Below are 550313 nucleotides of genomic sequence, written 5' to 3'. Positions count from 1 at the left end.
TTGAACTTATCAACACAATTTTCCATGTGTATTATGGACAATATCATTGTTGACAAAATAATTTCAGGCCGGAATAGAATTTATTTGTCAACAATAACATTACACTTTGTACACAGTACACCCTGTCGGCAAGACTCTGTGTGTCAACTTACATCACAGAGAAGAAGAAAACGCGCCTTGGTTTCTGGTGATCGTCTGGAGATCGTCTTGAAATATTTGATACTTTAAGATCTTGAAAACCCTTTGATAAATATGGAGGGGCCGCACTATGGAAATATGTAAACATTGTTGCCCCTCCATATTTATCAAAGGATTTTAAAGGTCTTAAATGGTGCTTGTTTCCCGTCTAGAAAAGGGTAGAAACACTTTTGAGTAGAGTTATGGAACACTTTGCCTTCCAGTGTAAGATGTCTTAAAGAAATTTGCAGTTTAAAATTTAATTGAAGAAATAGTTGAATTTTTCATTATATTTTTATTACAGTTTTTATGCATATGTCTGTTTTTAGATCGTGTTTTCATTGGTAATTTTGGTATTTTTCAACACAGGACGTCGTAGTATATCATAGAAGACCATTTATGGGGAAAATGAAAGACTTATCCTGTTTAAAATAAACAAATAAATAAATAAATGAATGAAACAAAAATGATAGCAAATTGTCGAAAGTTACACCTATTGGCTTATAAACAAGGAACACATCAATTTCTCAAAGGTAGCGGCTTTACTCCCTAATAATGGTGATATGTCATAACAAGACGATGCGTGACAATATCCCCGAAGGCTGACTAGTGTTCGTGGAATTTCGCGTGCCTATTACGTAATGACCACTTTCCTTTGAAACGCAAATGTTAAAATCTCCAGATATTGAAAGTCAATGAACGAATGGTATTTATTCAGTTTTTTAATATTTTATCTATAAAAAAAATCAGAGCTATCTCTACTACCAGAGTGGTGGAGTCACATTTTTGGAACAGTAAATGCTAAATTTTAAGTATGTCGATGCGCGACCTTTCCCGCTTTCATCGGTGTAAAATTTCGGTGTGTAAATTATTTTTTATGTACGCTTGTTGATGTACGGCTGTCTGTGGTCTATAAAATGGCACTTGGTGAGAGCAACGTCATAATTGTACATAAAAAAACGGAAAAATAATTTGAGATCAGCAAATGATGACAGGAGATTGTGATCTTGGATAGACTGCACGAGAACTTAGCAATAGACCATCACAGCTGACGAAATTTTTTACTTGACGTTCTCTCCGAGTGTGGCTGTGTTCGCAAGGAGGATAAAACAATTTTATCGATTGCACTAAAGGCTGTATTTTTAGACAGATTTTTAACAAATCTCGCATGATGTGTTCACATTTCGAGTAGGTGAAAGTGAAGACACATCACTCGAACACCATGCAATATCGACGTAACTCTGTGTATAACCCGTATTATATCATACCAGTATGTTGATAACACAAATACTGCGATCTGGTTGGTCGAGACGTGAAAATAACCGTGCTATATTCGCAATATGGCACGGTTGGAACGGGCCAGAACTCTCAGCTCGAGAAAAAATTCGCCAATTTGACTTTTTTGACATTTCACTTCAGAATTTTATAAAAGCAACAAAATCACCTCAGCATGTCGATTTTGACCAGTTCACTCCATCTATATGTACTCGCTATCGCTCGTGCAATGTCGTGAACTGGTCAAAGTCTCGTGGTATACTGTCGCTGGATGTGCTTAAATATCATTTCATGACCACTGGTTTCAAACGTTTGTAATGCAACAGGCGTGGCTTGAATATTCCAGACCACGTGGATGTTTCCGTCCGTTCTTTATCAAGAGGGTAACATATCGGAAGCCCTTCATGCATGTGAGACAACTAGATGACACGAAGAGACATCCTTTCATCTCCGGCTCTGTGGAATGGCTTTTATCGTCGGACAGAGGCATTTTGAGTGTCATTTATGGCTGCGTGAGTTTATCACATGCGATGTGTCGCGAACACCACTCACTGTGTTTAATGCGCCGAAGGACAACTTCTGCGAATTTCGGCTCGAACGCACAAGTCTTAGACTATAAATTTCTGTATTTCAAGCTATAGTTTGTAAGGCAGTACATTCAAAGTATAATAGCAAGGTCACGTGCTTGGGGCATGGGCACGCGACCGGTCATGTGCATTGACCCCAATATGTTGTTAAAAATACCGGATTTACGACAATTTGATGGAATTCGGAAATTGCATTTGACAAGATAGGTCAGGCGCTGTATTTTTAATGCTGCTGCAAAGACTGCCCCAAAATTAAGAGAATGGGGAATTATTTAATATGAAAATTTTTCACCTTCATGGCAGAGAGTAATCCTCACACAATAGATTTCGAAGCATCTCCGTGTTGAACTCCCATGAACCAAGTGACATGTTAACGGAATGATTTTCGAATCGTGCCCGGGATGTCGAGCAAAACTGTACACATGTTTTGAAAAATGATCAGTTTTTAAATCAATCATCATGATTTATAGGAAAATTTCTATCAAGGTTTGCGAAAATTTGATAAAATATCAGAGATACATAGTTTATGGGAAATGTATTACATAGCACATAAACTTAAGTGATTTGCAGGGTGATATTCACAAAGTGGCGGTTGTTTCAAAACGCAGAGTAAAAGGCAAACCTGGAGCCGGTGCACTAGACCAAATAGTTCCATCTTGGAGGATCGAAATTTGAAAAAAAAAACCCCAGATCATGTTCATTCAGTTTCTATTATTCTATTTATCTTATTGTGAACCACTTACAAAACACAGTAGCGCACTAAATACATTGCGTTGCTTTGTTTTGTATAACTCCGAGGCATAGAAGCGTATAATTTGCCGCTAGCGACGTCATTCAATAATTTCTACGCGCAGAAGACAGTTAGATGCCATCAGTGATAACTCCAGTGTGCATGGATTTGATTTCCTTCTTCATGAAATATTCAGTCGCGACCCTTCTTCGGCGATACCCAACGATTAGACGCTTGAATCTAACGTCAGTTCAACAACCGGGAACTAGATAGGTTTATAATCAGGTCTGGCAAGTAATGAAACCTGCACGACTGGCAAGGAGTGAATGAGGAAGGCCAAGTTTGGAGCGTGACGTCACTATGACGAGTACTCTTTGAGACAATATCAGAACTTGGCAATGAAGCGTGTGATAGTCTTTGCCAGAAACCGAAATATGTTATTTCTTCATAGCTCACTGCATCCGGGTCGTGGCTTTTGTCATCTTAACGTTAAAAATTGATGCAACCTTCTATCGTCTAAATGATAATTCAAGTCGCTGGGGCAATAACACGTGATGTTTGCCCTGGGGTTAAGGCCTTGCTCACAATTCATACATATGTCACAGTCGATTCCTTACACGAGAGCATACAAGAAATTCCCAGCCTGGCTCAGTTTATGTTCGCTTTGAAATTGGACGAAGACTGATTTTCTCCAAAATTTATATCCTCCCGCATCCTCATCTGAAAAGATGTTCGTGTTTTAAAGTGAAAACAATGGGTCGCTGAATTCTGTAATGCAACTTAGCTGTCTCGCTCAGGTTATTGACATTCCGGGAAGAAATGAGTAAGCTTATCAACCGTATGTAGAGAGGTTAGATATGCTTTCTGATGAAACTCCCTAGTGACATTTAAGGTAGTATGTGCATCGTAAGTGAAAGACTTAAATATTTGCTCAAACTTTCCTGAATTAAACTTTCAACCATTCTCTTACCAAAGCATGAATAAAAATCGGGGTCACTATGCAAAGTTTGGAACTAGCGAAACAAAATACCCATTGCAATATTTTGCGATATTTGAAATTTAAAATGGCCGCCATTTCTGTTTTAACTCTATGGGGGAAAATTAAATTTTTGATTTTCGAAAAACTGAGACGATGAATGTTTTTCTTTCTCCAAGAGCTTTAAAATGAACCCCCACAAGTGGCAGATCAGAAAAGAATTGTAGAAATTTGAGCGTCCGACTATCTGTCCCCGAGGTGCGTTCTACCTTAATGTGCAGATTACGTCATTTCATTTACAGTAGATCAGAAATATTGTGAATATTACTTCTTGCTTTCTTGCACGATGCCATGACTGAACGGTCTCAGCTGGTGTAGAAGCCTAACTGAAATAGCCCTTGCATATACATTGTTCGTAATCCTCATCTAAAATTGCTCGCAAGGAGACGCAAGACTATAGTCTGAGCAAGAATTGACTAGAACCCCGTGTGCGCTGTTGTCATGCTCTTGTATAATTTATTGATTTCGGTACAGCATAAACGCCAAAGGAAAGTGCTTTTGGAACTCGAAACCTTTTCAGAAAAGATATCGGACTGAAAGAATCTTTTGGGGTAGAAAACTTCAATAGCTCCATTATTATCAAATGATCATCTTCAATCCATGTGTGTGAATCTATAAAATGACGGCAACAACCTGTTCTTAAAGGTATACTGTCACTTGTTCCAATTTTGCCACAGTTACCATGGAAAGAGAAAAATCTACCCAATCACAGCGCCCTTAAATGGGCATTTTGAATACCAAGGAACGCCCTTTGACCATATATGGGCATATTTAGATTACAGGTGACTATATACCAAAACATTAGTGACACGCAAGTCCTCTCCAGATCACAAGCAACGCAGTTTCCCGTGCACATGCATGTAACGCACGGATGTAGACAGACAAACAGCAAAGACGGTCGCAGAGACACTTGTGATGTCCGCTTAAGCAAAATGGTGCTCAAAATTAATTAATCTAAAGTTTCACACTTTTTCAAAGTTGTTCAAGAAAACGGTGTTTGCTAATTTTGATGACGTTTTCAGTAATGAAGGTACAGTTGCGCCTCGAAACTTCCAGATTTCAACTTTCAACAAGGAAATTTAAAATGGTTATCTTTCGAGATCAAAAGTATACGCGTCACCATGCAAATACCAGTACCTGAAAAGTGATTTTCGGTGCACTTGAAACTCAAAAGGCCGCAATATTCGTGGTTCGCTATACGGCGAAAATTAAGACAGCCAGCACGGTACTTCATTTACAACTCCAGGGGCTAGAGGCTTTAAAATAGGAGGAAATTGAGGGTCCGAATATCTGTTGCCCAGTAACATTGGAATGTCGAAGTTCATTTATGCTTAAGGTAGTACCCGCCTAGAAAGCAAAAGACTTAAACTTTTGCTCAAGCTTTCCTTCATGAAACTTTCAACCATTCTCTTACCAAAGCAGGAATAAATATCAGGGGTCATCGTGCAAAGTTTGGAACAAGAGAAACAAATTACTTAACATTCACCGATATTTGAGATTCAAAATGGCCGACATCCCTGTGTTAACTTTATGGGAAAAATAACATTTTGGAACTTCGGAAAACTCAGACGGAAAATGTTTTACTCCAAGAGCTTTAAAATGAACCCCCGCACGTGGTAGATCAGAAAAGAATTGTAAAGTTTGAGAATCCGACTATCTGTCCCCGAGGCGCATTCTACCTTAAGATTAGCCCACGACAAACAGTTGGTATTTATTGTATATACGATAGGTCAGTACATAAGTCTGGATGATAATAGTCAGTATCAGTTGGTTTTGGTCAGGGCTCACTTATCAGTAAGGGCAATCCATCAAGTACTAAATGCAGACAGCGATGGCACACATTGATTGTGTGATCTTTCGCACTGCTCTCCGAAAGAGACCAAATGATGTAGCTGATACTGAACAATGTTAAAGAATCATTTCTCAAAGCTACCGTCTAGACAATACTGAACATTTTGATTTTCACCAAATGGCATAAATACATCAAAATGGCCGACAAGAAATTTAATATTCCTCGCCGATTACATAAACAACAAAGGGTTTCAAATCATACCCTATACAAGGATCGACAATAGGGGATATTTTGTAATAAAAACTGTTGTGTCACGATGAAAATTGTCGTTATTGACATTTAATTAACGTGCAAGCTGAGCTAAGCGGTACGTCAGTTACGTAGATACGTCAAGTTTCGACACGCTGAGCGATGTACGCATGTGCTAATTCCCAAAATGTAATCATATATAGTCATGTTTATCCGGGATCCTCATGGCTATCTACTTTTTGACGTTATGATCACTGTGATCAGCAGGTATCGAAGATCATTACTAATAATATCGCGTAGTTTAATGGTAGCGTATTTCCCGTACTTTAAATGCGGCACGTATCACGTTCTACGCTCAGGTCGGTATCTGCATTAAACTGCGTATTTTGTCGTCACGTTCTTCCGCATCGAGGGACTCGCGTTCAGAAGCCGATGTTTCACTCTCATCGTTGGCAAGGTCTCGTTTTTCCATTCGCGCATGAATTCCCGCCAACTCCCATCATTTCTTTGAAACGATTGTCATGGAAACACTTCAATATGTAAGCAGAGTTATTCAATTTTGCAAACACCCCTCTTTTCTTCCTTTAGAAAAATATATAGTTTTTTAAACGACCTACATCATCGCTTGTAAACGCAAAACTTTGTTCTCCAAACCAATCCGACACTAATGCCTTCGGACCATTTGACAGGGGTTTATCACCATGGAAACAGGACATTTAATATTCAGTGCGTCATTATCGCCATAGAAAAGACCTCTTACAATTTTGAACAGCGGTTGTTGAGCTTAGCATGAATCTTTGAAATGCTAACTCTTTGCGCCGCAAGTGTCATCAATGGAGACAGAATACGGTGTACAGTAGTGCACCAAATGGTTCCAATTTAAAATTCCGTGTGGTCCAAAATTTCAACGCCGCTCTCGAAACTGTGCTTTTGAAGCTCAATCTGGCGAGACAGCGCAGTCGTCAGATCTGCTAAGCATAGCGTGTCGCCAGATCAGAGCATTGCTCCCACGGGTAAACAACTGGTACCAGGGAAAGGCTTGTAATGGCGTTTGTTTACTCTGGGAAATAAGAAAGTGTGATTTGAGGACACCCGAATGGAAGAACGATGGTACACACGTAGTTTATACCATCTGTCAACACGCTTTAACTGAGAAGTGATAATTAAAGAGAGGCGAACATAATTTTATCGCTATAACTCATTAAGGGTAACTCAGTGAATGCGTGACACAACCCTTATACTTCAATTCACCAATGCGACTTTATATTTCGAAAGACAAGAACACATTTTCCAAACAAGTGATTTGCGTACTTGCAGATGGAACTTGTGAACATGCTGTGACTATATAAAGCATATTTACGGGTCTCATCCGGGACATTAGATTGCGCGCATCATGTCATTGAAATACATGAAACAGACTTGCACTTAGTGAACAAAGGGGTTGGTGAGCTGGGATCAGACATACTTGTTCGAACACATAGTGTGACAAATTGAATGTCAATTGTAGGCAACATTTAAAAGCGTCATGCGTTTGACCTTTGACCTTCGTGACGAAAGCCCCTTTTCCCTTGAAGTGACGATTGAAACTCTTGGTTTTAAGATGTAAGTTGCTTTCAGACTTTGTTGATAGAAGGTTACGCGGCGACTAAACTTTAAGTTTATTCGGTCCAAAAATATCTAGCACGCATGGTCGCGTTTTCATCACTTCGATTTCACGTAACATTTTGATCAAGATGTCAATATGGTGGAACTTCTATAAAACCTCGTGCGTGTCATTCGCGTGTAATTAGGCTTGCGCATATGCTGCCGACAGTATGCAAAAACGACATGGACGGGTATTGTCTACGGATCCAAGGGACATCACTGTATTTTTGTTCAATTTAATCCACTGCATGTATCGATAATTTGAAACTCTACTGAAGCAAACCTTCTCTTACGAAAACAAGAATTGATTCAAAGTGATACAGCACAACTGAAAGATAGCTTGGGCACCTCTCATAGATGGTACTTTCTCGAGAAAGCAAAACTTACAAGCTGTGTTCAGTTCTAATAGCTACAAGCTGTCCAGTAAATTGGATTCATAAAACAAATTGTTGATTGATTGAAACGGCGATTAAATCTTAAATCAGCGCAAGAGCTGTTCCTTTGTTACAAATGAGATAACACTTTTCAATTAATGATCTGGCTTTCTTGCGTTAAGCTGACGTCATCGTTTTCAATGTTTGAAAAGTTAACAGAATTATGTTCACAATATAACACACAGAGTCGATTAACTATAAAATTAGTTGGAGATAGCTAGAAGACGCTATTACATATCCCCTTCAACGACCCCTGTGTTCAAGAACAAAGCACCGTGTTTCTTGTAAAATGTTCTCAGACCGAGGCAAAACTCATCGTTACAAGGCCTACCTTCTTAAATGCCACCCTAAGACTTCGCATTTGTAAGAACATGACATTTAATCTTTCTGAACAGCCTTTTAAATTTGAAAATCCTGTCCGGTACAGTCTAAGACGTTTGGTCCATAATCTGCGAGAATATCTTCCTTTTGTCGCTCAGTTCCCTGACTTAGCTCTTCTTACCGGATTTACAATTTTTTTAATCCGCGCACAAAAGACCAGAGGGAATACAGAATGAATGGCATGCACATTCAGTAACACAAACATGAAACTCTCGCTGCAGCTCCTTTTACATTTGTAGAATGACGTAAGAAACGCAGCTAATGATGTATTTCCAGCTAATAGTTGGGAGCAACAACCACTATACTTCATTATATTACCATGCCCTGTCCGTCATATTTTAATTGGTAGAGCTGAACCACGTGACTGACCACAAACACACAGTAATGGTTTCTTTACATGCCCGTGAACATGGATAATATCGTAAACACTGTAACTTTACAGCTTAATTGTAATTTGTACAAAGATCATAATCGATCACAAAATAAAATGGAACACTTGTGGGTCAAGTTTGGACACGTTTTACAAAAAATCTTCGGATTTTCAAAATTTTTGCTTAAATTTTGAATTTTGTGGGGTTCGTTGATGATATAATTGAAATAACAGCACTCCCTGACCATTAACGTTAATTTATGGGCGCGGGCTCGAGGAAAGCCAAAATTAACGGGCTCGGGAAGCCTCGCCCGTTAATTTTTGGCTTTCCTCTCGTCCTTGCCCATAAATAAACATTAATGGTCAGCGCGTCGCCCTTTATTTCTGTAGTAACTCCTGCACCAACAGGGGCGTAGGAAGCACTTCACGGTTGGGGGGCAAAGATAACCTATACTCTGGTGATGAATGAATTACGATCTAAAATTTGCATATATGAATATTAGAATATTAAATCATACATGAATAAACTTAAATAATTAAAACAGTCCAAAATCAATCTAAATAGTAAAAATGTAATGAAAGCACCACTACTTTCACATACTGCATGTCTCAATATTTGTGTTTTTATGTATTAGGCCGTGTAAAGAAAATTCTTTGTTTGCCGTCCTTGGATTTTTGAAAAACCTACAACCAGCCAGCAAAAAAAACAAACACAGAAAAAAAACACAACATAGATCAATCGCATAAACTTTAACTTTCCCATCGGTTTATGGGTCACAAGTATGAAAAATCATCTGTTACATTTACAATGCAGTGTTTCTTATGCTCTTCATTAAGCACGTTGAAAGCAATGCTTGGAAACAAAGGTTATATTTGTATAAGTACAACAAGCATACTTAGAGTTAGGTGACTGTGAGTCTGAACAAAAAATTCCATAATAAACAATGGCAATAAACACCATACCAGTACATAATGTACCACATGTACAGTGTGATAGTAATCAACTGGTTGTGTTACGCAGATCTATAGTTTGTCTCTGACGGAGGTTTATGCACTAGGTGGTCATAGGCAAGAGTAAAACTATTAATTAAAATAACAAGATCTCAATTATGAATACAAAGCATATTTGCGACAAATGTAAAAGATGCAAATTACGTATTACGATGATGTTTACGAAGTTTTGAAGAAAACAAAATATATTTGAATCAACACCTAATGAAGGAACATAAGAACTTCACCGTTTACGCAATGGCTTCAATTTTGCAACGTGTCTAAGTGACATTTGAATATTAATTATGACATGTACATTTAAGATCGAGATCTGTACTGATGTTTACGATTGGACGTATATTTCCATCTTTAATTCATATCTATCATATGATCAAAACCAAGCCTTAAACATAACGTTTAAAATCCCATTCTAAAATAATACGGGAAAGGGAATACAAAGGACAAGAGAGAAAAATACAACAGACAGGGCAGGAGGACAGACAATTGGAGAAGCGTATCTAGGGCGATGGCAGCTGTCAAGCTTGTCTACCGGGAAATAAAGTCTATGTAGTACTAACGAACTCTTAACATCTCGTGTAGTCAATTGAAGATTACCAGTACCTCTCAGCAAGCTAAGACGAGTCCATGAGTAAAAGCAGGCCAAGATGAGGTAATGAGATAATAGGAGAAAAACGAGTAGTAACAGTTGTTTTGACAACTGTACACTATGTATTTCAACATGTTGGGGTAAGCTTAGAACAAAAAGGTGTTCTTGCAAAACCTGAAAATTCCAAATATAAAACTGCAAAAAGTTATCGAGTATAACAAAGTAAGTAGTTGTCACTCAGAAAACAAATGCTAAACATCTTGGTAAAAGGTGAAACTATTATATTATCCCTTCCATAAAATTACAATTTTTACAGTAAGAAGAGTGGGTAGCTGAACAAATCATAACAGCCTCGAGTACAAATCCTCCTTTTTAAGTGTCAAATGAATTGTAGTCCTGATCACTGTTTCTGTTGAGTTGAATGCTCCATTAGCTGTAACTTTAAATGCTATTAATTCTGAATTTTGTATATCAACTATTTTTTAGCCGAATTCCAATAGCGCTGATCCCGATGTCAGGTTTGTTACTAATATAGCTGCACGCGCGACTTCCGACACCGCTGCCTGAAATTCGGACAAATTTTTGCATGCGCGGTCGTTGTTGCAGCTCAGTTGTAGTCTGAGCCATAAATTCATAGGAATTAGTGTGAGTTTTTGTATTCATTATAACACTAGCAGGTTTTGATATCATCGTTCTTGCCGAAAATGCGGACAAATAGTTATTTTTGCATATTAATGACAGAAAACTGACGCTATTGCATACTAAAATGCTAAATATTCTGGTTGTCAAGACAGCAATGCCGAATGGCCATTGCTATTTTTGAAACCTACCCGCACGCGGACGGCAAACAAAGAATTTATTTTACGGCGCCTCAACTCCAGTTGTTTGTTTAACTCCCTACATAGCACTCAGCAATAGTTGGGACAGCTAGCCGTAGTCAATGTGTATTTGTAAAAGTTGGGAGGGGGGGGGGCAAAAGTATACCTTTGCCCCCCCCCCAACTTCAGCATTGGGGGGCAGCCCCCCCCCCCCCCCCCCGGTTCCTACGCCTATGACCATGACACTATCATGCTAGTCTCTATACAGCAGTTCGATTGATTATTGATGTTGCCCCGAACGAAGGAAAAAATCCTATTTCTAATACCCAGGAAATACACGCTCTTGTGTGGGCTATCGAATTTAAATTGCAGTAACTTTCACATCAAACCGCCCTTTGATTGTCATTCAAACATTGCCGATCAGTCGAGTTGCCACCCGATCGCGTTTAATGCACCAGATCTGAAGATAACGATGCTACAGCCGTTTTCCCGTTTTGACGCTTATTAGCAACATGACTTTCGATATATATGATAAGTACTTCTCTCAAACGAGGATGGAATATTTTAATAGACTAAGATAATATTACGACCTCTTGAAATCTGATTTTGAAAAACATTTGCTGCGAAGTCAAAGTTCAAATTAATTTGCAAGAGAGAACACAAATGTCAATTTCCTTCAGCTAAATTATGAGCAAAATTACTTCATCGTTGGAACTGTTCACACGTAGGTCACGTGAGCTGTTTATCGTATAGGTTGCTTAATTTGCAGACCTAAACAAATGAGCATAAATAGCAAAGAGAATTGTACTATACTTGTCGTCATATCTGATCATTGCTTAGTCAAGCGTTCGCAACACTTTTGCAATGTGTAGTAGGTAAGGTATTATTCGGTCAAGTGACCATGACGAATATGCATCTCTGAATGTTACACACGGCAAACTATCATTCTATTGATCTACTGCGACCACTAGAGCACGCACATGTCTTCATTTCTTTGTTGCCACTGACTTGTAGGCTAGGGCTGTCGACTTAAATTTACTCATTTTACATACCGTTGATCGTTATCGACATCAATTGGTTGTTAAATATCAAATAAGTAAACTGCACACTATTCATTGGTTAATCGTTTACCAATCTGTTGATTGGCAGGTATTTACATGAGGAATATAGGACAACGACTTTGGTAGATTGGCTGATCGATTGCTAGGCTTTTTATTTGAAAGTTAACATGGTAAATGGTTATATTTACCATCGATATGTATATACATACATACATACACACACACACACACACACACACACTCATATATATATATATATATATATATATATATATATATATATATATATATATATATATATATATATATATATATATATATATATATATATATATATATATATATATATATATATACTCTCTGTGCCCAAGTTCAGAGGTTGCCATAAAGCCATTATTGTGATAACCGGGAGGGCACATTGTATACATTTGTGTGTATATATATATATATATATATATATATATATATATATATATATATATATATATATATATATATATATATATATATATATATATATATATATATATATATATATATATATATATATATATATATATATATATATATATATATATTATATATATATATATATATATATATATATATTAGCTCTGCTAATTTTGCATTGAGTACAATTAGCAGAGCAATCTAAGATGCCATTTGATCGAGTACAGATAAAACTGTACTCGAAAGTATGGTCACAAGTGAGTGAGTTACGTACTCGATCTATATAAATATATACATGATATATAATATATATATATATATATATAATATATATATATATATTATATATATGATACAGATACTTAGAAGACATAATTACCGATCACCCTATATATCATATATATATATATAATATATATATATATATATATATATATATATATATATATATATATATATATAGCGAGAGAGAGAAAGAGAGAGGGTGATCGGTAATTATGTCTTCTAAAGTATCTGTATCATATATATATATGTATGTATATATATATATATATATATATATATATATATATATTATATATATATATATATATATATATATATATATATATATATATATATATATATATATAATATATATATATATATATATATATATATATAGATGAAAGTCCGGAGCTCGATTATTAGATTTAAACATTTATTCGCTACTCAGAGTTTCGTGCATCTTGCGATGCAGTCATCAGGCAACATATATATATATATATATATATATATATATATATATATATATATATATATATATATATATATATATATATATATATATATATATATATATATATATTATATATATATATATATCGAAGTATATACAGAGGTCCTCGTGGGAAATTACAGTGCTCGATGCTAAAGCAGAGCGTTATAAATAATAACACAAATTACTTCAAGTAAAAATTAATAATATCTGTTACGTAAGTTTCATGTATCCAGCAATCTTCATTGTTTGAAGATTACAGGATACATAAAACTTAAGTAACAGACATTATTAATTTGTATTTGAATTAATTTTTGTTTATATCTATATCTATCTATCTATCTCTCTCTCTCTATATATATATGCGTGTGTGTGTGTGTGTGTGTGTGTGTTGCGCGCGCGCGCTTAAAACTTAAGTTACAGATATAGATATTATATATATAAAAAATTACACATACATATATGTATATCTATATGATATAAACATATATATGCATATTTATATAGTTATATTTAGCTGTATATAGTTACATATATAGCTACAAATCGATTCAAGACGGAAGCAGATTGCACACAGTGTACAAATCTCAGTCTGGGACTTGTCAATTTTTTTATTCTGACTCAAACTCTGCAGTAGTTCAGTGGTTTCAGAATACCAGTGTGTGATGAAAATAAATCATCGCGAAGGGAATATTAGACCAATGTGCTTTCGTTCATTTAACTAAGCGCCAGTCGTAACCAAGACATGAATGGGTTAGTTTGCCATATAACATTAATTCTGCAATTATCCACCAAGTACCGTTATACATACCACATGGAGGACGACCTATTTACGCTGATCATTTTCCTGCACACGCGATAACTAATGACCAAAAATGGACCCCTGTACTCGAGGGTATATAAATCCACATCTCCCAACAGGACCTGAAAGGCAGGATGGCCATCAGATAGTTCTATCGTGAACAGTTATTCTACCGTGAGATTTGTACGTTACCGTGACCCGGGGCGCTTTCCAACATGGTGAATATTTCGTATCGTTGTGTATTCAGTTATTTTTTTATTTCTTTTTGCGAGCTGCGCAAATCGGGTTTGGCGATACTCCAGATAGGCAGATCTCATCATGAGTAGATTGGTTTTATGTCCAACCGTTCGATCAGAGTGATAATTTCTGCTGAAGATGAAGTCAGCCCGGAAATTACTTTGTAGAATAGCATTGTATGGCTTGGCTATCTATTCCGGAAGTTCTAATCATGGTTTAGATTACAGTCGGAGAGGCAGATCAATTATTTATTAATGGCTCTTCGAATTTAAATCTCCATCGTGACTTTTGTCGTGTTTTCAAGAACGTCGGGTATTTTTTTCTTCTTTCAGTAAAACATGTCTTGTTCTATGGCCGGGGCCGTGTTAAAGTAACAAGCATTCAACTCAAAAGTAAATACAGTGCGTGCAATGCCCGATGTTATTGTGCAACTAAGGTTATTTCAGACTAGAATTCATTTGTCAGTAATAAAGTAGCATATTGTTCACGAAGCATTGTGTGTTGCAAGATACGTTACACTTTCAGTTTCACAGCAAGCAAGGGCACATATTTTACACAGTAATTGTATTATTAAGGTAGTATGCGTCTCGAAAGTGAAAGACTTAAACTTCTGCTCAAACTTTCTTCTATGAAACTTTCGATCTTTCTCTTACCAAAGCAAGAATAAAAATCAGGGGTCACCGTGCAAATTTTTCTACAAGAGAGACAAATTACCTAAGATTACCCGATATTTGAAATTCGAAATGGCCGCCATCCCTGTGTTAACTCTATGGGGAAAAATAAAATTTTCAATTTATGAAAAACTAAGACTTTTTTTTCATCAATAGCTTTAAAATGAGCCCCCACAAGTGGTAGATCAGAAGAGAATTGATAAAATTTGAAAATTCGGATTTCTGTCCCCGAGGCGCGCTCTGCTTAAAAAGGTTACCGCAAAATAACCTTTAAATTGAGCCGAATGGCTACCACTGCCAGCCCCGAACTTCAATGTAAAGTATAAAAACATACAAATCAAATTTACATGGATAAAAAATGAACTCGTCGAGGCAGAGGCAAGAGTCGAGCGATAGCCATCAACAGCGCATGTCCACGCTTTGCGCATCTTACTATGTGACAAGTCTAAAACGTGCGTAATTCTTATCGCTAGCCGTAAAACAAGGTGTTATTCTTTAATAAAAACTGATGATAGCCGACGGCGCGGTTCAAGGATTCCAGCAAAGTCGCCGGGAATGTCTTGAAACGTATGCACTAGACGCACCCCACCCCCACCCACCCCCATCCCCAACGATCTAAATATTGAGTTTAATTAACGCTCACAATATTTATAAACATGAAGCAGATTTTAATTTGAATGCACTAACTCGGACAGAAGCATAAATTAATATCCCAGTGGTAAGGGCGCCTCGCATTGAAGAAACCTTTCGCTGACTCACAAACCCTCAATAATCATGCATCATACAGTTATCGTTTTAAAATCGGTACCCAGGCTGACATAGACACAAAACATAATTCCACATGACCATACGTTGGCATACACGCTTTCAGAAAACACCTAAACATAAGCTACATGCGCATGTACACGTAGCTAATTGTATTTGTCTGTCACACGCAGCATATCCAAAATGCGCTGATTCATACAACGCTCCATCATTCTTCAAAAATTAATACACGCCCCGCGCTCGTCAATCTAAACCGCCATTTGAGAGGACAGTATGCGAGCGGACATGTCAAATAACACAACATGGTAACGTTGGCGTTGTTGAAATTGCGAAGCATGCACACGTACAATTAAATCTTTGTAATGACCTACCGTAGTAAACTGGTGAGTGGAGGTGATTGCTCGCGTTCGCAGGAGACGGGTAATGACGTTTATCGGGGAGTGACGGTCGACAGTGGTACCGCGGATGTGCTCAGTGCCAATCGCTGAAATGGAATTGCATAAGAATACGTCACAGATACATTAGCACATGTCAGACACAGTCAATTCGAGTGGAACTGAATTCCATTGACCCGGCATCGGCGATATCGAGAGTAGATACTTCCAGCGCGTGTTTTTTTTTATGTGCGGCACAGTGAAATCTGTGTTAAGATAATTAAAAAATCAGCTCAATCATGAATTAAACAGCGGAACAGCCGGTAGCGGAACGACACAAACATCGCCGAAGACCGATTCGTAGAGAGCGACATCAGTTGATGAAGACAACTCGCTGACGTATTTGAAATCACTGTCTATGGAGAGCACTGTATAGCATACGGCCAAACTACAAATTCCCTCCGTTTATTACCATAATAAATACAAAACTCGGTGCTGATGAAAAACATGAATAACTTAGATGAGGCAATTGGCAAAGCATCTCTCTCTCTCTCTCTCTCTCTCTCTCTCTCTCTCTCTCTCTCTCTCTCTCTCTCCATGCAACTCATTGGCAGAGAGATGTCATGAAGTACTGAAGAGCAGTAAGTGTGCCATAGCACCGATACTAAGCTAATCATGCGACTCAAGATCAAATCATCTTATTTCTTTGAGAGCACACTTTACTTGATTAGATGTTGGCGGTGTATCCTCCGCGTCTCGAAGCAGTCAAGGATGTCATAACCAAATTTTCTGAATAAAACATAAATCCGCGAAACCAATGCGATCAAGCGATGGCATCAGTTCGTTACCGCTAACAAGCCAGGGCTTTAAGGCTATCCATCAGTACCGGCGGGTTGTCAAGATTCGCTAAAGTGACTCACACTCGCTCGAAGTATTGTGACTTTCACACTTCGTACGGCGCCCTCTATCAATTTTTTGACAAATCATGTTTATGGTACATTTTTATGACGAGACAAACTTGTTTTCCAAGCAGACTTGCACAAAATTATGTCTGACAGTCCATCGTTTATGTAGAACCACTGTGGTTATCCCACAAGAGGTTTTTGTTGTGTAGCTAATTAATTCTAGGTTAATACTATCTTTCCGGATGGCCAATTTCCAATATGGGTTTGCATATAACGTGTATTAATACCTACTCGTGCAATGTGTGTACGTGCCTTCAATATATAAAATATAGTTACCCTAGAAAACCATAATTATCTAAAAGATGCGACACAGAGAGCAAAATGTATCCTTTATCATGGAGCGCTTCGCAAGTAATATCCAGAACACACTTGCGGAAGACTTCTAGCTGTACATGATGGTAAGGGTATACGTGCAGCTTTTCACTCACTTCGAGCTTGTCCTGAAATTAACAGTCAATAACTCCGACAGCGAAATAAATCAATTCACTTGTATGCATGACGTGTTTCTGTAAGAAACACATCAATTTGGCAAAAAAAACCACTCTGACTTGTGTGTTTCGTATGTCACACCGTATCCGTGATAGTTTAACAATTCATTTTGAAAATTCTAAGCGTGCAATTTCAGAGAGATTTGCGTAAATTATCATGCTGAGACAAGTTGGCGGTCTTTCTAAATAACCTTGTGAAAATTTTCGATTAAGAACTATTTTGAATTTACAGTTCTCACATTTTAGTATCTGAACACTATTCTTAAAGTGATTTATGTAACCGAGAGGTTCATATAATTTATTTGCCATTTTCTTCGAGGCGCCTGCGCAGTTATGATTTGCAGTTCAATGGTTGAAAACAAAGATAATATATATGGAGCTATGTTATTCGCATAGGTAAGAACTATTAATCAGGTCAGGTTACCAGTTGTGATAGGAGAAAATTGTGACTATTTATCATCCTTTTAACTCACTCCTTCCCAACGATTATTGTCGAAGTCGGCGACAATGAACTGGGTCTGTGATATGCTTAGCCGCACCACCTGCTGGTATTGTTAACTTGAAGAAAGTTTATTCAGGCACGATTCCATGGTTTATGCAGATCGACATGTTTTATGTGCGAATGAAATGCATAATACCTTGCCATACTTTGCATTGAATTATGGGATTTCATCAGAGGAAGAGAAGATCACCCCTGACCTCTACACCCTATAATTTTACAGCCCACCAAGCGACCTAATAAACGTTACCCATATTGCGCAATCCACCCGATCGAAGAAAGCTATGTGCAATTTATTGACACTGTTGTCTTTTTAATGACCCGCACTCTTGACAGTTTAAAATCATGCCGTTAATTATTATTATATTGTGACAATGACAATGTAGCACAAATGGAGCGTCAAGCGGTGATTAATTAAGCTCATTACCCATAAATGACAGCAGCGCCTTTTCAAAGACGACCTCAACGGTTCATTTTATATGTGGCAGTATTGCGATGAATACAATGTAAGATTCGAGGTACATGAGTATTCCAAATTGATACGATCCATTAGCATAAAATTTGAATACCGAAACAATGCTTATTAATATAATTTGCATAAATGAATATTCGTCCATCTCGCATCTTGTACTTATGTTGCAGGGGTATTAAGTGATGACCCTCATAAAAGAGGGGATCTGTCGCACTGGTTTATTCTTCGAACCAGCGAAGCATGTGGGTCATCAGCTAGTTTTAGAGAGCAACACTTTGCAAAGAATACTTTTCACACATCCAGAATGGCTGCCACCATGTTGCGCAAACTGTGTAAGATTTCACATACGTTGACTTTCAGTAAACATTACGCGTTTCCAACGTTTACGACACTGAAATAGTTTCCCTCCGGGCGGGCGGTTGGGTAATAATTCAATAGCGATATAAGTGCCTTGATGGCGCCATTCACGTCTGAAATATGTATATCACATCATGTCAGCGAATTCCGGATATTGCATTTAGGGGTTGGACGCATTTATCCAGGTGCGATTTATAAATGTGAAGATTTACTTTTTAGGTTAACGCTTTTTTTCCCTCGCCTGAAACTGTCACCGTTAAATTGATTTGTTGATAGCATTCAATACCTTTGATTATTCGCTGCCATTACAGCATATTGATTTACCCAATAAATGTTCTCGCCGAATTTATACTATCAGCGCCAATAGAAGATTCATTTCATATCTTATGCTCTGAGCGCCCTCTAATTCGACGCGGTAGCCTGCGAGTCGGTTTCAAGCTCACGAACAGACTCGGATACCCCTTCACTATCGGGTTTTCTTCTCTGCTGATGGTTTTGGTAAGTGACCAAATAAATTACTAAACATACTGACTGAAAAAAAGGTTTTTATTGACACAGTGCAAAAAACAAACTTTAAATCGTCAAAGAAATCTATACATATTTTGTAGTGAACCCAAGTAAACCCTGACCTTCGTCAACCTTGAAAATGAAAACAATGAGAGATTTAGAGGCTATGATGAAGGCTAGTGGACCTAGACAATATTTCGCATTAATTACAAGTGACCTAGGGAGTCGATCGTGTTAGTTTATAAAGTACATAGCTAGATCCCCTTCCTCTTTGTATCCACAAGTTTGTGTCCATCAATATTTAGTTGTGTCTATTTACCCAAACACGTTTTGCCTACAGACATCCTTTTCAAAAAAAGGTTTACATCCATTGCAGATTCAAATAATAAATTGCAAATTCTTATCTTCTTGTTTTTGAAAGTTTTATTCTTTATATCGGTCGCTCCCCTAAAATATCCAGTGCTACATCTTTGTTTCGTCTATCCTTGCTCAAAACAAGATCGGCTTGTACACCAAATGCACGGGGTTTATTATTGGACCAGATATGGGATAATATGTACATGAACGTATTCACAGACCCTGAAAATACCCCTGCCAATTTCACGACCCTACAGTGACCTTACACCCGGGTATTTTTAGTGTATGAAGTGTGCACATTTCAACATTTTGGTGCATTAAGTAAACTTTTGAATTTCTTCTCAAACATTTCTTGGCTAAAGTTTAAACCACGACCATTTTTCCACAATCAAGAATATAAAAGCACGGTTCACCGTCCATACTTTTGGGATTTTAAAAATCACTAAATTTTGCCGATATTTGAAATTCAAAATGGCTGCTGTACCTTATCATTTCGATTTTTACCCAGCAAACAGGTGAAAACTTCGTTTACTGCTCACGTTTCAAAATTAATCCACACGAGGAGCATACCAGTTTATAAAATGTGCACAAAAATTTGTCCCCCGGCGCATTTTTACGTCAATTTTTGTTTGAATATAAGAGAGGGAGCAATTCAGCACACAATTGAACGATCATTGTAAAGTTGACAGCGCAAAGTCAAGTAAACTCGTGGATTCATACCAATAAAATACCAGGATGTAAGGTCATGAAGGGGTCATGCGCGGCCAATTAGTAACTGGCAATTTCTATCTATAACACTGGTATGGCGTTCGGTGTATGGATACGCACTGTACAACTTTCTGACTTGTGACTTACGTAGACTGGGATGCAATTACCGAAAGAGCAGATTTATTAGTGACGCTTTAAAACCAAGACAAAACAAACGATTCTTCCCTCCCTGAACCTCTTCCATACAGCAGCAATCGTTCCGTTAAAGTTATAAAATGACTGTATGCACCTCTGCAGTGATCGAGAGGGTACAGTAGGTCCATATAACTCTCTTACTTGCAATGCAAGAACTATCACAAGACTAGCATAGTGAAGATGGCTGACATGCAAATTATCAATAAAATCACGGATGAAAAATGATCTGGAGATGAACTGATATCGCAGGGAGAATCTTCGGCAAAAGTAACTCTGTTTTCAATTCCATTGTAGAGAGGTGTGATAGTAGAGATGTATGCAGATATAATGTCAATTTCAGGGTCACCTGTGGACATAAAAACAGAAAAAAAATCTGAAGATCTAAATACTAATGAAGACAATTTCCCGAGCATAAAGAGATCTAGCGACACTGATTGTTTTGGTTCTTCTAATATACAATGTACACAATATAATTGGTTAGGTATTTCGTGGTACAAATAACCCGTTTCCCATCCAGACGAGACAGGCGTAAATGTTGAATATGCTCAGACTTAACGTCAATTTTAGATTTACATGGATTGCCGATATTCGGACGTAATTTCCATCCTTGGCATTTGGTTGTCTAAAACGCTTTCGAGTCATCTAGAATGTACAGAAATTTGCACCTTCACTGAAACCGGCCTGAAGACCGTAGTTTCGTATTCCAAAAGTTCTTCTACCGGACCAAGTACCTTTTCGAAATGCGTTTTTGCCAGTCGGGTTGTTATGAGATTTTGAACCAGAATGACCAAAATCACACATATGCACATAGTATCTCAGTGTTACACATCAAGCCCGCCTAACACTACATCTCCCGATTACCGACATCTCGCTGGATACTATTTCAATGTTAAATATAGTACGAGGGCACAAGGGATACACGTGGTCGGATCATCAGATTCAACGACGATAAGGGTTTTATTCATTGCCATGAATTTAGATGCAATAAATTAGGATACCATAGGTGTACACATAGACCCTTGAGCACTCTACTTCCATGATCTTCAATCACTCTTGCCAAACTCAAATGGAATTTCAGTCACATTAAGCACGATATAGCATCAAATCCCATCAAGGTAGTTTGCACCTCGAAAATGAAAGAGTCAAACTTCTGCTCAAACTTTCCTCAAGTCAACTTTCAGCCATTCTCTTTCAAAATCAAAAATACAAATCGGGGGTCCACCGTGCAAATTTTGGCACTAAGGATATAAATAACCCAATATTTACCGATGATTTGAATTTCAAAATGGCCGCCACTCTGTGTTATCTCTATGAAGAAAAACATGATTCTCGATTTTCACAAAATTAGGCCAGTAAATACTTTATTCACTCCAGAAGCTTCAAATGAGCCCCAACAAGCGGTAGGCTGAAACAATATTGTAAAAGTTTGAGAGTCCAAATATCTATCCCCTCGGCGCATTTTACCTTAATTGGTTTGCGTTTCAAGATGTCATGACTCTTGATTCGAGGACATTCTGTTTCACGGTTGCTGTCCTTCACCTACCTGTCACTTGGTTCATCTTGTTTTCGTAGATCATCTCGAAGCCACCTCCACCGGAAGCCAGATAATTATTACAAATTATCGTGTAGGTAGCATCCGTGTCAAGAGCAGTGAATTCTGGGACATCACAGTCGTGGCACAGTATTTCTGCGCTTACTACACGGTCGTAGGCAGGTCTCCTTGTATCGAATACCACGCGCAGACCTAGTTGGAAAATGTTATCGATAATGAGTGTTATCTGATCAAATATTGGAAAATTTTATAGAATACCGCCGAAACATTAACTTGGACTAGCATATGTATGCACACTGTAGGACACACGGACAAACAAATTCGCATTATGGGTTGTTGGGTGAAGTTCAGTAATTGTGAAAATTTATTACATTCAGCAAGTCATGAAATAATGTTTCTATCACTAGAATGGATATTAGAACACAGAAATGTTGAATAATAGTTATTTGTCTTCTTTGATGGTTGCTAAAGGCTACAGTACAATATGTTACGTTTTAAACTATACAATAATTATGTTGACAACGTCTAGACTTATCTCACGGTTTACGATTAAGACGAGCATACTTCTTTAATCGTAAGATTTTATTTCAGTTGTCAATGACCTACCTGCCGTTTGAAGGAAACTATTGAGTAACGTTGTACCGTCATATTTTGCCACAGAGTATTCCAAAGCCTCCAGGATATGTACTCCCTTCAAGTCCAACAAGTCCAAGGTATTTCCATATGGCAAAACATTCATGACGTCACCGACCGTTACGTTACCTGTGGAAAACAAGATGCTTGATCAGTTGTGGTGTAGTCAGTGGAACTTGAGATTTCTTTGCGTAAGAAACAACGACCGTCAGAGCCTAGCTAAACCTTAAAGTAGTTCGCGCCTAGAAATCGAAGGACTTAAACTTTTGCCAAAACTCGCCTCAAGGAATCTTTAACTATTCCTTTCGAAATCAAGAACAAAATCAGGGGTCGCTTTTAAAATTGGTACTAAAGAACAAATTACCAAATATTAACCGACCCTGAAAATGTAAAATGGCCGCCATTCATGGGTTAACTCTATGGGTAAAAATGGGATTTTCGATTTTCGCCGAAATAAGCCGGTGAAAACTTGAGTTATTACATGAGTATCAAAATGAGCTTCCCTCCCACAAGTGGTGGACCAAAATATATTGTAAAAGTTTGAGAGTGCCGCGAATATCTGTCCCCGAAGCGCTTTCTACCTGAACAAGACGAAGGTGCAAAATTGAGTTAGGTCATCAAGTACACATGTTTAACTAATCTATGCAGACTCCCTTTACCATACCTTCGAATCAAAGTTCATGACCTGACCATCAGATACTAAGTCCACTTCTTTTCCAATTGCAATGTGCGATCATTGAATAATCCCAAGGTAAGTGCAGGGAGTGGCGCGCCTTCGAGTGAAAAATCAGTCGACTTTTTAAATTCAAAAAACTGCTTATGTCTCGGATTTATGGGCCGTAACAACATATTATAAATCTTTTCCATTTCTCTGATTAACCCTTTGAGTGCGGTAATTTTTCCACCAAAATTAAGTCCAACATTTTACCAATTTTTATTAATTTTTCAGTAATTTTTTTGATAATTTTGGACCAAATGGGTTTCAAATTTCATTGGCTACAGTTTCTTATCATAATTACAGCAAAAGTCTGAAAACATTTGACTGGGGTACATTGTATAAATGCGGCAAAAATTGACTTTGGCGCTCAAAGGGTCAAAGGGGACATAGTTGCAGTCATGGGTTCATTTCTGCGATGAGAGAAAGTCAAATAATATAAATAAAATCCGCAGCGTATGTAAGCGACGTTAGATCATTATTAGCATATGTTTCTTGTGGACAAAATGCATTGTGTCATCAATTTTCCTTTTCCTCTTCTGTCAGTAAAACATAACTAAAGCTGTTTTGTCGATCATCCTTTCAGTATGTCTCACATCACTGACCGATCAAAACGACTTCTCGAATAATGCCCAGAATTTCTAGTTTAAATTTGTTTCTCCTCTTGGATCATTCATAAAAATGACGTGTTGTTACTTTATTTTCTTTTTTCCCTAGCTCACAAGATCCGACCACCGATTCAAACTGACTTACCTGGATGAATTGAGTCACCAATGCTGTCACTGTTCCACATTATCACATTGACGTCTGTGCGGCCGAGCTTCTTGTAGTGGTGGACGGCCGCGTCCGTGATCAAGTTGCCGAGGTTACACTCCTGCAGGCGACAGGTCTGCGCACTGCCGTCCAACAGCACGAGACTTTGACCGATGACCTCTGACGTCACCGAATCGAGATGGGTTTTCCAGCGCTCCAACTCAACGAGTGCATCCTCATCTGTCAAATGAGAAAGTATATTGAAATTAAAGGAAAAATCACCGTCATAATTTTAGAAATATGATAGCCAACACATCTGTCCTTTCCAAACTTATGTGAAATTTTTCTAACAACCTATCATTAGAGTGGAATTTACTAACATTTGGCATGGAGATTTTCGTTTGTTCTCTTGCATTTGTAAGTGTTAGCTAAGAATATTTTCGAACAAAGTGTCGGTGAAAGTTTGGGATGCCCATGAGATTAAATATGCAGGCATGTAAACATAACAACGAAATGTGAAGGACCTGAGGACATTCAACGGATATATCTTAGATGCATAACAAAGTTCAATGAATGTAATAAGCCACTATTGATAACAAGGGAGGTACGCTCATTAATACCTTCTTCAACGTCATTGTCAAGGATGATAGGATTGCTGTCGTCTTTCCAAGACAACACGTGACCATCATCGTCAAAAGTAACCTGAAAGTATCCCAGGTATTTTCCAAACTTATATGCCGTCACCACAGGAACTTCGACCGAAGGATCGTTGGCCGACTTGACAACAGTTGGATAAGGTCCCTCAACTGCAGACTCGTCCTCGGGGGCAGGCGGAACACCTAAAAGAGAGCAATAAGTTCGTTGAAAATGAGTTTCCCACATAGTTGGAAATTTTATATGATATATAAAGTATAGATGTAAAATATCAAAAGTCAACATTTGATACACAAATAATCAACAGTATGCCGAGGAAAGCAATATTACATGTTTCGGAATTATGATAAAATCCAATTTAATCTGAATGTTTTGTTGATAATTTCGATGAAAGATTACACATATATATGCTTTTTATATGATTATGCGGCCGGAGTTGACAAAGTTACGTAAATGATTTTTCCTTTCACTTGTGTAAAATGAGCAACTTTCGGAACACCACGGTGATGAAAGGTTGAAGTAGACTTAATTTCTGGGCCTGTATGCTTACCTGTGTACAGTAGGGAATGAGAGTGTCCACCGATAACAACATCTACGCCCTCAACCTGTTCAGCGATTTCAAGGTCTACGGAATACCCAGAATGCCCCAGTGCAATGATTTTATCGACTCCGTCAGATCGGAGTTTCTCCACTTCAGCTCGCACAGCTTCAACTTCATCGGTGAAAATTAAGTCACCTGAAAATGACAAATATGGTTATCGAAAACCATAGATCCACGCTCTCAGTTCAGGTTTTAAAATGTCCAGTAAAATTACTGACACTTCCCTTTACATTCAATGAAATCCTGACATTCTGACTTATCCACTAAAGTCAATGTTTACTTTATAATACCATGACTCTGTGAGATCTGCAACCATTCTTGATTTTTGTCGGGGTGATTAAAGTTCTGACTGTAGACACCTTTTTGTAAGACATGGGGCTATCGTGAGTCGGAAAAATTCACTTCAAAGTATGAGAGTGCCATATCAGGCTAATCAGTCATCGTTATTTTCGAACCATGTCTTCAGCAATGTCTTTCCATTGAGTCTCCGTTGTATAAAACATGTATGACATTCAAAGAGTTAGATGTCTTTGATAATATGTTTGTGATGTGTTCTACACTGTGGATAACATGTCAAGAAATCTATGAATATTTACATTGTACCCTAAATATGACAAAACTGTGTATGGGCACGGATAAACTGTCCGTAAAGCATCTGCCAATGCAAGTATGAATAATGAATAAATATCAGCAAACAATGATCAATGTGTTTCTGGTAAAGCATTCAAAATGTATGAAGTTTTCAATGTTAAATCTGAAACGTCATTTTACATCAAATTACATAAACATATATCCCAGTCGTAGGCAATTCACTAAATACCCACATGAACAAATTTAAAGTGGAACGAATCAAGGATATAACGATGGTGTGTTCATGTTATGCAAAATGTTAATCAAACATTTCTAGCTGTTTTGACTTTCTTTAACCAAATGTTGTTGAAGAACTGGTATTGTTTATGAACAAGAAATTCGCACATGCGCAGACTTGTTGACCATCGCCCTTAAAGATATTGATGTTCTTCGTCTTACCAGTTGGAGTAGTCCTTGGCGTGTCTTTGTACGTATAACCAACAATTCCAACTTGTGTACCATCTATCTGGAGGATTGTCGACGGGGTATATAAACCATCGATTTCCGGTTCCTGTGTGGCGTCGATATTTGCACTGATAACAGGGAAGGTGGCGTTGTTCAGAAATGGAACAAGTCCTGCCACACCGTTGTCAAATTCGTGATTTCCCAGTGACTGATGTATGAAAGAGGGAAATTCAATATGAATGTTTATGATTAGCAACAAATGAAAGTATTGAACTTTTCAAGTTTGCTATTCCTGTGAGGCGCAAATACAATGTGAGCTGAGAAATATACCACGGTCCGTGAATATACTCACCTGTATCAAAGTGCACTCAAAACTATTATATGAGGAATGACAGAACTTAATATGTTTTTTATTTGTGTGTTTACTTATTTTTTATGTTTGTAACGTTTTATATCTGTTCTGTTTGTAAGTTATTTCTATCATGTTGGTTTCTTTGCCCAGTGCATGCGAAGTGTTACTTGAAGAATTGTCCACCCCACTTACGGTGAGATGAGAGTTACCAGTATAGTTATTGTAAATATTATCCTAATATATTCACAAATTTTACATTCCTCAAACGAGGAATTTTTCTTCTCCTTAGAACCAAAATGGGAAGGAATATGAACGACCTCTTGAAGGCAGTTTCGCGACATTGAAAGCATGGTATTGTTGTGGTTGTCGGTTCAAGTGTGTTATTAGCTCAAGGAAACCGCTACTTCCACGTTTGAGGGTTTGATTTCCATATTTGCACAAAATAGACAAGATGGCTGACTGTGTACCACCCCTTCAGACCCATGTAGCAAAACAGCTAACAGTGAGCAGTTCATGGATGGTGTACTTTTATGCCAATCAGTTCTTTCAACAATTTATTCGTGAATGAGCACCTTTAGGTACCGTGATCAAACAAACCGAGTGACATAAGTTATCAGCATTATGAATTTCGTCGCAGAAAAAGGGTGGGACAGTTCACTTGTAATGAGTGCAACTACATAACGCATAAGAAGAGAGATTTAAGATGAATTGGCACTCGTGTATTAAGTTAGCAGACTCAACAAATATCAGTGACAATCTGCCACTTGGCTTCCCTATTTCACACTTTTCAAAAAAACAACAACATAACAGGTGAATCCAAAGTGCAACGTCGGAAACACTTGTTAGTCTTTCCAATGTCAAAGTGCTCAATATTATGGTCTGTGTACTTTGCCAAACCACGTCACCTTAGAAGGGGGACGCTGCAAAACGTATAATAATAATAATAATAATAATAACAAGGCAGTATTGCTGAAGGCAATGAGTACTTGGGCCGAAATAGAGTAATTTTGAGGACAATATATACTACTATTCAAATATGGTCTTGAATTTCCTTCCTCCTGTCATTAGGCATTTGATTAACTGGTTATTAAACGAAGCAATCGCATGACAACGGCAAAATATGTCTAGCAACTTTTGTGGAGTTTGAGGCAGGGGTTCTTTATTTATAGTGAAATTACTTAAACTCCTTAAATATTCAAATTACAGCAAATTTCTTTTGTTCTCGATGGTAGATGTCTAATATTTAGATGGGCATATTTAGATTTCTACCCTATAGTTATCCGTATATACCAAAAATCGGACATCTAGCTCTATTGGCTTGCTCAGAATTAGATATGCGAATAATTAATGAGGTACAATATGTGGTGTCATAAGGTGTCCCATCATACCAAATATGAAGGGTGTAGCACTTGTGGTTACTGAGTTGTGGACAAATATATATATATTTGAGGTCAAAGGTCATTGAGGTCACATGACATTTTGTCAAAATAATTGTATTGCTAAGTTATTCCTATATACCAAAAATCAGACCTCTAGCTCTATTGGCTCGCTCAAAATTAGATATGCGCATAATTAATAAGGTACAATATGTGGTGTCGTTAGGTGTCTTATCATACCAAATATGAAGGATGTAGCACTTGTGGTTACTGAGTTGTGGACAAATATATATATTTGAGGTCAAAGGTCATTGAGGTCACGTCACATTTTGTCATAATAATTGTATTGCTAAGTTATTCCTATATACCAAAAATCAGACCTCTAGCTCTATTGGCTCGCTCAAAATAAGATATGCGCATAATTAATGAGGTACAACATATGGTGTCATAAGGTGTCCTATCATACCAAATATGAAGGGTGTAGCACTTGTGGTTACTGAGTTGTGGACAAATATGTATATTTGAGGTCAAAGGTCATTGAGGTCACGTGACGTTTGTTCAAACAAATTATATTGTTAACTTATCCCTATATATACCAAAAATCAGACCTCTAGCTCTATTGGCTCGCTCAAAATTAGATATGCGCATAATTAATGAGGTACAATATGTGGCGTCATAAGGTGTCCATCATACCAAATATGAAAGGTTTAGCACTTGTGGTTACTGAGTTATGGACAATAATGTATATTTGAGGTCAAGGTCACCAAGGTCACATTATATTTTGTCAAAATGTCTGAGATATCTGCGTGAACCGATGGACTCACTGATGGACTCACGGACGGATATGACCCAATCTATAAGCCCCCTGGACTTTATCCGTGGGGACAAAAAACTGTGTCACTGCATCCTTTAGGCAATATGAATACGATGAGAAACTAAATTTTTATTTTTCTTGGCCTTATACATGAAAGTCTATGGAGAACTGCCTTATACATGGGAGTCTATGGAGGTGTAAACTAAAAAGTCCTCTAACACGGCCAAATTCGATCGCATTGTGAAACAAATCGACGTGCATCTGTATGGGGTTGGGTACTATTCTTGTGCAAAGTTTGAAAGAAATTGACCAGGGCATGTCTGAGATATCTGCGTGAACGGACGGACGGACGGACTGAGCAGCTGGATGCTTGACTTCCCGGAGAAGGCGAGCTGTCACGTTCAAGCTCAGGATTATTTGTCGATCAAATTTCAGTAAATTTACCTTACCTAGATGAAATTTTGTCTATATGCTGAAATTTCGCCGAAGTTTGACAAAATTGCATCGATTTTTCAGGTTCATATCCGACATTTTTGAGTTTTGAGTGCAGACAGAAATAAGTTTTGAGGCAACATGGCTGCGACCCCATGTTGACCCCTAGCCCTGCGTACGATGCTATGTGCTACACACAGTTACGAGTGGAGTGATACGTACCGGCCGCCGCGTACTATGCATATAATAAGGGGAAGATGGGAAACGGAATGGCCGTTTTACGCTCCCCTCGCCGAGTTTGGAGGCCGATTTCCCTCACAATAAGCCTCAACTATATACTAAACCAGCATCGATGGCCTCCAATACATCTAGAATTCATACCTACAAGCCTCTTTGCGTCAAAAACGACCTTCTGTCCGTTTTTGGGTGCGATTTCCGTGTTTTTTGATGTGATCGAACACTTTCATTCTACAGCTGTGGGCGGGGTCAGACCAGCCGCGCTGTGATTGGCTAATTTTTTTTCCGATCGCCCCCATGATGACCTCTCTTGTTTAGACCTCTCTTATTATATGCATAGTACGCGGCGGCCGGTACGTATCCTCCACTCGTAACTGTGGTGCTACAGCTAACACACAGCATCGTACGCAGGGCTAGCGAGAGAGTTGCCGACATCGACGGTTATTTACGAGAAGTGAATAAAAGACTGTCATTTTTGGAAGCGATCGAGTAGCTGAGGTAGGCTGGGATACGACTTGGGCCCAAGAACGCTGAATTTCGGCAGTAATTTGGCTTTTTACGTCAAGTCCCAAAATGGATTTGAAGTCACCGACCCTACGTACGCGTACGGGTCTTTGCAGGGCTGTGGTGAGCGGGGCGATTAGCTGTAGCGGAACACACAGCATCGTACGCAGAGCTAGTTGACCCCAAGTGAAAATGTGTTCGCGATCAAATCTTCCTATATTTTTTTCAGAATTTTCGACAAAATCATTGCTTCTTACATCTTTTGTAAAATATAAAATATTAAAATAAAAATGCGATGTGCCATGTCTCCAGATTTCTAAAATATCGTTCGTTGACCGTTCGACGGAATACTCATTTCGCAAACTTGTGACGCAGTTGAAATTCAATACTGACCGCCAAATAATCTTAATGAGACGAGATCATTCTAGACATCCTCCAAATTATCCAACCATTCGCGTTAGAGTTCAGCTCGCTTAGAGGATCATAACATTCTTCGGCCAAAGAATCGACCCTAATCTCTCCCATTTAGGAAATAAATACACAAGCTACCTTGACAAAACTTCGTGCACCATCCAGGACCAAACACACTACAAATCTGTCTTGACGTCATCATCTCCTTACATGGTAATCGGCATACCGTATTTTTTAGCAAAGGAGACACAGAATACGTCGGAGTATTCAGTTTCAAAACGTATTACATTGTGTGATGTTGTCAAAAAAAGGTAATGTTACTGCAGTGGTATAAATTACAAAACACAAAAGTTCAAATCAGTTTATTTACATGCAAATTTTGTGTCAAATGGTGTGTTCTCCTGGAAAAACAAACGTACGATTTCTATATGAAGGAGGCGAAATTTGCCCTCAAAACTCGAAACCACCCTTTATGGGGTGTACCTAGCTATTTTGAACGAGCTTCTCGAATCTGCAGCTCTATTTCGAAATGATGGTCTGGTTTTCTCAGCTCAAGGATAAGTGTTCTCCATCGCTGTGGGCATTACTATTCTCAACTGGGGGTACAGTTTCCAGTCGTAATGTTTTTCATTGTGTCCGGGATATAAAACCTTTCCTTTTCACAATTTTACTTCGATTAACACTAGTCCACATCTTGTCAGCGATTAAACATGTTTCAAGTTTAAATGTTAAATTCTGGTCTCGAGCCCTCTTGTTCGACCAAACTGAAATTACCCCTCCCACTTTGGCTCGTCCAGTGGGTGTAGCAAGGGTCGTGCCATCGCCTAGGAAACGGAGGGTGCATTAATTGTTGCATTTCGATGCACATTTTGATTATATTCAGAAGATTTTGTGGCAAAAACTCAGATAGAGAAGTATTAATATTCACATCTCACTTATTCAAGACTGGCTGAGAGCAGCACTTCCATTCAGTTAACATCATTACGCCATTTATTATGCCAAGAAAGATGAAGCCAAGACATTTTGCCCTCCCTGGTCTCAGCCAGAAATGGTTATACCTTACAGAGTTTTTTCCCACGGAATGAAAACAAATGTACTTGGGCTGAGGCCCAAGTACAATAATAATATTGGGTTCTTATATAGCGCACATATCCACAAGTACATGTGATCAAGGCGCTTTTTACAATTATTATTACCCCTGGTCACTGGACCTAATATGATACCACTCAACTCCCTGGGGAGCAAACAACAGCTCACATGTGCAGCCAATAAGCGCAGCAGAGCTAAACACACACATTACAACCACTGTCCTACCAGGTACCCATCACTCCTGGGTGGGGAGAAGCAATGAGGAATAAAGTGCCTTGCTCAAGGACACAACACCACAGCCATGCCGGGGCTCGAACTCGCCATCCTTTGATCGTGAGTCCACTGCTCTAGCCACTGGCCCATGATGCGCTCACCTCACTCATTTGTCAGTTTCTATCTTCGGGACATGGCATCAGAATCGGACGGTTTGTTTTCTCTTAGTCCGCTTTCTGTGGGCCAACAGGTTATTCCTGGTAATAATACTAGTTTCCCGCCTCCTAAGGTCTGTGGGATTCTGTGTTTTTCCCGATAGTAACTGGGTGAGTATTTCAAATAATCAGAATTGTAGTTTATACCTAAACTAATTTCTGCTATGGAGAAATACTCACCCAGCACACCCGCATACGGGCACCCTGTTCGTATAGGCGCTGTCTTACAGCCTATGTAGGTTTGTAATTTGCTGGTCGACATTGTTTTTTCAAAGGGACAGATATCAGGGAGTCGTTGCCCGTGGTGTAATCGTGTATTCTTGATAAATGAGTAGTAGTACCCGGCACTGTTTGACCTTGGGATGGCGAGATCGTGTCTAGATCTAATACACAGATTGTTTCGACTGCTGGAACTCACCGAACAATATAAATATTTTAGACGCTTAAACTAGAAAATTACAACAATATACAATTATCATCAAGGGAGCCAGAAGAATTTGATTGAACGTTAACTCACATTGCGTCACAGAGGTGAAAACATTTTGATTTGAAGGCGCAGCCGCAATTGCTGAAAATACAGTGGACTTGGTTCTGTACAATCTATCGCCCTATAGTACATATAGCTCTGTGTTACATCGGCACCACTTTTCATTTATTAACTAGGTCTATAAACTGGGGAGTACGCAAAGTGAGTTATTGTCCTGGCGTAGGGTATAAATCTGTATATAATAATCGACTGAACTCTTGTTTTCGTGCAAGCTTGTCCATAACAGCTTACCATGCAATCGTATTCCAAGTAGTTCATAAAATACGAACTGGTGGCGCCTTTGAACACGAAGAACCAGGTTGTACCTTGGAATTGATCGCCGGCATCCAGCAAGATCACGTTTGGATCCGTGCGTCTTATCTCCGCTACTTGAGTCACTAATCTTGCGATGCCGCCGTAGCATTCGCCTTTCGCCTGGTCGGACTCCGAGCAGCTGCCGTCATTTTTGTTGATGGGTTCGAACCTCTGATGGTAGTCGTTGGTGTGCAGTATTGTCAGCGTCAGGTCCGCGAAAGTGACGCCACACAGAATGGTTAGGTAGCAATACAGCGCAATGAAAGCATGGTTTACTGTTGTCATTTTGGCTGAAAGTGCCGTATCTGATCGGGTGGTTAATTTTTAACGTAGTTGATAGGTCCTGTTTGAAACAGACACTTGAAATGGTGTCGTTCAGTCTGTCTCTTCATGCGACACGAACACCCCTCGCCGCAAAGATTTCAAAGTGCGTTTAAAAAGTATCTGGGGTCTGAAAATTGTGTATTAGTTCTACAAACAGTCTTAAATCTGTCTTGTGAAAACTCCAGACTACTGTTACATCTCAGCTTGTTGTCTGCTGGTAGCATTGACCTTATTTCAAGTACAAACGCATCGTTTAACAGTGAACGTATCTCTCATTCTTAACGTTGGGGTAATTTAATTGTAATTATCCAAACAATTTTATCAGAAATGTGATAAAGATATCTGGTATAAGTACTCCCATGTTTGCTGGTGATAGGCTAATGATGGTACGACGCCCTACATCGTCCATGCCGTGATAAGTTCGTGATTAGTACATGCATAGACTATGGTACATGTCATGTATGACTCGAGCGACTTTTTTTCATATGACTGGATCAATATTTATTGCTGAACATTTGTGTTATGAAATGAGCTGGTGAGGTCAGTATGTATGTATGTATGTATGTATGTATGTATGTATGTATGTATGTTCGTTCGTAATGTGTGTTGTATGCGTGAACGCCACATCTATCACCCAATATATATTTTTGGTATTTGTATACATGTTATGGTGCGTTTGTTCCATCATCGAACAGAAAAAGGCTCGATTACAGGATGACGCACCCATCAGGCATTGCCAAGTGGGACAACAAGTAATGGTACCCAGGCCTGCTAAAGGGCAGAACATAGTGCCGAGTCTCACACTAACCTTTGCCGGACAGGGCCTGATACTGTGTCCGAGACATAAAAACTCTACTGTCATCGGATCGCGACCACGGCATACCAAACCCTCTGTATATCATTACGTTATATGATAAATATGTCGATATATCTTGGCGACAAAGGCCATTCTACCGATAAAGAATGGCCGTGCTAGCATTTAGAATATTTATAAAATACGATACCGCCTGGCTTTGTACTTCCTTTGTTTGCAGCAATAAAGAAGACGGTCCATAATGTACAACTTTTTTCAAATTGTGTTCAGAAAGGACTGTATTTATGTGTAAAGCCATGGAGCGTATTGGGTTAAACAAAGACAAAACACATCGTGAAAATAGATAGGATCATGGAAAAGCTACAAAAAGTGCATCTACTACTCCTTCAGAACGAATTTTAAGTTGCATCATTGAGTGTGAACTCTGTACCAAACGAGTCTGCGGACTCTCTCTCTCTCTCTCTCTCTCTCTCTCTCTCTCTCTCTCTCTCTCTCTCTCTCTCTCTCTCTCTCTCTCTCTCTCTCTCTCTCTCTCTCTCTCTCTCTCTCTCATACCGAATAGATCAACGCTTCATCAAACTTGGTGACGCTAATCGTGCGCTGTTCTGTAGCAATCCCTTCTCTGGCATCTCGATTAAAATACCGTGCACCGCTTGGCCGCTATTCTTCAATTTGATGCAGTCGCAAATCATTTGGGTAAGGTGGTGTAGAAATAACGTTTGTATATATACAATGTTCCGAGCGGGCCACAGATGCAACGTTTGTAATCTTTACGACATTGTTTCGGCAACAACAATACACTGGCAATTTAAGCACCTGCTTTCCAGCCGAAGCTATAAAAATATATCATTCGATGAGATAGCCATATTTGCTTGGCTATGTTTGCCGTTCGGTGCGAAACTTTAGCATACTATCAGTCACTTGTCACGTACTATTTTTTTCTGTTCACGCTCTGTTTTATCAGCTACTCCTGTTAGCGGGATAATGATATTAATAACCATTCGTTATTTTAATCCAATTTTGTTTTGTCTCGAGATGATGCCAAATGATATATTTTGGTAGCTGTAAGAGAAGGCCATTTTTTGCATATCGAGGAAGACAGTGTCAGAGAACGAATGAATAACAAGAGTCCAAAGTTCAGACAATAAATAAATTGGAAAATCGGTGCAGGTTTTTTATGAAGTATGTTTGAGTTGAACTCTGTACATGTGCTCTATCCAGGAGCAAGCATTGACACTGTTAATCCTCATTGGGTGGCGCCCTCAGTCGGACATTACCGATTGTTTTTTTGTTATGGATTACGTTTGTTCATACGTTGCAGTTCAGCCATGTTGTATTAAAAGTAAGCAACGTTACTTATGTGTTTCTGTGTATTTACTCGACCATCACAGGTTCTACATACTGAGATACTGATACAGCATCCTACAAATATGCAAAAATGGAGAACACCGTGAATATACCGCATCGTTAATTACACTGATATGAGCAACAATATGGTGTAAGAAGACAAGAAACAACTGACACTGAAAATATCTCTTGCACTGTGACTTGATAATCTCTGTCTTCTTTGCAACATGGCCACTTTTCAAAATTGCGGGAAATTCAAATGCAGTGAAAGCTTTCATTTTTACCTACCTATTCAGTCCCATACAGTACTATTGTTTTAACACAGTAAAAATCATATTGCTAAATAGGTATAATTACAACATTTACTAGAAATTTAAAACTGCAAGATATTTCGACGTCAGCAAATACAAAGAGTTGCAACTCATGCGCCTATCAAACGTATTCTTTGCCAAGTCAACCAATAAAAACGACTTGTTTTATTCATAACCTAAATTTGTGTGAAGTCAGCCTCATTTTCGTAGTTTGTCTCGATGCTAAAAACAAAGCGTTATAAATGGTAACACAAATCACTTCAATTACAAAGTAATAATATATATTACTTATGTTCCATGCATTCTGCAATATTTAGTTCTGTCCGAAGATTGCAGGACAGATGAAACTTCAGTAACAGATATTATTACTTTGTTCTTGAAGTAATTTTTGTTATATATATATATATATATATATATATATATATATATATATATATATATATATATATATCCTAAAACGAATAATATGAAAAGTGTGATGTCCAAAGATAGAATCTGCAACGTCATCACATCAAAACGTAAACCTAGTGTTTCTGCAGATTAAGTAGTCCCGCATTTTCTTAATTCTTTCCATGGAAATGATAAATAGGCAAAAACACTACGTTGTGTGCAGTATATGCGTTATCATTGTTGACAATGGGAATCCCAGTCCAGATGAGAATTTTATCGTCAAACTTAACTTTTCTAGTGCTTAAAACATGCCAAGTTGACAGGTTGAACGCATGACTTTGAATTGAGCAAGAAATAGTCCGTGGGCTGGGGGGGCCCACCGTGCACCCCCCCACATCCCTACTACATGGATGTTTTTTTGTTCTTTAGGACATGCTGAACAAGAAAAAAGATGTTCACATTGGATATTTTGGGATGCACTACCTATCTGGGCTGGTTTTTGATTTGCATGTACCTCAAAAAATGGCGAAAATGGGTATGGGGTAGGGGGTACTATATCCTCCCCTACATTAAGTAAACTAGCATGAAATAGCACAAACCATACATTTTTTGGAAAGCTCAGATTCTGCTCTTTATGAGAAACACCAATTTTAGCAAAATTAATTTGTGTACATAGAATAGGACGACTTTAAAATGAATTTTTTTGACATTTTGAAATTTTTTACCTGTTCAGCAGGTTCCTAAAGAACAAAAAAATACCCATGTAGTAGGGATGTGGTGGGGGGGTGCACGGTGGCCCTCCAGCCCACGGACTAAAACTGTCAAGTTTACAAGTTGAACGCATGACTCGGAATCGAACAAGAAACTGTATTCTACAAATAGAGCTAAAAAGCTCGAAAACATATCAACAGCTGAGCCAGCTCTAGGTTCCGCTGATTCTGCCGAATTACATTGGTTGACGATTACGTTATTTCCGCCTGAAAACGAAGACGCACCGTCCAAACGCGTAAGCAGAGGCTGCTGGGAGTAGAGTGAAGAGGGCGTTGAACCCATGTGACACACCCTGCGTTACCTGCGCTGCCTAGACACAATGCCCATCATATACCAATGAAGGTCATGATTACGTTATGTGAACATTGTATTGCGTATTCTGTTTTCTCAAGTAACTTACCTAATTCATATTTTTTGGCAAATACATTGTACATTTCGGGGTTTTTTTTGTTTTGCTTTCCCTGGCTTATCCGTGTACATGAGCATTCCTCTATTGCAAGTTACATCAGGGTCATGGTAAGGCAAGAACCACCTGGGAAACGGCGCATGCTCGTTACAATTATTACCTGTGGAGCATAATGTACTTGGATGTACCATTACACTGGGGAGGGGGGGGGGGTGATCAATATGAAGATGCAATGTTTTCTCTTTTAAGTTAGGCCTTTTGGGTGAGGGATTGGACAGGTCATAGAAATATCGCATTCACTTTCCAGTGATTCCACAAGCAGCATGGTTAAAAAAACTCACATACAGATTTGTCGCCCATTTTGAGACCCTTCCCCAAGAACTAACGTCTCTCACATTTTTATACCAAAACAATGACGCACCCATGACCTCCAAAGCAAAAGGTCACATTCTGATTGCGTTACGTTTGATATACTGTAAATATAAATAGAAACGCCGTTTTCTATCGTCAGCTCACTGATGATGGCGCACACCTCCGGAAGAATGACAAGCGTTTCATCTCATTGGCTGATAAATAAGGGTATTCATTATTTAGGGAAGTACGCAAAGATGTGTATAAACATGAAGCCTGGTAGGTTTACTGGCATTAAAGAGGCCTGTAACCAACAGATCATATATCAGAATTCATTTGGAATCGGTACACCCAGTCGACGTGAAAGATTGACAGAAAAAAGCTGTGGCCGCATGACCATTATTATATCGACGAGCAAAAGGAAATCAGCGTACCAGGTAAGCTCTCTCTCTCTCTCTCTCTCTCTCTCTCTCTCTCTCTCTCTCTCATAAAGTTCGGAAATCTCGGGGTGGAACATTCCTCAATACCTCTTTGCCAGAGCATATTACGGTAATTAAAATTTACCGTATATATATATTATATATATTATATATATATATATATATATATATATATATATATATATATATATATATATATATATATATATATATATATATATGTATTTCTTTTCAGTATACTTAGTCACGTCGCAATAATCTGCTGTTTATGTATCATTAAGTACTCCCTCCATTACTGGTTGGTCCATTTCCGTTTCTTAGTTAGTTGTTCCTATTTTTAAACAAATCGGCGTTTACTATGTCTATTTCCAAACGAATCTTCAAGATTATTTTAAGATTTTTCCTGATTGAACTTTGAATCTACCTGCGGCAAGAAGTGCGACTTTATTATAGAACATGTATATTGGAGGGCCGGTAGCTGTAACACTCGATGATTTTTTTTGCGGTCTCGATTTCGTATATCAACTGCAAGCTCTTGTTCCACTGTTTAGCTTGTCAACACAGCTTCTGGCCTTTAAAAGACTAGAAGTAATGATGATATTGCGACACGCCCGTGTTCAGTAGTATGTGAAGTGCTACACGCATCGATGGACGACAATATATTCGAGTTTGCAGCAATTTATTACTAGTATATAACACGTCTAAGCGATGATCACAATCTAACAACTATAAAATAACAAATATTAGAGACGGATTAATCGATGTGTGACAAAATTGCCGTTTTAATAATGGACTTGTCCCGGGGAACATTACATTGTTCTACGCTGTCACGCAGTACAGTCACACGAGCCTGCACCTTCAGTGACATACAATGAACGCGCCATAGCTAAGAATAGATATCTACACGTAAGCTTACACATCAGTCGGTCAATGTGACAGTTCAAAACAAAAACACGCCTCTTCGTCGAAATGCCACAACTAAAACGACTTCCCGGTACACAAAGCGAAAATGATTTTGCCAGACTAGGCCGATTCGCTCCCTTCACAGAGTGAGAAAACAAAACGTAAAGTACAATCAACTCGACCTCGACCGAGTGACAGTAGCGAGAAAACAAAACGAAAGTAAATCAACTTGACCTCGACCGAGTGCAAGTAGCGAGAAAACAAAACGAAAGTACAACTCTTCTGTTGGACAACGCAGAAGGGAAACGGTAGCCCATACGAAATTCATGTCGGTAGAAACACGATCAAAACTTGATATATAATGTTTCCTGACGAAGTCAAAGGACTGCAGTAAAACTACACTTTGTCCTGTGAGTATAGTCTCGGCGTTGAACAAAGTGTAGTCGGACTAAAGTTGGCCTTTGACCCGCGTCAACAAAGAATGTATTCCACGAATCGACAGCTTTTCCGCTATTGACCTGATTAACTCGAATGACATCATCATTTAACGTTATGCATGACGCCATTCAATTCTAGCGAACTAGCGAGATTGCAACCTGGGTTAGGGGCGACGTCAAAAGTTCAATGTAGGATAAAAAACTTAATTCCCTTAGTTTCCCCCCAACCCCCCCCCCACCCCCTAGAAACTTAATTGACTTATATTGAACCTGTTGCCAGGCTCTATCTAATAGATGTAAAGCGAAGCTAAGGATCAGTCAATTTAGGGGTGAAATAAAGTAATGCATCGTTAAGGCCCCACTAGCTGTAACTCTTGAAATTTGTTGACGTCAAATTATCTACCTATTCTTTCCTCTCTGAAATCTACCCTCTGAAGAGATATGAGCTTTTACTGCATTAGGAAACCATTCCTTTCAGAAACATTTGACATGTAAATTAAAATTTTATTAACGGTCATTTTGATTTCCTGGCATTTTCAAAATTTGGTAAATTAAAAAGGAATCAGAACATACAATGTCATAGTTGAAAACATTCACCCTTGTGGATTACAGTTTGGACTACGCTGTGCAGTTTATATGAAGATTTAAATGCAGATATGCATAGTATCAAGGGTTTTAGCTTTTCTGCATGGGGCTGTGATTTAATGTTTGGGCGAACATTTAATCGCAGTGTAATCTTTATCTTGTTCAAAATTGCATATATAGCCCCGGCAGTGTGTACACAGACCTAAATGACTACATTGTCACAAACTTATTTTAGTTTGAAAGTAAAATCATAAAAATAATGCTAAAAGATACAGCTAGTGGGGCTTAAGATTGGGAACACACTTTGTGTTTCATCCAATGTAAATACAACATACTAACAACAAACTTGAAGTTTATCAATGAATGAACAAGAACAACAACAATAAAGTCCAGGTTTCTCCTTCCAGAGGCATAAAAACTATCTCATCTGTCCTGGTGGTTGTAACAACTCAGTTCACACTGCTCCATTCAGGCGGACTACACATGCACCAGAAATGTAGCAAGATATAATTAAAAATAAATTCCGAGTGCAACCAGAAACAGTAGAGAAACTACCGTCTATGGTGCAACAGAAGCCAACAGCCTGCATTGTTTACACTAACTAGGTGCAGCTCTGCACCGTGTTAAAACAACCCCCTCCGCTGGATTCAACACGAAAGTGTGCATTTCTGCTCTATTTTTTCAAAATATTCATTCCCCTGGCAATTTTTACCTTAAATCGATTTGTAGGATAGAAACTTTTTTAGGTCAAAACCCCCCCACCCCCAAACTAAAAGAATTAAGTTTTTTATCCTTCATTGAACTTTTGATGTTGCCCCTTAATCGACCTGTTTGTGAATTATAGGCCTCGTAGTTGAAGTCCCCTATCTATGGGTCTGACTTTGTCACGAAATCCCGAACAATGAGACAATTTTCAGAGTACACATGTGTAGATGCTGTCAACTTGGGCGGCACATCCCCACATGAGCAATTACCGGGTTAACGGTTCGTACAAAATTAGTAGGGCTACAAATAGATATCCAAGCGGTCGGCATGGCCCTCGTTTTCTCCTGTAGAGTAATTTTTAGACATGCTTGTGTCATATGTAAGCTTTAAAAATGGCTGGAACTGAAAAAAAGCTGCACTCCTGCCCGACTCCCGGGCAAGAACCCCCACAGTTTTAAACGTACAATGATGACAAGAAAGGGTTCCTGACTGCGTGCTTTCAAACCAATTGCGTATAAGAAAGAAGAAAGTTTAGTTATCTGTAGTGCGCTCATAAAGTATAGATACATTTATAGCACTTATCCTGGCTATAAATATCGATTTAGCTTCCTTGTAATGCATTATATTATAATATGATGATATGATATGATATGATATGATATGATATGATATGATATGATATTATAGTATATTATATTATATTACATTACATTACATTATATTATATTGTATTACATTATATTATATTGTATTATATTATATTTATACATCTTTAAATCATATATGAGACAGATAGACAGACAGACAGACAGAGAATGTTTCAGTATTATGAATCACCTGCTGAGCTTTTTTTAAATATAGAAGTAGAGAAATGAAGCTTTTTTTAAATATAGAAGTAAGAAATGCATGTCTATTTAACGCCGAATTTTTCAAGCAAAATGTCCGTAGGTGAGAACTGAGACTACGTCAGATTTGTGCGTATCGTAATTTAATGGTTTAAAACTTCTTGTTCAGCTAATTGTTACCGTGCACCTCCCGTCTTCGTTGAATACTGCAGTGACAAATTCAACCAGGCTTAATTTCGTTCAGCGACAACATGGCCGACCACACCTTTGGCGGCAATTTACCCGAGGCTGAGGGCAACGGCATCGAACCTCCAGAGACATCAAACACGGCCTCTAACTCGGAATATGACAGCGATACAGATATTGACCAGGACAATTTTCTATGGGGCGGAAGTTTTGAAGATATGATGGTACAGCGAATAAGGAGACAACAGAGGTTGGATGTTTTTCGCGGTTTGTTTGAGAGGTAATGATTGCATAGACAATACCACTATCTGGCAAGCAGTTTAGGTGTACTGTCACCTGTTCCAATTTTGCCACAGTTACCATGGAAAGAGAAAATCTAACATGGGGTCACATGGGCTCAAAATCTTACATGGGCATTTTGAATACCAAGGAACGTCATTTTGACCATATATGGGCATATTTAGATTACAGGTGACCGTATACCTTTAAATCTTTTATAAGCGATGAGGTGCGAATTTGCGTCCTGTTTCTATCGCGTTCGATCCATTGGCAAAATCACATTTGCGCCATCCCGTTCGAAATATTGTACAACCTCTAATACTGTTGGTCGGTATGTTACAGGTCATATCCTTCACCATCAAGAAAGAGGCTGCGATGAGTTACTCTTGGAGTATGCTAATATGACACTGTCTAAAGTTCATTTTTGAAGCAGCAATATGTTTTATTTTTTATGACTAGTTGAGCCGGGAGAGATTTCAGACATAATGCATCCATCAAACGATTTCAATCAGGTAACCAATATAACAAGAGAAGACTTTCAACTTGAAATTCGATTTGATTAAAATGTTGATGTATTCGACTGTGCGCCGTCAGCGAAATCAGGAGAGAAAATTCCGCTTCTTTTTATATGTATTTTGTACAGGTATCATAAGCATAACACAATTGGAATGTGTCTTTTGCTTCATGGGTCATGGGTGCAATGTCAGAGATATACCAATGTGGAAAAACATTTAGGCTGCAATGATCGATGTCACTGTCGTGCAAGCCACACACGGAAGTACGCTAAAGCCGGACCACTTTTAACCGTTCCGAACGGTAAATCTTTGTATCAAATTTCAGTCCCATCCATTCAGCAGTTATTCAGTGATCAAGTATAGCACCACAGTGGTGCACATTACAGTAAAGCAGTAAGCTTGCCTTCGTTTGCCAAACGTTGGGGTTTGGCATAAAACTAAACCCCGACAGCTGTATGACGTAAGTTTAAGTTTGGTAAATACAGCCGTGTTCCAAGTAACAAGTACCATTCATGTGAGTATACGAAATCACCTATATACTGGCCAAAATCAAGGAGTTAGGACGTTAGAGGAAGTACTCATTTTAAGGTAGAACGCGCCTCGGGGACAGATATTCGGACCCTCAAACTTTTACCATTCTTTTCTGATATACCACTAGCACAGGGCACAGAAATCAGTCCCCTGGGGTGGGAGAGGGATGGGGAGGGATGATTTTTTTGTGCAACGGTTTACTTTATTTGATTTTATTTTGACTGTGATATTTCAAACAAACAAAGAGTTCAACTCCAAACCGTCTGACTGCTTTCTTTATTACTACAAGTAATTTTAATAATTTAGACTGATATTTCAAATAAATATTTCGACTCCAAACCAATGTTTTCTATTCTCTCCCAGATTGGTACAAATATCCAAATACGGAAATAACAGTAAGTTCTAATCATCACTCTCCCAATTATTTCGCAAAATAGTGCTCCTCCTGACGTCATCAAGAAGCAAGGCATTGCCTGGGAGGAAGAGATGATAACAGAAGCCGACATGCTGTACAAGAATTGTAATTTTCCCGAGGCTTTGCAATTTTACAATGAGGCGATATCTGCTCATTGTAAGAGGGTTGAGCGATTGCAACTTAAAGAAGATAAACAAGTTGGCAGAAAGATAATGACTGCAAGAATAAGGTGTTTGATTAACTGGGAAGTACGTTCAAGCCACATTTACTAAGCTATTTATTTATTTATTATTTATCTATTTATTTACACTCGAGTGAGTAATATTCTGATGGGTTCACATAATACACTGAGAATAGTATTTTGATTACAGGCAAATTATTGTGAAATTACTCAGGAAAACATTTAAACATTTAATTACTTATTATCGATCGTTTTTGGAATTGTTTAAACCAGGAGAGTAGTATTTGTAAGTGTGTTTTCATACGTATACAAAAAATTACCCAATTATTATTAAATATAAAAAATGAACAGGGATTGAAATAAGAACCTTCAGAGGCACTTGTATTTACTTCAACTTACGCAGAATTAAAATCTATAAGATACAAAGTGCTGTCAATTGAAGTGGTACGATTAAAATCATGTACTTTGTCAGACAATCATACACAGACAAATACCATAAAATGTTACACACACATTTATATACAATGTTTTACTTTTTATACAATGTTTTATTTTTTATACAATGTTTTATCTTTCCACAGCTTGCACAAATTCCAATGCGTATGATGCTCTATGGTGGCATGATGCCAGAGGGTTTCACTGAGACATCAGAAAGTTATTTGGAAGACTGTGATTGTAGTAAGTTTGTCAACCTCTCACCGTATGTATGTATGTATGTATGTATGTATGTATGTATGTATGTATGTTATGTAGGTCATTCCCCCCACACTCATCATGACCTGAGTTCAATTAGTCTAGAACATTCTCAAGGTCACTGCCCTTGATGACCTCACAACCTTGAATTCAATTAGTCATGTTTGGAATGTTCTGGAAAGTTGATTAGTTGTGTAAGGGAGATAATTTTAGAACAGTAATTAGCATGTCAATAAAAGTTCTAGATTGTTCTTATATGCCTTTATAAAAGGGACGTGCACAGCTTCCAGTCAGACTTTTGGGATCGTGTCTCTTGTGTGTTACTAAACTCCAGCAGTAGTCATTCTCAAGACTTTTCAAGACCTTCACTGTCAACGCTGGATTTATACTGTGGACTTTGTGCAGCTTCAAGCCTGCAAGCCAAAGGACTGTTCATTCATCCGACTGACTGTTACAACTCTGAGACTGGAGCTTTGCCGTCCCAGCTGAGATAAGTAGTCTGTACACTTTTAAAGCTTGTACTCTGTCCCTAACTTAGCAATTAGTTTTATTTTCGTAATAAATTTTGTTTAAACGTTAACTGCTGAGTTCACCCTTTTGTTCGTTTTCTCTGCACGTAACAATTGGGGGCTCGTCCGGGATACGAATATTTGAGCCGTTTGACAACATTTTGACAGCCTTTTCAAAACTACTGTATACTGTGAACTCAGCGAAATTTAATCATGGCGGAATTTAAACCAGACGAATTTATGGATGACCTTGATCAGGACACATTTAATTCCTCAGAAAAGACAACCTCATAACACTGGCCAATTTCCTAAAGTAGAAGTCAAAAGATCTATGCGCAAGAGGGAAATACAGTACCGTATTGCCAAACATCTAGTTGATTTAGGCCAATTTGAGGAATCCACCCTGAAAGATTATGAGCCCGAGTCTACCTCTGAACTCAGAAATTAGAATTAGAAATGCAGACAAATTTGGAGATCAAGAAACTAGAATTACAAATGAGAGAGAAAGAATTACAAATGGAAAAAGAGAGACAGGCATTAGAAAAGGAAAAAATACAAATGCAGTTAGAAATGGAAGAAAGACAGAAAGAAAAAGAATTGCGATTAGAAGAACAGCGATTGCAGGTAGAAATAAAACGTTTAGAGCTTGGACAGTCAGGAAAATTCTTCCCTTCAGACAAGTTTGACATCACTAAGCATTTCAGGTTAGTTCCCCCTTTCCAAGAAAAGGATGTTGATAAATATTTCCTCCATTTTGAGAAAATTGCTCAGAGCCTGAATTGGCCTAAGGAGTCCTGGTCTATGCTTTTGCAGAGTGCTTGGTGGGTAAAGCCAGAGAAATTTACATTCAGTTGTCAGTAGAGCAGGCTTCAGATTATGATTCTGTGAAGGAATTAATTCTCAAGGGCTATGAGTTGGTGCCTGAAGCTTACCGTCAGAAATTTAGGGATTGTGAGAAGGTGAAGGATCAAACTTATGTTGAATTTGCTCGAACAAAAGAACAACTGTTTGATCGTTGGTGCTCTTCTGAAAAGGTCAGTCAGAATTATGACAAATTACGACAGCTTGTTTTGATTGAAGAATTTAAAAGGTGCATCCGGAGTGACATCAAGACGTTTATCAATGAACAAAAGGCAGATACATTGGAGGTTGCTGCACGTTTGGCCGATGATTATTCGTTGACCCACAAATCTTCATTTCTCAGCAAACCATCCCAGTCCTTTTCATACAGAAACAATGCAGGTAAATTTAACTCCTCCTTTCATCCAAGAATTTTTCAAAGGACAGTAGAAAATCAAATGACAACAGTTCACAGAGTTCAAGTAACACTCCCACATCATCAGATCCCAAGTCTCAATCTCCTTCTGACAAACAGTTTGGTACACTTTCTTGTAATTATTGTAAGAAAGACGGCCATTTAATGTCAGAGTGTTTCAAATTGAAAAGAAAACGTGAAGGTCAAAGTGGTCAAAGTGGATCTAAGCCAACCGGCTTTATTTCTTCATCAACTCAATTAGAGTCTAATAATGTGTGCAACACATTTTCTGAGGTTAAACCCCTCTCATCCCCAATTAATGAGGTCAAGGTCAATTCTTCTCAAGATAGCATTATGGGTATTTTCGAGCCATTTATTCATAATGGTTTTATATCACTTTCTAGTGATTTCTCTTCCGCTACCCCTGTCAAAATTTTAAGAGATACCGGGGCTTCCCAGTCTTTTTGTTGGCAGATACCCTGCCGTTTTCTGAAAAGTCATTTCAGGTTCTAAAGTTCTTATTAAGGGGGTAGATTGTAATGACTACATTCCTGTTCCTCTCCATAATGTCTATTTGTCTTCGGACTTTGTTTCTGGACCTGTGACTTTAGGTATTAGGCCTTTTTTGCCTTTTGAAGGGATTCACCTTCTTCTTGGAAACGACCTTGCTGGGGACAAGGTCATTACTAATCCACTTGTGACTGATAATCCTAGTTTAGATCAAATCCAGAGCCAATAGAGGAAGACATTCCCGGCCTTTTCCCATCATGTGCCATTACTCGAGCCATGTCAAAGAAAACTTCCGAGAATCAAAATACTCTCAAAATAATGTCACAGATGTTGACTTAAATGACACCTTTCTCAGTCAGGTGTTTGACACGGATCATTCCGTTATCCCTCGTGGATTTGAAACTTCCAGTAAAACTTCTGCTGACCAAAGTCAGACATTTCTAGATCAAATCTCATTGCAGAACAACACAAAGACCCAGATATTTTGTCTTTGTTTGACAGGGTAGATGATGAAGGTAAAACTTCAGATAGCTCTGTTTCCTATTATACAAAATCTGGTATTCTCATGCGTAAATGGAGACCTCCAGATGTTTTGGTTGATGACGATTGGCCATAAAACATCAAATTGTGGTTCCAAAGCCCTATCGTGCTGAAATATTGCGCCTGGCCCATGAAACCCCCTGGGCTGGTCCTTAGGAGTCAGGAAAACTTATCACAAAATTCTCAGTCACTTTTATTGGCCTAATCTCAGGCAGGATGTAACACATTTCTGTAAAACTTGTCACACATGTCAGATGGTAGGAAAGCCGAATCAGACCATTCCAAAGGCCCCTTTACAGCCAATTCCTGCATTTCAAGAACCATTTAGTAGGATTCTAATAGACTGTGTTGGGCCCCTACCAAAAACAAGATCAGGAAATGAGTACATGTTGACAATTATGTGTACATCACTCGGTTCCCAGAAGCCATACCACTGAGAAACATAAAGACAAAGACTATAGTGAGAGCTTTAGTCAAATTTTTCACTTTATTTGGCCTCCCTAAATGTGTCCAGTCCGATCAAGGCTCCAACTTTATGTCTGGTATTTTTCAACAAGTAATGAATCAGCTAGGCATTAAACAGTATAGGTCATCCGCCTATCATCCAGAAAGTCAGGGTGCCCTTGAGCGATTTCATCAAACTTTGAAAAACATGATTAGGACCTACTGTTTTGACACAGAGAAGCAGTGGGATGAAGGAATTCATTTTTTGCTCTTTGCTGTTAGAGAGTCAATTCAGGAGTCTCTTGGTTTTAGCCCATTTGAGCTTGTATTTGGACATACAGTCCGTGGCCCACTTAAGCTCGTTAAAGAGAAATTCCTATCAGACGATGATGATTGTCTGAATATTTTGCAATATGTGTCAGATTTTCGTACGAAACTCTCTAAAGCAGTGAATTAGCCAGAAAATCTTGAGTCATCTCAGCAGTCAATGAAATCAAATATGATAAAAGCACCTCAAAACGGAAGTTTGAACCAGTCAAAAAGTTCTTGTTCTACTTCCAATTCCTGGCAAACCACTCCATGCTCGTTACTTTGGGCCATACCTAATTGATAAGAAATTGAGTGATTTAAATTACATCATAATAACACCTGACAGGCGAAAACAAAAACAGCTATGTCACATAAATATGCTTAAGCCATATTTGGATAGGGATAATCCTACTATAACTCAGCCTGTCAGTGCAGTCAGTTCAAACCATTATGAAGATAGTGATACTGAAACTGACTTGAGTGAAAATACTCTAAACTCAAAGCTGGGCTCGGTCAAGCTTCAGAACTCAGAAATCCTGGAGAAGCTGGAGTCTACAAAGTTGGCACACCTCCAGCCAGAACAACAACAACAGGTGAAAGAACTGCTCCATGAATATAAACACCTGTTTCAAGATGTTCCAACGAGGACAAACGTCATCTATCACGACGTTGATGTTGGGGACAGTAAGCCTGTAAAACAACATCCATACAGACTGAATCCGACAAAAGCAAAATATCTCCAGGAAGAAGTCAAATACCTGCTGGACAATGACTTTATTGAACCCAGTAAAAGTAACTGGAGTTCGCCGTGCATACTTGTTCCCAAATCGGATCACAGTTATCGTATGTGCACAGACTTTAGAAAGTCAACACCTTAACAAAGACAGACACTTTCCCAATCCCGAGGATTGATGACTGCATCGACCGAGTGGGAAAAGCCAAGTATGTGACGAATTTGACCTACTGAAGGGATTTTGGCAAGTCCCTCTGACGGATCGTGCTCGTGAAATATCCGCCTTTGTTACACCAGACGGATTGTTCCAGTACAAGGTGATGCCATTCGGAATGAAGAACTCTCCGGCAACGTTCCAACTGATGATCAACGACGTCATATCCGGGCTAGACGGGTGTGCAGCTTACGTTGACGACGTAGTCCTGTATAGTGACACCTGGGAGGAACACATCAAGCTCATGCGGAAGTTCTTTGAGAGACTGAGCAAAGCAATGTTGACTGTCAACCTTGCCAAATCTGAGTTTGGTTGGGCTAGGGTAACTTACCTCGGACATACTGTAGGACAGGGTGAGGTAAAACCTGTTGATGCAAAAATCAGTGCCATTTCAAGTTTTCCCATACCAAACTGCAAACGACAACTGATGCGCTTTCTCGGTATGGCTGGTTACTACAGAAAATTCTGTCCAAATTTCTCCGCAATTACTGAGCCTTTGACTAACTTACTTAAAAAGAAAGTAAAGTTTGTTTGGTCAGAACAATGCCAACAGGCATTTGATACACTTAAAGCCATACTGCAAGGTGCTCCAGTGTTGTCTGCACCAGATTTCACTTTTTCATTCAAATTAGCTGTGGATGCTAGTGATACGGCTGCTGGTGCTGTTTTATTGCAAGAGGATAGTCATGGTGTAGATCATCCTGTTTGCTATTTTTCGCGCAAATTTAACAAATCCCTGAGAAACTACTCTACAATTGAAAAAGAGTGTTTATCTTTGATATTAGCTTTTACAGCATTTTGAAGTTAATGTTACTTCTTCAAATCAGCCAATAGTGGTTTATATTGATTACAACCCTCTTGTTTTTCTGCAGAAATTTAAAGGCAAAAATCAGAGATTGCTAAGATGGAGTTTAATGTTACAGGACTTTAATCTTGACATTAGACATATCAAAGGCAGAGACAATTTAATTGCAGACTGTCTCTCTCGTATTTAGAGTTTATTTGTTGTTCACTTTCAAGAAATTTTATTGTTGTTCACTTTCAAGAAACTTTACTTTAGAGTAAAACAAAATTTGAGTACTTAAATCCTTTTCAAGATTACATTTGTAAAAGAAAGATTTTTCTTTGAAAATTTTCTTTTTTTGAAGAGGGGGTGTGTTATGTAGGTCATTCCCCCCACACTCATCATGACCTGAGTTCAATTAGTCTAGAACATTCTCAAGGTCACTGCCCTTGATGACCTCACAACCTTGAATTCAATTAGTCATGTTTGGAATGTTCTGGAAAGTTGATTAGTTGTGTAAGGGAGATAATTTTAGAACAGTAATTAGCATGTCAATAAAAGTTCTAGATTGTTCTTATATGCCTTTATAAAAGGGACGTGCACAGCTTCCAGTCAGACTTTTGGGATCGTGTCTCTTGTGTGTTACTAAACTCCAGCAGTAGTCATTCTCAAGACTTTTCAAGACCTTCACTGTCAACGCTGGATTTATACTGTGGACTTTGTGCAGCTTCAAGCCTGCAAGCCAAAGGACTGTTCATTCATCCGACTGACTGTTACAACTCTGAGACTGGAGCTTTGCCGTCCCAGCTGAGATAAGTAGTCTGTACACTTTTAAAGCTTGTACTCTGTCCCTAACTTAGCAATTAGTTTTATTTTCGTAATAAATTTTGTTTAAACGTTAACTGCTGAGTTCACCCTTTTGTTCGTTTTCTCTGCACGTAACAGTATGTATGTAGTATGTATGTATGTATGTAGTATGTATGTAGTGTGTGTGTGTGTGTGTGTGTGTGTGTGTGCGTGCGTGCGTGCGTGCGTGCGTGCGTGCGTGCGTGCGTGCGTGTGTGTGTGTATGTATGTATGTATGTATGTATGTATGTATGTATGTATCTATCTATGTATGTATGTATGTTGTATGTATGTATGTATGTATGTATGTATGTATGTATGTATGTATGTATGTATGTATGTATGTATGTATGCATTCATACATGCATGTATGTATGAATGCAATGTATGTATGCATTCATACATGCATGCATGTATGAATGCATACGTACATACATGCAAGGTGTGGTTATTAATCACTAAGAATCAATGTATATAGCTATTAGTAGCATGTGCAATATAACATTATTTAGACCTGACTTGACCACCTTAAGATATTTACCATATTGAAAAAACACTGACGCAGTTCTTGTGAAAAAAGTGTACGTGATATGCACAGTGCAAAAGGTGCGGAATGATGGGAAGACTCGTCATATATCATTCTAACAACGTTGCAATAAAAAATTGATTTGGCATTACAGCATACATGCAACTAATACCGCCAACACTTTCGATAGTGAGATCTGCTCTGCTTAGTTCTTCGGTGTAATGAAATGAGTAGAATTTGTTGCTCAGTATTTGCTTGCTCTTTTCTGTCTTCCTACACAGAATTTTATTAGCCAAATGCCGCTAATCTTCACATTGCCTCATATACTTTCGCATCTCAATAAGCAAACTGTAAGGTTAGATGCAATAATTCATCTAAAAAGGTGAATCAGACCCAAGACAGATCGGCATTTATTTGTTGCTTCAAAGCACATTAAAGAAACAGTACGACTGATGTGCTTGAGATCATCCAACATACATTTCGCACGATCTTATCAGAGATTTAAATCATACCAATCTTTCAGTGTTGGAGTGGAATTCACGTGATACTGAAGTCTTACTACTGAAAGCACAATTATTGGCAAACTTGACTGACATGAATGGAGTTTTACAGTGCATTCGTCGGTGTGAAAGTATACTTGGACAGGTAAGCGATTTCGCAACAATCGAAAAATAGCGTGTTGATGACCACGAAGCTCATATTATAGCGAAAAGTGTTGTTTTAAACTGTAGATTTAAAATAGCACAAATGTATGTCAGGGAACATATCTTATTTGACGAAATAACACACTGATATGAAATACTTTCTATTAACTCATATGTATGATTGAAGACAAAAATTAAATATATATATATATATATATATATATATATTATATATATATATATATACATATATATATATAAATGCAATATAATGTAATGTATTCGGTATATATATATATATATATATATATATATATATATATATATATATATATATATATATATATATATATATATATATATATATATATATATGCACTTATTCTAACTATTTTCGTTGTCCTATACTTGGTAACATCGAATGTTGTAATTGCGCTAATTTAACAAGGTTGAAGAAATCGAGGAAGTCAAGAATACTATCAGTACAAAACTTGAAATGCTCACTGGAACGCCAATGGACTGGGACTCGATAGAGAGGGCTTATCTAAACGAAGAGTCAAAAGCGAGTGTCGGTGAGCCCAAAACCAACAATACAGACATGTGTGACAATGAATGGTTAAAGGAACATTATGACATGGTAAGAGAGTGAGCGTTCTCAAATATTTTATCGGAATTAATCATATTTATTAAGTAGCAATTTTAAGCTTATGGACTTCTCAAGAATGAACTCATCCTTTCTTGTCGACAACTAATTGGTGCTAAAGTGAGAGTTATCGTTATTTTGTAAATAATCTATATAGTGAAATCACCGCATTTTCTTCAAGCACAAGTCACGGGAAAAGGAAGAGGCACGGAGAGCAAAGAGGACTTCGAGAAAGGCAAAGTCTGAAGATTATTGCCGAGATACTGCTCCCGTTCGTATAGGTAAGATTGAAGTACCCAGAACACCTTGTGATTTGCTGTCCTGGCAGCTAGGTGCCATCTAGCTAGGGCTGATAGAGTGACAATTTTGTTTAAAATAGCAAAAACTAACATCGTCAAGTTTACGTTCCTCTTCTTCAGTTCTTAGCCATTGATATGACGTTCAGCTATGCAGTTTAATCTTAAGGGATTCATAAGTTTTAAGCATTATATTTTAACCATAAGACAGGTAGCACTGCCCAAGAAGTACACAAAATTACTTTTTTCGTCATAGAGTCTTTGTATTTGACGTATGCTAAATACTCCGACCTGTCACTAACCTCATTCTTTCCTCTCCAGTCAAGTATCCGCAGTTGGAGATAGCTCGGGAAAGTCAAAATAAATCGGTCTGTATGAGACTAGCATCTGTTGATGTTGATGACCTCCCAACAATAATATAACAATAACAATAACAATAATATCCCAGCGATAACATCTCAGTTTATGTATTTGTTACTTACAGATATATCAGATCCAAATAGAATCTGCGATAATATGCGTGCGAGCAGTGATGACGCCAATGTAAAGGGTGAATCCATCAAAACAGAAACTAAGTTCAAGGGCAAGTATTTGTATAATACTTACAGAAGTTTACCAGATATTGTATAACAACAGTGTAATATAATTTTCGGTATTATCACTAATTAGTGTTCTGAAGTGTAAATGCGGTCGTCAGAAGGCTCTGTTGTCTTTTATACTTGCATGATTTATAAGGTATAATGAACAGACTTGTATACTAATTTGTCCATTGCTCACCTGCATACAGAGTTTTTTAATGCTGGGGAATGTGTATGACTAAGACATTGATAAGCAAAAAAGGAGGGCGAAATATATAGGTCAAAAGATTACGCGTAAATGAAAAGTATAGTAAACGAGAAGGAAGAACTAACTTCATTATTTCAGCACGTAGGTAGACAAATCTTGCTGTTTTTGATGATATCTAACGGTGTAATAATTTATCATTTAGAAATGACAGGCCCGAAAGGAAAGAGCAAAAGAAAGGAGAGGAAAGGTCGAAGAAAGACAAGGCTGCAGCTGCAAGAAGATAAATCAGAAACAAGTTCCGTCTCCACAGATACAACTGATCACAGTACCAGAATGAATTGCCAAGGTCCGAAAGAGCTCTCCAAACCCAATTCTGCCAGTAACCTACAGTATTCACCAAGTCTCTGGAATAGACCAGGGAAGTACATAAGCAAGAGAAGTACAGAGAATTCCAGTCTAGAAGGTTACGTACATTCAGCTTCCCAGTCCAGGTGTCACACTTTCCCTGACTCTAATCAGCTGCTGACCCAGACACTCTGCGGTCTTCCTAATCAAGTCATGGTAGTTTGCCTGACCTGTTGGAAGTACCGCAATTCTCAATTGCATGGCAGAAGCACAGACAACCCTGATTACTGTGCTAACCCCAACGAACCATCACGTCATCGCTGGAGCACGAAAAACAAGGCATACCTGATGAAAAGCGAACGACATGGAGTTCGAAAATGGATTCAGGTCAGACCACTTCATGACAGAGTAGCCCCTGAGCACCTGACACAGTTATGCAAGTTCGATGATTGCAGGGAAGGAAAACTCTGTCCTTATCCTCACTCGGAGGAAGAGAGACTACTGTGGAATTTTCAGTTCTCCTCCAATGGTAAGCTACAATTTTACTCACAACGTAGTCTTATTGAACTATCTGTTGAATGCATGCCAATGTAAAAGTATTGCAAGTATGGATATTTGTACGGATTACCTGTCCTGGTTTAGCAGTAAATAAACCAATTAATCAATCAATCGAACGATCGAACGATCGATCGATCAATCCATCAATCAATCTCACATATTTCCATTGACTTCACGTTTCTTCTACCAAGCCGGCAACTCCATTGGTTGTTATATGATAAACTGATGGATATTGTCATTTTTTTAGCGTCAAGCGAAAGTTATATTATTATTAGATCGTGCATCACACAACTAAGCTAATTTTCTATGTAAGTCCATTGCAAAATCCTGCCTCATATTAACCTTTGAATATTTCAGTAAAATCTGGAGAAAATCTTGAAAATATGGTAGCACAAAATCTACAACCGAAAATGACCGACAGATTTCGAGAAGGAGGTGATAGCGATTCTTCCATAGGGTCTACCTCGATGAGATGTAAAGATGAATCATCATCAACAACAGCAAACAGAAGACCCGAGAAGATTGAGAACCATCAAACACCAGACATATATTGCGAGCTCTGTCCCCAAAAAACGTTTATGAGATTAAGGGATCTCGATGCTCACTTAGCGTCAAGAGAACATCAAGAAAGACGTCGTACAGATTGTGACAGATTTTGGAAGTTCAGGTCACCACCATGGCATGCTGAAGATGCAAGTGTTTTAAAAATCTGCCCAAGGTACCGTGCAATCTGTTTAAGAGAAAAACTCAGTGAAATTGATAATTATGATACAAAAATAACGTTTTGCATCCAAAATGCAAGCATGATCAACAGTATTTCTGCTGAGAACCATGGAAGACTGACAATTTTCATCTTATGTATTGCAGAAATGTCGTGTTGCAGCGATCATATGCGTTTACATACTTAAGCAATATTTCGCCATAGTTCATCCTTTCAAATATTATCCAATTTCAGTGATTCACTTTGTTTTAATAGCATCATCACTCGAGCAATATACACTGTGTCAGTTTTTAGCGTCAGTCTACTAAGTGACCAACTTTGTGTATATATTTTGGAAATATTCTCAAAGTCTATCGGCCACGTTCAAAACATTACCTTCATAATATAAATATGTGCCATGCTGCCACACTTTCTTAAAACGTAGTTTGACGCTTCAAACATAAAATCGATGCGAAAATCACACAGTTACGAAGGATTTAATGTCATAGAATTGATGTATCGAAGTTTCAGAAGTTTTTAAACTTTACATCGACGGTGAGAATGATTGAACAAAATAGCATTTAAGACATATTCATTTGTGAAGTATACAATGGGGTTCTTTCAAGAAGTTTCGTTTAACACAGCGGACATTTAGTTGAATGCTACTTTCTCTGATTTGGGCGTTTATTTTTCTAATGTGCGTTACAGTGTTGAACGAGGTGAAGCACCACTTGAGCCTACGCCATGTGAATTTGCTCACTCTGAGGAGGAACTGTTGGAGTGGAAACAGAGAGTAGCCTACAGACAAATGAAGAAGCAAAACAAAGAAAATACCAGAATGTCTCTCCTACACAAAACAATGCGGATTTTGAGTCACTCGTGTTCAGACATTGCATCAGAGGTAAAGATCACCATATATTAAATAAATGTATGTTTAAAGCTGCACCAATTATAACCAATATGGCAGAGATCACAGAGTAGCCGTGAAATATAAGATAAAGAAAAGTGTTAAAGTCGTCTTTGTGCTACCATGACTCATGTATAAAAGTTATTTCCTTTTTGTTATTAAAGATTGTAGAAGACTCTCAAGATGCCAAAATTTGTATCAGTGGCCCACTGCATGCAAAGGTAAAGACGCTGGAGGAAACAGAAACCATTTCACACACAAGTTTAAATTTGACATCGAGTGCAGTCAGGTAGGATACATGTTTTGTAGCTTTCTACTATTGCATCAAATATTTGCCTTAAAGTTTCTACACGATATGGTTGAAATATATTTACCTCATCTTTGTCGCTTCTATGGTGAAACTATGAATAATACTTTTCATGGATACAATATACGGATAGTTTTCAATCGGATTCGAACCCACAACATACGGCATCAGTCGCCTAGCTGAGAGGCCACAGACAGAACCACTCGGCTAAATCTCCACTCCAAAAAAGAGTGGTTCAATAGCCGGCTAAGTTGTTACATTTTCTGACTGAGACCGCTCAACACGTTGTAGAGTTCGTGAAGCACTCACGCACGCATGCTCACTATCATACATCGCACATACACACTTTATCGAAGCGAAGAAACGAATTTCATCGCTTTAACTGGGCGAACGATAACCTCGGGGACAATTCTGTTACCAACCCAGGGTAGAAAATACGGATAGTTTTCAATCCTATTCGAACCAACAACATACGGCATCAGTCGCCTAGCTGAGAGGCCACAGACAGAACCACTCGGCTAAATCTCCACTCCCAAAAAAGAGTGGTTCAACAGCCGGCTAAGTTGTTACATTTTTCTGACTGAGACCGCTCAACATGTTGTAGAGTTCATGAAGCACTCACGCACGCATGCTCACTATCATACAAACTATACCTTATCAACCATCACTATCATCCCATGTACTTCGTCAAGAGGTAAGATCTTTCTTCAGGTAACACTCTGTAAACTAAAATCTAAAGTGCCATCGCTCTCATGTTGAACTGTATTCACTCTTTTGAGATACAATAGTCACTCACCTTGGGTAGCCCACATAGAGGAATAAAAACTCACCTGTTTAACAAAGCATCCTACCAATTTTGCGTTATTTTCTGCAAATCACCATTTACCATTACTGCATTTGATTGATTGATTAATTAATTAATTAGTTTTTATTACATCTTATTATTGCCATGGTACATTTTTGCTAATTAAAGTAATTGTTACCGTTGCTCTCACAAACTTCATTTATGCATATGGAATGTGTGTTGTTTCGTTGTTTTCAGGGAAAACTACAGGAAGTTGGACTTCTACTCGACCCTTGTAGAGATTACTTTTCTTTCGATCAGGGATCATCATTTGACGATCGAAGCAACTCCCAAATCTTACTCGGCGAAGACGTAAATCATGCCAATGGCAAATACAGTGTGACAGTGAAATTTGCAGCGCTTCACCCTGGCATTTACAACCAATGGGTTGTCTTTGATTTTGGCAACAAACCTTTGATTGTCAAAAGATTGGCAGTTACAGCTGAGAATGAAAATACTGATAACGATGCAGGTCAGTGTTATCGTGGAATACTGGAGGAAGTTTTCAATAAGCCATTAGTGGACAGTTTTAACACCAGTACTAATGGACTGGAGATACACCAACATCCAAATATACCAGGACTTTACGGTAATGTCTTTCTGCAAAGTCAGATGATATCTTGGTGGGACTACAGATATGACACTGTGCCTACGAATGCTTATTACAGACTCAAGCGTCAGCTGTGTCTGAAAGAACTACAAGAGGAACTTCACATCTCGAGGTAGGTTCGGAAAAACACAATGTAAATAGAATCGGAATTGAGAGCAAAGTTTCAACACACGTTTATGTGGGTTATGTCACTACAAGAATGTTAAGTTGCTCGGAGACTTGAAGACTAATGGCCACATCGTTGTTATGATATCGATTTCATTTACTTAGCAGCCTTTTAGAATCACCAGATGTCAAAACAAATTGCTCAAGGATAATAATACTCATCGGTAATGCAAACGTCCTAATATTTGCTTGCACAAAATACCATGGCTGTGTGTTCCTCTTAACAAATTTGAAATAATCTACTTTCTTCTTTTGGACACTAAATCATGTTTTCACTTTCAGATTTGAAATCAGAGGCAATATGAGGAGAGCTGATTGTCAAATGGAAAGTAAAGATCCTGACCAAGATATCAATTTGACCATACACGTAAGTAGTTCCATTCTAGTTAATCGGCTGTATAAGGAACTTGATCGTGCCTCCACAAATAAAGTTCTGGTCTCTAACACCAATGCCCCTGAGGTGAATGATGGACCCTTCTCTGCTGTGATTTCTCGAGAGAGCAGTTATAATACTGATCACATATCTGTCATGATGAAAGAGTCACATGCTCTGAAGATGGGACTTACTGATGGGTTGGAAATTAACGTTTTGTGTAAACCCCTGTATAAGCGGGAGACATTTGCATGGCTGAACTGGTCTCTGGAGGCAGCACAAGTTTCAACCATGTTCCCGAATTGCAAGGCGGAAACCAGTGATATTGACATACCCCATGAAGGTGGCATTATTTATGGCATCACCCTGGACTCGAACCAAGCGAGGTTCCTTATGGAAGTATGCAAAGACAGTTTCAGCAGATCTCCAGTTCTTCTACTTGGATCAGCTGGCACTGGTAAAACAGAACTGTTAGATTTAGCAAGTGTCATTCTTATGAAAAAGAGGATCGACTACAGAAAGAATAGGATACTTCTCAGCACGAACTCCATTGGGTAAATATAATAAAGTTTATTCTGCTATAGTTTTCCCTTATTTCTTTAAATGACCATCTTGACATCTGGACATGTAAGATTTTACTAATGTAATATCTATGTAAGATAAAGAAGTACCCTATTAAAGAGAGACCATAGAAGATGCAGAGACTTTGCTTGGAAACAGCACAGATGAAATAGGAAGAGTAAATCACTAGTCATTTATCTTGTGCATGGTAAATGAAACATTAAGTCGGTATCTGCTCGATAAAGGTTACCTCAATAGTTCTGTTATCGTCGTATTAGTAAATCAGACAGTGCAATGGCACAAAGCATCTGTGGCTTCATGCTTCTGATCACAGATAACCTTCCGTACTTTGGATTTTTGTTTCTAGTTGTTGTACCCAGCACCTCGTGAATGTTATTAAGTATCTAGAAAAAGCACAGGTCCTTATGGATCATGTGAAACCTGTCATGGTTTTGCCAAAGGAGCATGCACCAGCAGAAACAGCTGTCATACCAGGTCATCTGAAAGCACATATAGTAACATGGGATGAGTATCAGAAGACAGGAGATAATCCACAAAAGAACTACATTGTCATCACCACCGTGAGAGGTAGCCCTGCTCTGCTGCAAAACGGCATGATGGGAGGTTTTTCACACCTATTCATCGACGATGCTGGACAGATTGCAGAGTGGGAGGCAGTATCGTCGCTGGCACTTGCTTGTTCAAGGACGAGGCTAATTATTGCCGGTGACATAAATCAAGGACAGGTATGTGAAATGTAAGGTTGAAATTCTAATATGAAAGTGAAACTGAAAAATCATTCCATCTTATACACTGATTGATAACGATGACATTCTTCATAGGTCATATATTTAACACTGAGATTTTGAAAGCACTCACAGAGAAGTATATTTTTTTCTTCTTGCAAGTCTCGTATTAAATGATGTGGTGCGAGTTGTCCAGTTTCCATTGCATCCTTAAACCCATTAATGTGATAATTCGTGCTGGTTTATGATCTCGCAATAAGAGAAAATTGACATCAAATTTCACTGACATAAAGAAATTGTAACTTCTAACACTGCGACCATCTCCAATTGTAGGATTTTGGGAGTGAAGTTGCAGGAAGTTATTCATTGCTCCAAAGGTATATCAGTACTTACGTAGAAGAGCGATCTACTGGAGGGGCTACTTCTGTCTGTTTGATGAGGAATTACAGATCAGCAGCTGACATAACTAACTACATAAATCACTACTTATACAAACAAATATCAATGGAGTCAATGGATGTTGCTGGAAATAATGATGTTCACCATCCAATACGAATGGTAATACCAATGAAGAGGCCAAAAGAAGCGACTGTTACTAACTTGAGATATTGGCAGGTTAGTAGTCAGCCTGTACGGGGAACAATGAAACATCCAGACAACATCCACGGTTCTGCAACATCCATATTGCTTGAAGTAGATTATACTAACTACCAAACTTGACTTTATCCGGATATTGCGTATTCTTCTTATTTATATTCAATTTGCGTCTTGTCTCATAATCTGTCATTTTGTCTCAGGTTTTGGAAGTTGCTTACTATGTTGAACGTTTATACCGCTCTGAGTCAAGTGATGTACAAGAGTGTGACCTAAATAATCTGTGTATAGTAGTGGAGAGCCAGTGCCAGGTAGGTTTAATGGATCAGTCTTAGTACTGCACACAGCCTTTTTTCCCGTGTTGCCAATTGACATGGGTTTTTAGTTGCAAGTTCAATTTTGTAAGTTGCAAGTTCAATTTTGTAAGAATGCCTGTGTATCTCTAAATTAATTGTTTTTCATATGGTTATAAGATTGTGTGATTAATATAGAGCATTGTCAGCATATCATTCCATACACAAAAGAATCAGAATCCTTCATCATTGCTTCTCTGAAATATCAAAGTACCATATGTTTTTACTGCTAAGTTTGTTGCCACACACATATGTTGAATACAAGTTCTAATAAAGTTGCCTTTTCACTTTGCTTAAGATTGGTCCAATAGAGGCAGAACTCCGTCATCGCCATCTCCCTGGTGTGCCAGTTTATTGCATCGAAGATAGCCAAGGTAGTAATAGAAATATGCTGTTTTCTTTCTTACGTTGAAGCTAATAGATATGGTCTGTGACATTTGTCACATTTTCATACTTTCAGATTAGAATTCAACAAAATGTACTATTTCTCGCAGTAGTTACAAATTGTAGGCCTATTGTATCAAATATTTGAGTTCATTGTAGTTGTTGTCTTCTTCCTATTGACTTAATGATAGCTATGTACCAGCGGGCCTATTATTGATTCAAATGTTTAAAGAGACTGGAGCCTCAAACACTGTCGCTTTCATACTCGATACGTTTACCCGTCTGAATATTTCTTTAATTTTCAGGACTACAATTCAATTCTGTGCTGTTCGTTCTTGCAAATGAAAGTGAGGACGAAGAACAGGCGACGGTTCCTTTCAGGGGCCAACTCTTGAGTGTGATGTCACGAACAAAGTATACGTTTACCATAATGACCAGTCCAGATGTTGAATCACATTCAAAGGTGAAGAATGAGCGCTCAGAGGTTCTGCAAGAGTTCTTCAGATACTGCTTTTGCCAAAATAGTATATCATCTGTCTATCAAGTCAGACAGCCAGGCGATATTGGTCTACCAGAAGATAATGTCTCCAATGGTCAGCTGGGCAAGATCTCACTGCCAACCAATCGAGATGATTTCTGTGATCTTGCAAGCAGTCTCGAGTACAAAACAGAGGCAGATATGCATGATCTTAGCATTGACACAAATCCGACTGAATCCAGTGCCAGTCCATTAAACCTAGAGGAAATACTTTTTCCAAATTCATCAATTCCTTTTGATTGTTCAGATGGCACGGAAGATGATGGTTATGACTATGAAGAAGCAGATCCTGAGTGGTATCTTCACTTTGGTTATACTTGGTATGATGATGATGAGGATGAGGAATACAATCCTGATAAACATGCATTGCCCCCCAACTACTACCAGTATGAAAGGAGCGATGAAGAATATACTTTATTTAATGAGTATTCTAAAGAGCAGTGCAAAGAACTCCTCAAAGCACAGCCACACAAGTATAAATGCTGTCGTCTTGAAATTAGACCTCGGGAGAGGGACAGAGTAGTACCGCTGGATGAAGAATTGGATTTCCAAATAAGGATACCTAATAGATTGAAACGAGGAAGGGCTTTGAACCAGGACATGGTGTTGATAGAGCTAATGGATGAAGACGGGAATTTCAAAGAAAACGATGATAATGTCTATGTACGATATGGATGCGTAGTTGGTATTCTTGAACGATATGAGGAAATAAGATTGAAGGAATTCGCCTGTACCCTGGATGAGTACAGTGATGGGCTGATGGTTCCAATAAATGATAATTTCCCTAAAATGATCTGGTGGAGAGAAAAAAATAGGAAGAAAAGCAGTGATGATAAAGTATGCATTCCGATATACAAAGTTACCAAGAATGGTAGAAACAAATTCCTCAAGTTTGAAAGTGTCAAAAATGCAGAACGAAAGCATAAAATCTTCCTTACTAGATTTCTAAAGTGGGACAAGAACAATAGGTACCCCACATGTGTAGTGGTTGGTGTACTGCCGAAGGTTACGGATTGGGAAACCGGTCTACAGTATCTGAAGACAAAGCACAGTATCAGCAACATTATTGCAGACACAGAGCAAATAGCTGATGGTACGTGCAGCAGTGAAGATAGAATCGACTTAAGGAATGTAACCACTTTTACCATCGACCCTACAACCTCAAAGGATTTGGATGATGCCATAAGTATCAGTAAAATGGATAATGACAACTTTAAAGTGGGTGTACACATTGCAGATGTAGCCAGCAAAGTTCCAATAGGCTCACAGTTGGACAACATAGCATCCAAACGGGGGACTTCATACTACCCACTCGATGCCAGTCCAATATCAATGTTACCAGCGTCAATAAGTAAAAACATCTGCAGCTTGTTACCAAATGAAGACAGGAACACCGTGTCGTTCTTATTTGAAGTCACAAGCAGAGGCAATGTCGTTGATTTTGAGATAAAAAGAGCATTAATAAGGTCACATCATAAGTTTTCCTATGATGATGTCGAGAACATCATCTTGCGCAAAAACGTAGATGCCGCAGAATTTGAAACACACCTCCTTGAGTTGCACCAAATTGCCCAGGCAAGAAGGAGAACCAGACTTGGTAAGGCATACTTCCTGAAAGAACCTAACAACTATGTTGAAGATGAAAACAATACGCCCTTGTCCCATCAGCTGATTGAAGAATTTATGGTGATGACCAACTTAGAAGTGGCAAAGTGGCTCATAAACCACCACCCTGATAGAATTCCCTTAAGAAGGCAACTTTCACCTGCCAAAGAGAAGTTTGATGAGTGGTATGATGCTTATAGCGGTCTACTCCACTGTAGTGTAAATCTTTCATCGAAGCTACCTCAACCAGAAGGTGATGTCACTGGAAAGAGGACTTCAACAACATGTCATCTGAAGGTCCTAAAGGAGTTTGTTGCAGTATTGAAGGAGACCGCAGATTCTGCAGAGTTTGAAGATGTGAAACAGTTACTCTGTGGTGATAGCAATTACCCTGATCTGTATCTTATGGCATTGAAGTTTTATGCAATCCAAGACAGAGCAGAGTATATCTGTTCTGATACACTGAAAAATTCAGAACATTTTAGTTTAAAAGCACCAGCGTACGTTCAATGTACCTCACCCATCAGACGTTACATGGATCTCATTGTACAGAGAATTATAGTGGCAACCTTGGATCAAGAAGAATCCCCTTACAACAAACAAGAAGTCACTACATTATGTATGGCTTGCAATTATGTAGAAGACAAACGCAGGTGTTTCGATCGAGACAGTAAAGAGCTTTTCCTGGCCCTTAAACTACAACAGAACCCTGTGAAGGCATTTGCTGCTGTCGATGGTGCGAACGAGAATTCTCTAGACCTACAGGTTATGAAGATGAGTAACATCGCTCCAAGGGAGAAGAGGTTGCCCCTTGGACTTTTCAAAGTTTCGGAGAAGCCTGTTGTGGTCAATGAGAAACTGAAGCTTAGATGGAATGAAAAATTGTATGACTGCAAACATGATACAGGTGATTTCATAACCGTGGCTGCAAAGAAAAAGACAATCACTTTGAGATCCGATCACGACTTCATTACAGAAGAGACAAAGCATTTCCATATTTGTTTGAAAAATGTCTTGACAAATAACGAAAGTCAAACTAAGTTGTATGTAAAAAGATTATTTAAGGCAAGTAGCAAAAGTAGCAATGCTCCACACATGGTAGAAATAAGCTCAGAACGACGAGACAAAAAGGGTAACAGGCTTGATCCCTGTGAGTTCTCTCGACATTTCCAGAAGGGTGATGTCCTTCGAGTGCAAGTGGGAGTACACTATTCCAAGGGATGTGCTCGTCCTACCATTGAACTTATAAGTCTATCAGCTGGCTTCGATATTTGCACTGACCATCGCAAGGATCCGGTTCGATGCTTTTCCACTATTGCAATGAGCAAAATACCGAATTTGGAGGCACGAAAGCAAATGACAATCAACGAATACATTAACAGATGGCTTCCAATCCTCTCCATGTCAGCAGCTGATAATTCAGTCAGGCAATACGAGAACTACATTATTTCAAATGTTGATATTCAGTGGATGAAGTTATCGGGCAGTGAAATAGAGGGGAATTTTCTCTTCCAACTGCCTTTTGTGAGAGTCGTAATATCAAATTTATTACCTATAACAATCAGAAAAGTAATGACTATGTATGTGTGCGTTACCAGCCCAACAAGGGGGACAAATATAAAGAGTTGGCAAACTTCAGAAGAGGTGTTACAGTTGATCAGAATTATTGTTGGGTGGGCCACTGTGTTGTAACTGGAGCCGTGAATGCAGATGATCTCATAACTGTAACGATGAAATTACAACAGACCAATCACGACCTTCTACAACAGTTTCTTAGTCAAGAAAGTACTCCAAGGTGGAGATGCACCATAGAAGTTCTTCAAAAGTCTAGTCCTGACAGGTATGTAGATAACACAGGTTGCTAAAATCTTCTTCGAACAATAAAAGAGTAGAAAAGCATCAAACGTTTACGCAATAAAATCGTGATAATGGGTGATTTAAACCGCTAAGTAAGGTATGTAATCGAACATCGCCTCTCACTTTTGAGCAAATATGCTGAATAAATTTTTATTTAAATGATCCTTGTCATTCAAGCTCTTAAATTTACTACTATATGTATTTTACCGGTACTGTTCCTTTTCCTTTTTTTGTCTCAGGAGAACTGAAGAAACTATTTATAAATTGGAAGATGCAAGAGTCTCACATATGGTGAAGGACATATGCCTTGGCCAACCTCCTACTTCTGCAGGTGGGATGCTATACATTGCTTTCACACTATTGTCATTTACATTTGATCAAACAAAAAATTCTCACTGAATTTGTTCAGCTTCATTAGCAAATTGCCTTTCACTTTCCATTCCGACCATTCACAAACTGACGTGTTCTGTCTGTGCTTCAGTGTTGAGGACTTGCAACTTAGAAAAGGTTATTAAGGAAACTGCAGACAATAGAAGAAGTGGACTGCCACGCCTAAACGATGACCAGATTGCTGCTATCAAGAAGTCCCTGGAGAACCAGTTTACAGTTATTCAAGGGCCTCCAGGTAATTAATGTGTTTAACTTTACGTTTCAGTTGGAAGAACTCATAAATTAAATGGTTTTTCATTGAATTTTGGGATTATGTCTCAGACTTGGTGTTATGAATCAAGAATGATGCAATAATAGATATAAAACTATTGTTATACATCTTACCACTTTCAGGAACTGGAAAATCATACACAGCTTCATATCTTGCTTATGGATTCTCAATCGTCAATAGCCTGGAGGGAAGTCATGTGGGGGACAAGATGAGACGTCATAATCGTGCTAAGGTTTTATACTGTGCACCATCAAACAAAGCTGTCGATGTTGCAGCAGGTATGTAAAGTTAAAGTGAGATGTTCTTTACAGAGCAGCCTAAATTTGGTTTGACGACAATGCTTTGAAGTCGCCATCTGAACAAAATACTATGATAAGTAACTGTATCACAGTTCGATGATAAGGATGTATTCATCAATTCTTCCTTGTATTTTTGCATTAACTGTGTTATGGTATTTGAAATAGATTTCATTCTTGGGCAAGACAGGTAATATATGAGTGCATTTTCTCTAGCATCTGAGTATGTTGAAATATGTTTTTGCAGTGGAGTGAATTGTCCCCTGTCGTACATTTTATGCCTACAGACTACTTAAAGCACTTTGAGTTGAAAGTCATACGCATGTACAGTAAGAACATAGAAGGCCACGACTTTAAAATTCATGGATGGACAAACAGTAAACATCGAAAACAAGGATATCAGGCAGAATGTAGCCCAGCCAATCGGTCCATCGCCTTACATCACGTGATAAGAAGCAGCACATCCAAATACGGTAAAAGAATCAGAGAATTTGACAAAACCTTCAGCAGAAGTGAAGACAAGGTGTCAAAGAAGGACTATGATGAGTACAGATCGTTGATTCAGAAAGCAGAAATGGAAGCACTGGGATGCTGCGATATTATTCTTTGCACATGCTCTGAAGCGGCGAGTAAGAGACTGAGGGACGTTAACATAGGGCAGTGCATCATTGATGAAGCTGGCATGAGCACTGAACCAGAAACCCTGGTTCCTCTGGTCAGAACAAATCCAGCCCAGATTATATTGATTGGTGACCATCGCCAACTGCAGCCCATCGTATCACACAATTTATCAAAGCAGCTGGGATTGGCAATCTCTCTCTTGGAACGTTACTGTGATGTTGGTTTCTTTTTTCGTCTCAAGACACAGTACAGAATGGTAAGGCTTGCATCTATTGTATGATATGGCATAAGGATTACAAACATTTTACACATACGAATCTCCCATCGTCCTACCCCACTAATGGTACATTAGGAGTGTTGTCAGCTCAGCTTCTCTTCAGTGTGTCATATTAGGCAATTAAGTTTTGATTGATAAAAGTGTACTATAGCATGGTTTAATCTATAATTTCTTCATGAGAGGATTTACATTTACGCAGTTTTCTATGAGAAGTACGGATGATTTCGGACAGGAAATGTCCCGTTTTTGACAGGAACATGTTATAATGTTTTGCAAGTGCTCGTTAGGATAACACTTCATTTCTTTTGTTGTATTATTCTTCCTCAGCACCGGGAAATCTGTGCCTTCCCAAACCAACAGTTTTACAACAATGATCTCAGAACAGCAGATATAGTAGAAAAAAGAATGGGCGTGAGACACCAAATTGATGAAATTTGGCCCGGTGGTCGTGATTTTCCGATGGTGCTCTGTGATGTAGTTGGCAAAGAAGTGACATCATCAGTGACTACTGAAGAAGGGAACGAGCAGTCAAAGAAGAACCTGGAAGAGGTCAAAGAAATTGTAAGTGCAAAATTTGAGCTATCTTGTACAAGTGACAGTATATCCCGACCTGGCATATGGTGGATTCAAGTAAACGAGCCATATGAACTATCTCTGTGACAAGAAACAGTATAAAATCAAATTGGCATCACATAAAGTTTGTTTATCCACAGATACTCCCGGTGTTGAGTGTATTAATACCAGACACTCAAAACTTCATGTACCTGTGGGTTTGTCTACAGTTTATAATTGTATTGAAACAGCCGTGAAAATTTAAATTCATCCTTTATTTTTAGGTGAGGATTACAAAAATGTTGACAGGACGTTACGGTGTATATCAGTCACGATTGCAAATATTGTCCCAGTACAACTCACAGTGCTTTGAAATCAAGCAAGAACTAAGGAAAGCTGGTTGCCAGGATGTTGGTGTCAGCTCTGTCATAGGATTTCAGGGTAAGGGTTGTTTTTCATGAATAACTGTTTCCATAAAACCATCAACACATATGATGTGCAACTCCTAGGTCAATCGCTCGAAAAGAAGCACATCTAAAAATATATTAAACCAACATCGGTGCAGACTCGTAGACCTACTCTTCTTAGGCAAAAAAAAAAAAAATTGTGCTGTTCCGATAACATGGTTTTCAAAAATAGGGCAGGTAGGGATAGGTAGGGATTTTTTTTTCCCAAAATATTTTTATATAATGCATTTTTCAGGGGTTCAGGGCGTCAAACACTGGCCACAACATTTCCAGAAAAACGTATCACACATATAAAAGGAATAGAAACAGAAAGACATCCTCGTTCAAGCAAAAAATCAAACGCGAGGTAATGAACGCGTGATTTTACGGGTTTTTTCTTTCTTTCTTCTACTTTCCTGTTTGCGTAGCTCTAAAAAGTTTAGGGTTGGCAGGTAAAAACAGGGTAGGTCGGGTTGTTCGGCCTTATATAAATCAGAAAGTTCTGCGTTTATTCACAGGGAGTGAAAAAGACTACATTCTGCTGTCAACAGTTAGATCTTTACCATGGCAAGAGATTGAAGACAATCCAACTAAAGGTTGGTTGAAAGCAAACCTTGGATTTGTGACTGATGAACATCAGACAAATGTAGCATTGACACGTGCACGCAGAGGACTAATCATTGTTGGTAAGTAATGGTCTTTGCCGCATATCATTTATTGGAGTAACTTTATGGAAGGATATCATGAGTATCTTTTAACCAAAAGTTTGCACCGCTATCAAAATCTGCGATTCATTCAGATCGACTGAATACGAGTCATTTCATATTGGATATACGAGTAGAAAAGAAACCTTATTTTACAAACTGAATATAAGCACTGAAAAATAAGCCAAAGGTTACACCTGATGGAGTCGCAACTTCGTAGCTTTTCCTTGAACAGAATTTATTGTACGTTTCTGACTTTGAATTCCAGGAAACAAGAACTTGCTGAAGACTGACACTACCTGGGGTGCATTGATCAAACACTACGAAGAGCGTAACTGCATAGTCAAGGCTCGAGACTTTCCATCCGTTCATCAAAAGAAGAACCTAAGACCAAACGAATAAAGTTATGCCATTGATAATCATGTTACATTCCCTCTCAAATGTGAAACTATTGACAAGCTATTTTCACTGCGACGTGAAAAGCAGTATTTTACCGAGAGACTTTGCAAGACAGAAAATCGTAATCTTCACCAGATATGAATTACAGGCTTTTGCAGGGATTTGCATTCATCATCGTTTAAACAATATGTCATTAATTTTGTTTATGAACCGTGAATCAACGAGCACATTTATAGGTCTCCAAAGTCGCGTTTTTTGCAGAGATTTTAGGTTTAAGGTATTAGTATTATACGCCTCGGCAGTCAAAGATTTAAACTTTTGCTCAAACTTTACTTAATAACACTTCAACCTTTTCTCCCAAAATCAAGGAAAAAACAGCAGTCACCCTGCAAAGTTTGGAACTGGAGAAACAGACTACCTTACATTTACCGATATTTGAAATTCAAAATGGCAACCATCCATGTGTCAGCACTATGGGGTAATACAAAATTTAAGATTTTCAAAAAATAAGAGGGTGACAATTTTTCTTACTCCAAGAGCTTTAAAACGAGCCCCAAAAAGAGGTAGATTGGAAAAAAATTGTAAAAATCTGAGATTCTGAATATCTTTCCCATAGGCGCATTCTACCTTAAACTGTGAAGTATGTAGAACATGCTTCTTCTTTTATCACAGTGAACTGACAGTACATATATATGTCAGTGATATTTACAGATCAATTATGAGCACAGTTTAAAGGGACCAAGTCCCACTTTTTTGAAAGTCTTGCCACTTCATTTTGTATCATTTGAAAGGACAATATTTGGCAAATTGAACATACTGAAGGAGTACGTGTTCATAAAAACACTTGTTGAACTCTAGGTATAACAGGGACTACAAATTTTTGATATCTAACACTTACATACGAACTGATCAGATGAGCCTTCCATCTGACAAACTTCAAACCTTCATTTACAGGATTGTGAGATTATATTTAGTAATCATGATATCATTAGCCACATTATTTGAGTTCAAGGATTGATTATGAAAGGTGTGTAATTTTTTCTCGACATAAAAATGTCCGAAAATAGCAAGCAGGCTTCTTTACCGACAAATTTACGAGTACGTCTAAGTACATTCCAATAAGGTTCATTTACAAGTACTGACACTCACATTCCTATAAATTTCAAAACAATGCACAGTACCATTCCATCCAATTGAATACTTGTAACCAATGCACATCAAATTTACAAACAATGTACTATTATGGTACAAATTATCTCTGAGTCCATAATTGGTTGTTGCTACCAAAATCCTATGAGATTCCATGATATCTGTATTTTTGTATATTATATCAACCAAATAGCACCAAATTACTTTGAGCTTAGTCCATTGAAGGGCTAGGTTGATTAAAGATTGTATTCAATATATTAAAAAATAGGCTCTAGTTTTAAATCAAATATATGAAGTCATTTACGTATTGCTTTATATAGATAAGATGTTTTTCTTGAAGGAACTCTCTTCATAATATAACGGTGCAAGACACTCCAAAATCATCATTCCAGCAGCCTTAAACTACATCTACAGTTAAAGACATCTACACTTCAGTCCATTTCCTTTGCAATGAGAGATTGTGGCTTTCTCCTATTTGATAGTTTGAAAATTTTCCAAAATCAAACCATGAAAACTGATTTCTGTACTTTTTAAAGCAAAATAATACTTTTAAATAGGTTTCATTGATTAATGCACATTGTACTTAGACCATGACATCACAACCACATGTACATTTGGTTCTGATTTTACCATATAAACTCTATAATGCATTTAACAATATTTCTGCGTGAGCTTTCCAAAAGTCCCTACATTTTTATGGCACGGTACCTTTGATACAAAATGTACTTCACATCTTGTTTTTGTGTGGTTAGCAGAGCTATCTGTATTCTAAAACATAAATTCTGCAATGAGAACAAAAATTAACAGAACTGTAGCTTTTGAGTCCAACTTCTTATTACACTCTCTCAGTAATAACAATGAGTCTTCATTGTACTCTAAAAGGTTTTCTTGTAGGGTTTTGTTATTTGTCAATGAGGTGTGCAAGACAATCTTTGAGCGAATCTTATACTGTATCCCGCACATAATTTATCAGATTTTCATTTTGTTGTCATTAAAGTTGCTATTTGAACATCCAATATTGTACTTTCACCAACATTTCAAAAAATCTTTGGTACAGTCAGTAGAGTCAACAATTCCCTTTATCTAGATTTTGAAAGAAAAAAAATTGCTGCTGTGTTATAATTTGTAAGTATGAATATATGCAATGTTTTAAAAATATATGTTATAGTAGGAAATTAAGATGTATGTTGTTCTTGAATAGTACTTGACATTCATGTCTATTTTTTAAATTTACTATACTTCTGTATTGTCCTTTTAAGATTTGTGTGCATATATCTATACTATTTTATGATAATTTTAATATATTTAACACTTCAATATGGCTCTAATGTTGTTTGGAAAAGCTTTTTAGAATAAAAGATATGACAATCATGAAACCACTTGAAAGTCTTTTGAAATCATGTATGACACTTTTCAATGATATCTGTCTTCTAAGCTCCCATCCTACTGTTGGAAACATCATTGTGGTATCAAACACTCCTCGTTGACAAAATCTACCAAAGGGTTTTTATAATATTTATTTTGTCCATCATCCCACTGAGCAAAGTTCAGTTTGCATATCAGTATGCATATCCACACATCCAAACAGATTCACCTCTGCAGACTGGATTTAGAATACTTCTGTATTGTCCTTTTAAGATTTGTGCTAATTCATGAAAAAATTATAAATCAGTTCATCACCTTTGTTCTGCAGTGAAGTCATAGATTTGACATACATTTATTAAATACAACGGTGATCTTTCAGTATATCAATGTGACAAATATCATGGTATGAGACATTTCTTTTTATTTACATCTTACAATCCTAAAAGATTTATCACAAATACAGAGTATTTATTGAAGAAAGTCAGAAGTTATATTGGATCAGTCTGTTGCTTTTCTGTTGTGTACTCCTATTTACAGTGACTGGTAATTTTGCAATGCTTGATTTCGACAGCAGTGCCAGACAGGCTGTTGCTTTGTTTCAACTGTCACTCAAAGCTAAGTCACGCAGCCACAGGGTTTGTATTTCAGTTGTTGCAATATCACCATGTAGTCCTAGGAACTGAAATCTGCATGTTGCCTACACATGTTTCTTACTCATGAAAATATTCTAAATCAGTTCATCAGCTGTAATTAACATTTAAATGTGGCATAACACAGAAAAGCATTCTAAGAACACGTGCAATCTATGTAATGGTAGGTACCATGTGTTCAGCAAAAGCTACAAATCTGATGTATTCTTTCACCTCAAGCAGCATTTACTGATTTAGTATACTGGAACTGGGTGGAGCCATAACTTGTATCAAAGCTAATGATGATAACTGTCATGTAGAATTCCATGGACCAGAGATCTACAGATTCTCTTACATTCCTTTCATGATCAGGTAGACAAAATTCCATAGTCAACCCTGTGCCCCTAATTTTGATTGATGGATATCTGACTGGGAAAAATGTCTCTATATGCGATTAAAAAAAGTAGTTGTCAAGAAAAATTACACTTTGCTGTTTATGGTAGTTTTATCATGTACAAATCATACATCTCAAGAGTCCATCAGTTTCTCTAGGTTCTAAGACAGCAAACCACTGGCCATATACCAATCAAACACTTCTCTTATCCCCATCACTGACCCCAGCTCAAAGTGGTGGTTGGAAAATGTCACGTGTTGAATGTCCAGGGGCCAAACAGACCATTACCCTGACTATTGTACATATTGCTGCTTTTCAGCTTGTCCATGATACAGTGTTCTCCACAGCTTGAAAAATCAAAAGGGATGCAATTTAACATTACAAGGCATAATTTACATATTCCTTTGTTGTGAAAATAATAGTTTGTTTGGTTATTACCATATGAATAGATTGGTCAAAAAACAGGGGTGGCCCATCCCTCAAAATACACTAGAGGAGAACCCTGCCATATTTTCTACATCAGAGTAAAGCCATACTCTACGGGTAGCAAAATTCGCTGTATTTACATGCAGCTGCCCTAATAAACAATACTGTACAGGATGCACATACTGTGCTTTCAGTAGAGCACTAACTGGTATGCATAACTGCTCTCCAAAGCTGTCACGTTCTCTCATCATCTCTAATTTGAATCAGTTGTTTCAATCGCTGAGCACATCTGTCTCTGGCTTTGTCAAGATCATGCTGAAAGATACAAAGTCATGAAAAATATGTGCATTAGAGAGTTTGCTTTCTGTAATTCCATCATGAGCAGTAACTTAAAACATCGGTCAATTCATCAATATTGGTCTATAAATCACATCTACATCAGGGATAATACATATTGTCTAGGATATTAAGTCATTTGGTTGGAGGGACAACAGCTGGAACTTTTGGTAAAAGCATCCGTATGTTTTTGTTTTGGATAAGATATATCACACCGTTTGATAGCATCAGCCAGGCGCGCTGCACGCTGCATGGTAGCTGTCTTGTGTAAAGGGTCACCGCACAAAGCACGTTGCAGTGCTGAGTAGTCGGTGTCAGCTGAGCAAGCTTTCTGCATGCTGGCTACGAGGCTATCAACACCTGTGAAGAAGAGGAGTATCTTAAAAATATCTTTATCCAAACCCGTCTACTACGAACAGTGAAATGTCACTTTATTGAGATTACATAGTTGCGCGAGCTTATGGGCTCAGCCCTAGTGTGATAGTATTTTGATGATTTTTCTTAACCCTTTGAACCCGGCTCGGACAGAAATGTCCGATGACGTCATAGAGTACCAGGGGGTCAGGGTGCAAAGGGTTAAACAAACACAATATTTTCTTCTTTTATGTTTAAGGGCAGGTGACCATTTGCCTAATGTAAGGAGAGCAAATGGTCCCTTGTTTGGGCTATAATGTTTTTATTACATGCCTTTCTTATATAGTTTTCCATCCAAATTACTGAATTTATTTCCAAATGACAATCATATGCTTTATTTCAATGATAAACAAATACCCGTTGAAAAATAGAACAGCTCTCATTGTTATATGTTGAACTGATCTATCTAAATCACTGTTGCGCAGTTTGGTGATTTTTTTATGCATAATTTTCTAAAAAACCATACTTCCTATGTAAAACATGTAATGTGATCACTTGAAGGTGTCGATTTGAAAATAGTTCCTGGTCACTTTCATTGAAATGATGACTTTGTGCTCTGCCACCATCATCAACATTTTACCATTGAATCCTGTGAGGCATGCGACGTTTGATATATGGGGTGTGTAATAAACAATGGTACATAATACTGGGCCAGTTTGCTGAAGGACAGCTTGAAGAGTGGATGGTGGCAAATATTTAGAATTGTGCTGTTGATAGATTTTCATGCCTTGCTTTGGACCCTGTTACTATCAAACAATGGTATTACCCTATTCTTATTGGACCTATACAAAGAAAAATAGGGGAGAAGGGTTTTATGTTGAAATCACACTGACGGATTAGTCTTTACTTCCACTGGATATGTTGTCTCACCTGAAGTATATGCAGTCCTTTTGTTGACACCAGGGACAATTCTGATAGTCCATCGTTGGTCAGGTCCAAGTACTGCATTGCTAACACTGGATGGGCAAAAGTCCTTTCCCAGACCATCTTGTATTCACCATCGTCCTCCATCATTGGTGAAGCACCTTCACAGTCTGTTTGTCCTTCGTTAGCATTTGTTGCTATGGATTCCTCATCATGTTTGATTGACTTGATAAACTTGTATACGAGCAATTTCTGCGGTTTAAGGCAGATCCTTTCTTTAGAACACACTTTTCAACATAGATTTGCACTTTTTAACATTATTAGTTTAGGGTAATATGCGCCTCTAAAGTGAACGACTCAAAAAAAAATTTGCTCAAATTTTTCTAAAGGAAACTTGAAATTAAATTACCGATAAAAAGTTTCAAAATCATTTTTGGGAAAACTCTGTTGATATCCTACCACAACATGTAAAATAATGCGTGTGTTTAGAGTGTGGATAAAAGCATAACAAATTTCATTTCTTTACATTATGTCAATTAAATTTACAAAAGCTTACCTGACCATAGGCACCTAAAAGGATTTCTTGGCTGCCGTCCCAGTCTACATCTGCTAAACATGTGCAAATTATACCGTGAAACTTTTCACTGTCTTCTAAGATGTACTTCTGATGTAAACCATTTTGTATACAATTTCTGGTAAGAGAAATACAAGCATAGAGTGAAACTTCCTTGCAACTTTTGCAAGATTCCTTCCAAGGATTCATTCCTGTCATCAAGGACCTGACATCATTCTTGTTCATTGGTAGGTTGGGTAAATCTCATTGCAAAGTAGCACAGATCAAGATTGTAGGTTTGGCACTTAATATGACACTGTGCACATGTCACTGGCATCTGTCTGCAAGTATTCAAATAAATTGTCTCCTCTTGCATTTGTATTTGGTTCTGCAGCTTGTGGTTGGTCGGATCTCATCCTTTGATAGAGACATGGGTTGAATTTTTACTACTTCAATCACAACTGCAGTGATAATGACGTAACACTTTTGCCCATGCTGTAAGTGTGATTTCCAAAAATCATTCAAAAAATTTTCGGGCAAATATTTATTTTTGCCATTAAATTATGGATCTGAGACGTCATAAGAAATCAGTCCTATTGGAAATGACAGTGTTGATGTAAAGCTTGGTGACGGAATAGTTGGTCATGTGACTGTGTTGCAAAGCAGTCTACCATTGTGAAATCCTTGGCAAAACTTTATCTGATATGAGATCACCAAGCACATGATAAAATCTCAGATGGTGATAGTTGTAGGTCGATAGCTGACTTATCCCAACGTACCTTGAACAGATGATAATCAAAAGGAGATCTTTCAATTTTAGAAGCAAATTACCTACCATTTATAAATATTTTAGAGTTTAACATGATCATCTTTGCATGTGTTGACTCTTTTGTAAAAAAATATTAAGTGATTTTGACTAAAATAGAGTTCTGGAAACTTGAGTTTGCCTCAAGATTTCAAATGGAGCAACATGAACAATGTGTGTGGTGGAAAATAACTGTAAGTTTTTGAAAGTCAAAGAATGATTAAAGAATGATTCCTGAGACACTGAAAAGACATCTGAAAAACATGCAGTAATAGATATACCTACCTGTAAACAATGGTAGGCTCCGCAGCATGTGATACTAAAAGATGATAATCTGTTTCTTTGGCGTCTGCCCGATCACTGCCTGGTAAATTTGATGGTAGACCCTCTATACAAGGCATATCTATGGTATCTTCTGTAAAGAAGACTCGGATAGATGTTACAGCACCATCATGCTGTCCACTGATGAACCTTAGCACTTCTGATCAAGATAAAAAGCACCGAGAAGAAAAAATATAAAGTTTACTATATATGAATTTGGAAAAGAAAACATGTATGGCACATTTTTGGGATGGCCGGGATGAAGATTGAAGAGCCCATTGCTAACGCTAAACCTAATGACATAACAGTTCCATTTTTATGGTTATATGCAAAAATACATATAATTCAAAATTTTTACTTACAGGAATGGGGAGGGACTACATGTAACCCTGCGCAGTCTCCTGCCTCTACGTACACAGTCCCTTATTCAGGCATTAATATTTATGTTACATGCCTCTCTCACATAATTTTCATACAGAATTTTGTTTGATTTGCAGATGACAATGAGACTAATAAAATCCATATGTTAGACAATTTTTGTCAAAGAATGGTGCATGAATATATTTGAATAAAAATTGTATGGTTCAAAAATAATTCCGGGTCAGTTTCAGTCAGTGGCCTGCTAGGATGTCAACAAATTACCATTGAATCCAGTGGGGCATGTGACATTCCATATATGAGGCACAATTACAATTTACATGCCACAATAGATAATTTTTTCAGCTCTGCTAGACTATACTATATCTTGTGTGAATGTTGGTGTTTAGCAAAGCATTTTCTCACCATATAGGGTCAAATTGCGCAGAATCATTGGTGTGATGTGAGGACTGAATACTGAAAAGTTACTGAGCTGATTTACACCATACAGATTCCATACTGTAATACAAAACCTGACCAGTTTCATGTATTCTACAGCAGAGTGATAAATTGGATATCATAGTCAGGCAAAAATTTAGGAAGGGCAGAATGTAGTCCATTAGACAATTTCAAAGCAAAAGACAGCTACCATGCTGTCAGCGTATGCATTATGAAAAGGTACTATTTGAAATTGCTAACCAAACAGAATAGAACTGAAACCAATATCTACTTTACACGCAAGAATCTTCCTGAGGTACAAAAAACTTCCACAAGTCTTCAAGTACACATTATATAGCCATACAGTTCATACATACCCACTGTTTTTGGATTGACAACACATACTTTAAAGTAGCCATTTTCACAACCCATTGCTGTCAGCCTTTCTTCACCATGGACATTTTTGATGTCCATCCACAGAACACTGGTAGACGAATAGAAAAGACAGAAGTTGAATGATACGTTAACCCTTTAAGTGCTATAATTGTTCCCATCAAAACTTTAGTGCAACATTTTTTTCCAATTTTTATGATTATTTCTGTAATGTTTTGATAATTTTGGACCAAATGGACATCACATTTCATAGGCTAAACTTTGTTATCAAAATTTTGACAAAAATCTGAAAAATATCGACTGGAGTATATTTTCTAAAGGAGAAAAAAATTGACTTTGGCGCTCAAAGGGTTAAAGTTTGGATTCAATGAGACTGTGCTTACATTTGATTGGAACAGGGACACACATTGTTGTATCATCTCAGCAAAGTGTTCAAGTACACAAATCTGATAATAACGGACTTCTATCTATGTTGTTGTAATCTATATACTGTATCTCTGATCATGTACTTTAAAACAAAATTTTAGCAACACTCTCACAGACACACTTAGAACTCACTTCATCCCACATTGTGGTAGGAAATACCATGTATTTTGCCACTTACTTGCTTTGAAGATCTTTAAATTCAGGAAAGAAATCTTCACAAGGTATTTCTTCAAATTTAGACATCACGTAAAATTTATCCTAATGTGGAGAGTAAATAAAAAATTAAAGATATCAAAAATAGCTCCAGTGACATTGTGTTCCTATTTGATCAAAACTGACATGTACCAGTATATGCATGTAAGTGACTTATGCACTGTCTTGTAGATGTCTCCTGCAAAAGGAGAAAATTGGCCTTTGAAATTAAATTATATGTAAATTTCATTATCCCAAGAATAGATCTGAAAGAGGTCATGCTTAGGAACACAAACGAGATCTGTAATAGCTTTGGACAAATGGTTTCAAAGAAATTATGTCTTGATAAAATTCAAAAAAAAAATTATATCTTCAAATTTCCTAAGCATTTAAAAAAAATATATTTGAGGTCATCCCTATCTTTATTCGATATTTTTAGAACTAGTGCATTCATTTCAAAAACCTCCAATCAACAATATGTGATATGTTGTCATACCAATGGACAAACATACATACATACATACATACATACATACATACATACATACATACATACATACATACATACATACATACATACATACATCCACCCTCAGTTATCCAATAACCTCTTAAACATAGCAAATTGGTGCCTGTAAAATGGCAAAGAAGAATGTTAATACAAACAGGTAATTTCTTACATGCTTTACAATTTTGTTTTGACGAAAATGGAACTCAAAATGTTTTTTACAGTTGGTCAAATGTTTTGCTCAATATCAAAACTCAAACACTGCCAGTACAGTTTTACCTCTTTGTAGACATGAACTTGACTATCTCCTCCACTGAGCAAGAAAACTGTTTCCCAGGAACCATCACAAAAAACTCTGTGTAAATAAAGATATTTTTGCATGAAAAATGCAGTATAGACACTTCTGTATTCTCTATGCAAAATTTAGGAGAACTATACTGGGCTCACATTTGTAATACTTCAAAACTGCTTTGTAGAACACAAAGTTCGTCTTCCACTTAAGGTGGTATGCACCTCGAAAGTGAAAGACTTAAACTTTTGCCCTAACTTTCCCTAATGAATCTTTCAATCATTCTTTTTTAAAATCAAGAATAAAAATAGGGGGTCACCGTGCAAATTTTGGTACTAGAGAAACAAATTACCCAAGATATACCCATATTAGAAATTCAAAATGGCCGCCACCCCTGTGTTAACTCTATGGAGAAAAACAAAAATTTTCAAATTTCGAAAAACTATGCCGGTGAAAAGTTTTCTTTCACCAAGAGCTTTAAAATGAACCCCCGCATGTGGTATATCAGAAGAGAATTGTAAAAGTTTGAGAGTCTGAATGTCTGTCCCCGAGGTGCGTTCTACCTTAAATGCTATCTACATAGTTCAGATTTACCGTAAGTGTACTTATGCCAATGATCAAGGCATGGAATAATAACATTACACTGATACAAATGTATACAAGTTTTCACTCATGCCAAGTTATCTGTAATCTACCATACACTAAATGCCATACAACTTTGTGTTAATGAATTGAGAATGCATTTTCAATTATCAAAACAAAGTACCACGATGACTTAGCAGAGAAAGACTCACTTGTCAGTGGCAAAAAAGATCATTTTTCTTGAAATTTGTTTTGGAATGTATACCATCTCACAGTAAGAATATTATGCGATGCTCCATAGCATAAAGTGCTTGAAATTCATTTTACCAAGGACATTGGTTTGGTTGTTTTTGTACTTACTCTGTATGGTATAAGTGATATGGAATGAAATCCAGCTCCAAGTTAAAACAACCCTCTGTAAATACGAGAAAGTGACACAGTACAGTATTAAAATACAACTCTAAACACCAACATTTTTACTGAAGCACTACTGATTCAAAGGAAAGATGAACAAATAATAGGTCAGCTCTTGGCCAATCTTGTGTCATTCTAAAGGCTATATATTGGAAAACGTTATACAATAAAATTACAATGGACATTAATATAGACATTTTACTAATCCATCTATAATATCAATGTACATGTAATGGTTCTATCAATGCAATGCAATATGAATTTCTGCGTACTTACGTGCAATGCTGTCAAGATTGTACTCAGACCCTGCTTCCCAAGGTGAATAGATATTCAGAAATTGTGTCGGATTATTACCAGCATCCTAGAAATGAGAACAATTTACGTTGTTAAAACTTGTCACCTGTAAATTGCGTATCATAAAAAATATTGCTTGAAAATGATACAAAGGTAAAAAACGTTGAGGTCAAATTCACATAAAGTATCATGTACCGTATAATCTCAAAAGACTGTATGAAGAGCTCTCTCATGTTGCTATTTACAGCTACTGCTAGTTCATTTGAAACAGGGCTGTTTGCTGTTGTAATATAGCTGCACACATGACATCAGACACTGATGCTAGAAATGTGGTCAAATTTTGTCAGTTGACGGCAATTAATTATGTCTTTTTAGCATCGTAACATTGGCAGTCCCCCTAGTTGGTGTATTTTTGTCGTTCTTTCGTGTGTAATATCTGACAATGCAAGCTAAATTTGTGTACAAATGTTTATTTTTGCATACTAATGAGAGAAAAGTGATGTCATTTGACAACAGCCCTATCTCTGATACAAAAATGTGATCATCAATTTCCTTATGCATTCTGTCTGTAATTGGACCTAAAGTATGTATGTCTGCTGACCAATATTCAGGCAAGACCCTCAGAACAACTTGATTTCAATTCTCATTTGTGGTACACAAAACTGATAAAAATGAAGTTCAAAGGCTGAGAAGCTGACCATTTAAATCGCTGAATCTAAAGCAGGGCGAAGCCCCTGAACCAACCTTGATGAATGTGATGCCAACCACAAGTCCGGTACCAGACCCTGATCTACTGAACGCATCTATTGAGATTATCTCGGCATCACCTGAATAATATAATAGAAAAGTTTATTTATTCACTACTGTCTGACAAAAACATTCTGTGACAAGAACCTTTCTGACGGTAAGAATGTTAAGAATAAAAACAATATTGATCTTTTTGATCGTTTCACGAAGGCCATCTCATAAGTAATTGGTGACAATGGTGTGCATCAAATACGATATGTCGCGTAGTAATCTAAAACATACAACTTTCTCCCTGACTGAGAAAGATAGTGAGATGGGAAGCTGTTTTCAATATTTCACTTTTATACTGAATTCCAAGATAAATTATCAGGAATTTGAAAAACAACCTATGATTTTAATGTCCACATACTCCCTCCATCACAACGATTCTTACCTGTAGTTGATGAATCGATGAATATCTATTCAGACTTAAATTATATGAACCATGACATAAATTATACTAGACAGAGGATAGGTGAATAATGCGCCAGTCAATGTAAACCCCCACCCCCCCCACCTCGGGGTTTAGTGGGGGATTTGGAAATTAGTCCTGTGAAATCTGCCAAATGCCCCACCCCCTGGGGCAAGACAACCTGGAAAATCCCCACCTAAACCAAGTAAATCCCCCACATACGGGGGTGGGGAATTTGTAAATTCCTACACACAACCACTCTTTGGAATTTTCATGTCGTAAACAACCTGCATCAATATAAAAAGTTCATGTTCAACTTTAGAACAATTTTAATCATTTAAAACAGGGTTTTGTGACATTTATGCTGTTCACAAATGTCTATCACAATCAACACAAATAGATCCAGGATAATGACATACTTTTCGCATTTGTTTTTCAGCCACTTATACTGTGACTTTAAGTGTTGAGGTGTCACTGTCACGTCACCTATTTTGGAGCAAAAATTTACAATATTTTTCAGTCTAGTTTGCTTGTATGTTGTCAGGCATAAACATATTTCAGGCTAGAACAATTAGATCAAAACACCAGATGTATCATACAAGACCTGTCGCCTCAATAAACTAATTAAAGCTGATAATTAAACAAGATACATGATGTCCAATCTCACAAGTGCAGCTTTTTTGTCTTCTCGCTCTCATGCTACAAGCACAATGACACATTCTACATCAGTCATGCACTGATTTAAAACAAGCAGAGGAATGAAAATTCACAATGGTCCGTGTTTATTCATCACAAAACACACCACAAAGATACTGTGTAAAACTCAACAGAACAGATGATCAGAATGATCACACTGATGAAACAGAACTGTTTCCCTAGCTATATGGGTCATCATGAATAAATTTGATAATACATTTAGCGGACATAAAAAGGAATCCCGTCGTGACCGAACATGTTTTCCAAATACACAAGCAATTTAAAGGGCCATTTTTCATGAATTTTGTTTGATGTGAGATACTACTTATATTGTTTGACATGTCGAAAGATACTGAATGAATGGGTGACCCTGCTATATTCGACCCCGGTTTTAGACACGATACATGCAAACCATCACGAAATGATGAATTATGGTCATGGCCATTAATTCGTTTTCGCGATGGTTTTACTTAATTTGTATAAAACTGGGGTCGAATATATGTATGGTCACTCATTCATTCAGTATCTTTCAACATGTCAAACAAAATAAGTTGTATATCGCATCAAACAAAATTCATGAAAAATGGCTGACTTTGTCCTTTAAGCTTTATCAAAAATAGAGTTGACCCGGAGGTCTTTTTAGTGCTGGACCATGCCGATGAGGCATCGTGAACATCCGAAATGTCACGCTCACGTGGGAAAATGTGGGAAATTTTGCGTATGGTATGTTCAGTTTTCCAAAAAATAAGAATACACGGCGGATGAAAATCATTTATTTAGTTATCGATATTTAAGCCATCAATCACAAATATACTTTCATGCACACCTCTGAATATTGCTGCATCGCATTCATCAATGGCCAGTTGAAAAGCTGCTTACCGGCCTACATGGCCTTGACATCCACCTTTCGCCATGCTACTGCTCTGAACAACAACATACCATTACCAGGGCCTGAAAATTTCTGTTTTTTCCCACTGGTCCCAGGACCAGTGACCTGTTTTTTTTTCACTGGTCCAAAGGTAAAATCCACTGTCCTCAAAAATTTGCATAACAATACAAGAATGATTCATTTCTCATACTCATGTTATATATGCATTTCTATCAGATTTGCTTGGGATTTACATACAGCATAAACTGCCAATCTTTTTAATATAGACACACTGCATAAACATTTACTTGGTAATTTTCTCAAGTTCTTGCACCACATACTTAACATGTTTTTTTACTATTGCTATAAAGTTCACTTCATTTTTATAATTGCCCAGCGGTTGATTCTTTCCCATTTAAATTGTAAAAAATAGGTTTAAAACACAAATATCTGAGAGGGACTTCTTTTTCCTTTGATAGCAATATTAAATTGCCATAACGCTGTTTTGACAAGCTAGGCGGTTCTTGTTAAGGTCAACTACAATCGAGTTAGGGGGTCTTGACTATATAAGGAATTCAGCATGGTGACCTTCTAAATTCAGAAGCTTGCTTGCCATGGACGATCGGAAAGTTGTAATGAGACTCCTTCCAGAGAATTTGACTGCAAAACACTACTTTGATAGACAGAGATATAATATTTTCACACAATTTTGGGGTTGCTGATATTTTTAGCTGAGGCTATGGTCTGGTTTTTACCACATTAAATTTTACATGTAAAATGAGTACGTGGCCCGTCATTTGATTTTTGCAGTGCAGTGGCTAGTGGACGCTCATCGCCTGGCTCATATCATGAATCGCAAACTGTAATAGAGTAACTGATTTTCCTTTAGAGTTTATGTTGTGATGAAAGAAATAGACTAAATTTTAAATGTTTGATTGACTTAAAGACGCGATAATTATTGTAATTTTGTAGCTTAAAGACGTAGTCTCTCAATGGAATGGGCCTCTTGGTTTTAGTTTAACTGGCTTTAGTGCGTCTCTGCTACCTCCTTGGTTTCAGTAAACTTCGGTATATTGGGGGGACGTAGTTTCTAATTTTTCGTCAAAAGACACTAGAACACAATCTGGGAAAGCACCGGACATTCCCTTGCAAAATAAATTGGCTCCTTTTTTGTATTGGTCTGCGGACTTTTTAGGGGTAATTAGTACTGGTTCGGGATAAAAAATCACTGGTCCGGGACTTCGGGTAATTTTCAGGCCCTGCATACGTGCGCATGCGTAGTTATTTACGAACATCTGGGCCTGTCCGTCAAAGGAATAGGGGGATCAAAACGAGGCAATTGCCCCACCCCTCGGGCACAGTTTCATGGCACACACGGTCTAATCCCCCACATTTTCCCGTATCGCCCGAGGTGGGGGGGGGGGGGGTTTACATTGACTGGCGCATAACATTGAAGACAGAGACTGGCAAATAAACAAACAAAATAATAAATGAAACAAAGAATGGCATGAAACAATCAGTGGTATAGCAGCCAAACTAATTATCATTTATAACATTCTTGTTTTTGTTTACCTGGGATGTATGTAAAGTGGACTTCCTTCACTGACGGTCTGAACACGCCTCGTTCGTTCTGATACTCAACACACACAATCTTGCCTCTGAGCGATGCTACAAGAATCTTGTTGCTGCCGTCGGGAAAAGTTATGCTAGTTAGCCCATAGACGTTACTCTGAGACGGCAGGTTGTAGAAGTGTGCCTCGGACAGATCAATTTCGCTCTCTTCGCTCGACATTCTTGGTAATTGGCGTCGCGTCGCAGAGTGTGCGACGTCCTAGCACAAGCATCAACCAGGTACAGGTCACGAAAGGTCAAAATTGTCAATTTAACTGCAGATTTTGATTGTTTTGTGTTTTCGGATTCCAATCGAAATGAGAAATAAAGTCATGTAATCTGCTAAAGACCACCTGATATTCATTCCGATGCAACACATTCCTATTGTATTCCGATTTTTTTCTTAAAACGCACAGATTTTGTAAAATGAAGGTCTGTTTGGTCGTTTAACAAAGTGCAATATCTTGATTACACTTCCAATCCGATTCCGCCTACGTGTCAAAACACAATCATGGCGGAAGCCGAAACACATGGCGACGAAATCGTCACTGAAAGTACGAGCATTTCTAATGGAATCGCAGAGGAAGGCGGATTTAAAAAGGTTCATAGGAAAAGTGACAGGAAACGAAAACGCGGAGAAGATGTTGAAATGACCGACGCGCCGGTCAAGAGGCCGAGTTTCCCACCATTGTCAGGCGAAAAGCTTCTCGTAAGTAACTAAACTACACATGTCCCGTGGAAGATGTGATTTTGACTACATATTTTGACTATGTGTGTAGCCTGTTGATTTTTCTATTGGACCAGGCTTATATTGTTATGCTGTGCATTAGTTACGACGTCCACAGAATTGGTTTACTCTTTGAAAGGGTAACCCTTCGCTATAGACCTTCACCTACAGTCTGTTAAAAAGACTTTCTGCCATACATTACATGTGATTGTTGTTGCAACATTCTCAGTAACTCATGTATGACGCCCTCAACGTGCAGTACACTTGAAACAGCTAACTGTACACAGGACCATGAAGTCACTGCTGTTTGAATTTACTTTAGATCAGTTGGAAAACATCAGCAGAGAATCAAATCCTTTTAATTTTTGTATGTGTTTGTATTTTCTGCATTCGTAATTTCTTTTATTCTTAATTAAGAGGGCAATATTGCCCCATGAATAAATATTGTACAATGGACATTCTGATTTATATTTACATAGTAGGTTATATGGTTTTGTAACACTTGGTTTATAGATACTGTAGTTACCCTTTTCAGGCATGTATATTTGGAAGGGCAAACCTGCTATAACACACAATACCAAGGAGGTGTATATGAATTGGCTCAATACCGTTTTTGTTACTGACTTGCAGATGGGGCAGTGATCAGATACTGTGTGGCAGGATTAGGGCTAAAATGATAAGGGGTACTAAACAAAGTCTTGCGAAGTAGGAATTCAGTGCAATTTTCAACATCACTATTTTTGACCTTTTTAAAATTTCATCAGGATGGTTCCAGTGAAATGCGGAAGGTCCCTGTTCCTGCCAACAGATACACACCATTAAAAGAAAACTGGATGAAAATATTTACACCAGTGGTTGAACATTTACAACTTCAGATTCGCTTTAACCTCAGGACAAGGAATGTTGAAATAAAGGTCAGTACTATACAAGCATGGTAAATTTGCAGTAATGAACAGACAATTAAATATTTGTGTGGTTTCTTAAATAAATTTAGTAATATTTTGGGTTTGCTGTTTTTCAAAAGTTAACTAAAAGTGTCCAGAGCCATTTCCAAATGCTATACATAAAAATGCTATTAAAAGCCTTAAGCATGTATAGATTGTGATTTGAATAATTTGAAGAAATATGTGGAACAAATCATGTATAATAATAATAGTAATGTTTCTTTGCAGACTTCAAAAGAAACAAGAGACATAAGTGCATTACAAAAGGCAGCTGATTTTGTCAAGGCTTTTTGTTTAGGATTTGAAGTTGAGGTAAGTGCTTGAGACTGACTGTGACCATTTCAGGTTGACACTACGTCATTAGCAATGCAGTAAAGGGTGTGAAATAATTGACAAAAGATGTCAAGACCAGTCAAGTTTTAAAAAACTTATAAAAAACAAGTAGAGCTGAAGGGCAGAATGACATACTCCTTTGTAACACAGTTTGATGGAATGAGTTACCTGTGGATGTAGTCTTGTAAGACTGTATTCAGTAAAGTACACTCACTCACGTCCATTATCAAAGTCATATTCCATGTACAATTTCACAGGTAGTGAAGTTGTGCGGTGAGGTGATTATCAGTTTGCTGCTGTTGTTTTTTTGTAAGCCAAGTGAATTTCACCCAGTCATACCTCTTTCCACATTGCAGGATGCTCTAGCTCTGGTTAGGTTAGACGAGCTATTCCTTGAGTCCTTTGATATAACAGATGGTGAGTATACAAGCATGTTTGCTTCAGTTTCATAGTTTCCAATCTTCTTATCAATCGCTTACTTGTATACAAGGAAATCTTGTGAAACGGTGACATTGATGGTTGCAATAAAGTTGCTTGTAAATATTATGAGTAGATGTGTTCTCAGACTTTAACACAGTCAACTTTTTTTGCCTCAAGAAAAGTTATGAAGCGATGTCTACAGATATGTTTCCTTTGTTCTAATAAACTTCTCAACATAATTTTTTTGGTGGATACAAAGATTCTGTCGATGTTGATTAGTAACTATCTTGTGGCACACTTATATAATTCAGTGAAATGCAACACACATTTCTCAGTTAAACTGCAGAGTAACAAAATCCATTGCAAGGAGGTAGCCTGTGAAAATCACAATTTTGATGTTCACACATTTTTGTTGTCAGTACCTCAGCAGGTATACCTTTTTGGTTCAATGAACTTTGCTTTGTCAATCATTCCTATGCTGAGACATACAATTCAATTGCTGCCTTTTCAGTACTGGTGCACTGCATCGTGGTTAAATTTGGTGACCAGGTCTATACTATATGAATGACAGTTTTACATTTACACAGCTGCTGCACGTGTCTGCCCTTCCAATGCTTTGTTCACATAGTTTCAAATGAGGTAGAAATACCATACCTCAAGTGGTGGATTCATTGTTTTTGTGTGCATTAAAAGCAAGCCCTGCCTATAGTACAGAGTTTGACAACATTAATGTAAGGAAGATTTTCTGTGATATTGCTAGTAGTGTTTAGTACTTCTAGTAATTGGATGCTTTTTTGTAAAGCGTTTAATAAACTGTCTGTTCATGATGAGATTTGCGAATGCAGAATCATTGCTACACTTAGTGAATGATTCATGAAATATATCTTGTCTGTTCTTGCCTTGCAGTGAAACCATTAAAGGGTGACCATCTGTCCAGGGCTATCGGTAGAATTGCTGGCAAAGGTGGCAAGACCAAGTTCACAATTGAAAATGGAACAAAGACCAGAATAGTTTTGGCTGACACGAAGATTCACATTCTAGGTTCATATCAAAACATCCGAATTGCACGAACTGCTCTCTGTAATCTCATACTTGGAAGTCCCCCTTCAAAAGTGTACGGCAGCATGAGATCAGTGGCAGCAAGGTCTTCAGAGAGATTTTAATATATTTTACACCTTACGAATACTTTCAATGACTTTATCTATCTGTATTAGGTTAACAAGGAGTTTGCTCAGTTATTTCTTGCTCTTCTTTACACTAATTCATGTGTACATGAAACCCTGAAAGCAAAGTTAATGGTGGGTCAAAAAGTTTCAAAAAATATTTCCAAATCTGAACTTTTGTACCCATTCTTGAATAACTGTTCACTGTATTTAACATGTATACATAATGCATAACTGTATTTTTGTGGTCTGTTTCATACCAAGGGAATCCAATCACATGACAAGTACTTTGTATATTTCACAAACATGAACTGTCAGCTATTTCATAGTCCCAATGAACAGATCAGCAATCACGTTTTGTTCCACAATATGTTACTGTATCACAGCTACAGATGCATTGATACTCTCTTTTTGCCGTTCAAGTATGCTTTTACTTGATTTTAATGTTGAATTAAAGAAATATAGACCCTTGTACCATAATATGGTCTTCATTTATGCCAGGCTTTTAATGTATGGATGACTGTATGGTCCAATCATCAGTCGTTTCAGTTGTTGGATTATAATGATTTCTACAACAAACTTGGTGAACTTAATATACAGAAGTACGATCTTCCGACAGAGTGCACAATACTACCAAATATGCTATTTCACCACATAGACACAATCCCTGCACTTTCTGCTGCCATATATGCAATACATTGCTTAACAATATTTGTTATTTAAGCAATAAACCACACCAGTATATCACAAGATTTTGACCAGTTCACAACATATATATGAACAGGGGATTGCGTATATGGAGTGAAATGGTTAAAATAAAGTAGTATAACCATCCCTGGGGAGGTTTATTGCTATGATATCATAACACTATGTGGACATTTTTCGAAAAACAAAATTTTCTCTAGATAAGAGTTCGCACGTGTTACAACATGCTATATCATGATTATAACACAGTTATTTTAACATCTCGACCAATCAGATCATTTTATTTGCACCATCAATATACTGGTATGATATAATACAGGATATGTCATGCCACAGGGTGTTCCTGACAAATATGCACCATTTCAGCAGTGGTAAAGTTCTCATTATTTCTGGTTCATTTATAAGTGATGTATCTCTCATTATCTGGGCCCATAGAACTTTTTGCACACAAACATCTACCAAGTTTGAAAGATATTCTATAATTACTTTCAAATGTCATTTGCTCAGTTGTTTCTGTGGAAGTTTTTGATGGTGTTGCAGACCAAATAAAAATCCTGACTTTGCTTGCTTCTCCACCCAAACATTTTGTCATTTGCCCAGCACATTATACTTGATGAGAATCAAACAAAAGGCACAGTGAGCATGTTTGTCAATTATCAGGATTATGCCTAGAAAATACTTTTAAAATAGTGGGTAAAAATGTTTTCTGTGTAGTGGGAATGACATGCAATGACTGTCATACGCACATGTTTAAGTGTATACATTAAGTGAATTGATTAAAACCCACAAGTCTGGGAGAATAGCGAGTTCTTCCCCCAGGAATTTCTGATAGCATGGCAGTTAATTTGCATATTAATAGAATTATTTTGCTATGACTTTGATTTTCTATTGTTTTACCAAAATTGAAGAGTATTAGCCACAATGCTTTAATTGCTCTGGGGAAGAACACTGAATATTTCAATATTATTCATCTGTTGCAGGTGTGTCTGTGTTCTATACTGATAAGAAAAATAAATTTGATTATTCAATTCTCATTGAAAACCAGCAATGTGAATATACAACAAACATGGTAATAATACTTTCCTTGCAGCAGGAGACAGGTTGCCCTCAGGATGTCAGGCAAAAGTATATTACCATGTTTGTTGTATATTCAAATTGCCGGTTTTCAATAAGAATTGAACAATCAAATGTATTTTCTTATCAGTATAGAACACAGATACACCTGCAACAGTTGAATATACAACAAACATGGCAATTTACTGTCCTCGCAGCAGGTGACAGGTTGCCCTCAAGATGTCAGGCAAAGTGGTCACCTGCCTCCCGCAAATAAATTCCCTTGCTTGGTCGGTAATTATCTGATGAACAGTGTACAATTTGATCAGATCATAGTTCTGCAAATACTAGGCTAGAATCCTATTCCGTCCGCTTGCCTCCGTACCTCCGTCCCCGGAAGTGGGGACGGAGGTACGGAGACAAGCAGACGGAATAGGATTGTAGGCTAGCAAATACTGGCAAGCTGTGATTTTATTTTACATCAACTTATATGTTGTGGGATTACGTTATTCTGGGTATACTCTCATGACTACTTTCGCTCATAGATGGGATGACCTTTAGGAATGAGGAGTGCAATCAAGTGTATGGCCATTGAAACAGTTAGACCTAGTATATATTACCTTGAATGGAAATGATTATTGGACCAGTTTAATGTCATATTACTATGTCACTCTACTTGTGCCATGGAAGTATTGTTTTATTCATAATACATCTGTTTATTACTGAAAAGTCAAAGCCATTGTTAATCACATCAGAAATAATGCCGTATCAGTGCATGTTGTTACATGCATGTGTCAGCCAGCAGTGACAATTGTTGGTGGTAAAAATCTGTTGAAGCAATTTTAGAAGTAATATATGTCTCTAATTTGCCCCTCTTTACATCAAGTATTCTGGATATTTATCCCTTAAAAAGAGTAATTTCATTAACTTTGTCACCATCTTTGTTTTCAACTGAGGCACTTCAAGATGCGGCTCCCTCCTTGTCTTTCAAAGAAGAATCACTGTGAAGCCTGCTATGTTGAGAGCCACTTTCAGTGTTATCTGAAGTCCCTGGTGGTAGATGACTCGATTGCGTGATCTCAGGGTGTGTCTCCAGTGAACTTCCCTCCTCTGTTTTTGCTACCTCTCCTGTTTCTACAGCACTTTCTCCTTCTCTGGCTTCCAATGGTGGTTCACTTTGGCTGTCAACAGAGACGTTGCTGTCCACTGTGCCCTCTGGTCCATCTGTTTCTGTCAAGGAGAGTTCAGATGTAATTGGTGACAGGAGGGCAGATCCATGATGGAATACTTGATGGCTGGGCCTGCGTATGTTGTCATCAGATGGAATCGGAGATGGCGGTCTTTCCCTCAGATGTCTGTGAGACGAGTAGATCTGTCTCAGAACGTTCTCCTCTTCATCACTATCAGAAGTGACAGTATCAAGCTTTTCAAGCTGTGAAACATCTGGATGACTGTGTGATTTAGTATGGGACAATGTTGTATCGGTATCCTTTCTGTCATGAATTCCTCTAGTTTCTGTGGTTTCGATGACACTGGTACTTTTTTCAGATTTGGCATCATGGCTGTCCTCTACTTTGGTGTCACTGGTAGGGATGTCTCCTATTTTGCTTCCACTGACAGCATTTGCAGTATCTTTTTGACTGGTGCCAGAGGAAACTGAAAGTTTTCCAGCACTGCTGCCAGTTTCTGTGACTTGACTCCCTGTCTTTGCTATTTGCTTATGGTCACTACTGGCCTCAGTCACTTTTTGAGCACTTCTGGTAGTTTTCGCACCACTGCTACTGGACTTTGCAACTTTCAAACCACTTTGACTCGTCTTTTTAACTTTCAAACCAGTACTACTGGACTTAGCAGGTTTTGCACTGGTGCTGCTAGTCTTGGCAACTTTCATACCAGTACTGCTGGTTCTAGCAACTTTTTTGTCACTGCTACTTGACCTGGCGTGTTTCATACTGGTGCCACTAGTTTTGGCAACCTTGGAACCACTGCTACTGGTCTTGGTAACTTTCACACCAGTGCTACTGGTTTTGACAAATTTCTTGTCGCTGGTGCTGGACTTTGCATCTTTCACGCTGATGCCACTTGTCTCACCGACTTTCACTCCAGTACTTGCTGTTTTAGTGACTTTCACATCACTGCTGCTGAATTTGGCACCTTTCACAGAGGTTCTGCTGGTATCAGCAACTTTCACACCAGTACTACTAGTTCTGGCGACTTTCTTGGTTCTACTGGTGGACTTGTCATCCTTTAGGCTGGTGCCACTGGTCTCAGTAACTTTAATGCCACTACTTCTACTTTTGATTAATTTCTGGCCACTGCTGGTCGACTTACCATGTTTTAAACTGGTGCTACTAGTCTCAGCAGGACTAGTAATGCTGGTTTTGGTGATTGTCTCGTCTCTGCAGGCGATCTCAACAAGAGCACTTCTGGTCGCGGTGTCTTTGAGATTACTGCTGCTGGTTTTGGTAACTTCCACATCAGTGGTGCTGGTCCTGGCCGTTTCTCTGTCATTTCCAGTGGATATAACAGTTTTCACATCACTGCCACTGGTTGAGGTCACTTTCCCACCACTTTCACTTGGTGCAGCCACTTTCTCACCACTAGTACTGGCTTCAAGCACTTCTCCACCAAGCTCACTGGGAGCAGCCATCTTTCCATCACTGTCACTTGGTCCAGCCACCTTTTCACCACTTCCATTTTTTGTACAGGTGGTGACACCACCACTGTCAGACTTTTCTTGCCCAGTCTGATAGATGTATCGTTTTGGCAGATAACAAACTCCTTCCGTTTCTGCAACGTTAAGTATGGTTTCCGAGGAGTCATGACGCGGTAGGACACCTGCATGAGGCTCTGCATCTTCATCCAATTCCATGATTTTATCACTGGCCAGGGACGACACACCACTGGAAATACAAGAACTCACAATTTTCTGTTGGAGGCATCGGGCTGACCCTCTGCTGTGTGTCAGATCTGGTCTGAAGATATTACGGAATGAATTCCTTGCTGCGGGCACTCCAGTGCCACTCTGGTCCTTCGCTGCTTCCCCTTCCTTCACAGAAATTGCCCCAAGATTTTCTCCGACTATGTCTTCTTTCAAGTGAACAACATTATGGTGAACTAAAGGAGTGATCACTAAGTTACCCTCTTTGTCCCGCAGTGGCTCAATTATTTCATCTTCATTGATAATTATAGCAGACCCTTCCATTTCTCTCTCTGAAAGTAGTGTCGCTACACTTCCACTTCCTAAGCCCTCGTCGAAGTCAATGGGTCCTTCCATCTGATCAATACTCTGATGCCCAATGACGTCATTCTCGACGAGCCCAACAATTTCGTCCTCGCTTTCTTCCTCTTCATCACTTGACAAGACACTGACACTTGGCATGCCAACACCACCATGTAAGCTTCCCGAGCCGTGACCATGCAATACGTTGATGACGGACGGCAAATCTGATATTACTGCATGTCCACTGCTTGATGGAGCTGTTTCATCAACATTTAGCATAGCCTCTTTATTATCGCTTTGTATGATTGTTGCGTCATCGTTTGGCTGGGTGACTCCATCACCAATTGCCTCCAAGCCTGAAAGAGATGGACCATGGTCCTCTGCTTTACCATCAACAGATTCAATCGCATCTTTTGAAGATACATCTTCATCTTGAAGAGATTTTCAGAAGTTGTGGCCAACTGCATCTTCCTCACTATTTCAATCGATGTTTCAAGGACAGATCTGACAATTTCCTTTGCACAGCAGCGAATCATCTCGAGGGAAGGACTTTCATAGGGTTTGCCAATCTGAAAGAAATATTCAATGAAAAATGGACGGTTTATTCCTGCTGAGTAAGCAAAATAAGTCTCGGTACATTCATCCCCTTTTTTTAAAGAGAAGAATCAAAATTTATAACAACTGGAGGAACTGTGGAAACAAATAATCCTGACAGTATAAACTGGACTGCTTGGTAATTATTTAAACTGTGCTCCAGCGATACGCTCCATACCCAAATAATACTTTGTCACTAATTTCGATCTCGAGCGAAATAAATATTGTCATAGAACGAAATTTTATGAGCCTGATGTTCCTAACCTTTTCATCTAGTTCATCCATCTCTTCTGATGAAACACGTTTTGGAGAGCCATGCATGTCTTCTATCTCACTCAGAACTCTGCAAATACAAATTTACCGTTGGTAAATTGGCGGTATTTTGACTCGTTTTCCACTCCTATCATTTAGGAATGCACAAAGACTTGTAACAAGTAAATTTATCGTAATTCATCTCCTTTACCTACAAACTATCTGAACTGCTCTTTTTTTCTCCTTTTATGTATCTACGATATGCATAATGATAGGCACCCACACTCTCTGTTCACTAAGTGTCAATTTTCGCCAGATTGTGAAATCTCCATACTCATGTCGGTGGTGTTTGTCAAATTTGGTTCCCTGCAACAAATTTGTAAATTGTGAATGAGCAGCTGTGGACACATACTTGTAATACTTCAAGTCTTACCATGCATACGATTCGATTAATTGATGTGACTTCAGCAAAAGTAAAACTTACTGCCTCAATACGTCCGATGTCTCCTCATCAACTTTGAATATTGCGCCATGGAAGTCGACGAGTCCAATTTTGCTGAGAACCTCTTCAAGTTCCGCACCTTCTAACTTAGTGCTTGTCTTTCTACCTTCAATGCTGGCTTCTTCTCCGGTCTCGTCTTTACCGTCACCCTGGCTTGTACCTTTCTCCCCTTCTGGACGTGGTAAGGTGGATGCCATTGGTCTTGTTATTCCTGTCTTCACCTCAGGACCGATTTTGATTTCCTTTGAAGGAGATGTTTTTGAGATGGGAGGAAGCGAAGATCCCTGAAGAAATTTCAATAGTTTATCCGTTATTAATTCACACATCTTCAGTGTTTAATCTAGCATTGCAGGGCTAGGGGACATTTGGGTCCCGTCCAGAAATATTATGTGGCCATGACATATATTTTTGGAGGTTTATCTCTGAAACGCACCAGGAAAAACAGAGTTGCCCAGTCAGTCTACACTTGTTTTACCGTTTTGTTTTTCCACGTACTTTCCCGTCTCGAGTTCAGATACTCAGCCATTGTGTGAACACATGACTTTTTCTCCAAATTTCCATAGAAGTCTAATTTGTATCCAATTCAACTTAAACCCGGTAATTCCGAAATTTGTAGGAGTGGCAAAAAACCACTAAGAATCAGCATTTATTTGCACGAATTTGCATTTTGTTTACGGAATTGACATCGTGGAGATAGGACGGAGATGGCAACACTGCATGCGATGCCTCCGCGTATCACAACAACTGATTAGTATAGCGTGCACTCTTCGCAATTTTAGCACTTGTCTATGTCATTTAAATGATTTACGAAAAACATAATTCAACTATCCATATTCCTTTTCTGTCGCTTCACTTTAATAATTCCCTTATAGCTATAGTCATTGAGCTGTATTGTTTACAAGTTTTAGAAGCAGACACAGGAATAAATTGCTTCCATAATAGCCCAAGCACAAGCTTGCAAGATGTTTACATTAAAAACATTACAAGGATATTTGAAACAACAAAACAGAGCAATGTGAAGTTAATTATGTTTTCTTTCAAGTCACCCAATCTATAAACACTCTAATCAATCTGTATAAACTTGTTTTCACAGCAGATAATGAAAAGGATATTTTCGTTCCGTAATTATCCAGTCTGCATCTTGGATTACTCGAAGATTACAAAGTAGCAAAAACAGTTTTGCACTTGATGTTTTGTGATTATATCTTTCCTTTTATCATCTTATTTTACAATATTTGCTGTGATACGAATCATTTGCAGGACCTCGCCAACCTGTAGATTAATAAGTCGATGCGGTGCCGACCCGGCCCTTTAGTATAAACAATGCATTTTGGTGAAATTTGGCTCAGAGGTACGAGTAATCTACAGCCTAGATATCATTTATGCTCTCAAAGTTACAATCATTTCAATCAACGGCATTGCCAGGAAAATAAACTTTCCGCTATTACTGATGTTGATCGTTAAGTACGCCATGCATGTACATATGCTGCCATATGCCTCTACATTTACAAATGTTTATAGCTTTCCTAATGCCATCCCTGTACCTCCCTTCGTGCACACGGTGTTTGTCATTTAACGCGATGGCTGGGCAATTCTTTCTATAGGGAGGGTAAACTCACTTGGAGTTACAGTTCGTGCAATGTCACAGTCGACCCATTTCATCAACGCTACGATAATTAGTTGGTACAGGGTAACACTATTTATTTAGCTCACAACGCTTTGTCTTAATCCATCAATCACTTAATCGTTAGAAACAGCATCATACCATCGATTTGTGATATCAAATTTACGGATTATTTTTTTCCTATGTGGCTTAAAAACAATCTCAAAAACGATATTTGGGCATGAGGTAAAGTCGCCATACCTTTTATACCTTCACGCTAGCGCTTTTTCTAGGCGCCATTCCGGTGGCCTTGACAATTTTTCGCTTCCTTTTGAAGACATTGCGCGTTAATGACTCAAGGCCGGGTTCTAGATTCAACGCTGCATGATGATCTTGTCTCGCAGAAAAAATACACTTCTAGCATGCCTATATTTCAATTTTTCAAAGGAGACGCATGTACGTCACAAAATAGGAACGATCCGTTTCACTTTCAAGTAATTAGTTTTGCATTGAATTTTGGTGGTTAGATATTGTATAAATTAATTATTCATTAATCGAAAAGATTAACAATTTGACATGTGATTGAGGATAAACTGGAAGGTTTCCTCCTCATTAAATGTTGGAAATGACTTGGAAGACCTTCGTCGCTTCATGGTCTGCAATGTGTTTGCCAATGCCAGGAACACTGCTAAACCATTTGAGGAAGTAAGCTTAGAAATTCATTTACAGGTCCCTCTATGAATGTATCGGCCAATAATAACTTGGTTCCTAAATGACATGCACCTGCCTAGCACCCAAACAAAAAGCCCCATTCTGATATTGACAGACGATCGAGTTGTTCCATCCATGTGACTACACATTGTTTTCTCGATAAGTGTTGTATTCAGACACCTGTAAAAGACTTTTAACTTACCTTTGGAAATGTTGTAGGTTCTGGAATCGTGATCGCTCGGAGGGTCTCGCTTATATCCCAGTTGCTTTTACGGATGCTACTACTCAGAGGGAGGGGTTTCCTGGGGGCTCCCTTGCCTGCGGAAATAACCCCACGAGCTCCTAAAATGGAATAGTCGCATATTATTCATATTGCTTAAAACAACAAGTCCCTTTATAGATGAAAGAATAAGTTGTGCACAGCTTTCGGTGAACGAAAAATATTTTACCAGAAATGAAGTTTTATTTTCAGTTGCTGCTGTTGGTTGTGCAAGATGACTTTTCGGTAATGGACGTATGAGAGCATGACTATATGACATGGCAATTGCTGTACGACATTGCACCACTTATCAATGACACCATGGAAAACAAGTTTTTGTTTCTTGTTTTTGAAACCGTGGCAACTGAACGAAATTTACAGTCTGTTCAAGTGCTATTCGATTCGAATATCAAGATAGCTATATATAACTATTATAATAATACAAGTGTATTGAAAAACATTGCTCTTTCTTTTCACTTTGAAAATGCCAGCAACTCCGTCTCATACTGTTACTATCTCTTCCAGGTGGAATCTAGATCCAGAGATATTTTCAAAGAGTTCTCACTTCGTTGGCGCTGTCTTTCTTGTTCCCAGCGTTTCCGAGCAGCCTCTACTTTTAAGGAAAGGTTCTGTTGCAATTGTCGTTCCTTTTCTTCAGCTCTCTTTCTCTTGGCTTCTTTTGTCTTTTGAAAAGTTTCTACAAGAAATTATATTGCATGAGTGAAAAACTGCAAGTTTACAGACGTGCATATATGGCCACAGAATTGTTTAAACATCAATGCATTCGGAGCTACGCGAACCTAATTCAGACAACATACAAATTTTCAACGAACATTGATTAAGACACTTAAAATGAACTAGAAATAACAGGATGGTTAGGCAACTCCTATTTCCAACTTTTTGGTCAAGCTGTATCCCCTATGTCATAGAGTTGAATGTACCTGCAAAAGGGAGTGCAAATGAAAGGCTGTGGCAATGACGTCATTTTCGCAGGAATGTCGCGCATAAAGGCCACAAGCGATATCGTGTGTGTTGACATTGAACAATGTTACATGAAGATTTAAATTATACGATGTAGATTATGACAGACATGTTTTAACTTTCATCAATCACCATCGTACCTTGGATAACAGTGTTAACATTGGTCGTATGGGTCGCATACGACCTTTGAGCGCAGTTCTGACGACTATATCCCTTTAAAGCCTCTATGACTTTAGCATTCAAAGTTTGGCAGCTTTTTCACGTGGCTACTTTGTTGCATTTGTAGACTTAAGTTTCTGATTTAAATATCCGGTACCCACTTTTCAATATTTCAGCGCCTATGTTACTATCTTAAGAAGCAAATTTATGTTTGAACATAAATACATTTGTCTTTCATAACAATGCGCCCCGCCTCATACACGCGTACACTTTTACGTTGAAGAGCCAAGAAACGGATGAGCATGTCAGGTTATAGAGTCCAGAGTTTAAAGCATTGAAAAATTACCTTCTCGTGCCTGTCTCATCATTCTAATTGAATGATCTCTCCTTCGGATGCCTTTAAAGCGTTGCATTTCTTCTGCTTTGCGAATTTCAAATTCCATCCTCCTCTGTTGTTCCAGGGATTTTTGACGTCTTTGCCAGCGAGCTTCCAACTGCAAGGAACAGCGATATTCAGTAGGTATGACAGGAATAAGCGCTGTCATCGACTAACCAGGCAAGTATTTGTGTACTCATCCAACCCTGTCCCGGTCACAGTTTTGCACAACCTCGATACTTTCAGCGAATGTGACTGAACCAGTACGCAGAGTAAACGGTAAAAATATGATTTGGCCCAGTAATTTTGAGCATTGAATTCTTTTCCAGGTTAGTCCAGGATGTTGCGATTCAAACCCGATATAATAATTACTAGATTGTGAAAGTAAACAAACTTTGAGCAATGACAGAACTCCTTTTGGTGTTAAAACCTCACAAAATATGAAAAAACTGACATACACAAGGGAATATTCACATCATTTTGCAAAAGAATATCTGAACACTGCGAATATGATTTCACACGGTGTCGCATTTCTAATGTTGCTATGCGAAAAAAATGACCGAAATATTTCAAAAAATTCCCAAAAGATACAAGAAGATAGTGCTGCACTTTTGCCAGTCACGTGTCACCTAGGGTTCCGACCACAGCCTGAGGCTGTTAACATAGGTGCAAAACACATTGTCCAAAATTCGCTAGTTAATAGCCAATATCAATGTTGACACTGTATGGAAAATTTAAGCAGCGTTTTGAGAGAAAAAACAAAAACAAAAACAGGATTTGGCTGTTTAGAGAATGACCTGGTTCTACAACTGGATCAGTTCTTCCCCATTCTCGTGTATACGGGTTCAGCATCACCATTTTAAACAATGGAATGTACCATTCGTTGTCAAAGGGGTGAAATTTTCATATGTCTCACCTGTTTCTTTTTCTCTTCCCTTTTTTGCAGTTTCTGGCTCTGCAACATTTGCGCTCGCTTTGCATCTTCCTGTGCCCTCTTCTTTAGGAGTTGTTGTTTTTGTTTCGTTTCCTGAAAGAGAAATCAACACTCCAAGTTATTCATCACAATCATCTCATACTTATAGCAAAATATCGATACAATAAATATGAAGTATAGTACACCTGCATTTGCTGTTTATTTGCAACAATTTACTACAAACGCAACAGTACCACCTAGAATGTGACATTGCTATGGAGAAAGATAAAGCTCCCGAAACACTGTTATTAATGGATTAAAATACTACCAACGTTAACGAGCACTCAAACCTCTCATCATTATTACAGATAAAACCTACTTAAATACAAAAAGAGATGTTAAATAAAGTGGGGTTGACTGATGTCGGAAATCAAAATGGAAATCAAAAGAATACCTTTGAAGATTTGGCAATATTATTTTTAATGGACGAACTAAGTAGGATTTCAATTAAACCAACGCCTATCCCACACTACATCACATTCAAATGACTATTTCTTGTAGGTGCGTCTCTCAAGCATGTCCAGCAAAAACAACTATTACGCAGACTGCAAAACAGAAATAAATAGAAGTAAACTACATGTAATTGTATCCATTCAAATCTGACCTGAGAAACGAGATGATAGTTTGTTTTCACCAAAAGCGTACCTGTAACTCGTGCTGATGTTGTTGTCCTTTTCGACGTTCTCGTTCACGTTCACGTCTCGCCTCGGCAAGATTGCATTTCTTCATTCTTTCTTCATTGTATTTGCCGCGTCGAAGTGTTTCTGCTTCCTCCATTTTCTCCAACCTGTTTGCAGTTTGTAGAAAGAGGCAGTAAATCCCTATAAGCAATTGATGATAGTCATCACGGGAAGCTTTTTGGGGCTTCTTGATGGGCGTGGTGTACTCTTGATCTCTCGCGTTCGACCCCCTCTTACTACTAGTGATTTCAAACTGATCATTGTAAAATAATGCACCTCAGACACAGCGTGACATAATCAAGTTACTATTTGAGCAAAGGATACCACGATTATCTGTCGTCATCTCGAGTCCAACTTCGATCGCAAAGGGTGTTAATGTTCATTCGGGCATGGAATTTTCCTCGAGACTATACAAGGCCGACCTAATTAACGAGGGCGGGCTGAAGACGATCTCAGGAGCCATGAACATAGCGGTGCATATGATCATGATAGGTTGCACTGGTGAGGGATGGTGTTATGTATATGTAAACCAATTCCATTAATCCTTTCACCACCACAATTTAGTAAAAACCCCTTAGTCTCAATTGCATATTTGGACCTATATACAGGTAAATGGGGGGGAAAGGGTTAAATTCAACACTTTTTAGCATAGCCCTAAATATCAAACTATAGAAACACCATTCATTTAGTAAATTTCAGGTGCAGAATGTTTCTCGGCATTTTACTTAACATTTAAAGGGTAAGAATGTAGCCATATGCAGTCACCTGGATTTCGCGGCATTGATTTTGTTAAGTTCTTTCAAGCGTGCCTCTCTGGCAACCTTTTGACGGATATGATTGATGTCTTTTCCATCTGTCTTCCTCATCTCAATCATCTGCTCCTGTTTTGTCTTCTTCTCTATCATCTCTTCTTCGTGCTGTTCCACAGAGGAGAAAACAGCGTCAAAGTGAGGAAGGGCATGAGGTGAAAACTTCAGATGATACAGCTGTTTTCTAATACAACGTACCATCGTTGTGTTCATGGTAAGCGAAATGTGACTGAAATGCAGTCAACCTTGCGGAAAGAGCGACTGATGATGACATGAAACATGTTGAGACTTACTGGCGATGCCCCCATCGCAATAACTACACTGAATCATATAACCCTTTGACAGTCACGGTTTGTCTCGAGCTCATATCGTTGTCAATGGTGAGTATCTGGAAATTTGGGCGAACCGACGGTACTTTACCGACTCCAGACAATGCAAGCCGTGCACCTTGATTCTTTCATATGTCTTCACGTAGATAACTGTATTTTTAAATTGTTTTTCCATACACGGACAAATCTCATTCATTTCACACTGACAGTAATATCCCATACAGCATAAAGCAATTCTTTTCATCAGGCATCACACTCTCAAACCAACTTTCAGGTGAACTTTGTTGGAGTTTCGTTGTATAGCCTCGTCTGGTTATGCCATCCCTTACAGTTCAGTGTGCACTTACAAACCTTTCTGCCAATGTCTAAATCGGCACATTAATCCAAGAAACACGTGACTAAATGACTTCTATTTTACCTGTATGCGCTGTTCCTGACAGAACTTTTCCAGTTCAATTTCCTTTATCCATGCTCTGTAAGCATTAATTTCCGGCAGGGAGCATTTTACCTGACAAAATACCGTAATGATACGTATTGAAGGTACAAGGCTTAGACAATAAGAGCATATATTACCAATATTGTATCCTCAGTGGTGCGTTTTGCTAGGTTTTTAATACACACTTTACGATAAGAAAGTTTGACTATACTTAACATCACGCCGACTACGACATAATAAGGAAATGTTAAGAACTGTAAAGAGCGAAATCAATAACAACAATATAGGTGGCGTAATTACTGACAGAAATATTATCGCCCAATCTTTCGTGAACTTTTTTACGTCAACATTGATGGGGCCTGATGAATACTTAGTTTATACTCTTACAATTCCCTGCATTAAATCCTGGAAAAAAAGTTTTAAAAAGAAGAAAAAATTGGGTTACTTTGATAAACCCAGGAATTTTTATATTGGCAACGGAAAAGATGAAACCAGACGTGAGTTACTCCAAAACTGAAAATAAGATATTTTACCATTGCTGACTTTGTGATAAATCCTTTCCGTATAAGCATGTCACGTATTGCTGGTTTGTTGAAGAAATTCTTCAAGTGGGGATCATGCAAGGCCTTGTAGTGGCTGATGACACCATGGGCACTACCGTCAAATTCAAGTCCCTCCGGAGCACGATATAACTGTTGATTGAAATATATAAAATATAAGACATGATAGTGACACATGCAGCATTGTGACAGTATACTGACATACGCATGCGCAATTGGTGGAGCGCTCGCTTTTTCACTTTAAAAGTATTGACAAAAACGTTTAGCATTACCTTTCTTTTTAAAATGTTTCCAAATTTTCAGCGATGTTCTACTGCACGACGGTTTGTAGACTACACAGATTTCGAAAGAATACGAAATGGATATTAGCAATGATTGTTCTCATTCAAATGAACGAGAACACACCTGGTGGAAACATATGTATGAATTAAACCATATCGATCTGCTATTAAAGGATAATTAGCAAATTAAAGTTGAGTCCGAGGTCATCAAACGCTCCACTGACTGAATTAAAGAGACAAACTCAGAATTAGATCGAAAACTACATGAATGCGATCATTTGATATTGACATAACAGGGAGGCTGGAACTGAACAAACGACGAACACATAATCTGACTTCGGCCAAGATAGTACGATCCTCACTTCGGTAACATAAATTTTGTTCACAAAACTTATACAATGCCATATTAAACTGAGCCCTGATCTTTTCGGACATCTGCGCGACATCAGAAACGCACTCACTCACTCAGTCACTCACTCAGTCACTCTCTCTCTCTCTCTCTCTCTCTCTCTCTCTCTCTCCCCTCCCTCCCTCCCCTCCCTCCCTCCCTTCCTCCCTCCCTCCCACCCACCCCGTGAAACGAAACGAGACAGCTACAGTGACAAATATTTGAGTCACATAACGTAAAGCAAAGACAGCCCGTAAAGCCTGTACAGAGAACAAATTAAAGATCAAACATGGCTATTTGTGACTAAAATGCTGATCGCTGCCAGTGCTTCCTTACAAGTATATTAATGATGCCATGGCTGTGAGGGCGCTCGTTAATTGTGGTAATTTCCCCTCCACTGTCTGTGATAATACACTGTTCTTCCCATCATGCATTGACACTTGACCAGAAATATCAAACACCGATCTCTAACAGTATTCACAATATATTCCAACAAGATTTTCTTCGGATTCGATCCTGTTTTAAGTCGATTTTGAGCCACTTTAATAGTTGTACCTTTGCTAGTGTCGTTTACGATTGAGAAAGAAGACAGACAAAATTCAATATTGCGAAGTTGTGATGAAAATAAATATACGGTATGAACATACACAAATTAATTGCTTACCGGTTCACCGAGCTGTGTCGTAACGAACTCCACGTTATTTTGGGGTGCGGAAGCCATGGGTACTTTGCAATCTAAGGGATACTCTATGTAAGGTACGGTCATCAACGCACCTCCGATGCTGTACCTTCGTATACCGTCCTTGTCTGTCCGCGCTGCGCGGTAGCTCTGCGCTCTCAGGTCGAAGATGGTGCGCCTGGTCGGTAGACTAAGCCTAGCCAGTCGGAACTCTCTGTGGGAGAACTTGGTAGAGCAGACGGAAATTTCTCCAGATGACGTGACAGATGGAGAAAACACTGAATTTGAACTTGTCATTTGATCGATTGCTGAATCTTCTGTAATTACTGGGAAGGATCGAATTGATCTTTCGTTAAAACTTCGGGTAAACAGAATTTCACCAAAGCTACCAAACGTTTGGTCAGAAGAAAATCGAGGAAATCCTTCGACGTCGCCGTCTTTCGGCGCCGTTTCTTCATCCTCTTCTTCCAGATCACTGAGTTCGCTGACATGAAACGCCGTTTCTGTGATGTCATCTTCCAAGCTTGTAAGCGCTTTGTGTTCGCTAGTGTCTGTGTCCGCGAGTCCTACATAAAAATCGTCTTCAAGAGCACTGGAACGAGGTTCGTCATACGAAGTCTCGGTTGTCTGATCCCTAGCTTTGTCCACATGATGCTCTCCTTCACCTTTCTGTTCAGGGAGGGTCTCCAGCTCTTTTGTTGCTGACTCGCTTGTAACCATGGCGATCTCAGATTTCTCTTCGGTGGCTTCGCTGTCACCAATAAGAGCATCGCCCTCGTTATAATGCTTGTCGTCAACTTCGGGCTCTACCTCAGATTCAATTGTTTGTTCAGTTTTTACGATATCGTCAGAAACCATGGCCGGTTCTTCGTAAATTTGTGGAATCAAGTTTTCATCAGATGGCGCGATTTTCTCCTCATCTTCTAGTGTTACCATCTTCATGTCGGATTCTATTTTAATTTTTGACCCGCCGTCTTCAGAAAGCATCTCCAGTTCAAGTCCCTTTGATTCATCGATGCTCTCTTGGCTTCCACCTTGAGGCGGCTGACTGTCCTGTCTTTGGTCTAATTTCGTTGTGCTGTCAACATTGATTTCATCTTTGCTAGCTACAGCATCAGTTTTAGAAGTTTCCTCCACGTTATTTTTTGTGTGTCCGAGCCGATGCGTGTGTCACTTTTGTTGAAGTGTCTGAGGTCAGTGGACCAACACTGCCGACTTCTATCGATGGGCTTTCGTATTCGGCGCCGTCCCCAGTCTCGAATGTGACGGCGTCACGAACAGAGCCTTTGGTTTCAACTTCTGTGGCTTCCTGGGATTCGCGTTTGCTAACAGCACTGTCACTCTCCTCGTGATCTACGTCTTTATCTGGAGGAGTAGTTTCTCCGCTATCTTCTTTCGACTCGTCGGTTTCTTCTCCAACTTTGTCAGAGCTTCCGATATTCGGCTTATCACCAGATTCAGCAGATTCGCCAGCAGACTCACTTTTCTCTTCATTGTCTACTTTACCTCCCTCGCCATCATCGGTGTGTCTGTCGACGTCTAAAATTTCAACTTCGCCAGTCGCGGACTCACTGCTTTCCAGTTTCACCCCCGTAGAAATGTCCTCCTTCGATTTTTTGTCAACCTCGGTGGTAGATTCACGCTTTTCGACGTCGTGGCTTTGATCCACGTCAGTTTTATCAACTTCCGTGTCTTCAGTGTTGGATTCTCCCTCTGACTCTCCACGCTCACCATCACCATCTTTTTCCACTTTGCTTGAACTCTCATCTTTTGCTGGTATTTGACCGTGCTCTCCGTTCGCACCGGCTTCTATTTTTTCCTCCGATGGTGTGTCGTGTTCACTTTTATCGTCGGCTGAAACGGTAGAGTCGGCTTTGTCGGAGCTACCGTGTTTACTAATGCGTTCGTTTTCGACGTCTTCCAAAACTTCACTTGGAATTTTTTCTGTTGACCGATCATCAGATTCTCCAGGCTTGATTGCATCTATGGATATATTTTTATCTGCCGAGTCAATTTTTTCTGTCGATCGGTCTTCATTTAGGCCTACTGTAGATTCTTTCTTAATTTCGGATTTACTTTCCTTTCCATCTGACAAGGTGTCGTCATCGTTTTTTGCATCTTCGTCTTCACGGGGAGGTTCCTGGACGGTTTGGCCGTTTGGTTTGGCCTCAGAAGATTCAATTTTTTCCTCAGATTTCGTACCCGTTTCATCATTGTCACTGGTCGGTTTGTTGGACTCAGTTTCGTCGTCACTACGGGTTTTTAGCTTACCGTCTTCCTCAGCATCACTTCGAAACTCGCCCGAGCTTTTGCGGCTTGATTGCTCAGGTACTCCGGCATTTTCGGCCGATTCGATTTTTTCGACCGATACTCTTTTAACTGAATGTATTTCAGTCAAATCGCCGGCACTGTCTCCTTTGATGCCTTCGGCTGCTCCGTCGACGATCGATTTTTCAACACCGTGGTCTCCACCCTCATCAGACGCAGTCTCAGAAGGTAAGTTATCGCCACTGACCTTTCTTTTATCGGTGATTTGAAGATGTTCGGCTTCCGTTCCATCGTTCTTGTCCTGTATTTTATGAAGAGATTCGCGGAGCATTCGCTCTCTAGACTCTCCGCTTTCTGTCCTTACTTTACTCTGAGATGTGTCGGAACTAGTGACGGCTATTTGATCCAGGCGTCCGTCTGATTTACTGGTCTTTCCCGATGAACGGCTTTGGTCGGTTTCGGAAAGCACACGGGCGCTTTCGTTCGATTTTCTTCTGCCGTTCCCTCTCTTACTCCCGTTTTCTCGACCTGACTTTACGGACGCGCCCGAGCTTGAGGACCGAGAGCTTTTCCGAGACCCAGTCGATATGCTCTTGCCAGAAAGACTACCGTTCGATGACATACTATCGCTATTTATATCTTTAGCACTGAAAACTACTTCGACGATGTCTGTGGCGGAACATTTTGCGACAATCACTGGGCTACGCTTCTACGAATTCAAAGCGAGAACACGAATCAAAGGTTGGACTCACAAATACAGATTCGGTTATTTGTCGACTTTCCGTCTATAATCTTGGCATCGTCGAAGATTTTACCTTACACTCCGCAAAAACTATCATCTTCGCGCGTTGACATTGTGAAGATGTACATATACGTATGCACGCAAATGTAGACAGCCCGGCCTTCGGTCTATACGGACTGAACAGGCGCGCATTGATTGCGTCATAATGCGACGCGCGTCACATATAGAATCATTACGTCACCAAGATGTTCACATCCCGGCGGTGTTTGAACGTGATTTCAAAACGCAGCGCTGTTATCCGATAGCTGCCCCAAACTTTATATATCGCGACGTTGCAACTGGTTTTATCTTTCACTAATCATTTGTCCTCCTGGGACAAAAAATACAAATTGAAAACATCAGAATTTTTTTCTTTTCAGATAAAATTTCTTTATATTTGGGAGTGAGATCTTGGTGCAAGGAACTAGTCTAGTTAGTCTGTTGCTGAATCCTTTGCCGAAGGAAGATGTACAGGGGATCTAGTTTTTCTCGCGACTTTTCATTTCCCACACACTAAAGGAGGTGTAAACAAAATAAACTAACTTAGCAAAAAGAGGACGGCATACGTCAAAATTGATTCAGTAACCTTTTATTGGCTATATACGCTCATCTTCTATGACCCAAGTTATGTTTGCGTAACCTTCTCTCCCTTTCAGCATAATGTGCCTTTAATCATTAACACAGGTGTGCGCAGCGTTGCTTGGATAGTCGATCGAAGGCCCGGTAGTAGTGTAAAGAATATTCTTTACACAAGTACCGTGGTTCGGCATTCGGCCTATATCTTATATTATAACTTTTGCCCGTAGTCTGCCAGCTGCCTGTTTGACTTCCATTGCTGGAAATCGTATATATATATATATATATATATATATATATATATATATATATATATATATATATATATATATATATATATATATATATATATATATATTTATATAAGAAATATGAATAAATATGAAAATACTTTTACAACTTTTACTTTTACGACTGAACACTTTACTTTTTCTTTTAGTTTTTAATTTGTAAACTGGTAGAATTTCATAACCATGCCTCACGGGGATGCAACTCGAGTTTTAGGAGAAAATAGTACTAAAAGAAAAGTGAAGTGTTCAGTTCAGTTCAGAAAAGAATGAGATTCCTACCAAATTGCTTTAACTTGTCAGGATCGTTCTAAATTCAACTCAGCCTGAAATTTTGCAAAAAAATATATTTAGATCGGATTTGTTCTGGTGTTTAGCTTTGTTTACAATATTTATTTACTTTCGCTTCAATTGTAAATACATGATACATTTTCTGTAAAATGTGCTCTGTTTTTTAAATAGCCAAAAGACAAGATTTCTGCATGCTATAAAGCATGCATACCCTGGCCCTAGATAAGTGCGCTTTCAAGCGACCTTCAATATTAACTTGCACTGTTTGATTATAGGTCTATCCTTGCCAGTTTAGAAGCAACGTCTCAACACTGAAGCTAATACAGAATTATGCGAACTTGGTACTTCCGTTTTGGCTTCAATATACAGCGAACCATGGACGCGTGGGGTACTGACGAGTGGCGCTTTGGCGCTGGTGGTGAAACCGCGGAAATGTCGGGCTGGCTCCACGTCCGAGCTTGCCTGTATCCTTAATTAAGCACATTATATTGCTGTGCATTTACGTCGTTTTAATTTCATCTAAGTTTACATTTACATATAAAGGGTCAGTAATGCTAACTTTTGACGATTTTTTTCAGTGTTCTTGATTTAATGTCAACCATAATTTCTTGTTCTACTACCATAAGCATGTTGATATACTCAGTATTCAGCTTGTCAACTCAGCCTGTACATGTGTAAACTGATTTGTCATTGTCTACAAGTGAATTATGGTCTGGACTAGATTTCAAATGTAAACAATAACTGCATTTTATTACACATATTTACGTGTAGACGCTATGTTGACGTGCTAGGCCTAAATAGTGGGTGTTCAAGTTAAACATTCTTTTTGGAGTAGAGTAAGAAGTTGTATTTGACATTTAAAATAAAAATAATACAAAAATTATTAAAACTTAGCATTACTGGCCCTTCAACAATTTGTTTATGACATCACAATTTTTCTTATTTTTAATATTTGCATTTCGATTTTCAAGTTAGTGCAAAAGATCGATGGCTAACCTTCCCCATATCTTCGTAAGTGGCGCTCTTTGAAATGAATCATGCAAATTTGGCGCAGTAGCCAATAGCAAGGTAGCTTATAAATGCTGTTGGGCCACAGTCGCCATCTTGAATTCTTGCAAACAGTGTCCGACAACGTTTGTTATTGTGTCGACCTACTGTGTTCAGATGTCTTTTTGGGTCTAAAAAACGCAAGAAACGTTAGCCATTGGTGTTTTAAGGTCATGAGCGAGACGAAAACGATGGATTCATCGATGCATGCTGATCCGTCAAGGTAAGAGTGGCGCTTGCGAGACTCGAGACTGATGCCCCGGTCTGTACATGTGTGTGCTCATAGTAAAAAAGTAAAAAATTGGCCGACTAGCGGGAAATACAGTACTCGTTAAAATAAAGAGCAAAGTTAAAACAAATACAGTAAAATACTAACCGACCAGCGGGAGATAAAACACTTGCAAAGCAGAGACTAAAAAGCGCAGACGTTTCGGGTGCAACCCTTCGTCAGTTGCACCCGAAACGTCTGCGCTTTTTATTCTCTGCTTTGCAAGTGTTTTATCTCCCGCTGGTCGGTTAGTATTTTACTGTATTTGTTTTAACTTTGCTCTTTATTTTAACGAGTACTGTATTTCCCGCTAGTCGGCCAATTTTTTACTGTATTCCTTCACACTTGCTGCAGTTTTATCCCTCTTTTGAGGTCATTTGTATTTTTGTGTGTGCTCATACGTTACCATAGAACGGCATGAAGCTGTTGCCATCGAGATGCACGCCAGACTGGTATAATTTCATGTTAACGCGCTTTCAGTTTCCTTCACTGTAATTAAAATGTGGAGATGAAACTAAAAAGTTCTGGTAACCTGCTTTGTAGAACTAGTAGTAATACTATTATGATCGTGACCCACGGCTGTCCGCAGCAAGCACACTGCATGGGGTCATGGACGATGTTTGCTGCGGATCCGTAGCCCTACCACTCCCTTTGCTGGTTGTGTTGGGGGAGTGCCACTCCCCCAACACAACCAGCTAAGGGAGTGGTAGGGCTACGGATCCGCAGCAAGGACGATGTACCCTTCACGATAATACAGTAGACCAGAAGGGAGGTATTCTCCTGAACTTCCTGAAGGAAGGAATCTCATGATCATGGGATAAAATGACACCCCCGACCCGCGATCAAGAGACAGTCTCCCTATGGGGATTTTATTATAGCACTGCGCAACTTACATCAGTCTCTCCACTGTTTTCAGAATTTCAGAAAAGTTTCCCTTTATGTTAATTTTCAAACTTGAGTTGAGAGTGTAAAATAATGAAGATTACAATTGTTCTGCCAACTTCTGGGGAAAAATCACCACTGTTTTCTAATTCTTTGCATTTTCAAGGTTCTTAAATATTGGTGATATTTTCTGTAGAAAACAGATAAAACAACTTTTCGCATACATGAAGTCTGTATTTCACCTGCATGGGATCAACTCAGTTTAATACTTTTTACTACAAAACCCTGTAGAGGAATTTAATCATGAACATTTTCAAACCGTTACATGTGTAAGCCAAAGTTGCCAGATCTAGGAAATTTCTTCACGAAAGAGAAAATCTTAATCGTGACACCTGTATTAAAATACATGTTACGTATTTGGTGGAAGGTATCCCCATCGGGAGAATGTTCCCACTTGGTCTAGATACTAGAAGGTGTGCCATACAGTTCTAGGTTGAATATTTCAATATTTGCACCAGTACTCTGTGATAAGTGCGGTGATTTTCAAAACCTATGACAGTCTAGGAACTTCAGGGTCTTTTGCTGTCTCCTATAGTATAGTAGTAATAGTATCTATGCTTTAATCTGTTTTCCAATCTGTTTTACAGAGAAGGAGCTGCCAAGTGGTTGGATGCACACTATGACCCAGTTGCCTCCCTGTATACTTTCACAACATGTATGGGTAAGTGTGTTTGGTTTTCCTTTACTCTTCCCTTCTTGGGTTGCAGCATGGACAAGATAAGCACACAATCTCAAAATTTTCAAAACACAGTCTGGTAGAGTTGTTGTCTGTGACTGTAGATGGATGTACCACGGAAGTACATGTATTCTCTGGTACATCCATGGATGTGTGACAAAGCATATACTCCATAGGCTGGATGATATAGGCAGTCTGCTTTCTCTAGTGCCGTGGATTAATATTTCACATTTCAAATCTACATGTCCTTGGTCAAGTAAAATTTCACTTCTCAGACAATTGGATTTGCACAACTTCGCAGTGTTTCTTGCCCTGTAAGCCAGTTTGGCACGTCACTGTCTGAAGAACGTTATCTGGGATGCAATGAAATTTTACATATTTATACATATATTCAGATAAGGTAGACTAACTGAAATTTCAAAGAAATTCTAAATTGACCAAAATGTATAGGGCTGTTCGCAAATGACATCATTGTTCTCTCATTATTATACAGAAATGAATATATGTGTGCATTTTTAGATTACACTTTTGGAAATTATGCACGCAGGAATGACAAAAAAATACACCCTTGTAGGCTACTGCTAGTGTTAGATTAAATACAAACAGACGTATTAACTGCTCAGACTACAAGCTACAACAACAGCTACACATGCAACGCTGACAAATCATGTCCACATTTAAAGGTAAGCAGAGCCTGACTTCACATATGTGTAGCTACATTTAGAAGCAAACCTCTGACTACAAACAGCGCTGTTCTATAATCTTGAAAATTTGAAAGGGCACACGGATGTTTTTGACCCCAAGGATGTTTTTGATTCTGTCCAAGTTAGATGAGAGTTCACTCAAACTTTTTATCCCCTCAACGTGTGGTGCATTCTTATTCTGAGCTGAGAGGTTTACATTGATGTGAGGCAACAAAAGTACAAGTTACAAAAAGTGCAAGTTACAACTGAAGCCGCAAGTTAAAACATTTTCAAAGAGAATCCGTGAAATAGCCTGCGTATCTTTTTTTACAGCTCTGTCAGATCTCAATGGAGATGGGGAAAACAAACTTATCATAGCTGACTTGGGAACTGGTTCATATGATATGAAACTGAAAGTCTACAAAGGAACGGTGTTGGTTTCTGAAAATGCAATCATCGATCTGCCGACTGGAGTGTCAACATTCTTTATGGACACCAATGAACCTAGAACACCAGGTGAGTTAGAAAAAATCATGGATTATGTAAATAAACATTTGTATGATGAACAAGCAAAAGAAGTTCTATTGAACAGACACATGCAGATTAGCACATGATATAAATGTAAAACAAAATATTGCATTACTATTTCAAAATTTCAGGCAGGCAGACTGAAAGGATATAAACTGGAAATGTAGTCAGGGATTGAGTTGTGAAGGATGATTTTCACGTCTGCTTTGAATCCTTTAGTCACCAAATTGTAACAGCATCATTTTTGATCACTGCACAAACGCTAGTCTATCAATCTACAGAGCAAGAAAATTGTAGATATTGACAACATTAGCTAAATACAGTGTATAGTGAATTGCAGAAAGTGTAACATGTACTTATTATACACATGTACCACCAGCTATCAGAGGCTTGTCCTCTCTGTGTTGAGTATGTAACCTGTGTGGATAAACTGTAAGATGAGAAAAAATAATTGAATGAATGCTGATATTTGATTATTTGCATGTTACCTTTATGTATTATGAACATCACTCTGTCTTGTCCTTTCAGCCATTGCGGTGGCGTCAGGGCCATACATTTACGTCTACAAAAATCTGAGACCATATTTCAAGTTTACACTGCCACCGTTGGATATCAATCCTGTTGAACAGGATCTGTGGAATCAGGTGAAAGATGTAAGTCTGTATGTTTACAGTAGAAGTGTAAATCTAAATCTTTGTTGCGGGGGAGTGGAAATTTTCTGTTAAAGGGAGGGGGTTGCCCTGACTTTCTTACTGATAAGCATTGCCCTGAAATTGGCAATGAATGTTGGGCAAATGTGAAGCAAATTCAGCATTCGATGCATGTTCACAGTTCACCAGTTTTGCAGCTTTCCAATCACTTCAAGACTGTGCCAAATAAACTCTGGTTTTGTCCCTTTGTTTATGCAAAGCTACTTTGACTGCAGTTACCAGTTTAGGTACAGCCACTATTTCAGAATTTCGGATAATCACAACGAGCTTAAGTTTAGTCAGATTTTACTCATTAATTACACAGTGCAAGTATTGTGAAAGCTGACATTATTAATACTTTGCTAACCAGGACACCTCTTCATGTAGCGTTTCATCAACTTGGCCAATGATTAGCACCACCGCATACAATCTAAACTATAACTTTTTCCCTATTCACATGATCTGAATTGTTTCTAGGATAAAATAGACGTCAGAGTTCTCCGTGAAATGCTGGACAGTTTGAGAAGAGAAAGCAATGAAGGTAGTTTAACAGTGCGGTCATTAAGGTAGGTATGTAAGTCTGTGTGTGTTGAATAAGGTTGATTGAAGGTAGATGAGCTGATGACGTGCTAGTTTGCTCTACAATTAGGGAGTCTTATTATGCGCCCGAAGGGTTTGAAGATCAAGTGCTTTGAGGTCTTGAGCCCCTACAAGTGGTAGACCTGGAAAGAATTGTAGAATTTGAGAGTCCATACATCTGTCCCCAAGGCACATTCTACCTTAAATAGGCAAACCATGAAGAAGAATGAACAATACAAGATAGAAGGCAATGATGATCATATCCAATCTCCATGAAATCAGACGTTGACATGACTTTTCTTTTCCACCTATCAGGTTTTTAATGCTGGATTCTGAGCAGATGGAAGCCTTTGCCAGTGTACACAAACATACACCACTCAAAAAACAGGTGATTAATTACATCCTTATATCAAAGCTCAAAGTTTACTGTGATGTCTCCCATTTGCATTAATAGAATATTACTCATACTCATTGCAGTGGAGCTATGCATCAGTATTTGTTGTCTTTTAAACACAGATTTCCTTAGCAAATTTAGACTGGAAATTCCAATTGACCAGGCATGATAAAATTTGGGACATTATTGGTGTATATTTTGTGTCATTGGTGAGATATATCACTATTAACCGTATCGGAATAAATACCATACTTAAATTCTTACCTAATTTTATATGACTTAATAGACATTCTGTGACATATTATTTTCCACAGACTGTCATCACATGCATGGACACTTTGAAGAAGAGTATGGCAGATGAAGATGCTATAAGCTGTCTTGTAATTGGTACAGAGAGTAAAGATATCTATGTACTGGACCCTGAAGCTTTCACTGTCCTGGCCAAGGTTTGCATGTCTTACGTTTTTCATATTTTCTGTAGGATATTGAAAGAATATTGGCATGCAGGCTGTGTAGTTTTGTTTTCATTTATGACAATTTATTTTTAAAAATTCAAAAAGCCAATTATGGAAATTCAATGTCTTGCATCAGGAAAAAAATGGGTATATGTTTGCATCAGTGAGTTCAAAGTACTCAACATGTAGGTAACCTGGCAGTAGTGGCTATATGTGTATTATTACACATCAACCATATCTCCTACTTCAGTCAATAATAGATGGCAACAAAAAATTGCATCACTGACCTCATTAAAAATGAAAATTCAATCATTATTGATTATCATGACCACAACCATCACACTGCCACCACCATCATCATCATTATCATCACAATCATCATCACTGCTACCACCACCATCATCATTACCACTATCATCATCATCATCACCATGATGATGATGATGATGATGATGATCATCATCATCATCATCGTAACAATCATCATCAAATTACAAACATCATCATATTCAGCACCACCACCATTACCATGATCATCGTCATGACAATGTTGTCATCATCATGACCCCTTACCCTTTATCATGAATCACTTTTCTATGAGGCGATACTATGCTAATCTTGTTTTCTTTAAACTCTATCACTGTCAAGTTAGCTTGTAACAGGAACTGACATACATGTATTTGATATTTATGTTCTGTAGATGAGTCTTTCAAGTGTCCCAGTGTTTCTCAGTGTAACTGGTCTGTATGATGTGGAATTCCGTATCGTAGTTTCCTGCCGCAATGGTAACATTTACACTCTGAAAAGGTACGTCAGAAAAGTCTTCTTTGATAGTTTAACCCTTTCACCACCCCGGCATGATAGAGCCCTTTAGTCCTGACTGTATAGTTAGTAACATGTGTATAGATATAGAGGCCTTCATGTTTGAACCAAACCATCACGTGTAATGTTTATGCTACAGTGTTTGAATCAATTTGTAAAACGTGTGCCACATAGGACATTTAGTGATCATTATTTGTGATCTGGAAGCTAGTGCAAGGACAATGTGTTCAAAATCTTTTTCTTGAATCATAAATTCTTGCAGAGGTTCAAAAACAGCCAAACCATGCGTTGAGTTGGGATCCCAACCAGTTGGATTACAAAGAGTTGGTAAGAATATCATTGTTGGTTGTATGGACAAGACTCTTCAGTGCTACACCACAAAAGTAAGTACAGTAATTACCTACTTCTGTTTCAAGAAAAAATCTACCACTTGAATCTCCACTCATGCATATGTATATTGAACCCTATTTCTCCATGCAGTAGTCCAACTTACCATAGAACACTATGGCTTTGGACCAAACCATGGTGCTGAATGGGTGAAATATTCTTAGTTCAAAAGAAATCACAGACTTAGTAATCTACATTCATTCTGTACATTATCGCAGGGCAAGAAACTATGGACCGTGTACCTACCTGCTGACATATCATCCATGGGACTTATGGATCATAAACAGCGTGGATTCAAAGCTGTCCTGGTTGGGCTGAATAACAGTGAAGTTCACTTGTACAGGGATAAATATCTGGTCAATGTTATCAAAACACAGGTAGGACTGCATAGACAGTTTCAAATGCCGCATATTTTTCACAGGAGTATAAGAAAAAATCGAAAGTTTCATTCAGGTTCTGTTATGTTGGCCATACAGTACGTTGAAGGGAGTTTAGATCTTTCAGGGCACCATACCAGCAGTAGTACTCACATTACATTGCAGTCAGTGCCGTCATTATGGACCACTGTGCTTTGTCTATGGTAGGTATGACATCATCAGTTTGTGGCGATACCACTTATTGAATCGGTTTGGGCCAAACTATTGTGGTGAAAGGGGTGAAGGGTTAGAACATCTAGTGAACCTGTTATTCTACATAATTTGTATTGATAAATCAATCTTGTACAGGATGCTGTCACTGGCATGCAGTTTGGACGTTTTGGCCGTGAGGATGGCGCACTGGTGATGACCACAAAAGGAGGGTCTCTGATTGTGAAAATACTACGCCGTGCGGCTGTCTTTGAAGAGAAAGATATGTCCGCTGGCCCACCAGCAGCACAGAACCAGAAGTTGAACGTACCCAAGAAAACCAAGCTGTTTGTGGATCAAACGATGAGAGAACGAGAAAACGGAACAGGTAAAGCATATGTGTGCCATCATCACCAGCGTTTTTTTTTTCATGCATAATTATAATGTGTAGACATTTTCAGTAAAAATGTCCTTACTCATTTTTGCAACTTAATGTAATTAAGCACTGCATTCAAAGAAAATCAAGAAGGGGCATTTGTATTATCTGGAGAAACAGTAAAAATTTTATAACTTTTTAATTTAAATCAATTGATTTGAAGTTATGTCATTGAATGAATTATCAAACTGACAGGAACAAGAGTCCCATACAGCACTTTTTCACCATACTTCCCCAGATCATTTGTGCCTAACAATGACAGTTTAAAGTTGAAGATAAACTTTTGCTCCAGGAAAATTCTCAAAATATTTACTGTAAAAGTCGACCACGAAGTTTGGTCACCCACTATGGCAGCAACTCAAAAATTCAGAAAAATAGTGCCCTCTATACATGTAGGTGCCCTGTGTGCATGAACATCGTCTACAATAGATGTAAAATATTCATGTAGTAGTTAAAGTTTCAACCATTCAGTTTACAAGTTGTTTTGCTTTCATCCACACATACTTTAATGACAATTATTCCTGTTTCACTTAATTCTCTACAGCCATGCATCGCATGTTTCAGCATGATTTGTACCGCCTACGGCTGAACACAGCCCGTGCATTCGTCAAAGCCTTGGATAACAGTTTAAACCCCATCTCAGTCAATCCATCCGAGCCATTGAAACTTTCTGCTCAGGTAAGTTCTAAATGTGAGCAAAGCTAATATAAGTTTTTGCTCAATCTTTGCTGTGGGGGAAATTAACATCATCATGATATATATCTGTTAGTTAGGGATTTTCTTGTGGGGCAAGACAACTCGTTTGCAGAGACCCTAATCGGTGTGTTAAATGGTATGAAATTTTTGCAAAATTGAATACTTAGGAACCCCTGAGTGTGTCTGACTTGAAACAATCTAGCAGACACTCTTGGCATGATGGCTGAGGTGATAGACCCACTGTCCATTGACACTATTTCAGTTGTGTTCAATGACAAGATACATATTTCTGTAAAAGTTACATACTGTATGGTATCAAAGCCTGTTGACGTACAAAAATCAACTGACTCTCAATGCAGTTTCATGTTTCCATCACTTCTTCCAAAAAATCTTTACTGTTGTCTTAGTTGCTAATTCTATAATTTTTAAAGAAAAAAAATTGGAAAGAATTACAAAATAATACTTTTTGTACATTTTTTTGCAGATACAAGGTATTGGTCCAACATTTAAACTGACAGTGAGTCTACAAAACTCATCCTCAAATACTCCGTCCTTGGGGCTTATCATCAGTTTTCAATACGATGACAAGCTGTATGCTCTACAGAAGAACCTTATACATGTAAGTACGATATGTACAACTTTATCATCAAATGTTTGAGTCAGAATGTTTCTGTTTCAAATGTTTTTGCATCTATAACTATCACTTAGTGTCATGTTTAGCTTGATCAACTTTTTAAATCTTGTTTAAATGGACAAGTTCATTTAATAGATGAATTCTTGACCTCTGAAAAAAAATAATTTTCAAGGCTGTACATATGATTAGTCTATATTTTGCATGTGTGACACAATTATTGGTACTGAAAGCACGATTTTAAATGTCTCTGCTGAACAAGTCTTAAATTTGAGCTTGTCAAATTCTATTTTTTTTATCAATACTTAGCAGTAAGTTTTTTAATTGGTATCTGCTTAATTTGGTTTCATCAGCAGGCAAACTTTACACAAATATCTGGCATTTAATACAAAGCCAAGAAATTTTGTCTATCATAATATGTTTGTAACAAAAGTTAATCGTTTCCTGTCCATTTATAGGTACCAATGCTTGTACCAGGATTTAATTATAATTTTGAAACGTTAGTGGAATGCTTGAATGACAAGGGTATCTCTGACACCATCAAGGTAAGATTTATATGCCGTCAGATTTGCTAAATATGGTGTATTTGTGTGATTGAAGAAAAAGTTGTGACTTGATTGTTTTGGATCATTGTGTACTTTCTTGCATATGAGGCCTTCTGAAGTATAAAGTATGTTTTATTTGAAACACTGATTCTGTTAATTCAGTTTCTATCAATCTATCAGTCTGATTTTTGAAAGCATTTCACTGGTATGAATAGCCAAAAACTTATAACTTTGCTCACATTTCCAAATGCAGTAACAAAGGAGCAATTACTAAGTATACCACACGATTGTAAAGATATGAGCCGTCTCCTATGGAGAATCATATTTCAAAAGGACTGGTATTGTGCGCTTTTGTCACCTTTCACACCTGTCATGCTCTGGTGTTTTAGCTCATTTAATGTCATTCCTGTTAAATGTGACCCTTCCCTGAGAGATAGGCTCTTTCTGAGTATACTTGTTAAAAAATTACTGTAGTGGTATCCTATTACAGATTTTCTGTCTGGTCTTTCCATACAGGTGTTTGTGTTACGTCAAGGCAAGACCGTACCATTGATAACAGCCGTGATCAACATGCCTGTCAGTGAATCTGTCATTGTTGTGTAGTACAGATTATTCCAGTAGTCTGTCCCTCCACATTGCCTCTCATCCCCACCCCAGAGTAGAACGATCCAACCAGGATGCCAATGGGATTATTCTAAGTGAAGATGACTCCCTCATGGTCAATAGTATGTCTTTGAAGGATTCATACATTCATGTGAGGAACATGAACTTACACCTTGAAAAGTGTCCCTGAAGTGTCACCCCCCTCCCCTACAGTGTGGTACGTCCTTATGATATCCAATGGTATTGCCCCTGTTCTCTGCAAGGATCTTTGCAGGTGGCAATATTAAGCAAAACTAGACAATAGCCATGTTGTCTATTCTATAGTGAGTCTTTAAAGAAATCAAGAATGCTGTTGAAAGCTTATATTACACAAGATAAAGCATTTTTTTGATGTGCAATTTTTCATTGTCGTCCAGCCAGTGGCAGAGTTTTGGAGTATGACATGACCGAGTGTGGTATGAAAGGTTTAGAGTTGTTACTATTTTTGTAGAATCCCAAATATCTTCAGTCAGAGTGTAGGTTTTTGAACAAAGACATTTCTTTTGTCAGTCTTTTGTCAAGAGGCATGTACTTCAGTCACCCTTATTGAGACGGACAAAATAACACTCAAAACAAACAAAATTTTAATTAAATATCTTTACAATATTATGAAGATCTCCCAGCTATAGGGGTCTTAAGTTGCTTTCACAAAGTCCCAACTTTTACACATTCATGCATGTCTCAACTATCCACTGTATGAGAGCAACTCTGGCCTGAATCTCTGCCCAGTGCCAACTCTCAAAGCTTTGAAGTTTAAATGTAATACATCTATTATTTTTCACAAATTCATCACTCTAAATTACATGTAATTTGAAGAAACACATTGTTTTTTGCAATATCAGTGATCATGTACAGTGGTAAAAAAGAGCTGTATGAACAACCAGTCTTTGCTAAAATAAATTATTCCATTTTGTTTGTTTGTGTAATATTTTTTCCTAAACACTTTGCATTTTATCAGTGTATGTACTTAAGTTTTAGAAAATTTAATCAGGATCATTATCCAATCTCTTTCAACTGATGACTTGTGTAAATAGTTGTAACTGTTGTATTTTTTTGTAAATAAAGAGTATTTACAAATTGTGAGACTACTGTGTTTTATTTGAAAATGCACTGCCATCATACAGTCACAACGCTTGCTGTACTCTTTAAGGTAGCACGCGCCTCGAAAGTGAAAGACTTAAACTTTTGCTAAAACTTTCCCTTAAGGATCTTTCAACCATTCTCTTTCAAATCAAGAATAAAAATCAGGGGTCACTGTGCAAATTTTGGTACTAGAGAAATAACCAAAGATTTTAAATTTTAAATTTCAAAATGGCTGCCACCCTTGTGTTAAGTCCATGGAGAAAAAATAAAATTTTCGATTTTTGAAAAACTAAGTCAGTGTTAAGTTTTCTTACACCAAGAGCCTTGAAATGAATCACCACAAGTGGGATATCAGAAAAGAATTGTGAAAGTTTGAGAGTCTGAATATCTGTCCCGAGGTGCATTCTACCATACAGTAGAACCCTCTTAAGGGACAGATAATTGGATAGATATTCAAGTCTCACACCTATGAAGTGCATACTACCATAATTCATACTCATTCCAATAGGGCAATGATTGGCCAATTAAATCTTTCATTTATAGAATTATACAAGTGAAATGTTACGAAACTTATTTAGCTTCCTTCATTTCAAGGGTGGTGAGAAAATTATATGCAACTTTATCACCAGTTGTAATTCCTTTGTAAACTTTGTCAAACACTTGCTCTACGTTGACAGTTTTAATAAAATGCCAACTCAGCATGTTTTTTATTCATCTGCTCCACCTGACATCAATAAGTACTCCAGCCTTGCAACATGTATGAGGAATGTTAGGGATATCGAAATTAATACCACATACATGGAAGGCTTTAAATCTATAATCTAACCAAAGAACATTTTTCTTTGCCTATCAGCAACCCTTAAGAGACAAAGTTATAAATTATTAAAGCTTTTCCAAAGATAAACGTTTATGCTCAGCAAGTTGCATTTCAATTTCCCCGGAAAACATGTTCAGACTTTGAAGGTCGTAGAAGGACACTGTAGCGAGACAGGGACGATCCGTGCGAGGGCGCCTCCTTTCGCTTCTCTCTCACAAGACAAAAGAAACATGATTATTCTTCATAGAGGGCGCTCTGGCGGGTCATTCGAACGAATAAAATTACATGGCTGCCCACAGCTGATTTAGTGTCGTTCTTATCTGTCGTGGATTCATCCATGAAATGTCTTACAAACAGTCACATAGAGGGACAAAGAAAACCCGTCCTTGTCCCAATCCTCTGTTTTTACAATGGCTTACAGAATGGTACGACACAGCGGCAGATAACAGTTCCAAGATGCAGTATGTTTACGCTAAGGTAACCCTAAAGTTTTACTCGTTTCATTATTCAATTGTACAATTGAATTGACCTAATCAACATCGATATATTCATTTCGCCGAAAATTTATTCCATCATGAGAACATTACAGCGAAGGCTCTTTTAGCTTGCCATAGAAACCAGAGAATGTGGTTCGTTACAATAGTGACCTTCGTTTGCGAACTCTTCCAAACGCGAGTGCTAAGATTGTCAACCGGAAGCGGACGGTGCTTTTGTTCATGGAGGCACTGCAGAATCGTCCAGATACAGGTGCTCAAATCAACCAGTGATCGCGAAGCCCCTGTAAACGTACATAAATAGTACGTTTACAGGGGCTCGCGATCACTGGTTGATTTGAGCACCTGTGGTCTAGATACCTCTAATCATAGTCCCTCTATAGAGGGATATATATATAGTGGATGGAGGGATTGTGCTCTAATGCTGCGCTCTCTAGGGAAGTGGTGATGTGAAAGGCTGAGTCTGCACGGGCTAACAAGGCGTGAATAGTCTAAGAAATATTATATTAATAATCATGATTATGAAAATGAATATTGTATGTAAAATAGAGTGAGTATAGCCTCCTTTCTGCCTACAGTGTGTGGAAATACACACAACCTGTATAGATCATACTATATTGGACACCTTGCTATGTCAAGTGTGATCCGTACTCATTCAATGAGTTTTCAAGAATTAGCACAGAAAGGGAGCTCAAACCAAACGAAATTCCCCCAAAATACGATTGTATTAATGGTATTAATATTTCATAATTATGATTGTTAAAGGGATACAGTCGTCGGAACTGCAGCGCACGCTCGAAGGTTACATGTACATGGGAACCATATGACCAATGTAAACACTGTGCCCATTCCAAGGTACAATGGTGATTGATGAAAGTTAATATGCCGTTCATACACAGGCCATTAAAACGCCTCTGAAAGAGTTCTGGGCCAATGCTGGCACAGAAAGTTAAGTGTGGACGCTGTGAAGTGGTTCTGAAGCGTTTCAGATTTGAGACGGTTTAGTCGGCCCGACCTGAGCCGTTGTAGGGATTAACTCTATCTGCAAATCGCTGTGTGGACGGACCGAGCCGCTTCAGAGGCGTTTTAAACGCCCTCACGCAACAGGTATTTGTAACATAAACAAACAACAACCAACATACAATATTCGCGTTGGTCATGGCTGCTGAACTCAGCTCTACATCTCGTGGAAATAACTGGTCAGACGACGAAATAAGTTTGCTGATCTCAGTCTGGGCAGACGAAAGCATTCAAAGAATGCTAAAGAGAACGTGTCGCGATAGCCTCGTGTACAAAAAAATGCAGAAAAGGCTTTACAGAGAGGTTTAAACCTTACAGCAGATCAGTGCCACTGCAAGCTCAAGGCACTGAAGCTAAAATACAAAGAAGTTGTGGACAGCAACAGACCATGAAGGCGCGACTTTGCACAATTTTTAAATATCGGATACATGTATTTACAATCTAGTATCGCAGTTTGACATATTGACGATTTCGGGACTAATATCGATACTAGACGATACTTGAATGAACTGCGGTTGTCCCATGGGAAGCTGCGCCTATGAAATTGCCGATATTTACCGGCGATTTGGGGACTCTAATATCGAATACGAATACTTTATTGCTCACAACACACTCAAGGAGTGCGGTAAGGCAAAAATTACATAACTCAGCAAACACTGGATGAAGCTGCTGCTGGGGGAGGAACTAAAATGCAAGAAATAAATTTTGCAAGAGGTAGTTTATCTTTGTGAGCAAAGATATACATGAACTTTTCTCTGTCATTCAAATCAAGAAAGCCTGGATTATACAAACTTGTGGATGAAAATAGACTATCTCGATACGTACTGTATTTTGTACATTCTATAACAAAGTGAAATTCATCCTCAACTAAAGACTTACAAAACTTGCAGAATCTTTCATCTGCAGGAACTTTTGGAATTGACTTTCTACCCAGTTCCATTTGTAGGTTGTGATCCGAAATTCTTAGTTTTGTCAGCCACCTCCTATAGGTAAAAGATCTTATATCAAGCAAGTAACTTTCAAATTCAAATTTGTCTTAAAAAGTCTGTAAGTTCGGAGCTTATTCCTCTGTATTCCACACTTCCTTGTATCATTATGAATGTTTCTCAGCCATGTTTGTTCATAAGTTTCACATAAACTATCATATACATTATTAACTGTGGAATTAATATTGCAAACACAAGACCATATATCGCTCCCACTGTGAGAGTTCAATATGCTTTGTATATAATTATACCAATCTGAATTCAACCTGGATGTATAAGCAGATCTCAATAAGATGTCATCTGATAAAACCAAACGATGCCAGTATTTGAGCATGTGCTTTATCACCATAAAGTGAATTGGATATCTACCCAGCTCTCCAACAACACCATCAGACGGTGCATGTTTAGAGACTCCTAAGGATAATCTATAAAAGATATACTAACATCATTGAGAAAGTTACATTTGTCATTAATTTCATGTCCCCATATTTCACAGCCATATGTCATAATAGGAACAATTAAACTATCAAAGAGTGATAATGCAACTTTTACAGAAAGTGAACCATTTTGAAGGCCCTTACGAAGGCTGAAAAGAGCTTTCATTGCCTTCAATTTAAGATTGTGAAAATTACCTTTGAATTTACCATTTGGGGTAATGACAAAACCAAGGTAACAGTACTCTTTCACTAAGTCAAGAGTCACTCCATTGTAAGTGAGTGTAACTCCTTTTACAAGATGATTACTATTGTTGAACACAATCACTTTCGTATTCTTTATGTTAATAGATAATTTCCATTCACGACAAAAACTATGAAGTTTATCTAAGCAGCTTTGTAAGCCTGTTTCAGATCCTGAAATCAATAAAAGATCATCAGCATACATTAGACAATTGAAAAGGAGTTTACCAAGTTTGATAGGACAGTCCTCACTGGAACCAAATGTACTGGGAAGATCATTTATAAAAATATTGAACAAAGTTGGACTTAAATTACACCCTTGCTTAACTCCTAAATTGGAGTCAAATTCTTCAGTAAAGCAATTGTTACTTTTCACACAATACTTAATGTTGTTGTACATGGACTTAATTAAGCTATAAAAATTCCTATTAATGCCATATTTCTGTAATTTCCAAAGTAAACCTGTACGCCAAACCCTGTCAAATGCTTTCTGAAAATCTACAAAACAACAATAAAGGTACCTACGACTGGGACTATAGCTTGACTGAGAAAATTTTGCATAGACATGCTGATCGATAGCAGAACGCAAAACAAGAAGATTATCTGCAGTTCTCCTCTTTGCTCTGAAACCAGACTGAAATGGCGAAAGAATACCATTGCTATTAAGAAAGTTTATAAGCCTATTATGTTCAACACAGAGGTAAACAGTTTTGCAAGGCAACTATTTATAGAGATCCTCTGTATTTGACGGATCACATGTATCACCTGATTTGAACACGGGAACCAAATATGCTTTTTTCCAAGCATTTGGAAACGTTCCTGATCTGAGGATGACATTGAATAATGAACACAATGGACGGGTCAGTCACAATCAGGGTGCGCTAGAGTGTGTCACTTAGGTCAAAATTTCAAGTTCATGATAACTGTCCAGTTAAATAATATGTTGAAAGGTTATGGTATGGGGCATATCTTCCTAAAATTTGGTGAAGCAAACGTCATTAGTATTACCATAGTGCACATTGTTTTATATGGTCGACGCAGTGTCACGGACGCCACAGAAAAGTTGTACATGAAACACAAATGTCATAATAAAATTTTAAACAATGATTTGTTAATGCTTTCTTATGTTATTACAATATAAAAGATGCATATTGGCATTAAAATAAGCTATACTTGGTATGATTTACTTATTTTTCCATGAATGAACACAACCTCAAGTTTAGTGAGAAATACAACAATATTGATCATATTTTTTAATAGGACTTTCAACTTCTCTATGTCCTTCCGCTGGTATGCTGTACTTAAAATTTTATTGTCATATTTTAACCATGCTATAGCAACAATATTAATACCATTCAGTGTAATTAAAATGAACCTCTTTCTAAAATATTTTCTGTTTAGTATGACATGTAATTTTGTCACGGACGCTACCAAAATCAAACTTGAAAGTTAGGTCAATTTGAAATATAAAAAGCAATTAACAATCTGGTTTTTTCTTTCTCTTTTCTCCAAAACCTTTCTCTATCAAACATTTAAATTGTGAAAATTGTGTCAAAACATTGACAATTTCTTTAAATTGAACAAGAAAGCTATAGCAACTACTGCAAAAATCAGTTGGAGTAAAAAATCACGAGCTTCCTTCTGGGATCAACCCTCGAGTCGTTTTCTGACGACACTCCTCATGGTCTATAAAACGAGCATCTAAAACAAATCCTTCATACAAAATCATAGCTCGTTATGTAACTTTGACCAACATGTGAAGGAGTAAGCAGTCCATCGATATCCGGCACGACAACCGAAAAGTCCGGCGAGTTAATTCAAACACACTTTGCCCACATCGCTCAAACAGTTAAAAGGTTTCACGATAGCGGTTTTAACAACGGGGAAACTGAATTTTTTTTGAATTTGTCTCCATTTTGTGCCACAACTTATCGTATAAAACCAAGATGCAATCTGTCATCGAATTGGTACTACAATCAACCAAACTGAAAAGATTGCTGAGCAGTACAGAAAACATCATCTGGCAAAGAAAATCAAAAACTGAGAGAGCTTCCATATAAGTAATCAAAGTTGGCAGCATGAATTAATAAACAAACCAATACTCTCCTCAGACCAAACCGATTTCAAAGGCCATTTACAGCAAATTATGTTACGAAACCATGAAACCTGGGAATGGCTAAACACAGAGAAATAAGATTTATTTCTCGAAATAGCCTTTCACAACATGCTTTTCAAACACCGGAAAGCAGGCACCAATATTGACCCGAAATCTATTACAAAGTCCATGAAAAGACACAAAACCAAAAGTTCGGTTAATTGGTTTAAATGCCTAAAACAAGTAATCGTTGTCAGATTAGTACAACATTTACTGTTAACATAACGAGCACTAGCACAGCTCAAAATATGCCCTTAAACAAAAATCCTTATAAGTGTTCAGAAACACTGGTCGATGCTGGGTCATGTTGATTATAATATGACACCACACACCGGATCGCTCACTGTAGAGTCAGTCAATAGTGGCTAACTCTCTCAATAACGAATCTGGCTTCTCCTCCTCGAGGACGAAGATGACTTCATCACACAACCAAGCGGAGGGGATACAAAACAAGAGAGCGACTGATGAAGGAACCCCATTTTTGGTTCCGAAACACCGTTAAGACGAATCACTCAATCAACAAACCGGTTTACCGGGGACCCAGATCACATGACTAGGGTCAAAGCACTATCGATTCACCGGTGTCTCGCCATGTATTCCACACAAAATAAATGCAATGATCCTTTTATTCACCATAGCGTAATACTAAACAATCTTGGTAGAGCCGATGTGTGGAGTTGCCCTCATTTTCCTTTATATAAAATGTGGTGGTTATTTCACATTTAGATGGCTTATAATCTGAAAGACAATGTTTGCATTTATTGTAGCATCTGTGACATAATGAATTGAAATGGAATACACAATAATAAATGCATATACAGTACAGAATTCATTGTTCTTTTCACTAGAATTCTAATAACATTATTCAATATAATTACTGCATTCTTAAAAAACACCAATCTAAGTGTTACAGTTGAGGCTCAACATAACTTTTTGAGTGTTTTGTTACTTTTTAAAAAATCAATTTTGTGCAAATTTACAATTTTATGCCTTGACATTTTGTAACCCAACTCCATGTATGTACACACAATACACACTAGTATTTATATGTTTCAGAGGATTAACTCCTTTAAAATGTTTTAAATAGTTATTAATTATGACTATGTAGTAAACACCGTCACGGACGCTACACCGTCACGGATGCTACATTTCCATATTTTAGGAATATTAATAGTGAACGCAAGGGACAGTAATTATACAGTTTGTTTATTTAAGGTAGGCACCTATTGACATTTAGGCCTGTGACATCAGATCTTTTACAACTCCTGTTGTCCTTAAGATATGAGTGTGTCACGGACGCTACAAGAAATTCCGACCACAACGATCTCAATTTTCATTTATTCACAAAACAATACAATATGCAATTTTATTTAAATTTTTGTGTATAAAATGTTTGCCATGGATGTTGAGGTTGGAATTAAATTCACTATTACAGTGTTCTCCCCAGAGCTATTATAGAGTGGTGGCCGCCACTCTATAATTTTTGGTAAACAATAGAAACTCATTACCATAACAATTATATTTATTGTTATGCAAATTAGCCGCCACTCTATCAGAAAATCCTGGGGAGATCACTGCTATTACAATATTTTATCCATCTTTCTACATATAAACTAAAGGTATATGTACTTATGGTCATAAAACACAAAAAACATAACGATGGTACAGTTTTGGTAAAAATACCACAGTTTCTGTTCCGATGCACATAGTCACATGAAATAACTTGTGAAAGAAAGGTTAGGTATTCTGCAATAACATATGTAAGCTAAAAATTCCACACTTTCAACACTGTGTTCCAAAAACATTTTGAAATTAAGTACATTTTGAAGTGAAACAGCATAACGCTACTTTTTACAGTTTTTAAAGGCATTTTTGTGGATGTACAACCAAACCTGCACAATATATGCAATATTTCTTTATGTGACCAAGTTAGTTACAACTATTACTACTTATTAGAAACAAATAAGCTATATAATATCAGTCTGAATAGCAGATATATGTCCATAACAAACGAAAATAATCTAGCGCACCCTGATTGTGACTGACCCGTGGAGTAAGTATGGAAGAACCACAATATTGATACTATGACAGAACCCCATGGACGATACTAGATTCATTCAAATCGCGCGTAAATATCCGATTTATATATCGGAGATTTCACCATCTTACAGTTCTGGCCAAACCCGACTTACAAGGACTGACTCTAGCTTCGATACTAGCGATACTAGATTCTGTCAAATCACGCGTAAATATCCGATATATATCGGAGATTTCACCACCTTACAGTTCTGGCCAAACCCGACTTACAAGGACTGACTCTAGCTTCGATACTAGCGATACTAGATTCATTCAAATCGCGCGTAAATATCCGATATATATCGGAGATTTCACCACCTTACAGTTCTGGTCAAACCCGACTTCCAAGGACTGACTCTAGCTTCGATACTAGCGATACTAGATTCTGTCAAATCGCGCGTAAATATCCGATATATATCGGAGATTTCACCACCTTACAGTTCTGGACAAACCCGACTTCCAAGGACTGACTCTAGCTTCGATACTAGACGATACTAGATTCATTCAAATCGCGCATAAATATCCGATATAGGCCTACGGTATATCGGAGATTTCACCACTATACAGTTCTTGTCAAACCCGACTACCAAGGACTGACTCTAGCTGCGATACTGGACGATACTGGATTCATTCTAATCGCGCATATATATCCGATATATCGGAGATTTCACCACCTTGCAGTTCTGGTCAAACCCGACTTCCAAGGACTGACTCCAGCTACGATACTAGACGATACTAGATTCTGTCAAATCGCGTGTAAATATCCGATATAGGCCTATATCAGAGATTTCACCACCTTAAAAGTTCTGGTCAAACCCGACTTCCGAGGACTGACTCTTGCTTTTATACTAGACGATACTAGATTCTGTAAAATCGCGCTAAATATCCTATATTTATCGGAGATTTCAGCCCTTTTAGATCTAGCTAAGCCAATCTAACTTCGATATTGTATAGTCTAGTAGCCGTAAATATCGGATATCATATAAAAGTGCAATGTCGCGGTGTCCCCCAACAGACGGAGCGGCAGAGGCAGAATATCGATGCCTTTCTTCGAATAACTGTCTCAGATCCTCGGTAATCGGCCATCTGTCAATCCCAGTAGAAACGCCAACAGAATACCTGTTAGCTATGCTAAACATTATTCTGAAAAACAATACATTCGAATTTAACAACGAATTCTACAAACAAACATGTTGGTGCACAATGGGATCGCCATCGTCACCCGAGATTGCCAATCGACATCACGTTTCATGGATTAGAACTGGAAATCATATGTGAACACACAACAAAAATATCACTATGGTGTAGATTCAGAGACGATATTTCCTAATCTTCATTGGAACGGAGCACGAACAGTACAGCGGAACAGTAATTAAAAAAATCAGTAATTAAAAAAATGCATCCTACTGTACTTTCAAATTTTCATATGAAAGTTATTCACGCGAAATAACATATCTTGACCTAGTCATTTACAAAGGTCAACGATACAACAACGAAAACATACTAGACACTAGAACGCACACAAAACCAGCAGATACATTCCAGTTCTTACACAGAAAATCATGTCATCCAAAATCAACCTTCAAGGGCCTGATCAAAGGCGAAATATTAAGGTACATGAGGACATGTAACAACGAAGAGGACTTTAACAACAAAGTCAAAACATTTAATGAAAAATTGCTACAACGAGGATATTCACAACAAGAAATATCGAAAGAAGAAAGAAATCCAACATTGGCGACACGCTCATAAATGTACAAGTACACAATCTTACAGAAAAGACAAAATGAAACACAATCAACTGACTCGAATATAAATATCCTAGCCTCCTTACTGGACGAACAAAACACTGACAATGATTAAGCCACAAACAGTGAAACAAAAATCCAAGGGGAGAAAATATCAAAAAAACGACTGAGGAAGAAACCACACTGGTTTCGAAACGTAGCGTCAAAGGATCACACTGTCATTCGACAGCCAGATTACGGCTACGTCTCACCATGGCTTATATCTACACCAATAGCCAATCGCACAAAATAAAACATGAACACAGAGAACGAAAAAATAGTGTAGGTGAAACGTGGAGCCGTTTTCCCTTTATTACAGTTCTGAACGTATCAAACACAAGGGCTAAATCGGTTAACAATTGCATTTGGTCTGCATTCAGATCATTAAAGCGACGATGACTCGGTTTGGACCGCATATGCAGCAGGTAAAAAAACAGAAGACAAGCAGTACGACGTCGTTCATTTCAGCCATCGATAGGCTTGTTACAATGCCGTATGCTTGGTTATACACACCTTTTGAACTTGAGAGGGCGCATTAAGACATCTTAAACACCAAAATAGTGTTGCAGAAGCGTTTCAATTTTTACCTGTCTGAACATAGCATAAAACATTTTTGTCATAATCTACATCGTATAATTTATATGTTGCAGCTATGATGATGAGGTACATCTAGATATCATGCACGAAATACATTGTAAACAAGAAACTCGCACGGGCGCAGTTCCGACAACCGTTTCCCTTTAATATAATATGATACTTCTCAAACTTTTCAGGCCTAGTTAGCCTGTCAAACTGCAGTTCTGTTATTGTACAAGTCACACCGGGATTCACACACATGAAAGTAATGATCTTGCAGAAGCCATGTTTGGCATCTGCAATCTGGGGAATCAGTTGAAATCGAATTGAATTTACAAGTCTTAATACAACATTTTATTATCATCCCTTTGTAATCTCTGTTTGCAGGCAATTGACTCTTTGAAGAAGTATCCACTGCCCCTACGCAGTGGCAAAGAAGCCAAGATACTGCAGGGATTTGGTGACAAAATCTGTAAAATGTTGGATAAAAAGATGTTAGAACATGGTAATGTATATCCAATGATGTAGAATAGGATACCCAATCAAATCAAACAGCAAATACAAAGTGTTCCTCTAGCTTATATGAGTGATCTAAATTTCATGGATTGAAAGTTCTTGATTTTGTCATGATCGTGACCGATATTTGCATCTGAAACTCATTTTAAGGAGGATACACTCATATTTTCACAGGGAGTGGTCCTATTTTTCAGCTACCAGTATATATAACAGGAATTTCCTGTCTCAAATTCTGTCATGGGAACTAGCATGATTGTATTATCAGAAGTTTGTCAGACTCAAAAATGTTTCATTCAATTTCAACAAGTATATTGAGCCAAAGCAGAATCAAATATTTTACAGGGACAACACAAGTAAAAGAGGAAGGTTATGGTGTTAGTATACTTTTTGAGAGCTTGAGCTCAGAGGGAGTCACTTAATGTTTTAACCTTATGTGAAACTTGGATTTTCTGGTGTTATAGTGAGCTCAGACATATGCTTAAGGTAGCATATTTTGGCCTATGTTGAGATTAATCAATTCAATGTTTCTCTAATAAACACTTTAGATTGATGAAAGTTGAAAATCAAACGCCATTCTGTAAAGTAGGTAATGGTAGGGACTTGTCAAACGCTAGCTTACAGTGACCTGTACCAAATTTAAATGCTGTCATTCCATGTATTGAATTGTGAAAATGATGTAATGTGTATGTTCCTTAGCACATTCAATCCTTTGGATTGAGACATTCCTCTTTAAGTCTTTTGATTATTATTGAAAGCTGTTTGAGTGACAGACATCCAGTTTCCGCAGTTTTTATTGGATATCATTAAATAACATATTATTGTATTTCTTCTAATCACAAGGGATCACACCAAGTTCACCAGTTTCTGTTATCAACCATGGACCCCAAGAACCTATCAGAGATGAAATCTCACGTCAGCAGACAGCTGAAGAAAATCAATCCAAGGTATCAACTGTATAGATGGTATCTTTCCTTTGTCATCCCAGAGGGATCTTGGCATCCTTGTATTCAGAGGCATAAAATTATAATACAATTGTTGACTGCAGATACATATACCGGTACTTTGCATTGAATCATAATGTACAACTAGTATTGGTCCACTAAAACAAGGTTACAGGGAGATTGAAATTGTAGCTTGGCAACACCCTTTTTCCAAAACCATGAACTCCCTATTTTGTTTGAACAAGACTCTCTTATTATAATTTATTTGTGGTTGGAACGACCCATCCCCTCCCAAGAAGAGTGTTTCCCAGCATCATGGCATCAAGATTAATCTCACAAGTCAGTCACAGTCAAACTGTTTATATGGTGACAACAACAAAAGAATTATTGCATTTGGTTTTCTCAACAGCAACCCATTACCAAAGACCTTTATGTTCAATAGTTAATGTCATGTTTAGGTTTGTATGTAAAGGAAAGTGTAAATTTTTTCCGTTTCCAAAGATTACACCAGGTTTCTCCACAAGGGGGTTTGAAGGATAGGCCACCCCTACCCTGAGCAATCAATTCATATGTAAATAACCATACAAAAGGACACATTTGCATCATAAAAGAATATGGAAAGTAGCATTGCTATGTAGATTGGTTACCACCTTGTTTTTCAAGCTGTGGAGAATACACTGTCACTGTACACTGGGTACCTTCACTTTGTTCTGAATATCACTGATCTTAAAGAGGAATAATCAAAGAAACCACACGGTCCCTGCAATGTGCCAGTACTGCTTGACTATGAAAATGGTGCAATGTGATTATCCACAAACGTTACACTCATTTATCCAACCTACACTTCTTGCTTTACTAGCTAGATATCCACAAATCATGACAATCTTTTAAATTTCATTTTGACAGAAAAAAAGAGTAACTGCCAAGAAAACTGGTGGAGGAAGTGGCAAGACCAAGGAATACATCCCTGCCTACAGGTCTGGTGCATATGCACTCATATTGACATTGTACAGCAATCTACAGGTAAGAGCCACAGAACCCTTTCACCCCTATGCCCTGTACGTGGATCACGCCATCCAAATGAAAACAATAGGAATATACCAAAGTCTGCTTCTGAATGGGTTGTGTTATGTTGCAGAGATGAAAAATAGCAGAAGAGGTGAATTTATCAGGAAATTTGTGCAGTAACCTTCAAAAGAATGAAAACGACAGCGATACCTCTTTAGTCATCATCATTTGAAAAAACATAGCTGTAATGTGTCTACACTGAAGATATTAGAGAGAACGCGAACAACTTCAATGGATTTAAAAACTTACTGTAAAAACAAACTTTGAAAGACTTCAAAATTGTTATTACATGTACACAGGGTACATTTTGTATTTAACAGATCAGTGCAGTACATTCCAGTTTCAATTGTTGCACTGTCATGCATGATATGTAGATGCATTATGTCAACATAGTTGCAACATTGAAATTTTACAATGTACATTATGACAAACATGTTTTAATGTACCTTGGATATAATGTTTACATTGCTTGTATGGGTCCCATCTGATCTTTGGGTGCAATTTCAGTGACCCTCCCTCTGTGTAATTAGTTTATTTGACTTTGTGAGTCATTGCACATATTCCTGAAACATAACATGACATTTTGTCTCCTTTATATTCTAAAATATTGTTTGACAGAGAGCCAGTAGCCGAGGTTACATGACCAAAGCTGAGTTAATGAGAGAAGCACAGTCTCTGTGTGATAAGTCACTGTCTCAGGTAAGATAAGATTTCATTGTTTGGAAAGTATAAAAACTTTCATGCATTTACCTTGATGTTTTTAAGCACAGGAAATTGTCAAATTTCTTTTACCGACTTGATGTGGTTGGAGCAAAATTTGTCGTGAGTACTGTAACTCAGAAAAAAAAAATAGTTGCACATCAAAAGTGTGAGTAAGGACAAAAGCCCCTGCGATAATTTCACTATTCTGTAAATATATTGTGTGAATCATCAGTTTAATGTTCCTTCTAGTTAAATCAGAAATGAAATTAAAAAAGAAACACATAGTTCAAATTTTCAATTTGCCAATTTTACATATTGTGTTGTCTATATTGCTGTTGCTAGCCGGATCCTGGCTGCCGATACACAGCGTGGTCATCCATGGGAACTCTGGTGAAAAAAGGTTACGTCATGAAAGACAGCAACCCTGCTAAGTAAGTGACAAAACATTCTATTGGTAGTCTTTGTGATGAAATTTCAGTGAAAGTGTAAATAATTATCTACAGGTTCAGTGTACATAATTTTGTTATGGAAGGGTCCATCTCCAGAACTGCATTCTCCTTAACTCATCTTCCCAGTTTTGTGATTTTTGATATCAATACAGCCATATGATTACACACAAAGCATATCATTATAAATCTTTTGAAAAGTTCGTAGCAGGTTCCCAAATTCATACTACATTGACTGCATATGAAAATGAAGCCATTCCAGTACATGAAATCTGTCAATGAAGCATCCGTGACGCCTGCTTCTTGTCAACACAGATACAGCCTGACAGACTCTGGATGCGAATTGGCCAATAAACTACAGGCAGTTGCGTCCTCACCAGAGAGGCAGACAGCGCCCTCATTCACCATCACTGGTCCAGTGAGTGTGTCCGTGATTAGCAGCAGTGCAAGTCATACAGAAAGGTACTTACCTGTCAATGAATGGTTTCATCCACTGTTGTTGTAAGGACAAGTCAGTCCATTTCAGTTTTCGATTTTGAATTTTTCAAAATTTTTCACTGCAATATTTTTATCATGTTACCAGTTACTAATAATTTCAGGTTATCATGGACACAAATGTCTTCTGACAGGTAATCATTTATACCTACGGTCAAAATGAGAAAGGCGCTTGATTCTCTCGATTATCATGTTTATTTTGAGAAGAAATGTAAAAGAATTGATAGTACATCAGGCAAGGCAACTAGTCAATGCCATAACGGTCATATTCCAATATATGCACGCTGTAGTTCTCTACTGTAAACTTATGGTGGTCATTTTCTGCTTGTCATTATGGCATCATTCAAACTATCCTTCTCTATTCTAATGTCAGTATCTTGCCGCATAAGTTTTGTAAGAGAACAAGGATAAAAAACTAATATTTTATGTCTAATATATGTGGTGGTACCCAGAACCTGTCCATCATCAAGGTTACTTGTCATTGATGAAGATGATGATGATGATGATGATGCCGGCGTTAGATACAAGAGACAAGGTATCCATGGAGCAAATGATAGCAGTGATGATGATTGTCAGATGATAGTTGATGGAACAGAAAATGAAACAGTGACCAGACATGGTAAGTTCTGTTGTTTGCCCTCTATCTTACTGGTATTCAGTGACTATTCATTCCATGTTGTGGACTCCCCAACCTCATCATTTAACATGGATGTCAAATGCAAATACCCCTGTCTATGATTGAAGTTTGTGGAATTCCTCATTGAAACAAAATACCAAATAAGACTTCACATCAAATGTCTTTTTGCATTTTCAGAATTCCAAAACATTTTGGTATTTGATGTGTTTAATACACCAAACCTGCAATGTGGATTGAGAAGTGACCAAGGCACACATATTAATTCTTAAGATTAAGACAAGGCTTCTTATACAGCGTTTGACAGTGTATTCTACATCTATCCAAATCCACTGCAAATGGTTTTATATAGAAACATTAACATTGTTATTTATATTGATTGATACAAGATTTATCAACCACTTTTGATAGACCATGTGAATAAAATTGCATTTTACAGATGTTACCGTCACTGTACTCTTTATAATACACAAAAATAGAAAATGATATTTTTACTACACCTGTATAACAGGAATCGGTTCAAAGTTTTGTCAGAGTAGTACATCATTAGTTTTCACTTCAGGGTCAATCAAAACACAGCTTTACCAAAAAGCAGACAGTGCTACTGGAGTTCTGCAAGTAAACATGGCCTCTTTTACCATATATGGGCACAATATGAAAATTTTGAATTGCAGTAATATTAATTTCTCGGTGTAAACATATTTAGACAAACAGAATAAGTTTCACTTTGTTTCTGAAATCTGTAAAGTAACAATTTACATGTCTGTCAAGTGACAGACACATTTCAGAATTTGATGATCTTTGCCTTTCAGTCAGGGTGTGTTTTGACCGTTTTGTCCCTTTCTCACATATTTTTACCTTATTATTTGATTGTTGATGGAAATTTCATCGTGTGTTTTAGGTTCATTGCATCAAAGCACAGACTTACCCAGGCTAGGGTTTGAGCATCCCAGTGGAAGTTCCCAGAGCAGTGTTGGATTGGACGGTCACAACGGAAATTCCCAATTTAGTTTGACATCGGAAGTGTCATCTCAGAGTACATTGGTTAGTCTTACGTCAGAGGGTGACAGTAGTTTACCAAGTAGCTGTAGTGTGAGCACACCATTAAGTGATATCAGACCGGAGTTTATTCTTCAGCCGGGAAACTTTGATGTTGTATTGTGCGTGGACAACTGTGAAACTGCTGGGTGAGTTGAATATAGTGCACTGTACATGGACATATGTATTCCTTACGTTGCAGTGAGTGTGATTTCCTCAGACAGAGTAACATGTAAGTTTACATACGTGTATTATTTACGCATAGTTGATGTTGTAGTATCACTGATGTTTGTAATTCTGGTGTTGTGAGAGATCTTGCATTTTATTTGCTGGAAGTGTACATCAACAGTGTTGCTAATGGGCAATGTATTTTGGCCAGAATTTGAACAAGACAGCCGACAGATTTGTAACACGTTATAGTCTTGTAGCTTTTGGGAGTTAGGCCAAGGAAAAAAAATTGTGCTGTTCTGATAACCCGACCTACCCTATTTTTTGCCTGTCAACCCTAAACTTTTTAGAGCTATGAAAACACGGAAGTATAAAAAAAAAGAAAAAACCCTGTAAAATCACATGTTCGTTACTTGGCATTTGATTTTTGCTTGAACGAGGATGTATTTTATATTTTTATTCCTTTTATATGTATGATACATTTTTCTGGAAATGTTGTGGCCAGTGTTTGATTGCCCTGAACCCCTGAAAATTGCATATTTAAAATCAAAAATACACTAGTAACATGATAATGTGCACTATTAATGTGTGGCTGGATTTCCTGACAGGGGTTCTGGAAGCCGCAAGCAAAACCTACTTCCTGAACTCAGAAAGAATGGCATTAACTTTGATGTAAGGAAGCTGCAAGTTGGAGACTTTCTGTGGATTGCAAAGGAAAGAATTAAACCTAAACCTGGTAGGTGCACAGCAAATAATTGCACTGTAACAACTAGAAGATATTTTGCTCTCCAGAAAGAGGAAAGTCATTAATTTCCTACATGTAGCTTTGATGCTTAAATGAAAGTGTAATGATTTTTCCCATCTTGAAAAAACAATGGAAAAAAATTATCAAAAATCTTTCCTTTTAAGTATATGTATATAAACCTGTTAACCCCTGAATTCCCTGTAAGCAGGTCCACAGTACCGGTTGATAAAGATGGGTTTTGGCCAAACCATTTTGCTCCAAGAGTCAAAGCTTGATGAAACCTTTCTCCATAACGTATCAAGTACCTACAGTACTCAGTAATTCTGCTGATATGTTTGACGGCCAGAACTGAATCTCACCTCTTTTTGTTTTGCCGTGCAATAAGTAAGCCATTAGATTCAAACTTTGGTTTGTGATATATTACATGCTCCATCCCAAACAAGTGGAGAATTGACATGATAATAACAAAGTGTTGTCTGCTTTGTGACTGTTCCATTTTCCAGGCAGTCTTCAAGTCCCTGTGGCAAGGGAAATAGTTCTGGATTACATTGTGGAGAGAAAAAGAATGGATGATTTAGCAAGCAGTATAATGGATGGTAGATTTAAAGAACAAAAGGTGAGATTGTTGTGGAAGTGAAAAGTTTATCTGGTCGCAAATGTAGAAAAATAAATTTTGAGCCTAATTTTGATGTGATACCAGTAGAAATAGTGTTGTTTGAAATGTCATAAATCCTCTGTGTAAATTGTGAAATAAGATTAAGAAAATATGAGGGTTTTCTTAATCTCTTCTCAAACAGGGAAAAAATTCATTGTAAACTCTGACTATGACAAAAAACAGTCAGACATTGATAGATCTTGGTTGTATATGTAACTAAAAAGGTTGCAATTCTGTGATCTCTTGCCCTGTACTTTAGTATTAATCTATGATATTGTAACAGTGAGAGATATTACAGGATGACATTTTCATACTGTCTTTCCCAACTAGTTCCGACTAAAGAACTGTGGTTTGAGAAAACCTATTTACTTGGTGGAAGACCTGGGCTGCAGCCAGCATTTCAGTATTCCTGAAACCACCCTCCAACAAGCAATCGTCAACACACAGGTTTGTTTTACCTACTTATTCAGTGCTCAATAACATCTTCATTGCTTTATGTTGGTGTTGCCCTGGTGCCTTTTTCCAATGTCATGGTGTATGTTACTGGTACAGTAATAAAGTAGTATGCATCTTGACACTCAAGTTCCGAATTATTGCTGAAATTTTCCTTAAGGAAACTTCAAACCATAGTCTTTTATAAAAAGAATACAATCAAGGGTTACCCTGTAAATTTTGGTGTTGAAGAAAGAGATTACGGTAATTTAAAAGAAAGGTTCAGAGCCAAAACCAACATGTATTTTCATCAACTTAGTATGATATGTTACAGTGGGTTAAGTCAATAAAAATCATGCGTACAGTGTCTATGTTTTCAGAGGCCTCAAAATGTTCAAGTCTTTGTGAAAATGCAACCTATGGGACACGTCATGCATCACTTCTTTAACCAACTTGACCTGATGGTAACATATGAACTTGACAGGATAAAGGTGAAAGCAATAATAGTCAGAAAGAGCAGAGATGTACTTAACTTGTAAAATACTGCACTGAAAAGTTCCCAAACCCCAGCGAAAAATTGTCAAACTTTTATTTCTTACTTAACTTTCAGGCTACAGATCTTTTTTATCATGAAGATACATAAGTCTTTAAATTAAGTACTTATTAATTTGAAGTTCATTGGTAATGTCAGTTCATAAGCCATACCTTTCTGTCACTCAATGTTTTTTGGTGTTCATTTCAAATAAAAATCCTGTTAGGTTTGTTTTGTCACACAAGTATGGATATTTGTATGCCACTGAATCTGTAAAAAAGTGATGTCGCACTGGATTTTCCCATGTCTCACACTTTCCCAGGTGACAGATGGTTTCTACATCAAGCACACACATTCACAGAAGGAATCTGTCGGCTACCTGACAATCATGACAAGATATTTACAGAGCGTTTATGCAGTAAGTGGAACATTCCATTGAGTTCATGTGACATGTGTAAATATATAGCCAATTATACGGTACAAAATGTTACTGAACGTCAAAACAGAAATCTTCCCAAGCGTGAACCAACAGTTGTGGTCAGTGACAAATCAGTACTGGTCAATGATACACCATGCCGGTCAATATCAACCACTGATGACCAGCCCTGGGAGAACTCTGAGATTCCTGACAGTCAGTATGAACAAAACATAGTTTTAAAACAATTATGCCAAATTTTGGTAGTCTGTTTATAATCCAATTATGTAGGACAGTATTGAGAATTGGGGCCGCGCATGTTTATCTCTATTGTAAAATGCTGTAGTGTGTTACTGCAAGTGGTTTTGGCCCAGCATTTTTCGGTCTCAACACTAAACCATGTTAGCTGCAGAAGTCACTGATCACTGAAAGCCATCAATAGTGAATATGAAATGTTCCAGTACCTAACACATTTTTACTGCTTTTTCCCATTGATATCCCAATCTTGACCACTTTTTCCAAATACCAACCCCGGTATTTAGCCTTACAATCTCACATTTAACCCTTTCACCACCATGGTTTGTCCCAGATCCATTGTTTTCTATGGTAAAATTGGACCTGTACACAGGGAACTTGGGTGAAAGGGTTAATCTGAGTGCTTTCTTTTCACTGTCATTTCCTAGAACAAAACATTGGTAGCATATACCAAAGATCACCTGAATAGCCTTCAGAGCAGACCTGTTGCCAGTGACCATCAACATATGCTAATGACATTTGGAGAGTTCAACGAACTTACTGTCAAGAACAAGGTCAGTACCCTCTTGTGGGAAAACAACATCTGTGTTTTGCAGAAAGTTACCTGGAATATGGCAAATCTTCAAAATAAATTTCAAATATTTCGCCTGATTATTGTGAAGTTATCTGAATTAGTGAAATTTTTAAAGTCAGCAAAGTGGCGTCTGATGATATTAGCCACTTTCAAGACCTTGATTGGCTCATTTAGATTTTAAAAGGGAAAGTTAAACCAATCAGTGTCAACCTTGTAAATATGATCACTGCTCATCAGATATTTACCAGACATAAAGCAATCAAGACTTGACAAGAGGTTTTATCAAGTTTTTTTGTTTTTTTTATACATAACTCACAAAGCTATACACAGACAGGACATGTGCCTTTCAAAGAAGTAAATATTTTGTTCATTCATAAAGGCTGCTCATCTGTTTGACAATTGATCAGTTTATACTATATAGCAAATAGTAAGGGTTGAATACTGGACAAGTCCTTGGGTTGCAGCACCACTAGTCATAAAGTTATACTGGTCCCCACTGACCATCAAATAATGAGTGGATTTACTCTTGTGTCTTTTCACAGGCAATGACCGTCACTGAGATGTTCGCTAAACAGCTGATGCAAATCAGTGGACTGTCTGCTGAGAAAGCCAAAGTGATATTGGAAAAATATCGCACACCAAAACAGTAAGGAAAATATGCCAATAACAATAATTAGTTCATCATGTTCTTCTGAGACAGTTGTCAATTTGAATACCTATACTTTTTCACTTAAACACTTGTCTTAATTTTGCACGCTGTGAAGGGACCCTGGCTTAATACTCAATTGTTCATTATCTGACTGAAAAAAACAGTGTTTGAGGTGTCAGATCACCAAAATGTTTATGGTTAAAATGTGAAATTATATTTTCCATTATGCCAAGTCATAAAAATGATTGCATACACTACAAGTGTATTTCATGTATGGTAATATCTGTTTCTTTGCGGTGTCAAATTTGTTGTATAAATTGTATTCTGCTTTTTTTTTAATCAGACTGATGGAGGCATACCAGAACTGTCAGGGTGTTGGGAGACAAAGAAAAACTACTATCCCTTCTCAAGTATGGCAAATCACAGAGGTTAGTTGTATAGGCAGTCTGTTGGAAACCTTGTACAAATTTCCATTGAGTGTCATTATTATACTGGTATGCTTGACAAATTAATGTTGTGTCTAGCAATTCCTAGAATATTGTTGGACATCAGAGTGTTCAAGAGAAAACATGTCTGAGTGATTCTTTTGAAGTAATATACAACCTTTTCTTTTCTTGGAAAGTTATGCAATTATTGATAAATGTGACTGCCTCTGTTCCTTGCAGAAATCTTGGTCCCACTTTGAGTAAGTCGGTTTATCAACTTTACAACACTGAGGGCGCTCTGCAATAAAATCCGTTTGGAAAGTTTCACCCAGAACAAGAACCCAAAAGAAGCCAAGAACTGCCAAACAACAATACTTCAGATGTACACAGAAGAGGCTTTCACAATTCTACCTCATTTCATGCTGCTTTGTAAATAGAATCTTTGTTTATCAAATAAAACAATATTACACACGTTTCACTGTTCGCCTTTTCTATGTTGCTACATTTGCCTTGCGTCACACATGGGGATGTTCAAATGACATTTGGTTTGAGTCTACCCAATTTTAAAACAATGTTTCAGATTTTTACTACCTTCATCAAAACATCTACAGACAAAATATGGCCCACTTCTACACATCAGCCAGGGTAGGCCAACCAGAAGTGGAAAGGAAACCCAGCTGGTCAGCATACACCCATACAAGCTCCTCTATGCGATTCTCCCTGTTCAGCATACCATAGTATCTCAACTTGGTCTCTGGACTCTCATCAATGAATGTCACAGACGGGAAGAGACTGGGATATTTTGCAAAAAACTTTATTCTGAACACAGGGGAGTACATAACCTATGCTGTACCACTATAACCTGAGTAGTAAGGCGTTTCCCTAAATTCTTGTTTACAATGAGGCCTCTTACATGAATTACAGTTTATAATTGGAACTGAGCATGTTGTACAATGGTGTGTTGATTGTCCATGAGTACTGGATCAATAGTATTAAAATTGAACTCCATAAAGTTAGTTGCTCCTTCAACCCTGTCTCCACCAGTTCCCTCTGCTGGTGTCATACTTTGCCATAGAAAACTTGCTTCAAATTTTTGCACTTTAACCCTTTGAGTGCGGTAATATTTTCCCCACCAAAATTTTAGTGCAACATTTTATCAATTTATATGAATTTTCTTGTAATTTTTTGATAATTTTGGAATGAATTTTTCTGTAATTTTTTGATAATTTTGGACCAAATGGACATCATTGGATACAGTCTGAAAAAAATTGACTGGGGTAGAATTTATAAATGCGACAAAAATTGACTTTGGCGCTCAAAGGGTTAAGATATGTATGTACTCTTTCCAAACCTTGAAGAAATCCTTTGTTTTTACAGTATCTACAATTATTTTACATCATACATGTTGATATTGCACACGTTGCAACCTAAAAATGGTTCTCACTGCATGCACAGGCAGTAATAATTCATGCAAATACAAGGATATGTCCATCAACTCTGGCTAGCAATGATATGCATGTAATGTAAATGTAAACTGTCACAACCTAAAAGCTGATGAAACACTAAATTGAAATAATGGTGCCAATAGTACAAAATTATATATATTTACCATTTACTATCATTGAAACAACATTGCAGCCATAATAAGCAGGGTTTATCTTCTGCATATAAAAGAAAATCTTGCATTTCTTTCTGGTAAGAAAAACACAACCCAACCTAACGATTGAAAAAAATTGGATTGTCAATTCTAGCACAATTTAACTAACAGCGCATGCTATCAGAAAATTTACTGCACTTTTGGAATCTGTTTATGCACCAGTCTCTAGTATTTATGCATTGAAAAAAAAAGTGTTCCCAAATACAGCCCCAGGATGTCATTCAGGCTTGTCTTGCCGTCTACAGGTTGCCATTGAGTTTACTGACGCGTGTGCACACAGGTGGTCCCCGCACAAACTGCATGACCTTGTCGCCAGGTCTATCCTCCACAACGTTGACGCCCACTTCACATATGGATGGCTGTGGGAAAAGCAAACCAAGAACGATATCATTGTTGACTGAAAAGGAAAAGTTTTTTCCCATCCTCGTGTATGTAATCTTTTTTGGGAAAAAAAATTTGCTGCCATACACATTTCCTCCAGCCCCCACCCCCAAATCAAATGGTCCTCCCCTTAGGCAGTGATTTATTACTTAGCATGGAAATATGATGTTCTGTGAATATATTTCACTTCACTGATAACAGTGATGGTTTGAAAGTGGATTGATCATGCTACTACAGAACTTGTTTTGTGTTGTGTTCATGTGGATCGACAGCATGTATGGTGCGGACGATCCAGTTACTGTGAGAACAAAGAAAGAAGCTGTGACCATAGAAAACCAAAGAAGACAAAGGTGTAGAGTTCAATATTATTTGTTAATATTCTTTATATTGCTGAGAAGCAAAGTTGTGTATTTTGTGAAATAAAAGTTCGTGTGACGTGTTGTGGTACATGTGGAAAATGTATGACTGAAACAGTTGGATGAGTGATTTGTAAACGGTGTAATTGCATTGTTGACTGTGACCTTGTGAATGTCAATAAAGGGGTCAAAGGACCATTTTTCAACGAAACATTGAACTTCATTTCTACAGGCTGTTGCACCAAAAATTTTCTTTTAGGTGGATGCATCGCAAAAGTGATGTTCTCCAATGTTCGTAGACATAAACTGAAAGTGAAAATGTAGCAGTAGAACAAGTAGTTGCTGGCATTTGTGTGGCAGTATGTCATTGAATTTGATTGGCTAAAATACTAAGAAAGTCCATACAGCAAAATTAGTCGAACTGGGCCCTTCTTTTTTTACATTACCGAAAATAAATTGACAGACTAGGAAAGTCTCGCTCAGGTATGATTCAGCTAAGTCGGAAATGCATTTGAACGGCTCTACTGTACAGTGTTTGTGGGACTGTGGTTTGGAGTACGCAAATAGTTGACATCTTGATTATGCTGTTTGTGCCGACAAATCTTAGCTAATATGAATATTTTAGAAGAAATTCAACGCTAACCAGTTATCGACTGATCATTTGAGACTTAGACCATTAGAACGGGAAAAAAACTCACGAATTTGACATTTGTGCTGATAAAACGAAAGCACATAAACACATTCGTCCTTTGAATTGAAAATGGTCATGTGTTCAATAGCGCTACCATGTACCCATTCACCATGTTTGCCAGTGTGAACTGAAAACAGAACTGGTGGAAGAAAATCGTTCCCAATTCACAGAACTGGCTAAGGAAAATCATGCCCAATTTCCAATAAAGGCAAAATGGATTTTCATCTTGACAAAGTGGAAAACAAAAATAAATACCAGATTCTTTTTAGTTTGTCGACTCTCGGTTCTCTCTCTACAGCGTGTTGAAACTGTGTACACTTCCGCATTCATTGCATACCTCTTGTTCTGATGATTCTTTTGAGCAAAGTTTTTTAATGAACAGATGAAAGTTCATAAAATTTAATTTTGAGATGACTTTTTATCTCTTTCTTATCTTGTCATTCTTTTGTTTTGTATTTCTTTTTATGCTAATGTTATATATATATTTGTGTACATGGCTAGATAAATAAATAAATAAGAAATTGGTGCATGGAGAATAAAATGGTTATAAATACAAACAAATCAAAGACCATGCTGTTCCCACAATAAGAGATTGTCATGTTTACCAAGAAATGTACTTCACTGTAAACTTGGTCAGAATATTTTAGATTCTTTGCATGAAGAAAGATTTCTGGGAAGTGCTGTCGATCAACATTGGAACTGGAAGTCAAATACTGATTCACTTTATAAAAAGATCAATGCATGTATAGCTTTACTCAGACATATAATATGGTATTTACCATTAAGCACTAGACGAACATATTACAATGCATATATACTTCCCCATTTGGACTATTGTTGTAGTGCATGAGGAACTAGTGCAAATAGAGACAAGTTATTCAAATTACAGAAACCCGCTGTGTGTTATGATGGGCACTAAGTATAATTATCCGACCGATTGACTTTTTAGATCATTGCACACTATGCCTTCACCTGATAGAATATTATACAAAATATGAGTTGAGATTTTAAATCCTTGAAAGGTATAGCCCCATTGTATATGACGGAAATGTTCCAATATGTTACCGGTAATCATCATCAGAGCTAGCTCCCAATTTAAGCCTGATATCCCTAGAGCCAAATGAATGTTTTAAAAAATACATGGTCAGTACAGTGAGCTATGTTGTTCCTGTTAAATGTGGTAGTTGTTACATGTAGTTGTTTGTTTTTTCACTTTTTTAAACTTTTTCGTGGTTTTCGTATTTTAAATTTGTTGTAATTTTGAAGGCCCTGGGGAGACAAACTCTCTCTAGATTTTATCAGGCTACCGTCATTAAATAATCTCAAATAAAAAAAATATGTCTAAACATTCATGCTCTGTTCTTTCATATGAATTTTTGAGCTCAAAAAACCAAATGGATGCGTTGTTGTATTATTTTTGTTGGAGACCAAAGATGAAGAATCGAACCTATTCTGTGGGTTGCCAAGTCATTTTATCAAGGTTCATATTGGCATATGAAAGCAAACATCCAAGGAAATAGTAGAAATGTTACTGTAATTTCTGAACCATCTGCCAGTCTTCCGTAATCTTTTACTAAAAGTAAAACACTGGAAAATCTTACAGCTGACTGGATGAGTTAAGAACCAGTAATGTTGAATGAAATTTGCTTTCCAACATGGCAATACAATACAATTATATTAAAATATGTTAAAATATTCATTTCATGCTTCTGTCCGAGTTCATGTTCAAACATCCAATTCTCTAATCCAGTGCTGTAAAAGTTTAACTTTTTGACAACATCTTCAATACTCTCATGCTAGCCTTACACATTCTGAAATATTTTCCCACTAGTAGAAATCCACATCTTTAAAATATGTTGAGTGTTGACCCTTTGAGCGCCAAAGTCAATTTTTGTCACCATTAGAAAATATACTCAAGTCAATTTTTTTCAAATTTTTGTCAAAATTTTGATAACAAACTGTAGCCAATGAAATGTGATATCCATTTGGTCCAAAATTATCAAAAAAATTACAGAAAAATTCATAAAAATTGGTAAAAATGTTACATTAAAATTTTGGTGAGAACAATTGCAGCACTCAAAGGGTTAAGTATTGTATTTCATAGAGGTTGCTGCATACAGAGAGAATGGACAATCCAAATGGCCTTGAGCAGTGTGATAGTTGCGTTTGCAAAACAAACAAACAACACTCCCCTTTCACTGTAAAGTGGCAAACTGTTATTTTTGTTTGTCAGGAACTTTTTATGAAAGCCGAGTCACCAGATCTGACTTGAAGTGTTTTCCTCTCAGAAATACCACAAGGAGGAATTGAGTAAACATTTCTTGATTCATATGACTTAAACCAAATGCTGTCACTGCTCTGGTTCCAAAATGGAAACCTACACCAAATCTTTTCTTGCTGTAACAGTAAAAATGCTCTTGTTCACTGTAGGGTCAATGCACTTTCAAAATATCTGATTTGAAAGATTTCAATTCAATATACCTACCTCTGCATTTTTGCTCGTATCGATAGGGCAGCTTTCTAGTTTCTCCAAGTTTTGCCTGTTGTTGCGACAGGTTGTGGGTGTTATCTCAATCGTCAGGAAGTAATTGTAACCGTGTACAAGCTGTCAAGAAATGTATACGTATTATAATTCAACTGTCTAATTTCAAGGTAAAATAGAGGCAGGGCCATTGTTTTTTGTGTTTATTTATCAAATTCACAGGGCCCCAGACTTTGTTTTCAGTGGAATTTTACATCTGTTGACATGATAAGGTTTTTGTTTAAGGTAGAACGCACCTCGGGGACAGACATTCGGACTCTCAAACTTTGACAATTCTCTTCTGATATACCATATGTGGGGGTTCATTTTAAAGCTCTTGGTAAAAGAAAACTTTTCAGCAGCTTAGTTTTTCGAAATTCGAAAATTTTTATTTTCTCCATAGAGTTAACACAGGGATGGCGGTAAATCTTGGGTAATTTGTTTCTTTAGTACCAAAATTTGCACGGTAACCCCCTATTTTTATTCTTGATTTTGAAAGAGAATGATTGAAAGATTCCTTGAGGAAAGTTAGAACAAAAGTTTAAGTCTTTCACTTTCGAGGTGCATATTACCTTAAATCAAGCATATTCCCTGTAAATACGTCCGAGCATTGACTCATAATAATGATCGGTTTGGGTACGATTGTGGTTAAAGGGCAGCCATGTCTTCAAACGTCTGATTCAATTTTCTAAATTATAAAATGTTCAATCCTTTTCTCATTGTTCAGTACAATTGTAAGAGACATATCCATGTAAGCAAAGCATGATAACTTACCCACATGTAGAGCATATACATGTATATCAAATCAAAACATCTGTATTCATTTAGTTTGTTTTGAATAATATTGACTTCTACTAGTAGATAACCCAGAGTACTTCACATGTATCACCGTCATTTTTAATAAAAATGTATATAAAAGTTGACTCCAAACAAGAGTGAGATATGTGACTGTCCCATATATCTCAGTGTCAAGGCCAAGAAAAAATAAAAAGTTTATTTCTCATCCTCGCCCACATCAATTCAGATCCGCCATGTCAACTTTTTTTTCGGCTCATGAGGAAATACAATAAAAATGCAAAAACATGCGATGATGGTGCAAAACACAGTACTGTATAAATCAGAACTGTAAACAAAATAACTGACACTAACATTCCATTCAGAGCTGAACACATATGTCACTGTTATATTAAGCTGGCAAAACTGTGCATTGCTGCACTGAAAGTCAAACCGCAGAACTGTTGCCACAGAATTATACTAAAGCAACACTACTGTGCATTTATCTCTGCGTGCATTCCTACATTGTTTCATATTTTTTGCACGTTCTTGTAAAATGGGAGAAAAAAAGCCCGCATCACCTTATCATTTTTGAAATATGTCTATTATAGGATGAGAAACAAACTTTTTATTGTTCTTGGCCTCACTGTAAGTGTCAGTCTCTGTGTAAAGAGTGCTCATTGGACAAGTATACACGATGTAGCGCAAGTGAGGCCACCACCCCTTTATCTGGCATGACAACACTCAAAATTAACGAAATGGCAAATTGATTTCAACCAAAGGCCTTGCGTGACTGAGCCAAAAACAATTATAATAAATGTGGAAGCAAGTTAGTAAATACAGAAATATTTGTACAGTCAAATTTTGCGTGATAAATAAATGCGAAGTCGAAAGCTTGACGGGGGCGGGCTGGTCTTTGACTTAGGCTAAATCTGTCGATATGGCAGCACCTCATGTAGGGTGCCTAGGGATAAAGCAAGTGCGTATATCATGTCGTCAACGTTACATGTCGCCTTTAGAAAGGCAGTCTCATGCTTACAGGGGCCTTCGCCATGTATCGAACCACAAGCGAGTGAGATGTGACTTGCCTGCCTTTGTGCCTTGATGATATCGGTAAGTTTGTTGAGATAGAGCGAATTTGACATCTTATTGAGCTCCGTAACGGCAAACTCGGCCGCCTCAATGACGCCCTTGTCGTTCACATCTACATCTCCCGGTGCCCCGAGAAGATTTGCGGCGCTGGAGCTGAGAAAGAGAAAAAATACGAGACAAAGGCCGATACAATAACTAAGACGATACATGTTTGGCCGTCACGTAGCTGTTGATGGTGATGCTGTCAGGCTGCGGTTGTTATTGTGACCAGTAGCGAAGTGTCCAGCTCGTGATATGTGGAGTTATGGTATTATTCAAAACGGCCGTGGATTCAGACATCAACACACCGGAATGAAGCTAACAAAATATTCTTCGCTGGGGAAAAAGTCTAGGAGGGGTTCGCTTCTGATATAAAGGCCAGATTTTTCAAACGTTTCCATGAACATACTGTAAGTCTTCTCTCTTCCGGAGAACGAATGCATTTTAGAACGGAATGGGATAGTCTGAGGAATCAAACTTCCGAATGCGAATCGTTCTTAAATGCTAAATGCTAGATGACCTCGCATGACCTGGAATAAAGCTTCGTCACATTAATTTTTACGTCATCAGCGACGACCAAAACTCGCGCATCTCGTTCTTTCACGGTAAAGCCTCAACTCACTGAACAAAGTAAACGGAAAGATGGGAGAGGACGATGTTTATTCATCTTTGTTGTTCAGAAATTGTGGCGTTCCATGTTTGTTGCAGACAATCGCTATTACGATATGGTGGAATCTTTAATATGTGGTGTTGCAACGTCAACATTATTTTGTTTCTAATAGGCCTATTTAATAACCATGCCATTTAATAATAGCATGGTTACTTCAAACTGTGGTATAGTTTCTTTTATTCAATCTACTCAGCTTGAATGTCATCCCAGTCTGTACAAGTCTAAACTGCATTGTTATTGTTTATACTTGAATTCTAGTCCAGACTAGAATTCAAGTGTAAACAAATAACAAAGCATTTGACACTGCATATACACGTACGTTGAGTTGACACGCATAGTATGAAGTGTCAAAAATATAATAGTGATAGAGAAGTTTTCTTTTCTGCAATGAAGTTGTATAATCCTATATTTGATAGTTTAAATGAAAGAGATAAGTTTTTGTACATTTTAACTTCAGATGATACGCTGTCTCTCATGAAATATATTACAAACACTATGTTTCCCCCAGCAGCTGCAGGTAAAGACATAGACAACAATGTTTTATGCAATGTTTAGTTCTGTTCTTGCTATACTGCAATTTCCGAAGTGTGTTGTTATGCAATAAAGTGTTAAAGTGTTAATTTAAAGTATTACGTTTCTCAACATGCTTTAGGGAGTAGAACACGAACTTGCAATTTACATACAGAAAGATGTCAAAAGTTACATTGGTGGCGGGGTTAAAATCGCAAAAGTCAAAACCAGCCCGTAAAAGGCAGGAATCCCGTCTGAAAACACCACAGCTATGGACCCACAGCTATCTCAAACTGTGCGTAATATCATTGCATAGGCCTACTCTGGTTCTACTTGTTTTTGGTGTCAATAAGATATTTTGATTTTGATATTTGTGTATGCGCGTTGGTGAATAATTTAACCCCAGACATTTCAACAGCAGAAACACTTTACAGTATTTTCATGGCCCAATTCTCAAACTTCTTTGGATGAACTGTCTTTGGAGCTATTTTTCCACACCTTTTTGAAGTTCGGTTGCATGCGCATAACTAGCAAAATTTCAATTTGATGAATGTGGCTAAATTACGAAGAAGAGGAAGAAAGGAATATTTTTTTTCGCATTTTCTCGAGTTTCGTTCCCGTTTTTCTTTATGGATTCGATCTCTTTAGCTGCAGGTCCATAGCTGTGGAGTTTTCGGACGGGCTTTCTGCCTTTTACGGGCTGGTTTTGACTTTACGTTTTTAACCCCGCCACCACAAACGTAATGTCAAAACCAGCCCGTAAAAAGAAGAAATCCCGTCCGAAAACACCACAGCTATGGACCCACAGCTATGATCTCTTTTGATATAATTTTGAATAGATAAAATGTCACTATAGTTGTATCTCCAATTTGGCTCACAGGCGTTCTGTTGACTGGGTAGTTTGTAAAAGTGTTAGTTTATGCTACGTTCCGACGTTCTGTTCTGTAGAACGTCGGAACGTAGCATAAACTACACTTTTACAATCTACCCAGTCAACATAACGCCAGTGATTTGGCTGGTGTGCGAGGAAAATAGCCTTTCTCTATAAGGGTGACCCTTTTATTTAATTTGTTTCTCATCCTCAAGAGGAATACTTGGGCAGGGCGGGCGGTCGAAATAAAAAAAAAAGACAAGTACAATTAAACCAACTGTATTTGTTTCAGTTCAATGTTCTGTCCATTCAGTCAATGCAATTTCTTGTCTTTCAGTTCAGTGTTCTGTGGTCTCTGTCCTCTCAGTCTGAGTCGCTGTTGCTAAGATGATCGCCTCAGAGGCGGCGCTATGGAAGACCGGTCACGACATGCGACATGCGAGTTTTTAAAACTGCGATCCGCGGTTAGGGTTAGGGTTAGGGGTAAGGGTTAGGGTTAGGGTAGGGGTTAGGGTTAGGTTAGGGCTTAGGTTTTCTCTCGTAAAAAGCCTTACTTCGCTCTCAACCCTGGAGGTTAGGCCAAGGGAAAGAAAAATTGTAACGGCTTAACTTAGGGTTAGTTAACGTTAGGGGTTAGGGGTTAGGGTTAGGGTTAGGTCGCAGATCACAGTTAAAGACGCAGGTCGTATGTAGCAGGTCGTGACCGGACTTCCATACATGTCGGAGTCCTAACGTGGCCGTTATTTCTCCCAGGGTGTATCCATTGTAGAAGTATGCAGAAATAAGCTCGTCTCTACCTGACATGTATGCAAACGCCATGTTAGTTTTGCAACTCGCATGTCGCAGTTTAAGAACTCGCATGTCGCAGTTTTAGAACTCCCAGGTCGCAGTTTAAAAAAAAAAAAACTCGCATGTCGCATGTCGTGACCGGTCTTCCATACGGCGCAAATAAAAAATGTTTTTTTATTTTCATGTCGGAGCTGAAATTTACGGTCGGTCGGGAGATGAGAAACACAAAAATAAAAAATGTCGCCCTAATGTGAAATATGCACTTATAAATATTCAATTATGGTCTTCCCATGAAACATCAAGGGAAGTGAGTTGAAAGAGAAGAGCGAAACTGTCACTTGATGAGCACGATGCTGAAGTTGGACTCAGTTTCGGATTCGGTTTCGGATTCGGTTTCGGATTCGGTTTCGGATTCGAATAACTGAGCGTAGTTTTATATTTCCAGCTTATGTTATTATTTTTTCGAAGGACGTGACAAATACTGATATGCAAGGAACTATTTTAACTAGATCACCTTACTGCATATGTAGCATGTATTTCATGACATAAATGTTTCGCGCATAATAATGATTTATACACTTTAAAAAACAAAACACTTTAGGCAGTAGAGCAAGAAACTATAGTGCATAAAAACACTAGACAAAACTGCTGAAAAATTAATCAAAAGTTACAACTTTTGAGTAATTATGGGCATTATGCAGTTTGGACTATTCAAGCTAACAGTACTTTCCACAATACAAAGAAATGCATTCAATGCAATCTTTGTTATACAACATATTAACTGATAATTAAGTCCAGGTTTGGTATGGTACATTCCAAGTAAAATCTATGCAGAACAACATCAACCAAAACAGCAAAGTAATACAGCCCATTAGCATTATACCATGTGACACACATTGTGACATATAAACAAATTAAAGTATAAATGTTTTTGAAAATGTCGTTGTCCTTGCTCGACACTTCCTTTCAATTTCGAATTAAAGTGCTCCAAAGTTTTCTGTAATTTCTATTTTTTTTAACCATTTTAATTGTGAACATATGCACACAATTTATGCTTTAAAATATATACTACATATGCCGGTAGGTAATCCAGTAAAAACTTGTTCTTGACGACAATTATTTATCTTTTCATACGAAAGTACTGAAAACTATTTTATTTTCACTGGAATTTATTTAAATTAGCTGTTTTACTGTCTTATTTTCACTTTGTCTAGTCTGATTGGATTTTATTGTAGCAGAAAAACAGGTGCGGCGAAAGTGATGAAAATAAATTCCAAGTGAAAATAAAGTTTTCCACATTATAACTAAATCGGCTGAAAATATAAAATTACTTTCAGTCACTCGAATCCGAAACCGAATCCGAAACTGAATCCGAAACCGAATCCGAAACCGAGTCTAACTTCAGCATCGGTCACTGCTTGATGAGCTTGAAAATTAGGTCACAACCGTTGGTGGCGCTAGACGCCGAGAGGAGTAGTAAATCATTTACTGTGCAACGCCAAGCCATGTTAAAATTGTTACCGTAAATCGGAGCAACGCTATCCACACTGTTAGATGGCCATTCTGATAGCTTTCAGAACACCAGAAACTTTTTGGACAGTAATTTAATGTATACGCATATTTCCTTTCCCAATATTAGCCATGAAAACGCTGCAGAATGCTTCATACTATCTGTCATTCTTTAAAACCTTCGGTCGCAGCTGTTCCAGATGGTCAACCGCAGGAGCACAGGTTAGGTCACGTCATGTCATCATATATGTTAGAACTTTTTCAATATTAATTCTATTATAATCTGTCTCTTTTTGAATGCGATAGTCATGTCTAGCCGCAATCGACTGTCATTTTTCAATTTTCAATGTGGATTACATAAATATTTTTTCTATCGGCCAATAAGTTGGTTTCCGGAGTACCTGGGAACCAACCAGATCGAGCGTTTGCTGTAAAGCGAGAATGAATGTTAGCTGCCAGGAGTGATCCTACGAGCTAGATATTGGTCCGCCACTCAAGGGCACTCTCACTGGAAGAATACACACATACCACGATCGGGTTGGCCTGTTTTTCCGCGATGTACATTTTTGAACCATCGTTTTGGGGGAATTACAGTTGAATATCAGTATTTTGCAAGAAACGTAGACTTTGTACCCTCACCTTGCCATTGACAACACTTTGTAGGGGTTGAAATTGTACACTTTGTGCCGTGTAGTCGAAACTTTTCTGGGTACACATGTACCGAATTTAAGCTGACCCGGACTTAGGGGCGAACCATTTGATTTAGGGGTACAGGAATTCGAAATTGCAGACATGTTAAAGTTCAACATTTGCTCTAGAATTGATTTCATTGCAAAATTAAGCAAGTACTCAGCTGAACAACATGAATACATCAAATATGTAATGCATACCTCAGTTATTCACAGCGGTGTTTTTCAACTTCTCAAAAAGGTAGCAGCTCACACAGCAGTGCACAGACCAGTAATCGCCATTCAGATTTTTGGCATATGTCTTAGTCTTTACAAAATTAAATACATGAAAAAGCGATTTTTTTTCATCACCAGTATTTTTGAATTTTTAACTTCAGGTTGTAACTTGTAAATATACATTTTCAAGCATATTTAACCCTTTTCCACCATGGTTTAATCCAAAACCATTGTTTTCTATGGTAAAGTTGGCCCCAACAAAGGGAAATTGGGTGGAAAGAACTAAAGCAGTAATTAAATATCCAGGAACTAAACAGTACCATTATTGTAAATGTTTGAATGGTTTTGCAAAAGAAAATGTGTTTTGCTTCAACTTGACAAAAATGTTTCAAAATAAAAATTGAGGAAAAATTTCCATCGGCAGTGTGAAAAAATGCTTTTGGACCAATTTTCTCCACAACTCTTCACCACTCCTAATGTAAAGTGGGACACCCCTCCCATATAAAATGGTTCGCCCCTTAGTTGGTAAAAACTTCCTCATGAACTCGGACAAATCCTCAGCCACTAGTTTCAGAAAGGACCTCAAAACTTACATATTTACTGAAACGTTTGCTTCATAACTGTTCAGCGCGTCTGTACTGTGGATACGAAGGTCACGGATTCTTTCTAAATTAATTGATTGAGAGTGGCAACCTTGGTTCTAAATATAACTCACAAATCTTACACAAACTTTTTTCCGCCATTTTCAGCAGCAAAGTCCTGGCATCAGGGTCCTTGCTCTGTTGCCCACATGGAAAGACAAGTTAAACTTGCAGCTTGAGAAATTATCCGTCCCAGATGAGGTGAAGCTCATTGAGGCCAACAGTCCCACCGGTGAGCAAGGCACCATGGGTAACAGGGGATTCTGTTTCACAGCGTTCATGAAACACTGCGAAGATATGATTGAGAAGCACAGCATTGATTTTATTCTGTCAGGCAGAGACGACACATCAGTCGTCAAGGCTGCTCTACGTGACAAATTTCCACACATCCCCGGTCCGACTTTGGAGTCCACGTTACTGTGTTACGATAAATACCTTACCAGGAAATACACAGACACAGATCCAAGTCCAGTGAAATATACTCACCTAGATCCTGAAAACTTCACTTCAGAGAATCTCAAAGAGGCTCTTGAGTACGTCGGTTGTCCTGCAATCATCAAGCCATGCGTCGGAACAGCATCATTCGGTGTTGCCAAGGTAACCTGTCTCCAAGGTATGGTAAAACAAATGAACATCTACAAGAAGTTCCCAGCGTCTGGGCTTGGTGAGTTTCTGAGAGGCAGGATAAGCCATGACAAATACTCCGAGGCTTTCAAGAACGGTATCATCCTGGAAGAGCATGTTGATGCAAGTGCTACTGTTGCCATTGATGGGTTCATTGCGAATAACCAGATTATCCAGTGGCCGGCGCACGACCTACTTTACTGGAAAAGCAAACCTTCATGTAACAAAGCCTTCCTTCTTCCGAGTAATTTGGACAAAGATGTACTGGAAAACGTCCAGAGGAGATACCGAGATATTGCCACAAGGATGATGGGATATGGTTATAACAATGATTTCCTATCCATCGAGTTTTTGATACAAAAAAATGGAGACTGCAAGCTTATGGAAGTCAACCCTCGAATGTTTTCTCCCCTGATTAACCTTTACAACAAGTGCTACACAAATGGCAACCCTGTCCAGGCATTGTTAGACTTTGCACAGAACAAACCGATCCGTAGACCCATTCAGGTCCAGTACGGTCTGAATTCGTTGATCGTGTCATTTAACAAGAAGCCAACCAGACTGAGTGACCTCCTGGAGCTGAACGATCCGAGCACAAAAGATCTTTTCACTCCGTTTTTCTCGCCGGATGAGGAAGTGCCATTACCATACGGCGATTCAGGTAGTCCTCTAGCAGTGGCAGATTTTGCAGCACCAAGACGTGAAGGTAACCAGAAGCTTACTAGTAGATAAGACAAAGTCTGAAATTAAGCTGCCTACATTTTTAAAACAAGTTTATTTAAGGTGACAATGATGTGATCTTGATCATCCCCATTTTACCAAAAGTCAAAAATCTCTATCGTGAAACCCCCCACTCTCTTGAATATGGTAGGGAGTCTTGACAAAAAATGGTATCTTTCAATCTCGGTGTAGATCTCGGTAGGTATCAAAACAGCCCAAATCTTCCTATGATGCAAGTATCAGTACTGCATGGTGTTTTAGATCAGCTTCTTGAGTCACTATTCATCTTCTGCAAATTATGACAGCATATATTTATATATACAGCGTGTATTTACTTTCAGAAACACCAGGAGAACAAGACTTGTCTCTATGTCACAGCAACCATGTTTATTTGAAAATATTACACCAGCATAATTAAGGCAATAGTCAGGGTTTAGTTGATATTCTTTGTACAACAGATTTGAAGTGAATTCATTGAATATACAAAAAGTGATGTGTGTGACATTTTTATACTGTAACCTACTCACTGCAATCAATTCCCAGTGCCCACATGAGGCAACTACATGTAGTTCCTATGGCTTTAACCCTTTAAGTGCCAAAGACAATTTTTGTAGCCTGTATAAGAATAACACTGATCATTTTTTTCAAATGCGATTTTTTTTCAGATGTTCCCAACAATTTTGATTAAAAACTGTACCAAATGAAAAATTATGTCCATTTGGTCCAAAATTGTCAAAAATTACACCAAAATCTGGTAAAACGGGTAAAATGTTGCACTAAATTTTTGTGGGAAAAATTACAGCACTGACAGGGTTAATGACAATGTATGTTATTGCAATGTCTCTGCTATTGTCATATTGGCAATTTTCAGATTCAGATTACCCCTAAGAATCACTCTTGGCCACTGCTAATTTTCATATGAAGGTTTGTAAGAGAATCATTCTTGTGTTTTTCATTCACCTATTTTGCAGATCTCCTACCAGCTTACCACACTCTGTGTAAAAAAGTCTTGAAAAAGCCAGAATGGAGTCCTGAGGATTAGATGAAGAAACGACCACACAAATACAACAATTTCATGTCAGAAACGGACCTCAACACCAGAAATACTGTTACTGAAATATAATTTTTATTCATATTACACACTAAAGAACATACCATATCCACTTCATAAATATTAATTTGATATCATAAAGATTAACCAATACCTATACAGTATTTTTTGCTTATCGATAGTCATGGGTTAATATTGGGACTTATTTTATCATTTACGATGTCCATTAACACCATTGTTTTGGTTTTTGAGAAGGGACTCTAGTACCAGGGGTAAGATGGCAGAAAATGCAGAAATTATAAAGGCTGTCTGTGATACTTCCCTCTTTACAAAAACAGCCTATTTTACGTTTTGCCATGCTCTAGTATCCAAAGTGAACATATCATTCAGACATTTTTCTAAATCAATAATATTTTGAGGGGGAAGGGCAGCCGAACAAAAAATGCAGGGCTATTTATATTCATTGATCTAATTTTGTGAACATTTAAAAATTCATATATGCCATGTATTTAATGTGATATTACAGAAAACATAGGGCCAAAGTCCCTGAAGCTACTATAGACATGGATACAAAATTAAGTATTTCCTGACTGTATGAAATTATCTCACTAAGGTCATCCTACGGACTTGTAAACCACATATTAAAGCTGTCTGACAAGCAGTTTTGAAAAAACAAGCGACTCAACAGTTGACAGAGCTCTGCTGTGTTATGTAGAGAATAACCTTTTGTGACACATGTATTGATGAAGAAGGTGGATATCTTTAATAGCTCATTTCAGGATGGCCTGACCAAAAATGGAAAAAAATAGCGCCAATGGCACTTGATCACAACTGGCACATTGTGAAACTACTCTATCTCTGGGTACACCTGTACATGAAATACTGAATGGGTAGGTGCTGCGAGTTTGGAGTTTGTCAGTAAATGCACACAGAAAACAAAGTCCCGAAGTAGCGAATTCCAGCCATTTTCAAACCACACTGTTTGTCAGTGGGGTAAGCAATATTCGCAAAAATCACATTTCCAGGCTAATAGACTATGTTTTACGAAATCACACGTCATTATTACAAAATAAAAAGATCTTTGTCTTTAAATCAATGCGCCAGTAAACAGGTCCAGCAGCTAGTTATGTCATCAAGTCTGTAATGTTAAGGGTCATAACAAATGTGAGAAATCTAAAACATTAAATATGTGTTTTTTATCAATTTTATTACCAAAAGTGCATGAAAATCTCTGATACTTTGAATCAGCTATCCTGCATATTTGTAACATTCATCAAAACCTCATTTCTGTTCCACAACTCATTAAATAGTCCACAATGCAGGATTGGTGTACATTCCAAAACTACATATATGAAAGACCCCTAAAATCAATTAGTTAAAGGGGGTTAGAAATTTCCCAAAACTATCTAACCGCTGCTCTGTTTGGCTCCATTTTTCGGAATCGGAACCTTGGAATTAGTCTGAATATCTCTACCAAATATCAATGCAGTCTGTTCAGCAGTAATGACCTATGGTCATTATGTTAAAAAATACCGCCAATGGCGCTTGGACATAATGACCGCCTAGTATTATCAGCATTTATCAACAACCACACTCACTGTGAATTAGACAGACCACGAAGTCAATGAGCAACATATAGCTGACAGACTATTTTTCACATTGCGATTTTAAGCTCATTTTCATGAGAAAAGAGACATGTATATGTATATGGAGAAAAGCAGAAGACATATTTGTAAATTGTTTGTTAAGTGACAATCATATATGCATCTCTTGAAATTTTGTGGTTATAAGGTATAACAGTAGTGTAAGAATAATGAGGTATGAATAAGTTAGTAAAGCTAAGTTGACAGTAATTAAGATTACAAAATTATACACTAAGCTGGGGAAATCTGATTGAAATAAATGTTGAAAAGTAGCAAAGTCATGGTCATCTTTTGTCTAATACCTTGTGTAAGTTCATGAACTTTACATAAATCTTGCTATAGATTTGTTGCTAATGGGCAATAACTGTGTTTCAGATCATTTGAGAGCAATCTATCCATGACAAGTTTAAATTGTAATATACTTCTATTTAAAGGAGAGAAACTTCTCAAATAATTTTTTTCCCTGTAATTTGCTGTGAGAACACATGGACAGATACTCAGGACTCTATGCTGGTGCTACCTTGATAACTAACCTACAACTTGTAACGTCATTGTCTAACCTGTTCACCCCAATTTCCTGTAGACAGGTCCACACTCTCCATTGATAACAATGGGTTTGGGCCATACCATTGTAGTGAAAGACTGTAACATGTGAGGTTGTGGATACTTAATCTCTGGAATGTCAAAGTCTGCATATTGACTCAAGGATGTTTACTTAACAAATGCCTAGGGTCATCTCAAAAGTGAGAATCTAAACTATGAAATATGGTTTTTGTACCAAAGACCCCAAGTGGTAAAGATTGGTGACCGTTTTTCCTCTTGTATTGTTCTGAACAGGGGCGCTCCTCAGGGTTGTGTCTTAAGTCCCTTATTGTATTCACTTTACACATACGATTGTACAAATATGTTTGAGGGAAATGTAATGGTAAAATTTGCAGATGATACTTCAGCAGTTGGATTGATCAATAATAATGATGAGTCAAATTACAGAAAAGAAATCGTTAACGTAGTGGAATGGTGTGATACAAACGATCTTGAACTCAATGTCAGTAAAACAAAAGAAATCATTATCGACTTTAGGAAAGTCAGTCAGCCAACTATTCCCATCGTGATTCAAGGCAGTGAGGTTGAAATTGTGTCTGTTTTTAAATATCTTGGAATCCAACTCTCTAATGCTTTGTCTTGGCAGACAAATACAGAGTCTTTAATTAAGAAAGCTCAGCAACGCCTGTATTTTTTGAGACGCCTGAAGAAATTTGGCATGAGTCGTGTCATTTTGATTAACTTTTACCGCACTACAATTGAGAGTATTTTAACATATGCTATAACAGTCTGGTTTGGAAATATCACTATTGCAGAGTTTCATTCACTAGTAAAGTCGTTAGCACTGCGAGAAGATCATTGGTTCAGATTTACCTTCATTGCCATCAATTTATCGATCCAGGACCATTCGGAAAACCACATCTATCATTAATGATGAAAATCATCCAGCCCATAAATATTTTGAACTTTTACCTTCTGAGCGTCGCTATCGATGCATCAGAACAAAATCTGAACGCTTTCGCAAGAGTTTTTATCCATCAGCAGTTCGAATTTTAAATCAAATGTAATATATTAGTTTCACATTTCGTATTTTTAGTCTTTGTATTTTAACGTGTGTTTATTTTTAGTATTTTTATTCCAGTTTATGATATTTTTAATTCTTTCACTGATGCGCACGTGAAAAATCAATTTCCATTGTATTTTAATGCATATGGCAATAAATAAATTATTATTATTATTATTATTGGTTTTTTTAATGCTTTTGATGCCCAAAAGACCATAGAAATCTCTTATACTTCGAATCAGCCATCCTGCATATTTCTAACATTCATCAAAACCTCATTTCTGTTCAACAACTCATAAAACAGTCCACAATGCAGGATTGGTGTACATTCCAAAACTACATATATGAAAGACCCCTAAAATCAATTAGATAAAAAGGGGGGTTAGAAATTTCCCAAAACTATCTAACCGGCGCTCCGTTTGGCTCCATTTTCGGAATTGGAACCTTGGAACCAGTCTATGTATCGGTATCAAATATCAACGCAGTCCGTTCAGCAGTTTTTGACTTTTTGTCGTTTACGGAAATGGACGACATCAAACACCGGTTGAAACCACCTCTATATCACAACTCCCAGTTGTGATAAAAATTCCTTAAAAATACAGATTGCATATTTCATCACAATTTTAACAAATCTAAGTTGGGTTATCCCTAGGGACCTGTATACCACATAACAAAGCTGTCTGGCCACCGGTTATGAAGAAGAAGATTTTATACCAAAAACACCTTTTTTGGCGCTAATTTGCATATTTTCAACAATATCAAAAAATTAAAAAAAATAGTTTCTCAAAATCATATTTTAGCCACACAACAAATATCAAATCAGTAAGTACTGCGTTCTCAAGATATTTGAGTGGACGGACGCCTCACAAACGGACATACATACAAACATACATACAGACTGACGGTGGACGCCGGAAGGATACCCATCCCAATAGCTTCTATAGACTATATTAGTCTATAGTAGCTAATGAATGAGAGTTAATTACATTCTAATTAAAGTAAACAAGACTTGCTTAAATCAAGATTTACGTCTTAAAAAAACAGCATATCTGTCAGGTTATAAAGAATCTTGAGCTGGTTATCTTTTAATATCAGTATTTTCATCCTATTAACCAAGCACATTTTAACTTTCAAATTAACATTGTAAAGTAAGTATGTTCTGTTGAATAAGTTGAGACTGTACGTACTCAGAGAAAGCACACTGAAGAGACAAATGTTTGAAACTTAAGAAGTTCAAGGTCATCAAAAGCATTATAAGGAATCATGTAACAATTTCATTGCACTGTTTACACATGTTGCATAATTGCTATAAATAGCACATGAGGAATCTTCACAGCCCAGCTTTACCATAAAACCCTGTCACTTTGACCACTCTTTTAATTGACCACTCTATTTTTTTCCTCAAAAAGTAATTTTATTTTATCCTTACCAAGTCAACCATAAATGGAAATTAGAACTTTCTCTATCTCTATTTATTTGACCACCCTATCATGACAAACTATTATGAGCAATTTCTTTTAGATAACATACAGGGCACAATAAATGACGGTTCGGAATATATCAAAGTTGAGATTCAGGAAAGTTGCCTTTACATGTTTTAATCCTCCAAGATGTTTAAGCATTTCACTATGAACTGTCAAAAAAAGTTGAACTTTCTGATAATTCCACACTAAAATTATTTTGGCTAAATCAATTATTTAAAATCATATTAATTATTTTTTTCTGGGTGAATTGATAGGGTTTATACAGTACAAGAATTACCTACAACGTAAGTCAACTTTGACCAAAAATGACAAAAAAATTCCTTAAAAATACACATTTGCATATTTCATCACAATTTTAACAAATCTAAGTTGGGTTATCCCTAGGGACCTGTATACCAAATAACAAAGCTGTCTGACCAGCGGTTATGAAGAAGAAGATTTTTTACCAAAAACACCTTTTTTGGCATTAATTTGCCTATTTTCAACAATATCAAAAAAAAAAAAAATAGTTTCTCAAAATCATATTTTTCATTGACACAACAAATATCAAATCAGTAAGTACTGCGGTTCTCAAGATATTTGAGTGGACGGACGCCTCACAAACGGACATACATACATACATACATACAGACTGACGACGGACGCCGGACGGATACCCATCCCAATAGCTTCTATAGACTATAGTCTATAGTAGCTAAAAAACTGGCTTGTTGCATTAAAAATCTGTAGTCGATGAGAAAGCAATTTAATTTACGCGCCGAAAGAAGCAAAATATTGGTTGCAAAATGTACTTAAGAAAAATGCTTGATCTTTTATCATAGACATGATAAAAATTTTGCACCTTTTGTACTGCATGTGTGAGATTTAGATACAAGTCATCAGATATAGAACACACCGTCCAGCAAACAATGGTTGCATGTAGTGGAATCCAAAGGTTTTGAGAAGTCTTTCAATGTCCACAAGGATGTATCCAGGTGCTATAAGTGTATATGTCAAATATAAGCTCACATATTGATGATATTATCACTGATGGGAGTTCACAAAGTTATCCAGCTTTTGTGACCCAGTACAGCACATCCCAATTCAATGTTCCTATGACACGCCACTTCATCACAATCTTCAGTCGGCCGCCATTTTATGAAGATTAGTCAGTTATTTTACTAGAACAAAAACAGAAATATCAATTTCATGAAATTATGATCCATCTATATACTTTACCTATGCAATGTGGTTCAGAAATTTCTTGATATTTTGATTCAATGCAGGAAAAATTTTTAATATTAGAATAAAAGGTGCAAGCATCAATAGATATGTTGTAGAGTTTTATGGGCTTTCTCTTCCTTAATGATAAGTCATATGTGTTTTTGCGTGTGTGACAATTGAAGCCCACCCCACCCCAGTGATGGCCCTTCTTGTCTATTATTGTGTTGCTGCATTCCTAACACATGCTAAATATACCGGTATATGACATGGCTCTACATGAAGCCTGAGTTTTCTGTTTAGTTGAGCGGTCACCAGCTTATTTAGCAAACATACTACCAGAGAACATTTATGGGTATTTGGTAGTTACAAGGTCTTTCCGACTTCCAAAAATGTAGTCAGAGAAAGTGGCCAAAACGGTAGCAACCATGAAATGCATAGTAAAAGTGAGGTATGACATAACCAACTTTTTGATTTCCGATAATGAAGCACTGCCTGGTATACCGGTAGGTATCCTCAAATTTGCTGGCAAGATTGCAGATTACACCAACAATCTTTAGGAACATGGAACTGATGTAAACACATAATGATCATGGACTATGGAATATTTATTCACATGCTGGGTGAGGACTGATACTGGCCGAGGGGATTGCATTTACATTTCTGGGAAAAAGTGGAAATTACGTCAGTTTTCTCTGTCTGTTCTACATGGTAGAGAATTTAAACTTGAAAACATGTACAGTCAGTCTTGTGCTAAGTAGCTTTCTGGAATAGGATATGTGCCCTATCAAACAAAGTGAATTCACAAAAATAACAACAAAACTTCGCTTGATGAAAAGCCCCGTTTAGCTGAAGAAAACAATATTATTGACCAGCAAAGAATGGCTAACCAATGTTAGCATTTCTCACCTGTCTTCCACTTGTTTGTTGTATGGGAAGTAAACTTTGAAACTGAAGTCGCTCCGTGAAAATGACCCCTGCAAACATAACAACATCAACTTTAAGGTCAATCTCAGACAAATATGATTGAAAAGGAATACAGATATATGAGCAGAATTGACCTAATTAACAAATACCTGGAGTTTCTGCTCATTGACATATCTAAATACTGGTGGAGTTTATCTCAAACAAAATAAATTTGATGCACTGTACTTCTTACAGCTTTTACAAAAGCAGTACGAAGATGAACAGCGTAAAGATCTTCAAAATGAAAAATCCATACACATACTATGTCACGTAGGGTTCTTGCTGACCTATGACACATTCTCATATTGTTGAAACCAACAACATTCTTGGTTGCGCATGGCTTTACACGTACAAGACCTTATGTTGGTGCAGTTTTCAGCAGAACATAGTCTTGTAACACTGCATATGCGGCATCATCTGTGGATGAAGACTATACAAACTGCACAAAAACTTCACTTGCATGCCAACCTTAAAATGTTTCATATGGCTGGCACCTACTTCGTATTGCTTGATTCTATGATATAGTAAGCTGCAATGAAAAACCTTAATTCAATCCTGAGTACATTACAGACAAAGAAGGGTGGTGAACCACAAGGAATGATTCTTACCGTATTTGTACAGATGCAGTTGACACTGTCTATTGTAAATGGGTCATACTTGTCAGCAAACACTATCAAGTCTGGCAGTGGGTAGACACGCATTGCACTGTCATAGGCCCAGTATATCGGTGATACGTGGAGTGGTAACGGACAGAGATGCGCTTGAGACACAACTGTTTTCACAAACTGTAGGGGGGAAAATTTAATAAGGTTTTACACATGTGACAGCATAAGTGAGAAAAGAAGGTAGTTAGTCCCAGTTTACAGTTTACTTGATGTACTTCTCTCTGTCTGTGCCCTTGTCCAACATGACACCCAACCCCAATTTGCAACGATCATTTTGTATGAGTTATTGAATATCAGTTGAGCCAAACATTCATGTTCCCGATTTTTATGCCATTCCATGATACTGGTACAGCCTTTCAGAGGAAATAGTGGTGTGACATCTAATATAGACTGGTCAAGTTGATGAACATTTATTTACCAAAATTTCTGAACAAAGATTATTATTGACACTAAAGCTTAATCATGATTACCAAGTTAATATTTCCATACACAAATCAATACTCACATTTGCAGGTATTTCTGAACGGGATGTAGGAAACTTGACACAATTCCGACACATTTTATTGACGATGTCTTCCCTGAACACCACAATCTCTTGAGTACAGTATTGGATTCTACACGGGTTTGTTGTAAACACAGATAAGGGAATCTGCTTCTGGAATTCTTCCGTGATACAGTTTGGTATTGGAGGCCTTCAGTGAAAAGAATGGAAAAACGTGACATTAAACACTGAATAACAAAGAATAGTAACAATTTGTAAAGAAGGTAAAAAGTAATAAGATGTTTTCCATGCCATCATTAATACAGACAACTGTTCTGTAAGACATTTTGAGCTGTGATATTGATACAAAAATGTCAGTTTTCTACCAAAATCTTGATTTGAAAATTATAAAACATATAAAAATATTACAAATAATTTATAAATACAAATACAAAGATCACGTTTTATTATCTGTTGTTGCTTGAAAACAAATGTGAACAAAATGGTCAGACACTTAAAAGACAACTTTGGCAGAGGGCAATTCAGCCCTGATGAAATTACAAATCTGGTGATAATTGTGTGCATTGATGTATTTGTGTCAGCCCTGGTTCCAGGTGATTTTCTGACAATGACAGTAAGAATACACTTTTTGCTCAAAATCGTTCAAATGACGGACTAGGATGTATACACTTGAACCAAGGTACTTATTTGCCTGTTGATGTAAGGGTTTTGATTATGGCACTGGGTCCTGGCACTGCATCCTACACCATCTGGAATTATCAACAACTTAATATCCGCATCCCACAGGTACAGTACCCAGATCAGTGTATATAATAACTAACCTGGGAAAAATACAGCCTGGGCCAGGATCTTGCAAACCCGGAACAAAGATGAAATAACTCTTTTCAACGATGGTTGGAAACTCCAAGATCAAGTCTGCTAACTCATGCAAAGACTCTGAAAGACAGAAAAGATATTTCAAGTTACAAAAAATGATGCGAATCCTTTTGTCATTTTATCTCCATGGTGTCATGGAAAATACACATATTCAGGGCATTTATCCCATATCTTGCCAAGTTCATGTATCACAATCAGGTCAAGCTAGTTACAAGCAGTGTCCAATGTGTTGCATTTTAACAAAAAAAAAAAATAATTGAAAGCCCCTGAATATCTAGATCCTGTTTATGACACATTACGATTCTCATTCTAATATGATTCTCAGTGACCAAAGGTGAAACTATGTGTAGATTTGGTTCAATACTATTTTACTGACTCAGCAAATGGTGACCTGATACCATCCAACAGGATTAGGGTTACGAATGTCAAACATAAAGTCTTAATGACGAACCATCATGAGCTGGAGTTAATACCAATATGATTTGAGTGATATGTCCAGAAATACTACATCAAATTCGATGAAACATGGTATAGATGTTGATCTCACAGTGCTGTAATACAATTTAGTGACACTTAGCAGTGTCATTTCATTTTATTGCTAATTTGCATACATAATAAATTTTTGTTTTTAGGGTGAATGCCCAGATGTACAATTTGTAACCAAAATAAGAACATGTGCATTATACAGATAACAACTATCCTACAAAACTTGCAAGCAACATCGTATCTTTAACCCTTTGAGCACCAAAGTCAATTTTCGTTGCCTTTATTAAATATACTCCAGTAAATTTTTTTACAGATTCTTGCCAAAATTTTGATAAAAAGCCTTCGCCAATGAAATATGTCCATTTGGTCCAAAATTATAATAAAAGATTAGAGAAAAGTTCATAAAAAATTGTGAAATGTTGCACTAAAATTTTGGTGGTAAAAAATTACAGCACTTAAAGGGCTGAACGGTATATTATATTTCTTCATTCTTTCACAGCAAGGGGTTACAGTCCGAAAATGCAAGGGTGGCTTTTGTGAATGTATGCCAAATTTTCCATACTCTTGCAGATAAAATTCTATTTCTCCTTCTTCATCCAATGTGGAATACATATTTCTCCTTCATCATCCAATGTGGAATACATATGAATTTAAATGAAATTACTTGAATTTTTAATTAGCTAAGAGATGTCACGGGCTGAAAACAGACACTGAATAAAATTTAGCATGTAGAAAAAACAGAGGATCAGAAACAAGATTCCTGGTTTTGATACAATACAAACAAAAAAGAGCCAAAATATGTTTACTAGTAAATGAATTTGTTCTTTCTCTTTTCTTGAATTGATTAATAATGACGAGTGCAAACATCTATTTGTTCACCTTCTAGTCTCTTCACATGATGACTACCATGAGGTGTTGACGTAAAATTTCCGCAGAAGACAAACGCCACTGGTGGCACATCCATGAAACCCGTGAACAGCGTGTGAAGTTTATTCCTGATGGACAGCTGGTTTAACCAAACGTCCGACAGGAACACAAACATGGCATCTTCGTTGTTTTCCTCCACTGTCTTGAGTTGAATGGATGCTTTCAGAGAAGTCGCTGATTCTCCTCCAAAGAAATTCATATTTCCAAAATACGCCCTGAAACATGAATGCAATTGTAAGTTTTACTGGAACGCCATAGGTTGCTGCAAGTCTGTAGGCATACAAATATCAAAACAGAGTAAATTGAAGGAATTAACTTCAGCAGACTGTTGTACTGGTGGGAGGCTGTTGCATAGGTTGTGGGATGAACACAATGGCCCACAGACATGTGAACCTTGCAGGGTGTGGGTTGCTGTCTAGGCATGACAGTAACTGGTGCCGGGAAAAGCCAAGCAGTGCGGGCTAGTCTACATAGAACTGTCATTTTATGGTAATATGAATAAATACATCTGTTGGCGCATATTAAATATCTTTTCTAAATTTCAGCCCATTGTGACTTGTTGTGAAACCACTGATAGTGTGAGTTGAGTATTAAGCAGTCTGGAACAAGATTACATTTTTGCTATGGCAAGACTGGTAGGCAAGTGGATACAGAAAAACCCTGCAAGTTCGATTCAGAATCCCAAAAATTCATTGCTTTTTCTGATCATTGGTTTGGCATCACTGAAGAGTATTGCCTGAAACAAAGGGTGATTAGGCTGAAAGATCTGTTGTGTGAGAGAGCCCTACACATGCATTGCAAAGGGCGCCCTCAAGCAATAGCTTTTCAAGTCTGGGCAGAAAGGGTGAGAGTATTGAAAATACACAGGGTCCAGTGCAAGAAAATTATCTGATTAAGGTATCTCAGTAGTGTACCAAAAGGTCAAATGCTGACAACCTAGATTGAATCCATCAGCCAGAAAGTTTAAATATGTTTCCTCCAGGTACCAGATACTAATTGCATTTACGCTATGAAGAGTAGTTACAATATGTTCTTACATAATATGTACCCACATCATGGCGTTTCCTGTATGCTAAAGAAATGTAAGATGTGAGCACATTTTATCACATATTTTCTGAAGAAAATCCTTATACAGACATACACATATGACCACAATACACACAAATGCTAACGTACTCTCTCTCTCTCTCTCTCTCTCTCTCTCTCTCTCTCTCTCTCTCTCTCTCTCTCTCATTGGCACACAATACCTTGTTGTATCAGCTGGTTCTGGTGGCGGAAAACCAAACGCATTGACGTGGAAGACTTGATCATCGTACCAACCCTCAGCCAGCACGAAACAATTCTCGGTGAACAAGCCAGTGTGGAAGTTAGCCTGTGATAAATTCAGCTCCACAGCACCAGTCGGATCTTCCAAGTAGTATTTGCCTTCCTTCAGTTGAGTCAACATTCCCAGCACGATGATATCACCGAGTTTGGTTGTACTGCCCAGTAAATACTCAACTGGCTTCAACTGAGATTAAGAAAAATTGGCAAACAACATCAAATATCTTGCAAATAACTATCTTGAACTTAATTTTTTGCAATACATCACGGTCCCTCCACAATGGAGGGACCGTGAATACATGCAGTAAAAGGTAATCTTTAAAATTCAGTTACTCTGGTAACATTCCAAAAGGATACTTAAGTCTATATGTATATAGAAATTATAGTTTTAAACTTTGCCCATACCTTTATGTACCATGAATAAACTGTTGTTTTCTTCCACCATTTGATCACAAACTGAATACTATTTGATTATGAAACAAAACAAGATTATTTCCCGCCTAATTTAGAGTAAAAGTATTCATTGATAATGAAAGCTACATCTGTACAGATTCTAATCATAGATTGGATGGACATTGTGCAATCAATGAAATTCTCAATTACGATTGGGTAAAAAATGGAAACACACACCTTGAACTTTTTGCTCTGTGCCTCTGAGGCACCCGGTACAACAGGCGTGAAGAGATTGTGCCGTGATGTCCTCTGATACAGAATGGAGTACCTCTCCTTGAAGAGCAAAGCTTTGCTGTCAGCATTGCCATGGAGACAAGGTGGTGATGTGTCACTGAACAGGAAAAAAACAACAAATGGATGACCTCTTCAAATATGAAGTTTGGAACAGCCATTACTGTTATATTTGACATGGAAAAGGCATCTGTGGCAGTGTTGTAACTTCAGTCAGAGCTTTATTCCTACTTAGAGTGTTGTATTTGACCTTACAAATGACCTCTGGTCATGTGATGTCTTGTGATCAGAGTCAAAGGTCATCAATCAAATGACCAAGTGACACGGAAAGGTGTAAATTATACCCAACACTTTTGGGTTTGTTATCAACTCTTTACACAAGCAATGTGACTGCTTATCTCCTCTAATCTACAAAAGTTATCTTATCATCTGCAAAATATTAATATGATAATTATATCAAAATTGCAAGATCACTAATGGGGCAAAACTTGAAATACTCTGAAACGATACCTTTACATACTGTAAATTTATGCATTAATTAATTAATTCTGGCAAAAATGTTACATAGAAATAGTAGCTGCTCAGTTTCCGTTATCCTTTTAAGTCCATGTGATCAGAGTCAAAGGTCATCTATCAAATGACCCAGTGACACAGAAAGGTACAAATTCCTTTTATTGTCTCACATATGAAAATGGTGACATAGTATTCAAGTAGTCTGCTTCTTATGTACATTGTCTATTACCTTCAAAAATATGGCATTTTATCAGGTACCTGAAAACGAAAGCCCTTCATTTCATGGCAGTCACATTTTACACTGAATTCAATCATTATTTAGATCAATATTTCACTGAAACACAAATGTTACTTACACGATGAACTTCTTTCTCTGTTGGCTGTATGTATATCTTGGAACATCAAAGGCACTGATTACATTCAATATCTGACTACTGTTTTCGTCGCTGTCTGCGTTACATTCTTGAACTGCAGATTCCAGGATTTGCTGATCTATCATAGACGACGTCACTGAAAAGAAAAATATCCCATTCATTACAGAGATTAAACAAACAAAAGTAAAAATCATATGTGATTTATTTCAATGATGAAAAATTCTACATCTAGTAGCAGTTCCTCTGAGATGGGAAGGCACCCAAAGGAGGGACTTTTGACAAAAAGGTATATCCTATAAATCTTTTCAATATTATCAGTGTTTGTTATATAAAAGCTATTGCAATTTTGAAAATTGGGAAGAAAATGGAATGTTCATTTTTATGTTGGCAGGATGATCAAGTCTTTATTTTTGTCTCACATTTCATGTGGAGATTGGTTACACTTTCCTCAGAAAACTTTGCATACTCACAGTCTTGGTTTTGTACACTTTCTATGATCCTATCCAACCAGTCTTCTCTTTCAACTTCGTTGACCGGTGTCAAAGCTTCCACTAAAAATTTACTGGCATCACTGCAATGTCATGGAACAACAAACATCAGATATAAAAAGCAAACGAATGACTGGGTCAAGCTGGGGAAGTGTTTCTGATTGAGAATTCATGATTCAATGGAAAGTGGACAATATCAATACAAGTGTACTACCACAGTCCCTCCATGGAGGGATTGAGTGTAACAATAACATACAAGTATTGCATGTAACTGCTTTGAAACAAGAGTTTTATATGTAAAATTCCAAAGTTGAAGCAGTGAATGTGTGACAGTTCTAGCAGTTGATTCCTGACCTTAGTTTGGTGTGATCCACAGCCCTACCACTTTCTCGGTTCTGTTAGAACGTATAAACCAGCTGTGGCTGTCTTATGAATTTCTGTCTCCTGTTTCTGTGACTTTACGATGCTGACTTTTGACTTCGACGACTTTCGCCCCGGTGAAAAGTAGTAAAATTTTAAGCCAAAATCAGCACGTAAAAGACAGGAGACCCGTCAGAAATGTGAGGTCATGAAACCGAAAGGCTGCGAAAGTAAATTGTAGATCGTGTAGGGCTTCAGATGTACCATACCGCTATATACTGTACCACCATTTGTGAATATGTTCTCTGCAACATCAGGACACTTCTGGGGACGATATCTTCCAAGTTCTACTACTAGGGAATCTGAAAGACGCCATCCACCTAGTTTTGATCGCCGAAACAAAACATTGCAATCTGAAATCCTCTTACCTCTTCAGTGAAAGCCCATGCATTCGAAAGCTTGAAGTGATCGTCGATTTTAACTTGGCAGCCATGTTTATAAGTTGTTTTTATTTCCCGCCAGATGTGTTGAACAATAACCCTTGACCGTAAATAAAACACGTGATCAGTCACCTGACCATAGAAGATACTGGAAACCAGCAGGGACGAGAACATGAGGCGTGAGTGCAGCGTTATTATATTTTGCTGACACATAGCCCAAGCAGCGAGATCTAAAATCGAATAACAACGGAGCAAGCATTCCCACAGCTTACCTACAGAGCGTCACAATCGTTTTCGTAAACTTATGTAACACAATTTCAGGAGGGAAACCGGTGTTGTTGTCCCCGGAGAATCGATAACATGGCGACCGCAACGAAGGTAAGTCCATGCCCTGGGAACTTCGATACCAAGTTGTAGGTGCACGTGATGGTAGACTGGGTCACTTTGCATGAGCGTTGGTCACTTGTTGCCCATGATCACGATGATAGGATGAGCTCTCTACTACCTCCATGGGATTAGGTATTATCCATGCGTAGATTTGCGCTGACTTATTTTGGTGGACCTGATTTCGCAATCAAAACGAAATCCGCCACCCGTCGGTGTCAGTGTTCAAGTACTGCGTATACTTTTGCGTCCGATGTCAACCACGGTCACTCGTGGAGTGACCGTGCCAGGAAACAAACCAGTTTCTGACCAAGCAATGCCACTATGATCAACCATTCACACATTTATTCAAAAATCAAAGCCAAGTTCGTTTTCATTTCCAATGAAAATGAAAGTGAAAACGGAAATGAGCCATATTAATTTATGAACGAAAATTGCAAAGGAAACGAAAGTCTACGAAAGCAACATTCATTTTCGCGACGTAACTGAAAGCTAGAATGACAATGAAAATGAATTGATGTACAATTTTGAAATCAGAGGGAGAAAAGCACTATGAAATCAAATTCAAAACTAAAAATAAGTTTGTAATTTAGACAAACAGTTAAGTTTTATAAAAAGCAAGTTTTTTTAAAAATCAAATCAGAGGGTAAAAATCGCAGTGACATGGAATATTCATTTTGATATGTAAATTGCAAGTCTTATTATTGTTATAGCCTTCTGGCAATCGACAAAGAATGACAATTGTGCCATAAAAATCAGAAAGTTCTCTAAATGTTGTTGGACAGTTTTACATATTATATGTACTGGTTTACGGCTGATGCAGAGAAATTTCCTGAAATTCCTTACTGACTCAAATAGTTCAGAAATATTGGGAGTTTGGAAGGTACACAAAGAGCTGTGCCAGATATCATGGGCCGGTTTCTATTTTGCAAGTCATGGTGAGAATGAAAACTATCTTGATGAGAGTAATATTACCACATGGGTCAGACTGTGAACACTGCATACTGCACGTAGTTGTATTTTTACTTGCACTTTACACGATTTGGGTCAATTGTGAATGTGAACAACTTAATTTCTTACAAATATCTAACAATTGTTCTCACTTGTGTCTGAATCGAAATCATAACTGAAGATTGACAATTAGCGATCACTGTTCAATATACTTATATGATGAAACACTTTTCAGAGTTATCAAAATAGCCGCACAGTAGTTTTTGTTTTGACTCGAAAACAGAAATAAACAGAAATATATTACTGGTATATATAGTATGACTCCATTACAATGTTGTGAATGTATTTACATACATGTAGATGTACACAAGATACCCTATACAAACTCAAACAATGAAAATGACAAAAATAGAACAGACATGAATGAACTGATCATTGCAGTATCACACAAAAGCACTTGTTGTATCACTGTGTATCATGTTAAAAGGGAATATCCATATCAAAAACCACATGACTAATGAAAGTGTCACTGTATGGGACTACCGTCATTCCCAAAATTTAGAAAGATACAATATTGCCGCCTTTGCTGTAGCACTACTGTGATCCATTACAAAACCAATGCAAGAAACCTCAATATACCAGCATAAGCTAAAATTACCCTGCCTTCCCCCCCCCCTTTCATTTATTGTAATGATTTTTGGTAGTCACTACACTTTGACCTTCTTACTCCATTTTGCTGAAATGTCTTCAGACATGTGCACGTCAGCAGAGATTTCACTGTTTTCATATACCTGTAGAAAATAGTAGTATCTGATGGTCTCTGACCTTTGATCCATTAATTTGATAATTTATCAATCTGTGCAGCACTGTGTACTTCATGATCAAGTCACTTATAATATTATGTTGTTTTCACCCTGTGTAACCTTCATGAAATGAACTATTCACTGTAAACTTGTTTGTATCCAAATACTAGATTTACACTGTGATTAAAATAATTTTGGACTGTTTTGTTTAAGTGCAGGGAGCTATGTAATCTCTTATACAAAATTTATGAACACCAACAAGGCGTGAAATTTGATGGGTCTTAAGTTGTACAACCAGAATTAACTGTACTCACAGAGTTAAAGATTCGGGTCCAATAAATAGGGCAAACAGTACCAAAACCAGTCTAATATACACTGAACTTGGGTTTTTTGCTGAGTCATGCAGGCAGTTTCTTTGCCTTTCACTGTGATATTAAGATGTGATATTGCAATGATAGAATTACTGTGATATTGCTATGATTATCAGCCTGGTTAGAAATTAAAATCTGTTGATATAAAATCAATACTATGACAAAGTGCAGCTTCAAGCAATCTCATGGCAAAAAATTATGCTGACTATACCACGAAAAATTAAAATGCTCAATAACAAAACATTCCCTAAATCTTTACGTTGCATATACTACAAAGAGAACTAAGCGACATTATCTCTTCTTCTTTGTCAGTTGCAGCAAAGAAAATATCTCAGTGATTGGTCAACAGTTCTGGAATTTGTAATTTTGATTTTCACACTATTAAGTTCATGTGCAGGCTTATTTCAAAATGTAAATCACATCTTCAATTAATGATATACGGTTCATATACCGGTATTGGTAGATTGGACGCCACGTGAAACATGAATAATTATGCAGTTTTTCTATGGACAAAAATGCACACGTGATATACTTACCGAGTCCATAAGCTGTTGTAGTGATAGGGTATACAGGTAAAATATTTTTCAAAGCAAGGTAAACAACTGCACATCACAATAAAAAATCATCGAAAGCTTTCAAAAGCTCTATATCTATAATTAGGTCTCAGTTTCAATAATGAAGAACTCGTATTGTAATGTTGTTTCGAAATCTCAAATTAACCAGATATTTTTGTTTTTTCCACAGATGGAACTGGCGGTGGAAATGACATGTCAGCGATGTGTTCAGGACATCCAGAAAAAATTAGACGGTATCCAAGGTAACGTGAATGCTACATGTACAATGTAGATGACTTTATAGTACTTTGTACCAATGCTGTTTCGGTAGATTTCTTTATCATATATATTAGAAGTTAACTTATTCTTATTTACTTTGTTATGTACTCACAACTCAATAGTGTGTATGATCACACACATGTGCCATCCCCAAACCTCAACAGACTGTTATATTATCAACACAGGCATGAGAAATGTATCAAAATGTCATTTAACAATGCAACAAAGGTCAAAGTTCAGTGTCTTGTTACGAAAACTAGGTCAGGTCACTTTCAATAAAGACACATGTCCTTTGAATTCTGACAATGCCTGTTTCTGCTGTAATTTAGGAATATTACTTTTTTCAGGTAATCACATCATGTAGTCAGATAGCAACTTTTAAGAGTCAAAACCCATCTACCTCAAATCTACCGTAAAGGTATAAAGTTCTTTAATTGTTTGACGTCGAACTTTTCAGCATCACCCTATTTCAAAATGAAGATTTTTGAACATAAAGGTTTCATTCATCATTTGGTATAATTTATATCAGCTTTGTCAAGCAAATATGAATTAGGAAATAAGTAGACATGATATTTTCTGCGTTTACATGCTATGGAGGATAACAAATTTTTGAAGTATCTTATCAAGCTAAGTAAGTGACTATAAGTAATATCATTTAAAATACATTTTCTGTCACAGAGATCAAAACTTTGGATATCAACTTGGGAAATGAACAGGTTGTCATAGAAACCACCCTGCCTTCATCACAAGTCATCGACATACTTGAAAGCACAGGAAGGAGAGCGACATTACAAGGTCATGGGTCAGCCATCTCAGGTAAAGTACTGAGGTCAGAGGTCATGGTGAAGAGTGAGAGTGTGTTAAAATTTACTTCAGATAAACTCCATTGACAATAGAAGTTTTGCTGCCATCGTCTATGCATGTTCACCTTTACCTCCCTTTTTCGTTCCCGGGGAAAAAACTAGATTGAAAGATCCATTGTTCGAGGGCGCTCTTTATGCTTCCCCCGCAAAGAAAGCGCCCTCAAACAATGGATTACTTTCAGTCTAGGAAAAAAATGTGCTCCCAGAGGATACCTTGTAGTGTCAAGGTGGATAATACCTAAACTTTCACTATCTCTGTGCTCTGATCAGAGTGTGATTGCGTTTCCCTCACTGTCAGAATATATTACAATATTTACCATTGTCAATGAAGTCTTACTGTTTTTATCAAAAAATTCATTTTAACCAAGTAGAGACAGTCTGATTAATTAGAGCTTATATGTACATTAACAAAAACTAAACAGTATCTTTACATTTAGTTACTTGGTACTGTTTCCTGATATGAATAATAATACCATAATATTGAAATTTTGTCAGACCACTTTGGTTTTTTGTAAGCATACAATTATAAAATATACTTGAGAAATCTTTTTTAAAATTCAAATCGCCATGTAATGTAAGATCTGGACCAAATCTCTCATAAGAATCTGAATGATTAATTTTTTACTCAACTACTGTACAGGTCAGTCTCATCTAGGGGCTGCTGTATCCATGTTAGAAGTTGGACCAGTGAAAGGTGTGGTTCGGTATCTGCAGTCAGACCGCAATACTTGTATCATAGAGGGCACTCTTGATGGACTGAAACCAGGCAAATATGGCATTGCGATTCATGAACTGGGAGATTTATCAGATGGGTGTAACAGGTAAAATAGTTCTCTGATGTTGAAACTTGGATGACAAGGCTGTTAGAATCTTGGAAGTTTTATAGGAATGTTATAGTTTGTTGGAGGTCAGGATACAAAATAAAAACACACAAAAGTCTTCAACTTCATCATTCTAGGGGCAAGGTTTTATTGCACTGACATTGGGTAGGCAAGTTGTAATAGTGGTACCTGAACAGAAAAACATGTCATGCACAAATCATTAGTATTCATACTTGCAGGATCTTGCCAGCTGTTAAAAGACAATTATTCAGTAAAGAAAACTGAACCTTATTGCTTCGTGATGGCTGGCTTGCAGTGAAGCCTGGACCGACCATGGTCATGGGAAATACACGTCTAAGGTCATACAGGCTGAACAAAATGCCTATTTAGTATGATGGAAAGCTAAGACATTACAGTACCAAACAAAGTTTTTGATTAACATGGATAAATGAGTCTTTGAGATCAATTGGAACCACTATATCTTGTAAAGTTACTCAACAGACTAATCAGAAACAGGGAAAGATAAAAGAGAAACTTTTTAGATTGGAAATATCTGAATATTTATGTTCTAATTATGTACTAATTTACATCAAAATATCTTAGAAAATTACCTTGGTACTAAAAATCTGTCCTTTCCACCCAGTGACTATTTCTAGATAACTAACTGATATACCAATCTGCCAGAATTTGATGGTGCCAGGAGTATGATGATGTCAAAATATGTAAGTTATTTCTACACAATACACCATGTGCAGCATGGTTCTATTTGTTCAGATGACACTTGTCATTTCTTTATTTCTCCTCCGTCTTCAGTTGTGGAGACCGTTTCAATCCCTACAACCAACCACACGGTGGACCAGCAGACGAACGAAGGGTGAGTTACAAAATTGATCATGTCTGTATGAGGAAAATTTGGTGAGAAGATTGCAATATTCATGCAAAATTTCCTTTCATCACTTATAGGTATACTGTCATCTGTTCAAATTTTGCCACAGTTACCATGGAAAGAGAAAATCTAACAATCGCAGATTTCAAGCGGAAGGCCGCTTTTTAAAAACAGCGCCCTCATATGGCCATTTTGAATACCAGGGAATGCCCCTTTGACCATATATTGGCATAATTAGATGACAGGTGACTGTATACCTTTATGCACTAATAGTACCGGTAATACAGAAACCAGTACAGTTTTTTTAAGCATGGGCGTGCATCTTTTTTGGAATCGATGTATCAGCACATGCATTGGATCTCATTTTCAACATTACTCATTGCTTTCCTCCCCTTTCTTCCAAGGAGTTAAAGGGCCTATGACATGCCCATAACAACCAAACGTAAAATCACTCTTTGGGTCTTGAAGTTAGCTCACGTCACTGTCTTGCATTGCGTATCGCCCCCCTTGTCCACATAAAACGCAAGTAAAAGTTACGGGTGGGCGTGTACCCCTTGCCCAACTTCTTCGACTTTTTTCTGCTTTTCGAAGTTGAGCCGACGACTTATCTTAATACGGGCAAACAGTCTTTCACACCTTCGCAATCTCATGTCCGTAAGGGTGTGTGGCTAGGGCTTCCCTTACTCAGAACGTACACCCAGCGCGTAACGCACCAGAGAACATTGTAAGCTTAGTGTTTAGTTTGCTATAATGACATGGTCTTTTCAGGAGCTCGAGATCACCAACGGTAACATGTCGCGTACGGTCAATCGCCTCGCCGATCGAGTATAAAATAAAATGACTTGTCAGGCTATGTGATTAGGTATACTATGCTTTCGTGCCAATTATGGCAAATAAACATTACAAGAAGGGTGACAGTTGATGTCACATTCTCATGTATCGGGAAACAATTGTGCGGCAGGAAGCTTCCCATCTCTCTCTCTACACAATCGTGAACGGTGAAGATGGCGATTCAAAATGGCGACCCGACAATGTGGCTACAAGCTTTCTTTGTTTTACTTCATCAGAACATGTACAAAATAGGCCTAGCACATAACTTTTGTAGGATTCGTTTGCTCTTGAAATGCACGGGAACATGGGTCGATTGCATCATTTGTCTCGTGCTCCAAGGAAATGAAAGTTCTGTCAAAGGTCTACGTCCAACACAGCTACACTCAGAGTGATAGTTTTCGGCAGAGTGATAGTTTTTGGAAAGGTTAGTGAATTTCGCCCAAAGCCGTTTCATAAATGACGAGCACTACGAATTCTTATTACCATACCTTTTGAATTTTGTTTTGTTTATCCTCAAACTGTTAACACAACGGACGTGGTATTTAGGGCGTCAAGTTACAAAATTGTTGACCCGTGTTGAGTGCGTAGTAATCGGACTGCTATCGCAGTATTCGGAGGTTGAATTTGGAAAGTGATTAGGGGATAAATGTTGATAATTTGAAACTTGAAAACCGCAATTTTCATTTTCGATGTTTAAAAAACTGAATGTAAATATTTCGTGATAATTAGTTACGTTTAATAGACGACATAACCATATTTCGACGTGTTTGGCGCTTACCTACCGGACATATGGGCTGTCTCTGTGTGTTGCTTTCGGCACCTTTTATCGTGTGGTCTGCCTAACTTCGCCAAATTTGTATAGCCCGAAATAGCTTCTACTAAACAAACTATCCAAAACGGGACGGCAGTATCACTTCACTTAATATGAGGTCACTCAACTTGTAAAACACTATCATTACGGAGCGAAGTGAGTCGGACGAACAGCATGTGATTGAATGTCCGAAAACTGAGGTCATCTGAAAACTGTCACACATACTCATGGAGGTAGGAAGAGATTACTGTACTGCAGCTACAACATGCAATGCATTGAATCGAAACACTCAGGCGCGGGATTGATCCACTTTTTATAAAATAAATTCAACCGTGAAAAGTTCAAACTGAGACTGATACTGTTTATTCCATACAACGAAATGAAACGTAGTCTCATCGTACTTTCAAATCTGTCCCGAGCTACTCGCGCTTTGTTCTTCAGAGTCAGAATCTGACTCTGATTTGGAACCACTCGTCCCGGATGCCTGGAGTTGCCTATGCGCCTTCAAGCTAATTCCCCTCGAAATCACTTTCTGAATTCTGGTCAACACTGTCCTCGCTGGAAGCAACTTGATAAGTCCCTGCAGCTGGACCGCCGGTGTGGCTTCCTTGCCAGTGTTTACTGGGCGTCTGTGAGCACTGTTTATATAGCTGACATTGTTTGTAGTCTAATTTATGCAAGGACCGCTAAGTACACTTTCGTGACAATAGCGTGGTCAAAATGACGTCAATTGTACATGTTGGTCAATATGCAAATACCGCTGCCTGGCTCGGGTGCGAAGAGGCCCCCTGATCACCAGGCATGAAAAAGGAGTCAAATTTCGCCCTTCGCGCACATCTTTCTGAACTGACACTATATGCAATCCATAGACAGGTCCCCTGGCTAGGTTTTTGAAGGGAAAAAATAAAAACTTTGGAAATCATGTCATAGGCCCTTTAAAGTTCACTTGAAAATCTACCCTGGTTGAAACATACAAATCTTGTAAATGATGAACATATGGTTCAAACTTTCTTCCACAAGTTTCATTTGGTTTGAAACATTTTCAGTTCAGTGCTCATATTAGTGTACACAAGGATGCTTATTTTTGCAATATCAAAATTAGTGACAATAATAATGTAGTCAGCTCTGTTCAGAATTAATATCCATAATTATTTTAGCCTCTTGAACTTAGAAGACATTTGAAACAAAATTCATTTTGGCCAAAAGAGGATAAATTTGCCTTCATTTATGTTTCATTTTTTTTAATAATTTCACGTTTTTATATTTGCCATTTTCAGCATGTAGGTGATATGGGAAACATAGAGGCGGATGAGACGGGCCGTGCTAAATTCCGATTGGAGGACAGGCTGATCAAAGTGTGGGATATCATTGGTCGGTCAGTTGTCGTCCACGCAAACGCTGATGACCTTGGCCGAGGAAACAATCCACAGTCTAAAATTGATGGCAACTCTGGCTCGGGGTAGGTGAACTTTAACCTTTGAAGATGAATTTGACCCTGTGTATTTTTAGCAAACATCAGAAGAATGACAGAGATACAAGAAATTTCTCTTAATTTTAATATATTTTTCCAATTTCATGGTTTTCTTTTGTTTATGACAATAACATGTTTCCTCTGGCCTTTTGAATTCAAATAATTTTCATAAACTGTTTTTCCATGATCATTTTGTGTACAAAAATAGACTTAGTTTCTTTTTTCAGTAACTAGGCTTAGTCTTACCGATGGAAGCTTTGATTTTATGATTAGAGGGTAAAGTTTGGTGATTTATTTTCACTTTAATTGTTTTTCATGTCAACTGCAAGTTCTTGTTCTACCCCAAAGCATGTTGAAACACCAACTATAAACTTGTCAACTTGGCATCCACATGAGTAAAATGCACCACCATTGTTTACATTTGAATAGGTCTTAACCAGAATGCACTTTCCAACAATACAATGCATTTTACATGCGTACAGACAGAGTTTACAAGCTGAATACTGTATATAATCTCAACACGCTTTGAAGTGTAGAACATAAGACTGCAGTTGACATTAAAAAACAAAATAGTGAAAAAATTATTAGAAGTTAAAGTTACAAGCTCTTAAACATTTATTTTATGGAGATTACAGTGCCTCATACTTCCATTTTTTGCAGAGTTTGTTCACCTCTCAAAAAACTCACTTTCATTGACATTTACAGTTAATCAAACCATAGAACTAGGCTATATGATCAAACCTTGCTATGAATTTATATGAGACAATCACAAATCATTGGTTTAAGGAAACGACGTGAATATAAAACATATAAAACCCAATTCATCCAATAAAAGTTATTGGTTCACTTTAAATAGCGCCTTTCACATTTTCATACTGTCTGCAACAGCAAAGAATCTCAGTCATTAAAAGCCCCAATATCTGCGAATGTGTAATAAACCGGTCTCAAAATATCCCCCATTTTCCAAGAGTTTTCTTTGAATAAGATCCATGTAAGACCGAAAAAGTGTGTAAGTATCATAAGTGTTGAAAGTGGCACATAAATTCAAACATTTTAACATCATAATAGACTTCCTGCCATTTTCAAAAACTAATCATGTGACAGAGAAAACAAAATGTGAGCCATTGTGTGTTGGGTATTCAAATAAATGGCATAATGTTTGTTTCTTTTATGATCATGATGTGTATGTTTTGTACTTTTCCATGCATGGGGGCGCCATTTATGAGTGCGGCACCCATTTTAACCTGTTAAAACGCATAGGCATGGTCCAATCAGCAAGCAATAATACTTCTACATATGTCCTTCATGTAGCACATTTAAACAAACCTACTTTGGTTTGAAAATAAAATCTTGAAAATAATGCATACAATTCACAGCTATTGGGGCTTTAAATGAAGCAGCCAACAAGTCTAGACTCAAATCCCATAGGGGGCGCCATACCAGCCAGAAGTAGTAACTCCCCTGACATTGCACTTCATTATTTTCAGAAAAAAACCAAATTTACACAGAAAATGAAATCTTGTAGCAGATATATCAACAATCAGCTAACCATGTATTTCTCATAGTATGAAAGGGCGCCCTCATGCTGTACAGGTCATACATTACCAAATGGACTATATCTGAACCTACACTGTTCCAGAAGTTATTTCTTGACATTTCTCCTGTGCATGTACCTTGATCTAGATTCAACAAAAACCAGGAAAAATTCATTAGCTGTAGAGCAAGGAAAGGAGTAATTTACGATCATCAACAATAGTTATATTTATGATCTAAGTCACAAAAATCGAGCAAAATGAATAAAAACTGTTGAAATTATGAGTTTCCAGCCAGTGTACAGAAGTGATAAATGTAGATGTACCATTATCATGCAAACATTATCTGAATAACAATTTCAATTTTATTTTGCAATCTGTCTTCAATGTTTTCATTTATAGCTTCGACAAGCTATCTATTTGCCAAGATTGCTGTTTTTCATTAAATTTTATTTTCTCCGCAAACAGGAATTATTACACCTTCTGTGATCTCCTCACCTCCCTTCTCTGCTTGCCTGTCAATGACAACATGCTGTATATTTGCAAAATCTTTGGATCTACCTCTTCAGAAAGTTGTAATAGCAGAAAATCTTGGAAAACAATATCATGATTCCACATTCAGCTATACATCCTTAGAAACCCTTTCCAATCCTTAGAATTTACTACCAACACAGCAAATTAGTTCAAACCATCAAAGAATACACTGGGAAGTAAAACTCAGCATTATTTATTGTTCATTAAAGAGAGTACTTTTGCAGCGTTCTTGAATATCATTAAAATGTCACCTACCATGACAGCTGTGGTTAATTCTGTCTCAAAAGTAGCCAGTAAAAAATCTATGTTCATACATTCATGAAAGCACTCCTCTGGGTTCTCTATCCTGAATGTCAAATTCACTGATAGAAACCATTTTAAAGTTTATAACCAAGCCTGAAAGGTCTTGGACTCCCAATAAAAGACATCGATAGTGTTTGAGATTAAACACTGCCTTCATCTTGACCGTGCCATTTACTGTAATATTTTACTATATCTATAAAAACTATTTTCCCAGATTAAATTCATACATTAGAACGGTAGGTGCTCCTGTAACATTTGAACAGAAAACAGAAAATGGTAACATTTCTTGATGTCTTCATAGGAAGATTTGGCAATTAAAGCCCCACTAGCTGCAACTCTTGAAATTTGTTGACCTCAAAATATCTTCCTATTCTCTCCTGGTTTTCTCTGAATTCTACCCCCTGAATAGATACGGGCTTTTAATGCATTCCTTTGTGAAACATTTGACAGGTAAATTCAAATTTTATCGGTCATTTTGATTTCCCGCCATTTTTAAAAATCTCATAATATCACAAAGAAAATAGAACATATAATGCCACAGTTGAAAACATTCACCCCTATGCATTACATTTGACTACTCTGTGCAGTTTATGTGAAAATTTCAATGCAGCATGCACATCAGTATCCATGTTTCTGCTTTCCGCATGGGACTGTTATTTAATGATTTTGCAAACATTTAACCGCATTGTAATCTTTATCTTGTTCAAAATTGTATATACAGTCCCAGCAGGTAGTTAATAATAAGTGTATACACACACCTAAATTAGTACATTCTCCCAGACTTATTTTAGCTAAAAATCATAAAAATAATAAAAGATACAGCTAGTGGGGCTTTAAGTCTACATTTGTAGTTTCTCGTTGATCGAGTTGATATAAGGTAAAGAACACGCATGAATTACTGCTAGTAAAAGTGGCCTGCAGGTCTATTGCAACCAGATACCAAGCAACTACTAGTATTTGATTATACTGTCCCATCAGTTCATGTGAAAATTTTGATGTCAGCCATAAACCTTCATTTGAAGTTTGTCAGCGAAATAAGGTCAGAGTACAATTAGTGAAATATTCCTTTGCAGTGAGTTCCTTTCTATATTTGAAGAGGATCTAAACCCTAAAACACAGTCAGACAGCGAGATGCATACCTGTGGTAAAATAACCTTTGACCTGGCAAACAGGAAATCAGAAGATTCTGACAAGAGAGAGAAGTAACATGCATGCCATAGGGGTCAAAGGTCATGGCCTTCTTGATAAAGAAACAGATAAGAAAGATGAATTGAAATTAGTTTATTGACCTGATCAATTTTCATAATCCCGTGGATCTGTCTGGCTCACATTTCTCCCGGGGAAAAAATTCCAGAAATGTCAACAATGTAGAGGAAGAGTCGGGATCTCATCCGTCATCTTTTGCGTAGCAGACTGCTTTTATTGAGTTGGCTGTAAAGTTGATCCGCTAATAAAACAAGGCAAATGCTTACATGTACATGTATCAAGGATGTTAGTTGTACACTGATTGTGACATGTTAAGTTATCAGCCATTGAATCTGATGTCTGGCAAAAATATGCAAAGCTGCAAACAGACCACTAGTATCCCACAATGCATTTGTCATATGCATGTGGATTTGCACACACACTAAAAGAAACCCATTCTTTAAATATCCAAATAACTTTCAAATACTGATTTATTATCCCCTTTCTCTCTCTTTTTATGGCTTTCAGAATTGCCTGTGGAATCATTGCAAGGTCGTCCGGTCTCTTTCAAAACCCGAAGAAATTCTGCAGCTGTGACGGTGTCACCATTTGGGAGGAAAGAGACAGACCTTTGGCAGGTCCCGGACGATCACAGCCTCATGCTTCGCTGTGAAAAGTTGAACTCAGCGGGCATATAAAAGACAAGTATAGAGTTTTATATATTGGCAATAAACACTGACAGCTGAAGAAGATTTTTAGGGAGTGGAAAATCAAAAGGTTTCTGTAAATAGCTTTCAAATGATCTGTTATATTCAGTAATTTTCAACTAGCAAAATCCCTGAATGAAATTCCAGCCAGAAATTTCAACTGTTTGTTACGTTTACAGTAATTTTGCATATTGCACAGACAAAGGGATTTGGGTGTGGTCAGACAAGGCAAATCATTATTGGTGTTCTGCTCATTTTGAAGAAATAATGTTAACATTTATGTGTCGAACTGTATATTGTTGAAATTGCATGTAACAAAAAAATGCAGAAATCTGCTATTTAATTTAATACTCTCTGAGGCTTTTCAAACATTACATGTACATTTCCTGGACCTGATTTGGGCAAAATTTCATTGCTGCCTGCCAATTCACCAAAGATGTATATTAGCACTTTGATAGAGTAGCAATTTTACGGCAGACCGTCTGCTGGTAATTTTATAGTCTGAACTAGCACTGAACTCTATCATATCAATATTTTTTAGAATATTTGTCATTTTGTCTTCTTTCACAGAAAGTAAAACTTATAAAAGAATGATGTTCATTCAAAATATTTGTGCGCACAATCCCTGTCTCTGATCTAATCATATGCTGTGATAGTTACAAAGTTTTGAAAACTTTAATTAAACTCTGTTTATCGTTACATTATACAAAGAGTATACCTGAGAGCTGCTTTTGCTGGGTTTTTTTTTCAGATGCCTTCAAAAACTGTGAGTTATTTCTATCTTATGATGTTATTCCAATTTGTGAATTAAAAACAAACCATTCATTAAACCTTGAATTCAATTTGCGTCGTTGATAGTTGTGTTCTTTGCCGACTGATCAGCTGTAAGAGCTTAGCTTGTTGTCCACATTTCTATTTTAAGCAGAAGGTGATAGTTTTCCTGCCTGGAAATACATATGTCGGTAATTTTCACCAAAAGGTCACTTCGAGAGAAAAAAAAACAAAACGGTAGAAGGGTTAATCAGTTATGTGGACAAGAACATCTGGTGAGTTAAATACTTTACCGATGTATATGAAGCTCAGTATTGTGTCCAGAAAACCTTGGTTAAAAGGTGAAAGGTCAGGCTGCCTGCTCAGAAGGCAGAACTCCATAATGTTTAAAGTATGTGTACAAATATGTAGTAAGATAATCCCCAGGCTCATAAAGTTATCATGGAATGAGAATGAACCTGTTACAGTAACGGTGTTTAGCAAGTGCTGAAGTCATCTGTTGTGTTGTCTGAGTGAGGCTTATTCAGCGATGCTCCATATTTGATATCCATGGATTCCTATTTCAAAGTTCTACTGAGTAAACATGATCTCAAAATGTGATCTACAAATGAAAAGTGTTGGTAGTGCTAAGGCACTATGGACGCAGAATCTAAACTGTATCTGTGTCTTCTATGTAATACGGTTTTCCAAGAGTCTAACTAGACCAATGGGGCAAAACATTTTGCATTTTGTGAAATATTAATAACAATGTGGAACTACAAAGTTAACATAATGTTTGTAATAAATAAATAATTGATTGTAACAAGATTTTTGCTACAGGAACATCCGGGTTTTTATCAAAACCCTTCATGTTTTTAAAACCTGTGCGGACTTCATCCAAAAATCTAGTAACATATTTATATAACGATCGCAATTTCAAAGGAGAACAAAAGACAGAAACACCCCATAATCTTCTTAACACCATAGTGAATCTCGATCCCGGGCCTTTCGACCCCGGGGTTTGAGGCTATAATGATGTTTGGAACAGTATGGTATGTGGCCGCCGCATGTACTCAGATCTTCGCTAATTTAATCAGCTTTTTGGAACAATCCTTATGACACTAGGCATTGTGTTTGGACCACAGTACTAGGCACTAGGAGTGACGGGATAAAAAGAAAAAAATAACACTCTCTGGATATGCAATTCATATTGGACCATTTATCATATCTCTCGTTTTTTAGTCCTCTTCTTGAACTATCTAACCTGAGTTAACGGTTCTATTTGATTAGTTTTTTTCTCGGAGATGATAATTGCATGAGTTCAAAACATACCAGATATATCCAAAAGCAAACAGAAGAGGCCATAACCTGCACAATAGTGGTGTGCATGTCAATAGATGTAGTACATCGCAACTTCTAAAAGTGCAAATTTGCCCGCATCTATAGGTCACATTTTTTGATATGTTGGAAAGAGTAACCAGTTTGACATCGGAACCCATCAGTCATGTGAATGGTAGCGGAGAGCGTGTTGTAAATTATGCGCGGAATTATTATATGATTAGGAGCTTTCATGTTTCGTTGGAATTCATCAGACTCCAGGGAATGTATGGCATGCCTGTATGTAAATGTTCAACCTCAGCTAAAGGTTACTTGGGTCTCGTCGTCCAAAACAGAACATCAGTCTGAATCAAGATATGGTTCAACCGTGTATAATGCAAGTCGCACGAACTGCGCGTGTGCGACTTTCTTGTTTATAAACAATGCATTTCATGCATGATATCTATATGCAAGCATGTTTCAACTTTCATCAATCGCCAAAGTACCCTAGATACAGTATTTACATCGGTCGTAGGGGTCCCTGGCAACCTTTGAGCAGAGTTCCGACGACCACCTCCCTTTAACACCCGCTTGATTAAAACTTTAAATAGAGGGAGTGATTTTAGAAACGTAAGAAGTAACCTTTGATCTGGCGAGAGGATGCGGTACGTTCAACTTTGTCACGTGATTGAGATTGCTGAAAACATTCATTTTAAGAATGGTCGATCACTTCTTTGTATTCACAAGTAAAAAAGTTGACGTATTGCCGAGTTAGCATATCACAATTGTACTGGCGTTACCATGTTAATATCTTTTCAGCAGTTTGGTTCCTTTGCATGAAACGCTGTAAATGCATGGGACGAAATATTAAATACATGGTTTATAATTATGCCACAAACCATAGACAGTAGATCTCGCTTCCTCTTTTTATGCTCAAATTCGGCTGTTAAATACGTTTGAGCGTCGTCCGAGGATGGATTCAAACATAAGTCCGCTACCTGTGTCAAAGCAGCGCAAATCTTTGAAAACAGCTGTCTCCCAACTTGTGCAGGTGACACTCATAAACTGAATCATCTGTCATATGGTGTTCACCAACTGGTCATACTTAAAATGTTGTCTTTATTAGCAAATGATTTTTCACATCTGATGTCCACGAATATTTCGTATCTTTCAGACGGTATTCATAAACAAGTAAAATTCTCCGATGAAGTACTCATCAGCCAATCATCACCCTCGTTGCATTCAGTCACATCCCTTGAACGACGCGCGCCGCTGTGTCATATAGTTAACATGGGTACATGCGGTGTGGAAAGAAAATAAACAGTAGATCATTTATCATATTTTGGTAAAGGAAACTGTAGTTTTTTTCAGAGAAGTTGTTTTTGCATTATCTCCGTAGCGTTCGAAGTTTCTTTTAGTGTGCCCATTCACGTACATGCGCCAAATGCATTGTGGGATATTATTGGTCTGATAGTGATTTGCATATTTGCCAGACAGCAAATTCAAATACAGCAGCGTGTTTCCCGTCATCTGACGCAGATTCTCCCAGCGATAGCAAACCAGTTCTTGCATCCATCAATAAACACGAAACACTCCGAACAGTGAGATCGTAACTCTACAAAATTATGGTTTCTTTATTGGGATCTACAAACGTCACAACATGCCAGCTGGTTATCTATTTTTTTTTCTCTCTCTGACATAAATCTCTGTTAATATCAAAATTCAATAGACGATTATCACCCCAGCAAAAGTCTTGCTGCGATCGCCATGGCAACAACCTTGCTGGGTACCATGGCATCAACCTGATAACTACTGTAACTAGCCTAATACACGCGGTTACCAAGGAAACAATGTCGCCATTCAATAATCTTCCCCTTACTAAGCTGGAGAAACAAATATTCTCCCTATGACAAAAATTCCAGCATTTTTTGTGGTAATGATGATGAAAAATATTCTGATATGGTATTGCTATTTTCGTATCACCTTGCTAAAAACATCATCTTAAGATTTCCACAAGTTTCACTATCAGCGATTTTAAACAAGAATTGCAATCAGTTGAGAAATTCTCCTTTAACCTGGGATTGCATGCAAGAAAAGAAGAATTTCAATATTTTTAAGAGGTGAGGATACACGCGTTATCTATTGGTCCTTCAACATTTATGGTAAACACTTCTAAACGAGCATGTCTTGATCTGCTTCGAGAACGTGGCTAGGTTGCGTGCCATTTGAATTGTTTGATGCACGAGACAGCTTGTGAACAGAATACATATCTCAACTGACACTCAGTTTATTATTAATATCCCAGTGTTTGACTCCACACACATTGCAGCCAACTTTTTTTGTCTGATATCATGCGCCTATTACATCCCTGCATCAGCCGTCTGCTATGTTATCATATACCGACGTTAGCTGTGGAAACGCAGCTATCTGTTGGCGGGGTAGCGGGGATCGCTATGCGGGTCAAAGGTCAACCCCGCCACGGATAGCTGCGGGCCAAATGCCATCGAAAGTGGGTCTATTACGACGACACAACATGTATCGGAACTTTGAACGGCAAAATCAACCAAAGTGAGCGTAATTCAATAAAATGACGTAATTCGACTGATTTTCCAAGGAGTACTCAAGATTTTCACTCCTGCAGGGAACTTTGACTTCTATCGATATGCTAATAAGGATCTGACGCTCGTTCGAACGTGAATAGCGTGACGGCCGGTCAGATCCCTATTAGCATATCGATAGAAGTCAAAGTTCCCTGCAGGAGTGAAAATCTTGAGTACGCCTTGGAAAATCAGTCGAATTACGTAAACGAACCAGAAATTTTGTTCACAAAAGGAGTTAGGGAATGAGCAATAGTCAGAGTTCAGGCAGGTATAGGTCATTTTATTGAATTACGCTCACTTTGGTTGATTTTGCCGTTCAAAGTTCCGATACATGTTGTGTCGTCGTAATAGACCCACTTTCGATGGCACTTGGCCCGCAGCTATCCGTGGCGGGGTTGACCTTTGACCCGCATAGCGATCCCCGCTACCCCGCAACAGATAGCTGCTTTCCACAGCTAATACCGACGTGTCCTCTGCTTGACCTCTTCCGAAGGGCAGGTCGTCAACATTCCACGCCTGTGAGCGCTTTGCATTCCTGTTGTAAGAGTGTCTTTTCCCCCGAGGATCAAACACTGATCCACTTCGCAAATAACTATTCGTTGCTGTTACGTGTGGTTGTTAACTTGAGTACCGATGTAAAATCCTAGCCTGTTAAAGAAACTGTGCGCCTTGATCCTGCCCAGATCGTGGTCGACACACAACGTTAACAATGAGTAATGCGCTATTCTGGTTTCGACTTGTCTGTAGTCGGCTGCTTCGTGAGAGATTCTCGGCGTTCGTAGATCGGTGTGCCGCCGATATTTCCGATGAATGGGATTGTAATTCCACCGTCGTACGACTTAATTACCCCGGCTTTGTTGGTCGTCACCACCTTTCGACGAATCAGCCACAACAGGAACACCAATATCATAACAATCTCCAGGAACAACATCCTACAGAGAGACAGAATAAATAGGGGTGATAAGACAGCCTCTTAATATACTTCTTTCCTCGTCTGAGAGCAGGATAATTGTGACATTTCCCTTGTACTTTTGTGATAACGAAAAAATCTATAAGGGTTGGAAAATTACACGGGAGGGGCGTTAAAGGGGGAAAATAATGAATAGTGTGAAAATTGTTTAAAATAAACACTTTCAGGGCTGTTTTTGTAAGAATTTCCACGACCGAGGAGAGGAAAGCGTGAATTTAAAGATTCATGCAAACCCTGCTGCTCCGAAAATAATATGCATCAAATTTGTAAGGGTTAAAGAAACTTGTATAGGATAAAGCCCGGGTACGAGGGCTCTTCTGGTATATAAAGTCCAACCCTACGATAAAATGTTGAGGCCTGTACGAGGGCTCTTCTGGTATATAAAGTCCAACCCAAAGATAAAATGTCGAGGCCGCAGGCCGAGACATTTTATCGTAGGGTTGGACTTTATATACCAGAAGAGCCCTCGTACTCGGGCTTTATCCGACTTAAAAACTATCGCCCCTAACTGATATATTTTCGTTTTCAATGTGTTTACGTCAACCGTCCCCTTTGTCAATGTAACATGTTTAGGATATGAATTAAAATTTTTATTTGTGAAATAGCCTTCCAATGTAATGGAACATCCTATAAATGCCCTAGGGCACATTAGTTTATGTTTGTACCACCGCAGATTTTGTGTTGCAGCTGGTTTCCGCTGTGTTACCAAATTTGAATATTAGGGAAAAAACGTACCAGATGTCTACAGAATATGACATGTTCACTTTTGATTGGACAGTACTTTACTACGGCGCTGTCATTCGTTTCTGGAATTTGGTGACCAAGGCTTTACGAGTAAATAAAACACCCTGAATTGAGCACTCTGATTGGTCAATCAACAGTAGATAGTTTTTAAGCATAATTATAATCTTCCCCTTTCCAAGGCGTACATGTTATCTCTACAGTTGTTGTAATACCGTTTTGAATATATATCGGCTATAAATAGGTTGACAAGCTGGACATTCAAGATGGATTTTCATCGTTTTTGATGGTTTTTCATTTTGGTCGGAGTTGCTATTTGTGTCCACTTCTGCCGCTTTTGTTGAAGGAATAAGGAATGTCTATATGCAACTTATCCCGGCGCCATGGTGATGTTCTTTTGAGGTTCATCGCATGAAACCTTTTGACGCTCCATACTATTTAATGATGTGATTTCGCATGCACTTCCGCGTATCGGAAAGAACAATTTCGGCGGCTGAGGGTTTATTACCATGGCATTTGATTTTCCAGGGCTGTCTAGACGCATTTTGTACATTCTTCAATTGTCTGTAAATCAATTAAACTGCAAACTACAGTTCCTAAAAGGCACTGACTTTAATTCATTTGTCGACAAGAACACTTCACATCAGTGACATGGACGTCTAAATAATTTGTAACCTAAATATTGGATATTTCAACACTTGCTTGGAACTAGGCCAAGAAATATTGGATATTTCAACACTTGCTTGGAACTAGGCCAAGAAATACACTACGCTTACTTCAGTGTGTATATGGAACACGTCAAACCAGTGTAAATGCCAAAGTTACGATTTCTTAAACATTAAACTTACTTGAATCAACTGTTAATGACCTTTAACCAGATGGTCCGAATAATGATGTCGCAGGCCAACCCCTATAACAAATCAGAAATATGATTAGCTTTCCCCTGTCTTAATAATTACATCATGGACAGTGATGTTATCCAGAATCATACGCTTGTGACGGTAAAAGATACAAACCTGCCATATCATAGTAAGTGACAGAGCTGTCACTGCAAAAATTCACATGGCAAGACGATTAACAGCTCATGTTTTAACTTTTTGGTAATTTATGGTCTATCATACGCTATATTTAGTTCCCGTTTGATTTGATCAATTACGATTCACTCAAAATACGCAAAATGAATCATCGCAAAGCAGTTTGTGCTAATGGTGACACGCCCAAGAGATTCTGCCCCTGCCTCGGTTCTCAGACGATTATAGCTAGCAGGCTAAGTCAACTGTGACGACGGCTAACTCCGACATCGCAACTCGGACCTTTACGAAATGGGATAACTTGTGAACGTTGTCGTGGAACCACTTCACGTCAGGATGGAAATTTGAACACGTTTCCGATCCTCAAACTCCTTCCCTGAATACCTCCACGTCAACCAGTCACGTGAATTACACCGTAGCACGTTCCTAGCTTCGAGTACATCACTCTGCCCGTCGGCAGTCATTTTATTTACGATTTCCGATAATTGCATCATAACTAAGATTATTGTCACTGTAGTCATTTATCAGCTGGAAATCATTGATTACAGAGAATTTTATAGATTGTTGCTTGGTCGATGTGAGAATATCAATACACAGCATACATATACGCATGCACATACAGGAATATTTATATTTTGCGCACGATAGTTGACTTAAAATCTGCACATCTCACGCGTTTCTCGACTGACAGGAGTATGCGCATATGCAATTCTGCGACCATTGACCCTAACGAAATGACAGTACAAGGCCTTAATCAACAAAACTTTTTAAACAAACTGTCACTCCACAACCTGTGATGAAGATGGGTATGAACCTTCTGAACCTTTGGAATGCCTCTCCCTAGCCTATGATACCGCCGGTTCGGTCCGTATATTTTCAATTGTCACATGATGAAAATTGTTTGCTTCATTTGAGAGACCTCTGACGGCCATACCTAGAAGCAGAGCCAAGATTACGACATCGGATTACTTGCAAAACATGTTTACGTCGTGCGTTGGACGGAAACTCTCCATTCTGTGAATTTTAGAACGGCCGTTAACCTACTGTTTTCCCATTTGGCAATTACTATTGGACAATATTCTGACTGAACCTTAGACTTCTGGCTCGCTGAGAATTTGCCTACTAGGTCATTTCAAGCTACACCCTAAATCACACAGTGTCGTAATTTCAGGTAGAAACTGGAAGAAGAGATACATAGCAAAATTAATATTTTGGCTTTTACCGAACCTAACTTACTGAGATTCATAGGGACTCAGACTGACAGATCAAAACATTCCGAAGCGTGCTGTCCCTGTACAACCTTTATCACTTTTGACAAGCACCTGCTCGTTGTAAATTCAGTTTTGTTTACGGCTTTTGGGCACAGAGTTTTTCACAGGCCTTCGAAGTCACTAGGCAGTGTAGTGCTCTAAGTCTGAATTTTGACGCACATTCCTTTACTTTCCGGTTCGTGAGAAAGTTTCTTGCTTAACCTCCAAATCATCTCACATGTTCAACATGTTACTGTCTGTGTCTGAATTAGCAAAATATATGTTGCAGCCTGCATGGGTGTAATTGCAACATATATTGGAATATATCAATAACTATATGTCTAACTTTAGCTGTCCAAGGCGATAAGGGACTGGTCAGTTTCTTCGGCCTGGGGGGGGGGGGGGGGCGGCGGTGGATTATTTTCTGCCGACGTCAAAAAGTGGCTGACCCCCCCTATTCCAAATTTTGAAAACAGGGTGACCCCCCCCTATTCCAAATTTCGAAAACAGGGTGACCCCTCGGGGCGCGACATAAGTAAAACAAAAGGTGGACATAAATTATATATATATATATATATATATATATATATAATATATATATATATATATATATATATATATATACGTATATACGTATATATATTATATTTTACATTTTACATATATTTATATTTTAAATAGTCATTCTATGTTTAATGAAATTGTTGACATGTCAGTTGTAAGATAGGAATTTCAAAGTGTCAATCTTAAAGTTTGAATACAGTACATTTTGAATGAGCTGTATTTTGAATGAGCTGTGAATGTATTTCACACTTTCTATGCTTAACCAGATGTCCTGAACTGTTGTACAGAAATGGATGTCAATCATTAATATCAAAGAGGAAAAAGCAGTGAATCAAAAACTTTGATGGGTGTTAAGACTTGCCAACCATCCAATTAAATCTCCTGAGGAGCCATAGAGAGCTTTTTTAGCCAAATCTGATGTGTACAGTGTCCGAGAGGACCTTTTCTTGTAACATTGAAACCATAAAAGCACAGCTAATAATGACAAAAACTGCCTTTTTTAACTGTTATTTTGTTCATAATAAAGCATCTTTCTACAGAAAACCTGTGACACAAAGGAAAATAATTGCATCAATGAGAACGAAAGATATCTTGTCATTTTTCTATCTCTAAAATAAGTCACTGTATCAAATATATATTGTGAAATATTTGTGCATGTTGCTTTCTCATACTGAATTCTCATAGAGAGAACAGAAAAGTATTAGGAATTTGTCATCCTTTTCATATGAAATGCAGATTTCATAATGGTACACTTTCACTTGGCAAACATCAAGATATCTCTGATTTATTAAAGTATGGCGCCGAAAAATATGAAACATCCTGATATCTCTGATAAGTATGCCTTGTATATTAAAGTCATGCACCTGAAGGGCATGCTGAAAAATGTCTGATATATTAACGTAATGAGCTTGAAGAGCACGCTGAAAAATATTGAACATACAGATATCTCTGATGTATGTATGCTTGATATGTTAAAGTTGGGCGTGCTGAAAAATATGACTGATTATTAAAGATACGCGCCCCAAGGGCGCGCCGAAAAATACAACTGAATGATGAAATTTGTGGCTGACACTAGCATTTTAGGCAATGATGAGCCTGTGTCAAGTTGATTAATGCCCCAATAGCTGCAAATTTTAAGCATTATTTTCATGATTTTATTTTCAAACCAACGTTGGTTCGTGTAAATGTGGTAACTGAAGGACATGTACAGAAGTATCACTGCTCGCTGATTTGGACCATGCCTACGCGTTTTAACACGTTAAATAATAAACGGGTGCCGCACTCATAAAATGGTGCCCCAATGCACGGAAAAGTACAAAAAATGCAGTATTTCGTGATCATAAAAGAAACAAACATGATGCCATTTATTTGAATGCACAACACACGATGGCCAACATTTTGTTGTTGTAATCTTAATTTTCTCTGTGACATTATGAGTTTTTGAAAATGGCGGGAAATCTAAAATGGTGTTAAAATGTTTGAATTTAGATGCCACTTTCGACACTTACGACAGTGTTATACGCTTTTTCAGTCTTCAATGGATCTTATCCAAAGAAACTCTTGGAATACTTTGAAATCGGTTTATTATACATTCGCAGCTATTGGGCTCAAATATCAATGAAATTGTTTGGGGTATTTATCACACTCATCGATATAATACGGATATTGTACCCAGGCTTACAGAGTAATGTTGATATTTATGAAACGTGCAGTTTCAATATACCTATAGAACACTGTATTAGAAACCGGTGAAAGATAGAGACGGAATTCACTCTTTATAAACATTCGGACAGTTACTCACTTGGTTCTTTGCTTGAATTAAAATTATTTGGTATGAATCACATATTTTAAATAAATACATACGTAGAGATTAAGCGTTTTGATTTCACCGGGTTAATATTGACAAATGATGATACATTAGTGTTGACATCGAAGGTTACTCGATAGTGACATCACAATCTCTCTCTAAAAGTAATTAAATTATCCATTAAAAACATTAAACAAAAGCGTGAATTACATATTCTGCCAAATTGCGCTCGTTGTTTTGATTTTTCGATAATACTGAAATCAATCCCTTGTCGTGTTGGACACATTCCATTCGCAATATCAATGCGATTATTGTGACCCCAATTTGACCCTGCCTCGTGCTATTTTCAGTCTTGACTGTGTATGCTGCCAAGATTTCCTGCATCGGATACCGCCCGCTGCGCCAGCGTATCGCTGCCGATGGCGTAATGTGTTTTTCTATCCGTTTGTACAATTGTACCTCCTACGTTCATCAATTATGCCCTGGCCGTTCCTTCTCTCCGTGAACCGATTCCTACAGAATCAATCAAAACATTGGCCCGTGCTGTATAGTTCGGCACGTTTTCAATCAATGCGAACTGCACAAGTGTATTCTGTCGCTTAATGGTTGAACAAAAGTGGAATTTTTGGTATAATCGTGTGTGAGGGCGAAGAGCCATTTATTTCCAAGTAAGCCTGGACGCAATAACACAGTAACGCATGGGATTTCTACATACATATTTCCATAAAATCTGAAAAGATCGCCATTTACGTGACCATCAGAACCTTTCATCTCTGTTCTTGTCTCTTAAAATAGCAAACGTTTACGCGCACTTCCTGGAACGTGGATGCACGCCAGGTTTAATAGCAGATCTGACCTATTGCACTCGACATTGTCGCGCCTGAATTCAGACACGGAGCATGAGTGAAACGAATTTACATTCCAGAAGTCAGTGCTGAAATGCAGTAGACTATAAGTAACTGGGTTGTAAAACACACTTGTAACAGTAACGGTGCAGACATTGAGCGAACATAACATCCGAAGGCGTTATTTTTCGTCTGTGTCGCATATTCAAAGGTTGGTGCCGTTTTTACAAGAATATCACGGCTGTATAAACGTAATTTATATCTACAATAATGATGTCGTTGAACTTACCCACAGCCAATCAGAACTTGGGATTTGATCAAAGTCAAACCGCGAATGTGAACAATTCCAACGCATAAATTGGGGAAGTTTGCCAGAGAACATTCCAACAATATTTCAAGTCATTAGTCAGACAATAATACATTACCTGGTACTACCAGTCGGTGTAAATTAACCCATACCTGTCTATCAATGATCAATGTTTTGATACAAATTTATATGGCTCTCGACCTGACGACGTGCAGAATGCGAAGATCATATTGCTGAGTCAGACACGGGGTGACTCTCATCTTTGCTCGTACCTAATATTGTCCAAGGTCGACGTAAACTGCAGAAAACTACTCAAGGACGGTTGTATAAAAAGTCTGAGGAGATTGAATGACTAAATAAAACAAAAGATTTATAAGATCATAGGTCGTAATGAGTAACGCTCTTCCAAATATAGTAACAAAATGTAATCATATATGATTGTTGATATGTGGTCAGTTTTATCGAATATAAAAAGCTTCCCCCTTTCGTTTCTAGGCTGTCGCTCTAAACCGTATCAAAACGAACTGTTTGCTGAGATTGTAAACTTTGTCCCTTGTCCACTTGGGTTTACTGTTCCTCTGGGGTCATTTGGGAAAATGTTCGCCTTTTGTTTTGTTGTTAAAGATGTGGGTCAGTAGCGTGCAAGTTTAATAGCGCTGTACGATGTATGTTTCATGTTGGGATGGCAAATGTGTGAAGATACCAACTAATAATGACTCCTTCATGCCTTGACATCAGTCTACTGGTTCGTGAAACTCGATGATTCCTTGTCCCAAAAGGGTACCGGGTCAGAACTTATATAGGGTTAGGGCCATTTGTTGCATTGAGAATAAGGGGGGCTTCTCTTAATGAGGCAACGCACCGTGAACCCATTATTCGCTGGTTTTTTGTTAAATTGGCAATTATTTAGCTCCTTCCATAACAGTAAGTGTAAAAGGTCACTGTTTTAGTCCATGTTGTATTTATACTGAAACCCTAGATCTAATCTGAAAATCCCAATCGTTCAAAGTACACGATCCACTGAGTATCAGCTAAAAGGTTACGACTAAATGTTCCTTCATCACGCCTTGGCTTCTCCCACTCGAGAAAATCACTACAATCCAATATCTTGCCCGTGGAACTGATTACAGTAAGTAATTGCAACGTGAATACAGGTGCGACAATCGATTTTCAATACGTTAGAAGACTGCGTTTATTAAAGGAAAGCGAAACAACATTTAAAGGTAAGGGTATTTAAGTCAGCAAAGGTCAGTTTGGGGTCAATTATCAGAAAAATATTTTCTTTTCTTCTCGAATACAAAACACAGTGTAGATCATAACCAAAAAAAATGTCCATTAAAAAAAAAAGAGTTGTGAGAGTCTTTCATAATTTAGACAAGGTTTACTTGCGAAGCACTACTGAACGCTGGAATTTGGAAGTTCTCGGAGTGATGTCAGCTTGTTTTCATGGCAGATTATGCGGTCAATTAACCTGACACGACCCTAATGGATTAAAAACGGGAGCTCATTCGATTCTCTGAACTGATTTGTGTTCCAGCGCACTCTACCGTACCGCACCAAACATAACGTGACGGAACTGCAAATCACATAAAAACACGTTATTTTTCATCTCTCACTGCCTCTATTTAAGAACGTAGAGTCAAATAATCAACTATAACATCGAAGCCGACCGATACAGTGTCTTTCGTCCCCCCCCCCCCCCCCCCGGTCGGCATGTCCTATCTTACAAATATATGGTTATGATAGCCGCACGTATCAAGTATGCTATGGCCCGTGCCTCATTCCTCGTCCGTTCATCTGGTTGGTCTACGTTATCTGCTGGATACTTCACCGAACTATGACCCCACTCACTCGTGCACGGCAACACAGCAGCGGTAGGGGAAGTACGACTTGTATACAAACACTGCTGCTCCTAATTCATCATTTAATTAAATGGGTTTTTTTTTAGTTTCACAATCGTGGTTAATGGCGCTGCGCCGGATAATTTTCTCATGATTTTTTCCTAACACAGTGCTATGGCAAGCCAAGTGTTGCAAAATTCAAAAAACACATTTTTGTGTTCTAAGTTTTCATGTTTGTGTTCAAAAAATTTATGTTTATGTTCATAAAAACCATGTTTATGTTCTTAAAATGTATGTTTATATTCTTAAATTGTATGTTTATGTTCATAAAAATCATGTTTATGTTCTTAAACTGTATATTCATGTTCATAAAAACCATGTTCATGTTCTTAAAATGTATGTTTATATTCTTAAATTGTACATTTATGTTCATAAAAACCATGTTTATGTTCTTAAATTGTATGTTTATGTTCATTAAAACCATGCTGTTATTCAAACTTTCATGCTTATGTTCATGAAGGTCATTTGTTTGTTCATTGAACAAATTTTATGTTCATTAAAACACTGCTTATGTCCATATCTCCCTGTTAACACTGAGGGCGCTCTGGAGTTAGCAGCACGAGACAGCTATGGCGGCGGACATCAGCAAGTTACACCGCATACAGCGAGAAAAGTGGGCTTTAAGAGTGTTTAAAAGCAAAGCTTAGCACATCGTGGATCTAGACAAGTAGAGCGTGCTCGAAAACGGAGATCGATCACAAGTTTGTACTAAATACGGCTGTTCTTGGCGGAGAAACTGCACGCTCTCATTCGGAGGCGCAACCAGCGGTTTAACGTTGTAGGCCTAAATGTCTACGCACTTTCAAAGTCCAAAGTCAAAGACTCAGGGCTGTGGGGGCACTCTGATCCGATGTAGAGATGGGTCTGTCACAAGTGAGGGGAGGACCACACAACAAAATACCCTAATACGATAAAGGGAGAACCATTTGATTCTGGGGGGGGGGCATGGAGGATTTTGAGAAAATAAATTTGTCACCAGGTGAGATAGAAGAAAAAAAATGATCCTGTCATGGCCTGAGAAAAAAAATTGTCATAACAAACAGAAGTGAAAAAAAATTGTCACAATGCATCAGAAATTCGCAAAATTTGGGAACCTTATTCTCATGTATTCTTTGCCGGCGCGCCGCCATAGGCGGCGCAAATGTTTTTACCACAAGCAATTCTTATGTTTTTTCCCCAGCACTTATGATATAAGCATGCACTACATAGGTCTACTTTACACCTCAGTACACTCAATGTTTTCCTTCTCTTTTCTGACCCAAGAAATCACATTGGAGGATTTCTGTTGCAATATCTCAATGGCATAGGCACTATCTAAAGGGGACTATTTGACTTCTGTAAATTGTTAAAATTTAAGGTATAGACACACGTTTAATGCATTTTTACAGAGATTTTGGTTTTATTTCAAAATTGGAGTCCGTACCATATGACCTTTACATGTGGGAAAATGTCGAGACAATATTGTATTAAGAAATGCTTAAGAAACTAATAAAAACTGATTTTTTTCGAACTACGCGTACTGTTATATTCGGTTGTCTTAACTGTGTACGGATTAGTTAGGATAGCGACGCAAGGTCAACAGATTATGTTAATTTTTCTTGTCCGACGCGCATGCGCATACTTTCCAGTGTCCTGTGTGCGTGACAATAATAATGGCTGCCGTAGTGAGACGCGCGAAACGTAAACGTGGTCGAAAGAAGAAAGTGAGTAAGGTCATGGACCAGACTACCAGATCAAAGCTTAGATTGTCAGACTTAGGTTCGTATTATAACAACGTGGCAGACGAGATGTCGGACACGAGTCTTTCATCCGACGAGGAGGACGTCATCAGTGCGGACACACGTAATCACGGCCAAGGTAAAGACTCTGTCGCTTCGCAGCGTAAAATCAACCTTGTTGAAGAGAAAGCAGACAGTGATGAAATGTTAAGAATTTTTGACGTAAGAACGTTGAACTCCATCATTCAATCCGCGTCACTTTGTAACGTCTGCAAAGTCGGACGCCTTTCTCTACAGGAATTGTCAACTTATGGCTGGGGCAGTCATTTTACCATGATCTGCTCAAATACCGAGTGCAACTCCCCTCAAGTGGTTTTTCCGTCTTCAGCGAAAAACGGCCGACATTTTCAAATCAACAGAAAGATGGTACTTGGTCTACGAGCGATCGGAAGAGGGAGACGGGCAGCCATGAAATTTAATTCGTATCTCGGTCTCCCACCACCCGTATCACCAACGCCGTTCAAAGAACATGAGCAGACACTAGCGAGTTACAGCGAAAAGTTGACCGAGCAACACATGCAACAGGCTGTGGCGGAAGTCCGACAGGTGGTGCTGGGGGTATCAGACAAAGATGTTGACGATGGAGGGAATGACAATGGACAGGAAATTGTCGATGTTGCAGTTTCTGTTGACGGGTCATGGGCGTCAAGGGGCTTTTCTTCCCTTTATGGCTTTGTCAGTGTGATTTCAATTGACACCGGTAAGTTTTTAATAAAATATCAACGAAAGTTTTTAGGGGCCTTGATATGCCCATGGATTTTTTTACATCCATGATATGCCCCAGTCAGTATTGGGGCGTTAGATGCATATGTATAAAGCAAACCAACTACAGTTGCCAGTGCGGTACACCTTTCGTGAAAGCTTTTTATGCATAATAAAAATGGTGCGACTGATATCAGTGTTGAGAGAAGCATTACATAAGTGAATGACATCGATTGAGAAAGTCAGACGACATTAAATTTTAAGTGTTAACTTTTCATATTTTTGTGGTCCTGGGAATATATTAACTTTCAAAGGTTTTTTTGAAGGGCTTGAAAACATGTTTGCTATTGATATGTATACTTATGTATGCCCGTTTGAAATATTGTGGGACAGACATTTTATTGACTGCTGTAAAGGAAAGAGTTTGTAAAAAAGGAAAGCCACACTTGCTTGATAGTCCTATCCAAGTGAATAATATTATTTCACAAAGATACTGCTTTCCAAATCTTTCTTTTGTCCTGTAATCACTCATGAGCAGTGAATTTATTTGGATGACTGATATGGCTACTACAAGTAAAATTGATAACTTCAGGCATGGAGGTAGTGCTTCAGGTAAGAAGTGATAACTCAGTGTCTGTCTTTTCCATAAAAGTCTGTACAATATAATTTTATGACATCCAAATTCTGCAATTTTTCTCCAGGAAAGGTGTTGGATCGACACATCAGTTGCTCGTACTGCCGAGAATGCCAAGCAATGGAGAACCAACCCAGGGACTTTAACTACATGAAATGGTTCATTGAACATGAGCCAGAATGTAAAATGAATCATCAGGGTTCAGCAAAAAGCATGGAGGCAGCGGGTGCATCAATATTGTTTGAGAGATCTAAAGAAAAGCACAAGTTGAGGTATGATAAATGATATAGGCTAATGTGCCAGCCCTATATTACATCATTCTACTGATGTGCAGAGTGCTCGGAAGGTTATATCTGATTGGTCGATTATCACTATTCATAGCAATTTAGGGATTGTATTTTATTATTCAACTATATTGGTCACATTCAGCCAACCTGTTTGATAACTACACACAGCTTCCGAGATGCTGCACATCAGCAGAATGATGTAATGTTGGGCTGGACTGGAATCACATTGATTTTCAGACATTCTGTTGATTGTCTCCGACAAATGAAACCAGACTAACTCTTATATTATCACAGCATTTTATCCATATGTAACAAAATGATATCTGACAAGTTTATTTTGCATAAAAATAAAGTAGTTGCAGTCCATGCAGTCTTGTACTCCTTCAGTCAAAATGTCATTGACTTTTTTGCTCCAATGTTCATTTCAGCTATTGTCTTAAGATTGTTTGCATTTAGACACAGAAAAACAATTATCTGACAAGGCATATGTTCTTTATATTATTTTACAAAACAGGTACAGTCAATTTATAGGAGATGGAGACAGCGCAGCGTACCAGTCTGTTAAAGATGTGTATGCCAGTGACAATATTATTGTCCAAAAGGAAGACTGTGTTGGTCACATTCAGAAGAGAATGGGCACCCACCTGAGAAAACTGGTTGATAAATATAAAGGTAAGTATTTGCCAACTACTAAAAGGTCAATACTGTAGTTATACTCTTTAGGACGGGGACCTAAACTCATGTTTTCAAACAAGAGTTTTGCTGTTTGCCCACCTTGCAAGACGAAAAAGCCCTGGTAATTTTAACATTTCAACTGTAAAATACTGGCAATGCCAGACGGCATACTGGCCAACTGCATCATGAAGGGGAAGAGAAATCTTCATACAGATAGCAAGTTTTTTACCCCTTGGAAAAACTAATGGGTGAAAATTAGCATGGGCCCTTACAAGATATAACCTCAGTTACAATTATTTGTGTGCAAATAGGGGTGGTCCCTTCGTATAGATTTTGACTGTCACCCAGGATGAGTGTTTTTATGTCTTGGAGAATCTTTCTGCGATTTTGTATACCATGTTTTGAACATGCCTTCTTAATATTGTGGTTCCAATTAAAATATTAAAGTTACCATATTTTTATAATATCACATTATAGTTTGCAGAGAAAAAAAAAATTTCTGACATTTTGTATTTGTCTTTCTTCATTAGGTGGTAAGCTAGAGGATGGCAAAGGTTTGACAGGCCGGAATAGACTCACAAACCAAATGATCAACGCATTTCAAGTGTTCTATGGTATTGCCTTGAGAAATAATAAAGGTAAGAGCAATTTAGAATGTATCACTTTTAAGGGTTTTTTATTAGTAAAACTATTCATAGTTGTAGAAGTGTAGTATCATATTGCTATGAGGGCAGTTTCTTTGATGTCTTCAGCAATCTTATGATACCTAGAAAATGGAAGTTTAGGCCAGCTTTACCTTTACTTTGGGTTGTGTACAATGAAAAAAAATAAGTGCCATCTCCTCGGAAGATAAAGACTAAGGGATGGGTGACTTTCATAAATTAGCAGGGGGCTCTAGAAACATTTGCTTGCTTGACTTTACCATGGCTTTTTAACACCCACTGTACATGAATGAATATTGTATGAAGACCATATTGACAGCAGAATCTTTGATAGACCTATATTCATAATGGAGAATGGAGTTTGGATTTGAGAGTTTTTCAGTAAAATGTGATAAGTAGAAATGAACCAGTGCATTTTTTGTTTTTCAAACATAATCACAAATGACTTCTTCTGTTTTTTCAGGCAATGTGGAAGAAATGAGCAGGCAGACGAGGGCCATTTTACTGCACTACGCAAGTACTCATGATGAGCCCCGCCATGAGTATTGTCCAAAGGGAGCTGGTAGTTGGTGCAAGTGGCAAAAGGATAAAGTGTCTGGCAAACAGACATACAGACCTCTCCTACATCCACTTGCACCAGCCGTTGTCAAGGCTGTAGAACCAGTTATTGACAAGTTATCAAATGAGAATCTTCTCCGTGGAGCACAGCTGGGTTACACGCAAAACCAAAATGAAAGTTTACACAATGTAATGTGGAGCTTTGTGCCGAAAGACAAGACCCATGGTCTAGATGAAGTCACTCTCGGAATAAACATGGCAGTGGCTTTCTTCAATGGTGGTATGTCAAAATACAGCGCTGACCTGTGCCGGAGCAGCACTTTGGGTATTAACTCTTCCATGACAGCAGCATGGCTACAGATAGACAATATCAGAGTTCGGGATGCATTGTATAAAGCCTCAACTCCAGTGAAGCGGAGGAGAAAGAAGAACAAACGACAGCGTTTGCAGAAACTGGACAAGTTTCAGTATTCCGAAGGATGCACATACCAGCCAGGTGCCTTTGACAGTGCTGTTGTGCAAAAGGCCTCGGGAAGGAGGTGTACTAAATGTCTGCAACTGATGAAGGGACATAAACGATCTCAGTGTAGCTGAACAATATTGAATATACATCAGTGGACAGTTACTGAGTCAGTGAAGTGAAGGGACAGAGACTTTATGTCGCGAGTCTTGTCAACTGGAAAACCATCAGTATATTTTTGTCTATTTGACTGGGTGCTACTTTTCTCCCTTGTTTCATTCAAAGTATTCTTTATGCCTGTAACTCAGTTATAAAAGTTTTTCAAGTTTCTACCTCCTTCTTTAACGGAATTTTTATTGAAATTTTTCAAATTTGTTATTGACATGAAGTGAAGTGATTGACAGGTACTTCATCTATTTTCACCAAGACATGGGGGATATATCCAACTTGGTGGAATAATTTCTTATACCAGCAGAATAAATCACATTGTATCTGTAGTACTGTCACTTTACACCTTTTCAGGAGTGGCTTCTCCTCTCCGTGGAGCACAGCTAAGTTAGATGCAAAACCAAAATGAAAGTTGACATTTATTTATTTATTTATTACAAACTATGACAAAAACATCTCAATAAAAATGTTTTTTCATTACCTAAAGAACAAAGTATAATAAATAATTCAAGTGGCTGGGTTCAAACACTGGTCACCAATTCCTTGTTTATAAGTTCGGTGTTACTGCTTCTACAAATTGCTTCATCGTTACTTGGAAAGCTTCCTGAAATGTACAGCAGAACATAAAGAGAAAATAACGCAAATGTTTACAAGTAAAAATGCCACTACATGCACTTTTTTCTTTCAGTTTTATTGAAAGCAGTGTACATGTATGTACTTTTGCCATTGTCTCAATAAAGTATGAGCAGTTTTTGATCAATGTGATGAAAATAAAGTGTTTGAAAGTGCTTTTTACCATTCCACTTGTACATACATGCATAGGTTTATGCCTTTCACAAGTACTAACACTATAGATATATTTGAAGATCTTGGTTCATACAACAAAAAAGACAGCTTGGCAAGACTTGTTACTTTGTATGTCGCCCTGTGGTTGCAAAATAAGTCTAAACTGGGCAAAAACATTGAATTCTGGGACTTCATAAATTCACTGTGCTTAAAGTCTTGGAGCTGTGAATGTTAAGTCATAGAGCCAAAATTCAGACATTGTTCATTTCTGTTAATATACACAGTTTGGTGAAGACAATTTTCATATCCACTGTATTGTAGAAAATAAAAAACTATACCAAAAGATATAAAAAAACAGGCTAGCCTGAACTTTGAAGGCATTACCAGTTCTGACACCAATTCTTACCTTCCATATTTCACCTTTAATATTCCTTGGTAATAAGCATCTCAAATATTTCAGAATCACAGGAGGGAATGCATAGTGATCCCCTGGTTGTCCAATTTCTTTAGCCTAAAGAAAGCAAATGGTATTTTCAGTATACACCTGTAAAATTTCAAATGAATTTGAAACATTAAGTTTGGTAAAATAGGCTACGTGGCTGTAGTCATAGAGCTCCGTGGTACAGTGGACCTATAGTTGCAGCTTCTCACTTGTTTGGAATCATAGTCTGGTCTGCCCCCCCCCCCCCCCCCCCCCCACCCCCAGAACCTTTTTATTTGGGCAGAAGTGCTTGTGCTCACCGAAACTTACATGTTATACAATAATATTTTAGGAATAAATTGCATACTTACATAGAGAGAATACGCCCAATTACAATATAAAATCCATCGAATTCTCTTCTGGTTTATTCCTCTTTTTTTCCTTTCTTGCACCATTTGTTCCACATCTTTGCAGAATGCTTCACCTTGGTCTGAACTAAGGATAAAAGAGACAAAAGCGTCATTCTGTGACATGTTGGGAGACTTTGTGAGGAAATAATTGACTCGAACTACAACAAAATCCCCCGCGAATATATGCCATTATTTTCTCTTGGGTTGCCAATTAGTGTGAGTGGCTAAACAAGCGTCTACGGTACATTGAATTCTAGTTGAACTATAAATTGAGAAAGTTTAGAAGAAAGAACGTGACATTTAGTGCGTAGTGGAACTTCCGCAAACGCGTCTACACAATATGCATGAATCACGTGTGTGGAGGGACACTGTGGTTTGAACAAAGGGAAAGTTTTGCTATAAATAACTCGTTGCTATGCGACAGGGGGTACGGGGAGATTGTGTCGTCGATGTTCTCCCTAATCAACGTGCAATTATTCACCCCGCCAGTTTTGTTTGTTGACTGCCAAAATATTTGTCGACGGTCTCTCGTTATTCACCGGTGTTATGTTCACGTCACATTAGCCGTCCCTCGTCGCTACTCCGACATTTGTCTGATTAACTCCCTGTAACGCTGACCAAATTATTATAGAACATACTACCCACTCCACATTAAAGAATCACCAAACTTGGATACTTTCATTTAAGAAAACTGAAATCGGTACAGTCCACGGGAACAGCTCAGTGCGCACTATACTGGACAAGGTCTGTGTTTGAGTCGACAAATGTACTAGCACAGGTTTCAACTCAATATCCAGGCGAACCGCGAAATCGTCAGCAGCTCAGCTTGTGTTCGCACTGTGCTAGTGACGCGTATAACGTGATCAGGGAAACTTGCGGAATAAACCTTGCCGCCATTAAAACCACGATTACTCTACAAGGATAACCTTGTTCACACACAACTGAGATGCAAGCACGAACGAGAACAAGAAATTCAAAAAAGCTGAATATACCATGACAAACGTGAAAGAAACACAGAATAGAACACGATAAACCACGCTCACACGGGACGACACACTGCACTGCCTTGTGTATGCGTATTCAGCGTGGAAAGGTCAGGACAAGGTTATTCGCCTGGCATCGTATACATAACGTTTGGTCGAGAACGGAGCTAAGTCGTTGACGGGGAGTTCAGCTAACCGACAGACAAAAAGGTTTACACATAGCAATCTCAAAAGCCAATGCGCTTTTGAAATGACACCATACACCGTATTGTACCTACTGCATGGGTGAAATTACGAATACTGTTACTTAGTTCTAACACATAATGCAGGAAAATGACGTAACTGTCTCATCAAGATGCCTAACAAAGGAACGTATGCCTACGTCCATTTCTAACTGAACAAGTTGCTTGTTGTAACAAGCCCAGAATTTGCGAGCAAGAAAAATGTACACTTACCCACATTCATGAAAATGCTCGATGACAGAGCTTTTGATGGAGTCCAGTGTTATCTGCTTCATGCTGTGTCGAGAAAGCTGGTTGATTATCAGATTCTCTCCCCCGAGGTAAGTTCTACAACGTGAAAGTCAGCGATAGAGTCTGTCTACCACAGTACGCTCATTCCGATGCGAAGGCCGGCGATAAGTGAACAAATTTGTGAAAGAAACCGGTGGACGTGTCAAGCGATGAGTATGCATAAATTTCATCTTCGAGGGGAAGTTCAACAGGCGCACGGGCCGAATGACAAACTTGAATGGTCACCGCCATGGCTTCCGTGACGCCGCGATGTCGAAATGGCGTCCACCGAGACTCGCTAACGTAAAATATCTCAATTCACCTCCGACGGGTGTAAAATATACTTCTAAACTGAGAGAGAAACGGATTGATAGAGCTTGACAACCGTTTACAGTTACGGTAACAAGCTTATTAGACTCTTATTGAGGTAAAACAGATTAGCCGTGGTAGTGTTTGCTATGTAAATAAACCGCCCTCATTACTCGTACGTCTCAACAGTTTGTGTCAGTTTCTCCCGATTTTCTCGCCATTTATGATCTTCGGAAGGGTATTTGATGTAAAATACAAAACATCTAGTCTCCTGCTTGATGCAAGTTCGTGAACATGAAATAGAATCGCCAGGAAAGTCATATCAACGATCGATTTTTGTACGTATAGGGGAGTTTACACAATTCTTTGATTATCTCTCTTCCGATTTTGGCCTGACAAGCATAACTTCAAAAGAAATTAGGTTGGAGTAGGGTGCACAGATCGGTCTGATTTTTTACCAGGTCACAGTAGCAATACATATCTGTAAAACGGTGTCTCAGATTTTCGGTAAAATTGACAGAACAAGAGAAATTCTTGCTGAAGTGAACGAAACCCGGTAATTATTCAAAACCCAGAGTTGTTACTTTCACACCTTATTGTGCTGAAACAAAAGGGAATAGAAAAAATCTGGGACACCGTTTTTTCCCCAGACTACTCTATTGTTGATTTCTGTTCAAAGATCTCAAGTCGCCATAGTCCTGTAGTACCTAATTTTTTTTAGGTAAAAAAACTCAAAAACGCATATTTTTGAGATTAATGGTCACAAACACTGTGATTTCGGAAATAAACATATTTTTCATAATGTTGAGATATAGGGCTAACAGAAAATATATAATGTGTGGGGTCTAAAAGTGAAATTTATTGAGAAAAAGTGAGTTTAAAATAAGTATTATCTAACGTGTGTCTCCCCCTTAAAACACAAGACAGGAGTCAATAAACTAGTGTTAAAACCAATATATTAATTCTCTCAATATAAATATGTTATAAAGATGAACAAGTTAACAATGAAAAAGTGAGGAACAACAATATAATGAAATAGAATGTGAGAGCCTTGTTTCTCTGACCACAAAAGATAACATCTTCCCTGAGAACTTACATCGATGCTTTGTCATGTTGATTATAATATGACACCACACACCGGATCACATACCGGGTCTAAGCACTATCGATTCACCGGTGTCTCGCCATGTATTCGGAGGAATGTGAGGGGGTTAGAGGTCACTAAAAAAATTGAAAACTTCAGGGGGGCATTACTCAAAATGTGGCGGGGTAACTCAATTTCTTTGTGCGAAATAAATTGAAACACATCTGAGATTGCACATTTGCACATATCCATTTCTCAAAATTTTCACTGCGAGAGGGGGAGGTCTGTTTTGTTCGGTCCTCTTCTCACAGTTTTACTGGGTAAAAGACAAAATTTAAATTGAAAATATTAAGAAACCTCTCGGATTGCACTTCACTGCATCGTGGCGCACATCAATTTCTCAAAATTTTCACAGGATCGAGACAAAACTGAACTGTTGTGAATTCATCCTTTATTATCACAGAAACATGTTTTAATGTACCTCAGTTCAATGACCATTTTGACAGATAAACATACCATATTCCGGCTTTTTATTAGAAGCTGGCAGCTGGAGAAATGACGCAAGAAGCTAGGTCACAGCTTTTCCGTTCCTGTATATTCATTTGTCTTCAGTCTCTGGCAAACAGAAATGTTTTTCACAAATGATGACCCCCCTTTGTCAGACGAAAAAAATTGATGACCCCCCCCCTCCCCCGCTAAAAATAACCAAAACCCATATGTCAAATTTACCCGCACGGTTGGATTTTAACTCCGGTACGCGGCACACTTGATTCGTGTAGCAGAGATGCCAGTGCACAAACTTCTCAGCCACATCCATGCAAAAGTCTGTTAATTAGGACGACTGTAAGGCAATTTTTAACTTCATTTCCATAGACAACTTATGTCCATGGACATTGTATAAAGTAAACTTTATTGGAGTGGTTCGCCAAAGGCAGCCCTTCGGTTAAGACGGTCATGGGCCATTACGTAAAGTCAACTTTATTCTCATGGCAAAGGTGGCCCGCTGGTAAAAAGAGGGTCGATCATGGCCATTGCACGAAGTAAACTTTACTGAACATGCAGGGCCGCTGAAGGCGTCCGGTCGTTAAGATGGTCATGGGTATTACAATAAAGTCAATTTATTGTAGTGGGCCGCCGCAGGCGGCCCGCCGGTATAGAGGGTCGATCATGGCCATTGCATGAAGTAAACCTAATTAGAGTGGGCCGCCAAAGGCGTCTGCCTGTTAAGAGGATCATGGGTAATACATAAAGTGTAGGATTTTGCCAGTCCCCCCCCCCCGGTCGTAAAAACTGAACGGTCCCTTAGGTCTGTTTTGTTCGGTCCTCTTCTCACTAGTAACGGACCATTCTCTACATCAGATTTTAATCAGAGTGCCTCCCACAGCCACAACAACCCTAAGTCTTTGACTTTGGACTGCCAAAATGCCATAGGCAAACCGGTGGTTTTGCCCCGAGTCGGAGAGCGTGCAGCACAGTCACCTTTGGTCGGAATATTCCACTCGGCGTCTATGCCCTCATAGACATGTGTACAGTTGCCTGAGAAGGAGATCTACACACATCTATGGGGGCATAGACGCTAAGCGGAATAGACCGACCATAGGTGACTGTAGGTGTGCGTGCAGTTTCTCCGCCGATATTTAGTAACCACACAGCCCTGAGCCTTTGACTTTGGACTTTGAAAGTGCGTAGACATTTACAACGTTAAACCGCTGGTTGCGCCTCCGAATGAGAGCGTGCAGTTTCTCCGCCGAGAACAGGCGATATTTAGTACAAACTTGTAATCGATCTCCGTTTTCGAGCACGCTCTACTTGTCTAGATCCACGATGTGCTAAGCTTTGCTTTAAACACTCTTAAAGCCCACTTTTCTCGCTGTATGCGGTGTAACTTGCTGATGTCCGCCGCCATAGCTGTCTCGTGCTGCTAACTCCAGAGCGCCTCAGTGTTAACAGGGAGATATGGACATAAGCAGTGTTTTAATGAACATAAAATTTGTTCAATGAACAAACAAATGACCTTCATGAACATAAGCATGAAAGTTTGAATAACAGCATGGTTTTAATGAACATAAACATACAATTTAAGAATATAAACATACAATTTAAGAACATAAACATGGTTTTTATGAAAATGAACATACAATTTAAGAACATAAACATGGTTTTTATGAACATAAATGTACAATTTAAGAATATAAACATACATTCTAAGAACATGAATATGGTTTTTATGAACATGAACATACAATTTAAGAACATAAACATGGTTTTTATGAACATAAATGTACAATTTAAGAATATAAACATACATTTTAAGAACATGAACATGGTTTTTATGAACATAAACATACAATTTAAGAATATAAACATACATTTTAAGAACATGAACATGGTTTTTATGAACATGAACATACAATTTAAGAACATAAACATGGTTTTTATGAACATGAACATACAATTTAAGAACATAAACATGGTTTTTATGAACATAAATGTACAATTTAAGAATATAAACATACATTTTAAGAACATGAACATGGTTTTTATGAACATGAACATACAATTTAAGAACATAAACATGGTTTTTATGAACATAAATGTACAATTTAAGAATATAAACATACATTTTAAGAACATGAACATGGTTTTATGAACATGAACATACAATTTATGAACATAACATGGTTTTTATGAACTTAAACGTACAATTTAAGAATATAAACATATATTTTAAGAACATGAACATGGTTTTTATGAACATGAATATACATTTTAAGAACATAAACATGAAAACTTAGAACACACAAATGTGTTTTTTGAATTTTGCAACACTTGGCTTGCCATACAGTGCCTATTATAGATAATGTTCTTTACACTGGTTATTTCATTTGCCGTGATGCTGGTAAATATATCCGGCGAGAATGAGTATCGATAGAAATGATCAGAACCATGATACTTGTAAATATAGAGTGCCACTACTGTCAACGAGGTATCCATAAATTTCATATGTATACAGATCGTAGTCGTGGGTCGGAAAGCTTCGTGTATTTGCAAGCAGATGTACTTTTCGCTGTTGATAGCACAGACACTATTGCCGATAAGGGACATTCCATTCATATTTGTCAGATAAACGTAAATTTCTTTTCTCTAGACGTGTGCCATTTTCTAGGAGGAAAAATTCGGCACTGAGGCGATCAAAGCAGAGAAATCACGAAAAAAACGCTGGCAGGGAAGTTAACTACCTGCATAAAATTATTTGGTGCCATCCCGGCCGGCGCGTCATCAAAAGGGGAACCTGTTCTGTGATACTAGAGGAACTCTCAAAATTGGGAAGTGGGACTTACGAATTAGTGGAAATTGGCACGTTCTCTCACCATCACGTCCACTTTAAAATACGCCGACTAGTGTAGGTTTGACTTACCTGCCTTTTCTGGTCTTCACCCAATTAAAACAACTTGAAGATGCCAATACCTGGCAAACTCCACTGTGATAACCCACAGCAGAATAATCCGCAGTCTCGCTCTGGGTTACGCGGTAGGTTTTTTGGAAGTTTATCAGTGTTGCTCACAGGACGGAGGAGAAAGCCAATTGATGAGACTCGATCTCAGTCCCGAAGTCGCTGGATCAACGCCGTAAGTGTAGCCAGAGATCCCGCGTTAATTCAACTGTGATCTCATCAAAACACCTCTGTAAAAAAAAAAACACCAAACTTTTTTCTCCGTGCTTTGAAACCCTGTGCGGGGAAAACAGACGCTCGCTGGGCAGAACTGGACTGATCATCGATGTCAAACATGTGACTGTAATGTGACGAGATTACGGACGGACACACTACGTCACGTCAGAGAGTGTTATACAGTCCCCTCGCCGATTGTAATTGGGTGTTCACTCGGCACCCGTAACACGTCATTTTTGCTACAACATCCAATGGGGAACGAACATTTGAAGTATCGTTGCCATGGCGACCCCTCCTAGTGTTGCCAAGGTAACAGGGCTGGGGTTCAGTTCAGTGTTAAGTGATGCGATTACTTCCATCCACTTGATCTAAGATTGCAAATTCAAGAGTGACTATGTTTTTGCGGCACCACCAGTGATCTCTCGAACAACACGACGTACTTGTTACTGAGCTATTTATAGAAAGAACGGTGACTCAGACATCAATATTTTCTCCGAGGCCACTGGGACAAATTCAGACCCGGTGAGCGGGAAAATAGAAACATGCGCACGTACATGTGTGCGTTGACTATTTACATCCCACAGAAACACCATTCCAGAGGAGTTTTGGACCGTTTTTGTCTGAGACGCAAAAGTCAAAGTACTGGGTGATTGTGGTTAGATGTAATACGCAACAACAGCAAGCCAACGCATTTCAAAAACGCAAACGCGCATTTCGAGTTTGGACTTACATGTTACATGCGAAGCGTTTTCTGTCTCAATAACAGTGAAAACATTTTCACGGCCTTGGAGTCAGAACTTATTTGGTATGCCTGTGTGGAATGTACTACGTGTTGGACGTTTTTCGCTTCAGTTCGATTGTATGCGGCAGTTTAAGTCTGACAGAATGTTGCGACCAGGGGGTCTTGTAGAGACAAATGCGAACTTATTTGATTTGACTCGTGTGATTTTTATAAACACTGCAGACACAGTTTACGCGATATGCCTCAGATAACTATCACAAATTGTCTAAGGATTTAATACGTTATACATACATTGTCATCCACACGAAAAATTTCCGAGTTCAAAATGATATGATCATCCTCACTTTGTTAAAAAAACGCCAGGTTTATAGTATTATACATGCACCTATGATAAACCGTGGTATAACCAATACACGAAGAAAAATTCATACGTTATATGTGACACTGCGAACTACAGAAGCCGACAAACACCATACTTCTACGGAAATTGGGGGCCTTTTTTCTGGCAAAAATGGACGAGTGACACCCTGTGGCATAATCATCGTCACTTTGTTGGAAAAAATTGAGGTTCCTGTATGTAATACACGCACTTCTGATAAACCGTGGTCTAATCAACAGACCTACACAAGTAAGTTAATGCATGGGTGTTTGTACCCATCAAGCCCAAAAGTAAGAAAATGATCAGTTATCTTTAAAAACCACGCGATTTGATTGATATTTGGCCTAATTATTGGAATTATTAAATTCATTAAAATTAATGTCTGCCTAAATCTTGACGAGTTGAGTCACGTGACCAAATCTGATATTTTCCCGCCAAATTTATGTCTTTATTAATTTTAATATTCCAACCGTAACCCGTTAAATTTTCTTGATTTTCTCTGCACTTTTGGAAACAACATCTATCATATTCTTCCAAAAATACATGGCACTCATGAAACTCTATCTATACTTCTTTCTGATATTCAAAATATTCATGTAAAATGTCAAAAATATTGTATTTGTTGTTTTTTGTGAAGAAATGTTATTCAAAATTCAATAATTTTGCATCTGCCACTAGTTCTAACACAAGTTCCTATCCCATTTTACATTAATTGGTCATAATATTTTAAATATTTGATGTTTAACGGTTGGAATATTCAGTTATTTGCAATATACAATTTTGGCGGGAAAATAATAGATTATGGTCACGTGATCTGACGTAGGTAATATATTATGATAAATTTCAACTTAATCAAATGCAAAACATATTTTTGGCAATTTTCACAATTTTCTGACCACGTCTGATTAAAAAGTATGTTCAAACTGATTTTACATGTATGTAAGCCTATGCCCATGCATTAACATACCTGAGTACACGAAGAAAAAATCATACATTGTATGCAACATAGCGAACTATAGAAGCCGAAAAACACCATACTTCCATGGAAATTTGAAAATTGTTATTCTGGCTAAAAAATGGACGATTCTCCAAAATCAGCGAATCACAAATTGACAAAAGACGTACGTTCAAATTAGGCGGCACCCTCGTTTTCAGTTTGGTGTACCCTCGTGAAATTCACGACCGCCATCAGACATCTGACCAGCAAATGTAACAATTCAATGCATTAAATTGACATCCTTACAATCTATGCTAGACATCATAGCTGTAACCTTTGATAACATTTCAATAAGAATTTTTTGTTCTAAAACAGTGACATTTTCTTATTATCCGCCCTGCAATATGTTTTATTGTGCACAGTTTTAACTTTGCCGACAGAACGCATTAAGGTGTAGTACGCACCTCGGGACAGATATTCGGACTCTGGATTATTTGTACTGCATCTCTGGTCTACCGCTTGTTGGGGCTCATTTTAAAGCTCTTTGAGTAAGAAAAAAAATCATCATCTTACTTTTATCGAAAATTTTATCTTTCCCCCACAGAGTTAAGACAGTGATGGCAGCCATTTTGAATTTCAAACATGTATTTGTTTCTCCTGTATCAAACTTTGCATCGCGATTCCTGATTTTTATTCTTGAGTTTGAATATGAAAGGTTGAAAGTTTCTTTGAGGAATGTTTTTGAGCAAGAGCCTAAGTCTTTGAAATCACTTTAAAGGCATATACTACCTTAAATATATTATGTAATGTTATCATAAAGTGAATTCTAGTCCGGACAATGATCTAGTATTCGGCAATAACATGATTGTGACAAAACACACGTACGGTCGACAAGTTGAATACTTAAGCATTTCTACACAAATTGGGAGAGGACCAGGAAACCGTATTTCACAAACAGATCTAAAATGAAAAAAGTAAAGGAAAATAAGTGGAAAGTTACAACTGAATGACCTTTGACCGCGATTCTCTGGACTGATTTATATGACTAATGATAAGAGCGTGTAACCATTATACTCATTACGTTAGTCTAGCCCTGGAATCTATGAAACTATCAGACGGCGGTGGCGCAATTCAGAATACCTCTTCAAAAGTAACTTATCAAATATTGCGACATCGAAATACTTATGCATGCATGGTTGCTGACGCACACTTTTGAAGATACAAACAGCCCAGTCCCAACAGGTTCATTTGACTGGTTCAGGCGGGCTACCCCTGCTCCTTCGATGGCTGAAAAAATCTCGAAATGATACATGTTTCTCTGTCAATTTAAACTGCCACCACCGACAAGAACATGATTACCTCTGAAAGCCTTTTTTTTAACTTTTAACCCTTTACCGTTTTAAAGCGCCGGTAAAAACCTCTTGCACATACACGGACAACATCCGTGTGTACAGAATTCAGAGGCATGGCAAAGAGCGAGAGGAAAATCGGAGAGGTCGATCTTTTTCATCAGTCACATTAGGGTCACTATGTCTTGAGTAAATATAGCAGAAAAAGCAGATGATAATTTTGGCTAATTATTCTCCAAATGAACTCGAAAGATGCGTATACTTACAATAAATGTCTGCCTAGTTTGTTTGTGGATAGATATTAGGGAACAACTGAGTATATGACTCTATCATAACAACACCACAACATTTTTAGGACGACGTATACACAATACAAGAAAAAACGTTCGGTTCAGATATTGTGGACTCCTTAGTTTACTTGTAAGCCTCCACAGCGCATGCGCCATAAGACGTGTCTTCACTTAGATTTTAATGATGGGGCTCACATGGCACTCTCGTTCTATGTGACAACCACGTGATCAAAATTGTTGTGATGAAATCAATTCTATAATTAATTGGGAAATTAAAAATTATTTTAAAACAAATCTAGAATTAGAGTCATTTCTAACAAGTAACTCAAATGAAACCACTTTTTCGCTTTGCATTTCTGAAATTCAGGATTTCTGGCCATGCCCTGATGGGAAGAAAGAAATGTGAAGGGAGAAAATGTCCTCTGACTTGATATTGTTGAAAGTGAATTTCACTTTCTGTTTGTTTGCCATTTTAAATTAAAACCTGCATACAAAAATCATACAACAATCCCACTCACAGTCTAAATGTATTGAACGCATTATCATAGTAGAAAGCCAGATAACATTCGAAACTGAGCTCTGTACTTGTTTTATGCATTTCAAAAGAGGGCGTCCTTTCTTGATGAGTTGGAATGTACACAATTCTGCATACTGTTTGTAGTCATATATGTTATTCTCTCATTTCAAAGTTTTCATTCTCTCGCTTCTGAAAGTGAAACCCTGACTTCATTAGCTTTCTTCATGGTTTGCTAACAATTTGCAAAGGGGACGATTGCTTGTAGTGTTCTGAAGTAAGACACTATAAAGCACATTTATATCAGTTCGCTCTCCACTTCAATGAATTTCACTGACTTAAAATCGTTCGTTCAGAGTGGAAATTTAAACGAAGGAAATTGAGCACGGCCATTAAGGTACCTGCTGAAAATTGCCGCCTGGCCAATCATGGAGATTAAAGAGGTAGCGTTGGTACTGGTGCATGACAAGCGTGGCAGTTTAATAACATTTACATGTAATATAGGCCTCGCAGATGTGTGTGGAACAATTCTGCTGTTTTCACTTGTAGATAGGTAATTTTATAATTTTCTGTCAAAGTGCCTCATTCAATTTGAAGCGCCTACTAGCTTACTGAGTTGGGGAGAATTGGCTTTGACAAGTTTAGGAGGAGGGGACGGGGTAGAAATTTTATCGAAAGCAAATGTCTGCACATCAGATGCAAAAGGGGAGAAGTGTGCGCTGCCTCCTCTGCTTCTCGGTGTTTCCCCGACATGCATGTAGAAAACTGCTGTCACCAACTTTGATAATAGCAAGAATATGACTCAAAATCTTGTATGTACACTGTTTAGAAGGGCCTTACAGCCACTCAGACAAGTTGACAGCCACAAGTATTACTGCTACTTCCGAAAAGATGGCACCTGAAGTAGATGTACTTCCTCAAGGGGATATTGATAAGTCAAATATCAGTACAATATATTGAAAATTTTTGTTTAGGACTCGGAATCGGCACGCGCTAGAATATATACAGTAGAAAACGGATGTCTCCCCAGCCCTCTACTGTCTATGGCTGTATATGGTTAAACCAGAGTTAAAATCCTTTGGCCCGATTCGTTATTTTCTTAATAAGGTTTGTCACAGCTGGGTTACTATGTTGCGGACAAGTTAGATAGTGTTGAATAACCGCAAGACAGTTAGAGCACGGAATGGCAGATTCAGAGAGGAGTTATCTGAGTATGCGCCTCGAAAGTGAAAAACTTAAAATCTTTGCTCAAACTTTCCTCAAGGAATAGTTCAACCGTTCTCTTTCAAAATCAAAAATACAAACGGGGGGGGGGGGGGGAGGGGGGGGGGTCGCCGTTCAAATTTTGGTACTTGAGAAACAAATACCAAAGATTTATCGATAGGCTCCCTATTTGAAATTCAAAATGGTCGCCATCCCTGTGTTAACTCTATGGAGAAAAATAAAAAAAATCGATTTTCGAAAAAATAAGACGGTAAAAAGTTTTCTTACACTAAGAGCTTTAAAATTCACCCCCACGAGTGAAAGATGGGAAAAGAATTGTAAAAGTTTGAGAGTCCGGATAGCTGTCCCCGGCCGAGACGCATTCTGCCTTAATTCGACAATGTTCTAAAGGGGGCTATCCTTTTGCCAACAGCATCCGTTGGGAAGGAGGGTCAGTGAGTTTAAATGTAGATACTCAAAATCATTCCCAGAAAAGAGTAAAAATCCATTATGAATTGATCTGATCATGAACTTCAACAAATGGAATGTATTCCCAGGATATCCATCGAATCGTCAATTGTAGCAAACTGTATTGACTTCATCATATTGTTATTTGTGTCGTCATGCACGAGGTGACCCTTATGAACTTTAGGCTTACAATGACGCTTCCGGGTTGTCACATTAAATTTGTGTTTTGTCAACACGGCGCACCTACCCCACGATAATCGGTTTTCAATGTCATCACTTGGTGGTCCTTCGTAGCCATCCACATTTTCGGCAGCAACTATTCCAGAGACGTGAGAGCGCTCACTCTATAGGATGGCAGGGTTTTGGAGTTATTGGTCCCTGGTAAAGTATTTTGCTCCTCTTGCCTTGACTATCGTCATACAAGATGTTGGTGAACAGGTAAAAATGCACGCTTTCTCCGTATGTGTGCTCAGAGCGAGGACTCTGTTCTCTCCCCCCCCCCCATCCAAGCAATTTCTGATTCAACTATTTATATTTTAAAGTAATGACCTTTGTGAATATCAAGGTATAGTCACGGCGGCGTCCCATAGTTGTCGACAGAGAGGCTCTGTTTATTCGGTGAAAGTATATAATACCAATATGGCTGCCAAAAGACAATGCAGACATCAACCCACCTTCTCGTCGGAGACTAGTGCCACAGGATACGTCAGTAAATGTATTACCTATGTATTTACTCTGCTAGTTTACCATAACGGTGATAACAACTGATAAATCAAGGGACTGCCTCTTACACCAGTTGGAAGAACTGTCATAAACGAACAGCAGAATAGATTATATAGTTTTTGTAGACAAATTCTGTTCCTCAGAAAACGTCACATTGCGTTCGCAGATTTTCTAGTCGACGTTTCACGTTCACTTGAAATAGCAATGCCGCACCGCATTTACCCGTTTAGCCCCCGTCCATAGCAAAATTATCTCAAGTTAATCACACACGTGTGCATGTTCGCTGCACATTTTAATGCAAATGCAAGTGTAAGCGCTCACAGTAGCTAGTATATGTGGTATAGGGTTACTGTATGTCTATGGCCAGCCAATCGCGAACTGAAAGTGTGGGTTCTCTATGTTTTGAGCGGATATTTCCGAAGGAACACTGAAAGAATCCGGTTTACAGAGTCCTGGGGTCCTGTTGCAATTTCACCCTGTCGTGACCGACCTTCGTGTTACAGCTTACCATTTATCAGGTCAATCACAGCCCATAAATCGCAAGGAAACATGAGTTATGAAAATTCTAATAGTTTTTATAGAACGCAAAAAAAAAAAGGATTTTGGCTCTTGCCGAGAGCTCGCGCGTGTGCCAGCCGTGGTATATCGCCAATATACCACGGTTCTTTTCGCGTCTCGACCAATCAGATCGCTGCATTTGCGCGTTCAATATACTGGTATGATATAATTTCAAATAACGATGTGCCATATCATTGGTTCAGGACTAGTGCAAATTCAAATACATATGTACTGTTTTCATCTCACGCAGACGTTTGACGAAGTGGATGTTGATAAAAGGTAAACTTTTGACCCCTTAGCTTTATTATAGAACGACTTTCGACCCATAAACAATTGCTATGCAAATCGCTGTCCAACACACATAAACAAGTGTTGTAATGCGCATATACATGTTATAGTGAACCCGGGGCGATTGCCTTTCGAGTGACAGTACAATTGGAATGAGCGATATAAACTTTTGACCCATGATTTATAAAATGTAGATTATAGTCATCAGCATTGGGACAGAAAATGGAGATGTTTGACACCCAAAGCAGGTTTAACGAGAAATGGTACTTTTCGGCTAAATCTGGCTGTTCCAACTCCAAAGCACAAACTACATATTCGTAGAGATGCAGTAGATCTTCGTATTACGCGATTACTTTTCCGTTCTCTGTCCTTTCCTTTCTATCAATAACAAGGATACAGAAAGTGAAAGAAAAGGAGCCAATCCCAACATTACGATTGTTTAGACACATTGCATCAACATATTACAGTTGCGCTAAAGTGACTGATTATAAAATGTCAACCCTCAACGAGTACAGAATGACAGAACGTTTTTGGTGTTCGCCTTTATTCAGCTAGTGGATCCTATTCTCGCGAGCCAGAGCAATAATTTCCGCTCCGCTGACCTACGCAAAATCAACCTCTTAACGGGTAGCGCTAAGCTGTTGCCGTAAAGAGGCGCGTGCTTACGACGATGGTGGATCCAAGGGGGGTTAGAGTGAAGCTACAGTGAAACTTCAAATTTTCAAGTTCTAAGTCACTGCGAAAATAGACCCGCACAGTTTCTGCAGTTTGGCATGCATAATTTTGAATATCTATGAATCGGGTAGACATACTTGAAAATTACACGACTTTCGGCGTACATGATCGATAGCTTCAAATAATACTTTGGTTTGTGATGGCCTATGGCAAAGTCACAACGTCGTTAATGTCTAACTACACATTTGCATACGAAAGCAGAACTGTGGTTAACATGATACAGTTTTTCTGGTGTCAGACAATTGAGAGTTTAGAAGGTTGAGCTCTAATCCCAGACAGTAAAAGTTTATTCCAGGAATTGAGAACACCTATGTGATTGTCCAAATACCACTGACTACTGAAAACAGCATCCCCGTTTTTGCTTTCGTGTTACACTCATAGTTAGATGTTCCCTATTCCTCATCTTGGTCTGTATACTACCACGGTGACCATGTGGATTTTTTTCTTTTTCGAACATCAAGTTCGGCTTAGCAATATGCCGACCCATGCCAATTTGGTTTTACCACAGGGGCTCTTACTTCTTGTTTATTTGTGCCTGTGTTTGTTTGTTTGTGTTTGTGTTTGTTTATTTGTTATTTTTCATAAAATAACAGCGAAAAGCTGTTTTGTTAATATTTGTCAATAAAGAGCAGTTTATTTATTTGTTTGTTTGTTTGTTTTTTGTTTGTTTGTTAGTTGATATGTATTTCGATGGTTAGGGTGAGGGTTAGGCTTAAGTTAGGGTTAGGGATGGACCATTTGATATCCGGGGGGGGCTTGGAAGATTTGGGGGGAAAAAAGATGCCAGGTGGAGTTGCTCGAAAAAAAAATCTGGCTTTAAGTGGCTGATGGAAAAACAATTATGGACCATTGCGACTTGGAAAAAAAAATCTTGGCAATTGTTCGATGCACATTGCAGCATCAATAAAAATCAAGCAGTAGCTCTGGAGTTTTATAAAGCATAAACCATTTCAAGCTTGAGGAACAATAACTGAATATGAACAATTGTACAGTATACATGACCTTCTGATTAGAGGAAGTATGCTGAAATTGAAATTGCTCACCCGTGTTTCCAGAAATGTGTAAATCTGAATGTATGGATTTTGTCAAAATACCACAAGAAGAGAGACAGCCTGCCATGAACTGGGTCAAGTGGACTCAGTCAGTCAAGTGGACTGTTCAACTTGCTAATATCACTCAAATCAGGACACTTGTCAGACAATGACATATTTTTTTCAAGCACAAGTAAATGCCTGCCATAAATGTACATGATTTTACAAATAATCTTCATTGAAATCAGTGAACTGGAATAAAAGTTATGGAACACTGTCTCAGATTTCTTTTCCTTGAGCTTTTTTATATGAAAAAAATCTGAAAAAATACTCCCCAAGTGCCACCAAATAACACTATTTTAATCTCTGTTTTTCAAAAGCTCCAATGGCAGGAGGGGGACACCCCCTCCTGACCTCCCCCCGCGACCGCTGACACGTCGCTTGTGGTGCTTCGCACCACGTCTTCGCCCTCTTTCAACAAAAGCCTGGGGAGAACACTGCTGCCATAAATGTACATGATTTTACAAAGATATGTAGGATGCCATCATCTCTTCTGATGACACCAGTGATGTTCTCAGAAAAGTTTTCACTGTAAGTTGTTAATGCTTAATGTAGAACTCAGTAATCAGGTTATTTGATTTGTATTTTCAGTGTGTTACCCATGGTATATATAAGATCTATAAACTGATATTTTTGTAAAGTGAATCAAAAATGTACATGTATTTACATATCTTTATTTAGTTTCTTGAATATAGTCTCTGTGCGATAGAACAGCATCTTGTTACTGGGTGTGAAAAACCAAGCAAACAAACATTGCACTGAACTTTGGTAAAAAAAAATATATCTCGAAGAAGGAAAGTGAAAAAAAAAGTTGCCAGCATATGCCCTGTAAAAAAAAATAATTCATGGTGAAGAAGGTGGGAAAAAAAATAATGGCTCTCCACCAATCTTCCAAGCCCCTCCCCAGGATATCAAATGGTCCACCCTTAGGGTAAGGGTTAGGGTTAGGGTTAAGTTAGGGTTAGGGTTAGGGTTAGGGTTAAGTTAGGGTTAGAGTTCGGGTTAGACTTATTCACTTCCTAAATATATAGAGGGAGTGAATAAGTCTAATCCTAACCCTAACCCTACCTTAAGCCTAAGCCTAACCCTAACCCTAACTTAAGCCTAACCCTAACCCTAACCCTAACTTAAGCCTAACCCTAACCCTAACCATCGGAAATACATATCAACAAACAAACAAACAAATAAATAAACTGCTCTTTATTGACAAATATTAACAAAACAGCTTTTCGCTGTTATTTTATTAAAAATAACAAATAAACAAACACGAACACATACACACAAACAAACACAGACACAAATAAACAAGAAGTAAGAGCCCCCTGTGGTTTTACTGTAGACTGAAGTTTCATTGTGAGGTCTAGCATGTAGTGAACTCACCAAGTTCAGCTTCAAAATGAACGTTCAGACCATATACCCCGTTTTATATACCTGTTACCCATCATTTAAGGTAGTATGCGTATCGAAATTAAAATACTTAAACTTTAGCTCAGACTTTCCTCAACCATTCTCTTTCAAAATCAAGAAAAAAATTGGGGTCACCGTGTAAATTTTGGTACTAGAGAAACAAATTACCCAAGATTTACCGATATTTGAAATTCAAAATGACCGCCGTCCCTGTGATCACGATTGGAACTAATTTGGGATAATTGGATGGTGAAGTAATGCCGATTTAGTCTACAAATGTAATCTCATCTGCTTTTCTTGTTTTTATGAGTAATTTGTATTATTGCAACATTCAACTATCTGGCACCTAACACTTTTGAGAAATTTAAAAAATATGAAAATCCAATTATCCCAAATTAGTAAGTAGAAAAGTAAAATTTTCGATTTTCGAAAAACTAAGATGGTGAAATGTTTTCTTACACCACCATCCCTGGTGGGTGGAGGGACGGTGTTTACACCAAGAGTTTTAAAATGAACCCCCACAAATGATAGATCAGAAAAGAATTGGAAAGGTTTGAAAATCGCATTCTTCGTTGAAGTGCCAATAGTTGGAACTTTTGATGATTCCATGCCAAGGGATTCCATGTCTTACACAGGCATTGACCCGAAGTCTAACGTCGGCTGAAAATTCCACAATGCTTCTCGCCAGTTTCGGAATCGGCTACAACCTGCTGAAATTTGCCATTTGGCCAATCATGGAGATCAAACAGGTCGCTTTGGTACTGGTGCTATACAAACGTGACGGTTTAATAACATTTGCATGCCTCGCAGGTGTATGTGGAACACTTCTGCTGTTTTCATTTCTTATAGGTAGGTAATCTGTACACTTTTCAAAACCTAAAACAATTTTAGGGTTTCCTCGCCCACTGAGTAGCAGAAAGCATGAAATGCCGTTGAGGATGGGAGGCCAGAAATTTAACGAGAAACAAAGCTGACCTCTGCACATCTGATGCAAGCGGGAGGACAGTCTAGTATACTCTTGCTTAAAGACTGCACTAAGCATCTTCGGTGTAAATCTGTACATAGGTGAACACACACATAATTTCAAATTCAGAAGGTTCTGTGTTTCAGATAAAGTTAACATAGCTTTGATAAAATATACAGACATATACTAATTCTGAAACAATGCTTATGAAGTAACTTACCTCATAAGCATTGTTTCAGAACTAGTATCTCAGGTAACTCCTCCATAGGTGTCCACAAGTTTAAATAATTCGGATGCTTTACACCAATAAATCTTACATACTTGGAGCATGCCCTCAATGAAAAACAGTAGAAAACAGACTGTGCTTTATATGGCTGAAGCACTGCAAATTTAACATTAGTCGATCACTTTTCTCCTCAAGGCTTCACGAAACTCGGGTACTATGTCGTGGACAAGTTACACAGTGTTGAGGCAGACGTTGGAATAACCGCAAGGCAGTTCATTCTCTCTGTTTGTTTGTATCCTTTTCTGGACGGGATTGTAAGTAACGTTGAGTGTCTTCATGCTGATGATAAGCTTCGACAGTAGTTTGTGTGCGTCGAAGAGATAGATAGATAGATAGATAGATAGATAGATAGATAGATAGATAGATAGATAGATAGATAGATAGATAGATAGATAGACAGACAGACAGACAGACAGACAGATAGATAGATAGGTAGGTAGGTAGGTAGGTAGGTAGATAGATAGATAGATAGATAGATAGATAGATAGATAGATAGATAGATAGACAGACAGACAGACAGACAGACAGATAGGTAGGTAGGTAGGTAGGTAGGTAGGTAGGTAGGTAGGTAGATAGATAGATAGATAGATAGATAGATAGATAGATAGATAGATAGATAGATAGATAGACAGATAGATAGATAGATAGATAGATAGATAGACAGACAGACAGACAGACAGACAGACAGACAGACAGACAGATAGACAGACAGACAGACATGTAGGTAGGTAGGTAGGTAGGTAGGTAGGGAGGTAGGTAGATAGATAGATAGATAGATAGATAGATAGATAGATAGATAGATAGATAGATAGATAGATAGATAGACAGACAGACATAGATAGATAGGTAGGTAGGTAGGTAGGTAGGTAGGTAGATAGATAGATAGATAGATAGATAGATAGATAGATAGATAGATAGATAGACAGACAGACAGACAGACAGACAGACAGACAGATAGACAGACAGACAGACATGTAGGTAGGTAGGTAGGGAGGTAGGGAGGGAGGTAGGTAGGTAGATAGATAAATAGATAGATAGATAGATAGATAGATAGATAGATAGATAGATAGATAGATAGATAGATAGATAGATAGATAGATAGATAGATAGATAGATAGATAGATAGATAGATAGGTAGATAGGTAGATAGGTAGGTAGGTAGAGATAGATAGATAGATAGATAGATAGATAGACAGACAGACAGACAGACAGACAGACAGACAGATAGACAGACAGACAGATAGGTAGGTAGGTAGGGAGGTAGGTAGGTAGATAGATAGATAGATAGATAGATAGATAGATAGATAGATAGATAGATAGATAGATAGATAGATAGATAGATAGACACAGCATGCCAGTGTTACCTCTGCCATTCATTAAAATGAACACGTTTATGTATTGGACCTACGGGATGTAATGTATGTACTGTGGGAAAGCTTTTACGATTCTCATAGGATTGTTGTGAAAAGATTTCAAATTCCCTAAACAACACATTGAAAGTTTGAATTCATCATAATATTTACACGTGTAAAGTATGGTCCTCTTTCGGACTAAGGGGCGGGTTTGTAAAACATTACCCCTCCCCCATTCGACCTGTAAGCAGTTATCACAGCGAGCGTTAAATGCACCTGATTTTATGATTGGTCATGTGAGTTGTGGTTTTACTATTGCAGGCATGGCTTCTTGCCGGTGTGTTGTTACGACACAGGTGTAGTGTCACCGTCGGAAGTGCATCAATTGCCGATATTTTTACACAGGTAGACATATTCCGTTTTATAACACACCACATGCTCATTCCGTGTTGCCATTCACCAGAATACGTCACGTGACGAGAAAATAGATACGTCTAGTCCCCACTAAATCGACAAAAGTGATGTCAGACGGTAATTTTTGCAAAACAGTTTTTGCCCAAATTTGAAAAAATATCATAATGAAAAATGACGTTCAATCCAGACAGACATGCATTTAAATCACTGTCCCCTCGTGCGCCTTGCAGAACTTTTGGAGCATGCGACGCGTTTATCGTCGTTAAGAATATTTTCCTGGTTGATATCAGGGATGTGTGTCTTTGAAAGAGGGTGAATTTACTGAATTTATTTATATGCATTTCCAGATTGGCGTTGTCGCGGGTCTATTGCAGACAAGCCTAGGTGTGGAAGGGGCAATACTTATACCGGTTATCGCATTGTACTCGGGATGTTTGGTTAGACTTGGTATACTAGTGGGCGGTGTTTGCAAGTTCGTCACCTGGGAATATAGAAATTCGACCCCTCCTGACGAAACGGTTAGTTTTCAATTCTTTACATCGCTATAGAGGTTTGTCTTCAAATTTATCGTTTTCTGTATGTGTGTATCGTGTAGCCTGTCAATTAGTGTTATCTGTCATTAAAAGGCAGTTCTATTCGGTTGTTGGATTACAACTTGAATCCAACTTGAATTTTTCTTGCCTGACTTTTTGTCCAAAATTTTGATTTCATTCTCATTGTAGACTTCTTTCAACTTTTCATGCGTTTTGTTTTAGTGTCACGTTGAATTCATTTCCATTTTAGAGGGATAGATTGTCTGCTGGTAAGGTGTTTGGATTGTGGTGGCCACTGGCTTTGGTGCAGTGTATTCAGGGAATCACTCGACCTGTCATCAATGTCTTCGTGGCCAGGGATTTGGAAGACACGCCCGAGGAGGCTGTCACGGTGAGTGACTATAATTCAACGGGTAGTAAAGTTGCTGACATTTTAAACACAGGGCGTAAGATTTTACGGTCAGCACCGTCAGCAGGGAAAGTCCAGTATCGCATAAACAACTGTGGTAACACTGAGTAAATATCATATACAGCGTCGAGTAGATTTACGTTATTGGATGCGGGGATCGCGACAGATTTATCCATAAAAGGATGGAGGAATTATCATACATCCAAAACAGGCTCAATTTTTGTAAATATAAGCTTTAGGATCATAGAATGCATGTTTTACAGGAACGCCAACTATCAAATTAATTCAATGTATGCATTTCTGCACGTTCATACATACCTATACGTTACTGGATACATAGATAGATACATACATACATACATACATACATACATACATACATACATACATACATATGTACGTACGTATGGTCGTTCGTATCATGCATTCATGCGTGCATTTGAACACAAACACATTGGCTGTAATATCTTATGTAATGTCTCATCTAAAGTTCCCAACTTGTGAGTAATTTTTCTTACCATGTGAATATTTCAGAGTTTGATGGTTTTTTAGGTTTTTTTCCGCGAATCCACAACGATGTTTATGACCTGCAAGAATTCTTTGTTTTTTCAAGGAATTGGCCGTGTTGACTTTGGCCTATCCTGTCGGACGGGTACCGTGGGGATGGCTTAACGAGCTGAAAACGGTGGTTCCAGCGTTTCTTCAGGTATTATCGTTGAGACAAATATTTCAACAAACAGAGGTTATTCATCTGTGTTAATATAGTCATTTGGTACAAAAATTGGTCAAAAAAGTTCGTCAATGTCACGGTAATGGATCATTCATTGTCCGTGTTGAGAATTTTCTGTAGTAATTGATATGGCAATCACGACAGTTTCAAAGTGACGGCTTGTTTGTTTTCAGGGAGGTATGATTCAGTGTCCGTGATAGAGTTCTTTATGTATTTTAAGTCCGCGCTGTGCAAACCTGTACCTTTTGAGAAATACTTCGATTGTCTTCTACAGCTTTAAATTATCTTTTTGTTGGGTTTCAAGCTCAGAGTGAAACATTGCATGTATACCCCATTTTCGATTTAGACTTTCTGGAGTTTGTTTAAATATAAGTGTGATTAAGCTGATATACATAATTTTGCATGGTTGTTTCATAATTTTAATTGTTCATCTCAAATTCTAAAACTAGGAGCCAGCAGCAGATTCTAGTGATCAAACAAACCAAGTGACGTCACGGGAGATACGAATCTTTCATATATGGTGCCTATTACTCTCAATGACCGTAAGTATCATAATCCTTTGTATTGAAAACGTCTTAAATGTTTTCGGTTCAGAGCTCTAGGCTTTACTTTCTTTCGTCTTTTCTTCGCCATAGTTTACTGCTAAAGGTTGTGGTTGCATCCCTCAACACGTGATTGTTATCATTTAGATGTAATCAAAGGTGCAAACAGAGTACAATTCTCGTTATTCTTCTAATTTCTGTAAGACGTACAAAACACTTATTTTTGCATAGTAATGAAATAACCGTGATGTCAATTGGAATCTGCAATGGTCATCATAGTTCGTCATTACAATATAAGCAAAACTTTACCGGAATTTCTATGATGCAAATGTTCAATTGCAACGAGTAAAAACGACTCCTGAAAAGACAGTTGTACAGAATGAGGTAGCGGTGAGAAACCAATAATACGTAATATGTTACAAACATTGAATACTGATTTTGTTTCTTGTTACTTTACAGTTCATGTTTGTGGTGTTTTGGATTCCAGGGATTATCACGTCATTTCTGGTTACAGTGCTAGACGCAGATCCTTGGCTAGCAGAATTGTGTGTAGTACCGCTGAAGATTTTTACATTCTGTGCAATTCCTGGTATAGAAGCACTAGTATTATTGACAAAACGTTATAAATACAGGTGGCAGAATGGTTTTACATCATAAGAAAATCACCATATGCACTTCAGCCTATTCGAAAAGGCACATTTTGTCCAATGTACAACATTTTGATATCTGCGAGGTGCATGCATACATTCTTAATATAAGCTAGATCCCATGTCCCCTGGTGGAGGTTCCGAAAACAATTCATGAATGAACTTGTAACAGAAAACTGAAATAACCTTAACTCTCTATAATTAGGCAGCGCAGCGACCGATTGCGACAAATTTACATATCTCAGGAGCTTTAGTTTGAATAATTACGGCATAATTGCACTCGTATTTACAAAGACAAAACCCAAAGATACTCAACTTGCAGAAAACTCCTCGTTATAATCACATCCTTCTATTGCTTGAGGCACCCAGGGATTTCCGTTTAAGGATGTCGTCGCTTTTGGCTGAATCGCGCCAAAGCATAACTCGAGGTTGAACTTTACTCTGTTTTCGAAACATGCTGACCCAATGTATATGTACGTACATGTTTAGGGAGCTCTAGCATGCTTTGTTTGCCGCAAGTGTGTTTAGTTAATATGACTTAGCAGCAAAATAGACACCTGGCAAAAAACACTTTTAGGCTCGGCAAACTGCTCATGGTACTCAAGATTGACGATTTGCGACTTAGTCTCACTTTGCTGAATCAGTCAGATTAAAGCATATATAACGGTTTTAAACTGTCGACCATTAACATTTTTCTCTAATAAAATGTAAAAATGGAGAAATTTCACCGAAGTTTTAATTTTTGAAGCAGGTCGAAATGTTCCAGACTATTATTATTATTATTATTATTATATCTTTATTTCGGACTTGAGCGTCCATATAATAGTCAAATAAGGCAATAGCATGAAAATTCAGTTACAAAAATAAATTATGGTTGAAAAGATAGAAAAATTGATTATATCTACATACATAATCTAATGGGTTTCTTTTTAAACAAACATTTAAACATAGAGTAACTTATTCCAGTGTTTTACCATCTCTGAGTTGAAATACAATGATTTACATACATTTCGTACAATTGCATTGCTACTTTTCAAAAGTCTTTGTCTCAGGCTGTTTATCTGATTTCTCAGAAGAGCATCAAAGTTGCTTATTCTGTTAGATACAAACATTAGACTCGCGCTGCTCCGTTTCTCATAACCCAATAACAGTCGTGCAGCATTATTGTAAGCAACTTTCAATTTTCTCAAGACATTTGCATAATAGCTATTCCATATTGGTCCCCCATACAACTGATAACAATACGCTTTAAATAGAATGCATTTAACATGAAAAGTACACATGTGGAATTTTCTCATTAGCATATTCGCTACTACGTAAAAATATCTCGTTTGCCGCTCAATGTCATCATCATCTCTGAAATGGTCAGTTAACACGAACCCTAGATGTTTTTTCTTAACAACAAAGGTTAATTTAACCCCGTTCAGATACACACATGGAATGCGCGAATCTTACTGTGATTCGCAAACACGCACATACAGTTAATGAACACCGCCAGATTTTCAGTTTGGTGACCCCAGGAATTTACAAATTAACATATGTTATCATTCCATTTTTAGTAACGATACTGGCGTATGTGACGTCATGGCTGTTACTTTACAAACAAACCAAGTTTTTGGCTCCGAGTGCCGTGGTTCGAATCGTTACGGTAATCTTAGCACTGGTTGTCCTACCTCTCTGCGGGTGAGTGTCAATACCATGACTTTTCTAGCTCTATAATATGCTGCAACATACTCTTGGTACTATGTAGTAATGTAACTATTTAAGGATTTAAATGCAAAAATGGGTTAGTCTATGTTGAGTTTGATTTTTGAGCTCATACGTACAGGCGCTGCCCACAAAACTGTTGGTGCAAAAAGGCCTATTTCTTGACAGGTAGTCTGGCCAAATTATTTTGCCGTACTTAGAAAACTTGAAAAGGACCCGATGGGTAGGTAAGCAACCGATAACAAACGTTTTCTAGTCCTAACATTAACATCAACATTAACATCGGATATCGCATACTTACCGCTTGTGTTGATAAATTGAACATTAGGCATTATTTTGGAGTAGAACAAAAAAATTGAATTTTACAAACAGACTAAAGATACTGAAAACTTGTAGCTGGTTAAGCTTTAATGCGTTCTATGATGTGTGATGCGGTTTACGTACTTGTGTGCAACAAATTGCGGCAGTAACGTAAAAAATCAAACCTTTTCTAGTTACGCAATATTGGATTTACGAAATTTGTTTGTTACACTTCTAGAGTCTACGGTGCCTCACAGGGCGTAGGGGCGTTGCTGGCAGCATTTTGTGGCGAAGCTGCCACCGCCGCGATAGGTTATGTATATGTGAAGCGTAAAAGAGTAAGTACAGTTTTTACAGTACTATTGTATCATTACATTGATGGCGCAAATACTGCAATCTGATTGGTCGAGACGCGAAAATAACCGTTCTATCTTTACAATACACCACGGTTGGAATAGGCACCAGTTCTCAGTTTGAGAAAATTCAAATTTTGACTTTCACGCCGGAATTTCAATTTAATATTATAAAATAATAGCAATAAGCCACCTCAGCAGCGGGTATACCACTCGATTTTGACTAGTTCACTCTATATATGCCCTCTGCTATCGCTCGTGCAGATTTGTCGTGAACTGGTCAAAATCTCTAGGTATACCGTCGTTTCCCTCGTGGATAATATGACTTTAGCGATGGATCTGTAAATTAGAAGGGTTTGACCAAGTGGAAACAATTCTGCAAATAATGCATAATGAAATGTTTTTGGCAACTTTGATATTTTAAAACGTGTCTCCGTTCACACCGACAAATAAAAATATTAATTGAACCATAAAACTGGTAAACAGACTGAAAAAATCTAAGATAGATGATTGCCAAACTTTGGGAAACAAATGGGAATGTATGTCAGAATCATGGCTCGCAAATAATTACAAATCACCTGAAGTACAAAGTAATTATATCTGTATGTATCTGTATAATAGATATAATTACTTTATAACTTGAAGTAATATGTGTAACATGCAAATATATATATATATATATATATATATATATATATATATATATATATATATATATATATATCTGTATATATGTATATACATACACACACGTCAGGATACTGTAACGTTTAATGCATTATAATTGTTGTATGTATGTCTGTGTCCGTGTATAAGAGTGTGTCTGTGTATGCACGACCGGTGTCCTTTTTTCACGGGAGATATTCTGAGTTACGGCCTTACCGCTTCAAGCATCACAAACTTATCCTATAAAAAGTCGTGTGTGAGATGTTAACTTGGTTGTATTGCGTTTCTTCCACTCACAAGGAAAGGAGACGTGCAGTAGATGAAAGGACTCCACTGATGACCACTGACACGAGAAGGTAGTTGAAGTGACTTTATGCGTGCAAATGCATATATAAATTCTTAGAATTCTGCCGTAAGGTAGAATGCGCCCCGGAGACAGATATTCGGACTCTCAAACCTTTTCAATTCTTCTCTAATCAACCACTAATTGGGGTCATTTTAAAATTCCAAATGAGCCCCCACAAGTGGCAGATCAGAACAGAATTGTGAAAGTTAGAGGGTCCGAATATCTGTGCCAGAGGCGCGTTCTACCTTAAGCGTAAAAACGATGTTAGTTTGTTCAAAGTAAGGCTTACTGTACCATGTCACCATTCATCTATGCAAAGGGAAAGCAAGCTGGCTGTACTTATTTTGTTATTGTCAGCCAATATAGAAGACAAATATGTGTGTGATCAATCACGAGGATTGCAAGTTTTCCAAGTATAGGGGAAAAGGCAATGTTAACTTTTCCTATTGAAAGACAAACATACCTTTAGCATGTGAGTGTTGACCCATGCTACAAGGACATTATTAGTAATATTTAATCCGGCTATACATTTTGACTGTATGAATTATTAATGCATTTAAAAGACTCAAGCATAACTGACTTCTTTTGCCTTTTTGTACATTAGTGGTAACTGATTGCAGTCATTGATCATGTCACAATTAGACAATTTTGCGTTTTTGTTTGATTCAGGTGCTTTTTGTTGTTAATTACAGGAACGACTGAGACTTTCCTTTCTCCGTTTACTGATCTACAGTGCATTTACAAGAGACAGACCACGCAAAGACCATCTGTATCTGTGGTGTTTATTCCTCATTTAATATATGAATAGTGAATAATAATATTCATTTATACATATTGTATCAATAAGTATTATTTATGCAAATTATTATAGCGATCACTCTCAATGATCGTTGATGTATAACCACGTGTATGTACCTGCCATAGCGCAATATACCATATACTTCTGAATCACTGATATTTCATGTCCAACAATCAATGTAAGCAGTTAATCATCCTTTTAATGAAGAGAAAACATTTAGGTGAACTCTTTTAACCATTATCATAGAGAAACAGCTCAGACTTTAACGCCATATGAAATTGTGTACATTACCAGTGCATTCTCTACATTTCTTTGGGTGATTGTGATGGATGATTCGACCGTTAACTTGATATCGATCAAAGGGATGACTGTTGATGTTTGTTTCGAAGACCCCGAGGAAGATAATAATAATACAAACCTTATTGCGCCATTTCTCCCGATTTGTGCTGGTAAATGGGAAATCCTTCATTGTGACCAAATAAGTAAAATATAATTGTGTGTATTGCATAACAATAATGAAAGAATTTTGTGTAAATTCCCTTGAATTCATCAAAGGTCACCATCCGTGATTTGAATGTACATGATTAGAATCGTTTTCCGCATGTCATTTTTTTCATGAAAAAATATGCAAACGATGTGTTTTTAAATTACATGGACTTTCGTACATCTGAGCATTAGAAAACTGAAGTTCCATTCAAGGGCGCACCATGCATTAAACGCCGACATCTCTTAGCTGTAGTTGTCAAATGAGTGCTGACACTTTAATCTTCATTCTGTAACATGTTTGTCTTGTGGTTATCCTTGTCTCCATCAACGTTCTCCATGATGGGAATCATTTCTTCTTCTGCGCGTTTCTTTTTCTGGCGATGGAAGAAAAACCGTGTAATAAAATTGATTTCTAACGAATATCTCAATTTCTTGTTTATATGCTTGAGGCTATATAAAATTTAAGATAAATTTCTCAATATTTCGTTGCTGAAAAAGGATAATCCTCGCACAACATATATAAAGATAAACTTTGAGAAAAATTATATATATATATATATATATATATATATATATATATATACATATATACATATATAATATTATGCACATATAACAAGACCGACAAAACAGAGAAAAGTATACATACACAATAGTACACAAACAAAAAATGACACATGTATGCACACACACAAGGTCACATGTCCGAAGAAACACCGCTCGGCCAGCGTTGATTGAAGAAATGGGGTCATGTTTTTTCTGTATCGGCCTGTACTCATCCTTTAGCGAATAAAGCAACCTTTTGAATAATTCATTATACTGTTTCATCCACTGGTTTCACTACATGATGACCTTTCTTTTACAGACATGACAGTAAAAAAGTTGTTGTTGGTGAAAAGGTAATTTTCCCTTACAGAACATCTCGTTGAGTACTGCCTAGGTTATCATAGCGAAAAAATACTATACTTACTCTTTTATGTTCAACGTACAGGTAGCCGATCACGGCGGTGACAACTTCACCACAGAAGGATGCTAACAACGCCCCTATGCCTTGTGAAGCACCGTGTACCCTGGAAATGTACGGAGACAATTAGAATGTGTTTTGTTCAACATATTTAGCCGGTTGATTTTGCTATTAATTTCTGGCATCACTGTTATGCTTTAAAACTTGCAAAATCTGGTCCTCCCATCGGGTCTTCAAGTTGCCAGCTTAGCGAGTGAGTAAAATTTCCCCACCTGCTAATGAGGACAAATTGATTACCAGCCAAGTTCAAAGCCCCGCTGATATGTTGAAAATATCATTGCCTCTACAAACGGCTTTTTACATGAATACACGTTTCGTTTATTACCTATACTTCTTGCTTGCCTTAGCTAGCATAGTCAAACTAAACGGTAACCCCCGACTGTAGACAAACCAGCTGCTACGAAAAATCACTAGAAAATTACCGAGTAAGCACAGAAGTATAATATCTACAATGCAGACTGCGGGTTCACACTATCACACTCACCCACAAAATGGCAGTACTATCAATGCCAAAATCAAAACAGCCACTCGGAGCACGGCACTTGGAGCCAAAAACTTTGTTTGTTTGTAGAGTAACAGCCATGACGTCACATACGCTCGTATCGTCACTGAAAAGGGAAATTACAAAATGCCGAGGTAAAAATGTTTGTTTTCGCAAGAGAAGACTGAAAAATCTGATGGTATTACATGTATATCAATATCAGTTGGAAGAAAGTGATATGTAAAATACGGCTAAATTTCTGCGGCTTCAAGACTTTTCCAACGGACGCAGAAAGAATGTTAACTTCTTTTTTTGCAAATGGAAATATTTGTTTTCCAGTCAGATACGTAAAGACAATTTTGCGAAAAAGTTCGCACCTACAGCTGCTTCGAGATGGCTCCATTCAGTCCATTCATACTCTAGGCTGTCGCCATTCTTTGTTTGCCGTCCGCGTGCTGGTAGGTTTTCAGTGAAAATTAAGAAAACAAACTCATGTTAACTCTATTACAAATAAAAATATTATTTTTCCAAAGGAAACCAAATAAAAATTGAGCTTACGCTATTACACTTGTGTTTTTTGTCTGTGTTTGTTTTTTTCCATGGCTGACTAGTAGGTTTTTCAAAAATCAAAGGACGGCAAACAAAGAATCTTCTTTGAATGGCCTTAGTCACAATTTCAATCTAAAAATTTACATTTGTCTTTAATTCTCTTTTATTAAGCCAATGATGTAGAGCGAAAGCGTTCGTGGATTTTCACCAGTTACGGGCAGAAGAACTGACTGACATTTGGTTGCACGGGTCTTGTAATATAGTCACTATATAGCAATTTGGACAATGGCGTCTATTGGAAAAGTCTCGAAGCCACAGAAATTCTGCCGTAATATACAGCACTTTCTTCTATTTGTAACCACGACGGCCGCAAGCCGAATAACAAGTAAACAAAGTAAACGAACAAACAAGTAAACAAACGAATAAACAGATAGACAAAGGAAAGAAAAGCAATAAAGAGACGAATAAAAACACTAACTTACAAAGTGAATCGTGTACAGTAGAGCAATTGTAAGATTATCCACTAACGAACGTAATGATCTTACTGTAGAAGCGTCCTCTATCATGTGCATTGTTGGAAAATCGTTAATATTTTGTCCACTGTCAAAAAAGGCATCCAAGCACAGAATACCCTCTCCTCTGTCTGTCTGTCTCTGTCTGTCTGTCTGTCTCTCTCTCTCTCTCTCTCTCTCTCTCTCTCTCTCTCTCTCTCTCTCTCTCCAGCACGATGGTTGCCATGGAACGGCTCTCCTCTCTCTATGTGTATGCCAGAAAAACAAGACCATTGTAGAGCAAAGTCATTACGTTTGTTGATTTGGAGCCTCACAATCAGCCTTGCCTGTTTGTTGGATTGTATGTATGTCTTTTTTTATATGTTTGAGTTCTTTCGGATTGTTTTACTTATTTTTTTTTCTGTTTTCTTGTCCTGTTGATTGTTCATCCGTTGGTTTACTTGGTTTTTATCAAGAAATTACATGTATGAGAAAAAAGATAGTTGTGACTACCTGGAATTGCACAGAATGTGAATATCCTCATTGGTACAATACATAATTCTGCAAGCCATGGTTGTATGTTGAGTACTGTGGTCAGAAATGATGTCAAAACCGCAGGAATCCAAAGTACCACAAAACTCAACTGTAAATTAACAAGAAACAAAATTACATTTCACTTTTTCACCTGGGTATGTCGTGTACGTTATCATTTCGTTCCAAGGAGGTAATGTTCCTCAGCTTTAAATTTTACTTGAGAACACGGCTAAATGCAGAATCTCGGTAGACATCGGTTATTCCACATATTTTTGACGCGAAAGCTTTGGGTGACTTTGGGGCTGATTTGAAATTACGCAGTGTTCTGTCGAGGAGGTGAAAAACGTCGAGAGGACAAATGGCCCAAGCAGGCTGGAGATACGCGGCTCTTAGGCAAAAGGTGAAGTTAATACAGAGTCAACCATATGGTACGGCATTTTCTTAGATTGGTAAAACAAATTTTTGCAAACATGAGCATTACCAAACGTGCACTGCATTCGTTTACGCTATTGCACATTCACCTTACGAATCGGAGGGAAAATTTACCCCTACTATTCACATTTGAACTTTTGCAAGACGTCCAGAATTATCGAACAAAAAATCACGGAAATGGTACTTCACTTGGAATCATTATGCGACAATTGTAAAACCACGTGTCAAGTGGTGCAACAACGCCCTACAGCAGTGAAGAAAGGCACAGAACATAAAAATTGAAGGGACATAAGCTGTAACTTGTGGCAAGTTTTTCAGTATTCTGCTTCTGTATATCAACTAACGTGTCTGACCCTAATCCGTTTGTCATGCTGAAATTTCGAGTATTCTTTTTGTCAACACAGCTTGTGATCATTGTTTATTGTTTACAAATGAATTCTAGTCCGGACTTGAATACAATTTTCAACAATAATAATGGAGATTATACTCATATAGGTTGTGTTGATATGCTAAATACTTGGCATTAAATTACAGTTTATGGATTCACTGCAGAAAGTGTAGGGAAACCACAAAACAAAAGTTCTGAAAAAATAGCTAAAAGATACTAGCTTATGGAGCTTTAAGGAAACGACCAGTCCATGTGTTATGGCATAGATGGTAATAGAGGCTACTATTTTCTATAGCCTTGACAGAAAGATTGTTTTTTTGGAAAGAGTGGTATGGTACTTACCGTCATTGCAAATGCTAGGCAACATACAGTGAAGATGCGTATGTGCCTCGCTGTTACTTGGCTTGCTTGATTTCTCGAATCTTCTGGCTCCTATTTTTGGAATATGCGATGGAAGCACAAATTACAGAAGAGCCACAAAAAAGCTACACAGATTTGATTCGTCATATCTTAAAACAAACTCCTGGAGGACGTCTTTGGAAATGGATAGGACGTCAATGATAGTTCAACCGTAACATGAAGGATAAAAGGCAACCAGGTTGGAATAATGCATTCATGGCATCAGAATTCACTTTTCAAAACTTTGACGTTGAAGACCTCGAATACTTTGAATTCTTTGTGTGTCAATATACTGAAGGAAGAAGAAAAGAAATATATACTTGTTATGTGGAACCCAAATAATGAAAATATTATCAAACGCTGCACAAAAATAATTTTGTCTATTGATATTCCAGTGAATAGATCCCCTGATGTCTCTAGCAGTATTTTTTCTGTCTTCAGGTACGGATGTAAGCAGGCGAACATACTGAGATACCATAAATGTTTCGTTCAAAATGGCGAGCTTTTATCGCTACAGGAACTGTTCGTAGTGTGTTACTCACCGACAGTTCCAAATGCTTAAACAAACCTTAAGAAACGCTGGAACCACCGTCTTCAGCTCGTTAAGCCATCCCCATGATACCCGTCCGACCGGATAGACCAAAGTCAATACCGCCAATTCCTGAAATTGGCAACAAAACATATTCGTATGTCATCATCATCGTTGTGGATAAGGAATAAAAAAAAGAAATTTGACCATTAGATATACAGATAGTGCTAAGACATAATCGATAGAGTTCGGGGATGAAATATCTTATTCTTTAAACAATGGTTTCCCGCAGCTCCCACCCCGAGCACAAAAGTCATAAAAATTCGAAAGGCCATATAGCAAAATATGAACTTACATTTCGCACTACCGAACCCATCAATCAACCATCAAAATTCGAAAAATAACACAACTGAAAATATGCAACAGAGACGGTGCATATGCTCGAGATTCGTTCGGTGATTTGGAGTGGCCATTTTGTTCTCTGAAGGTCAAGTGTTGCGTTAAAAAGTAGGGCATACTCAGACATGAGGAGGTCAGTTTTTAGTTTATATTGTACTTCGTGCCTAGAAATTGAAAGATTTAAACTCTTGTTCAATCTTTGCTCAAGCAAACTTTCACCCTTTCTCTTTCAAAATCAAGACTAAAAATTTTGGCCCTAGAGAAACATATAATATTCAATGTTTTCCGATATTTGAAATTTAAAAAGGACCGCCATCCCTGAGTTATCTCTATGAGGGGAGTAAAATTCCCGATTTTAGCAAAACTAAGCGGGTGAAAACTTAAACTCTTCTATAAGCTTCAAAATGAGCTCCCACAAGTGGTAAACCAAAGGAATATTGTAAAAATTTGAGAGTACTAATGTCTGTCCCCGTTGCGAATTCTATGCTTGAAGTTCTAGAGACAAGTTTAGTGACCATTTACGCCAGGCAGCAATGGAACTGACTGTATACTCAGATTGCTTTCGTCAATGCATCGGAATCTTCCAAGCCGTTTTACGGCCCATGTAACTGTCGGGACGGGTTGAAATATTTTTTTACAAAAACAGAGAACACCAGTTATTTCCTCGCCAAAGCATATTTTACCACTACTGTCCGACTAAATGTTAAATTAACATCCTTCAAATTGTCAAAATTTGTGTTAAGTACTTATTATTGACTTTATTCACACTGAAAGTTAACCTCAACCCCTCCATGACATAGCATAGGCCGATTGCGGAATGATATCAGTAAAGTGATGCGGTTGCCATCACCCTAACACCCCCCTCCCCCCATCATCATCATCTTGCAACCAACAGCACATGACTTCAATGTAGGACTAAGAGGAGAACCATGGTCGACACCTAGCGATCGGGCCGCTAATTTCGGAATCGTATCCAAACGAAAACAGTCATCATCAAAATAAACATGTGACAGCTAGGTCGGTCGGCATACGGGGACACAGGGTGGATCAAGCATGCGAGGGAACTTGCGCCGTACTACCTCTGCCCGCAAAACCCCTATAAGGACATTTCCGTATTAGGCCAAAAGAAAAAACTGTGCTGTTCTGATAACCCGACCTACCCTATTTTTTGCCTGCCGACCCTAAACTTTTTAGAGCTACGTAAATATGGAAGTAAAAAAAAGAAATAAAAAACTGGTAAAATCACGTGTTCCTTACCTGGCATTTGATTTTTGCTTGAACGAGAACGCCTTTTTATGTTTTTATTCCTTTTATATGCATGATACGTTATTCTGGAGATGTTGTGGCCAGTGTTTGATGGCCCTGAAACCCTGAAAAGCGCATATTTAAAATTAAAATATTTTGGGGAAAAAACCTTGCCGACCTACACCTACCCTATTTTTGAAAATCATGTTATCGGAACAGCACAATATATTTTTTTGGCCTTACCATGCACTTTCTCCAACGGGCCTGTTTCTGCTCGATGGTACTCGTTATTCAGATTTGGAATAATTCAATGTAACAGTGTTACAGAGATATTTTATCTCAGACAAAGGTTAAGGTAGAACGCACCTCAGGGACAGACATTTGGACTCTCAAACTTTTACAATTCTCTTCTGATATACCACATGTGGGGGTTCATTTTAAAGCTCTTGATGAAAAAAAACTTTTCACCGGCTTAGTTTTTCGAAATTCAAAATTTTTATTTTTCTCCATAGAGTTAACACAGGGATGGCGGCCATTTTGAATTTCTAATATCGGTAAATCTTGGGTAATTTGTTTCTCTAGTACCAAAATTTGCACGGTGACCCCCTGTTTTTATTCTTGATTTTGATACAGAATGATTGAAAGATCCCTTGTGGAAAGTTAGAGCAAAAGTTTAAGTCTTTCACTTTCTAGGTGCATACTACCTTAATGAACCTAGCGGTCATCGACACCAGTAAAATGGTTAATTAAAACAACAAGATCTTAATTATAAGTTGATTTCCTTAAAACCCATATTTGAGACAAACGCACAATAACGCTAATTACGTTTACGAGGATGTTTACGGAAGTCTGGATGAAAACAAGAATATATTTGAATTATATTCAGAATTATGAAGGTAGTCAATTACGTTTGCATATGAATGGAAACCTGTCAATTTAAGATCAAGACCTGCATTGATGTTTATGATTGGATGTATCATTTTATCTTTAATTCATGTATATCGTATGATCAAAGCCACGCCTTAAAGATAACGTTTAAAATCCCATCCTTAAATATACAACGAGCAGAGAGTTGCTCGAGGAGATTGGAATATAGAGAGAGGAACACAGCGGACCCAAGACATTTAGACTATGGGAGAAGCGTATCTTGGGCGATGGCAACTGTCAAGCTTGTCTACAGAGAAATAAAGTCTATGTAGTACCAACGAACTCTGAACGTCTCGTGTAGTCAATACACTGAAGATCCCCAGGTACATCTCAGCAGCCAAGGCGAGTTCAACATATAAACTCCCCATGAAAGAACGAATAGAAAAAGAAGAAAAAACGCTTAGTAACAACAGTTACCATGTTTGCGTGATACTTGGTTTTACTCAAGGAGCTGATGGAACATCCTTTACTGTATGTCATAAAAGTATCATTAACTTGGATATCCCATTAAATTATGGTCGCTTTTCTCACCTTGACGGCCATCTCGTCTCCTGAGCTTCTAGCAACGATGAGATTGGTGATCGGTCGACTGATTCCCTGAGCGGACCGTACCAAAGCCAGCGGCAACCACAACCCTAACACCTTACGAGCCGACAACCTATCTCTCTAAAAAGAAATGTTTAAACGACGCGTGACGAAAGAACTAACCGCAAAAAAATAAGATTTACACGAAACATGGCATGAGAACCATATACAAGTACTATTATCACACATTTTGATATCTTAACGAAAGAATCAGTCTTGAAAATTTTAACTTTTAATTTGTAATTGAACATTCTGCCGCGGGTCACATCGCCTTTTGAAGGCAGATATCATTGAATGAGTTGTCACGTAAGCCACACATCACGTGACAAACACGTGAACGAAATGACAGGTTTGCGAGCAAACATAGATCACCACATATTGAATCGAAAACTTACAATTTCATCAAAGCGAGTCGAATTCTCATCTTCCCAGGACACGAATTTGCAAAAACCACCCACTAGTATACAAATTCTCATGAGACATCCCGCGTACAGTGCGATGATCGGTATGAGTATGGGCTTTTCAAAACTTAGGCTTGTCTGCAGTAAGCCTGCAACAACACCAATCTGGAAGAGAAACAGACTGTAGTCATGTCCCTACATCTCAAATCATAAATTTCCCTTCGTCGACATTGAACTTGGGAAAAAGGGCTGTTTGTGGTGGTGAAAACGAAGCACACCCCAAAATCACTGCGAGTCTCACAAGGGACTGTTAAAAAAGGGCTGTTTGTGGTGGTGAAAGCGAAGCACACCCCAAAATCACTGCGAGTCTCGCAAGGGACTGTTAAAAAAGGGCTGTTTGTGGTGGGGAAAGCGAAGCACACTTCAAAATCACTGCGAGTCTCACAAGGGACTGTTAAAAAGGGCTGTTTGTGGTGGTGAAAACGAAGCACACCCCAAAATCACTGCGAGTCTCACAAGGGACTGTTAAAAAAGGGCTGTTTGTGGTGGTGAAAGCGAAGCACACCCCAAAATCACTGCGAGTCTCGCAAGGGACTGTTAAAAAAGGGCTGTTTGTGGTGGGGAAAGCGAAGCACACTCCAAAATCACTGCGAGTCTCACAAGGGACTGTTACAGGAACCTCTAGCCTGTATTTGTCAGTATTTAGATTAGATTAGGTTTTATTTGCATTCCAAGGCCACCGGCCCATATACAAAGGGGATAAATTAAGTATTAAAATACAAATAAATGTAAGCTAGAAAGATGTGATAAGTACAGGAATAACATGTCAGTATATACTTTGTAATTGCATACAAAGAGTTAATTTAAAACAGGTTTGACTTGATAACATGTCAGCAAATTTCAGCAATTCCACTAGCTCTTTCTCTAAGTTTAAGAGCTCTGTAAACAAAATTACACAGACTGAGCAGAACATCTGATTCATTTGATTTCATAGCATTAATAAATTTCTGAAAGTTTGGTTCCAAAAATAGGTCTGTAGGTAAGTATTTCAATCTCAGGTTGTTGTATAGAGGACATATTACAATAAAATGATATTCGTCTTCGACTGGGACTGTTAAAAAAGGGCTGTTTGTGGTGGTGAAAGCGAAGCACACTCCAAAATCACCGCGAGTCTCACAAGGGACTGTTACAGGAACCTCTAGCCTGTATTTGTCAGTATTTAAACAGGAATGAATACACTTTTGTTAAAGGTATACTGTCACCTGTTCCAATTTTGCCACAGTTACCATGGAAAAAGAAAATCTAACCAATAACATATTTTAAGAGGGTGGCCGCTTTTTAAAAACAGCGCCCTCACATGGGCATTTTGAATACCAAGGAACGCCCCTTTGACCATATATGGGCATATTTAGATTACAGGTGACTGTATACCTTTAATACCTAAAAGCTTCCCTGACTTGAAAGTGTCCACATTTTGATGTTGCTATATTCAGATCTATCACCTTGTAATTCATATACCTCATTAGTTGTGTAAACACCTGATTCTAGGCTAATGAACAGGGCCACAGGTTGGGGAGGTTTTTTGACATTTTGATCTTTGATTTGGAGAGTGCGCTAATATCGCAAGTTAAAATTATGTCAGGGGTGAAAAGTTTGATAAAAGTGAGTGCCTTGTGGATGTGAGTAATGTGGATGATATAAACATGAACAACTTCATACTTAGATATGAATGAAAGAGGTATTGGATTATGTGGAAATAAAGTTCCTTTTAAAAATCGAGGAACAGTTTTGAAGTCAAGTACGCTTTTGAAGTTTTCATACGTTTTACCGTCTGCAAAATTTTCTAATGATAGCATTGAATTTCTGCTTTTGATATATATTAAAAAGGGGTTTCAATCTTATTCATATGTAAATTTAATTCAATTCTTTGGGTGGCATGGACAACTTGTATATGGGGTAGGGTAACCGTGATTTCAAAGAGGGGTAGGGTAACCGTGATTTCAAAGAAATTTCTAAGAATTTAAGAATGTATATTGCATTCGTTGATTATGTTCAAGATCAAATATAAGGCGTATTGCTAACAATTAGCGTCGGATTAATAGAATCTCATACCCCCAAGGACCTGGGATCAGATTTCTCACACGAGTTGGGGATATTTTGTGTCACACGAGCCGCAGGCGAGTGTGAGACAAAATATCCCCAACGAGTGTGAGAAATCTGATCCCAGGTCCTTGGTGTGTGAGATTCTTTTTCTCACATGACCACAAAATGCGTTAAATTCACATTGGACATGTACAACATTATCCAAAATCGTGACAAGTCTGTCGTCTGCCACTGTACTTTGACCTGCTTACTTTGTAGTTCTGGTCTGTGTGTTACTCGTCGTGCCATTGGATAACATTTTGCGCGTGGAACAAAACAGACTGTTTATAATCCAATCAGAGCTCGTGTAATATTTACTGCAGAGTGTGGGACGGTTTCTGAGAGTGTGGGATCGATTTTTCCCACACTGTCGATCCCACACTCCCAGCGGCCAGGAATGTGAGAATAGAAAAATCCCGTTAGACAGAAAATCGTCAAATGTAACTTAAAATGTAAGACGGGTAGAGACGGCATGTAAAGATTAAGCTGAAATACTAGCATATTGATGGCGGAAATGTGTTTACCTGGATAAAAATATCGGCAACTGACGCAATTCCCACCGTAACACTACACTTGTGTCGTAACAACACACCGGCAAGAAGCCATGCCTACAGAAGCAAAAAATACAATACCGCTTATCTCACCGGAGTACATGTTAATAATGCCAATCTACCGGCGGCAAGACTGCCAGAATTGCAAAACTTGAAAACGAGGCTTGATGACTCACAGAGGCGGCTCGGAGCGCCGAAGCTTGTCATTCATTGTTTACAACTCTGTTATTCTGCTGATTAGTTTATCAAATCGAGCCTGATTTTCATGCAGCTTGCATCGATCGAATCGTACTTAATAAACTTATTATTATTATATTATTATTACATCAGCTTTCAATATGTGGAGCAGCGGCGTTGAGAAACCTGCGTGAGCATCCCTAAATCGTCGGATCTCGGCAATCTGTGACTATCAGTCACTGATGCATCGCAATACAACCACAGTTACGTGTTGTTCGATACACAGCGGCCCGCCGTGCTGTGTATCGAACCACACGTAACTGTGCATACAACTGATGTAAGTGAGCGTTCAGTTTTTACGGCCTGGGGGGGCCGGCAAAATCTTGTCGCCGGTGTTCAAAAAAATATAGACCCCCCTAAATTTTTTGTGAAAAAAAGATGACCCCCCCTTTGTCAGACGAAAAAAATTGATGACCCCCCCCCTGAAAAATAACCAAAACCCATATGTCAAATTTACCCGCATGGTTTGGATTTGAACTCCGGTACGCAGCACACTTTATTCGATGCCAGTGCACAAACTTCTCAGCCACATCCATTGAAACGTCTGTTAATTAGGACGACTGTAAGGCAATTTTAAACTTCATTTCCATAGACAACTCATGTCCATGGACATTGTATAAAGTAACTTTATTGGAGTGGTTTGCCAAAGGCAGCCCTCCGGTTAAGAGGGTCATGGGCCATTACGTAAAGTCAACTTTATTCTAGTGGGCCACCAAAGGTGGCACGCCGGTAAAGAGGGTCGATCATGGCTATTGCATAAAGTAGACTTTACTTGACAGGGCCGCTGAAGGCGCGCGGCCATTACCATTATTCAGTGCGTGATCACAGGGGTCCCTCAAAAATGTTTCTAATACAAGCCGCGGCTTCAATTGGGAATTTTATGATAAGATTGCCGTGGGGTATTACATAAAGTCAATTTATTGTAGTTGGCCGCCACAGGTGGCCCGCCGGTAAAGAGGGTCAATCATGGCCATTGCATGAAGTAAACCTAATTGGAGTGGGCCGCCAAAGGCGTCTGCCCGTTAAGAGGGTCATGTGTAATACATAATGTATATTTATTGTAGTGGGCCGCCAAAGGCGGCCCGCCGGTAAAGAGGGTCAATCATGGCCATTGCATGAAGTAAACCTAATTGAAGTGGGCCGCCAAAGGCGTCTGCCCGTTAAGAGGGTCATGGGTAATACATAATGTATATTTATTGTAGTGGGCCGCCGAAGGCGGCCCGCCGGTAAAGAGGGTCGATCATGGCCATGGCATAAAGTGAACTTTATTGTTGGTATTATGTTTTTGAAAATGTGGTGACCCCCCTTTCCTACCAGTGAAAAAGCGATGACCCCCCCTTTGCGGATTCCAAAATTATGATGACCCCCCCCTGGATTTTGCCGGCCCCCCCGGCCGTAAAAACTGAACGGTACCTAAGTGATTAATATAGCCGCCTGCCTTACCGTTCGCTGGGAAATAAAACACGAAACATCCGGATACAAACGATTGATAACCCTTCACTTTCTTAATGCACGACCTAGTCTTGTGGAATTATGAGGAATTTAGAGCTGTTTTGAGTTTGGTTACCTTGTTGTCAACTTTCTTCGGTCATTATAAAGTACGCCATCGACTCTATATTGAAAATAATGAGTGAGCTGTGGGATCACCATCCCCCCTTCACTTTTTTACTTGACCAAAATAATGAGAGAGCTAAAGGATCACCTCCCTGTTTTTTTCTTTGCAGTTCGCGAAATGCTCACGGAAAAATCGGGATACCAAGACCCCCTAACTTTTTTATTTTGTCCACCCACTCCACAAATTTTGTGTGGTAGCGACCCCTATCTTGATGTTTCCCACCAAACATGTACTCCACATATTCAACAAGCATGGCTTGTTTATTTTCTCAGTATCCTTTTATATCTCTTCTTTTTTCTGACATTCATAAAGATACTGAAGATTTGCATTATGATACACTCGTATTTTTCCCAAAGTGAATGGTGATAACCTCAGTTTTTTCTCTCCCCCTGTATTTTTTTCCGGATCTTCCCAATTTTATTTGCCCAATCCCTTTTCCCGAATCACCACAAATATTTAAAATTATTTTGAAACTCTATTCTCTCACCATGCACGTTTTTCTGGATCCTCACAAATATCTAACCAACCCATTTTTTTATTTACACCAGCGATAACCCCCTCCCTCGTTTTTTAAATGACACAAACGATTTTCTTTAATTTTGGATCTACCAGTACAATAGTACCCCACTTTTTTTTACCCCAGCGATTTTTCTCTGGATGTTACCCCCCTTTCTTCTTTTCAATACCCCAGATTTTGTTCTGGAGGCACTCCCCCTTTTTTATTAACCCCCTGCGATCTCCCACAGTACCATCTCCCTTTTTATTTACCCCTAGCAATTTTTTTCATCTTTGATGACCCCCACTTCGTTTTTTTTAAACCCCAGCGATTTTTTTTCTGGATCCTCAAATATTTAAAATAATTTTGAAACAATCGGCGCGAATTACTAGTATATTAGGAATAATGAAGGTAGTCAACACTTAATGAGGGAACATGAACATTTCACGTGATGGGTTTGCAACGTGTCACAGTGACTTTTAAATATTTATTATGACATGTATATTTAAGATTAAGAGCTGTATTAATGTTTATGATTGATTGAATGTATTGTTCTTATCTTTGATTCATATATATGGTATGATCAAAGCCACGCCTTCAAGATAACTTTAAAAACAATATGAGGGAGGAATACAACTACGCAACAAGGCAAGGGGAATACAAAGGACAGGGCAGAACGACCAACGAGTGACCGAAGACATTTAGACAGTGGGAGAACCGTATCTTGGGCATATGGCACTTGTCAAGCTTTTCTATCGAGCAATAAAGTCAGATGTAGAATCAACGTACTGTAGCTGTGAACGTCTCGTGCGGCCAATACTTTGAAGATTCCGAGTACCTCTCAGGAGGCTAAGACGAGTTTAAGAGTAAAATCAAACACACACACAAAAAAACGAATAGTAATATCATCAACAACAAAAATCAATAGAAACAAATTAATAGCAGTAGATGTTATCTGTTTGGTAAGATTATTTGCACATCGCCCTTGTTTCTTTCAGTTTCCCAACAACTCTTATATAAAAGTAAGCAAATTCTCGGATAACGTGAAATACGGACAATTCAAAGACAGTCTAGTTCACTCTGGTGAACGAACGCACTGACCAGGGGTAGGCATGACAATAGGGGTGGGGGATGTAAACCACGCCGTGGCCCACTGAAAACCAATGGTGAAAGGGTAAAATCCCGTAATTGACAACTGGGTCACAGCGAACCCTGAGAAACCCCATAGTTGACTATAGTGTCATGTGTTCTCACGAGGGTGGTTTTCAATATGGTAACACCTGTTTTCGACATGAATTTCACGCTTGGTAAGAGTTTTATCACCGGAAAACTACTTTTAAATTGAACTCATATGCCTGAAATAAGCCCCTTCCATACATTCAATGTTTTTAAACTACCTATGTCACATTTCTTCACGGCAAATCAGACTGTCGCAAAGAAACTTGACATGAATATTCTCGAATCATTTTCGCATGGATGGGGCATATTTGAGACAAAGAATTGAAAGTTTACAGTAGTTCAGTGGTGATTAAACACGTACCGAGCGTGAATTTCCTCCAGGAAGCAGACATCGCCATCTTGAAAAAAAAACGCCCTAGTGTGGCCACCTGCTGACACTATTTTAGTGGCCAACTATCTCTATGGGATCCAGTTATCAATTACAGGATTTTCCCCGTCCACGGCTGGTTTTCAGTGGTCCACGGCGTGTTTTCCATTCCCCACCCGTATTTCATTGCTACCCATGGTGACGTATTGATGTATCGTTCAAAGCGATGACTGACAGCAAGAAAAACTATTAGTTTATAAAACTTTTGACAACAAATACCATATATCAGATCTTCAAAATATGGAGAAACAAGTAAATATATTTAGGGATTGTCGTAAAAATTGGTGAAAACAACCATATCAACCAAAATTCTGCTTTTACTTCTTTCATTATCGATAACATACAAAAACTAACAAAATGTCTAGGTGATGTTTAAATGAAATTGCCGTCCTCTTTAAGTGTATAATAAATTTTAGGCCCATTCTTCCTTTAAGACAGAACGCACCTCGGGGACAGAAATTCGGGCCTTCAAATTTATCAATTTTATTCTAACCTACACTTGTGGGGGCTCATTTTGAAGCTCTTGGCAAAAGAAAAGCTTCACCGTCTTAGATTTTCAAAAATCGAAAATTTTATTTTTCCCATAGAGTTAACACAGGGATGGCGGCCATTTTGAATTTCAAATATCGAGAAATCGCAAGTTATATGTCTCTCTAGTACCAAAGTTTGCACGGTGACCCCTGATTTTTATTCTTGCTTTGGTAAGAGAATGGTTGAAAGTTTCACTGAGGAAAGTTTGAGCAAAAGTTTAAGTCTTTCACTTCGAGGTGCATATTACTTTAAGACAAATTTCACAGCCCCATGGTAGTTTTTTTACAGCCCAAATCTTCAAAGTGTCAGTATGTAAGGGACTGGTAAGTTTCTTCAGCCTGGGGGGGGGGGGCGGTGGATTCATGGGGGGGGTCACTCTGTTTTTGACTTTGGTGATAGGGTGGTCACCATGTTTTTGGGCGCATAACTTTAATAATCAGACATAGTTTTCAGCACGCCCAACTTTAACATATCAGGCATACATATATCAGAGATATCTGTATGTTCAATATTTTTCAGCATGCTCTTTGAGCGCATTACTTTAATATATCAGACATTTTTCAGCACGCCCTTCCTGTGTATGACTTTAATATACAAGACATATATATCAGAGATATCAGGATGTTTCATATTTTTCTCCGCGCCCTTCGGGCGCCATACTTTAATAAATCAGAGATATATGCCAGAGATATCTTGATGTTTGCTAAGTGAAAGTGTACCATTATGAAATCTGCATTTCATATGAAAAGCATGACAAATTCCTGATACTTTTCTGTTCTCTTCATGAGAATTCAGTATGAGAAAGCAACATGCACTAATATTTCACAATGTATATTTGATACAGTGACTTACTTTAGAGATAGAAAAATGACAAGATATCTTTTGTTCTCATTGATGCAACTTTTTTCCTTTGTGTCTCAGGTTTTCTGTAGAATGATGCTTTTTTATGACCAAAATAACAGTTAAAAAGACAGTTTTTGTCATTATTAGCTGTGCTTTTATGGTTTCAATGTTACAAGAAAAGGTCATCTCAGACACTGCACACATCAGATTTGGCTAAAATGCCTCTCTATGGCTCCTCAGGTAATTTAATTGGATGGCTGGCAAGACTTAACACCCATCAAAATTTTTGATTTACTGCTTTTTCCTCTTTGATATTAATGATTGACATCCATTTCTGTTCAGGACATCTGGTTAAGCATAGAATGTGTGAAATACATTCACAGCTCATTCAAAATGTACTGTATTCAAACTATAAGATTGACACTTTGAAATTTCTATGTTACAACTGACATGTCAACAATTTCATTAAAACACAGAATGACTGTTAAAATATAAATGTATGTAAAATATAAAATATATATATAAAATATATAAAATATATATATATATATATATATATATATATATATATATATATATATATATATATATATATATATATATATATATATATATATATATAATTTATGTCCACCTTTTGTTTTACAGTTGTCGTGTGCGGGGGGGGGGTCACCCTGTTTTCGAAATTTGGGATGGGGGGGTCACCCTGTTTTCAAAATTTGGAATAGGGGGGGTCAGCCACTTTTTGACGTCGGCAAAAAATAATCCACCGCCCTCCCCCCCCAGGCCGAAGAAACTGACCAGTCCCTAACCGCCGAGCTGTCGACACTTGCATTGCATTATTATTCATCGCACAAAGACAACCAACCGATCATGAAGGCAGTTCATATACTTACCGTTCCGTCGAGGAGCGGATACAAACAAATATAAAGAATGAACTGTTTTGTTGTTATTCCAACGTCTGCCTCAACATTGTGTAACTTGTCCACGACATAGTAGCCGAGTTTCGTGAAACCTTAAGGAAAATAATGATCAAACGATAGTACCTCTCCTTCCTTCAGCAATATACAGCATGCAGCAGCCGTTGTCACCCTCTCAACCTCCAGTCTTTCGAAACAATGTACACGAAAAGATTTGGCAAATGAGACGTCAATCTCGAACTTGTCATGGTTATTGTTGTTGTTGTTACATAATCAAGATCATGCTCGCTTATTTTCAGCATTGATTAGCGTTCAGGAATTTTGATTATCCTCACTCATCAAGGGCATTTCTGAAGCAGGTAACTTAACTTATGTGCTCCTTTCGAACCGAATTCTTTCTGTCATCATATGTAGAACAGAGAGAGAGAGAGAGAGAGAGAGAGAGAGAGAGAGAGAGAGAGAGAGATATATTGTATTTTGATGTCCTTGTCAACAGTGGACAAAATATTTCCAACAATATACAACAAAGAACCGAATACGATTTAAATAGGGGATAGCTCAAGTGCATATTTGCACTGGATGTGTTGAGGTCGCCTTTGGTTTTTGGCCTCCCTTCCTCAACATCTGGAGGAAATTACGTGTTCTCCCTCAACACCATATTCGGCGAGCTGGCAGATCCTCAAACGGATTTAGGTGTATAAAGTGTTAAAATTACTTACCTATAAGAAGTGAAAAGAGCAGAATTGATGCATATACACCCGCTAGGCATCCGAATGTCACTAAGCCGTCACGTCTACTCTGCACTAGCACCAACGCAGCCTGTTTGATCTCCATTATTGGCCAAAGGGCAGCAGTTAACAGATTGTAGCCAATCCCGAAACCAGCGAGAACAACCGTAGAATTTTCAGCCGACGTTAGGCCACGGGCCAAGGCCTGCGTAAGAATAGATAAAGAATCACAAAGAACGCCACAAGAAAGTCTCTCGGGTCTTAAGAAATACATATCCCTAATTTGTAAGAAAAACATACCAAAGGGGTTCCGGTCTTGGCAGAGAGACGCACCACCCGGGCGCACGGGTGGCGGGGTTAAAATCGTAAAAGTCAAAACCAGCCCGTAAAAGGCATGAATCCCGTCTGAAAACACCACAGCTATGGACCCACAGCTACACTAATGCCAGAACACAGGCTGCCAGTTAATGACCTCTTTCAAGTAAGGGGAGAACCATTTGATTTTTTTTGGGGGGGGGGGGGTATGGAGGAAATGGGTATGGGAGCACATTTTTTTTTCCTGTCACAGTGACAGCAATTTTTTTTTCTACTGTCAGAGCTGCATCAATTTTTTTTTTCAAATGGAGTAGCAATGCAATTTTTTTTCTTTGTCATCAAGTTTGTGATGCGTTGTATATAAGGGAGCCGTCATTATTTACGCCTAAAACTCAGAAATTTCAGTGACACCCCCCGTCAACCATGATGAATTTGAGTAACTCCCCTCTCTAACTCTGAAATTTTGACTGATCCCCCCCCCACTTAGAAAAGTTAAATACAAATACATGTATTTGTAAAATTTACAAAATACAGCAATTTAACAGTAAAGACCTTTCAAATCCTGATGTACTCTGCTAGACTATCATCAGTTATCTCATGATGGTTCAAAAAAGGTGAACCCATCAAAATGAAATTGCAAGTCACAATAAATAAAGATATAGAAGCTCACGCAGTATCTAACCATATAGTATATTGTTTAATTTGGATGGGTATTATGACAAGGTTTTCACTAGGATATCTGACCGGGCAGAATTTTAAAGTATAGGGAGAGAACACGTGAGAAGCTTAGGGGGAAAGCGTCACAGGGGCTTTCCCCTATCTTGCATGCAAAGTTTAAGATATTGATGTGTGCAATGGTGCAGTCTGGTGCGATCTGAGAGGTGTTTTTTAATTTTTTTACTAAGTGAAACTGTTAGAACACCCCAAGGGGGAGAGCACGAGAGGGGGTTTCCCCCTCTCGTATTGGAAATTTTGGGAAATTGATGTGTTTAATGGTGCAATCTGAGAGGAGTTTCAGGTTATTTTGCATTTGGTAAAACTGTTTGAAAATGACATTGAACACTGCAATATTTTTTTACATTTTATGCATGATCAGTGTTTGTGTCACAATATTCAACAACCAAACAATGACAATACAATTTGTGAAAAACAGTTCTGTTTGCCAGAGACTTAAGATAAATAAATATACAGGAACGGAAAATTTGTGACCTTCTTGTGTCATTTCTCCAGCTGCCAGCTTCTAATGAAAAGCATGAATATGGTATGTTTAACTGTCAAAATGGTCATTGAACTGAGGTAAATGAAAACATGTTTCTGTGATAATAAAGGATGAATTCACAACAGTTCAGTTTTGTCCTAGATCCTGTGAAAATTTTGAGAAATTGATGTGCGCCACGGTGCAGTGTAGTGCAATCCGATAGGTATTTTAAATTTGTCTTTTACCAGTAACACTGTTAGAAGAGCCAAGGGGGGGGGAGAGCACGAGAGGGGGTGCCCCCCTCTCGCATTGAAAATTTTGAGAAATGGATGTGTGCAATGGTGCAATCTGAGATGTGTTTCAATTTATTTCGCCAAAATAAATTGAGTAACCCGTCCCCCTTCTTCCTCTCCACATTTTGAGTAACGCCCCCTGAAGTTTTCAATAATTTCATTACATTTGTTGTTCCTCAATTTTTCATTGTCAACTTGTACATCTTCCTAATATATTTATATTGAGAGAATACTATATTGATTTTAACACTAGTTTATTGACTCCTGTCTTGTGTTTTAAAATTTTCACAATTTACAGAAGTCAAAAAGTCCCCTTTAGATAGTGCCTATGCCATTGAGATATTGCAACAGAAATCCTGAAATATGATTTCTTGGGTCAGGAAAGGGAAGGAAAACATTGAGTGCACTGAGGTGTAAGTAGACCTATGTAGTGCATGCTTATATCATAAGTGCTGGGGAAAAAACATAAGAATTGCTTGTGGTAAAAACATTTGCGCCGCCTATGGCGGCGCGCCGGCAAAGAATACATGAGAATAGGGTTTCCAAATTTTGCTAATTTCTGGTGCATTGTGACAATTTTTTTTTTCACTTCTGTCTGTTATGACAATTTTTTTTTTCTCAGGCCATGGCATGATCAATTTTTTTTTCTTCTATCTCACCTGGCGACAATTTTTTTTTTCTCAAAATCCTCCATACCCCCCCCCCAGAAATCAAATGGTGTTCCCCTAAACAGAAAAGCAATATGGCTGGTGTCTTTCCTAAGACCAGAGAGACTGTCGTGTTTTTCTAACCAATGATTATATGATTCGGCAACTTTAATGTCTGGCTTATCAACACATACTGTGTGCCTTTAGAAGAAAACGTGTGTGATGAACATACAATTGTTCACAGCCCAGCTACAGGGGTAGAGTTGACTTTTCAGATCCTCAGATTCAGATCATCAGATCTCAGACCTCAGATCCTATAACTTCAGACGCAGATTCGGAATTAAAATTTCGCAACTTTCAAAGTTTGATGAAATATACTGATAAATAAAATATAATTTAGATTTGAAAAGGCTTTAGAAATTGTTTTATTTCTATCTTAAATCTTGAACTTAAAAACTTCGATCTCAGAATCAGAACGTCATCAGTGGAAGACAGGATGCGCACTGATTCCACTTGTTATGTCATCTCGTGAAAGTTCCCTCTATAGTCAATACATAGAGATAATTACACTAGCGATCGGACGATCAAGACCGCGAAGATCATGTAAATACTGGCTTTCGACAGTGCGTATTTTACCACGGTAATCGTTCGTAATATTGATGGCGAGGGAATATAACTAATCCATGTTGGAGGCCAGTGACTCCAGGCTAAATCAGAATTCAGGAGTCGGAAACCGGAGTCGGAAGAAGCAAGTTATCTAATCTGTAATTGTAGACCCGTGTTCGTTGAAAGTTGTTAATCGAAAACGTTTATGTAAACTTTTTTTGTGTTTTCATACCTGCCTTGTGCACATATTTAAATTATTATTAGCTCACGTGTGTAAACACGTGGGCTAATGTCATAGCGATGTCTGTCTGTCTGTCCGTGTGTGTGTGTGTCAGTGTGTGTGTGTCTGTCTGTCTGTCTGTTTACACGATAACTCAAAAACTCCTGAACAGATTCAAGTCAGATTTAGTACACAGGTACCATATGCTACTTGCAAGAACTGATTAGATTTTGGGGAGTGTGGCTTGCATATCAATGAAGTTATGCAATATCATTTTTTTCCATACAATGGTTTCCCTTTGGAGACGGTAATGACAGTGTAGACATATATCAAGAAATACTGCACAAAATTTCATGAAACTTTTCACAGATGACAATCTCAGAACATTATGATGATACTGTGAGTGTCATGTCAATTATCTGCTCATTTGCATATTTAATGAACTTTTGTTATTAGTGACATAACTCTGAAATTCCTGCACCAAACTTGATGATACGTGCAACAAATATTGATCTGATATATCTAATTGTACTTAGAAGCATTGGGCAGTGTCAAGTTAATAAATAGCTAATTTGCATATTTTATGAAGATTTATTAGTAGTCATATAACTCCCATATAACTGCACCAAATGTGATGATTTCTCTTGCAGATACTGATCCGACTGATATCTAACTATGGTGTAAAGCACTTAGAGTTGTCAAGTTAATTAAGCGTTCATTTGCATATTTAATGAACGTTTTAATTAGGTATATAGCTCTGAAATTACGGCGCCCAAGTCAGTTAAAGCAGATACTGATATTGAACTGATAAATAACTAATTGTACTGACAAGCATCTGGCAGTGTCAAGTTAACAAATAGCTCATTTGCATATTTTATGAAGTTTTGTAATTAGTCATATAACTCCCAAAATAATTGCACCAAATGTGATGAAATCTGCTGCAGATACTGATCTGACAGATATCTAATTGTGGTGTAAAGCATTTAGTTGTGTGAAGTTAATTAAGGGTTCATTTGCATATTTAATGAACTTTTTAATTAGTGATATTACTCCAAAATTACAGCATTACATTTGATGAAACTTGCTACAGATATTGATCTGATAAATATTTAATTGTACTGAGAAGCATTGGGCGTGTCAAGTTAATAATTAGCTCATTTACATATTAAATATAAAGTTTTGTAATTAGTGATTTAACTCTGAGAGTACTGTGCGAAAGTTGATGAAACCTGCTACATATAATGATATAACAGAAGTAGTAGGGTTTTCTTGTTATCTGTGATAAATAATTGTCTACCTTTATCTGAAAATAGCTACACAGAGGAGTTGGAAATCCCCTCCCTGAAGCCGCCGAAGGCCTTCGGAATGCCTATCCCGTAGCCATAGCAAACCTTCTGAAAGGGCAGTGATGCATATAAGCCTATTGTGCCCTTCGGAACGAAGCATACGCAGTACATTGTGCAAGTCTGGGTGACCTATATATGACTTGGTGGGGGAATTCCCTATCCATTCCGGCAGGGGGTATTGCAACTTTCACACAAAAAAGTATTGCAATAGTGTTCCAAAGGGAGACCATTGGTCCTTATTTTCCATGCTACCAGAGCCACATTCTAGCTCTTCTGGCTACATGGAAGAATGGTACACCCCATTCTGAATGCTACGGAGGCCCTACGGAGTCATTCCTCTAGCTACATATAAGTATACATAATTTTATTTATTATCCCTATGGAGTCTGTCTGCAATGTCTTGTGCAATACCCTTCAGAACCGTTCCGATAGGGCTTCAGAACTGTTGTGATAGGCTGTCGCTTAGCAGCCTGTGATGTCATGACATAGGTCTAATATTCTGTAGCTTTCCCTTCTGAACGCTACAGAGTTTTTCTGAACTCAGGAGTCAACTTTCAGCTCACAAGATAGATAAAATTTTAGAAATTTCCTCTGAACTTAATATGTCCGGGAAGATCATTAGTTTAAATAGTATGAGACGTTTTAGATGAATTGTGTACTTATATCCAAAGTGTAAGTGGTTGTATCTTTTTTAAAAATTAAATGTTGTTAATTTCTATACTACTACGAGCAACAATATCTAAATCCTTTTTGTCTTTATCTATGGTTATGATAATATCGCAAGGTGTTCGTGAATCTGTTTTTATAGCGATACTTCTGACTAGGTCGTCAAACTTGTCTCCTGTACCTATTTTTATGCATCTAATAAAAACTGTGCCATGTTGAAGTATTTTCATATTGTCTGTCATCTGTTGATTGGCCATCCGTAACGTTCATTCAGCTGTCTCATCTCCCACACTCTTTAGACCCAGTTTCTTCGAAGTTGTGTCCCAAAATAATCTTACTGGGACCCCGCTAGCTGTATATGAACAATAATTCTCCCCCTCGTTTATCCACCTTCGCAGTGTATTATCTGACGACATTATTGTATTAAGAGGACTAATTTTAAGGTGAATCAGTATACCGAGTAGTATGATGTATGGATTATTAGGCTTAAGCCAACGGCGAAAATCTAGCAACTTATATTTGTTATCATTGCTGTCGAAATAAATCACATTTGGAGTCCCCGTCGGTTCATCAACCCCACCTGCAATTACACTATCCTATATATCCAAGATGTTACGCAGTACATTATAAGGCCTAAATTTCTGACTAGGCCCATCCCATGTCAGAGCAAAGGGAGTGAGATCATTTTTAATCTTCGTAGCATCTACACTTTCATCTACATCTTTCAGTTCAGAAAACTCTACAGCGTGTTCATGTTTCTGTACAATGGCAGTGGCTAAAACAAAATGTTTTTCTCTACCTTTATATATTGAAGGACATAATCTTTATTATGGTTACCTGCTATCTTAGTATTATTGTTAACTTTAACATCACTAAGATCTTCGAGCTCAAGATTTAGTCCATGATTTACACCTAGACCATAGTTACTAGTGCCTGACATGATCCTCACGGTATGGGAGTATATACAGTGAAAAAACAATAATACCTTGTAATATACAAAACTCAAGGATGATCATTTGGATTGAAAGCAAACAAGCGAACCCGTTACTGTTAATTTCAACCCCAGCATTGACACAACACAGTTTACTAAAATAAGACCGCTAGAATGCACACTTTACAATTCATGGCATAACATAACATCATCGAATAGTATAATAAAATATCAAGAAGACAACCAACCAAAGAAAATCAATACGTCCAGGTAACTACAATATTGATACCCTTAAAAAAGCGATTGCGACGCAGCAGAAAATCAATTTCGAAAAAAGTCTGCCAACAAGTCGCATTTATCTATTAAACTCCGGCTAAAAATGTTAAAGTTTATTTTAATGCCACAGGTAGCTTCGCCGACCTCGTTTGGTTTTCAGATAGGTCAGAGGACAACCCCGTGACAAAAAGTACCATGAGTCCAAAACGAGCGGATTTCATAACAGTCACTAAATATATAGTTTCAGATGCTTTTGATGTGACTGGAAATTACGTTACAAGCGGCTCCCCAAGTCCCCCTTCGGAGCGGTACACACAGGCGAAAATCTGTTTACAAATACTTCCTGTCCGAGATACAAAAGAAATAAGCAAAAAGGTTATCTATGACTTAAAAAGTGGCGACTCCTATTACCATGCCATTGAGAAAGGGCTCAGGATACATGAGTTCAATGCGTATTTGGAAAGGAAAAACATGTGTTTGCAATATGTTATCTATTCTTAGTAAAAAATAAAAAATACATTTAAACCTGAATCCGAAATACAGTATTAACACAGTCTGGAATGTGAGAACGAAGGTAAAATACGGTAGTAGATAATGAATATGAAAATTCTCCTCAATTAAATCTCTTGGACAGCAAATACGTTTATTCTGTCGTTTTCATGTATATTTTACAGTACGTCGCATCCTTCATGAAATGGAGGTTGCACTCCCTGACGATACTGGAGGGATCTTCAAAGCCGGCGACAATCCATACAATCTCGTCCAATATGAACTTCTCTGTACCGAATTTGGAAATATAAGCCCCACGAAGTCCGACTTTTGATATCGTGGCGGCCAAAACTCAGGTCTGGGTTATGGTTATGAATATTACACTAATCGTGGCCCCGTCCGTCAGCCTGCTGCTGTATACAATGGACACGACTTTTTCCTCTCAGCCGACGGAGGCGTTTATTACACACATACAATTTTTGGAAAGACAAAACATGTACTGCCCGACAAAGACAGACCACACTATTATTTCTTCCTAAATGACGGATCGGAGGAAGTGTTGCAGCCAGGACGCGCCCTTGCGACAATGTCCCCAAAATGAAACCCGTAGTCCCGCATTCTTACGTACTGCGGGTCACCTCGGGCGCACTCTTAAGTCCCATTGTTTTGGGTGTAGTCTGCAAGTGATATCTATTATTGACAATGACCTTTGTTTTGCATATTATTTTGAGGTTACACTTACGTACTTTTGGAGCTGGCTATGATTAAAAGTATTTACAACACTGCACTTGGTATCATAATTTGCTTGACTGTAGTTAGTCTGAGCTGTGATTGGCAGCAGATACGGTATACTGCTAAAATTGCCTGAAATTCAAGCATAGCGACGTGGTCTGGATAGCTTGGATTTTGTTCAGTGAAATTAATTTATTACAAAAAAATACAAAATTTGATTGACAACTGACTCATGTTGTCCCCAAAATCTGCAAAATGTCCCCAAAAATAAACGATAGTGGGACATAGTGTCCACTGGTTTAAAATTCCTGGCTGCAACACTGTCGGAGGGGCAATACAATAGTTTCGTCCCTCTGAAGGGAGACATGGAATTAACAAGGCCGGTCTCGCCTGCCTCAATGAAAGTCTTGAAGCCTACGTATATTGCATACTTGGCGCGCAAGCGAATATTAGTGGTACCATAGTGGGCGATATTGGCAGTGCAGAGCAAGTAAGAAAAGAATTCGGCATTCTTCTCAAAGATGAAATTTGTAATACCGACAAAGTAATCAGTTATAGGCGATATCAAGACACAATAATGAATACGGGTGTAAAACTTGATATGGCCGTTTCTTCCAATTTACTTGTCTTGCCGTCTAAAATGGTCATTCTTTCAGGCCCGACAATCACAGGTTACAATAATGAATTGCAATACGCAACAGAAACTATGGTCTTCGGGGTAAATGGAGATATAAACATAGAAATCTGAGAAAGTGGTAAACATGTAATGGATGGGGACGAGGATGGAAATTCACCGACAAATTTACCGTGATTCCTGCAAAAATACCAACGTCCTCATCCGAAACGCCATAGTAAACTATTACAAAGATCTCATCGAAAAGAATGCTCATGACCAGAAGTCTCTCTTCAAAATTGTATCATCAATTTCATCGTCACCAAATAATAATTTGCTTCCGTCCCATACATCTGCATTGGAATTAAGTAACCATTTCAGTGACTTTTTCACTACAAAGATCACAGACATCCTCTCAAGCCGTGATGCTCGAAGCTCATCTGATGACTTTGGTGATATGGAAGTCATTTCTCCAGTATCCATTGATCATTTTCAACCAATATCAGAGGAGAAAATCTCTGTGCTCATCAAGGATTCGCCGAATAAAACATGCAGTTTGGATCCATTTCCAACATCATTTGTCAAGCTGTGTCTTGATAAGCTACTCCTGATTATCACATGGATTGTTAATCTGTCATTGGAATCTGGCTTTTTACCCCATTCTTTGAAGTCTGCAGTCGTCAGGAAGCTCATAAAGAAACCCTGGATCCAGAAATTCTCAAAAACTTCCGTCCAATATCCAATTTACCTTTTCTGTCGAAGGTAATTGAAAAGGTCATTGCTGCTCAGCTGAAAGACTTCTTGAACCAAAACAATCTACTCGATCCACTTCAATCTGCCTACAGACAATATCATAGTGCAGAAACAGCACTCCTTGTTCATAACGACATTCTCACTGCTCTTGACTCTGGACAAATTTTTTTACTGGTGCTATCAAAGGGTCCTCAGGCTCCGATGATGATGATGTTGTTGTTTTTATTATTGTTGTTGTTGTTGTTGTTGATAGTATTTGCAGAAAAGAACAAAGTATGCGCTGCAAAATTCAATACAGCCTAACTATACATGTGCGTTGCAGCCTAACTATACTATGCGTTGCAAATTCAATACAGCCTAACTATACATGTGCGTTGTTGCCTAACTATACATGTGCGTTGCAAATTCAATACAGCCTAACATTACCCAAGGGTTGTCACTTCATTGCCACACACTTTTTTCAATCGCCAAAAATGCACCTAGCAAGCATCGAAATCGGTAAAATTCGACGTAGGGTCAAAGCACATTAGTCCTTCTCAATCATACTCAGACATTTTTACCTCTTGCCGATGAAAAGTCGACAAATCAGCAGGTTTTTCAATGCATCTCGTCGTCTCTTGATTCCAGATTTAAAAGGCCCCGCGAAAGATCTAGTCACGTGGGCGCATTTCAAATCGAACCAATAGCAGAGCTGGATGGGCCCAGCGTGAAAATCCGCAGTAACGTAAGTTTCTCACGTCTTTGGAAAGAACGTTCTCTTGCTATGGGTGAACTGGAACTGTTAAAGTTACCAGAATTTCATACGCAGACGCACGCAGACAGTGTCACCCATAGTCTTCAAAAGACATAAGAAACTTACGTTACTGCCGGATTTTCACGCTGGGCCCATCCAGCTCTGCTATTGGTTCGATTTGAAATGCGCCCACGTGACTAGATCTTTCGCGGGGCCTTTTAAATCTGGAATCAAGAGACGACGAGATGCATTGAAAAACCTGCCGATTTGTCGACTTTTCATCGGCAAGAGGTAAAAATGTCTGAGTATGATTGAGAAGGACTAATGTGCTTTGACCCTACGTCGAATTTTACCGATTTCGATGCTTGCTAGGTGCATTTTTGGCGATTGAAAAAAGTGTGTGGCAATGAAGTGACAACCCTTGGGTAATGTTAGGCTGTATTGAATTTGCAACGCACATGTACCGGTATAGTTAGGCAACAACGCACATGTATAGTTAGGCTGTATTGAATTTGCAACGCATAGTATAGTTAGGCTGCAACGCACATGTATAGTTAGGCTGTATTGAATTTCGCAGCGCATACTTTGTTCTTTTCTGCAAATACTATCAACAACAACAACAACAACAATAATAAAAACAACAACATCATCATCATCGGAGCCTGAGGACCCTTTGGTTATATCGGATCTATCTGCAGCTTTTGATACCATTGATCACAACATACTTTTACAGCGTTTATCAAATCTTGGAATCAAATCTACTCCTCTTCAATGGCTTCGTTCATATCTCACAGACAGATCCCAGTCAGTTACATTAAATGGACAAAGATCACTGCCTCAAATGCTGCGATACGGAGTTCCTCAGGGTCTGTTCTTGGACCTCTCTTGTTTCTAATCTACATATCACCACTCGGACAGCTCATCCACCGCCATAAACTCCAGTTCCATCAATTCACTGATGACAATCAGCTGTACCTGTCTTTCAAGAAATCAAATACCACGTCTGCCGTATCTTCTGTTGAAGAAACTGTTAATGATATTATGAGCTGGATGACACAAAACAAGCTGAAGTTAAACAACTCTAAAACGGATGTCATTTTAATTCGCTCTAAATTTGACCATTCACCAGCGCCTTTCTCTGACATCAACATCTGTTCCAGTGTTATTGAAACCACTTCATTTGCGAGGAACATCGGTGTAATATTTGATGACAACCATACATTCCAACAACATATTGGTGCCACTTGCAGTGCTATTCACTTCCTCCTTCGCAAAATTGGTCGTATCAGAAAGTACTTGTCAAGAGATTCCTGTGCCACCCTCGTCCACGCCGTTATATCTTCAAAGCTTGACTACTGCAATGCTCTATTATATGGCTTGCCCGATACACAATTACAGCGGTTACAACGTGCCCAAAACACAGCAGCTAGAATTGTTACTAAGACCAGGAAATCCGACCACATACTTATGCAACTTCACTGGCTTCCAGTACATCATCGCATTGTATACAAACTTTTGCTGATTACTTACAAAGCCCTAAATGGACAAGCTCCACAATATCTCAGGAATTTAATAACACCTTGTGCCTCATCACGTGTTCTTCGTTCATCTGATAAATGCCTTCTGCACACACCTACATGGAATCTGACTACCTATGGTCGCCGCTCCTTCTCTGAAGCAGCTCCTGTTCTTTGGAACTCTTTGCCCCTGGACATAAAAACCTCTCCTAATGTCAACATTTTCAAAAGACGCTTAAAAACTTACATCTTCCAGAGAGCATTTTCATTGTAACTCTAAGCGCCACTGAACATTGTTTAACTTTGGATATTAGGCGCTATACAAATTTTCTAGATAGATAGATAGATAGATAGATAGATAGATAGATGCTGTGAAGTGGCAGGACGAGCCACCTGACGCCGACACAAGTCAACTCCGTAGCGTTCACCTATCGGAATGCGTTCTGAAGGGAACGGCAGCAGTTGCCAGCGCAGATCCCATTCACGAATTTGGCAACATTGGTTTGTTATCTTTAGCCATATTCATTGCATTTATGTACAGTATATAGATCTGTTCCAAAGGAAATGTACGTGGCCCCACCATTCAACGTGATTGTAACTGGACCGACAAATTCTGGCAAAATGGAGTATCGATGGATCTCCTCACCGGACCTTACCAAGGAAAATTTGAATATGTAGTATTCAGCTAACTTATAATCTACATAAACTGGTACTACATGGTAGTAGTCGTGGCTTGCGGCGTGTCTTCGTATCATCGATAGACGCCCAGTGGCAGGGTGGATCTTGTGGAGATGCCCACCTTGTTCAAAAAAGAGAATAACAACATTTGATACATGCTGACAGTAATCGATGTGCTCAGTAAATATGCATGGGCCAGGCCGGTACGGTCAAAAAAGGCCAATGACACTCTGGAGGTGTTGAAGCACATAATTAAGAAAAGTGAGAGACAACCTGACAAACTGCAGACAGATGAGAGGCAGGAATTTACTAACCAGAAAATGCAGAAATGGCTAGAAAAGACTCTTCTATTCACTGGTTTCACACGTTTAGTGATAAAAAAGCCAGTGTTGTGGAACGATTTAATCGCAAATTTAAGACCGTGATGTGGAAATACTTCACATACAGACAGACACGTGAATCGCTCTCTTTTCTACCACAACTTCTCAAGAACTACAACAACACTGTACACACAAGTATCAAAATGAAACCCGTCGATGTAACAGAGGACAACAATTGGCAGGCAATTTATACTCTTTACGGTCCTGAGTTGGCGGCCGCGGGCGCTACCCCTGAGTTAAAGCTAGGAGAACGGGTCAGAATTACAAAATACAAGACCACTTTCAGGAAAGGATTTACCAAATTGGACAGAGGAGATCTTCATACTTACAGTATATCTTTTAATGAACAACTTGCAGATTATATTTTTACTTTATATAAACAAAGAAATAGCAAGTTATATTTATTATTAGCTACTATTATTATACTGTGATACTTTATCTTTATTGAAGAAAATTTTAATTTATTTTTGTATCACACTTTTATTACCACAAATGTGATGTAAATCCTATATTTACAAGCAAGCAATAAAAAATATTATTATATTACTTACAAAAGTGGTGTACGCAGCTTGACTGGGAACGCCGCTTGTTTACAAGATAATAGACCTGAATGGAGAGGAAATACTCGGCACTTTCTATTCCCATGAGCTATACAGAGTGCCCCTTCGGAATGTGGCGCCGACGAGCTGTGCAGAGTAGAATGAATTCTGAAGACGAAAAAAATCAGAGGAAAGAAATACTACCTGATAAAATGGAAAGGTTATCCAGAAAGTTTCAATAGGGTGGAGCCAGAGGAAAATGTTATTAGAACTACGTAGCGTTTCGAAGGGGGACTTGTGCACCTTCTTGGTACTTACACAGTACTTACGCTAGTTCTTACGAAGTACTTATGAAAGTAATTACGAAAGTTATTCCATAAGTACCACAGAGCAGGTTCTAATTTAAAGAAAGTAGGAGGTGCATTACTATCCCATCCACCCAGCCAGGTATTTATCATGTATTGTTGTAAGTAGTGTTCACTTATTGCATCCTTGCGTGCTGTACGTGGATGAGGTGGTACCCTTTGGGACGCATCGGATCCTCCGGAGCGTTCCCCTGCTGCCTTTGGAACGGGAACGGAAGGGGCACATATTAAGTTTGCAAGATCTTCAAAACAAGTTCTCATGTTGCCTTTAACCGTTCTTTCAAGTCCCCCTTGTTCAGCTTTCCTGAGAAGTTCTGGTCGAAGTACAATGTAGTTAACTGCCATTAGCCATAGACAAGTAACTCCTATCAGAAGCCCTATCGGAACGGTTCCAGCATGGGAGTCTTGACCCTCCTTTGGCATCAGGCCAAGTGCCTGTAAGTCAAACAGAGCATTATAAGCACTTATAGTTTCACAGGCATTAAGAAGTTTGTGTAGGTTCTAGAGTGACACCCTAGGTTATTCCAATTGTTCTTGGCCCGGTGGATAATAAGCTTTTTCAAGTTCTTCCTTCCCAAAACCATCTATTAAAGATCCCTGGCTGCCCCTGCTCCATGCAATTCTGAAGTCAAAAGCATGCGGAAACTCTACGGGACCAACTGTCTCTGTATCAATTGTTAGATTAAGTATATCCTTGAGAACTGGAGACGTAAGGGGAGGATTAATTATCAAACATGGAAGTCTGTAGTCATCACAAATTTCCAAGAAAGTGGGTAGAAACCGCTTATGAATCTCTTCTAGTTCTTTTAAGGCGGACTCGGTTATTTCATATTGTCTTGCTCGAGTCAGAATATTCCCTCTGCAATAATCCCAAGTTACGTCTTTGAATATGATAATGAAACTGGGTAAATCATCAAATGCCAACGAAACGAAATCTTTTTTTCTTGCGGCCGCCTGGCAATCCCTCGGATTCGAGAAAAAGTAAGATGTTGAATTATACTTGAGTCACAAATAACCATCAGGTTTGTGGGAGCCGTTCCCGTTCCGAAGGCCCTAGTGGAGCCGAACGCGATGGCCTGCTTCGCTGACAGGCGGCTTGCTACAGTGACACTTTTTCTTGCCTCATATTGTAAACTAAGAGTATGTTCTATAAAATGGTTCTGAAAATCGGCACTATCCACTCTTCCATCATAAAAGTCGGCAATGGTACGAGAAAAAGTGGCATAAATTCTGGCACATGCAAGAGTGCCCCTTCTGTTTCCTTTCCGAAGGCGATAGGGGAACCGTTCCGATAGGGCCCTTTGGAACAGTTCGGGTGACCAGGAGTCGAGTCGCCGCCTGCGACCAAATTTACTGCATCATAACTCTTACCACTTCCAGTTTGACCATTTATGAATATGAATGACATTTGTAATATCTATATCATAGAATTTTTTTTAATTTTTTGTAAGATGTACTAGGATATGACAATGAGTATCCTTCATATTTCAGATGTGATAGCAATACTTGAAAGTGGCGACAACATTAGATTTACTACACTAGTACAGAAATTTGCAAGAAATTTGCGAGAAATGGACACTCTCTCGCTGTATTGCGAGAAGTAAGCGAGAAAACATACTTTCTTGCAATCAAGCTGCGAGAACTGTGCTTTCTCGCATGCATCTGCGAGAAATTGAATTCTCACAATCAATCAGCGAGAACTATGTTTTCTCGCTCTGCATTTGCGAGAAATTGTGAAATTTTTGTGAAATGCTTACACAGAAGAATACAATTTCTCGCAGATGCAAAGCGAGAAAACAAATTTCTCGCTGACTGATTGCGAGAATTCAGTTTCTGGCAGATGCTGAGCGAGAAAACACAGTTCTGGCCAGTTGTTTGCGAGAAAATTAAATTCTCGCTAAGTTATTGCGAGAAAGTTATGTATTCTCGCTTACTTCTGGCAAAAAGCGAGAAAGTGTCCATTTCTCGTAAATTTCTCGCAAATTTCTGTACTAGTGCTACTAAAGGTGGTAAATATGAATATCCTGTTATATTTGTCGATAATCTACAATTAATTTTTCCAGAACTTAAATATGGTTCCAATAATCCCATCATATGTGACGTAATGTGTGTATCTTGGAATGAAACTCTTCAAACGTTTACCGATCTTGTAGTATCCCGGAGATTAGGTAAAAGATACAATGCAAGCACCGCTCACTCCAAAAATGATTTAACATTTTACTATCCCTCTAAAGTGTATTAGAAGTGAGGCAAAGAAACAAAATATTTTCAATTGTGGTTTAAAAGACTTAACAGTGGCATTTTCGCTACATGAATTGATATAGTTCAACCAACTGGCCGTTGGTCAAAAACAGTAACCTGATTGCCGATTGAATTATTAGCATTTAAACCACGCTTATTTATAAGTAGGAGTATGATTATTGTTACTTTCACCATAGAGATGCTTATTGTTGAGCCTCCACGTGAAGAGGAAGAAGTTGACTTAGGCAGTATATATAATATATATGGAGAATTAAATGATGTAATGAATATTGAGGTGGAATTTGAGGAAAAATTTATCATAGAATAGAAAAATATTTTCATTTAAAAAAAAAATTTAGGATAGTATATATAAATATTATGATGGATGAAAATACTGTTGTTAGGCGTCGCTTTCAAACAGCATTCAACGATGCAGTTTTAGAAAAAGATTAGTTAATCAAGTCGGGGAAATCGCGGAGATCGACATCGAAGGCATGGTCAAAGAAAGCCATTCGGAACGAAAAATGTACCGTGTTTATACAGAAATGCAAGTCAAATTAAAAAATCCAAAAGATCAAAGTGTGCAAACTTGTACATACTATACTAACTATGAAGGTATATACACAAAAGAGGTAGGATCGGATATAAAACAACAATTAATAGAGCGCTACGTCTATATGCTTGATAAAACTGAAGATGTTGAGGGTTCCAGTCTCGTTCTCGAGGAGATACTTAATTTTAAAGTAATTCTAGTAGAAGTTTTGCTGGGGCCGGCAGCTCAGGCTACAGCCCCCCTTCGGAACGGATTCAACTGCCCCAATGGTTAAAAAATAAGCATTGTGTGAGCGATGTATTTCTACCTCATGGTAGCAAGAACTGCTTCAAGTATGCAGTCCTGGCAAGTATAAAGTTAGGTGACACCGAGTTTGGCGAAAAGAAATGTGGTCAGACTAGAAAGAACTTGAAGACGTATGATAAATTTGTGGCCGATTACTGCTGGGATGGAATACCATTTCCTACATCCGCTGATCTGACTGTATTCGAGCACTTCGAGTAGCAAAATCCAGGGGTGAAGTTACAAGTATTTCAGATTCACGAAAATGATCCCGACCCATCCGGCATAACTGTCTTGTACAGTGGAGTCCCTATTGGAATGGAAGGAGCACAGATAGCCAATATCTTACTCATAGTCAGTGCCACTGGCGGAGACCCTTCGGCTCTGCTAGGGGAATGTGGTAGCGAAGGCCACTTCGTACCCATTACTGCATTAAATCGTCTTTATAATTCTCAAAATAATCGTAAGAATGTGCACAGACGGAATTGTATTTGTATGCGTTGTGGGCGAGGTTTTGCGGCAACAGAAGAATTGGAAATACATCAGATGTACTGTGGGACAGACATGGCTCAGCCAGTTTTTCCTAAGGAAGTGTGTTAATTCCAAGGGCATCGGAAAAAAGTAGTCTGCCCCTATGTCATCTATGTAGATACTTAGGCAATTATTGAGAAGGACACAGGCAAGCACATTCCAATTTGTATTTCGTATGTTATGATTGAGCGATGGTCTGGCCATAAGCCGAAAATTTACCATAAAAGAACATTCACGGGCCTCTCCTGTGTTACAGAATTTCTAAAGGATATGAAGAAAAGGGCTGAGATCTATTCGAAATCATACTATTGGAAAGTCATACCAATGAAAGGAGCATCAGACTTGTATTGTGAAGGATGAGCTTTGCACTACTTATTGTGAAGGGTGCCGCCCATCCAGAACCATTCCTATCTACTTTCACAGCCTCAAGGGGTACGATTGTTCTTTTATTTTGAATAAGTTACATGAAATAGATCCTTCGGAACGTGTTGACACTGGAGGGGGTCCAGAGCCCAAAATCATAGCTAAGATGGGCAATGGCGGAATTATGTGTCTTATGAAAACATTTATCTTTAGTGCCTCAATTGTTGTAGCTGGAGAGTGGCTGAATAAGAAGAGGGAGACAGTGAAACGTTTCTTTTCGATAAAGTTTATGGACAGTGCCAAGTTGATGTCTGGATCGCTCGCAAAGTTGGCAAAGACTGTGCCAGAGGATGGATGGGCAGCGGTGCCACTTTCGCATCCATAGATTCAGCGGGCGAAAGATTTCTTCCCATACGAATATTTAGACTCGGTTGACAGACTGGAAGATGAGGAGCTCCCACCGAGACACCAATTTCATAGCAAACTGTCGGACGAGGGATTTCGGAGTCCGAATATGAACATGCATTGCGAGTATAGGACGAAATGGGATGTCAGACGGTAAAAGATTATATGGAATTCTATTGGGAGACGGATGTTCTCCTTCTTGCAAATATATTCGATAGTTTCCGTGACACATGTTTAGAAGCATATAAGCTGGATCCAGCCCACTATATGTCAGCGCCCGGCCTGACATGGGATGCTATGTTACTTTACACAGGTAATTAGTTTAAGCTCATTCAGGATGCTGAGCAGATGACTTTCATACAGACGGGAATTCAAGGTGGTATCAGTCAGTGTAATATTCATTACTTACAGACAAATCATCCAGCTTATGCGGGTGGGAATTTCGATCCAGAGAAGTGTTGTCTGAAATAAAATATCTTGATGCTAACAATCTCTATGGATGGGCATTGAGTCACCGATGACAGTGGGGGATTTCATTGGATGACGAGGGAAGAGTGGTTCCGTCAAACGGCTGGCTGCGCTGGCGCCAGATTCCCACCCTGTTTTCTAGAAGTAGACCTAGAATATCCAGCCGAATTACATGAAGGGCATTCCGACCTACCTCTCGCTCCACATCACTATGAATTTCCGCGCCAGGGCAGTCGACTGATTACAAGTCTAATGGACAGAGAGCGGTATGTCTTACATTACAAGTTACTTGAGTTATACCTTCATATGGGAATGCGGCTGAAAAAGATTCATCGGGCGCTTGCCTTTGAAAAGGCACTGTGTCTCACGGAATATATTGACTGTAACACTAAAATGAGGGCAAAGGGGAAAACTGACTTCGAAAAGAATTTCTATAAGCTGATGAATAATGCAATGTTCGGCAAGACAATAGAACATGTTCGAAAGTACAGAGACTTTAAATTTGTGGCGGGTCATGGTAGTACCAATAGTGGTTGTAAAAAAATTCAGAAGTATTTATAATCCAAAGATGAAACATAACAGTCATAACTAGTGAAGAGGATGGCGATTCCTGCGACAGTGCCCTACTGGAACTGAAAATAGATAAATATGAATACAAAAAGCCAGTTTTCATTGGTGCGGCAGTACTCGAACTTTCTAAGCTGCTTATGTATGACACGCATTACAATTACTTTCGGGAGCGGTTCCCTGGAATACGATTAGCCTACATAGATACTGACAGTTTTATTTATAGTGTGCCTCTCCCCTCCCCAGATGTAACTTCCAATGAAATAGTCCGAGAAGATGTAGAACAGAATGGTGAGGAGTCGATATATGATACTAGTGGGATGAGCTCTGCGATAGCCCCCGATTTTCCAAAGATTAATAAAAAAGTGATAGGTAAATTAACAGATGAATGGAGAACCTATTCTTGATTTTGTTGGCATTCCTTCGAAAGTGTATGCTTTTCGTACACAAACTTCAGAGACGAAAAAAACTTAGGGGATAAAAGATGTCTGTGTTCGTAAACATCTGAACTTGGAAGACTATAAGGATCTGTTTGAAACTGGTGCGTTCCGAAGGAAGGAGACTGAGCGTGCACAATTTGTACAGTTTGTACGGAAAGCCGGAGAAATTCGGAGTGAAAAGCATAGTAAAATCATGATGGCGCCAAATGATATCAAACGTGTGCAGTTATACAATCCAGACACGCACGAATGGCTGACAGAAACATGCCGATAGGACGGAGTTAACTTTCATAATCATTTAGGCCATACAGCCTCATGTATCGCTCGAGTGGAGGACTAAACCCTTCCTGCTTCTGTATTTCTAGTGCCTGATGAAATATGGCGCTAATAAGGTCTGACTCGTTTTCTGTTGTTGCGGCCCTTTCTTGTATTTGTGTAAGCAATTGTTTATATTGAACATAATAATGTTTATATTTTTCCCGTCTCTTTGCTACACCTGTTTTTCTTTGTATTACATCAATAACAACACCTGGTATAGGAGTTAAGGCTAACAGTACTGGTACAGTTGGAATGGCTGCTATGACAGCAGAAGTTACAAGAATTCCCTTAGTCACATACAGAGCCATATCAATTCGCCCCATCAATTTATAACTGCGGCGATATGCAGCGCTAGTTCTTTAGATATAGTGAGCCAATTGTTCAACACTTTCAACAACTGAGATGTGCATTTTTTACCGTATATGTAAGGGATGATGAAAAATAATTGTAGTAATATAGAGAGACAATATGGCAGAAGGAGAAAAAGAGGAAAATATCGATCTCCAGAATTTAGGTGATACAAATTTGGATGATGATGATGCTACTGCTGAAACATCCTTTATCGACGATGATGCCTTTGCAAACCCCGACCCTTTTCTGGATAGTCCGCAGGTGGATCGTTTGACTAAACAGAGAGTAGAACTTGTAAAGCAAATGGTTGAACAATTCTTAAACGAGAATAATATTGCTGATGAAGCAGCACAAACCGAATTGATTAATAATGCTGAGATTAGGGAGGGTGGAAAGCTGTATTATAAAAACCTCAGGCTGTCAAAAAATGTAGGACGTGGATTTGTAACTAAAGTATACAGTCGGGGGGAGGACAGCTATCGCTCTAGAGCAGAGCCTGACTATGTGAGTTCTACATCGCGTTTAGAAGAGGTGTTAAACAATAAAATAACGGTAGAGGATCTGACACCCAACGACATGGGACAAATCAGAGATGAACTGCCATGGCTCTCTTACGGCAAGATGCTAGCGATAATGCACATAAAATACAAGCTTTTGAAAATAAAATTGATGAATGGAACAATCTAAACCCCGAATATAGAGCTATTAATGATGAATTAAAGATTGCGAATATGCGTATTAGTGAGCTTAACAATGAAAGAGTTAAAATAAGGCTATAGAAAAGAGAAGTTGAAAAACAGTTAAAGGAAATTCCTGAAACGAACACCAGAGGAAAAGAAAAAGCTGAAAAACTACTAGCTGAACACTGGGTGAAAACTCTATAACACAGGACAATACAGGCACGTATTTTAGCCTGTATTTAGGGTAAATACATGTAAATAAAGGGCAATACAGAGTAATACAAGAAACACAAATACAAGCCCTGTATTTTTGCCTGTATTTACCTGTATATGCACTCTTACAAATACATTGTAAATACAGGTAAATAAAGGTTATTACAGATTACAAATACAATCTCTATCAATCATGTATTTGCCACGAATGTGTATGGTTTAAATTCATCTATATTCATTCCTGTATTTGGGATGTATTTCAATGGATTGAATTTACCATGTATTATGCCTAGATTTGCCATGAATTTATTAGTCCAAAAGAAACCTGAGTGAACCATTTGGCTAAATGGCTTGACGCATTGTAGAATTGAACATTCACAAGGCATGTGTAGACTTATCCTGCCGAAGCCTTGAGACAGAAACGGACATGTATGACAAAAAAGTGATAACTGATTGTGTTACGTAGATATTTTATCTCAGACAATGAACCTAGCAGTCATCGACACCAGTAAAATGGTTGATTAAAACAACATATGTCAACATATGTCTGAGAAGACGAGTTTTCAAGAGATTTAAGAGTTTTACGTGAATTTCTTACAGTCACGATGAATAAAAGTGACTTTTACGTACGAAGTAATGGGAAAACTTCATATCGTAGAGATGGTTTTATTTAAGTTATAGTGACAATGTATGGGAGGATCGGTGTTACGAAACTGAGATATTTTTGGATTTGAGCATTATTTATTCACGAAGTGAATGCGTATTACGATGTTGCGATTCAAGTTGCCCATTCTTTTTGCATAACTAAGCCCACAGAATTCTTTTGTGATGCTATTCTATTCTTTGCTTCTTTAGAAGTTCAAAAAAGGGGACAGAAACAGATAAATGAGAATTTATGACTATTGTGCCCCTAAAGGGAGCCACACGAGGTAAAAAAAGAACGGGAATATTTAAGTCGTCAATCTCTGAAACTGATGTGAGAAATAGGCGATTATCCCACTCTGCCTCATATAATAACGAATATGCGCAATTACGTTGTAAGGAAATAGTTAAGTTGAATATTTGGCCATCTTTATGCCGTTTAAAACTCGATGTAAAGAAGGAATTTAATATGTAATTTTTCGCTTTTTTAAATACTTTACAACTTATTGTAAATGTATACGACTTCTAACTTTCTTTACACTTTAAGATGTAACTAGTTTATGAATAAAACTGCGGGACGAATTGCTTGAAAGACGGAGAGTGTTACGGAGATATTTTATCTCAGACAAATGTTTATGAACCTAGCGGTCTTGGTAAAATGTACAATTTTTATTCACTTTTCTCAGGCTTGATGTAGCCATCAAGGTACGGGTAGACCTCCATGGTGTAACTAAACTGCAATACAGAAGCCGTAAATTGGCTTCACTCGTTATCAATGTTTGGGGGTACCTCCGGATGCATGCCAGCCGTCATTTTTCACAATGGACACTCATAGCTTGCATTGTTCACGACCGGATGCATACCAGCCGTCATTTTTCACAATGGAGACTCGTAGCTTGCATTGTTCATCACGTTATTTTTTTGAGCATGTCCGTCTTGGAATTGAATGCGTATTACGACGTTGCGATTCAAGTTGCCCATTCTGTTTGCATTACTAAGCTCACGGAATTCTTTTGTGATTTTGGCTTCTTTAGAAGTTCAACAAAAAGGGGCAGAAACAGATAAATGAGAATTTATGATTATTATGCCCCTAAAAAGAGCCGCAAGAGGTGAAAAGGGACTGAAATATTTAGGCCTAAGCCGTCAATCTCTAAACCTGATATGAGAAATCGGCGATTATCCCACTCTGCCTCATATAATAACGAATATGCGCAATTAAGTTGTAAGAAAATAGTTAAGTTGAATATAAGAATAGATGCTATTGCCATAATGAGAAGACAATGTGATGATGACAAAGTAAGGGAAATGGAAAAAAGTGCACTTAATAGCCATCTTTATGCCGTTTAAAGCTCGATGTAAAGAAGGAATTTAATATGTAATTTTTCGCTTTTTTAAATACTTTACAACTTAACTTTACAACTTATTGTAAATGTATTCGACTTCTAACTTTCTTTACACTTTAAGATGTAACTAGTTTATGAATAAAACTGCGGGACGAATTGCTTGAAAGACGGAGAGTGTTACGGAGATATTTTATCTCAGACAAATGTTAATGAACCTAGCGGTTTTGGTAAAATGTACGATTTTTATTCACTTTTCTTAGGCTTGATGTAGCCATCAAGGTACGGGCAGACCTCCATGGTGTAGCTAAACTGCAATACAGAAGCCGTAAATTGGCTTCACTCGTTATCACTGTTTGGGGGTACGTCCGCATGCCAGCCGTCATTTTTTCACGATGGAGACTCATAGCTTGCATTAATATTGTTCATCACATTATATTTTTGAGCCTGTCCGTCTTGGAATTTGGGGCATAGATCGGCAGAATGAAGTATATTTAAACATGGAAAGAGTAGCAGAAAATCTGTTCAGTGATTGGAGATCTGATCATGGGCGTAAAAATGAGGGTTGACTTCAGAATGGATGTAAAAAAAAGAGATGGTTGTGGTCGAAATGACTGTGACTTGGTCACCTTGTCCCAAACCAATGTACGAAGCCACAGTCCCTCCGCCCACGGACGGTCACCAAGCCTTGCTTCTGTGATCATCATTGGCTGTCATAGTTTCACCGGTTTATACTCTCATAGTTTTTACATTTTTACAGAGCCGTTGTCGGTATTATGAAAGAGAAATGTAACGCCACAAGAACCATGACACAATCTATTCACCCTGTCAAATTATTTCACCATGTTTCCACATGTACTGAAAGAATTTTGTCATTAAAAAAACGAAGAAAATATATATGTTTGGCAGGACAGGGATTCACGGGCAGCCAAGGGAATTTGTTCAACCAGGCACGATACACTGAGTGTACGTCACGGTCCCGTGTGTATGGAGGTAAAAAAGCGAACACGCTGACCAGAAATGTTTTAAGGCTATATTGGAGAGAAAATACACATTTCCCAACACAGATTTGTATTATGTTGCTGTAATGTGTTTATACTGTGTCAACCTCAGACCATATTTTGATGTGCCTCTGGACATGCAGTCTGCTCTGTGTGTAGAGTCCCTCCATCACGGATCTGTGCTCTGTGGGAAAACCACCTTGCCACCTAATTTACCACTCTTCCTATTATAATCAATGTATTGTTTTTATTCAACAGGTATCTGTTAATAGATAACGCTCGCTAATTGACTAATCTGTTGACACTAGTAGGTGTTTGACAAGCCCGCAGCCTCCGTGTATTTCAAAAGCTGGTCAAACAAGAACATAATGTTGAAGTTAAAATACTTTTTATCAAAGCATGTGTCAAATATTTAATCACAGTCGGCCGTCCCAAGACGTGAGACTTCTAGGATTTCATCAAACAGGGAACGAAAATATATCGATTTATTGACTGACATAACGAGAATATATGTTTTATTTTTCTAAAAAGTAAACTTTGCCTTAAAGTTTCCTTGACATCTCCGTTTCCATGTGTGAATACTCTGTCCTCAGTCAGTATGAATGTTTTAGCCTCCGCCGTATCTCAGGCCAACACTTGGTTGTTTTGCCAAAGATCTCATCAACTTTCCGGTTTATTGCATCTGACACATCTGTGTACTTTCACAAGGAAACCGCTACAATAATTTAGGATACTATATCGGTCAAATTAACACGGGATATTGAAGATGAAAATACTTTTATCGATTGACCCAAAAAGCAAGAACGAGTCAGTGAATCTGTAATTAGACGGACGGGACAGGTATGTCTGTTTGTAAAAATTGACCACGAGCCTTTTCCTCGTAGATAAGGTCGAGCTTGTCACTTAATTAATCTGCTGAATCACAAATATATGGTGCACTCTGTAATAATTTTTGTCTTACGCGAGTGACAGAAATTACATTTTGTCGTAATTGAACATAACTAATAATAACTTCTAAGCAAATTCAGGCAAATATTTGAGCACTTAAGGGGTCGTAAACAGTAAAGTGCCACCTTGATGACTATGATGTACCTGTGTTAAAGTTGTACTTGTAGCCGGCCACTTCGACAAGCAACACGTTTTATTCTCAGTTTAACCCCAGTTTAACCAGGGCGAAGCTACACAACCCATTTTCGAAACTTGGACGAAAGAGAGCAATCTTTTCAACAACAGCGACATGTCGACAAGTACCTAAATCGCCGTTTTCATAGTTGCACAACATCAGCCGAACAGCTGTTTAATCCAGGTATGTATCGTTATCCTCTCAAGTCCCATTGTTTTGATACTTTTTCTTATATAGAAAAGTCTTTATCAAATACAAGTATCTAACATTTTATGTTTTAATTCATCAATGTTCCTGACTGTTGCAAATCATGGAGCTACTTTTGGTAACTCTATGTGCAAATGAACACCAAATTCCTAGCTTCCTGTTCCCAAGCCCTTTATGCTAATGTGACCTTTTCATGTCATGCCGTACATCAGACCCAGGGAAGAGTGTAAATCCCTTGCAGGCAAATATACACGCATAGACCCTAAAAAGACAAAGTAACATGAATGGTTTACGTTCTGCCGTTTGTTAAACCCCGACTTGAAAAGGTCAGGGGATTGTGAAACTGAAGTCTTGAGAAGACTATGCGTTTCTGTTGTTTGTTTTCCTCTCAAATTGCAGTCATTGTATAAATATGTTGCGATGATTTTTGATTAATATGACCAGACTCTTAATTCTTATATCTCAAATTTATGTACTATGTATTATGGTTCCATGATGGGAAGAGCCCCATTCAATTTTGGGGGTATTTTTGGTAGCATTCTGAGAGGCATATGCATCTCCATGCACTCGGTTGCCATTCAGCGATAGCCACTACTATAATTTATTATATTGTTATGCAAATTGGCAACTTTGCTATCAAAAATTCATGGGGAGAACGCTTTTTACACCTGACCAAACCTTTCCAAGCTTCTAAAAATTTGGGTTTCTTTTATGTAACACCAAAGTTAATCTGATGCTTTAGCGCTGATACTTTCACACAATTCCTTTAGCCAATGTTAATGCAGTATTGTTTTATAGCAAATAATAACATCGTTTTCAGCAATGTTAAGAAGCTGAAAATGGAGAATCAAGAAATAGAAATATCACACAATTTTCATAGACAATTACAAAGACAAATTTAAATAACACTGTTTTTCAGTAATGCAATGACCCTTATCTCTTATTTATTCATTTACTGCCTCTGTGATTAGTTAGCCTTTTTACTTATCTGTTTTCAATTTATTTTGTCTCGCAGGCCATGAAGACGATTCATCTTGTGCTTCTGAATGATGACAACATGACTCTTTTGACGGGTTTACTCCTGAACTGATTTAAGATGAAGAAGAGGAAGGTAGATTTGTCATCTTGTGGTCTCCTGCTTGAAGAGCAAACCCGTTGAATGAACTATTATGTACACTAGATGTCTGTCTAACAGAAAAAGTCTATTTTAAAATTCTAAGAGGAAGGCAGTCATTCTACTCATTGCACCTGAATACAGTGAGGAAATACGCAGCAGATCTCATCTCATCAATGCATTATGATTGCCAAGTTTTCACCACCACAGTTGACTCAAAGTTTTCAAATAGCTGATTATCTCTTAGCCGTCCACCTGTCCCTCCACAGTTGACTTCCCTTAAAACCACTTGTCAATTAACTTGTTGTCAACCTTGGTATACAGGGAATGTTCTCTCAGACCTCTTGTCAATTTGCCTTGAGATTTATTAGGCAGGTTCCTGAAGCAAAACAACCGAGTAAGATTTTAATCAAATTATGGTGAAGTTTGCATGTAGTTGAATTTTGGTGAAAGTTTTGCCCTTTTAATGGAAAAAAAATATCTTCTGAGAAACTGCCTCTCGACTGATTGCTTTCAAATTTTGCACGCAGGTTGCCACGTGTGATCTGAGTAAGTTGTCTTCTGATATATGTTTATCCCCACAGATGTGTTGTATGCATGCCAATATCGCGAAGGGGATCTCTCAGCGGCAACATTTGTTGTTTTCTTTCCAAACAAAAAGAACATATGCTATACTAGATTAGAAAAAAATCCAAAAGGGCAGTGCAGTAATTCCAAAATCTGTGCAACATACAACTGTTTTAGTATTGTTTACAGTTTCAGTGGCTCTTTTCATTCCACTGTGTTTTTATTTTTAAAGCTCTGATTAAATTCTAGTTTGGAAATTAATTTTTTAATTTTTCTTGGTAAAAATTTGTTGTGTAAAATATCTGTTGAATATGTGTGATAAGTGACACTACTTCTGGCTATTTAGTGATTAGTAGAGACAATATCATGTCATTATGTTGGTAAAAGGTCTATAGAAATATAGACAACTTTTAACCCAGATGAGTTCGTCTTGCCCTAACATCATTTGAATATCAAATCATAACGGCGATCCCCCAGTTTAAAATCGGATGCTATGTTTTTATTTGTAGCAGTAACTCAGTTACTGTCCTAATCTGGTGAAAAGAAATCATGTGCCTAGTAGATTGGTATACGCCTCTCAGTGGGCTTTCATTGATTTAGTGGCTAAAATATTCCGTGAAAATCCAGTATTGTTCACTGCCAGCATTCTAACTTTTCTAACTTTCTAACTAATTTATGTAAATCCTGAAAAATACGCAGGAAGCACTGCCAGCACAGTGGCTAGAAATACTAGTAAATACAGGCAAATGTAGTCCTTTACTTACAGTAAATATAGGCAAATACAGATGTATTTACCATGTATAAATAGTGCATATACAGGTAAATACAGGCTGAATTTCCCTGTATTTACCATAAATACATGGCTGTATTTACCTGTATCTGTCTGAATTTGCAGCAAATACAGCCAAAATACAGTATCAATACATTCTGTATTTTAACCTTTCATGCTGTGGAACTCCAAACAAGAGAAGCTAAAATTGTTGATCGAATTGAATATGAACATGATAAGATCAGTGAGGCACTTGAAAGTCTGGCGCCGACTAGGTCTCTTCGTGATGTAATTTCCGATCCAGAATTGTCACACAGGCTGAAGCTGACAGAGTTATTTAAATGAAATGGTATTACAATCGCTGCATTACTTACTGCCCTTGGAATGACAATATCAACACCTGCCCTGGCTGTGACTAAAGGGGGAAGGGGGTCAGCTGGAACTGGCGGCTCAGGCCCACCAAAAATATACACAAAAGCGAAGGAAATTGTAAAGCAATTTGGTGAATGGTTAAAGACCCTGGCCATAAAAAGTGCTGCTGCAATACCAGGTTTAATTGGCGCCCTTGTCAGTTTTCTATTAAAGACAGCAGGATCGGTGGTTTGATTCGTTGGACAACAGCTATGGATATTTTTAACTGGTTTAACATTAGTAATAATAAAATAAATAAATAAATAAATAAATAAATAAATAAAATAATAAAATAAATAAATAAAATAAATAAATAAATAAATAAATAAATAAATAAATAAATAAAATTATATATAGTTCCTACGGAGTCGGCATGTTTGGCGAAAAGAATATTGCAAAGTTTCTTTCTAAAAATCAAACCTCTTTGGTTTCTCTGTCAAATTGGAGTGGTGTAAACTCCGGCGGGTAAATCGACATATCCTTCGAGCAAATCCAGGTGTGAGACTCAAAGATGATAATGTATATCATTACATATTAGCTTTCGTGAAGGAATGCCAAAAGACTAACTTTTTTAAACATCTAGAATTCATAGCTGTATTTCAGTATGCTGAGGATGACCAGGAGTGTCATCGTTTACAAGAATATTGGGTCCTTCAACTTATTCGTGACACAGGTAATCGATTTATATTTCAGTCAGATGGAAATATTTATGTGAAGATGTGATTTATTTTCTTTTTTTCTTCTGAATTACTATATACAATACACGAAGACAAAATGCCGTACGATAGATCATTGTTACCGACTTTCAGCAGCCGAATACCGCAGGGAACGAAGGCAGAAAGGACCCGTCATGTAGTTACTCATAATCCAAGTCAGGCACATCCAGGCGAGACACTTTACATACGGTGTCCGAAGTTAGAAAGCGGGGTAGTTTTAGTTCCGGATACTTTCGATCTGATTTTTGATCTCGAAGTAACGGCTATCGATTTTCAGGTAGTTCAAAATCTTACGAAAAGTATAATCAAGCACATGGTCCTCAAATTTGAAGGGCAGGTACTTCTCGATTTGGATAACTATAACTTAATTGAATGTTATCGTGATCTCTTCAAACATAAAAAGGAGAGAACAGACATGATACTTTACGGAATTCAGAACGAGAATCTGAGAAAAATGAGAACAAAACCGAGCGGTGGAGGTCACATTGTTGGTGACCATTGGTTACTTTTTGGTGCATATGGTGTAAAATATGTTATGCGACTGACTCATCCTCTCATAACAGGCCGTGGAGTTACATATGTTGCGGTGATAGGTAGCCATATAAAATGGGAAAATACACTTGCACCTATCTCCCAAATAATTCAAGCGTCCGATACTGCAACTACTTAATATTGTAGATTGAATAACATTCAGATGGAGTATGAAACGATTAAGGGTGACACCCTCACGAGAGATACAGCCGGATATTATAACAATGGCAAAAGTTTTCTCTATGAATATGTGCAACATTTTCGAAAAATCCCATTCAATGAATCGGACACGATTGTCAATGAAAATGTTATGTGCCACGTCGTAGCATGAGAGGTCAGAACTGAATAGCGAACTTTTCTTTAATCCGAACATTGAATCTGTGTCGACGTCTGTAACTGTAACAGTCGAGGGCATTGCAAATAAAATTTACGCCCAGAAGATGTTACCAAGACATTTTTGGAGAGAAGCACGATGGTATTTTGCTGAAGATAAAGATTCGTGTGAAATTGATATAGGTGAATTGGATTATTTGAAGAATAAATTCTACCTATTTATGGATATGCGTAGCTTTAAAGATATTGAATTTCATTGAAATGGACCAAGAGTAATGAACACAAAAGATGGTGTGCAACTTGAAATTAGGAAAAAACACATCAGTGAAGGGCTCCGATGACAGCGATCATGATAATAAAATATTTGCTCAGGTTTATGTTCTCAGCAATGCAATGGTCTCTGTTGAGAATAGTAGATTAAATTCTATACTATTTTAGTCTCCGTAGGGACTCCCGAGTTCAGAAAAACTCCGTAGGAAAATTTACGAGAGCTGCAGAATATCAGACCTATGTCGTGACATCACAGGCTGCTAAGCCCTATCGGCTCCAGAAGTCATATCATGAAACTTCACCAGGTCATGGTGTATACAAATATGGAGCTATAGCGTCTCTATATATGTCACAACGGCCTCGGGCGGTGGATTACTTTTTGTGGAAATCAAAGACGATGTCCCCGGCGAGTTAAAGGTAATAAAAATCTTAAAACTTGTATGTGAAATACATCCTGCAATACTTTGCAAATTCGCCATCTAAGGAATTTATGTTGTTGGGAGGTATACAGATATAAGATTATTGTTGTAAGGCTAATATCTGCACACGATGACACATCAAAAGCACCAAATCCACTGCCCTCAAACTGAATATTTGTTTATTGCTCTGAAATGTGCTCTTGGTAGATGGAAGACACAAAAAGCGGTGAAGGATTTCATGATATATTTTTTTAACTTTAAGGCATTGTGTTTCACTTTACAGCAATTGTGTGAATGTATTAACCATAGTTGTCCACTATATTTATCCAGTTTTTTCCCTAAATCGCAATGTACATTATCATTGCACGCATGCTTATCGCAAGGACTATCGTGAATGTATGAAAAGTCCCCAATATTTGCCCAATTTATATTCCTAGTCTTTCATGTTAATCAATATACATGGGCTGCTGATAGGTAGGACTATTATGTACCACATGTATTTCAAAAGCTGGTCAAGGTAGTACCACTGTGTGGAATGCCTTACCTACAGAAATCAAACAAAGCGCTTGTTATGCACTTTAAAATGTAACTTGAAAGACGAAACGGAATATTACTTGATTTTGGCAAAAAGTAATCCACCACTCAGGGGTCGTTAGGAAGCGTTCAGTTATTATGACCGGGGGTGGGCCGGCAAAATCCTGGGGGTTCACCTTAAATTTGAAAACTGCAAAGGTGGGTCATGTATTTTTCAAACAGCTCAGAGGGGGTACTTAATTTTCATAAGTATCCGTCCCGTCAAAAAGCAGTTTCAGTGTTCAGAAATATTCTGGGAGATAAAAATGATTCGCTGCATGATTTCATTCTCTGAAGTCATTTAACTGTAAATCTGAACAAAAGTATAATTATCTCTCACATGAACATCTTCACTTGGCAATTCTGACACTTGTCTTACTGTAAATTGAGCTCACTGAGGGTAATGAACAATTCCTATTACTTACATATTAGATATAGCAAGTTTCGTTAGGGAAATTATTTAACAGTTACCTGTAGACTACTAGTACCGTGAAAAGTGAAATTATACTTTTTAGGTGCAATTCCAATATCAATATTGTTGCCAACGTCTGAACTTTCAAATACCATATTTGAATCTAGTACATTTGTATCAATTGTCAAACACCTATAAAAGTACAAATTAATTTAGTTTAACGATGAACATTTTCAGTGAAATTCCAAAATCAGATTTCTTGTACACATAATATGCGCCTTCAACCATCATATTCTAATCAAGTAAACTTATTTTAATTATTCAACGTCTGTATGTGCACAAGTATAGCAAGTTTTTCATTTGGAAAAAAATCACAATTTTATCATAGACTCCCATGTATAGTGGATGAACATTTTTGGTGAAATTCTAAAGTCAATTTTTTGTCCACATATCAGTTGTAACAACCCTATTCCAATTAGGCCTAAGTACATTTATGTCAATTGTCAAATATCTATAAATGCATGGATATAGTTTTATATTGAAAAGTTTTACATAGTTTTCTCATAGACTACAATGTAGAGTGAATCGACATTATCAACAGCTGATTATCACTTAAATCCAAATATCAAAAATTTTGTACACACGCGTTTGCGCAAAAATATTGCAATCCACCTGTAATTTCTGTCCAATTCCTTTGAGGGGTAATTTCAAAGTTATAGTCAGAATTTGAACATTAATACCTTGTGAGTTTGTAAGGAGCGTCATTTGAAAAAATCTGGATTTTTTTTTATTCTATCGCCCGCCCTTCAGAGGTGTTTGTGTGTGTAGCTTTACGCAAGCAATGTTGGGGGTGGGGTGTCATGAAAGTTTTGTCATCTTAAACGGGGGTAATCAATTGTTTGGTGCAATGGGAAGGGGGGTCACTTATTTTGACTGGTGCGCAGGAAGACTTTGCCGGCCCATCCCCGGCCATAATAACTGAACACTTCCTTATGACCTAAATAGCAAAATAAGCATCGTGTCAATGACTTGACCTTCGTGGTTGCCCCGTCAAGGTACGAACTTTTTCAACGATGTTTGGTGACGTGTCTCTTCTTTGTAACATGGGGATAGAGGTGCGACGCTTCTATCTCCATGTTCGTAAACACCTTGAACTGGTGTAGTCCCCTGAAACCATACCAATCGGACGAAAACTTTGGCTATAGAAAAAAGTTTGAGAGCGGCCGCAATGGTACTTGTCAGATATAGTTTCATGGTAAGCACAACCATGCTGCTGCAACAACAATAATGATCCGATGTACCTCTTGTCATAGCGATGTCTGTCTGTCTGTCCGTATATGTGTGTGCCTGTCTGTCTGTCTTTCTGTTTACACGATAACTCAAAAACGCCTTGACAGATTCAAGTCAAATTTGGTACACAGGTACCATATGCTACTTGCAAGAACTGATTAGATTTTGGTTAGTGTTGCTTGCATATTAATGAAGTTATGCAATATCATTTTTCCCCGTACGATGGTTTCCCTATGGAGACGGTAATGACAGTATAGACATATATCAAGAAATATTGCACAAAATTTCATGAAACTTTTCACAGAAGACAATCTCAGAACATAATGATGATACTGTGAGAGTCATGTCAATTATCTGCTCATTTGCACATTTAATGAATATTTGTTATTAGTGACACAACTCTGAAATTCCTGCACCACACTTGATTATACGTGCAACAAATATTGATCTGATATATATCTAATTATACTTAGAAGCAATGGGTAGCGTCAAAAAAATAATCGCAATCATACCAATCCATAATCCGATAACACTAGGTCAGAATTTGTAAGACTATAGTTGTAAACATAGACACAAAACAGCACAGAACAGACAGTAAATAGATGGTACACAAACAAAGTCAAATTCATGCAAGAAAGATATATGGACCTCTGGCCAAAAAACCAAGAAGTGATGTCAGGTGTTTCGAAAATAGTAAGCGCATCCTGCCCCACATGTGGCACCTGCCATATATCAATCTGTATATCAGATAGGTAGTGGTCACTAACTAAGACCCAATGTCACCGATGCCATCAGCAATCATTTGTCGAAGAGAGATATTGTATTTATCTACCAGCTTGCGATACTTGCCAAAACGCGTTTGAATTTAGAGACAAGTCTTGCTCTGGTGTAACCTTGATTTAACAGTTTGTAAGAGAGATGGCCTTGTCGCTCTACAAAATCACCATATGAACTGCATGCTCTTGCATATCGAATAAGATGGGAAATGCATACCCCATAAGCTGGTGAGAGTGGAATATTACTGATGAGGTGTGGAAAATTTACTATACTAAAGTTGAAATCATCTCTCTTGTCATATAGCGTAGTAGAAAAGTGACCATTAGAGTCAAATTCAAAATATGAAGCAGAAGAGGCCGTTTCTGTAGTTTCTTTTATCTACGATTCTGGAGGATAAATCATAGCGAGATAGTCACTGAATTCAGAGTTATTCATTGAAATGACATAGTCTATGTATCTAAATGTTAGGTTGAAAGTTCTAGATACAGAGACCTTTTTCTGATTGATTAGGTTCTGGATTAATTCTGCCTCGTATGAGAACAGAAATAAGTCGGAGAGCTAGGGAGCACAGTTAGTGCCCCTAGGAATTCACACTGTTGGAAAATGTGTCCTCCAAATTCAACAAATATGTTGTCAATGAGGAAATCAAGCATACTGATAATGTCTTTCTCGGTATAAAACACTTTAGCGTTAGTAATAATTTTAACAAAATATGTAGAATTATACCCTAATACTACATATTTGTAACGACGTGAGCCGTTTTTGTAGAAAAATGCTTGGTTGATGATGTTTTTCAAGCGTTCTTTCAATTTATCATGTGGTATTAGATAGCTCATTTGCATATTCTATGAAGTTTTATAATTAGTCATATAACTCTGATGTAACTGCACCAAATTTGATGATTCTGCTGCAGATGCAAGGATTCATTTGCATATTTAATGAACTTTGTAATTAGGTATATAACTTTGAAATTACGGCACCCAAGTCAGTGAAATATGGTACAGATATTGATCTGATAAATATCTAATTGTACTGACAAGCATTTGGCAGTGTCAAATTAACATATAGCTCATTTGCATATTTTATGAAGTTTTGTAATTAGTCATAAACTCCAAAATAACTGCACAAAATTTGATGAAATGTGCTGCAGATACTAATCCGACAGATATATAATTGTGGTGTAAAGCATTTAGTTGTATGGAGTTAATCAAGGGTTCATTTGCATATTTAACGAACTTTGCAATTAGTGATATTACTCCAAAATTACAGCATTACATTTGATGAAACTTGCTACAGATTTTGATCTGATAAATATTTAATTGTACTGAGAAGCATTGGGTGTGTCAAGTTAACAATTAGCTCATTTACATATATAATTAAAGTTTCGTAATTAGTGATTTAACTCCGAGAGTACTTTGCGAAAGTTGATGAAACCTGCTACATATAATAGTGGCGCAGCATAAGTAAAAACTTTCATAACAATTGTGCATTTTGTGATAAAGGCATGAAATTTGGTATGAATGTAGATTATCATAATAAAAATCAATTTGGATACCGAGCCACCACTGGTTGAGCCTCGTTCTGGTGTGGCGGCCATTTTTAAATATGGTGACCATCAGGCACTATAAAATCCCCTACTTGCTGCTTTACGGATGATTCTGTGGGGAATAGTGGATGTATTTGCATCATAAATGCCCATTAAGATTACTATTTACATATTTTTATTGTTTTAAAATCAATTTAGATACCAAGCTCTTAAGCATAGAGCCTCGTTCTGGTGTGGCGGCCATTTTTAAACATAGCGATCATCAATTACTGTAAAATTCCATAGGTGCTGTTCTACGGATGATTCTGTGGTGAATAGTGGATGTATTGCCATAATAAATGCATATTAAGATTACCATTTGCAGTGTTTATTGTTTGATTATTTCATTTTCTAAGAAAAGCGAGTTCTCTTAATAAAATGGCAGACAATATGGCTGCCATAAGGCCAAAGTGGAAGATTCAAAATTGCCAAATTTAATGCTTTTTTTTACGATGAGCAGCTGTTAGCTGTCCTGTGTAAGTAGACTATCAGAAGGTACTGTTCAGAGTTTTTTATTTTATTTTTATTTGTAATCGTTGATGCACATGTTTCGACCATTTTTAGAGTTGTAGCTGGTATGTGTGCATCACACGTACGACACACTCACCAGATTTTGCAAACTATTGACCTAGATAGGGCCATAGCGGTGGTGGGGAGGGTATGAAGAGTTTGAATGTGAGAACAGCGTGTCCCATGTTCTGCCAATGGATTGGGGGTTCTTGAGTAGAAACTTTGAATATTTGCAATATTTTGACATTCTAATTATCGTTTCTAAACTTTATAATAGGCCATTGACGAGTTTTGCAGGGCGTTCTTGCTCATAAGGCCTAACATGAAAAATTTTGCGGGCCCGGGAATTTAACCAAATCACTCACTCTTAAAAGCGTGTTCATCTACATTCATACCTAGGTCTACATACGAAAAACATAATAATATTTACTGAATAACAAATTTTTAAGTTTGAACGCTGAAAGCGATAACATTTTGGGTGAAAATCTCTTATATGTCCCCATAATTGTCCATGTTTGAGATTCATCATGTAAACTACGGTACAATTAGTACATTAGTGGCGCCATTTAGAATTTGACCACGTGGAGAACACGATCATATTGTATATTATTTTTGACTATATATATAACGTTTTATACATTGCTTTTCATAATTCATTTAACATACTGATCTTGTGTAATTTGATATAAATTTCATGATTTACAAATTAGTTTAAGAGTTATTTCAACGTCACGTCAATGGTCTATTGCACGAATATAGATTCATGCCCATCATGACAGCCCTGCGCCCAAACAGAACTTGACGGGGTGGAAACCGTCGATCTGGCCTGAAACGACGTTTTTGGTCGTCTTCGCAAACGATCGGCTGTTCCAATTATACGGTTTCCAACCGACTAGAATTTATGAACAGCGCCACTGTCGTATGTAAAAAATGTGAAAGAGGCTCCCCACCTTACTTTTCCAAAATGTTTTCGTGTTGAGTTTGTCTTTGATTCGTTTCGGATATGTGTTCCTACATTCTTATCCGATATTTTGTGTTAACAAAATGTTTGTTTCGCTTCGGATATATGTAGGGAAGTTTGGATTTGTGTGTACGGTAATATTTTATTTATGTGGGGGAAAGCTTATGGCGAGCCGCAGCCGGACCTATGGTGTTTAAAAGTTGATAGAGTGGCCCTTTGATGCTTGCGTTTCGAAACCCGTGTGGTTTCTCATCAGTCGCAGTGTAGATTCTTTCCTTGGTTTGCTATTTGTTCTGTGTCGTCACTACATAGTTTTTGTATATAAAACTAAGTTTTACGTAATTGCCTTTCGCATTCGCGTACGCAATCTTTTGTGTTGACAATGACGATGCCCCGACCCTTGTCTGGGTTTTATGGTAATGCGTCTATTGTTTGCAAGCTTGTTTATCGCGATTCTTTGGGTACGCGACATGTTTTGTTTCCTTGAATTAAAGGATATCAATGGAAGTGCAAGTTAAGCAGTGACATTAATTTTCATTAAAGTTTGGAGTATGGGGTAAGTTTTGGTCACGGTCACATTTTATAAAAACAGTGGAAGATATTGCATATTACAATTTGTCATCTGAAAGAAGAATAAAATTACTTTCCAATGTTACCCTATAAATCATGTTATGTTAAAATATAAGCTAAGCAGATGACTTACAAGGAGACACGCTTAACAAAACAGATGCGATTCGCAATACTTTGACTTTAAGGTACCCTTTAAACATGACCGTAACAGCCATTGCATCCCAATAGTTTTATTGTTACAAGTCTATTTCATATTTTGACATATTCTTGTAGCAAATAAAACATATTTTATGCAAAGCATTGCCCTTTGTAATATGTCTAGGTACAAATTGGTAGAATTTGAGATAAGTAGTGTTCACTGGATATCAACACGTGAACACATTCAGTTCATATCTGGTTAAAAAAATGTCGGTATTTTCAAGTATAAATACTTCGTTCAACAAAACGATGACAAAATGAAATCCTATACCTCATACTGAGTACAAGTGTGGAAAGGGTGTGTATGGTTTACCTGTTCAGCGCCGTCTCGTATGAATATAGTCATGGCAAGTGGTGCAAGGTATTTTACCAATGACCAGTAACTCCAAAGCCCAGCCATCCTTTGGAATAAAAGCATTAAAATATCTACGAAAATTAGATAGTGTCAAAAATATGAATGGCAACGTAGAACCACCTAACTTCGAATCGTTCAACTTGTTATGACGAGGGTAAGCATGTGATGTTGATCCGGGACTTAAATGGAAGTATATAATGGTGTTGGCGCACATTCGAAGTTCATTAAAGGTCAGAGTTTAATGTATGTATTAAAAGCAGTGACCCCTACTTGCCTGCTGGTGCTCTCGCTCTTTGGTCCGACGCTTTGAAGCTAGAATGGAGGACACAGTCAAGGTTTACACGTTTTAAATGACATATCTTATTCAAAGGACTCTAGAAAATAGGTTTATGACAAAGTTTCAAAATCTATTGCGTTGGTATGTCTCTCAAACTTTTTCAATTCTTTTCCTATCTACCAATTGTGGGGTCCTTTTGAAGCTCTTGGTGTAAGAAAACTTTTCACTGGCTTAGTTTTTCGAAAATCAAATATTTTATTTTTCTCCATAGAGTTAACACAGGGAAAGCGGCCATTTTGAATTTCAAATATCGGTAAATTTTGAGTAATTTGTTTCTCTTGTAAACACGATTGGAACTAATTTGGGATAATTGGATTTTCATATTTTTGAAATTTCACAAAATTGTTAGGCGCCATATAGCTGACTGTTGCAATATTACAAATTATTCATAAAAATAAGTGTAGGATGTAAAAGAAAAAGCAGATGAGCCTACATTTGCACATTAAACAGACATTATTTCACCATTGAATTACCCTAAATAAGTTCCAAAAGTGCAAATTTTGGTAACGTACCAAACTTTGCACGGTAACCCCCGCTTTTATTCTTGATTTTGAAAGAGAATGGTTTAACATATTCCTTGAGGAAAATTTGAGCAAATGTTTAAGTCTTTCGAGGCGCATGCTACCTTAAGACCTCAAACATGCCCTAATGCTAAAAGTGCAGTACGATAGAGGGTTAAACTCAAGTCTGACAATACTCATCCTACAATGCGACACTTTTGAAATCATACTAATTCCTGCTATTGAATACTTGAAGTTGGATATCAAAATAGAAGATTAGGGATGGAGACAGAATTAACAGTTTGGAGGGGTAGTGTTTATATAAATATACGCCAAGTCTATAAAGGACATTTTTAATTTTGGAGACATATGGACACTTTTAAGTCATAATAATCGCTGCCTTTAAGGCGATACCGAAGGATTCAAATTGCTAAGCAACAGTTGCCAAGGGTAATTTCCAAAATCAATCAAAATGCCGCGGTTTTCATGGTTTTCTTTGCATAATAAAGATTTACAGAACCATACAATTCCAAAAGACGCAGGTTTGTCGGACGATTGGTCAGTGACGTCACACATATACAAATTTTCACGGCTCTATTTTAAAACGTTTCAGCTCCTACAAATTTGCACCAAATTTTCCAAAATTTCAGAATATAACGCACGAGATACCTGTTTAGAGCTCCTAATATGGATTAGGTTATCTGTTCAAGTACAAACGATTTTTGAACAGGAAAATATCTACTGTGTCATTTTGTGAAATTTTGAACGGTTTTACGGCGATATCTCATAAACGGTCCGGAATTTTTAGAAACGCATACTTATCTATATTCTCAACTATGACTTCAATAATCCTACCACGAATCAGCTAAATTTGCTTACAGTTGAGAGAGTTGAGAGCTTTTTTAGCATTTTAAAATATCAGGAAAACAACGGAACGGTAAGATTTTGCACGTCCAAAAGTGCGTGTTTGGAACGTTGCCAGCGATAGCAACCAACGCGCGCTTTGAATCCTTCGGTATCGCTTTAAAGGGACAAAGTCGGCCATTTTTCATGAATTTTGTTTGATACGCGACACTATTTCTATTGATGGACAAGTTGAAAGATACTGAATGAATAGGTGACCATGCATATATTCCGTCCCGGTTTTAGACACGATAAATAAAACTATCGCGAGAAAGAATAAATGGTCATGACCATTAACTCAGATGTTCACCGCTATTAGTCTATGCACAGACAAATAGTATAGACAGACTGGAAATGCTGCATGCCTTTTGTTCCATGGTCGTCTCGGTAGACTATTGGCTTTTCATATTAAAATGAGCTTCAAAGATGTTAAACTTTTTGGAGGCTTTGTTGGTGGTTGATAATTACACGAGATTATGCGTAAAATACGACCAGATGGCATCGTACTGCCAGTCGCGTAGAAACCACAGTTACTTTGTGAGCTCTCAGGCCAGAAACACTGCTTCACGCCAATCAAAACATAACACGCCAGCAGTTTCATAAACATGTCCTTCTTTGACGCAAGTGTAAAAGATGGTATGACTGACCGTAAACCATTGAGTAAAACCAGACAGTATCGATAAAAGACTTTCAAATTTGGTTCAAACACACTCATTATATATTCATAAAAATATGAGAGGAATTTTTAAAACGGTAAAACTCACTTTCCTAAAGCTCAAAACACTCACGTTTTCGCCAGCACGTCAATTCCGCTCAGCACCACACGACAACAACAACACAAACTTTGCCGAACATACTTTCGCTTAACAATTGGCGAAAGTCCGAAAATTACCGAAGGATGCATGGTCGGCACTCTTCGGAAAAGAGAGGCGAGAGCAACCTAAGGCGAGGCGAACATGGATGGGTTACGTAACCGCTTCACGCCTTAAACAATACCCGTTGCGAATCTGTCCATGTTTGTCTGTGGTCTATGTGAGCATCCGCGTGTGAAAAAACACTCACAGTGACACGTCCTGCTTTTATGGCTCCAGATCAAGGACGCAGTGTTCGGGATTCACCTAAGCTTACTATCGATGCCGTTTGCTGTTACATTTTGATGGTCAGCTTTTGCATGCAGACCTTGTTCTTTGTTGCAAAAGAGTACATTTTTCGAAAGGGCATTTGAAATGCCTAGAAGCAGCAACAATCACGGAGTCGTTGCCGACGACAGTATTTATTCACAGTCTCTCTCGCCCACCGTGAACTATTGGCTAAATAGCGGATTGTTTTTGTCTCGTTTGTACCTCCATGTAGACTTACTTGCCCATGGATTGTTGGCATAAAAATATCAAAAGGGAGTAAAGTGAAGGAAGAAACTTCAGCAGACTGTCACGTTTAGTATTGAGGTGATCGCCAGATTGAAGCAATATACTTTGGCAACTGACGCGTACATTGTGGGTACTGCATCTTGTGTATGCCCGGTCCTCTGGTCATGACTGCGAGAATACGCCGTACGATACTGTTTCAGTATGGCGAGACATACTTCTACTTTTTTCTTATCACGTCTAAAAGAAACAAGCGTGAGACTAAAAACTTCATTCCCTAGAAATTTGATTCACTCCCGGGTATAGGTTTCAACCCAGACTTCGTCCATACAAAAATGTTCTGCAGTAGTTACTAAGCTCAGAGTATGCATGGCAGTGCTGTGTGTTACCGGCTATAGGCCTCCAGGAGCTAGTTTGGTGCATGTCTCTATACAATCTCATGGAACAAACTACTTGTCCTATGTGAAGAGATTGGACCATTCACTTGGGAAAAGTGGGGGATAAAGTCGGTGCGGCGGGGTTTAAAGAATCAGTCTTTTGTGTCAAAGGAGATCGAAGAAATAACATTTTCGATTTTTATTTTCGATTTTAAAAAACCTAAGACGGTTAAAATTTTCTTACTCAAGGGCTTCAAAATGAACCCTCATAAGGGATTGATCAGAAAAGAATTGAAAAAGTTGAGCATCCAATGTCTGTCCCCGAGGCGCATTCTACCTGAAACCATAGACAGTAAAGATGCGAGATTTCGCTTCTACTGCCTACGGTAAAACTTAAAATCCCCGTACTCTTAATTTTGTGATCTTCAGATTGAAACCTCAGTTGGTACAACAATAGCAATGGAATATATTGAGGCAATAATATGCCCCTCAGGCCCATAATGGATGAAAGGTGACTTTCCACAACATAATGTACGAGGCCAAGCCGAGTACATTAAGAAGTGCAAAATTTGCTTGACCCCATCATAGACAAGGAGAGGTACATTGTTGCTATCATTTTATAGTTTTGCCAATGCCAGGTAATTCGTAGATGTAAACATGTAGGGCCACAACACTGGATAATCGGATACATTATCAGAAATATTTCAAGGCAATGACGTCAGAAAATTCACTGGCTTGACAAAGCTGTAATGTAATTGCCAACATATGATTATTTCAATAAGTAATAATATCAATCAACGGTTTCTTAAAGGTTTAGCTTGTTGCTTTTTATTTGTATTTATAAAAAACAGGAATAAAATGCAAATCAAAATTCTTAAAAAGCATTTTTCTCAAATGTATTTGATTGACGTTGCGATTTCCACAACGTGAGACACGAATTCTTAAAACCCCATGTAGAGGGGGGACCGTTTTTATTCCTCAATTTTCAAGTTGAATATAGATCGACGTATTCATCGTAGTAAATGGTATGATTTGGAAGAACACATGAGCACAGGCTTGTTTGTAGTCCTCTATCATATTAATTAATTTGATAAGTTTTAAAGTTGCATTAATCATCATCGATGACATAGTCTCCTCTGGATCAACTGTTTATGAGAAATGTAGATCTCTTTTGGACCGTACAGTCGATGTCTATGATCGGTTAATCACTGACAACGTGCAATTGATGATGATTTGGGATCTGAGAGTCAAGTCATAAGCGCCGTTGTTTAATAGCTAAGACAGTGCATTGTTCGAATTAATACAAAAGCAAACAATATGTATTCAAATACCAATGACTTGGTTGCAGTATTTTTATTATTTTGATATGAAGGCGTTTGAAAAAAAAACACACAAGAAGCACAGTCTGACCAGTGAATGCCGATTTATTGAAATGGATCAGCTCAGATACGAAAAACAGTACTACAAATGTCTAAATGGCTGCTCAGAAGTCTTATCGGGACTTGCCAACACACAAAGTGACATCTTCATATGTGTATTATATAAACTGTCATTATACCATCTTCAAATGAGATATGTTCCGGCATGTCTGTATATTGGCTCCTGACTTGGAAAATGATCACACATCAGCTATATTGGATCGTATCATGACAATCGTTTACGATCAAATGAAAATCATTGAACAATAATTTTGTGCTAAACTGTTAGACATTTCCCAGTAATGACTCTTGGCATGAAAATCATCATAACAAAATGGCTGTTCGTCAGCCATATTGGATCGTATTGTGACACAACGTGACATCTCTGACAAATTCGTAACAGAATGATCACCAAGTAGCCATATTGGAACGAGCCGCGACAAAAGATTGCTTTCATTGCTTTGTAGCAAGTTTCACAATCGTCAGACATGTCCCAGTAATGCCTACGGATAATATCGTAACAAAATGGCAACCTGGTAGCTATATTGAATGATATCGCAATTGACATCTATATTGTACAATATTGTTCCTGCATGTTTGAGTACTGGCACGTGACGTGAAAAATAACAAAATGGCCGTCTGGCGATATTTGATCGTAAAGTAAAACAAATTTACGTTTATTAATGTTGTATCCTTATGCCGTGTTTGAAATAATTTGGTTCACACTTGTCTTTTGAATAGCTCGGAAGGGTGGACATAGACAAAGGTCCCCCCCCACCGACTACTAAAATTGATGAAACACATTTTGCTATATCTAAGCAGTGGGCTAATTCATCAAGCAAGCCACTGAATTATCAGTAAAAGTCATGAAGAGAAACGTACAGTTAATTAAACTGGAAATAGGCATAATTTCAGCGGGTGCTTTAGTCTGATTTGAAGGCTTTTAAATGAAAGTCGTTTTACCTAATGATGGGCATTTAAAGAGGAAACGCTTGCTCATTTTGACAGGGTAAGGTTAGATATAATCTCCGGACGGGTATGGCCCCCACATTGTCCATTCACAGTGATACGGTAGTAAACAGCAACACAAAATCTGACAGTGGACAGTTTATTATTAGTGAATCATCGTTTATGCAAGGATACAGTATAAACAAAAGTTATGTAAATACGCACAGCCTGGTTTAAGCATGGGTGAGTGGACAATGCCATACCCATGGGAAAATGGTCCCTTCCATATTACATTATGCAAGCTCCAAGCTTGGCGCTTTTTCCCATGATTCGAATTACATGGGCAACTTCCTGTACTATTTCTATCGGTTTTTGTAAAAAATCTTGCGAGTAATAAATGGCGAAAATAGCTTTTCCGGGGTAAGTGACCACAAAACTAGCACATATGTAAAAATCATCCTTGGTGAACTTCCCCTTTAATTTCTCATATATATGTCACTTTCTTGTTTTTATGCTTGAGGCTCTTTAAAATTTGAGATGAATTTCTCAAGATTTTGTTGATGAAAAAGGACAATCCTCGTACAACATATATATCAAGATAAACATGAGAAGAAAAAAAATATATGGGTTTATGTGCTCGAGAGCAGGTGACAATTTTCCCCAACACCAGAATGGCAAATTGTCTCCTGCTGCGAGGGCACGTAAACCCATCATTTAGACAATAATATTTTTATTACATGCCTCTTCACAGTTATTGCTATAAGACATTTAGTTACGTGGAGGGTGTTTTCAAATAATTTTACCATTATCGACCAGTATCAAGCAGATTTTAAGGAAAGTCAAAATAGCAGTGCGCGAATGGATATTTTACATCTAGCGTTAAGCGTCTACTTTGAGGTCGAAAACGTCGAAGGGCTTCGGTGGAACATGGTAACCATGGAAACCGGTCAGTACATCGTTAAACGGCCAGCTAACCCACCGGATGTTCGTATTCAAATCAATTGCACTGATTTGCACTCACATAGAGGCATGTGGTATATATATATATATATATATATATATATATATATATATATATATATATATATATATATATATATATATATATAGTTGTCACTCTACAGGCTGTTTCATGCGCTAAGCAATCATCAGGAGTGAGGATTTGGCGGGAATGGGACTGTTTATATTGTGTTGCAGGTGAGTATGCATATTCAAATAAGCGGTTGCGGCCAATGGCAAGTCAGTTATTAATGAGGAGGAATTTGCTGCGGTGTCTGCATTTTGAGAGGAATTCTGCTCGTTTGTTAAGGGTTGATTTGCTGTCTGAATAAATTATATGGAGCTTTTCTGTTATGCAAAGGTTGCAGCGTTTGGTTTTATTTGAATAGGGGGAGCTCTGTCGATAATTGACCATTTGATATCGTAGTTTCTGTTGTTGTCTTTGAGTTTCCATAAGAATTTTGAGAGTTCTGTGCTATTTCTGTGCTTTGGTGTTTTGAATGTGTACTTGTGATATGTGTATCTTTGTTTAAAGGTTGAGTCCGTGAGTCCAATGTAGTGTTTCTGATTGATGTTTGAGGTGACAGTGGCTTTGTATATTACTGAAGAGGTGAGGCAGTTTCCTGAAAGTGGACAATCGTCTTTTTTTCGGCAGTTGCACAACTTCGATCTTGTTCCCTGTCTTTATGCAGTATTTGGTTGTTGTGGGCTTTGATTATACTTCCCATGTTTGTGGAGTTCCTAGATTCTCAGTATTACCGCCCTGCAGAAATGCATTGAGTACTATACTTTGCCTGTATTGCCAGCAAACCATTTTTGTATATTATATATATATATATATATATATATATATATATATATATATATATATATATATATATATATATATATATATATATATATATATATATATATACACACAATGTATACAATGTGCCCTCCCGGTTATCACCATAATGGCTTTATGGCAACCTCTGAACTTGGGCACAGAGAGTACGGTTACACATTGTTGAGGATTGATATATATATACGCAGGGCTACTTGAAACCGTACTTGATAAAGCGAAGTGGGCAATATCACCTAAAGAACGTCCGGATTAACACTGTAACAGTGAATAGTACGTTCCAGAGAGTCAAGTTAACTGAGCCAATTTGAGACAGTGTGAGTATAGGGAAGAGTGATACCGCCGTGGTAGAATATGTGGCATGAGCGGTTCAGTCAATTATTTCAGTCTCTTTAACACACACACACACACACACACACACACACACACACACACACACACACACACACACACATATATATATATATATATATATATATATATATATATATATATATATATATATATATATATATATATATAGATAGATAGATAGAGATATATATATAGAGATAGATAGATAGATATAGATAGATAGATAGATAGAATATAAATATGAATAGATGTTTATCTGTTTGTGTGTTTATTTATTCATGATATTGTTTGTTTATGTTTGTCTGTATGTTTGTTTGTTCTTTATGTATTTGTATGCCTCTTTGTATGTTTGTATATTTTTTGTTTATTTATTTTTTTTGTTTATTTGTTTGTTTGTTTGTTTGTTCTTCCTGGCTCCCCTGTGAATAAACCACCTCGTTGTTGGTAATTCCTCGTCTATCCTCAAAGATCACCCAAATCATTAAAAATGAATAGTTTTTAAGACATCTGCCGCGTGTTTTAGAGAACGTCCATCGCGATGCATCGTTTTCCGTGTTCGACAAGACGAGCGTCGCGACGTAACTATAAACATGCACTATGATGCGACCGCGATCCCCCAGGACCGGCACAAGCCTTACGAGTATTTTATGGCGAGAGTGTCCGGCCAACACAACGCCAGACACTCACTGTACTAGCAGGGCTAGACCGGCACATACACGACATGTCGATCCCCGTTGCAGAAAGCTTTATTTCCACACAGTCCTATGGAGCTACGATATTTGTGCAGTAGCCTATACATAGCTCTGGGTGGCAGAGCTGTGAGTTACCGGCGTTACACGGCCAGGCTATATGCCGTATAACGCCGGTAACTCACAGCCCTGCCACCAAGAGGTACAGACAGTATTCAGAGAACTAGCGGCTGCTTGTTCAGTGTCAAGTCGGGCGCGTTCGCGTTCTACATGTACTACTGAAAACGTTGCCTCGAATCTAAACGGAGTGTTTTAGCCTGAGTCTTTTTGCCTTTGCCACACTCCGTTTTGAGTCTAAAAACACGGTTACGTGTGGTTCGATACGTAGCGACCGCTGCGTGGTATGCAATTTTACTATACATACCCACACGGCGGCCGCTATGTATCGAATCACACACGTAACCGTGGGCTATATAGCGGCTAGCCATCGTTTTGTTGGGGTAGGACTCCATGGTTTGGGCACAGACTGTCTATGGTTTGGGAGAGGCGGCCCTACACTGTACAGCGAGGGGATCGCTGGTCGCCGGCGTGTACTGAACTAGCGACGGGACTGCCGGCCGCTGGCTTACCACCTCAAGTGTACATTGAGGCACGCTGTGAGCGAGGGGACCGCTGGCAGCCGACGAACCACCACGAATGTTTTGCCCACTTGTAACTATTTAATATAGAATGGGACGTGTCGGTAACTTGGACGTCCATGAGATGATATTGAAGACTGAGAGACTGAGAAGCTGAGAGTTATCGCTGAAATACCCAAAATATCTTGTCCAACATCCGACTGTGATGATCCAAAACCCTCTGGCATGGCACTAAACTCTCACATCATGACGTTGAGAACATGTTAGGCTTTTTCTGTGGGGTGTTCCACTCTGTTTCATTTTCCCGAACGGGCCTCTTTTTTCTACTTTTTTTTTTTTTTTGGAACCTCTTTTTTTTTTTTTTTTTTTCTGTAACCTCGTTTTGGATTTTTTTTCAAACTGACCTCGTTTTGGTTTCTTTTCAGCCTCAACGCCAGCGCGATCTCGGTCGACTTTTCAGTTGTGACTCTCTTTCTTTTTTATGTCAGACCTAATGGTTGTGCGCTTTGTTTTTTGTAGTAGTGAAAGTACTATTTTTGTTTTTGTTTTTAAGCATTTCAATATTTTTTGTGTGTGTGCTTGATTTTTTTTTGCTTTTTTCCCTTATAATCAGCATTCATTGCACCTTTATATCAAATACACGTGTATGTACGTCAATAAGTATGGGAGTGTGGTATTTCCAAATTTTTGCGAACAGTTTATCTTCTCATTAAGGTTTAAAGAGTATTTTACAATTAAGTATTACATAACATTCTCCCCTTTTTTGCAATAATACTTTTCTCGTTTATTTTCTTCCGTAAGATTCCATCGAATTTTTATTTCATTCGAGAAAGACGGTTGCACGTCATCTTTATCTGTACAGACACATTCAAATATTAAGTGACACATATTTTCAAAGGAATGTTATTTTTATGAAAAAGTACATTAATAAAATGCAATGATATGGACGAAAGGACTTTTTTCTTTATTATTCATACACGTTTAAGACTTTATTTAGAAAGAAAATTTGACAGTTTATTTTTACTCTATGACGGTAAATATTTTTGAAACATTTGGCGCGCCGTAGTACCACCGCAGATTTTGTGTTGCAGCTGGTTTCCGCTGTGTTACCAAATTTGAATATTAAAACGTACCAGATGTCTACAGAATATGACATGTTCACTTTTGATGGGACAGTACTTTACTACGGCGCTGTCATTCGTTTCTGGAATTTGGAGACCAAGGCTTTACGAGTAAATAAAACACCCTTAATTGAGCACTCTGATTGGTCAACAACAGTAGATAGTTTTTAAATATATATATATATATATATATATATATATATATATATATATATATATATATATATATTTTTTTTTTTTTTTTTTTTTTTTTTTTTTTTTTTTTTATTACATGCCTCGTATATCGAACGTCGCGCGCTCCATAGGATTCGATGGTAACTCGTTGATGGCATCGCGGGCCGCATAGTCATCACTGGACTGAAATTGAACCGGAACTATTTTCAACTTGTAAACTTTTTGATGTAGAAATGTTGAAATTTCATGTTTTGCATAGGAAATCCAGTTTTTTTGAAAATTTTACAGAAAAAAAATGATAAACAGCATAACAGTAGTTTAAATATATCAGTGCGCCATTCCATGGTAAAAATCGTTCCATTTTTAACGGTTTATCGTTTAAGATGGAAGTTAAAGCATTTGATTATCATTTACCAATAAACCTAAATATTTTGAGAGAAAAATGTGTGTAAGAGAGGCATGTAATAAAAACATTATAGCCCAAACAAGGGACTATGTACCCTCGAGGCAGGAGACCATTTGCCCTCCTTGCGTCGGGCAAATGGTCACCTACCCTCGGGCACATAGTCCCATGTTTGGGCAATCTCCTTAAACAGATTGTAGCGCCGTGGAAAATTATAACCTAGCTGTGGAGTCTCAGCAGTAGGGGGGCGTGGTCAGCGACTCGCAGACCCTCTAGCTTGGTTCGAATTATCCACGCCGCGCTGCTACCCCACTGCGCTTCAATCTCTGTGTGGAGATTGAGATGTTTGGGCTATAATATGTATTATTCATGCAATTATATATATATATATATATATATATATATATATATATATATATATATATATATATATATATATATATATATATATTACCTTATGCACACATTACACGTCAAAAATGAGAAACGTATACGCTCATAAAAGTACACACATAAAATGCACACAAACTTTCTAAAGTAAACTGTCCGAAGTAACACAGCTCAGCTAGCCACGATTTAAGGCATGAGGTCATGATTTGTTCCTAATGGTTCATCCAGAATAATGCAACAGCTAATGTTTCATCTACTGGTACCAATGCGTGATAACCTTTCTGTTGCAGACATACCAGTTGACATGGCAAACTCTCAGTGTAAACAAGCACAACATGTGCACAACCGAGATCGGGCGTTTTGAAAACAGGAGAATTTGGACGAATAAAAACTGTAATACTTCATTTGGCCGTAAATACTTCTTCCTTTGCGATATTTTTGAGTCAAGTTCCATTTTCTTTCAGTGTGATCAGGAGGAATTCTTGCATGTATGGATAATGCTGATAGTGTAAACGTCGTGTAGTTTATTAATGAAGCTTGATTTACATAAATATTCCATATTTATGCAGGTGACAGAATGAAAAAAAGATCCGCTAAAGTCACGTTTTTCCCTTCATTGATAAGTTCTCGGTATTTGTATAAGATTTAAGCAATAAAGCACACCCAGCGACCGTACAAGAAGAGGTTTTGACCAGTTCACTTCACATATTCACTCGCTATCACTCGCGCATATATGTCGTGAACTGGTCAAAATCACATGGTATACCGTCGCTGGGTGTGCTTTTTTGCTATTATATCATAACAGTATATTGAAATTTAGGCGAGGAAGGTCAAAACGGATTTTTGCTCAAGCTGAGACCTCGCGCGTGTGCCAGCTGTGGTATATCGCCAATTACCCGCGTCTCGACCAATCAGATCGCTGCATTTGCGCCATCAATATACTGGTATGATATAATTAAGCAATTTAATTTTTGAAAGAAAGTGGTACCAAATAAAACAGTAACTGCTGTTGAAATATCGCCAAGTAAACTTGACACAATGGATTGTTGAGGTGCAAAATATCAAAATACATTAAAAACTATGAGCATGCGGTGTGTTATAAAATACCCATAACCTTGTCTTTTTTCAGGCTATAGCGCCGGTTCATTACCCCTCGTGGCCGTGTTACCAGAAACACATCGCTATACCCCTCGGCCTACGGCCTCGGGGAATAGCGATGTGTTTCTGGTAACACACGGCCCCTCGGGGCAATAAAGGGGCGCCACAGTCCTCAAGACCAGGTAATAGGTTTTTACTGTAGACTGCGGGTTCACACTATCACACTCACCCACAAAATGGTAGGACTATCAAAGCCAAGACCAAAACACCCACTCTGAGCAAGGCACTTGGAGCCAAAAACTTTGTTTGTAGAATAACAGCCATGACGTCACATACGCCCGCATCGTCACTGAAAAAGGGAAATTACAAAATACCGAGGTAAAATTTTGTTTTCCTAAGAGAAGACTGAAAAATTTGATGGTATTTTATCAGTATCAGTTGGAATAAAGTGCTATATGTGTGATAGGGCAAAATTTCAGCGGCTTCAAGACTTTTTCCAATGGACGCCATTGTCCATTTTTATTTTGATAGAAAGAATGTTAACTTCGGTGATCCTTTTCTACAGAGTAATATAAATTACACACACCTAGAACTCCACGAAATATAACACTCTTGGCCCCAAGCCGCATGCACATTATCTCAATTCGTTGGACAAATTATAAATACACGAGGCAAGGTTGACGGAAAAGCACGTGCTATTATTTCTTAGCCAAATGCGATCACTGGACCAGATCTGCGACGTATTTTTTGCAAATGGCAATTTTTGTTTTTTCTGTCAGATACGTAAAGACATTTTTGTCGAAAACTTGACATCTACAGCTGCCAGATACAGTTCCATTCATACTTTTGCCAGTAGTCACAATTTCCATCTAAAATTTACATTACATCTTTAATTATCTTTTAGACAGTGTATTCTTGCTGCTTTTATTTTAGCCAACGATGTAGGAACGAGAGCCTACATGGATTTCCACCAGTTACTGACAGAAGAACTGGCTGATATTAAAATGGTTGCATGGATCTTGCAATAGTCACTTATAGAAATTTGGACAATTGCGTGTATCGGACAAGTCTTGAAGCCGCAGAATTGCCGTAATTTATAGCACTTTCTTCTTCTCGGAACCACAAGGTCCTTAGGCCGAACAACAAGTAAACAAAGTAAGCAAACAAACAAACAAGTAAACAAACAAACAGACAGAAAGACAAAGACAAAGAAAAGTAATACAGAGGAGACGATCAAAAATAGTATTTATAGTATCTATCAAAACACTAACATGGCTAGCAGAATTGTATGTAGTACCGCTGAAGATTTTTACATTCTGTGCAATTCCTGGTATAGAAGCACTAGTTTTATTGACAAAAAATTATAGATACAGGTGGAAGAATGGTTTTACATCATAAGAAAATCACTATATGCTCTTCAGCTTTTCGAAAAGGCATATTTTGTCCAATGTACAACATTTTGATATCTGCGAGGTGCACGCACACATTCTTAATATAAGCTAGATCCCATGTCCCCCTGGTGGAGGTTCTTTGACGTTAGCTTCCGCATTATGGGCTCATCTGGAAAAGAAACAAACAGAAAACGAAAACAAATTCATATGAATAAACTTGTAACAGAAAATTGAAATAACCTTAACTCTCTATAATTAGGCAGCGCAGCGACCGATTGCGACAAAATTATATATCTAAGGAGCTTTAGTTTGAATAATTACGGCACAATTGCACGCCTATTTAAAACGACAAAACGCAAAGACATTCAACTTGCAGGAAACCCCTTGTTATAATCACATCCTTGTAGACCAAGGCAACTGCTTGAGGCACTCAGGGATTTCCGTTTCAGGATATGTCGTCGCTTTTTTGCTAAATCGCTCCGAAGCATAACTCTAGGTTGAACTTTACTCTATGTTTTTCAAACATGCGGATCCAATGCGACAGTACGCAGATGTCTTGGGAGCTCTAGCATGCTTTGTTTGTCGCAAGTGTGTTTAGTTAATATGACTTTGCAGCAAAATAGACACGTGGCAAAAATACCCTTTTAGGCCTTGCAAACTGCTTAAGGTACTCAAGATTGACGATTTAGGACTTGGTCTTATTTTGCTGAATCAGAAAGGTAAAAGCATATAGAATGGTTTTACATACAACCCTCACATATATTTTAAACTGCCGACCATTAACATTTTTCTCTAATAAAATGTAAAAATAGAGAAATTTCATTGAAGTTTAAGTTTTTGAATTAGGTCGAAACGTTCCACACTATTGATAAACACCGCCAGATTTTCAGTCTGGTGACCTCAGGAATTTACAAATTAACACCCGTTATCATTACATTTGTAGTAACGATACTGGCATATGTGACGTCATGGCTGTTACTTTACAAACAAACCAAGTTTTTGGCTCCAAGTGCCGTGGATCGAATCGTTACGGTAATCTTAGCACTGGTAGCCTTACCTCTCTGCGGGTGAGTGTCAATACCATGTCTTTTCTAGCTCTAACATACTGTATTAATGTAATGTTTTAAGGATTTAAATGCAGAAATGGGTTAGTCTATGTTAAGTTTGATTTTTGAGCTCACACGTACAGGCGCTCTCCACAAAACTGTTGGCGCAAAAAGCATATTTCTCGACAGGTGGTCTGACAAAATTATGTTGCCGTAATTAGAAAACTTGAAAAGGACCCGATGGGTGGGTAAACAACAGATACCAGAGGTTTTCTAGTCCTAACATTAACATCAACATAAACATCGGATATCGCATACTTACCGCTTGTGTTGATAAGTTGAACATGAGGCATTATTTGGAATAGAACAAGAAAAAAACTGATTTTAAAAACAGACTAAAGATACTGAAAAGTTGTAACTGGTTTAGCATGGTGTATGTTGCGGCTATCGTACTTGCAAGCAACAGGTTACGCCAGTAACGTAAAAAACTTTTTTAAGTTACGAAATAATGGGTTTACGAAATGTGTTTTTTACACTTCTAGAGTCTACGGTGCCTCACAGGGCGTAGGGGCGTTGCTGGCAGCATTTGGCGAAGCTGCCACCGCCGCGATAGGCTATGTGTATGTGAAACGTAAAAGAGTAAGTACAGTTTTTACAGTACTATTGTATCATTACATTGATGCGGCAAATACTGCAATCTGATTGGTCGAGACGCGAAAATAACCGTTCTATATTTACAATATAGCACGGTTTGAATAGGCACCAGTTCTCAGTTTGAGAAAATTCAAATTTTGACTTTCACGCCAGAATTTCAATTTAATGTTATAAAATGATAGCAATAAGCCATCTCAGCAGCGGGTATACCACTCGATTTTGACTACTTGTAGTTCACTCTATATATGCCCTCGCTATCGCTCGTGCAGATTTGTCGAGAACTGGTCAAAATTTCTCTGTATACCGTCTTTCCCTTCGTGGAACATATCACTTTAGGGATGGATCTGTAGATTAGAAGGGTTTGAACAAGTGGGAAAAATTCTGCAAATAATGCACAATGAATTGTTTTTGGCAACTTTTTGACAACTGTTTTAAAACATGTCTCCGTTCAACCGACAAATAAAAACATTAATTAAACCATAAAACTGGTTGAAAAAATCTTAGAGAGCTCAGAGCTGATTGCCAAACTTTGGGAAGCAAATGGGAATGTATGTCAGAATCATGGCTCGCAAATAATAATACCACAAATCACCTCATGTACAAAGTAGTTATATCTGTATATATCTGTATATCATATACAATTACTTCATACTTTAAGTAATATGTGTTTTATATATATATATATATATATATATATATATATATATATATATATATATATATATATATATATATATATATATATATATATATATATATATATATATATATATATATATATATGTATATACACGCGCCAGGATACTGTAACGTTTAATGCATTATAATTGTTGTATGTATGTCTGTGTCCGTGTATAGGGTGTGTCTATGCTCGAGGGTCTACGCATTGTGTTTGCACGACCGGTGTCCTTTTTTCACGGGAGATATTCTGAGTTTCGGCCTTACTCTTCAAGCATCACAAACTTATCCTATAAAAAGACGTGCGTGAGTTGTTAACTTGATTGTATTGCGTTTCTTCCACTCACAAGGAAAAGAGACGTGCAGTAGATGAAAGGACTCCACTGATGACCACCGACACGAGAAGGTATAGTTGAAGTGACTTTATGCGTGCAAATGCATATATCAATTCTTATAATCGTGCCGTAAGTTTTCAAGTGTTATAAGGTAGAATGCGCCCCGAAGACAGATATTCGGACTCTCAAACGTTTTCAATTCTTTTCTAATCGACCACTAACTGGGGCTCATTTTGAAAGTTCCAAATGAGCCCCCACAAGTGGCAGATCAGAACAGAATTGTGAAAGTTAGAGGGTCCGAATATCTGTGCCAGAGGCGCGTTCTACCTTAAGCGTAAAAACGATGTTAGTTTGTTCAAAGTAAGGCTTACTGTACCATGTCACCATTCATCTATGCAAAGGGAAAGCAAGCTGGCTGTATTTCTTTTGTTATTGTCAGCCAATATAGAAGACAAATATGTGTGTGATCAATCAGAGGATTTTAAGTTTTCCAAGTATTGAAAGACAAACATACTTTTAGCATGTGAGTGTTGACCTATGCTACAATGACATTATCAGTAATAAGCTTATTTAATCCGGCTATAAATTTTGACTGTATGAATTATGAATGCATTTAAAAGACTCAAGCATAACTGACTTTTTTTGCCTGCAACTAAGTTGCAGTCATTGATCATGTCACAATTTGACAATTTTGCGTTTTTGTTTGATTCAGGTTGCTTTTTGTTGTTAATTACAGGGACGACTGAGCCTTTCATTCTCCGTTTACTGATCTACAGTGCATTTACAAGAGACAGACCACGCAAAGACCATCTGTATCTGTGGTGTTTATACCTCATTTAATATATGAATAGTGAATAATAACATTCATTTATACATATTGTATCAATAAGTATTATTTATGCAAATTATTATAGCGATCACTCTCAATGATCGTTGATGTATAACCACGTTTAGGCACAGAGTAATATCATAGACAGTCTGATATTACTCTGTGGTTTAGGTGAACTCTTATAACCATTGTCGTAGGGAAATAGCTCAGACTTAAACGCAATGTGAAATTCTGTATATTACCAGTGCATTCTCTACATTTCTTTCGGTGATTGTGGTGGATGATTCGACCGTTAACTTGATATCGATCAAAGAGATAACTATTGATTGTTGTTTAGAGGACCCCTTGGAAGGTTACAAACCTTAGTGCGCCATTTCTCCCGATTTGCGCTTGTAAATGGGAAATCCTTCATTGTGACCAAAGTAAATAAAATATAATTGTGTGTATTGCATAACAATAATGAAAGAAGTTTGTGTAAATTCCCTTGAATTCACCATCCCTGATTTGAACACACATGATTAGAATACTTTTCAGCATATCATTTTTTGCATGAAAAAAAAATACGCAAACGATGCGTTTCAAGAACATTCGTTGCACCATCTTCTAAATTACATGGACTTTCGTACATCTGAGCATTTGAAAACTGAAGTTCCCTTTAAGGGAGCATCATCAATTAAACGTCGACATCTCTTAGGTGTAGTTGTCAAATGAATGCTGACACTTTACTCTTCATTCTGTAACATTTTTGTCTTGTGGATATCTTTGTCTACAACGTTCTCCATGGGAATCATTTCTTCTTCTGCGCCATTCTTTTTCTGGTGATGGAAGAAATACCGCGCAATAAAATTGATTTCTAACGAATATGTCAATTTTTTCTATTTTATGCTTGAGGCTATATAAAATTTAAGATCAATTTCTAAATATTTCGTTGCTGAAAAAGGACAATCCTCGCACAACATATATCATAAGATAAACTTGAGAAAAATTATATATACATATATATATATATATAATATATATATATATATATATATATATATACATATATATATATATATATATATATATATATATATATATATATATATATATATATATATTTAAGCTGATCTGCTTTTCTTTTTAAGTTATACATTTGTTTTTATGTGTAATTTATAATATTGTAACATTCAACTATAGGGCATATATATATATATATATATATATATATATATATATATATATATAATATTATGCACATATAACACGACAAAACAGAAAAAAGTATACATACACAAAAGTACACGCACACAAAATGACACACGTATGCACACACACAAGGTCACATGTCCGAAGAAACACCGCTCGGCCAGCCTTGATTGAAGAAATGGGGTCATGTTTTTTCTGTATCGGCCTGTACTTATCCTTTAACGAATAAAGCAACCTCTGGGATAATTCATTGTACTGTTTCATCCACTGGTTTATGATGACCTTTCTTTTACAGACATGACAGTAAAGAAGTTGTTGTTGGTGAAAAGGTAATTTTCCCTTGCAGAACATCTCGTTGAGTACTGCCTAGGTTATCATAGCGAAAAAATACTATACTTACTCTTTTATGTTCAACGTACAGGTAGCCGATCACGGCGGTGACAACTTCACCACAGAAAGATGCTAACAACGCCCCTATGCCTTGTGAGGCACCGTGTACCCTGGAAATGTACGGAGACAATTAGGGAACGCGGATGTGTTTTGTTCAACATATTTAGCCGCTTGATTTTGCTATTAATTTCTGGCATCACTGTTATGCTTTACCACTTGCAAAATTTGGTCCTCCCATCGGGACCGTTTCAAGTTCCCTGCCTGCTAATGAGGACAAATTGATGACCAGTCAAGTTCAAAGCCCCGCTGATATAATGAAAATATCATCGCCTTTATAAAGGGCTTTTTACATGAATAAACGTTTTGTTTATTACCTATACTTCTTGTTTGCCTTAGCTAGAAAAGTCAAACTAAACCGTAACCCCCGACTGCAGACAAACCAACTGCTGCGAAAAATCATCAAAAATTTACCGAATAAGCACAGAAGTATAATATTTACAATGTAGACTGCGGGTTCACACTATCACACTCACCCACAAAATGGCAGTACTTTCAATGCCAAGATCAAAACGGCCACTCTGAGCATGGCACTTGGAGCCAAAAACTTTGTTTGTTTGTAGAGTAACAGCCATGACGTCACATATGCTCGTATCGTCACTGAAAAGGGAAATAACAAAATGCCGGGGTAAAAATGTTTGTTTTCCTAAGAGAAGACTGAAAAATCGGATGGTATTATATCAATATCAGTTGGAAGAAAGTGCTATATATATGTTACGGCAAAATTTCTGCGGCTTCAAGACTTTTCCAACGGACGCCATTGTAGAGAGAATGTTAACTTCCGATCCTTTTACTACAGAGTAATATAAAATACACACACCTAGAACTTCATCAAATATATTACCCTTAGCCCCCAAGACGCATGCACATTATCTCAATTTGTGGACAAATTGTAAATACACGAGGCAAGGTCAGCGGAAAAGTACGAAAAGCACGTGCTATTATCTCTGTTAGATTTAGCCAAATACGATCACTGGGCCAGATCTCCAGGATTCAATTATGACCAGCGATTATGTTTTTTTAGCAAATGGCAATTTTTGTTTTCCTGTCAGATACGTAAAGACACTTTTGCGAAAAAGTTCGCATCTACAGCTGCTTCGAGATAGCTCCATTCATTCGCTAGGCTGTCGCCATTCTTTGTTTGCCGTCCGCGTGCTGGTAGGTTTTCAGTGAAAATAAAGAAAACAAACACATGTTAACACTATTAATAAAAATAGTATTTTTCCAAAGGAAACCAAATAAAAATCGAGCTTATGCTAATACACTTGTGTTTTTTTGTCTGTGTTTGTTTTTTTTCCATGGCTGACAAGTAGGTTTTTCAAAAATCCAAGGATGGCAAACAAAGAATTTTCATCGGAAAAGTCTCGAAGCCGCAGAAATTATGCCGTAATATACAGCACTTTCTTCTATTTGTAACCACGACGGCCGCAAGCCGAATAACAAGTAAACAAAGTAAAAGAACAAACAAGTAAACAAACAAATAAACAGATAGACAAAGGAAAGAAAAGCAATAAAAAGACGAATAAAAACACTAACTAACAAAGTGAATCGTGTACAATAGAGCAATTGTAAGATTATTCACTAACGAACGTAATGATCTTACTGTAGAAGCGTCCTCTGTCATGTACATTGTTGGAAAAGAGTTAATATTTTGTCCACTGTCAAAAAAGGCACCCAAGCACAGAATACCCTCTCCTCTGTCTGTTTCTGTCTGTCTGTTTCTGTCTCTCTGTCTCTGTCTGTCTGTCTCTGTCTCTTTCTGTCTCTCTTCTCTCTGTATGTCTGTCTGTCTGTCTGTCTGTCTGTCTCTCTCTCTCTCTCTCTCTCTCTCTCTCTCTCTCTCTCTCTCTCTCTCTCTCTCTGTCTGTCTCTCTCTCTCTCTCTCTCTCTCTCTCTCTCTCTCTCTCTCTCTCTCTCTCTCTCCAGCAAGATGGTTGCCATGGAACGGCTCTCCTCTCTCTATGTGTATGCCAGAAAAACAAGACCACTGTAGAGCAAAGTCATTACGTTTGTTGAGATGGAGCCTCACAGTCAGCCTTGCCTGTTTGTTGGATTGTGTGTATATCTTTTTTATATTTTTGAGTTCTTTTGGGTTGTTTTACTTATATTTTGTATTTCTGATTTCTTTCCCTGTTGATCCGTTGGTTTGTTTACTTGGTTTTTATGAAGAAATTACATGTTTGAGAAAAAGATAGTTGTGACTACCTGGAATTGCACAGAATGTGAATATCCTCATTGGTACAATACATAATTCTGCAAGCCATGGTTGTATGTTGAGTACTGTGATCAGAAATGATGTCAAAACCGTGGGAATCCAAAGTACCACAAAACTCAACTGTAAATCAAATAAAATTACAATTCATTCCTTCACCGGGGTATTTCGTGTACGTTATTATTTCGTGCTCTGAGGATATTCTAAATTTTACTTGACAACACAGTTAATGTAGAATCCTGGTAGAGATCGGTTATTCCACACGGGATCATGACTTTGGGGCTGATTTGAAATTATAATTACGCAGTGTTCTGTCGTTGAGGTGAAAAATATCGAGAGGACAAATGGCCCAAGCATGCTGGAGATACGCGGCTCCCAGGCAAAAGGTGAATTTAATACAGAGTCGACCATATGGTATGACATTTTCTTATATTGGAAAGACAAATTTTTGCAAACACACATGAGCATTACCAAATGTCCTTTGCTTTCATTTACGCTATTGCACCATCTCCATGAACTTATACCTGACGATGCAGAGGGGAAATTTACCCTTACTATTCACATTCGAACTTTTGCAAGACTTCAAGAATTATGGAACAAAAATCACGGAAATGGTACTTCACTGGGAATCATTATATGGCAATTATAAAAACCACATGTCAAGTGGTGTAACAACCTCCTACAGCAGTGAAGAAAGGCACAGAACATAAAAATTGAAGGGACATAAGCTGTAACTTGTGGCAAGTTTCAACTACCGTCTCTGACCCTAATCCGTTTGTCATTCTGAAATTTCGAGTATTATTTTTGTCAACACAGCTTGTATGTATGTAGTGATCATTGTTTATTGTTTACAAATGAATTCTAGTCTGGACTTGAATACAATTTTCAACAATAACAATGTAGATTATACTCATATACGTTATGTTGATATGCTAAATGCTTGGAATTAAATTACAGTTTACGGATTCAATGCAGAAAGTGTAGGGAAACCACAGAACAAAAGTTCTGAAAAAATAGCCAAAAGATACAGCTTATGGAGCTTTAAGGAAACGACCAATACATGTGTTACGGCATAAATGGTAACAGCGGCCTGCAGCCTTGACAGAAAGATTGGTTTTTTGGAAGGAGTGGTATGGTACTTACCGTCATTGCAAATGCTAGGCAGCATACAGTGAAGATGCGTATGTTCCTCGCTGTTACTTGGCTTGCTTGATTTCTCGAATCTTCTGGCTCCTATTTTTGGAATATGCGATGGAAGCACAAATTAAAGATAAGCCACAAAAAAGCTACACATATCTGATTCGTCATATCTTAAGGTAGAACGCACCTCGGGGACAGATATTCGGACTCTCAAACTTTTACAATTCTCTTCTGATATACCAAATGTTGGGGTTCGTTTTAAAGCTCTTGGTGAAAGAAAACTTTTCACCGGCTTAGTTTTTCGAAATTCGAAAATTTTTATTTTTCTCCATAGAGTTAACACAGGGATGGCGGCCATTTTGAATTTCTAATATCGGTAAATCTTGGGTAATTTGTTTCTCTAGTACCAAAATTTGCACGGTGACCCCCTATTTTTATTCTTGATTTTGAAAGAGAATGATTGAAAGATTCTTTGAGGAAAGTTAGAGCAAAAGTTTAAGTCTTTCCCTTTCGAGGTGCAGACTACCTTAAAACAAACTCCTGGAGGAAATCTTTGGAAATGGATAGGACGTCAATGATAGTTCAACCGTAACATGTAGGATAAAAGGCAACCAGGTTGGAATAATGCATTCATGGCATCAGAATTCACTTTTCAAAACTTTGACGTTGAAGACCTCAAATACTTTGAATTCTTTGTGTATCAATATACTGAAGGAAGAAGAATAGAAATATATACTTGTTATGTGGAACCCAAATAATGAAAATATTATCAAACGCTGCGCACAAATAACTTCGTCTATTGATATTCCAGTGAATAGATCCCCTGATGTCTCTAGCAGTATTTTTTTCTGTCTTCAGGTGTGGATGTAAGCAGGCGAACATACTGAGATACCGTAAATATTTCGTTCAAAATGGCGAGCTTTTATCGCTACAGGAACTGTTCGTAGTGTGTTACTCACCAACAGTTCCAAATGGTTAAACAAACCTTAAGAAACGCTGGAACCACCGTCTTCAATTCGTTAAGCCATCCCCATGGTACCCGTCCGACCGGATAGACCAAAGTCAATACCGCCAATTCCTGAAATTGGCAACAAAACATATTCGTATGTCATCAACATCGTTGTGGATAAGGAATGAAAAAAAAGACATTTGACCATTAGATATACAGATGGTGCTAAGAAATAATCGATAGAGTTCGGGGATGAAATATCTTATTCTTTAAACAATGGTTTACCGCAGCCCCACCCCCTGCACAAAAGTCATAAAAATTCGAAAGGCCATGTAGCAAAATATGTACTTACATTTCGCACTACCGTACCCATCAATATCAAAATTCGAAAATTAACCCAGGTCAAAATATGCAACAGGGACGGTGCATATGCTTGAGATTCGTCAGTTGATTTGGAGTGGCCATAGTGTTCTCTGAAGGTCAAGTGTTGCGTTAAAAACTAGGACATACTCAGACATCAGGAAGTCACTTTTTAGTTTACATTGTACTTCGCGCCTAGAAATTGAAAGATTTAAACTCTTGCTCAATCTTTGCTCAAACAAACTTCCATCCTTTCTCTTTCAAAATCAAGACTAAAAATTTTGGCACTAGAGAAACAAAATAATATACAATATTTTCCGATATTTGAAATTCAAAATGGCCGCCATCCCTGTGCTATCTCTATGAGGGGAATAAAATTCCCGATTTTAGCAAAACTAAGCCGGTGAAAACTTTATTTACTCCATATATAAGCTTCAAAATGTGCCCCCACAAGTGGTAGGCCAAAAGAATATTGTAAAAGTTTGAGAGTACTACTGTCTGTCCCTGTTGTGCATTCGACCTGAAGTCGTTGAGACAAGTTTGTGACCATTTACGCAAGGCAGCAATGGAACTGACTGACCGCTATACTCAGATTGCTTTCGCCAACGCATCGGAAACTTCAATGTTAAGCCACAGGTTGATCAGCTGATGTCAAGATATTTGCAATGTTGAGCTTGATCCGACGTTTTTTTACGGCCCATGGAGACGGGTTGAAATAGTTTTTACAAAAACGGAAAGCACCAATTATTTCCTCGTCAACGCATATTTCACTACTACTGTCCGACTAAATGTTAAATTAACATCCTTCAAATTGTCAAAATTTGTGTTAAGTACTTAATATTGACTTTATTCATACTGAAAGTTAACCTCAACGCTCCATGACATAGCATAGGCCGATTGCGGAATGATATCAGTCAAGTGATGCGGTTGCCATCACCCTACGTCCCCCTCCCCATCTTGCAACCAACAGTACATGAATTTAATGTAGGACTGAGAGGAGATTAATAGAATCTCACACCCCCAAGGACCTGGGATCTGATTTCTCACACGAGTTTGGGATATTTTGTCTCACACAAGCTGCAGGCGAGTGTGAGACAAAATATCCCCAACGAATGTGAGAAATCTGATCCCAGGCCCTTGGTTTGTGAGATTCTTTTTTCTCACATGACCACAAAATGCGTTAAATTCACATTGGACACGTACAACATTATCCAAAATCGTGACAACTCTGTCGTCTGCCACTGTACTCTGACCTGCTTACTTTGTAGTTCCGGTCCGTGTGTTACTCGTCGTGCCAATGGATAACATTTTATGCGTGGAATGAAAGAGACTGTTTATCATCCAATCAGAGCTCGTGTAATATTTACTGCAGAATGTGGGACGATGTCTGAAAGTGTGGGATCGATTTTTCCCACACCGTAGATCCCGCACTCCAAGCGGCCAGGAATGTGAGAAAAATGGTCGACACCAAGCGCCAAATGTAAAATAATTATTTTTACACATTAGAAGAACATATTCATACGAAAAGGGTGTATTTGCATGCATTTATCAATAAAAAACTACTATAGCATCAGTATAAATAAATCAATACAGACATAAGTAAATACATATATGAGTGAAAAAAACATACATATATGTGAACCAATTCACACAAGACCTATGAAGACAGACATATACATACATACGTGCATACGTACGTGCATACATACAAACATACTTACGTGCATACATACATACATACATACATACATTCATACATACATACATACATACATACACAAGCCCATATGCACTCATGCACGCACGCACGCACATACATACATACATACATACATAGCCCATATGCACTCATGCACGCACGCACGCACATACACACATACATACATACATACATACATACATACATACATACATACATACATACATACATACATACATACATACACAAGCCCATATGCACTCATGCACGCACGCACGCACATACATACATACATACATACATACATAGCCCATATGCACTCATGCACGCACGCACGCACATACACACAAACCCACACACTCATATACATACATACATACATACATACATACATACATACATACATACATATACATACATACATACATATATACATACATACATATACACACATACAGGATCGAAAAGTTTACATGAGGGGAACGAAGTACGCATGCGTATTTCCACTCGCACACACACACACTGCTACTCGGAAAAGTTTACATGAGGGGGAACGAAATACGCATGCGTATATCTACTCGCACACACACACACACACACTGCTCTGAAAAGTTTACATGAGGGGAACGAAATACGCATGCGTATATCTACTCGCACACACACACACTGATCCACGCCGCCCTGGAAGATATCCTATAATGCATTGCTGTAAGCCCAACGCCTAAACCGGAAATAGGCTCATTTGGCGTCAAGACACCAAGGCGAGCGGACCGGCCTCGCTCATCCAATCTTGCCGCATATGGCAAGCAATTGCGATAATGACGAATGCTTTATTTCCAAAAATCAGTAAATGACATGCTTTATCCATCCGTACTTCAGTGAGACACGTTCCCCAGTCAGTAAATGACAATGGGGCCGGGTACCCCAGGCCTCCCACAAGTATCAGAGTGTTCACCGCCCGTGGATAGCTGTGATACCGCAGCGGTCCTCGTGGCGAACGCGATCGAGTCATTGGGGTCATCGCCACAGGGACTGTGGCGATGACCCCAAACCAATGACCCGAGCGCGTTCGACACGCCACAAGTACCGCTGCGATATCACAGCTACCCCGTGGATTGTTGTAGCGAAGCCAGCAGTTTTTCTCACAGAAACAAGTTGCATAATGTACTCAGTAAAACGTTGTCAGGTACATGTAACATGAAAACTGACTGAGGTCGAAGTGACTAAGGCACCGGGATTGATTTGACCACAAACAACGACAAGAGGGTGTGAATTACTTGGGTCGAAACGGACAGGGGTCGAGGTGACCTGCTGCCCCGGTCCTCAACTGCAGGCCTGACGGCCTGGCTATGTTTACATAAGGCGTCCACATTTTAGAAAATCACTAAAAGTAGGCAGAAAGAAAGCCCCCATTACGTGAAAACGCTAGGGGTCGATAGGGGTCGGATGACAGTTTGACACATTTCGTACCATTAAGAGTCGAATGATACTACATTGACCGGGTTGACCATATGACTTTCATCAAAAAACGTCCGGGGAAAAGTGAATACATTTGATGTTTGACCAAACTTTACAAAGCATCAATTTTTCGATCAAAAATTCACGCGTAGAACTAATGAAAATTCGTAAAAAAATACCACTGCCTTGTACATCAGGCACTGAAATGTCGTAGGCGTGAAAATGAGTTTATTAGAAAATACACAGTGGCTCTTAATATTAGTTTGAAAATTCCAGTTCTCCGTACTCCGTTGCTGTCTAGTTCCAGTGGGCATACTTGGCATTCCAGACATTCATTCCCTGCTGAGTGGAGCTACGTACGATCCTGAGTAAAGTAAGCCACAGTCGTTTGGAGAGCTATTCAGCGCTGGGACTATATTCGCCCCATAGACGAGTGTGCAGAAGCGAGAAATACCCCAAGTCTGGAATGAAATGGCTATTTCGTATAGGGATTGTGCCACCATGTCATCTTCGACGTTCGATTTTACCGTGAAAAGTAGCAAGTTCATCTATCATGTAACCGTCGACCGTTCCCTAGCATTCTCAAAATTCATACCTGGTACTTGATTTGCTTCACAAACGCTCGTTTCGTGTGATTTTCGGCCGAATTCGACGGACACGTAGCTAAAACATAAGCGTGAGCAACATTCCGGTCACCTCACAGTGGACGTTGGGCACCTCCACTTTACTGACGTTAGCGCCGCGTACCCATGAGGGGTGACTGGAAGGTTGTTCATGCCTTATGTTTTGGCGACGTGTCTTCTGAACTCGGCCGAAAATCACACGAAATTCATACCTGATACTTCATCTGCTTACAAAATGCTCATTTCCTGTGATTTTCGGCTGAGTTCGAGATAAACCTGGCCAAAACATAAGCGTGAGCAACATTCCAGTCATCCCTCATGGGTAGGCGGCGCCAACGTCAGTAAAGTGGAGGGACCCAAGAGGTGACCGGAATGTTGCTCACCCCCAGGTTTTGGTGAGGTGTCCGTCGAATTCGGCCAAAAATTACACGAAACGAGCGTTTTTGAATCAGATAAAGTATCAGGTTTGAAATTTTAGAATGATAGGGAGCAATCGACGGTTGCATGATAGATGAACTTGTTAATTTTCACAGTGAAATCGACACGGAATGTGACATGGCGTGGTTTTTATAGCCATTCGGTTTCCAGACTTGGGGTATTTCTCGCTTCTACACACTCGTCTATGGGGCGAATAGTCCCAGCGCTGAATAGCTCTCCAAACGACTGTGAGTAAGCAGAGAGTTTAGAGAGCAGAGAGTTTAGCAGTAAAGCTGTTGCTTTAGTTCCAGTAAGCTGTTGCTGTAGTTCCTGTTGAATGCTGTATTTAACCATTAAAGAATATAAGCCGAATGGCAGAGAGCTGTAATACACGATCCCTGGGTTGGGCCGTTAACCCCAGCAGAACTTCGCCGGCATGGCAGGTACCATTAAGTCAGAAACCCTTACGGGGCCTCTAAGCAGTGTAGTATTACTCAGGCCGGCTACCACTTTACCGCTGTGTAAAGCCCTGTACGAACCCGACTCACGACACAAAGGCAAGAAAGAGAAAAAGTGTCGCACATCTTTGTCATCGTCACTAGCCTTCGACGCCGCGAGGTACGTAGAGTCCGAGTTAGGAGTGAGCTCCCCGGTGTGGCACTTCCGGGCCTGCAGATCGTCGCGTCAGTGTGTGTATCTCAGAGAGAGTAGCAATGTGTGTGTTGTGTTTGTTGTGTGTGTGTGTGAGTGTGTAAGTGTGTGTGTGCGAGTGGATATACGCATGCGTACTTCGTTCCCCCTCATGTAAACTTTTCAGAGCAGTGTGTGTGTGCGAGTAGATATACGCATGCGTATTTCGTTCCCCCTCATGTAAACTTTTCCGAGTAGCAGTGTGTGTGTGTGTGTGTGTGTGTGTGAGTGTGTGTGTGTGCGACTGGATATACGCATGCGTACTTCGTTCCCCTCATGTAAACTTTTCGATCCTGTATGTGTGTATATGTATGTATGTATGTATGTATGTATGTATGTATGTATGTATGTATGTATGTATGTGCGTGCGTGCGTGCGTGAGTGCATGCATGCATGTATGTATGTATGTATGTATGTATGTATGTATGTATGTATGTATGCACGTACGTATGCACGTATGCATGCACGTATGTATGTGCGTGCGTGAGTGCATGTATGTATGTATGTATGTATGAATGTATGTATGTATGTATGTATGTATGTATGTATGTATGTATGTATGCACGTACGTATGTATGTATGTATGTATGCACGTACGTATGCACGTATGTATGTATGTGTCTGTCTTCATGTCTTGTGTGAATTGGTTCACATATATGTATGTTTTTTCACTCATATATGTATTTACTTATGTCTGTATTGATTTATTTATACTTATGCTATAGTAGTTAATTTTTATTGATAAATGCATGCAAATACACCCTTTTCGTATGAATATGTTCTTCTAATGTGTAAAATAATTATTTTACATTTGGCGCCTGGTAGTCGACACCTAGCGATCGCGCCGCTAATTTCGGAACCGGGTCCAAACGAAGACAGTCATCATCAAAATATACATGTGACAGCTGGGTCGGTCGGCATACGGAGACACTGGGTGGATCAAGCATGCGAGGGCCCTTGCGCCGTACTACCTCTGTTCGCAAAACCCCTATAAGGGCATTTCCGCACTTGCACTTTCTCCGACAGGCCAGTTTCTGTACAATGGAACTCATAATTCCGATTTGGAATAATTCAATGTAAGGCTAAAAAAAAAAGAAATGTTTCTGGTCAGGTCTTCCTTTAAAAATGGTGCGGCGACGCGAATTTTATTTTATTTTATTTCCCTCAAGGGAGGGAGGAGGGTCAGTTTTATAGTTTTATCAATATAATCACATATGTACTGTTCATGCAGTCACTGATCATGCCCCCAAAGAATTTTCTCTTTCTCTTCAGCCATTTTGGTTTGGTGTCAGCCATGGCCGCCGGCCACAAACAGAAAAAAAAGGGTGACGAGCTGTTGTTCAAGTGACGCGCGCGCTGACCAGAAAGATTTCTTTTTGTTTTTTTGGCCTAACAGTCACTATGTTTGCGTGATACTTAGTTTTGCTCAAGGAGCTGATGGAACATCCTTCACTGTATACGATAAAAGTGTCATTAACTTGGATACCCCATTAAATTATGGTCGCTTTTCTCACCTTGACGGCCATCTCGTCTTCTGAGCTTCTAGCAACGAAGAGATTGGTGATCGGTCGACTAATACCCTGAGTGGACCGTACCAAAGCCAGCGGCCACCACAACCCTAACACCTTACGAGTCGACAACCTATCTCTCTAAAAAGAAATGTTTAAACGTGACGAAAGAACTTACCGCATAAGATTTACACGAAACATGGCATGAGAACCATATGCAAGTACTATTATCACACATTTTGATATTTTAACGAAAGAATCAGTCTTGAAAATTTTAACTTTTAATTTATAATTGAACAGTCTGCCGCGGGTCACATCGCCTATTGATGACAGATATCATTGAATGAGTTGTCACGTAAGCCACAAATCACGTGACATACACGTGAACGAAATGACAGATTTGCGAGCAAACATTGATCACCACATATTGAATCGAAAACTTACAATTTCATCACGGCGAGTCGAATACTCATCTTTCCAGGACACGAATTTGCAAAAACCTCCCACTAGTATACAGATTCTCATGAGACATCCCGCGTACAGTGCGATAACCGGTATGAGTATGGGCCTGTCAAAACTTAAGCTTGTCTGCAGTAAGCCTGCAACAACACCAATCTGGAAGAGAAACAGACTGTAGTCATGTCCCTACATCTCTCAAATCACAAATTTCCCTTCGTCGACATTGAACTTGGGAAAAAATGGGCTGTTGGTGAAAGCGTAGCACACCCCAAAATCACTGCGAGTCTCACAAAGGAACTGTTATAGGAATCTCTACCCCTGAGCCGTATTTGTCTGTATTCAAAGTTCTTTAGGCCAACCAACGGCACACGAATGAACACACTTTTGTTAATGCCTAAAAGTTTCCCTGGCTTCCAAAGTGTTCACATATTGATGTTATAAGTTTGATAAAAGTGAGTGCTTTTTCAAAATGGAATCAAAACACAGGTCGGTACTATGGATGATATAAATATCAACATCTGCATAAAATATATATCAATTATATTATAGCTTTGTCAAGACCAGTAAATTTTGTGGTGTCATCACCCACATTATTACTGATAATTTATTTGATTATCCAGCATTGTGGCCAAAGATGTTTTCTACATCTACAAATTCATTAGCATCGCCAAATATATAAAATAATAATTTATAGCAATAATGTACCCCTTCCGGCCCATAATTGACTCAAGCAAACTTTGCACTCCATAATGTACTCGGCTCCGCCTCGTACATTATGTCGTGCAAAGTTTTCTTTCGTCCATTATCGGCCGGAACGGGGTACATTATTGCTTAATGCATAAAAGAGGTCTTCGATTGTTTGGAAATAAAGTTCCATTAACAATCAACGAACAGTTTTGAAGTCAATGGCGCTTTTGAAGTTTTCATGCGTTTTACTGTTTGCAAACTTTTCTGATGATAGCATGTATAAAAATGGGCTTTAAATCTTATTGATATGTAGATAATTTAAATCGTTTGGTGGCATGGACAACATGTATTTCAAAGAAAGTTTCCGAGAATTTAAGAATGTATAAAATATTGCATTCGTTGATTGTGTTCAAGATCAAATATAAGGCGTATTGCTAACAATTAGCGTCGGATTAAAAAATCATGTAAGACGGGTAGAGACGGCATGTAAAGATTAAGTTGAAATACTAGCATATTGATGACGGAAATATGTTTACCTGGGTAAAAATATCGGCAACTGACGCACTTCCCACCGTAGCACTACACTTGCGTCGTAACAACATACCGGTAAGAAGCCATGCCTACAGAAGCAAAGAATACCATACCGCTTATCTGACCGGATTACATGTCAATAATGACAATCTACCGGCCGAAAGATTGCTAAAAGTGTAAAATTGAAAACGAGGCTTGATGACTCACAAAGGTGGCTCGGCGCGCCAAAACTTGTCATTCATTGTTTACAACTCTTTTATTAGTGGTCGCCTTCTGTTCTCAGGATATGCAGTAGCGTGGCGGGTTTTGTATTCAAAATTAAAAAAAAAAATTATGAAGAAATGTGTGAAGTATAAATTTTGAAACATGGTATGTGTGTAGTGCCCAAATTATCATCAAGGTGATTAGTGCTATGTTCAGTGATTGATTTTCGAGGCATTTGCAATAATTTTAATTCATGATCCATGAATCTAACTGCGACCTTTGTCACACTAGGGGATCGAGTCGGTAGATTGTTCCTCAATTTTGGTAGCATTGACTTGGATTAATTTAAGTATGGAGTAGACTCCGTCGTGATTCAATCTTGTGAATTAGGGAACATGAAGAATTAACGGCCTGGTCGAAAATGGAACTTCTTGGTTATTTTAGGGAAAAGCCACAGTAAAAGCATATGGCAAAAATCGATTATCCTCTTGTAGCAATGGTACTGTGGCTTTTAAACTACTTTTAAATAGCATAATTGTTACGCAGGTAGTTTCACACACAATGGTTAATGCACCAGATGTTCAACAGCACCAGTAAAATCATCGATTAAAACAAGATCTCATTTACATGTTGATCCGTATACAAACTGGACACATACAATGCACAAAGATTCTAATTACGACATACGGGGATGTTTTATTTACAATAGTTTTTCGTAAAATTGGCGAAAACATCCTGCTTTTGCTGCGTTCACTATCGATAACATACAAATGACGACAAACATGCCAAAGTGATGAATAAATGGGGATGCTGTCCTCTTTAAAGTGTATTATAAATTTTAGGCCCATTCTTCCTTTAAGACAAAATTTCACAGCCTCATGGTGTTTTTTTTTTGTAGCCAAAATCTTCGAAGTGTCCATAACCGCCGAGCTGTCGACACTTGCATTACAATTTATCGCGCCGATCATGAAGGCAGTGACAGATACTCACCGTTCCGTCAAGGAGCGGATACAAACACATATAAAGTATAAACTGTTTTGTTGTTATTCCAATGTCTGCCTCAACACTGTGTAACTTGTCCACGACATAGTAGCCGACTTTAGTGAAACCTTAGGGAAGTAATGACAAACAATAGTAATACTCCTTCAGCAGTATACAGCATGCTGCATCTCTTTTCAACCTCTCAAGCTCCAGCCTTTCGAAACAATGTTTGGGAAATGTGACATCATTCATCGCGCATTTCGAACTTATCATTGTTATTATTACATTAATATTGTTGTTGTTGCTGTTGTTGTTGTTGTTGTTGTTGTTGTTGCTGTTACATGATCGAGATATTGCTCGCTTGTTTTCAGCATTAATGAGCGTTCAGGAGAGAGAGAGAGAGAGAGAGAGAGAGAGAGAGAGAGAGAGAGAGAGAGAGAGAGAGAGAGATTCTGTATTTTGATGTACTTGTCAACAGTGGACAAAATATTAACCATTTTCCAACAATATACATCAAAGAACCGAATACAATTTAAATAGTATATAGCTCGAGTGGACATTTTCCTTTTTTGCAATGGATGTGTAGAGGTCGCCTTTGGTTTTTGGCGTCCCTTCCTCAACATCTGGGGGAAATTACGTGTTCTCCCTCAACACCATATTCGGCGAGGTGGCAGATCCGGATTTAGGTGTATAAACTGTTAAAATTACTTACCTATAAGAAGTGAAAAGAGCAGAATTGATGCATATACACCCGCAAGGCATCCGAATGTCACTAAGCCGTCACGTCTATTCTGTACTAGCACCAACGCAACCTGTTTGATCTCCATTATTGGCCAAAGGGCAGCATTTAACAGATTGTAGCCGATCCCGAAACTAGCGAGAACAACTGTAGAATTTTCAGCCGAAGTTAGGCCACGGGCTAAGGCCTGTAAGATAAAGAATCACAAAGAACGCCACAAGAAAGTCTCTCGGGTCTTAAGAAATACATATGGATCCATAATTTGTAAGAAAAACATACCAAAGGGGTTCCGGTCTTGGCAGAGAGACGCACCACTATTGCAAGAACACAGAGTGTCAGTTAATGACCCTTTTCATTTAGACAGAAAGGCAATATGACCGCTGTCTTTCCTAAGACCAGCGAGACTTTCGTGGTTTTCTAACCAATGATTATATGAGTCGGCAACTTTAATGCCTGGCTAATCAGCACATACTGTGTGCCTTTAGAAGAAAACATGTGTGATGAACATACAATAGTTCACAGCCCAGCTGCAGGTCAGGTAACTCAATTACTGTAGATATGCCATGAAAGGAAAATTTACTCAAAAGATCTTGCACCTTTTCATAAAAATTACGGAAATCTCCAGATATGTTACTGTGATAAATGGTAAAATAGTCGGACGGTACCAATCTTCAGATGCTTATCGCAGGGTCTTTTATGAATGTATGAACGGGAGTTGTCCCCAATATTTGCCCAGTTTATTTACCCTCGATTGCCATGTTGACCAATATACTCGGTCTGCTGATGGCCAAGATTGTTATTTCAAAAGTTGGTCAAGGAAGGTTTAACTTTCGAAGTACCACAGTGTGGAATGGCTTACCTACAGACATCAAACAAAGTGCTAGTCTATGCACTGTCAAACGTAACTGGAAAGGGGAATAATCAAAGGGAATATTCTTTGATTTCGGCAAAAAGTAATCACCCCCAGGTCTTTATGACCTAAATAGCAAAATGAGCATCGTGCCAATGACTTGACCTTGGCTGTTGTCCTGGCAAGGTACGAACTCTTCCTTACAATTTACATGTTTACGCTCCAAATGACCATTCTAATTATCTGAAAACTCTTTCTCTCGTTCAGCAACGTTTGGTGGCGTGTTTCTGCTTTGTACCATGGAGATAAAGGCGAGACGCTTCTACCGCCATATTCGTAAACACCTTGAACTGGAACAGTTCCCTGAAATCATATCTATGGGACGAAAACTATGGCTATATAATATAGGAAAACTTTTTGTACCTGTCAGGTATAGTTTTATCGAAAGCACAACCATGCTGCCGCAACAGCAACAGTAATGGCCCACTTTACCTTCGTTTTCAGATTTAAAAAAAATGTCAGTATTTTCAAAGTATAAATACTATGTTCAACAAACGATGAAAAAATGGAATCCTACCCCATACTAAGTACAGGTGTGGAAAGGGTATGTATGGTTTACCTGTTCAGCGACGTCTTGTATGATGAAAGTCACGGCAAGTGGTGCAAGGTACTTTACCAATGACCAGTAACTCCAAAACCCAGCCATCCTTTGGAATAAAAGCGTTCAAATGTTTATGAAAATTAGATGGTGTCGTAGAACCACCCAAAATCGAACTGTAGGCCTACTACTTGTTATGACGAGTGTAGGCGACTGATGTTGATCCGCGTGTTGGCATACACTCGAAATTCATTAAAGGTCAGAATTGAACGTATGTATTGAAAGCAATGACCCTACTTGCCTTCGCGTACCCTTGTTCAGTGTCCGACGCTTTGAAGCTAGAATGGCGTACACGGCCAAGGTTTACACGTTTGAATGACACATCTTATTCAAAGGCGTACTCTCGAAAACAGGTCTATGACAAAGGTTCAAACACTGTTTCGTTGGTAAACTTCTCAGACGAAAGAAACTAGTAAAAAGTATTCAAAATTCTTCTTTTAAAACTTATTTACTGACAGGTACTGTGTGGCCATGAGTATTTACACTTTGTACGAACATTGACATGTGAAGAATGTAGGGCAGTGCGCAACAGCAGCAACAACCGTCGGAGGACTGTTAAAGGTAGAATGCACCTCAGGGACAGATATTCGGACTCTCAAACTTTTTCAATTCTTTTCTGATCTATCACTTGTTGTGTTCGTTTTAAAGCTGTTGGTGTAAGAAAACTTTTTCTCTGCTTAGTTTTTCGAAAATAGAAAATTTTATTTTTTCTCCATAGAGTTAACACAAGGATGGCAGCCATTTTGAATTTCAAATATCGGTAAATCTTGAGTAATTTGTTTCTCAAGTAAACACGAGTGGAACTAATATTAATTTGAGATAATTGGATTTTCATATTTTTGAAATTTCAGAAAAGTGTTAGGTGTCGTATAGCCGAGTGTTTCAATATTACAAATTACTCATAAAACAAGTGTATAATGTAAAAGAAAAAGCAGATGACTTTGAAACATTTGCAGATTAAACAGACATAACTTCACCATCGCATTACCCCAAATGAGTTCCAACCGTGCAAATTTTGGTACTGTACCAAAATTTGCACGGTGACCCCCGCTTTTTATTCTTGATTTTGAAAAAGAATGGTTTAACATCAATCTGATTAAAATCAGATGTAGAGTACGGCGACTACTTACGCGTACGCGGTATTGTCTTGTTGTCGCCTCTCACTACGAGGCGGCAGCAAGAGAATACCGCGTACGCGTAAGTAGACGTCGCCGTACTCTACATCTGATTTTAATCAGATTTGGTTTAACATATTCCTTGAGGAAAATTGGAGCAAAAGTTGAAGTCGTTTACTTTCGAGGCGCATACTACCTTGAGACTCAGACTTGGTTCAAGTCTGTGATTTGTGAATGTTTGAGTGGCCACGAGTGAACGCAATGATTTGTATTCTACTTTCATGTGAAACGTGCGCGTGAGTGGACGCAATGAGTAGGGTGAACGCTATACAGCGGAGTTTCCGGCAGAAACTAACTCACTACTGCGCAGACTCAAACGTGACGCATTCAATCGCTGGGAAAACCTGGCGTGAGCTGCCAAATTCCGGATAGGTTTATACGAAATAGGAGAGACACAAGGGAAACTATTATAAATGATTTAATTTTTTTAAATTCACCGACTTGAACCGAGTCTACCTTGAGACCTCAAACATGTCCTAATGCTAAAAGTGCAGTGCGATATAGAGGATTAAAACTCAAGTCTGACAATACCTATCCCACAATGGGACCCTTTTGAAGTTAAACGGACACTTTTGAAATCATACTAATTGCTGCTATTGAATACTTCAAGTTGGATATCAAAATACAGGATTAGGGCTGGAGACAGAATTACAGTGTAACAGTTGGGAGGGCTAGTGTTTATATGAGTATGCCTAGTCTATAAATTGACACATTTGAAGTCATAATAATCGCTGCTTTTAAATACGTGAATGGACATGAAAACTAAAAAAAAATAGGGCTCGAGACAAAATTAACACGGGGGAGGACTATTGTTTTTCCAAAAATATACCTACCTCAAAATTAAGGGACACATATGAAGTCATATAGACAATTTTGAAGTCATACTGATTGCTGCTATATAATATTTCAAGACACACATAAAATACAGATTAGGGCTCGAAACATAATATTCAGGGAGGCTTGTGTTTTTTCAAAAATATACCGACTGTATAAAGAGGAACTGTAGCTGTATCTTTTAGCATTATTTAGGTTGGAATTAAATATACAAGATAAGGGATGGGAACAGAATTAACAATGAGAGCACGTGTTTTTCAAAAATAAACTACCCTATAAAAAGAATGGAATAAAAATACAAGATAAGGGATTAGAACAGAATTAACAAAGGGAAAGGCTAACGTTTTTCAAAAAATAGCCTTCCCTACAGAGAGAATGGAATTAAAACTTCAAGATAAGGAATAGGAACAGAATTAACAACAGGGAGGGCTGATACTATAGAGATACTGAAGACAGGCACATTTCTGAAGTCATATGAGTTGCTGCTATTAAGTCTTCAAATTTGTTAAAAAATACACGATACGGGCTTTGAACAGAACTTTGATCACGCCAATTCAGATATATCCCTAATTAGGAAAATTTGTCAAATATGCAAATTAGTTCTTAGCTGAAGTAAAAATTTTTAATACCTTTCAATTATGTCATATCATACTATGACTTTCAATAATGTTGTATCACAGGATCTTCCATGTACATAGCAAGTTTTGTCAACTTTGATTAAGTCGATTCAGATATATATCCCTAATTAGGAAAGTTCATTAAATGTGCAAATTAGCGATTAACTTAGATGTCGTCCCTTAGTAGTTTTCACAGGTGATATATCCTAGTGTGATCACCATTTGTAGCAATTTTCATCAAATCTTCGGCAGCTGTTGTTAATGTAAATGTTTTTTTTTCACAATCATTAATTATGCAAATAAGCGTAAAATATGCCATTTGCAAATTGTATCTATGTAACAGATTTGATTCTGATCTGATAAGCCGTTCTTGAGATATGGCGCCAACAGACAGACAGACAGACAGACAGACACACAGACATCGCTGTGACATTACCTCATGTGTGTGAACATGTGAGCTAAAAATGACAAGTTATTTAAGAAGTCTTTCAGAAACCTTTAATTAATATTAATGCTGACTTAAATGACAAGGTTACTCAAAGTATAAAAAAACATTGCTGCTTTGGTACAAAATCAGGCAAAGATTGGAAGATCATGAAGAACTACAAGAATTTCACTTCAAAGATAAAACTGCTACTGCAGTTTCTTAGCATGGGGTCTTGATGGTACATCAAACTCCACATAGTTGTAACCAATCAACATAAGTATTACAGAACCACCTGAAAAGTAAACAAAATTGAATAATGAAAATAATATCTTTTCACCTTTCACCTCGGATGACCTTTAATCTTCTCTTGAAAGCATTTCTACCTCTGATGTCTAAAAGCCAAACAATTAAGGTAGAATGTACCTCGGGGACAGATATTTGGACTCTCAAACTTTTACAATTCTTTTCTGATCTACCACTCGTGGGGGTTCATTTTAAGCTCTTGGTGTAAGAAAACGTTTTACTGTCTTAGTTTTTTGAAAATCGAAAATTTTATTTTTCTCCATAGAGTTAACACAGGGATAGCGGGCATTTTGAATTTCAAGTATTGGTAAATCTTGGGTACTTTGTTTCGGTATTACCAAAATTTGTATGGTGACCCCTGATTTTTATTCTTGATTTTCAAAGAGAATGGCAAACATATTCCTTGATGAAAGTTTGAGCAAAAGTTTGAGTCTTTCACTTGAACGTTCTCATCTTTCAAGATTTTGAAGTCTAAATAAATTACAAAAAGACAGAAAAAAGCTTCTCCATGTTTATGGTACTTTACTGTTAAAATTCAATCTAAGTCTATCAATATGCACAATCCACCAAGGAAGATTTCACAAATAGTCTTGGAAATGCCAATCATCTATTCTCACCTGCAATTAGTATTGGGGTAATTACACCTATTTCAAAAGCTGCAGTTTTATACACAAATACCTCTAGAAGGAAATGGACCATGGCGATGATAAAAGATACAAGAGTTAAATTATATATCCTGCAAAAAATGAGGAAGAAAATGTTGTATTGATTAGATAAAAGAAACTCCAATTGGTTTGAAATCCACAAGTCATAGCTTAAGCTATTCAAACTCACATTGCATTGTGTAACAATGGAAAAACTTGACATATATTGTCAAATACATTCATCCAGGAATCTTGTTGTTCTGTACATACTTTTGATTGAGCTTTGTATGTGGAAAGACTGCTGTGAAATCATTAATTTTCATTGGGATTTAATTTACTTATTTTAATGTTCCAGAGAGTTTCAGTGGAATTTAAATTCACTGATTTGTCAGTAAATCAAAACACACTTTTTATTCAGCATTGTCATTGTGATTCCATTTTCTGGATTTCTTCTATTAGCAAAAATACAGAAATCAAAGCTTTCCATCGGATGCTGCATAATACAAAAATGTCTGTTAATTTTCAGCCATCAAGTCAAAAAAAATTATTCTGTTGGCAGGGCTGACAAGAATTACCTAAAAGATGGCTACTTGTAGGTTACCATGTGATGACGGAACCGGAGAGGATTCTTGCAACAGCGCCCTCAATGTGCGTTGTCGAAATATCTTACACCATCTAGTATAAAGTACTTACGGTTTGCATGTGATGTGGACAGCACCAAAAAATCTTACAAAAGCAGCTAAAAGTGTCCAAACACCGAATAATCTTGACATCAATGGATTAACTGAAAAGAAGTAAAACCAGTAATCGTGGAAATGAGTCCAATATTTGTTGATAATGCTTTTAAATTTTGACATTGCATAGGTTTTGTGGACATCAGTCAAAGTCCACATGTTCATTCTCAAGTGTCACAGCCTTCATGGTGCAGTACCAGCATTATGGCATATTTCTACTGGTGATAGATTATTAGACATATTAACTCATTTCTCCAATGTATCCATAGAACGACACAACTAAATATTATTTTGCTGATTTAGATTTTGAAAACGAAAGCAAACAAAAACAAAAGCTTTGTCAACTGCCATTGCTGATCATCTTCTGTCTCCCACTTGCTTGATCAAGAATTGTGTCTAAATTTCCTACAGCTGTTGAGCACATTTCAAGTGGCAAAAATATGCATGCAGCCTATAATTTGACAATTAGAGGCACTTACCATATTTGGGTTGCACTGTATAGAGTCTGCCAGGTACTGACTGACTGACAAAACACTGTATGGTACTTCCAAATGCCATAACAGCCACTAGACATATCCAACCCCTGAGAACCCTCTCCATACTCACTGCCATGTTGCAAAAATGTCCTGGAGTGAGAAAAAATTCATGATTTGATATTGCAAAGTTTTAGATGTAAACTGTCGCAAAAAGACCCTTAAAGTTCAAAAGGGTATCACTTTACTATATATGGTGAAAATTGTGTCATTTGAGTTCCCATCACGGCAGGGAAGGGATAAATCACGCGAAGTGGGGCCATTGGCCTTGGGGAACGTGGGTAAAACATTCTCGCCTACAAAACGGTAATACTAGGTTTCATGCTGACTGTGGCTTTAATACGCTACTGAGCATTTTCAATTGACATAAATCAAGGTCATGCCATCATTTTAGTGATTTAACTGATCCCCCACTTTTCGGGATCATCCGAGTCCTGGCTGCACGGCACAGGCCCTCGGGTATTGCATTTTGGGAATGGCACGACCTGACCTGATCACTCAATCCTAGCACCAGTATGGCATGGTGCTGATGGTGGTACACTGTTTTATATCTTCGGGGTTTGGTATACCGCTATACTCTCAAGCAGGCTCCCTACATGCAGGCTCTCTCCATCAATGCGTGGACACCCGGACGCCCATGATATCACTACAAATTTACTACGGGCGCTTGACACAGCTTCGCAACGTTAAAACGTGTTACTCCTGTGATTATGTACTGGTTTGAATGTGTTTTGCAGCGATAATGGCATATTTCGTTACTCGGGCTGTGTGCATCATCAGAACTTAACTACGCAGGTCATGAGTTATCCTAGATTTGGAAAGAACTTACCCTCAGTGCTATGGGTCCTCCAGAATAGTCCCCGTTCGTTTCGAATGAAGGAATCGTACGACTGAACTGGAGAGATCAAAGGTCATGCTACTCGGATTTGCATGATGAGAGGTCGTGGTGAGGTCACGATACCTTGTTGGCACACCGTACCGGTGCATCCGATCCGTGAGTCTGTCGTGCTTGTCGTGAGAAGGTGTGAAGTAAAATCGTTTTCCCCGACCCCGATGGGTTTCCTTCCTTTACCACCCCAGTGCATAAGTTAAAAGAAAGGGATGCATGAATAATGTAAGGTAAATATCAACATTTTCACGTGATAATATTAACAACACTGTTAACACCATTTCCAATCTCGGGGCTCGATAAATTTGACTCAGTGACAGTGGAGTCACGGTCTCACCACAAACCGTGATACTATATAGCACTGTCCTACTAATTACTGCCCGTGACTGCCCGTAGCTGCCTGAGGACTGCCCGAGAACTGCCCGAGGAAAAAGTGGGCCAAATTTCGCCAATTTTAACACTAGGCCAATAGGTTCAGTTTATATCATGCCCAGCCAACCAAAAATATCATTGATTTGGCGTTAACCTGATGTTTTCTCCGGCGGTTTTGGAACTCTGAAGACGGCCCCGCTCGAAGGACATCCGCCAGCTTGATAGTAAGATCATACCATTTAGTCCGAGAGGTGGTACAATAACCTCGCCGAGTGCGTACAGCTTGATAGCCTACCACCCCTTGCACTGAATGGTATGATCTCACAATCAAGCCGGGGACGTCTTTCTCGTCGAAAGCCCGGCGTCTTTCGGGTTCTAAAGCCGCTAAAGAAAACACTAAATCAATGATATTTTTGGTTAGCCAGGCATAATATAAGTTCAAGCTATTGGCTTAGTGTTAAAATTGGCGAAATTAGGCCTACTTGCTCCTCGGGCAGTCCTCGGGCAGTTCTCGGGCAGTCCTCGGGCAGCTACGGGCAGTCACGGGCAGTAATTAGTAGGACCCACGTGATACTATATAGCACTGTAACCACCCCCCCCCCCTCACTAACGTTATCACTATCAGTGCCATGCCCACTTTGTCTATCATTAATATTTGTCGATACCGAACTATCCAATTCTCACTGAAGGGAGTCAGTGGTGTGCAGCCAGATATTTTGGGTTACAGTATGACATGCCTCATGGAGGTTTTTATCTCCGTGATCTGATTGTGAGTTCTTTTACTATACTTTCAAAAGTGCTGTTGTTATGGAATGCAATTGTATTGTATCATTGTATTGTATTTTGTATTAATTGTATTGTATTGTATTGTATTGTATTGTATTGTATTGTAATTGTATTGTATTGTACTGTACTGTATACTGTCTGTATTGTATTGTATTGTATTGAAATTGCATAATTTCCCAACTATACAACTACAAGGCACTAGTAATGAAATGGTTTGGCCCTGGGATAAACTGCACTTTCCAGAATGATAAAAAGGACGCTTTGTAATGCCAGCATTTTGAATCAGCCCAGCAGGCTAGCCGCCCTTACACAGTGTCAAAGCTGTTCTCATTGCATCTGTATTACATCACTAACTTTCTCTATCTGTCTTTCAGAGACTGGACCTCGTCTCCAAACATACTTTTCTCCCCAGTGGCGGTGATTGGACTCAGAGATGCCAAGATTAAATGGCAACCAAGATGGCTCGATATCTTCGATACTACGTCATTCGGAGAATGACTCCTCTTAGACTGTTTGTTCTCTGCGTCTTACTTTTCTTTCTCATGACAATACTGTCAATCACTGCAATGCAAAAGGTATGTCCTGGCTGCTTTAAACAATTGCAATTATGTTTGTTCTGGTATTCTTAAAGCCCCAGTAATGCTAACTTTTGATGATAATATGTAACCATTTTTATTTTGAATGTGAACCATAATTCCTTGTTCTTCTCCCCAAAGAATGTTGATATACACAGTATCCAGCTTGTCAAATCAGCCCGTATGGTTGTAAACTGCATTGCTATTGTTGAAAACTGACTTCTGGTCCGGACTAGAATTCAAATGTAAACAATAACCACACATTTTACACATATAGATGCTAAGCTGACAAGCTAAATAGTGGGTGTTTCAACATTCTTTGGGGAGTACTAGTAGAATAAGAAGTTGCAATTGATTTATAAAATAAAATGATGAAAAAATCATCGAAAGTTAGCATTACTGGGGCTTTAAAATACCTGCGTTTCTCTTACACAAATATCACAAAGTAATCCCAAAGGATTATAATTTGACAAAAAATTATAACTGTAGCAGTGCTACAGAGTATATGCAATTGCAAGACAACAAGATGCATATTGGACAATGAGCAAAAGTAACATAGATTCTAAAAACGTGCAAGATTTTCTTTGGATTCCTATCAGTGTTTGCCCCATATTTCTTGTAATAACATAGGCACAGTCCCTCCACAGTGTTGCTAGGGACTGTATTTTATGTTCTGAAACTTTTGGATCAATCTTGATTGACACAAAGAGATACAATGTGTGAACAGTTCCTTGTAGCTCTATGGGAGATATAAAGTGATAGTAGATCTTTTCTTTGAGGCATAATTAACATATAAAATTAATGATGGAAATCACATTGTACGTAATGGCAATTAACTTTCCCAGGTTTTCTTGGCTTGTAATTCAGGGCAGTTCATGTATTGCAATGAACTTGTAACCTGAAGTTGACTTTGGGTTTACAATAATTGAACAAAGACTTGTGTATTTGAGTTGTCTGCTAGATCCTTTTTTTTTGTTTCATTCTTTCTTTTAGATCCAGCGTCAACACTCCCTCCAAGAAAACAGAAGAAACGCAGCACAGATGAAAGCAGAAGTTAGTCTGGAGCATCGTGAGATGGTCAGAAACTGTACAGACTCAGAAACAACAGAAGTTGTGTATTCTCAAATGATCAACAAAGATGTCCTTGGACAGGTAATTGGTGTATTGAACATGACACTTTTGATTCAGTTGCAAAGATAGTGAGATTAAACTTATTTGGTACAGTAATCATTTTTACACTCTACACCAACAATGTTCTCTCATAACTTTCACCTCAAGTGTATGCTAAGTCAAGACAAATATATCCTTTGAATCAAATTCAGGGCAATTCTAACAATATCTGCGAATGGTGGAAATTTCAGCAATTTAAAACCCAAGATTTTGCACGTAAAAAAAATTATACAAATTTATGAATCAAAAGATAGTGAATTCTATGCAATGATTTCTCTATGAGGAAAGCTTTTCCGAAAAACCTGCACATGCCAGACTGTATTCAGGACAATTTTAAGACTTCACATCCTACCCTATGGTTTTCTGCCAAACCTGTATGTTGACTCACACATCATGAATTCTGCTATACTCTCCACCAATGTCCTTTATTTTTATGCTGAATCAGTATACTTGTAACTTCCACATTTTTCAAAAATAATACCAACAAAAGTACCAGGAATAGCGTTGATCACGATTTCAGGGTTGTTACTAAATATAGCTGCACACGAGCGACGTTCGGACAACGCTGCCTAAAATTCTGACAAACTTTGTTGTTGTATGCACGGCTATTGTTGCAGCTTTTAGTCTGAGCCGTAAAATATGAACTAGCGTGACTTTTAGTAACCACTGTAACTCTACCAGGTTTTATTTTCGTCTTTTGTGTGGAAAATGCAGACAAATATTTATTTATACATATTAATGAGAGAAAAACATGACATCATTTGCGATCAGTGCTATTAAGTTTATCATTAGCTGCAAATCAGCTTTGCAATAAAACAAGCAGGGTTAAAAGAGCAAAGTTAGACAATCTTAGACATTAATGTTGTCATTTTTTGGGCCAAATAATGAAATATTTATGTTTTCAGTAACCAAATCTACAGACGTTATCTTGTATTTTGCATTTTAAAAAATTATACAAATTTTTGCATTTTTTTTGATAGATCGCACCCTGGTAAAAATAAAAATGAAAAAACTTCCTGAGGGACCTACAATAGTTCCTCAAGACATGTTCACAGAGATACACATATTTTTTATTTTGACCTTATAACCATTCAAGATCTGGTTGACATCTTGAAACATGCTAGAAGAGCGTTCGATAAAACCTTATTGGTATAACCCTCTGTATGCAGAAAACCCTGAAACAAAAGCAATTATATCATTATTGATGTTTAACAGAAATAAATGCAAATATGCTATTATTATCCTTTTTAGTCCCCATGGACAACGTCCGGGGGGAACTTATAGGTTTGGTCATGTCCGTGCGTACATGCGTGTGTCCATCCGTTCACGCAGATATCTCAGAGCTGCCTGGAGCGATTTCATTCAAACTTATTACAAGGATTATTACCTATGTCATACATATGCACGTCAATTGGTTTTGTTATCCGATCCAATATGGCTGCTTGGCGGCCATTTTGTTTCCTGTATTTGATGTCGGTGCGTACGTTCAAGCAAATTTCTCAGTGATGCTGGGAGCGATTCCATTCAAACTTGGTACATTGATTACTCTATCTATTATACATATGCACATTGATTTTTGTTTTGATCTGGTCTAAAACGGCTGCGTGGCAGCCATTTTGTTTCCTATATTTGATGACCACGCGTCCGTTCACGTAAATTTCTCAGCGATGCTGGGAGCGATTGCATTGAAAGATGGTACATATATTAATCCCTGTGTCATGTATATGCACGCCGATTTGTGTAATGATCCGATCAAAAATGGCTGTGTGATGGCTTTTCTATTTGTTGTATTTGATATCCATCCACAGGGTCTCCAGGATTCATCCAGAGGGGATCAAGGATGGCAAATTAAGAGATGATAAAGAATAATGCTATGTCCATGCATAGGGGCTGATGAATGCAGATATCTCAGATATCCTGAGCCAATTCTTTTTAAACTCAGTACAAGGATACTACACTATGGCATACATATGGAGGTCCATTTATATTGGTGTGGTATGCATAATTAGTGCTAATTTGCATAATTTGTGATTAGAGCGCCGTTTCTGGTACGACTGTGCCAAATTTGATGAAACTTTGTACAGATTTTTTTCACACAGAGTTTTAATATCACACATTGACATATGTCAGTATTGCACAAATTAATTGCTTTTTTGCATATTTGATGAATTTTTATAATTAGGGTGATGTCTAGGTGATGAAATGTGATACAGTGATACAGGTGATAATCTGTCAGTGTTATAATTGAATGAAAAATGATTTGCAACAAGCGATTGATTAATTACTACTTGAGTCAATTTTTGTAATTAGGGTGGCAGCCCAGATTGGTTTTATGTTTTCACCACCATGGAGCTCATTCTTGGCCATTAAGCCTCATCTGTATTGCAGTATTTTTAATAACAGACCCAGTCAATGAAAAGGACTCTATCCTCACTCTCCGAGGACCTGAAATCAAATTACCAATTAACAAGTGGGGACTGTGTCATCAACGATGACTTGTCAAGTCTGAACCTCAGAGGGGTAATTCAGATGTGCGACCAGAAAGGTCAGGTCTGACAAGGTCAATAATAAAGCGTTATACAAAAGCAAGTATTTTCATACAAAAATTGATTTTCTCTCTACAATACAGGATCTGTTCAACATCAGAACCAACAATCTGGACGCCTTGAAGAAGATCTGCAATGCACTTGAAGAGTGTAAAGGTTTTAATACCAATGGCTGGTTGAAAAAAAGCGTCTTACAAGTTGTCCATGGACAAACTGATCTTTACATCAAAGAAATTGGACTAGTTAGTGATACGTTCCTCTCTTTCATGTATGGTGTATCCACTATCTGGTGTTTGATTTGTCTTGAAGAGTATCACGTACCCATTTGCATCGACTGAATCCACATTGTATTTCTGATTGACACAACCTGTTCACCCCCAAATCCCTGTAAACAGGTCCACAATCACCTTTGGTAACAATAACTTTGGGTCAAACTATGGTGGTGAAAGGGTGAAGGTAGAGGGTTCAGTGATGTATTCTAAATTACCGCACTCTGAGATTGTGCACTTTGACCTGAAAGAAAGAAGTGTCCTGGAGGGCACTTCACACGTACATACATCTTTCAAATACCATATCAGCTCTCTGCCACGTCCATACAGCCGTGATTTTTTCCATACCAATTTCCAAAAAGTAAGTTATAACCATGTCGTTGAAAAACCATAGGATAATATATTGACCAAAGTGGCCATCAGAAGGGTTTTCAGACACAGTCCCAAATTTTGTTTCCAATGCACACAACTGTCTGCACAAATGTAGCGTTTCTCAACATCTGTATCAGCCCTTGCAAGATTAAAAAGCACCTTATAGCCAGCTTTCCAGTCTGACAACATACTTCTAACAACCAATTTTCATGTAACCAAAGTGCATGGCCTTCCCACAGATATTATGAATCACATAATTGGAGGAAATACTTACCAAGCTCCTTGTCTTTCAACAGAATATTCTAGACTTGTACACAAACAAAAAACAAATACTCAGAAGAACTTACGAAGAAATGACCAAGAAACTGAAGATATATATCTATGATATCAGCACGAATATGAAATCTTTCAAGGACTCTAAACACGGAGTGGAAAGCATGTTTACTGAACTATTGGTGCAAAGTTCATTTGTAACTAAGGTAATGAGATTAGTATATTTTGGATATGTAGAGAAACAGAAGAAAATGTTAAAAAAAGCAATCAAACTGAATATTCCAGTATTCTTGAAATGGACTATCCTGGGTACAGTAATTTTTGAAGGAAGTTCACGAACGTAACAGAACGCTGATAGTGTTGGAATCTTCATGAAGAAACAAACCTGTGTTGTGAAGGTAGTTTAGGCGCTTTAAATAAAATTCTTTGTTTGCCGTCCGCATGCTAGTAGGTTTTCAGAGAAAATTAGGAAAACAAACACAGTGTTAACACTATTACAAAGGAAATTAATATTTTTCCAAAATAAACCAAATAAATAATGAGCTTATGTTAATACACTTGTGTTTTTTGTCAGTGTTGTTCTTTTCTCTGGCTGGCTGGTAGGTTTTTCAAAAATCCAAGGATGGCAAACAAAGAATTTACTCTATATGGCCTTATGTTCTTTTTCACAGTAGTATTTTTTTGCAAAAACTTGATGCCTCCCTGAAGCGGCCATCCCTATGTTGATGATTTTTAACCCATTTATCTCAGTGATTTCCTGTCTCAGAGTGAAGCTCATTGCTCAAAAGTGGGTACAGGATTTTCAAAATTACTGGTGATACATGTATTTTGTGTTTGTATATTCATTGAGTCATATTCCTACCCTTTTTGTATTACACAAAGCTGTCTTAATCTGCCAAGTATAGCAAAGCAAGGCAGGAAACCAACAATGTAAGGCTCTTGTTCCAACATTTATATTTGTTCAGTTAGTTCAATAAAATTAATAAGTTTGCAGTTTGAAATATTATTAACATTGGTTTTGTCAAGATAAAGGTGCTCTAACTCTTATTTCAGTAGTGTATTAATTTATCTTGTTTAAGGTAGTATGCGCCTCGAAAGTGAAAGACTTAAACTTTTGCTCAAACTTTCCTCGAGGATCTTTCAACCATTCTCTTTCAAAATCAAGAATAAAAATCAGGGGTTACTGTGCAAATTTTGGTGCTGGAGAAACAAAATACCCAAGATTTACCGATATTGGAAATTCAAAATGGCCGCCATCCCTGTGTTAACTCTATGAAGAAAAATAAAATTTTTGATTTTAAAAAAACTAAGACGGTGAAAGTTTTTCTTACTCCAAGGGCTTCAAAATGAGCCTCTACGAGTGGTAGATAGGAAAAGATTTGGAAGAGTTTGAGTCCAAATGTCTGTCCCCGAGGCACATTCTACCTTAATCGATCATACCAATACCAAGTTGAAATTAATCTTGTTTAAGCTATCATACATCTAATCTTTTGGCTAAACCATTCTGTAGTAAGTAGTAGATATTTCACACTAAGTTCATAAGGTTATATTGTCAAGAGTGTACTACCGGTATATATGTAGACTGTGATTAATATATTTATAATATTCATGTCATGTTTCATGTAAATGGTTTGATTTTCAGTCTGTGAAACAACATATTTGCTCTAAGTCTTGTATTCCATAATCCTCACGCTGATCCATCTTAAATCCATAATGCTTGTAATCTGACATGTAGGATCCCAGCAAAGCCACTTTCTTCTTCATCCCTTCCCGCTGCTCTGCATACCAAAACTCCGTGTCAGATGGCAAACGGGGACGGAAAGTTGCTGGGAATACCATGAGGAGTGTTGTTCTGTACATCAAGCAAAGGTAAGACTAGCCAACTGTATACGCTGACATTTTATATTAACCCTTTGAGTGCCAAAGTCAAGTTTTGCCGCCCTTATAAAATGCAACCCTGACAATTTTTTTCTGATTTTTTCCAAAATTTTGACCAAAAGCTGTAGCCAATGAAAAGTAATGTCAATTTGGTTCAAAATTGTCAAAAAAAATTCAATAAATTCATAAAAAATTGGTAAAATTTTACGCACAAATTTTGGCGGGAAAATTTACAGCACTCAAAGGGTTAAAACTCTCAGTCTGGTATATATCCATTTTAAATTTGATTCATTCATCATGGCTGCACTATGATTTGAACAGGTTGCTCTGAAAAGCTTACACATAATGAGATTGCCAAAAGACAATCCATCGAGAATCTGAACTTGCCGATAAAGGATAGAATATGCTTGGAAAATTTAAAGTGGGAATCCTCAATTCCAGATTCTCCCATTCTGTTAGTGCGTTTACATTGACTGTTTTATTGATTTTAATCCTTTGTTCTCCTTTGAAAGTTCAGTTTGGTTTATCAATTTGTTAATTCAGCAGAGATAAAGCTGATAAAAATCCAGCCCAGCTGAATTTATAGAAAAACAAATCAGTGCTTTTTTTTGTCTTTCAAGTTTTTATAAGCATAGGGTAAATTTTTAGCTCATATTTGGTATGTGTATAAATACCAAAAAAGAGCTTATATGGTGAGTCGGTGGTGTCTGTATGTTTTCAGTAACTATTTCTGTGACCAAAAAAGTGACTTATACATACATATCGGAAGCCTATTGATCAAGTAAAAAATACCCCTGCCAGTAGCGTGAAGTGAACTCGAAGAATTAGTATTCAAACCTTGCATTTTTATGATAGAGTAGTCTTTCTACCATAGTTTAAAATATCAAGGACAAGAATATGGGTATGGGTGAGTTTATCGCAATGAAATAAAACCTAGCCTTGAAATTAAAATTTTAGAATTGCTATTAAAAATGAAGAAATATAAGTTATGTTTGTACTCTTAAAAATTTTCAAATATTTTCATCAATGTTTGCCACGATGCAAAGCTGACTGAATGCTTTTTAACATTACCAAGCTATCCATACTGGGACGCCAGTCTTGGCAGTGACCATTTCTACATATGTGGTCACAACATGGGCAGTGAAGTGGCCAGACAGGCTCACCAAGACCTTTGGAAGAACGCCATCTCATTGGTCAACACGGCTGACTACCAAGATGAACACTTCGTCCCTCACAAGGTAAGATACTGGTCAGTCGGTACTCTTTGATGGTCAAAGGGCAATGTTGGCAGAAAATGCATCAATCAGTACTTGCTTTAACTGCAGTATACCCCCACTTTCCTGTAAACAGATCCACAATTAGCATTGGTAACAATTGATTTTGGCTAAACCATGTTGGTGGAAAGGGTGCGTTTACAAATTAATATTTCAATGATGATCCAATGTTGCATAGTCATATGCTTGGATCATGCTTTATACTTGCTGCAATGCTTGTAGCCCCTAACTTTCCTTGGTGATTTTAGTTGGTGAGAATAGGTGGGACCACCCAAAATCACAGTTGAAATTTATGGGCTACAGAACTGCAAGCTTATAGCACTGTCATTGCCTACAGTCATATAAACTTTGAAAGTTCAGAGATTTTAGAACTAAAGTAATATTCCTCATATTTTGTTGACATTCATCCATGACAGGACATTTCATTGCCACCCAATCTTGGTCATCCACAAATCATCCTACCAGAGGTTGGTAAAGGTGGCAGGGACAGTAATCCTTCATTGAGAACTACACTAGCATTCTTTGCTGGTACACTAGATAGGCAAGTACATGTACCATATTCTGATCTGTTTTACCTTTCCGTCAACGCTGCCCTCTTTCAAGTCATCTGGGTCATTCCTTTGTTTTCCTTTGTGAGTATCTGAACTCACATTCACATTATTGAGATTTTTTGAGCTGTAATTTTCAAGACTGGTAGTATTTTCAAACACGCTATTTCCATCATCAGGTAGACATTTTCCTGCATATTCCTGTCACTCGAACATGTATCATCGTGATGGTTATGTTTATTTTATTCCCTATACATAAATAAAACAGTAAATAAAAATGTTTTCAAAAAGTGTTGACCAAGCAAGTTACCCGAAAGTTCAGAGAAGTAGTTAGTCCAATCTAATGTCAGTACCCTGATCCAAATTGCTTTAGAATATTGCTAGGGTGAAATTATAATATAATTTTTCACAAAAAACATGAATTTTAAGAATTTGTTTGGTGCAACTACATGATATGGTATCCTGTAATTTACAGAGGTCAACTGCGCCCAGCATTTTACAAGTTATGGTCCAAGGACACTGAGTTCAAGTTGATAGATGGAGTTTTGAGTGATGATAATTATAAACGTCATCTGCTTACCAGTAAATATTGCTTGATTCTCAGAGGACAAAAGGTAGGGGTACATTTGTCTTCCTGTGTCATTTTATCTACAATGGAGTTGAACAACCAAGTGCCGTAATGATTGTATATACCCTGTCATGTGAAACAATTGAATGTTCCCAGTACCCTGTAATAGTGTAATAGCTTTGCCTTCATTCATATTATCAACAAGGTTGACACAAAGGCAAACAATAACAGAAATAAGTGTTAATCTGCTGAATTTGGAATGGAAAGATCATCTCTTTGATATTATTATTTGGAAGTGATATAACATGAACTAAAGTGTCTATGTTTTTAATCTTATCCGCAAGGTTTGGAGTCCCAGACTGATGGATGCTGTGTGGTTTGGCTGTGTACCGGTCATAATTGCTGATTACTATCATCTACCATTGCAAGAGGTGGTTGATTGGAACAAGATGGCCGTCATTATACCAGAGTCTAAGGTAAGAGGGAGACATCCGTTTGTTCTTCTGTCTTCATATCTAATTGGCTAAATGATGGCTTATGGGTAATGTTCTACTATTTTGTAAGTAAAAGTGCATAGCAAAAATAAATCTTGCTTACAAATACTGCTGAAGTGCGTGTCAAATTTTAATTTCAAGCCTTCTCTGTCACTCAGCATATCTCACCGTATATATGGTATGCTGGAAGCTTGACACAACGGCATTCATTATTTAAAATGCATTGCAGTCATAGACAAGTGTCTTTATTGACGTCTCTCATGTGGCCTTACAGTTCTCAGACTATGACAATCAAACTAGTAGACCTTTGCATCCACATTCAGCCCCTTGGGTTTAAAAGCGCTATCAAAGGTTGTTTTTAAATATTCCAAAAAGTTGATAATTTATGCTGCCCAAGGAGGTTAATTTCACACCATACAAAGCCTCCTTTACGAGAAGTATGCAAATTTAATGATGATGGCATTATAATCATACACATTAAAACTGGTAACACTCATAACCCTGTATTTTCTCATTGAACAGTTAAAGGTGTCACAGTGGGCTCTTTCAATTTTCTCTTCTCAGATTGCTGACGTCAAGCAAATCTTGACATCTATATCTTTGAAAGAATTGTCCAAGAAACAAGCTGCACTGGCCCAGAATTATGCTTTCCTGTCCTGGAACAACCCACCAAAGCCATACGACGCATTTCACATGGTGTTGTATGAACTATGGAATAAAAGACACGTCATCAAATACAAACAGTGACAGAGATGAGAAGATTAATCCAAGAATTAAGAAAAGGAGTTGAAACGCTCCTTTTAAAAGAAAATTACATCACAAAGTTCAGAAAGTCAGCATTACCGTTTTCTAAATTTCTGCCAAATTCCATACTATGCAAAATGGATTATTTAAATCCATGATATTTAACCCAGAAATCATGTTATTTTATTCACTTTCCACCATCGAAATTTAGGCCCAGCCAACTTGTGTAGAGAAGTTCTTGAATTCTGGCATTCATTGCCACCTTTGTGTGAAAAAGTGCCAGCAATAGGGGTCACCCTATTGGTTGTGAGCATGCTCTCAGACTGCTCCTACCAGCAACATAGAATTAGTGAAAGTCTGTGCTAGTTACATATATAATATTTGATAAAAAATGTTTTGTGGTGCTGATCATAGTATAAGAATAAAAAGTGTGATATGTATAATGTTTATAGTAAGATTTTTAATATTGACCACTGTCTGCAGAGAATTTACAAACATAAGGTGCTATATTCAGATTAAAAGATGTTTATCACCCGAGAATGCCAATATTGATATAAATATTTGTGTTCCACGAGAAATTTATTTTACAAAAAGTATAAAATGTATGCTATTGTCACTGTATTGTAATTTTACAGGAATGGGTGTATAATGATAATATTGATTAGTTTTATACATCTACGGTAAGCTACTTAAATTATTATATGTAGCACATACTCTCAAGTTGATGTTACTCAAGAAGTAGGATCTACAATAAAAATTTTTGTCGAGTAAGCTCAGTGTATCATTACCCTTAATAAATCTAGTTCTAAACACAGTATAGAGTTGAAGTTGGTAATATAGCTTTCCTCACAGTTCATGTGATTGTCAGACTTGGACATCTGCATGAGCCATGCATTAAGTTTACAATTAAAGAAATGGTGTTACACAAGGCATTAATACTTGTAATTTATCAATCTGACCATACAGCATTCTGAAGTACCGATCAGTAATTCCTGTAATGTTTTCTGAAAGTTTGACTGGAATTTTATCAAAATTTCGAATGGTCAGTAACTGTCAAAAAAAACTCAAGGTAAGTTTATTTATTGAGAAGTTTCAAGAATGAATAGCATGCCCTCCTACCAGTCTGAATAATTTTGCCAAATAGCCACTGGGCTTCTTTTAGAAGGCTGAACAATAAAACACTAGAAGTCCAGTATAAGTGGAGATCTACAGACATGGGTGGAACATGTTGTGGTGAAATCAACAATGCCAAAATTGCAGTATGTTCATGACATGTTCCCATGCCTTCCTTTGTAATATTTTTTTTAAAATTTATTTTCATATGTTTGTATCTATCTGATTTGACCATTATACATTGTGTCTATTCTTTGCTGACTTTAAACTAGGCTTTTAAGAGTAAAGGGTAGCAGCTGAATACCAATGGTGTGCAATACATAGTTGCTGTATGTAACTGCATATATGTGGGTCTCACAGGACAAAGGGATAGTTTTACAGACGCAACTTTTTACACTTTCCTTGTCTGCTGGTGGTATGAACTCACTTTGTTTGAAGAACTTGTTTTTTGTCTTTCACTTTGTTTAAAGAGCTTGTTTTTATCTTGTTTATGTGAAAATAGAAAATATTATTTTTCTGCCACAGTGTTAACACAGGTTGTACCAGTTGGTGGCCATTTTGAATTTTAGACATCTGTAAAATAAGGTACTTTGATCTTGTAATCCCAAAATTTTCCTGGTGAAACCAGATATTTATTCTTAATTGTCAATGAGAATAGTTTGAGTTTTGAGTTTTCTCAAGGAATGTTTGAGCAAGTTTAAAACTTTCTGCTTTGAGGAAGATAGAACTACACATTGTTGTCACGCAGTGCAAGCTCATATTTCTCTGTGCAAACTCCTCACTTCTTCAAATGCACTTTTTCATTGACAACCTAGAGTACTTCACCATATATTCCTATGTATTCATTTTTACATCGAAGTTTTCTTGTAATAATTTGAAAAACTGTAGATGACACAATAGAGGTGCAATTAAAGAATTTTAGTATGTATTTGTAATCTTATTTATTTTGTTTTTGCATTTGTTTGGACCTGGTGTCTGTTGACATATTGTTGAATGAATAAAAGTGTACACCGACTGAAATCAGGATGACCATACCAGTACAATATATATTATTGCTTGAATACATGGGTTTATGTGCCTGAGAATAGGTGACAATTTGCCCAACCCTAGGATGGCAAATTGTCTCCTGCAGAGTATTCAGGCAATAATATTTTTATTACATTTCTCTTCATAGTCAATGTTATATGACATTTAGTTAAATGCAGGGCATTTTCAAACAATTTTTAATTATCGACCAGCATCAAACAAAAGTCAAAATAGGAGTGAGCACATGGATATTTTACGTCTAGCATTAAGCATCTACTCCAACGTCAAAAAACATTGAAGGGCTTCACTGCACCGGGTAACCATGGAAACCGGTCAGTACATCATTCACCAGCCAACTTATACCCCAGATGTTCCTATTCAAATCAATGCACTGATTTGCACTCACATCAAGGCATGTAATAATGTTCAACCTGGCACTTTCAAGATCACTTTCATGTGTTAAAAGTAAAATTCTACACAACACGGCCAGATCCACAAGTAAAAATTGTATGAATATTCAAGTTTTATTTCAAAATTGTAACGTCAATATTTTTGTCCAAAAAAAAATGTATCACATCTATTTCTAAATTACTAACATGATGTAATGTTTCACAAACAGTCGACATGATTCTTGAAAAATCTAAATTTTATCTTCTGTCACATTATCAGCGTCTAATTAATTTTTTAGAGCTGTACATAATTCACGGGTGTACATGAAAAAAAACAGCTTGACGATTAAGCACCATTTAACAACTTATCGCTGTAACACAGTGTGGAAATTTAGTTGTTGTACGATAAAACCTGAGGTCTTTGATGATTCAGTTAGGACATATTGTTACAAGTAGACTAAGTTTGCGAGCATTTTTCGCACAATTGCCTCAAAAATGGGAAAAAGCAGGCATCAAGCGATGGTTGTTTGAATAAAATGCTAACGCTCAGCTGTTCCCAGCACTGTATTAGTTTCATTTCACATGAAAGCAGTAAAGGAGTATAGAAATAAAGACTGCAAATTGGTTTTCTCTGACAAGTAATTTTTTACAGAATAGTTAGTTCGCCATGTTATGTTTATAACAACAGAATATCTGAATAATGCATGTTTGTTTTGCAATGAAGTGGTGACATTTGTTCATTGTAGTACACATGATAAGTAATTATTGTTTTCAAGCATTCTAAATAATAATTTCATGACAAATACACACATTGCTACATTGTAATTGCAGCAAAATATCTTATTGTCAAAACTGTTTGTTTGAAAAGACTGTATCAAAGTCTGGCCTGACACTAAACTCCACAGCAAATGATGGGGACAATGTCCAAGTATGTACTTTGTATGGAAACAGTGGACTACAGACTTTGTAGTTTCGTTAGTATCGTCTGCAGAGGGATCATTGTCCTGTGATAACTGAATATATATGGCTAGTTTTGAAGCATTTAGGAGTAAATTTGCACTTTGTAATAACGTAAAGGTTATCAGAAATATTTTGCTATCAAAAAGGTTTTAAGGAACCACTTGATTTCAGTGATGCGTAAATGCTCATATTTGTCTGTGGCTATCTCCCTCGCCGTCCTCGCATGGAATCTCGGCCATTGCCGTTACCTCCCCGTCCCATGCCGCCTCTCCCTCTTCGTGCTCCCATAGGGGGCGCTAATCCTTGAGGCATGGGCTCGTAGCCACCTCCATTGCCAGCTTTGAAGTGCTGCTGTTGGTTGTTGTTCACTGAAAAGTTCACAAAACAAAAGGGAAATTTTTGAGTTGACATTGAGTTTCTGGATTTAATATGTCAATAACAACGTCTATCAGTTATGAGGCTACTATATGGTACATTCCTTAGCAAATGAATGTGAAAAAAATCAATTTTCTACTGTTGTTAACACTTTTACAATTGCAATTATCAATCATTGTGATGTTATATACATGTCACAATGTCAATAAAGTGACGCTGATAACAAAACTAAACTGAGCCATAGTTACCGGTTCTGGGGTCCATACCAGGGGGTGCTGCCCCTAGTAGCCCTGGTCTGCCCGATGGTGGTCCATTGTTAGCACCTGGTCCTTGTTGACTTTCATCCATGAGCTGTGTGGGCGAGTTGCTGCGCTGTTCATTTTTCATCTTGTGTGAAATAAATTATCAATTTATAAAGTGAATACAGAGAAGGAACATACAATTATGAATGAAGAAACAGGATGACTACCTGTGTTTAAATTTATCACTGACAATCAGACATGACATAGAGAGAGAGAGAGAGAGAGAGAGAGAGAGAGAGAGCGCTTATGCCACCTGTCATTCTAACAGCAAAGATTACAGAATCTAGAAATGCACCATGTTAAGGAAAGAACTCCAAACTAAAAATTCCATTCATCTTATTTTAAACTGAGCTGAGAACTCAGTATACAAAGACAGTAGCATGGTGTCTACACCTACCCCTTTGACCTGGGTCATGGCTACAAACTCAGGATTTGGCTCGCTCATATTGGGAACTTCTGAAAACACCATACAAAATCTGAAACAAGAGCATAACAGTTGTTATAGTTATGTGTCATGACATTTAATAATACCAATACTACTCAACATTGGCAAGCAACACCTTCCAACTCCTCCATCCTGGTTTACAATGCAGGTTGATAAAAATCAGATAAAATCCAGGAAGATAGAGTTTGAATTTATTGCTATGTCTTTCACTACTACATCACATCTATTATAATAAATAACTTGAACAATAATTTTGGTCCAATATGATGTTCAGTAAACCATTCCACATCAACAGATTTATACACTGACGATGTTTTGTTACATATCTGATTTCAAAAGATTTACTTTGGTGGTACCTGCTACTGAGCTGACAGTACATACAACAACTAAATTGTAGGAAAATGCAGCTGGCTTTTTCTAGGTCCATACTTCAACATTTTATCAAGCTGACCAGTGCAAACATTGACCTTGTCCACAACAACAGGTTAAAAAAGTTGTACATACTCTCCAATTCTTTGTAACTCCCCTCCTCTGCCAGTATATAAAGTAAGACATCCTTTCCACATTGATGCATACCTGTACAAACAAAAATAAATATCTGAACATTTGAAAGCGGGAAAGAAAGAGAGTGTATTGTTATGTTGGATAATTTTGATTACAATGATTTAGCTACTGTGTACAACTACAATTTCAATTGACCCTGTATCACCGCATGGATCGCCTTAACATTTTACCACTTTAGTCTACAATGAACGGTGAAAGTTTAAAATGTGAATGGCTATATTACACTTCTGAACAAATTTCATTGACAGCATTTAAATAATTTGTAAATTGGAGAAACCACAACAAGGCCAAATTTATAAAACACATTGTAGCCTGCCAATTTCTTTGGAAACAAAGAAGATTATTGACCATAAATTCTTATTTAGTAAGCGTTTGAATTTTACAACAATTTGAAAAATCAAATCAAGAATTCATTCTTTTCTGGCAACATATCGATACTGCATAAATCTCTTCTGTCCCTCCCCTAAATTTCAAAGCACATAAACTCAAACCTTTCCACCACCAAGGTTTGGTCCAAACCCATTGTTATCAATAGGGACTGTGGACCTGTTTACAGGGAACTGGGGGTGAATAGGTTAAAAGAACTGAATCATAGGTCCAGAATAACTGTGATAACTGCAATACTGACTGGTGTCAGCTGAACAGAATGTCATGAAATGGAAAATATTGCAGATAACTTGCAAAGACACTTCACTTCAGCAATGGGATTACTTTCAACCAAATTACACCTGTGTACTTCCGCTGTAATCCGCTGACAGAATAGGCATTAAAGATAAGATGAAGATAGTAGGAATTTAAATGGCTGGCCTGATACAGTACTTACCCTCTGGTTAGTCTGATGATGTCACCGGTCTGAATCAGATCACCCACAGAATCCCATATTGAGATGTTGACAGAACCTGTCTTATCAGCCACTTTGCATGAACGCACTTCGTGCCCATCCTTTGTGGTGGTTGGGCGACCTGGAAGGCAAATGACAAAGAAGACAATGTAAAACCATTCCAATCAAAAATGTCACAAATCATGCAGGACAGGCCAAACTGGTATACCAAAAATTTTAAGATGTATCACTGGGATGAAGTAATTCTCATCTAGGATTTCATCAAAGTCCTTAATCTGCTAATTTCTTTTTGTTAACAACACCATCAAGGTCACACTAGTATTTTGCATGAAGTAACTGAAGTAATCTTTTAATGAAAGACTGGTTCAATGAGAAACCAGTGTAACAAGTGTCCACAGTCCTTTCAGAAAATGAATGAAAACCACTTTTAAAATCTTTTCTAATGCCAACTTAAATTAGCCTTGTTTTCAATTCATTGGTAGCTGCAATAACAGCAGACCAATATAAACTCACTGCATCATGAGCAAGTCAAAATTATTTTTCTGGTTATGAAATGAATGCAGCAATATTTAAATATTGCCAACTTCATATCTATTAACATTTCACTTATCACTATTTTGTTTAAGATCGAAAGTCGAAAATTTAAAATAGAGGCGAGGTTTTTATCACACAGTACAGTAGCTCCAGATAAGGGCCAATCTGCAAACTTCATGACAAGCTTAAAGGAACACTGAACAGCTTACAAATTTCATGCATATGATATAAGAATAGAGTACAATAAAGTGGCCTGACAAAAAAGCAACTGGTACAATAACAAATCATTGGTGAACTCATAATAAGTTATTTTGGAGTATATATAATGGCATAAAATTTCAAAATATTTTATGAATACAGGATGTGAGGTAAAATTTATCCTCATGTAAAATTTTGTAAATTTTTTTTGTAAATTTATAACTGTCTAGTCCAACATTTTTCAGAAATCTAAAATCTTGGTGAAATTTTGTATACAATACAAATAAGCGACATTACTTGCTGAAAATAGTTCTTTTAAAAGTTACAAGGATAAAAATCTCTTCCTGTCACACTAAACCAGAAGTCCACCATTGGTGAGAAAAAATATGATCTTTTCCTTTTGCAAGACAAAAGCAGCTCAGTTCATATGACAAACATTGGTAAACGATCACAAGGCTACCTAATAAGTCACCCTTTTAAACAATATAGACAAAGTGCGTCGGACGGATGCTTTGAAAACACCTGGTGACATAGTTGGCTTGTTGTTTTGACCGCAAATGACCTTACATGACCTCAGGGGTTCCTGCAATGGTATAACCTCCCCACAGACAATAGGTAATTTGAACTGCGTTCACCGATGTACATCAAGGATACAATGCTGCACAACTGCTTTCTCGGTATGGCATGGTCACGTCTTCCAAACTTCCTTGGCCTGACACATTTTGTCATGATATTTCCGCATTTGCCTCTTCCAACCCGCCAGTGTTATCGAAGAAACGATCACAAATGGAACAGCCGCTCATTCGAATGCGATGGCGGCCGTTTTACATCCGGGGCATACCTACCTATCTCAAGCAATATGAATATCACGTTGATATTCTTTTGGCCAGGTCTAATGTCTTTGATAAAGGTGTGAGGTAAATCTTGAGATTGTGCCATCCTTATGCGAGCTTAAAAAGTTTAACGAATCTCCAATTTGGCTGAAAGAGTTTTTTTACGTCAAAAGAGGAAACGACGACAGCCGTCACCTCCTGGACATTTTGTCTCGAAATTTCGGGGAATATTAACGATTTCAGCTCTCTGTGGCTTTACATAGCTTCTGTGGTTTGAGGGGGCTATGTAAACGGCTACATAAACTCAAAATTTCGGGTCAAATTTCGTTTCACACTCGACAGCCAGATGTGAGGTTCTACTTTTGCACGCAGATCGGCAAGATTTAATACACACAATGCGCATGCGTCAGATACCCATGATGCATTGTACTATGTCGAAATCAAAGCATGCTGAGGGCTCGAACATATTTTACAGGGGTGATGGCAAAGCTCATTATGGAGGGACCGTTGATTAAGCAAGGTTTCTGTTCCGGATCATTATATTTTCATACATTTCTCAGGGGTAGCCACATTGATAAAATTGGTCGATGGTATTGAATATGGACACAAAGACAACAGAGGTTTGTTTTAAAAACTGAGCTCTGCACTAAATAAGCATAGAACCCAGGGTCTACGGATAGAGTATTTACATGTTCCATGGCAGAAACTATTTTATAATACTTGACAGAAGCGCTCTGAAATTTGCCAAGGATACTTGCAAACTCAAAACATATATGTAAACTCTACCATTACTTATTCTGTATTCTGTATGGATTCTTTCACTATGAAACTTTATTCAAACTAAACTATGATCTTTCAGTTCCACGTTAACAAATTGTGAAATCATGCCATGGTCTACCAGTGTAGAGTTACCAAGTATGAAGAAGAGAAAATTTAGGTAGAGAGGCTTGCATAATCAGCATCAATTTGCATAATTACTAATTTTCTACATTTGTAGATATATTGTAGACTGCTATCCACAATATGATGAATATTGTAAGTAGCTTAAAAAGTACTGCAGGTATGATTTTCATTTTTAATATGTCAAAAGCTTTTTCATGAAACCACTTGTTTGATACCTTTCAAGAATAGTACTTCTGAGTCACATTTGTTCTAATGATGGTGAAATTTGCATAGTGGTATGTAAATTTTGGGGCCAATTTTCTCAATTTTGGTCAAAATATCATTTTCACTCATCTAAAAACTTCCAAATTTTAGAGAATCAGTTTGTAAAGACTAAACTCGGATGTGTACAACTGCATGGTGACAATTTTAATGTGTAAATCTTTTGAACAAGTTTTGCCAATTTAGGTAAAAACATAAAAACCTTTAAATTACATTACCAAAGAGGTAAATGCGTAATGCTATGACAAAACTTGTGCATGTCAAATTTCAGCAATTTTTCTGTTTTATGAAGGCAAATCCCTAAGGGTCTGATAAAGAGCACCATTGAACACTACTCTTACAATGACAACCTTTATTGTAAATAGTTAGCTTCCAGAGAAATAAAAGTTGCCAGATTTCATCATAAAATCACAGATGCAACAATTACTCGTACCATGATTCTTGTCAGTTTTAAGACATCTAAAACTTCAAGGTCAATATCACAAAATTGCTGTCCACTGGGTGAACGGGATATTTTCTGCATGACACTCTAAATTTACGAAACTTTACAAGATGACACCTACCTCAAGCAATTTCTAAGATTAAAAAATAAACAGCTCGGCACTTTTCAGTAATGGTTACAGAAAATCGAATTAATCTGATTGTTAAAAAAATCAGCATAGATAAATATACCCGAGATATACACCTCATGTATATATTTTCTTTCAATAAGTTCATTTTCATTTCATTCGTATCTGCAATTAAAAATCTGCACTTAATAATCACTTATTAATAAATATAATCATAAAATATTTTCTTCGATATGAAAAAAAATAAAATGAAAGCACTTGTATTGATATGACATTTTTCAACCTTCCAGTACAGAAATTTTATGGCATATGTGATATGTCAAAGCATTACATAAATTAAAATACCATGCATCGATGCAGTTGGCCCTCTAAAGCTGACGGCATTGCTGAACTCTTGGAGTCAATTAAGGAATTTCTGGATTTTTTTCGCATTGGCCGAGTACCAGTTCATGTTATATTACAATTTTCTTGTGGACTTGTGTAAAAGAGAATTTTCTTGGGAACAAGGGTGCATCAATTAGCTCAGAGGATCAACTGCGCTTGTTGCAAGTGGCCTTGAGAATAGTTGACTTTGCCTAAGCTGAATTCAAATTCAGCATGTGACACACATAATTATCACATAAATCATTATATTACTTGAGAAAAATCAGTCTATAAGTCTTATAGGGTCCATCAAAAGAGAGCATGACTGTAAAATGCTGGGTCCAAGAAACTGCATTAGGGATGCACTGTTAGATCTCTACAGAGGGCAGTATAACTGAGGGTTTGCAAGTTTTTTCTAACTTGGATTTGCAAGTTTTTCCTGTTTGCCTTCCAATATTCTATTTTTAGGGGTAAACAGAGCATAGATACTTTTGTCCAGAATTTAATACCTTTACCGCATTGTGCAATTTTTTATGGACATGGCAAAGCTAAACAAATGGCAATTTTCACTGCATGGCACCCCTTCCAAGTTTTGACCATCCAATGAAAATCTCATGATCCCTCTCATACAATCCAACATCATAATCCTACAGGGTGTCCCTGAACATTTACAACAACAAGGTGCCAAGAAAAATTCAGTTTATGGACACAAAGTGAGATTACAGTATTGTGCCAGGTAGTTTGATAAATGATCAATCTGATTAAACTCAGATGTAGAGTACGGCGATGTCTTTACTTATGAGGTATTCTCTGGCTGTTGCCTCTAAGAGGTGACGGCAAGAGAATACCGCGCAAGCACAGATGTCGCCGTACTCTACATCTGATTTTAATCAGATTGATAAATGATTAAAAAGAACTAATGGTGTACATGGGAAAATGAAATGATGATAATGATTATGCCGATGACAACAAAGATGATAGCAGGACAACAAAAATAGACTAGCCCACAACGTTTGAAGAAGACTTGTACATTGCTTCCCTGTGATTACTATCTTCACATACATCTATATTACATATTTTCACTTGTTGTTGACATATTTCTATGTCATGAGATATCTTCTCGAAATTCATCATGTTATGACAGGTATTAACCCTTTGCACCCTGACCCCCTGGTGACCTGTGATATAATGCGGACATTTTTGTCCGAGCCAGGTTCAAAGGTTAACCTCAAGAAGACTTTTTCTAAGAGAGTACTAGAAATTTAACTCAATCAAATTTTTTATTTATCAAATCTTTTGTTTGTCTGTGGTACTGATAGTCTATATGTTTTATCAACTACCTATGACTACAATTTTAGTAACAGTAGGTTGTTGCATATATTTTAACATTTTTTAAAAAGGTTCTGACTGACAGGATTACCATCGCATATCATTCAAAATGTAAAGTAGTGGTACAAAGATACCAATTTTGTCCCTTCAATAGGTACCTGACCAGTCGAAATAATAGCTTGTTGTACTTTTTTGACCGTACATTCAGCAATATTACACAATTTTCATGCAACCTTCATCTTTTGTATCAATAATCTACCTACACTGACACCTAGTTATAAGGGAATTTACTGCAAAATTTTGTGAAATTTCAGTGACAAATGTTTTTGCTGAATTTGCATTGTTAATAGCATATGATTCATGGGACATACCTTCCATGAAAATACATAGAAATGATATGAAAACTATGACAATGCGAATACACATAACGTATTTTTTAATATGATTATAAATCACAATCTAACTTGTCTTGATGAGTTGATGACGTCAGCTGCGAGCTGTTAAAACTTTCCAGAGATTTTATGAAAACAAATTCATCTCTTTGGTTCATGTCCTCCACACAAACAACATCACACTCCTTCTGCAAAACATGCAAAAAAAATCTTGCAGTTTGTGAAAAACTTCAGTTATTTCCTTGTCCGAGCAAACTTTTTTGTAAATGATGATGCACACTATGGATGAAAATGTCACATGTGTGTAAAATGTTTTGCTGAGTCACGAAGTCATATTATGGGATATTGACGTCAGAGAATCTTAGACATTGCAGTATGCTTTTTTCTTCCCATCTTGAAAATTTGCGATTTCCAAGACGCTATGTCAAGTTCATCTTGATTTTGACAATCATTTATACTATGAAAGTGTCCGTCTAATATACACTACTCTGTGTAAGTTTTCCTTTTTTTCAAATGATGGTATTCCCTTAGCAGCAATTTGTCGATCCGAATCCCAAATAATCCATGAACACTTAACCTGTTCACCCCCAATTCCCTGTGAACAGGTCCACACTCTCCATTGATAACAATGGGATTGGGCCAAACCATGGAGGTAAAAGGGTTAAACATGATTTCGGAATGTTGCTGTATCAGCTATTGGAAAAATACCTTGAAGAGTTGTCATCAAGGATTTGGGAAAAGTATTATATTTTATATTCACAGAATTCCCTGATATTGCATTGAGGATTATATTTAACACAGACTTGAAATTTCCACTGCATATTTAAAATGTAAAACGATGTTGAAGGACAACAGGTTTGCACCAAATGACTTTGACATTTGCATAGTCAATTATAAAAAAATTCCTGTTGTCATCCATGACATCAGGACAGTTTGATCTTTTCCAGTTTGTGTCTGTATTTCTTGACGATTACCCCTGGCAACAGCATTGCCACGGCAGCAGCACCTAATTTGCATAGAGTCCAGGTGTTGAAGATGCTATCGATGGACTTGATCTGTGATAGTATACATCCAGTCTGTATGCAAATCAAATTATAGGGCAATAGACCTGAAAGTGAAAGAAATAACGAGAAGAAAATTATTTGGAAGCACTTCATTAATTTTAATTTCTTTGGAGGCTGTGACTAAATGCTACGGTAAATTTCCATGCATTCACAGGACATTGTTAAAAATATTCAAAACAAAAAGATGAAACCAGTACCTAGTTTGTCACTGCTGCAATGTCAATTGCCCAGTCATGGGTTAATAAAGATTTATTGATTGATTGATTGATTGATTGATTGATTACTTTTGAAAATTTTTTTCGTTTCTTTTGTTCCATGTTATAATACAGTTTCTTAGTGTAGCATTTTGAAATACCCAGTATTTGGTTTGTCAATGCAGCATGTCTGTGTGTTACATGCATTCTTATTCTTGACAACTAAATTCAAGTGAGATTCAATGGTAATTATGAAGATCACACAAATATAATCAATGTTGACCAGCTGAGTGCTAGTAATTTCAACATACTACAGGAGGGAGACCAAGAATCTATGGCTTATACATTGGAGCAAAAACACAAAAAAATTGTCAAAAGTTGTATTCACTGGGTCTTTGAAGTTGGTACGCTTAAAATACAAGAAAGATTGCTCATGGGAAAACAAACCTATTTTTTGGTTTGCCTAATCTAGCAGTTTTTGTACACATAAGCTATCTGGTAGGTTGTTCAGATTTCAGTTGTTTGACAAAACCTAACTTCCATTAAACAGATAATATGGTCATATTTTGACAATTAAAATTCTGGTTATTTTATAGAGAACACGAAGTTTACAACCCTTCATCTGCTGTATACCGGTATACTGCATAAGGGAAAACTTTACGTTGAAAATTTCAATGCAACATTCCACATGGAACAGAAGTGTACCAGTGTAAGTCAATAGATGGAAACTTCGTTCAAGCATAGGCCTTACCTATGAGAACAGACAGGAAAAACTGTAAAACTGGCACATCCAGGACTGGAGACGCCAGATTTAAAAACCAATTTGGAGTCATCGGGAATAAACGTACAAACAGCAGGAAGAAAAACAAACTGTCTGAATTTTCATGAATCTGCAAAAACAATGTAGAAATACATGTGAGATTGAGAACATTGAAAATTAGCAAATTAACATTTCATTGGTGCTGAAATCAGTCAAGGTTATGTCTCAATAGAGGATAGCGGGGAAGAGCCAATGGCGTACCCTATATGTAATTAGAGTTAAGGTTAGAACCAATCACGTACTGTATATGTAATTGAGATTAAAGGTTATGTGGGTTCTCTTGGTAACGTTATGCTGAGATCACGACCTAATCTGACAGATCCAATGATCGAGCGTGACCCGGAAGTGTCTCAGCCCAAGTTGATTTGCAATGTTTTCCCATCTTAAAAATCGTACGGATTTCTTCAGGAATAGTTTTCTGAGTTTCTTTCCCCTAGACCATGTTCTACAAAGAGTTATCGGATGTTTTTGGTTCTTTTTTCCTGCTTTTGGTTAACTTTTTGGCGATTGATCCAGCACGGTTTTTTGAACAAAGGGTCAATCGTACCAGGAAATGCATGGTGATCAAAAAAATCATGCTCCATTGTGCTCCAATGACCGACAAGAACAGTTGCTCCATCATTGCAAAGCTTGAAAAATTCTCCACACTATGGATGGCAAGGTTCATTTAAAATTTGGCCAAAAATAGGTGATATTCGGCGACAAATAACTTAATGTAAATTTACAAGGGTCAAATCCTGATTTCTTGGAGCGGTACCTAGCCAGGACAAACATCCAAAGAAGTAATCTTTGATGTACTAACCACTTGTGTCGATCACCATCTCGACCGTACTGAACATTATGCGTAACGTCTACATCTAAAAACTACCGAGTGCTAAAAATAAAGGGTGAAATCTAGCTGAAAAGTTCCCAAGTTGTTGCAATCTGTAAGCCTTGGTTTACACGGTTCATGACGTTGGTGACTAAGGTTCACTGATTGGTCAAAGTATTATGCTCCATTGAGACATTACCTGGACTGGTAATATATCATTTATCATACAACTAGATATATATGTTTTTGTGAATGAGTCATAAACTTGTCTTCCGACAACACTTGGTAAGGGAGACACTGAAAAGCAACACTTGTAATACCAGTATGTGTCTCCTCAAAATGTGGCCAACACTAGAAATCAGAACTGTCAGGTCCCAAGTTATGTAAAAAAATTCGCATTTCCTTTTTCAATAGTCTGGTTGCTGACTGACTAGCAATGAATCAAAAACTGTGAGATTTGGATTGAAAAACAGAAAGTGCTATTGATGATTTCCCAATATATGGCTGTACTTTTCTAATTATTAGAGAGTCCTATATTTTTTTATTTGCTAACACTCTAGAAATAAATTAACAAAATTATGATTCATTTTCAATCAAGTGCAGAGTTGCACAGAGGCAGATAAAATGCACAAAAAAATTTATCCGATGTTTTTCTTTAATGCTTCATCAACTATATTACACCAGCTAAATATCTAGAAAGCGATGAACAACATAACATGTATTGAGCTCAAATACACCGATTTACAACCAGATAATGACTGCCTTACCTTTTGTTGTAAAATTTTAATTTTATCAGGAAAACATTGTTGGACGTATGAATAACCGAAGTTATATGATATGAGATAACAGAAGGTAGCACCGATTGCACTCAGCAGACACACCAGAGGTAAACTCAGCCACATGCCAAATAATGCTCCGGCTAAAATGTTCTGAAAATGTACAAGAAAAGATTAAAGGAGTATTAGCTGTAACTTCTAATAATATTTCAGTTATTTTTGTTTTAGAAAACAGAGTCATTTTCCTCTCCCTGATATACACAGAGATACCACATATCAGCCTTGCCAGCATAACACCTTAGATATATAATGTGCAGATCTATCCTGTTAACCAAACGATCTGAGTCGGTTTCAAGGTGTCGTCATTAAAGAAAATATTTTTTATTGAATTTCAACACCACCTAGAACTATAGTACAACGTTACATTCCAACCCTATAAATAAGAAAATATACCAAGGAAAAAACTACCGGTAGTCTGAAGATTGCTGAATGCAAGAAACTTAAGTAACAGATATTATATATATATATATATATATATATATATATATATATATATATATATATATATATATATATATATATATATATATATATATATATATATATATATATATATATATATATATATATATATATATAGTATACAGATGTCCTCGCGGAAATTATATTGCTCAATGCTGATTTGTTGTGTGAAGTGATAATACTTTGCATGTTCGGCATACAGCTGTAGCTTATGCCGAATATTCAACAGGAATACACTCAAACTAAGCTACAGCTGTATGCCGAACATGCAAAGTATTATCACTTCACACAACAAATCAGTACTTGCCAAGGAAATGGAAAACAAGAACACAACCGCCATCATCGCCATAAAGAATGCAACTGCAGACAAAAGAGCAAATGCCCATTGCCAGGAAAATGCCTCACCGAGGGCGTGGTTTACCAGCAACGGTCACCAGAGAAGACAACAATACACACGCAACATACATCAGCCTGACGGAGACTCCATTCAAAACAAAATATAACTAGAAAGCATTTGCAAGCAAAAGCGAAGTTCCAGAGACCAGAGCAGCGGAAGAAACAAGAGAATGTGTGACAAAGATAGGTGCAGAATGAAAGAGTGCTTTGGATTTTAATATTCAAGCACGTACCTATAGGGCTGCTAGCAGTAAACACAATGATATACAACTAAAAGCAAGGCAGTCCACAGATTACAAATGCCTACATGTACGGTAAAAACGAAACAGATACATACGGGGGCGACAACGCACGGAAATGTATATCAGACGACATTCTCGCGAGCCAGAGCAATAATTTTCGCTCCGCTGATCTACGCAAAAATCAATCGCTTGACGGGTAGCGCTGAGTTGTTGCCGTAAAGAGGTGCGTGGTTTACGACGATGATCAGACGAGAGGAAACATCGGACCTAGGCCGTTGAAATTGAAAACCGAGGCCACATGCATTTTCATTTGATTAAAAGCACAGACTAAAACAATTTTCATTGCAATGTCGCTGTTTTCACGAGATACTGACCGTTTGATCTTGGAAAGTTGAGCTGCTTTAACGTGCAGCCAACGCATGCCGGCGCCGGTGCGGTGACGGCTGTGTGTTACCGGCCTGTGTGTTAACGGCCTCGCAGACTGATATAGGAAAAGGCCGGGGAAAAACCGCTGGTGGCTCCTCAGAAAAACGGCGGGCAGTTTCTCCGCCAAAACAGCCGATTTTGAATCCAAATTTTGCATTGACCTTCGTTTTCGAGCACACCCACCTCGCCTAGGTACACGATGTACCCAGCCGCGCTTGTAAATTTAGGGAAAGCTTAATTTTCTCTCTCTATGCGAGCGAAGCCATCTTATGTGCCGCCATTGTTACATTCGGGCGAAACAGTATAGCGCCACGTACGGCGAGTATGTAGAGAAAAATAAAATCAAAAAGCAACAAAAAGCAAAGCGAAAAAAGCTAGAATTATTAATAGCTGAACGCAATATGATAGTCGAGCAATGCAGAATAAAAATAAATAAATAAACACACAAGAAATGCCCGTAAAACCCGTCCGAGTTGAGCGATGACGTCATAAGCGTGTCGCAATGCATTCTGGGTAATTAAGGTAAAATTTGTGTATAGCATGTTCTATGATAGTAATACCGGAAATAGAGAAAGAAGAAAGAAAGAAAGCAAGAAAGAAAGAAAGAAAGAAAGAAAGAAAGAAGAAAGAATGAAAGTGAGCAAAACTAACAGTTCCAGAGCTGGTCTCTGGAACTAATAACCACATGCTATCATTCCGCAACACAAAATACAGAAACAGCACCGAACTGAGCAAGCACATCTGGTCACTGAAAGATGCAAAGACAGAATACAGGATTGACTGGAAAATACGGTAATAAAGCAATGCAATCCATACTCCAACGTCACAAAAAAATGCAATCTGTGCCTCCACGAGAAATTCATACTCCTCAGATATCCAGAAATGGCTCCCTCAACAATAGAAACGAATTAGTATCGACCTGCAGAAACAGGAGAAAATTTCTTGTGCAGTCACTAATTATTCAACCTTTTGCAACAAACAGGTGCCAACAAAAACAAAACAAAAGAAATCGTTTCCCGCCTAAAGTTTCAGTCGATCACAGCCACCCGATGAGTGTAGGCGGCTCTGCAGCCTATACGAAACAAATTTGTAGTGGAAATGTAATATTTAAGATTATCCTCTCAGTTATATATATATATATATATATATATATATTATATATATTATATATATATTTATAATAATAACAAAACTACTTCAAGTACAAAGTATATATATATATATATATATATATATATATATATATATATATATATATATATATATATATATATATATATATATATATATATATATATATATATATATATACATACATACATACATACATACCCGTATACAAACAATATTTTGCTTACCAAAAACACAGATCCTGGAATAGCAAATGTTTGTTTGTAGAGATATGCACTACAAAAGAGCAAGAGTACATAACCTCCATGTGCAGCCTGATAATGTTGAAGTATTGCAGCTAAGGATGTCAACTCTTCCAGATTGGTCGGAAAACTCATTTCTGTCCTGCAAGTGAAATCCAAAAAGGGCATGAACATAGAGTATTTGAGATACCTTTACTTTCACCAGGTACTTGGCCCTATATAAAAAGTATACTTCCACCAGGCACTTGGCCCTATATAAAAAGTATAGCAATCACAGGGCCATAGAGCGAGCTGACAGTCCATGCCTTCAACCATGGGCGTTCGATCGCTCCAGTATGTAGTACTGCTCTTTCAAACCCGATGTAAAAAAGCTAAGTTCATCAACAGTTCACAGCATGTCAATATTTTAAATTCATACAATTTTATCAGAGGTACAAATCTATATCTGCAGAGATTTTAAGTCTTGGGATTACCTTCAACTTTCACTTTGATTTCTCGCACGAGCAAGAAAAGTGTTTTGCGGTTGAAAGATCCATTAGCTGTAACTTTGGTCATTTTTAAAATTTTGTTTGTTCTGTTTATCATCTGCAGTTTCTGGTTTGAATCCCTGAACCATGGAGAAATTCCTAATATTAGCTCATAAATATACCCTATTTCAGTATAATCTGCATTGTTATTGTTCAAATTTTGTATTCAGGTCCGGACTAGAATACATTTATCAACAATAACAATGGTCATTTCATGTATACAGGCTGCGTTGGCAAGCAGGACACCGGGTATTGGTCATGATGATCGGATTATAGTAAAATTCTGTAGTTGATCCATTGAAACAGAGTAGTGAAAAATTAGTCAAAAGATACAGCTAATGTCCCTTTAAAGATGTCAGCAGCAAAGGGGTAGATGAATCTCGCTTCTACCTCCATGTCTGCATTTACCCCAGGGCAGCTACCAGCTTGAGTGTTGTAATAACTTTTAACAATATTTTACTTTAATCTTATCTATGGGGTATGTGTGGGAAGTTGATGGATTTACTTCAAAAACGACTGCCAGCTACACAGTGTCCTAAGTTGGTTGACTTTCTACTGGTGACCTACATTTCTGTGTGACAATAGACAGCGCTACCTCCACTGTGAATACTACCGTACTTTTCATGCTATGACGGCCGATCTGAATCGAGGGGGCTGAGTCACAGATCACGCGATATATACGTATTCACCATGGACAATCGACCATTGTAAAGCACATATACGGGTTACTGCCACAGCGTACAGCGATTTCCCGATTCAGCCTTTTCCTAACATTAAGCGACTAATCATGGATACAGAATAAAATTCTAGGTTTTGTTGGTCGTGGTTCACTGACCTGTTCGGAAGCGGTGTACCATTCATGGTTGGGTCCGGTTTCGTCTCACCACTGGCAATCGAGACGAGGTCTGAATTTGGAGGGTTGGTCGACAGCCAGTACAACCAACACGTCGCGATGGCAAACACGACGCCAGCTCCCCATATTGGTGCCATAGGATAATCGACGGCTTTTAAGCGACGGAAGAAACTTTGAGATATACCACGTCGTGATGAAAATTTCTCAATTTCCTCGGGAAGCCCTCACTCACACGAGGCTGTGGGCGTCGCCATTTGCATTGCCGGTGAATTGAAGGTTGCATGCGTTGTGCGTAACAATGTTGTCATCGTCAGATTGATGATTGTGTGAGAAATGCAATATCTGCCACAGAGGGCGCTTCTGTCCGGAAGCCAGACAGCACACAGCGCATCACTTGCACAGACGCCAGGCAGACGCTATTACTGGTACTGAACTGGTACGTATTTGCATGCCTGTCTTGTAACGCTACATACATACCTCACTGCACGTCCTCATTGAATCACAAACAACAGTCTTCACGGAAATGAAATTACCGATCAATGAATAATTTTACAGGTATAAAGACGGACGTCGTTTTATCGCCTTATATGGATGTACAAAATAATGATAAAGGGCTCCCCCTATCGTTTTGTTACGTTAGTCTTACATGTATTCTAAAGTCTGAAAAGTGTACCGTAAATTTACAATTTACTTGTCACCACTTTCTTCGATGATTTATTCCTGTAAAATAATGTATGTTATGCTACGTATGAGCAAGGATTGAATTTGGCCATAGTCAATGTCCATTGAGCGACTCAATGGGCACTATTGCAAAGTTCATCATCAGCATAGTGTGACACCCAGTACAACCTGCAGATTTGGAGAATTTTTTTGCCAGAGCTATATGGATGTTTTCAGGCATAAATATATGTGTATCTATTATGGATAAAGTAATAATTTGTGATGAAAACTGAAAGCTCTTTGTACCTGCTCTTCTCATAACGCTTTGTATCAGGAACTGGCATGGTAAGCATCCCGAACCCTTCCATCCACAAGCTTCCCTAGCTTTCCCTTGGCATGTCACTCCCCAATCAGACATTGCCATGGTAAAAAGAAGAAAGTCACCATGCCGTGTGAACAGTTTGATGGGAGGAAAAAAAATTGCCCCAGGCCATAAACTGAAAAATCCTTTGCAAACACCTCCTACATGAAAAGTATACCCAGCTGGCACCTGGCAATGGTGTAGCAGCTCAGAAGGTTGCATCTGATTGGTAGATTGTCATTATTGACAGTGACTTAAGGAGTCTGAAAATAGTAAATTCTCTTCCTGATTGGCTGTTTGGAAATAATTTACTAAGAAAAATGACTTTCAGCCCTACCAATTGGCTAAAAGCTTTTGAGACGCTGCACATTACAAGTAGCATTAGTAGAAGCCTCTGTATATCATATGGTGACCACCAGCTGTTTCTTGTCATCAATTAAACATAACGCATATCTATCATAGGTGCTCAATGGTTCATCTCCACTAGCCAAGCAGTCACGGTGTTTCTTTTAGCACAGCCCCTCCCTAAGAAATATCCCTTGGCAGAAAACAGGCCCATAAATTATGTGATTGATAAGCTGTCATGATCATGTATCTGTAAGTGATCTATGAGTACTGTATTTCCTCTGCCACTCTCAAATTCGTAAAATTACTCATTTTTTAGATGATTCACAAATTTTTTTCATTGTTGATTCGTAAATATATACGAATGCAAGGAAGCAGCTGGTTGATTGAGAGCTCAAGGCCCCCAAACCTCAAAATAGTTCTGTCTAAGCACATGTTGTACTTAATTTGAATTTGATTGAATGATATTCAGTATTGGAACGGTTAAGTTTACTTATGAATTTCAAAATTTACGAAAAGTTTCAATACCCAATACATAAATTTACTAAAAAATTTCAGAAGCCAGAGGAAACACAGGAGTATACCAATGCAATAATGCCTCAATGCTACACTGCATACCTCAAGATAAGGTTCAGAAGCTGCATCCGAAAGAGAATATAGCTAACTTCTTTCATTAAAAGCTTGATCAATAATCAGAGGAAAGGCGGTAAACTTGATTTAACACTGCAGCGATGCCTTTATCACAAGCAGAACTGGAAGTTGCAGGCCTCAGCATTACCAAACCCATCAAGACAGCACTAATAGATGCATCATTCACTCCTTATTAGCCCATACACTTTTTGATGTTGTCAGCAAAGTGCTGCACATGAAACTGAAGGGTTTACACACATGGTTCATTAGACTGTTACATGCTGACCTAGCCAAGCAATACATATTGTAGACAGCTGTAATTTTAAGTATTCTATGTAGGCTGAGCAGACTAACGCGAGTGTCAATGCAGATATTTGAAGAGCAATTCTATTTTTATAGTGAACAGCAAATATGAGCCACTTTTCAAGTTGTGCTCTGTCTACTCATACAGAAATGCTGCCTAATGCTGACATTAAAAGATACCTTCTGGTATCACATGTGACATATTAAAAGTGGGTTTTAGAAGATGTAGATTTTTAATTCAAAATATTGCCAGAGATATATCGCAAGGCCGAAGGCAATATTATATAGAGGAACTGTGTCTGAATCCCTAGAGATGCAAGGACAAAGGATAAGTGTATAGTAGGGCATTCAACAAATGAAGGTAAAAGACTCAACAAATCTCTCTGATTGTGATGTATATGTTTGAAACGGAACAATCTTTTGAAAAAGTACTACAGTAAAATATTTTATTTACACAACATATTTGCAAAGATAAAATTAATATAAATATGCATTATGACACCATTGATGAACAAACATATTTTATTACAGACATTGAAACTCAAAGTAAAATTCCATTCCTTTCATTATGTCATTAAAAGATTTCTAATTCTTGTTTCTGTATTTCAGAGAATGTAATTGAAGAACATTTTAACCTATATTGATGTAAAATTTCAACGTTTGAGCTTTTTCTAATGAACTGACGTGTCTTTCATTACCTTTGAGCTATGACAGGACTGTGAACAGAAAGTGAAGTGCCCTAGGGGGAGCTGTCACACATTTTGGAACAGCAAATGAAACATGATATGCAAATGATATGTAAATATGCAAAGTAGATCATCCAATCAGTACAAGTTGTTTTGTCTCATTGGAACCTGTACTTCTCGGTAATTTGCAAGTTTCTTCAAAACAAAATATTGTAAGATATTGGCTCTGTAAATTACAAATTATATTGTATTGTATTTGAAAGTACTTTCCGATAGTCAAAGATAAGAAGTATATGTCATAAGGAATGAAAAATCATGACATAAGACTACATTTTGGTACCCAATGGTTTGTTGTTATACATGCTGCACAGAATGAAATGTTTCGCCATTGTTGTCTATTCCTCACTGTTGTGGTTGTAAACAGATGTGATTCAATCATTTTTAGTTACCATGTTCCTATTGTCTATCGTAATGTAAAATCTTGACATTGATATCAAACATAACTGTTACTTGAACAAAAATAATGTAGAAAAGAAGGATCAAGAAAAATCGTTTGTTTTTTTTTCCCAACAATGAATCTGCCACACTAGTTTACCAGGAATTTGTATTCTTAAATGAATTTGTTATTCCGATGGAAACGGTCATTGCGTAGGTTGCATTCAAGTTTCTCAGAGTTTTCCCCTGTGATTTGCGATATGAAAACAGAACTTAAAATGGAATATTAATAATGATACTCATTTACAAAGAAATAAATTATCAACACTGAACCAAGTTATTGGAACTAATATACAATATGAAACGTACCGGTATCTTGGTGATAAATAATATTTGTTATGCTTTTAATATATGGGTAGGTATGTTATTGTAAACTTCAATCAAATGTTTTTCTGGTGTCTAGTGACATACACCATAATTTTGCTAATGCCTTTCAAGGTCATGACAAGCCACAAAAAGAAGAGCCAAACAAAACACAACGTATAACAAGCTTTGAAGTCAGACTTGTTTTTCATTAACGGTTTCCTTTTTTTTTCCCGTGGAAGCAGGAAGGCTGAGAAATTGAATGTGATGTGTCAGCTCTCTAGAGGGCAAAAGCAAATGTTTTTGTTACTCGGAGAACAAAAAAGCATCGACCCCCATCTTGCAAAGGGTGGCTAATTCACAAACCATCTGGGAAATCAAAACTCAACTGAAAAACTCCCCCACCGTGCAGTTGTTACATTGTTTTGTGACTGTCACTCAAACCAACAGATGCATCTTCAATACTAATCATAGATACACTCTATGCTATCTCCATGGTCCAATGAAATGACGGCTCCGTTCTCTCATGAAAACAGTCATCCATGAGCACACCATTCTATAACATTATACATGCCTGATATTTTTTTGACTCACAACATTGGAAAGTATATCTATATAATATATTAAGCATTAAATATTTTTACAGATCTTCAGGGACTTTAAATATTAAAATCAAAAGCTGGACTATCAATATGGCTGTATAGAGTCATACCAGTCACCCCATGATATGGTTCAACCACAGTCCCTCCCCTATGGACTGTGTGGTCCAACCATACCATTGAAAAACAATAACGTGGTTCTAACATTGTTCATGGTGTGATGATTTTTGAACAGGAAGTTGAAGCAGTAAAACAAATAAATGATGAGAAATGATAAAATGCTGGTAAAAACATTCCACAAACTGTACACTGGTTTTTCAACAACAGGCACAAATAAATTAAAAATTTTTGTCACAAGAATTGTTTATTACAGTAAAAACAGATACATGTATGCATGAAATTATTAAATTAATAATTGACGAGAATTTGCCTTTATTAATCAGCATTATCTCATCCTCCAAATAATCTCAACTTTGATATGTATGCTAATTGAGAAAAGCAGAATCGCTGTTGTGTGGTTTCGCTGTGCTTGACAACAAATAGTAGCAGTTGTTACATCAAAACGAAGATGAAAAAAAAAATGCTTTCTGACAAATATGTGTGTTTGATGACTACTGGTATTTGTAAACCACATGGAAAAGAAATCTAAAACAGGCAAAACAAAAATAACAGAGTTTTGCTCGCATTGGTAAACCCAGTATATTGTCAAAGCATACATATGCAACAACATGTTTTTATAACTGAACAAACAGTATGTTCAATAATAATGAGAAAAACAAAGGCCAAAATCAAAAAAGCACAGCACATCTGAATACATACAAGTTCTATACCTGTAAATAATATTAGCGATCTTGTCTTGGCCAGCTATTACATGACCAATATTAAGAAAAATGGACATGGTTTATAAAAACTGTAATCTGACCAGCAACAAATAGGAAGTCTTTGACATGGATAGGCAACAAGATGAATGTTGTTATAATTATACATATTCCAGGGCCAGCCATCTGCAAAAAGTAATGGCTGCTTTTCTGTATCACATGATTACCTTTACCGATGAAAACATCTCATTTCATAAACTATGCTCATTTATGGGCAGAGCATGTTATTGCAATGACAGCAATTGGTGATTGATTAGAAAGTGGACGAAATACTTTGTAAGGAGCTGCATTGCATGGCTTGGCGAAAGAATCTATAAAAAATGTCAATACAGGTAGTAAGTTCATACAACTACAAACTGGTGCTACAGCAAATAAAGTCCTTCATGGAACCACAAAATCAATATGTGAATTCTCGTGCCACATTCATCGCACAAATGTTGATACAATATTATAGATTATGAGAAAAGTATATATGGGAATATTTGCATGGAACGCTTCCGTTCTGTGCAAATTTGAATAAAATTGCTTAGGGAAACAAATCAAAGAAATATTAATGGACTGGCAAATTTATGTGATAAAATATGTAGAAAAGATGTGAATATGTTGTGCTAAAGTACACTCAATATTTTGCGAGGTTTAATTTATATTTTAATGAAATCTTTTAACAAACCTTATAAAGCGATAACATTCCATCATATGGTTTGTATTCCTCACTGCTGAAGAATAAGACTGCTAGTAAAATGTGACGTACATATTGATTAAAATTGCCATCCCTACCCTTTCTGTTTATTGTTCCGACCCAGCCTTTGAAAACAGCAGGGCTAAAACCAGTTTGCCGTGAGAGGCTTCAAAGTCTACATGACAATGAGATATCGATTTCAACATTTACAAAAAAAGGAGCATGAAAAATATCAAAATATCAATATTCAAATATCTATACATCTTTATGTTCCTATACAGTCATGTAGAACAAAAACGAGTGTTGATCGAAGTGAACTGCACATTTCAATCAATACACCTTTAAAATAATTTGTACTGGTCTATTGCAAGTCATGGATGCACTTGCATTTTTAATGGACGGCTTTCTGAAAACGGTATCTTTTCCTTTTTTTTTTTCATATACATATAAATCCCAAGAGGAAATCGCTCAATTTTAAAGTGTGGAGATGCAATATTTGAAAGCTTGGCACTGAATATTGCCTAGAGAATGAAAGTACGCCTGACATATGTGTAACCATTCACAACGTACAGGCCGTGAAGGATCAATTGTGAATTAAAATTTTATACAATCAACATGTACCTGATATTTTACACAAAAAATTACAAAATTACCTTGATGTCAGGTCAGTAGCAAAATTAATTTGATATATTGTTTTGTAATCTACAACTACATGAACTGCAAAATTTTTATTACTGCCCGTAATGGCTGCACTGTGGAAATTGCTATACAAGCGGCTTTGTAAATTCTCAATAGAATAACTCACCCAGGAAATGAAAGTACATTACATTGAATGTGCGACTGACAATCACAAACATGACTATGTTTTCTCTGATACAGCAGCTGCAACACTCCGACACCTCATTTTCTTTTGACATTATCCAATGCAGTTGGAAGATAAACAAACTATTGGATATCACTGATTTGAATAAAAAGCCAAATGTCAGTTTTAGCCCGAAGAACATCGCGCAATTTACGCAAACTTGCTCATTTATTCATTTGAAGTTCCGTATTACCTTAGGCTTGAAGTCTTGTATTTTACTGTGTCGTGAAATGCCAGTGTGCATTGACGCACACTTTTCAACCTCCCCCCCCCCCCCACACACACACACACACGTAAGCCATGAATTTTTATCGTTTCAATCGGATTGTTTTGTAGTTTCCGCAAAATTTTTTACAGCTTCAGTGAACATTCTGCTATTTTAGTAGTGCAAACATTAGGGCAAGGAAAACAACTATAAAACTTCAATATTTTTGATCTACAAAATCTACAACAGCTAAATCAAAGGAGATTTGTAAGTACGTTCAGAGCAAAGAATCTAACATCAATAATAATTAAGTATTAGGTCCTTATTACACTAATATCTGTTGTGGACTTTCAAGTCGGGATTCAAGCCATTTGCTTCTTATATCAAGAATAAAGGATAAAAATACAATATTAATGATTTGTGACCAAATTTTCTCAAATCTACCAATATTCATGGTCCTATGACTTCAAAACTATTCAGAAAGTAGTTTGTTGGGAAAGGACAGATGCAAAGATTTCTGTGTCGTTGTCTGCAGACATCAATTTGATATTCTGAGATATCAACAACAAGAAAGCTGAGGAGTAGTTTCATCGCTGCTGGAAAAACCTTGAACCTAAATCATCGTTGATTCAAGTACACTGGTTGAGGCAGGGAAGTTGCCAAATTAAATACACTTAGCTAGGGTACCTGCTTTAACTGTACCACCTATGTGATTGGAAATAAATCTTACTGTAAAGAGTCATATGGAGCACGGTGTCCTTTACACAGGCTCACGTTTCTTATGCAGATCCCGTCTTACAGGTCTTGCTGTGGCTGAGGAGTACATTAGTCATACCCATCCTTCGCAGTTAGAGACGGTGTGCTAGGGAGTACACTTTCATCGCATGCAGCTTTCGAGACAAGGCCGGCATGCCGATGAGATGAAGATACCTCATAAGCTCGTCGCCATTGGCCGCCTTCCCTTTCACAGAGCGCCACATTAATAACGCGTTAAATATCATCTCCTTGGGTTGTCCCGGAACTGCCGCTGTACGGACCTGATGTGTTCATTGTTGAAATGCAGCGCCCGCATCAAGTGCGGTAGCTCCCTTTCGATCAGATTAACCGACACGCAACCAAACATCTTCATCAACAGTGCCTCTGTAAAATACAAGAAGAAAGAGAGTCTCCAATAACAATTTTGATAGAATGGCTTTCGCAAGACCTATATTTTTGAAAGTATGAGATTAATTCTGACACATTAATTGTCACCGTGATATTTTTGAAAAAGTGGCAGCGATAATTTTCACATTGTAAATCGGAGGGAATAAGCTTTCACCGTTGCTGGCTATATTAAACTCATTAATAGTCAAGTCTTGTCATGTACCTTGATATGCCTTCTGGATTTCACAGTGATTGGTCAAACATTCATTTCCAAATGTCATGTACAAACATGTACAAGCAGAGAAATAAATTTACCTGTTTATTCTATCAACAGACAGGTTCAAGGACAATGTATCAGAAATGCGATTTTAAGCATGTACATGTACAACTGAATTTCAACTGCTACGTCTCCCATTGTGCTAATCTTATGTAAATTTTGATACAGGAGTCTCTCCAGTAAGATAATGCACAGATGTATTTTGCACAAAAATAAATTCACATTTACGGTGAGAAAAAAAAAGTTCCGCATCATATGAACACCAATGAGTAGAAACTCAGTCAATTGCCCAAACTCCCCATACAAAATCAGTAGGGATGTAAAGAATTTTTTAAGTATCAAATAATTTTTTTCAACATTAAAATTCCTGATAGGTTTTTCACCTGTGTTAAGCATGCACATGCGCACTTTAAAATGTCATTTGTGGATTTTATGATATCCACAGAGACATGAACTGTATTTATCAGGTAGGTGTGGCATCTGCTCGCAATTGTAAACTTATTATATATTGATCAGAGCTACTGCATGATTCTTTCAAGAGATTGATTCTTTCTTGCAGAGCATGAAGAATAAAATCATTTTTTTATTTGAATGGGTTTCTGGTTGATTTCCTTGTATCAGAATCATTATTTTTGATACAGTGCCTAACAGTAAAGTTAAAAATAATCTCGATGTGCAGTTTTAATAAAAAGCATCTTCAAACAAGAACATAAAAATAAATTACACTGATTACAAGACGGTAATGATATCTGCACTTTACATGTAAGTAATTGAAGAATAAAATGACTTAAAAAGATGAGTTTTTATCTCAATTTTGAAATCTTCCAATGATGAAGCCACCTGTACACGATTGCACAGCATTTCATAGAGACGTGATGTACATAAAATGTATATACCTTGTCATTGTAGTAAACTGTTTCTAATAGATTAGTATGTAGGTTCATACAACTGGAATGATCGCACAGTGTGCAGTCAATCAATATTCACTAAAATAATTTGGAGCATTTCCACTTGGTATTTTAAAAGTAATGCAAACAATTTCAAAGTCAATCCTTTTTCTGAACTTGATGCAAATAGCAAATAGGAAAATGGCAACATCCGACAAGAATTGCCAATTTGTGAAGGTTCACAAACTGTGGTAAAGAGAGACTTAAACTTTTCGAGCTGCCCTCCCAAGGAAGCAGAAGTGATTCCCCTTCAAAATCAAGAACTACATGTAACTATGGAAATGAATGAATAAAAAGAACAATTCTTACTGACCATTATGCAGAAAAAAAATGAATCTCTTCATATTCATGTTCCAATTTCTCTTTGGTATTCATATTACCAAATGAGTAAAATTTTTCACAATCGGTTTTGTTATAATATTTACATAATTCAGACAAGACGTACGACAGCCTCAACATTTTTTGTAAAATCATGAATGACATAAATGTTGGTTCAGAGACAAGTATACCAGGCCAAAAATCTAAAAGCTAGCATTTGTTTAGTGCATACATGTGCATGTAATTTCTGTTTTTACAAGTAGAGAATGAAGTTCCTGTTCAAAAACAATTACTCAAAAGGTCAAAATCACACTTTGGGACAATGAATTTTTGAAAGCACGTCTTAGCACAAACATAGTCATATCCATGCTGAGGTGTATTCAACACATTTTGACAATTGTTTCAATTCCATTTTGGAACAAGTATCTTCCTAGCACGTCGTATGTGGCATTGCAATATTTTTAATAAAGTCAGGATGACTAAAAATGGCAGTGTCCACTTTGAAGGTTTCCCGTTTGAAATGTCAAAGTTAAAAAAAATCAAAGGTACTGTAGAACGCTAGAATCTGATAAATTATTGTCCATTCTATTCTGATGGATTTCCTCAGTTCTAAAACAGCAGTGAGTCAACTGTAAAATAGTAATTGCTTTTGGCCATCAACTGATTTTTTTTCACAGGAAGGGGTATGTGAATTAAAGAGCCATATCCCATTTAATAATAATTGATATTGTAAATTATATGACTCTGTCAGTAAGGTGAGACGGTTTAATATTTGATCAAACCTCACGACAGAAATGAAAAACCAAATCATGGAAAGTGACACCAAATTTTAAACGGAGACATTTCCAGTTACATTACAGTAAGTACAGCAAATATCAGCTTTTCAGAGTCACAAGTTTGAAAATTGACACACAGGTTATACATAGCTCCCGGCGCCATTAATTTCTGCATCCATTCTCAGACTGCAATGATTCAGTCTCCCAACCAAGGAGCAGATGGGCCACAGTGGCCATCATATTGGCTAAGTCAATTTCTGAAATCACGTTTGAGCTGAGCCCCCCGGCAGTAATCAGCAGATAGAGGTAACTTGTATCCGATTTCAAGGATACCCAATGTTTAACTTGAAAGTTTGCAGGTGCCTGAAGCCATAGATTAGATCTCAGCTGGATTTTCTTTTTACGCTCACCAATTTCGTTGTAAATCATAAATTATGTGTCCTTTAAATCAGAGCACACCTGATTTAACTATAATGAAAAAGCTTTCATCACTTAGACGGCTAGCATTTTACTCAGCTATGTGTGTGTATCACAACTGCAAAAGCTTAGTATATACTAGTACATTTCCAATGTCTACAGTTTAGGTAATATGTGCCTTGCAATCAAGACTTTTGCTCAAACTTTCCTCAACAACACTTTCAACCATTCTCTTTCAAAATGAAGAATAAAAATCGAGGGTCACCATGCAAATGGTAGTACAATGGAAATAAAGTACCATATAATTACCAATATTTGAAATTCAAAATGGCCGTCATCCATGCGTCAACTCTATGGGTGATTTTAATTTGTGGATTTCAACAAAAATTAATCAGTAAGAACGTAAGTTATTCCATGAGTTTCAAAATAAGCCCTAACAAGTCATGCAAGTGGTAGACCAAAAAAATATTGTGAAAGGTCAAGGGTCAGAATATCTGTCCCAGAGGCATGCTCTACCTTAAAACAATTTACAACAGTTACCATGGTGCATCCACATAACATGATGAACATTTTGCAATAAAGTGGAGACACATTCTGATATTCTGTGTGACTCCTCCAGGGCTACTAAATTAGATTACATTCATCACTCATCTTTTTAATTTATAATAAACACACTTGTACCAATGAGGTTTGTGTAGATATGTTAAAATAGTAATGTCACTATATTATCAAACTATAAAAAGTACTACACAGACAATATGTACATGCAATTACATCTACTAGTAGGAAGTCTTCTCCATATTTCTGCAACAGGATAATCATGATTGAAAAAAATCACAGTTAATATGCAAAGATGTAAATTCTAGATATGTCTCTTCATATGTTGATGGTATAAACATTCAATTTTTCTTTGATCTAGAGCTTTGTAAGAAATCATAAAATGTGAGGATCATAATAGATTTATATACGTGTTCTTGTGATGGAATTTAGGCTGAAAAAGCCATCAACATGTAATTTTTAAGAGTTTCTTTATCAAAATATTGGACTTTTTCGACCCCAGTTCCCTGTTTACAGATCCACCCACACCATTGAAAACAATGAGTTTTGGGCCAAACCATTGTTGTAAAAGTGTAATTTCTCACAAGATGATCCATAGGGAACAGATTCACAAACTGAATTTATTGAGCCTAGCTGTCATGCTAATAAAGAGTTCTCTGCTGTGCTAAATTTCTCAGGGACAATTGCAACAACATGCGTTCAATAAATTTCCATTACCATACAATACATGTGAAAGATGAATTATCTGGTGGTGGTTGACGAAATCTAAAGGCTCATAGATCAAAAAAATTGTTTCATGTCCTCCTGTTGATATCGCTTTGATTACATCTTGTTACAAGGAAGACGTGATTAATTTTTTTCTGTTGACGTCAATACACTGAATCATGCTCTGTCGTACATGCAACTCTCCTCAATACATGATAATTCGTTGTGGACTTTTCATCATATGGCTTCGTACATGTACATACCGTAACAGAAAATTATGTCATTGAAGGAGTGTACACATTGCATGGCCGAGAACAAGGTTTGTGCTGTGCGGTCAATATTTGACAACCAGCTGTGCATACCCTTGTCAGGTAAAGAAGCAACCAAAACACTCATGTGGAAGAAACATGAACAAAATAATGTCAAAGGTACAATATTATTCACTGAAGAACGAGGAACGATTTCCTGAAAGTGTCGTCAAAATCTAATAAAGAAATGAGTTGTATTTCTCACATCTTTACGTTAAATTATCACAAAGGTTTTGAACTTTAAACACTCTGCAATAAACAATGTATCTTGTACATTTATGTGTATATTGATATATTAATCTCTCTAGAAGTCACCATGGCAACAGATGTACATCGGCACATTCCACAACATGTGTTTGTTATAAATATTAACAAATAACACACCTGGTATAAAAACCCAGCAACACCGCTCACAGATTCACAGATGTTACTGATTTCAATTTCTTGAGTGGATAAATCATATTAACAAATGAAATCTTACAATATGTGATATTTTTTCAACCATTCTTCCCTTTTATTTTCAACAGTATCAGCACCTGAATTTTCAGGCATCGTCATGTCAACGTGAATTCTAAATTTTCAAAATATGTTTTCTCAACTTACTCAACGATTTTTTGGTCTGATTCTCTTATAAATAAAATTGGAATTACTGGTATATTAATTTCTAGTCAGGTAAGGCCAGACAAGAGAGATGTATGCCTCTGCTAACCTTACCGACATAATTTCAAACTTCCTTGTACCGTAGTAAAGACTCCAGATGAGTTTCTACATGTAACAAGTGAAGTCCTGCAAAAGTGATATAATTTTCTCAAATTTTGCTTTTCTCCCTCTTGTGAAAGAAGTTCCAAAATTCCACCAATATTTAAAATCAATTGTTGTATGAAACATACATGTATTATTTATCTGGTATTTAGAAATTTTTTTTTCTTTTTCCACAGGTCTTCGAGGTCTCTGAAATAAACCTGGCAAGTTCCCAACCTGTCGATATGCCCTATTTTCTGAAGCGAAAGGTTATGAGAATCTCTTTATTTATGTGGCGTGATATACAGTGGAGTCATCACGTCAATGAAATTGAATAAGCCATTGGGTGTGTACTTCTGCACTTTTGACTTGCCTTTTATTGTCACTATTTTTGCCTTTTTTCCAAAACCACTGCAATTAGTGTTGTTCAACAGCTTCACAAACAGTCCCCGCAATACACATAGCTACCGATGACCTTTGACACTGATTACCACCACCATGGCAACCTGACCCTAGACAATACTCTGTCGGTCAAGCCTACTTGTGTACCAGGGGTGTACCCGGGAGTGCCCACAACAAAAGGGTACTTTGTGATCTTGTCAGGAGACAAAAAGTTCAACAAAAGTTTTTGTTTATAGCAGTGATGTCAGACTCTGGGTGCCCCATAACAGCACAGCTCCTCCACATATCTATGACAGTAATTGTTCACTTAGCACCTGGCTTTTACTGACACTTGAATTATGGAACCCTGACACTTGAATATTTATGGTATGATATCTTGTGTAGCTTTACTGTATGATGTCAATGCCCCTGAATTCTAAACAACTGGATTTTCTTGTTTTTAAATTTTCTCTTTAACTATACTAATACTGGTGCAAATTGGCAAACAACATTTTAGAAACCTGTTTGATTATTTCGTTCAGAGTAATGTATACTGTAAAATACAAATACGGGTAGTTAGATATGAATACATTTATAAATTTAAATTTATGTAAATTTTCACCGGCTTTTATAATTTTTTGCTTCAGTCTCTCAAAAGAAGTTTTCTATATGTTTTGATTGGTTTCAGCTTGTTCACAAATCCACTAATGCCATTCTATCGTCAATTATTAATGTCAAGACAATCATTAAAATAAACCAGGAAAGTTTCATTTGCCCTTCTTAAATCACTTTGGTGACTGCACCAGCTTCATACATGTAGCTGCAAGCGTAGGTAATGAAGTGAGACAGGTGGCTTTGATAACCTTCAGGCTAGGCACACTGTAACAAGTATCTATTCTTCACACTGACAAGCTGAGTCATACTAATACATGCAAATTCTAATTTATTCTTCCTTCCTCATGCAGTAGAAAGAACCCACCGACACTACATCATCAGAAACTCCCATGTACCCTAATGGTGTGCAAAGCAACCGTAACATAATAATGAATATTTTCTCAATTCAATACCGGCTCTTCAGAGATAATATCACAGCGGCACAGAGATCTTTTTTTATCACTAGTCGGCTTTAAAAAGGCGAGCAGTCCATTCAGCAAATTACTCTCCATGTAACGACAGTCCCCTGAGACTCTTTCTTTTCACGCTATTAATGTCACACAGTCCAGTAAACATGATTAAATTGGCATTTGAAGAGAGGGGGCTAATAGCGGATAACAGTTTGCCAATATCTCACCAAGTAAAATGTATAGGAGGTTCATGACCCTGGAAGTTAATGGTACCAGCATTGCATATATGGTTTATGTAGGAACAGGTTTTTATGTTGTACTTAATTTCTCCTTCACGACTCAAATTTCCCAATATTTGTGACATTTTGTAACTTTTAAAGGGTATTAGTGTTACATTTATCATATTTTGTCAGAATGTTACATGTTTGTCATGGCACAGAATATAAGAATCGTTCATGATGATCAAAATAAAAATTCACATCTCTCAATATTTGTATGTTTTCCATAAAGCTCTCTAATTTTTTTATATATTAATTTTTTTTAATGAGAAGATTTTTCAACGCATGGTGCATGTGTAAATGTTTGTTACACATCATTTATATCTTGTATTCAATTACATTTTTTAATATCACCAAAATTTTATGTCTTGAAAGTTGAAATAAAAAAGTAACAACCGTTCATTGTACAGTATCTGTATTTTTGTCACATTTTTTTCACGCAAGAGTTATTTCAAGAATGCCTAAAAAAAGTATCTTATTTAAATGTCTCTACAATATTTCCATGTATGCACTCAATTTTGTTACAGACAATTTGATATTTGAGAGCAGCCAGAAACATAAATTATTTAGTCACTTGATAAAAAATGTGTATGTATACCTTGAAACGATTGTGAGATTAACTTTTAGGCATTAACCCTTGCACCCCCATATCCTGTTTACATGTCCACCCACCCTTCTAAAAATAATTGGCTTGTACCAAAGTCTGGAGGCTAAAGGTAGAGTTCTCTACAAGGTGATTTTTTCTTCACCAACCTATTCCTATGTTAATAATCAAACAATAGAATATATTTCAACAACAAATGAATATGCAAATTATGCATTGTTATGTAAATTGATCACCCTCAGATTTTCCAAGCTGTAGAGAACACTGAAAGGGTTTACACACTCAAACTTACCACAATTCTTAGTTCAAATTTCTCACATGTGGGTCATGCAGTCCTACTGTAAAATCATTGATTTGACTGTTTCGGTATTTGAAAGATTTTTACTTTGATATGCAAATTAACTAATTTGCAAGTGAAACAATAGAATCTATTGATAATGTAATGCATTCACTTGCATTTAAGGAGATGAAAATGTTTAAAAAATAAAAATCACAGCTATAGTTTTGAGATGTACATTGTATTACACTGTATACAGTATGAAGGGGTTGTTTTTCTTAGTCTTTGTACAAAAAAGTTACTGAAAAATTTCAAACAGACTGATGATGACAATCGGTACAAATACGGTATCTCTCACAATAAGATTCAGTGAAAAACTACCAAGCCATAAATTCATTTATGAAGACTTGCAAGTTTCTTAAGGCATTGACCATAAAAATGTTACCCTCTTTTAAAGTTGAAAAAGATATTTGATAGCGAAAGACACAAAAGTAACAGTTGTTATAGTTTGGCAATAAAATAAAAGTTAATGTCTCGTCTGATGAAACAAATCGCTAAACTTGAAACAGAGTCTTTGGTGCTAATAATTTATTTAAAAATCTTACCTTCTCTTTCTTGAGATCTTTGCAGGAAGAATGCGATTGGTTGGAGTATTCCACCGTCACAGATGTCGGTTGGTGGATGGAGCAGTGGGTTTTCTTCAAGACGCAGATCCTCCATGTTGATCAGGTTATCAAAGTGGGTCGGTAATTTTGCCAGCTGGTTGTTGTCCAAGTACAGGGCCGTTAAATTCTGCAGGGCGCACAGGCTCTCTGGAAGGTGCGTGATCTGATTGTTTGCAGCCGACAGTTTCTGGAGCTCGTTAAGTCTGCCGATGACGACAGGTAGCGTGGTCAGACAATTGTTGTCAACATTGAGTTCTTTCAGATTAACCATCTCGGCGATGTTCTCGGGCAGAACATCCATTTTCTTGCCCGCCGACTGATCGTACTGTAGATTAGCTATATTAGGTATCAGGCACACTTCTACAGGGAACTCATCGAACTGTGTGTTTGATATGTTAAGCTCGACTAGAGTCCTCATCAGGTATAGCTCATCTATCATGATTTTCAAAGGATTACTCTCCAACGATAGCTTTTCTAAACCCTTCATGGTACACAGCTCTGCGGGAAACTCTTCAAACTTATTCCTATCTAAAATTAAACTGGATAAATCTTCGAGTTCATTAACTTCAGGAGGTATGGTCTGCATAAGATTCCCACTCAAATCTAGAATGTCTAGCGAGGGCAGCTTGCAAATCCCCTTCGGAAATTGCTCTATTCGGTTATCGCTCAGGGTTAGATGCTGTAGCGCTAACATGTTTTCAATTTCTAACGGTAGCTCTATGATGTAATTATTATTAGCTGTGAGGAATTCTGCCTCGGCCAGTGAGCATATGCTGAGGGGAAGTGATCTAAGTGATTTTCATTAATGGCCATGTGTTTTATATGCCGCATGTTGGTGAGCTCCACTGGTAGGCTGCTCAGTTTGTTGCCAGCCAGGGAGAGAATTTCAACCTCTGACAATAAACAGACGTCTTCGGGAAGCTGTTCTAAACGGTTGTTGCTCAGATACAGTTCTTTGATTCCGGTTAAGTTTGACAAGTACTGCGGCAATTCACGAAGGTTATTGCCGTCGACCCCTAGCAATTCTAGCTTGTGTAGCCGTGCAATTTCCTCTGGTAGAGATTCTAGCGCATTACTGTTTAGGCCAAGAATTCGAAGATTGCCGAGTTTTACGATTTCTGGTGATATTTCTTTGATCTTGTTGTTGGACAGGTTCAGTTCTTCCAAATTTGGCAGCCAGTACAGCTGTATTGGCAAATATTCGAACTGGTTGTCGCTGAGGTGCAACTCCAACAGTTCAATCCAGTTTTCGATTTTGGCCGGAAGCGTTTGTAAATTATTACCCGACAAGCCCAGCTTTGTCAGCTGTTCCAAGGAGCACAGTGGTTTTGGAATGAACCTCAAGTTATTATTATTCATACCTAAGTTTGTCAACTTCTTCAAAGTGGCCACTTCACGCGGCAGCGTTTCTAAAAAGTTTTCGCTAAGACCCAGAGCTGTCAGTTCCGATAAATTGCCGATTTCCTTCGGCACCGATTCAATTTGATTATCATTCAAGTAAAGCTGCCGCAGTGATTTGAGGTTACCGATCTCGGCAGGCAGGGACGGAATCTCATTACAACTCAATTCTAACACCTGCAATTTTCCCAACTCTCCAATTTCTGCGGCGACGCTACTAACATTATTATTCTGCATCATCAAGACCTCGAGGTTTCGCAACCTGCCGATCTCGGGCGGGACCTCAGTGATCTGATTGTTACTGAGGAACAAGCACTGCAGCTCGGGAAAGTCAAATACCCTGGGCGGAATTTCGCTGAGTCCCTGCTCACTGAGATTCACACAAAATTTACCGCTGGCGCTTTTAACCATCTCTACATGAAACTCTGCCTCGTCCTTCTCGATCACTACCTCCTGAGCGTTACAGTTAGCTACCTCTTTGATATGCATTGCGTTATCTATATCTATTTTGGGGGGATGAGCCTGAACCATGCTGGGGTCATATTGAGTGCTACTGGACACCGTGCTCTTAATACTCTTGTTTTCCTGGCCATCTTCCGCAGGTTCCTGTTCCACCCTGCCACTGTTGTCCTCGACAACTTCTTTCACTTCATCAGTCTCTTTACCGTGATCGCAATCTTCACCATGGACAACCTCCTCCGCTACTTCCGCCGCCTCCTCCCGTTCTGGCGTTTCTACTCTCTCCTCCTCCTCCTCGGCATCGTTCTGTGGCAGTTCGATGTCCGATGCAGCTTCTATCTCGATGGTAGGTATGGCTTGTAAGGTGGAATTACTCATTGTGTGGCCGCTTTGATGTGGAGACTTTTCTACATTTCAACACAACCACTGCCTTTCAAAAGAAAAAAGAAGTAGGTTTATTGGCCACTCTGATTCGTCACTTCTAATCCTAGGGCAATACAGATCTGGCCTTTTCCACTTTTAATTGGCAATTGTAAACTAATGATTCAGACCAGACTATTCTTAATTACATTGCTTTCTACCAAGCATGAAAATCTCCATTAAACCTTTTTCAATCTTTTGAATGAAAGACTGTAGACAGACTAACATTTGACATCAACAGTGCTTACTGATATATAACACAATGGACAAAACAGCCATGCAATATATTTGAAAATTTGCAACTTAAGACGCAACACAAAACAGACTCGTACTCATGAATAAGCACTTTACAGTCGTAGACGAATGCTGCAACAGTGTTACAATACCATTCACAATGATCACGCGTAGATCGTACATTTTTATGAGAAATGGGGAGAAAATGGAAAATATCGACGTTGTCAGGTACTCGGTTTTAAAGAGAGTGTGTTGATGTTAAATTGTACATGAATATTCCTTGTCATAAACTCAAATAGTTCAGCACGAGCATTGTCTGCTGAACTCTAAAATATTTACGCTGCAACATTCAGAAGAATCTTAAGTGCCATTAAAATGCTGCGTACTGTGAATTGGAGTGTTATATCTTTTTTTAATGACGGAACTTCCACTCCGATCAATACCCAGAACAAAGAGCTTCAAACAACGACAACGCATTAGCCCAGGTTTCAAAGCAGGTACAACAAGCGAATCACAGCATGACCTATCTATTTGTAATACTGATGGGTGTATTGAGTACCTGGCGTGAATTTCACTCCCCAAGGGAATGCAGCTCTCTGGTAAAGTACCTACCCCCAGTATGCAACATAGACAACAGCAGGAAAGCCTGATTCCTTAGACCTTGATAGCATCATTGTCATCCACTCTGCATCAATATTCAAGATTCTTTTCACTATCATGTCTTCTACCTCAAACTTTTTACAGGTCACTAACCCTTTCTTGTGCATCAACAAAATGCAGAGGTCAATAAAATTGAATTCATACTTCAAAGAAGTTTCTGCTCTTACCACATCCAATTTACAAACTCCATTTTTTGGGGGGTGGGGGGTGTTATCACTGGAATTTTTCCATCATTTTCAAATATGCAAAATTAATTGACTGGCTCTGTAATATCTCAAGTATGAGGGGAGACTTGCGTTAAATATAAAAGTGAACAAATGTGATCAAATTCAAATTTGCCAGAGAATTACTCTTTGTTGACTGTTCAGGAACCTATTTGAGAAATTTTGTTCCTCATCCTTGTGCATCTCAATCTAGAAAAGCCACATCAATCTTTCTCTTTCTTCTTTCTTTCTGTACACTTTAAATGAAAATGTGAAAAAAATCACGGTGTGCTACATGTACCTATGACAGAAAATGCCAACATTTGTAGGATCATCTCTATACACTTGACAATTCTGAATAGTGAACTTGTTATTGCTGTCTTGTTGTGCATGACTGTAAGAATTACTTCTGCTGTTGAAGATTTCAAACATTCCTGTTCTGTTGTTGCCATGTCAGTACATGTAAGTTTAATCTTTTGAGATAGTGAAACAAAAAATACTGAGGACAAAAAAACAATGAACAAAAAAAATCCTTATCGCAGTACCAGTTCAGTGACAAATATTAGGTGAGGCCTTAACATCCTAAATAATCCATTCACCCCGTTTTAATGTATAGAAGTCCAAATTTACCATAGAGAACGATAGAATTGGGACAAACCACATCAGTGAAAAGGTAAAACCCTTTGAGTGCTGTAATTGTTCGCACCAAAATTTTAGTGAAACATTTTTACCAATTTTTATGAATTTTTCTGTAATTCTTTGATAATTTTGGACCAAATGGACATCACATTTCATGGGCAACAGTTTTTTATCAAAATTTTGACAAAAATCTGAAAAAACTGACTGAAGCATATTTTCGAAAGGTGACAAAAGTTGACTTTGGCGCCCAAAGGGTGAAATGTAGTATAGGTATTATAATTTACTATTTTGGAATGTAGCTATCGTTCAGCTTTTCCTAATCAGAATATAGAGACTGAAGTATGTCAAGAATCTGATGTGAAATAAAACAACCAGTTGAGACAATAGCCTTGGGGGCTCAGGTACAGTGCTACTCTATACTTCATACACTATATATTTCCTGTTAGTAGTTGGTGGGCTGGAAACCATATACCTGCACAGAACACAATGGTTAGTAAACAGGTCTACATTGAAGTGTCTCATACATCATCAGTGACTGATTGGATGCAACACATTGCGGCATGGCACAGTGGTGACCCCTCTGTCATCCGAAACTCACCAAAACAACTTGAGAGGGACTCCGGTTTCAAAACAAACTGCACTGAACATACCGCAGCCATGGTAACATTGGAATAAGATCGTCACAGTTTTGAAAAAGGCAGCTACTTCTATCTAGAGAGGGTATAGTAATATCTAAGTGAACACAGTGACATAAGGGGAGGGCCATCTGATTTCTGAGGTGGGGGCAAAGGATATGGGTATGGCAGCACTTTATTTTTCCTTTATCATGACAGCACTATTTTGTATTGTCAGTCTTTTGTTTTCTATAACCATTACAGGAGCCAACTATTTTTTTTCCTTCATCAGCCGACAATTTTTTTTTCTCAAAATTCCCCACCCCCAGAAATAAAATGGTTCTCCCCTAAAAGTAGAGGTATCAATACGATCACCAGTAATATGAGACCAGATTTCTTGAAGACATCCCTCCGTGCGTTACTGAGGTGATGAAGAAAGCACGTCACAAGCCTGTCACATACTTTCATCTCATTTCTCATAAAATCTATTGAAGTTGTTTTACACCTGATCATATATTAACCATGCTCCAAATATAACATACAAATTCAGCCAAGCTGCCACTTTCAACGAAAAAATTCCGTTTGCCCACCGGTACTGCCAAAGAACAACAGAGCAAACACAAAGAACGTTTTTATTTATTTATGGAACTTTCAAATATTGTGCAGACTCAGGTTCTTTGGCGATCACAATTTTCGCGTTTGACAAGTGAAACTTGCAGTAGCTGTGGTATAAGTTCAAAGGCATGGCGCAAGTAATGGTGGCGAATGAACGTTTTAATGTATAATATAGAGTATTTATTCGTAAGCCACATTCCGCTAGACCGATCCGTTGATCTGTAAAATTGCACCTTGCCAGTTCTTATTTATCCAAAATGCTGAAAAGGTTCCATGTAAAATTTGCGCGCTACCGGTTTATACAATGTTTGCTACGGAGTTGAAATTTCGCGGTGTTGTTGGGTGACAATTGTTTTGTATCTCACATTGACAGGCTTCACAGCGTGCATTGTTTCTGTGGAATGCACAAACTTGGCAAACACTTTATGATACACTCAAAACAACACAGTGACCTCAAGTGTGAGTTGGAATGCTCAGTCGTATGTCCGGTCAGGTGAAGGCGCTTGCCATTGTCCTGAAAATCGGCGAATTTTCCATTAAATAGCTCAGCCATCTGATTACATTCACCTTGTCAGATAATCTCTGAAATGAAATCTCAAGACAGCTTCGGCGTTTGTGTACACGCTGAAAGCAACGACGGCTCAACAATGCAACAGGGTTTTCTGGTCGCGTGTACAGTGTACGGTGCGGGTTGTTCCGGAGAAACGGAAGGGCGCGCACGTACGCTCCCAATTATCACAGTCGGCATAGAAACGACGCGTATGAACGGCCTACCGTAAATCATGAAGATAAATACGCTATTAGTAATTTTACAGTAACGCTAATTGTGGATTTTTGTCGCTCTGTTGCCTTGGAACAGTCTCCTTGTAGATCCTGGACGTTGACATATCGATCAAGGGGCAAAGCTTCAGTACAGTGGACAAATACACAACAACAGAACAGTACATACCACGGCACCGCGGTGGCTGGTTATATCGTAGATTACATTCACGCGACAACAGACCATATGAGCAAGTAAAAATGCAACAAAACGTCGAGAGAGAATGTAGAGAGATCGCAGAGGAACATACAAATATGAAAATCCAACCCGTCGAACTTCACGTTACGTGTTGGTGCACATGTGCACATTCAGTTGCTCGACTGTGACTCGGGAACCACCTGTTAACATTATAATCGCGTTGAAACCTACTTACCGTTTGATAGAGGTAAATCAGGCAGAAAACCAGACGAATGATCACCTATCCGTCAGCAAGTAAGTGTGGGTTCAAACCGCGATTTGAGCCTGGAATCGTGTGAGCTGTTATTCAGCTCCCGCCTTTACCCATACACTGCACAGTTGATCGCACATATGTACACAGCGCACGGCTTCTCTTGGTTGCTGGGTGAACGCAAGGCTGACGTCAGTCGCAGAATTTATAGCCCACGGGTTCGTCACGCACATCGGTAGCTCCGCTCCCCGTTTTAGGTTTCGTTGCCCGAAAACCCATATACCATCTGCGTGTTACTCAAAGTTTCTGACCTAGGCCGACGCAAATCATTAAAAAATCTAACAAATTGCAATGTGAATGACTTAATGACAAAGTAATGAAGACGGGGTGATTATATAATGTAACAGGATTTGACTATCGTAATCTCAATGAAGCGTACCAGCTGAATAACCGTCGCTGGTGATGATAAAAAAATACTGTTGATTTAATCACAGAGTAATATCATAGACAGAGTGGCAACAGCTATTGTTTAAGGCGTGAAGCGGTTACGTAAGCAATCCATGTTTGCCTCGCCTCACGAAGCTCTTGGCTCTCTTTTCCGAAGAGTGCCGACCATGCACCCTTCGGTAATTTTCGGATTTTCACCAATTGTTAAGCGAAAGTATGTTCGACAAAGCTTGTGTTGTTGTTGTCGTGTGGTGCTGATCGGAATTGATGTGCTGGCGAAAACGGGAGTGTTTTGAGCTTCAGGAAAGTGGGTTTTACCGTTTTAAAAATTCCTCTCATATTTTTATGAATATATAATGAGTGTGTTTGAACCAAATTTGAAAGTCTTTTATCGATACTGTCTGGTTTTACTCAATGGTTTACGGTCAGTCATACCGTCTTTCACACGTGCGCCAAGAAAGGACATGTTTATGAAACTGCTGGCGTGTTATGTTTTGATTGGCGTGAGGCAGTGTTTCTGGCCTGAGAGCTCACAAAGTAACTATGGTTGCTACGCGACTGGCAGTACGATGCCATCTCGTCGTATGTTTCGCATAATCTCGTGTAATTATCAACCACAAACCAAGCCTCCAAAAAGTTTAACACCTTTTAAGCTCATTTTAATATGAAAAGCCAATAGTCTACCGAGACGACCATGGAACAAAAGGCATGCAAGTGTTGCCACTCTGTCAATTTTACTCTGTGATTTAATCAAACCATGATTTCTATTAGACGCACCAAAACGCTTTGTAAAATTACTTAAATTATTTTAATTGATAATTTGTATTATGATTTGTGCATTTATTTTTCTTGTTAACTGTCAAAGACTACTGTAATAAAATGGTGTTATTTATTTTATTGGTTTTCCTCCGAGCCGCAAAATTGTAGGCCTTGGGCCGTGCACCGACTTCTTCTGTCCGAGGGCTACAATTATTGCAGCTAGCTTTCCCGTACGTGTTTGGCCCCTTAGGAGAATAATTTCAACGTACAGAATTACTCCACTATCTCAGATCTAATCCCAAAATTTGTCCACAATCATTTCAGTCGGCACCAAAGGTTGGTGGCCTTCACAGCCAAATCAGGATTCATCAACCTTATCCAGACTTTCACAAAAATCAATTAAGCTCACTATAGTGTTTTGGACGACGCAGCGTAGGTAGGTTTTCATAGAAATGGAGATTTCTGAAAAAAATATCTGACACCGTGATTTATGCCCTAAATATTTACAAGTTTTGTAATTCGCCAGTACGAACAAAAAGATACAATCTGCTAAAAGAAAACATTGTCAAGCACATATTCTTGAGAAAGTTCAACATTGTGTAACATGTTTAGCTCTTCTAATTATGGCGCGGAGTTAACAGGTGGTTGTCCTTCGTGAGACCACCCAGAGCAAGACAACTCTCTGAAGTCACTCGACCAATAGCCTGATCATTGCTTTGTCGCTTTTAGGAGAAAAAAAAACAGCTCAGATTTCTTTAAGATAGGAAATTGAGCAAGTCCCAGTAATGTCTGTACTTTTCCGTACATACATTACCAGGACATGCACAATTTCAAGTGTGTAATAAACATTCTAATAATAGCTACAGCTACTAAGATCATTCTTCAAATTTGACTGTACTGGACATTCTCTGTATACAATAATTTTTCATTTAATCTGAAATATTGGTGGAGCTGTGTGGACTGCGAGATATACTCAATTCTGGATGTTTGGTGGATTATATCCAAACTCACAAACTTTACAATTTAGATTATGCATCATTAAAAATCAGATGAATTTGCTCAGACCCGAAGCCTAGAAATTCTCCTGACTTCGCCCTTGGCGAGGTTATTGCATCTAAGAAATTTGGCAATTTTTTCTGACTGCAATCAAACTTGCACTATAGTCCTGTTCAGAAGTACATGTACAAAATCGAAAGGCAATGGACATTTGTATTAATTTGGATTCAGATTAGAGATTTACAGCTTCCATATGCAGACTTTATCGTCTTCTGCTTTCACGCAAGAAGCTGAGCAGCAAGGCGTTCAATTCCGAAATTCGCAGAAACACAGACAAAGAGTTTTTTCTTCTTGTCTCTGGCAGAACGTAATCAAACAAACCAATCCAGACCGAGATTGCTTTGAACGATTTTGTGCAGATTGGAGGGTCACGACACGCATAACAACGTCTTGGTTGCTATAGTTTCGCAATTATCACTCTTCGCTGTCGACATCGGCTCCTTTTGGATAGCCTTTACGGCGTATAATTGTCTTCTCTTTCCCACTTAAGTTTTAGTTGAACGCCAAATCGATAGGGCATTGAATTCCCTGATAAAAGAGAATTCTAAAGAGTAAACTGTATAGGGTGCAACTTCATTGACACGATTGGAACGAATTTGGGATAATTGGATAGTGAAGTAATGTCGGTTTAACCTGCAAATGTAAAGTCATCTGCTTTTTTGTTTGAGATATACACTTGTTTTTGTGAGTAATTTGTAATATTGCAACATTTAGCTATACGGCACTTCAAACTTTTGAAAATTTGAAAAATATGAAGATCCAATTATCCCAAATTAGTGACTCTCTGATAATTCCGCCTTATGTATACTATGTACAGTGATTGGTGTGTGATTGGTGCGTGAAAATATTATTGAGGGTGGTTTATCTCGTGTAGGTAACCTTGTCTCGATTCGAAACTATTGTTTTCCTCAAAACGTTCAAGAAATTGTATAAAGTAAAATTGAACGTCTGATCCAAATTAGGTGAAACAATTTTGTACTTGATATCGTGTACATTCTTTTGCAATGTATGTACGTACACATACTCCTTGTCTGCGGTATGTAAAAGGAACATACCATACATACATACATACATACATACATACATACATACATACATACATACATACATACATACATACATACATACATACATACATACATACATACATACATACATACATACATACATACATACGTGCATGTATGTATGTATGAATGCATCTCTTTGTTTATCGATGTGTGTGTCTAGTATGGATGTAGGTATTTATGTATAATAAATTTGTATTAATTTCTTTGCTTGTTTGTGAACGGGGCGTATATCACCACATTATTTTTTTTGTTTCTACCTAGTATCAGACTGTTTAGGTCGAGATTCGTAAACTTCATAAAGTAGTAGCACTTACGGTCAGTATGTAAACGTAAACAACACACCACCAGATGTTAGCGGATGTTTAATATTTCAATTTGATCAATGATGAAAAATCAAAAGGGTTTTTCTTCTTTACATGTGTCTGCTGCTCTCCAACCGAGAACATTGTTCTTTTGATGCATATGCAGTGTTTGAAATCCAAATACAAACTTCGTAACAAATTGATTTAATGTGGTGTAATAATCCTGCCAACACTCGTTAACTCAGTAACGATGCAGTGTTAGTGGTAAAGCTGTCGTGGCTTCCAGCCAAAAAATACCAGTGATGTTCTTATTTTCGTTGCTTTAGGTAAAAGGTCGTAAATTTCGATCTTGACAAGCGTGCCTGCTCTGTGCAAGTGCCTCCTGCGCGCAACAGAGGTATACGTCGTTGCCATGGTCGTTGATGAAAGTAAGACTGATTCTATTTCATGGATTTTGCCAATCATGAAACTGCGACATTGAGTCGTAAACATGTGACAAGTTGATGTACTTTTGCAGTTACATGCCCTTGCGTTCCTTGTACTATTTCTCGTTTTTAAAGTCCCGATAAATTGGCCATTATCATGTATCAAAATTCAGTGTAGACTTGTTTTCATACATCCCGTCTGAATTCGCTTTTGTTAGCTTTACTGACATCCAGATACTAGCTGAATGAAAACTAGGCGAAGTATATTATGTCTATGTCTGCCTTTAATTCTATATGGTTAGCGGGACGGCGTGTGGTGCACGTTGCCTGCAATAGTTGCAAAAGTATTAGATGAATGGTCGGTAGTTCGTGCACTTCACCGGCATATGTTACATTACAGGCTTTCAGTGTGCAAGGACAGCATCAAAATTAACTTCAGGAAAACAATTCTTGAACTTTGTACCTCTTATTTCCTACAACCTTGAAACTTCATCAGCTAGTATTGATCTGGACTCGAATGCTTATGATATCGGAAACGTCTTAGGCTGAATACCACCGCAGCCCTAAACTCAGAATGACGGTCCCTCCAGACCGTGCTCAAATGAACTATGACGCTAGCTCACATTATCCTCCGTCTTTCTTTTGACGGCACCGTAAATAAAATATGACATTCAAGTATACAGAAAAGTGAAATAAATTCCATGCCACTGCCGACAAGAAGTAGTTATTTTCTCTGAAGATTCTCGGCCGAACACATAATATAATAATAAATGGCTGCTGAGGAGTGCGGAGCTGGTAACAGACTGACACTCCGGATACCCCTTTACAACAGGGGACAATGAAATTTTTAAAGAGCGCCCTCAGCCGATTATTGTAGTTGACATAAAAACCTTTCGGGTGAGGGATTTCAACAGTTGAAATCTAGAACTTTAGGTCTCAAGGAAAGTGTTGCGATAACACTGGTGAATTTTCATTCTCGTCTTTGAAAGGCGAGTGACCTGTTTCATTGTTTTTGAGGTGTTCATTCTCCTGAGAGGGCTAATATTAGGTTACACTCATTACAGTAATTCATTTTTCATCGACCAAAAACAACATGTGTATAGGCATATCGAGAACGGCGCTGACTGGTAACTGAATATTTGCGTGAAACAATGAAAAACGGACCAGTCAAGTCATGTTAACAATATGCTCTCTCTCTCTCTCTCTCTCTCTCTCTCTCTCTCTCTGAAATCTTACGCCATGCGTGGTTTCAGGTTTCTTTTTAAAAACCGTAACAAACCAGGGATAGTCTGGGAGTGAAATTGGAATCTCAGAACCGTTCATGTCCATTATGCACCTCTTATGGTATAAATCTTTGAGGAATAAAAAAATGATAAATAGGTGGCCAGGGATACCTTTTCACTATTAATACCGAGCTCACAGATTCAGTCGCCTTCTTGAATTCGATGAAACATATACTTAACATACTTGAGCCATTGGACATACATCGTTTATAAATAGAAAGTGTATGATATATGACTCGCAAGGGACAAGGAAAGATAATCGAATATTTATTGAGAAGTTTCTATAACTTACAGCATTGCATGCAATCAATGTAAATACAAACTTGCATATTCAGCTACAAAATACTCTGACTTATCAAGTACTAGTATTTTGCTGTATTTTGCATTTGATAAAAAAAAACCCTACTTCCGAAAGATATTTTTTACAGCAAACAATTATCACATGCTATATATTTTGAAACGTAAATTATGCAATGATCAAGCTCTACAGGTGATTTCACGAATATTACAAATAGGCTGAAGTGGTTGAAAAAAGTATAGAAATGATTTCCCAATACAAAGAGTCAGAGCATGACTCGATAAGTGCATCTCGTGCAACATGATATTTACTTGTGGCACCAGTAAAGCCAGAGAAGCTCACTCTTTTCGAAATATGTAACATCACTTCCCAGTGATATGAAACCAATTCAATTGGTCGCTTCACTGTCGTCATGTTTTGTGATCTAACGCCAATCTTTTGTATACGTAGTTGCAATTGCATTTCAAATTGTATTCTGCCTAAAATTACATAGTCTGGATTACTGATTGTTCAGATGACTTGGGTGTCGTGTCAAAGGTTAAATGTCCTAAACTGAATGCGGTCGGTTATTGTAAACGAAGATACTTTATTTTGTCTCACTACTGTTTGTATACAATGTTAAATAGACATAAGTATGAAGTGAGATTTCAACTGTATACTTTCATCATCACATATCAAAGTTGCCACACTAGTGCACTGAAACATGATCACAATTCTACAAAATAGAAAAAGAATGTAAAAACGGATACAAATGAACATATTGAGTATTAGGTGATAGGTTCCATATAAATACTTTGTCACGGTGTTAAAAACCGGGTATTTTCCCAAGCAGTAAAACATTATCGTTTCATGTTAGTAATGGACCACTCAACTGAAAGTTAGACATAACCGTGAAGTAAACGGTATTGAAAACAAACTTGGACCGTAGACAGTGGAGCGGAAGAAGGACACGCAACTGCGGCTAATATCAAAGGGAAACGGCGACATAGGTTTGTCGTATTTAAAATCGAGGTTACAACCGAGGTTAGTCTGCATTCACAAACAAGGGGCGGGTTTGAGATTCCAAAAAAGTTCCCCGATTTTTTCAAATACCCGCTAACAAACTCACTATGTGTTCAAGTCCCCCCTTCTGACTTGCTATAATTTTGAAGTCCCCCCTCAAAGGAAGGCACAATGTGGCCAATATAGTGCTTCGTCAAAAAATATCAAATCTTAATACACAAGAATCTATTTGGCAAACTATTAACATCCCTGAAAAAAACCCCAAGGTATATCTCTACATTTACATGTATGTGATAATTCATGTAAATGTACTTAGCTTGAAGTGACAGGTAAAGAGTGATTTGTGTACAAAAAATTGATTTTTGGATTTCATCGATAATGTCGATTCACTATACATGGTAGTCTATGAGAAAACTATGAACGCGTATTTTCCAATATAAAACTAGCAATATCGGTTCATTCATAGACCTGTCAGTTGATAACTGATATAAATGTAGTTGATTAGCATAGGGTATTTAAAAGTGCACATGTGTACCAGAATTTAATTTTGGAATTTCGCCGAAAATATTAATCAACTGTACATGGGTGTCTGTGACAAAACTGTGAATAATTTTTTCCCAATTAAATACCTGCAATATTTGTGCATATATGGACCCGAATAATTGACATAATTGTACTTGATTAGAAGAGAGTAGTTTTATGTGCATATGTGTACAAGAAATTTGATTTTGGAATTTCACCAGAAATGTTGATCCACTATACATTGTAGTCTATGGGTAAACTATGAATACATTTTTACAATACAAAACCAGCTAAATCTGTGTATTTATAGACGTTTTATATTGATATTAATGTACTTGATCAGGCTGATGTGGTTACAAGTGCCTTTGTGTGCAAAAAAATTGATTTTGGAGTTTCACTGAAAATATTGATCCACTATATATTATAGTCTATGAGGAAACAACGAAAAACACATAGGTTATTATCTCCCAAATTGTTATTTAAAGGTTGTTTGACCTGAAGCTCCCAGTTGTTATTGATGACACTATGCACTATTCTAAATAGTTTCTATTCTGTCAAAGTCCTCAAAAAATAAAAATGTACATACGGCGACATGAACGTTTGACACTGACCTAGACCAAATGTATTGTCAATGGGAGAATGTTATCAAATAAGTTATCTCTAAAATTGTTATTAAAAGGTTAAGTTGAAAACTTTTAGTCATTATAAAGGACAGTTTTGCACAGCAGAGGGGTTGGGTAAGTAGATATCATAACAACCAAAATCGTTTGCCTCAAAGTGGCTGTTTGGATCATCAATGAGTTGCTTAACATACCCTAAAACCTGCGCCCAAAGGGCGCGCCGAAAATGGAAATTAAAGTGCCAGAAGGTATTTGAAAGGGAATTTGATATTCAATAAATTTTCAAGTCACCCCCTTTGCAATGTCAATGTTTTTCAGATCCCCCTGGCATGTTGTAAGTTTTTTCATCCCCCCTGAAATCTACCACCTTCCCTCTCCAGAGGTGTCTATGAATGCAGGCTTACTTCAAAGAAAATACCGCAGTTGCATGTCCTTCTTCCGCTCTACTGCCCATGCCTGAACATATTATGAGGAAGTAAACTGTAAATGGAAACAAACTTATTCGTAATCGTGAAGTAAACGGTAATCTAAAATTACTTGGACATAGTCTTGAAGTAGGTAAATTGAGAATGGAAACAATTCAAGTTGAAAGAACCTTATCAGAGTAATTTACAGCCAACGATTATGAATTCTTAAGATATTTTATGTGTCTAGAAAAAAATTCTACACAATCTGGGTAACTCGAGCCAGAGAGAAGGAATGAGCAACTTACAGCAACTTATTCAGTAACAGAATGATCTTTGATAATTGATAAACAACTTGAAGTTAATGGTATTTACCGTAACTATGAACACAAATTTCGTCTGGATATTCAACAGTACTGCAAATGTTAAAAACCAGTAAGCGCTTGTAAAAAAAATTATATGTTAATACAGGTGAGTTGAAGATTGCTTTATTCTCCTTAACTCACAATTTGTTAATTGAGTATCATACAAGACTTAGGATGTGGGTCGTCATTTGCGCATGTGCAAGATGTGAATCATGCAACACCATTTGCATATTTCACTTTACAAATCTTTACGAAGGTTAAAACGTTTTAGAAGGGTTTTTCTTATACTTTCGCATTGTATTTACTTCACTATTATTAGATCCGACTAACACTTGGAAAAGATGACTGATTATGAGTCAGAGTGAGAGAACAGTATCTGTAAGAATGCAGCTCTTGCAACCGTATGGATTATTCCGCCATTTAAATTGTTGGCAGAGTACACTCTATAGGTTCAGGTCTAAACTTGCCATTATACCAACTCTAAATAGCAGCCGCTTACAGCCCGTGGCCAAAATACTGCAAGTTACCCACGAGGACAGAGTAGCGCATCGCCCGGCCCGAAGCTGAGGGGAACGTGTGACACTAATGTCCAATACGGTCTATTTACATCTAATACGGCACAACAAATTTTCTTTCGATTTTCGGCCTCACTATTGTACAGCGTGGTCTGAAAATAGATTCCAATAGTACTGTGTAACTCCTCAGAGCGCAAAAAAGATCCTGGAAATGAATACGCAAAGGCACTAGCAAAATGTACAGTGTTTTCGTTATGGGTGTTCAAATTTTATGCTTGTCGATTGTAGAAGTATAATAATTCTTTGTTAGCTTACATAGAAAATGTGGCACAGGTGTGACTGACGACCTACACTCTTTAAAGTTAAATGGTAATGAAACTACTTTACCTACGGCAATGTGGCATAACATTAGTATACAAATGTGGCATAACATTAGTATACAAATGCATTAGTATACAAATGATAGACACAGCACAAAAGAATGTTTGGATGAAACTGCATTCAACATTATTTGTCTTCTCATCGTAAGAAACCAATATAAACCATCCCATGTAGTTGCCTTGCATATTTCTGACATCGAGTGACGCCTCGGCATCTTCGTGTTCTCCAGTTCGATCTACTTCTTCGACCCTAGGATTGCAGGGATAAAAATTTTAGCAAACATGTCATTGACTTGAGTGATTTTGTCGCAGAGTACAGCTGACAACAGTCAATCCTAAATGGTCGATTTCTTTATTTCAATAGCACCTGCATACTTGCTATTAGATTTGGCATTTTCGTTTACGCTTGCAAGTCTCTTAAACAAATGACCTCATTTGCACTCACGGAGCTGATGATTGCGACCAGCGAGGACGCTGGCTATTAAAAAGGTGACAGAGTGTTACGCCTTCCTCATCCCTTCCCCATAACTTCAGCTGTTTAACATTGACTTGTAATCACCTTGACTGACTGCGTTTCTATAATTATTCCCTTGACGATTGGCAGCAGCTGCATGGTTGCGATAACCTCCTAGATTTCCTTTTCAAAGAAGAGTCAAGTTTCCAACTAGTCATGTCCATTTGTTTCACAAAACATATGATGTCACCTATACTTGAACACTATGTTTCGTTTTAAAATTGTCCGATGTTTATTGTCCCAGGCGACAATTTTATTTATTACCTTTCGAAGGGGACAATAGCTATATCTTTCGAAAAACATTTTCATTGCTTTTTTGCAATGTTAGAGGGAACTGAAATGCAAAACAACATCAACAGTTACAGCTAATGGAGTTTTTTAGAATTAGAATGTTTGTTTCCGCTATTTCTACACAGAACATATGCAGTGAACATGTATGCGATCAACAAAAAACACGTATATGCTATAATTGGATGTTGCAATGAGCCGTTATAACCGAATATGTTGCTATAACCAATTATAACCGGTTATGTTGCTATAACCAGTTATTACCAGATATGCTTCTTTGTCAAGAATGCGAGATTACCTGTTTTGCAACCGTGTCTTTCCAACTTTCTTGGAAAGCCATAGCTACAGAAAGGAAATCTGCAACCTTTGACAAACTTTAACGCATGAAGATTACAACAATACACGTGCATTTCCATCACCTTGGTTCTCAGTGGAGAAAATAATGATGTCCATCTTTGTGTACGCTGGAATTGACGATGAATATACTCTTTTTTCCTATAAGATAATTAAAAAAAAAAACCAAAATACAATTGTTACTTTGCAAATGTTTGTGTTAACGACTTTGTGGCAGCATGAGCCAGGTGATCTCTGGTAATGGCTGGTAATGGCTGGTAATGGTAGTGACATTACTCAGTTCAAATCCAATGGAATCAGCTCTAAATACATGTAGTGATGGTAAAGTAGACCATAGCAGAAAAGTTAAGAAGTACTACTTGCCTCTTTTAAAACAAAAGGATGCCACGTCATTTCATTGTTAGGTTTAACATATAGATTTAATTCCCTGTCTCTATCGTCTTTGTTCATATGCCAGTAAATCTTGACGTGTCCTTGGTTTAACACATCTTCGGGGACGATTATCGAGATCAGTTCAGTTTCCGGTTGTTCATCAGGAGTTATCGGTAGAGCTTGTGCATCTTTGAGTGGTGTCAGACAAAACTCAATTGGAAATGAACGGAAGGTCATCAGTGCTGGTGGTATTTCAAGTGAAAACCCGTCAGGCAAAGTTATTTTGGCATCACCTGACCCCTGGAAAGAGAAATATCGTTTGCTGTTTGACACATTGCAATAGCTTGGTTTACCATTGCTCAAGAAGCCAATAACATTATCTCTTCCATAACGTCTTCGATTGTAGCCGCTTAGTATATTTCTCATTTATTGTATGATGAAAATGAACATTATATACATTATCTTAAATTAACATGGTTTGAACTAATCTGGGCTCATTGGATGGTGAAGCAAATGTAAGTTCGTCTGCTTTTCTTTTGAGTTATAAATTTGTTTTATCAGTAATGTGTAATATTGCAACATTAAGCTATAAAGCACCTAACATTTTGAGAAATTTGAAAAATATGAACATCCAATTATGATAAGAACTTTGTATATTTTATGATCCTTGATGTGGCGTTTGTAATTTGTACGTTTAATGTTCAGTGATTTAACGTTTGCGTATATATTCAGTATGTTCTTAATGACTGATCTTCACGCGACATAAATTTTAAATATGGGCATTGGGGTGAGTGTGTCCATGCAAGTTTGAAAAATATACAAATATCTTATAATGAAGTGATGTTGAAGTGCATTTAAATGGTAGTGGAGATTTGCTAATATTGCAACTCATAGCGACACGTTGACATTAAAACTTCCTTATATCTATGAGATGGATTGTACTGTCGAGTAATATCAATATAGGAACTTACCTTGCTAACCCATCGAATAAACCTTTGCACCCTCTGTTGTTTTGGTGTGGGGAGACAGCCACGCGAAGCATACACTAATGCTTTGAAGAGAAGTCAACGAGTTAGTTTTGCACATAGCTTCGTCTGAACAAGCGCAAGCAATGGGGTAACTAATGGTACTATTTAGCCTCAACCGTAAAATATTCATTTGTTACAGGTCAGGGAGTAAAAAATCATTTGTTACAGGTCAGGGAGTAAAATATTCATTTGTTACAGGCCAGAGAGTAAACTATTCATTTGTCACAGGTCAGAGAGTAAAATATTCATTTGTTACAGGTCAGAGAGTAAAATATTCATTTGTTACAGGTCAGAGAGTAAAATATTCATTTGTTACAGGTCAGAGAGTAAAATATTCATTTGTTACAGGTCAGAGAGTAAAATATTCATTTGTTACAGGTCAGAGAGTAAAATATTCATTTGTTACAGGTCATAGAGTAAAATATTAATTTATTTTAGGTCAGAGAGTAAAATATTCATTTGTTACATGTCAAAGAGTAAAATATTCATTTGTTACAGGTCAGAGATAACATCACAACAGGCCAGAGCAACCTCATGTGACGGGCAGCACAGTCAAAATATTGCAAGACAAACCATTGGGCTAATTTCAAAGAAATGATGTATATGTTTTCCATCTATTTACACCCTCATATTGGATAAATTCCTCATGTCAAAAAAACTTTGTCGTCAGTGTGCGGCTGTTGAAGCGTTCAGTTATTAAGGCCGAGGATGGGCCGGCAAATTCAGGAGGAAATTTGGGGTCATGTATTTTTCAAACAGCACAGATGGGGTCAAAAATTCTTGGAATTTCAAGTAAAATTATTCTCTGCATGATTTCAATCATTGAAGTAATTTCTATGTAATCTGAATAAATTAAAGTTTATGTATTATGTATCACATGAACATCTTGCCTTGACAACTCGATACATTCTTGTCTTCCTGTAAATTAAGCTTGCTGAGGGCAAATGAACATTTCCAATTTACTTCTGAAAAATGCATCTATGTGAAAATGCACAATTTCCCTTGGAAGTAAGGCATGATGAAAACGTGGTTGAATGTTACAGAGTTTGCTATCAACCTAGTGACATATCAGACTCAGAGCATTTTGCCGAGGAAGAGGATGGTGATGCTGTAATCGGTAAAATTGGCAGCAGCGCAAGTGATGAAGAACTTTTTGAACCTTCCGAGACACTGTATACATTGAGTACGAGATCTGGAAGAAGAGCAGGATTTTGAAAAAATCTCTTTTGCACTGATTCTATATTGTATCTATGCACCCATAATGGCAAGTGTTATCATTCAAAACGGGTTTAATATTTGAACTTGCTGAAGCAATATTGGGGAGGGGGGTGTGTCATTACATTATTGTCATCTTGAAATGGGGTCATCGATTTGGGGGGCAAAGGGAAGGGGATTCACTTATTTTGACTGATGCGCAGGACGAATTTACCGGCACATCCCCAGCAATAATAATAAATGCTCCCTTACACAGCAAGGCAACTAGGGGCAGATTTCAGTACATGCCTGTAACAAGGTCTGATCAGTACCTGTAACAGTCCCTAACAAATAACCTCTGTTACAAGACCTGTAAAATTGGTCGGATATCAGTGGTGTATGAACAGGTCTGTATCAGGCCTGGTACTAAATACGATGGTTTCAAAGGAATGTATTACACAGTGACGTAATTTCTGAGTATATCCAGTGCAGTGACCACATGATTAAAATATCGATGTGCAAACATGTGGTGTGTCAGTGTTGAATATACAGGGCCTGTTAGAGGGTCTGAAAATCTATCAGATTTCAGAGGTGTACATGTTAAGAAAAATGGGCCAGTCTCGATGACAGAAAAGAATACAGGCATAATTATGTGCATATTAAAAAAATTATTGACCCTGTTACAGGTTTGTATTCACATTACTGTGTACAGTCCTGTAAATACAGTGGTGGGACAGGCAGAAATGTCAGGCCCTGTCACATCATTGTATCCACAGCACTGTATATAGCCATGTCATCACAACACTGGCCACCGACCTGTACATCTGCCCCTGTCACAGCATGCAATGGGACGTCTTTGCTGACACAGACCTGTACCATGGGGTTGTGTGACTTGTGTCAGGGTCCGTACAGGGCCTGTCACAGGGGCAATTGCATTTTTTGCTGTTTATGTGGAGATGTTACTGTAGTGTATTCAATTACAAATATCTTTAGTTACCTGAGTCCCTTGATTTAGGTCTTGAAGTCACCACAAAACGGATAGTTTCCGAAAGCTGTATTAACATTTGAAACAGACCACTTACCCCCTGTGGAGAGGAAAATAGCATGCCATTACAACAATTATTACGAAAAGGATGAATCGTCATATCGTTGATTAAACCAGCAATTGACCGAAAACACCACCATTTTGTTTCAATATTGACATAGAAGGGGAAAGAAATATGCAAAGTTAGGCCTGAATGCCGAGGCAAAAGGCGTGCCGTATTTCCTATATCGGATACGGCAATAAGAGGATATATTTGCACCAAGAATAATGACATTTACACGATAGGTAAACAGAATATTCTTTGTTGTGGTTTCAAATATTTAGTTACAGATTTTGTATAAGTTCCCAGAGACGAAGTCTGTGGAATTTATACATTGGACTTATTGCCTCCCTGCTTGTGTCCACGGAATCATTTCTCAGACGTACCCCAAACGCGTTTTCTTTCAAACTTTGCACGAAGGTAATGTACTATAGGGCACGTATGCTCGTCAGTTTGTTTCGAAATATGATCAAATGTGATTTTCCGTGCAAGGAAATATTACCCGAACGCATGTCTACGCAGATTTTCTTCAAACTTCACATTATTTGTTACAGTGCTATATGGTGCGCATGTCAATTGCAAGTTATTCGTCACTACAGTACATGTCGAATGATTTATGACACTGCTACTTACACCAATTATCTAAATAACTTAAGGGACGAGGAGGGGGAAGGAAAAGAGATAAGGAAGGGATTACGTTTCATCTTTTCATGCGAGAAAGGCAGATGCCAAGATTCTGTATCAATTTATCATAAATGAAGGTGTGAATGTTGAGGAAAATTACAAAACGAACACAGACATACCGTTGTGAAAACCGATCTAGACCAATTTCTTGTGTTGTCCTTTACCCTAAAGGAATAATATCCATATGAGGGATAGTTGGTGTTGTGCCACTGAAGTGTGACTTTAGAATCTTTCACCAGACATGTTTCGTCCACTGCATACAGTTCTATGATTTCCGAGACCACTTCCTCTTGATATTCAAGCCTCAGACTTGGATCATCGTCCAGAAGTCTGTAGTGGCATGTTACTGGATTGAGAATTGATGACTGTGGTACGTACAGTGTAAAATTATCGCGGATGGGCAGTTGTACGCATGGCGACTCGTTGTGAAATCTCTAAAAAAGAAAGGGGACGATAAGAAAATAACAAGTTCCTTGATATGTGATATTGAAAGTCGATATCTTTTAAAACCACGAGACGTTGGACGTATAGCCTTACTAAAATATACAATCGCTCTCTAAATGTTGTTGATTTAAGGTGCGTGTCAACTTATGTGATTTGGAGACTTCTTAAACTGAATTGTCAGAAGCTCAATTAACATTTATAGACATAATCCGGACACATTCACGACGGTAAGTAGGCCTGCCAATATTGAAGTATAAATGCTTTTCTTCTTAGAGGTTAAGTCATTTTGAAAATATTACCCCTTGTGTAGAAGAAATTGTTTCCAAGGATAAGCTTTCACGATCAGCGTCTGTACTAATATCTTTTCCCTTTCTGTATCTCCTTTGATCAATTTCATCACTTTGCTTGGTATCTGAAATCGCTGCTTTACTGCCTTTGTTGGTGTCAGATTTGTCAATGACGCCGTCACTACGTTCAGACTGTTCCTGAAGACCAAAGAACTCTCATTAATCGCAGGGCAGATTAACTTCACACAGATAATACTTTTTACCAAATCTTCTCTCAACTAACGATGTCATTGAGCTAATAACTCTCTTACTCGCCTATACACGACAATTTTGATCAACATAAAATTACAGCAATTGGATTATTTTCTTTAAAGACGTACTTCATGCCAAATATTTCATTTTTTGTGTTTTACTTGTGCATACATAAACGATAATTCCATAACAATCTCACAAGGAGAACTGGTTCATATTGCAAGGTCAATACATCGAAGTTGCATGTAACCAAAATGTTCACCTTTGGTTGTCAGGGTGGACTTTCGAAATCATTTGCACTACGCAAAGCCTAATGTGTACCTAAACTAAAAGAAAAGTTTGGTCACACTATGGTTGAACATTTTCAGACTATGAGTATGATATTTTTGACGAAATATTCCCGATGTTCCTTATAAGGAATACCGGGAATATTTCTGATTCCTGGCCAATAAACTTCGCATTCCACATTATTTGTGTTGTGCACTTTTGTCTCGGAGCGGAGACGCGGGTATTTTGTTGTCACTACCCTATTTGTTGATCCGTCCCGTTTAGTATTTAGATATAACGAAAGGCATTAGACATCCAGCGTGGGTTCATTTTCCCCGTCAGAACACTTACAAATATCACATAATTAATTCTAGTCTGCTTTATTATAAACTCTAACTTTGATCAGCATCACTTACAATACTCGGCATATTACTACAAAAGTAGTATTACATATCAGATATTTCAACGTCTGTCTTTGAATTTGTCTATATATATATATATATATATATATATATTATATATATATATATATATATATATATATATATATATATATAATCTCCCAGTATTTCTCACTCATGTGACGTCATCGAAGACGAGGGTTTCCCCCAACATAGCGGCAGTATCCCTCCGAGCCGGTAGACCCACTTTTTTTATTTTCACTTTCCCGCGCGATATAATTTGGACCTTTATTATGTCGGCGTGGCGGATGAAGTGGTACGGCTCCAGCTGATTCCGTTCACATTCGGACGCACGTTCCTCTCGATGCGTCAGAGTAGTCTCTCGCTGTCAGATTTTCCGCGCAAAACTTGAATGGATATAGCAGTTATCAGCGAGGACAAGGGAAAGGAGGACGATATAGTATCTTCACATGCATTATTTTGTTTGAAGGTAAAGTAATAATGTAAATAATGCATCGAAATATTTAACCTTGTCTTGCTGTTCATAGCGGTGCTTACCCGTTGTTTACACTGTACGATTCGAACGAACACGCTGTGCAATGCTGCAGTCGTCATTTTTACTGCTGTCAGTTCCTGACTTCGGTCATAATATATGAATAAACCACAATTGAACTGTATCACATCGTTCTTGTTGGTCATTTATGCAACCACACTGTACCTAGGAAAGTTATATTGCTCGAAACTGGCGAGGACTGGAGTATGAAGATCGTACGTTCGCATATTCTCAACGCCTTGGACGTTGTTTGAAATTGAGAGGAAAAGTGTATCATCGTTCGTTGTAATTATGAAAGCCCCAGTATTTGTAACTTTTAACAATTTTTTTTCATATTTTTGATTAAAATGACATCCTCAGTATGTGAAAGTAGACCATAATTATTACTGAATCGCATGGTTTGCATGCCCAGCCCGCCTCACGATTAACAGTAAAAGGAGTGAAAAATGACTTCTTGTCCGGACCAGAAGTCAGCTTTGTTGACACACGAAACGAAACGTAATCACACCACCGCGCATGCTCAACCACATCTACGCAAGTTTTACTGTGGCGTCCGTAGAAACCATACGCTCTTCGAAAAGGTCTGGTCCATCGAAACTGGAGACTCACCTAAAAAGTTGGGTGAAATACCGGAAAGATATAAATATGTAAGTGTTTACAGATTGTTCCGACTATAATGAGCCGTGCAAACAAACGTCTTGAACAGCTAAACTAACGACGGAGGCAGTCGATTGTAAGCTTCATGCAAGGCACTGCACGTTGTGACCGATGGTACGGAGATCAAGTTTGCTGAATGAATTGAGAGAGAAAAACATATATGAATAAAAATTCAACACTTCACCATTGTAATCATTGAACTAGTCGTTTCTTCCATTATGGAGTATAATGAAAATTTCGTTGAAAATAAATGACAGGACTGATTCTGCTCCGTCTACTCAAACGAAGTTTTGTGTACGGCCAGGCTACGCTGCAGGCAACACAGCCTATCAACTTCGCTTACCGTTGCCGTACGGCGTAATTGAAAACACTCAGAAAGGAAAAATTATATCTTGAAAGCAGTACAAAAGTTTTACTTATTAAATTTAAAAGTATTTCAAAATAATATCGAACGTAACGGGTATCTAATCCTCACAAGGACTACAGTAGTACAACAAGTATCGGCTAGCTGCGATGCGATGGAAGTTCGAACACAAGTCACAAGAGAGATCCCGGCCTCACTGCAAAGTCGTCCCCTGCGCACCCGGCCCGACAGCAAACTAACCTCTTGGTTTGATTCTGTTGTTTATATTTTTGTATAAAATTCATGATACATATCTGACTTTCACAACTGTACAATTTGCTCAGGCTGTAGTCTACAGACGATCGGAGGGAGCTAAGGCAGGCCCCAAATTTGCATGGACAATGCCCGGGACAATTATAGACGCAGCTCGATGAGAAAGTCATTCACATAAACCTAAATGAAGTGATCAATACAAAACTTTTAAACATCACTGGTTCTGAAAATTTATGATCAACGGTTCTAACCTACGGAATTTACACTGCGACGTTGTTTTTTGTGTGTTTGGCCAGCTACTAGACCTGTAAGGCTGTACTACATGGAGGTAGTAGACTGTACAAGTGCAGCGGGGCCGAGATTGGTGTGGGGCCTGCAGCAAGGTAAAATTGACAGCGTCCATTGCAGAATGCCCGCGTGTTATCCTATCTCGTTTGGGAGGAAATTTACCGCTGTATTCAGATGCCTTTTTACCAGTATAAAAGCCCAGTAACTGATGCATCAAGAGCCAAGAGTCTGTAAATTTCTTAGCAGTAACTCCATTGTTTTTTTCTAAATTTTCGCTGAGATACAGCAGTGCGTATACTGGTCCCGATCGTTATGACTCAGGCGTTCACAGCTGTTTAGGGAGCCGTCATTATTTACGATCTGGGGGTCGTAGGAATTACATTAGAAACTCCGAAATTTTGAGTCGCACCCCAGCCAACCATGATGACTTTGAGTAACCCCCTCTCAAACAGAAAGTTTGGCTTCCCTTACCTGGGCCCATGTAATAATATGTAGAAGCTCACCTAATAAGCAGTCTCCGACCATATAGGCCTAGTATTGTTAAATTTGGATGGGTAGCATGTCATTATGGTATGGTTAAATGTCTAAATGGTTGTTGAACTCAAGTCAAATAAAATGTACACTTCTATGATAATATAAAGGATGAATTCACACCAGTTCAGTTTTGTCCTAGATCCTGTGCACTTATAGTGATATCTGTCGAGAACATTTCTCCATGACCCAGCCTCCCCTTCCAACCCTGGTAACGACTGCAGAAAACTACTGTGTGACATCATCATCATCACTGTTGATCCTCATCTTTGATGACGCTGGTGCCATTGAGTACATAAATCACGATATCATTCTCATCGTCAATATCTTCTCTTTCATAATGAGTATTGCTAGTAGTAGCACCTTCTTGTAGTCTTTCGCCTTGCTTCATCTAGTTGATATTTATTTGTACTGTTAGAGTATTTATTTTGTTTTTATTTAATATGTATCAGAGTAAAATATATATAATCAACTAATCATTATGTCATTGAGGACAGAGTAAGATAAAGAAAAAACATTTTGAGCACCCCTTACAACTTTCATTTTTGAATGACCCCCCAGGTTGTAATACTGACGGTTTCCTTACTTGCTGCCAAAGGCAATCGCGTTCACTGCATTCGATAGCCAACCATACATTGCCAAACTATGTTGCTTCGATTTCGCAATCACCTTGCCGCTAAAGCAACAATCAGCTGAAATTTATTACTTCAAGGAACTCAATTTTGATAGCTATTTGCCTACAAGAGTGGGCCGAGTGTATATAGTGTCGTCTCGATTTTACATCGGTACCGGGAGTTCCTGAATGACCAACTACAGGGTGCGCATCGGTGCACTGCCGACTGCAGTTTGAATAATCCGTATATAACGCACACTGTACCAGAATAGAATGTTAGCCTCCTCTGCCAAAGTTCTGTATCCTCTGAAACACAGTAGCAGTACGTATTTGAACGGAGAAGAACAAAATAAAACCATTCGCAGGTCATTCAGCCGGCGATTACCCGGGCAGTGTGGCGTGGCATGGCAAGGCCCCAGGAATGTTGCAGGCTCGATGATGTCATCAGTATCGGCGTTCTCGATCACGTGCACAGCCTACAAATTGTCAACAAACCCGCGCGGCAATCCAACTCGATCGGGCAATATTTAGCGTTTGTATGTCACTACAGGAGCACAAATTTGGCTTATTTCTTTACTGAACAACATTTCACGATGGATGTAAGAGAATAATATTTAATTTCGAACATAAAAAAGGTTAAAAGTTACAAATACTGGGCTTGAATGAAACTAAAATCATAAACAATCACAGTCAACAAAGCGCAAAAAGAAACTTTTAACATTTGGCATGTAATGTTCATTCGATCTCGATTTTACTGGTGTCTTATGAAACACTTCATTGTGGCCGTGGCTCCTATCGAGCTGTCGACGAAGTGACACAAGCTTCTGAAAACTGCGTTTGCCGTACGTTACTGCAGTAAACATTCTCGCTTTATTACAGCCTACCGCAGAAGTTCAACAGCAATACAACACTTTGCCGATGCTAAAAATTTAACCCGTCACCTGACAGGATGAGATGTTGATTTCGATACATCATATTATATGTTGGATTCTTGTTCGGTGATAAATTGGTCGATTTTGAGCGATGACTCGGCTGTTACGGCTCGTGACGAGATAGTACAGTACAGTGGTATAGTAGCAAACGTAGGGAGCAGACTAGCTGTGATATGGCAGCGCTAGCGGTACTGTGGCGTGTATCGAACGCGATCGGGTCATTGAGGTCGACGTCATCGCCACAGTCCCGCTGCGAGCCAACGCATAGGCTTCGTTGGCAGTTTACGACGACACCGACCGGTGTCGTAGATTTAGCTTGCAAAATAATGAACTATATTAGCCTTTGAATAAATAAACTTGTATCATCTTTATCATTGACTATCTGAGACTCATTCTGTGCGCCTGCTAACTTTCTTGAAGATAAGAACACGTATTTTCGACCATTTTCCCGTGAGCCGTCGACGGTTCTACGATGTTTGCTCGATCGCGCGTACAACGCATTGAATACGTTGGAGGTCAAAATTCAAATTCAAGCAGGAACCATCGACGACTCATCGAAAACGGTCGAAAATACATGTTGTCACGGTCGGGCTCGTTAGCAGGAGTAGAAGATGAGTCTCAGATAGTCAGTGATGCAGTAGGTATACTTTTATTTTTTGCATGCTTTATCTATTTTATTATTTTGCGAGCTAAATCTACGATACCGGTCGGTCTCATAGTAAACTGCCGACGAAGCCTATGCGTTGGCTCGCAGCGGGACTGTGGCGATGACCTCAATGACCCGATCGCGTTCGATACACGCCACAAGTACCGCTGCGATATCACAGCTAGGAGCAGACGACAGAGAACGCTCTCGTTTTCTCCAGTATAAAAAACCAGACAAACTTTCACAATCGCTACCAAAAGCTTCGCTATTTATTACCTTTCCGCATTTTTCAGTAAACTCCTTGTGCCCACTCAATTTTCATCTGCACGAGAATGCTTACAAACAGTTTCAGTAGAAAAAAGTGCCGACCCCGTATACCCCTACTTCTGACGTCAGAAGTAGGGGTAGGCCTATACGGAAATCCTGTAAACCGTATACCTATAGTGTGATGTCACACTATAGGGATAACTGGGTCTATGTATGTGATAAATATATATATTATATATATATATATATATATAATATATATATATAATATATATATATATATATATATATAATATAGGCTATATATATATATATATATATATATATATATATATATATATATATATGTATACCAAGGAGTAAATAATAATTAGATAATCATCTAAAACGCGAAAATGGATATATGGTAATTTAATGAGAATACATTTAAGATGGTATAAGCAGTTTATAAGGTTATTATCATGTAATTCTGCAACATTATCAAGTATACACTTGATCGCACTAATGTTGATTTGTCTTCTGGCTATATGACATTTATTATATAACCGTGCGAGTGTTCCATAAAAATGTAATTTAACATCAATACACCCCTCATCATTGGTGATGTGTTCTTTCGTGTATACATAAACTAGGTTATCTAGTTACAGCTACCTCAAGAGCTAGGTCAGTCCTTTCCAATTTGATTCGATCATCATCATCACCACCACCACCACCACCACCCCCACCATCATCATCATCATCATCTGTTTCAGCAGCACCATTACCATAAATATCACCACCATTATTGTCATCATCACCATCATCGGTAGCGGCAGAATCATTATTAGCAGTGCTATCCCTACCCTCTGCAACAGTGACCCCAACCGAAGCACTGGTATCAGACTTGTCTGTGACGTCACTTCCACTGCTAATATCTAAACTGCGATCTGGTTGTTCCTGATAATCGGAAACATGCTATAAATAAGGGAAATGTTATTTCATAGTTATTTGTTTTAGGGTGATGACATTTTCAGGGGGATGACATTTTTCGTCCACTGCATGCAATTCTATGATTTCCGAGACCACTTCCTCTTGATATTCAAGCCTCAGACTTGGATCATCGTCCAGAAGTCTGTAGTGGCATGTTACTGGATTGAGAATTGATGACTGTGGTACGTACAGTGTAAAATTATCGCGGATGGGCAGTTGTACGCATGGCGACTCGTTGTGAAATCTCTAAAAAAGAAAGGGGACGATAAGAAAATAACAAGTTCCTTGATATGTGATATTGAAAGTCGATATCTTTTAAAACCACGAGACGTTGGACGTATAGCCTTACTAAAATATACCATCGCTCTCTAAATGCTGTGATTTAAAATGCGTGTCAACTTGTGTAATTTGGAGACTTCTTAAACTGAACTGTCAAAATCTCGATAAACATTTAAGACATAATCCGGACACATTCGCGACAGTAAGACTACTGATATTGAAATATAAATGCTCTTTCTTTTTAGAGGTTGAGTCATTTTGAAAATATTACCCCTTGTGTAGAAGAAATTGTTTCCAAGGATAAGCTTTCACGATCAGCGTCTGTACCAATATCTTTTCCCTTGTTGTCTCTCCTTTGATCAATTTCATCACTTTCCTCGGTATCTGAAATCGCTGCTTCACCGCCTTTGTTGGTGTTAGGTTTGTCGATGACGTCGTCACTACAAACAGACCTCGAACTACGTTCAGACTGTTCCTAAAGACCAAAGAACTCCCATTAATTGCAGGGCAGATTAAGTTCACACAGGTAATAGTTTTACGAAATCTTCTCTCAACTACGATGTCATCGAGTTATTAACTCTATACTCGCTTACACACTACAGTTTTGATCAACATCAAATCAGAGCAATTGGATTATTTTCTTTAATGCCAATTATTTCATTTCTAGTGTTTTACTTGTGCATACATATAGTATTAAACGATAACTAGAAAACAATCTCACACAGGAAAACTGGTTCATATTTAAAGGTCAAAACATCGAAGCTGTATGTAAACAAATAGTGAGTATTCAGCTTTGATTATGAGGGTCAACGTTCGAAAGTCATTTAGGCTACGCAAAGCCTAGATGTACCTATACCGAAAGGAACACACATTAATAGGTCGCACTATGGTTAAACATTTTTAGACTATGATATTTTTGACGAAATATTCCCGGTGTTCCTTAACGTTTCTGATTCCTCGCCCATAAACTCCTCATTCGACGTTATCGGAGACGCGGGTATTTGTTGTCACTAGCTTATTTGCTGATCAATCCTTTTCAGTATTTGGATATAACGAAAGGCATGAGACATCCAAATGGTTCTATTTCCATCAGAACATTTTTATCACATTATTGGTTCCATCTATAGGTCTTTTACTTTATTATAAACCATGAGTTTGACCAACAACACTAAAAATAATTGGTACATTACTTCCAAAGTGGTACTACATACCAGTTATTTCAATAAATGTCTTTGACTTGTAGGTACATGTGTACGAAAGAGTAAATAATAACTAGATAATCATCTAAAACGCGAAAATTGGTATATTGTACTTGAAGGTGAATACACTGCAAATGGGCATAAGCCGTGTATTAGGTTATTATCATCAAATTTTTCAAGATGTGCTTGTTAGATATATATTTGATCACACTAATGTTGATTTGTCTTCAGGCTATATGACGTTTATGATACAGGCGTGCCGGTGTTCCATAAAAAATGTAACCCATGCAGCATCCATACCTTCCCCGTCATTTGTTTATGTCCTTTTTGTAAACAGAGACTAGGTTATCTAGTTACAGTTACCTCAAGTGTTTGGTCAGTCCCTTCCGATAAGATTCGATCATCATCATCATCATCACCACCAGCAGGTACAGCAGCAGCAGTAACAGAAACAGAAGCAGTGGCGGCAGCAGCATCGGTTTCAGCAGCACCATAACCGTAACTACCACTACCATCATTGTCATCATCACCATCATCGGTAGATGCAGCATCGTCGGTAGATGCACTATCCTCACCCTCTACAACAGTTGCCCCAACCGAAGCATTGGTTTCAGACGTGTCTTTGTCATAACTCTCACCGCTCATATTTAAACCACGATCTGATTGTTCCTGAAACCAGAAAAAAAACATTATAAAATAATGGAATGCCGCTATATTTCAAAGCTAATCATTTACGTTAGGGTGATGAGCAACACTAATGCTAGACTCGCTTTTTTGATCTTTCGGTCTATCCAAATCAAGGCACAAACATTAAGCTTATTCGCGTTCTTTATAAAATTTCCAGGTCGAAAAACTGTTGAAGTGGTGTGTTCAAAATAAAAATGCCGTATTTATCTTCTTGACAAATTCAGATTGAAGAATACTAACGTTGTTTAAAGCTTTTGATAGCGGGAGCATCAGTTGAACCACCTATAGAAGCCGTAGGCGCTAACACTGACTGCAGACTTTTTAGTTCAGTATATATGTTACAGGAACCTTTGTTGAAATGCAACATGTAGCGCAAGTTATGCCCCATTGATTTTAACCGACTTGATCTGATGATGACATATGAACTTGCCAAGACAGGTCGAAAAACGTTTACAGCTACAATCAACCAAGTGCGTGTTAATATAATTGCATTGTCAAAATATTACTTTATTGGGTTGGGATTGCGTGATGGCATACCATCACTATATGTTACTGATGTGGATTTGGCCTATTGTACAAAATAAAATATCATATCACTGACAATACTGATATGGATCCTCTCCTCGTTGGTGATTTTCTATTCCCGACCTGATGATTTTACCATCCTTTGGGATCAATGATGACATACATTTTACTTTCGATTCTTCTGCGAATGATTTAGCAAATGTTTGGATGACGAAAGTTAACAATAAACTACATTGAGTTATGTTCTGAATATACTTTTGTGAAATACAGACATAATAAAAAAAAAACACCGAAAAAGAGCAAATAAATGTACTCAGGTACTCTAAACACCGCGTTCACTTCTCTGTCTCAACTCAAATCTTACTTTTGATTGTGTTATTTCTCCTCCTTCGTCTTCTGCTGCTGCTGCTGCTACTGCTGCTTCCGCTAATTCTTCTGTCTCTCTACAAATTTGCGGATCTTCTTCCCTTACTTCACTTTCATCTCCATGGTTGTGATCTTCTTCATCTTGCACCAGTAGACCGTTCCGAGGGTTTTCACCGTCTCTTAGAAGGGACGTAGCAGCATTTCCGCAAGAACGAAGACGTTCCCCATATGCTAATAAAATGGTCGACAATACCAAAATGCGGCGTTACAAGTTGCGACACTTTCAACACACCGAAGGGTAAATATCACATTTAAGTAAACGTAATCCGAATTCTCTAATGTGAACCTGGCTGTGATGGAGTATTCGTTTCTACCATTAGGCCTATGCCAAATAATTTTAAACTTCTGTGACAATGTCTGCATTTAGGGAGCATTCGTTTTATATCCTTGCGAAGGGTCGAAAAAACTCTAATCCGTAACTTTCTCGCTTCTGTGTTCGCATCAATTTTTAGCTCACGTGTGTAAACACGTGGGCTAATGTCATAGCGATGTCTGTCTGTCTGTCCGTGTGTGTGTATGTATGTGTGTTAGTGTGTGTGTGTGTGTGTGTGTCTGTCTGTCTGTCTGTTTACACGATAAGTCAAAAACGCCTGAACGGATTCAAGTCAAATTTTGTACACTGGTACCATGATATGCTACTTGCAGAACTGATTAGATTTTGGTTAGTGTGGCTTGCATATTAATGAAGTTATGCAATATCGTTTTTTTCCGTACAATGTTTTCCCTATGGAGACGGCAATGAGTGTAGACATATATCAGAAATACTGCACAAAATTTCATGAAACTTTTCACAGATGACAATCTAAGAACATTATGATGATACTGTGAGTGTCATGTCAATTATCTTCTCATTTGCATATTTAATGAACTTTTGTTATTAGTGAGATAACTCTGAAATTCCTGCACCAAACTTGATGATACTTGCAACAAATATTGATCTGATATCTGTCTAATTATACTTAGAAGCATTAGGCAGTGTCAAGTTAATAAATAGCTCATTTGCATATTTTATGAAGGTTTGTAATTAGTCATATAACTCCGATATAACTTCACCAAATGTGATTAAATCTTCTGCAGATACTGATCCGACTGATATCTAACTGTAGTGTAAAGCATTTAGTAGTGTGAAATTAATTAAGGGTTCATTTGCATATTTAATGAACTTTGTAATTAAGTATATAACTCTGAAATTACGGCACCTAAGTCAGTGAAATCGGGTACAGATATTGTTTTGATAAATATCTAATTGTACTGAGAAGCATTTGGCAGTGTCAAGTTAACAAATAGGTCATTTGCATATTTTATGAAGTTTTGTATATGACTCCAAAATAACTGCACCAAATGTGATGAAATCTGCTGCAGATACTGATCCGACAGATATCTAATTGTGGTGTAGAGCATTTAGTTGTGTGAAGTTAATTAAGGGTTCATTTACATATTAAATTAACTTTGTAATTAGTGATATTACTCCAAAAATTACAGCGTTAAATTTGATGAAACTTGCTACAGATGTTGATCTGATAAATATCCAATTGTACTGAGAAGCATTGAGCGGTGTCAAGTTAATAATTAGCTCATTTGCATATTTTATGAAGTCTTATAATTAGTCATATAACTCCGAAATATCTGCATAAATGTGATGAAAACTGCTGCACGTACTGATTTGATAGATATCTCACTGTGTTGTAAAGCATTCAGTAGTGTAAAGTTAATTAAGGGTTCATTTGCATATTTAATAAACTTTGTAATTAGGTATATAACTCTGAAATTTCGGCACCAAAATTTTGTGAAACGTGCTACACATATTGATTTGATAAATATTTAATTGTGCTATGAATCATTGAACGAAGTTAATTTAGGGTTTATTTGCATATTTAATGAACTATTTAGTGACATCACTCTAAAATTACTGCATTAAATTAAATGAAACGTGCTACAAATGTTGATCTGATGGATATCTAATTGTCCCAAAAAGCATTGAGCAGTGTCAAGTTAATGAACAGCTCATTTGCATATTAAATAAAGTTTTGTAATTAGTGATTAAACTCTGAGAGTACTGTGCGAAGTTGAAAAAAAACTGCTACATATATTGATAACGTATATCTCATTGTTCTGTGAAGCGTACTACTATTAATGAACCTGTTGTAAAACACGTGAGCATATTCAGTTCATATCATTTTGATGACTTGCGATTGGTATGTATGGCACCTTGTGAACTCTTCAAACATAAGGCCATCCGTAATTGTGTCGTTCACTCTTTACCTGCTAAAATACACTTCTAATACAAATTAAACAAAAAAGTGAAATTTAACCCACCACCAACTATAAACCAAATATTAATACGTGCATTAGTAACACCAATGACGTGGTCGCGCTAAAAATCTCACCTTGAGCGACGTTTTCAGCAAAGTATACGTTCTTCTTTCGCAGCACTGCTACAAATTTTTCAAAATTTTTGAGTCCCTTCTTTTTTAGGATACGGATAAGTGTACGATTCTTGTCAAAACTACTGAGAGAGTCCTTCGATATTTCGGCAATATCTTCTTCTGTGAACACCTGTTCAAATAAGAAAGAAGGTCTAACAATATTCACTTGTGCTAATATTTACTTTAAGCTTTATCATAATGAAGGTTTAAACGATGCTCTATCAATTATTTGCCATAAATTAATTGTAATACATTCTCCAGATATGTACATAATATCATTCTAAACTCGAAAACAGTGCATGTCTAAAATGAAACCCATCTAAAGCACAAGCATGCATCGTCGACATGAATATGAAGGTAGCGTGAAGTGGCCTTTAAACCAGGGATAAACCTTACTCGTGGCATATTTTCAAGGACGGACTGTGTAGGTAGATCACGTGCAAACACCTCCATAAATTCCTTGAGCACTCTAATGTGACATGCTTCCTCGTGTGTAACTTGAAAAAAAGTTATAAGAAATGATCAAGTCATAATCATAAATATGTACAGGCTTGAATAATGCTTCCCCCTTTCATCTAGGTGACATACGTGAGGTAGACATTGAATAGACAGGGTCTTCTCTTGCCAAGCTGCTAACTTAGTGTTGTTGCTATCAAACAATTAGTTTGACTCATGTTGCTGCATGTGCTGTACCATCATCACTGCGACAGTAAACATGACTTAACACTATTATTAAAACAAATTCCACATTTTCTCATTGCACCGAAAAAAAAAGATTATTAGGGAGTGTTGATGATGTTACAAAAACTTATTTGAAGTATATGTTGATATCTATTTTACAATATTTTCAAACAATAATGTATATGAGTTTTGGAGGAGATGCACGGCTTCTCAGAGTTGCATTTGCTGACGTTTTGTTGCTCACCATCAGCATGGCTTGTATCAGCTCCTTTCCCTTCCCTTGTTTCCTCTTCCTCCTCTTGGTGTTGGTTCTGCTGTTGTAATTGTTGCGTACCACCATTACCACCACTGCCATCACCAACACCATCATCACTCTCATATTCTTCTGTCTCTTCATCTCCCTAAAGCGTGTTGAAATTAGCCTTATAAATACACAGCACATAGTGTGAAATATGCAATGGTTTGTTGACGGCAGAGTTCTAGTCAGGATTTATAATTTAACCATCAACAAGACCATTACAAACATACCAATTCTGCTGGCAAGTCAGACAATAAGGAATAGTATGATTCGGGGAGTAGAACAAGAAAATACAGTTTAGAAATAAAAACTAAAGTGCTTGAAATTGTACTAAAAAACACAATCTTGATCTATTCACTGGAAAGGCGGCCATAAATTTCATGGAAACATGTAAAACACTACGAAAGAAGTTTAAAATTCTCTTCATCAAAACCAGGGCGTTATTTATCGGATTTTTCAGGGGCATAGGGTACCTGCAAATTTGAGAATCACAGAACGTTGTTGAATTTTACAATTAACTTGTGATCAAATTTCAGATTTCCTTTCTCATCAGCCAAGGACAACTTACATTGAAATTAAATTTTTTATAACAGGCTTAGTAAGAAAGCCAGAGTATGAAGACCTCAGTGTGACTTTGACCAATTTCCCTACAGCTCAGTAGATAAATAAGCAATGGATTTGCTTCGCAAAATCTCAATTCGATTGATTTTTGCATAATTTGGCAATACAATTGTCTTGACCAAAATTCTGTTATATAATTGATCGTTAAACTGAAAAATATGCACTGTACTTTTATGGTAATATTGCATCTCTGATAACCCATGTAGAAAGAGATAAGCAGCCCGGGTGTTCTTATCACCGCCATCAATGCTGATACCCTACTTACATGACGTACATTACTCACCTCTGGTATCACAAATGGAAGTTCGGCAAGTACTTGTACTTCTTCTTCCGTACCGGATGAGTCTTTCTTGTAGAAGATCATCGTTCCGTTCGCCCTGCGAACATCATTTTCTGCCCGCTCGACTTGAATATGCCAGTGGTTGAACTCATCAGGTCTATATTTATGGTCATTCACTGTATTCGTTAGCATATATCCTTCACACTGTACTTCATTGACAATAGTATCACCAACTTGCATTGAAAATGAACACGTGTAAGGCACGTCCTTTTTGTGATAAGTATCATACCCTCTTGAACGATGCTCCTTAATTCGTTCATTCAGGTTTCTTGTCTCTACCAAATCTACGAGGAACCAATTCCGTTCCGTTTCATGCTGAAGCAGCAGTATGCAAACGTTGCGGCAACTTAGCCGCCTTGATATAGCTCGGAAGAATTCTGTTACTTTTGTTCGTATACGTCTCAGAACACGAGCAACTGAAAATCTTGAATGGAATATTACAACGGAATATGCAAATGAAATGTCGATATTAATATTAAATAATTTCTCTCGAAGTAAAAATATAGATACTGGAGATATATTCGTTTCTGGTGGCACCCAAACATCAATTTTTTTCTATGTTAGTCCATGGCCTTTTTGTCAAGAGTAACTTAGAAAGACGTGCCGGAATAAGGTTGCATACACTCACTTGTCATTTTTAGCCTACGTGAGCAATTGTTGAGCCGGCCTCTGTTGTATGACCCTCTTTGTGTCTTTCTGTGTATATGTTCCTGTCGAAATATTTCTCTACGTAAATTTCGCATACATATTTATTTATCCACAGGAACCGTAAAACTAATTTGAATAGCCCTGAGCGAATGTTGCCAGAGAAGAAGTCTTAACCAAAAACGAGAAAAACTAGACCCTAAAATATACGTATGCAAATTTCATCACCATTTCAACATATATGAATAATGTCATCCCTATGCATCTACATTATGAAAGCTATCAGACAAGCTGTTTCTGATGCTTTTATTCAAATGAGGGAAAATTCAATCACTAGCTCATCCTTAGGATCCTGCAAACAAAATTTCTGAGCCCATCTAGCAGTTTCACAGAAGAATATATTTGGAGAAAAATTAGGATAAACGAGAGCACAAATCAAACATGAAACGTTAACTTTAGGCCAATTCGGATAAATCTATAGCAGGGCACCCCTTAAAGTATAAAATAGCAAAGCCCTTGGACCAGTGAAGTGGCAAGATATGCAAATTTATGGCCAGTCGATGGTAAACTAACACGATTGGAACTAATTTCGGATAATTGGATAACATATAGTATATATTATTATAGTATACATTATATACATATAGTATTTAGGCCAGAGAAAAAAAAATCTTGTTCATCGGATTTTTTGGACCAAGTTCCAGGAGCGGCGAGCGAATTTTTTTTAATTTTTTTTAGGCCGAAGGTAAACGCGGTTCTCTGGCATTTTTGCACAGATGCAGACAAGGCAAGATAGTTGTTTCCCTTTTTACCAGAAATATCTCAGACAAGAAACACTGATACTGGTAACTGAATTCAATACTATATTTCCAACAATAACATAGGCCATTACATTCACAGTTAGTGTTTGCACAACATATTCTGAGTATTTCAACATTCTCTCAGAATAAAACTGAAATGTACAACAAATTACTGAAATCCAACAATTCAGTATTGTCCTTTATATTGTCCTGGTGGGACCTAGCATTTGAGATTTTTCATTTTACTTTGGCCCCATGTTTTGGCCTCTTTACCACTGTCTCTACACATTGTACACAATGGTCTAACAACACTGTACTGTGATCGGAGTGAAGTTATATAGTCATCATTCAGATCGTAACATCGACGCAACCATGTGTTTTGTCATTGCCGTAATTTTTTACACTTTCGATGCAATTTTCATTCAATCGGATGCACCGTCCATCTGCTGTCACGATCTTGTTGAACAAATCGCCGAACGTAATATCAGGACAAACACTGAATAGCGTCTTTGGAACTAACTGTTGGCCATCACGTCGAATGTTGGCGATCAAATTAATACTCATGATGTGACATGTACTAACCTTTACAAAACGAGGAAATTTCTGGCCAAATCGACCCACTTTGCGTCGTGATTCGCCAAATTCAGACGTCACAACAACGTGTTGGCGGTCAACTAAGTCCAAACACGTCGGAAGTCTCATTCAAAATCCCGTGCCCGCGAAAACCCGACAAAGTGTAGGGCGTCACTAAAAATATTTGTAATGTGGAAGTAAGAATTTGCCGCGATCAAAAAAATTCCAAATATGCCAAAGTAGAAGCGGCGATTCCGATGAACAATTTATTTTTTCTTCCTGGCCTTATGGCCAGTCGATAGTAAACAAAGACGATTGGAACTAATTTCGGATAATTGGATTTTCATATTTTTCAAATTTCTTAAAGATATTAGGTGCTCTACAGCTGAATGTTGCGGCATTACAAATTACTCATAAAAACAAGTGTGTAACTTAGAAAGAAAAGCAGATGAACTTACATTTGCAGATCAAATAGACATTATTTCTTCATCTAATTATCCCAAATTAGTTCCAATCGTGTTAACTGCTTAATGTGGTATAAGGATAATGTCAGTTTGTGTGCTTGACGTTCACCAAGTTTCAGAGTTAAAATGCCAAGTCTGTTTAAGTACATGTAACATTTAACACTCCTTCCTGGGGTAACTTTTCACTTACTCCCTGTACACCTGTTCAGGTAGTGAAGAGGGTCAAGCGCGCCTTGCTATTTACTTACCCGCTGAAGGAGAGTGTTTCAATTCTCACGATGCCGTTTTCCACAGTGAATGAAGACTGCTCTGTGACATCGCGCCAATTGCCATCGTGATACTCGTCTTTGACAATGCGCAGTTCAGTATCTTCTCCAGGGATTTCTGGTGGTTCGGCTATGGTGATGATGGCTGGCTTACTGAAAACAAGACTTTCTCCTTGCAGTCTGTTCACAAATACTAGTGGTCCCGGGACAAACCCACTTTGGGAACTTTCATGAATACCAGCCTTTTCATTTTCTTCAACATGAACCTGTTGTCATAGAATGTAAAACACTTGGATAATATGAAAATGCTACTGGGGCGTCTTCTTTTCGTAGTGTAACAGATTAGTCACACGGAGTGTTTCTATGCGGAGACCTTGCATTGCAATTTACGGTCATTGCAGGCGAGATAAAAGGACAACGAAGCTATTTCATCTTCTCAAAGACGAACCAGCATAAAAATTTAGAAACCATTCATGTCGAATAAATGTAAACTATTGAAAATATTTTTAAAATAGAAAAAAACGGCAATCCATGTCAACGATATTCATTTAGTAGTGTTGTTTGATTAGCTAGTGTAATAAGCTTTTGTCTTAAAAAAAGGTGTCAAGAGTGTTGTCATTCATACAGTATTTACGTCTATACATATTCATTAAAGAGAATTATGTTATATTAACCCATACTACCTCAAGTGCCAACAGTTTTCTCTCTGCAACAGCATCTTCTGGAATTTCTATAGCTACGTCAGGGCACATCACAGATTTCAGCGTTACGGCAGATTTGTCGATGTAACATTGGTCTTGGTAAGGCCTTGATATTGCTATAAACATACCAAGCTGGCTTATGCTGAGAGAAATCTCGACATCATCCTGAAAATTCGAAACATGTTTTCGTCATACGCATTTAAACACGTAAATACAGTCAAACCTGTGTATAGGGGTCACTCAAGGGACCAAGGAAAAAGTTCCCACTATAAGGAGGTGACCTTTCTATAGAGGGCGGGTGTTGCATTATTTTCTGTGTAGGTGATGTACTGAGTGGTGAATTAAGCAAATGATAACAGCAATAATAAAATTCCATAACATAAATCTGTTAAAAATCATAGTACATTCATTTAGTTTCTGAAAGCTTCCAATGCAGATATCAACTTGGTCAAAAAAGACATTTCTTGCTTTCTAGTCAGAGCAGTTTTCGACAGACATCATTAAGAGTCAGAAATGATAACCATTATACACCGGTTTTATACCAAATTGGAGCAATTACAGTTGGCCACAGACTACATAAGAGAGGTTGCTGTTCTCTAGAGGGCCTTTAACATGTACAATGTTAAGAGACTGCTGTAGAGGGCCGTTAACACTAAGAATGTTACGGGACTGCCGCAAACTGACCACTATAACATTGATTACTGAGACAGGTTTTACTGTATGAATTGAAATTCTGGACACGATTCCATTTCCACGACATTTGTCATAAGTATTAAAGCAGCTTGGTGCAAGAATAAACGAAGGTGACGGTTATTTACATGTTTCCTTCATAAATTGATCTACATTGCATTTTATGGTGCAAAAGACATACAATTGTAACCTCTAATAACCCATTTAGACATTTCTTCATTCTTTTCCCCTCATCTAATTACAGTCAAACCTGTCTTAGAGGTCCCCCCTTACAAGCGGTCACCTTGCAGCAGTCCTGTAACTTTTTACATGTTAAAGGTCCTCTAAAGAACAGCTACCTCTCTTATGTGGTTAGTGGCCACATGTAATTGCTCCAAAGTGGTACAAAACCTGTGTATAATGATCATCATATCTAACTCTGAATGATCTCTGTCGAAATGTGCTCTGACCTTAAAGCAAGAAATGATTCTATTTTGATCAATTTTATATCTGCATTGCAAGCTTTCAGGAACTAAATGAATGCATTGTGATTTTCAACAGATTTATGGTATGGATTTTATTGTAATCTTTTCCTAAAGTCACCACTCAGTACACCACCTACACAGAAAATAATGCCACACCCACCCTCTATAGAAAGGCCACCTCCATATAGTGGTTACTTTTCCTTGGGACCCTATACACAGTTTGACTGTATTACATTTTCTTATTATGGGATAAATGCGATCGAAAAAACGACATGATCAGCGTCAATGTAGCCGATGACTCACATGGATTGTCGATTGCTCTTGCCAGTTTTGCCCATCACCACTCTTCATGATGACGAGAACTCTGTTGGAGCCAGGATCGAGACACTTCCTGCTAAGAGTGACGGGCAGGTCAAAGGTCATACTGTGCGGGGATAAGTCGATGATGTCTGACAGGTAAAACTCGAGTTCCCGCAGTTTTGGCTGCGTTGCGTGACTCGGGTTGCAAGTAACCGATACTTCAAGTTGGTCTCTAATGGCTCGTGGCGGCACTTTCAACATGAAACCAGAGGGTAGCATGTACGACTTCCTAACCTGTTTGGCAAAAGTAAACGATTAGTCCATACGAACACGAATTGATTTTAACAGCTGTTAAACTGCAGACATCTTGATGTTAAGACTATTCCAGCATTAATTCGCAAGGGGCAGGCATCAGTTTTACATAACAGACAAGCAATAGCCGAAATGAGTCTTTAAATTCAATGTTTGACATAAATTAAATTATCCTGTGAATTGTTTTTTATTTAAAAAGTTGTCCTAATAAGTGCCTGGGACATAATGCAGTTAATCGTTTATTCCGAGAGTGAAAGTGGGCACATACAGTCATTGCATTAAATCCCCGTTACTTGTTTTTTGGTTTGTTTGTTTTTTTCATTTTGCCTACCAAAAATTAATATCAACTCTTCGGAGAGATGTTTTGGATTCCCGCTATATAACCATACTGTCTTTGAAAGTGTCACTATTTCAATCTTTGGCGATGGATCCTTTCTTAGTTTTTGTGATTGCTGGCGGCGGCCACATATGGTGATTTGCAAGTCGAAAATTATATAGTTGTTAAAATCTAAGTTCTGTATTTGCCATCAATGTTTAAAAATGCCATTTTATGCCAGTTAAGGTCGAAATTCAAGCTTCAACGAGTACTGATATTTCAATGGTGAAATTGAATAATTCTGTCCTCTTGTAGTTTGTTGTTTTATTCACTAATTATATCCTTTTTATTTTCACTCCTTTCTCAGCGTGAACACCAAACACAATCATTGTGATTCCCTTGTAACATACACGAAGTGCAACGGGAAATCCTCAATATGGCAAATAGTGACCCTTCCCAGAATGTACCGCGTCAAATCTGTCCAGGCCTTCAGTGTAATGAAGCAAGTTGTCTTAAACTAACTGATATTATGCAAGGCAAACACTTGCTACGTTCTTAACTCCATGGTGAGAATGATGTTTAAAATTTTGAGAGAAACAATGGCATGAGAACACCTGAGTAAGATTTTCTTTTAGGGGCCATGCATTCTGCTGATATAAGTTGTAAGACAAGTGAAGACAGAGCTGTTTGTTCACAAATAGCCTTTGCAAGATTTTGCGTTTACACACCTGTTTCGTTGGAACGATGCGAATCTGAAACTTCATCTCGCTAGCTTTCTCGACACTTTGTTGACGAGAACGTACATTGTCACCTGGGGTATTGGAGGATAAAAACATAAGCTTAGGAGATTGACTCGCATGGTAACGGGATTGGGAGAGTATTTTATCTGTTGGGAATACACGCCACATTTTTGAAGCTTAGCTCACTGCTTTCAACGAATTTACCAGAAAATTTAAAAGAATGCAATATCAACAAAAAGCGTGGATTGATTTCTTATTCACAAAAAACAAAGAAAGTGTCAAATACATGTAGGTATAATACAATATGCTACTATAATGACAATGTGAGCAAAGCTTGTTTATGCAGTAAAAGTTATCGCTCGCTCTTACATTTGCTATATTAATCTAACCACATTGAAATCATTCAACGACTTATTGAAAAGTTTTGCAACAGGATCGTGTGTTTTTCATATTCTGTAAGTCGCGGCATTTGGTTGAAGAGAAACACTACCATGTAATGAAACTGCGTCAAGGTCACTTCCCTGTCATACGACGCTTGCCAGGCGCTGGCTGGTCACGATGATCGCATACGATTGACTGTGACGTTGTCTAGACCAACAAATTCTCAACCTAACTACACTGTAAGGTTTACACAGAAAACAGTCACAGAAATCATCCAATGTTTTCTATTATCCGGCAGTCATAGAAAGAAATCTGAACGAAGACATCGCAAGATCTGAAAACAAAATTTCTGAGAAGAACTTTTCACCGATTAGAAAGCCTAGCCAAAACATACTTAACCAAATTTCAATATATGGCTTAACTTAAATGGGGACAGAGAAATTGAAACCAAAATTTTCTTTGTGTTAACTAAGTTTACTAAGTTTTATAATCATCTGAGCAAATCATGGTACAGTTATTCGTAGAAGCTAACAAACCGCTTTTTAAAGCTATCAAGACTAGATATTTACATAATACAAGTTTTATTATAAATTGCACAAATCATAATAAGGTTACCCCTGCTATTTGAACCTAAATCAAATTTGAAAGCTGTAAGACCAGCGGTTTTAGAGGTGCTTTAACCAGAAATGGGAATGTAAAGTTTACATTAACAAATTTCATAATTCATTGAGCAAAAGTAAATGAGGCCATCTCTACTAGCATGCTTGTCCAAATTTTAATTTTGGAGATAATTTAGAGGGAAGAGGGTGTTTTGACGAGGACATGTGAAAAATTGGCCCTAAATTCCACAGTTGATAATGCATCATCTAATTTGTATGAACCCCTGTACATGTAAATTTGAAAGCCAACGAAAACAGTTAATGCACACATTAACTCTAGCTTTGCCAGTAACGCCGACCAAGTTCTTCATATTCTGTGACAACATCGATAAGCTGATTTTTATCAGAAGATCCTTTCGGAGAACCATGCCCGAATGCAGGTCCACGGAGAGGTACGCTGGTAGACACTTAAATATAGTGCCGAACGGAACAGCAGTACGACACCACCCCGTGCATACAACTGACAGTCAAAACAGTCTCCGATGGAAAGTTGCAAGTTGTCAAATTTGTGGTCTTCACAATGTCAACAGTTTGATTTGTTGAAATTCACAGTTAGTTTTCAAACTGTTACGAAGCAGAAACATAATATTGTGTACCTTTTAGTGTCTGTACAACAGTGACGGTATCCATACTCCTTAGGGTATCGAATATTGCCGCAATGGTAGCGACATAAGCTGTGTTTGGCTTCAACCCTGAGAATCTGTAATGAGTTTCCTTCGATTCTACTTTAACCTGTTGCTTAATATTCTCCTCTGTGGATTCGATGGACAAGTCAAAATGTGAGAATTTGCCCTCCGGTGTTTTCCAATTCAGTCCCACTTCTGTCTGAGTAAGCGAGGCCACTTCTAACGACGCAACAGAACTTGGCACTGGAAGATAATGCCGTTGCACATTAGGCGAGCTAGCCTAGACCCTATTCGTCACTTTCAGCCTAGCCGAAAACGACGGCCTAGACTATAGGCGAGCCTGACAAGAGTCATTATAACGCGAGTCGGATTTTTGAATGGAATCAGTTTTTACTGATTAGAATGCTCTCCGTGGAAAGTTTATTGGACGCTCAAATTTTTATAATCTTTTCTAGTTTGCCTCTTGGCAGGACTCATTTTAAAGCCAATGCCATCTTGTTTCTGTGACAATAGAAAGCTTCCTCATATGTTTAAAGTTAACAATGCTTTTTAAAAGCGACCATTTTTAATTTCATGCAATTGGTACTTTGTTTCCTTGATCTCAAATCTTGCAGGGTGAACACTGATTTTTATTCTTGATCAGGGTAACAAGGGTTTGAAGTTTTCACATGGAAAATTAAATTTCTGAGCAAAAGTTTGAAAACTTTCCGTTTGGAGATGTACAATTTACCCTTGCCCGACACTTGTCATAGAGAAACTTTGCAAAAGTCACGGCCCTAAATTCCACAATTGAAAATGCATCATGTAATTAACTCTAAAACTGATCTGACTCTAAAACTGATCTGAACACGACTGTAACTAATTTAGGATAATTGGATAGTGAAGTAAAGTCGTTTTCACCTGCAAATGTAAGCTCATCTGCTTTTCCTTTTAAGTTACTCTTGTTTTATGAGTAATTTAACTTTTGAGAAATTTGAAAAATATGAAGATCCAATTATATCAAATTTGTTCCAATCGTGTTTTACTAACTTTGTATTTTCTGTCCAGCTTCATGCTTCCTGATAGCTTCAACACCGAGATCGCAAACTTTCTTCGGTGGTTCCTTCATGTTGTTTCCTTCTAGGTCCAGCTCAGTGAGATTACTCAGCCTCGTGGCAAACTCTGGGGGAAGGGAGTCTATTCCCGTATTTCCGACAAACAGGTGAGTTAAATTTGCTAGCTCTGCCATACTTTCGGGCAATTGCCGTATTTCGGGGTTGTTTTCTGCGCTCAGCAACTCTAGTGAGGTCAGGTGAGCTATGTCACTGGGCAAGGAGCAAAGGCGGTTTTTGTCTACGTATAGGGTTTTTAAATTCGGCAAGCTGGTTACGTCATCGATACTCGCCAGATTGTTTTCACCGAGATCAAGGTGTTCTAACTTGACTAGTTTGGACATGGTGTTTGGCAAAGATGCAGTTTCGGTTTGACGTAAATTTAGATATGTCAGCTTGCTTACAGAAGTGACGTGATTGATCCCTTTGGTTAGCTTGTTATTGCTCAAATCAAGAGATTTCAGCTGAGTTAGACCTCCTAAATTAGGCGCTGTCGCCAGCCTGTTACCACTGAGGACTAACTCCCTCAACTTTTCTAGGTACTGGATCTGGGGAGTGTCGCCTAGCAACCCGCATACTGATTCAGGCGATTCGTACCCTTCGAGGGCTGAAACACCCAAATCTGTGAGGCGATTTTGTTTTAAATTCAGCAGTGTCAGTTCTGCGAGGTTGTTCACGTCGTTAGGTACCTCTGTAATCTCATTATTCTCGAGGTTAAGTGTCTGCAAGGTGACTGCGTTGCAGAGATGGGTTTGGAACTCGTGAATTTTGTTATTACTGGCGTCAAGACTTGTAAGGGCTTTAAAATTCTTTATACTAGAAGGCAGTGACGTCAGTTCGCAATTGCTGATGTGCAGTTGGGTTAGATTAGTTAATTTTTCGATACTAGCAGGCAGCTTGCCAAGCTTGTTATTACTTATGTCCAGGATTTCGAGCTTAAAAAATTGTAGAATGGGCGAGGGGAAGCCTTTGAGCTGCAAATCGTGTAAGTACAAATGGGTAAGCTTGTTTGTGGATCGGAAGTACTGAACTTCTTCAGGGATTTTACCTATTGGATTTCTACTAAGATCTAGATATTTTAGCTTTTTAAAATGGCTGATCCCTTCTGGAAAAGACTCCAGCTTATTTTGCCGCAGGTTGAGATGAGTGAGATTACTTAGAGTCCGGCAAATTTCATCGGAAACAGACGATATCTGATTATTCTCTAGCGTTAGTTCAACGATCGTCTTCTTTTTCATTACTTCTCTAGGTACCTCTGTCAGACCACGCCCGCACCGCTTGAAAGCTGACATGCTGCAAGACAAGGATGTAGAGAGGGCGCTCTCCGTATGAAATGATTATTGTGTATATCTACAAAGAATCTCAAAATATACCGGAGAGAATATCACTGAAAATGTTGATTCACTATACATTGTAGGCTATAAGGAAACTACAAATGATGCATAGGTTGTCAGCTCCCAAATTGTAATTCAAAGGTTGTTTGACCTGAAGCTTCCAGTTGTTATTGATGACACTATGCACTATTCCACAGCTAAAGACTGACAGACCTGTGGCAGGATTTGACTGTAACAGGTCTGTCACATATGTGTAGCATATCTGACCGAGCAGGTATGCTGCATGATTGTCTCATCAGACTTGCAGCACACCTGCCCTGTCAGATCTGCTACAGGTCTGACAGGTCAGGTCTGGTGCAGGTCTGACCTGTCAGACCTGCTACAGGTCTGACAGGTCAGGTCTGGTGCAGGTCTGACAGGTCAGACCTGCAGCAGTCTGCTGGATCAGACCTGTAGCAGGTCTGATCCAGCAGACTGCTGCAGGTCTGTGTCCATATCGGTGCACATGCCCTGTTGGCCAGACGTGCACCGGCCATGCACCAGGTCTGGTGCAGACCTGGTGAACTTTAGTTGTGTCTAAAGAGTTTGTATGCACAATTCTAAAGAGTTTGTATTCTGTTAAAGTCCTCAAAAAATAAAAAATGTACATACGGTGACATGACATGACATGACACTGACCTATACCCAATGTATTGTCAATGGGTGAATGATATCAAATACTAGTAATCTCCCGAATTGTTATTGAAAGGTTAAGTTGAAACTTTCATCGTTATAGAGGACAGTTTTGCACAACAGAGGGGTTTGGTAAGTAGAAAGTATGACAACCTAAATGTTTTGCTTCAATGTGGGTGCTTGGATCATCAATAAATTGCTCAATATACCCTAAAACTTGCACCCGAAAGGCGCGCCGAAAATGGAAATGGCAGGAAATGAAAGTGCCAGAAGGAATATGATATTCAATAAATTTTCATGTCCCCCCTTTGCAACGTCATTTTTTTCAGATACCCCCCTGGCGGGTTGTCAATATTTTTCAAGTCTCCCCGCCTGAAATTTCACGGCCCCCCCCCCCTTCTCCAGAGGTGTCTGTGAATGCAGCCTAAAGACGGTTTATTCATTATTATCCTGCGTAATATATGGCGTACTTTTGTAATATGCACAGTAAACTAATCAAGGAAGATATCCTGCCGAAGTGTCTCTTTTTTGATTTATGCCGTGACACTGGTCGGCTGCATTCACGAACACCTCTTGAAGGGGAGAAGTGATTTCAGGGAGGGACTTGAAAAAAATTACAACAGAGGGATCTGAAAAAAAAATGATGTTGCAAAGGGAGGACGTGGAAATTTATTGAATATCAAATTCCTTTACAAATACCTCCTAACACTTTTCATTTCTTGCCATTTCCATTTTTGGCGCGCCCTTCAGGTGTGCAAGTTTTAGCGTCTGTTAAACAATGTATTGATGACCCAAGCAGTCACATTGAGACAATACATTTAGGTTATCATGATTTCTACTTACCCAACACCTCTGTTGTGCAAAACTGTCCTCTATAATAACTAAACGTTTCAACTTAACCTTTCAATAACAATTTGGGAGCTTACTAGTATTTGATATCATTCACCCATTGACAATACATTGGGTATAGGTCAGTGTCATGTCATGTCATGTCACCGTAAGTACATTTTTATTTTTTGAGGAATTTGACAGAATGCAAACTATTTAGAATAGTGCATACAAACTATTCATAATACGGCATAGTGTCATCAATGACAACTAGAAGCTTCAGGTCAAACAACCTTTGAATAATACTTTGGGAGCTGATAGCTTATGCATTAGATGTAGTTTCTTATAGCCTACAATGTATAGTGAATCAACATTTTCAGTGAAATTCATAAAAAATTCTTTTGCACTCATGCACTTGTATCCACCTTAGTCTAATCAAGTACATTAATATCAAAATCAAGAGTACATAAATACACAGATTTAGCTAGTTTTGTATTTCTAAAAAAATTACATAGCTTCCTCATAGCGTACAATGTATAGTGAATCAACATTTCGGTGACATTCCAAAATAAAATTTCTTGTACACATATGCACATGTGACCACCCTCTTTTAATCAAGTACAATTATGTCAATTATTCAGGGTCCATATATTCACAAACATTGCAGTTTTTTAATTGGGAAAAAATTATTCGCAGTTCCGTCATAGACTGCCATGTATAGTGGATCACTGAACATTTTCATCGAAATTCCAAAATCAAATTTCTTGTACACATTTGCACTTGTGAAAACCTCATGCTAATCAAGTACATTTTAATCAGTTACCAAACATCTTTAGATGAACAGATATTGCTAGTTTTGTATTGGAAAATATGTGTTCATAGTTTTCTCATAGACTACCACTTATAGTGAATCAACATTATCGATGAAATCTAAAAATCAATTTTTTTGTACACGCACGCACTTTTTACCTGCTACCTTAAGCATGGCAAAGTACATTTACATGAATTATCACACACATATAAATGTAGAGATATAGCTTGTTTTTATGGGGAAATATGAATAATTTGTCCAATAGACTCCCGAGTATTATGATTAGATATTTTTGGACGAAGCACTATATCGGCTACATTTTGCCTTCCTTTTGAGGGGGACTTCAAAATTATAGCAAGCCAGAAGGGAGGACTTGAACACATTGCGGGTTTGTTAGGGGGTATATGAAAAAATCTGACAACTTTTTTGGAATTCCCCCACCTCCATAGGTGTTTGTGAACGCAGCCTATATATGTCAATTATTGCTGGATTGGTGGCGAGTGTTCCTTTGCTTCTTAGGCTACTTCTTAAGTAGTCATCCATTGTCATTTTTGAATAAGTCTTACCTTAAACTATTGGCTGCTACAACTTCAAGTGAGGTCACTGCAAACAAATGAAGTGAAGAGGTGAGAATACGCTACTCCGTAGAACTTGTGCGTATACAAAGAATGCAATTCATAGAAATCTGTTTTGGTAAGGTCAAATACACACAGCGGTACAATACTCTTTCGTACGACAAAAAATCTACAAAATGACAATGGCCTTTTAACGATCCTATACCTTTTCAAGGTGTTGAACTTCAATTTGTCGAAACTTCCTAACGCGGGTGTACGAAATATTCCCTTCGACGCTGCTTTATCCTAGATAGCAAGGTATCTACAAAATAAAAGCAGTGATTTTTATCGGAAACAAAACTTGCATTGGTTTCTTTACCGCACTGCAATAAGGGGTGGGTCATTTGATATCCTGGGGTCTAAAAAGTTTTCGGGAAAAAGATTCCAAGAGATCGCCTATGAGAAAAATCCAGCCAAAGATGGCAGAAAAATAAAGAAAGCAAACAGTAGGCCTCAGTTAAAAAATAATGCCCAGACAGTTGTTTCCAGTCATAGCTGTTTTAAGTTTCAGCGCTCCCTTCGGGCGCCCCCTTGTTCATAACCTCTGATTTCATTGCATTTTCCACTCTGTTCTGGTTAATATGTGACGTTATGCTTCCCCTGTTGTTTTCCATGTACTCTGTTCTTCAACTTGACACTTACGAAGAAGTACATTTGTAAATTGATGTTATTCTGTTACAGTTTCTCTTCTTTGCTGCCTACAACATGCCGAATTACTCAATTTAGCCTATCCACACAATCTGCACTGGATATGTGATGTCCATTTTTGTTCTTTTGCAATTAAGTTACAGGGTTAACATGACTTCTCAACAACATGCAGTGTTTGTTGTGGACCTATTAAAATGAAGGATTTTTCGCATCCACCCAATGTTGAATGTCGTTGGAATCTCGTTTTTTACATTTCCAACAACTTTAAGCAGATTTGTAATGCAATTAGACAAGATTTTTAAAGGCACAAGAATTTGCCTTCAAAAAGATCAAATTTAATGCCTTTATATGCTTATGTAATAATGAATTTTTGTCTTTCGAAGCAAGTTATGGGATATAACGGAACCTGTTAATTTAAAGTCTTTCACTGTCGAGGCGTATACTACCTGAAGGGTATGGCAATCTATTTTGTATGCGGCTCCTGTTAGGAAATTTAACGTTTGCTCAAGTTTTTGCTCAAAATTTCCTTACGGACTCTTTCTAAATCAAAAATCGTGCAAATTTTGGGACTAAACAAACAAATTACCCAAGATTTACCGATATTTGAAATTTAAAATGGCCACCATCCCTATGTTAACTCAATGGCACACGATTGGAACTAATTTGACATAATTGGATCTTCATTTTTTTCAGATTTCTCAAAAATGTTAGGTGCCCTAAAGCTGAATGTTTCAATGTTACAAATTACTCTAAAGACAAGTTTATAACTTAAAAAGAGAAGCAGATGAGCTTACATTTGAAGATTAAACAAACATTACTTCGCCATCCAATTATCCCATATCAGTTCCAATCGTATTAGGTGAGCACATTTCTTACACCAAGAGCTTTAAAATTGTAAGAATTGTAAAAATTTCTACAATTCTTTAATGATCTACCACTTTTGGAGGTTCATTTTAAAGCTCTTGGAGAAAGAAAAAACTTTCACCCTCTTATTTTTCGAAAATCCAAAATATTATTTTACCCTATTGAGTTAACACAGGGATGGTCGCCATTTTGAATTCAAATATCGCGAAGCGTTGAGTAATTTGTTTAGCTAGTTCCAAATTTGCACGGTGACCTCTGATTTTTATTGTTGATTTGGTAAGAGAATGGTTGAAAGTGTCGTTTCAGGAAAGGTTATAAGCAAAAGTTTAAATCTTTCACTTTCGAGGCGTATACTACCTTAATTTGAGCCCATGTCTCACATAAACTTTGAAACAGTAGAAATCCCAAACACTACTGTAGCAAACAGAAGACGGCTTTGGATTCCTTGGGACATACAAAGGAATGCTCTAAAAGTTTTCTAATTTAAGTTGAGTCTTCTCAGAGTTCCTATTTGGATATTCATTGGATATTCAATTGTCTCTGTTGACGAAGTAATGAGGCTAAAAAATTGTTTCTGGTCCTTGACATTCATCAAAATTGATGCGGTGACGCCGTTTTCTTTCTCTTTTCTTTCTTTTACTCTTCAAGTTTCTTGTTTTATTCCTAACAATACTGGTTTGGCACTATTGATGCAACAGTTATTGTCTTTTATCATTGGCTGCATAATACTTCCGTTTTGTTTTTAGCATTTTTGGACATGCAAACAGGGATATCAAAGATAGCTGTACTGATGAGTATGTAACCCCCCGCCTTAAAAAAACAAACAAACAAAAACAAACAAACAAAAAACATGACGCGCAGGTTCTGAAATGACGCGCCCGGTGACCAGAACCGGTCTTTTTTTTGGCCTAATGGGTAAACATTTTGTGTCTACTATGAGTATTCATGAAAACTGCATGCTGAAAATACTAAAAGATGATCATTTCATAAGACTGGCTACACGGCAGAATTCTGCCACCAATGTGATAAATCGGCCCAGCCTGCCAACATCCGCAACTCTTGAGTAATAAATGGGTTTTTTTTATATTTCACATTCAGGGCACGTAGACTGCGTTGTATTTTGAGTACAGACGCCTTTCATGCATTGATAGTTACGACAGGCAAACCTAACCTATGACACCACATATTGACTTTTTATAAGCCGTTACCTTGTTTGCATGACCAACATAAAAGCTGTAGTTTTTCCAAATAAAAGAATCCATCTCAAAGTAAACGACGCCTGCACAATGAAGAGTTTTAGGCAACAAGCTGTTCAAAAGCCCCAAAGTCAAAATATGTAGACGTCCGAAATGTGACTCTTACAGCAATATACACTCGAGAGGTTTTCTGTTTTAATTTTCGAAAAGAAGCTGAGTACTGGCAAAATGTACACGCGACAGCTGGTTTCCTTAAAATATGAAAGCTTAGACCTAATGCATACCAACTCAGTAAGAGTACACGTATATGCGCCACGGGGACAAATATTCGGACTCTCAAACTTCTACACTATTTTTTTGGCGTACCACTTGTGAACGCTCCTTTTGAAGCTTATTGAGTAAATAAAGTTTTTGCAGGCTTATTTTTGTAAAAATCTGAAATTTAACTTGGTTATAATACAGGTATGGCGGCGATTTTAAATTTCATATATGGTAACTATAAGGTAAGTTGTTTCTCTAGTACCAAATTTTGCACTGTGACTCTAATTTTTATTCTTGATTTTGAAAGAGAATGGCTACAAGCTTGCTTGAGGAAAGTTTGGGAAAAGTTTTTAAGTCTTTCACTTCCGATTCGCGGACTGCCTTGTGCTTTTCTCACCGTTAAATGGTCGCGTCGCCATTTCGGACAATAGCATTGAATATCAGTGACGAGTGCCTTCAAAGGTTTCAGCAAATAGCGACGAGGGCAACATCGCAATTGCTTTGAAGTCTGATAGTAAGTCGTCAACGAAGCCTATGGGCCGATGTAGTCGAAATCTTCCTCCAGCAATGGAAACTAAATTGGTAAAACTTACTAACCATTGTGTCACAGTCAATTCAGATGACGTCGCAAATTCAAGAATTACAAACTACCCATCCCGGGAACAGCTGATTTCGTTGGTCGTCACGGACTGATTGTGCCGAGCTCTTTTCTTCCCCTCCTACATGACCCCAGGACCCTTGACCATTTTTTGAGATTTTAGTGACGTTGTAGAAAGCAACAAGTTACGACATCCCAACATAGTAACGTGCATCGCAAGCGAACCTATAATGTCTAAATTGTATGAACTCCGTTGTTCTTTTCACAGTGTTCCTTATCATGAACACTATTGGAACTAATTTGGGATAATTGGATCTTCATATTTTTCAAATTTCTCGAAAATGTTAGGTGCACTACAGTTGAATGTTGCAATATTACAAATTACTCATAAACACAAGTGTATAACTTAAAAAAAGCGGATGAGCTTATATTTGCAGATTAAACAGACATTACCATCCGCTTATTCCAAATAAGTCCCAATCGTGTTCAGAAGTGATGATATATCGAGACTAAAATATACATGATTTGAAAATTTTGGACTTCATTCACCATGTTTAAAGCTCCAGTAACTCTTTATGCGTTTCGATTTCCCTTAATCTGATTGTAAAGTTTCTTCGGCTCTTACAAAAATAAAATCTAAATTTGCTTACAGTGTATGACTTGTCGATGCACCCTTCATGTGCCTTTCTCAATGTTGACTTGATAACGGAATTTCAGCAGGGGTTGGAAGTTTTTATTGTCAAGAATAGCTCCAAAGGAGGTATTGTACACAATGCTTTGCCTTTGTTAGGCCGATGCCATACTTCAAGAAGTAGATTGACCGAGAAAATGTACAATATATGTTTCCAAATGGTAAGAAAAGATTGTCGAAGTTGTAGCTATTGTCCCTGCAAGTGTAGCCAGTGTAAGGGGAAACCCTGTTAAAATAAAGGAGAGTATACATCTACAGTTTACTTGACCACAACGTTCACTGCTGTCAAAAGCTTGAAAAGAAATATCAATGAGGCAGACACAGAAAATGTGCAGTTGTCTGCAAGTCAAACTCTTTAATGAATCTCAAAAATCAACGATCTCTTACAACAAGGCAACGCCATGAAAACTTTGGCGTACTGTTTCAACACATGCATGAAAAACTAAACAGCTGATCAGAATCGACGTTCACTACTACACTAAACTACAAGGCCTTTTCTCAATAACTAGCAGAAATGAGCTATGATACTTTAACAACACTGGAGACGATTTGTTTACATCTATCGCCGGAGCCACTTGTCCCGTTTCAATGACTGAGAACTATATATAAGTCTTTTAGACGCATCGATCGACACATCATCAGTTCACTTGCACAGTGGCTAAAAATAGCTCATGAAACACATGGCGCGTCTCCTCATGGGCGGCGATCTCATCCCAAACTTTCAACTGAGCAAAACTCGGCAAAATCACTGAAATATTATACCAAACATACCTGTTAAAATAAAGGAGAGTATACATCTACAGTTTACTTGACCACAACGTTCACTGCTGTCAAAAGCTTGAAAAGAAATATCAATGAGGCAGACACAGAAAATGTGCAGTTGTCTGCAAGTCAAACTCTTTAATGAATCTCGTCAGATATCGCGAGATTCTCAGCAGTGAAAGTCTGACACTGGTGGCGCTGTACCCACTCTCGCTAACAGGTTACTCATTCGTATTAGCTAGGTACGTATAGTACCTGTATACAGTATATATATACAATTAGAAAGAAACTAAAAAAATAAAAAATTGTCTATGGTTACACACTCCCGTGCTTTCTGGAATATCGTCCCGATATTCACAAGAAAATTCAGTCAGGGATTAACCGTTCGATACAATGTCAATCAACGCGGCACAAAGACGTTCTGCAGAGTCACCTTGGGCATTAAACTTCACAGATGTGAGGTAATCTGCTTTGACCATCCACTCTGGCTTACTGCAAACCTGAGTAAGATTCAGGCGATCTGGTGGCCGTATTGTCCGTTTTGATCTCCTTAAGGGTTCCCCTTCTACTTCTTGCATGGGTTCGAAGTGTACTTCCTCCTGAATTTCAAATTCCTTGTGTGGCTCAGCATCCTCCTGTAGACTCGGGTCATTTGATGGCTCCAAACTTCCGCTCACTTCGTTCTCAACAACACATTGTATTTCTGGTAGTGAGGGATTCTCAATCGGAAGTGTATCTGTAGTCCCTGGTGGACTGACACCACTAACCACTGATGTGGGCTTTTTCCCAACCATGGCCGGTTTCTCCTCTTGGGGCACAGTATCTGGGTCTGATGCCTCTTCAGGTTCGAGTACCCTCTCCTCTGGTGCATGATAGACTGGGACGAAATGAACATCCTGATCACCATCTGAGTCTGACGAAACTGTACTATGATCCTGTGATTCTTCTGCCTTGCTTGTTGATCTTGTATAATCAACAGTCTCTGTGGGTTTCGATCTTTGATTCTCAGATGGGCAGGGCAATGAGAAGCATGGTAACAGTAGGTTGCGATGGAGAGTTCTCTCTCTTCCAACCCCAGACTCTGGCCGGACTGTATACACAGGGAGGTCAGGATTGGTCTTGCAAACCACTACATAAACATCTCTTTCCCATCGGTCAGCAATCTTGTGTTTCCCTCGTATGCTAACATTCTTCACCAAAACACCGGTCACCATGCTCCAACACAGCTCCCCTTGCCCTACTGTCATACCTCTTCTTGTTGTATGAGGACTTCTTTGCAGCTGCCTTTGATGCAATCGTGTATGCACAATCCAGTCGGTCTCTGAGGTCCTGAGCATATTCACCATATGTATTTGGCGAATCGCCCTCAGGTTCCAATCCAAGGTACACGTCGATAGGTAATCTGGGATGGCGTCCGAACATGAGATAATAGGGGGCATAGCCAGTGGAATCGTTGGTAGTACAGTTGTATGCATGCACAAGTGGACCTACATATGATTTCCAGTCCTTCTTCTGGTGCTCCTCCAAGGTGCCAAGCATATCAAGTAATGTACGATTAAAACGCTCTGTCTGTCCATTGCCCATGGGGTGGTATGGGGTAGTTCTTGACTTCTGGACTCCTGTTATTTGGCAAAGTTGTCGAATGACTTCAGACTCTTCCCTGGTCTGAATGTAACCGGGCTGGAAACCCATAATGCACCATGAAGCTGTTGAAAAGATGCTTAGCTGTAGTCTGTGCGGTCTGGTTCTGGGTTGGGATTGCGACTGCATAGCATGTGAAGTGATCGGTGATCACCAGAATGTTAGATATACCTCCCTTGGATTCTTCTAGGGTCAGATAGTCCATGCATACTAATTCCATTAGCTGACTGGTCTGGATGTTCACCAATGGAGCAACTGATCTTGCGCCTGGGGGCATCTTCCTTCTCACACATCTCTCACATGACTTGATCTTAGTCTCAACGTCATGTGCCATGTAAGGCCAGAAGAAGCGAGATCTCACCAAGTCTAGTGTTCTGTCCTTACCAAGGTGTCCAACATCATCATGCAGACCTCTGAGGACCATGGCTCTGTACTGTCTAGGGAGTACTAGTTGATGCACCTTGTTGCCATCACCTGTAATACGACTCCTGTACAAAACACCGCTCTTGAAACTGAGTCTCTGCCATTCATTGAGATACCGCTGAACCTCTGAACTCTCAGTCTTCCTTTTTGTTCTGGTTGGAAGTTTTCCACTCTCCTTGAGGATGACAATGCGTTGAATGGCGGGGTCCCTTTGCTGTGCAGCCACCCACTCATCCCTAGTCAGTGTGGGTAAAGATTCACTCCCTGGCAGTGTTGGGGGACAATCCATGGTCTCTGGTACTGCTGTATTTGAACAACCACACCATCTCTACCAAGGGAATCCTTGCAGTCATATAAGACTGACACACAGCCTCTACCGATTCACATGGCACTTCATTCCCTCCTGTCTCATAGCGACTGAGGGTATCCTGAAGTGAGTCAGAGTCGGTCTCTGGGCTAGAAGTGTGAGGTCGGCGAGATAGGCCATCAGCATCAGCATTTCTTGTTCCTGGTCGGTAAGCAAGACTGAAGTTATACGTTGAAAGTGCGGCAAGCCATCGATGACCAGTGGCATCTAACTTTGCACTGGTTGTTACATAGGTTAAAGGGTTGTTGTCAGTAACTACCTTGAATGAGTTCCCATACAGGTAATCGTGGAACTTGTCAGTTACTGCCCACTTTAAGGCTAGAAACTCAAGCTTATGAGCTGGGTAGTTTCTTTCACTCGGAGACAAACCCCTACTCGCATATGCAACAACTCTCTTCCTGCCATCTGTTCTTGATATAGAGCAGCACCTAGACCATTAAGGCTCGCATCTGTGTGGAGCTCAAATGGGATGCTATAGTCAGCATAAGCAAGTACAGGCGGGTTTGATAACCTGTGAATGATGTCATTGAAAGCAGTCTGGCATTGGTCTGTCCACACAAACTCAGGCAGTGATGAGTGTTTGGTTCTTCTTCGGTCCTTGCGCTTGCTTGGGAGTCCAGCTGTCAAATCATTCAATGGCTTCACTATCTTTGAAAAACCTGGGACGAACCTCCGATAGTAACCGGCAAAACCTAAGAAGGACTTGACCTCGTGGACACTCCTTGGAACAGGCCATGTTTTCAGGGCTTCAACCTTGTCTGGATCAGTCTCTACGCCATCTCCTGAAACCACGTGCCCAAGGTACTTGACTTGACTCTTGAAAAGTTGGCATTTGGATGCCTTTACCTTCAGCCCATACTCTTGGAGACGATCAAAGACTGCCTCAAGCCGCTGAAGGTGTTCTTCAAAAGTGGATGAGAATATGATTATATCGTCCAGATACACAAGGCATATCTTTAGATTATAGTCTCCCATACACTTTTCCATGAGCCTCTGAAACGTGCTTGGAGCATTGGTCAACCCGAATGGCATACGGTTGCACTCGTAGAATCCAAAAGGCGTGGTAAAGGCCGTCTTTGGTCTATCTTTGTCCGCCATTCCAATCTGCCAATAGCCGCTCTTCAAATCAATTGTTGAAAACCACTTGGCTCCTTTCAAGGCATCCATACTCTCCTCTATTCTTGGCATGGCATACGAGTCTTTGACGGTCTTGGCGTTCAACCTTCTGTAATCCACACATAGGCGAATTGACCCATCCTTCTTCTTGACAAGCACAATGGGGGCTGCCCATGGACTACTTGACTCGCGTATGGCCCCACTTGCCAACATACCCTGGAGGAGGGACCTCACTTCATCATACATGGCAGGGGGTATGCGGCGATGCCTTTCACGAATAGGGTGGGTATCACTGAGTGGTATCTCATGTTGTACAGCTGTACAATAACCAAGATCATTGTCATGTTTTGAGAATACATCAGACTTCCTCGCTAGTAGCTCTTGGGCCAGCTGATATTGAGTAGCACTCAAGTGGTGTAAGTCTATATTGCTGCCCAGTGATACATTAACACCAAGGTGATCACTACAATTACTATCCTGTCTGGCGGCCGTCATCTGTTGCTGAATCCCTAGCTGGTATTGTGAAGGTGATCCGGCCCACGTAACAGCATGAACTTCACCAATCACATCACCTGGCCTCACAGTTACTGTCTTGTTAGAAAAGTTCTGCAGCTGCACGGGTACCCTACATTTCTTTCCGGTACACTTCATAGTTAGAGCTGATGGGTTGACAACAAGACCACCTGGAAACTGTCTCGTCCCTCTGGGTTCGACAGTAACAATGTACTCATCTCCCTGAGGGCCCGATTTAGTTTTACCCATAATGTTGACACCGCTGTTAGGTTCAACTCTAACTGGGCGCCGCAGCTGGGCTCTCACCACACCAAGATTACCATCTTCGCCACAGAAATTGTCCCTGGCATTAAGGTGATTGTAAGCATCCTGGACAGCAGCTGATATCCTCAAACTTTGGACAGATGAAGCCTTTTGTTTGCACAACCTGGAACTTTTCCTGTACAAGTTAATGAGGTTGGTGCCAACACACAATGGTACTTCTTGGTTGTAAGCTGTATCCAATACAACCAGCACCAGCACACTGTAAGTCTCATCAGTACCAAAGACATCTCTTGGAAAGGAGATCTCAGCCTCTATGTATCCCAGGAATTCCACCACCTGACCTTGTGCTCCAGTTATGGTTAACAGCTCTTCAATGGGATGTATCTCGCATGACGACAAATTGTTCTTGTAGAATGATTCACCGACCGTCGTTACTTGAGAACCAGTGTCAATTAAACTGCGGCAGCTCACCCATTAATGAATGCATTTTCTTCATTAGGATCACCAACAATGCGTTTGAGTACTGATTGACGGTGAACGATGACGTTTGCTTGGGCTTGCTCATTGGTTCTGCCTACCACCCGCCCGCCGGTGGAGGCAGCTGGGGGTTTAACCGACCAGATTGCTCAGGAACAGAAGGGGCATTGTCCACCATCTTGGGATTTCGGCAACCTCTGGCTATGTGTCCCTCCTGACCACATCTGTAACAATTACAGGTCCCCGGATGCGGCCAGTACCTTCTGGACTTCTACCTCTCCTTCTTGGGCCAGCATTTTGTTCAGGCAGATTCCTTTCTCTTTGCCTCCCTCTACCACGACCCTGCTGTGAGGGCATGTCTTGAGGGTTAGCGTCTAAACTCGTACCATTACCCTCCATCCTGTCAAGTCTGGCTGCCAAAGACTGCATGTGTTGCTGAATTTCCTTACTACTGAGTCCTCCTTCACAGCATTTGCCTTTTCAGGGACAATGGTCTGATGGGAGATACCAGCACGTGCAGGTTTGGCATACGCAAATGTTTCCTTCACTTCTTGTTCTGCCAGGCGGGCAATGCGGAGCAACTCATCGAACGATGTTGCCTTATCATAGCGATGTCTGGCAATATTTTTTACTCGTTCATCACGCAAACCCTTCCAAAATACAGTTCTGAGAGCTTCATCCACTGCCACTGCTGCTATACCACCTCTCTCCTTGGCCTTGTTAATTGCTAACTCAAGGCGACATCCATATCCAGCCACTGTCTCCTTCTCTTCCTGTTTGCTGTTATAAAATTGCTGTAGTAGAGTAGCACCAGTTTCAACCACACCATATATGCCACTCAACTTTCCAGGATAGCCTCAATGGTTACATCTAACCCCATGTGCATCACAACTCTACCTGCATCTCCGCGCAGTGACTTCCTAACTGCTGTGGCCAGCGTCTCCCTGCTATGTGTTCCATCTCTCTGCAAACACTCAATTTCGTATTTCCATGACTCAAAGTCTGAGTCACCTTTATTCTTTGGGTCACCAGAAAAAGTTGAAATTCTTGGCGGTTGAAACAATGCAGCTGGTAGCATGACTGTAGACTTGTCAGTTGTAACTGGACATGACACCGCTGGGCTACCGTACTTTGGTTTGACTCCTATACCAGGTTGCCGACTGACAGGGGTTACTTCATGTCCAGCTTTACGCAGAACTTCGATCATGCGGTTTAATTCGGCCTGGTCGACTTCAACGGCATTGGTTACTTCACTCTCGTACTGCAACTTTTGACAGGGTGTGTACCTGGTTGGCGTGACAACTGGATTTGATGTCATATTGCTGCTCATTGTCTTGGGTATGGTGTTAGATGCTGATGGTGTGGCCTCATATCGGAGTCTATCATACAAACTGACCGGCACCCTAGTAATTGTCAACTTGCTACCCAGGAACAGTCGGCCATTAAGTTTCACAATTGCTTCTTGAGCTGTGGCCTTGTCAGCAAACTGGCAGAAAGCATGGTCACTACGACTAACTGACTCTGGGTCGACTGGCCAGACAATATGGCTGACTGTACCAACAGATGACAGGAAATCACTCAACTCCTCACATGTAGCACTCCCTGCAATGCCCTTAATATAAACCGTATGGTCCAACAGGGCTCTGAATTCGCTGGGTGTACAGGTATGTGGAGGGGTATCCATCATTGCTTGTAAAAACACTTGTATGTCAATCAGATATTGAGCAGGTATTTATCGTAGAAGAAAAAATATATACAGTTTACAGAGTCTCTCTTGTACTTTCAACTAGCACAGCAACAGTTCAGTTCAAACCTCTTTATTTCTCTTCAGCGACATATAACTTGTGGTTCACTTTAATAGTTGACTGCAGTTACCATGGAGATAATGCTCGATACATCATCTGTCAAACACTGCGACATAAACTTCATAGGGCACCATATGCTTGTGTACTGCAACACTTTTGCAACGGGGCCCCACGTTGGGCGCCAAATTATGTAGCCAGTGTAAGGGGAAACCCTGTTAAAATAAAGGAGAGTATACATCTACAGTTTACTTGACCACAACGTTCACTGCTGTCAAAAGCTTGAAAAGAAATATCAATGAGGCAGACACAGAAAATGTGCAGTTGTCTGCAAGTCAAACTCTTTAATGAATCTCAAAAATCAACGATCTCTTACAACAAGGCAACGCCATGAAAACTTTGGCGTACTGTTTCAACACATGCATGAAAAACTAAACAGCTGATCAGAATCGACGTTCACTACTACACTAAACTACAAGGCCTTTTCTCAATAACTAGCAGAAATGAGCTATGATACTTTAACAACACTGGAGACGATTTGTTTACATCTATCGCCGGAGCCACTTGTCCCGTTTCAATGACTGAGAACTATATATAAGTCTTTTAGACGCATCGATCGACACATCATCAGTTCACTTGCACAGTGGCTAAAAATAGCTCATGAAACACATGGCGCGTCTCCTCATGGGCGGCGATCTCATCCCAAACTTTCAACTGAGCAAAATCGGCAAAATCACTGAAATAATATACCAAACATACCTGTTAAAATGAAGGAGAGTATATATCTACAGTTTACTCGACCACAACGTTCACTGCTGTCAAAATCTTGAAAAGAAATATCAATGAGGCAGACACAGAAAATGTGCAGTTGTCTGCAAGTCAAACTCTTTAATGAATCTCGTCAGATATCGCGAGATTCTCAGCAGGGAAAGTCTGACACTGGTGGCGCTGTACCCCCTCTCGCTAACAGGTTACTCATGAGTATTAGGTAGGTACGTATAGTACCTGTATACAGTATATATACACAATCAGAAAAGAAAATAAAAAATAAAAATTGTCTATGGTTCCAGCAAGCACTATTTGAGAAACAAAAGTGAACATCGAGAAAACAAATTTCTTTGACTGACTTCAGATGAGAGGGTAACACTTCATTATCCGCACGTTGTTGAGTGATTCGGTGCACAGCCTCTAAAGAACACCTAGTGTAGGAACAACGATTTTGGTAAAAAAAAATCATTTTTTGCGTTAATTTTGCTATCCTTACTCATCCAAATCTTGTCATATGAAAGATTTAAATTAATCTGTCGACGTGATTCGTAACATCCTTAAAGTTACTGAAAACGCATGCGGGTTCTAGATTTCTTTTTCCTGTTTCTGTTCGATAGAATTAGCAAAATGAGCGATTTTTCTTTGAGCTTATGCTCGCCACCCTACCGATATCATTATTTAAATTTAAAGATTGGTTTATATGAAGTTGTATTATAATAAATATGCTCGTTCGCTCGCACAGACAAGCATGCAAGTAATGTGACGGTTACTTCCTTTGGTCATAACTTTTTGGGTTCTTGAAAACATGTGCGTGTTCTTTTACTCTTTGTAATATGGTTAGAATGCGAACAATTAGACTTGTACAAGAAACAGTGTGTACAATATCTTATGGACAAATTGAAATTCTTGTCGGGACTGAACGACATTTCTCGGCAATACTGTTTTGACGAAACGGACACTGGGCATTTTGACACAATTCGGGGAGTAGAGCAAGAAACTACATTCTTTTAAAAAACGAATAAAACTAATAAAAAGCACATGAAAGTTACAGCTAGTAGAGTTTTTAATTTCCAGTTCCCCCATAGACGGCCCTTTTTGTCCTTTATTCCGTTTCAAGTCCATACAGAACACTAACACCGCACTATCTCTAACAATAGAAAGATGGCAAGTTTCCAATGCACCGTGCATCACAAACATTTTGTCGACTTTTTGTTGATAATTTCAACGCATGTTTTTTTTTTGATTTACAAGAATGCAATTCAACCTACCTAATTAGTCCTCTTCGTCGAAAACACTTCAAAAACTTGTCATGCACTGGAACTTGCGAAGGTTCGGTTGTTTGAAACCTTAATATATATGTATATGGCACCGGGTACAAATCACATGATCTATACAAGCAAGTAAAGAGATCTGCTTTAGAAACGGTGTCACCTTCCGCCTAGTCCATATACGGGCGAGGACAAGTACCATAACGTTGTTTATTTAAATCACAGTGTGTGGAGGGCCGTGTTTGAATGCACTTTGTGATGTTCTCTACGTACGTTTGTTGTTTTGAAATTGATTTAAAGAATTTCTGTGTCGCTTTTTGAGATTAAAATACACCTGAATATGAGAACTGTGACGAAGGCGACAGTTTAACTCTACCCATATGCACAGTTTGCTGGTCAATACTTGTAAGTAGTTTGACATCTACCATTATTCTACCATTATATACACAGCAAACGTGAATCGTAGACGCGTTGCAGCTCATTGCAGTACATACTTTCTTCTTTTATAGCAACTTTTGATGATGAAAGTGGACGTCAAAGTTCGATTTTTTCGTCTTTTTCGTCTATACATTCATCTGTTGGATAAATTAGTAGTAGGATGACTCGGTTAATGGGGGATAATATTTTTGATCCCCAACAGCTCATTTAAATATATTAAGGTTCCAATTTTCGATTGATACCTGAAAATAGCATCAATGGATAGAGACAGGGCTGATGGTGGATACCATTAAAAAGGCAAGGAAAGACATCTTGAACTTGAATGTATTGAAGGTAATAAGCTCAAATTTTCCGTACATTCTGCAGCTACATGAAAAAAACAACTGCGAACCGTAAATATGACAGTACCGTAGAGTAAGCAAACGATATGTGTGTGTGTGAGAGAGAGAGAGAGAGAGAGAGAGAGAGAGAGAGAGAGAGAGAGAGAGAGAGAGAGAGAGAGAGCGAGCTTCGGAGCGCCCTCACCCGGCGAGTTATATCTCCTCACCTGTTATCATTTCTGGAGTGACGGTTCAGGTGACAGGATATGACACACATTTCACCCCTTTCATGTGCACTACTTTAGTCGTATGTATTGTGTAAAAGACGTCTGTACTTCGCTTGGCTGGATTACCTCTACCCTGTGTAAGTTGGTGTAAAATTTAGTGAGGACAGTGTCCGAGTATATTTGATTTTCGACGGCAAAAATAAGTTCCCGAAGGCCTAATTTGTAAGGGATAGTAAAATGCAAAGTTGTTGTTAATGTCAGTATATTTCATCGTCTCCGTAAGTGGAAGTTCATTTTACTTTCGGTAATACAAATGGTACTATCGATGTAATGCGAGTAAGGGACGTAATCATTCTAGCGCCCCCTCCCCCTCTCCCCCCTCCGAAACAATCACTACACGCTCTGAAATGATCGATTAGATTTTAGGCGATCGAGAATAAAATAAACACCAGCTTAAAAGTATTTAAATCGTCCATTAATTTTTCAGCATGTTTAGGCCTATATATATTATAGCAAACTACTGACTCCAAATGATGAAATGTCAAAAAAGGAAAGGAGTGCTTTCACTAAAATTTAAAAGGAAAGGCACTTCTTAGAGTACAATTCGATCAACGAACGCCAAAATAGCTGTCCAGTTTTCAGAGCCCAGAGTAGACAATGTTCCCTGTTTTGGTCGACGGTGATACATTCGATAGGATTGAGGTGATTTTTTTCTCTTCTCATCTGAGGATTTCAAAGGGTACCTTTGATCCCACTAACTTGCGTGAAAATGTCTAGGATCGACAAAGCAACAAATATAACCAAAGCACACAATCATCATATTATGACTGTGGCAGTCATTTCTCTTTAGAACTTTATATTCTTGACCGAAAAAAAGAGCAATGGAACTTAGTGGGCGGCTTTAACTTGTGAATTTTGAAGATAAACTACCAGCAAATGTTCTGATCGCGGTGACTCAAATTAAGAAAAAACTTACAAATGAACGTTCAAAAGTGGGGAAAATATAGACGTCCATTATTGATTTCCTTTACTCAAATCGCCCACTTGCACGTAAAAGTCCTGACCCCTTTATTTTCGTTCACTTTCAGATCTGAATCACCGCTTGTAAAAAATATGGAGGTATATCGCTGAGCACTCTGGGATATCATGACGTCAATTCTATAATTAGTATCAACAGGATCACATGACAGCCATTCCTTCAAGCCCTCGTACTCCCTCTTTTGACCACGTCACCTTTGTAATCTTATTATTTCATGCATTTTTCGGCTTTCTTGAAAATACTTTTGGTATTTTTTGAAAATATCGGCGATGAGGCAATGTTTTCCTGCTAGTAAGTGGACTCACGTAGACGCAATTAGCATGTTTTCATTCATGAACGGGGAATAGGAACGGCTATTGCATCAGCCGAAATTGATAAATTCCCTAAGACGAAAAGACGTGAAGGAAAAAGGGCTGTTTATTGGATGATTGCCGGGAAAGATCGCAGTTTTGTTTTTTCTTGTCTATTGTATATACAGTTCAGGGTGACAGGTATGTACAATTTCCATGATTTCTCGAAATGTTGCATACTTTCACGGGAAAACAATACTGAACCATCGGTCGCCGTGTTGCCGTGTTCGGCCATTTTACTAATGCAAATGGTGCGATGCGTATATTATTATGATGTACTACGGTGATATTTTCCCCTTCGCCATGTTCGATCCGCTTTGACCTTCGGCGAAAGCGGGACGTTGGTGACCAAGGCCGAACAACGCTAGAAGAACCAAAACCTTGGCAATCAAACAAGGTATTGTCTCAAAGATCGGCACAATTTATGCTCTGAGAGACCAGGTCGGCATTGTTGGTGCATTGTGCCGATTTTGACAGGAATAGGAAGGGAGGTGTGTACAGTGAAAATGAGAGTAAAACTATGTCCGTGTGTCGCTATGATACACCTATTTCTCGGTAGTTCACCATCACACCTTATCTCATGACTCAAATAGATATCTATTGAAACGGAGGGGAACAAATTCATATTTGTTTTGGCCCATCGCTCGAACATACACATTTCACCAAATTTTAATTCGCATGCCAACAGTAATTTCGTACGGTAGATATCACATCATTATCTGAAAGTGATCCGGTTGAGAATGACATTTTACTTTGTAAGACAAAAGATATACATGTTCACTAACAAACTTACCGAAAAGAAGTCAAATAGCTGGGTGGAAATGAAAGAATAACAGCTTAAAATCAGCCATATACGAATCATGTGATCTGATAATTTTGAAGCCTGGAAGCCATGTTTGTATTATATGTGTATTGTACCTATCATGATGTAATGTACTATAATATAAGTAACAGAAAATTAATATTTGGTAGTGGAGGGGGGGGGGTTATTTTGAAAAAGTTTTCTTTTTCAAAAATATCACCTGCCCCATTATTGTATCAATGTGTGATATCATTTTTCGTAAATTAGTAGTCATTAGTGATAAATTACAGTGTACACACATCATGGATCAACCCTGTTTGCAGTTTGTGTACAAATTCATGTTCAAGCAATTATTATGATCTGAGGACTGTATAATGGAAATATGCTGATGACAGTCATGAACAGAGAGAGAGAGAGAGAGAGAGAGAGAGAGAGAGAGAGAGATGAACACTGTGTATGGTGTATACTGGTACCGTTTCAGTTTGTTTGTCTTCTCACTCGTGGTTTTACACAACCCCCACCACCTCCTCCTGTGTCTCCCCAACTCTGTACATAACCCCTGATTTGTACCACCTTGTTTTTCGTGGTGGAAAGATCGATTTGTGCATTCCCACCACTGAATTGTGTCATTGTCCTGTGTTTGTAGGTTGTGGTTTCATGCACAGTTATGGCTGTACTCCAAGACAACATGTGGTCAGCTGAAGTGTGTAAAAAATTCTTTGCGTTTCAGAAACACAATTTCTTTGTATGAGATTGTCTGTAGGTAAAGAGACTGGTCCTTTGCTCCCCAAATTACACTGAGGCATTTGAAAATATTGTCAAGGAATTATCTGACATGTTAGTTGAAGAGAAAGCAAATATTCTTGCTTCTTTGATAATCACATGTTATGGAATTTTGTTTGTTCTGCCATACAAGGGAGAAAGCCGCATAATTATAATTTGAAAAGTGTTGCGACCATAACAAGTAAGAATGTGCTCCCATGATATTGAAAGTACACCTAGTTTCAAGCAGAGACAAAGTACAGTTATAGTTGATAAAAACAGAAACTGGTTTTGAAACATAATCCCATTGATCAACATGCGTGCACACTTGACTGTAACATAGTTTCTTCGTTCATTGACTTGAATCCTCAAGAGTGCACAGAATTCAGCCTCTGTGTTGAACAAACCATCATCTGTAAAGACTACCTCCATTGTTACAAAATTTGAGTAATCAAGGAGGCCAGTTATCAGCTGAAGTGGGAAGGTCAGGTTGTCGTGACAACCATCATACAGTTTCCGGTTCTCCCACTCACAGAAAAACTACATCCTTTTCTATGGTCATTTAACATTATGAATCGATTTGCTGATAAAATTCCCAACCAATAATGCCTACTAATAGGTAAATATTTGCATAGTGGAAAAGAAAAACTCGTTCCTTTGCTTGAAATGCCTGTCATTGTATTGAATTTTAAAATGGAATACTGACATGATATCTGATAGCTGTGGAATTATGCCTGTACTGACACTATTAAAATATTACTTCCTGTGTATGACACAATTACCCTTGAGCTTGTATTTCACATATGAGAAGTTTCCCGCCATTAAAATATTACAAAAAAATTTCAGATCAAAAATACAGAATTCTCTGAAATCAAATTTATAGGCCATTGTATGACACCGTATTACAAATAAATGACAGCTAAGTATTATGGTTTGAAGGACTTGCCAATTTTGATTTCACCTTGGTGTAGCAAACTGTTTACTGTCCAGCACACCCTTATGTCAGAGAGTCTGTTTATTGGTAACCGAGGTGAATGCTGTTTGTCTTCTTTAGGTCTTAGTGTTTCAAATATGCCAGGTTTGACGGCCAGAGTAAAATAACCATGATCGATGCAGGGATGCGTGTGCAAAATCCATGTGTATTCTAGAGTTGTTTGTGTCAAACTAAAAAACAAAAAAAAATATCTGTTGCAGAGATTTATTCAGGTAATCACAATGATTGAACAGAAAATATGAACCCTTTGAGTGCTGTTATTTTTTTCCTACCAAAAATTTTAGTGCAACATTTTACCAACTTTCATGATTTTCTCTGTAATTTTTGGACAATTTTGGACCAAACAGCCATCACTTCTCATTGGCTACAGTTTGTGATCAAAATTTTGGAAAAATCTGAAAATTGACTTTGGCACTCAAAAGGTCAAAATTTTACTCAAAAAACATGGAAGGTAGAAGACCCAAGGATCATGAATAAGCTTATGTGACAGGTACATACATGTACGAGTACATGCAGCATTGTGGACCTTCATACTCCCTGTTTGTCTTCAAAATGAAAATTTTTCGCGATTTTGACTATGATCTGAAGATACTCATGGAAGTTTAGTAAAATTGAATGATTTGTTTTCAGTCAAGTATATTCACATTTCTCTGAAAGGTGATTCTGTCTTGGCCTTTTTGAAGTAATTTTATTCTTATTCTTTACTTCATAATGGGAGATTTAATTGTTTAAAATGCCAAAGTGCCCAGTATGTATGTGTATGGAATAAACGTCTTCACAGTAAAGCCATTGGTTTCGCAAATGGTTTATCAACAAGGTGCTGAAACAGCCACAATAGAGATACAGTGGCAATGTTTCAGATAGAGGCAGGGGACATTGTCCTTGAGCTGAAGAACAGTGTTGAAGTATTCCATGAATTGTTCCTTTAAATCTACCACTGGGAAGGGAATGCCGCATTTTGTTCGCCAAATGCCATCGCAGAAAAGACACAGATTGATGCAGGCCATGCAGTGGAGATATACTCTCTCCTTGAGATTGACATGTGTCATTATTTTGCTAAATAGTTCCCATGCATGGTGCAGAAACACAAAACAGAAGTATTCCAAAAATTACAGTACACAGACCTACCACAGAGCAGGGCTAATTCCTGTTCCTCATTGCAACAACAATGCATGACAATAGTGTGAACAGTGCCCTTTGTCAGGTATGCAAATATGTCAAAGGGGGGGGGTTTGTGGGGGGGGGGGGGGGGGGGGGGGGGGGGGGGGGGGGGGGGGGGGGGGGGGGGGGGGGGGGGGGGGGGGGGGGGGGGGGGGGGGGGGGGGGGGGGGGGGGCTGGTCTCTTTTGTGTTTTCCAATAGATTTCCTGTTACTAGTAATGTGTAAAATACCAGCTGTATCATTGATGCCAGCAGTTTGTTGATATGGTAGAGATCGAGAACAAGGCTTGAAAATATCATTTTTTGCCAGCATGTGCTGTGTGCATGTCAGGTTTTGTGTCAGCATGCACCTGCTTTTCCGGTGTGTGTACAGGAACTGTGATCTTTGTTGTAGTGAGAGTGATACTGACAGAGTGATGTTACCCTAATGTAGGCCATGAAATGCTTCCAGGGTGTCATCTGACCAAAAGTTTCATCTTGTGCCTGTCACATGGGGATTGCTTATTGAAACAAGTGTGTCGTGCATGTGAGTACCAACCCAGCCCAGATAATGTCAAAATTGTTTTATAAATAAAATCAAAACAGTTCAGTGTCCTTTGTTTGACCCATAAACAGGCTGTGGTCAAGAAAATTTATAGATACGTTTCGACTTGAAAAGGCATTGATGTTAACTGTACATTGACATAGTGTGGTTATGTACGTTTTGTATTTACGTTGGTTGGTTGCTGAGATGTGCAGAAGTCCTATCATCATGGCGTTTGACATACGTGTACTTTACTTGGAGAAATAATGGAAAAATTTGTGTTTTGATAATGCAATTATTTGTATATATGTTATTACACAACCCAGTTGTTTCACTGGAAAGTCTCAGAACCAACAATATTATACACAGTGTCTGACTTTCAGTTGAATGTAACATTCCCAATATGCATTTACATATACATGTAGTGTTATACAGTATCAAAAACAGAGCCGCCCTAATAATCTCAGGAGATATCCACTTTGCCTGTATGTCCATTTATACTGTCATAATTTCCTTCCAGGGGAACTCGTGTAATTTAATCGTGCTAATTCTGAGAAAACCTTTGCTCTGATGTTTTTAGCAAAATAGTCACATGTTAAGTGTTGTTAAAAATTTAAGATTTTGTGAACTACTTTTCCTTTCCCAGTATGGTGTTTTTTGAAGATTATTAGGAAACGCATGAGCTCAACATAGCTATAAAATAATGGCAAATACTTTTTCATTGTTTTTCTGATTCAGCTGAAAATTTATCAAATCATGAAAGTACAGAAATCATTAACTTACATTTATGCTTTAAGCTTCGGACCCGGTATTTTAGTTTAATTTGTTCTATTTTGCCATGTGGAAACTGATGTGTCCACACCAAAGCTGTTGTAAACAGGGGTGTGAAGATGGGTATGTGCAGCTTCCATGAACAGAACAGTGGATACAATTTTCTATGTGTTTTTTTGCTGCAGGCGAAAGCTGTTTAGATTTTTATGGCTAGTTTGTTATTTTCATACATGTACCTCCATGGATTGCAGTTTGCTTTTGATATTAGCTAACTCAAGTCACAGTAGATGAAAATATATATATATACTTTGAGCTGTGGGCTGTGTAATTCATCAACAACGAAGAAAGAAGAAAAAATGCGTGTAAATGTTCAAGTGGCTGAAAACAGCAATCAGAGAAAATTAAAGTGCTATTCCATTATTGGGAAATTATTTGGCTTTTGCCCGTGAGATCGATGTTTGCAGATTAGTATCATGAAGTGAAGGACTTAGGTCTTCCTTTGTAACCATGGTTGGCTTGTCGGTGTAATTGCACAGTACAAACAAGTCCATAAATCAAGTTTTGATTGCAAAGGATGTGCTGTCGGCTGACTGGATACAACACTGGGATTATTTCAAAATCTTGTAGCTGTTGGAACTGCACAAGGTGATGTGATGGGCATGAAAAACGTGTTCTGCGGTTGCATTCTCATGTCAGATGCTAAGATAAAAAACCCTCAAGGCTCTCCTTTCTTTGCTCTGAGGAAATTTTGTGAGATACTTTGTGTCTATGTGTTGTGTGTTTATGTGTATGTCATGTACATGTATGCTTCACTTCTATAAATGTGTATCTATGTGTGTATACATATCTATGGAGTAATGTGGTCAAATCAGTGATGGGAGTTTTTATGAAATTTCGAACATTCTGATGCACTTTGTGCTTTTGTGATTGTCGATGGACTTTGAAACCTTCGAGGTGTGGATGTACTGTCTAAAATTCATCATTTGGATGCTTGTGCTTGGTTTCATAGGGGTCCCCGTCAGGAATGATGGCAGTTCTGAATTTCAAAATATTAACCGTTATTATATAATTATCGAGTATATGCCAGGATCATAAATCTTTGAGAAGAGCTGATTATTTGATCTGATAATTGTTGCAGTGTTCATATTCATGTATTTCTCAAGTTCTGGAATTTTTCATGTTTTTTGTAATGCCACTGTAATTGCATTTCACCAACTTTGTCCCGCAATCATGCCCGTATTGAATGTGTTTGCATAAATGTTACAAAAATTGATAAATGAAGTGTAACTGTGCCAGGTACGCACATTCTTGCAAAATTATTTTTATCGCAATATGATGCGCAGGTACTCTGGCAAATCCTGTCTGTCGTAAAATTCATATTAAATGAATGTCTGTCTCCAGCGTAAGATAACGCATACATTTAGCTGATGATAGTAAATCGGAAAATTCTCCCATGCTATATTATCCAGATTGATAAATTTTCCCAATGCTACATCTCTCTCTTCAAGAAGCTTTTAACACACAACTATAATATCTGTAATTTGTTATGTCTGCCTGGCGGCTGTGCAATATTCACAAATGCTCAAATTTGATGAGAATTCCCAAAGCGATAATATCAGTAATTTTTTCAAAGATATCTTTTATTTGAAAATGCAAATAGTTGATGGCAACATTGCATCTCCACAGAAGAAACTTTGTTAAGCGAAACTTTTGGAATATTTGATACAGTATTCGAAGAATTTATGCACCTGCACCTTCTGACTGCAATAATATATTTTTTTATTTTCTCATCACAGGCATAGGTAATGCAGACTCGATGCCATTGTACCGGTAACATGGCAACTCTACCAAGCTCTGAAGGGAGCAGTGTATGTACCGGCAGTGACAGAGGCAAAGACGAACCCATAGACAGCAGACACAGTCCAGCAACACTCAACATATTAACAAGCAGTACAGACAAAGAAGATTTCTCCAAAAGGTGAGTCCAATTTGTCAGCCATGTTGTGAAAAATTTGCTTTCCGTAGCACTGCCTGGCTAAGTTTCCCAACAAAACAAACAATGATTTCTGAAAATAATATAGGCTTGTTTTTTACTGTAAAAAAATGGTACTATTTATTTTCATACCACAATTTATTGGTCTGGTAACCTCTGTTTGCAATGTAGTGATTGTAGCTGTGTGTCTTATACAGATATATAGGATGGAAGGTTAAAGTTCATGGGATGGCAAGAGACCCACGTAGACAAAGATACGAAGATGCTATACAGTGTAGAGGGAAAAGTTTGCAGAGAAAAGGAAAGAGAGGAGGGGGAGGGACGGAGGGAGGAGGGTAACATATGGAATTTTGAAGTGGTTTACAAATAGAATTAAAATTCTACAACCCCAAAAATATTCATAAGAATTATTTTCAACTGGCATCACTCATATTACTCTTCTTGCAATGTATCCAGATTGTAACCAGAAACTACGGAATGAAAATGAGAAATGTTGTTTATTTTGTGTCATAATATTTTCACGTTTATAGAGCAAGCAGCATCTGAAAGTTTCACAAGTTTACACACCATGTTCAAACATGCACAAACACTTTGGCATAAACATCTCATTCTGGGCTGTCCAAAGCAATTCTCACCACATCCTGCTCTACAATGCTGTGTATTACACGGTTACACTGCGTGGGTGTTGATTTAAAGTATTTTTCCTGAATCGGTGGCTGCAAATCTCCTTGAGAGATGGCCCAGTTTGATTGTGACTTCCCCATTGTTTGCTTCAGAAAACCCAACTGTACGGGGGAACTCTGTGTTTTGGGAGGGGGGTGTGCAGGAAGATTTTGACCCAAGGGTCGACTGGTGATTTACTCAGAACATATGATATGCACATGCTGGATGAATACCGTGTCAATTTATTATGTAGAACATTGGCCCCAAGAGAGATCAGACATTTTTTCTCTTTCGTTTACATGTTTATCATCTTAAGAGAATTTGTCATATTTTCCACATGTATCACCCAGCAGTCATCTAGGTCACAGGTCCGCAGAAAGAAAGTGTGCCTCACTTGTCATGGTGACCTGAAACCGCAGAGTTTACAAGTTTGAAATTCTTTTCCTGTCATCCAGGGGGAAAGAACTTGCTTGAAAATTTGTTATATTGTATGATGCAACTTTGTTTCCGAGAGGGAGATGCGAAGAAATGTGCTGCAGATTTTCAAGCTTTTACGTTTTTGTTGGAACTTGTCCAAGATTGTCGTTTTCCTTGGCTTGTTCATAGCTGACATGGTTTTAGGCGGTGTGACTCACGTCATGGCTAATGGCTGTGTCTTTCTTTTCAACTGGTCAAATGTCTCTGTGTTAGCCGTATTTGTACAGATGGAGTTAAAGAGCTGAAAGAAAATGGTATTTTCTTTTAACACCCCTCTCCCCCCCCATGTTTCAAACCATTGTTTTGGCATTACTTCTGTCAGATGGATGGCAATGAAATAACATAAGCTGAGCGTGAAGTATCACAATTTATTTGGCGAGATAACCATGAACTCTAAGCAACAACAATGGCCTTGAACCTTGAGGTGAATTCCCCGGATGGTAATTCAGTTCATAGAAAGTGAATTTTGATGGAAAATAAAGATAGCCGGACATCGTTAATATTGACAAGAATTTATGTTCAATGTGGTTATGGAAATTTTTTTTTTCATGAAACAAGATAGCAGTGACATGGGGTCTGGCTTGTAAAATTTTGATCGTAAATAACCACTGTATTAAGTGTCATTGTTATACAATGTAGCGTATTGTGGTCTGCCGCTGAAGCTTGCTAATAAGCAGAAATATTTTGGTTGTTATGAAAAGAACATGCTAAATATATAATATATAGCTACTCATGCTGTCAGGCTATCGTTTATATCCGTTTCAGCAGAAGCTCTTGTATAAATTGAAGTATTTACCCTCATTGTGTGATGTATTTGCGTAACATTTTTTAAAGCTGTTGATTGTAAGTTGCCATGAATGGGAGGGACTTTAGAGGTGTTTGGAGATGGTCGCTTCGTTCAGAATCGGCAGTCAACTCGGAGGCAGTTCCTGTGATGAGCAAATGGCAGGGTCGTCAGTAACGCACGTCCGTTCTCCTTGCAGTGTGTTGTGCCTTGATGATGAAGACATAGAGCTGAAAACGTCAGTTCCCTCGACAGTCCCGACCATCGCCAGACTCTCGGATAATGAAAACAGCAAGATCGGCAACAGCGACATTAAGACAGCGCCAGCCATACAGGTCAACTATCAACCCCAACGCAGAACCAGCTTCTTCGAAGGCATTTGGGGATGTCTACGGCCGGTTTGGACGATCATCGGAAAGACAGCGGTTGCAGAGAAGTTGGCATCAGGTATATGTATGTAAAATGATTTCATTCTAACATGTCCGTATGTTTTTTTGTATTTTCATCAGATTTTGTAATTGTTGTTGTGTGTTATGCATGCTATTCCTTAAATAATGTCAGGTTGAGATTTTTTTATTACAGAAATATGAAAAAAAGAAAAAACAATATTTTAAGCAAATTACATTTTTCAGTGTGAAATAGTTGATTTTGTAAGCCAAGTTCATTGATATTACAGTACCACCTTTGAGAGTAATGATAAATCTGACATCAGATTGACTTCATTGATTTAATGTGCATTAAGATATAATATGACAGGAAAGAATTCAGTGATACAGAAATATTACAGTATAAAATCCTTTGCAAAGTAATATTGGTCGGCTTAAATGTAGCTTTTCATGTACATCAGTGATGTTTTAGCAGTCTTTGACAAAAGTGATAAAAACTGTATTCTCACTTGACATTTAAATTTGACAACTTCATGAAACAAGCGTACACATCAGAATTTGATTTTACAAGAGAGAGAAATTTATAATTTGTCAGATTGTAGCTGACAGTTTTTGAAAAATTTCAGGCCAAAAAATTTTCTTAAAACTCCTAAAATTGTTAAATCAAAGTATGTCTACAAAGAGATGTTCGAACTTAAGTATCACTTATTGTGGATTGTTATTTGTTTGTCGTTAGCTATGCAGCATGCAAGTGCATGGCTTCGAGTGGTAGGTTGAAGCTCAGGTTACAATGAAAGCAACTCATGAATAATTCATATCACCATATTAGGTAAATGGACATTTGCATGCACACTGGAAAATGAATTATTCATGAAGTGTTCATGTCGCCTTTGATTGAAATGAAAATTTGCATTGTATGGTTTACCTTCAATGATGAGTATGAGTATTCTGGTCTAAAATCAGGCAGCAGTAATGCCATTTTGTTAATTTGTAATATAAAAAAAGTGTATAGTAGTACATTTAGTGTGAAACATCAGATTTTGAATTATTTATGCATCACTCCCCAAAAATGGGTAGTTGCTGTGCAACCCGATCCATGATAGAACGCCCATACATACCGCCTTTATTTTCAACAAATTTTGAAATTTTACTGAAATATTTTTCACATAGCAGGAGAGTGACGAAACAACCTTAAAAAAAAAGCAAAACTAAGAGATTACTAGCTGATTACCTAAATTATCTTTTGTGAAATTTTTGGAAAAAGAATGTTGCCTCAGACAATCAACTGGATTTGATTTAGGGCCAAGGCATGCATACAGACATAATTTCAAGCTGTAGCACTCATAGTCTCTCTCTGTTAATAACAAAAGGTGGTAAAATGATTTAACATACATGTATTATCGATTTCTAAAAATTTAATATCTTGTGAGTGATTTCTTTGTAGTTTAATTTGTAGGGCAGTTTTATGCCCCAGTTAACAGTGATCTGAAATTGTGAAAAAAATAGTTTAATTTGTAGGCCAGTTTTATGCCCCAGTTAACAGTGATCTGAAATTGTGAAATATTTTTAGCCTATATATCAGAAAATCTGTCAGAACTAAATTGGGTCAAGTAAATTGACAACTGTCTGTCGTAAATTCTGAACATTTTTACCTTGGCCTCACATGGCAGATCTATGTCAAGGATTGTGTAACAATGCCGATGGAATGTAATGGGATAATAAATAAATGTGTAGGTGTCTTTGCGTCTCCAGATACATCAAAATAAATTGACATTGTTGCCTTTCTGCTCTGGATTTGTAGATGACTGGGAGATTCCGTTTGAAGACATCAGTGGACTTCAGTGGCTCGGAAGCGGCGCGCAGGGAGCTGTTTTTCTCGGCTGTTACAAAGGCCAGCAGGTGGCCGTGAAGAAAGTCAAAGACGAACGGGAGACAGATGTGAAGCATTTACGTAAACTAAGTCATCCAAATCTTGTCACCATCAGGTGAGAGGCAAAGCCAGATATGTTCAAGATAGTCAATAATAAATGATGTTGTGGCAAACCCCAAACTTTTTTATCTGAAATAAGAAGTCAGGAAAAATAATTGTTGTGTGATTTATTCAGCAGGAGCGTGTGGTAATGTGCAAGTGCTACATACGTGCTACAGAATGGTATAGCTTTTCAGCTGTTTGCCTGGTAACACACCCGGACACAGTCTCTAACAAAGTAATATAGACGCATTTACCGCGGAGCATTGGTTTCTCAATTACGATTGATGAGTTTTTGTCAAGTCAGTGCCTAAATTGTGAAAAGTGTGTGTTAACTTTTATAGGATTTTTGTTTCGCCACAATACGCCATGAAAAGACCCCAGTGAGAAGCTGTATGAAAACGATATATTAAGTAGCTCTGAAACATGTCTTCCACCGGTACGTGTGCCGTTCCTCGTTAACATCGTGCGACATCATGTCAGGTTGAAAAGCTGTGCCTGGGAATAGCAGCATCAATCTTGTATGGATTTCATTACGGAAACAAGTGTTTTTTAGCCAGTGGCTAGGTTAAATCAACCCTGGCGTGTTGCAGCTCTGTGTATTGTAAATGTGTTGCTGGGTCACACACCGGCTTGGCTGGGCACTTCCTGTTACAAGGCCCAGTTGAGTTGGTTAATGTGTAGAGTCGGTCGACAAGAAACCTAAAAATAGGTTGATATCTGTAACGAGGATTTCAAATCTGCCAGCTCTGCCTCCGACCAATGTTCGAAGTGTGCGGCTTTTGTAACATAACACCGTGAAAACTATAAGGAACACTGTATCTTGTGAGAAAGAAAAAACTACAGAATTGGTTCCATACATGAGTGTGTATTCAGTTCAAATTAAACTGAGACACGGAACAAATTTATCAGCTATTCACAAATTTCTGCTGGCGTTTTTTCGTAAAAATTTTCTCTTCCATGATTTCATTTCACTCCTTTGCCACCTATCACAGTAGTCACAATGCACTTCATATGCACACAATGTTCAAACATGTTGATGAACACACACAGTTTTACAAATGTATATTCATACATACTTGTGCACACAGACATACATATGTGCGTACATATATACATAAGTTTAGATGGATAAAACCTTCAAGAAAGATATTTTACAATCAGGTATTTCAGGGATTTTGACTGTGACAGTGTTTGTCTTCTTGTCTGTCTTCAGGGGTGTGTGTGTACAAGCACCTTGCTATTGCATTGTCATGGAGTATTGCCCGTACGGTCAGCTGTATGAAGTGCTGCGGGAAGGCCGAGAAATTCCGCCGGATCTGATGGTGGAATGGACCAAACAGATAGCCACGGGGATGAGCTACCTGCACTCTCACAAGATAATTCACAGGGACTTAAAGTCACCAAAGTAAGTAAAAGGAAGTGATCATTCTTGTATGAATGACTTTGAACTTCGTGGGTGATGAGATGCTTTGAGAGTGCCTGAAATTTTCACCTAGATGTGCAGCGTTAGCTAATCTTGGATGGCCTGATGAGTTTGTTGTAATTTGCTTTGAATTCTACATGGGAACATGTTTAAACAACAGGTATGTGTAACGCATCACCACTTGTGCACGGTTTAGTCAGTATATTCCCAAAATAAGAGTTTGTTTTATTTTATTTCAAGAATTACTATGTACCTCATATGAAAATGCGCAGAGAATGGGAAACTCCCACAAGGACCACAAAATTGAGACAAAAATTAGAAAAAAAAATTCTGAGAAACTATAAGTACATTGAAGACACAAAGTTTCATGTCAGATCTTTGAAATTATGTATTTCTGAACACAATTCAACCACTCATGTTAGTTGACACTGAGACCTGTCTTTCAAGTCAGTTATTTCAAAAAAATTGCATGACGTTTGCAACACAAAGGCTTGCCCAATTATCTAGATTGTAATGCTTTTACAAGACAATAAACAAAATTACAGTACTGTGCAGATGGATATCAAGTGGTTTGGCTTTGATTAGAAGTTAACTCTTTACAACAACAGAAAGAAGAAATATTATGTTACTATTTACACTTAAAGAGAGAAATATGATATTTCATTGCAATTTAAACTATTTGTTGTAGTACATGTAGCAGGAAGTTGTTTGGCATTCTTTGTCATAGTTACGGAATCCATCAGTGGTAGGTTACTGAACTCGTAGCTACTGCATGTTTCTAAAAAATTTGTAGTGAACAGGTCATGCTGAAATCAAAAATTTATAACTCATTGTTGTTCGAATGTAGTGATATTTCTCTATGCTTTTTGGATAAATTTGTGTTTTTGCACACAGAATTTAAATAATGGTATCTGGTATTGTAAAATGACAGGAATTTTAATGTACCATCATTGATTTTGGATTAGCAGGCATTTTGAATGGGAAATGTCGTTCTAACAGGGTATTGTCATATCCAAATTGTGATTTGAATAACAAAAAGGTCAAAATTTTGATTTTTTTTTATCAGAAATGCAGGTGCATTTCAGCATTGTGACATTGCAAATAGCGAAATTGTCGTCTGTGAGAGAAGCCAAATCAATGAATTACAATTCCGTGGCCGATAGCAAAAGGTTATTTGAACAATGAGAAATTGTAGTGAAATTTGACCCCTCTGGAATGCCAGCATGCTGCAAGATGATTTTCCCTGGAATATTTCATTCCGTATAGAAAGGATGCCGCAAATACGGCCTTTGTTGTTGCCATCAATTACAACTGTGTTAGATGTACCGAGGGATTCCGCTCGTTGTACCTTTTTAGCCGCTTTCTCCGAACGAAAAACAATAATTTACTGCAGCAGCCGCAAGGCGGATTACATATTCCTAACTCTGCATTATGCATGATCTGGGCAGCAGTACATGAAGGATGCGTGATGGGTTGAATTGCAATCAGCCGTTGGGGTGACCTTTTGAACCCGGCGTTCTGTTCATTTAGAGATAATCCCGTTTTGTGGAGCAGTTGATAACCAATTATGAATTGTCAACTTGAGGCTAAGTTGAAGCGTTGTCGTTAATGTGCTCAAATAAATTAGCGTGATATTTATCTTGATAATTCAAAAACCAAAATAAAATGGATGTCAGATTTCATGCTGCCGAGATATTTACCGTGTAAACACAGGTCAGCATTTTTCGGTGTTTAGCATGTTGGTGTTAAATGATTTCATAATTTATCACCTAAAAAAAATATGTCAAATGATATTAGGAATACTAACCTGTAAAAATTATCGAGTAAATAATTGATGAATTCACGAGACAGCCAGAGAGAAAATGTTACTGAAAACTGTGGCTGTCGATTGGAATTATCATCAGAATTTAATCGTCCGAATTTTTTCTTAGGAAATCAGTAAAAGAGAAAAAAAAAATTTTTTTCATCAAGACACTGCAATTTTCTGACCAAAGAGCAACATTAATATTATTACAATGAAAACTGCTTGTGTTAAAAAATTGAAGAAAATTACAGATGTAAAATAGATTAATAAATTTTGTATGATTGTAAATTTTAATTTAATGAATTTATTTAATAACTTTATAAAGAATTTTATATTTTAATTTGTAGACGCAGAATATTATTGTAAAGTTACATAGTTTGCAATGACCAGTCAATTTCAGTGATCAGCATATTTCCTTATATGCTTCAAAGGAGATACTACACTGTGTAATATAAAGGAGCACAGTGTTTGACTTCACATAGTTAGAATGTGGAGTCTTCTGTTTCTTCCACTTGAAAGGAAGGGAACTGTGAATTGACAATATGGTGAACATTTGTTATTTTTCCCCCTCGAGAAAATTTACCTGGTACTTGCTATGTCATCAATCATTGCGACAATCAAGCAGAACTCTTTTATCACATCCCGTTCTACAATAAATAAACCGTACGTGTTTCTTGTTAATTACGGGTAGTTTCTTTTGCCGAAAGGAGAGTGTCACCGAAGGCGCTAATCCCGCTCCAAGGCCAGCTGTAAAAATTGCTATTAGCTCTGGCAAGAGTCGGCGGAGCACAAAGCTGCGGATCGAATGCTCTAGCTGAATAGGTGTTGTGCAGTGAGGAACGATGATAGAGAAATACAAAAAAAACAGGGCAAACAGATGATGAGTTTGAAGTGGAAAATTAAATGAGAGTAATTCCAGGTGAAGGATTGGATTGAACATTCAGTTAGAAGGTTGTTGTAATTTATTACACTCTAGTGAACTTACTGCAGCATTTGAAATCTTCGATAGTGTTTTCAATCATGCGAATATTCATCGGATTTATAATCGGCTTGCAGCCTGAATTAGAAAATGTTTCTATTTTAAATTCAGCCGGAGACGTGTGTCCATCGTAGGAGGAGCAGTGAAACTTCATTTTTTTTGCCCGAGAATCGTTCTCTTTATTGCATTGGATTATTTGAGCAGTGGGAGTACAGTAATGCCCTGATGTCAAAGAGACGTCAGTCGTGACATTTTGAAACGAGAAAAGCTGCGGCAGTGTTCAGCGATGCCACAGTCACCTGTGTACAGTGTCTCATTATGCTGAAAGCTATTTCATAGCTTGACATGCTGCTTGTCTAATTACCCCATAGAATTAAAGTGATTTATAGTGGCTTTTCCATTGATTGTATCTGTCAGTGATATTATGGGTTTGCCTTTCCAATTATTCCGAGAAATTTTCGATTCTTTATCGCAGGCCGATGTGACTGATTGAATGATTAAAAGCGTTTTCTTAAAAAATACTGGGTCCATGCTTAAGCGTACAATTCAACATTGTCATAGGGAGTTTGTTATATATATTCACCATTATAGGCACCCTCAGACAAACAGTGATATGTACCATAAGGATGCTGTGGCCCAGTCTGCTGCAGTTGTGCCGGATTCTCTGTGAATCTTAGACCGAACTAGGTTCTATGCTAGCCATCCATGCATAGGATGTCGTTGTTTATAAATATGTATTGCATGAACGGAACAAAACGATGGTATTTTGCAAGGCAGCCTATTATGGTAACAGCACTGTAATAGTTGTTTGCACAAAATGGACGGCAAAACCTTTGTGAAAAATGAGCCACTGGATGCACTTAACCCATCCTGTGAAGCTTTTTGACAAGGTTATAGATTGCATTGTTATGTTGACCCCTATAGTGTAAATGCTTTCTGAAGTTTTGACCCCTTTCTCTGCACCAAGTAAAAAACATCAGTGGATGAAAATTTTTAAATTACAGACCTGCATTAACTTGTCAGACATACGCTCAAGGGTACATGATAGTGAAAGGAACTGATTACCATAATATTCCTACTTGAAATCACATCCTCAAACATAATACCTTGAATAATAAGCTGATTAGGCATTTGCAAATTACATGTATGTGAACTTTAAGGAAGGTAGGCATGAAAATTAGCCAAAAATTTAGCCTTGTAAAATGAGCTTGGTAAATTTGATAGCTGACAATTATAATTTGGAGTGTTATCCGTCATGAAAGTGCTTTTAAAAACCCCATGACAGTTTTATGCACTTCAGTAGTACATAAAAGATGGAAGATAGCGGAGTCCCCTTTTTTCACCGGTTTCAGGCCAGTTCAATTTTAACAACAGAATTGAAACATGATAACACAAACACAGTCTCATTGCTGATACAGGTATGGCAAACGCTCAAGAGATTAGCCATTACAAGTAGGATTTGGAGCGCTTCAGCAGTATGACATCCCCCAAGCCATTCCATAACAAGATTAGTGACTAGGGAAGGTCACAGCGTCCATGTGAACACACAGTATGGGCTGTTTGTAATGGCCCATGGTGGACTTCGAACGCAAGACACGTATAGGGTGTTAAAAACGCAAGGGTTCATCGTATCGACTTCCTGCTTGACCTTGCTTGAGGAAAAGGAGTCCTTTGAAAGTTGTGATTGTCTTTAACGGTCAAGTAAATTGGCTGTACGGTCATAGGTGTTCTGCCTTGTCCAGTTAATTGGCAGCTGGAAACAAAATGACCTCGGAAGCCGACCTTGACGACAAAGGATGAATTCCATGAAAAGACATATTGATTGTAAATCCTTGCGTAAGCAAAACATCAGAGAAAATTACTGTGTTCACACTATGGATTGTGGAATTTTAAAAATGATTGCAGATTAAGTTTACCATGTGATAATTAGACAAGGTCGCATCACAAAATTCCTACATCAACATCAATTATCAATATGAGATAAAATGATTACTGGCTCGTTTCCCAATTTATCTCCTTTAATTCTGATCAATTATCTTCAACCTGATTGGAAATACAGACCGGTAATTTGATGTACCAAAATGATTTAGTAGATTTTATCCATTTTATGAAAATTTTCCATGGAGAATAAAGAAAGTAAACTTGAATATAGAGTGTAATTGGATAAGTGTGACAGCACAATGGTGTTTGACGTGCAAGCAATGATGATTTTAATGTGCTGTGTTTGCGGTTAATAACCTGGAATTTGAAATGCCTGCATAGCTCTGCTACTCAGGATGTACCGTATTGTAGCATTGATTTAGTAGTAACATTTCTAGGATTGTTCAGCTTGTAATTCAAGGACAGATTGTTGAAGTAATCTGGTGTTTTCATAAGCCTTGCAAAATATGAAAACTCTCAACACCACATAGCATGGCATGCCTCCTTGAATAGAACTAACTTCCTGTGTAGGGGTATTGTGTTCATGAAAATAGATTTTCAACAGAAAAGTCGAGTAAATTTGACTGTAGTAGCCATGGAAGAGAGAAACAGCATCCCTTATTTGTACTGCGTGTTCTGTGTATTTTTAAGCATGACTCATGACCTCTGACCCCATATTGTTTTCAGGGGGTCTTTAAATTTCACAACTGGGGGCCAAGGATGGAAATTGTCAGAGATTCAAGTTACAAAATGATTCAGAAAGACAGAAATAAATTTTAACGTCTCAAGACATCTTCCCTGACAGTGCTTCACTATCACTTGTAAAAAGTTAATGATGAAATCCAACGCTGTTTGTCGAACGACCAGCGGATCTCTTTTATATTTCAAATGACTTCCTGCACACGCGAGGATGCTAATTATTTGAGTGTATTTCAAGTGTTACAAGGAACAGCTGGTCAAATTTTGAAGTAGGAAAGGCAAGAAAGAAATCTATGAGCTTGTTACTGAATTGTTTGTGCTTTTATTTGCTTGCTTTTCAGTGTTTTGGTGTCAAGTAATGATATCGTGAAGATTTCGGATTTCGGCACGTGCCGCGAATGGAATGAAAAAAGCACCAAGATGTCGTTTGCAGGCACGGTGGCGTGGATGGCGCCGGAGGTGATCCGCAATGAACCTTGTTCGGAAAAAGTGGACATCTGGTCATTTGGAGTGGTTCTGTGGGAATTGCTTACCGGAGAAATGCCGTACAAGGTAAACTGAATTTCTGTATAATAATGATGTTATCGATTCTTTCTTATTGTATGTTTACACATGTGCCGTTTTCAGCCCTGTGGTATCTCCAGAAATAGGGATTCAAGTTCAAATTGGCTCCTTGATACAATAGGCAGTGCTCTGCTGATATGCAAATACACATTCCGAATGCTAATTACCAATAGTCATTTGAGATATAACATCAAATCAACCGGAACTTTGGAGATAATTCAAAGGACAGGTTCAATGACAATTTTACATACTTTCAACCACGTTAAACCTCACAGTAGAGGATTACAATATTTTTTTTAGAATTTTGAGGATTAAATGTTGATTTACTGGCTTAAGTTTCAAAGAGGAAATATTGCTTTCATAAATCAATTTAAAATGATAAAGTTAATATCTCTCAAAGTGTATCAATTTGGTTATTTTTAGCTCAGAGTGAAAGGTTATGTCTGACGTTATGCAGACTGAAATGTGATGAGTGGTTGGTTGTTGATCGTCTACTCAAGCACAAATTTGAGTGTTACATTGGCTGTTACAGCAATGGTCTTACAGCCTGTGAATTTGCTTGTTTCAGTCAAATAAGTTACTTTTCACACACAACAAACCAAAATGATATGGAAGGAAAAATGTGTTCCTTGAGATAAAAATCACATCCCGTTCAAAACTATATGAAGATATCGCAAACTGCTGTAAATATTTCATGACTTGAAAACGGGGAAGTAATCAAAAAAGCGGTTCGTCTTGTTATCTACAGATAGTCAAAATGTCGGACAAAGCAAAGGAGGGTGTGTTTAAAAACATGTGTTTCAGAGTTGATGTATATAACAAAGATAAAGTTTGGACTGATATACTTGAAAGAGGCCGATGGGAATTTAAACAGTGTACATCCAATGAAGGACATCTGCTTTGATATTTTTTGCTGATATTTGTCACATGTTAATCCAGGGGTTGAAAAATAATTTTCATCTGCCATGAAACTGTGAATGAAGACGAAAGTTTTAACGATGTGTTCAGAGTCTGCGTAACGTAAAAAGCCTTGAAGTGGAGGTTGATTGGGAAAGTCGGGAATCTGACAAACACGGACAATTGTCATTCACGTCAGCAAAGAAATCCATTATGTTATCCGGTGGGGTAATTGAGGAAGTGATGGCATTGTCCATTGCCATACAATTCCAGCCTAAGGATAATTACAACCAAGCGATGTTCCGAAGTCAGTTATAATTTGCTACAGTATCGACAAGATGTGGGCTCATCACGACTGAACTTCGCTTGAAAGTGGAGCGGACGTTACCTCCTTTGACATTTACGTGCCCTTCATGTATATTTTGTGACTTCAATCTCGCCCTCTAATCGGGATAAGCCTTGTCTCTGGTCTCATTGTTTTCTTTACAAAGACACTAATCTCTCTCCCACCTAATGTTACATCCCACTAACCATTGCTATCTTATATCCTGCAGAGTGGTTCCGTGCATACTGTGCTGTCATATTAGATTAATCTTATCATGACTATCTAATAGATTTTTTTGCTAATCTAGGGTCATGTCCTCAGCTTTGTGACGTAAATGAAAAGTGTACTCTAATTGCTCTGTCTGTCGTTCCCCCCTCGCAGGATGTGGACTCCTCTGCCATTATCTGGGGGGTGGGTAGTAACAGTCTGAGGTTGCCTATTCCGGGGACTTGTCCCGATGGATTTCAGCTGCTGATGAAGCAATGTTGGTGAGTAACACAGACACACGCTGGTCTCCTTTTCCCAGATAATGACCAAGGAATATTCCGTAGTTCCTTTCTGCCAACATTGGTTTCCACAGGATGCAACTGAGTTGGGAAAATTACTGAAAATTTGGTATCTTGCGTTGCTTCGTTTTAACCCATCCACCCCCTCTTCCTTGTACAGAGGTCCACCCACTGTACAGCAAACAATAAGACTATACCATAGTCTGTTAGTGAAAGGTTCAAACAAATTTACCTCAGAGACACCTAACAAGGTACTGGTATCGAAACGCACCTCCCGGACTTTTGATGAAACAGGATACTCAAGGATACAACCTGACAAGAAATCAGTTGCCCTGCATAATTAAATTTACAATCTCAAGAATTTACGTATTGCAGACACCAGTCATTATTTTACACAAGTCAATTGTGTTGAAAACTTAACTGGTTTACAAATGAATTGCATCAAATGTACTGAAGAAATTTCATCCTGTTTTCTTCACGTATGAAAACACATGGTCCTTTCTGGGTGGATAGAACAAGAACAACGAAAAAATTCCATCATTGTTACCGGGGTCATAGGTCACGCAGATGTTTCATATCATTCACTCTCATTATTTGTGACTGGGTCAAAGGTTATGTTAAATGGCTTTTCTTTCCAATTTCCCTGTGGAGAGAACCAAATTTGGAAGTACAGTTTCTGAATAGTTTATGAGCTCTTAAAATCTTTACCAAAAAAAAAATCAATATTGTGCATATTATTTCATTCAAATGTGGATTGTTTTAGAACATTTTGAGTGATGTAACTCACTCTGTTTTGATTTGCAGGTCTGGCAAACCCAAGAATCGGCCATCATTCCGTCAAGTTCTGATGCACATAGATATAGCATCCTCAGACTTTCTGTCAACGCCACAAGATTCGTACTTTGATCTACAGGTCAGTTAGAAATGTTGATTTCATAGGGATTATGGATAAAATAACTTTGAATATTGTGCTTTACAATATGACAGAGGAAAATATAACAAATCTGTAAAAAGAATTTGATTCAAGGGGTTTGATAGTTCTGCTAAAAATTATAGAAAAACAGCTTAATGTTATTGCAGTTTGTTTTCTGAGACTTCAATGTTTCAAGTATAATTTGTGTAAATTGTAAAATGACAAGTGTAATTTTCACCTGCAAAGTGGCCCTAAACAAAATGGAATTTTACAGATTGACTGATACTGTGGTTATGGACGACAGATTCTTCATTCAAGCCACTTGTACGGGACTTGTTTGGTCCCAGTACTCTCTTATAGATACCATTTACTGCAGTAATACTTGTGTGCTTTACTGAGAACACCAGGCAGCACTGGACAGATAAAAAAAATCCTAATTTTTCACTCCCTGTCAATCAGGTTGACTGGAGGGAGGAAATAAAAAGGACGTTTGAAAAGATGAAAAGTGAAGGATCACATCTACAGAGGCTAGATGAAGATTTGATTCGGAAACGGCAAGAAGAGTTGAAGTAAGCATCACAACTAACATATATGTCTTTGTATTGTCCTGTGTTTCACAACTGTATTTTTCAGTATTTTCTGTTTCATCTGTACTTTGCAATTTCTTGTTCTGCTCCATGATTATGCGGAAACACTCAGTATTCAACGTATCAGCACATCTTACCTGTGTATAGTATCCAATGTTTTTTGATAGTTGAATTGTAGTCTTGACCACAATTCAGTTGTCAACAGAAATGTTGCATATTGTGTACAGACATTGTATGGGCAAGGCTGACTCTTCTTATTTCAACACACTGTGAACAAAAAACAAAGTATTAATAAAAAGGTACAGGTGTTGTTCCCTCAAAGTACTCCTGTTTGCATAAATTCATGACAAAGACAGGGCCCTTGTGACCCTGGGAAGAGGCAGAAATAATACTCTGCAGTGTTTGCAGAACTCATTAAGTAAAATTTATGTGATGGTTATTTGGAAGTGTTGAACTGTCAAGAATAAAGAAAATAATTGGCTAGTAGCTGCAGATTCATCATCGTAAAAACAAAATAATGAAATTCTTCTTTCCCCTCTAATAGTTATTAGATTGTAAAATAATGACTTGGTCTATCATTTGTCAAAATGTTGCCAGGGGGGGATTTTATGTAAATTGAATCGTCACAAGTTGTGATTTTATGATGCTGTCTTGTGAACTTCTTGATCAGTGTTGACATTCTGTTAATTTTCTTTGCCCAGGCACGCACAAGACATCCGTGAACACTATGAGAGAAAACTGGAGAGGGCCAATAATTTGTACATGGAGCTGAGTTCATGTATGCTGCAGCTGGAGAAGAGAGAGAGGGACTTACTCAGGTATGCCAGGAAATTTTAAAATATCACGGAAGTGAGCAAAGTGAGTCAGGTTCCGACATAAAGCATCAGGGAATATGGGAAGAGTTAATCTTGGGAAAGACAGACAAACGGGCAGACGAGGACAGACGAAAAACCTGACCATGAAAGTATATAGGCAGACCTTCTAATACTCCCGCTGGAAATGGAGACACAGTGTCTCTGTTTCTTTGACGTAATTTATGCATCAAGTGCTGTATTATATTGCAAACTGACAGGGTGTTATATTTCATACTTGTACATGAATAAATGGACATTTGCTCATGTGTGTGAAGATTAACGGGAGTAGCTCTTGTGTAACCAGCTTAGGAAGATAGGCGAGAGACATAGATCCTCTAAATAGAGCTACTTCTATGCGGTAACTGTAAACTTTGCGTTTGCAGACGAGAACAGCAGCTTCAGGCTTCGTCCAAGCCGAGGAAACGGGTCATCAAGCCCATCATCAAAGCGCAGGCTGACGCCGTGGAGAAACTGATGAAGAGCCCTAACTCAATATCATCGCCCCAGTTGCCAAGGTAACTAAAAAGGCACACTGGAACAGCTGATTGAGCAAATGGCTTTTTTCCCGGTTATGACTAAGTGCCGTGTTCACAGTTCACTGTTTGTATCAGGCAGATTTGGCTCCAAGGGGAATGTGATTCTGTTCCTCGTCAAGGTTCTTAAAGACATCAACGGTTGATGATGAGGGGGCCTCAGATTGAGGGTAACGTCAGGTGCACTAGAGATGAGTCAAACCCGTGACTGACTCATACCCCTACTCAGTGTTTTGCATGGAATTCAAAATGGCCGGGTGACCCCAGGTTGTTTTGCGTAAATCTAATTCCGGAGTGAGTCTTTAGTTTCAAATTACAAAATATGAGTAGTGAAATACGTTTATCTCTCCCCTTCATGGGGGAATTAGTCATTTGAAATGTTACAGTTCAACGGACCATCCTTGCTAAAAAAAAAAAAAACAGATTTTTTTACAAGCAGATCTAAATCTTTGAAAATTGTTATCACAGGGAAGAGAAAACACTACGGTTGATTGAAATCTTGTCATCTGAACAGTGCCTGTTATAATATTATTTCCTAGCATTCCTTTAGTTACTATAAAATATGATATTTTTTGACATCTGTTTCTTGTTCGAAATGTTAGTGTTGAACTAGTATCTTATCACTGTCATGCCACCACTTGCATGAGCTGGTCGGTGCTTTGCTATGTTTTTCAAATGGATGTAAAGGTCTGATTACAGTTAATCAATGATTTCGGTGAAAAATAAACTGTTTTGCCACATTTGTTTGGCAGTTTGATGCCACTGTCTTGAATTGAGAAATGTGTTGTTATTCAAAAGACAAAACTGTCGAATAAAATTCAGATAGAAAGAGAGAAAGAAAGAAAGAAAAATATGCCTGATGATATGGTGTGTGAGTTTTCCAGCACCAGAAAATTACATTTTTAGTTGATAAGAATATTTTAACTCACAGGAATTAGCATACTACAGTCACAATTTTTTAATTTGATAATTGTCATTGATTTAAATTTTTTTTTTGCCTTTCCAAGGAGCAAGAGTCCAGGAGATGATTCCAAAAACGACACGTCGTCAACTTCATCGTGGAGGACCAACTCACCGCTGAGAATATCGCCAAGCAGGATGCGGAAAACTAGGCACCGACGTAGCAGTAGTTACGGACGAACCGTGCCAAAAAGCGTTACGATAAAGGGACCTGTTAGCCCGAACAAGGAGGCTTTGCACAATGAACTATTGCAGAAGACGCAAGGCATTGTGGTGCAGGACATCGAGAATCTGAAAAATGTGGAACTTGAAAGACTTCAGGATTCTGAGAGCGAAGGATCCACGACGTCTCCACAGAAAAGCAAAGGCCCGGGCAGCGCTGTGCGTAGAACTGAAATACCGTACGGACGGCAACGGAGTGTGGAGACGCAGACAACATGCAAGCAAACATGTCCGGTTCACAATGTGTCGCACACGCTCACGAACCAGCCTCAGGGATTCGACAATCACATGGAAGTGAACAGCAATACAACCAGCAAGCCCTCTGTGCACATGCTCAATGGGAATCACCAGAACATGGACTTGTATATAGGGGAGAAATTAGCCAGGTGTCACAGCGGAGGCAGTCCCATCCGCCGCAAAGCGCCGGGGATGGCCCTCCAGCACTATCAGCAAAAATCTTCCATTAAAATGCCAGACAAGAAGAGGTTACAGAAGCTTCAACATCCAAAGAATGTAAGAAATTAAACTCTTTTGAACTCGCCAAACAATTCAGTAGGTTTAGAATTGAAACTTTGGGAGTTGTAAGAGTTCATACGAAAGAGTGATGTAGTAGCCATCCGTTTTATTATTTATATTATATTTTGCATAAGTTAATCTATTTTATGTTAGAGCATGCCCCCACTCCTTCAGCCAATCTTCTTTTTGTTTTCTGTATCAGTGGTTGAGAGAGTGGCGAATGTTTTCTCCTTCTAGTTGTATGTAAAAGTAGTAACTTAACTGTAAAAGATAATTTTTGCATATTTAAATATATATGTAAATTAGATCACTCCAAATATGGCAGCACTCATCATGTCAGCATATGTACATAAGGTCATTCTCCAAATATAGCAATGCTCATCATGTAATCAGTTTCTTTGTCTTGACCTTTCATCCTCACCTTTTTTTTCTTCTTCATGTTTGCTCTCTTGCTTATTCTGAGTCATGTCACACCTGTTCAAAGACTCTTTTATCTTGAATAAATATCCCTTACCTGTGTATATACTGAATCTCAATTGTCTTTTGAATGTTGTATACTGGAGTAGTTGACAGGATGCCAAGTCCGAGCAACCTTGAAGTAGCTGTTTGCGTGATCTTCAATTCTGTGTTGCACCATCAACTTGTCAGTGCGGAGCGTGTTGACACACAACACTCCGATTGATGACTTTTTCACTTAGCATTCCACTGAAGTGTAAATATTGAAACTGTGTGAATGAAATGCGATAAAACTGTTATTTTTAGCCGATTCTTGTGACTCCATTCTGCTGTTGCCGTGTTTTCTCGGTATTTTGCTCTCTCGCTATTAATAAAATCACAAACACAAGAATGTACTTCGCATAGTTCAAAGCGTGATTGTAACTGTCACAGAAAGAATGCCAAAGTTAATAACACTCTATAATATTTGATTCAGATTGCGTTTCCCTTCATTGCTGACATTTCACACGCAGTCACATACCTCTCCCAGACCTATGTGTAAAATTGTTGTGTTTTTTGTTATTTTGCTTTTATGTTCTTGTTTCTTGTCAAGTCAACTGTAATGTAACATGCTACACCATTGTCTCTTGTCATTTTGCTCTTTCTGTCCCCTACCTCACCACACGCATATACCTCTACAAACGTTTTGTGCTGTTATATTCACTGTTCACAGTATCAATAAAGCCACTGTGGATGGTGCTCTGATGACCAATAGGGCAGAATTTCTCCACAAGCAGATCAAACACAGTAATACCAGCATAAATTGGCCAAAACATGAAAGCAGTGTATATCTATTCAGTGATTTTGTGATAGACAGTACCTGGATAAATTTTAGCAGGGTTCCCCTGCTATGTTACCTCGATTCTTCTGGGTCTATCAATGCATTCGTAGTAGCGGACAACAGAAATGGTACCTAGATTTCCTGTGTATTCTCATACTACGGCAAAGGCACTGTCGCTATTCAATAACAAAGCAACCAAATTTTAAAAAATTATGTACACAGGTTTGTAGGAATAAAATTATATGCCGACAGAGTTCAAAAATGTATGCGATAGTACTGAACAACAATGTCACTTTTGCAGGTGATGTCTGTCGGTTGGAGCGATGGCGACGGCGATGTCAGTGAGAGTAGTGAAAACGACGATGATTTCACAGATAGGTAAATAGGACTAACCTTCAACTCATCCTCAGAAACAGTGTAAACCTTTCTTTTAAATTTTAAAAAGCAAGTTGGATTTACCTATAGGAGACCGAGACAGACATGCAAATAACCTTGTGCCATCCAGCGTACTATCATGAATTACTGTCAGAGACAATAAGAAGCTTAGCTGTACATATACTTGTAGAACACCTACATTATCTGCATATGCAGCATTTCAGAGTATTCAATGACATGTTGAATACAGGAAATCTGTCTAAACTGAACCATTCAGGGTCTCAGAAAATTGTTCAGTTTTGAGAGGTGTTTGGATTATAGAGGACATTTGAACATAGAGTTCTGTTGGAATGGGACTTTGAAAAGGGTTCAGTTCAGACAGGTTTCAAGTTTAGACAGGGTTCAGTTTAGACGGGTTTCACCGTATATTATATCTGTTACAACGGCATATTTCATGAAACGTTTCAGAAAGTATGGATGATAGTGCACCGTCCGTTATCTGAAGTCAAATAGCGCCCAGTACACTTGAATTTAACTTAATTTTGTCAATGAGGGGAAACGACAGTTAATGTCAGCAAAATCTAATTCACCACGAGTGCAGTACACCTCCCTGTTGAATACTTGAGATGGCTCGCTATCCAGATTTACAGAGTAAAATGTATGCTCAAGCAAAAATGGTCTTCATAAGTGAAAGAATATCGTGTGAAATACAAATTGGACGTTCATTTATGCGTTATTTCTGGCACGAAAGAATTCTGAGAAGTCAGTCTAACAAGCTTGAATTTCATTGGCTTTTAGTATCTGCTGGGGTCAAATGAGCCAATCACGAGGCCTGTATTTGAATACTCAATCTCATTTTCAACTTACCGAGAGAAAGAGATTCTTCTGTTTTATAACCACAATATCAACGAAATGAGTCAAATAATATACCTGTTTCCTAGAACTTCCATGTTTCCGTGGAAACTGTCTTCGCCGTCTGACTTGTCTTGTGAATGTGTATTTATCGATGCAGAGACGACAACCATCACAGACGGGCTCTAACATCGGGATTTAGTTCTGACGGCAACACGGATGACGACAACGAAGAGAACACCAGTGATAGGTCGTTGCATTCGACGCCGGAGCTGCTCTCCTCAAGCTATACTCCGGAACTAGGCATTGAAAGCAATAATTCTGATGGATTTTCCGACAGGGAAAGGGAAAAGAGAAATGAGAAGACAGTGAGTGTCCATAGCTGTCAAAAAACTTAAATAAGTCACATTCACTGTACTGCAAACAAAATTCCGTTACCTTGTATCCCACAGAGGTACAATATCTGTGAGGGTCACGTCGTTTATGTAGATATCTGTTGCAGTGTCAGTCCTATTCTGTTTAAAGAGACTCCATTGTTAATCACGAAGCAGAGGATGTGCTGCTCATATGAAATATGATGACCACATTTGTGGGCAGTTGACAGTTAACCTGAAACTTTATCAGATGCGAATAGATTTTTATATCTCTCAAAATATACGTACAAGTAATGGACGATGAGCAGATTAAGGTATAAACTTAGTACCAAAATGAAAATAAGAGTAAGTTTCTCACTCAAGGAAGCCACCATGATAATCTGGCAACTTACATATCCAGGGATTTCGATATCTTCTGCTCACACAGGTCAACATCCACTCTTCAGAGAGCGACGAAGATTGCTCGGTCGCCACGACGATATCAACAGTAGTTTCCGGTTACCAAAGCCAAAACAGAGAAGACGCCAGTATGTGGGCCGAGTCGAACGGGCAAATTAGCTGAAAGGGGACCACCCTCCGTGAGGGTTCTCGCAACTTACAACACACTACATCTCAGGTGGATATCCTTTCAAACATTGCACATTGCAATAGGTCATGGTGTGTTGGGATGCACATTGCCATGGCAACATCGCCACGGCAACAGTCGCCGCAGAAACCAGGAACACAGGGTTTTGCCTCTGCATGGTTGGATTACCCGTTAACCTATATAGACTCACCGAATATATAATGAACTAAGGAGAAATATGATTATACGAAAATCTATAAGTAAATTATGTCACATTATGTGAGAGAGAATATCTATTGTCATTTAGAAAATAACAAAATTGCTGTAAAAAAGTTGCTAAATGCTGTACTTACCAAATTGTAATCAAAATACCCACTTTGTAGACTTGTATCTTCACCTAAACATTTCTGAAATATGCTTCCTGATTGGTTTAAATTAGAACAGTACTGCTGCATAGACCAATCACAGCACTTCTTGTATAGCTACACTTAGAGAATGTGAATAAGTGTGGAGAAGTGACATTGATATCATCATAATCCAATATTTTGTTCGAAATTTTTATAGAAAAAATATAACATCAATTATCCCAGAATGATATGAAAAAGCAAGTGAATTCTTGACATACTGTACTTGTATCACATGTATCTTGATTTGCATAATTTCAGTCCCATGATGCAATATTCCAATTGAGTATCATAGTATATTACCATACGGTGTAGCCAAAGTATGATGCATTATGGGAAGGAAAACTGTTGCAGCAACCTCAGTGCTTAAAATGTGGTTGTCCATTTAACCCCATACCACGAGCGAGGCTGATCTGCCATTGGTCCTAGAAAATGGGACAGTGTGGAAAGGGGAGAGATAACAAGATAGCATTCAGGGTAGAAGAAATACAGGGGTGCTAGAAGTTGAAAAGCTTGAAATTTTATGTTCGCAGCTGTGATTTTTGACCGTTGAACATTCCCTGGCAAAACATGGGATTGATCAAGTCACCTAGGAATACAGTGTACAGTTTGAATTTTATACATAAGTGTTGTATATGTTATCCCTGTTGTCTTAATACATGTTTTATGCCAAACTAGACTTTCTCAATACATTCCTATAATAAAATTCCATAGGCTATCCCCGGTAGAAATCTTTTGTTTTGTTGTTTTAATCTGTTACCATTGTAATTTTGTCACCTTGGTTTGTATGTGAAGAAAGTAGACTGACCTCTTTCAATTGCTTGAAAGCAGCCTCACAGTTTGATTTCTTTGAACTTGTTATTCAAATACCCACAATTCATCTGAAATGTTATGGGTCAACACATCCTGTAATGCAGGGGTAGCAGACAAGGACAGAAAGGGTAAATGCACCAGATGATAAGAAAGAAGAAGTCAGAACTACATGTAGTTGGTGGACCAATCATCTTTGCATTCTGGGATACATTACTGCGTCGTCAGAAATTCTTTGAAAGTAATTGACATTCAGCTGACCTCACGTTTAATCCTTTCTCTCCCTGCATATTTGTACAACCCAATTGTTTTCTGGATAAATGTGGAACTTTGTACCGGGATATAGGAGTGATAGTGTTCAGCATTCTTGATTTATGTGGAGAAGAGTTGTACTCAGACAATCCATGTACAGAGTCTAATAGTTTTTCAAAAATTGCTGAGAAAAGCAGTTCAGTCACCACGATGCAAAGATTGATTGCTTTCATGGAAAAAGAAATTCTGCAATGGGCACACCCTAGGATGTTGAATTACATGAAATGCTGTTACAACCTGGAAAAACATGGAGTCACATTGTTTTGCCTGAAAGACCCCAGCCCCAAATCAGTTTTGGTTTGTGTGTGTATACATGCAAACAGTTACACAGACAGACAGACAGACAGACAGACAGACAGACACACACACACACACACACACACACACACACACACACACACAGACAGACACATACTTTTGTGTTCTGCTATCCTATTCTCAAATGGTCATCCTCGGTCTCTTCCGAAGTAAGGTGCACACGAAATATTTCTGTAAGATACAACCCTCTTCCAATCGGTGTTACAGGGAGTCCTGTACCATAAACCCTGTGGTCTATGCATGTACATACTTCCATAATTTTATTTTGTGCCTCCACGTTTCAACTAGGGTTTTCAGCAATTCTATTATTCCATTATTTACCTCAATTATGTCACAAAATATATATACCTCATTAGGTAGAAAATTGTTATATTTTTTAAAGCAAACACATGTCAGGCCAAACCACCGCTTTTTTGTAGGTTTTTCAGATTAAAAAATTGTAGTTTTAGTTGTTTGGATAGGGGAAAGAACCCTATAACAGATGAACAGCAGGTTGTACACAGGGAAATTTCATTTCATAAGCTGATGTATATATAGTATTCACACAACCAATCACATGCCCTGTTTCATCTGCAAGTAGGGTTAACCAATTGTCAGCCTTCAACAATCCTACAGGGTGACAGAATTATTGTTCACTCAACATGGTAGATACACTACGTCAGGTCGACATCCAAATATCTCAAATAACCAAGAGAAAAACTGTACCCATACTTCTTTAGAGACAATACAGGTTTATTCATTTCCTTTATGAAATTGAAGTGGTATTTTTATATTCTCTTGGAATTCAAATATCTGTAGTGTGTTAGGGCTCAGGATATCACCGTGTATCTTTTTACAGTGGGCAAGTTCAATATCAAGAAAAAAGCTCATTACATCTATTCTTCTGAAAGTTTTTTTAAGTGTGTGCTGTATAATTGCTCACACTTTACCTGAGCTGGGTGAATATTCAAATATGGATGGTTGAAAATAATTGGTTGAAAGGAAAGGCAGATATGAATTAAATACTATCACCAAGATAAAAAAGTAACTTTCCATGAGACAAATTCTGGTAGGTTATGTCAGTCTTTAGGAGGGGTACGATATATGTTTATCAGAGCATATTATGTTGATGTGTGGAGCTGGAGAAAAAACGCGGAATGGTGTATATAGTGTTTTGCAAGTATGGTCAGATTATGTAGTGGAATGCATGTCGTCAGTGTGAAAGGAGAAATACCAAAATTTCAAAATGGAAGATGGGTAGTGGGTAACTTTCCCCAACAGGAAGTGACGTGTTGACTCCAGTGAGTAGTTTCTTCACAAATAAGCTAGCTGTGCAGCAGAATTCTATCACGCTATAGGTCAGCATGCATTTTTGTTAGCATTATGGCAAGACATCCATAGAAAACCAAAAGGACAATATATTTGATCCTGTCTAAAAAATTCTGTAACGTGTTAGAACCCCAGTGGCCTCCAATATTCTGAATACTTTGTCAACTTTTTTCATGTAAAAATTTATTTTTATGAGTTTGTAAAAAAAATTATTTTAATGTAAGTACTTTTCCACTTGAAAGTACCACCTCACGTTTTCATTGACTGACCATAGACTGTCTCATTCTGATGTTTATGGACTGACAAATGAAAGGTAAACATTTGTACATACAAAGCCTGGACTGCTGTGTGGTGTAGGTGGCGCCCTCAAGTGGCGAAGTACTATGAATTTTTTGGCAAATCAAAGCAGGTCTTTGATTTGCACTGCACTTGTGTTTCATTTTTACGCTTACCTCCCTATGCACAGAATGGAATGACCATATTATGCAATGTTATCCAAGCACTGATCATTATATTCTGGGCCATAAAGGAGGCAAGCAAGCCGTAAATTTTGATTTTTGTGAATGTCTACAAATGAAATGTAAATTTGTCATTAACCAACACTTGACATTGAAAGAGGTTAGAATTTTGTGTAAGCTAAAATAGAATACCCCGAATTTTTTTATTTCAGTCCAAATTTTGGGAACATTTTCTCAGGAAAAAAAATTAAAGTGTTGTGTTAGAATGTGAGGTTGAAAACTTATTGTATGAAATATGTGTGAATGAGTCAGAACGTTGCAATGTTTGTCAACTGATACTGTACAATGTGTGTAATCAAAATTATGGCTAAATAAAGCTCAATTTTTTTTGTTGAGATCAAATTTCTGTTCATGTGTCATTTTCAAAATTGCTCTTCAAATAAAGGTGCCAATATATAATTATGTCTTTAACCAACCACGGCTGTAGTAGGGACATTGAGTGTGGCAAATCATCACGTGTACACTCAATGAAATATTGAAACAACTCTGTGTCTCTCAAGTACAAGTGACATCTTGTAATTATCTATATTCATCATTCACAAATTTTCATGTTATTATGAAAATTATGATCACTACAATGTAAAATGAATATATAAAACAGACCCCCGAAGATAATGTTGCTTGGCACAATACCCCTTAAGATAACGTGTCTGAATACTTTGCAACATTTGAAGAAAACTCATCCTCATGGTAGATATCAGTGCTTGTTTGAGAGCGCCTTTCAAAGTGAATATGTACAAACATACCCTCTAAGATAATGTTGCTTGGCACAATACCCTCTAAGAAAATGTGTCTGAACACTTTGCTACATTTGAAGAAAACTTATCCTTTACTGTAATACGGTAGATATCTGTGCTTGTCTGAGGGCGCCGTACAAGTTGAATATATGAAATAGACCCCGTAAGATAACATTGCTCGGCACAATACCCCTAAGATAATAATGTTTGGCACTCTGGCTGTGCCTTGGCCCAATTCTTCAGTCTAGAATCTGACAATGGATTTTTAGACTGAAGCCTGTAACAATACATCTGTACAGTTTGCAAATTGCGGTTGTTGCACTTCTGTGAGAAAATTACACAATATTCTTCATATAGTGAAGTATTTTCCTTTCATGCCTTGCCTACTTGAACAAGTCAGTGTTACATCCAATAGAGAAGGGTGTTGAAAAAATTTGGTCTGAGTGGTGTGTCAGTGAGGTGTGTCACTTAATTCCGTTTCTGTGAGATGATAGGAACTTAAAATATTATGAGCCCCAGTATCCCACAAATCCTGATGCTGGTGAGCAGGGTAGGACAACACAAAACAGACTACCAAAGCGTACAAGAGGTATTGCCATAACAATGCAAATTCTAAGAACAAGGGTCCATAGCTGTTCACAAAAGACAGTGTTTGGGGAGTCCCACTACTCAAATGTTTTGCACACAAAGAGCAGATTTACACAAGTAAATATAACTCTAGTTTATATTTCAATAGTTTTTAGAATAAATGAAATTCATGAGAGCCAATTTGTGAAACTTTACTGTAGGTTTTAGTGTAATATATGCCTAATAAACCATATATCTTTTCAGTAGATTTGCCTACAATGTTATCTTTGAGGATCACTTTGGCACCTTGGTCATACCTTTGTAACCTTAATGCATGGATCAGTAGATATAGGTAGATATGTTCAGGTCATCTATTTAAACAATGATTCATAATTTGATGCAGTTCAAAGTCTAATCTAATCTATTCATAATATTTAATGGTCTCTATGTTAATACCCATAATGCATTGCTTGGACAGCATCTCCTGGAAAACTGTGACTTAAAAGTCAAAACGCCATTACACAAAACAGGAATTTCCTAGCTGTTTTGTAGTGTATATTGTATACACAGAGAAACAAAGTCAATTCTTTCTTTAAAGTTTTGCCTCAACAGCTGTTATAACTCCCACTTGGCCAACTGTCCTTATACTGTCGTTTTCTTTGTAATTGCATATACCTGTATGTTACTAGGGTAGCCGTGACTGGACAAGAAATATGAGAAATATGAGCTTAATTTCTACAGTTGGGTCAATATCGACATATAAATCAATTCAGTAGAAGGCGGTGACTTTTAGAAGACATTAAGAATGCATATTCATGTATCATGCTGTAATTAAGTCCTCCAGGTAGTGTAAGCACTCAATGTCTTGTAAATTTCAATGATAATATTCCAGGTCTTTCTGTGTTGCAGACATGTTGCATACAAAATTAAAGTCTGTGACAAAACCAAATTAGATTTAACTGGTAATGACCATATACAGAAACAGGAGAACTGCAGTCTTTTACATCCAAGGCATCGTTTATTCAGGAAAATCACTGATCACTATGTCAACGGTCACAAAGTATGTTGTGTCCACCGAGACAATCATAGTATGAGTCTGCATGGTCTCTATGGCGATTGACCCCAGCAAATTTACCTGCATTACAATCTTTAAAGAAATGATCTATTCATTTCCCCGTTAAAATCAAATCCTTATTTACCCTAATATGTAAATTCAGCAGAAGTCAGTGACTGATCGAAGTTATAAGAAGAGATTGTCCTTGTTTCTTGTGCATCATATAATGGTACCAGCTAGCAGCTGAGCTATCAGTAAAATCGATCAAACGAAGTTGTCGTTGAGGGCGTCATAGAGGACACCAGCTGCGAGTGTCGTCTTCATTTTCCAGTGCAAAATCGGAATGCATTCCCGACAAAATAAAGCGGCCGCACTCGAAGAATTGTTTTTTAAGCGACATTCAGTCTTATTTATGTTGTATCTTTGTGTACAAGATTAAAGATAGATATGATACAAACAGGTGTAAATTACGTATCGGCAATGATCAGGCACGCGGTACGGCGCATGTTGAGACCGAACATCGGCTTGTCTCCCCTTTCACCCCCTGACGTCATAGCGAAGATGGCAGCGTACAGGTAAACGGGTATTTCCTGCTGAAGACATCGATGAATTTAAGTGCGTCAAACACCAGTGAAATGTGTTTGACAACTTTTTATGCTGCTTCTTTTCTACAAGGTAAGTTCACCGCTATCGAATACTGTCGCTAGATGCCACTGATGGAGTTTCACGTGCCCAAAAACTATGTACACATCGCCATGGTCGCAGTTTCGTTTCCTCGATTTTTATGTGCGAGCGGCATTGGCACCTGCTTCACGCGCGGTCGAAGTTGGCACTATCCTGAAAGCCATTCCCAAAGTTTCGAATGAAAATCTTACAAAATCGATGAGTCGGCTACTCCCTCAAACACAGATCGAAATTCAACGATTTTAATCTGCTGATGTTTAACACGTTAAAAAACTCAACATGAACGAACAGGTAGTTTCGAATAAATCACCTTTCCCGATCCCGGATGTCACGTCGTTGCGCGTTGATTAGCCTTCTTTCCAGTAGCGCGATTGCAGCAGTTGGTACCTCCATTTTATTTTACGTTGCGCGTTACATGAAAAGAGTGCGGGGCCACATGTCGTGACCTTGGCGGTTCACTGTTTCAACTACGTACAAGCAACCGGGTCGTCTTGTATTGTTTTCGTGAAATTCGCTAATCCCGATTCAATTCAGGCGGTGCACGTAATTATGTTGTTACCACTTTATAAGCTTCCTAATTGGGGGAGGAACTCGCTGGTTGGAAAAGCGGCGTTTCTTCCCTAACCTTGTCTATTGTCGAATGCTGACCTCGTTTGCGCTTCGTACATACATTCCCAACATTCGCAAAGCAAATTTCCCACAAATCCGTGACTCACTCCGATGGTAAAACTTGGGAATTTAATGAAGTTCGTAACCAATTTTCACGATTTCCACACCAGTAAACATCCGTGTGGTTCAGGAAACCTTGATTTAATGTCTATGTCAGCATTTCATGTTTAGAGGTCAATCGAGGTCAAACGGAGGGAGTCGAAGTGTGAATGAGATTTCAATTAGCCTTATTGTTCTCTGTGTACACAAGCAACAATACTCCACCATCAATCAATACCAAGGCAGAAGACAGTGTTATCGAGTTCAAGAGGGCTGAGATGTGAGTTTAGACTTTTAAAATGTTTCACGCCAGCATGGCAGGAATTAGGCAGGGGGCTGTACCATGGTACTACCAAGGGAACAAGATCCCACATCAAATTTATTGGTGATTACAACACTTTAACACGCCTCATTTATACCTTATAATGTTATATGGTATAAGTAACTGAGTTTTCACTGAAAGTCAGTAGGAACAATGTTTATTTTCTTTCACGCTCCATATAGTTAGGATTTCCCAACTACCTCATAAAGGTGACTCACAGTGCTAGTCAGACACATTCAACTCCACTAAACTTTGGATACAGTCCCTCAAGAAGTCAAACAGCAAAATTAGACTAAATGTATGTAAAAATGGCCAGTTTGAACTTGAAAGAAGGGATTAGAAAAATTTGATTACATTGTGACTGTACCAAAAAGGTATACACATCTGTATAATGACGTAACGGAGATAGCTTATTGGGTGTGGATATTGTCTATAATGTTACTCAAATTGTAATGTGATGTGTTTTGTCATGCTGAAGTTTCATCACTTTCCATTACTAACGTTCTTCTTTAGATATTTTCAAGCAATAATGGCGGAATTTTAAAAACAGATTAATTTAACTCATTCCTGTCATCATGCAAAAACCAAACCATAGCAAAATGATCACCTAGCCTGCGTCATTAATTTCCATCCGAGGAAAATGGGGACTAACCAGTTGTCAATTTTATCATAGACATTAGAGGGGGGGGGGAGGTGTTCCCCTCTTACTGTCTGTGCTTTTGTGTAGTAGTTAGATTTATACGGTATAACCCAGATATTTGAGGCAAATTCGTAATGGCAATGATACGTATGATAAGTCATATTTGTTGTTACTCTGACAAAATATTTGAGAAGTCGACCACGTTTGTGACAGTGTCACATTCCAGTTCCTGTGCTGTCAGTAAGCTCAGAGGATATATATGCATCCCCTAACAAGCTAGCCTGCAGTCAAGTGCTGAACAAGCCTCTACTCCCTGACAGTTATTCAGAAATGTAGTTTTTCTAACACACTTTTTAGGTAATATCTTGCTGTCTATTTTTCCTGAAAAAACTTAATTGTGCCATCAATTTACAAGTCTGTGTCCACATGTCTTCAGACTTGCTACAAATACTGTTGGTTTTAACTTCAAATATTAATATTCCATTACCAGTACATGAATGTTATCCTGGCAAAAAAATTTACATGAATCTAGAATTACTCAGGCAGTTTGCCAATATATCAACCTACTTTTTGAGTAAAGAATTACCGTTTACAAAACATAATTGTATCACCCAAAATTTACATTGTTTTGACAGTGGTTAAGGCATTAGATAATGCTTGTCTAATCAGCATCATTGCAAATCTCAAACACCTATTATGTCATGTATGTACTTTTACTGAATTATCCGATGAATGCGTGAATCCGTGTTCAAGTGTATTTGAAGTACTGAGCCCCCCATTCAGAGCGGAGCTTCCGGGAACCCTAGGGAGAAGTGGTTCTATGGAGAAGCTTAAGAAAACAGGCCTTGAGAAGGCTGAATGCAAAGACAAGGAATCTCACAAAGTGAGGATGTGCGTGGGGTGAGTCTCTTTTGTGAAGGCAACCAGCTTAACCCTAAAACCACCAGTCAATGGAATATCCCCATTGTTTTCAATACAGGCTGGACCTATGTATAGTCTAACACCGGAAAATGGGGTGAAAGAGTTGAGTAATATTGCGTTTGCTGAATGATCAGTCAGTGTGTTCATTGTTTAGTTTATAATTTCAAGGTACCTTTAAGAGTGTTATATGTAACATTTTTTATGAGCAACACAAAATTTGGCTATCTTTCAAAATTTGGTAGACATTCAGAGATATCTGTCCATGATTACGTGCCGTAGCCTACCACCTCCACTGCTTTGTAATGTTTCTAACTTACCTACTCCAGATTTTATTTAATGATTTAATGGGTAGTTTTGGCTGCAATAATCAGCATCCAGAAAAAATGACTTCTTGAATGCAATTTGACTCCCACACAAGTGAGGAAATCAGGCTATCAAATAGTTAAGGTGACGCCATCACCCCTACCATCCCCCCACTCCCACCCCCATTTCTTTCCGAGGGCTGATCATAACACTTCAAATCAATGGGACTTTGTGGTAAGAGAAAGATGCATCAAGTCGTTTAGGTCACATATTTGAGATGAATTTGAACTCTGTCACAAAAATTAATCCTTTTTTAAATTTTGTGGAAAATATTTGCTGAGCCTGAGGCATCTTCAAAAATTATCAGAAAATTTAAGTTTTAAACTATCAATAGTGTGCGTAATTTTGATATTTCAGAAATAAGCCTCCATACTTAGACTGTCGATTGGCAGTGAAGTGGTGACTTATCAAAGCAAACAGAACTTGTTGAAGACAATTTCATCTTCACGTTCATCCAAATTTGAGCAAACTTTCAAATAAATTGAGTTCTGTATTTGTGAACTGTAACTCCAAAGGGAGAAAAAAAAGATCAAGTTCATGTCAAGCCAGCATTCGTACTATAGTAAAATCCTGCCAATGCCCAAGGGGACAGGAATTTTGTAGTTGTGGCAATTTCAGAAAACCATTGACATGTGATTTTGCTCTATGTTATTTAACCTCTCACCCCTGTGTCCCTGCATGTAGGTCTACTGATAAGGGTGGGCCATATCACTGTGGTGAATTGGTTAAAACCACCGGAAATGTATCAAAGCACAGGTATAAACTAGTAGACTATGCTTAAACTGATAATATTGAGAACAATAACCAGACTGCCATATAGAAGTGAATTGTAAAATTTGCATTCGACTGCTGTGCCATGCCACCAGGTTTTGCATCATTGACCTCTGACCTCTGGGTGTAATCAAAAGTTTCAGACTTCATTAATTTCAATTTACCAGTGATGCCCATGTCACATGGCTATTCTTTCCTGCATGGCTATTTGACTTCCAACAAAGCACACCCATCCCATGAGTTTGACTACTAACTTCCTCATACAGTACGTGTATTCCTGGAAATTATGAACATTCTCGCTATTGTGACAAAAAACCTGACATTTTATGGCAAATCCAAGGAATTTTGAGCATGTGGGTGTACTGATGCACTGGATGATTTTAGGCAGTTTTCGACAAAATTGTCAGCCAAGAACAGCCTCCCGGACAAAAGAAGGTCACCGTTTCCACAATGCTAATTTCAGAGTCGACTAAGCTGCATTTATCATCTGGTGACCATCTGTCACACAAGGGCACGTATTCATAGAAATTACAGAAGTCATATGCAGGTAATGAAGCTGTCAGGACATTATCAGAATTCTCAAAGATTTTACCTTAACACCACTAGATTGTGGTACAGTCGTGTTACTCTCTATGACAAAAGCAGATCTCTACATTGCAAAATAGGAGGGTAAGGTCAGAGATTCTCTCACATGCATGATAAAAGGATTTTCTTTCACCGTGACAACTACCATTATGTAGATTTCAATGATGTCAGACACAAGACTAGTCAGTTCAATGTCACTGTAGCCAGAAAAAAATCTGCACCTCTGGTTTTTGTAGTTTAACCCTCTCACCACCATGGTCTGGCCCAAATCCATTGTTATCAATGGTGAGTGTGGACCAGTTAGGGATGAATAGGTTAAAGCTGAATTTTTATAAAACATGAATTTTTGTAAAAGTGTCTACAAATTAAAAATTGTCCTTTGATAGTACAAACCACCCAGGAACTCGAAATTCATGGGAAATCGGAGAGAGAACTATTTTGAAAGCTTTCTTTGGAAAATTTATGCACTGCACATTTTTCAGTCAGAAGAACTTACTTAACCCTTTGAGTGCCAAAGTTTATTTTTGTCCCTCTATAAAATAAACCCCAGTCAATTTTTCTCGGAATTTTGCCAAAATTTTGAGATAAAACTGTAGCCGATGAAATGTGATGTCCATTTGGTCTAAACTTGTCAAAAAGTTACAGAAAAATTCATGAAAATTGAAAAAAATTTGCAGTAAAATTTTTTTGGGAGAAAATTACAGCGCTCAGAGGGTTAACAGAGATTGAGAGTTGAAAATAATTTTCCTCGTAAAATGCCATGACAGCATGCACATGCTGACATGACTATGATTAAATCACTTGCCACGATGTTCACCGCAAAATAAACCCATGGCACTCTTAAAAAAGGTTCTTTGTAACTCAAGAGCTTATCAAAGTTTAGCGCGTAACTCTCTTCTAAGAATCACACTGTTTAGAGCTCTTTTGAAGTTTCGCTTTCATTGATCATATTTCCAAAGGAGCTTACTAAGGTTTCAAACAAAACAACCTGTTGATTCCTCATACTAGTGTTGTTTTTACGTCGACAAGCTTAGTGCAGAAGAGTAAATCTAACCACTGTGTAAACCCACAATCATGCAATGAGTGCTCATATTTTATTCTCATTTCCTAATCGTGTTTGCTTGCCGCGGATAAATATTTTTACTATAATGGATCCCCGGTTGTAAGTGACAGCTGCAGTTGACGTCCTAAAGTCTGCAATAATTGACATTTTAAACCTCTGCAACATCATATCAAGAACAGGAACTTCTTCGTGCTTACATGCCAAAATACAAAAGTGTCGGGTTGAATTGTGTGTGCTTCTTGATGCCTGTTGCCCAATTCTGCAGAAAAGTTGTCAAAATCTATGCATGCAAAAAGTATCATCTGAAAGACTGGTTTCTTAGGTTGAGGAGAATAACTATGGAACTGAGTGAAAAGACACTGATATGCTTGTGCTCAGGTTCAATTATCAATGTTAGATTACAAAAATGCAATTTTCATATGCTATGGTTAGGAGTGAGCTGTATTTTTGTAGTTTTCTTGTGATACATAATTGGAATGCGATTTGACAAAGACTTCTCAAGAGGACTGTTTTTGAAGTATCGTATTTCATAAAGGAAGTGAAATTATATAGATACAAATATCGAAAGTATGATTTCCATATTACAATGTGTTTGCCTGTCTGCTATCCTGATTTTTCCTTAACTGGTTTCCAAGTTGCTATGATATGTGAGTGAACTTAACATTATGAAGTTCATATTACGTAGGAAACAGTCCACTGGATCTTATTAATGTGCAGTCAACTTTCAAATAATTGCATAAAGTCTATGGCATTTAACCCTTTGGGCACTGTAATTTACTCCCTCCAAAATTTTCGTGCAAAATTTTTACCAATTTTTATGAATTTTTCTGTAATTTTTTGATGATTTTGGACCAAATGGACATCACATTTCATTGGCTACAGTTTTTTCACAAAATTCTGGCAAAAATCTGAGAAAAATTGACTGGGGGTTTATTTTATAAAAGGGGATAAAAATAGACTTTAGCCCTCAAAGGATTAAATTGGTTACACCATTTAATTCAATCTTGAATCAACTAAACTGTGGCGCAACATTTTTATCTTGTGTCAGGCTGCAACAACCACAGGTAAACTGTGGCGTAACCAATATGGCCACCGAACAAACTTTGTACAGCAAAAGCCATGGAATATCAATATGGCCCGGTGAAGGCTACACGGAACTCAATTTTTTTTATTGACTCTCTCCGAACTTGGGTATGGGTTCACACCAGTCAAGGCTGGCAGCTAAACAGGGCATTCCACTTGAAATGAGTGTTCTCAAAAATTTATTCACTTATTTGGAGTAGCTGGCATTGTTAGCAGCGCTCTCCAGTGTAAAGCCAACAAGTTGTCAGTCAAATTGAGAAATGGCCCAGTACCATGTACGTGTACAACAAATCTTTTTTTTTCAGTGTGTTGTGGGTCCATAAATCATACAGAGTATGTAACACAAGATTGGGAATGGCGATACTGTCCCACCAGATACTGTACGTAGTTTCCATGCCATAATTACATAGATTTTCTGTCTGCCCTGTAATCTTGTCTGAAAGTTAACTCAAAAAGTCAAGTCACATACAATATGCCAGTTTAGATATAATGATTAATCTCTTTTTTTCCCCTTGGAGTTAAAAGTTCATATGTGTCAGGCCATATTGATGATTAAATTATTAAAATGTGCCATTTTCATGACCTTTTCATGACCTCCAATCCTGGTGTATTCCTTAGTGTGAACTGAACAGTTTATGTAAAACAACTGGTAATGACAGTCAACCAAGTTCAATTAGACCAAGTTCAATGAATACTGACTGAATTGCCTCAGGTAATTTTAAAGTCAAAATTTTCATTTGTTACACAGCAAAATGCAGAAATTTTTAATGTGACATACCTTAAAACTACCAGAATGTAGGAGTCCTGAATGTGGCCTATCATGCCTGTAGGCTACTGAGAATTATCTTGAACTTGAAGTTTTAATAGTTTTCGAGATACAATTGGCAGAAACCAAGCAAAAGTCAACTTTATGAAAAAGAGGATTTCAAATTAATAGGATTTCCATCGGACCAGCAGTCTGGAAGGTCATGGAAATAGTGCAAAAAGTGGCAAGTTGATAATTTGAAATCAAGAAACAAGTCTAGTTAATTTCAAAGTTCATCAGTTCCTGAGTGGATTTCTCAACCTGGATGAAATTAGATCGAGTTACAAGTTTCTTTCCTCCAAGGATATACAATTGTAGAAAACTGATGTTATAGATACGGTAGTAGAATTGTCTAAGGAAAGAAACATACAGGTAAACAGATAAGTAGACTATTATTATTGGAAGACAGACAGATGCACTAACAGATAAGATAGAAGTAGGCCACTTAACGAGATAAAATGTTATCAGGTTTGTTTGTTTGGAAGGGTAACCCATTCCTGGTGTACTGACAGAAAATAAGGATTTCAGAAAAAGTCCATATTGTATTTCACTTTACATGTAATACTACTGAGATAAGAAATTTTTGCAACTTTTTTTCCCTGCACAATTCATGAAAGCTATGGTTTGCAAATTCAGATAACGCAGTTCTTTTGGGGAAATGGTTTCCAGAGATACTAGTGTAGAGTTACATAATAGTGTCAGACAGTTTTTTTTCATAAGTGGGATTGATTTCCTTTATTACACAGATCCATTTCACTTTGCTGCCTTAGTTGTTGGAATGGTATATACATGTATACTGTTTCTATTTTGCGTGCGGAAGTGGCAGTTTTCCTGTCTTTTCATAAAAAGAATTGTAAGCAGATTTACTATACAATATCATTGTGTACACACCTTTAGTGATGGCACTCTATGCTGCCAAACAAGCAGAAAAGACCTATAGAAAAAGTTCAGAAAGCATCCAAAGCACAGATAGATTAAGATCTTGTGGAAACTTATTGTGACAAAGTAAGGCTGGATTATACGACTATTCACTCGGTCATCTACAGATACTAAGTCCACTCAATTTCCGTGTATGATGTAGATAAACCTATGTACTAAGGACACCCTTTGGAATACCAAAGTTGTCACCCATAAACAATTACCCATAAAGCTCTGTTAAGTTCTATTGAAACTTGTAGCATTGATTTTGAATAATCTGTCGTTAAAAAGACAGATGTTGCGATAACAGCAGTGATCTATACATGTATCTGTGTCAGCATAGGCATTGGGGCGGAAGATGTCTATGGTATGAGTGTGAATGAAAGAATTCACTCTGCATATTGTGTGATCAAATAAAATGCACATGCATATCACAAAAACCTATTTGGGACACACTGAAATAATTGTGGCTATCATAAACTGATGTATCTATGTCCAAGTGCATCATGGCCAAAAAAATACTAAGTCGTGGATTGGTACATTTCTGGTATACCAGGAATGTACCAGTTTTCAACTTGACTATACATAGTAGAAAAGTACATAATAGGTGCTACCTTTTTCCTACCTACTATGAACAAGTACATATTAGGTATACCTAATTTATACCTGATTACTAACATACAGTTTAGGTACATTGTATTAAAAATCGACTTTGAAAATAGCTGGGTACACATCTGGTATACCAATAGTATACCAGAAGTGATTTGGTATACCTCGGGTATACCAAAAATATACCTAAGATATACCTTTTGTGGCGAGAATTTAGTAAGGGCAGGCAATGTAATGTCTGGAGCAAACGTCTCTGGAAATGTGACAACAATCTTCATTCGCAGTTTTGATAACCTATGTGACCTTACAGACCTTACATACTTACAGAGTTGCCCTAGCTGTATATGTGATGATGCATCAATTGTATACTTTTGATGGAATAATGAAAAAAAAAGGCGTAGTGCTACAGATATTGATGGGTATAGGTATCTCTATGAATGCTGTCCGAATCCAAAACAGCATGCCAAGCAACTGATATAAATGCTTTCAGGTTTTGCTGTGTTTGATTTTTTATACAGAGTTTCAAGGACTTTTTGATTCAAGAGAAATACCGGTATAAGATAAGCAAGTTAATAAAACAATAATTTTTTTTTTACAGTAAACCATGTCCAACACTGAAGACGCCATGCCAGACAAAGTCAAAGAGGAGAACGATGGCGCTGACGAGGTGGTCGCGAACGTGGAGAGTAATTCCAAAGAGCAGAGCAAGGATTATCAATGTGACGTGTGCGATTATGCGGCCCAGTCACCTACGCAGTTAAGTCAACATCAGAGGTCACACACAGGTCAGTTGTCTTTATTTGCCATTCCCATCAGTCAGTCAGGAATGAGGGAAGAATGTTTTCACTTAAACAGAGGGCTTATAAACCACAGCAATCTGACCCATTGTGCTGTTAAGTCCCAGTCCATGGTTCATGAATCGTGAACTTTGACCCTTCCTCCAAAACCTGCTTTTCCTTCCTCTAAATACACCTTCAGTCAGGAATAATGGCGAGAGGTTTTTCACTGATAACAGAGAGGCTAGTAAATCACCGCAGTCAATCTGACCCATTGTGTTTAATCCCAGTCCATGGGTCATGAATCATGAACTTTGACCTTTTCTCCAAAACCTGCTTTTCCTTCCTGTAAGTGCACCTTCCAGGCTGGTCATCACCATACAAAACTAGTATATGGTTCAATTTTACACTATAATTTACCCTTATTTATCATAGATATATATTGGTTCATACTTCAGTTGTGATCTATGATCAAAAGCTCTAAAGTAGTTGCAACATGTGAATTTTGTAAGGTTTATGTAATATAGGGATACTTATACATTTATTTGAAATTGAATAGGGGATTTCTCATCGAGCATGCAACTGAGTAGCTCTTGCACAGATCACATGAACATGATTGCAATTCACTCCATACAGTCAAACTTTAATTTTCAGCGTTTCTGCTAATCTTCCTTTAGCAACTTTGAATTTTGTTGAACACCTTCCTGTGTTCAAGAAATTCCTTAAAATGGGAAAAATGTCCATTTTATCAAAAGTACTTGATGTCTATCTCCAAAACAAACTCTAAAAGTTTTCTGTAAGTCAAAAGAAGTGGATTTGCCATAGGTTAATTACACTGTACAAGTCCAAGAAAATCTGACCTAGATTGAAGGATTTACAGTTCGAAGTGCTACCGTACTTCACACAATCAGGATATTTCTTCTGAACTCAACGAATTCCACTCCATTTCAGACGACAGTGTTAGCCTGGATTGTCACATGCTAAGATGTTATGTTGTGGCTTTCATGTTGGGAAAAAATGCATGAAATTCTGAGTTGTCACATTTCCTCTAGGTTGTCTTTTAAATCCTGAAACTTGAGTCAGTTTTAATGACCTAACTTGTTCCGGTACTTTTGTTTTTCACTTTGGCAGTCACCCATCACCCCAGGATCTCAGATGTAGGTTATGTCATAGAAACTGTAGGTCCATACAGGATCTTTCTATTTGAACAGTGTAGACCTTTTCAACAGAGAGAAGTCATCTAAGATTTTATATGTGTCTTACAAGTATGTACATGCAGGGAATTTTTAAGTTTCTGAAATTGATGGACTTTGGTTTGTTTACTTCTGCAGGCGACAGACCATACACCTGTGATATATGCGGATTTGCCTTCACGCAAAAAGGCAACCTCACGCGGCACATGAAGACCCACAGCGATGAGAAGCCGTACAAATGCAGCATCTGCCCCTACGAGGCCAGGCGCCGCGACGCCCTCCTGGCTCACATGGTCACGCACACCGAGGACAAGAGGCACGTGTGCCAGTGGTGCGGCATGGGCTACAAGCAGAAGGCGTCCCTGCGGGAACACATGAAGAAATGCCGGAACCAGATCGGAGGGAAAGTGGACGCCAAAATAGCGCGGAATGTGAAGAGCATTATGGACAGAGAACACAAAAAGAGAAAAAGCAGTACTCCGAAAAGAAATCCTGGTAAGAGGCTGCCATGACTCCCGTGCAAACAAAACACAAATAAATACTCAATGATTTGTTCTCTGAGTCGTGTTAGTCGTAACTCATTCAAGTACATCCATCATTGTGTCTCAATACTGCACAGCTGTCAAACCTTTTTATAACCTTTCTGATACACTTTAAATATTTTCTGTTCTTGTGTGGCTCTTCATTTAGCCTTCTTGAAAATGTAAGTGACAAAATAAACTGTGTTTGCCAATTCACACAAAAATGAGAGAAAAAAATACCCTCAATGGCCCGTTCTATTTAAGTGTACCATTTACATTGCTTTTGAGTGTTTGTGCATTGTTGTTCCCACTCTGTTTGCATCATTCATTATTGTCACTTTTCCCAGGGAATGCTGGACTTTGAGTTTGTGGACAGCTTTAATATTGATTGCTGGGTTCTTTTCATTTGTAATATATCCTTTTCATTCTTTTGGGGTTTTTAGGGAGGCTGTTTTGAAGGGGCAGTAGTAGTATAGTACCTTTGACGATTTTTTTCACTATTTTTCGTTTTAACCCTAATCCTGCCAGATAGTATCATTTCAGCATCTGCCAAGTCAGTAAAAAGTAGTATTGAGCCAAATCTATATGTATTTTCACCTACTTGGTATGTTATGCTGTGGCAGTGTTGTCAGTAAAATTCATGTTCACAGTATCTAAAGTTTTCAGGAGCCTTCAAATGTTCATGTCTTTGTTCTTCTCCTAAAAGCATGTTGCGATACACAGTATTCAACTTGTCATCTCAGCCAGTGCGTGTGCAGACTACATTGTTATGGTAGACAAGTGAATTCTGGTCCGGACCAGAGTTCAAATGCAAAAATAACAGTGCCTTTAACATGTACAGTTGCTGTGTAGACAAGCTAAACAGTTGGTGTTTCAACATGCTTTGGGGGAATAGGACAAGAACTTGCAATTTATTGACAGAACAAGTGAAAAAAAAACACCATCAAAAGTTACAGCTAGTGGCCCTTCAAAAGCCCAGAATCTAGTATTTATAGTTTCCGTTCCAATCAACAATCAAACAGAATTGAACTACATGATTAATTTCTTGGTTGGCAATCATTTGCTTTCTTATATCAAAAACTTAAGATATAACTTGAACCACTCATCAGAGTACAAGGAGAAATAACGCCTTTCGATGGAGTTTTTCAATATTTGAAAAAATAACTTCAGTTTAACATTAAAGATAATCATGGACACATTCTTTGAGAACATGAAATTGTAAATCTGTATTTCTTGTTTTCAAGATGGCGCCAAGCTGAGTCGACATGAGGAAGATGGTGGGAGCCTGACTGATTTAACAAGCAATGGAATAATAAACTTGAATGATAGTACTGCAATGCCACAGGTAGGAACACATTCACGTAATATCAGCCCTATTCTATGCAATCTTCAAAATTTATCATTGGGCCAAAAGTTTTTTGTCATTTTTGTGGTAGTTCACGGCAGTTGTCGTCATCAATATTGCAATGATTGAAAGCAAAGTGACTGTTTCACTTCTTGGCAACCCTGTCCACCCCCATTTTTCAGTACATTGGTCCATTCAACCCACTGACAACAATGGAGACGTACAAAAGTGTTGTAGTGTGAGGGTTGAAAATTTATCAAGTTGAACCTGTTCACCTCAATTTCCTGTTCAACAGGTCCACACTCACCATTCATAATTTTTAAAACAAAGGGTTTGTGCCAAACTACTGTCATGAAAAGTTTAAATTTTTGAGACAGAAACCAGTGTTCTGCTACAATGCAAAGAACTGACAAACTTGTGTGTCAATAGTGAACAAATTACACGTGTGTACATTTTTCAAGCTTCAGTCATGATATGTTTTGCGACTTAATTTTGTTTGTTTGCTATGGTTCACTGACAACTACAGTGAACTTCACCATTTTAAACAACGCCCTCTATGGCAAAGTCATTTAAAGGCTCTTGTCTTCTGTTGCAGTGTGCTTTAATTTCTGAACTTGGCTGACAGTTACTGCTAGTGTCATGATTAGAGAGAAAGAAAAGCGTCAGAATTTTTAAATACCATTATGTTGTCATGACAAGTGAACCAAGAATACTGTAATTAGGTTAGTGGCTTTAAATTCTACCAGGCCTGTCAAGTTTCTCTCAGTGTTTTGAACAATTAATTAAACTAGTTTTCTGCCTATTTTAGAAGAAGTTTAGACACAAATTTCATCCTCATTTGATCATAATTTGTGTGACCTGTATTCTTATGACATGTCAACAGTTCTGAACATCCACCGATCTCCCATCTTGCATCAGAAATTTCCATCATATAAGGTGATACCACCCTGAGTCAAATTGTCATTGACGGCAGAAACAAAAGAAAAATGTTCATGATGTCTCAAGAGCCCTCTGTGGTGCAATATCAATGACAAAATTGTAAATTTTCAGTGCAGAGGTGAAGTAAAAGCAATTTCATGAAGGTTTCCTGGTATATTTATCCATAGACTGTACGTTGATGTAATCTAGATTGTTACCCTCTGGACATTAACCTATTAATCCCAATTCCATATAAATAGGTCCTTAATCACCATTGATGTCAATGGGCTTGAGCCAAACCATTGTGGTGAAAGGGTTAATCATAGGGACATTTCCCACCCACCAGCTAGTGTTGAACTACCCCAGAACTGAAATCAAGACATGCCAGTACATATAGAATGCAGTATCTCTAAATGTATTTGTGTATGAAAAAAAATTATACCTTCTTTTGAAATGTGCAATAAATTATGAAAAATATTGTTTCCTGTTTCAGGGTGTAGAAAGTGCCTTTAACAATGTACTTGCCATGTATGGTCACCAAATAGAAGACAGCCCTATATCACCAGTCACTCCTGCTGTCTACCCACCGCCTGATAGTAACCACGTCAACCATGAAAACAACAACAACGTCATAGACTATAGTATAGGCCACCCAGGGAGAGATGCGCCCAACACAGAGCACAGCGATAACATCAGCGATTCCCTTGAAGAGAGGAGCTGTCCGAGCGAAAAGGAAAACACAGCAACAGCTCGACAGAGATTCTCATGGATGCAGAATACGTACGACAATGAAGACGAGCGTCGGTCGACGTCATCTTCAAAGTCACTATGTGTCCGTTGTCATGCTGATACAGGCTTGTCCGTTAACTACCGATGTGAACACTGTCAGATTTTGTTTATGGATCACGTGATGTACACGATACACATGGGCTGTCATGGTTTCCACGATCCCTTGGAGTGTAATATATGTGGTTTCCGTAGCAAAGATAAATACGAGTTCACTTCACACCTTGCCAGAGGTAAACACCATTAGCAGATGGTTGAAATTCTGGCAGAGGTGATGTCCTACTGTGTAGGCTGATGTCAGATGGTGATTTAGGCTGTAAATCTTTCACCCCTGCTGTCTAATGTATAGGTCCAACCACCCTATTGAAATCAATGGGGTTGTACCAAATTCTTGGTGGTGAAGGAGTTTACTTTTTTCCACAAATTAAACACCAGAAGTTGTGATTTTTTTTAATCCAGAGGGTTCTGAAATAAGCTTGTGATGAATTTCTGTGTTTCATAATTATTTTAGTTGCCACTAGCTGGCGCTCTCAGCAGTGGGGACATTACCATGTCCCTGCATCAGTGAGACGGTAAACACTCAGTATTGCATGCCTTGAGAAAATCAAGGAACTGTTTTGAACATGCTGGTGCTCAATTCACATCAAATCAGATGAAAATTTTTGCTCTTTTTATGCCTCAGTGACTTGTCTGATAGTTTCAATGAACTGAAGGGACTAAACTTTGAGTCAGGAGATGTGCAGAAAAAAAGGTGTTTTGATAGTTTATGGGCTTGTTGTTAATTTTGGAACAGATGTTGTTTTTTTCTAGTTCAGTCAATCAGATTGATTTTTTTTTTATAGAAAGTGTGGTACAACTCTTTTTCACTCTCATTTATACAGTGTATATGCTAACTTGCCAAAATATCAAAGCATCTTTCCCAAAGCATCTTTCATTTGTCTTATTCCTTGTACTTTCAAACATATTCCAGACCCATCTACTGATTACAGTTCCGTAGGATCACGGAAGTAGTTTTAATTTTTGACTCTGGAATTAAATTTGTCTCCGCGATGGATTTTTTGCTAACCGTATGCTGTGCATGTACCTAAATATATTATCGATAACAGTATTTCTAAATTACTCAAAAGTTAGATATCCTACAGCGCAAATCTTGCCTAGGTCAACAATACTGAATGTGCAACCCCCCCCCACCTCTGCTTATTCAGCTTCACAGTTTTAGCACATCAGATCATCACTAACTGATTGAATCATCATTGCTTTGTCTTAGGTAGGGCAATTCCATCTCATGGAAAAATAGGGGGCAGAGGGATCAAGTTAGAGGGACATTTTATGTACCAAGTACATTGTGATTTTTTACAATTAAGAGAGGATTTGACACGCTCATGTTGTTTGAGGAAATAATGCTTTGTGTTATCCGGAGGGAAATCTTTTTCATTGATGTCTGCTTGGAAATTCAGGAACCATATTTTTCTACTGAGGGAAGAGGAGAACTTTTGTTCACAAATTTACAGGTAGCTTGTGAAATTTTTGCCGTGGGGATTTCATAATGATACTGTTTTTTAACTTTGATAACTTGAGAAGTTATATTTGAATATGTAAAGGCAAAAGTCTTAAATCTTTTGATCCAATGAAGGCTGCACTGTTTGCTCCCAAGAGTAGTTTCAATTGCTATTGTTTTCACCAAAAATTTTTGAAAAAGTACGATAGTTTGCATAAGAAAGGTTGGCTATTGCTTGTATTTGTAGATTGGGAGAGCAAAGCAAAAATGAGTACATGTTCCCTTGTTTCTAGAAAGAAATTATTGATATGCGTGCACTATCAATGTGGTTAAGCTTGTATATAAGCTCTGTTCTGTTGAGCATTGCCATTGGTCAAAATACAGGCTTGTATAGGCGCTTCTGATTGGTCACATTTATTTCGAATTTCTATCGGTTGCTTCAAATTATGATGTCAATTGTGACAGGTTCATGACCTCATAGGCTGATAATATAAGTTGATGCTTGAAAGAAGGGGAATATTTTAAATCATGCAGATGGCAAACATATAAATGCAGTGATTAAAAAATATCAGTATTTTATGAATTTTGTCCCAAGAGACCTTTAAAAGTACTCAAAAGTATCATTAGATATGCTTGAAAAAGTAAGTGTGTTGCTAAACTAGTTAGGTTTTTCGGTCACTTGAAACAGTCTGGTGCATACATTCATGGCATATTCTGTCTTCAGTTTTTCTACTTTTTATCATCTATTTTAAGTCCCACTGACCATAGTCGGTATTGTAGCCAAACTCTTGAAAATTTTACTGATTTATAATAAGTCAAAGCAGCATTTCAAGTGCGATGAAAAATTATTTGAGCCTGGTCAAATTGCAAGAATGTGGTCATTTTCTTTCATTTTTGAAGTAAACGGTAAATTTATCTGACACAAATTTATGTACATCCCTGTTTCAATCATCCAGACATTGCATGGAGTAGTAGAAGTTCCTTGAGATTTGGCAGGTTGTGGTGAGATATGTGGAGTTCAAATACCAGTGATGAGGAAGTTAAGCTTGGCTCACTAAATTCTGAGTTTCACTGCTCTTGCTTGGAAACTAAAGCGTGAAGTTGAGACAAATTTGAATATGACGACAGATCTTGACCAACAAATTAGTAATTTTTGGCATAAATATCAGCAGAATATGCATATCATGTTATATTCCCTATAGCAAGGGGATAAAAACACACACAAAAAAAATTTCTTCATTTCATTAACTTTCAACTTTAAAAGTACATGTAGGCTGCCTTACTGTTTTTTCCACTTACTGTTTTTTCCACTCTCTCTCTTTGTTATGCTCTGACTATCTGAGAATGAAGATGTATTTTGTCGTGTACAACTCAAAGTTCTATATGACCATTAATAGAGGCTGCATTTTATTGAAGGCTGTTCTTCTTTGGTTTCAAATGTACGGTGTAAGACTTTGTGGTTGGTTTGTGGCAGACATTCCACAAAAGACAGCTCACTGCTGGTCAATTCCAAAACAGTATGAAAGGCTGGTCTTGATTGGTTTGTAGCCCTGGTATCTTTTTAAAAGGCTATACGTAATTGGTTGGCATATGCATATCCAAGTGTCCTTGACAATCAGTTTTGATTCTGTGGATTCATGATATTACCATGTAGTTCCTTGACACTTGCCACAGGAATTTTTTATTTGGAGGCAATGAATGATTTCTTCATATGGCGAATCCCTTGACTTAGATCAGCTCAAAGTTATGTGAAAGTGTTCACATAAATATTCAAAGTATTTTTTTGGTTTTAGTTATTCATAGACCCTAGAAAAAGGTTTATAGTTTATTGTAGTGAAAAGGTACTATTGTAGATTTGCATGGTGGAAAAAGGTATATTTTTCTTGTCATGTGAAAGTCAGAAACTGCTTTTCTCTGGGATAGCTTAGGTCATACCCTGTGTGAAAAAGATTTTTAACCAAGTTGCGGTATCTTTAGGCATTTTTAGTCACATTTATGTGAGAAATGTGTTTGCAGTTTCAAATTACAAAGTACTCGTGAAGAATTTATCTGAATCCAATCTGAATTTAATAGTATGCTGATTCATCAGGTGAAGAATTACCAGCCCCAGATTCATCTCTGTGATAGCGTGACATTAATTTGTTTTTCTCTTTAATGGTGTATTATGAATGCATTCATTTGGTTTTTTTTAGTCCTGGTTTTTTTTGTGTATTATGGAAAATTAATTTTGATATTTTTGTGGAGTTTAACCTCAGAAACACACCAAAGTTATCTTTTCATGTTGTTCAAGATGTAGTTTCACCAAAGAAGTGTCAAAAACCTCAATCTGTGAATGGAAAATGTTTTCACAAGTACCAAGGTTAGAATTTGTGAGCTTTTAAGACGGGAAATGTTAGCCTGCTGATGACACTATAAATTTCACTCATATTCTCAGTTATAACTAGTAACATGTAGTTTATTCTCATGATTTGTATCATCTTGATGTCTAAATGAGCAACTTCACTTTCAAAGATGGTCTTTACCAGTAAATTACATGGATCGATATTTTTAGTCACGAGAAAACATAATAGGTATTTTGTTATTCATGCGGATGGTTCGTTTGGGTTAACTCACATGTTGCAGTTAGAAAATTAACAGGTTGTATATTGGGTTAACTCTATCTACAGATTGTACATCCTTCAGTTTAAATTCCCATCACAGCTTTTTTCAGGAACTCACTTCAAACCAAAACATGAAATGCAGAAAAAAGTTCATGAATATAACTTGGGAACCATGAAATTATTATGCACTAGACTAAGCATGTTTGTTATTCAGTTCATAAGTGTGAAATGTTTTCTTTTCCTAGTTTTGTCACTTGTTGCCAAGAAAATTTGTCACCATTGAAGCTCAAGGAGGTTTGCTTTGAAATTCTTATATTGAATATCAAATATTCCTCAGTAACAATCCTAAAAACTGATGTAATATCTGCTTCTGCAAATGATCGATTTTCTCTACTTAGGAATTTAAAACTTTCTTCGTTCGTACTCTGGTTGACCCGTTTCATACAGGGGTAGAAAAGTTTTTTTAGTGATATGTGTGGAGTATGTTCATTGTAGATATGCTGATGGAAAGACAAAGTGTAGAAAATTTACTGCAAGACCTGAAAACTTATCGCTGAAGTACTTCAGACAAAACGTGGGGAAGTAGCCATAATTGATTAGGATAATTTTGTTGCTATTCAAGAATTACGTATTACTACAGTACTGGCACCATTGTGAGGAAAGCATGATACGACAGGTCCCCAAATTTCATAAATGACACCTTTTCACCAAGTACCAACAGTAACACATTTTTTTCTTTTAATTTCACAGTATAGCGTAGGATTTTGAAAAATTTACGAAAGTGATGTTGAGAAGTGTAAGTTACAAAACATATCATATCAGTACACCAATATCAGGTATTTGCTGACCTTTTGAACTTTGAACCTTCAACTTGCAGCTCACACTGAGTTAAGGTTTGCGGTGAAGCGTCAAACAATGTTTTGCATTTCTTGATCTATTCTATGCAGAAAGTTTCACAGAGTGAAATATTGAGTGAGATGTTAATCATGTGCCTGGGCCAAGTTCAGTGGATTTTAATCAAGTTTTCTTCAAAGGCCTAGGGAGTACAGAATATTAAATCTGCTTGGCATACAAAGCTCCCTAGCTTTGATAGATAGAGGCTAAACTCTCTTCTTATATAGTAAGATGGACATTATTGTTCTGTCGAAAAAAATATTCACATGCATTGCATTCTATAGTTTTTGTTAGTTTAGAAAATTCACCGAAGCGTTAAAGCTGTGTAATTTTTTTTGGTAATGACTACCAAAGCATCTTGACTGAAGAAGTCTCTAATCGGACATAATGCAAAAATTTGCCTTTTTGGAGTGTTTAATATCGTTGAGCTTGCACATTCTACTCTAGGAATAATCTTAACAAGATTTTACTGTTGAAAATATCAAACTCAAAGCTCAGTATCAGATGTACTACCTCTGTTCTTTACAAATTGAAATGATTGTTGCTAATGACTGTTAAAAACAAAAGATTGTACATAATGCGTTAAATCTCCAATAGTTGTAACTTTTACAATACTTTCCAGTGTTTTTGACCTGTTTTGTATAAGCAGTTTTTTGTTGAACTCCACAAATCATATCAGAATGCCTGGTTTCCCTGTCTGTGTATCATGTCCAATGTTATTGTTGACAGCTGAATTTTAGTCCAGACTAGAATTTGTATATCAACATTGCATATCATGCTCTGTGTTCATGAGACTGATCTTGTGTATTTGATCACACTTCACAAAGAATAACAAGAAAATGTGGTCATTTTATTGAATAGGAATAACAAAAATAATGACAAAGTTACAGCTATTGTCCCTATAAGGCATTCTGATGAGTTGCCAATCAAAATTATCGTGTGACTTTCATGATTTTATTGACATCAATTTACATAAAGTGCATAATCTGATACTGAGCTTAAGGATACAATATTCAAATCAGATCAAGGCCCCCTAGCTTTGAGTGAGAAAGTGAATTTTCCTTGATGTGTAGTTCCATAATACGAAGTGCATAGCATCTTTTTGGGTGATTTTAACCCCCATTGTTAATGGATACAAAGAAGTTACCTTAATTTAAATGAAAGTTAGAAAAAAAGATTTACTTTATAAATGGCGTCTAACGCTCAGTAGCTTTGGATATTATGTTTTCATGTTTATGTTGCAGTACTATTATAGCTTTTATTGCAATCTACTCAGAATGTATTCTTTTTGTAACTCATTTGGTGTTGTCGGCTATCAGCAGCACTTGTTTCACCTTTTGACTAACTTAGGGAGCAGAAGTATTTACCCTGGCTAGGTAGGCACTTTGTAGCACTGGTTTCTGATTGGATGCAACATACCATTGAAATTTACATAATTATGCAGTCACCAATTCTTTTACCAATTGGCTGATTCTGAGATTGTATACAATTGATACAAATTTTCTGAATATGTTATTGTCTTTATGCAAAGAATATCTGTGTATTTTGTTGGTGTAAAATTTTCTAATGTGGTGAATGTAAATATTTTGTGTTTTGTCAATTTTTAGGTTGTTTTGATAATTGCACAAAATGGAGATACTCTTTTTGATATTGAGGTGTTGGTTTACACTGTATAGAACTTTCAAGTTTATGAACTTCTATCTTTTTCTGGAGAATTTTGCACAAATGAATGAAATGTCAATAAAACAATTTACAACTTCAAATTATTCGAGCCTGACCTCTTAAGTTTGCAACATTTAATCTAGGATGGCTGTAAATGGAATGAAGATAAGATGCTTTTCTTTGCAAAAATATATCTAACATCGACAAAAAGATGTTTGATAGAATATCCAAAAACTATTCAATGGAATATGCTCACAGGTGTTTATAGTCGACCAATCTTTTGATTTTTGACAGGGGATGGGCATGCTGAAAAAATAGTATTACCCGATAATAGTGTGCAGTACCTGTATGAGTATTTTGATCCAAAGAATATGAGTATCACAGTTACCATAATGTACAAAATTGTCACAGTGCCGAAGTAAGTTTTTGAAACAGGAATTTTCTTCTGTTTCATGCTCTGACGACCCTGGCATTTTGAGAGTTGCTTATGATTTGAATAAGAAATGAAATTTTTTGTCATTTGGCCATGCCAAATTCTGATGCTTGAATATTTCACACCCATTTCAGAATGTGAAAATTTTTTAATCCTATCATCAATGCCATGTTGGACACACAAAATCAAAATAATTCTTTAAGTTACAATCTTTTGTATGATTCACCTCTAAATCAAGTTGCACCAACTTCCATGCCTTAGAGGCACATGCACTGTTGCATAGTATGAGGTAGGAAAAAAGTGATTGCTACATAGAAATGTACAGCAAGGATTAGGCTGTCTTTTTGCAATGATTACAAGAAATGGCAAGACTACTGCAAGGAACATAAAATACTTTGATGACAGCAGTGAGAAATGGCTTGCAGAAATTTTTTACATTGTGCTGAGATTAGTTAGAGACTATTAAACATTTATCATTCAATATGTCCATGGCATTTCTTTCCCATGACTGTCAGAAATATCAGTTACCTCTCATAGTATTAACTTGCCAACCATCAAGTGCAATTCATCTTTTCTCAAAACTTGCAAATTTTGAGGCGTCCAAACAAAATAGAATAGCACTTTTTACATACATTTCATGATGTAATTTTTCAATAATTTCTTCCGTGGATGTTTTGAGAAATTTTGTTAATTTTTTTAAATGCATTTGCTTTCTTTGTCTTTTATGGATTTTGCCATGGACAGTAGAAGTGAGATTGGCCAAAATTCGACTAGCTTGATGTATCAAATGTGATGATACAATATTTAACATGGTGCTACAGTTGATGGCTTAAAAGAAAGATTGACCAATACACTAAACAGACAGTGCAGATTGTTTGGCAGGTGTTTCATGTTTTCCTGTAAACTTTTTACAGAAAAATGATGACAACTTACTTGCTATATGTCTCCCTCTCTGCTGGCACGGCAATCAGTGTACAATCTCTTTCTGCAGAAAATGAAAAAAATACTGTCCAACCACGCTTACCCTTTATTTTGCAATACGACTACAACACGTTTTTCAGGGAACACTGAGTAAAGTAGTAATTTCTATTTATTATCATGATGTCACTTTTGCCAAAACTAAATCATCCCATTTTCTGAGTCATCGGGAATGTAGTGGAGAGCGCCCTTCGCGTTTCAATTATAGCGTGAAAAACATGACGTCATGTTGCTTCGCGGAGTTCCAGCGTGGATCGTCAGTCGTGGATCGAGAAGATGGCGACCGGTACGCGGGTGAGTAAGATATATAACGCTAACTCAGTAATTTTGCGTAAATATTCTATGTCACAGAACTCTTGTGATTGAGTGACAGTTTTACATACACTAGCAGGTCATAAAATGGAGCTTGTGAGATATTTTCTGCCGTCAGGCCGGGAAAATGTCAAGAATATGGACAATTGTACCAGCGATCGAAGTGTTGGCTATGGTGCTGACGACGGAAGCGAATTCATTGATTTGAAATCATGGGAAACCTTCGAGCCAACAGTTAAACCAAGAGGAAATCCCGTATGTTACATGTGTTAGGCGTACTGGCTATCATTTCTCACATTTTTAAATTGTTCAATGTAATCTGATGAGTACATCTTCTGTCAGCGTACAGACGAACAGAAACCGGAAGTGGAAAGAAATCGTTCTGATTGTCTGCAGCTGTTTTGTACACAACGCGAGTGTTAAACGGTGCATTGCTGGCACTACACATTTGACCAGTTCGTGTAAAGAATAATTAGAATAATTTGGAACTAGTTCTTGACACCAAGGATAACATCTCTTGATTTTGTTTTTATTTTAATTTGCATATAACGGACGATTTCGCGTTCATGTTATTTTATTTACATTTGTCATTTGGATATGTTGTGCAAAGGTAAAATTATAGTGGGCGGATCTCAACGCTTAAGGTAGTATACGCCTCGTAAGTGAAAGGCTTAAACATTTGTTCAAACTTTCCTCAAGGAATATTTCAACCATTCTCTATCAAAATCAAGAATAAAAATCGGGGTCACCTTGCAAATTTTGGTACTAGAGATACAGATTACCCGAGATTTATGGATATTTAAAATTCAAAATGGCCGCCATCTTCGTGTTAACTCTGAATAAAAATAAATTTTCCATTTTCAAAAAATTAAGACGGTGACAAGTTTTCTTACTCCAAGATCTTCAAAATGAACCCCCACAAGTGGTAGATCAGAACAGAATTATAAAAGTTTTGGAGCCAGAATATTTGTCCCTGAGGCGCGTTCTACCTTAATTCATTTCATTGCACTAGATTTGACATAATATAAATGCATGTATAATGTTTAGCATCCTCACGCTTTGCATATGGCCCAGTAAAGGAGGAATAATGTGCAGTTCAACTTCAAGTGGTATTATTTACATCTAGAATTATATTTGTGTGCAGTTGTGACTGAAGTCACATAGAACAGGCTGTTTAATATGGGTATATAACTGCAGCTAAATCAGAATGTTTATCAATCGTGTAGTTCGTGACATGATCATAATGATCCAGATGTTGCATATTTTACAATTCATGGATTTTTTATATTAATAGTATTTCTAAATGTGTCCAAGGGAGTGTGTGACTGATATGATTCACTTGTGTTCAGTTTTCAAAACTAATATGCCCTCTCTGTTCATACTAAGGTTGCCACCTGCCCAGTTATTGTTGCCCTGAGGTAATTCATTGTCTGACTGAATTACTGGTAATGGAATCATGCAGTGTTGGCCTCTGTGGGCATTTACAGTTCGCAGAAGTGTGACAGTTTTCTGGAATATGACAGGCTGTTGCATTAAGCGGTGCATGTATACCTTGTCAAACACATCCTGAGTGAAACTTTATCAATAATTACAAGAGGAGTCACTGAAACTTTAGATATTGTTCAAGTTCCAATATAATTGTAACATATTTAAATAAAGCATTTGAAATGTCTGACAGAATCATTTTGTTGACGTAGCCTTTGTTAATCATAACCTACATGTAACTCTATATTCTAATTTTGAATGAATATATGTTCAGAATGTAAAGTTACATGTAGATCATAATTGATAAATTGACTTAATACTGAAAATTTATCCAAAAAAGATTGAGATGTTTTGTAAGTTTTTACAAATTATAAACAGCTGTCAAACAAAGTATTTTACTATTCCTTTAGCAGTACCGGTAAATAACAGCACTGCAGCAGATACAACTAATGTGTTATAAAAATCCTGAACAGTGTTTAATACAATTACAGCAACTGTGCCGTGCATTGCATGTCAATGAGTTGCTTTTCATCAGCTTAAAGTATTTTACTGACTCCAATGAATGTTTCTATCTTGTAACTCCAGGTAATGAAAGCGGTGAGATGCCCTACTGATGAATTGTCTCTCACAAATTGTGCAGTTGTCAGCGAGAGGGATTTTGATCCGAACCATGTCAGGTTAGTCACTGGATATTCATCAGTCCACTTCTTATCAGACAGACGAAACTCATCAAGAATAACTTTATAAAAGGTGCAGCTGCCATTCAAAGAGATTTTGATCCAAGGCATCTCAGCTAAGATACTTTATGAATTTGTCTTCATTAGACAAAGCCATTTTGCCTGGTTTTGCTGCGGACCTGTTCTTGATGCTGTGACCTAAATTGAATGGAGATTGTTGGTAACATCTTTTAATCTTGCTCCCTTTAAGAACGTGCCTGTTAAATGAGAGTAGCTGTGGAGAATGTGCATATAGTTTATGACTTCAGTAATCTGAAAGACTTCAGCTGATAATGCCATGATAGTCAGCCGATGACAATTTTACAGTCATTCTGTCCTCCAAGTCTCTTCTGCACCGTATAGTGTATTGTTGTAGTAATTTTTCCCTGGTTTAGGGTAGAGGGTCATATTGTCTTTTCACTTTCTTTTGCATTTCCGTAAATAAATCAAATTAAATGACATAAAATTCAATTTAAAAAGTTCTCAACATTAAAACTATACAGTGCAACTATGCTTCCAAAAGCATGTTGAAATGTGTAGTGTTCATCTCGTTAACAAAGATTGCATGTGTGTATATCAATGTCCAGTGTTATTGATGACAACTGGATTTTAGTGCAGACTAGAATTTATTCATCAACAATTATATATAACAAATTGTATATTGTACATCGTGCATTTTGTTGGTAAGGTTAAATCTTTATATTCTAACACTTCAGGTCGGAGAAGGAGAAAATGTATTTACAGGGTAAAATTAAAACATGATGTAAATATCTAAAGTTACAGCTATAGACCTACCATCACTTTAGGTATCAGAAATGTGAGAAAAATGAGAGTGGTGCAAAAATCAACACAAATACATGTATGCAAATGGTCCTGTCAGTTTACATTTGAAATGAGTCAGTTAATTTTTGGTTTGTCAGGCAAGCTATATCTACATTCTCTTTTCTTTTTTATTTACAGACATGTAGAAGTTAGGACGAGCCCACATCATAAGTATGTGTTCACACTACGCAACCATCATAGTATAGTCCCTGGAACCATTGGTTTTAGTCTGCCACAGGTAAGATACTTTGACAGGACATACCTGTATTGATATCCACTGAAGGATATTGCACGACTTAACAACAGAAACGCACTGTGCATTTTGTTCAGTGCTGTAGGTGGAAAATCTCATGAATCTGTTACGGTAGTATGTGCCTCAAAAGTTAAAAAAGCTGAACTTCGCTCAAAGTTTGGTAGTATAGAAGCAAATTACCTAATATTTACCAATATTTGAAATAAAAAAACAACTGCCATCCATGTTTTAATGCTATTATTGTTAATTCTCAATTTTCAAAAAAACGCAAGATGGTGAAAATTTTTATGCCAAGAACTTTTAAAATGAACCCCACGAGTCATAGATCAGAAAAGTATTGCAAAAATTTGAGTCTTATCATCTGTTACTGAGGCATATTCTACATGTACCTTAATATAATTGGTTACATCTTCTTGTATTTTCTTGCTGCTTGTTTACCTAATACAAGCAATCAACAAATAATTGTTGTTGTTTATTCTGTTTTACTGAAACAACAAAGCCATGTTGTCTGTCATTGGCCCACTATTTTCGCTTAGCCAGTAAGCATGTCATGTGAAATGACAGTTATGATACTGACACAATGTGAGAAATACAGTTCCAGGTACTTTTGTTGTGCATAGACAAGATGTACTTTTGCTAAAGATATTGATATTTTATAGTCCAATCAATTCCTAAAACAGATCTCATTGAAATCTGTTCTTAACATTTGTATTGCTGGTGACGTGAGTACATTTCACAGATGGTTAAATGATTGGCCAACAAAATCAATATTTACATATCGTAATAGGGTGTAGACATTTCAATATGCTGCCATGGGCTAGGAAATGAAATATCACCAATGCAGGTATTGTTTTTTTTAAAGTGAAAATAGTCGTCTCACTGCCAAAAAGGAAGATATTTTGCCGAGACTGTGTATAAATTTGCTTGAATTTATGTGAATATTTACAATCCTGGCGGCATAAGGAGTTGGCTCATACAGTGCAGGACATTGTCACTGTGCTGAAATGTCACAGTGATTTTCATTGCAATTCTGTCAGCCCATATGGTGCTGCATTATATCATAAATGTACCCATCAGGTGATCCTGTAGTCTATTCAGATTTGTCAATACATGAGCACAACCGCTGTGCAAGGTGAAGCGACAGTAAATTGCATTTTCTGTGTAAAAGGGTTTTGTAGATCATGCTATACAGACTACAAGCTGGCAATAAAGTTACATCAAAAAGGATGATGTAAATGACATTATATTACCATGACAAATTGCATGCAGTCTATACTGTACAGTTGCTGTATGACTTTCTGTAATTTCAGAAAATATTATTTTCTATGAGATATTTCTTTAAATAATTATTTGCCTTCCTTGTATCATTGATCAGGTGAAGATGTGTATTGGTATCAAAATGGTTTGCATAAACAGGGATAGGCCCTCTCATTCTGTGTCATGCACAGACAGTGCCAGTGATAATGATATTGCTTGGTCGATAGAGACTGATTTTGAACAGCTAAATCAACCCTATACGTAATGGATGGGATTTCATAATACGAGTGTCTGTGGGTGCAATAGGATTTAGAACTCAGGTGTATCATTATGGCAGAAAATCATGAATGCAGCTGTGGCTTGAAATAACTTGATAAATATGCTGTTACTGGTTTAATGGCAATAATGGCGTCTTTTTTTATGTCCTTCCAGTGTGTTCATAGGGAAATACATTTATTTTAATACATACGGTAGAGTGATTTGTGTCGCCAACCCTTACACTGTGCAAGTGTGTGGGTTGCAAATGAACAAACGTGTGGTGAAAAGTGCCCATGCTTGCCAATTTCCGCAACATATCCACATTCAGTGCTCACGTAAGATTAATATACTGTACAATGCAATACTATGACGTATCTGCTACCCCATTGATATTTTCACTATGAAAGGAACAATAGTTAATGCTTGAGCGTATAGCCATAATTGAAAACACAAATGTTTTCAAATATTACAACTTCATGTGTTGTATCCATATTTGCTGCAGATGATATCTTTTAATTATAAGTTTTTTCAAGTTTTGTCCTTGAAAAAATGCTGTATAGTTAGCTAAAACTCCAGTGAAAATTCTACTGGCATAAATTCCTCAATATCAGCAAAATTTTACAAATGGTGTTCTTTATTTAAAAGATACATGTATATACATGTACCATATACCACCGAAATTTTCAATTCTTGCATTGAATGATAAATGCAAATTTTATTGCTTGCAAAATGATGAATAAATATTTGCCTGTGGAAAGTACTTCAGTCAGCAGAGAAAAAAAGATGGAAACTTGCTGTAGGGTTTGACTGTACTCCGTGAATTTAGCTATGATGTGTCAGCTGCAACTGCAAGAAACTCCTGCCAGTATGGATTAGTACAGTAATGCCCGACACACTTAGCAGAAATCCAACACTGTCCATTACCGTCCCTTGAAACGTCACAGTCTTTGATGGGAATCGACACACCGTACATTAAACACTGTAATTGCCTGTCACAGTGAATGCAGAACCAGGAATGATGGCTGGTCGTTGATCGTGTGAAATCCGTCTCATTCTGTGGAAGTGTCTCAGGTGATGATTGTAGGACTTCACATACTGCGTAGTATCATAGTGGATATGTGACTGTGAATACAAAACCTGCACTGATGACTTCCTATGTACAGTAGCTTCGTTATAGTGAGTACCAATGCAGTAGCCTGTTGGGTACAGAATTCTTAGCCAGATGTTTTTAAAGAGATTATTAATCAAAGGCAATTTGTGAGAATGGTGTCATTGATTTTTACCTTCTCGTGTCTATTTATAGACAGAGAAGGTATTAGAGTTGAAAACCAGTATGCTGGTGTCAACTACTTCCGTCTGTCAATACTTCCGTCTGTCAAGATCCGTTGACGTTATGCCATTGTGATGGGTCATATCATAAACTGGTGGGGGTGTTCATGGTTCAGGTTGAGGTGTAGGAGAACGATTTTGAGCTGTGACAAAAATCAAAAGGGACTTAGTGGCATAAGCCACAGTGTTACATGTAAGCCTTTCTCCAAGGTTCTTAGTTGACTACGATCTATTACAGACTACTGAGCTACAGTAACTTTAGGGGTACTCACTTTGTGTTTGCTCACCCTGTGTGCGCTAGTGTTTGGTACTGAGTTGCGTGGATATCCCCTCATGGCCTCACGTGATATGGGCCTGTTGCATAATCTGCAGATGATCATATGCCTCTGAGTCTGAAAACGGTCTTTGTGTAAGCCTGTCGGCATTTTCCTTGCATTTTTTCTCATTTAATTTTGCAAAATATCGGCGAGTACCTCAATATTTCAAGATAACTCTTTCTTCCCAATCGTTTCCTTGAGTATCAGAGTCATATGAATGAAAATGAGTGAAAGTTTTAGACAGGAAAATCGGACGTCGGCCATGTTCAATGTTTACAGTACAATCAGAAGTTTATGTGGAGGAAATAACTAACAAACACTATTCATGATGCCCGCCCTCTAGAGGCAGACCTTCCTATATGAAGTACAACATTTGATGCTTGTGGAAAGCTTGACCACACAAAGGAGCATTTTAACTTTTAGAAAATGACAAATTGAATAAGAAGCTATTCTGAAAATGTCAAATACTGAGAAAAAATGCGCAATATTCAAAATAAACAGGTTAACTGACTGGTCAGCTATAAAAAACAATGAAAATGTTTATGATCAAAAGTTTTTGAGATGCGCACATTTTAACAAATACAGAAATTATTAACATTATAATATAAGACCAAACTATTTTTTCAGGGATTGGACAGGTTGGAAATGAGGGGTGAGAGACAAAGGCACTCCTATTGCTGCATGTGGATGCAGCCACACCATTTCATTTACAGCATACTTATTCACTGTGTTGTGTTCAAGTTCCATATTGTACTGACTGTCATACAAGGATAACATAAGCAAATCAAATCAAATTAGAAAAGAATCAGTGCTGTTGTGTGGATTTTGCTGAACACGGCTGATTTTAATATTTCGCCCTACATATTTGGTATCCAGCAAAGGCATATTTTGATGTAAAGTCAAAATTAACACTACATTGCTGACAATATATGTTACCGTTTCTGCATGAACTTTTCTTTTTTAAATTATAGAAAGTACTTCGAACATATTAACAATTATCGTGATGTCAACCCATAATTTTACATCACAAAGACTGTAATTCTGCTAATTTTTTTTATTTTTCAGTCATTTTATAAATTTTGCACTGCACAAGATGATTGAACAAATTGCAATGTTTGAATTTGTAAACTCAAAGAATAAAAATCCTTTGGTCACAGATTAAATTATTTTTTGAAAAGAAATTTACTCTTAAACACTTTTAGCATATATTCTTTACACGATCATGTATTTCAAGGAAAATATGCCTATAAAAAACAGTAATTTCTTCACTTTCAATTTCTTTTGAATACTATGACAATTATCAACCATGAGGTTTTACAAACACAAGACCAGATAAGCATTTTTCATCATTTCCACAGGACTCTTTGGAATATCCCTTAAAAACAGTTAAAAGTGACTTAAAATGATCACTTGGTATACATTTAATTTACAGATGCCAGGTTGTGTATTTCACATGCACTCAGGTCAGTAGGGAAGTGTGTCATTACTATTTTGGACTGTTAATTCTTATTTCTGAATTATTTAACCTTTTTTCCACACTGAACTATCTTTAGGCAGTTTATACTGTAGCTTAGAATTTTTTTTGATTGATGTATTTAATCATCTTTTGGGTTCTTTGGGTCCATATCTCACCTCATGCCCCTACATCATCAACTATTTACCAATAACTCCATGCCAACAACCAATTACCTGACCTGGCCACACATTAGAGAAGGTACAGCGTCATTGACGGTGTCATTGATTTTTAAAATTGCTGTACGTCTACTATGAAAAGAAACTTTCAATCGTACTTTTACCAAATCAAGGATAAAAATCAGGCGTCACAATGCAAAGTTCAGTAAGAAAATATCTGACTTTTACCAATATTTGAAATTCAAAATGGCAACCATCCCTGTGTGAACTCTGTGAAGAAAAATAAGATTTTCAATTTTCAAAAACCTAAGACGGTGAAAATTTTTCTTACTGGAAGAGCTTTAACATGATTCCCAACAAGTGGTAGATCAGAAAAGAATTGTAAAAAATTGAAAGTCTGAATGTCTGTTCCCAAGGCGCATTATACTGTACCTTTAAAAGTGTAGGTATTAAGTGATATTGGGCATTAAATATATTTTGAAATAACGATATGTATAATGTGCAAGTCATCTGATATACCGTAGATGGTATAATATGTAAACAAAAGTATCATAGATACACTTATGAAATACACAGCATGCAAGTCATCAGCTTGAGCAGTATCAGTGCTGGATCTCAGGAGGACCTGTTCAACAAGAGGCAAAAATATGTTCATGTTACATTGCAGATGTCCTACTGCTATGTTGCAGACACAAAACACTAGTGGAGTGCATTAGGATGTGGTTGATTACATGGTACCACTAAGTCGGTTCAGGGTAAAAGAGATTTTGAGCAATTTATACAGAACGTAAAACATGAAAGTAAAGTTATGTGGGCAGATGGGAGAACCACTCCATAGATCGAATTAAAAGGTGAGAATGGGATTTCACAGTTTGACTTCCGGTAAAGTGAAAATGTGAATCAGTGAATTGATAGAGCCATTTGCCAACATTTAGATGAACTTGAACTTACAGTTTCTATGGAAAGGAATTGCCAGCAAAAGCAAATATGGTCTGTTCATTAAAAAGTTCCTTTAGGTACATGTAGTGGAGAATCAGATAGGATGGGCAGTATGTCATGAAGTGATGCTTCCAGGACTGATGCTTTTAGAAAATGAATTCTCTCCTTTGGGTGAGAAACTTGTCAGGCTCAGTAGCTCTGAAATTCATCCCAGGTACGGCAGAGAAATTGCAGCCTACAGACAGAGAGTGCAGCTGAGCTTCTTGAATAAGTAGACAATTACTGGTACATGTAACGTAGCCAAGTCTCGGCTCGGATTTCAGATTTCATTAATCTTGCGGTAACAGAGAAGGAACTCTTATTGATTCATCGGATGCTGAGCAAGTAATTCATTGCCCAAAATAGGTTCATGAAACTCTGGATTCAATCAGGTATTTCTGTCCCAGCCAAGCATTCTCTCTCAGTGCCACTAGAAGTTGAACACGGTACACCAATTTTACAGAATGCTTTCATGAAAAAAAATTGTATGAAGTATTTCAAGATTGCTATATGATTTTATGAGAATCAATATTATTTCTGAAATCAGAAATATTTATTATTTCTAAATATCTATTATTTCTCTTTATAAAAAAACATTGTACAATTTATTGAGATCTGTTCACTTTTTTGCCACATTTGCCAGGTGATGTAGTGTAATTTATTGATTTTCAGATCCTGAAATGTTTTTTGTAATATTATTTATTACATGGGACATCAATGACTGTAATATTGAGAAAATAATTGTGGGTAGACTAAAGAATCATGAAATTCACTTCACTTCTTAGATCATGATAAAAAGTTTAATACAGATTGATATGAAATCAATAATTTGAAGCAATGAAGATGTAACTTATTAACAATATTGCTATTCCGTAAAAAGATAAATATAAGGAATCATTTGTTAGCACACACTCAATGGTGTGCGTGATTGTGAATACACACATGGTGCTCACTGGGGAATCGCTCCCTGTCTTGGTTGAATCCGTCTGTGAATAAAAGAAGCAATTGTCCCATAAATTGATGTTGAAATCGAGTTATGAATAATGTAAAGAGATTGCCAGGCACTGTACCATGGATGAGCTATCAGATTTTGCTGTGATGTATTGGATAATTTAAAGGGATTCAGTTGTCTGCTAGGAACTGGACGGTTCCCTCAGTGCTATTAGCTGTTTCTGGGTTAATTTGCAAAGTCGTAACAAGCGCCAGGTAAACATTGACTTTAGAAACAGAAAGCGCGTTTTCAAAGTGAGTAGAGTGATATTATAAAAGGGGACGATTTCATATTGTTTTAATTAAATTTTGTGTGTAAAGTATTGTGTGTCATAATATGTGTAGTTGTTTGAATTCAGTAATGATAAGTAATTTATGACAATTAGGTGATGTCATTTGATCACAGTGGATACAATCACATTAATCATCCTCTTGTGTGGACAACGGCATCTTTGACAATCTCACGTAATATGTGTCAGAATGCCGAGTTTGTGAGTCAACATGGTAGATTATTGTCACATTCTGGAGAAGTCAATCATATGAATGTATCAGTCAGGACGAAGGGACCACGTAGCAAGCTCTGAGGCGTCTTTCATTTGCAAAATATTTCAGTATTGCTGAGGTCTGCAATATTTGGTGGAAAGGCTTTTAATTTGAATGGAAAATTCTGATTTAATGCTGATGTTTACTGTGCATTTATGAAAACTAATGCAAACAAGATGTGTTAACTAATTTTGCCTTGCAGCATGTGTACCTTACAACAGATGACATCAATTGTAGCCGTGATAACATCAGTGCGTACTGCTACTGACAAAATGGATGAGTTGAGCGGCAATGATAGCATCTAAAACACAGTACCGTCCGTATTAAACTCTATGCTGTAATTGCGCCTGTTGATTATGCTGAAGGATGCCCTACCGAGCAAAATTGGTTAAATTAGCCAAATTGCAGAAAGTTTTCAAAATCTAGTCATCAGAGGCTGATATGTGTGCATGAAGAATTCTGGAGTTCAGGGCCAAAGTCGGCTCCCAGCCAGCTGAACCAGAATGCAGGGGAGTTGATAAAGATGAAGGCAAAATTCACATGCAGAAATAGGAAAATTTTAATATAGTCCTGCACATAACATCCCTAGTACATGGAGTAAATACTCATGTTCTCGTGTTACCTGTATGAACTTTGTACTTCAAATGTCAAATGTAATTTTGTCAAATGAATGTACTTTCATAAAATTCTGTATAAATCATGTAGTAATTGTTTTTGTATGTCTGAAGATAGGGTTTCACATGGCTTCATTTTAAAGGCCGTTTAAGCGTATTAAAATGAAATTAAGTATTACTTTGCAAGCAGACCAGGACAGGTATGAATAATACATTTTATTACCGCGGCTGTTGAAATCTCATACAGCCTTAATCAGCAAACAGTTGAATAGTGTATGATATTGTATAGTGTGTATAGACAGTGGATGAAATGTGAAAAATGTGGTTCAGCGTCGTGGATCGTGAAATTCTCAGAAAGGAGTGAAAGACATTGAAATCTGGTTTAGGAAATGAAAAGTTGCAGGGTAGTGTAGCTAGTGATTGCTTGGTTTCATGTGCTTTATGTAATTGCCCTGTTTAGAAGTGTCATTTCAGGATATTGGCAAGATCTCCATGTCAAAACTACTTCAGAGAAAATAGTACTTGTACAATTTACATGGAAGATATTGCCTTGTTTTATTATAATAGTATTATGAATTATGGTGCAAAAGCCCCAGGGGATTCATTTTATTGCAATAATACTACAGTTTATACATTGTAGCACCTGCCTTTTGGCGTGTCTTTTGAATATTTTCAGTGGGCTTTAAAAACCTTCTAATATCATTGGAATTCTCATAAGCAAACGTAAAGTTTTGTATCAAAATGACAACAGCCATCCCTGATCTCGGTTAAAGTCTTTTTTCTCCTGTATTTTTCAATATCATTCCTGTGGAAATATTGAAAAGAACACAAATGCAGCTTAGATGATATATGTTTTTATATGGTCACAAAGCAGTATACGATATCACAATTTTTACCTTAACCATGGAAACAAAGTGTAGATGAAGTCATATATTTTCTTTTCAGCAACACGTAACCCATATTTTATGCGGAAGTATTGCATTACATCTATGAAAATATATGTGTGTAATTTTTTGTCACTATCACATAGTTATGCATATAAAATATGAAATATATAGCCCCAATATAATGATTCATGGAATACTTGAGTGCTTTCAGTATGGTCACTGAAATTACTTGTCAGGAATGATTTCTTGAGTCTGTCATAAATCTTTGAAGGATATTGACATTTTGTGTCTGAACGCCCTGATGAATCTGATGGATAATGGATTGAGCTTCGATATCCACAGAGATTTGTAAGTGTCCAGGTTGTAGTCGCAGTTCCAGAATGTACAGAAATGTTGCTTTGCATTCACAGAGACCAGACAGAGGTCCAATCAGGTGTGAAGGCAAGCTCCATTCAATTCTATGCTTGAATTCACTGTATCAGCACAGTGCCAATGAATACCCTGTGTAAGCCTTGATTTGGAAACTAATTCCTCCATGATGGAATATTTCCCAGTGTGCAAATAAGCACACTATTGCAAACCCAGCAAACTAATTTACATAGTGCTTATACATTTATCTGACACAGTACGGTACATTATATTTTACAGATAATTGAAAATAATCTTGTTAACACCAAATATTCTTGAAACCTATTGAAAAAAGATATAGGCATTGCAGCTAAAATGTGGCTTTGTGAATTTATTCCCACAAGACAAGCTCAAAGAGATTTTCAAATGTCCCATTTCTGATGTCAGCTGAAAATTTAATGAAGATTCCTATTGCCAGTATTTCTCCATTCATGGGGAGTCAAGGGAAATATATAGCAAGTGTGTTACAGCCAGCAGTATTTAGGTCAGATGAACTCATTAGCGGTAGAGATTTTGCAGTCGGTTGGCTTCAGAGTGATCTTCAGCAGAGGAATTAGTGGTTTGTAATATGCTCGGCTTTAGGCAATAGTAACTATGAGTTAATCTAATTCCAGCCTTGAGCTTCTCGGCCTTCAGAGTATTGATTGGTGCCGTTTTCAATAGAGCTTTGCTATCAGCGTTGCTTTTCCATCAGTTGTCTGTACACTGACTTGCCATTGGGATACTGACAGTGCCTACGTGTTACGTCCCAGGATCTCAAGTTCTGAGTGGCAGGGCATTCTGTATCATTGCAATTTAACTTTAATAATTCCCTCATAGCTTCTTTCGTAAATTTAAATAATTCTCTGATAGGTTCTTTCATAATCTTGATTTTAATTCATACCAAACATCAGAGTACAGACTCCAAACTGTACAATCTCAGTACATTTATGGCAACATGAACCAGGTTCTTGTTCAACAAGAACGTTATTCACTCGCACAATTTATTTTACTGTAAAACAGAAATATGCTTTAGTTTGATTCAGCTTCAGCAGAACAACTCTCATAATAATTGATGCATAAATAAGTGAGTGCATTGTTACACCATCAGCCTGTGTGTGTAATTTTCCAATGTGGCATCCTCTAGAAGGTCAAAGGTGAACTGAGTACATAAATCAATAATTGTAAAGTACATGTAATTCTGGATTTTATTGTGACACTAAGTGTTTATTGAGTAATGAATGGGGCTTTTTATTGAATATGACATGAAATAGACAAATGTTAAAGAGTACATTTAGTTACAGAAAATGTAACATGGTGCAGTTTTGGTACTGTATACAAGGGCGGTAATCAAGAAATTAATTATGAGTACCAGATGCAATATATGTGCAAGTGTACTGTGTTATTTAGGGTGCTTTTGCTCAGGTATAGTATAAAATTCCCACATACACACATCAAGCTATTATACTTTGCCTCAAGGATTAATGAGCACAGTTGAAAAACACTCTTGGAATAAAACACACAGGCCATGCAAATCAAATATGCAGTTTTCTTAAATGGGCAAATGTCAGTTAGGCCGGCAATACATGCAAGATTTGGGTCAATAACACGTACACTCATGAAGCTGTACGGTAGAAGTTTGAATTATTCATAACTCTAAGTCTTTGCAAGAACAGAAAGCCATATCCACATGACAGTGATTGAGCAAATGACCAGAAGTTGAATTATTGACTACATAGGAACAGGCCAAGTACAGTACAAGCACACATATCTCTGGTGTTCACTTTTCCTGAAGTCGATTTTGTAGAACTTCCATGAAAATCCACAAATACTTTGTATACCAGACACACACAGCAACTGTTCATATATGATAGAGTCCCTCGTTATTGGCAAGTTCAATAGCACAAAAGCAGGACACATCATGCTTCAATTGATATAAGCGCTGGGCATGATAAATCTTCTAATGTATCAGTTATTAAAATGAATGACTTTGGAAGTGATAAAAAGCCATTTCCAAATACACCCACACAGGGTTCAGATTGAACTTCTGAATTTGCAGGAAAAGAGAGGCATACTTAAGCAATCACTCAAGCAATAAAGACATGACATGTTCCCTGGCAACAGTGTAAGTCTATGACACATTATTGCATTGAGTATCCTTGCACAATAAAATCATTAATTCTAAAGATTTTTTTGGCTTTCATTTCAGAGGAAATGGGGAGTGCTATCACTAAATCAAGACATTGAAGGTAATTCCTGTTTTTGACTTACAATAAATGGAAATTTATGAATATTGTTGATTTTTCAGAATTTGACATCCTACTCTGACCCAGATATGATATTGATTCCTTGATAATGCTTAGCAGGTTTCTCTAAGTTAGTATTTGGTACCTTGATGTTATTTTGTGTAGCACCAATTAGCTACATACAGTACAATCCTTGAGTGACCCAATTCAACAAATGCTGAATTTGGCTCCATTTTTTTCTCTGTTTTAAATCCATAGAACAGTACCTATTAGTGAAAACTGCTTGTTGACAGCAGCAGTGCTCCATGTATTAAACAAAATCCATTAATTTTTGCAAATTTCCATGATGCAAATCAGTTGAATATGCAAATCATATGATAATTCGTTATCGACACAGAATATCCACCTACCTAAAATCACGCATTACATACTTATTTTATACAAATCTGTTATAATAATCATTTCTCATTCGTCTCCAAACTTTAATTCCAGTAAGTCCATACAGATTTGATCCCAACAAACAGTACCTAGGATGTATAACACTAGAGGCAGATTTCCTGCAGAAGAAAAAGTAAGTGAAAAATTACAAAAAAGTTGCAATACTGGTTTATTGACTCCCAAGCTTTGATTCCTTATATTCAGATAACATACCGAATAATAGAAAATTGTTTTGCATATTCTTTCATTATAACAAGTCAATCCTGTGTATCAAACTGTTGGATACAAAACTTCTGATTAACTTAAAGGTTTTGGGCTAAACATACTTTGATTAGTTTTACATGGCTGAATCCTCATATGACCAAAGAAGCTTGAAAAATTTTTCAAAGCCTCCAAAGGTACAACTATTGTTCTGTATTAATATTTGCACAGATTTTGGCATGTGGCTTGTATAGATTTATTATTTGTACATCTCAGATAATGCCCTCTTTTGCTTCTGTAGTTATTGTGTGTTTTTAATCAGAGCAAAAATTATTGTTGTAACTGTAAATAATTTAGCATATGGAAATGAAATATCCCAGGTAATTGTGGTCAGCAGGTATGAAAATATTGGCAAGTAGCCATGTATTTAAAATGAAGCTCTTGAGGAATCTAGAAAAAGCACTACTTTCTTTAGTCAATATGAAAGATTTAACGATGCGACTCAGGTTCAAAGGTCAATTTTAGCAATTTTTTTTTTATTTCAAATTTCGAACCACTGACACGTGGTCTTTCTTTTGGGGAAAGGTGTTGGGTCACATCGTACCGGGAAATTCCTGAAATATTACTAAAATGGCAAACTATCAGCTACACCGCGTGCCATTATTTCCCTTTTGTCTTAACGGTCGCGGATTACCGACCACGATATCTTTGATAAACACGCAGAGATTATGTATAGGCTTTGCGGTATAGTGCGCATGCGCTAGCTTCAACGTTATGCTCAGCGTTTTGAACTCCGCATGTATCGGTACGGCAAACACGTCGAGCAGACCAAAGCCGGCGCTCGCGCTCCGTACCGTCGAAAAAGCAAGCGAGGTCCACAAAAGTGGACCTGAAAAAGACGGCAACGTGCGCAAAGGTCGATTTAAATGTAAAACAGTCCGACTTTGGCTCATACTCCCTGCAATAACGATCAAGAATGCAGTGAAGAGTCAGATTTGGCCGAGGACGCAGACGATAACGGAGACAACTATTTGACACGCTGCTTTTCGAATTAGGCTATGCTGATTGCATACCCGAGTCCAACAATTAGCCTGAGCGAGATGAAACTTCTGTTAGTTGCGATAATTTTATCACTCTTGCTGTACATGCTTGGTGTTAGTATCGTGTTCTCTTATATTTTTAAACTCGAGTTTTCTATCGTGCAGTCTTTTCGTGTCTGCTGAGAAACCTTGAACAACACCGTACCCGACAACAAGTGACATTTATGTCAAGGAGTTTCCCAAGCCAGTGCAGGAGTTCATACACACATAATGTAGATTCACAAGAGCAAGTTCACCGATCTGCTAATTTTTCGAAACGAAATGCAAATATTTTTTTTATTTCATGCCTTTTCTTTCTTTAAATATAACCCAAAAATTAAATTACGTCAAACGTGAATTGCGAGGGTTCACAAATGATTAGGCTATTGTGTGCGTGTTGTCTAAACTTATCAATTACCCGCAGACTCCACAGCTGCTAGCTGAACCTCAACACTGAACGTAAAACAAACCCGGCTCAACTTCTAGAAGTGCTGAAACTAGCAATTTTTGCTATATGAGGTCAGTCATCGAAAGTTTGACTAAAAGTAAAAATCTCCGAAATAATTATGTGTGCTCTGGTATTGCGCAAGTCGAGTGACTCCACTGTAGACTAGTCGATACTCTGTCTCTCGGAACACGCTGTCGATGACAGCCTGCACTGTTTTACGCTACGGCGTGATTATTATTAGTTTGATAAAATCGGTACAAGAACACATATAAATAAAGTTTGAAAAAATAACATGAGTCAATCTCTCCCGTCGTAACGAAGGGCGACAAGTTTGCAGTGCGGTGCAAAAGCTAAGAAAATACGACAGACATTTTATGTTGTCAAGAGTTACATGTGTTCGTCTCATCTTGAGGTAGGAAAACTAGCAAGTGACGTCCCGTTCGCACAGTGTCGGCGCTAACATGAACTTGACAATCACTTTTCACAAAGAACATGCATAAATTGCCGATCGCGAGACAGGAAGTAGATACTTGAGTCAAGAACAAGTGAATGCCCGACGCGATCGCGCGACGACAGCACACAGATCTCGATCTGATAGACTTCTTTACACAAGTTTCGACGTCTTCGTCTTGACTGTGAACACTGGTAACCAGATTGTAACCGTTGAGTTAACAGTATACAGTTAATATGCTAGTTAAACGTTCCAAAAATGGATTAAATCGCTAAGTACCCCTCTGTGTTTGTTGTGTAAATACCACCCACTGCTGGCACTAAGCATTTGCCAGTTCAGTGTATAATTTCTTTCTATTTTCACACGATCTGCAATCCTAAACATATTCAAAATTCCCAAAACTGACTCTAAATATTTCAACTTATTCCTGGTATAAGAAAATTCGCAGAAAATAGTGCGCGAGTCGGACTTCTTGGTCACAATGTGTGACGCATAGGTCGTTTACACAAATCGTCGATTTCTCAGTTCCGTTTTTGGCAGTGCGTACATTATTCAAATAAGTATAAGTCGGCGGCGCGTGGACAGACTAGCCTGATTTTTCACCTGTGGACAGTGAATGAATATATCTGAAAGACCGTGTCTCAGATTTCCGATAAAGGGCCTGGAAGTGAAGATATCCTGACAAACGTGAACAAAGGCCGATAATTTATGCAAAAAACGTCAAGTTGACACTTTGAAGGTGCATTGTGCGAAAACAAAGCGAATTTCAAAAATCCGGGACACGGTTTTTTGCCCAGTATACCCAGCCGTCGATTGCCGTAAACAGATCACCAAGGCCGATTGGAGATTTGTACTTACACTTTTTTGAGTAAAAAAACTAAAAAACACGTGTTTTTGAGTAAAACAGCCGTATGCGCACTGTTTTTGAAAAACTAACACATTTTCTGAACTCTTCGGTGACCGAGCAGATAAAAAAAGTACCACATGTCGGGTGTGTGACCACGTCTTCTTTGTGAAAATGAGGATTGAAAATAAGTGACAATGAAACTGAGTCGCTACCTTAAGACAGCTTCCTCTTTGGGACTCTGTGAGTACATATAGAACAAATAGAACAAAATGCAAAACTGGGATTTTTCATAGTGTGTACACAGTGCAGTCAACTGTAGGAACCCTAGCAGTGTCTGAGGTAGTTATGCATGTGGTGAAGCTAGTGTCCTGGGAATTTTATGTAAGACTGGAGCCGCCTGGGACATGTAAGCTATCAGGATTGTGTTATGGTATGACATTCTAAACGCAGATGGTGCATGTAGCAGAAATCAGATAGTTCAATATTTATGGTGCAGGGCTTCCTCAGGGATGGCAGAATCTCTGTATGGAATGTTAAATCTCTGTTCCTTCCTTGGATCTACACAATATTGTTCATTTTGAAAAGGGAGTTTAAAGTCACTAAATTCCCCTTGCTGTCTCCTCTCAAATGTTTTAATATTTTGAACAAATAAAATGAAGACTTTATATGTGTTTAGCGTGTTGGTAAAGAAAAGTTGCAATAATTAGGTGCTAGGCAACAGTTCCTGCATGAATTAAATCAACATGATTCGGCAAATTTGTAGAATTTGAACCTAACTATTTATTTAGCATATATTTTTTTGAATACTACTGCATACAACAGATTGTAGCATTGATTTAGCCAAGATGCAATGCATAAATTAATCTTTAAATTTTTTCATGCAGGTGTTATGATCTTTGATTAACTCAAGGAGATAACCAAGACTCGGCCATTAGTGAGATTATCCATCATTACAGTTGTATTTTCAAATATAAAAAAGTGATCCTTTTCAATATTTTACCATTTGTTGGGCCCCGTCTCATCAACCTGCGGCACCTCAGGGCCTGTTCTTGATATCAATGTCAGTCAATTTTGGTTAATTGGAAAAAAGGTCATTTGTTTGAAGAAACGCTCTTTTTTCTTGATCCCCAAGGGATTTTCTTGCATTTATAGATTGAAAAGATTATTAGATTTAAATTGTTTGCCCTGAGCTGTGCAAATTATGAAAATACAATAATGTTCCATTCTTTGTTGACTTTCGTATTGGACATCCTATCCAATTTAACCCTCACACCATCATGGCTGGTCCCAATGTACAGCAAATCAGGATAAATTTTTTATGATTTGTGGGAAGATTTTGACTGTCAGTTGAATTATATTTCTTATTTACCGCATACAAATGTATGTGCAGTCTAAACATATTTGTTTGTGATGTCGTTTTTTACTCTAAAAAAATACGGTTTTCTCCCAGTACAACCACAGATCCTTATGACACAGACAAAATGGCAGCTGAATTTGTGATGCAGTTCCCACACCAAGCTTTCTCAGTTGGACAACAGGTATTGAATAGATCTACATTGAAATCTTAAAGCTCTGATCTCATGTTAAATGTTGAAAAAAATGTCAAAATTAAGAATTAAATAAAAAGGGTACCATAAAAATTCTCAAAACTAAATTTCTTTTTGCGAAAGGTTCTACCAGGGTATAATGTTGAGTTCAGTGATTTGAGAAAATAGTAGGTAAATTTACTAATAGTAAAGTCAAGTTACCATGACATCCTGATGTTGCCTGTGGTATACGGTTCCATATAATATTTATATTTCAAAAACTGGATGCAATCTTTGTGAATGGCCGACCATCATACTGATGTTATTCTTAACAATAATTTCGTTTCTCTCAAAGAGAGTTTCCTAAATTTTTTTCTTTATATTTGGAGCATTGTACATATCAGCAAACATAAAACAGTGACCTTAGATTGTTGGTTGCTGTCGTAAAAAAAAATTGGTAGACTTTCACTTGATGAGAACAAAGACAGCACTCAGTGACAACTAAATAACCTTATGTAGGTATTAAAAATGAAAATTATGAAGAAAAGTTGTTTGCTATTAGGTGTAGTTTCATTTTAAAAGCCATCTTCAGAAATGAATCTGCTGTTTGATGTTGACTGATGAAAATACTGTTTTTTTCACTGTTTTTGATCAGCTGGTGTTCAGCTTTTCAGACAAGAAACTGTTAGGATTAGTTGTCAAGGACTTGGAAGGTAAGTGTGTGCCTTGTCTCTTCAATTACCCTTTCACTCTGGATTTTGACTCACTCTTTGTATCAGTATTCCCCATCGTAAATTTGGAAAATTGGTTGAAAGAGTTGAATGACCTCACTGTGAATGTATCTTTCTTACAACAATGAGAACATATCCATATGGAGGTGTTAACTCTTGTTAAATATTCTGCCTCCATGTCAGCGTCCATGGATTTCAAATCTGAAGGCATAAGCTGAAAACATTTGCTTGAGCCTGATAGGTACCTATATTCAAAATGTCATAGAATGTAAAACTTATACCCTGGTACAACACTGTATCATTAATAAAAAGGACATTTTTGTGGCCTTTGTATGTACCGGTATTGTTATGTCATATTCAACCTTGTATTTGCAATTTATTGTACCAATTTGTCAGTGCCTGCCATCAATCCTGGTGATTTAATTTAGGAGTGCATACAGATCAATGATTGCTGTTATTCTAATTCTCTGTACCAGTATGTTTACTTTTCATTCACAAAGATATCCTGCATGTTAGCCTTACTAATTGCAAAATGGCAAATCAGTTTAATTTACAGAGGCTTATACTTTACTTTATTATAAAACCAGATTGTGCATGTTAGACATGTAACTCAAAGTAAAAGACCAGAAGAATTACTGTGTGATCGCCACAGGACTGACTGTATAAAAATTCAATTTGTGGAAAACCGTTAGTTTGATTATCTTTTCATTGAACTCTTCCAACTAATGTATATGTATTTTCATAATTTTCAGTTGCTGACGTTGCAGTATTGAAAGGACAGAAGTCATCTGGAAAACCTCGTAAAGTAAGCTCAAGTGTTGAACATCTATGAGGGTTACAGTAGCTCTGTCACCACATACATTTTAGCACAATCCCATTTTCCCAGTGACAAAGGGTTTACTACACTTTAAAGTGGCGAATAGGGGGCTGATAATTAGAGCACTAAACTTTCATTTAATCCCATCAGTGGCTCATTTTATTGTTTCATTCTTATGAATGCTGGTCTGTAATGTACACCAGAGCTTTGAAGGAAACTATGGCCATATGCTTGAAAAAATCTTTCTGAAGGTACTTGAATCCCAAGGCCTCCAGGAGAGTCGTTGAAAAGTTCTTGAAAGTACAATTGAGTCCTGGAAACTCCTAAAACATTGACAAGTCACCTATGATTTTCAAAAATCGGTCATTATATGGTAAAAATAATTTGTAAATTGATAAAAAAATGTTACTGTCCCTGGAAAATTGTATTTTGGACTTCAAAAGGTCCTTGAAAATTGCAGTAAGAGTCTTTGGAAGTACTTGAATCCTAAGTGACTTTGAGTGTACGGCCCTGGAAATCTGTTTTGAGGACAACAGGCTAGCAAGATCAGCCAAAATAAACACTTATTCACATTTCTATTAAAATAAAACAAATTTTGTTGATAATGATTTATTTGTTTGTTTTACTCTGTGAAAAGTGTACTAAATATTTCGCTTTTGATTTATCTACATTCAGACAAATCTAGGATTATCCTTACCTAACACTCAGGTCATATTTGAAAAAGCCGAGGATTCTCCACTTATATTGACAGGAAAATCCAAGGGGTGAGTTTTGCAATATGTGACTTTGAACGTTTGTGTTTCATGATAGTGGTACAGTCACACATGTAAATTTCAGTAGTCGTTGCTCTTCCTGCACTACAATGTTGAGTATAATCTGTATAGACTGCATAATGTTTAGCCATTGGAAGATATACGGTACAGCGGGGCTTGCATCAGAAAGACCTATAAGTGTTAGCAGATAGGTACAAATACTCAGCAGTCTCTGATTTAATCATAAAGCCTTTGAATGTTAAAATATACTGTACAATTATATTTTATACCTTACTCAGAAAAATATACGATGATAGCAGTTTTAAATTTATTGCTGTTCAATTCCAGTGTTAAAGATGCCATGGTATTAGTTATGGTATTGATAAATCCCTTGTTTTTTTTTGTGCAAATCAATGCACAATTGTTGCGTGAATATGAAGACATTTGAAATTATTTAGGAATTTTGTGATTATTTTTGCGTCATTGTGTCCCAAAGGCCAAATACAAACATATGTGCATTCAAACTCGCAGTAAATGTGGACCAGCAACACTAAAAAAACTTTGTAACATTTTTCCATTCAATACAGGAAAGTTGCCCATCAGTCCATCATAAACCCAGACTGGGATTTCCAGAAGATGGGAATAGGTGGTCTGGACAAGGAATTCTCAGACATTTTCAGACGAGCTTTTGCATCCAGAGTTTTCCCACCAGAATTTGTGGAACAGTTAGGTAGGCATGGTGACTCCCTTTCTTTGCATGCATATCAAGACTTTTAGTGGATACGGCCACAACCCAACATCTCAACACAATAGCCTATTTCCAAATTAGGTTTCCTTTGACAAATACATAGCAACATGACAAAGTCATAAGATTATTTGAATTCATATCCCTGTTTCTTTAATTCACAGGAGCAAAACATGTCAAAGGCATTCTTCTATATGGACCACCAGGTAAGCTTGTTATGTCATTTTCTGAAGTCAGAGTCAGATTCAGCATTATTTTGATTCATCTTAGTGTTTGATATCACAAACGTTAGAGATAATGAGATGTTGGAACATGTTGGACACAGTTACTAGACTTTCTTTTCACAATTCTAAATGAATTTTATGAAAAAAAATGGTATTCATGTGTAAACACTCCATAAGGTGAACTAGTCTATGCAGTGTAAGAAACATATAGATGTCATGTTCATGACGGATATCTTTCATGGCCAGGATATTTTGATCTTTGAATCTCACAGGTACAGGTAAAACACTAATGGCAAGACAGATTGGCAAAATGCTGAATGCAAGGGAACCACAGATTGTCAATGGCCCTGAAGTGTTGAATAAATACGTGGGAGAGTCAGAGGCCAATATCAGAAAGTTGTTTGCAGCAGCAGAGGAAGAGCAGAAAAGGGTAAGGTCGATACGAGGTTATAGTGACTGGTGGACATGAATAAAAAAACGAGGTCAATATGTAAAGTAATGGCCTCTACTTATGAGATGGACTTGAAAATCTCAGTAAGGGTAGTTTTTCAAGTCTCCCGGCCAATATATTGTTCTGCTTTTCTGCTGTACGTTCTCATATACCAGTTTCAACAGATATTCAGAAGTAACGTGGCTTTACTGCATCACAAGTGCAATGTCTTTATGTGATATTGCATAATTAGGTATATGAACCCATAATAGGTCAGCATAGGTGATGTTGATCATCATGACAATGTTGAGAAACATCAACCATGATTTTAACAGAAGGTCTGTGTTTTGTGTTGCAGCTTGGTAATAACAGTGGGCTTCACATCATTATATTTGATGAAATTGATGCCATCTGTAAGCAGAGAGGCAGCATGGTGAGTGTGTACGTCCCTGCTGTAGCTGTACAGCTGGAGTAGTAAAAGAGACGACAGTCAAATTTTGCCCTAGTGAAGAGAAGGCAAACAAACAGAACAAACAAAATTACAACTTTTGTAGAAACTGTCAGACATTTATGACACTGCAAATGACCTGTGTCCATGACAAATGTAAACTTTGAAGACTTACACTGTTTGCTGGATAATTATTGAGCCCATGTGTTATCCTTTGGAGCACCTTTCGCAATTGGAATTACTGAGCCTAATTTCAAATTGCACACATGGTAATTGTTTTAATGCTATCAAAGAATCAAAGTAAACGTTCTATGCAAACGTTCCAATTTGTTCCATGCAAGCAAGGCTTAAATTGCCGCACTTTTAAATCCCAGTTTCTCGCATTAGTGGAGTTCTCCTCCCAGTAAAACGCTTGGCCAGTACGATGTTTGATTTCTATAACAATGATTATACAAACTGATCTCAACCTTTTGTCACATTTTGCTAATCCTGCAAACAGAGTTTATGCAAGCTTTTGATTGACGGTCGGTTCAAATCTCAAACGGTCATTGATTCCTCACCACAAACGCTCGAATTTCCTAAAAGTTGTCTTCCAGTCGTGTTAGACTTTGAATATAACCACAGAGTTCGATCGGCAGCAACTTCGCGCTGACTGCTTGGCAGTCTGTCTGTGTTTTGCTGCCGGGGAAAACTAAAATTGGCATTTTCTGGAGCGTGTGCCCGCGTGTTGCCTGTTTGGTGTCCACTTACACAGTGAACGCCGCCATACCTTGGCGTCCTTTTAAAGAGAGTCTCCGCCTTTAAATTGCCATAAAATATAAGGCAGTGAGGAAGTGCAAGGTTGAATGTCTATTGAGGATTTTTATTCCTGTGAAAGCCGTATTTACTGATCTGTCATTTCATCATTTTTTTCATGTACATCTTCCTTTCAGGCCGGGAGTACAGGAGTGCATGACACTGTCGTCAATCAGTTACTTTCCAAGATTGATGGGGTTGAGCAACTGAACAACATTTTACTTATAGGTAAGATGTCAAAATGAGAAAATTACACTTTCAGAAAGTTTTGAAAGCAGACAAGTTATTATTTAAACAAAGTCACTTTTAGTTGAGTTTTGTAATATTTTTGTCTCTGTGAATTAAAATTTCATGATTTCAGCCTGCACTTGTTTGTGCTCTAAGGAAGAGAGGATTGGTACTTCTGTATTGAATGATATACCATAGAAGATGTGAAATCCTTGCACTGATTATGCTCATGTCCTAATGGTACAAAGTTATTTGTGTACCTATACATAGATGCAAAAAAACTAACCAACATTTTGATGATTTTTTGCTCAGGAATGACAAATCGTCGTGATCTGATAGACGAAGCTTTAATGAGACCTGGAAGACTTGAAGTACAGATGGAAATTGGTGAGTAATCTGACAATGAACATGAAACACTTTAACCACCATTGCTTGGCCAAAATCTGTTAGTTATAGTCAGGCTGTTTACAAGGAATTTGGGTTAACAGATAAACTCTTTCAGTAACAAATAGACTGTTTGCTGCTTATCGTTAGAATGCAAGATTTCAATATTCAATATAAAATCGGTAGTTTACTACATTAAACAAGTGAAACCCTGCATGACAACAAGGTATGTGTACAGTCTTGCTAGAATTAAAGACGACACTTTCTGCCGTCCTCAACACTGCAGTAGATGTCCTGTTTGTTGTGTGTTACAATGTGGATGTCTCAAAAAACACCAAAGTCACACAACATCTTTTACAGGTTCAAAGTCATGCAGCATGGAAAAATGGTTCATTGATTTCATTTCTAAAGGCGGATCTCTGTTAGAAAAATAATTTTGGCCCAGTTGTTTAACCTGTTCACCCCAATTCCCTGTAAAGGGATCCACAATCATCACTGATAACAATGTGTTTTGGCCAAACCATTGTAGTAAAAGGGACGAACAGCAGCAAAATAAAACCTGCAAGTCTGCAGGCATGATGACTTTGCACGATGCAACACAATGACTTATCTTACCAATGAAATATGCTTTATATTACCATTATAGCTATAAAATTTGCTCACCAAAAAAAACTCAATTTCTGATACATTGATCTGGCTTATGAAATTTTCATTTCTCATAAATTAGGCTTACCAAAGGAAGATGGTAGGAAACAGATCTTTGAAATCTACGTACACAAGATGAGAGAAAATGGGAAATTAGCAAGGAATGTTGACATTGATGATTTAGCTATGATCACCAAGAATTTCAGTGGTGCTGAAATTGAAGGATTGGTGAGGGCAGCACAGTCTACAGCCATGAACAGACTGATCAAGGTAATGAAGGAACATAACACTGGGCCTAGTCATATTTAATGTACTAACTTGGTTTACTTAGGGGGTCTTTCTTTGAAAGTGAATGTAAACATGCCCCCTAGGGCAATGTTTAGTTTTAATATGGGTAACAGTGAGTTTTAGATAGGTAACAGACAGGTTTCCACTTTCAATCTGTGACAAAAACTTTTTATAAGGTTTAGTGTTTGAGTATGCAGACATGCTACACACTGTACCATGTGGAAAAAGTGAATTATCAAATTGCTCAAGGATGTCTGGATCTGCGACAGTACAAAGGCAAATCTAAAATTGCGTTTAGGTTTTACATTTTGCTTGTCATACAAGCTACAAATTTACCCATCAGAAGTAATTCAATAAAGTTGTTGGTCACATGATTTTCAGTCTGTCAAATAGCATTTAGCCTCTGTAACTAAATCACCCTTCCTTTGTAAAGCACAAGCACTGAGCACCTCAATAGAGTACACCTTCGTAGGGTGTACTCTATCTGAAGTTCATATTCCACAAATCCAAATCAAACAATGAACACTTTGTGCAGTGAGACAGGAGAACCAGTCCTAGTTACCAGTATATACTACACAACTGTTTCTGTAATTACTACCGGTAACAGACACTGATTTCTACAATGTGCCCATGTTGCAGGCATCATCAAAAGTGGAAGTTGACGAGAATGCCGCTGACAGTATGATGGTAACCAAGGCAGACTTTGAACATGCACTGGAGCATGACATTAAACCAGTGAGTCAAACTTGAATATTGTCTGTTTTGTGGACATTTTGTCATTTTGAATGTCAACCGAGACATTTCAGTGTTGGCATGCGGTGCTGGCCAAAGGTCAGTTTTTGTCAGTCATTAGAGGGGTTCCACTTAGTGTATAAAGGAAGATGAATTCCAAAAATGGAAGTACATACGGTGCTGTCTAACCATAAAGCACCACAGAACAAAACACGTCTTGGATTTCAGTGCTATATCAACTTTTACAGATTGATTGATTGATTGATACTATCATGTTATAGCAGCAGATACTTACTTGGAGACTACCTGTATTACTTCAAAGGTATATTTCATTTCCACCATAACATACTAACATTTCTCAAGTAGAGACTTTTGAGACAATTATGAAAAGGTGTTTGAATAATGTTAAACTTTACAGATATTATACAAATCGTTAAACCACAAAATGAAAATTGTAAGTGTTCATTAGAGGGACAGTAGCTGTAATGTTTGATAATACTTTCACTGGTGTTTTTTTAGAAAAGTAGAGTCATTTTCTTTGTCTCCTTTAAGCATGTTGAATACTAAGCATTAGCCGTGCAAACTTGTTACATCGTGTTCAATATGCAGTGTCAGTGTTGGCAAATTATTTCTAGTCTGGACTTAAATTTAATTGGTCAACAGTAATAATTGGAAAAAATACAAAATCATTGTTTTGACACATTGAATGTAAAGCACCGTCTCACACTTTTTGGAGTATAACTAGCAAAATTGTGTTTTGCCGACAGAACAAAAATGCTGAAAAATACGTCAATAGTTGCAGCTAATGAAATTTCACCTTTTGTGGAACTTTTCAGTGCACAGATTATTCTCTGCAAATTGTGACTTAATTGTACCATTGCTATTCCTATTTCTATCACTATCTGTATTTTTAATGCAATAATATTTGTTTGAGTAAAAAGTAAAATGGAACACAAAACTCATTTACTAATAACAAGGACATCATATCCTAACTTCTTATCAACTTTAACACAGGCATTTGGTGTTAGCAATGAACACTTTGAAAACTACATTCTGAATGATATCATCAACTGGGGTGATCCAGTGAGGCGAATCCTGGAGGATGGTGAATTGAAAATTGAACAAACTAAAAACAGTGAACGCACTCCTTTAGTTAGCATGCTGCTAGAAGGTAGGTGTATATTCATATCGGATGGCGGGGCCATGTATGTATGCCATGGGCAAGGGTGTATGGTAGATGGTAAGGATTTATGTCAGATAGCAGACATATATGTCACATTGCAGGGGTGTATGTCTGATTGCAGGGATGTATGGCAGATAGCAGCTTAACCCTTTCAGTGCTGTAATTTTTCCCACCAAAATTTTAGTGCAACATTTTACCAAATTCTATGAATTTTTCTGTACTTTTTAGCTCCCATAGCCATATGTATATATGGCAATGGAAGCTATTCTTATAGGCTAGGGAAATGTCTGTATGTCTGTATGTCTGTATGTCTGTATGTCTGTCCGTCAACATCAAAAACTCCAAAACCGCTGCACATTTCATCTTGATATTTGGTGTGTACATGGATGATGGGCTGTAGATGAGATTTTGTTCAAATGAAGTTGTCATTGCCAAAAATATGCAAATTAAGTGAAAAAATGTAAAACAGTCAAAATTGAAAATCTCAATAACCACTGAGCAGATTACATAAAAAATTAGCATGTAAGTACTTTGGGCTGACCTGAAATAATTGTGCTTTTTTTGATTTTTTGATATTGTTGAAAATATACAAATTAGTGCCAAAAAAGGCGTTTTTGGTAAAAAATCTTCTTCTTCATGAACCGCTGGTCAGACAGCTTTGATATTTGGTATACAGGTCCCTAGGGATAACCCAAATTGGATTTGTTCAAATTGTGATGAAATATGCAAATCTGTATTTTTAAGGAATTTTTTTGTCATTTTTGGTCAAAACTTTATTTCATCAAAACCGCTCGTCTGACAGCTTTGATATTTGGTATACAGGTCCCTAGGGATAACCCAATTTGGATTTGTTCAAATTGTGATGAAATATGCAAATCTGTATTTTTAAGGAATTTTTGTCATTTTTGGTCAAAAATTTATTTCATCAAAACCGCTCGTCTGACAGTTTTGATATTTGGTATACAGGTTCCTACAGATAAACTAAATATGATATATAGAATATATGATGAAATCTGCAATTTTGTATTTTTGGTGCAATTTTTGACATTTTTGGTCAAAAAATGTGTTTCTCAAAAGCTACTTGTCTGATGCCTTTGATATTTGGTATACAGGTTCCTGGGGGTTCTCCTAGTGTGATATAGTGAAATTTGATGAAATCTTCAATTTTTGTATTTTTGGGTCAATTTTTGCATTTTGGTCTAAATATTTGTTTCTCAAAAGTTACTCATGTGATAGCTTTGATATTTTGTATACATTTTTATACATAATTATGATGAAATCATCAATTTTGTATATTTGCAGCTAATGTTGCCATTTTAGGTCAGGCAATCCTGAAATGAGCTATCAAAGATCTCAACCATCTTCATCAATACATATGTCACAAAAAGTTGCTCTCTACATAACACAGCAGAGCTCTGTCTACTATTGGGTCGCTTGTTTTTTCAAAACCGCTGGTCAGACAGCTTTAATATTTGGTTAACAGGTCCCTAGGATGACCTTAGTGAGATGATTTCATACAGTCAGGAAATACTTAATTTTGTATCCATGTCTATAGTAGCTTCAGGGACATTGGCCCTATGTTTAAGATAATGTTGTGATTCAGTAAGCATTTGAAATGGTAAACTGTATTTGGTGTTGAAATGCGGTAAAAAATAATGAGAAAACATAGCTGAGGTGATTTTAGCAGGTTTGGTTTCCAACAAATATATTCAAAGTTTTTTTCAATGTTAAAGAGTGATGGAGGGGGGGGGGGGGGGGTCCTGGCAGATTTTGAAAAAAATCCAAACAAATGTCAATAAAAAAATCAGCCACAGAAGGTTTGTCAAAAAGAAAAGGTGGGATAGTGGGAAAAAAAAGAATGTACAGTGTATCGGATAAAAAAGATGTTCCTCATCAATCTTCCAGACAACCCCCTTTTATCAAATGGTACACCCCTGATGTATTTTTGTGTGCCATTAAACATGCAGTGTATTTTAGTTTAAGATGTCAATCAAGTTAGGTAAGGATTTGAAAGGAATAGTCAAGTTCACCACAGTTTAACTTTATCTCTTGTGTCATCATCCTTGTGTAATTGGTTAAGTTTGTAAGTTGCTCCAGATGTGGATATACCAGCTGTTCTGGAAGAAAACAATGTTTACTTTTCCCTGTATAGGGTTCTGAGTTAATGATTGCATGTTGAAATCTCTCCATGTATCTGGTGCATGGGCAAAATGTAAATATTTGTTGCATGTTATGTATTTCAGTCTATGTCAAATATTGTAAATGAAAAATCAAGAACAGTTTGCTGTGTGCTTGTAAAGATAACATGTATGTCAATTAAATTATATAAAATAATTAAATATTAAATATTAAATTAAATTATGTCAATTAAATATTAAAACTGCCTTGCAGTTTGATTGTCTTAAAAATTATCACAGAAGTAGAAAATGAAAAGAAACTAATCAAATTGCTGTAACATATTCACCCTCAGTGTCTGTAGGCCTATACTTAACTATTTTATCATTGCATTCAGCCTTTTGTTATATCTTTATCACTCTCCATGGGCCAAGGCACACTTGGGGTCAATGTCATCACTCTGTGCCAGTCTGTGAATGTCAGTCTGTCTGTATTTAGGCCCATGTTTCATACAATTGGTGGTTTGTTTTGATAACTATATTTGGTATATAGGGATAACCTAGCAATACAATTTTTTTGACAAAATGTGACATGACTTCGGTGACCTTTGACCTCAAATATACATATTTGTCCATAACTCAGTAACCACAAGTGCTACATCCTTCATGTATAGTATGATGGGACACCTTATGATGCCACATATTGTACCTCATTAATTATGTGCATATCTAATTTTGAGCAAGCCAATAGAGCCAGAGGTCTGATTTTTGATATAATAGGGATAACTATAGGAGAGAATTTTTTTGACAAATGTAATGTGACCTCGGTGACCTTTGACCTCAAATATACATATTTGTCCATAACTCAGTAACCACAAGTGCTACACCCTTCATATCTGGTATGATTGGACACCTTATGATGCCACATATTGTAGCTCATTAATTATGCACAGTCTGAACGCTAGGGGTGCAATTTGCATATGCAAATGCATTTCCTTTCGAACGGCACTCAGCAACTCAGTCTACACTGTGACCGTTGGCTGGCTAACACAGTTTTGCAGTCGCTCCCAATCCTCATTTTTTTCGCCGATAATTATCATTGGAGACCAACTTCATCTCTTCAATTGGATTTTCTGAGAAGGTAAGTGACTTTTCGGGGCTCTGTTTGAAAAATTAAAGTGAATTTGTGATTTCAGCGATTTTCATAGTACGATGTTATATGTCGAGCGCGGACTTGTGTTGCTGTACCAACTACGGTAGCATGAAATTATGGCCCAAAATCAAGCATAGTTCGTGGAATTATACTATAAATTAGCTTTTTACCGCAGAATTTTGTCTGTTCATGCCAGGAATTTGATGTTGGGCGGCAAAGTTCGCCGCTGTGTTTTGCCGCTAAAATCCAATATGGCGCCAAATCAACATTAGTGTACTGTACGTTTACACGTACACTGTGTACTCGCATACGCTCATAGTGAAATAAATCCCCAAAATGTGCGTATTTTTAGGTAAAATGTTACTTTTTTGGGGGAAACTATCATCAAGTGACACTTTTAGGTTGTAATACGTAAAATTCGTGTCACAGTTGTTTTTAATTATTTTCCTCTTTTTTTTCAGGGTCATCACAGTCCGAGGATGGCTTCGAAGCTTCCAGCCGGGGCTTCCCATAGAAAAACTTGTGCATATGACCTCATGGTTGTTCACTTTAACTTTTTTGACGTAATTTTCGTGTCTGATTTGTCTCAGTTTGTTGCAGTCAAGTCTCTGAGGCTTAAGTATTGATCAAACTTCAGGTTTATTTAGAATAAAGCTGTTGTCTTTGCAGTATATTGAATTCAGAACTTATTAATTTTCTTTTTAATTTAACCAACACAAAACCAACCGACACGTTCCAATATTTATTGAGAAATTCGTGTCACCCGAGCGGCACTTTCAAAGGCTTCATTAAAGGTGAACTTCTCCGATATGCTTGCACATGCAACAACGACATGGACTTCATTGAAAAGGTCAACTTTCTCACACGCAAACTTCAACAACAAGATTATAGAAAAAAAAGATATATCTCGTATAAAGAAAGATGTTAATCTCACCAACCATCGACGATACCTCACTGATAAAGATAAGAGGAATATGACATAAGAACAAAACTGGTTTACACAACGACCTTCAGTCCATTCATCAAAACCAGGCAAATCAAACAATGTCTAACAAAAAATTGGAAAATAATAGAAGCCGATCAAACACTGGTCAAAGTTTTTCCAGAAAAACCTATCATAGCATACAAAGGAATAAAAACTTAAGAGACATCCTCGTTCAGGCACAAATCAAGCACGAGGATAAAATAAACACGAACGGTCTGACCACACAACCACTCAAAGTTCAGACCACAACATATCCATACTAGCATCTCTAGTTGATGAACAATCGCTACTATCAAATTAACATGTGGGATAAATAGCTCCAACACATAACCGGTTCTTTCCCGGGGACCCAGATCACATGACCAGGGTCAAAGCACTATCGATTCACCGGTGTCTCGCCATGTTTCCTCCATATCATTAAACCACATTGATCGAATCAATATACCGCATCACTATCAAAGGTAGAAAACGATGTGTAAAGTTGCTCTCATTTTCCTATATATAGAAACAGACTTCAAGATACATAAAACAATTTATAAATTCTAAAATTCTGAGAAAAAATATACTAAAGAACTGTAGTTGTAGTTAACATAAAATTATTCTCGTTTGTAGAGGCCATCTAATCTGTGGTGAATGTATAATGCCCACTGTAACAAGTACTAGAAAACGGCATTCATAGGTGAAATTTTTAGACGAAGTTTCGCCAAGGGTCTATTGAAAAGTGTACCATTTCCAGTAAAATAGCTCTGTGAAGTTAAAAATTGGTATACACAATCAATTGTTACTGAAAAAGACACTGCTGAAATTTGATCGGTGTTCAAGACCCGGAAGACCATTTACTAGCCCCGTTTCTCCTTCATAGACAGACCCAAATCGTGTTATGCAACAGAAACTACTCAGTATACACATCGACAATCTTTTGAAGGTAGGTTATTTTTACATGACAAACTGTTTATATCAGAAACAAATTCCTAAAAAACACATATTACCTATAACATTCACTCAGGTCCGCGGTATAGCGTGAATATAGGCATGTTTAGGCGACCCATGCTTGTGTGACCCTTGCGTACTACTGCGACCTTTGTTTTGAAATGAAAACGAGGCTATTTTTTCTGAGGGCGCTGTTCAAATTACACCCCCAGCATTCAGACTGTGCACATATCTCATTCTGAGCAAGCCAATAGAGCTGGATGTCTGATTTTTGGTATATAGGGATAACTATAGAAGAGAAATTTTTTGACCAAATGTCGTGTGACCTTGATGACCTTTTACCTAAAATATATGTTTATGTCAATAAATAAGTAACTACAAGTGCTATGTCCTTTGTATTTAGTAGGATGGGAGACCTTATAACAACACATGCTTTACCTCATTAATTTTGCACACATCTAATTCTGGGCAAGTGAATAGAGCTAGAGGTCTGATTTTTGGCATATAGGGATTAATTAGCAATATAATTTTTTTTTCAAAATGTCATGTAACCTCAATGACCTTTGACCTTGATTATACATATATATGCATATCTCAGTAATCACAAGTTCTATACCCTCCAATTTTGATAGGATATTAGACCTTAATATGTCACTTCTTGTACCTCATTTATTATGCACATATGTATTTCTTGGCTGGCCAATACTGCTAGAGGTCTGATCTTTTTTCCCGATTTAGAACCATTACTTAGACATGCCTCATGTGTTTCAAATTGGGAACAACGACATGGTATTTGCCCATAGATCTCAACATATACACTCCAGTGATACTTCTTAATGACCACATTTCCCTGCCCCATCAAGACTAAAACTCCTATTACAAGTGGGGACTGTCATTGTCAATGACTTGTTTAGTTAATGGTTGTATCACAGTATACGATATTTCTAATTCTGTATTTTTTCCATGTTATATTCTGAATAAATACATTAAACATATTTCACTGTCTCCAGTACATTACATTTAAGTATTTTCACTTCATGCACTTTATCCCTTTCACACATGTTCAATATCTGACCAGAGAACAAACACTAAATAGTCCAGGATGGGAGCTACAGTGTCATTGACGTTATTTTTTATAATTTTGGACCAAATGAACAGCACTTTTCATAGGCCATAGTTTTTGATCAAAAATTTGGGGAAAATCTGAAAAAAATTGTCCGATCTGTGAAAAATTTACTTTGGCACTCAAAGGGTTAATAGCAATTAAATAGCAATTAGGTTGTGAGGTGGCAATAAATATTTTTTGATACACATTTGATTTCAACTTTGATATTAAATGGTGCGTATATTGATTTATCATGGTTATATTGACAGGTCCACCTTCCAGTGGAAAGACTGCCCTTGCTGCTAAGCTAGCCATGGATTCAGAATTCCCATTTGTCAAGATTTGTTCCCCAGAAGATATGATAGGATTCACAGAGGGAGCAAAATGCCAATCAATAAGAAAGGTGTGGAATTTACTGTTGGTATTTCTTGAATTCAAGTAGCAGTATTTTCACATCTCAAGATATTTTTTGTCTCAGACAGTCAGTTTATGCCTTTAAACTTACCACTGGCGAGCTGACTTTTTCATAATTTGGATGATATACTGGACACCAGCACATGTCTTCTGCTCAATTCTGTAATATGCTATATATGTATATGTAATATGTACACCATTATGCAGAGTGTGTAAAAGGGACAAAGTTGCTATCTTTCAAATTAGGTTATTTTTGTTTTATAATAATGTGCGAACTTATTTATATTATTCCGCTTATTGAAACATGCTTAATCATCAGTTATCAGAGCGCTCATCACACCAGTTCACCATATGTTTATCTTCCCTCCAAACTTTCAGATTTTTGAAGATGCTTACAAGTCACAGTTAAGCTGTGTTGTAGTAGATGAGATAGAACGGCTTCTAGGTAAGCATAAAAGATAGATATGAGTTCGATAAAAGGTGTTGTCTTTTGTCTGAACCATACAATGATCAGCCTTGAATGCAATACGGGAGAAAGACTACCATAACTTCCATGGCTGTTGCCAACTTAGGGAGCTTGTAGCAGGGTGTTGTAGCATACGAATTTTCCATTTGCAGTGCTATTGCTATGTTAAAAGGCTGTGACCTGACACTTTGCATATTCATAATTTTCATATTCATGAGAAATTGTGACATCATTGCATGTTAATCAACCACGCAAAGTAAATCAGTCAGAAATGAGAAAAGCATGTAAACATTGAAAATGAATTCATATTACCTGTTCTGTACATAATTTCTGCAGTCTCTACTGCATTTTATTTCCACAGATTATGTACCAATTGGTCCCAGGTTTTCAAATCTTGTACTTCAAGCTTTACTAGTATTGCTGAAAAAATCACCACCAAAGGTAAGTCTTGACGGAAGATTCTTACAGTTCAGTTCAGTGCAACAATGTGCTAACCATCAAGGGCAATGAAGAACAGACAGATAGGCCAGACTCTTAGGATGGAGAAACTTGACAGCATTGCTGCATTGAAAGTACTTGTGTAACCCAGTACTAATGGTTGCATAGACATTGGTTTTAATCAGTATCAGATTATAAACAGCTCAATTGCATACTGTCAGGAACAGTAAATCCTTGCAGATGACGTCATTTATGCCAATAATGACCCATTGCTTCTCTTTAGTGATTCTAATAAATATTGTGTATTCTTAAGTACAGTTTCATATCTTCGGTCACCAAATGATACACAAACATTCTTATAATATAATATGAGCATTACAGATGTGTAATATAAACCACTCTTGCAGTGAGAATTTCAATCATGGCAGATATGATGTTCTGTAAGAGACCTATCACCGAAAACTTTTTTGTTGAAATTATGAAATAGTGAAAGTATATCTAAATTCTGCAAACCGTTTTCAGGGTCGTAAGTTACTGATCATTGGTACCACGAGTCGGCAAGATGTCCTTCAAGAAATGGAAATGTTATCAGCATTCGACACGACAGTTCATGTATCAAACCTATCAACAGGTGAACACGTCATGGAAGTACTTGAAGTAAGTCACTTTATCAAGTGTTGTCTTTTGGTTTGGTTGAGGCATATATGTCCAATTAGTTACATAGAAAGGAGTATGTGCATATCTAGTTACACAGAAAGGCGTATGTGTATGTCTTGTTACATAGAAATCCATCATTCTATGGAATATTTCATATACTTGACTGAGGACAACACTGTGGCACAAATATTGACACTCTTCATGACATACATGTGGACACACACCATGCCATACATGCTGACATGCATCATGACAGGTAGTGAAAAGTACATTGAGCTAGGCTATGCTTAGACATAATTGTATAGTATATACAGACATAGTTGAATTATGTAGCCAGTGCAGGCTAGCAAGAGAGCCTAAACTAAATAGTTTATTTCTCAATATATTTCAATATTAAGCCATCATGATTTGTTGTTTGCATTGTCTGTTTGTAAAGATATAAATCTGAAGCATACACTGAATCCATTCAAGGTTGTAGCACAATAATATGCAAGTCTTATCAAGTTTGTATCTTCACTAATAGCTTGATTCTGTCAACTCTGTGACATTGATAATGACATTTTAAAGTGGCACTCACACTTGGTAACATTTTTAAAGCACATTTTTTTAATGCCAACGGTCGATATTTGACGAGGCGACTGCGCGCGGATCGCGAGATATCGATAAAAACATGTCTTCAAAAAAGTAAAAGTTTGAATTCCGGTGGCCCACCTAAATTCAGCTTCCGAACATCGAACGTTCGGCACTGGGGCCATTGTCAACTAAGCTATGGAGTACGAGTCTACGCTGACGCTGCTGTACGCCACAGTACCACTGGCGTCGGTGATCAGTCATGGCCTGTGAGAGAAAGCTGAGTCTTACTGACTTGGCGTATAAACGAAAAACACTTTTTGCTGATTCCACCAGAATTGGCAAAGGTGACTAGCCAGTTACTTGCGGTTGATACATAGCGGCCGCCGCGTGATATGCATAGACGCATGCCACACTCGCATACCACGCGCGCGGCGTACTATGTGGCAGACGACAAAATGTAGTCATTGGAGGCGGCTAATATTTGACATGTAAAAACTGATGTTTATGTGGTATTGGTTAAAAATATAATACAACCGATTTAGAATAATGAAAACGACAAAAACTAAGGAGAAGTTTTTAAAACCTTACCTGAGGTAAAGGCATAATGCTGTATATAAAGTCTTTGCAGTGGGAAGTAAATTAATTGCGTCGTTCGAACTTATTGTAGACTCCCTAGAATATCGTCAATCAGCACAACAACAAACCTTCGGGGGATTTCGAGTCAAAATTAGAACGATCGTAAAACTTCGGGATGTGAAAAATACGCTCGGGAAATGACATGTTTTTATCGATATCTCGCGATCCGCGCGCAGTCGCCAAGTCAAATATCGACCATTGGCATTAAAAAAATGTATTTTAAAAATGTTACAAAGTGGGAGTGCCTCTTTAAGACTAGAGTGTCAAATATATCAACAATTTACATATACCATCTTTCTATCTGTAATTTCTAGTTTCTATCTGTAATTCTCCATATCCTATGTTCTTTCTGTTTATTCAGCAAATGAAGAGTTTCCACGAAAAGGAATTGAAAACACTCAGTGGCAAGTTACAAGGAAAAAGGTAATGCTTGGTACTGGAGTGTGTCAAACTTTGAGAAATGTCTCCAGTTTGAGATTTGGCATTTAAGGTAGTAGGTGCCTTAAAATATGCAGACTTAAACATGTGTTCAAACATTTCTTAATGAGATTTGAGACCAGTTCCTTTTTAAATCAAGAATGAAAATCAGGGGTCATAATGCAAATTTTGGTATTAAAGAGAAACAAATTGCCAACCATCCTTGTGTTAACTCCATGAGGAAAAATTAAAATTTTAGATTATCATATAAAAAGGACTGAAAATTTTGTTTACTCCATGAGCTTCAAAATGAGCAGTACATCAGAAAAGTATTGTAAAAATTTTGAGAGTCTGAATATCTGTACCCAAGGCTCATTCTATCTTAACCAGTAAAGGTGAACTTCTAACCAGAAAGTGACCATGAAAAGATAGTAATGGTCATTTGAAAATGGTTTTTAAGTTGAAATCAGACTTGCTTCAGTGTGCTTTGTTCTTGCAGAGTTTTCAAACATGTTCTATGAAACTTAATAATATTGATAGAATATTTGCATATGTGTTTTAAATATATTGATTTTCTCTCCATAGATGCATTTACTATAGTGACAATATATTCAGGTTAAGCAACAATGCTGTCAACTATTGTGTCGGAGCCTGTGAATCAGTGTACACAGACAAAGCCACTCAATGAAGCCAATTTCTGAGTTTCCATGGCTGTTAATTACCATGGTTTCCATGGTTGTCACCATAGTTTCTGTTTAGTGTTCATGTCTGTAACTACCAGTATGGTTTCCACAGTTGTTACCATAGTTTTTGTTGTTATCACCACGGTATCTATGGCCTGTAACCATGGTTTTCATGATTACCCCTATCCAATACAGGGTGTGGGTTGGTATCAAGAAGTTACTAGTACTCATAGAAATGGCCAGACAGACAGATCAACAGTACAGAATACCAAAGTTCCTGACACTGCTTGAAGAGGAAGCAGGGTGAGTATAAAAGTTCAAAACAACAGCTAAAATTGTAACATTATAAATGTTCAAAATGGTATATTTCTTGTCAGAGATCAAATAAGTATAGTTGGATCAGGAGAAACAAGCAAAATTTTGTTTTGATTCAAGATAAATATTTAAAGCGTTTTCCTCTATTTATTTCAGATTACAGCCAGAGTAATTTATGATCTGATTGAAAAATTTCAAAGATTTTAATTTGCTACAAACAAAGATGAAAGAAGATGCATGGTTGGACACTCTGTGTAACAAGAGGATCCTGTGCAGAGAATGCAAACATGAAAAGACTTTTTCCTTCAAATGGGGTTGTTATGAATATAATGTGGAGTATTGACAGGGAAGTTAGCATAGCGTAGCACACATCGAACACTGAGGACGGGCCAATGTGCTGCAGCTTAGAATGTTGTAGCGGATTGGCTGTTTTTAAATAAAAAAATGGAATGTGCTGCATCTTTGAAAGTTGTAGATGATTGGCTGTTCTGAAATGACTCATTGATATCAATGATAATAGCCAACCAATGAGGTGCAAGCTTTCAAAACACTATGCTTCATCCAAGAATAGTTCTACTCCGGAATAAAAAGGATGCGATGCGTACGCCGTTCTACATACTCAGAACGCCCAAATAATCACGTGATGCCGGTACAAACAAACCCACATGTGTACTGAACGCGTATGGAAATACATGTACGTCTGTGCGCGTTTGCGCACATGGCTTTGTTTGTACCGTGGTCGATTCGAATTCCGGGTTTGGCCTATTGGTTAAGTGCATACTTCCATTGTGTTTTCATAAAAGCCTTATTGTCTGTCTGCCATTCTTCACATACATCTGCAAATTTTTACCAGTGACTTCAAGCATCATTTTCCTTATGGCTATGCATCTTTTACTGTTCACATTGCATCGTCAGTGTCTGCATCATGGGATAGAAGTTTGGCATCAGGATGGCTAGCTCACATTGGCAAGGCAGGGAGTCATTGAAAACCGTTTGAAATAAAAATTACAAAACATCTACATTTGCAATAAACAGGGGTTGTTTGTTAATCATTCTGTAATTATATTGTTCTCCACCTAAACTATGCTTCAGTGCTCATTGGTAGCAAATTTGGTAAAAATGGTCATTCGAAGATCGTAGTTCAGTGATTCAAACTTAGCCATTGCTCGTTCATGATGCCAGCATCATTCAATGAATATTTGTTAGATTAAAACACACAAGTACATCAGTGACATAATTCCTGTTGTGTTTGAGATATTACATCTGTAAGTATTGAATTCATGCCAGTAATGCTAGGAATATAATGCCAGTATATCAGAAGTTTGGAAAGTTTCTTGCAACGAATTATTTATCATATTTAAACCGGCAGAACAACAAAGATCTTCTCACATAACAATTATAATCAAAGGCAAAACAATGGTGTTTTAGCACATTCAAGAGAAGTGTTAACCTATTTGTTGTTTTGTCATGTGAATGAGCTGTACATTTTTGTGATCAATTTCTGTAGAAGAAAAGCCGCTGACATTGATGTTCACAGCTTCTTCCACACATACTGAGATTCAGACATTTTGAACCGAAACTCTCATATGCAAATTTTCACTTAAACTTGACAGTTTTGTCATCTTTGTGTTCTATAAACGTCATTGCAATGCAGAAATTTCCATCTCAAAGTCAAACGTACAAGTAAAATATATGCGGGTTGTATCTAGCATTTTACACTGCTATTGCCTTCGTCAAGATTGGTAATAAATGTAGTGAATATATGGGTAAGAGTAACTTGGTCTGACTTGACCCGAGCAGATGTGCTGTATTTTTGAGTGGTCAAGTCAGTCAATGATAAACTGCATCAGTCAGCAAGTATACCTGTATTATATATTGTTGATCTTAATAAGAGTTTAGTCAGTGTTTGTGTGACATAAATCTTTGTAACATTGTAGCTGCATCTCTACTGATATTGCTTCTGATTGGCTGACAGCATCCACTTATGCCTGATCAGAAGGGAACTTATAGACTAACTGTAGAGGGCAGTCTTTAAAACGATCAAACTGTGCAATTGATGTTATTATGACAGACTTTTTTCATGGGAAAGGAATCTTCCAACATATCCTAGATGGTGTTCGTTGTTTTCATGAAACTTTAAGGTGTATGAAAGTTTTTCTATAATTTTCCAAAGTTGATTCCAAAACTGTTCGTTTGTTAGGTTAGGTTCAACATATACCTTAGTAAAAGGATAGCCTCTTTTTTCAAGAAATAGAGCAGGTATTACTGTAATAAAACAATTTCTGAGAGTTTAGTGTAATTTGTATCAGAATGATATCATAATTCAGTGAAGTTGTTACTGATACTTCTTTGCTAAGAAGTCTGTGTAAATGTAGAGATACTGTGACCCGTTTTGATACCATCTGCCGAGGTGTTATTAGCAATGAATGTGAAATGTGAGAAGAGAGAAGTACATCTTTTAAAAATTATTTGCATTCAAAAGATCATGCACAGATCTCGACTTGTTTAGCCCCCCCCCCCCTCCCCCCCCCCCCCCCCCCCCCCCCCCCCCCCCCCCCCCCCCCCCCCCCCCCCCCCCCCCCCCCCCCCCCCCCCCCCCCCCCCCCCCCCCCCCCCCCCATTCCCCGGTAAACAGTTTAATAATCCCCATCGATAACAGTGGGTTTGGCCCGAAGCCTGGTGGCAAAAAAAAGGTTATAAATGAATACTTTCTATATACCAGGTCAGTTTGTGCTCTTAAAGCTGTGTAATTTATGAAATATGTGTACAACTTAACAGGACATATATTGAATTTAAATTTTGTGAAATGTAGCATGTGTTCAGAGCGTGTTTGTGTTAGAACCTCATGTATAATCAAAGTCTGTACATATCTGTAAGGTCAGAATCTTATCGCAGTGCTTGGCAACCTTCAAGCCTCTTTTTTTACCAAAGCTGCTTTCAATACACTTTATAGATGTGTCCCAAATCTTGGATAAAACCCACCATAGTGTGATGACCCCTTTTTCACAATCTTTGCTTGACACCCAACTGAGGGCGCTGTCTGTGAAACAATATCGGGGATCTAATAGCTCTCACGAAGGCAGGTCCTGGTGACTCAGCTTCTCTGCTTGGCAGGGGCGCAACTTTCTGCCCAGAGAGAAGGCAGAAAGGTACCCTCCCTGTGCCCAGCAGAGATGCTGGGTCACCAAGACAACCCAGCAGCCTAATTTTTGAGCATACTGCAAGACTTCTGTAGTGAGACAAACCTTGTAAACCTCTGTACTTGTGAATTGTAATTGCATTCCAATTTTTCAGATGTAAATGTACAGTTATAAAGATTAGCAGTGTGTTATACTGCAATTTCAATCATACCCATTTGTAATTTGTCTTTCTCATGTGGATAATTTTGAAGGGTTATGGAGAGTTGATATGGTCCCCTAAATTTAGCAGAATCATCTCAGGAATTTTCCAGCCATTCCCATCTGTTAGAATCTGCATGCTTCCTTATTTTAAGGTCAAGTTAATGACAAACCTCAGTAACCCTTGTCACAGTCAGAAAGTTATCCCTTCCAGTGTTTTGTCTCAGTAGATCGCCCCCAACATGTAAACCCTTAAAACTTTTGTTTTATGGAACACCTGCCTAAAGTGGAAGTGTGTATTCTGTGCCTTTGCTTCTGTATTTGAGCAAAATTTTGTTTCATTGATAATTGAAAATACTCCCGGCAAAGCTTGTGTTATTTTGTAGGATATCTTACGACAGCATCACATCATCCTGTGGCAATATGCGATCTCTGAAAGTAGATATGTTGTTCTCTCCAAGCTGAACAATAATTGTTTCATATCAATGGTCAAATCCTCCTGGCATCACAGCACCGGTAAAAACTAAAGATCAACTCTGGTGCCAGCTTAAAGTACCTTGCAATGCGACTGTAAAACCAGCTCCTTTCCAAGGCTGTTCTTCAATTCAGCATGTTGACAATCAAGCTCACATATCCACTCTTTCAAAAGTATGGATTAAAATGTTCATACTTGTGAACCTCTATATTCAGTCTTTATCATTAGAAGATTCATTATCATCAGAGTTCACAAATCCTAGATGAAATTCACAATGTTCCACTAAATTCTAAAGCATGAGACTCAGTGACGTTTAACACCAAAAGTTCAATACGTAAATCATAGACTGTATAGAGGAGGGACCCTTTCAATCTTCAGCAAGCATTTTTCGCTCACATGTTCACACATCTGAGCTATTCTAGTACCTTGGTGTGTCTCTGTCTACTAGCGCGATCTCCTACGACATGCCTTATCAGATTTGAATTGCATTTAGTACATATATTCTCTTTGGAAATGGCAAAACTTTAGTTTTTGGAGGGTGTAGCATATATATTTCATACGAATGTGCATTATTGTTCAGAAATCAGATCTTGATGGCACAAGACCAATAATTAATTTCTCATAGGCCACCATAGAAGCGTAGAGCTAAATTTTCGTATTTTAAAACATTCAGCGGCACAAATCCTATTGAACAGGTTGTAGGTCAATGTCAGTTTGAGTACTGATTCAGTTTTCATGTAAAAGCGCATTGAAATTTTGAGCTAGTGATGAAAATAGCGCCTCCAATGGTACTTTGCTGCCAGCTCGTATTTCATGGCCCTTGCAATCCCTGTATTACCAACGAATGCTACAGCCATCTTTCACAAGTCTGTGTTTTGATTTAAGCAGACAATGATCAAGGCGTAAATATTTCAAATCCAACCTCAAACAAAATAAACATCACTTGCAATCAGTGAGTAACAAAACTAAAAGGGCTACACTAATTTCCACCAAAATTTATTGGTCTTGTGCCTGATAGAGAGACTTATGTAATTGCAATGATTCACATTCCATTCACTGTTTACATAAGTCTGCTGATTTCAGAACTGTTTGTAGTCTCATCGCAGCATACATGAGAAAATCTAAAGTAAATTGTTTCCAAAATTATGAATATAAGGGGGACACTTTCAACACACTTTATGCAAAGAAGCAGCCTTAACCCTTTGAACGCTGTAATTTTTCCCGCCAAAATTTTGATGCAACATTTCACCAATTTTATGAATTTTTATGCAATTTTTTCATAATTTTGGACCAACTGGACATCACATTTCATTGGTTATAGATTTTTATCAAAATTTTGGCAAAAATTAGGAAAATATTGACTGGTGTACAAATGAAAAAGTTCACAAAATTTGACTTTGGCACTCAAAGGGTTAATATTGATACAGGTGAGAAAGTAGTCTTCCTTTGCTTATCCAGGCTGGAACCCTCCTCAAGACTACCAGACTCTCTATATGCTGGATCGACTATCCTACACGACATAATGAAGCTGTCAGGACTGGACAATGCAAGAGAGTATGTGAAGGAAATATACTATGTGATATGTACACAACACCCTGAAATTACGTTTTACCAGGTGAACGTAAATATCAAAATTGGTACACACTGTGATCTTGCAATGTACTTGCATCTTCAAGCTAAACCTTACCAGTAAGCTGCTTTGTAGTGAAATGTGAAAGATTAATTTGCATAATTTAGAGCAAAAACTTCGGATTGGCCAAAACAGTGTGGCCATGAGGGAACATCCATTCTAAATTTTATCAGGTGATCATTGCTAGATTATTCACAGACGATCCAGTACAAATGATTGGGTACCCACAGTGACTAAAAACTGCTGCCTAGATTTTCATGAATTTGCTACAAAGATTCTGTTCAGGAAAGTCTGAAACTTGTACACTGCCAAGTTTGGCTTTGATGCATATAGGATATTTTAACAGGACCATATCTAAAGAAGACATCAAAAGGTTCAGCTAAAATTTGATCTTAATGTTTTTCCTTTTGGCATGTGGTTGTGTCGGGCTTGCATACTTAAAATTATGACTACTAATTTCAGTGAAGTGCAGTTACAGTTGTGATGATAACAACTGGCCATTTTTAGCTCACATTTGGTTATACCAATGTGAGTTTATCGTATAAGCTGAAGTCGATGGCATCTGTATAGACCACTTTCCGGAAGTGGAAGATCGCTGTTTTTAGATGCGCGCGCAGGGCATTTACATCAACATACGACGAACGCTGGGGTGTTCGATCAACGGTAAATATTCTACACTATACTAACAAATGATACTGACAAGTTCCTACGGACAAATGCTGCTAATTTAAATAAAATAAATATATATTAGGCATTCGCCCCGTATTTGTATTATTTGATGAAATACATTTGTCATGCAATCTGCACTAATTCTTGATCGTAAGCGCTGGGCAAGTAGGGGGCAAGTAGTTGTTAGTCAGTGTAACTTGTTCCATACAACTTGCAGGCTTTCATAGCGTTGAACACTCGTAGTGTTAGAATTTATGTAATATTCTTTGGCGTTTATGATGAAAATGACCAGTATGTCAGCCTTATATTTTGACATGATTATCATTTGATTTTTGAAAAGTTTAAACTTTTTTTCGTCCAACTCCCTCCTCCGAGAAGCAGGTTTTTTCCGCCGCTGACCACAGCAGGGCATACACCGGAACACCCCGGTGCGCCGTAGTCTCGTTTTGAAATCTACTTCCGGGAAAGTGGTCTATGTATGTGTGCATGTATGTATGTGTGCATGTATGTATGTATGTACGTACGTACAGTATGTCCGTCAACATCAAAAACACACAAACCGCTGCACATTTCAGCTTGGTATTTGGTGTGTGGATGCATCCTGGGCTATAGATGGGATTTTGTTCAAATGAAGTCTGTTTTGCCAAAATTATGCAAATGAGCTAACAAAATGTGAAAATGGTCAATAATTAATATCTCGAGAACTGCTGTTTTGATTGCTTTGAAAATTTGTGTGCAAGTACCTTAGGTGAACCTTATAGAGTTTTATGAATATTGTGAAGATATCCTTAATTTTGTCTTTTTGCTGAATTTTTTGGTGATTTTTCTCATTTTCAGTCAAAATTCTTCTTCTCTGAAACCGCCAGCCCTATCGCTCTGAAATTTGGGTTAGAACTTTGTGAGGGTGTTACTCTTCTAATTTGTTGAAATTATGACAAAATTGGGAAAATTACTATTTTGGAGCAATTTTGTCATTTTTGGTCAAAAAATATTAAACAGTATTTTCTTTTTAAAACCCCTGGACAGACAGCTTTTATATTTGGTACACAGATGTACAGCGATGACAATAGTTAGATATGTGGAAATTGTCCTGAAATATACAAATTTGTATTATTAAGACTATATTGTCATTTTTGGTCAAGAAAACTTGTTCTCAAAATTACTTGTTTGTTGGCTTTGTTATTTGGTATAAAGCCCCGAGGGATGTTATTAGATAAATTTTCTGCTCAAGTGTTGGGAAACCCCAAATTTGTATATTTTAGGTAATTTTCTCAGTTTGTGACCTTAAATGACCTACACCAACCCAGGATATGTTGTGAGACAGTTTCGGGGGCTGTGAACATAATTTTGTCATATTTGGTATCAGTTTGTAGGAAAATTTGATCCTGAAAACAAAGCTGAGGTGAATTTTTTCATTGCGGACCAATTTTTGCAACTTTTCTATGTAAGACATACGAGAACTGATGAGAAATTTGGATCCAGGATAATTCCACATGTTGTAATCACCGCCCCCAGTGGAAGGCATTTCACTATCTGTAACTAACTTAAGTGCTGTTTACATTAGAATGATAACACTCATCGCATTAATTAAAAACTCCCCAAGGTTGTAAATACATTTCCTGTCATCTGGCGTTATGTAATACCAAGGGATGGAACATTTGATATTCAGGAAGGGGTAGGGTGTAGAAGATTGATGAGGTAGCATTACTTTTTACCAGATCCCTTGTACATTTTTTTACCCACTCCCACCTTTTCTTTTTATCAAACCTTCTCTGTCTATTTTTTGTTGTTGACATTTGCTTATATATTTAGAATCTGCTTGTCCCATTGCTATAGAAGTTGATATGCATGTTCCTAAAGATGACCTCCAGTACCTAAGTTGCAGACCTTATTTGCTTTTGTCATTCTTGTTTTTCCTGGTTTAAATATTTCTTGAATGGACCAATTCAAACCGAATGTGAGCACACTGTCCTTGACGGTATTTTTAGAGTAATTGCACCAAGATTGCTTGTCTGAAGCTAAAGACAAGATTACCCTGGGTACAATCTCTATACTTACGAGGTTCATGGTTTTCTGAAAAGGGCCTACTTGAAGGAAAGTCACATCAAACTTTACATAATTCCATATATCATATACAGACTGCTCGCATAAGCTCATACTACTACAATATGGTCGTTGTCAAAGCATACTTTACAATGGTACCAAACTTTATATGTGCCATTGTACTTCAAACTGGGCCTAGAGGACCATTAAATATGAACAAATTTGAATTTGAGAATGTATCCAAAATGTTTAACGGATTAGGTTTGTGAAGAATATGTGGTCCATGAAATTCAAACTCAATTGTAAAATTGATACATCTACTTTGAGATTTGGAGTAATATTTCCAGAAAAGCCATTCTATGGTGCCATCAGTCATCTCTTCCCTTCTTTTTCATGAAGTATCTTTGACACAATTATACAATGACTGTTAATGCCGAATGACTGCATAATCATATTCGTATTTTCAGACAT

The 550313-nt window shown here is 37.8% G+C and overlaps 28 protein-coding genes and 4 long non-coding RNA genes across 42 annotated transcripts; 14 read left to right on the top strand and 18 right to left on the bottom strand.

The window, feature by feature from the left end:
* Nucleotides 1–19517: 19517 nt before the first annotated feature.
* LOC139143655 (5'-nucleotidase-like) lies at nucleotides 19518–33493 on the bottom strand. The gene is made up of 8 exons (XM_070714150.1): nucleotides 33120–33493; nucleotides 26693–26906; nucleotides 25613–25798; nucleotides 25029–25247; nucleotides 24409–24648; nucleotides 22914–23069; nucleotides 22299–22499; nucleotides 19518–21101 (listed from the first exon to the last, which is right to left on the bottom strand). Exons 1-8 carry the CDS (start codon nucleotides 33465–33467, stop codon nucleotides 20914–20916), a joined length of 1752 nt encoding a protein of 583 aa, XP_070570251.1. The 5' UTR covers nucleotides 33468–33493; the 3' UTR covers nucleotides 19518–20913.
* Nucleotides 33494–42062: 8569 nt separating this feature from the next.
* Nucleotides 42063–71575, top strand: LOC139144385 (3'-5' exoribonuclease HELZ2-like). Its single transcript, XM_070715087.1, has 26 exons — nucleotides 42063–42277; nucleotides 43760–43934; nucleotides 44500–44596; nucleotides 51805–51926; nucleotides 52374–52562; nucleotides 52750–52849; nucleotides 53349–53447; nucleotides 53853–54524; nucleotides 54911–55271; nucleotides 55962–56154; nucleotides 56325–56381; nucleotides 57510–58033; nucleotides 58369–59013; nucleotides 59388–59766; nucleotides 60100–60381; nucleotides 60564–60671; nucleotides 61012–61087; nucleotides 61403–65080; nucleotides 65337–65428; nucleotides 65579–65722; nucleotides 65881–66036; nucleotides 66342–66931; nucleotides 67280–67513; nucleotides 67789–67945; nucleotides 68469–68636; nucleotides 68923–71575. The coding sequence occupies exons 1-18, from the start codon at nucleotides 42063–42065 to the stop codon at nucleotides 64930–64932; spliced, it is 7824 nt and encodes a 2607-aa protein (XP_070571188.1). The 3' UTR covers nucleotides 64933–65080; nucleotides 65337–65428; nucleotides 65579–65722; nucleotides 65881–66036; nucleotides 66342–66931; nucleotides 67280–67513; nucleotides 67789–67945; nucleotides 68469–68636; nucleotides 68923–71575.
* Nucleotides 64971–69056, top strand: LOC139144384 (3'-5' exoribonuclease HELZ2-like). The gene is made up of 9 exons (XM_070715086.1): nucleotides 64971–65080; nucleotides 65337–65428; nucleotides 65579–65722; nucleotides 65881–66036; nucleotides 66342–66931; nucleotides 67280–67513; nucleotides 67789–67945; nucleotides 68469–68636; nucleotides 68923–69056. The coding sequence occupies exons 1-9, from the start codon at nucleotides 64971–64973 to the stop codon at nucleotides 69054–69056; spliced, it is 1785 nt and encodes a 594-aa protein (XP_070571187.1).
* Nucleotides 71576–71965: 390 nt separating the features above from the next.
* On the bottom strand, nucleotides 71966–84837 carry LOC139143654 (KICSTOR complex protein kaptin-like). The gene is made up of 11 exons (XM_070714149.1): nucleotides 84537–84837; nucleotides 80947–81029; nucleotides 80185–80269; nucleotides 79855–79909; nucleotides 78903–78978; nucleotides 78102–78181; nucleotides 77482–77588; nucleotides 76274–76469; nucleotides 75187–75322; nucleotides 74637–74882; nucleotides 71966–73331 (listed from the first exon to the last, which is right to left on the bottom strand). The coding sequence occupies exons 1-11, from the start codon at nucleotides 84754–84756 to the stop codon at nucleotides 73251–73253; spliced, it is 1365 nt and encodes a 454-aa protein (XP_070570250.1). The 5' UTR covers nucleotides 84757–84837; the 3' UTR covers nucleotides 71966–73250.
* A 225-nt stretch (nucleotides 84838–85062) lies between these two features.
* LOC139143653 (RNA-binding protein PNO1-like) lies at nucleotides 85063–88642 on the top strand. The gene is made up of 5 exons (XM_070714148.1): nucleotides 85063–85284; nucleotides 86067–86216; nucleotides 86475–86558; nucleotides 86936–86996; nucleotides 87906–88642. The coding sequence occupies exons 1-5, from the start codon at nucleotides 85087–85089 to the stop codon at nucleotides 88160–88162; spliced, it is 750 nt and encodes a 249-aa protein (XP_070570249.1). The 5' UTR covers nucleotides 85063–85086; the 3' UTR covers nucleotides 88163–88642.
* A 1980-nt stretch (nucleotides 88643–90622) lies between these two features.
* On the bottom strand, nucleotides 90623–97118 carry LOC139143651 (mucin-22-like). The gene is made up of 4 exons (XM_070714146.1): nucleotides 97008–97118; nucleotides 94474–94775; nucleotides 94002–94080; nucleotides 90623–93712 (listed from the first exon to the last, which is right to left on the bottom strand). Exon 4 carries the CDS (start codon nucleotides 93420–93422, stop codon nucleotides 90882–90884), a length of 2541 nt encoding a protein of 846 aa, XP_070570247.1. The 5' UTR covers nucleotides 93423–93712; nucleotides 94002–94080; nucleotides 94474–94775; nucleotides 97008–97118; the 3' UTR covers nucleotides 90623–90881.
* A 7735-nt stretch (nucleotides 97119–104853) lies between these two features.
* On the bottom strand, nucleotides 104854–106605 carry LOC139144383 (uncharacterized). The gene has a single exon (XM_070715085.1). The coding sequence runs from the start codon at nucleotides 106603–106605 to the stop codon at nucleotides 104854–104856; it is 1752 nt and encodes a 583-aa protein (XP_070571186.1).
* A 2411-nt stretch (nucleotides 106606–109016) lies between these two features.
* Nucleotides 109017–119987, top strand: LOC139143650 (BBSome complex member BBS1-like). Its single transcript, XM_070714145.1, has 15 exons — nucleotides 109017–109188; nucleotides 110763–110836; nucleotides 111868–112050; nucleotides 112591–112715; nucleotides 113229–113317; nucleotides 113646–113718; nucleotides 114039–114170; nucleotides 114880–114986; nucleotides 115264–115384; nucleotides 115607–115765; nucleotides 116114–116342; nucleotides 116935–117068; nucleotides 117571–117705; nucleotides 118176–118262; nucleotides 118779–119987. Exons 1-15 carry the CDS (start codon nucleotides 109139–109141, stop codon nucleotides 118863–118865), a joined length of 1785 nt encoding a protein of 594 aa, XP_070570246.1. The 5' UTR covers nucleotides 109017–109138; the 3' UTR covers nucleotides 118866–119987.
* A 1082-nt stretch (nucleotides 119988–121069) lies between these two features.
* LOC139143649 (crossover junction endonuclease MUS81-like) lies at nucleotides 121070–141743 on the top strand. The gene is made up of 17 exons (XM_070714144.1): nucleotides 121070–121281; nucleotides 130963–131080; nucleotides 131932–132035; nucleotides 132939–133055; nucleotides 133719–133799; nucleotides 134145–134233; nucleotides 134564–134710; nucleotides 135196–135362; nucleotides 136279–136564; nucleotides 137192–137319; nucleotides 137832–137944; nucleotides 138314–138430; nucleotides 139270–139365; nucleotides 140046–140171; nucleotides 140734–140837; nucleotides 141184–141268; nucleotides 141506–141743. The coding sequence occupies exons 1-17, from the start codon at nucleotides 121147–121149 to the stop codon at nucleotides 141527–141529; spliced, it is 2037 nt and encodes a 678-aa protein (XP_070570245.1). The 5' UTR covers nucleotides 121070–121146; the 3' UTR covers nucleotides 141530–141743.
* Nucleotides 141744–142063: 320 nt separating this feature from the next.
* LOC139143647 (U7-hexatoxin-Hi1a-like) lies at nucleotides 142064–149293 on the bottom strand. The gene is made up of 3 exons (XM_070714143.1): nucleotides 148734–149293; nucleotides 146836–146955; nucleotides 142064–143281 (listed from the first exon to the last, which is right to left on the bottom strand). Exons 1-3 carry the CDS (start codon nucleotides 148944–148946, stop codon nucleotides 143162–143164), a joined length of 453 nt encoding a protein of 150 aa, XP_070570244.1. The 5' UTR covers nucleotides 148947–149293; the 3' UTR covers nucleotides 142064–143161.
* Nucleotides 149294–153092: 3799 nt separating this feature from the next.
* LOC139143645 (uncharacterized) lies at nucleotides 153093–158579 on the top strand. 2 transcript variants are annotated; one of them, XM_070714141.1, is made up of 3 exons: nucleotides 153093–153347; nucleotides 154783–156001; nucleotides 156987–158579. In XM_070714141.1, the coding sequence occupies exons 1-3, from the start codon at nucleotides 153258–153260 to the stop codon at nucleotides 157055–157057; spliced, it is 1380 nt and encodes a 459-aa protein (XP_070570242.1). In that variant the 5' UTR covers nucleotides 153093–153257; the 3' UTR covers nucleotides 157058–158579. The 2 variants fall into 2 exon arrangements, with proteins under 2 accessions (XP_070570242.1, XP_070570241.1); XM_070714140.1 differs by having other exon boundaries at nucleotides 154780–156001.
* A 201-nt stretch (nucleotides 158580–158780) lies between these two features.
* On the bottom strand, nucleotides 158781–171748 carry LOC139143644 (DNA polymerase epsilon subunit 2-like). Its single transcript, XM_070714139.1, has 11 exons — nucleotides 171592–171748; nucleotides 170786–170886; nucleotides 170298–170451; nucleotides 169375–169528; nucleotides 168669–168931; nucleotides 167374–167636; nucleotides 165954–166068; nucleotides 165136–165322; nucleotides 164574–164750; nucleotides 163909–163976; nucleotides 158781–162959 (listed from the first exon to the last, which is right to left on the bottom strand). The coding sequence occupies exons 1-11, from the start codon at nucleotides 171654–171656 to the stop codon at nucleotides 162944–162946; spliced, it is 1563 nt and encodes a 520-aa protein (XP_070570240.1). The 5' UTR covers nucleotides 171657–171748; the 3' UTR covers nucleotides 158781–162943.
* LOC139143646 (copper chaperone for superoxide dismutase-like) lies at nucleotides 171735–185731 on the top strand. Its single transcript, XM_070714142.1, has 7 exons — nucleotides 171735–171981; nucleotides 174857–174929; nucleotides 175624–175761; nucleotides 176449–176629; nucleotides 177443–177503; nucleotides 180435–180616; nucleotides 184711–185731. Exons 1-7 carry the CDS (start codon nucleotides 171964–171966, stop codon nucleotides 184853–184855), a joined length of 798 nt encoding a protein of 265 aa, XP_070570243.1. The 5' UTR covers nucleotides 171735–171963; the 3' UTR covers nucleotides 184856–185731.
* Nucleotides 185732–190008: 4277 nt separating this feature from the next.
* On the bottom strand, nucleotides 190009–213424 carry LOC139143643 (uncharacterized). The gene is made up of 3 exons (XR_011554647.1): nucleotides 212820–213424; nucleotides 192116–192177; nucleotides 190009–190488 (listed from the first exon to the last, which is right to left on the bottom strand). It is a non-coding gene; the product is annotated as an uncharacterized lncRNA (long non-coding RNA).
* On the top strand, nucleotides 200343–205138 carry LOC139143641 (uncharacterized). Its single transcript, XM_070714137.1, has 5 exons — nucleotides 200343–201450; nucleotides 202154–202358; nucleotides 202888–203045; nucleotides 203579–203686; nucleotides 204174–205138. Exons 1-5 carry the CDS (start codon nucleotides 200625–200627, stop codon nucleotides 204860–204862), a joined length of 1986 nt encoding a protein of 661 aa, XP_070570238.1. The 5' UTR covers nucleotides 200343–200624; the 3' UTR covers nucleotides 204863–205138.
* Nucleotides 205365–208186, bottom strand: LOC139143642 (uncharacterized). The gene is made up of 4 exons (XM_070714138.1): nucleotides 207952–208186; nucleotides 206475–206598; nucleotides 206089–206193; nucleotides 205365–205500 (listed from the first exon to the last, which is right to left on the bottom strand). Exons 1-4 carry the CDS (start codon nucleotides 208011–208013, stop codon nucleotides 205444–205446), a joined length of 348 nt encoding a protein of 115 aa, XP_070570239.1. The 5' UTR covers nucleotides 208014–208186; the 3' UTR covers nucleotides 205365–205443.
* A 5573-nt stretch (nucleotides 213425–218997) lies between the features above and the next one.
* LOC139143637 (progressive ankylosis protein homolog B-like) lies at nucleotides 218998–308070 on the top strand. Of its 3 annotated transcripts, XR_011554646.1 has the most exons (14): nucleotides 219127–219391; nucleotides 224391–224604; nucleotides 225141–225259; nucleotides 226679–226762; nucleotides 227119–227289; nucleotides 227555–227695; nucleotides 228327–228419; nucleotides 228893–228985; nucleotides 229445–229574; nucleotides 231192–231315; nucleotides 231878–231977; nucleotides 232959–233014; nucleotides 233697–234023; nucleotides 307387–308070. XR_011554646.1 is itself a non-coding variant. In XM_070714132.1 (13 exons), the coding sequence occupies exons 1-13, from the start codon at nucleotides 219305–219307 to the stop codon at nucleotides 233704–233706; spliced, it is 1422 nt and encodes a 473-aa protein (XP_070570233.1). In that variant the 5' UTR covers nucleotides 218998–219304; the 3' UTR covers nucleotides 233707–235103. The 3 variants fall into 3 exon arrangements, 2 of the variants coding, with proteins under 2 accessions (XP_070570233.1, XP_070570234.1); XM_070714132.1 differs by lacking the exon at nucleotides 307387–308070 and having other exon boundaries at nucleotides 218998–219391; nucleotides 233697–235103; XM_070714133.1 differs by lacking the exons at nucleotides 224391–224604; nucleotides 225141–225259; nucleotides 226679–226762; nucleotides 307387–308070 and having other exon boundaries at nucleotides 219152–219391; nucleotides 233697–235103.
* Nucleotides 234532–289872, bottom strand: LOC139143639 (progressive ankylosis protein homolog B-like). Its single transcript, XM_070714134.1, has 13 exons — nucleotides 289684–289872; nucleotides 265287–266074; nucleotides 252334–252547; nucleotides 251591–251709; nucleotides 245340–245423; nucleotides 242668–242838; nucleotides 242219–242353; nucleotides 239156–239248; nucleotides 238531–238620; nucleotides 237348–237477; nucleotides 235798–235921; nucleotides 235260–235359; nucleotides 234532–234663 (listed from the first exon to the last, which is right to left on the bottom strand). The coding sequence occupies exons 3-13, from the start codon at nucleotides 252446–252448 to the stop codon at nucleotides 234565–234567; spliced, it is 1260 nt and encodes a 419-aa protein (XP_070570235.1). The 5' UTR covers nucleotides 252449–252547; nucleotides 265287–266074; nucleotides 289684–289872; the 3' UTR covers nucleotides 234532–234564.
* LOC139143636 (progressive ankylosis protein homolog B-like) lies at nucleotides 306968–337591 on the bottom strand. The gene is made up of 13 exons (XM_070714131.1): nucleotides 337536–337591; nucleotides 324977–325064; nucleotides 323481–323694; nucleotides 322778–322896; nucleotides 321589–321672; nucleotides 320351–320521; nucleotides 319913–320047; nucleotides 313188–313280; nucleotides 312206–312295; nucleotides 311056–311185; nucleotides 309327–309450; nucleotides 308804–308903; nucleotides 306968–308030 (listed from the first exon to the last, which is right to left on the bottom strand). Exons 2-13 carry the CDS (start codon nucleotides 325061–325063, stop codon nucleotides 307938–307940), a joined length of 1440 nt encoding a protein of 479 aa, XP_070570232.1. The 5' UTR covers nucleotide 325064; nucleotides 337536–337591; the 3' UTR covers nucleotides 306968–307937.
* Nucleotides 328125–331253, bottom strand: LOC139143640 (ergosterol biosynthetic protein 28 homolog). Its single transcript, XM_070714135.1, has 5 exons — nucleotides 331112–331253; nucleotides 330229–330375; nucleotides 329709–329799; nucleotides 328989–329107; nucleotides 328125–328360 (listed from the first exon to the last, which is right to left on the bottom strand). Exons 2-5 carry the CDS (start codon nucleotides 330359–330361, stop codon nucleotides 328275–328277), a joined length of 429 nt encoding a protein of 142 aa, XP_070570236.1. The 5' UTR covers nucleotides 330362–330375; nucleotides 331112–331253; the 3' UTR covers nucleotides 328125–328274.
* On the top strand, nucleotides 330804–345161 carry LOC139143635 (uncharacterized). 4 transcript variants are annotated; one of them, XM_070714129.1, is made up of 11 exons: nucleotides 330804–331401; nucleotides 332742–332904; nucleotides 333898–334056; nucleotides 336704–336862; nucleotides 337558–337740; nucleotides 339270–339403; nucleotides 340488–340650; nucleotides 341103–341227; nucleotides 341710–341848; nucleotides 342147–342278; nucleotides 342861–345161. In XM_070714129.1, the coding sequence occupies exons 2-11, from the start codon at nucleotides 332776–332778 to the stop codon at nucleotides 343041–343043; spliced, it is 1506 nt and encodes a 501-aa protein (XP_070570230.1). In that variant the 5' UTR covers nucleotides 330804–331401; nucleotides 332742–332775; the 3' UTR covers nucleotides 343044–345161. The 4 variants fall into 4 exon arrangements, with proteins under 4 accessions (XP_070570230.1, XP_070570228.1, XP_070570229.1 ...); XM_070714127.1 differs by having other exon boundaries at nucleotides 331207–331396; nucleotides 332704–332904; XM_070714128.1 differs by having other exon boundaries at nucleotides 331207–331401; nucleotides 332704–332904.
* A 523-nt stretch (nucleotides 345162–345684) lies between these two features.
* LOC139143634 (SOSS complex subunit B2-like) lies at nucleotides 345685–351019 on the bottom strand. Its single transcript, XM_070714126.1, has 6 exons — nucleotides 350633–351019; nucleotides 349038–349176; nucleotides 348155–348226; nucleotides 347603–347681; nucleotides 347152–347290; nucleotides 345685–346896 (listed from the first exon to the last, which is right to left on the bottom strand). Exons 1-6 carry the CDS (start codon nucleotides 350724–350726, stop codon nucleotides 346730–346732), a joined length of 690 nt encoding a protein of 229 aa, XP_070570227.1. The 5' UTR covers nucleotides 350727–351019; the 3' UTR covers nucleotides 345685–346729.
* A 1102-nt stretch (nucleotides 351020–352121) lies between these two features.
* Nucleotides 352122–362777, bottom strand: LOC139143633 (transmembrane protein 41A-like). The gene is made up of 5 exons (XM_070714125.1): nucleotides 362424–362777; nucleotides 361047–361203; nucleotides 358094–358255; nucleotides 356447–356585; nucleotides 352122–355545 (listed from the first exon to the last, which is right to left on the bottom strand). Exons 1-5 carry the CDS (start codon nucleotides 362576–362578, stop codon nucleotides 355361–355363), a joined length of 798 nt encoding a protein of 265 aa, XP_070570226.1. The 5' UTR covers nucleotides 362579–362777; the 3' UTR covers nucleotides 352122–355360.
* Nucleotides 362778–367157: 4380 nt separating this feature from the next.
* Nucleotides 367158–385804, bottom strand: LOC139143632 (leucine-rich repeat and death domain-containing protein 1-like). 2 transcript variants are annotated; one of them, XM_070714123.1, is made up of 3 exons: nucleotides 385342–385804; nucleotides 378847–381189; nucleotides 367158–370587 (listed from the first exon to the last, which is right to left on the bottom strand). In XM_070714123.1, the coding sequence occupies exon 2, from the start codon at nucleotides 381139–381141 to the stop codon at nucleotides 379624–379626; it is 1518 nt and encodes a 505-aa protein (XP_070570224.1). In that variant the 5' UTR covers nucleotides 381142–381189; nucleotides 385342–385804; the 3' UTR covers nucleotides 367158–370587; nucleotides 378847–379623. The 2 variants fall into 2 exon arrangements, with proteins under 2 accessions (XP_070570224.1, XP_070570223.1); XM_070714122.1 differs by having other exon boundaries at nucleotides 378847–381193; nucleotides 385342–385518.
* LOC139144382 (leucine-rich repeat and death domain-containing protein 1-like) lies at nucleotides 378106–379600 on the bottom strand. The gene is made up of 2 exons (XM_070715084.1): nucleotides 378847–379600; nucleotides 378106–378119 (listed from the first exon to the last, which is right to left on the bottom strand). Exons 1-2 carry the CDS (start codon nucleotides 379598–379600, stop codon nucleotides 378106–378108), a joined length of 768 nt encoding a protein of 255 aa, XP_070571185.1.
* An 11498-nt stretch (nucleotides 385805–397302) lies between the features above and the next one.
* LOC139143053 (uncharacterized) lies at nucleotides 397303–400763 on the bottom strand. Its single transcript, XR_011554508.1, has 3 exons — nucleotides 400443–400763; nucleotides 399552–399639; nucleotides 397303–397383 (listed from the first exon to the last, which is right to left on the bottom strand). It is a non-coding gene; the product is annotated as an uncharacterized lncRNA (long non-coding RNA).
* Nucleotides 400764–404869: 4106 nt separating this feature from the next.
* Nucleotides 404870–442634, bottom strand: LOC139144381 (uncharacterized). The gene is made up of 15 exons (XM_070715083.1): nucleotides 442475–442634; nucleotides 428768–428804; nucleotides 424495–425849; nucleotides 423436–423708; nucleotides 421788–421870; nucleotides 420435–420725; nucleotides 418960–419142; nucleotides 418259–418542; nucleotides 415472–415952; nucleotides 414500–414670; nucleotides 413550–413718; nucleotides 411101–411333; nucleotides 409888–410193; nucleotides 407729–408013; nucleotides 404870–405010 (listed from the first exon to the last, which is right to left on the bottom strand). Exons 3-15 carry the CDS (start codon nucleotides 425846–425848, stop codon nucleotides 404870–404872), a joined length of 4254 nt encoding a protein of 1417 aa, XP_070571184.1. The 5' UTR covers nucleotide 425849; nucleotides 428768–428804; nucleotides 442475–442634.
* A 2036-nt stretch (nucleotides 442635–444670) lies between these two features.
* LOC139143612 (mitogen-activated protein kinase kinase kinase 13-like) lies at nucleotides 444671–474414 on the top strand. 2 transcript variants are annotated; one of them, XM_070714080.1, is made up of 15 exons: nucleotides 444671–444989; nucleotides 451657–451838; nucleotides 453977–454230; nucleotides 455965–456148; nucleotides 457349–457540; nucleotides 463302–463512; nucleotides 465128–465234; nucleotides 466057–466165; nucleotides 466625–466734; nucleotides 467454–467570; nucleotides 467990–468121; nucleotides 469147–469834; nucleotides 471415–471491; nucleotides 472501–472708; nucleotides 473142–474414. In XM_070714080.1, the coding sequence occupies exons 2-15, from the start codon at nucleotides 451666–451668 to the stop codon at nucleotides 473274–473276; spliced, it is 2697 nt and encodes an 898-aa protein (XP_070570181.1). In that variant the 5' UTR covers nucleotides 444671–444989; nucleotides 451657–451665; the 3' UTR covers nucleotides 473277–474414. The 2 variants fall into 2 exon arrangements, with proteins under 2 accessions (XP_070570181.1, XP_070570180.1); XM_070714079.1 differs by having other exon boundaries at nucleotides 444853–444989; nucleotides 453977–454224.
* On the bottom strand, nucleotides 456091–470542 carry LOC139143615 (uncharacterized). Its single transcript, XR_011554639.1, has 3 exons — nucleotides 470352–470542; nucleotides 466890–467019; nucleotides 456091–456222 (listed from the first exon to the last, which is right to left on the bottom strand). It is a non-coding gene; the product is annotated as an uncharacterized lncRNA (long non-coding RNA).
* A 5395-nt stretch (nucleotides 474415–479809) lies between the features above and the next one.
* LOC139143613 (DNA-binding protein Ikaros-like) lies at nucleotides 479810–501073 on the top strand. Of its 2 annotated transcripts, none has more exons than XM_070714081.1 (5): nucleotides 479810–479982; nucleotides 489378–489564; nucleotides 490887–491243; nucleotides 492514–492614; nucleotides 494026–501073. In XM_070714081.1, the coding sequence occupies exons 2-5, from the start codon at nucleotides 489384–489386 to the stop codon at nucleotides 494563–494565; spliced, it is 1179 nt and encodes a 392-aa protein (XP_070570182.1). In that variant the 5' UTR covers nucleotides 479810–479982; nucleotides 489378–489383; the 3' UTR covers nucleotides 494566–501073. The 2 variants fall into 2 exon arrangements, with proteins under 2 accessions (XP_070570182.1, XP_070570183.1); XM_070714082.1 differs by lacking the exon at nucleotides 479810–479982 and adding an exon at nucleotides 481232–482561.
* Nucleotides 501074–502616: 1543 nt separating this feature from the next.
* On the top strand, nucleotides 502617–543986 carry LOC139143611 (vesicle-fusing ATPase-like). Of its 2 annotated transcripts, none has more exons than XM_070714078.1 (25): nucleotides 502617–502677; nucleotides 504766–504857; nucleotides 505857–505956; nucleotides 517373–517412; nucleotides 517902–517980; nucleotides 522324–522411; nucleotides 523055–523112; nucleotides 523883–523935; nucleotides 524623–524711; nucleotides 525287–525429; nucleotides 525609–525650; nucleotides 525941–526098; nucleotides 526457–526531; nucleotides 527479–527569; nucleotides 527882–527956; nucleotides 528681–528868; nucleotides 529526–529621; nucleotides 530633–530789; nucleotides 537358–537491; nucleotides 537881–537947; nucleotides 538330–538409; nucleotides 538929–539063; nucleotides 540634–540695; nucleotides 541568–541675; nucleotides 541844–543986. In XM_070714078.1, the coding sequence occupies exons 1-25, from the start codon at nucleotides 502660–502662 to the stop codon at nucleotides 541857–541859; spliced, it is 2244 nt and encodes a 747-aa protein (XP_070570179.1). In that variant the 5' UTR covers nucleotides 502617–502659; the 3' UTR covers nucleotides 541860–543986. The 2 variants fall into 2 exon arrangements, with proteins under 2 accessions (XP_070570179.1, XP_070570178.1); XM_070714077.1 differs by lacking the exon at nucleotides 502617–502677 and adding an exon at nucleotides 502768–502950.
* On the top strand, nucleotides 533706–534739 carry LOC139143610 (uncharacterized). Its single transcript, XR_011554638.1, has 2 exons — nucleotides 533706–534056; nucleotides 534530–534739. It is a non-coding gene; the product is annotated as an uncharacterized lncRNA (long non-coding RNA).
* Nucleotides 543987–550313: the final 6327 nt, after the last annotated feature.

This window comes from Ptychodera flava, chromosome 11 (genome assembly GCF_041260155.1).
Source record: "Ptychodera flava strain L36383 chromosome 11, AS_Pfla_20210202, whole genome shotgun sequence".
NCBI lineage: Eukaryota > Metazoa > Hemichordata > Enteropneusta > Ptychoderidae > Ptychodera > Ptychodera flava.
This window is presented reverse-complemented; position numbering and strand designations above follow the sequence as displayed.

Coding starts and splice junctions, on each gene's coding strand:
- LOC139143655 (XM_070714150.1), bottom strand. CDS start 33,467: ATGACAACAGTAAACCATGCTTTCATTGCGCTGTATTGCTACCTAACC. Junction 26,907..33,119: donor ACTTGGAATACGATTGCATG/GTAAGCTGTTAT, acceptor TTCATACATCAG/TCACTGGGAAATCACGAATT. Junction 24,649..25,028: donor TGACAATGACGTTGAAGAAG/GTATTAATGAGC, acceptor CTCATTTGACAG/ATGAGGATGCACTCGTTGAG.
- LOC139144385 (XM_070715087.1), top strand. CDS start 42,063: ATGGCCGACCACACCTTTGGCGGCAATTTACCCGAGGCTGAGGGCAAC. Junction 51,927..52,373: donor GTGAAAGTATACTTGGACAG/GTAAGCGATTTC, acceptor TAATTTAACAAG/GTTGAAGAAATCGAGGAAGT. Junction 59,767..60,099: donor GTGACATAAATCAAGGACAG/GTATGTGAAATG, acceptor CTCCAATTGTAG/GATTTTGGGAGTGAAGTTGC.
- LOC139144384 (XM_070715086.1), top strand. CDS start 64,971: ATGAAATTACAACAGACCAATCACGACCTTCTACAACAGTTTCTTAGT. Junction 66,932..67,279: donor TCAAGACACAGTACAGAATG/GTAAGGCTTGCA, acceptor ATTCTTCCTCAG/CACCGGGAAATCTGTGCCTT. Junction 67,514..67,788: donor TGGAAGAGGTCAAAGAAATT/GTAAGTGCAAAA, acceptor CTTTATTTTTAG/GTGAGGATTACAAAAATGTT.
- LOC139143654 (XM_070714149.1), bottom strand. CDS start 84,756: ATGTCGAGCGAAGAGAGCGAAATTGATCTGTCCGAGGCACACTTCTAC. Junction 81,030..84,536: donor CCACTTTACATACATCCCAG/GTAAACAAAAAC, acceptor TATATTATTCAG/GTGATGCCGAGATAATCTCA. Junction 80,270..80,946: donor TTGGCATCACATTCATCAAG/GTTGGTTCAGGG, acceptor TCTCATTTCTAG/GATGCTGGTAATAATCCGAC.
- LOC139143653 (XM_070714148.1), top strand. CDS start 85,087: ATGGCGGAAGCCGAAACACATGGCGACGAAATCGTCACTGAAAGTACG. Junction 86,217..86,474: donor CAAGGAATGTTGAAATAAAG/GTCAGTACTATA, acceptor GTTTCTTTGCAG/ACTTCAAAAGAAACAAGAGA. Junction 86,997..87,905: donor GTCCTTTGATATAACAGATG/GTGAGTATACAA, acceptor CTTGCCTTGCAG/TGAAACCATTAAAGGGTGAC.
- LOC139143651 (XM_070714146.1), bottom strand. CDS start 93,422: ATGCTAAATGTTGATGAAACAGCTCCATCAAGCAGTGGACATGCAGTA.
- LOC139144383 (XM_070715085.1), bottom strand. CDS start 106,605: ATGTCATCGAACGGTAGTCTTTCTGGCAAGAGCATATCGACTGGGTCT.
- LOC139143650 (XM_070714145.1), top strand. CDS start 109,139: ATGAGCGAGACGAAAACGATGGATTCATCGATGCATGCTGATCCGTCA. Junction 114,171..114,879: donor CTTTCACTGTCCTGGCCAAG/GTTTGCATGTCT, acceptor TATGTTCTGTAG/ATGAGTCTTTCAAGTGTCCC. Junction 118,263..118,778: donor GTATCTCTGACACCATCAAG/GTAAGATTTATA, acceptor CTTTCCATACAG/GTGTTTGTGTTACGTCAAGG.
- LOC139143649 (XM_070714144.1), top strand. CDS start 121,147: ATGTCTTACAAACAGTCACATAGAGGGACAAAGAAAACCCGTCCTTGT. Junction 133,056..133,718: donor CATTGTACAGCAATCTACAG/GTAAGAGCCACA, acceptor ATTGTTTGACAG/AGAGCCAGTAGCCGAGGTTA. Junction 137,945..138,313: donor GTAGATTTAAAGAACAAAAG/GTGAGATTGTTG, acceptor TTTCCCAACTAG/TTCCGACTAAAGAACTGTGG.
- LOC139143647 (XM_070714143.1), bottom strand. CDS start 148,946: ATGTATCGTCTTAGTTATTGTATCGGCCTTTGTCTCGTATTTTTTCTC. Junction 146,956..148,733: donor TCATCAAGGCACAAAGGCAG/GCAAGTCACATC, acceptor ATTTCTTGACAG/CTTGTACACGGTTACAATTA. Junction 143,282..146,835: donor ATACGAGCAAAAATGCAGAG/GTAGGTATATTG, acceptor CTTTTCCCACAG/CCATCCATATGTGAAGTGGG.
- LOC139143645 (XM_070714140.1), top strand. CDS start 153,258: ATGAAAACGCTGCAGAATGCTTCATACTATCTGTCATTCTTTAAAACC. Junction 153,348..154,779: donor GGTCAACCGCAGGAGCACAG/GTTAGGTCACGT, acceptor CGCCATTTTCAG/CAGCAAAGTCCTGGCATCAG. Junction 156,002..156,986: donor TGCAGCACCAAGACGTGAAG/GTAACCAGAAGC, acceptor CCTATTTTGCAG/ATCTCCTACCAGCTTACCAC.
- LOC139143644 (XM_070714139.1), bottom strand. CDS start 171,656: ATGGCTGCCAAGTTAAAATCGACGATCACTTCAAGCTTTCGAATGCAT. Junction 166,069..167,373: donor TCATGTGAAGAGACTAGAAG/GTGAACAAATAG, acceptor TCTGTCTTTCAG/AGTCTTTGCATGAGTTAGCA. Junction 165,323..165,953: donor CCAGGCTGTATTTTTCCCAG/GTTAGTTATTAT, acceptor TTTTCACTGAAG/GCCTCCAATACCAAACTGTA.
- LOC139143646 (XM_070714142.1), top strand. Junction 174,930..175,623: donor AAAATTAGACGGTATCCAAG/GTAACGTGAATG, acceptor TTTCTGTCACAG/AGATCAAAACTTTGGATATC. Junction 176,630..177,442: donor TTATCAGATGGGTGTAACAG/GTAAAATAGTTC, acceptor CTCCGTCTTCAG/TTGTGGAGACCGTTTCAATC.
- LOC139143641 (XM_070714137.1), top strand. CDS start 200,625: ATGGCTGCCGTAGTGAGACGCGCGAAACGTAAACGTGGTCGAAAGAAG. Junction 201,451..202,153: donor TGTGATTTCAATTGACACCG/GTAAGTTTTTAA, acceptor ATTTTTCTCCAG/GAAAGGTGTTGGATCGACAC. Junction 203,046..203,578: donor ACTGGTTGATAAATATAAAG/GTAAGTATTTGC, acceptor TTTCTTCATTAG/GTGGTAAGCTAGAGGATGGC.
- LOC139143642 (XM_070714138.1), bottom strand. CDS start 208,013: ATGAAGCAGATAACACTGGACTCCATCAAAAGCTCTGTCATCGAGCAT. Junction 206,194..206,474: donor ATTGGGCGTATTCTCTCTAT/GTAAGTATGCAA, acceptor TGCTTTCTTTAG/GCTAAAGAAATTGGACAACC. Junction 205,501..206,088: donor TTAAAGGTGAAATATGGAAG/GTAAGAATTGGT, acceptor TGTACATTTCAG/GAAGCTTTCCAAGTAACGAT.
- LOC139143637 (XM_070714132.1), top strand. CDS start 219,305: ATGGCAGGGTTTTGGAGTTATTGGTCCCTGGTAAAGTATTTTGCTCCT. Junction 231,316..231,877: donor GTTGTCCTACCTCTCTGCGG/GTGAGTGTCAAT, acceptor TTACACTTCTAG/AGTCTACGGTGCCTCACAGG. Junction 231,978..232,958: donor TATATGTGAAGCGTAAAAGA/GTAAGTACAGTT, acceptor TCCACTCACAAG/GAAAGGAGACGTGCAGTAGA.
- LOC139143639 (XM_070714134.1), bottom strand. CDS start 252,448: ATGGAGATCAAACAGGCTGCGTTGGTGCTAGTGCAGAGTAGACGTGAC. Junction 242,839..245,339: donor TTGCCGATATTTTTATCCAG/GTAAACACATTT, acceptor TTTCTCTTCCAG/ATTGGTGTTGTTGCAGGCTT. Junction 239,249..242,218: donor GAGACGAGATGGCCGTCAAG/GTGAGAAAAGCG, acceptor TGCCAATTTCAG/GAATTGGCGGTATTGACTTT.
- LOC139143636 (XM_070714131.1), bottom strand. CDS start 325,063: ATGGCTGGGTTTTGGAGTTACTGGTCATTGGTAAAGTACCTTGCACCA. Junction 309,451..311,055: donor CACATTCTGTGCAATTCCAG/GTAGTCACAACT, acceptor TTCCCTTTTCAG/TGACGATACGAGCATATGTG. Junction 308,904..309,326: donor AAAGTACTGCCATTTTGTGG/GTGAGTGTGATA, acceptor GTACATTTCCAG/GGTACACGGTGCCTCACAAG.
- LOC139143640 (XM_070714135.1), bottom strand. CDS start 330,361: ATGGCAGTGAGTATGGAGAGGGTTCTCAGGGGTTGGATATGTCTAGTG. Junction 329,800..330,228: donor TACAGTGCAACCCAAATATG/GTAAGTGCCTCT, acceptor ACTTCTTTTCAG/TTAATCCATTGATGTCAAGA. Junction 328,361..328,988: donor TACCCCAATACTAATTGCAG/GTGAGAATAGAT, acceptor TTTACTTTTCAG/GTGGTTCTGTAATACTTATG.
- LOC139143635 (XM_070714129.1), top strand. CDS start 332,776: ATGGCAACCAAGATGGCTCGATATCTTCGATACTACGTCATTCGGAGA. Junction 332,905..333,897: donor CAATCACTGCAATGCAAAAG/GTATGTCCTGGC, acceptor TCTTTCTTTTAG/ATCCAGCGTCAACACTCCCT. Junction 334,057..336,703: donor ACAAAGATGTCCTTGGACAG/GTAATTGGTGTA, acceptor TCTACAATACAG/GATCTGTTCAACATCAGAAC.
- LOC139143634 (XM_070714126.1), bottom strand. CDS start 350,726: ATGGCACAATCTCAAGATTTACCTCACACCTTTATCAAAGACATTAGA. Junction 348,227..349,037: donor ATCATCAGACTAACCAGAGG/GTAAGTACTGTA, acceptor TTGTTTGTACAG/GTATGCATCAATGTGGAAAG. Junction 346,897..347,151: donor TGGTATGGACCCCAGAACCG/GTAACTATGGCT, acceptor TGAACTTTTCAG/TGAACAACAACCAACAGCAG.
- LOC139143633 (XM_070714125.1), bottom strand. CDS start 362,578: ATGGCACCAATATGGGGAGCTGGCGTCGTGTTTGCCATCGCGACGTGT. Junction 361,204..362,423: donor GGTACACCGCTTCCGAACAG/GTCAGTGAACCA, acceptor TTTCACTTGCAG/GACAGAAATGAGTTTTCCGA. Junction 356,586..358,093: donor TTAAAATTTTACAACAAAAG/GTAAGGCAGTCA, acceptor TTGTTTTTGCAG/ATTCATGAAAATTCAGACAG.
- LOC139144382 (XM_070715084.1), bottom strand. CDS start 379,600: ATGTTAGCGCTACAGCATCTAACCCTGAGCGATAACCGAATAGAGCAA.
- LOC139143632 (XM_070714123.1), bottom strand. CDS start 381,141: ATGAGTAATTCCACCTTACAAGCCATACCTACCATCGAGATAGAAGCT.
- LOC139144381 (XM_070715083.1), bottom strand. CDS start 425,848: ATGTCAGCTTTCAAGCGGTGCGGGCGTGGTCTGACAGAGGTACCTAGA. Junction 418,543..418,959: donor GAAAACTGTTGGCACTTGAG/GTAGTATGGGTT, acceptor CTATGACAACAG/GTTCATGTTGAAGAAAATGA. Junction 411,334..413,549: donor TGCTGAAAACGTCGCTCAAG/GTGAGATTTTTA, acceptor CCATTTTATTAG/CATATGGGGAACGTCTTCGT.
- LOC139143612 (XM_070714080.1), top strand. CDS start 451,666: ATGCAGACTCGATGCCATTGTACCGGTAACATGGCAACTCTACCAAGC. Junction 465,235..466,056: donor CTGCTGATGAAGCAATGTTG/GTGAGTAACACA, acceptor TTTGATTTGCAG/GTCTGGCAAACCCAAGAATC. Junction 466,735..467,453: donor AAACGGCAAGAAGAGTTGAA/GTAAGCATCACA, acceptor TTCTTTGCCCAG/GCACGCACAAGACATCCGTG.
- LOC139143613 (XM_070714081.1), top strand. CDS start 489,384: ATGTCCAACACTGAAGACGCCATGCCAGACAAAGTCAAAGAGGAGAAC. Junction 489,565..490,886: donor ACATCAGAGGTCACACACAG/GTCAGTTGTCTT, acceptor TTACTTCTGCAG/GCGACAGACCATACACCTGT. Junction 491,244..492,513: donor TACTCCGAAAAGAAATCCTG/GTAAGAGGCTGC, acceptor CTTGTTTTCAAG/ATGGCGCCAAGCTGAGTCGA.
- LOC139143611 (XM_070714077.1), top strand. CDS start 502,783: ATGGAGCTTGTGAGATATTTTCTGCCGTCAGGCCGGGAAAATGTCAAG. Junction 523,936..524,622: donor CATCTGGAAAACCTCGTAAA/GTAAGCTCAAGT, acceptor ATCTACATTCAG/ACAAATCTAGGATTATCCTT. Junction 525,651..525,940: donor TCTTCTATATGGACCACCAG/GTAAGCTTGTTA, acceptor TGAATCTCACAG/GTACAGGTAAAACACTAATG.